Raw genomic sequence first — 456,507 nt, forward strand, 5'->3', positions numbered from 1 at the left:
AACTCATATAATTAACAATCCTTATGTCCCAGCCCAGCCTGTCACTCCTTGGCAGGGCCGGCTCCAGGCCCCAGCACGCCAAGCACGTGCTTGGGACGGCATGCTGCAGGGGGCGCTCTGCCGGTTGCGGGAGGGTGGCAGGCGGCTCCGGTGGACCTCCCGCAGGCGTCCCTGCAGAGGGTCCGCTATTCCCGCAGCTCCGGTGGAGCATCCGCAGGCACACCTGCGGGAGGTCCACCGGAGCCGCGGGACCAGCGGACCCTCTGCAGGGACGCCTGCAGTAGGTCCACAGGAGCCGCAGGACCAGCGAGCGGCAGAGTGCCCCCCGCGGCGTGCCGCCATGCTTGGGGTGGCAAAATGGCTAGAGCTGGTCCTGCTCCTTGGCCACATGGCTTCGTGTTCACACATCACCACATTTGCTCAACTCCACCTTCACTACCTCTGGATGTGGCTCCAGACTGTTTACTCCTCAAAATATCAGCCCATGGACCTCATGCTTAAAGTCCCGCCGGGGTACTCTCATCCATCAAGTGGTGGACAGATCCACCTCATGTCTGCATAGAGGTTCCCTTCCTCTCCTCCCCCACAGACAAGATGATTATCTCCGATGCATCCCTTGTAGGCTGGGGAGTGCACATGGATGATCACATGACACAGGGAATGTGGACTCCTCAGAAATCCAGGATGCACATCAACATCTTCGAATGCCGAGCTGTAATGAAAGCATGTCAAGCCTTTCTCCTGTTCATCTGTTCTCATCATATTCTTATCATGTCAGACAATACCACAATTGTTTTCTACATCGATAAACAGGGAGGAACGAGGTCTATGGGCAGAAGCAGTCAATCTCTGGAACTGATGAATCACCCACCAGATCCTCTTGTCCACAGCCTGTCTCCCAGGGACAGAGAACATGATTGCAGACATGCTCAGCAGGCAGTTTGCGATCGATCACAAGTGGGAAGGCCATGACTCCACAGTTCATGACATCTTCAACTAATGGGAGATGCCAATCAGAAATCTCTTCACCTCCCACATAAACAACAAATACAACATATGCTTCTTCAGGGGGGGTTTCAGCCACCACTCTTAGGGCAATGCTCTCATACTCTCCTGGTTAGACCAAATCAATGATACCTTCCCTTCTTTACTGCTCCTACCTCGAGTACTCCACAAGATCAAACAAGACTGAGCAACATTCATTCTGATAGCTCCCTGTAGGACCAGACAATTCTAATATGCTCCTCTCCTTCTATAATCAGCCCATATGGGGCTGGTGAAATGGCTTGTTCTTTTTTAAACTCAACTCCTCAATTTACTAGGATGAGGGTCCATTAAGAAAAGTGGGGATTAAAGACCTGGCCGTCCTGTATTTTCCCTGATATGGTATACTTGAGTGGGGAATGCACAGTCTGAACAATAATCTTTGACCCTCTGATAAACAGATAAGATAATTGGAGATATACCAGTCTCCTAGAACTGGAAGGGATCTTGAAAGGTCATTGAGTCCAGCCTCCTGGCTTCACTAGCAGGACCAATATTTGCCCCAGATCCCTAAGTGGCCCCCTCAAGGATTGAACTCACAACCCTGGGTTTAGCAAGCCAATGCTCAAACCACTGAGCTATCTCTCCCCCCCCAATTCCATTTCCATTTCCATTTCCATATCAATGCAAGACACTCCTTTTCACAGGGGTGAAGGGGTAAAGCCCTACTCTGTTTGATCCAGGAGCCTGGAGGCAGATGCGTTGACTCTCAGCTGGTTGCATTGCCTTTGGTTGAGAGTAGCTCTGATGCTTGTCTCTGAGGAGGCCAATTCAATCACAAAGGGCAAGGCAGAGTCCGGATAAGCCAGGGCAGGAACACTAGCTGAACCTTGTTTCAAGGTGGCCATGGCAGTCTGTTGGTCTGGTCCCCATTCCCAAATCCTGTTTTTCTTTAATAATTGGAACAGAGGCTTGGCTTTGTCAGAGAACATTTCAATGAACTCTCTGGAGAAATTAAAAGTTCCCAAGAGAGCTCCTAGGGCGTGAATGTCGGTAGGAGCAGGTAGCTTTCCTATCGTTTCTACCCTTTGTTGATCAAGAGTCCAGCCATCCTCCCCAAGGCACACATCCACTTGTTGCTGTACTAACTGCGCCTTTTCTCTATTTACCTTTAATCTGGTTTCCTGCACTATAATCAACACTTCCCTGGTAATTTCCCTGTTCATTTCTGAAGTGGGAGTGTGTATTAAAATGTCATCCACATATGAAATGACATGAGAGTGTTGGTTAGGGCGCAAATAGTTCCACATTTTAGTGACGTGGGCATGACAAATACTAGGGGAAGAATGGAAACGTTTGGGAGTCCGGCTGAAGACATATTGTTGTCCCCTATAGGTAAAGGCAAACTTACTGTAACATGAAGGATGGAGGGGTTTAGCCATGAAAGCGTTAGCCAAATCAGTCACGGAGAACCATTTTGAGCCAGCTGCTATGATTTCATTGTATTTAGCTACTGCAGGGGCTGCTGCAGGGGTGGCCGCATTTAATGCACGGAAGTCTATTGTCATTCTGTAAGTGACCCCGTCCACCTTAAGAACAGGCCATACTGGTGAACTGCAGATACTTTGCATAGGCACAAGCACCCGCTGTTCCAAGAGACAGTCTATGGTATTATAATGCCCTCCTCTGCTGCAGCTGGGTATTTATATTGCCTTTGAGGACGGGGATCTTTTTCCTCAATCAAAACTTCAGCAGCTATTTTTCCACACGCCACCTTATTTTTAGTCCATACACTGGGAAATTCTTGTACCTATGGATCACTAACGGAGGTTAGGGTGGCTGTGGATGCCTTTATAGCAGCACAATGCTGCACAGCAGAGATCTATGCAGGCCTCCCCCACCCCACCCCACACACACTTCTAACTTCCATAACACACCGTTAGCTAGAGCCACAGTTAGATGAAACATTCAGAGAAAAGTTTGTGGATGATACCAAGCTGGGAGGAATTGCAAGGGCTTTGAGGCTAGAATTGAAATTCAAAATGATCTGGACAAACCTGAAAAATGGTCTTAAATAAATAGGATGAAATTCAATAAGGACAAATACAAAATACTCCGCTTAGGAAGGAACAATCAGTTGCACATATTAAATGGGAAATGACTGGCTAGGAAGTAGTACTGCAGAAAGGGAACTGGGGGCATAGTGGATCACAAGCTAAATATGAGTCAACAATGTAACAGTGTTGCAAAAAAAGCAAACAATTCTTGGACATATTAGCACGAGTGTTGTAAGCAAGACATGAGAAGCAATTCTTGGGAAGAAGGGTGAGTGATATGTGTGCAGGGAGGCTGAGTGAAGAAACTGTGAGGGAGGGAGGGAGGTTAAAGCAAACAGCCAAGCAGCAAATACTCCTGAGGGCATTCTGTACCAAAAAATTAAAAACTGTTCACAATATTTTAAAATTCTGCAAGATTTGTCAATAAATAAATGCAGAGGCTCCAGCATGGCAATGGGGAGTACAGACCACTGGTTGTATGAAGGTGGGAAATCACCCTGCAGTTCTCCCTGCCCCCCAGGTCACGGCACCCGATCCTGACATAGGACAAGGCCTGGGCCTACCCCAGAAAAACCCTGGGGCCCTGCCCGTCTGTGCCAGGTGTACTAGGACTGGGGCAGGCAGAAGCAGGCAGGCAGGATTCAAGTGTGGAGGAGCTCAGTGAGGGAGGGTCCGGGTGTAGGGTTAGAGTAGTCTTGTGGGAGAATCTCGGTGCAGGCAGCCCAGTGAGGAGGTCTAGGTGTGTGGGGGATCTGGATGCATAGAGACTTGTTGGGGGGACAATGGAACTCTGCAAGGGCTTCCAGGTGAAAGTGGCTGGGGCTCAGCAGAGGGATCTGGGTGTGGAGATCTCATTAAGGGAGTTGGGGGGGACTGGGGCTTGGTGGGGTGGGGGTCTGGGCATAGGGGTCCAGAGGCAGGGGGTCTGGGTACAAGGGGACTCCAGATGCAGGGGTTGCAGTTCAGCGGGGTGAGGTTTGGGAATGGAGAGATAGGGGGGTTCTGGGTGAGAGTCAGGCTTGGCAGGGGTGTCTGGGTGTGGGAGCGTCCAGATGCACAGGGGTTGGGTGGCTGTGGGAGCAGTTCCATGTACAGTGACCCCACCCCCCGCAGCTGAGGAGAGATGGGGGCAGAAAACAGGGGAGGTTTCTGGGGGTTGGTCTGACACAGCCAGTCCGTCCAGGGGAAGAGGAAATGCCATTCTCTCCAGCCTCCAGGCCAGCCGGGACTGGCAGCTGATCCTGGCTCAGGGTAGGAGTCACTGGCTGGGCTGTCCCTAAACCTGCAGTGATTTACCTCTCAGCCGGCTGCTCTGGGTGCCTGAAACAATGTACCAGAAAGTCAATTTTCTGCAGGGAAGCAAAGAAATCTGCCAGGGACATGAATTCTGCGCAAGTGCAGTGGCACAGAATTCGCCAGGAGTGAGCAAAGGGCAGAGAGAATCCACTCAAAAACCACAGACAGTTCTCTGAGTGGTCCCTTCTTTGGCTGCTTCTGCAACTTCTCCTACTAGCTGGAATCCCTGACTACTTCCTCACTGTGATTTCTCACACTCATACCCAAGGCAAAATGGCAGGAAGGGATGAGAGAGGCATCACCTGGATCCTACTGCTCCCATGGTGCGTGTGGGGGAGGGGTCTGGGGCTTGCTAGGGTAGTGGTTCTCATGCTTTTGTACTGCTGACCCCTTTCATGTAGCAAGCCTCTGAGCGTGACCTCCCCCCTTATAAATTAAAAACACTTTTTAATATATTTAACACCATTATAAATGCTGGATGCAAAGCGGGGCTTGGGGTGAAGGCTGACAGCTCGTGAACCCCTTGAGGGGTCCTGACCCCCAGTTTGAAAGCCCCTGTGCTAGGGGAAATGTGGCCCTGGCTGGGCCTTATTTTACCCCCTCCACTCAGTGCAGCAATCCTGCTTGGGCTGCTGCTTCTACTGGCTTGGGAACCATCATGGGAAGTTGTGTGAGTAATCTACTACTAAAAAATGAAGACTGGTCAAAACAAACTAGAAAAATGTGCAGGCTACAACCTATTATCACATTATCTTAATTAATCTTAATCCCCTGTTATCTTACATTTTGCTTATTTTGACTGAAGACATACACAAACTGGAACCTCACCAGTGGTTCCACCAAAGTTTCAGAGTTGAGAGATTCCTTTCTGGTTACATATAGCGTAAGACAGCAACCCTTAGTACTGCATGTTTTTTATAGTTAATTTTTGACTTGTTCCTGGATTCCTAAAGAGTTCTGTAACTGTTCTCACTCATGAAGAGCAACGAGGCTACTAAGAAGTTAAAATTTATCTCTTTTTTATCACTAGCACTGAGAAAAATCAACAGCTTATTTTACTAAAAGCTCTCATCCTTTTGAAATGATCTAAATAAAATTCCTGTGACATAGCAGCTATTCTGTATATCTGAAGTGAATCTCCACAGAACACTTTCTGCTTGGCATTTTTATAGTTTTTCTAAATAATATTTATCTCCACATCGCCTTCCCAAAGAAGCAGTATTACTTGTTTATTAAAACAAATTCTTACTACACTTTTTAAAACTGTTTTGGACTAGAGAACACACTTACAGTTAAAGAAGAGATGTGCTTCTAAACTCAATTAAGCCTAGCAATTCTGTCTATTCCTATTTTTAGCCTTAATTTTGCTTTTTTTTTTTGAGAAATTGGCCATACTAATGAATTATCTTAGTGACATTATATATTGTGCACCAGGTTAATGGGACAAAATCCATGTGGGATGGTATTAGAAAATGAATTGTTCACTCCACTAAGATGAGAAAGTGCAAAAGCCATCCCCTGTGGAAAAAGTTCTCCCAAAAGCAACTATCTTCAAGAAGCACAATATATTCTTCCACTACATCTGACAAATAAATATTGTTTATGGGGTCTTAGAGTATAATGCACATTTAATGCATATATTCCAGAATCACACTTGAAGTCTAACACGTGGTTTGGACGAATACCAGAAAATTTGGGTGCAAGAAAGAAAAAGAAAAGAAACTCCCAGAAGAAGGAGAAATCATGCAAGCTAAATTGTCTTCCCTTTTTCTGAAAGGAAGATTTTTCCAGAGCTAAGATTAAGCTCCCTGGAAGACATATTTGCTTTTTGTGCCATACCAAACCTACGGGGGGGAAATATACATGTTTGGCTGTAAATCCATATCCTTTATCCTTCATGTGTGACTATGAGCAGCACTCCCAAGCCTAAAATCTAGGAGAGGGAGCGGGAGGGCACTATTTTTAGTCTGGCAGAAAACTCAAAAATTTGAAGGTTACCAGAAAGAGCAGGACAGAAAATTTGTACTTTATTTTTCACATTTATTTAATGTTCTAAAATTTTGCTCACAAGTTGGAAGATTTGCGACCTCTGAAACTAATTTGACAACCTATAGGAAAAGTTCTCCTAGCTCATCATTCTAATATACTGCAGACTTTTTAGAGAAAAACTTTACAAGCTCCAGACTATTTGGCACCAAATGAATAGAAAAACACAAATCCTTGGTTTGCTTTACTGAGGGACCTCCATGGTAAGTATGTTACACAGGAAACAATTCTCCCATCCAGAGTTGCTTTGCATCTAGGTTGATTTTCCAGACAGCAATTTCTAGCAGTCCAGCATGTAACGCAGTAACTCAGGAACACTACGCTAGCTGCCAAGTACGGCTAATACTGGGATACATTACAAATGTTGAGTAATAACTGGGATTCACAAGGACCCTCCATCATCACCCTCAGCTGTTTTTCTTTTCATATATGGATAGCCATTGTTATCGTGCACAGATTTATTTATAGTGTCCTTTGCAATTTCACTGCTTCCCTCTTTTCTCTATATTGAAGGGATGAGCTTAAGTCTAGAGGATAGCTAATCAATACCCTGAGACTATCCAAATGTTTGCCTGCATTTCATCCAGGTAAAAAAAAAATGTACCCACAAGATTAGTGGATGCAAATAGTACCAATAAAAAGGAGAGCAGGGTTATTTTAAATTGTAGGCTACAAACTTTTATTTCACTGATTTCCTTTTGTTTGGTAACATTGATTTTATTAAGATTAAAATTGTCATACAATGAATATTTCAACAGGGGTGTGGGTGAGATGAAAAGAGAAAAATGAGAAGATAGTAAGTAATAAAATGACTTAGCAGTTACACTGCTGATCTGCAGAGTGCAAGAAGTTAGTGCAAGTGCAAAATATATCAATGAATTTAGTGTCAAAACATACCTGAAGTAGGTATTGCTTATCCCTATTTAAAGATGGCCAAAGGGAAACACTGTTAAGGAATTTTCACAAGGATTCATAGAGAGTCAGTATCAGAGGCAAGAAGGTAACTCAGGAGGCTGGCTCTCTGCCCTGGACCAAGATGCCTCCCAATTATGCATACTGTCAATACTATGTCACATACCATTAGATCACGTTTTCATTTTCTAATAGAACTATACTGAAAATTAAGGTAATTCCCAGATCTACATATTGAATGTCCCATTAACCAAGCCATCAGGGTAAGTATTTATTTTTACATCATTTAAAAACCTGATGAGATTTCAAGTGGGTTGTGTCCCTTTAAGCCAGTCTTGGTCCTGGCTAGTATAGTGAGGAGGAACTGTGTAGTCTATCCTCTGCTTCATGAATCCTGTTGACTGGGGCAGAGGACTAGAGGAATGCACACTTTTCTACTTCTACAAACAAAAGGAAATTGCAACCATACTTGCGGCTGGTTTGCACTTACTGTCGATTGCAGCTATCTGCTAGCCAGCTTGATGGACCACACCTAGCTACATGTCATGCCACTTCAGGGATGTGGAGTATGGGCTGTCATATCAGATAGATCTCCTTCTGTTCTGACATCATTTTGAGAATAGAGGAATGATAGTCTTGTAGCATGAACAGCGATGATAACAGAGGTTCCCCGCACCCTTTTTTTCCCCCACTATCCACAAATCATCACCGATGCAGCAGAGGAAATGATTGAGCTCTTGTACTTGAACAAGGTCATTCAGGTTTGTTATGTTTAGAGAACCTCAAGTTTGCAGGATGTACAGATGTACAAATCCTTATTCTCTCCATTTGCCATGATAACGCTGATCTTGTGATTTCAAATCTCAGTCTGATTCCCTGCAGTTAACTCTGAAATGTGACTATGGTTAAACTTAACAGAACACCTAGGTATGGTGACTCCTACATCTATCTATTGACCCCTCCTGACAATTACAAACTAATAGCTTACATGCAGTCACTACAGCAAAAATTTGCTCACTATCTAGTGGGTATGCTTATATTTAGACAGGCTCCTGCCGAAAGATCTAAAATACAGAAAATGCAAATCCAACACTTGGACCGTGTCCCCAGATCTGATCCTGTGGTGTCCTCAGGTTTGTTGGTTTTTTTAATCACAATGTAGAAAGTTAAGCCAACAAGGAATATCTACTGAATGCATCAACGAAAATATAAAAGACAGGTCAGATAATTAATATAATTGGCACGTGCAGCTCAAAGAGGTGCCACTAAACTCCTTCTGAAATATGACAATTTAGTGACACTGTTTCTGAGCAACCAACCATCTTACCCCTTGGAAGGCTGAGGCGGCATATATATGGCACTCAAGTTAAGTATACTTTGCTGAGCTCCTGATCCCTCCTCCTCCTCTTACTACCCAGAAAAGTGCCACAATCTGATCTTTCCCTGCCAGTTGCTGATTCTGTCCTGCTACCATTCAGCTTGTGCTACCCAATGCCTTTCCTCCCAGCTGCCAGAGCTTGACCTCTTCCCACTGAGGAAAAAACCCACCACCCAAGTCATTGATCCCTCCTTCAACCATGCCAAACAAGATTCCCCAGCCCCATGCACCTAACAGAAGCCCAACTGACTGTGCCAACCAGTGTCCAGAATGCAATAATGTATCTTGACATTACCTCACTCCTAAGAGTTACAAGGGACAAGCTCAAGTACTACTACTTTTTTTAGACTTGAATTTTTAAAAATAAAACACAAATAATTGAGTAAATGACCTTTGTTTCCTCATTGTCCCCTCACTCGTAGACCATTTGAAAAAAAAATCTTTATAAGGGAACAGAAGGATTTTTTTTTCAATTTTTTTTGAACTTCTTTCTTAAGGCACCAGCAATATAAGCATGGGCATACTGGTTCAGAGAAATGCTTCATCTAGCCCACTACCTTGCCTCTGACAGAGGGCAGTGCTAGATGTTTCATAGGTAAGGCTACACTTTAGTCACGGGTATTTTTAGTAAAAGTCATGGCCAGGTCATAGACAAAAATTCATGGCCCATGACTTGTCCATGACTTATACCCCTGACTAAATCTTGTCGGGGGGTCACTGGTGGGGGGGCTTCTCAGTGGGCTGCTGCTGACAGGAGGGCCACTGCTGCTCCATCTGCTGCTCCCATCTGCGGCTGCCGCCCCGTCTGCTACTGCTCTGACCGTCCTCTAAGGTGCATTACTTTGCATTTACCAGACTTTAATATCATCTGCCATTTTGTTGTTCAGTCACTCAGTTTAGTGAGATCCCTTTGTAACGCTTCGCAGGTACCTTTGGACTTAACTATTGCGAGTAATGTTGTATCGTCCACAAACTTTGCCACTTTACTGCTTTACCTCCCCCCCCTTTCCAGATCATTTATGTAATTTATCATTTAGTCCATTGGGAGACCCTGCTAGTTACCTGTCCACTGTGAAAAAAAACAACCATTTATTCCTCCCCTTTGTTTCCTATTTTTTAACCAGTTACTGATCCATGAAAGGATTTTTCATCTTACCCCATGCCAGCTATGCTTGCTTAAGAGTCTTTGGTGCGGAACCCTGACAAAGGCTTCCTGGAAGTCCAAATACACTATATACAGTGGGTCACCCTTGTACACATGCTTATAATGTCAACAGTGCTGGGAAGGCTCCAAGTGAAAAGCTGCTGCAACCGCAACAGAGCACACACTTGTGCAAATCATTTTTTGGGTAGAGCCTAGACAGACGGCACTGGTTGTTTTCTATACATCTTTGTAACAGAGGTGAGGATTTTGAATTTGTCTTATAAAAAGGTAGTGAACACTAAATAGGGTTGAAATGCTCTTAACTTTCTAAAACACAGTCCTTTAGGGCTGAAATTATCCATGCTTAATCTCACCCCAGCAATGAACTTTTCTGGGAAAACATGAGCAAAATTGGCTCAGCATTTATACAAGAACAGAAAAAGCACTCCTCATATGTTCCAAAAAGAAATTTTGCACATACAAATTCAAGAGCTGCTAAAAGGATATTTCCACACAGATACTTTGCTTATTTTGTAGATCTTATTAGCGTTTAAGAAACAGGCTACATTTTAATGTAATTTCATAGGTGGTTTTAAATTTACAAATATTTAAAGTGTTTTACATGAATGTAACAGAACTTTTTTATTTTATTTTATGCTTTGTACTGTCATAGGGTACATCTACACTGGAGCTAGGTCTGTAATTTCCAGCTCGGTAAAATATACCTGCACTTGCTCTGATTGAGCTAGTATGCTAAAAATAGCAGTGTAACCACAGTGGCGCAAGCAGTGGGACAGGCTAGCCACACTGCATATGATCCCATCTGAAGTCCTCCATATGTATTCAGCTTGCTAACCCATTCTGCCATTTGTGCCACGCTGGCTATACTGCTATTTGTAGTTTGCTTGCTCAAACAGAGCTAGGGCAAGTATGTCTACCCAAGCTGGAAATTACACTATCAACTCTAGTGTAGATATACTCACAAGATGTCATAAACAGATAGTTAAGGGTTAATGTCTCTTTTACCTGTAAAGGGTTAAGAAGCTCAGTAAACCTGGCTGACACCAGACCAGAGGACCAATGGAGGGACAAGATACTTTCAAATCTTGGTGGAGGGAAGTCCTTTGTTTGTGCTCTTTGTTTTGGGGGTTCTTCGCTCTTGGGACTAAGAGGGGCCAGACGTCAATCCAGGCTCTCCAAATCTTTCTGACTCAGTCTCTCATGTTTCAAACTTGTAAGTAATAGCCAGGCAAGGCATGTTAGTCTTATTTTTGTTTTCTCAACTTGTAAATGTTCCTTTTTGCTGAGAGGATTTTACCTCTGTTTGCTGTAACTTTGAACCTAAGGCTAGAGGGGGTTCCTCTGGGCTATATGAATCTGATTACCCTGTAAAGTATTTTCCATCCTGATTTTACAGAGATGATTTTTACCTTTCTTTCTTTAATTAAAAGCTTTCTTTTTAATAACCTGATTGATTTTTCCTTGTTTTAAAATCCAAGGGGATTGGATCCGGACTTACCAGGAATTGGTGGGGGACTGGAGGGGGGGAATGGTTAAATTCTCCTTGTGTTAAGATCCAAGGGGTTGGATCAGTGTTCACCAGGAAGTTGGTGAAAAAGCCTCTCAAGGCTGCCCAGGGAGGGGAAGGTTTTGGGGGGACAGGAAGTGATCCAGACACTGAAATTTCTGGATGGTGGCAGTGTTACCAGATCTAAGCTAGGAATTAATCTTAGAAGTGTCCATGCAGGTCCCCACATCTGTACCCTAAAATTCAGAATGGGGGAGGAACCTTGACACAAGACTTCACTCCTGCAGCACTCAGCAGCACTAAAGGGCACAAGCACTTTTCCTGTCATCTTCCCAAAGGCTCCCCTTCTGCTCTGCCAGTCATGGTCATGGGCTGCTATCAGACAATGGTAGAGTCAATGAAAGGATCTAAGGAACAAGGAAAACATCCTTATAGCAACTCTCTCCCTCTCTGCTTCACTGAAGAGCTTCTGCCTAGAACCTTCTGGAGCCTCTTCCTGCTGGCATCTTATTACAGCTAAAAAGAAACCACATACTACTCTCACAACTGGGTGCTAAGGGCCCTTAGTTGAAGGTGTGATCAACATTATATATTGTATTAACAAATACAATATAATAGCCTACGAAAGAGAATTGTTGAGGCACATATATATAAGGGGGGCTAGTGGTTCAGATTGAGATGTCAAATTTAACTGCATTTAATAACTTCCAAGTGTTTGATCATGCAAAGTTAATGGTGCATTAATGCTTTTTTTCCCCATTATAAACATATCTAAAGATGATAGATATTTAGAATGAGTGAAATCTGCCAAACAGATTTGCAAGTCAAGCTGTGAACTTAAATTGTTGGTGTTTCTTTAATGATATAAATACATCAATTTTTATACTGAGCCTATAAAAGCATGTTCTAAAAATATTTTCCAGCACATCAAATTCATATTAAATACAACCTGAGCCCCTCACACACTAAGTATGGAGGAAAATAATGCATTTGATTATGAAATACTTGAGAAAATATATTCCTTTATGTTAGTAACTTATATTTCTGGAATATACAAAAAAGCAAGGTATTTTAGCCCAAAAATGAACATCCAAAACAGAGCTCAACAAAAGAGTAAAAACATCAAAACATACACCCACTTTGTATCAAATTATGCTCTCTGTGGTTGTAATTCAACCTGCAAGTTGCAAAAATGTTTCCATTCAAGGTTTGTTTAAAATGTATTTATTTTTTATTGGGGGAAAAAAATCATCTGGGACTAATTTAAACTCTTCAAGCAATATTGGTCTTGATAAGTCAATTTATCAAGCACTTTGTATGGAGAAAACAACCATGCTGTATTTGGCAAAGTGTAATTATCACAGGATTACAAAACAAAGAAAGAGAACAAAGGTCTGGCATGTGAGAACGTCAAATTCTCTGTTTCAGTTGTTAACCTCTTTTCTGGTGTACCACTGACAATACTGAAACTTTTAGGGCCAAACTCTGAGATGCTTGATCCTCACTCAGGAAAATTCTCTCTGACTTCAAGGGTATGTCACCTGAGTGAGAATTAAGGGCATGTCTACCCTTCGAGCTGCAGGTGTGATTCCCAACTCAGGGAGACCTACCCGCACTAGCCCTCATCAAGCTAGCATGACAACAATAAAATGCATCTGCAGCAGCACTTTCCCCCAGCCCAAGGGTGTGCCCATCAGAGATGCTACCATTGCTGCTGCAGCTGTATTCTGTTTACCATGTTAGCTTAATCACATCTCTTAAGGCTGGGTATCACATCTCCAGCTCAAAAAGCAGACAGGCCTTCTCTCTGAATTACTTGGATGAAAAGGGAAAGCAGGTAGAAGGGAAAGCAGCTATATTTTGAACTGAGATGATGGGATGAACCTTTTATGTCTGCTACATGCTTCTCTTAGGCATCACAGGTTAATCCTTATTTTGAAATTAGCAACTAGCAAACATCAGCAATACAGTATATGTAATCTGATCACAGGACTGGAATCCAGGAGCTACTCTTGAATACCAATCCCAGCACTGACTGGGACTCCCTTTGTGACCTCAAACCTAAATCAGTTTGCCAGTTCCCCATCTGTAAAATGGGGATAATTCTTATTTATCTATCTCACCAGAGTATTGTAAGGACTATTTGCACAACACTTTAGTGATGCAATTAGCTATATATATATTATTTTACTGGAAGTGTCAGTTTTCTAGGAGCTAATGGGAAAGTCTAAAAAAAGTCTCAGTGAGCCAGCAGATTACTGAAAGGTATGTTGTTTCTACAGCTGTACCACATTGAGCCCCTTCACTCAAAGATTCTGCATATGCAGGTTGCTGTTTTTATTGATCCTTTTTGCAGTGGGAAAAACAAAGTTAATAAATATTGACTTTGTTTTGTTGCAAGACTCTCACATTTTATAGGAAGCAGTATATGTGTGGTACCTCTTGTCACAGAATGGGAGAAGCACAATAAGGTCTAAGGCTATTGTTCATACTTATTTTTCCCATTTCTGGAATAAGTAAACAAAAATATCCATACTATGCCCAAAATTCATAAGGCCGAAAAGCAGCAGCATATTTGAAAAGCTTCTCTCTAATTATTGTTGAGTACAATGAAAACCAGAACAAAAAGGAACCAGCTAGAAATAATTGAGATGCCAGAACATTACACTGAAAAATGGAATTATCTAAGTTAACAAACGGAGGAGATTGGGGGCAGGGGAGGAGAAGCAACTTAAAATTGCTTACTAGGATTCTTCAAGAGTAATATAAAAACCTCAAGCGTAAAATTTTCAAAAGTGCCCAAGAACATGTCTTCACGCAGGCCTTGTCTACACAGGAAGTTACTGCACTAGATGTCAGGGTGTACATCTATAGCATACGAGCTTTTCCACTACCACTTAAGCCACATTTTGGGACTTCAACTATGTTGCAGTTGTGTCCGCATGGAATGTCACTGCACAGCAAGCTTGTGCACTGCAGATTGACACCCTGGCTTGCGGTGCAGTACCTTGCCATGTAGCCAAACCCTCGGGTTAAAAACAAGACATGGTCACTCAGCTTTTAATTCTGGTTACCAACCTAAGTTATAGCCCACAGGGAAGCCTGGGATAGAACTCAAGCTGCTAAAGTATGGCTATTTACACTACAGTAACTATAGGTTCTTGAGATATTGTACTCAGTCTGGATCCTGCTATAGGTGGGCATATGCTCTGTGAGAATGATACTTTTTTTTTTTTTTAAGCTAGCAATGTCTGGCAGGGCCATGCTTGCGCCCTGTGCCTCCTCATGCTCCAGTACAAAAAGGTATAAAGCAGGGGTTCTCAAACTTCATTGTTCCACAACCCCCTTCCAACAACAAAAATTATTACATGACCCCAGGAGGAGGAAATGAAGCCTAAGCCTGCCTGAGCCCCATGGCCCTGGGTAGGGGGCAAAGCAAAAGCCCCATTGCCCCAGGCTTTAGCTTTGGCCCTGGACAGTGGGGCTTGGGCTTTGGCCTCAGGCCCTAGCAAGTCTAAGCCCTCCCTGGTGACCCCATTAAAATGGAGACTCGACCCACTTTGGGGTTCTGACTAACAGTTTGAGAACTGCTGGTATAAATGATGCGGCAGCCACCCCTCAATTCCCTCACATTTTGAAGCCTGTGGCAGCTGGGGACTCAAAAAACCTGGATAGAGGAGGGTTATGGGAACCACAGTTACGGTAGGGTAAGTATAAGTATTTTCTTCTCTGAGATATGTTAGTGTGGATCCCACCATAGAGGGCTACAAGGTTTATCCTCTTCAGACACAGGAGACGAGTGTGCCATATCCATCAAACAAAGGCAGGAGGACAGCTCTCTCAAATTTAGCACCTGCCCAGGCCGCTACATCAAGTGCTTAGTGCTTTACACAGGTCATTAGATTACTCCAACTAGTTGCCTTACAGATCTCAGCAACTGGTATGTTCTTGAAGCAGGTCATGGATGATACCTGAGCTCAGATAGCATGTGCCCTAACATTTGTAGGAAGAGTCTCACCAGCCAACTGGTAACAGGTGGTAACAAACCGAGCAATCCTCTTCAACAATTGTTGAGAGGAAATCACCTGGGCCTTGGATCTACGCAACAGAGCAATAAAGAATTGGGGAGAGAATCTGAAAGGTTTGTCCTGTTCAGGTGATGAAGCAGAGACCTGGAGACATCTAGAAGGTGTAAATTTTCTCCCAAAGAGGAATGTGGTTTCAGGAAGCAGACTTGTAAAGTAAATGATTATTCAGATGGAACTCTCATGTTATCTTTGGAATACACTTAGGATGTGGTCTCATCAGATCCTTATCCTAAAGAAAAGTTTTACACAGTGGTCCAGCCACAAGGGCTTTGGACCTCATTGATTCTCTGGGCCAATGTGATGGCTACAAAGAATGCCGCCTTGATAGTGAGAAGGTACAAAAAGCATTCCAAAAGAGGATCAAATGGTGGTTGCATTAACGTAAAAGGACAATGTTGACATCTCACAGAGGAGCTGGGTCTCTTATCGGGGGGCACAAATGTAGCAGTCCTTCGAGGCATCTTATCATCGTGGAATATGAGAAGATTGATTGTGACTAAACCGGAGTATGATCTGCAGAGATTGCAGACAGATGGACTTTCAGGGAGCTTAAAGCAAGGGCTCTTTACTTCAAGGGTAATATGTGGTCTAGCTCACTTGGTACTGGAATTATAAGTGGGCTGCCCATACGGAAAACCTTCCGTTTTGCTGCATATATTTTCCTAGTGAAGGCCATTCTACTTTGGAGCACTGTCTATTGCTACTGCTCATTCAACCATCATCCATGCTGTCAGTGTAATGACTTGGTGTCCAGTTTTTGTATCTGGCCTTGATTCTGAGACACTATGTCCAGGCAGACAAGGAAAGTGATGGGAGGATTACTGGACAGTGACAGGATGTCCAAGAGCCAAAACTGTCCCAGATGGTATAAGGCTATTAAAATCACTGTGGCTTCGTCCTGGGAAATCAGCAGAACATGGGGATATGCACAGAGAAGATCCCTTGACCACAGGAAGGAAAAAGTGTCCAGTAGGGATACACTGCTCATGACTCCCATGGGGCAGAACTCCTTGCATTTGGCATTATCTTCTCATGCAAACAGGTCTATAGTCAAGTGTCCCCATGTCTGGAAGATGGGGTGTAATATGGTCTCTCTCAATGGCCACTCATTGGAAACTGTTCTTGCTTAGGTAGTCTGCAAGATTATTGTTGATCCCTGGGAAGTAAGGAACTAGGGTCACCATATGCAGCTGGCACCATTATCAGAGTTCTAGGGCCTCTTCATAAAACTGGGATAAGTGTGCCCTGCCCTGTTTGTTTTCACAGCGCATTGCTAACATTGTCTATCATGATCTGTAGTACCAAGTCATTGAAAATGGACTGGAGATCTATAAGCCCAGTCTTATGGTTTCAGTTCCAGGATGTTCATATGGAGTTTTATGTCATCCGAAGACCACACCATTTGTTTCTGAAAGTGATCCAGATGAGCAACCCAGCTAGTCCCAGATGCATCCATCACCAGTATTCAGGATGGGGAAGAGGCCACAAAGTGAACCACTTCCTGCATATTTAAAGGATTCATCCACGAGGTGAATTCCCATAGAACCTGGGAAGGAAATGCTACCAACTTGGACATCTGGTGGGAAAGTACACTGATCTCAGCAATTGTGGGAATGGTTACAGGCAATGTCTGGCAAGACGTGTCACATAAGCACACACTGACATGTACACCATAAAGACTAAACATGTGTGAACTGTGGTTGATGGTTTTGTCTGTAGTTTAATTACACAGGACTGAATGGATAAGATTCTGTCATCTTGTACGTAGCCCATCACTGCTTGTAAGTTGAGTGGGCTGTAGCCCACAAAAGCTTATGCTCAAATAAATTTCTTAGTCTCTAAGGTGCCACAAAGTACTCCTGTTCTTTTTGTGAATTCTTGGGAGACAACTGTCTAGTTTGCCAGGAATCTCAACTGGGAAAAAAAGAATAAAACCAGTTGTATTGTTGATTCAGCTAATCATCCAGATATGGGTATACATATACACTTTCTTTCCTGGGATATGCCACTACAACTGCCACGCATTCGGTAAACATACTTGGTGCCATGAAGAGTCCAAAAGGCAGAACTTTGCTTGGTAATGATTGGGCCCAACCTTGAATGTGAAGTACTTCCTGTGGGCCAGATGAACGGCAGTGTGAAAGTATGTATCTTTTAGATCAAGAGCTGTGAACCTGTCCTTGGCTTGGAGTGCAGGAATGATGGAGACAAACTCTCTCATCCTGAATCTGAGGCAACACATGTAGCTGAGTCTCCTCAGATCTAAGATAGCATGAAGACCCCCTATCTTCTTCAGAACTAGAAAGCGCTGAGAGTTAAAACTTTTTTCCCTGTATTCCTGTGGAATTTTTTTTTGTTAATCACTCCTGATTGGAACAGTGAGTCAACTTCTGCTTGTGAAGGCTCTCATGAGAAAAGTCTTGAAGATGGTATGGGAAGGAGGATGGATAGGGGACAGGGAAAGAAATTGGATGGTGTATCCATAGGTAATAATGTCTACTCTATTTGTCCATAGTAATGTCCAACCAAGCACAGTGTTATGGAGCAAGGTGGTTTTTGAAGAGCATTCCCTGAGTGACTGGTTCTGGTGCTGCTCTCAACTGGAATGTCAAACCCGCTGCCCTCAGGATTGGACAGGGTGCAAGGTTGAGGAATTGGAGGTCTGATGTTCTCTTACAAATAAGGCAGCTTTTTAGGTTGGTAGTCTGGACACCTTATTAAGAGAATGTGTGTTGTCTCTGATGGTGCTGCAGCTGCTGTGGGCAATAGGTTTTCCAATACACTGGAAGTGTGTATGTACCTCAGGATCACCCGTGTCTTTAAGCGAGTGTAATGTGCTTTTTTGTTTTCTCATGAAATAGCTCTGAACCTTCAAATGGTCTTCTAGGGTAGCCTGTACTTCACAAGGAATACCTAGCCATGACACCCTTCTCATGGTCACAGCTGTGCCCATGTTCCTGGCTTCCAGTATCAGCAGCATTTATAGCAACCTATAAGATATTTTCAACACTAGCTGGCCCTCTCACACAATCTTTAATTTCCTCTCTAGCCTTCAAGGAAAGCTTTGTTGGAAGACTGTCCCATGTGAGGAAGTCATACTTCGCTAAAAGGGCCTCATAATTAGCTACCCTAAGCTGAAGTGAAGCTGTCCAGTATGATTTCTTCCCAAAGAGATACAATCATTTTGGATCTGTCCTTGGAAGTATTCTTGGTTGAGCAGGACTTCTCCTGCACCACTGAAACCACTAGTGACCCAGGATTAGGATCAGAGTAGAAATACTCTAGTTTGGATGACGGCACCGGATAGCATTTCTCTATCCTTTTCACAGCTGGAGGTGCAGTGGCTGGTGTCTGACAGTGGTTTAACTGGGTCCAGAAGTCATTCGTTTATCAGGATGATGATGCATGCTGGGCCCACTGCAGATATATGTGGAGTCTGGATAGTTTCTCTGTAATGGCAAAGGTCTCAATTTCTAGTGTGTCTGCTATTCTCAATAAGAGATCACAAAAGGCCTTAAAATCATCCAGTGCCAGTGCAGACACCAGGATCATTACCTCCTCTGGTGATGAGGAGGAGAGGTTTTTAAGAGATGAAGCAGAGTACTGGTGTATCCACACCTTGGGTTTCTGCTTCTCCTGATAGTCAAGTGTCTGGGCTCTCATCGATGATGTGGCAAGACAGTGTGATCTTTTCCTTTTACTTATGAGGATAAACGGATTCTGGGAGCTCTAGCCTGTTCTTTCCAGAATGGCCAGAGTGGCATACCATACAGTTATACATGCTGGCCCAGCCATTGCCACCCTTGTGGCTAAGAGACAAAGTTCTCCCAGTCTTCTGGTGCTGCCCAGGGACCATATAGCAAATGGTTCCCTGCTCAACAGAGGGAAGAAAGTCTGCCCTGATGATGGAGATGAAGAGTATATCACTTCTATGGGCAGTGCCAGTGGTGGTTCCTCCAACAGCAAAGGTGCCTTCCTTTGAATCAGCAGGTACCTCTGCACCAAAGCCACTTCCAGAGCCTGTCCCATTGGCTGTAATGTCTGCACTGATTCAAATGCTGGTGCTGAGGTAGAGATCATTGTTGATGCTGATACTGATGGTGCTGATATCAATGCTTCTGGTGCCAGCACAGTGGCCTATATATGACTATATACCAGTGATTAGCAATCCACGACCTGCGGGCTGCACGTGGCCTGTCAGGACAGTCTGCTGGCAGGCTGCAAGACAATTTATTTACACTGACTGTCAGCAGGCACAGCCACCCGCAGCTGCTTCCCGCAGCTCCTATTGGCCAGGAACAGCGAACCGCAGCCACTGGGAGCTGCGGGTGACCATGCCTGCAGAAGGTCAATGTAAACAAATTGTCTTGCGGCCCGCCAGCAGATTACTGTGATGGCCCGCCTGCAGCCCACAGGCTGTCCACTGCTGTATGCCATAGGTATAGGTATTTGCTAGGTAAGGCATAGGTATTAGTTAAGTAACACAATGGGCTTATAAGTCTCAAGGCCTGTAAGACAATAAACTTAGCTAAACTAATCAAGGCATAAGGGCCCCAAAGCCTGAGCATAGGCAGCTAACCAGGAACAACCCTACATTGTAAGAGATCAGAAGACAGAATGCTACAATGACTAAACTGCTCACAGTTAACCACAAGATGCCAGTTGATATCATCTTAACATATTTTAAGTTAGGAACACTGGCAGATGTCTGACCACAAGAACGTCATGGTAATTAACTGATGCACATGCTAAAAAGCTTGAGGTAAAAGGCCTAGTAACCTATGGGAGAAGGGTACTCAAACATTAGTAGGGTATGGAAGTTCAAATAAGGAAAAGGGGTTGAAATCCCTACCAAATATGCATGAGGTATAGTGAGTATCAGAGTATCACATTATAAAAGCTGCGTCCTGGCCTGCATGCCTTGGGAGATGCCAGTCTGACAACCACTCGTAAGGAGGAGGAGGAAGATAATGACTAACACTTTGAAATTTTTCTGTAAGGGAGAGTGAGAGTATATGGATGTTTAGACACTAGTTCTGTATTATCTACCTTGCTGGGTTGAAGTGTTTGTGATTTAACTGTGTTAATAAAACTATGAAAATTCAAGAGGTGTTTCCTAAGCGAGAATCTTGCTCCTGTGCATGTCAGCTTAATAGTAAATAGCATTGGGCCAAACCTCACAGCATTAATTAGGAATTCTTAAGCAACCAACAGATCAGAAAACAGCATTGATGAAGCATGTTGCATTACAGACTACTCCTTCTCACCTGGAGATGCCTGGCAAAACTTGGGGGACTTGGTCTTCGAGGTCTACCTGTATCACATGGCATAGGAGGACACTGAGCTCTTTCTAGAGTCCTAACCTCAGTGCCGCTCAGCCTGCTGTGACACTTAAACAGTCGCTCTTGATGTTGATGGCTGAGGTAACTCCAATGCTGCAGTCAGTACCAGAGTCAGCGTGCAGGCAGAGGATGTTTTGTACAGCATCAGCTTTTCCCAACATTGTCTTGGAGGTAGCTCTGCTGCTTGACAGTGCACTGACCAGCATCACTCACTGGTGGTGGAGTGCTCAGTCCTAGGTTTTCTGGGTCACATGCCACTCTCATCAACTGTTCTAAGAGACGGAGATTGAGTTCTGTTTGCGAAATTTCCTAGTCTGCTAGGCATGTGGGATTCCCCAAGGGAGAAAAGGCATCTGCTGTGGCTGTCCTTCAGTGGGATGAGTCCATCGTAGAACAGGCAAGGTTCGAAGCCTGCCTTTGATTCTGCCATGTTGTACAACAGGGTCTGTACAGGGTGTGGACATCAGTATAGGAGGGTCTGTTTGACAATTTAGTCCAATTTAAAGTTTTTATGGATTTCAGGTAAGTAAGTTAAGTTTTAAAAGGAGTTCTGATGATTTTTCAGGATTTTCTGAAGCTTTCTAGCATTCTATCAGATGATAGGACATCGCTAGGTTCCGACTCACTGCCACACAAGTAGTAAATAGGAACTGAGAGAGGGGTGGGACCACGTATCTTTTATACCCTTGTATGGGAGCATGAAGAGTTGCAAGGCTCAGGCATGGCCCCACCAGACACTGCTAGCTAAAAAAATCCAGTCTTGGGTGCACTGGCATCTAGAGGGGATCAACACTGACACATACTTGAAGGAGAACCTGGCTTAAAAGCTGAGTTGCCAAGTCTTCACGGTTATTTTAACCCGGGTTAGCTTGCCCAAGTTAAGAACACATTTTTGGCAGTGAAACATGCACTAAGTGACTCAGGAACCTAAGACCTATTCTCAAAAACAAATTAGACTAAGTCACATGGGCACATTTCCCCTCGAAATCTGCAATCTTTACTCATGGTGAGCAGCACTGACTGACGCAAGCACTCCCACTGAGCTCTAGCACTTATGCCAGTAGTCCTTCCCACCACAAAGGCTGTCAAGTCTGGCCCTTTATTAGGTGCTGAGCTTGAGCAGCCATTCACAAAGATAAACTTAATTCCTCTACTTCTTCATGTTCTAACCTAGCACCATAAACACGCATAGCACTGCACAATGAAAGTTCAACAACGAACAGATAATGGGCTTCTACCCTAAAGAGCCTACAGTCTGAAGGCAAGTATGGAGACAGATACAAGACAAGAGCTTGCCCATAGTGACATTCTGCTATTAGGGCTTGGATGCTTCACAGAGAAGATGAGTTTATATAAATAAGCTTAAATCTGGATGGATTTTGAAGAATGGAGCTGTGCTCCGGTTAAAGATCTTTTTATGGATTCACAGTATCATATGGGTGAGAAATGTAGAGATCTCCCACACTGCGCCTCATTTCTGCTTATGAAGAGCATCTTTATTGACCATTTCTGCTTCTTGACAGCCCCATTCAGTAACGTTAAAGGGCCGTATTTACAGAGAGTCACCTGGCTTCCAATTTTTGCACCATAAATTAGCAGCCAAATATTTAGGCATCCAAAATTGCAAGCCTACAATGTTGCGCACTGAACTTGGAGTATGTAGTTTTGAGGCTGTGGTTGAAAATTTGGCCCACAATGTAGTAACAGCTCTTCTTGGGAAGTGGCTCTTCCAGATGCAGCTTTTTTCCACACAACACATTTCTTCTACCTGCTTGTGTTGGGTGCCCCTGTACTTTTCTGGCAAGGAGTAGGAGACTCTAATTCAATAGCTGCCTTGTATTTTTCCATGCCTCTGTCTTAGCTTCACTGTATTGTTCTAATTACACCAAAGCAGCTTTATGATGAAACTTTATGAAAAAGTTTCTAACTGTCAGGGTAGTTAAACACTGGAATAGATTGCCTAGGGAAGTTGTGGAATCTCCATCTCTGGAGATATTTAAGAGTAGGTTAGATAAATGTCTATTAGGGATGGTCTAGACTATATTTGGTCCTGCCATGAGGGCAGGGGACTGGACTCGATGACCTCTCGAGGTCCCTTCCAGTCCTAGAGTCTATGAATCTATGAATCTATGATCTAACCTAAAATCATTGTGTTTTCTACCCCAGCTGAATTCCCCAAGGTGTTGACTCCCCCAAGCCAGTGAAGAAAAGTTAATAATTTCAGATTTCTAGTTTTAGAAATTAGCTTTTAGTTTTCAAGTATTTCAAGGAGATGGTTTAAAACAAAAAAAAAAGGTACAAGCCAATGTTCAGTCATCTGAGCAAAGATTTCCATTATAGCTGTGGGAGTAACACTATTTTCTTCCATATTTTTAGAGAATACACAAACCAAAAGGTGATACATTAGCTTTGAGAAGTAGTGCAAATGATGTGATAGAAAAGTATTGACAGATCTTCCTATGTTTGGAAGTTTGCAAAATGGCCCAATCTCTGTTCATGCGCTAGAATAGATTTGGCTGAATAAATCAAAGCTCTAAGACTGGATAATAGATTCCAAAGTAAGTAAATGGAATATTTAGCTACTATATCCATCACTGCCTTATATGCTAGGAGGAAAATTGCTTGATGTTTGCTCATCTCTGAGAGGAGACTGGGACACGTTTGTTGGAGAAACAGAAAAAATGCAGCTGTCTCATATGTCTAAACGGATCTGCAAACTGCTTTAACATAGAGCACTCTAGCCTTAATGCTGTTGATCTGCTAAACCTCTGAGGACGAGCAGCATGGAAAGACATTGGGAATGACTGTACAGGGAGTCAGAACGGTTTCTTCAGTTCAGCTGTGCCAGACTGAAGTTTCTTCAACAACAAGAACAACCTCCTTCCAAAATTTTCTATTCTTTCACCTCAAAAAGACAAAAGCATCAGAGAGTAAAAAACACAGCAAACATTGCTTGTCATTACTATAAAGGACGCACATATAGGTCTGTGCCTAGGATAGATGGTTTATTCCAACCTCTTGTGCATTCTACTATGTTGCATTTTTTGGAAAAAAATATTCAGGTAATTCCATTGCTACAAGAAGAGATTTCATTCACTGGAGGGACCAGAATATAGTAGCTCACTGTCATATAACTTAGGCTCAGTCATACCTCAGACAATATTTTTACAAAGTCACTTCACGAAACTATGTCTAGCCTACCCAAATGACAATATTATTTATGCCAAAGGTTCTTTTTAGGGATGGAAGTATTCCAACTACTGTTTAATAGGCTATATGGGTAGGCTAAAAAAAACAATTTGTAGCAGACACAGTTTATGTATATAGTACATAACTAAGAAGTACAGACTGATCATTGGAAACATGGCCTAAAACTGGCCCCAGCAAAAATAGCCATAAAAGCAATGAGCTTTTGAGTTTTCCTCTCCTATATTATTTTTGGAAGGCTTAAGCTTAACCAAAAATATGAATGCACAACTGAGAAACACTTTTGAACATAGTGGCTATCTGAATATTCAAAAAGATATTTCTGAAAAATAAACTTGTAACACATGCTTGTGAATATATAGGTTAACAAGACAGCATATGCAAAGTCTTAGAATGGTAAAATACATGAAAAGGAAGGAGTGGGAGCTGAAATTAAAGATGATTATTTGCAGGAAGGTTTGATAAGTAGCATCTAATGGGTTGAAGAAAATATACCATGTGTAAATTTGCTAAGACAATGAATATAAAGTAACTGGTATCACACCCAAATATCTAAGCCAGACATTAGAAAGTAATACGAAGCAGTCACATTTCCTTCCTCTCAAAAATGGTTCCTACAAACCAAAGCTTGGGCCATAAACTTCTAGTCACTGAAATGACTTTCCAGGAAAATTAAACTTCCTCAGAGACATAGATATTATCCAAATGATCTAAAACTTGATGGTACTGTCAATTCATCATAATCATCAATTAAAAGTACAGTGAGAATGTACCAATAATAGATTTTTGTGGGAGAAATTGTGTTTAGGAGAGGTCAGTATTGCGCTTTGTACTGTGTGTGTTAGTTATGAAAGATTAACTTAGCCAAGAGGCACAATCTTAAAAGAGGAATTTGCATTGAACACATTTTTCATAGAGGTGTCTGTGATATAAATCTTATTTTCTAGAAGACGAAATGGAGTTTTAGTGCTACTTTCTGCTGTTCTTATGGAGGACGCTGGGTTGGCTTTACTGCTTATAAGGAACTCACTGGTCCTCATTCAGAATCTCTTCACTCCACGCCAAAAACAAGAGGCCTAATTTCAGTCTTGAAGTGACTGAGATTCCAGTGTCCACACAGTAGCAAAGCATTGCCATATGCTTGAGAATGTTACAGTTCTCATGGGTATCCTCAGACATCCAAATGATTCTAAAGTGTGCAGATTTATTAGGATACTGTAAATAGGACTCAAATAAAAAGATGTATGAGATGAAACCCCACAGGCTGAAAAAGCTTGGAAAAAAGTTCAATTGCATAAGCATTTTAGGCAAACAATTGCTGCGACTTTTCTAGAACCACAGTTTGGTATAGGAAAGCTAAACATGGTTTAAAGATAAATAATGTATCCACTATACTGCTTTGTATAATAGCTCTTCAGTCAATATACAAAAATGGGTTATTTTGTGTCACATGGAGTAGTTATTGGACATTATTAATATATTCTGCACCAAGCCCATAACCTCTATTTGAGCTATAGCATATCTTTTAGAAATCCTTCTTATCATGCCACCACAGGCCATACTCTTTGTAGTCAGAACTCAAAACACAGAAAACCTGTCATTTAGAAACAGCATAGATTCCTCAGGTAGCATTTTGCATTATACACTTACCAGTATAAGAAAAATTATTCAATTTCATAAACCCATAAAAGGGCAAATACTCTTAGTGACATCCTGATCCCTGTTCTAGCCCTTTATACTAGTTAAAAGGGCTGAGTGTGGCATAAAAGTTTCCTGAAAGCCCTGCTTCTGGCCAAGGAAAGATTCCCCAGCACAGCCACTTAAAAAGACAGTATAAGTCTGTGTGCCAAGGGCCCTGGCATAAGGGACATGCTGAAGGTAAGACGGGGTGGGAAAGCTGTACTGGGGATGCGTCTGCAGCATGCAGTGCTTTGAAGAGTCCAAGCAGCCCTGTAGCTCATAGGACAGCCTTAAGAGGCTGCCATAAGGTAGACAGGACACCAAGTTACACTACAGGTCTCTGCAACTCCTGCAATAGTCTGGGATCAGCAAGGGGCTTAAAGCCAAATTAGCCCTTCCTGCCCTTGGGCTGCAAGTTCTCTGCTGCGCTTCTTAGAGGCACAGTGCAGAATCTCACCCCATTATGTTTTATTAATCTTACACATCAAATGCTGTGTGGCTCCAATGATAATGTTAGTTTATCTCCTCTTTGTCTATTTACATTTCATGCAGACCTTTACAGTGCACACTAAATAGGTTAATTTGTCTTGTTAGAGCACAGGATTGGGTGTCAGCAGAAGGAAGGAGTTAATGCAATGTAAAGTAGTTCTTCTTCACACACTGGGATACATTAAAAGTAGCTATGGTTTCAGTGACTTAGTCCCATTAACTTTTTGGCAAGTATCTACGCTGCATGATTATGTGTTTTTATTATGGAACTAAACTATATATCATCTTTTTCCCTACAGTTAAACTTAGGCTAAAAATTAAACTAAGCTTTTTTTGAAATTATGTGTTTATTGGGTTCACTTTTAACAGCACATTGGGGGTGACTTGTATGAAATAAACCCTGTAGATACATAAAACTGACAAGTGAATTTTCACTAAAAGATTTACCAAAATCTGCTGCATCTTTGAAATATCCAGAAGGGCATGCTATCAAACAACTCATCATGTTATATCTCCAGTGCTGGAGACAAAGAAACCCCTTCACAACCATCATGGCATGATGAAATCACAGAGCTAACACTTAATATAACAGGAAAAATAGCGTTCAACCTATATGGTATGCAAAACATATTTTCTCCACAGTAAAACAAAAATATCTACATAATTAAACTAAAAATGTTATTCTGGATTAACACAGACTACGTTCAAGGACACCATTTTAGTAGCAACGGGCCAGTTTCTGGCCCCTCTTCAGCTGCTCTGCACCACTCCAGTGGCACAAAGCAGCTGGAAGGCTGGCCTGCATAAGGATAATCCCCAGGTGGAATTGAGCTTCCCCTCCCTAGGCCCTGTAGTGCTGGAAAAAGGAAATAGCTAATGGTTCTAAGCAGTTGTAGCTTTCTTGGCATAGTTTAACACGATTAGCCTTAGGAAGAGGAATAACTGCTTGTCTAATTCTAAAATTTCAAAAGTGGTCTGTGTCAGAGCTGTGTGTGTGCATGCACGCGCATGTGTGTTTACATATGTGAAGGCTGGAGTTTGTGGCTGAAAAAACCCAAAGCCCCACAAAGGTTGCACTTAAAGTTTTTCATTTTGGATTATTTTGCCAGTTTGAAATTTATTCCCCATTTCAAGTATTGGGAATACTGTTGGAACTGGTAATATTATGCAAAAGAATTTTCTAGTGCAACCACTGAAGGGGTTACTAAAAATGTGAGGAAAACAAGGAAAAAATTCAGTGACATTTTTAAAGACTTTCTCTACAAAATTTATTAAATATTGTTCTTCAAAAGTTACATAGAAAATCTGATTGTCCTCTAAAAGAGTCATTGTGCCAAATGTGGAGTTTGAATTCATTAAACATTGAAACAAAGGAATTTCAGCCCTGATTTATGAGTAAGTCTCAACTTAAACCTAATTCCAAAGTCACTACTAATATCTCCAAAATGTAAAAAAAAAAAGTTCCACTTAGAGTTTCACATAGCACACATATATGTGAGACAGAAAACCAGATGCAGGTGGATAGCTATAGTCAGACAATCTAACCGCAATAGAGCTTAAAGGATGGCTGCACAGACAGACTGGGTGATAGATTGTCTTCTTTTACAGACAAATACACTTCTTTTAGTCTCATTTTTTTTTATGAGTGCTCCAAATATCAGCACATCGGCTGACCTTCATCTATGTCTAGACGGTACACAGCCAAATATAATTACTTTATGAATCCCCTTTACAGAAGAGAGCCATCTTCCTCATGTAAATTCACTGACTGTTCCCATCTTGACCCTTTCCATCCTTGTAGATTGCTTGGTTTATAACTGTTCTGCTTCTGGACATATCTGACATACGGTTGGTATGTGCTTTTCTGATATAATTTACATATGGCTCCATCAGTGAATATAATCAGAGAATAAACATGAAAAGAGAAGCATAAGGAAATAGTTGATCAAGCGGGTGTAGAGCTTATGTACAGCAAGCGAGAAGCATTTAGCATTGTTCTAAAACTTTTTTTTCCTAGTTTTATAATCTATTGTCAGGTTATAAATGAAATCATTTGGGAGTCACTTAATCAAGGGGATGGGAAATGTAAAAGTGTTGCAAGCAATCTCATCTAGCTGCAGTTTGTTACACATAAATGCTACAAAAAAGCTCGGTGGCTACATTTATCCAAGACCTAGTGAAATGCCATGTGGATTTTGGTGAAGGAAAAAAAAGATAAAAGGGATTAAAGCTGTTAGAGAAAGAAAAGCCTACCAGACTGAGCCCATCTCTTTACAAGTACAAGAATAAATCCCTCAGGAGAGGATGTTTAAGCTATTAAACTGCTTGTACACTTGATTCTCATGTTGATCAGATACTAAAGTAGTGAATGCACTAGCAGCTTTGAGATCTATATATGAAATAATAAATAAGAGCTAATAAATATGTACTGCTATTTATTATTAGAAATAATTTAGAATGAAAAAGAGCTTGAGCCAAAAGTTATTAGGGAACATCTTTAGGACAAATAGAGACAATAACTAATTATATGTTGTGTGAACTAAAACTTAAAGAGGAGGAAGTGTACATCTGCAGCAACACAGAAGTGGCAGGAATTCATTTCCTTAAAATGGTCTCTGGAGGCTCCAGACTCTAATCCTGCCCTAATCAAACCTAGTTCTCTATTGGGGAAGACATATGGATTTTAGGATGCCTGTCCACAGAAACTTCAAAACAAGATTACATAAATCTACAATAGGGCCTTGAAAAAACATCAAGCCCAGAAAGGGAGCTGGATATAGACAGATTGTGCTAAAGTCTTAAGAAAAGGCATGTGTTACTAAAATTGTGTAGAAATCAAATAATTTTGTTCTGGAATCTAATCTTAAAGAGGCAGATTACTATCCAGCATTTCATAAGGTCTTGAAGGTAACAACAAACAATATGACTTAGCTTTTTATAATACAACTGTTTTTATGGATAGCTCATCTTCATATGCTGAAGAGTTACTTTATTTTTACTTGGTTTTTTTCTGCATGAAATATTTTGCAGCACTTTAAAAAATTAAAACTTGAGCCTCATACAAATAAAACCTGTATGATATTTAAGCGCCAAAACAGACGCACTATGAACCAGTTAATGCCCAGGGTAGAGCCATGATGGCAGTGGTAGAGGTGGGATCATACAGCTTTGTCACTGCTTATACTCCCCAGTCTCTCATGATCACTACAGTCAAGCTTCACTTGCAATAAAAAACATAAAACCCAGTAAAAGGACACCAGAGCTCTCAGAAAAGATTTTAAATTACATACAAGCCAACAACAGCTGGCTGATACTGAGATTAAGTCTGACAGGTATCAGCTTGTAAACTCTTTAGGGGCAGAGACTGTGTTTGTACAGCATCTAGCACAGTGGAGTCTTGGTCCAAGACCGGGGTTCACAGGCACTACAGTAATTCAAATACAAATAATATTTTAAGAAAGAGAAGCAGAAAGTAGCAGTCCTCTGGGACTGCTATAGGAAATTCACACTTGGAATGAATGAACTTGCCACTGATGAGGTTCTAGGATGGCTCCAACAGAATAGTTACCACCACATTTATTATGTGCTCAGGAGAAAGTTGTCTGTGTGCCACTTAGCAATAAATATACAGTAGTGAAATAATATAATCCTAAATAAGTGTGAAAGCTCTTAGCTTGAAAAAGGGAATAAAATTAAAGGGAGAAAGAAGCAGTTTGTTAAAAATCTAAAATGTCTAAGACAGACAATAAGGAGGTAAGAGAAAACAAATTGACAAGATGTATAATGTAAATAAAGGCAGTTGTAAAGTGGAAACAAAAAGAACAAAGTAAATATAATGCAAAAAATATTTCAACACGTAAGAGCCGAAACAGACGAGGAAAGACACAGGAGAGATACTGAAGGGTCAAAGTTGAAAGCCAGTGATAGACTGATAATATGCTGAGGGTCTGAATGATTTTTTCACAAAAGTACACACAAAAGGAAAGGTGATACCGTCCTAGGGACTGAGACGTGTTTTCCTAGGCTTGGGGCAGTAAATTGTTGAAAGGCTTTATTCTCATCCTAGAGCAGATAAGAAGGCAATTAGAACTACTGAAAGCCAACAAAGCACCAAAGCCATCTGACTTGAATCTCCAAATTATGAAAAAGAGGAAAAAAGGGAAATAGGAAATCTCATAAGCAAAAATTTATGACAGCTTACTGAGAACAGGGTAGTATTACTAAAGGAATGAAGAGAGAACTAGCGCAGTTACCACATTTAATAAAGGAAAGAGCGAGCCAGGGAACAATTTATTTAGCTTTAGGCGAAAATATAGAAAACTTTGATTAGGGAGATTATAAATTTATGCAAAACGTGTAACTAATAATATGAGAGTCAGTGAAAATTTGAAAAGAAAAGAAAAAAGGAAACAAATGACATCTGAGAAGTAAACTGCATTTGATTTCTATGACTGTCACAGAATCATACAATATCAGGCTTGGAAGGACCTCAGGAGGTCATCTAGTCCAATCCCCTGCTCAAAGCAGAACCAATCCCCAACTAATTACCTTAGGCCATGTCTACACTACAAAGACAAGTCAACTTCATGTAAGTTGACATCGAGCCTTTGATTTAAGCAAGTCGATCTTGTGTCTCCACACTATGCTCACTGTGTTGGAGAAGTGCAACCTCACTAACGGCTTGCATTGATGCATAGAGCACTGCACTGGAGGCGGCTATCTCACAGTTCACGTAGCCAAGTGAAGTTTTGGGTTCGGTTTGCAATGCCTTATGGGACCAAAACATTGGCGTGGGTGGTTATGGGAATGTGGCGTTAGCCTCCCACAATGCACTTACCTCCCTCCCTTCCCAAAATCAATGGCAAACAAACCAAGCCTTTACCCACGCAGATACCATAGCATGAAAAGCATGGACCCCACTCAACTGTACACAGTTGTTGTGAGAATTGAAAAACACCTCACACCTTATCCTGCAGCCGATACAGGAGCCACCGCACGGAACACCACGATGCCACACAAGCAGCCCTGCTGGAAGACAGAACAGAGCAATTCACAGTTGCTAGCGACAGTCATGCATCACCTTGACATGGTTGAGCACCATTTCTGGGCCCAGGAAACAAGCACTGACTGGCGGGACCACACTGTTATGCGGTTATGGGATGACGAGCAGTGGCTGCAGAACTTTTAAATGTGTAAGGCCACTTTCCAGGAACTGTGTGAAGAGCTTTCCCCAGCCCCAAAGTGCAGCAATACTAAAATGAGAAATGCTCTGACAGTAGAGAAGTGAGTGGTGATAGCTCTGTGGAATCCTGCAATGCCAGACTTCTACAGGTCAGTGGGACATCAGTTTGGAGTGGGTATATCTACCGTAGGATCTGTTGCGATCCAAGTTTGCAGGGCCACCAACAGACTTCTGCTAAGAAGAGCAGCGACTCTAGGCAACATGCAGGCATAGTGGATGATTTTGCTGCAATGAGGTTCCCTAACTGGCACTGAGTGCAAGGGATATCGAATTCCCCCGTCCCATAGGACGTTTTGGGGAGGAGGATGTAGAACTGGGCAATGACGGCAGAAGGTTCAGCATAGGCTGCAGAGGGACTCTAGCATCCTGCTGCCTTTCTTGAACCTGAACCAGACACCTGAACCTGTCTGATTGCTCCTTCATAATCAGCATCATCTCTTCCTGTGTGGCATGCTCTTGTTCCCTGCATGCTCTCCTGTCCTCCCTCCCCATGTCCAGGTTCTCAGACAGTGGAATCCACCATACTCTGAGCTCCGTCTTGTCACTCTCAGAGGCGCGTATTAACTCATTGAACATGTCCTCCCAAGCCTTCTTTATTTGCCTTCTCATCTGGGAAGGTCTCTGTTCCAGTGTGGAAAATGCACTGACGGAAAAGGTTTCAGTGCAAGGAATGCAAAGCACAAGAGTAGCATTGACAGTGTATACATTGTTTCTGGTGCAGTTAATATTTTTTATTTAAAAAATCCACCCCTCAATACACTGCAAGTCACAATGTAATCACAACTGCTGGCTATTGCAAGATTCGGTTTGCTGCTCCAGCCATGGTGAGTAAGGCCACAATACATGGCTGAGAGGTCTTCTGCTGCTGCTTTTGTGAGGACATCTTTGGGATCACAGGTTGGAACTTGAGAAAAGCCCCCTTTCCCCTGATGATGCTTGAGGGGACACACCAGTGTAAAGCCCCCCAAATAGTTTGTTTTTTACAAAAGCAGCACCAGGTTGTGGGGGAGGGAGGGGAGAGACAAACAGGAAGCTGCCGCCACATACCCCTTTCCTCCCCACCATACTGCTTGCATTACACAGTGAGCCCTTCCAACCACAGTCCTGGCATATTTGGGAAAGCGTGGTTGTGTGATCCAGATTTCACCAAACAGGGGGCAGATTACTTGTTGAATTGTTTGCAGTTTAAAGGCTAGCATTGAACAACTTACCCATTTCCCATAGGTGACCCTATGCAATATCACTCTTCTGAGGGTTACAGAGGCAGCAAGAGAGCAGATGCTGCAAGCGTCTGGGTACAGACCTGGTCCTTACGCTGCACCGTTGTGTGCAGCAATGAGGTCAGCAGAGTTAATACTGGAGTGGCGCGGGAAAGTGTCCTATCATGGTGGATGAAATAAGGCAGCCCTTCCCAGAATCCTTCTGCAAAGGATTGCAGAATACCTCCGTGAAAGCTTTCTAGAGCTCTCCAGGGAGGATTCCTGGGCCATCCCCATGCACATAAACAGTCTTTTTCGGAGACCACCCTCTACCTATCTGGAGTGGCCACTGATACCCACTACACCTACTTTTTTGTTCAGATTAAACATAAAAAAAATAATAGCATGTAACCCCTACAGTTTGATTGGAAATGTGTACTCACCAGAGGTGCCTCCCCCGACATCATGCTCTGCTGCCAACTGATCCTGTGAAAGGATGGGCTCCAGGGTTAAAAATAGTTCTTGGCTGTTGGGGAGAATGGATCCTCTGACTACCTGACTCCCATTCTCCTCCTCCTCGTTGTTGCCCGAGGTCACCCAGGACTCCTAGGAGGTAGCCACGGAGCGTTTTGGGATAGTGGTGGAGTCACTATTGAGAATCACATGCAGCTCCTCCTAGAAGTGGCATGTCTGAGGGGCAGAGCCAGAATGACTATTCACCTCCCTTATCTTCTGGTACGCTTGCCCAAGTTCCTTTATTTTCCTACGGCACTGCTGTGTGTCCCTGGTGTAGCCCTTCTCCACCATGCAATCTTGGCATAGATGTCAGCATTTCTTCTGCTGGATCAGAGCTGAGTCTGTGCAGGCATTTCTCCCCAGACAGCAATAAGATCCACCATTTCCCCTGCGCACTATGCTGGAGCGCGTTTGCGGCTTTGAGTGTCCATGATCAACTGTGCTGGCAAGCTTTCCACGCTGATCAAACAGGAATTGGAAATTCAAAAGTTCCCAGGGCTTTAATTGGGGAGTGGCTGTTTCCTATGTACCTGGCTGACCTGCAGTGGAGTTGAAAGTCTTCTCCAGAGCAGTCACAGCAGAGCATTGTGGGACACCTCCTGGAGGCCAATTCATTCGGATAACACAACGCTGTGTCTACACTGTCCCTATGTCGATCTGTGGCTGTCAAACCAAGTGCTATGTCTCTCGCAGAGGTGGAGTACAGAAGTCGACTTTACAGGCCATTTAGGTCGGCAGAAGGGTCTCCGTAGTGTAAACACATACATTATTACATCAATTTAACATGGCTTATGTCGACCTACAGCCTAGACCAGGCCTTAGATATTTATCTATCACCACTCACCAGATTTCTCAGTGAATACTAAAACGGATTGGCAGTAGGGATCATTTATTTGGGTTTAACGCAAGAATGTAATACCCAGTAGGAGAGCTGCTCTCCTCAGAAAAGTGGGAAAATAAAATCTGAGTAAAATGAATTGACCTTCATTCCAGTTCTGTGTTCATTCAGAGTTGTTAGCGTAAGAGAACAGCTCTTTCTGATGAAGGAGTTAAGCAGAGGCAGCTGCTCTGATGCCTGAGACTGTTTAGTGCATGTGCTTATTCCAGTAGTGGGATCCAACTCTGCAGCAGCAGGAGTTAATTGAATAGCCTTGGCAGACACATCTGACCACTTCAGAGCAATTTCAGAAGTGCCCCTGAGGAATGAGCACATGTACATAATCCTTTAGGGATTACAGAGCAGCAGCAGAATTGGAATGAGCAGTCTATGAGCCGCAAATCAACACTGAAGGGCACTTTCGAAAGTGGCTTTAATAAATGAGCACTTGCACATCTAAAGCCAGTGGTAATGCCCCACTGCAGCCACCACAGTCTGGATTTATTTGTATGGTCAAAAAGATATGGGATGGAAGTATTAAAATAGAGTTTAGTTTATGAGCAGGAAACAGGTGTCAGTAAATGGAAACTATTAATAAGTAGAAAGATTACACAATGATCAGTAATCTCACTCTGTTCTCCTCCCCCCTTCTCCACACACTTGGTCAAATTCATCCCTGCAGTAATACTACTATTGACCGCAGTTACACTGGGGATCCATTTGTCCCCCATTTAAAAATTGCTAAATGGAATCCATTTCCAAGGCAGCAAAATCTGCGTGGGTCTTTATGGGCCAAAAGCATCTCAACCCACCCTCTTATTTGTGCACCTAAATTCTTGAGGGTCACAGTTACAGGCATACAGTTTTTAAATACCCCAAAATTTGGATTTTCTTGACATAACTTGAATTGGCACACAAAACTCAGAAAGTCAGCAAGCCAACTGCTTTAAAAACCTTCTCCCACATCACTTCACATTACACATGTTGAACTAAGTGTTATACAATCAATACACTTAGGATATTTTTCCAGAACAAAAGTATAAACATTTCTAGTACAGCGCAGCTTATAAATTTGCTTGCCATGTAGTATTGTCTGTTTCCATAATTATGGTTACAAGAAAGCATTTAGTTTTTAAAAGGAAAATAAATTGATAGGTTCCCATGTCCTTCACCCCCTCCTGTCTGCAAGCTCATGCACCCTTTGGTACACAGTTTGTCACATAGTTTATCTTTCCTAACAGAGGGAGGGAGTTTTTGTGGAAAGCCCTTGTTAAAATACTGGCAGCATTTCACTGGTTTGAAGAAATTTAAAAAAGAAATGTTACTACACCTAGTCCTAATGAGTTCTGATTCGTTAATAAACTAAACTCCCATTATACCATTCATCATGCCCAGCCCTTCTAGTTGCTAACAATTCTAACACTGGAAGACTAAAAGGTTTATAGTAGTAGTCATAATCCTGAAAGTAAAGTAAGAAATTGTTGCAAGAGAAGAGCTGGATTCAATTAAGAAAATGTCACTTTTCTACACTGCAGAAGCTCACCAAGGCTCTATACACACCAAAGAACTGAAAGCCAGCAACAACAACACTGGAACCAGACAGTAAAACAAAAACAAAAAACAGTTACTTATTAAAAAAAAAACAAGGAGATCACACACTGAGGTGAGTAACATGAACTCAGATGGACTTCTTGAGAAAAAATAGCACTTAGAATATGGGATGAAAGACAAAGTCAGCTACAGAAAACCCTAGCACACATCAAATCAAGACAGAAGCAGGACATTTCAGAAAAGGCAGGTTGGTTGGGAAGACATAAATAGTTAATTCTAGAAAATGAAGATTGAGAGATGACCAGCTATGGAATCCAGATGGACAGGCATTTTCTCAGGTTGTAGGGATCGGTCTTTCTGACTCCAGCCTGGAAAAATAATGTTATGATATTTTATATTCATACACTCATAGATATAATTATTTTAAGTGCAAAGTTTAACTCCAATAATACAGAAGTTAATCTTTGCACTTAGAATAATTATACTAAAAAAAATTTTTTTTTAAAAAAATCAGTTCATGCGTCTGTGCCAGAAAAATATAATGTCCATTAGCCATATGTTTTCTTACATGTTAACAGCAAAAGCTCAAAAGGCCTAGCTCTCAGCATTTTATGCAGGCAAATCTCCAATTGCCTTCAAAGGCATGATTTGGACAAATAAATTAATGTAGCTGGCACTACGACGTGTCATACAGCAGCACTCACAGATGCATGTCTGCTAATTATGCATAATAAGATCTACACCACAAAGGCTATAAAGTTTTTGAAACAACAGCATGGAAAACCTACGGAGTTACTGAATCTCAAGAGTTAATTCAGCTTTTGAAGTTTAAAATACAACACACTGGTATCCTCCTCTTAATAGATAGATAATTCTCCATTCATTTCCTGCACCCTTTTACTGCTCACATTTTACCAGGTCATACCATATCATCTGGGATGGCCTCGGGGGCCTTTGGACAATCAAATGCATGGAGCACAAAGGTTGAAAAAGCAATCACAGGTGAAAACTCTGCTATCTCTAATCCCATATGGGGCACTGTAATCATTCTCTTGCTCCAGGGTTCAAAAGCTACAACACCCTGACCCTGCACATTATAAATCATGCAAAGTTTCCAGAAGTATTCCGCCTTCCCTCCCACTGCCTTCTGCTCTGAAATGAACTGTTTTGTGTAAAGGTACAGGTTGAAAATTTCAAATTCCAAAGTTCAGGTCCATCTAGTTTTCAGAGCACATTTTGAGCATCATCATTAATTAATCCACAAAAACCACAAGGAGTCTGGTGGCACCTTAAAGACTAACAAATTTATTTGGGCATAAGCTTTTTTGGGTAAAAAACCCACTTCTTCAGATGCATGGAGTGAAAATTACAGATGCAAGCATTATATATGGACACGTGAAGAGAAGGGAGTTACTTCACAAATGGAGAACCAGTGTTAATAGCGCCAATTCGATCAGGGTGGATGTAGTCCACTCCTAATAACTGATGAGGTGGTGTCAATTCCAGGAGAGGAAAAGCTGCTTTTGTAGTGAGACAGCCACTCCCAGTCCCTATTCAAGCGCAAATTAATGGTATTAAATCTGCAAATGAATTTTAGTTCTGCAATTTCTCTTTAAAGAAGAGTCTGACCTATCTCAGGGACTCTTTCTGCCTTATCACCCCCACGAACATGATACAATTCTGCGGTGATCTGGAAACCTACTTTCATCGTCTCTGACTCAAGGAATATTTTCAACACACCACTGAACAGTGCACTGACCCACAGGAACTCACTTACCAGCACTACAAGAAGAAGAATTCTGCATGGACGACCCCTGACGGTCAAAATGACAGACTGGACTTCTACACAGAGTGCTTCCGCAGACGTGTACAGGCTGAAATTGTGAACAAACAGCATCACTTGCATTCTGTATGGCTGAGGTTATGGGGCAATGCCATCCACAGCCTCAGAAACAACTCTGACATTATAATCAAAGGGGCTGACAAAGGAGGTGCTGTAGTCATAATGAACAGTTTGGATTATGAACAGGAGGCTGCCAGGCAACTCTCCAACACCACATTCTACAGGCCACTATCCTTGGAGCCCACTGAGGAGTACCAAAAGAAACTACACCATCTGCTCAAGAAACTCCCTTGCTATGGGAACAAATTTACATGGACACTTATTCTATTCTACCTGATACCCAAGATCCATAAACCTGGAAACCTTGGACATCCCATCACCTCAGGCATCAGCATTCTTACAGCAGGATTATCTGGCTATTTGGACTCTCTCCTCAGATGCTATGCTACCAGCACTTCTAGCTATCTTCAAGACACCACCGACTTCGTGAGGAAACTACAATGCATTGGTGATCTTCCTGAAAACACCATCCTGGCCACCATGGATGTAGAAGCTCTTTACACCAATATTCCATATGAGGATGGACTACAAGCTGTCAAGAACAGTATCCCTGATGAGGCCACGGCACACCTGGTGGCTGAGCTTCGTGACTTTGTCCTCACCCACAACCATTTCAGATCTGGGGACAACCTTCAAGTCTGTGGCACTGCTGTGGGTACCCACATGGCCCCACAGTATGCCAACATTTTTATGGCTGACTTAGAACAACACTTCCTCAGCTCTCATCCCCTAGTGCCCCTCCTCTACCTGCGCTACATTGATGACATCTTCATCATATGGGCTCACGGGCAGGAGGCCCTTGAAGAGTCTGCCTGGATTTCAACAATCTCCACCCCACCATCAACCTCAGCCTGGACCAGTCCACACAAGAGATCCACTTCTTGGACACTACAATGCAAATAAGTGATGGTCACAAAACCACCACCCTATACCGGAAACCTACTGACCGCTATACTTACCTACATGCCTCCAGCTTCCATCCAGTACACATCACACGATCCACTGTCTACAGCCACGCCCTAAGATACAACCAAATTTGCTCCAATCCAATCAGACAAACCCCTAGAAGATCTTTATCAAGCATTCTTAAAACTACAATACGCAGCTGGGGAAGTGAGGAAACAGGTGACTTCTGGGTACCTGTCTCGCTCCGTCAATCTACTACAGGACAGGCCTAACAAGGAAAACAGAAAACCACTGGCCATCATATACAACCCCCAGCTAAAACCTCTCCAGCACATCAAACATCTGCAATCTATCCTGGAAAATGATCCCTCACTCTCACAGACCTTGGGAGGCAGGCTAGTCCTCGCTTACAGACAACCCCCCAACTTGAAGCAAATATTCACCAGCAACCACACACCACACCACGGAAACACTAACCCAGGAACCAATCAGCATAACAAACCTCGTTGCTTACTCTGTCTCCATATCTGCTCTAGCAACACCAATCACATCAACCACATCATCATTCGCTTGCACATCTACTAATGTTATATATGTGACAGCAATGCCCCTCTGCCATGTACATTAGCCAAACCGGACAGTCGCTACATAAAAGAATAAATGAACACAAATCGGACATCAGGAATGGTAAAATACATAAGCCAGTAGGAGAACACTTCAATCTTCCTGGACATTCTATAAGAGATTTAAAAGTAACCACAAAAAAAAACTTTAGAAAAAGACTTCAAAGAGAAACTGCAGAACTAAAATTCATTTGCAAATTTAACACCATTAGAGCTTGAATAGGGCCTGGGAGTGGTTGTCTCACTACAAAAGCAGCTTTGTCTCTCCTGGAATTGACACCTCCTCATCAATTATTGGGAGTGTACTACATCTACCCTGATCTAAATGACCCTATCAACACTGGCTCTCCACTTGTGAAGTAACTCCCTTCTCTTCATGTCAGTATATTTATGCCTATATCTGTAATTTTCACTCCATGCATCTGAAGAAGTGGGTTTTTTACCCAAGAAAGCTTATGCCCAAATAAATCTGTTAGAGTGCCACCGGACTCCTTGTTGTTTTTGTGGCTAACACAGCTACCCCCCATACATAAGTTATACTGACTTAAGTGGTAGTGTAGACATATTCCAAGAGTCATTTAAAAATTAGTGTATTTCAAAACACTCTCAGGGTGGTTTGCCTTAAAGCATTGTTCCATTGCCAAATCCTCTCAATTCTATGCAGGGACAAGGAAGGCTTTGAAATAGAGACATAGCTCCACAGAACATGAGCATTAGCACACCTCTGAATATTAACCCATTCTCAACCTCCACTCACTGTATCCATAAGGTCACTACATCTGACTACCAGAAAGGTTTAAACATCAGCTTCTTGAGCGTGCAGGTGTCAACACTCAGTCTTATTCGTCAAGAAAAAATCAACAAACTTGGGTAATCTCTGCACTTCCATTTAAAGAGTGTTTTCCAGACAGAGGGCTCCAATTCCGCAGTGTTGTTGAAAAGTGGAATTTAAAATTAGTTTTTCATGTTTTGTCTAAATCTCATTTTACAAGTTTTGCAGATATTGCTTCATATTTCTAGCTCTAGCTTTATTTTTCTTTTTTAATTGCAGCCACAGCCGCCAAAAGAGTGCCAGACTCATGAGCACTGTGTATTAAAGGTGAACTGCAAAGGATTTTTGAAAAGTTAGGTTTATTCTGTTTTTCACATACTTAGTGTGTAATTAGAAATATCAGGAATGTTAACTCTGCTCTCTCTGGTTTTGCTGAAGACTTTTTGGCAAACTCAGTGATGTCCATCTCACTTAAAAGTACTGAGGCGTTAAATCTTCGATGTCTTATGCAAAGCCTCTGAGGTAATATATTTACAGTTGAGGAATATTTTCTTCATTGCTCAGAGAAATTATTCAGTAGTTGGGCAACTCTGGCATATGGCATCGAACTGGCCACTATGTATCAGATGTTTGAGAGCATCATACTTGTTCATATCTATCCTAGGAAAATCACAAGAGTTTTGTTTCTTTTAGAAAGCTGTGAGAATATGGAAGGAGGCGGCACACGTCAGGACCCTAATGGGGCTCTGAGTGATTGCTACTTCCCACCACCCAACACAGATGTAATGAGGTTGAGTAGTGTCCGCAAAAGAGAAACTAAAACGACTAATTATTCCTCAAGGAAGGCTTTTAATGATTTACGATTATAAAGGCAACACAGACAAAATAGGAAAAAACAGAATTAAAGACCAGCACTGAGTGAGGATTAATATAAATGACAAATTATACTGAAGACAAGCACAAGTACATGTAATATTATCCATTAAGTATTTACTTCTACAAGTACATATAGTAAAAGCAATTTATATTGAAGACAGTCACAAACACACACAATGCCGACATTACTTATTACCTACCAACTTCACATGTACTGTAACCATCCCCAATCAACACAAATTCATTTGCAATACTGATATATCGTTTAACTATACTCTGCTAATTTTAACTATCTATAAACTTATTTAACAACTCATAAACCTCTACTGACTATTATTAAACACAGGATGGCAATTATACTGAGGACAGGCACAGCAACATGCAAAGCTATTATTGTTTACAAACTCCTAACTTCGCCAGCGCTGTGCCCATTCCCAGCAAGGCACAAGAAGATATACAGTTATTAACTATTTATTACTTCTATTTCTAAACAACTTATTACTATTTCTAAACATTTTTAGTACAATTAAGCTATCCTATTAATACAGACTTAAGATTTACCAGCTCGAGCACAACCAGACTTCTTTACTCCGAAACCTTACCCTGCATTTTCCCCAAGAACACCTTACCTTCAGTCGACCGCTTTCCACACTGGCCAGGTACAGATAGTCGTGAAGTGCAAGTCCCTTTGGTTTAGGGGATGTATGTGAGCCTGACAAAGAGCGATCTCTTTTAGGTCAACACACACACCTGCATCTTTGCACCTTTTTTTACAGTGCTGGCCATGTTTCAAAACCGGTCAACCAATTAAGGTGGCCAAATGTTCTAGTATGGTATTTGCAGTTGTCTTGATCTTATGAACTGTGCACCTGTGCTCAGTTCATCTTTCCTGTTATCCTAATTGTGGTCAATTTGCTAGACTCAAAAACGCTTGAGTCAGCCTAAAAAAGTATCTGGTTGTAGTGCACAGTAACCACAAGTTTGTATCTCCTTTTACAAAACTTCCTTTTTAGTCTGTAAAGCATCCTAGCTAGATTTTGCTTATGCTTGCAGGATTTTACTGTGCTCGCTTTTTACAACTTCCAGAAGGTTGAGGTCTGACAAGACTTATGCACATTAATCACAAAAGTGAAACCAAACAATGAAACCAAATAAACCTCTTTGCATCAAAAATAAAAACTAAAAGAGACAATTAATTATTTCATTTGAAAAAGCAAAAGCATTTTTTCTGCTGTTTTGTGTAAAGAAAAAACTATGCAAAATTATTTAGCCCTATTTCACACAGGCAAGATTGAGCACATATGAACAATGGTGTGTAAACATATTGTATAGGCTGTACATTAGTTTGGTTTTGCAATATAACAGTTCAAGTGTTGGCCCATCAATAAATTTGTTGAAAAGTCAACAGACTGAGGCCCAGATCCTCAAAGGTATTTAGACATCTCAAATCTATGGTGGTTAGTTGCCTAAATATCTTTGAGGTTCTGGGCTTGAATAGATAGCAATTGAAATCTGCAGGTACATTTAAAAAACTGTTTAAAATGATCTGTTTAGTTCTTGTCCAAAGCATGCTATTAGCAGAATACTTTTACTAGGTGATAGAAAGGCATTCTTGCCTCCTTCAAACTCTTTCAGTTTACTGTGCACTGAGTGTAATCAGGAATTCAAGAAAGTAGCTCGTGTGGCCTACTTTGATGGACAGACCCCTGAGGTCTACAATTCCATAAGTGGTTAATGCACAGGAAACAAATGCCAGCTTCTCTTCCATTGGCTGCAATAAATGTCATCACTGCTATGAAAGAAACAGCATCAATTACTGAACAGAAGACTAAATGAGCACCCCTCTGGCCTGCATGACTCGAGCTTCCAGTAGCAATATATTTCACCATGATATACAGTATTTCACATTCACACAAATCCTCACAACACCATTAACAATGATAGAAAAAGCTCTGCACACTAAAAAGAGATGTGTTAATAGTTTGCAAAAACATCATCCCGTCCCTTAAACAAGACTAAAGAACATACATAAGTTAAGTGAGGCAGACCGTGTAAAAGGAGCTATTAAATACTTGGAAAAGCATACTAGTGTATCATTTTGAAATCAGCCATTCCAGTTGGATATTTAGGGAACTAGCAAATGAATTTACAGTCAGATCCTCAGCTCATGTAACTTAGAATCCTTCTTCCAAAATGAATAGCATGACACCAATATATCCTGTATCCAACACTTTGCTAGAATCTCAATCTGTTTCATCCTCTGCTTTCCCTTCAGATGCATATTTTGTAATTCTATTTAAAAAAACAAAAACAAAGCAGTACAATTTGCATGAAAAGATCTACTCTTTATAAATCCACTTTATTTTTGTTCATGGGTCAGGCAAGGCTTTGTAATTTAATCATCCAGGAAGTCAAAAGACCAGAATTCTATTCTTAGCTCTGCTGCTGACCTGGACATGTCACTTCACTTCTCTATTTGTTTCCCTACCCACTCTTACCCTACCTTCTCTCAGACTCTTAGTCTGTTCTGTCTATTTAGACAGTAAGTTCTTCAGGGAAAGGACTGTCTGTTAGAATGCATTCGTACAGTGCCTAGCACAACAAGGCCCTGCTCTGAGTTTCGGCCTAGGTGATATCATAACAACAACAACAAACCTGTAAGCAGTTATTCTTTGTGAAAAGTCATGGAAATCGGAGGAATTCCAGAAGAGCAAAGTAGTACTAATAAACCATAAACTAAGAAACAATAGGCCTGCCATATTTCATCCTTTACATCTTGCTTCAATCTAAAATCAAAATTTCTAGAATTATCCTTACCTACTAGTCAAACGTCATGGTGATGAGCATAGGCACCGACTTCTGCTCATACCGGGTGCTCAACCCTGCCCTGCCCCCCCGCCCTGCTCTGACTCCACCTCTGCCCCACCCCCATGAAAACCCTTCCCCAAAGTCCCCGCCCCAACTCCACCCCCTCCCTCCCCCTATTCCGACTCCTTCCCCAAATCCCTGCCCCAGCCCCACCTCCTCTCCTGAGCATGCCACGTTCCTGCTCCTCCCCCTCCCTCCCAGAGCTTGCTACGCTGCCAAACTGTTTGGCAGCAGTAAGCGCTGGGAGGTAGGTGGAGGATCAGGGACACGGCACACTCAAGGGAGGAGATGGAGCCAGAGTGGAGGTGGGGTGGGGTGGGGTGGAGGGAGCAGGGGAGCCCAGCTGCCGGTGGGTGCGGAGCACCCACTAATTTTTCCCCATGGGTGCTCCATCCCCAGAGCACTCACAGAGTTGGTGCCTATGATGATGGGCATTAAAGATGCGTGCATTATCATCTGCCCACCTGCAATGTGGTTTTATAAAGAACCGGTCTTTTCATGTAAATTGGACTGCTTTTTTGTATTTTTTGGATATTTTAATATAATTACAAAAATTTGTTGTTGAAGGGAAAGGAGCAGATGAAATAGATTGGAATTCTAGTAAAGCATCGGATACAGTGTCTTGTGAAAGCTTTATCTCAAAATTATTTCCAACTGGCTTGGATAGGAACACTGTTACATGAACTGAAAAACAGCTGAAGGACTACAAACAAAGGATTGGGATCAATGCCAGACTATTAAGTTTGGTGCCTCATGGTTTACACAGGGATCTGTGGTAGGTCCATCTTATTTAGTATCTTCATTAACGACCTATAAAGGCATAAGCAGAACACTGGTGAAATCTGAAAGTGATGCCAATACTAGTGAAGACAGAAAAATAAAGGTTCACAGAGAGAAAAAAATATGGGCAGAAAATAACAAAATGAGATTCAGTTTGGACAAATGGAAGCTAATACATCTGGTGAAAAATAACCCAAAACATTAAATAGTCAGTGGGAGGAAGAAAGAAGGCAAACTATTAATGTTGAAATAAAGTTAGCGGGTATAGAGTAAAGCAAATTTGCAATATGATATAAAAAGTCAATACAGTTTTGGGCTGTGATGACTAGAAATAGCACAATAAGGACTAGGAAGTATGCCTCTGGTTTGACTGCACTGGAATACTGTGTCTATGTTGGGTACCCTGATACCAGAAAAATACTGACACACGACAGGGAGTAAAGTGCAACAAAATAGGTGGGCAGTAAGAGGGCTCAGCTTCTCATAGAAGATAAGAAGATCTAAATATGTACAGTACAGCTTGGCTAAGAAAGGATATAACAGTCTCTAAATACTGCAGAACTATTGATATTATATCAGTTTTAATGTTGTGCCTATTGTACCCTGCATGCTCCTACTTACTTTTTCTTGAAATTAAAAAAAAATGAAAGCAAAATTAACAGAAGTCAATATCTGACTATTCCCCTGAAGCAGTTAGCAGGGGAATACTCAGCAACATGAGGAGGTAACCTTCTTGCAAAAAGAGAATGAGTCATGGTCTCCGCTGTACAAGAAGCACCCACGTAAGCCAGGCACGAAGACTTGAAGCCCTTCCCCCCCCCCCAACATTCATAGGAGCAGGAGGAAACTGGTGGCTACTTATGGAGAATGCTCTCCTGTCACTTGAAGGCTGGCAGATCCTAGTTGCAAGCAGGCAACCTTCCTGCTCTCCCAGATTTATGGATGCCTGCTTAAAACCAAGATCTCCAACTCTTCAAGCAACAGGAGTCTGGGCAGCATTTCACTGCGCTCCAAGCAGCAGCCTGGTGTAACACAATCTCCCGAAGCCAATCAACAGGAAGAAACCAAGTATCTTCTCCTCCAAATCCCCCACATTCATGGGCTGGACATTTTGGAAGCAAGCTTATTTTACAGATGTCTCAGATCCATGATTGTAGAAAAACTAAATGTGAAGTTTAAATGTTAAGTTTGCACATTCCATCAAGAAGGGGTAGGAATTACTCAGCAAAACAAACAGGAGGCTAACTAAAACATTACAATGCAGTTCAGGGAAAATTAAAGCTGAGCATTGTCTCATTCTTCCTGAAGCCCTCAATCTATCTACCAATAGAGATATTTATTAGGCTGTGGAATAATTTCCCAAATGAGGTAGTGAGAGCCCATTGGTTTGCACATTTTAAAACTAGACTGCTCGTGACTCTGGTAAATGTACATCATGAAACAATCATGTCCTGTAAGGGTGATAAACTGTATGAACTAGTAGACTGTTTTCATCTCTAGATGTTATGATTAACTGGTAAGAGTTAAATAAAATAAAATACAACAGGTGTAGCCCTGCTGTTAGATATGCATACACAATTCCCAGTGATTTCCATGGTATGTCTCTATTCCATAAGTGTTAGGGTACATCAGTTTGAGCACAGGCTCCATGAACACTGAAGTCTGTTCTCCCATCCGTACACAGAGAATTTATTGCATATCAGCCATTAGCTCTAATAGGACTCACTCACAGTCCATGAGAAACTACATTCCATCATTCTATGGTTCACAAATATACCACATAATATGAATTCTGCCCTCTCATAGACCCACTTACAAAAGCATGCTATTCAGGAAATAGGATGACCAGACAGCAAGTGTGAAAAATCGAGATGGGGGTGGGGGGGGGGGGGTAAAGGAGCCTATATAAGAAAAAGACCCAAAAATCAGGACTGTCCCTATAAAATCAGGACATCTGGTCACCCGATCAGGAAAGTATGTTCTTAACTAAGGGTATGTCTACATCCTGGGGATCGACACTGTGGCGATCGATGCACCAGGGATCGATTTAGTGGGTCTCCCATTGACTCCAGTACTACACAGGAATGAGAAGCATAAGGTAAGTTGACAGGAGAGTTTCTTCAGTCAACCCATTGTGATGTAGACACCGCAGTAAGTCGATCTAAGCTACATCGACTCCAGCTACGTTATTCACATAGCTGGACTTGTGTAACTTAGGCCGTTTTACCCCATAGTGTAGACCAGGCCTGCTTTAGTTTCATTGACTTCAAAGTTGGCTTAAGCACATGCTTAAATACTTGCCTAAATGCAGCTCCCATTGATGTCAATGAAAGTTATGACTACCTATCAGAGGGAAAATCTGGGCCCAACTTTTTGTGACAATGTCACTGTCTACTTAGCTTTGGCCCATAAATGTAAGTTTAACTTTATCTTATTTTACAAAACCTAGTGTGAAGAGAAAGGAGGCGTGCATTTGTTGTTGTTGTTGAGGGGGCAGGGAGGTGAAACTACAATTAAAACATATGTTGTATTTAAAACATTTTTGTTAGCATTCTTGTCAGCCCAAAGGTAGCATCATTTTGCCAATGCAAGAACTAGAAGGTGAAATTGACTATACGCTGACAATTGCAAAGTCACAAAATTTGTAATGGAAGCTGGATCCAGATTTTGAGCAAGCTTTGTGGGTGTACACGTCAGATCTGGATCTGGGTTCTGGCCCCAATCCAATTTGGGGGATATTTGTGACTCGTGTTTGTGTTCAGATCCATTTCTATTATAAAATGAAACTAAAAGTAAATAGTTCAGTTTCATTGTCTGTAAAGAGTAAAATGCAAAAAAAAATAAAATAAACAAACACTTCACAAATGATGCAGTTAAACTTGCATTTCAAATCTTTCATTTTTAATTATCTTAAAATATTACTGATGTTCCAGATAACTACATTTTTTAAAAAAAATGTAAAATATTTTATCCTAAATGGTCCCTTTGAATCTGCCACATTTCTTCTAAAGACCCTTGTATTCATATACATGATATGGTGTGCTACAGAACTGAAGACAGGATTGTCACAGAAAAGTGTGCTGAATTCTGACACAATTTCATTTTCTTTAGAACAGTGTAGTTCACTGCGAAACTAAGAGTATTAACATTGTGTGATACCTAACTGTCAGCATTACTGCATTCTTATCTATTTTTGTACTGACTTGTCAGCAGAATCAGCAAAAAATTAAAATGTGTGATACATCAGGTGTTCATATTAACATGACATTTGCATTTATTTGAAAAGAAGTTCTTAAAAAGCTGCTATGTAATTTGCTAAATAAACAGGACAAGCCAGATTTAATCACCACCACTTTCCAGTCAAGTAACAATCTGGCATCACAACTGTTCTAGAGAAACTAAATCTGAAGGCACACACTTTTGTATTGCTTAAAAGGTGTAGGACCTGATTATGTGACTAGCTCCCATGGTATGCAAAGGTAGAATTCCATCCATAGGGTAGAATGGAAATTGATAGACAACGTTTGGTAGGCTGTGTTACTTGAAAAAGAAGAACCCAAATCAATCTCAGTGTTTTAAGGTGCTCTCAATATGACCAGACTACCAATGCTCCAGGGTGCATCTAAGACAGGAAGTTTTAATTACTTTGGTTAATATTAGTACAGCACTTTTGAAGATGAAAAGCAATATTCAAGTAATTAATAGTAGAATGTACACATTATTGCCATGTTACATTTGTAGGTAGGGTCATTATTAACATGCAAAGCAAACATAGCTTAGTTCCCCCATCCACCCAGTTACCTCCTTTAGCACCAATCTCCTTATGAGTTTTGATGGACAAGCCTGGGCTCTTCTGGATCCCGCCAACCACTCAAGCAGAGTGTAACTTGTTTTTCTTCCCCTATGAATTTGTTTGGAGGTGCCTCCATCCCCTTGCACCTTCCTGGCAGGGTCACCAGGGCAGCGGGGTAGGAAAATCCTAATCATAGGATAATCCCCACTTACTAGCCAGATACTGTAGCTGGACACGTCCAAGAAATAACACAAATACATACAATATATTTAGAACAGTAATTATGTTAAACAGGAGATACATATAACTTAACAGGGTAATACACTATTCCCAGGGTCGCCAGTGCCCATGCTGATAATTAAGGCTGCGAATTGGTCAGAGATCGCAGAACTCATGGATTCCGTGATTTTCCGTGACCTCCATGAAATTCCCAGCCACACCAGCAGCTGCTGGAGCTGCCAGCGCCCAGCCAGCCACTCGGGTGGCCCCACAGCCAGCCGCATTAGCTACAGCTGGAGCTGCCCTGGTGGCAGCCACACCAGTCACTGCCTGGTAGCTCCAGGCAGCTGGCCCTGGGAGACCGCCTCAGCAGCAGCCAGTGTGTGGCTGGCCCAAGCAGGAGCTGGTGGAACTGACCCAGGCCCCACACTGCAGCGGCGCCCCAGGCCTTCCCCACAAACACACACACACTGCAGCTGTGCCCCAGGCCCCTCCCCCCCCACACACGCTGCAACAGCACCCCAGTCCCCCTCCCCACCCCACCCCCACACACACACTGCAGCAGCTCTCCGGCCCTCCCCCTCCCCCCCCACACACACACACACACGCTGCAGCACCCCGCTCCCCCCACACACACACACACACACTGCAGTGGTGCCCTGGGACCGCTAATATTTAGTCATAGGTGTTTAAAGTAAAAGTCATGGACAGGTCATGGGCCATTAATTTTTGTTTATTGCCCATTACTTGTGCATGACTTTTACTAAAAATACTCATGACGAAATCTAAGCCTTACTGATAATACCTATGAGTTTCCCCAGTCACGTGATCTGATTGATGCACACACGTCAAATGAGTGTCCTGTTGGTACACGTACTTTGTAGGAGCCCTTGATGACCTGTGACCACAATATTATCTGTACAGTGGTTAGTAATGTGGCTGACTGGATTCAGCACACCCAAGAGATTCACAAGTGGGATAAGGTGGTAAATCCCTTCATCCACAGATTTAATAGGCAGCAGGTAACAAAATCCTCAAACCCTTACCCCTGGCTTGAGGGCACAGTTCAGTGGGTAAGGGTCTCCCAAACAATTTCCCTGACTAGATAACTAAAGATAGTGACTCACAACTCCACCACAGATCTTCAGGTTCACAGATGGCTCTGGACTCCTCAGTCACTGCAGAGGGCTGACGACCATTGCTGGCAGGTGTCGTCCTCCTCTTGCAGGAGTCAGGCTGCTTCTGGTGCCAAAATTTCCCCTCACCACAAAGGGGTGCAGGGCTCATGTGCAGATTACAAAAACTATACTGAAATCCAAACATTAGTCTCCCACTCCAGCACTCAGACACACTTAGATCAGGCAGCAGCCCTGGACTAACAGCCAGAGCAGATCTGGCCACGTGGTGACTGATCTCAGAGCTGTAGAGCTAACTCAGCCTGGCTGGGAGAAGTGTCCCCCCCAAAAGCTCTGCAAAATGGCTGTCACCTTGGAGCAGGAAAGGCTCAAGCTAAGGGATCTTGTTTTCGGGTCCCTAAATACCAGTTCTCAGGGGGAACCCTGCATGCAGGCCTGGGACTCACCCAGCTCCCCAGTCAGCCACTCCTTTTCCCTGGCTGGCTCCAGACTGCTCCAAAATGGCTTCTCCCCTCTTCTGAGCTCCCTGGGTAGGGCATCTCACTCCCTATTGGTTGCTGAGCAGACTCTGAGTCTGCCTTGTCTCCCCCTCCCTATTGGAGTCCACATACCTCTCCCTGAGCTACCAGCACAGGGAGACCCAGCCCAAGAATCTAGGTAATCTCCTTGGGGGGGTTACAAGAGGAAGCTAGAAACATAGAACTCTGTTTCTGGATAGCTAATATCTGAGGTACTTAAGTGTCATCATCTGAGCACTAGTGTCATCATCTGTTTCACATATAAAGGTATTCACTGTTTTGTAAGACAGAGAAGCCCTCAGAATACTCACATTTGTGTTTGCCCCTTTCCTTGCCTCATGTAGCCAGTTGTTTTGAATTGCCCCTAAGTCTAGCCCTGACAGCCAATAACAAAGAATTCAGTACAGAGATCCTCATTCTCTACTACAAGGGGTCTCAAACTTTTGTACTGGTGACCCCTTTCACATATCAAGCCTCTGACTGCAACCACCCTTATCAATTAAACACACCTTTTTATATATTTAACAACATTATAAATGCTGGAGGCAAAGCAGGGTTTGGGGTGGAGGCTGACAGCTCACAAACCCCACCCCCATGTAAACCTCATGACTCCCTGAGGGGTCCCGACCCCCTAGTTTGAGAATATAAGAAAAGGTCCCAAATATCGGGACTGTCCCTCTATATAATGCCAGTGTATAATCATGTAAGCCTGTATGTTGATATGGTACATTTTCAAGTTTGGGTGATTTTTCTAGAAATGGTATTTTTATGTCAAATTGTAAGAACTGCATTTTATGGAATTTCTTACAGCCTTTATTTACAAAGTTTTCCTGGACCCACTGTAAACTCATCCAGAGGTACGGAATGCTACTTTATGAATAGCAATTGGACTTGTTTCTATGCTGCACACTGCTGAAGAGTCTACAGGTACAGGGGTATTTAAAACTTGATCTCTGTGTCAACATCAGATATGCTTAATACATAGTAACCTGGGAACTGACTGGAAACAAAGTTAATATGAGTGTCTGAATTCTTCTGTTACCAGTACAGGTGAGAGTTCCTCTGGGTTATTAAACTCAAATGTAAATGTCTATTACTTAAGAGACATAGTTTTTGTCATGTCTTATTTTAACTACACTGGTCTACAATTTTTGAGAAGTCGTCTGCTTCAGAGATAAAATGTGATATTTATTATGTATTTTGATGTGCTGAATTCAAATATGACAATTAAAACAACTGATTGGCTACTGTTCCTAAGATATTTAAGTTTTTACATTTTATGTCTATGTATATTGTGTAGATAGTAGAGTTTTAATCATAAATTGTAAACCTAGGTCTTTTCATGTGTTTATGGTTGCTTTACATGATAATATTTCACCTGTCCTGCTTATGTAACACTTTAAAAATTACCAAAAGGGTTATATAAATAAAATTTAGTGTGAAACAAAAGGCAAAAAGCTATTATGTACATAGTTTAGTCCTATTCAGTATCTACTCGGCACTTCTTGGCTTGTCTCTTGTATTCATTAAATGGAACATCTCTTGTCACAATCCAGCAATAGTCTGCAAGCATTGATGGGCTCCATTTGCCCTGATAGCCTGCCAGGAGATTCCATTGCTGTAGTCTGGAGCCCAACAGCTCTGCCTTACTCTTGGGTAGTTCCAAATCCCTGACAAGGTCATTCAGTTCACCTTGTGTTATGAGGTGTGGTTCAGAGGAGGAGGATGGGAGAAAATGTGGGTCCTATGACATTGATGGTTCAGGACCAGAAGTTTCATCCTTTTCCTCTTCCTCATCTGACTCAAGTGAGACTGATTCTGGTGCATCAGGAACCAGCAGTCCTTCTCCGTGGGGTACTGGGCATATAGCTGATGGAATGTTTGGATAATGCACAGTCCACTTTTTCTTCTTTGACACACCTTTCCCAACTGGAGGCACCATGCAGAAGTAATAATTGCTGGTATGATCTGTTGGCTCTCTCCAAATCATTGGCACTGCAAAAGGCATAGATTTCCTTTTCCTGTTCAACCACTGGCGAAGATTTGTTGCACAAGTGTTGCAGCATATGTGTGGGGCCCACCTCTTGTCCTGATCTCCAATTTTGCAGCCAAAATCAAGGTGATAGGCTTTCTTAACCATTGTGGTTATACTGCGCTTTTGTGATGCAAAAGTCACTTCACCACAAACATACCAGAAGTTATCTGTACTGTTCACACAAGTACGAGGCATCTCTGCTCACTTTGGCTGAACAGAAATGTGTCCCTTTGCAAAATCAAACTCTGACAAATAAGAGAGCACGACACTGTATGATTTCTAGAGCTGATATAGGGCAATTTGTTCAGCAGAGTGATGTAAGCTTCGTTATGATTGCATCATCCATGACTTCTAGGAATAACATGATGCAATTCATATCATGTATGACGCAATACCAGCTTCAGATTGCATCATTCATTGTTTTGCCTAAAAAGCAAGTACTTGTCCAAACCCAGTCACAGATTTATTCATAGATCCAGTCAAAGATGTATTTTAGTCATTTCTGGTTTAAATTGAGATCCCTTCCCTTTATAACTCACTTATCCTCCGCCATTCCCAAGTCAAGGGTCGTATATACTGACCCAATAGCATATCTTGAAAACTAGAGCCAATCAACAATTTTAAGCATCATTTTCATTCTCAGTGACCCAGAATTAGTAAAGTTGGACTATATTTATTTCAGAAGCATTTTGGCTGTAGAGCAGTGCTACAGTACATGCTTTTGTAATTGCTCACAGTCATACAACTGTTTTCTCAGCAGGTGTCACTTGATAGCATGGAGGCCAACACCTGGTTAGAGAGGCTGTACTGGCTTCCCACCATTGCCTTCCCTCCCTCTGTTCCAAATTTATGTGCATGTTTGATATTGGCCTGTCTTCCTTCTAGAGGAGTAGAAAGGAAACATTTAAAAAGGCAGGTGGCTAGCTGAAAATTTGAATGACTGTATTTTCACAAATACTTAAATGGACACTTCTCCTATGAGGGCAATAGCAACAAAGCCATCTGTGTATTATATAAAGAACCACTCTGTCCTACAAGTCTGAAAGATATGACAGATATATTACTTCTAGATATCCAAATTCCAAGATATATAGCATAGTGATGTACCACTCTGTACACCTCGACGAGAATCCAATGAATTCCGATTGGTTCAAAGAAAAGTAGCAATGAAAAATTGCCATCAATTGAGACTATTCCCACTGGAGAACCCATGGGGAAAAAATGGCAGGCGCTGAACACCCACTGGCAGCCTCCCCACAGTGTCTCCTGCCCATCAGCGGGCCCTACCGGTCAGCGCCTCTCCCCTTCCCGCCCCCCCCGCACGTCCTGCCTGCCACAGATCAGCTCTTTCACATCATCAGGAGGCACTGGGGAGGGAGGCACGTAGAGATGGTGCAGCAGGCTCAGGGGGAGGAACTGGGTGGAGAAGAGACGGAGCGAGGGTGGGAAGAAGCAGGGTGGGGCAGCCTTGGGGGAAGGGATGCAGTGGGGATGAGGCCTGGGCAGAGCAACCCCCAGCAGATTAGAAACTCAGAGCCTATGTACCCAGAAAAGAAATACATCCAAGAAATGTTCTTTGGGTGAAGGTTTTTTTACCTTCATACCTGTAACAGCATACTGCTACCCCTACCCTTCACCTAAAGCAGTGGTTCTCAAACTTTTGTCCTGGTGACCCCTTTCACATAGCAAGCGTCCGACTGCAACCCCCCTTATAAATTAAAAACACTTTTTATATGTTTAACCACATTATAAATGCTGGAGGCAAAGCAGGGTTTGGGGTGGTGGCTGACAGCTCATGACCTCCCCATGTAATAACCTTGTGACCCCCTGAGGAGTCCCAACCCCTTTGAGAACCCCTGACCTAAAGTGTTTTGCATTATGTCCCATTATCTCTCACACAGCTGCAAGCCAGAAATAGAAAGGCAGTGTGTTCCTTATTCAGACAGATCTTACTTTGCAAGGTAAAGGCTTTCTTCATGATAGATGGTGAAAACATTTCCCCTTGTCTAACATTCAGAGCTTTCATGGCTCTGGGCAGCAAATGAGCCCACACAGCTGCTATTAAAAATATTCCTAAATAGTAACCTTTTCTGTCAGGTTTCTACCAAAGCACTGTCATCAGGAATTATCCACCAGAACCATACTTTTTTTTCTACCATGCCTTGAGGTGGAAAATTTAAATCAAGCCAAACCTCATCTTTTATATTGTTTGCATTTTTTATTTTTCTCCCTCTTGACTCGTTTCTATGTGTAGCTTGCTGATCCAGCCAGTTTAGTAAATAAGCCAAGCCACTGACTTCCTAGGCCAACCATTACCTGCTGCTTCAAGGTCCTGCTGTTTGCAAGCACTCCCTTCTCCAACAACAATTGTTCATTTGAGGTTTTATTTCTCTCCCAAGATACTAAACACAGAGTCAGGTGGGTTTCCATGTCAATATTCACTGAATTTTAAACACTTTGTTTTTGCAAAGGAAGTTTAACCTCTGCCCCCACAACCTCAAAATTGTCTAGATTTTTGTTAAATAAACTGTAAAGCCAAATAGTTAAAAGAGAACATTGCTTTAAAAAGTCTCTGATTGCTGTTAGTCTCTATTCAGAGGGTTATAACACAACTTGAAACAAGATATTTATAATTAGTTAAGTTTCACATTTATCCTCCCAATCCTAAATAGTAACAGCTGACAGCTATGAAAACACTGGGGTAACTAGCAGGAGTAAAGCAGAGATAAAGCAGTAATTGGAAACAGAAAGCAGCCTCCATTTTGCACCTTTTTTATTGTTGTCATGGTTCTAATTTGCCAAACAGCTCATTATAGAGCTAGTATCCTACTTATGCAAGCTTAGATTCATCTTATCACAGATCCTCTTCCTGATTCAGCACCATCACCACCAAATGACAGAAATACTGAGAGAATTACTACCACAGGATGGAGTTTGGATTAATATGTACACTGAGTGATGGTTTCAAATATGGCCATAGCAAAATCACATTGATCAGATCAGAGTATGGAGTTTGCTTCTCTAGCATGAGCTTTCCCTGACTCAAGAAGAAGCTGATACCTCATCTTCCACTACTGCTTTTAAAAGAACAATATGAAAAGTAGCAAAATACTATAAAGCAAATTCAGCATAGTAGAAGTCAAACCGTTCTTTGATCATGGAGAGGCTATCAATGAGCTACAGAATAAGATACAAAGATAGGGTCTCATATACTATATACTTTATGATACTCTCCCGCCAACACAGCTACTACCATTTGTTGGGGGTGGTTTAATTATGTTGATGGGAGAGCTTTCTCTCACTGGCACAGAGCAGCTACACGGGAGACCTTACAGTGGCACAGCTGCAGTGGTACAACTTGTGTTGCTGTAAGATCTGTAGTATAGACATAGCCTCATAGACAGTGCTACCAGCTCTACCTATAATATATATTGAATGCAGGCTAGAAATGTGAGTATTATCAGCCTGGGGAGAAAAAATAAATGACATGACATGCAAATGCTGATATTTGCATCCAGGGAGGTTAAAATAGTAACCCATGAGCACTTTATTCCATGAGTTTTATGGCTTACATGACTTCTAGTGGCTAATTTTCAAAAAGGATGTGACAAGTAACTTGTGATATCAAATAATTCTTATGCTGCCCTTCCAAAAACCCTATTGCATGAAGGAACTGTTGTTTAGTTGGCAGAGTAAGGTAACACAGTCAGGATTCCTGTCTTATCACTGGATCTGTCACTAACTTTCTGGTGCCTGAGTTTACCCATTTGGAAAATGGATATAACATTCAGATAACTTTTGAGGGCGTAAATTCATGTTTGCAAAGTGTTCCAAGATACACTGAAGAACAGAGCTAGAGAAGAGCAAAATAAGCTGGTAAGGGAGTGCTGAGCACATTAGCTATTTTCATGCTGTCACTAAGCTGTTGTAACATATTCATTATGCCATGGTGATATCACTCCAAAAGCTTTTAATCTTTTTCCCCAGAAAATTATATGCAGGATATAACAATGCAGTATGTGCAGAAATATCTTAAGTGAAAGCGGAAGAGCACAAGAAAAAATACGTAGTTTGATATCAGCCTAAGAATGCTGGAACAATTTGTATAGTGAGGGTGCTGAGAGCCATTGAACCAAACTGTAAACCTTGTATATAACGGAAACCACTTCAAGCCAGTGGTGCAGCAGCATCCCTAGTCCCAGTACCTATGTCTCAGCCTGCCAGTAACTCAAAGTATCCGTGAAATCTCAGCCCTCTATATGTTCACTAACTAGTAAATTGTATATATGATCCAGACTTCAAAATCCTCCTTTTTGTTGTAAACTTTAAAAAGTTTTCAGACTACAACTAAAGTAAATAAACCTTTCTGCTACCTTAAAAAAAAGTCTTGTCTCGTTATGGATGCATCACAGGAGCAGCCAGCTATCGCCCAGATATCTGCAGTCCTTTCTCAAGTACTTATGAAAATGGGTCAGAATATCCATCCAGAGAAATCATACTCTTCCTTGTATGTTTATTTCAACATTGTTATGTACTTATAAGGAATTGTTAAACTAATGGTCTTTATGCCAAATTGGCTATAACATAAGCCACCTACCACTGACCAACTACAGAAGAAAAATTAAACAAACATTTTGCTGTTGTCAAACTTTTTTTCTATGGGTTTGAGCTTCTGAAGCCAGAAGGTCACTTGGATTATGTATACAATGTTGGTAATTGCATTCCTTTACTTTACAAAATGCCACGACGCTCACTATTTTCCAAAATAGCTTTGCAAACAATGACAATTACTGCCCAGACATTTTCAAACACAGCAGGTTATTGGCTTAGGCAGTGATGGAAACCCTAAAAAAAGATAAATATTTTGAAATGCACTGTAAATCAAATTTGTGCACTGGACTAAGAATGGATTATCTGCCTCTAAACAGCCAAATATGTTTTAGTTCAAGGGGCTTTTTATGATTATTACAGTGTAACCTCAGATTATATTTTTTCTTACCTTTAATAGTTCATGAAAACTCAATTTTAAATCATCTGCTAGTAAATAAATATTCAATGGTGATTAATTATACATTTTATCCATTATATTCACTAGTATCAAAGTGTTCACAATTTTTTCAATTTTTCAGTTTAAAAAATTATTGGTAACAAAGTTGTGTTGGCTTGACTGTCCTGCAAATATTTGTATTAGATGGATCAAAGACCCTGAACATCTAGAACGTGCTTACCTGTACATATGAAAATAGTAACGGAGACTGCTCATGACCCTGTCTTTATGGGATTGCTACCTATACTGTAGATGTGCAACACCTGAAAAAGGTCATTGAGGAGTTCAAAGTTGCTGAAACTCCTATCCTTACTGCTTACTCCAGTGAGTGAGTAAGAACTGCATGACAGCACCCATCATCAGATGCACCCTGAAATGAGACTAAATTGGGTTTAGTACTCAAGCAGTTTCAGCTCAAATCAGTATATGAGGAATGTTGGTGAGCCAGAGCATTGTGTGTGTGTTTAAAAATAATTTTTAAATGATCAGTTTTCAAACGTTGGTCCAGATTCATATTCAATGGCACTGGAAGACAGTTGTGTGCCCCAGGATGAGGCAGTATTTCTACCACCATATCCCCTGGAGTTTGACGGGGAGGGCAACTTCAGGTTCCACTAGGATCTTTGGAAGAGTGGAATCAATAGGGTACAATGGGTCCAAAAACCTGTTGGGTGTTATTATCTGAGAATTCCCCAGCTGGCATGGCCAGCTAGCATAGCCAGCTCTTAGCCATCCATCCCAAACAGCTTCTGCATAAGACATGTTGAGGGTAAAAAGGAGTGTGGATGGAGTATTACTGTGCTCTGGCAATCCCCAACTTGAAATGGCCTGAAAGGAAAGAGGATTTTACCAGGTCAGCTCATTAATTTTATATAGTGGGGAATGAAGCTTAAAATATTTATAAAACAGTTACCTTCACAAAGGAAGATAAAAGTAACCAACATCATTTTTAAAAAGGTGATGAGCATTTCATTCCAGAAACAAATGTAATACTAATGTCACCAAATGTTGTGATTTTATCCCCAAGCCTCTTAATATCTGTTTTGTTTCGCTTTTTTACATAAACTGAAGTCATGGTCATTGCATGAGAATCTCAGCTTTCAGCGGAAAAACACATACATGCACACAAAAAGTTTATAGCTCTCCTCATGGTGGAGAACAATCTGAAAACATGATCTGAGTGTAACAAAAGCTCAAAGGCAAACAAAAGAACCCCAATTTATCATTTAAAAATCTTACGATTTTTAAGACAATCTCCTGACTGGGGAGGGGGGGTCTGACTCATAATTTATAAACCCTTGAGGTTGGCAATACAGTAATGCACACTTGTACATACTCTTAATAATGAGTGCAGACTAGGTCCAGAGAAAGCAGGGACCTTTACAAGCGTCTCTGAGAGCAAGCAGAGCAGTGTGACCTTGGTATCAGTAGGAGAAAACACAGAACAGAATGTCTAAAGTAAGTGAGTGTGAGTATGAGAGAGAGATGACAAACAATAATAAAAGCAGTGTTCGATTTAAACAACTAGTCCCATTTACAGCACTTATTGTACTATTTTGCCTAAGCAACTGGTTTTTAACTGAGCTGTGAAAGTATCTCGGATATGGCTGGACTTCATTCTCACATGCCTCAGGAAAGCTCAAATAAAGTTAATGGATAAATCAATTGAAATTTCAGTCCAGGGCTCACCAAACTGCAGCCTCAGATGGTAACAACTAAGTTATCTATTGCCATCTTTCAGGCTTGTACAGTATTTCATCTCAAACCTCCCCTGGAGAATAGTGGTGAGTTCAAACACATTCCCCAGTGAGCCTAAAGGGGTTTGTTCACCAGATTAATAGTTCTACATTGGATTCATTGAGTGTCTGATGTTACATGGTTGCTGCTGTCATTGTGTCAGACATATTTATTGACACTATTTTGTAACGATGCCTGTTTTAATTGACTGCTTGCTATGTACAATATAACAAACCCACAGCTGCATACCATCAGCAGTTAGCAGCACGTCTGATGAGGTAAATAATTTAGGAACTTGTGATTCATAATGCAGACAGTTTCTACTCAAGCTATAGAAGAAATAGTTGTAGCTGTTCTATTTAGGGTTTAAAGGAGGTAACTTGAGGACTGGAGGGCCCCCCAACCTCTATAGTTACTGCCTGGGCTAGAGCTCCTCTAGCCATTTTATCTACCTCTTCCAGCCATTCCTCTTCCTAGACTCCCTTCAGTTGGTCTTCATATCTTGCCACATATCCTGGCCACTATCTCTGGGGCTGAGGGCTGGGATCCCTTAAGATGTGTCTCCCCAAATAGCTGCTCCTCCTACTAGGGCTAGACCTCTTCAGTAGTTCATCCACTGATCCTCATAGCTGTTGGGGGATGGGCCCTCTCAGAAGTTCTCCCACCTGTCCTTTCACTGCTATAGGGGGCCTGAGATCTTCTCAGTGGCTCGCCCACTCCCCATCCCAGCATGCAACTTTCTAATTTGTGAAAACCAGACACTGAAAGCTGGAACCTCCCCCACCCACTGCTCCGTCTCTTTCCCTCTAAGCTCTCCCACCCCCCGGTCACTCGTTGCTTTCTCCACCTCCCTGTCCCTACCAGCTGAGCAGGGCTCTAGGGGTGGAGGGGTGACTAGGACAGGATATTCGAGGGAGAGCTGCACTCCAGGGGTGAGTGACTGGGGCAGGATGGGGGAGGGAGAGCCGCTGTCTGGGACTGGAGGGGTGACTGGGGCAGGATGGGGGGGTGGCACCCCAGGGTGGGGCACAAAGGAGTCTTAGAAGGGGGCCCAGGCAGTGAGCCAGGCTACTGCTGCTCAACCGCCACAAGTTTCAGGATCCCTCCCAACCCCCAGGTGCCAGTACCGTTCTCCACCAGAGCCAGGCAGTTCCTGAGTGCTCCTCCAGTTCCAGCAGAAGGCTGCAGCTGATTTTCCCACCCTCCTAGTGGTGGCATGGAAGCCAATTGCAGATGGTTACTCAGGTAACTGGACTTTTGGTACTACTGACCAGACACTGTCAGATCCCCTTTTCAACTGGACTTTTGAAAATCGGACCCATGGCGACCCTACACATTTCTTCTTCCTGAGCTGGATAGTGGGAAAAGACAAGGGCCATAGGACTGGGGTAGGGAGGCAACTGCTGCTCTGCTGGGAGTGAGTTCAGCAGTCCTGTCTGCATACCCTCTCCTTCAGAGGGAGAAGGACTGGCTGGCTCACTGCTCCCTCTGCTTGCCAGGCCTTAGATATGTCTCCTGAAGGTTCAGGGAGGAGCAAGGCTGGTGGGCCAAGAGGCACTATGCAGCAGCTTACAGGCTGAGGTGCAGTACAGCATTCCCTGAGAACAGCTGCTGCTTGAGAGGAAGTAGCAAGCGATTCTAGAGCCATACCCTGCTAATTCAGCACAGTGCATGTGCTCTAGGAGTGCAAGTGGAGAGGAGCAGCTAAGGAGTCCAAGCAAGGAAGCGGCCTTTGGAAGAACAAAGAGCCTGCTCTCCCACATTGGGGAAGGGGTGAATTAATTGCTTTTAGCAGAGGGAGGAAGGGCAGTGCTCCTCCTACTTTAACCCTTGGTTAACTCCTGTTTGTAAATCAGCTACTTCTGGGGAGCATCACAATTCATCATTATGTTTATTATGGTTTTGTCTAAGACCCAACCAAGAATGGTGCCCTATTGTGCTGTGCTAGGAACAACCACAGAGACAGTCCCTGCCCACAAGAGCTTACAATCTAAATAGACAAGAGACATAGAAAGATAGAACATACAAGCAAAGTGAACAATGTGATGGTGGCAATGATGCTATTATTTTCATGGGTTTTTTTGAGGGAGAGCAAGTAGGTGATAAGGTAAATGGAAGGGAAAGAGGAGATTGAAGGGAAGGGGACGAAACAGAAAGAAGAGAGTAAAGGGGCCAGGTGTGGCGTGAAGCTGAGTTGAAGAGACTGCGGGGGATGGATAGATTTGGAGGAGCATGGGCCAGAGAAGAAGTCCAGTCACACACTTGAGCAGGCTTGAGGGCAGTCAGCAAAGGGCAGTGATTCATTTTATGTTGCCTTTTATATAAAGACAGTATTGCAAATTGACCTAATGTATGGGTAAAGCTCAAATAAGTGAATTTAGAGCTCTCTCCTCTTGTATCCTTTTTTATTTTATGTTAAGAAAACTGTAAAGCAAGAAAGAACAAAAGTAAGATATCCATGAAAGCGTACACAAGTCTCTTCCCTCCTGATAAGACTGCTCTATAACTGTAAGTATGTAAACAGCTATGGTGACAGTAGACAGTGTTCAAGAATGTGCCACTGTTCATGGGTTTTGTAGGACCAATAAAACTTGTTGTGGACTACGAAGGTCTAATCTATGTAGCTAACAGTCTACCATGTCCTGTCTCTGTAGATAGAGTCTTTAATAGAAATGTGGGATGGAATTTTCAAAGCACTCAACATCTGCCTAAATTTATTCCCACTGAAGTTGATGGATTCACACAGCCAACAGAGTACTTTTGAAAATTCCACCCTTAAAGGCACAGTACAGATAAATGCTACAAATATAACCTCCATGATCAGTTATAACGGTAATTGTATTATTTTTTATTTATTACTTTATATTGGATGCCAAGACCAAGTTCTAATCCTGTGTTCAGTACAGTTCAGGTAAAATGTAGTTACCAGTCCTTCAAATCTACTTACAGAAAGGTGAAGGGCTGGGGGGGGGGGACAGGGGAAGGTTGGGAACAAACTGTAAATTTGCTTAGAAAACACATTGAGAAATTAAATCCAATATGCCTTAGGCTGACTGTGTGAATTATTAATTATTAATCATGTAAACATTATGCAGATCTTATTGAGCCTGACCATAAGAATTTCCAGATGTGTGATTCGCTAATTCATCAGCCGTCAAACTGCCCAACAACAAAAGGCTTGCCAGGTATTTTCTTTTAGGATTCCCTAAACATACCATTTTCTTTCCAACAATGCAAGAGACTGCGCTTCACTGACTTCCTATGGGACATGAAAAAGCAACACATTTGCATTTAAAATTACTTTTCTTGGGCCAAATCCTGACATTTTAAATCAGTTTTTACTCAGGCAAAACACGCATTGAAATCACTGAATAATGCCAGACTTAAAGATATCAGGATTTTGCCCCTTAGATCCACGTTTCAGGTTATTTTCCTATATGTTTAGGGAAACTGCAATAAAAGTTATCCTGATTTTTCTCCATCACCTCATCATTTAAAGCAAAAAGGTGAGGCTATATTTTGGCACATAAATTGAGTTTTTAATACCTGGGATGCTTTTTCAAAGCTATACAAGAACAAAAGACAGCAATAGAAATTGGTGCTTATCCTTCTCACACATCCTAATAAAATGTAATGCCTGCTCCTGCTTCCACTGAAAATCAATGGGAATTTCACCATTTACATAAGTGGAAACAGGAGCAGGAACAAACCCTGAGTGTGACTCAATAGTGACAGATACATATAGACTCTCATTGACTCCAACGGGCTTTTGATAAGGCCTTTAGGTTTTGGATACATCCAAACCCGAAATTTCAAGTGAAAGAAAGGAGTTATGAAATTGAGTTTCCCAATTCGATGTGTTCTGTACAGATTAGTTTTTATTAAAGTTACAGGGGTCCCTATATTAAAGTCAGCATGTTCCTGAAGTGGAACTTAGAATACAGCCACATTTGCCTTGACAGTGTCTCAAATAAAACGGTGTGGTAATTGTAGGTTAATAATGACTTGAATATGGTGACCACTGTCCAAGAGCTTGGAAAAGCTCCCATGGCACATTGGAAGCAGACTTCTATAGGGTATTTCAGAGACTGGTGTTAGGTCTGGTCTTTAATTTAAGATCATCTTAAATTAGAATGGGAAAGAGGCATCTAACTTCCTTAGGCACTACTCAAAATCCTAGCATATAATGTCATTCTTTGCTAGACCTTCCATTTGTAATTGAAACACAAATGCAACTTAATTCACTATTCCTTTTCTTTATATAAACTATAAAATGCCCTATTTCATAATGTATGATTTAGATTTGACAGGTTACAGTTAATTTTTTCTTGTAATTTACAGCTGTGAAATAAATCTTAAAAGAAAACTCAATGAAGAGTGGTATTGTGACAAAATGCTTGTGAAGAATAAGATGTTTGGAGTCAAATGTTATCTGCTACTTGATAAGAAGGGTTCAACAATGTAACTCTATCTTAGGTAAATAAACCTTTATAGAACCTCTCAGCCAGAAAAGCAAATGAGATGCTTCAGCTTCCTTTTGCTGTGGAAGGTCTTGTTTTTATAATGCAGTTTAGTGACAAGACTAGATGTGAAAGAGAATCTAAAAACACTCAGAGATTGCACTGATTGAGATTCCCCTAATTATATTTTGGTTACTGACTATCCTAGCATTTTTTGTGGTAGAAGGTATTGGTCCAATGATGAAAAATGGCAGAAACTTAGAAAAGAAATGATATTTTTTCCTCATCTGGTATAATCATTTTAAACAAGTAACGGTTTAAATGTATCTCTTGTATTTTTATTTTTTTATTGAGGTTTTGATTTATTTTTACTTTTAATACAATTATCAGAAACCAAAAAATGATAACTATAATTACCATCTGTAACATACATATACAATAGCTAGGTTAATAATCTTAAACTAAACTATAAAATCAAATACATCAATATTTTACATCTAATGAGGGGTGGGCGAACACAGACAAGTCAGGGAGGAGAAGTGTGAAAGCAGAAGGGAAAAGAAGGAGAGGAGGGAGAAAGAGTCAAGGAGGAGGAGGAAGAGGAAGAGACAAGGAGACCCAGGTAAGCGCTTCACACCCCAACCCTCTGCCCCAGTCCTGAGACCCCTTCCACACCCTAACTCCTGGCCAGACCCTACAACCCAACCCTCAGCCCGCTCCTGCACCCTCCCTCTCAAACCCCACATCCCACCTGAGGCTCCTCCCACATTCTAACTCCTGGCCAGACTCCTGGCCAGACCAATTTTTTTAACTTTTTTTTATAAAGTGTGCTTATCCAAAGCACTTCACAATAACAGTACAAACAATATTTGGAAAGATCATTAAGTGGTCTGCCAAAACCCTTAGCAATTTTCAAGTGGTCTGTGAAAAAAGAGTCAGACTACAAAAACAATCAAAGTACCTCACTTTATTTTCATTTATTTCCTATTACTTATAATATAGGGGGAGGGTGAAGAAAAAAATAATGAAAAACGGGGTGTGGGGGAGATAAGAGAGAATGTTCTTTTTCTTGGCTGGGTCACAGATGAAGCTGAGCACAGGGCCCCACTAACTCTAAATCTGCCACTGGTGCATTGTTCCTGGATTAGACTGAGGCAAAACAACAACAAACAAATACAAAACCAATTACCGTGTCTAACTGGCCAATGCCCCTTTTCAGTATCAAGAGCCTGATCCTGCGCCCTTTAGAAGTCAATTGTAGTACTGTCATCTATTTCAATGACAACTTGATTGGGCCCCAAAAGGAAGTAAATAGAGATAGGGAGGGCATTTGCAATAGGACATAGACTCTCAAATTTAGAACATATCTTTTAAAAAAGAGATTGTCTCATGAACATTTCCTCTCCCATCCAGAACTGTACAAGCAACAACGCCTCCCATTCATGATTGCTTTGGCCACCTTCCCTTCCTTTTTTGATCACATAACATCCTTTTGGCAATTACAGTAACTGATTACATAGAAAAGCAATTTTGGGAAGGTATGCAGTGTATTTTTGGCTGTCTGTTAATGCAGTTAAGCAGGTGGAAACAGGGAGAAATAAAAGCCAGCACCATGAACCAACCAGCTGTCTGTGGACAAAGTGCACTATAGATCACTAGAGAACAGTAGGTGCTAGGGGAAAATGAGCTAATGCTAATGGAAAAGGCTGATCAAAGAGGTAAAATTTACTACATTTTCTGAATACTGATGAGCTGCTTAGCTGAATTCCTGGTAGTACTTAATTTAAAAGGATATTGAAGGGCTGACACTGAACACAACCTGGCCTCAGCTTCTATCAACTTCACTTTGCCTTGGGGATTAAATGCTACTGATAAACACAGATTATGTGGCAGTTTCAAAGATGGTGAGATCTCGACATTTGTAACATTTTAGATAGCAACTTTCCACTTGAAATTCACCTGGACGATTACTGCAGAGCACATGTGCAAAAATGCTCAGAAGTTGGACAGTTAACACGCACATACACTAATTGGATTTTTCTGGCAGTCTTCATTAGATTCAAGCAGAATGTGTTGCAAAATTCTCTCTTAAAAGTAACACCCTACTTAAAATACCTCAGAATCACCACCTATTCCCAAATGTCCAAGATGCCTGGAACATAATGGATTCTGAGCTCCACATTAGATTTACTACATCATACTATACAGAAGTTGTCTATAAATGCTCAGCCACGTAGAAGAAAGATCCACCTCCAAAGCAGAATTCCAGAAAGTGGAATTTACCTTAGGTTTAAATTTTTAATGCTAAATTTAAAAAAGGGAGCAGAGACAGCAGAGACACTTCTGATTGCAGTTTCAGTGGTGCAAATCCAGAACAAGTCCATTTAAGCCACTGGAGGTTTTTTGGAATTATACTGGTGCTACTGAGATCAGAATTGGGACCCAAGCTTGCTCTTTTAATTAAATTGAGCTTCACATATTTTAAATCTGCAGCCTGTTAGCATCACCAAACCTTAGAACGTTAATAAAACTAACAGATGGGTAGCTGTGTTAGTCTGGATCTGTAAAAAGTAACAGAGTCCTGTGGCACCTTATAGACTAACAGAAGTATTGGAGCATAAGCTTTCGTGGGTGAATACCCACTTCATCAGACGTGAAAGCTTATGCACTAATGCTTCTGTTATTCTATACAGTGCCACAGGACTCTTTGTCGCTTAATAAAACTAAGGCACTTCAGGTGGTAGCCCCTTTTCAGCCCTCCCACCCTTCTGGTCCCAGAGGATGAGTTATGTTATCATGCTGACCAATTCCCCGCTTTTGCAGCAGCTTCTGACCTCCCTGCTCCACCCCTAGAGCCCCATTCTCTTTCCCTGGGCCAGCTGGACAATATCCCCTCATTAAAGGTGCAGGGCGGTCACTTTGGGTAGCTAAACTGTTGCTTTAGGCAATCAGAACATTTCCTTTCCCACCTCAGACTGAATCTGATGAGTTCATTCAAACCTGATTACTGAAGGAGGTGGGAGTATTCACCAAGTTATCTCACTTTTCCTTCCCTCACTCTGGCTTCCAGGTGCAGGACATGGCATTCTCCTACTTGTAATGCAGAAGTAAGTGGAAGAATTAGACATAGACACAATATAAAGGAGGTTTCAAAGTTTAACGAAACGTCAAGAGGACCAAGACCCAACTGAATTTCCCTTATTTTGAAATTTCAGCCAGTGAATATAACTAGCACTAAGCACACTCTAAATGACTGCATTGGGTTAAAACATAGGCTATGTTTCAGATCATGTGATTTGCTTATGGGCAATAGCTGTAATTACATTAATATTGATCTGTGAAAGGGTTGGCTTACCACTGGCACCTCCTCATGGCTGGGCGCGGCATGGCAGGTCTCTCTCTCCACTGGGGTCTGCTGCTGCTGGCTGCTCCGCCTCTGCAGTGCGCTGCCTATTCCTGTGAATTGCCCTTCAGCCAGGTCACTTCAAAGTCTCTCCCCTTCTGGGGTAGTCCGTAAACAAAAAGCAAGGAAGTTAACACAAATAAATGGAGTTAGTAAGTCAGAAAGGAGAATGACTCCCTCAGGACTGGACCCTCTGGCAGTGGCTCTCAGGGAAGCTTCTGCCTTCCCTCTGCACTTTCCTCAGGAGCTGAGGGTTGAAAATCTGTCCTCTTCCCTGATCTGGCCAGAAGTGAGCTGTTCTGCTTGCCTTTAACTCCTCCTCCAGCCAATTCATGTCTTGCAGGTGTGGCGGGGTGGAGCTGGCTGAGCCCAGAGCCATTCCTTAATCTCTTGTTGTCCAGTGTGGGAAGAATAAAAGATAAGGGGACACACAGCCAGAAGGAACAGGAGGAAGGCCAGAGAACCACACTATCACTAGGAAAAGGCAGGTCTGTGTGACTGGGGACTCCCTACTAAGAAGAACAGACAGGCCTGTCAGTAGAATTGATATGGAGAACAGAAGAGTGTGCTGTCTGCTGGGAACAAATATATGGGATGTGGACTTGAAACTGAAGGGATCCAAATGGGAGCAGGAAAGAATCCACTGATTATCCTTCATCTGGGAAAAAATGACATAGCTAGATTCTCACTGGAACACATCAAGGGAGACTACAACAACTGGGGAAGACACTAAAGGAAATGGAGGCTCATGGATCTTCAGTAGGATTCTGCCTGTTACTAGCAGAGAAGAATGAAGGCAAGACAAGATTATGATGATCAACAGATGGCTCAGGCAGTGGTGCTATAAGGAAGGCTTTGGAATGTTTGACCACTGGGAGGCATTCATGGACAGAGGACAGTTCTCATGGGATGGACTCCACCTAAGTAGGGAGGGAAACAGACTTCTGGAATAGATGCTGGCACAACTCAGTAAAAGAGCTTTAAACTAGGAACTCAGGGGAGACCGCTCAGAGATATTCATGTAATCACCATGCCTGATTTCAACATAGAGAGGAAGGAAAATCAAGTAAGAATGGATACAGCAATGGAGAAAGGAACAGCAGTGAGTAGGAGAATTGACATTAAGAGGAAGGACAGTGCTGATATCAGTCAGAAAGGTGATACTGGCAGTGGAATAATTGTACCCAGTCAGGCAAGGAATACGGGTGAAGCCAAGCAGCAACAGTTAAGATGTTTGTACACCAGTGCAAGGAGCCTGGGTAACAAAATGGAGGAACTAGAACTACTGGTGCAGGTTAAACCAGATATTATAGGGATAACAGAAACATGTGGAATAATAGTCATGACTGGAGTACAGGAATTGAAGGGCATGTGCTGTTCAGGAAAGACAGAAATAATGGCAAAGGTGGTGGAGTAGCATTGTATATTAATAATGAGGTAGACTGTAAAGAAATTAGAAGTGATGGAATGGTTAAGGCAGAGTCTGTTTGGGCCAAAATCACTTTGGGAAAGAAAGCTACAGTGCTTGGGGTGTGTTACAGACCACCAGGATCCGATCTGGATATGTATAGAGACCAATTTAATGTTTTTAATGAAATAAATACTACTGGAAATTGTGTGATTACGGGAGATGTTAACTTCCCAGATATAGATTGGCAGACAAGTGCTACTAATAATAGTAGGGCCCAGATTTTCCTGGATGTGATAGCTGACAGATTTCTTCAACAAATAGTTGCTGAACCAATAAGAAGTGATGCCATTTTAGATTTGGTATTGGCAAGTAGTAAGGACCTCACAGAAGAACTGGTTGTAGAGGATAACTTGGTTTGAGTAATCATGAGCTAATTCAGTTTAAACTAAATGGAAGGATAAACAAAAACAGATCTGCAACAAAGATCCTTGATTTCAAAAGAGCTAACTTTAAAATATTAAGGGAATTAGTTAGGGAAGTGGACTGGACAAGGATTTGCATGTGGAGGAGGCTTGGAATTACTTTAAGTCAAAGTTGCAGAAGCTATCTGAAGCCTGCGTTCCAAGCAAAGGGGGAAGTTGCAGACCAAGCAGGATGAGCAAGCATCTAAAACAAGTGATTAAGAGAAAGCAGAAAGCCTACAAGGAATGGAAGATGGGAAAGGATCAGCAAAGAACACTACTTCTTGGAAGTCAGAAAGTGTAGGGATAAAGTGAGAACTGCAAAAAGCCAAACAGAGTTGAACCTTGCAAAGATGATTATAAATAAGAAGAAAACAGGGATGGGGTGCAGATTAAGGATTATCTAGGCATGGCCCAACACCTCAACAAATACTTTGCCTCGGTATTTAATGAGGCTAATGAAGAGTTTAGGGGTAGTGGCGGTGTAGCTAATGGCAACGAAGATATGGAGGGGGAAGTCAAACTCAAACAGCTTAATGGGACTAAATCACAGGGCCCGGATAATCTCCATCCTAGAATATTAAAGGCATTGGCACATGAAATAGCAAGCCCAATGTCAAGGATTTTTAATGAATCTGTAAACTCACAGGTCATACCCTATGACTGGAGAATTGCTAATACAGTTCCTATTTTTGAGACAAGGAAAAATGCGATCCAGGAAACTACTGTTTGACCTCAATTATATTCAAGGTCTTGGAACAAATTTTGAAAGAAAGTATTTAAGAACATAGAGGTGAATGGTAATTGGGATACAATACAATAGGGGTCAGCAACCTTTCAGAAGTGGTGTGCTGAGTCTTCATTTATTCACTCTAATTTAAGGTTCCATGTGCCAGTAATACATTTTAATGTTTTTAGAAGGTCTCTTTCTATAAGTCTATAATATATAACTAAACTATTGTTGTATGCAAAGAAATAAGGTTTTTAAAATGTTTAAGCAGCTTCATTTAAAATTCAGTGAAAATGCAGAGCCTCCCGGACCGGTTGCCAGGACCCAGGCAGTATGAGTGCCACTGCAAATCAGCTCGCATGCCACCTTCGACACGCGAGCCATAGGTTGCCTACCCCTGCAATACAACATGGTTTTACAGAAGGTAGATCGTGTCAGACCAACCTGATCTCCTTCTTTTAGAAGATAACTGACAAAGGAAATGCAGTAAATCTAATCTACCTGAAATTCAGTAAGGTATTTGATACAATTCTACATGGAAAATGGTTAGTTAAATTGGAGAAGATGGGGATTCAGATGAGAATTGAAATGTGGATAAATAATTGGTTAAAGGGACAACTACAATGGGTGAACTATCAGGCTGGAAGGAGGTTACTAGTGGAGTTCCTCAAGGATTGGTCTTGTGACCAGTCTTACTTAACATTTTTATTACTGACATTGGCACAAAATGTGAGTGTGTGCTAATAAAATTTGTGGATGACACAAAGTTGGGAGGTATAGTCAATACAGAGGAGGAACGGAATATCATACAAGAAGATCTGGATAACCTTTTAAACTGGAGTAATAGAGATGGAATGAAATTTAACAACGCAAAGTACAAGGTCATGCATTTAGGGACTAACAACAATAATTTTTGCTATGAGCTGGGGGCATACTAGTTGGGAGTGACAGAGAAGGAGAAAGACTGGGGTGTATTGGTTGATCACAGGATGATCATGAGCCATCAAGCTGATGTAGCCATGAAAAAGGCTAATGCAGTCCTAGGATGCATCAGGCAAGGTATTTCCAATAGAGAAAGGGAAGCATTAGTACCATTATACAAGGCACTGGTGAGACCTCATCTGGCATACTGTGTGCAATTCTCATCTCCCATGTTTAAGAAAGATGCATTCAAAATGGAACAGGTGCAGAGAAGGGCTACTAGGATGATCTGAGGAGTGGGAAACCTGCCTGATGAAAGGAGACTTAAAGAGCTTGGCTTGTTTAGCCTAACCAAAAGAAGGATGAAGGGAGATATGATTGCTGTCTATAAATATATCAAAGGGACAAATACAAGGAGTTATTTAAGTTAAGTACCAATATGGACACAAAAACAAATGGCTATAAACAGGCCATCGACACATTTAGGCTCAAAATTAGGCAAAAGTTTCTAACCAGTAGAGAAGTGACGTTCTGGAACAGTCTTCCAAAGGGAAACCTAACTGGCTTCAAGCCTGATCTGGATAAGTTTATGGAGGGGATGGTATGATGAGATTGCTTGCAATAGCATGTGGCTGATTGGTGACTGCCAGTAGCAAAAATCCCCAACTCTGGAGATGGGACACTAGATGAGGAGGGCTCTGAGTTACTACAGAGAATAATTTACCAGGTATCTGCCTGGCAGGTCTTGCCCGGGAAGACATTTTCCTCTGGCTCGGATTGGCAAAGACCCTGGGTTTTTTTTCACCTTCCTCTGCAGCATGGGGCACAGATCACTTGCAGGTTTAAACTAGTGTAAATGGTGGATTATCTGTAACTGGACGTCTTTAACCCATGATTTGAGGACTTCAGTAACTTAGCCAGAGGTGAGGGGTCTATTTCAGGAGTGGTTGAGGTTCTGTTGCTTGCAATGTGCAAGAGGTCAGATTAGATGACCACAATGGTCTCTTCTGACCTTTAAGTCAATGGATCTATGAGTACTTGTGAAGAAAGTTCAGACTCTGAAGAAAGGGAAGCTCATTTGTGGCTTTCCCCTAGACAGTATCCCCTTAATCAGTATCTTGATGACTGAATCAGATGGAACTTCCAGTGCAGAGGTGAAGGCACTGATGATAGTACCTTGGGCAAATCTCTTGAACTGCTGAAGATGGTGACACCGAGAGGTTTGACAGCTCTCTCACAGCCTGATATGCTTCAGGAGTAGACTGTACCGGGAAGACATCCTGTGATACTGGGGTGGCAGGTGATGCCAACAAAGGTACTTCTGCAGTCAGTCCTGACAGCCCCACATTGGGTTCTGGAGTCAACTAACTCCCCTGTTTAGAAGTGTGCTTCTTCTTTGAACACTTTCTCGAGTCTTTAGTTTAGAAGAGCTCACCCTCTTGGGGTTTGGGGTTTTTTTTGTTTGTTTGTTTGTTTTTTTGACAATCTTGGTACTGAGTCTGATTTCCAATGCCTCTTCTTCAGCAAGGCTATGCTTATTTGCCTCTCAGTACCAGTAGCACTAGAGTTGTGCTACTGACTGATGCCAAGGTTCTTCATACCCAGACTGATATAGGTGGCTCAGTGGAGGACATAGCACTGATTCCAGCAGCAGATATTTCAATCTAGCTGTCCTGGCTTTTTTAGAGCAGGGCTTATAGATCCTACAAATGCCACATTTGTTGCTCATGTGAGCCTCCCCCAAATATTTAAAGCAGCTGGAGTGAGGGTGACTATTAGACATTCCCTTACCACAGTATTGCAGGACTGAGACCTGGAGAGCAAGGCATATCTCCGGTACCAGTGCTGGCACCCAGACTGGATACCCAGATCCACACAAAACAACATTTTTTAACTAAACCAGTAACCAACTACTAAATTACACTAACTATACAGGGCATACTATTTATAGGTTTTGACTTCAGAAAACCTGAAGCAAGGACAGGGAGCTCCAACAACCATCATAGGCAGTTGGAACTAACTGAGAGGAATCAGGGGTGGCTTCAGAGGGCACTTGTGCTGCCCCAGTGGGTACTACTAAAGGAAAAACTTTCCAACAACTGTGAGATGGAGCACACAAACACAGTGGCATGGACATATGCAATCTCTCAAAGAAGCATTAATGGATTCATAGCTCTCAAGGCCAGAAACGTCTACTGTGATCATCTAGTCTGATCGCCTAATAAGCCTGGGAATTTCCCCCATAATAATTCCTAGATCATATATTTTAGAAAACCATCTAATCTTGATTTAAAAATGGCCAATAATGGAGAATCCACTATGACTGTTGGTAAATTGTTCCAATGGTTAATTACCCTCACAGTTAAAAATGTATATTTTATTTACAATCTGAATCTGTGTATCTTCAACTTCCAGCCATTTGCCCATGTTATACTTTTCTCTGCTAGATTGAAGAGCCCATTATCAAATATATGCACCAATATTTGAATTGGAGGAGGATTGTGGAGACTCTTAAAACCAGGACTGGTCTCAGAGGAACATTCAGGAGTAGGAACTGGAAAGGCTCACTAAAGAAGATTTCAAAGGGCTTCAGTGGACTATGGATTTGGAAGTGAGGGAATCAGCAGAGGGAGAAAAGAAGAAGCATTAGAGCATAAGATTCAGTTTGTGTAGGCTGTTGTCATTTTTGTGAAATAGTAATCCAAAACACAAGTAATCTTTAGGAAAGAAGTAATATTAGAAAATGAGCAATAGCGGGCAGCATATGAGGTAAGAATCTGCAGTGTGAAAAGGTGCGGGGGAAGTGAACATGATTTTGGATTGCACAAAGAGAGGTATTATTAGACTGTATGATTGACCAGGTTTATTCCATCTTTCATTTCTGAGCTGGGAGGCAACAAGACTTCTTCATAGTCCATGGGTGAGACTATCAGTACTTCTAGATTAGAGCATACAGTTCTGGGGTTCTCATTTCTGGAGAGAAGTCAAGAAATAAGAAAAAAAATCACATCAAAGTAAGCAAAACGATTAAGTGACTGGTTTAAAATCTTTAAAGTTTTCTATATTTTCATTGACATCTTGGTAATAGCAGTAGATCTGTCATTTTCACTAAACCAGAGAAGTTGGATTTAGTGATAATTCTAGGATACATGCATCTCAATTCTTCTGAAATGGCCTCGTTTCTGAAACCCAAAAATGTCATGGCAAATGTTGCTGGAACTCTAAAAGCACAATGCCAGAGACATTTTATTACTGACTAGGTGCAGGTTGTTCTGCTGCCCATTAATTCCTTTCCTGATTTGATCTCTTTTAACATTTATTGCTTAACTAAAATATTTTCCTGATAATGTAAATGATTTAGTCTTTCACAGTTCCTGTCTTTATTGTTATTCTCATATATGACAAATATTGCTGCAGTCAGGGACAGATTTCTGAGAGAACATATAGATGTTTTATCTATGAATAGGAAAAAAAAAATCCTATACAGTTTTAAATGTATTTGATGAAGGAAGGAAATATACGTGCTTGTGGAATTCCAGCATCTGTATGTCAGGGAACAGACAACTTTACCATGGACGCCATTTTTAAAAGCTGCAGTTTTATTTTACTAAATTAACTATGTTAAAAACAAATCTGTGCCTGGTGTGGAATTTCACTGCATCAAGTGTTACAATATTTTTGTTTTCATTACAAGCAGGAGAATGCATGTAGAACATGTGTTAGGAAATATGACAATAAATTAGAATATAATTTACAAAAGCAAAAAATAATAATAAAGTAACAGTGTACCACATTAATACTGAGTATAAAATAATAAGCAACTAATCACAATAATACAAAGATATCTTCAGTCTGTATTATTAAGGATATCTGTGACATTCACTCCATTAACAAAGTTCCTAATGAAATGGATTATTTCTGGGTGTATACACTTTGAGGGGTTTTATTTATAGAATTTTTTCCTTTTAGTTTGATCTGCTTCAGTTGGTGATATTGCTGAATGGAAGTACTGGCACCAGATTGCTCTGTGTATTTAGTACTCTACTATTTGATTCTAGGCCTGTCATATTTATACAGCCTAAACAAATAGTCCTATTGTCACTACTTAAGAATATAACATTATTTAGCTTAGCTTACATAGGTGGCTACAGTGTAGCAGCAGCAATGAACTGTGCTGGGGAAACCAATGTTTTCTTCCTTTCAATTAGGTTTTATTTTCAGGTCTTAGTCAGAAGTGTCATTTAGTTTGTAAATTTAAATACATTCTGGGTTTTGTTCCCTTTACCAATGCAAATCAATGCTGCTCCAGGGAGTTCCTTAAATTTCCAACTTCAGTGCTGTTTTAAGTTGCAGAGTAAACATTGGACTCCCTAGTCCTCTAGCACCAGTGAGAGAGCAAAATGTGTCTGTGGAAACACTCCTTGCAACTTTAATGTCCTAAGTGAGGTTAAAAAAAAAAAGGTTCATTTTGAATACTTTTTTTTTTAAACCCTTTCTTGTTAGTTGAACAGACACATTAGCTAATAAACACAATTATGCCCTGGAGAAAACCAGATCCTGATACAAAGAAGCTGCTTGCTTAGAGAATGCCACAGCAACACCTTTCCCTTTTATCATATTTTTGACTTAGTTAACGCATGCTAGCACCAAGTTATTCTCTCAATAGGATGTATAAAGGTCATTTACTCATTAACTAAGGGTTGTACCCTGTCCTTGATCCATATATGCAACTCCCAGTTTTTATTTTTTTATTTATTTATTGAGAATCAGTGACAATGGGAGTTGTGAACACAGGGACTGAGAGCAGCAGATGGCCGTATGTGAGTAAAATGATGCTTACTGGAAATGAATTCCACTGGTCACATGTGTAAGGAAGTGAAAAACACTGTCAAGAGGTAGCAGATGACAGGAGTTTGATGGTTCTGAATAAGTGGGCTACATAAAATGCCACATATAGATTGTCAACATGTTTCATAGTACAAGAATCCTGTTAAGAATATCTGTTTTTCCTTGTTAATTCACATTAGTAAATAGTGTGCAACACATTTGGCTTATTATTATTTGTTAAATATACTGACATTTAGGTTTCATGTGATTTATTGAACTTACTTGTTTCATTGAAAGAGTACTTTTTAAAAAAAAGTGCCATTGGATTTTTAGTGTTAACACAACATGTTGTTCACATAATTTTAATTGCACTACAACAAAGGAGACATAGCTGGTCACAAAAGCACATTCATCAAGTACCTGCTGCAAACTGCAAATGTTCAAGTACAATATATTAATATAAACAAGTGCCCATTTTCCTTATCTCCTTGTTGAACCTTCTATCAAGTGGGGAAGGGGAAGAGGAGTATGCTAAATTCTGGATCTGACTTGTCCAAGTAGTTTGGTTTCACATTTAAATGCAACTCTGAGTATTAACTAAAAACGTATTCTGTGAGTATTAAGATTATGATAATATGACCAAAATGTCCCCATAACTCTTTTATTCTTTGGTTGTAATCCTTGCCCACTCTGTTACAGTCTCCAAACCTGTGCATTCAAATACTCTCTCTCATAAATAAATGCCCTTCTATTGTATTAAAGAAGGGAACATCTGGAATCCACTGTAATTGTCAGCAAAGTTTGCAGAGAGACTGCCTTATTATTATTACACAGTACATTTATCTTTTGCACTAGAACTTCTTGGTGATGGTGAGTAGGGAGTAACGTAAAACATGACTAGATGCCTCTTTGTGGCTAGTGATGTAAACAATAGTGAATTGGAGTCATAAAATGTAAGCCTATACACTAGTAGTGAAGTATGCAGCACTGTGGTCTTCACCGCTATTGAAATCTGGCTTCTTCATGGTATTGAAAAGTTTTTCCCTTTTAGTGGACATCTCAGCTTCACTTGTACAATGGCAAAATGGCTATATATCTGTAGCACAGATTTATCAGCACACTTGTATTTCATGCACACCTGCAATAACTGTTGCACCTCTTAAAACTAAGTTCCTCATGGTTGTTTTGTTTAGCTTAATATATGGCTCACAACAGTGTTCAGCAAATATGGATTACTCCTAAGGGAATTACGTGGAATGAAGGAAAAATATAATTTTCTTTACTTCAGATTTATAATTGCTCCTTAAATAACATTTCCAAGCCCATTTTATAATTTAAATTGTGATGCTGTGTAATGAGATAAAATAGTTAACATTTTAAGCTATGACTTAAGATTGTTTGATTCTTCTTTACTTCCATAGTAGACCAAGTCATAACAGCTACATTTTAAACAGTTTTAAATATAAATGGATTCAGTGTCATTGCTAAGTCCATAATAAAAATTACTTTAATGGTCCAAGGAGGTAAACAGACTATTGGATTTAGTCAAAAGAACACAAATGTTCCACAGTAAGCTATTCTATATGTGTTGTGTGGATCTTTCCAATTTGGCATGCCCTCCTTATACTGTGTCCAGCACTTTGGATGAATAAATCCCACTTCACAGAAGTTAAAATAATATTGAAATCCTGTCAGCTGGGGCTGACCAGTGGTTACGTTTTCCACAGGGTAATGCATTTGCAAGGACCTCAATCCCATTCCACTGTATGGCTCTCTTCGATGGACACATTTCCACAATGATATAACAAGGCACTCTCTCTTGCTTTCTGTGGGTCAATGTCCTTGGCAGGTCTTACAGCACATCTGTCTGAAGTATGCTCGGCTGCAGAACTTGAACTTCAGCACCAGTGGGCAATAAGCCACTTTGTTCACATCTTTGCACTCTGATGATTGAGGGCATAAAAGGGAACATATTAGACAGACAAATTTAAAAGATACAAAAGGAAAGCTATTGAGATTTAGCATGCTTCTGCTTTGTCCATCCACTTTCCCTCTGTGCAAATGTTCTTTCTAGTACAGTTTAGCAGATACAGTGTATTTTAAAAAGTAATTAAAATATTTGCAGGTCTTCTCTCTCTGACGTTTATAAGTATGCCCACTTTGTGTTGAAAGAATTACCATTTGTTGGGATAAGTGATCACTTTAGACAACTAAGAAATATGTGTCGTTACATTTTTATAGCTTCTTTTTCAGAAGTTATTTTATTCATCAGTGAAAAGTTATCCAAAATCTAGCCTGGGTTGCATTGTTTGGTACCACGTCTGTGCATTTATAAGATTCCCTGAAGTAGAACATGCATTACCACTAGCAGCGACTGGGAAAATGAACAGTATTAGTAAAGGTTTTAGCAGTGTGAGTTCACTGACTGTACAGCACAGTACAGCACAGCATGGCATTGTGAGTTTTACTGTAGGTTTTGTTCTTCTGCTTCAACACTTTATATTCTGCAGGGAGATAAGCCATTTCTACACCTGAAACTCACAGCAATATAAGGGCTTTTTCTTACTTAGGTCTACATTCACAAAAGGAGTTAGATGCCTAACTGCCACTTTAGATGCTTAAATTTCAGAATCAGGCCCCACTGGTATTCACAAAATCCTGGTCAGCTGTGACTGAAACCTGTAGGTACCTAGACTTGCTTGGCACCTACATTTCTGCAGTAAAAGTTCCCTATGTTTCCCTGCCTACATTTCTGCCTCTGCACATGCACACTGCTGCATCACTCTAGGCGTCCGGATGCCTAATCCCCAGAGTGATGTGCAAACTGAGGAAAGATAAATGTTTCTCTGGTCTTTGTCAAAAAGCCTCACCTCCTTTATTGGAGGTAGTGGAATCCCCCTCATTAGAAGTTTTTAAGAACAGGTTGGACAAGCACCTGTCAGGAATGGTCTAGGTTTACATGGTCCTGCCTCAAGAGCATTGGGCTGGACTTGATGACTTCTTGAGGACCCTTCCAAACCTACATTTCTCAGATTCAATGATTCAGTGTGGGGCTGCATGCATTTTAAACAAGTAGGATTTGTCCCAAGGCTTCAGAATATTTCCAGAATCTCCATTCCACCTTTCTTTGCTTTACCCTCTCTATGGACACACACTAGCCTAGTTCAGCAAGTGGCTATTTGGATGATGGTGGACACAGTACTTTGGAAGCTTCTCACAGCTATTGTTTTAAAATAGATATGTGATTGATGAAATAGTCTCTTCTGCATGGGATTGTGGTTATAGGGAAGTGGTTTAGCAGAGCCATTCTTATTCTTTGTGGGAACTATTATCCACAGAAACCACTGTTATTTAATCACCAGTAAACCACAAATATTAATCACTCCTTTCCTGAAGACGCTACTGAGACTGCAAAGATGCACCACATAAACTATAAGGAAATCTGAAACTGCATAAAAGAAAACAAAATGGCCTTCAGGTAGAGTTTTAGGTGACCTTGGAAGTCTGGATTCAGCTGCCATATGTACTTAGAAAATAAAATCATTCTGAATATTTCAAATGTCATGGTATATTCTGTCAGTAATTCACTTCTAACAGCAAATATAATGTTACCCTTATCAGTGACAATTTGTCAAAACCTAGCCTATGAAAGGCTTGCAGAAACAAAGAGATCAAGCAGATGTTAAATGTGACAAGAAGTATCACTGCTTTCCTTTTTCTCATTCTCATATCCTTACAATTTTGAATCTGCTCTTTCATGTACTGCTAGTTACACTTTCCCAGACAAAAATGGCTCTGAACTTTATCAAGATGACTGTGACACAGGCTGCCAGATACAAACACACCAAACAGAACATAAGTATGGTCAGACAGAGTCAGACCAGTGGTCCATCCAGCTCAGTGTCCTATCTTCTGACACTGGCCAGTGTCAGATGCTTCAGAGAGAATGAACACAACAGGGCAATTTTGAGTGATTCATCCTATTGCCCAGTCCCAGCTTCTGGTAAGCAGAGGTTTAGGAACACTTGGAGTGTGGCACTGCATCCCTGACCATCTTTGCTAATAGCCATTCAGGGACCTGGTACTGAAATTAGGCTTACTAGCCTGTAATTGCCAGTATCTCCCCTTGAGCCCTTTTTAATAAATTGCATTATATTAGCTATTCTCCAGTCATCTGCTACAGAGACTGATTTAAGCAATAAGCTACATATAATAATTAGTAGTTTTACAATTTCATATTTAAGTTCCTTCAGAACTCTTGGGTGAATACCACCTGGTCTTGATGACTTATTACAGTTTTTCAGTTTGTTCCAAAACTGCCTCTACTGAAATCTCAATCTGGGACAGGTTCTCAGATTTGTCATCTAAAAGACTGGCTCAGATATGGCAATCTCCCTTGCATCCTCTGCAGTGAAGACCAATACAAAGAATTCATTTAGATTCTCCATGACAGCTTTGTCTTCCTTAAGAGCTTCTTTAGTACCTTCAACATCCAGTAGCCTCACTGATTCTTAGGTAGGCTTCCTGCTCCTGATGTACTTAAAAAAAGTTTGCTGTTAGTTTTTGTGTATTTTTCCTAGTTGCTCCTCAAATTCTTTTTCCGCTTTCCGAATGATACTTTTACATTGGACTTGCCAGAGTTTATGCTCCTTTCTATTTTCCTCAGTAGGATTTGACTCCCAATTTTTGAATGATTTCTTTTTGCCTCTAACTGCCTCTTTTACTCTGTTGTTTAGCCCTGGTGGAAATTTTTACTCCTCTGATTTTTTTTTTCTTTGGGATATACATTTTCTCTGAGGCTCTCTTATGGTGTTTTTACAGAGTTTCTATGTGGCTCACAGGCATTTCTCTTGTGACAGTTCCTTTTAATTTCTATTTAACTACCTTCCTCACTGTTGTGTAGTCCCCATTTTTTAAATTAAATGCTACTATGGTGAATTTCTTTGGTAATTTTCCTCCTACAAGTATGTTAAATTTGATAATAACATGGTTTCTATTACCAAAAGTTTCAGATATAGTCACTGCTTGGACCAGATCCTGTGTCCACCTAGGACTAAATCAAGAATTGTCACTCCTTTTGTAGGTTCCAGGACTATGTGCTTCAAGAAGCAGTCATTAATGGTGTCTAGAAATTTTAACTCTGCAACAAGTCCTGAGGTGACATGTACACATTCACTACGGGGATAGTTGAAATCCCCCATTATTACTGGGTTTTCTGTTTTTTGTAGCCCCCCTAATCTCCCTGAGCATTTCACAATCAGCCTCACCATCCTGTATGCTGTGTAGTTGTAGCCATGTCAGTCCCAGGACATTAGAGGGACATGGTGGTCAGGTATGGGTAGTATATTCCTACTGCTATGCTCTTATTATTCAAGCATGAAATTTCTATCCATTGAGATTCTATGGTGCTGTTTGATTTATTCACATTTTTATTATATTTGACTCTCTGCTTTCTTTCACATACAGTGCCATTCCCCCACCAGCACAATGTACTGTTATATATTTTGTACCCTGCTATTACTGTGTCCCATTGATTATCATCGTTCCATCAAGTTTCTACTATGCCTATTATTTCAACATCCTCATTTAATATCAGGCACACAAGTTCACCTGTCTTCGTACTTAGACTTCTAGCATTTTTATAGAAGAACTTGTCAGTATTTAGTTGTGTGCTTTCATGTCATGTAATAGAATGGAACTCCTTTTTGTTTGATTATTTCTCTTCAGTTCCTACCTCTAATTTATCCGTTCCTGTTTTCTCCTCTTTACTAAGATATAGAGTATTCCCTTTAATAAATCCTCCCCTACAGGATATGTCTGTCTGTCTGAACCTGGTGGTACTCTGCACTTGTCAGCTTTCCCCCAACTCTTAGTTTAAAACTCCTCTACAAGCGTTTGAATTTTACATTCTAGCAATCTGGTTCCATTCTGGTTATGTGGACTAACGTTCACTTTGACTTTAGTTTTGTACCAAATATATAACCAAACTCAATTTTTTGCTTGTTTAGAAACTAAATAATATAATTTTAAAATAAATTGTAAGTAGTCTCACTAAGAATAGCTGGAATTGTCTGCTTAGCTCAATCTATTTTGAGATGAATGAAAAGTGGTTGATCTTTATGGGAAGAAAAGGTTTCATGAAATAAAAGCCTGTGATTAGTTATGATCTTTAGGATTAGTAAGTTCTTGAAATCCTAAAAGCTTTCTGTCACCACCAGCATGTTAAAAGACTTTGCCTGATCATTTACTTCAAGGCTGACATTATAATAACACAAGCAATTTGGCCATGTAGACTAAATGGACAAGGGCCATTTCATCTATTAATTCAAGACACTTCAGCTCCTATTATATTTAAGAGGATTTTGTTTAAGGCCAAGAGAGATATGCAGAAAACGTATGGTATGTACACATTATTCTGAGACAATACAGTCTACACGCATATAATCAGTATTTAACTACAGATATCAGATGCTTATACATACAGAGATATTTGTAATAAACTCCTGATAAATTGAGAAAGAAAACAGTTGTTTTGCAGCCAAAATCTAGTTGCGTATTTTTGAAATGTTGGATCTTTAATGTTTCATAATTTAGAACCAAATTGTGCTAACAGATGTATGTATTCCTAGTAACTTCAACAGAAGGCACAGTAGGCACTGCTCACCCCTGTTGGAATCAATATACATTATGATCTATTCTAGGTAACGTAAATTGGCAATAACAGCATCTTTATCAATCTTCCCTAACTACTTTCATGTGTCACCAACCTCCAATGAATATCTTCATTGTGAGCCCAGGGCAGAAATGTGTCCCTTAATGTAACTTTTAAAACTGTTACTTAAGATAAAAATTAGAAAGAACAACTGTCTTCATTAGAAGAACTTATCCCATCCCTTTCTCTTCTTTATTGTTCCTAGAACATGGTCTTTCCTCTGCAATCACTATGTTACTAAACAGCATGACCTTTTTGTCTGGAAGTTAAGAGGTGATAAGTAGGGAGTAAATCAAACCCATTAATAAAGACTTTTTTACATTGCTTCCTATGGACAAAAGACAACTTCTTAATAGCAAATTAATAGTTAGCTCTTGATCTGTAAAAGTGCAGGATTTATTTTATACTGCTGTCTTCACTGATATAGACAGCCAAGAATAACAGGTGTAATATTATCTGAATTGGAATTAAAAATATCAAGATAACAAAGGGAAAGTCTGTTATGAAGATACTTTCAATCAACAACATGAGATTATAAGATTTAATTTGAAGTCAGAAGTTCTAAAAGATGGAATAGAATGCCCATCTAACCCTCACACTACATTGCTTCACTTATCTCACTGAAATCTCCATCTGACTCGTTTTCATGTTAATTTTGAATTTATGGAGCCAACGTGATCTGATATAGCAGCTATTAGCAATCTTGTGTCTTTACGCAAGTATTAGAGTAAATACAAGCACTGCTGCAGTTATATAGTTAAAAACAAAATCCAAAACAGGAAAGACTTAAGTCTAAATTTGTGCCTTCCGCATTAAAAGGCAGAATACAGGATAATATTATGATGGTAAACTTTAATAGGACAATAGATTTCTAATCATTCAATTTAGTCAGAAAACACCAGTAAACAATATTTTATGTTGTATTTCATATTACACATAAAAATGATGTTAAAAGACAGTTATTAAGGTTGCAAAGTCAAGCACTCAGAAGTCAGGAAATGCCAACATTAAGGTTGGACATAGACTCATAGACTCTAGGACTGGAAGGGACCTCGAGAGGTCATCGAGTCCAGTCCCCTGCCCTCATGGCAGGACCAAATACTGTCTAGACCATCCCGCATAGACATTTATCTAACCTACTCTTAAATATCTCCAGAGATGGAGATTCCACAACTTCCCTAGGCAATCTATTCCAGTGTTTAACTACCCTGACAGTTAGGAACTTTTTCCTAATGTCCAACCTAAATCTCCCTTGCTGCAGTTTAAGCCCATTACTTCTTGTTCTATCATTGGAGGCTAAGGTGAACAAGTTTTCTCCCTCCTCCTGATGACACCCTTTTAGATACCTGAAAACTGCTATCATGTCCCCTCTCAGTCTTCTCTTTTCCAAACTAAACAAACCCAATTCCTTCAGCCTTCCTTCATAGGTCATGTTCTCAAGACCTTTAATCATTCTTGTTGCTCTTCTCTGGACCCTCTCCAGTTTCTCCACATCTTTCTTGAAATGCGGTGCCCAGAACTGGACACAATACTCCAGTTGAGGCCTAACCAGCGCAGAGTAAAGCGGAAGAATGACTTCTCGTGTCTTGTTTACAACACACCTATTAATGCATCCCAGAATCACGTTTGCTTTTTTTGCAACAGTATCATACTGTTGACTCATATTAAGCTTGTGTTCTACTATGACCCCTAGATCTCTTTCTGCCATACTCCTTCCTAGACAGTCTCTTCCCATTCTGTATGTGTGAAACTGATAGTTCCTTCCTACGTGGAGCACTTCGCATTTATCTTTATTGAACTTCATCCTGTTTACCTCAGACCATTTCTCCAATTTGTCCAGATCATTTTGAATTTTGACCCTGTCCTCCAAAGCAGTTGCAATCCCTCCCAGTTTGGTATCATCCGCAAACTTAATAAGCATACTTTCTATGCCAACATCTAAATCGTTGATGAAGATATTGAACAGAGCTGGTCCCAAAACAGACCCCATGCGGAACCCCACTTGTTATACCTTTCCAGCAGGATTGGGAGCCATTAATAACTACTCTCTGAGTACGGTTATCCAGCCAGTTATGCACCCACCTTATAGTAGCCCCATCTAAATTGTACTTTCCTAGTTTATCTATAAGAATATCATGCGAGACCGTATCAAATGCCTTACTAAAGGCTAGGTATATCACATCCACCGCTTCTCCCTTATCCACAAGGCTCGTTATCCTATCAAAGAATGCTATCAGATTAGTTTGACATGATTTGTTCTTTACAAATCCATGCTGGCTATTCCCTATCATCTTACCACCTTCCAAGTGTTTGCAGATGATTTCTTTAATTACCTGCGCCATTATCTTCCCTGGCACAGAAGTTAAACTAACTGGTCTGTAGTTTCCTGGGTTGTTTTTATTTCCCTTTTTATAGATGGGCACTATATTTGCCCCCTTCCAGTCTTCTGGAATCTCCCCCGTCTCCCATGATTTCCCAAAGATAATAGCTAGAGGCTCAGATACCTCCTCTATTAACTCCTTGAGTATTCTAGGATGCATTTCATCAGGCCCTGGTGACTTGCAGGCATCTAACTTTTCTAAGTGATTTTTTACTTGCTCTTTTTTTATTTTATCTTCTAAACCTACCCTCTTCCCATAAGCATTCACTATATTAGACATTCCTTCAGACTTCTCAGTGAAGACCGAAACAAAGAAGTCATTAAGCATCTCTGCCATTTCCAAGTCTCCCGTTACTGTTTCCCCCCCCCACTGAGCAGTGGGCCTACCCGTCCTTGGTTTTCCTCTTGCTTCTAATGTATTGATAAAAAGTCTTCTTGTTTCCCTTTATTCCCATAGCTAGTTTGAGTTCATTTTGTGCCTTTGCCTTTCTAATCTTGCCTCTGCATTCCTGGGTTATTTGGCTATATTCGTCCTTTGTAATCTGACCTAGTTTCCATTTTTTATATGACGCCTTTTTATTTTGTAGGTCACGCAAGATCTCATGGTTAAGCCAAGGTGGTCTTTTGCCACATTTTCTATCTTTCCTAACCATCGGAATAGCTTTCTTTTGGGCCCTTAATAGCGTCCCTTTGAAAAACTGCCAACTCTCCTCAGTTGTTTTTCCCCTCAGTCTTGATTCCCATGGGACCTTACCTATCAGCTCTCTGAGCTTAACAAAATCCACCTTCCTGAAATCCATTGTCTCTATTTTGCTGTACTCCCTTCTATCCTTCCTTAGAATTGCAAACTCTATGATTTCATGATCACTTTCACCCAAGTTTCCTTCTACTTTCAAATTCTCAACGAGTTCCTCCCTATTTGTTAAAATCAAGTCTAGAACAGCTTCCACCTTAGTAGCTTTTTCAACTTTCTGAAATAAAAAATTGTCTGCAATGCAGTCAAGGAACTTATTGGATAGTCTGTTCCCAGCGGTGTTATTTTCCCAAAATATATCTGGATAGTTGAAGTATCCATGCATATGGATTATGACATAGTCTTCAATTACAAGATTCTGGCATTTCTTAAATTTCAAATGCTTGACTTTGCAACCTTAATAACATTCCTTTCACATATTTGTAGTGTGTTAGTTTCTAGGTTTTTAAAAAAGCAAACTGAACAAATAAATTCCACCATGTGGCATCATATTGACAGCCCCATGGATCATCAAGATGGAACCCATTAATTATTATAATTATTATTTGTATTATCATTGCATCTACGAGCCCCAGTCATGGACCAGTATCCCATTGTGCTAGGTGCTATACAAACACAGAACAAAAAGACAGTTCCCCATAGAGCTTAAAATCTCAGTATAAGACAAGAGGCAACAACAGATGGATTCAGACAGCCTGGCTGGGGAATACAAGGTAGCAATGAGTACAAGGTAGCAATGTCAGCATTATAGTCAGAGGTCCCAGCATACCAGCAGCCTAACCACTGTCACGATTGTTGTAGGCATCATGGCAAAGGAGAGTTTTAAGCAGGGAGTTGAAGAAACCTTTAGGACCACTGTGCAATGCTCTGTCACTTGAGCTAATGGAGTAACTGATAGCGGTAGTAGATCATCATCCTCTATGTGGACCAACACTAGAGGAAGATGAAACACTTTGCCAGTGGGTTTCACAGACATTTGCTGACAGCAAAGGAATAGTGAATCTCAGGAATTTTTGGTCAAATCTCTCCCCTCGCAGTTTCCCATTCCCAGTGGCTCCCAGTCTCAATCTTCTTCCCTGGGCTACTCAACTAATTTCAGTATCCACCTGACCCTGGGCACTTGTCCCAGTCTCTTTGCTTACACAGTCATAGTTCTCCCCTTGCACCCTGGTTCTTCATCAAATCTATCTCCTCTTTCCCCTACCTCCTTCTCCTTATCCCACTGGTCCTTAGTCCCAGTTTACTTGCCCAGAGACTCCCCAGCTCTTCACCCAATCTCAGTCTCCTCCTTCCACCTACTGGCTCCCAATCCCTACCTGTTTCCCTCCCTGGCTACTAGTCTCAGTCTCCTTGTCTAGATAGTCCCCATCTCCCCCACCATCCCAGGTTCAGTTTCCCTCTACTTACCTGCCTGCTTCCACTCCAAACTTCTGCCCCCCTCTCTGGTCCTCTCCCAGTATACACTCCTGCCTTACCCCTAATTCTTATCTCCTCTGCATTTGAATCTAGCATCCTCCTCCTCCACACTTCCTGGGGCCAGTAGGATGGCCACTGAATGCATAAGAAAGACAGGCACCCTGCACTCAGTTCAGGTGCCTGGACTCAAACCTGCACAACCTGCTGCAGCCCAGAGCTTTAATTAAATGGAAAGTTCTGCTCAGTGCCAGACTGATGGACTCTTTGGGAAATTTGGCTGCTAAAATCAAAGATGTTTCTATTGAGCATGTGGAAACAACAATTTTTAAACATTTTATGATTTGGTGAATTTGAGCAGATTTTCATCATACCTACAACAGGAATATCCCTGACATCAAAGCCACTCCATTGCCAAATTTCAAGTCCCTACTCCAAAGCATGGGAGTGCAAGTACTTTTCAAATATTTTATTTCCATGGACTAAACAATGTATCCTCCCTTAACCTCATTCTCGCAAATGACTGAACTGCTTTGGCTGAAAATTTAAAAAAACAATTCAGTCTGAGGAAGAAACCCAGGATGCAAAATTTTAGCCCAATATGTTGAAGTTTGGCACAGTTATAAGCAACTGAAATCATGGTCTTATAGGGAAAATTGTTGGGTAAACTTAATAATAGTTGGTGGGAATAGCCCTGCTGATTCCCAGACAAAAAATATGTTAAAATGAAGTTAAGGTTGAGAGTACATATGACCAAATTAGGGAAAAAATCATTATAGCTATGTAAATATGCCAAAACAAGCATTATAAACAAAGGAAATTCACAGTTAAAGTTAACAAAAAAGAACAGCAAACAGTGAATGTGTGAAAACACAATTAAGGAATGCATGTAATCTTAGCACTGAGCCATAGTGATGCCATGTGGTCCCAGGTTACATTAACCTATTTTTAAAGACCCACTAGATATTTTCATTTTTTCCCATATGGCATCACCACTTGGTTAATGTTATTGGGTGAGTGGTATTCGATGGATAAGTAGTACACTTTCCACTCTTTCTGCCTTGCTATGTATTCTAGGACTGACTGTTAAAAATCTCAGATATCTTATTGCAAGAGGTAGGCAGTTACAAAATTGTACCACTAGTCTCTCAGGCTACCAGAACAATCATCAGTTTTGCTAATGCTTTCATTGGTATCTTAAATACACAAGAAACCTGGATGGTGCCTTGAATATATAGAGTCTCTGTATGTATTAGAAGATCCCACTAGTACATATATATCAAGACAGACTGAAACATTTATGGAGCAAAATGTGTACATTGTTAATTCATCCATGATATTGCTAAGTATGAATTGCAGGAATGAGGTGGTGTAGCAGTCCAGGACATTGTTTTTATAAAGTGCTTGTTTATTTTGTAGTGTTATTCAGAATTTATTTTATATATAAGTTTGTCTAACTGTTTTAAAATCGATAAATTGGTAAAGATATTATATTTTTAAAACCATTAATGTTTTGGTGATGTATTGCAAAGTCAATGGCAAAACTCTCATGGAATTTACTAGGGTCGGGACTTTCACCCATAGTCTCTGCCACAAAGAGTTTGAAAGCAAACATTACCAAACATAATAGGAAAAATATATAGCAAATGCATTAAAAAGTAAAATGGTCCAAGGCCAGTGCACCATGGTGGTCATATAGGATCATAAAGAGTAGAAATATCTTGCTGAAACTGCAATGTAAGTGCCATGGTTTTCATTGAACCAACAGTTGCCACATGGTGGTAGCTGCAGTATCTCAGTTCTCCAACACACACAGAGCGAAAAAAGAGTGTGATTATATCAATGGTAACTGCTGTAAATGTTGCCTTTTTAATTATGACTGTTGTAATGATATTTGTATTTGCACAGTGGTCTCCAAATTAGAACTTGCTGACTAATGAAAAAATGTTTGTAGATAAATCATTCAATGATTGATTGGGCAAAAAATCATTAAATACATAATTCATGAATATTAGTTATTCAGCTCTACTCTTTTCAGGGATAAAATACATTAAGAAGCCAAACTCACCTTCCGTGTTGGAAATGGGAGTACTGTCACATTTGCTTTCACACTGTTGCATTGATGGCGGTCGAACAGTTTCTAGACACTCACTGGATGCTTGTCCAGTATATGAGAGACACTGCACTGTTCGCATCTGTTGTCCCAGACCACATTGTGCAGAACACTAAGGACAAGAGAGAAATCAGGATAACAAGTCTGGTCAAATTTTAAAATATAAACAAGACAGCAGAAGAGTGAACAGGGATGGCATAGACATAAAATGGAAAAAATAAAACCACTGAGGACATGTGTTCCAGAATAGATTATTCTATGGACATATAGTGGTTAGAAAAAACATTGGGCAAGGATAGCATATACAGCATTTCTCAGCACCTCCTTTGGCTAATACAGCAAAGGGCACTCATAAACAGTTTAGGATTTTGCATTTCTAACAGTATATTCAAGCATCTGGCTTACAAAGGAGATGAAGAACAATGCAATACTAGTTCCCTGAATCAACCCAGAGCTGAGTCTGAGAATTCTACCTTACCCTACCTTAGGTTTTATCTATAATAACACTAATGGCTTGTCCATACAAACACTTCACAGCAAGCTGTGGTGTAAAGCTACCATGAACTACCATTTCAAAGCGGGGTGGATTAAAGCAGTCTAGGGAATATTTAGTGTGCAGCAGGCAAATAAGAAGCTTGCTGCAAATTAAGAGTTCATATAAACAAGCCCTAAGACATCATCTCTGAATGTAGTTCCTATTTTACCTCAGATCACAGAAAAAAATACAAAGGGAAAAAGAATTTGAATCTCCCTGCTAGTTTCCTTGGGAGACCTCTGTCATTGGGGATAGAAATCTTGAGGTATTTATCAATATTTCAAAACAATGTGCTAAACCATTTCAGAGAAACTAAGAGACAACAGCATTTTCCAGTCCCTGCATAAAACCAATAGCCTTTATGTTGCCCGCTTCTGTGAAGCATAGTGAAGAAATAAAAATAAAATGGGCAAAATAATATATCGTAGATAAAAAAGAGGGTGATCTATCTCACCCTCTTTTTAAAGGGCAGAAATAGGCACAAATGTGGTGAGGCCATACAGTGGAAGCATGATTGAAGTCACGGCTGGCCCTGAGGGTGGGCGGGCCCACCAAAGAGAGCGTCATGTGCAGGATTTGTCTGATTCCTACCTGACCTGCCAAGAGCCAGGTGGGCTGGCAGACACGGCAGGCAGGCGGAGCATCAGCATATGGAGCTGGGGTGAGGGATCCGAGCTGCAAGGGGGCATTTGGATGAAAAGCCAAGCCAGGTGACTCCTCTGGAGCAGGGGTGCCCCCCTCCCCTCGTGCCACTGCCGTGTAAAGCCGCCACTGTTCCTGTTCCCTCCCACTTCAGACTGGGAGCGTCCTCCTGTCTGCTGTACGTGTGTGTGTGTGTGTGTGTGTGTGTGTGTGTGGGAGCTGATGTCGGGGAGTCCCTCTCCCACTGTGTACCCAATCTCCACTGACCTGGGATGATGGGACAGGGGAAATCTGTGTGTGCTGCTGTCTCTCTGGGTCCAGAGCTGCTGGCAGCTGCTGGTGTCTGAACAAGCCTTCAGGCACCTGACCCTGAGTGTTTTCTTAAAAAGACAGCACACTCATACACTCAGGCTATGGCTACACTACGAGGCTTTTAGCAACATGGCTGTGCCACTACAGCCCTGCTGCTAATCCGCACAGTGTAGCTGCTGTTTGTCAGCAGGAGAGAGCTCTCCTGCTGACAAAATACTTCCACCCCCAGAAGCAGCAGCAGCTTTGTTGGCAGGAGAGTGCTCTCGCCAACAAAGCACTGTTCACACCAGCACTTTTCATCAGTAAAACTTTTGTAGTTCGTGTGTGTGTGTGTGTGTGTGTGTTAATACCCCTAAATAACAAAAGTTTTGCCAACGAAGTGCCAGTATAGACAAACCCTCTGGCAAACACACACACAAACACACATACACAGAGTCACACACTTTCCTCAACACACATCCAAACACACTTTCTCTCTCTCACACACACACAGTCTCCCTCACACAGTCCCCCCAACACATACACCAGGGCTCCCTTTCCCCACCTGTGCCGTGAGGCGAGCATTAGGAGCTGCTGCTGCTCTCCTGCCCTCTCTTTATGCAGCCCAGGTTGGGACAGTGACCTGGACGCAGGGAGCCCTGACCTCGCTCCTTGCTCCCCGCCACCTCACAGCCCCCTAAGGGTGCGTGGGGCAAAGGAGCACCAGTCCACTGGGGGGAGTGAGCAGCAATGCCAGCTTCTCTGTCACTGCATCCAGGTCAGTTTTACCATGTGGGTGCAGGAGGAGGATGCAGAGGTTAGGGGCACAGGAGGGGGACAGGGGTTGGGGTGAAGAGGGCACAGTGCAGGGGTTAGGGGCATAGGGGTTGGTGCACAGGAAGGGGCAGGCTTTGGCATGAAGAGGGCACAGTGCAGAGGTTAGGGGCACATGAGGGAGGTGCAGTGGTTAAGAATGAAGGGAGTGCAGGGATTGGGGCACAAGAGGGGAGTGCAGGAGTTGGGGTGAAGAGGGTGCAGTGCAGGCATTAGGAGCACATGAAGGAGGTTCAGGAGTTGGAGTGAAGGAGGTGCAGGGATTAGGGGAACAGGAGGGGAGTGCAGGGATTAGAGGCAAAGGGGGCATAGTGCAGGGGCTAGAGGTAAAGGGAGGGTGGGGAGCCCGTGGGGGTGAGGAGCTATAGGGGACGCACCACGCCAGGGGGACCAAAATGCAAGTTTGCCCACGGTGCTATTTTCCATAAGGCCAGCCCCGACTGAAGTAGCCATGCTGCCAGAGGGAAAGAGGACTCATACTCCATGCATGCATACAGCTGGAGTTCCCTTTTCTCACTGTTTCCCCAGACGTACAGAAGCTTTAGCCTTGCTCATTTCACAGCCTACCAATACCCTTCCCATGTAAGGAGGAATAGCTGGAGACTGCAAAGTGAACACAATAAAGAGTTCCCAGAGTCCTCTGTTCCCATTCTTTAGGTCTTTTCAGTAAATAAAATGCACATTTTATTTTCAAGCTTCCACTAGGGCATAATTAATAGAAAGTGCAGAGCAATTAATAAAAACAAATAAATAGCAGCTGATGGTGTCCCTTCAAGGATTTAATGATGGACAGAAACCTTCGAGTTTATGTCTCCTATGTGATGTTATTCTAACAGTATTTGTTGTTTTAGACTATTCTTTTAAACAGTAATATGGGACACCACTGGAACTACTGATCAGGGCAGAAATATTCATCTCAGCAAGAAGGACCCCCACCCGCATATATCCCAACAAGAGGTTTCTTCCAAATAAGCACAGAGTAGCATACTGGCTCTGCACTATTTCCCACAGAAGCCTCGGAACAAGAGGTGTATCATTTGCATGAATAACTGTTGTAATAACTGAGCTGATTCCATGCATTTTAGGGTGGGGGGAGGTGTAACCAATAGTTCTTTTCATATGGAAATACTTTGGCCATTCCAAAACATGTTTTGCTGCTCTATAACTAAACAGTGGCTTAACTGATTTACATCAATTTAAGAGACATATGCATCTGCACTGATAGCATGCATGTTGGCATTAGATAGATCCTTAATCTATTACTTAGGGCCCAATATGGCCAACTGTTGTTCTCTGAGTACTCCAACTGAATTCAGTGGATCAACTCACATGAAGAATAAACTACTGATGGAACTACAGTTTCAAGGACCAAGCTCTTACTTAATAACAAGCCATAAATCATACTTTAGATTGCTAAATCTTGATCAAAGAGAGAGCATGTAGCTCTATTTATAGCATAACCAAGGTATATTCATTGACTGAACTGTCAGTGCCATTCTGCCTATGCTATAACAACTCAAACCACAGTCCTATACTATAGGCAAGCATGCTCTGTATATAAGATTTAAAATGTTTTTCAAAATCCATAGAAATCAATTAATGCTGGATTTGTACACCTATTGTCAATGTAAGTCAACCTAGTAATTTTGGTGTAATGATACTACTTCCATTGTGCCTTTAAATTAAGGAATTCAATGTACTTTTAAAATATTTATTAAATTATGCCTTGCAACATTGCTGTGCACCACAAAACACTCTCTAGCCTTTTTACATGTGAGTAAACTGAAGCACAGAGGAAAAGAGATAATGCACACCTTCCCATAGTCAACTAATGGAAAATTCAGATTTAAACTCAGAAGTTCTAATTCCCTATTTCATGCTCTAGTCACTACACAACACTCATTGTAATGTTCACTGAATTTCAAATTTCTAACTGCTTTAACATTCAGCAGCTCTGGTTAATTGGGATAAAAAATTATTAGTAAAGTTTTACTGTTAAATTAGTTCACTGTGGCCAGTATCTTTTTTGTTTCTAGTCTGTTTCACATTCTGGCTTACAAGCACGAACACATGCAGGTATTCTGAAGGTCACAAAATGACAGGATAATATTTTAAAATGTTTTAAATAGAGCAAGAAAAAAATCAGAAAAACCTTTCTATTCATATTAGTTTTAATAGCTCACTTCAAATATGGGTTCTTACATCTATATGTATATTTCTCCAGGGATTATGTTAATAAATATTTTTCATGTATCACACTGGTGGGAATTGGCATGCAGAATCCTGAACTGTGAGCTTGTGGATACCACTAGCAGATGGTGCCTTTTTAGGAATCTGTCAAAATATTGCCATGAATTTTCTCTGGCATGAACCTTACTGCTTCTGTTTGGAAACTATACATGGGGCTGGTCTACACTACAGGGGGAAATCGATCTTAGATACGCAACTTCAGCTACATGAATAACGTAGCTGAAGTCAAATATCTAAGATCGGATTACTCACCCGTCCTCACCGCGCGGGATCAATGTCCGCGGCTCCGCATGTCGATTCCGCAACTCCGTTGGGGTTGGTGGAGTTCCGGAATCGATATATCGCATCTAGATGAGACACGATATATCGATCCCCGAGCAATCGATTTTAACCCGCCGATACGGTGGGTAGTCTAGACGTAGCCATGATATCCTTGACCCATAGAAGAGATATAGCACAGGCAGAAGCTGCACAAGTTTCACCACACTGCCACCTCCACCAAACATGGCTGAAACCTCATAGAATATCAAGGTTAGAAGGGACCTCAGGAGGTCATGTATTCCAACCCCCTGCTCAAAGCAGGATCAATCCCCAGACAGATTTTTACCCCAGTTCCCTAAATGGCCCCCTCGAGGATTGAACTCACAACCTGAGGTTTAGCAAGCCAATGCTCAAACCACTGAGCTATTCCTCCCCACTGGAAGAACCATCTCTAGTAATGAAAGAGTAACATTAACAATAAATAATACTTTGCATGTCAATAGGACTTTTTAATCAAAATTTTCCAATTACTTCATAACAGTAGGTACATATTTTTAACATGGGGAAACTGAAGCAATGATAATTTAAATGACATGTTCAAGGTCTCACAAGAAGGCAGTGACAGAAGTGGGACTGGAACAAAGGTTTTCTGGCTAGTAGACCATGTTGCCTCTCCTAAAAGCACTAGTTCAATCTCTACTCCCAGTCAAGTTTTTTTACTTCTTCTGTAGGAATGTAAACAGGTGTGAAAATCAGTGCTAATTACAGAGTTGGGATTATATTTCCCCATCAACCTTGTCCACTAGGAATTGGGCTGAGACTAGTTACTCATTTTATATAAATCAGGGTAGGTAACCTATGGCACATGTGCCGAAGGCGGCGCACAAGCTGATTTTCAGTGACAGTAACCCTGCCCGGGTCCTGTCAACTGGTCCGGGGCGCTCTGCATTTTAATTGAATTTTAAATGAAGCTTCTTAAACATTTTAAAAACCTTATTTACTTTGCACACAACAATAGTTTAGTTATATAGTTATAGACTTATAGAAAGAGACCTTCTAAAAACATTAAAATGTATTATTGGCATGTGGAACCTTAAATTAAAGTGAATAAATGAAGACTCAGCACACCACTTCTGAAAGGTTGCTGACCCTGATATAAACCAACAGACAGATATCAGAAGGTAACTAGATGTGGGTACTATCACCCTGTGTAACATTCCAATCTGAGACAAAAGAGGATGTCACCTGAGGCATCCCTCGCTCATTTCTAAGAACAAAATCTCATCATTTTTAAAAACTGCTGATGGATATTAATAGTAAGAAAAGGTAGCAGATAGTTATACGGTCTGTTATTTTACCTGTCCCCAGTCTCCAGTAACCCAGCGAGGAGGGGGGCATCGGCCTAAGCTACAGCGGATGCGGACTGGAGGCTTGCTTTCCTCTTGGCATTGTGCAGCTGGAAATGTTTTTGAAAGGTCACTGCTTTTGCAAAGAACAATCCGATGTTTGAATCCTGGACCACATTTTGGAGTGCACTGTAAAAATATGCAAACAAATTTATAGTTACAATTTGAAAAGACAATAAGCATTTCAGAAATATTCTTAAGAAAGTGTATATTCAGGTACACTTATACCAAACTCTGATCACAATTTCCACAAGATCCAAGATGTCCCCTGTCTATCCATAGTAGGGATAAGACCCTCATAAAGTATAAATGAGATTTGCACTTAGATGCTACAGTGACAGACACTGAAAATCCTCACAGATACAGAAGTCTTTATAAATGAGATGGTTGGTGATTGATTCTCTTCATCACCATTTTCTAACAGAGTTTCCTTCCTATCATCTACCTTATTGTACTGCAACACATTCCTAATTTTCAGTGTGTGAGTGAAGTATACCAAGTACATCAGTACTCAGAAAATAAATCTGAGTGCATTTCAGAGATTAATGTGGAATCCACTAGCACACAACTCTCAGCAGAACCAGTGAAAGCTTCTCTCTACATCCCATATAGATTAATAAAATACAGAGGATGGAGGGTGACATACTAGAACACAGCACAAGAACATTTTCAACTTATATAAAGGTGAGTGCATTAGTGGGGTGTGTAGAAATGAGATTCTTGGACTAGGTAGGAACTTTCCTCCCTTTCTTCAAGATGTTACTCTCTCTTCCCCCAGATACTGCCCCTTCTTTTTCCTTTGGTGTTTAGCTGTTTCGGTGGCTCTGATAGCAAGGAGGTAATGAAGCAGGAACTTGAATGGAGGCAGGTCTGAAGTCCTCGTGCTCATTTCTCTTCCTTGTCATTATTCTATCTCCCCTTGCTCCTCCCTTGTTTTGCTACTCTCCATTACCCGTTACCAACCCTAGCAGAGAGGCAAACTGGGAAGAAGATAGGGAAACAGGTACCAAGGGGAAAGAAACAAAAGAAAACAGAATAACTTCAAAATTCCAAACAGTGAAGTTCCTGGTACCTATTTGCCTCCATCATTCAAGTAGGAGATTTTGACAGAGAAGCAGTTTCAGAATTGCTTCAGAATTGCATAATTGCATGTACATCTCCTTCCTACAAATTAACCAGTAAGATATTTAGATGGGAATCAGTTTCTGATGGTCCACAGGGCCTGTACGTAGAATAACCTAAATCTCTCACAAGATTCAAATTCCCTTTCTGGTATATGCAGCTGCAAAACATAATACCATAGTATGTGGGAACTCTGAGCAAAATTCACCGGTGAAACACCAAAGAAATTCTACATCCAAACAATGCAGCATATGGCAAATGCCTGAGGCAAAAGATGTAAGCCCCTATCTGAGAAATATGCTGTTGTAGCTACTGGGAATAAGAGACAAAAACATCTTTCAGAAAGAAAACTTCCTATGGAGACACAGCCAAAATTCCACTAAATAAGATGAACTACACTCTACCTCCAGCAATGAAAGTGAAGTAAGGACATTATAACTAAGTTGCCTACAATAATACTGAATAATCAAAAACCAAAGGCATCACTAGAATTCAACAAACAGAGTATGGGCTAGTCTACAATGGCAATGATAAAGCGCTGCCGCAGCAGCTCTTTAACATGTCTTGTGTAGTTACAAGCTCTCCCAGCACTCTAAAACAACAATCTCCATGAGGGGAGCAGCTCCCAGCACTGGGAGAGCGGTTCCCAGCGCTGGGGCACTGTCTACACTTGAGCTTTACAGCGCTGAAACTTGCTGCGCTCATAGGAGTGTTTTTTCACACCCGAGTGAGAAAGTTGCAGCTCTGTAAATTGCCAGTGTAGACAAGCCCTATGTCTCCAAAGCAAATGAAAAATAAAATGCCCACACAAACAAAAAACAGGGAATAAAGTTTCCCATTACTGTATGCTTTCAGAATTTTTGACTCAGTTAACAAATGGAGGCAACCATGACTAATGGTAATATGAATGCAAAGGAAGAAATGCTTGTCTAAAAAGCCTGATAAAGATCCTCCCAAGAAATCCTAGAGCATTTTTGTTGTTTTGATTTTATTACCTTGAGATACTTTGAATAAATATAAAAAACAATCATTATTTACTGCAAGGACAGTAATGCAGCCAAAACTCAACCATTTCAAGGCATTTGGAAATTGGCATGGCAAACTGTCATCCTGTCACTAAAGAATGACTAATTAACCTATGCTGCTACAAGCTACTTCTTAGTTTTAGCACACCATTCCCTACCATGTGTAAACATTTTTACATTATTCCATTGGCCTATACATATATATTGTTTCATTATCTCCTTCTACCTTTACACATTGTATTTTGTAGAATATTTCTGGCTTTCCATTATCACTGCTTATATGGCTGATTTTTAGAAGGGGAAAAAAGCTTTAGGATAACAATTAATTTCTCAACCTAGTCAAATTGCACAGATACTTTAACTCCACTAACCCAAAAGAAGCCTGAATCTATTGTTCCTTTTCTCTAAACAAGCTATTTCCGATTATCAGTTTTCATCAGAGATAAAGAGGTACAACTCCTTGCTTATCTGATGCTCAACAAACATGTTAGCATATGAATGAGTGCTGGAATTGCTTAGTTTGTGTTCAGAGAGAGTCAGGATTGCAGCAAGTGTGTTAGTTGTTTGGGTACAACAAAAGCTGAAGAAGAGACTTTACATTCCAAAAGATGACAAACTTTGACTTAAATGGAAGCAGGAGTGGACATTGCTGCTGCTTTCTATTACAAATATTACGGGATACATCATTTTCATGCTACCCTTAGAAAATAATAAAAAGTATTATATGCTACATGAAATAAGTATGTGATTGTAATATACAATAATTATTTTTCCTGGAAATACTGGGTAGAAAAATAAGCACTTTCTCATCATATTAAAAAAGTTCTTACCAGCTGAGACACACCTCCAAGCTACTCTAAGCAGAAATGTATAAATAGAAATATGTTCTTATTTGCTCAGAATCTTGTCAGAGCACCCACCAAGATTCTGATTTAACAGTGCTCTAAATCTATTTTGGGTGAGGAAATTTCTGTTCCAAGATATCCTACACAGACTGTACAGAAGTTTATATATGGGAGCCATAAAACTCCTGTAGCTGCTGTCAGAGTTGGAACATCAGCAGTCCCAGGGGAGATGGTTTGGTAAGCAGAATGCAGGTGAAGAAGTCAAGGATGCCTAATAAATGCAATGTGCTACAAGGCTCGACAGTTTATCATGGGGATATTATTATTATTAATTTGTATTGTGATATACACACAATAGAAAGATGATGTCTGGTCCCAAAGGGCTTACAATCTAATCAACACCACATAAGTGGACTACAAAAGGTTTTTGTGTCTCTATCACCTCACTTACTCCCTCCTCCAGTCACCCTTCCTCCTTTTCCCCTCCATTCATCTCTTTCTTCCTACTCATCCCGTTTCTTCTCCAAACTATTCCCCCATGCCTTGGATTAACTTTTAATGGGGTGGGATGCTCTGTGCCTTCTTCTCTCTCAGGAAGTGGGTGACCAAGTAGGGATTGCTTCCAAGCCCTCCCTCCCACCCTTCCGGCTTTGCCACTCCACTTCTAACACCAGCTTGAATTGCAGGGAATAGGCAAGTAGAGAAGAGAGGGAACATAGTACATAAGGGATGACACTGACAGTCCGCCTCCTGGCATGTTTTAAAAACTCACTCAGAATCTAGGGGGGATGTTAAGGCCCTGCTCTATACATAGAGATGTTGCTACAGGGAATTGCTTTCTGACAGATATTAAGGATATACACCAGACACCTTCTTAGGAAAAGTATTCCAGGAAAAAGGGTCATTCTTTTAAGACTGTATAAATCCAGAGACAGGTCAGGATCTGAGCTCTGTGGCTGGCCCATCTTTGTATTGCCCAAATGAATGACAGAAACTTGTGACAAAAAATAGAACCTTGGGAGTCCAAGCAATCGCATCAGCATAAAGGGCTAATGATGATCAGAAGCTTTAAAAAAAAACAACCCTGTAAATTTAAAAAAAAAATTTCTGCTCCTAGTTAAAAAACCAATCACACATTTAATGGAAGATTCCCTATGAAACTGAACAAATGCTTGCCCACTATAGCAAAGATAATAAAATTCTATGTTGGCAAAATGATAAAAAAAATAATTTTTAAGCTAGACAGATTTGGTTGGGTTTTTTCCCCCGCAAGTTAGTGGTGGTTTTCACCAGTGGAGAAAATTGTTGTCAGTGTTCATATCTATAATTATCAGACATTATACATCCCTTCGCATCTCAAAACACACCACAGTTCTTTACAAGCTGAAATACAAATTATAGAGAGGGATAGCATCACTCTGAAATTAGGCCATCAATGGAAGCAGCTCCACAGCATCTCATAGCATCCTGCATCAACAGTTTATGAGTAGCGATGTACATCATCTGTATATGGTGTGGAGCTGATGGCATTGTTCTACACAACTTCAACATGGACCCCAGCATATGCGGTGCGTGTGTGTGACTGCTGTGCTTCTGTGCTCTGCCTATTTACATATGCTGGATCAGTCCTTTGGAGCTGGAGGCAGGAGTGCCATAACTTAAAACAGCCCTGAGGCTGCTCTAATATAAGATGGGGATCCCACCCTGGGTACACAACCATCTTTGCCACCTTGCCCAAGTAGTGCTCTGCAAAGTTTGGATTCAGCTCAGAACTGGGGCAATGGAATCAATTTCTGTTCTCAGTTGTACGGGTGCACATCCTTTGAATTCAAAAGGGTTGAAACAGCATAAATTGAGTTTAGATTTTGGCTCATACACTAACGGACATTGCCATATTAATAAAAGGTATACTAGCCTCTCTTAGGAATACTGGAGATCCAAGTATTAGTTCCACCTTTCACATCACCTTACTAAAGTACTTATTCATGATGTTTGCTGGGTTATTTGAGGAAAAATATGGCATTTCTTGTAGCTTTTAATACCTAAGTGCTCAAAAAATCTCATATCCTTTTTTAAGCCATACACCTGTAAAGAAGCCTCTGGAAACTAAAACTCCCCTTCTCAATTTATGACTTTGCTGAACCAGGAAGCTGCCCCATGCCAACAAACTATTGTGCAGCAGCACTTATTTTAGTCTTTATTGGCTAAACAACATGCCCTATTGGTTACATTATGACAGTAGGGGAAAGTTAAAGAACTTTAATGTAAATTTAAACACATTTAATGTTCTAAATCAGACAGCTACTAATTTCTTATTAATCCTCTGCCTTTAGATGATGATTTCCAGATGACAAGCAGCAATAAAAATGTATTTACATTCAGTGGGAGGAACTCATGACTTGCTCATTTCCAATGAATTAAAAATGCTAATCGGTATGAAATATCCTTACTTCTGACCAGTCCAAGGCAACCCACTGTGGTGGACAAGACTGATTGTTACAGGGTTCTTTTTCAATAGGCCGATGTGTTAAACAGTTAATATTGTCCAGTGTCTCCTCCTCAGATGGTCCAATCTTTCTGATACAGAGAACTGTTCGTGTACGTATTCCTCCATCACAGGTCTTACTGCATTCTGACCATTCTCCTATAAACCACCTGTAGAGAGAAAATCAGGAAATTTAAAAAACCCATTTCACATATAGAATCATAGAAGTGTAGGACTGGAGGGGACCTCAATAGGTCATTTAGTCCAGTCCCCTGTACTCAAGGTAGGACTAAGTAATAACTAGACCATTCCTGACAGGTGTTTGTCTCAAACGGAGAAGATGATTACACAATCATAAAATCCAAACCTTAGTTTAAATTAATAACCCTAAATTATGTTCAATAACATACATGCTCTTCTTAGTAAAATAAAGTATAAGTACAAGACAATGCAAGAGCAGTCATAGGGATGGACATGAGCCATGAGAAGCCAGTGAGCTGCTGCTTGCTTAACAGCGGTCTGCTGGCTGCTGCAACCAGTTGGGCAGCCAGCTGAAGGCTGGCTGTACTGAGGAGGCTGCCTGAGAGATTAGTTTTGCTGCAGGCTTGGATTCCTGGCAATAGCCCCCACTCAAGGGTGCTGTCTAGGGACCTCGGGGCCTGGTGTCTCATAGTAAGCATGGTGGAAGGCACACAGGAGGTCCAGGGCATGGCGATGTTCTGCAGGGTCCCATGAATGTTCATCTGGGCCATGACTGCCCAGTTAATTAGTTACTGTAGTTTTCCTTAGACCTTATGGGAGTCTAGAATCTGCTGAACCACATATTCTTCTTGGCCCTGAACAGTTATAGGCAGAAGAGGGGGAGTAGTACTGTCATAAACAGATGGTTAAGGGTTAATGCCTCTTTCACCTGTAACGGGTTAAAAAGTTCACCAAGCCTAGCTAACACCTGACTAGAGGAACCAATGGGGGGGGGGGGGAAACAAGATGTTTCAAAAGGAAGGAGGGAAGTTTTTCCTTTGTTCAGAGTTTCAGTTTCAGCCGGAGTGAAAAAGATCAAGGAACCAGCCTCTTATCAGAGTAGTAAGTTTTAGAAAGGAATAAATAGGTTTATGTTTATTTCTTTGTAACCTGTCTTATGCAATTAGAGGTAGAATCAAATTGGGTATTTCTTTGTGTAACTAAATTTGTGCGCAGGGGAACATCCTCTGTGTTTTGAATCTGTTGTCTGAGAGAGTAGCTGGTAAGCTAATCTCTCCCAGAGGGTTTTCTTTTACCTTTCTTTTCTTTAATTAAAATCCTTTTTCTTAATACCTGATTGATTTTTCCTTGTTTTTAGATCCAAGGGGATTGGATCTGGACTCACCAGGGATTGGTGGGAGAAAGGAGGGGGATGGTTAATTTCTCCTTGTTTTAAGATCCAAGGGATTGGATCTGGACTCACCAGGGAATTGGTGAAGGAGTCTCTCAAGGCTACCCAGGGAGGGGAAGGTTTTTGGGGGAAAGGGAGTGATCCAGACACTGAAAATTCTGGATGGTGGCAGTGATACCAGATCTAAGCTAGTAATTAAGCTTAGAAGTGTCCATGCAGGTCCCCACATCTGTACCCTAAAATTCAGAGTGGGGAAGGAACCTTGACAAGTACAGAGTGGGAAGGGGAATCATGACTAATGGTTTTAGAAGTGAGACATGAAAGGCGGGGCGAATCTTGAGGAAAACTGATAGCTGTAACTTGTATGTACCCAGGTTGATCTGTTTTGTGCTTTGGAAAGGCCACAGGTACTAATGGTCCAGCTTTGTAGAGGGACAAGTTGATCACAGATTCCAAGTGGACAATCACACATCGTCCTTGACCCCAATGCCAGGCATTGGCTGGCAGGGCTGGTTGGCATACCATTTGTAGGTTGCCATGGTGACGTCTAACTGCCTCTGAAGTTCTTGGTACCCTGCCGGATGTGGGCCATGAGTTCGGTAACAAGGGGCATCATTCTGCAGGTTCTGGGCGGCGTCCACCAGTTCTGCTGCTAGTAGGGTCTGTGCTAGCGTTGAGGACCCCAAGCCCTAGTTTTAAAGGCTCTCAGTCTGTCAGCCTACCAGGACAAGGGTGATCTAGCCTAGTGGTCAGAGCAAGCATCAGGACCCAGGACTAAGGTAAGAGCTGGAGTCAGTAGTCAAAGCCAAAGCCAACGGTCAAACCAGACAGCAGGTACTGGAGCAGGAAGGGGTTCAAGGCAGGGGCAGGACAGAGGCAAGGCTGGGTGCAAGGCTGGAGCAGGAGGAACAAGCAGGAGCAGGCACAATGGTGGGCCTGAGCATTAAGAAGCCAGTGAGCTGCTGCTGCTGCTGAGTTAAGAGCCAGCCTGTCGGCTTCTGCAGCCAATCAGGCGACATGGCCAATCCGGCAGTCTGCTGCAGGCCAGCTGTACTGATGAGGCTGCCTGGAGACTAGCTCTGCTGCAGACTTTGATTCCTGACAGGCTAATTTAGAACCTCACTTCTCTGATTGTTCCTTAATATGGTACATTTATTTCTTTGCTTTTTTTTTTTACAGCAACCTTCTCCTGCCACAAATTTTCCATATGACCCCATAGAAGGGGCATTTTCCATTATGTTTTACTGCCATGGAATCCACAGGTTTTCCTTTGCATTTTGTGTCCTCTGTTTTGTATTTGTTTTCCACAAATTTTGGTGTATTTTTCCTTGTATTTTCATATTTTTGCCTATGCTGCTTGGTGAATTATCTGTGTCTGCTCTACTTACGCTCTGCATTTGGATGTGAGCTTGTTCACTAGCTTTGCATATATATAACTCTTTGTAGAGTTAGTGTAGGCTCGCTGAGAATTTTCATTCAAGATCCTGCATCTTTTATCCCTGTTACTAATTTATCACATATTTGCTCACCTTTTGATATTTGATAATCACCAATCAGCCATTTGTGAAGTTTGGTGATATACTGATCCATTGTTGCTCCAGATTCTCAATCACAGTCACTGAAAGAAGAAATTACTCACCCTCTGCAGTAACAATGGTTCTTCGAGATGTGTGTCCCTATGGGTGCTCCATTGTAGGTATGTTTGAGTTCCTGTGCTGCTGACTGGAGAAAAGATGGTTACTCACCTTTGTAACTGTTGTTCTTCGAGACGTGTTGCTCATATCCATTCCAGTTAGGTGTGCGCGCGCTGCGAGCACGTTCGTCGGAAGATTTTTACCCTAGCAACACTCGGTGGGTCGGCTGGGCGCCCCCTGGAGTGGCGCCACCATGGCGCCGGATATATACCCCTGCCGACCCAACCGTCCCTCAGTTCCTTCTTGCCGGCTACTTCGACAGTGGTGAAGGAAGGTGGGATTGGAATGGATATGAGCCACACATCTCGAAGAACAACAGTTACAAAGGTGAGTAACCGTCTTTTCTTCTTCGAGTGCTTGCTCATATCCATTCCAGTTAGGTGATTCCCAAGCCTTACCTAGGTGGTGGGGTCGGAGTGAGATGTGGCAGAATGCAAAACTGCTGAGCCAAAGGCTGCATCGTCTCTTGACTGTCGAACCAGAGCATAATGTGAAGCAAAGGTGTGGACCGAGGACCAGGTAGCTGCGCGACATATCTCCTGGATAGGTACACAAGCCAGGAAGATGGCAGATGAAGCCTGAGCTCTGGTAGAATGCGCGGTGATGTGGCTTGGGGAAATATGAGCCAAATCATAACAAGTGTGGATGCACGCTGTCACCCAAGATGAGATCCTCTGAGAGGAAACAGGTAGGCCTTTCATTCGGTCTGCTACTGCGACAAACAGTTGGGGCATTTTACGAAATGGTTTTGTCTGCTTAATATAAAATGCGAGGGCTCTACGGACATCCAGGGAGTGCAACTGTTGCTCCCGTTGCGTTGAGTGTGGCTTCGGGAAGAAGACCAGGGGAAAGATGTCCTGGTTAACATGAAAGGCCGAAACCACCTTAGGGAGAAATGCCAGGTGTGGTCGCAACTGCACCTTGTCCTTGTGGAACACAGTGTACGGGAGATCCACCATAAGAGCCCTAAGCTCGGAGACTCATCTGGCCGATGTAATGGCCATGAGGAAAGCTGTCTTCCAAGACAGGTATAGTAGCGAGCAGGTTGCTAACGGCTCGAATGGGGGAGACATAAGTCTGGTTAAAACCAGGTTGAGGTCCCAGGTTGGAGCTGGGCGGCGTACTTGAGGGTATAAGCGCTCCAAGCCCTTGAGGAACCTCGAAACCAAAGGGTGTGAGAACACGGAACAACCACCTTCACCTGGGTGGAAGGTAGAGATGGCTGCCAAGAGTACCCTCAGTGATGATACTGCTAGGCCCTGCTGTTTGAGAGACCAGAGGTAGTCCAAAACAGAGGGGAACGAGACCTCAGTGGGAGTAAGATTAAGTGTTTCACACCAGCAGGAGAAACGCTTCCACTTGGCCAGGTACGTTGACTGGGTGGAAGGCTTCCTGCTACCCAGGAGAACTTGTCGTACTGATTCAGAGCAATGTAACTCTGACTGGTTTAGCCACGCAGCAGCCACACCGTGAGGTGAAGAGCCTGCAGGTCTGGGTGGCGAAGCCTGCCATGGTCCTGAGTTATGAGGTCTGGGTGGAGTGGCAGGGTAATTGGGTTGGCAATCGACAGATCGAGCAATGTGGTGTACCAGTGCTGCCTAGGCCACGCTGGAGTGATCATGATGATGCGCGCTCTGTCCCTGTGGAGTTTCAGCAGGACCTTGTGAACCAGTGGGAATGGTGGGAAGGCATAAAGGAGCTAGCTCTTCCATGGCATCAGGAAAGCGTCTGAGATTGATCCCGGGGAGAGACCTTGGAAGGAGCAGAACATCTGGCATTTCCTGTTCTTGCGAGAAGCGAACAGGTCTATGTGGGGAAATCCCCACTTCTGGAAAACAGAAAGCATAACGTCCGGGCAGATCGACCACTCGTGAGACAGGAAAGACCTGCTGAGTTGATCCACCAGAGTGTTCCGAACGCCTGGGAGAAAGGACACTACCAGATCTATCGAGTGGGCTATGCAAAAGTCCGAGTTGGATAGCCTCCTGACAAAGGGGGGAGGACCGTGTCCCTCCCTGTTTGTTTATGTAGTACATGGCCTATTGTCTGTAAACACTGAGACACAACGGCCTCGCAACTGTTGCTGGAACGCCCAGCATGCCAGGCGGACTGCTCTCAGTTCTCGGACATTTATGTGTAATGCCAGCTCCTGAGAAGACCAAAGGCCTTGAGTACGAAGGTGACCGAGGTGAGCGCCCCAGCCGCGAGATGACGCATCCGTCGTCAGGGACATTGAGGGTTGGGGCGGATGGAACGGCATCCCTGCACACACCAGGGAGGGAGTTAGCCACCATTCTAGGGAGGGGTGCTCAGGGGAATGGTGACTATCGTGTCTATTGGGTCCCTGCCCGAGCAGTATAACGAGTTGAGACAAACTTAGAGAGGATGGAGGCGGAGCCTGGCGTGTTTGGTTACAAACATGCAGGCGGTCATGTGACCCAGGAGACCGAGACAAGTGCGAGCTGAGGTTGTCAGGAAATTCTGTAGACCTCGGATGATTGTTACTATCTCCTGAAACCGCAGCTGTGGTAAGCAGGCTCTGGCTAGATTGGAGTCCAGGATAGCTCCTATGAAGTCTAACCTCCGTGTGGGAACCAGAGTGGATTTTTCTACTCGGCATCGGAGATCGGTACTGGGAGGCATACCGGTACCGGGAACAAGATCGGGACCTGTGACCAGAGCGGTGCCAGGAGGTCGACCGAGATCTCAAAGCTCGACTTTGAGAGCGGCTACGGGAGTCACGGTGCCTGGAGCGGTGCCGGGAGCTGGAACGGTGCCGAGAGTAGCGGACCGGCGAACGGGATACCGATCGGTGCCACGAGTGTGACCGATAGCAAGGAGGAGAAGGGTACTGGGACTGCGAGTGGCGTCGGGAGCGGGAGTGCCGACGGGATCTGGAACGTCTGCGGGACTGTGATCGTGAACGGTGCCACTCTGCTGTGCCAACAGAGGATGGTCTTATCAAGGCAGGCTTGCCGATAGACTGTATTACCCGCACTGGCGGTGCCGGGGGTTGAGGCAGCGTCGACTCTGTCATGGCAATCAGATCCCTTGCCGTTGAGAATGTCTCCGGTGTGGATGGAATAGTAAGATCAACCATGGCTCGCGCCGGGGAGCTGACAGGCACCGGACTCGACGGCCCTCGTGGGACCGGAATCGACGGTGCCGATGTTGTCGGTGCCGGGGCAGGTGTCGGTGCCAGGCGATCCGACTTAGACGAGCTCTCTGGCTGTGGTGCAAGTGGCACGGAAGCAGCAGGAGTCTTAGGCTTTCTCGACCTCGGGGAGAGGGAGCGGTGCCGAGTTGACTTCGGTGCCGGCGACGGCCGGTGCCGAGAGGCCTTGGAAGTATCGGCGCAGTCCGGTGCCGAGGAGGTGCTTCTGCCCGCCGATTGACCAGCGCTCGGTGCCGAAGGCGGAGGGGTAAGAGCCGCCTCCATGAGGAGCTGCTTTAGCTGAAAGTCCCGCTCCTTTTTTGTTCTCGGCTTAAAAGCCTTGCAAATGCGACACTTATCTGTCAGGTGAGATTCCCCGAGGCACTTAAGGCAGGAGTAGTGTGGCTCTCCTGTCGGCATCGGCTTATGACAGGCCGAGCACGGTTTGAAACCCAGTGAACCTGGGTGCGGAGAAGGGGCTAATCCCCGACCCCTCTTAACTATACACTAACTATGAAAAAATAAAAATTAACTATATAACTTTGAACTATATACACAACAAAATAACTAGAGATTTACAAGTAGCTAGGGAGTGGAGGTCAGTAAAACCGCACTCCACTGTTCCAATGACCGACACGGGCGGTAAGAAGGAACTGAAGGGCGGTTGGGTTGGCAGGGGGTATATATCCGGTGCCATGGCGGTGTCACTCCAGGGGGCGCCCAGCCGACCCACCGAGTGTTGCTAGGGTAAAAATCTTCCGACGAACGTGCATGCGGCGCGCGCACACCTAACTGGAATGGATATGAGCAAGCACTCAAAGAAGAACTTCGATAGTACTGTCAGTTGGGTCTGGACATGCACTCTCTCTCCTCGTGCTGCGCCATGAGGCTAGCCAATCCATGTGAGCTAACCATCCCCAGTTCCTTCTCTACCGCAGAGTCACAGTGAGAATGCCGAAGTAGAGGGGAGGAAGGAGGGTCGTGGAGCACCCACAGGGGGACAAATCTCAAAAAAACATTGTTACTGCACAAGGTGAGTAACTTCTTCTTCAAGTATTGTCCCTATAGGTAACTCCCAAGCAGTATTCCTACTGGAGGGCTGGGGTTTTGGAGTCAGGTTAGTCACAGATGATAATACCGTGGAGCCAAAGATGGCATCAGAGGCAGAGTCCCTGGTGATCCCTGCAAAGGTGTGGACTGATGCCCACGTCGCCACTCTGCAGATCTCTGAGATGGGGACATCCTTGAAGAAGACAACAGATGAGGAGATTGATCTCATGGAATACATACTGATCAAGTCTGGAGGGGTCATATTACAATTTGGTAGCACTGTCTGCTGCAATTTGAGACCCACTTGGAGAGTCTTTGGGCTGATATCACTGAGCCCTTAGATCTTTCCGCCATAGTGAGAAATAGTCTAAGGGATTTCCCGAAAGCCTTTGTCCTGTTGAGGAAGATTACAAGGGCTCTCCTAACATCTAGGGTATGCAGCATGATCTCTCTATTGCCTCAGTGAGACTTAGGGTAGAAGGCAGGAAGGTGAATAGACTGATTCATGTGAAATGAGGAGGTCACTTTAGGGATGAACCTTGTATGCAGCCTAAGTGTAACCTTGACAGGAAAGAATACTGTGTATGGTGGATGCGCCAGCAGAGCTGCTATTTCCCCCATTTTTATAGCCAAAATAATTGCAATCATAAAGACTGTTTTCATCTATAGGCAGGCTAGCGAACAGGTGGCATAGGTTCAAAGGGGGGGTATAGTCACCTCTTTCAACACGAGGTTTAGGTCCTGTGAAGGGGTAGAAAGTTGAGGTTGAGGGAAGAGGTTTGTTATTTCCTTAAGGAACCCTGTAGTGGTTGGGTGCGATAGTACTGAGTATCCTTCTACGGGTGGTGAAATGCTGTAATAGCTGCTAGGTGGACCTTGAGATAGCTCAGGAATAACCCCAATTTTTTAAGGTCCAGGGCATATCCCAGAATGTGTGGATGAGTTGCTAACACGGGAGAGATTTGGTGAGATGCGCACCAAATCTGAAACCTGGACCATTTCTGCAGATAAGTGAGTCGTGTGGAGGACTTTCTTCTGTGCAGTACAACCTCTTGTACTTCATTTGAGCATGAGCTAGCTAGGTGCTGGGACCACGTAGAAGACGTACTTTGAGGCAGAGGATCCCTGAGATAGGATGTGTGGTATACCCCTTTGTCCAGAGAGACAAGGGAGATCGATGGGACAATTGTGAACTGCATCAGGTAAGGATACCAGGTCTGTCTTGGCCATCTGGGGGCATGTGACATTGTATCCTAAAGCAACACCCTGGCACCACCATATTTACCATGATGATATGAGTATAATGTGTTTTGAAGAAAGTATGCCTTTTAAGGTATCATTTTAAAAGTCTTGATCTGTTGAACATTAATATACTGTTGAATTGTATGCGTTGTCATTGTATGTGAAGTTATGACATTTTGCTATGTGTATGTTACTCAAATATGATGTGAAGCTGGAAACACCCACAACCAACCTTTCAGGTACAACAATGGGGCAGCCAGACACTGAAGATGGCCCACTGAGGGGAATACACACTCACAAGGAGTACCCCAGGAACTGTATACAATGGAAACATCTCAAAGATAGCATGTACACAGTGGAGACTGTTTGATGCACATCATAGCAAAGGATCTTTCCAGCAAGCTGGAAAAAGCTATAAAAGGAGGAAGTGACATCATTGCTTGTCCTCACTTCCTCCCCCCACAACTCAACACCTGTAAACACGTATAGCAAACAAAGACTGAACTGGGGAGATGCTCCCAGGCTGGAAAGGAGAATCCTAGCTTGTATATTAAGGAACTATACCATCAAAGTGAGACATTGCTTGATTTAAATCCTGTCTAATTTATAGAACTCAGATTGCATTTTTACTTTTATTTCTTAAGTAATCAACTCTGATCTCTATGCTTACTGCTTATAATCACTTAAAATCTATCTTTCTGTTAATAAATCTGTTACCTATTTTTTACGATGTGTTGCTTGAAGTGCAAGGGAAATCTGCTCAGGAACAAGACCTAGTGTATGTCCTCTACACATTGGGGGAGGGGTGGACTGGGTAATAAACTTACAGTGGTTAGGCTTCTGACCAGGGGAGGATGGTACAAATCTGGGATCCTAGACTTGGGAGCTGGGAGGAGTTGGCTGGAGCCTCTCTATTGTTGATTCATGAGTGGCTGGTGAAAACGTTTATTTAACTTAGCTGGGAGGGGTCCCTGCTTGTGGATGGCTATGTGACTGCAGGACTTGGAGGGACTTGTGACTTACAGCTTGTCACAGCATTACAGTGTGAGAAGGAGCCCAGGTTGGTAAGACAGAGGTCTCAGCAGTACTCCAGTTCCATGTTGCACCCAGGGGAATCTGTCAGAAAGCAATCATAATTATGTGAATTCTGTTCTTTTTTTATCATCACTAGGACCTTCATCAGAAGAGGAAGAGGAAATGGAGGGAAGGAGTAAAGAAGGTCCTTGCCCCGTGGGAGGAGGAAAACATTGCCCAGAGAGTGCTGTCAGATCCCCACCCTGGAACAGTATCATGGGCACTTCTTGTTCTGGTAAGTGGTGAACAGGTCTGTGGCTGGTGTTTCCCACTATGAGAATAAGTTATGAAGTATTGACAGGTGCATCTCCAATTCATGGTCAGGCGGAGTGTGCAATGGAGTTTGTCAACTATCGTGTTTTGTGTGCCCAAGAGGTAAGCTGTAGTCAGGGTGATATTGTGAGAGATACATCAGTTCCACAGTTTCATTGCCTCCATGCAAAGAGAGGGCGATCTGGCTCATCCCAGATGGTTGATGCAATACATGCATGCTATGTTGTCAGTTAGGATCTTTACGTGTGATCCTGTTATCAGCGGGAGGAAATGGGTACATAGAGTAAATGGGTTCCTGACCACTCTCAGCTCCAGGAGATTGATATGCAGGAATATCTTCACTGGTGACCATTTGCCTTGCACTGTGAGGCAGTTTAAATGCATGCCCCATCCTATGAGGGATATCAGTCTGGTGAGTGGTTTTCTGTTCTGATATAAGATGTTTTGAACCCCAACTCAGCAGCTTCTTTCTGTGGAAGTCATCCTGACGGCTTCAAAGCAGTCAGGCGCAACAACGCTGGGTTTCAGTGCAGGATTTGGATGTTTGTCTGAGACACCAGGACTAGCAAAACTGGTAAGGTGATCAGTAGATGAGTTGATAGAGTCACCATGTTCAAACACCAGTACAGCCTGGCCCATGTGAGGGCTATCATGATGATGTGACCTGCATTTTGTCTCAACTTCATCAAAACCTTGGGTATCATGAGTATTGGTGGGAAGGCATATATTAGTCCTGTAGACCATGGAATGAGGAGAACATCTGTCAGGAAGCCAGGACTTGAGCTCCTTCTGGTACAAAATGTACTTGTTATGGTATGTCACAGAAAGAGTCTGTCTGTGCTCCTGGCTCAAAGCCTTTTTATAGGGGCTGGCTGTGGTCTGTTTGGGACATGGCTCCCAGCTGTGCCTACTTCCCTAATCAGCCTGGGAGCTGCTTGCCCCAGCCACAGCCCTCTGCTGGGCTGTTCTAAGCCCCTCAGGGCAGGAGCGGGTGACCACCCCGCTACAGGGTGGTACTGGGGTGATGTGCAAAAATGCATGGCTTCTTAATGGTGTGAGAAGGATCTTGCTCCCCCTTGTCTGCTGGTATAGTGCATCACCATGGTGTTGTCCATCAACATCTGGGTTGTTAAGCCTCAAAGAAGGGGCAGGAAGGTCTTGAACTCCAGTCACATAGTTCTGAGTTATAGGATATTTATGTAAGGGATGGCTTCCTGAGGGGACCATATCCCTTGGACTTTCAGTTGGTTGAGATATGCTCCCATCCCAGAGAAGAGGCATCTGTTAGTAAAGACTTGGCAGGCAGAAGCATGCAAAAAGGAACTCTGCTGCACACTTGAAATGGTTCTGTCAATCAGTTTAATGATAGGAGTTCTAAAGGGATCCATACATACTGATCTCAACCATCATTGCAGAGGACAAAGATCTAGTATATTGTGTGACATAAGTGCATGCTGCCTTATGCCCCATGAATTTAGGTATGTCATCACTGGTGTTCTGGGGTTTGCTTGGAGCTGCTTGTTATTGTCTGAAATCTCCATTGGGGAACATATGCTCTCACTGTTTTGGAATCTAATACCTCCCTGATCATAGAATCATAGAATATCAGGGTTGGAAGAGACCTCTGGAGGTCATCTAATCCAACCCCCTGCTCAATGCAGGACTAATCCCCAACTAAATCATCCCAGCCAGGGCTTTGTCAAGCCTGACCTTAAAAACCTCTAAGGAAGGCGATTCCACTACCTCCCTAGGTAATACATTCCAGTGCTTCACCATCTGCCTAGTGAAAAACTTTTTTCCTAATATCCAACCTAAACCTCCCCCACTGCAACTTGAGACCACTGCTACCACTGAGAACAGTCTAGATCCATCCTCTTTGGAACCCCCTTTCAGGTAGTTGAAAGCAGCTATCAAATCCCCCTCATTCTTCTCTTCTGCAGACTAAATAATACCAGTTCCCTCAGCCTCTCCTCATAAGTCATGTGCTCCAGCCCCCTAATCATTTTTGTTGCCCTCCGCTGGACTCTTTCCAATTTTTCCACATCCTTCTTGTAGTGTGGGGCCCAAAACTGGACACAGTACTCCAGATGAGGCCTCACCAATGCCAAATAGGGGGAATGATCATGTCCCTCGATCTGCTGGCAATGCTCCTACTTATACAGCCCAAAATGCTGTTAGCCTTCCTGGCAACAAGGGCACACTGTTGACTTATATCCAGCTTCTCGTCTACTGTAACTCCTAGGTCCTTTTCTGCAGAACTGCTCCCTAGCCACTCGCTCCCTAGTTTGTAGCAGTGCATGGGATTCTACCATCCTAAGTGCAGGACTCTGCACTTGTCCTTGTTGAACCTCATCAGATTTCTTTTGGCCCAATCCTCTAATTTGTCTAAGTCCCTCTGTATCCTATCCCTACCCTCCAGTCCTGAAAAACAGAATCACTTCATTCCTTCTGGCATTTGGTTAAGGCATTATAACGCTTTACCTGAGAGACATGAGCCCACCAGTGCTGACCCTCATGGGATAAGCACGAGTTGAGATAAGTATAGAACTATGTAAATAGAGTCTCTCACTAGTGGAAATTTTTCCCTTTATTGACCAGTTGTCCAGAAAGGGGATTCCTTGTCTCCTAAGATGAGTTGCTACCACAGCCAGGACCTTCATGAAGACCCACAGAGCTATGGAGATGCTGAGGCCGAAGGATAGAACTATGTATGGTAGTGAGATGTGCCCATCAGGAATCTCATGTACTTTCTGTGTTCTGGATGTATCAAAATGTGAAAATATGCATCTTGCAGATCAAAACCCACAAACCAGTTCATAGAATCCAATGGAAGAGTTATAGTGGCTAGGGTAACCATACAGAAATTGAAATGACAGCTAAATGTGTTGAGATGTCAAATATGGATGACAGGCCTCCCTGTGGCCCTGCCTTCTTCTTTGGGATTAAGGAGTAGGGGGAATACAAGCCCTTGAACTCTAAGGACACTTTCTCCACTGCTCCCATTTGTTGAAGGAAGACTACCTTCTCCTTCAACAGTCTCTTGTAAAAAGGGTCCCTGAAGAGGGTGGAGAGGTTTGAGCACCTTGAAACTGAAAGGGATACTCCTTGCTTACTATCTCAAATACCTACCAGTCTGAGGTTATCCCAGACGAGGCTTCTTGGAAGAAAGAAAGCCAGTTGCCAAATGGAGGGATGAAAGATAAAGGATCTGATCGTGGTCCAGTCAGTGTCTTGACATTGGCATCAAATCTGTTGCCTGTCTGATGCTTCGGATTGTGGGGCAGTCAAGGAGGACGCAGAGACTTATCTGTGATTAAATCTCTGCTTCTTCTTCTTCAGAGGCTCTGAAGACCTTTGTTGCATCGCCAGTCTCCCATGGTATAGCAGAATTATATGAAGGGACAAAATGCTGTATCTCTCTCACTGGTTTCAGTAAAAGTTTTAATTATCTCAATAACCATAAAAAGGAGCTATTGCACATGTACTAAAACTATTTTTCAAAGTGAAATATTTCACCTGTTTCTTACAGCTTTAAAGTAAATTAATCTCTTTTGAGGTCTAGTCCCTTGCCACATTTTGTTTCATGAATAAGTGAGCTTTGTGGAACCTAATCGTATAAGGTACTCATCACCTCCTGCTAGATTCCAAGCAGTCCAAATCCTGTCAATATCATTCCATATGTTGGTCAGTAAAGGTCACTTGATAAAAAAGTTACCAATAGATAGGGTGAGCACATGTCCCGATTTTATAGGGACTGTCTCAATATTTGGGACTTTGTCTTATATAGGCGCCTATTATCACTTACTCCTTGCCCCAATTTTTCTCACTTGCTATCTGGTCACCCTACCAGTAGATGGCAGGGCCAGCCTAAAAGTTTATGTATAGATTGCATCATATTTGAAAATCTTATCACAAATTTTAACTTGATAGAATTTGAAAATACAGGAAGCTCTTAGCTCATAATGTAAATATCTACTGGACCTTTTAAGTGTATTAGAATTATTATAAAGACATTGACTGTTAATTCTCCCTCTCACCTGAAAATTCCTCTGTGCCAATGCTGGAATCTTAAAGGTGTCCCTCATTTCTATTCTCAGCATGACTCCCCATACTCTACATGCATCTGAAGAAGTGAGGTTTTTTACCCACGAAAGCTTATGCCCGAATAAACCTGCTAGTCTTTAAGGTGCCACCGACTCCTTGTTGTTTTTTGTGGATACAGACCAATACCGTTACCCCGATACTTCAAGAAACATTTTCCTCTGGGCTTAGTAATGCTGCTCATTAATCAAACAAGGGCCACATCTAGGTCAGAGTATAGTGCCTCCACCATTCACCCAGCTTCTTCTGGCCTGGAGAGCAAGACGCCAACACCAGAAATTGAACCCAGGTCTCCTGCATGGTAATATGGGATCCTAACACAAGACCAAGAAATTGTATTTTATACTACATATGGCCAAAAGTAAATATTCCATAGATTTTTCTATAGAAATAAAATAAATGATTGCCTTGACAGTTAATTGATAAATTACCATTTGTCCATAGTACTTACTCGGGTGGGCAAGGCTCAGTGTTGCAAGCTCTTTGGTTTTCTGGTGGTTTACTGTCTGGATCACAGTAGTTGTTCTGTACAATGGAGTTATCATCCAATCTTTTACACACCACCTCTTGTTTCTGTATTCCTTGAAAATAAGTTGGACCCCATTACTTAACAGTAAATGTATCTTTCTGCTGAATAAATGTATCTTTCACCTATTTGTAATCAATGTTCCTAAAGCTAAAAAAGTGAAAGGATCAATTGACTCAATGCTCCTGTAGAAAGATTTCAATTTACTGTAATTTTAGGCAATCACACTGCAAAGAGAATTTTAAATTACTGTTGTTTTCTAAGAAAAGAGCATATATATTTATAGATTTAGTAACAAATATTTTATTTGCATATGGCACAAAATCTATTTTCTATCTATTGCCTCTCCAGCAAAAAAACTCTCCAGTTACCAAACAAAATAATATCAGACAGAATATGGACACATTTCAGTGCAGAGTTATTATTTGTATGAGTTTGTTTTAAATAAAACAGCAATAGTATGGGATTCAGTGCCTCATTTTTGCACATTACATCACATAAGTATTATCTTCATTAAATTATAAACCATTATTAATTCTCATAGCCACAGCTTGTTTTTTTGAGTGCTCAATGTGTCTAGCACTTCAAGCTCCTCTTTAATTATGTTAACCAGCAACATGTCATAGAGAACTGATTGTCACTCACTAAAACATAATGATAGGTTGTTGCCCAATGGCAACATTTTCGGAGAATAGGAATTTGTCACTTAAACGTCGGAATTCCATGCAATTTAAATTAAGGTGTTGGGGCTAAAGAATCACTTACACATAATAATCTTGTAGTTTAGAGTATTGTTATAAATCTAGTATACTTATCATTGGAATTTGCATGCAATATGCACCCCTCTTCCTTTTTTTCAGATCAATCTTGGTCTGTTTACTTGAGCAAAAAGAGGGCCTGACTGAAACACATATTCACAAGTAATTCTTTTTCACAAGTTAACGTCTCACTGAAATATAGAGGATATTTTTGTGTGTGTGTGTGTAAGGGTTGCAGGACTGGGAGTAGTTTCATGCAAATACGTTATGGGAAAAAAGCAGAGATAAAGGTTTTGGGGTTTACTTGTTCTGCATTGTGACATGTCTAAAAACAAATAAGAATTAACACAGTCTGGCTTTAAAATATCAGCTAAATTTTATTTCAACGAGAAAATCCTCAATCACTACACTTTTACATGCTCCTTTGCTTTTGAAGACGAGGATTTTGCATGAGATAGCCTTTAACAGTGGTAAAAAGAAGGACCTAGATGTGCCATAAATCACTGGTTCTCAACTAGGGGCCTGGGGCCTCTTGGGAGGCCAGCAGCAGGTTTCAGGGAGGGCACCAACATAAACCAGAGACTAGGGCCAGCATTAGGCTCACTGGGACCCTGGGCAGAAAGCCGAATCCTGAGCCCCGCTGCCCAGGGCTGAAGCCATAGCCTGAGTAACTTAGCTTTGCAGGGCCCCCATGGTATGAGGCCCTGGGCAATTGCTCTGCTTGCCACCTCCTAAAGCTGGCCCTGGCTTTTAATCTACTGAAAAATAGTTGTGGTGCAGGTGAGCCATGGAATTTTTATAGCATGTTGGGGGGTGGGGAGGAAGGGGCTCAGAAAGAAAAAGGTTGAGAACTCCTAGCATATATAAAACTTTAGGAATTAGCCAGTCTGCACAGAGGTATATGGTGGTGTTTCAACAAACACTTTACTTTAGTTATATTTTTTAAAACTAAGAATATCCAGGAATGCTAAATTCTCTTTCAGGAGAAAAAAATCACTGTAACAATATCCTCTTAAACAACAGCTTCCGTTCATCACTCCCCAGTTGCTCCGCAAAGTCCACCAACTGTTTCTGTGTGATGGCATTTAGAAGAAAGCAATGTGTGATCCCATGTTAAGTGAATTAATCTGAAACATCATAATTAAATATGAGAAACTGTCTCCTCAAATGCTAGGTATCTAATGCTTTTTTCTGAACTGCACAACAGTCATTAAAACACTGTCAGATTTATTTTCACACCTTTTTTTCGTGGTTATTTTACTTAAGCTGGGTAAGCTCTGGCCAATCCCCTATCACATACATTAGAATCAGGAAGCTGAAAGGAAAACCCATCAGACCCACCAAGCTTGTGAGGCCTACTAGCCCTCAGGGTAGTCAGAAGGATACATTTCAGAAAGCATTATTTATGGTCTGCAAGGACCCAAAGGCCACATAACTAAGTTTTAAAAAAATTTCTTCACATTTTCTTAACCTTTTGCCTGCTTTAAACCAGTTAAACAACTTACCTTTCAAACATTGCCATTGTTACTCAGTAAATCCCATCAAATATGGCAGACATCTCAGGTTGATCATAAACATCATGATTCTTTTTAAAATTCAGCTTTATTTATAAAAAAGACATGGTTTAGCACCAGGCATACTTGGTGCCCACTCTCACCATTAAGCCAAGATCCTCAGCATGCCAGGTCAGATATCTCCATATGCTAGATCTTTAGACATATTTCTGTGTACTATAACATTACGCCAATATATCTGTGTGATCAAACTGAGTAGGTAAACCTGTCCTGTCAGATCTTACATATGAGTACATAAACCTTTCAAAACTAACATCAGGGACTGGTTCTGAATAATCTTCAGCTACTAAATCTCTTGCAGGCATGTTGAAAACATTTTGTTTTACTGTGCTCAGAACAATCTCTCCCAGTTGGGACTGGAACTAAAGTCTCAGGTCACAAAGAAGCAGCTTCACCACTTGGGTTAAAGGAGACTCCTCCCCGAGCCATAAGTAGTATTTGCAGATGGATAATTCTTTTTTCAGACTTTCCTCCATTAGACAACAAGGCCATCACACTATCACTTTGCAAGATCTCCATTCTCAGCACTAAAAAAATGAAGGTTACTTACCTGTAACTGGAGTTCTTCAAGATAGCCTCTGTATATCCATATTCATGGGATGCTCTGACTGGTGCAGCCTGAATGGTAGAATGGTAGAACTCAAACTAGCAGCACCAGTTGGAGCATTCACACATCACCCTTGCTCCTCTCAGCAAATGTTCCACAGGAAGAGTATAAAAGGGTTGTAGAACCCCAGCAACCTCAGTTCTTTATCCCGTGACCCCTTTGATAAGTAGGACTCTGAAGAAGTGTGGAAGGTGGCGGTGAGTGTGAATACAAAGAGTCTATCTCAAAGAACTCCAGTTACAAGTAAGTAACCTTGATTACTATTTTGAGTATCCTCTGCATAATCCCACCCACAGGGTTGCCTAATAAGCAGTAATTCTGACCCATGAGGGTGAGAAAAAACAGAGTCCTAACTAAATAATGATTGCAGGACTTCTTTGCACATTTTTCCTTCTAACTTGAGTTCTAAGTCCAATGTGTAGTGCCTAGTGAAAGTATGGATTGCACTCCATATTTCCATTCTACAAATTTCTATTAAAGGAATGTGTCTGAAGAATGTCATAGAAGCTGCCTTAGCCCTGGTAGAATGTGCTCTAACTCCCCTAGGAAAAGAGATCTCCTTTAAACTACAAGCCTCTTTAATACATAGGTACTCTAACCCATCTGGAAGGTGTTTTCACTTGTACAGCCCTACCATTGTTACTCTCTTTATAAAAGATAAACAAGTTAGGAGACTGTCTGAAATGCTTAGTTCTGTCTACATAGGCTAATGCACTCCTAACATATATTGTACGTAATCTAACATCACCAACCTAAATGTGAGATTTGGGAAAGAACACAGATAAAATTATAGACTGATTTATAAGCGTACTGGATATCGCTGAGGGTAAGAACCTTGGATGAGTGCATACTACTATTTTATCTTTATGAAATACAGTAAATCAGCCCTCTCAGCAGGATGGGTTAGGATGTTCTGGGCCCTTTTTCTGGGGACCTCTTTGGGGATGAATACAAGGACAAGCATGGAGAGACAGCAAAGCAGGGCCAGGGCACTGATCCACAGCCTGGTAATAGTCAACCCTCATGTTTATTATCGTGATTGACATACAGTTAATCTTTGGTTTGTTAGGGCAGTATTCCCAGGTTATGACCAATAACATTATTGTTATGGAGGAGGATATCACAGGCTAAGGGGTGTGTTTAGTCTGGGTTGAGGGCAGTACACAAGAGATTCCATAGACCTCACTCCCTACCTCTCCCCAAGCCCACTCTCCACCCCCACATCCACCACAAGGTTTCAAAGATGGATGTAAAGCAGAAGAAAAAAATCTTTATACACATCATTATTGTACATCCTGGTTAAAGTTAGATATAAAAGAGATTCCCATAGAACTCATTCACTTACTCCGTTCCTTCCTCCCTCCCTCTCCCCAAGACCAATCCCCTCTCCCACCCCAACCAATTCAGAGAAAACCATCACAGCTCCTCGCACAACTCTACGATGCGGTCCAAATCTGCTCTCATACATTGTATGAGATATGGAAAACGCAGCAATGGCTGAAGTATTAAGTACCCTTTTTTTTTTAGTTTTCACCAAAAAGGTAACGTAGCAAACATCTATGTAAACAGGGTAGGATTGGAGGCTAAAAAAGGGAAAAACGAGTATCGTCTGGAGAAGAGAAGACTGAGGGGAGACACGATAACAGTCTTCAAGTATGTAAAACATTTTTATAAAGAGAAGGGTGATAAATTCCTCTCCTTATCCACTGAGGATAGGACAAGAAGCAATGGGCTTAAATTGCAGCAAGGGAGATTTAAGTTAGACATTAGAGAAAAACTTCCTAACTGTAAAGATAGTTAAGCACCAGAACAAGTTACAAGTTACCAAGGGAGGTTGTGAAATCTCTTGTCACTGTCTAACCTGTTTTTTAAAACTTCCAAACACCTATCAGGGAGGGTCTATATAATATTTAGTTCTGCCTCAGAGCAGGTGACTGGACTAGATTACTATTGTGGAGTTTGTTACTCACTTCTGTGGTGCCTCCTTCTGGCTCATTTGGGGATTAGCTCACCATCAATCTGACACCCCCTGCTTTGGTTTATCACCCCATGGTCTCAGTCTCTCCTCTCTGGGGACAGGTTACTCCTTCTTCATCATCATCCGGGTGCACCTTCTTTGTGACTTAACCCTCCAGCCGGGTCACTATAGTTTTCCTCTTCCAGGGCAGTATCAAAGTCCAACTGGACAAATTGTCTCAGGCAGTCCCTCTGCTCCGTATCCTAGTCTGTGCCACTTCCCCAGTGGATGGTAGGGGAACCTGGGCCCACCTACTTCTCCAGGTTCCAGCTCAGGGAAGCTACTCCAGCAGCCAAGGTTTTCACTGTCCCAAATCTTGCTGCTGTTTCCCTAGGCTGCTGCCTGCCTCACTGTTATCAGGTTCCTTCTTCAGCCTCCTCTGGGTATGCCCTCCATGAAGGGCCTTGATCTCTTGGCTTCTATTCTCCACTGGTTTCCTCTTTTCCCTCTCTAAGCCAGACAACTGCAGTACAGAAGTCCTGCAGTCACTGTCTTCTTACTCTCTATTTCCTGGTTTTATAGCAGCTTAGCCAGTCCCTTGCCCTGCTGGGCTTCATCCTGGATCAGAGCTTATCAGCCTTGACTCTTCTCCAGGTTCCACCTGTCCCAGAGTTAATTGACCCTCACACAATGACCTCTCTAGGTCTCTTCCAGTCCTAAATCTCTATCATTCTATGTGCACACCAGGAAAAAGGCTCAGATTATTTCTACCAGCATGAATCACCACTATGTCTGGTAGATCACTCAAGTCATTGGTTAGATGGTGCACAGTGTGCAAAATCTCTCCAACCAAATCACATTGTAGTCAACAATCCCTTTGTCACAGTGTACTGCTTGCTCGCCCACAAATTTCTGCAACCTTGTGATCCAGGAATCACCCAGAATTCACACAATGGCAACTCTAGCAGCACACATATTTCTTTTCCCTTAGTGGTTGAGGTGCCTGTCTGTCAGATCCAAACCTCTGCACTCTGTCTTTGAAAACATCACATTGCTGCAAGATCAGGAAGCAGCCACTTGCATCCACCTCCCTCCCAGGCTAGTAAAATACAGATTTTCTCAAAAAAGACTTGGCTACCACCCACTATTGTTTCCCACCCCCTCCACAGCTGCAATCCCTCTATCTGTCCCCCCGGCGCCCCGGTGACATACAAAGTTATCTGGCCCTGGATCCTTCTTACCTACTATAACAAAAATATTCATTAGATTGGCTTCTGACTATTCTGCTGTGTTCATAGTAAACCTCCTCATAAAATAAAACATGTTATATTAAGCAACATGAGATATTAAATCTTTATTGCACAGGTGTACAAAGGTTCAGATTAGAAAAATCAGTGGTGGCTTTTTCACCAGGGGCAACAGCATCAGCGCATTCACTCAAACTACACATGCATGCATGAAAAGATTGCACAGAAACCTTCTCAACGTTTTTTCTTTATTGGTGCATGCGCACTATAATCCTTTCAGACTGCACACCTACACAAGCAAAGAAGTGAATATGTTCTTGATTACCATTCACAATTTGGGTCCTCCAAAGATTTAGTGGGTGCCATGCACTACCTTGGGTAAAAATTAACTGATAGAGACCATTTCAACCTGCATCGCAGCAATAGTTTGAACTCTAATTCGGTTTAAAAAAAAAAAACCACCTAGAAACTTTTTGATAAATGGCTTTTTTTTTTTTAAAGCTTGTCTTCAGAACCCCTGGCTCAAATGACACCAAATTTAGCTCAAGTATCAAGGGGTAGCTGTGTTAGTCTGTATCCACAAAAACAACAAGTCTAGTGGCACCTTAAAGACTAACAGATTTATTCAGGCATAAGCTTTCATGGGTAAAAAACCTCACTTCTTCAGCTGCATCTTATGCCCAAATAAATCTGTTAGTCTTTAAGGTGCCACCAGACTCCTTGTTTTTGCAAATTAATCTCACTAGCCTTTCTCTGCAGCCTGACAATGCACAGCAAATTTCAAGAAAAGCCCTGCAAGCATGTGAATTTTAGCGCATTTAGAATATCATCCTTTAAACAGGAAGGACAGATAGATGAAGGAGGAAAAGGGATTCCCTGCACATCCATCTTCCACAAAGGAGGCTCTGAAAGAAGTGAAGTGGCCCATTCATCTCAATGGGGTGTTATCATCTGAATGAGAACATCCCATGGAGATGAATAAAACCAGAAACAATAGCTCTGAGATGTGTGAACTGCTCCATTCTCTTGGTGGGTGTTCCCATCCCCATCCTGAGTACTTTAGTTCCTGTGATATGTATGAAGAATGTCTGTTCTTAGTTCCCCACCCACAGGGTCAGGAATTCCTCATATTCTGGATCATAGGGGGGCAGGGAATGGCCTCTCCAGAACCCAGCTCACACAAGAGGGGCGGGGGGGGCGAGTAGATGGGCACAGATCCTGGCACACACATGGTGGGTACCAAGAGGGGCTTAGACACCTCCAAAGGTGTAGGGCCCCCATATGCCAGCTTATATGTGGAGGCAGGATGGGGGACTCAGACTCTCTGCAGGGGCAAGGGACTTCCCAGATCTTGGCCCAAACAGGAAGGGAGAATATTGGGCTAAGAGGTGCCTCTACCCCTTTTCTCCCCCAGTCTCCCTACTCTTCACCTCCATGACCCCTTCCCAGCATTTGAATCTGTTAATAAACTCTCTGATTCTTGTTCCAGTGACACACAAGGAATCATTACCAACCATGATAGAGATGGATCTGATTGGTGAATTTGTGCCGTAACCACTACTGGCTGGGAAGCCAGCTTGGTACCAGACTGTAGACATGGGTGCCAAGAGTCTAATCTGCTGAGGGGTGCTCCCCTACAGCTCCTCCCAGACCCTGCCCCCACTCCACCCCTTCCCACCCCCTGCTCCATCACACCTCTTCCTGCCCCTGCTTCGCCCCTCCCCCAAGCACACTGTGCCCTTGCTCCTCCACCTCCCCCCCAGAGCCTCCTGATGCCTCAAAAAAGCTGATCCACATCAGGAGGTAGGTGCTGGGAGGGAGACGGAGATGCTAATTGGCAGGGCCGCCGGTGGGTGGGAGGTGCTGGGAAGGTGAGGCATTGATGGGGGGCTGCCTGTGAGTGCTCAGCACTCACCATTTTTTCCCTATGGATGATCCAGCCCCAGAGCACCCATGGAGTCAGTGCCTATGACTGTAGATGCATACTAGTCTGAAATTTGAGTCTGTGAAGCAGGCTTTTTACTCTTCCTTTGGAACCAACTCATCCAGATACCCAACAATTAGATTAGAGGAATGTTTTCTGACTCTACCAAAAGAGTTTTTGCCCAATCCTGTTCCTTGAATATCAGTGGATTACATGGGTCTTTTTCTCATGGTTTGGCTCTTGAAGAAGAGACCGACACAAATGACACTTCTACTCACTGTAACAGTCCAATCATTTTCTGGTGGATTGGCTCTAGTAACAGAGGTCAACCCCATAAGAGCTTGAGTAGTCTTACTCTTTGGATCCTTCCCTTGATGCTCAGTATCAAAGAGGAGAACTTAACTCTCTTCATTCCAGACATATTCAAAACCAATGCTGGTGTAGGGGGCTTATCCATAACCTGCAGTTCCTTGGTTCCAGAAGACTTCACTAACAAAGCTTCTTGGAGTAAAATTATCTGAAGCCTGTTCTGCCTCTCCTTCTTTGCTTGCATTGTGAGAGTACAGCAAATTGAATATTTTGATGGTGAATGACCATTGTGCAAGCATGCCAGAGATCCAGCTTATGTGTCTGATGCCAAGAATACAGGTAGGCATGACAAGCAACTCTTAAAACCCAGCTTTTTGGTCTTCAGATCCATCATTCTAGTACTGAAGAATTTATATCTAATTCTCCTGAAAACTATAATAACAATAACAAGAGTGCTCCTACAGATACTGCTCATACATATACTTCAAGGACAGAAGGGGCCACTGTGATCATCTAGTCTGACCTCCTGTACATTGCAGGTCACAGAACCTCACCCATGTACTTCTGTAATACACTCATAATCTCTGGCTGAATTAATGAAGTCTTCAAATCATGATTTAAACTAGAAAATGACCCACACTGTAGAGAAGGTTGAAAAACCCCCAGGGTCTCTGCCAATTTGACCTGGCAGAAAATTCCTTCCCAACCTCAAATATGGCAATCAATTAGACCCTGAGCATTGAGTGAGACCCACCAGTCAGACACCTGGGAAAGAATTCTCTGTAGTAACTCAGCGCCCTGCCCATCTAGTGTCCCATCTCCGGTCTGGGAGATATTTGCTTGCAGCAGATGAGGATGGGCCATATTCCCTTGCAGGCAATCTCATTCCCTTCATAAACTCATCAAGCTCAGTCTTAAAATAAGTTAGGTTTTTTGTTCCCAATATTCTCCTTGTAAGGCTATTCCAGAACTTCATTCTCCAGACAGTTAGAAATCTTTGTCTAATTTCAAGCCTAAACTTCTTGATAGCCAGTTTATATCCATTTGTTCTTGTGCCAACACTGGCTCTTTGCTTAAAAAACTCCTCTCCCTCCCTGGTGTTTATCCCTTTGATGTATTTATAGAGAGCATCATATCTCCCCTCAGCCTTCATTTGGTTAGGCTAAACAAGCCAAGCTCCTAAAGTCTCCTCTCGTAAAGTAGATTCTCCATTCCTCTGATCTCCTTCTCTGTCCTACTTCTACTTTGAATTCATCTTTCTTAAACACAGAACTGCAACAGTATTCCAGATGAGGTCTCACCAGACCTTATATAATGATAATAATCCCAGGATTGTGTTAGCCTTTTTCACGTCCAGATATATGATTCTTACTATTTTATAGGGTTCAAGAAATCTCAACTATCATAAGAGACATGGAAGAAAATGATTATTAGTTAAATTTCCTCAACTCTCACTCTCTCAATTCCTGACAGTTAAGTAAAAGGTCTTGAGGTTTGAAGGGCTCAGCTGCAAGCAAAGCAATTCACTTGAAATCTCAGCATTTTCTAACTAAAATATTAAATCATTAAAATACAATATACGAATAATAGAGATGCACAATTGAAATCAAATCTCCCAAGACTCTCACCTGTGCAGAAGGAGCACTTCTCCTGCACTCCTCCACTTAACTCCCTCCATAGGGAGCCTCATGTTTCATAACACCAACCCAAACACTAATGCTAATAGTCCTCTTTCTTGCTGAGTTATTTGTTAACACAGAATTTGAGCACCATGGTGTTCATTGGCTGTGGATGACACCCAATCAGTGATTAAAGTTTCGTGGGGGAAGCACAAGAAGTCACAGACTCAGGAAATTTTTTTTAAAGAATGAGACAGGTTGAGGGGTGAAGATCTTTTACCAAAGCTGCTGCATCTACAACTCCTTGGACATCTGCTTCTCTTAGTTCAGGGCTTTGCTCCTCCATGGACACAGGCACCATCCAATCATTGGCCCATCTGCCTGTCTATCATACTTGCAGGGGAAGGACTCTGCCATCACCCCACCTGGCTCTGTTTACTTCTTTACTCCCAGCTCACAAACAGACAGCCAGTCAGGCTCAGCAGCATCCTCCCACCCTCTAACAGAGGACAGGGTGAGGGTGCATCTCCACCACCGGCAAGGCAGTAAACAGAGCTGGGTGATCCCCGAGAGACCTCTAGCACCACTGAATCACACTGCACCCTCCTACCTCTATCCCTAGAGAGACCTCCAATACTGGCCCTACTGCGTAAAGGCTGTGGAAATTACATGATGAGCCACAGGAGGCAATAACTCTTCCCTGCTGGCTTCGGAGCACCTTTTAGGGACAGGATCCTGGGTCGGGCCATCCAGGGTGGACTGAGGGGGAGAGATGCAGGGATGGGATTACTGCTGGATCCAGCCCCAAGGTCTCATTGTGCCTCCCAGACAGACCCCAACCCCCAGTCCCAGAGACCCCCCCAAATCCACTGAATGTCATTGCATTCTCTGCCCCCTAGAGAGAGACCCCAGATCCTAGAGATATCTACTCAAATCCCAGACATCTTAAATCCTGGGGACCCTAAAACCTACCAAATATCACTGCTCCCCTAAATCCCAGAGACACCCCCCATCCCACTGAATCTCACTGCACCCCAGCCTCAAAGAGATCCCCAAACCCACTGAATCTCACTGAACCTCCCAGAACTTGATTCCTTAAACTCATAAGATATATTTTGTTTTATTGATTTTATGAGGTCTTTTGCTTCATTTAATAACAACAAACAGTAAAGAGATGACACTCCAATATTCACCACTATCATGTAATTAGGCTATGCTTTATACAAAGTATGCTTTGTGAGGTGTCTTGATCTACTAGTCAGTAATATCTCGTTGGATTGTATGTGCTATCCTTGTATGTGAAGTTATGAAGTTTGGCTATGTATGTGTTACTGAAACATGAGGTTGAAAACATCCACAAGCAGTCTTTCAGGTACAACAGTAAAAGGGCCAAACAATGTTAATGGCTTATTGAGGAAATGCACACAAGCACAAGGATTAACCCAGGAACTGTGTACAACAGAAACTCTCAGAGATAGCACTACACAATGGGGACTGTTTGATCCAGGTCACAGCAAAAGAGCTTTCCAGAAAGTGCGGAGAAGACATGAAAGGGAGAAAATGAAATCATGGGGGCCCTCACTCTGCCTACAACAACATACCTGGAAACACCTGAGGAACAAAAACTGAACTATGGGAAGTGATGGTCCCAGTCTAGGAGGATTTTTAGCCTGTGTATGAAACCTGGGAAAGCCAAGGCAACTAGTGCCTTAAGAATCTGCCAGCCTATTTATCATTCAGGGTGAGAATTTGCTAATTTATATCCTAGTGTGTTAAAGTCAGTTTGTGGTTTTTGATTATTTACTACGGTAATATGCTTTGATCTGTTTGCTATCACTTATAATCACTTAAAATCTATCTTTTGTAGTTAATAAACTTGTTTTGTTTTGTCTGTAAAACCAGTGTAAATCTCATACTTGGGGCAGAAAGCTCTTGTATATCTCTCACCATATTGAGGGAGAGGGCAAATTTTATGAGCTTACACTATATAGTTCTGTGAGCAGCGCAAGATGATACAGTTTTGGGTTTACACTCCAGAGGGGGTATGCCCTTGAATGCTGGGAAATTCCTTAGCTGAGCTCTCCCATATAGAGCTGATCTCATCATCTGTGTGAATATAGCTGCAGCTGGGTGTGTTTCTACCTGTGTGTGTGCTGAAAGGGGGCTTGAGAGCCTGTCACAACAGCACAGAGTAAGGGAAACCCAAGCTGGTGGGACAGGAGGGCTCAGTGGTATCCCAGTTCCAAGTGGCACCCCAGAGGGAACCCATCACAGAGGTATAATAGTTTCATGAACTAAAACTGAATATGATTTTTATGTAATATATGCATACAAAATTGCCAGTTGTCTGTATCAAGTGCATGAAAAATTATTTTGGTTGAGATTACGACAGACCTCCCCCTACTTTTTTTCATACCACTTTAAAGATGGTAGCTAATCATTCAGTCCTTTCAATTTCAAACCTACCTAGTTCTCAAGGTGAGACGGTGATGCTGTGCAGATGACATTATTTACAAATGTCATAATTTTAAAAGGTAATTTTAAAATATTTTTGAAAACTAGCATGAAAACTTTTTAATGGTAAACTTACATTGCTATCAGTTTTACTAAATAAAGTTGTTTAAATATTAATATTAATTTTCACTGAAGACTAATCATCTGCTCCAAATTTCCTTCCTTCATCACATACATCTCTGTATAGACAAAACTTGGCAACTATGTGAAATTCATTTCTGAAGAACTGTTTAGTAGAAAATCACTTTAAAAACTATAAACACAAACCCTTACTGTGCTCAGCTTTCAATTCACTTTTATACCATCAGTGTTCTTTAGTCCTATATAGGTAATGTTTCATAAACCAACAAGACATCACTCATCACTGTCTACATAATGGAGACTCTTTAATCCATTCCAAGCAGATGACCCAGATGAAGACTTGCTAGTGAAAACATAAGCTGATCCAGTTTGAAATATGCTATTCTGTAACACCTTGCACTACAGAATTTACTTTATGAATGAAGAATAAAGGTCTGGCTTAGGGACATTTATTAAGCATTGCCACCTAACTACCATACTCTTTAAAATTTGCTCTCTGTTAAACAAAATTCAGCTTTTAACTTTAAACTACAAAAACAATGGAAGGAAGCTAGAAATATTGTAAACTTAAACAACAGACAAGTCTAGTTTAGCTCTGTGGGCCCTGAGGAATCTCTTTAAATTATCAACTCTTCCCTGAGTTTATGACTTCTCTTAAAATAATCTGAAAAACATTGCTAAACAAGTTCATTTAAACCCTTAGGGGAATAATTACAACCAGTTAGACAAAAACACTGTGCTTTCAAATGTACAGATTTATAGTTTATAACAAAAGACATAAAGTGTCCTCATAACTGGTCAGTGCAAGTCTAATAGAAAACAAAACTGTAGTAGTTTAATGACCATAGTCCCCGGAGATTTGCAGATGTTTTGCGGATTTCAATTCCAAATACTCTGCATGACTTTCAGTGGCCAAATTTTAAATTACACAGGGCACATATTATTCTTAAATTAAAATTGTAGGAATGTAGATGCTATATCTATTTTAAGAGCAACCCCCAAAAATTGTGGTTTGCAACTGCAATGGTTAATTATAAAGATGCCAATACCATTACATGGTGAATTTTGCATCACTAAAACTATTGCGTGCTGGTTAACCCAGAGGTACTTTTTGAGCTCTCTCATCAGATTACAAGATATTCATCACAGAGCCAAACATCCTTGCCCTCAGCAAGAAAAATGCATGTTTTATTTGTCCAGAGACAATTTTACAATTCTTATGAGGGCATGGAATAAAAACATAGTGGGCACTAGTCATTCAGCAAAGGAAAGCAGTCAACAATCAATTTATTTATCACAGTATGTTGACTAAAAATTTCATATGCCATATGAAAAAAGAGCTTGTGGTGAGCAGTAAAGAAATGCTTGAAACAAAAACCATTGCTCAGCGCACGTAGCAAATTCTGGATGATGAATGCTCTCAGTTCCCTCTGTTCTATCCTCTTCTATTCTTCTCTCTAAATATAAACTTGAACTGTTTAGTTGTGTACCCCACATTCTGTGGTTCAGTTCTCCAGTGTTCTCCTGTATTTTTGTCTCTATCAATTCAAATATTTAACTGGCTCCCATTACCATAGTATCTGAGTGCCTCCCTAATATGTTTGTATGTTATTTGGACTTCCCCAGGGGGTAAATCTGCCTATAAGTTTACAGGGCCTCATTGTGCTGGGTGCACAACCACAAATGGAAATATTTGCAAATACATCTAACCCTGTCTCTGGCAAAATTCAGGAGAATAGCAAAATAAATCTCAGATTTGATACAGTGTCTGTTAATAATTTCCAGGAAGAAAAATAAAGAACTCCTCTGGAATTTATACAGTAACTCCTCACTTAATGTTGTAGTCATGTTCCTGAAAAAATCAACTTTAAGTGAAACAATGTTAAACGAATCCAATTTTCCCATAAGATTTAATGTAAATGCGGGGAGTTAGGTTCCAGGGAAATTTTGGAGGGGCAGACAAAAGGCATTATATACTGTACTGTACTGTGGTTGGGAAGTGCCCCTGGCTTACCCCACACAGGCACAGCCCACTGCAGACAAACACTCTAGGAAGCACCTTCGCAGCAGCAGTGGCAGCTTCCCTGGAGAAGAACAGGCGGCAACTTTGCCAGGAATGCTCCTGGCCCACCTCTTCCTGTCTCCGCTCTGCTCCAGACCCACCTCTTCCCACTCCCACTCCACCTCCTCTCCAGAGCAGGCCGCATCCCCACTACTTCCTCTGCCCCAAAAGTCCTAAGCACCGCCAAACAGCTATTTGTCAGTGCTCAGGACTTTCTGGGAGGGAGGGGGAGGAGTGGAGATGCGGCGCTTCTCCGCTTCTCCCCCTCCCTCCCAGCACTTCATGCTTAGGACTTTCTGGGAGGGAGGGGGAGGAGCGGAGACATGGCGCTTCCCCACTCATCCCCCTCCCTCCCAGTGCTTCCCTGCTGCCAAACAGCTGTTTGGCAGCACTTACGACTTTCTGAGAGGGAGGGGAGGAGTGAAGACGCAGCTGTTTGGCAGTGGGGGAAGCACTGGGAGGGATGGGGATGAGTGGGGAACCGCTGTGTCTCCGCTCCTCCCGCTCCCTACCAGAAAGTCCTAAGCGTGAAGCGCTGAGAGGGAGGGAGAGGAGCAGGGAAGCGGTGTGTCTCTGCTCCTACCCCTCCCTCCCAGAAAAAGTCCTAAGTCTGAATTGCTGGGAGGGAGGGGTAGGTGCAAGGAAGCACCGCATCTCCGGTCCTCTGATGGTTATAAACCCTTGCCTAATTTCAAACTTTAACTTGTTGATGTCCAGTTTATATGCATTTGTTCTTGTCTCCATATTGGTGCTTAACTTAAATAACTCCTCTCCCTCCCTGGTATTTATCCCTCTGATGTATATATAGACAGCAATCCATTCAGCCTCCTTTTGGTTAGGCTAAACAAGCCAAGCTCTTTGAGTCTCCTCTCATAAGATAGGTTTTCCATTCCTTGGATCATTGTAGTTGCCCTTCTCTGCACCTCTTCCAGCTTTAATTCATCTTTCTTAAACAAGGGAGACCAGAACTGCACACGATATTCCAGATGAGGTCTCACCAGAGCCTTGTATAATGGTACTAACTCTTCCCTGTCTTTACTGGAAATACCTCACCTGATGCATCCTAGAACTGCATTCGCCTTTTTCATAGTCATCCTGTGATCACCCAATATACCCAGTTCTTTCTCCTCCTCTGCCACTTCCAACTGATATGTCCTCAGATCAGAGCAAAAATTCTTGTTAGTCCCTATATGCATGACCTTGCACTTTACACTGTTAAATTTCATCCCATTTCTATTACTCCAGTTTACAAGGTTGTCCAGATCTTCTTGTATGATATTATTGTCCTCCTCCCAACTTCGTGTCATCCGCAAATTTTATTAGCACACTCGCACTTTTTGTGCCAAGGTCAGTAATAAAAATGTTAAGTAAGATTGGTCCCAAGACTGATCCCTGAGGAACTCCACTAGTAATCTCATTCCAGCCTGACAGTTCACCTTTCAGTATGACCTGTTGTTGTCTCCCCTTTAACGAATTCCTTATCCACCTTGCAATTCTCATATTAATCCCCATCTTCTCCAATTTAACTAATAATTTCCCATGTGGTTCTGTATCAAATGCCTTACTGAAATCCAGGTAAATTATATCTCCTGCATTTGCTTTATTTAAAAAAATCAGTTATCTTCTCAAAGAAAGAGCTCTGGCTTGTCTGGCATGATCCATCTTTTGTAAAATCATGTTGTATTTTATTCCAATTACCGTTAACCTCTATGACCTTAACTACTTTCTCCTTCAAAATTTGTTCCAAGACCTTGCATACAATTGATGTCGAAGTAACAAGCCTGTAGCTTCCTGAATCGCCTTTTTCCCTTTCTTAAAAATAGGTACTGTATTAGCAATTCTCCAGTCATATGGTATGACTACTGAATTTACAGATTCATTAAAAATTCTTGCTATCGGACTTGCAATTTCATGTGCCAGTTCCTTTAATATTCTTGGATGGAGATTATCCAGTCCCCTGATTTAGTCCCATTAAGCTGTTTGTCCTCATTCCCATTAGCCACCCTGTCACTACTCCTAAACTCTTCATTAGCCTCATTAAGCATGTGCTTAACTCTAATCATGTGGTTAAATCTCAGTGACTCAGATAAGTGAAACACTGACTTTAATGGGACTTAAGTACATGATTAATGTTAAGTATGTGCTTAAGTTCTCTCATGACTACTGATACTTTTATCAATTGAGACCTATATGATGAGTTTCATTATAAGTAGACTTGCAATTTGCATATTGCATTGTATTGAGATAATCTGGGATTTTCATTTCACTGCTCTATAAACTATTTAACTGTATCTCATCTCTTTAATGAGTTTCAAATATTTGCAGATATAATATGAGAAGTTCATAATGGTTGTGTAATTATTTATCATTTTATTCATATCTAACCCTATATACATATTGGGATTGTTGCTGATTTGCAAAAACATTAGAAGAAAAGTTAAAAATTAGAAAGATGCTTTACATTTTTCTTTAGGAAAGAAGAGAGAATCTTTCCAGATAATACATATTATATGTTTCTACTCTTAAAACAAGGGCACATTTAAAAACAATTGATTTGGTGAATAATGATTTTCAGGAAAACTATGGAATGCTGTAGCCTTCAGCCCTAAAAAAGTCAAAAGGGACAAGGATAAATGTTGTCTCTCCTTATTCCAAGAACAGTTCGAGTTTCTCTTGTTTCCCAGGGTTAAAATCTGCATGGCTGAGAGGTGTCCTGGCAGGTGTAGTGCTGACAGAGAAGTTGCTGACTAGCTAATGTCAGTTCCTTTGCATAACACAACATTTTGACTCTCTCTGGATGAGGAAAAGGTAGGGAACATAGTCCAGGGGGGAAAGATATGTGGGAGGCATAAGTGAATTGTTAATGCAGTTGCAGCCAAGGGCTACATAAATGGAGTGTGAGTATTTAAAATTGTAACAGATGTTTCTTTATGGAAAAACCAGAATATAAGTGCTTGTCTACACATACAGCACTGCAGTGGTGCCACTGCACCGTTGTAGCACTATGTCACCAAGCAAACAAGTGTTTTGGACCACAGTAGCAATTCAAAGAGGAACAACTTTTAGATAAATGACAAAAAGGCCAGTTTGGATCTCTGTATACAGTTTGGATCTCTGTTTAAAAAGGACAGAGGACACAGGTATTTTTTAATATCACATCCTCTAACACTTTTCATTTAACAGCCTTATTTCAAACAAAATACATTACCTCATAAGAACTACCTTTCACCAAAAAGCAATGCAAGAAATGTATTAAGCCTGGCTAACTTTTTCTCATCTTGCAAAATCAGAAAATTAGAGATAAAAAAGTTGTAAGAGGTATTCCAAGATTGTTTCCTACAGTATATCATTCAGTGTTTTATCTAGTTTAACTTAAACGATTCATGCAACCTTCGCCTAGGAGTACTTATGCATGACAGGTGATAAGTATACACATTTCATAGGCCATAGCCTCAGGACCCACTCTGGGTCCTTTGTACCATTCTGGAAAACCACCCTAATAAGGCATCTGGAGATTCCCTTGGCATGGGATAATTCCTGGCTGGCATACAGTTGGCTCTATACCAGCCCCTTTAGCACAGCGGTTTTTCAATCTATTTTTATTTGTGGACTCCTAAAAAATTTCAAATGGAGGTGTGGATTCCTTTGGAAATCTTAGACATAGTCTGCGGACCCCCAGGGGTCCATGGACCAGAAGTTGAAAACCACTGCTTTAGCCTATAGGGCACACTGAAGGTGTGGCAGGAGCGCCTTGTGCTCCAGCAATCCTTGGCTACGTAATGGCCCACAGGGGACTGCTACCAGCTTGTGCAAATTAAAGCACCCTGCTCTAATTTATACTCCCAGAGTTGAAGGAGTGTAAAGATGGCTTTAAGTTTTTGCCACCTTTGCTTCTTCCCCCGAATCTCCCCCACCTTCATGTCTGTCCACCCCCTCCCCTGATGCCCCCTGCCTGCCACTCACTCCTCCCTTCCCCTGAGGCCTCCCGGCCTGCCATTCACTCCTCTCTACTCCCTCCCACTGTTGCTCTGGGCCAAGGTAGGGCCAGGCAATGAAACTGAGACCAGGGAGCTTGTCTCTCTTGTCCTGTCAATGATATCCCCTGCTGACACCCACGTAATGGAGGAAGCTGTCTGATTCAAATGTGGAGGGAATAAAAGCTTGTGTAACTATAACTCAGCTCCCTTGTGTGTATCCATTATGATACTGTCTTTAATTATAGCACCACATGCCATTTTTTCCACAGGATCCCTGCCTCATTCAGTACACAGGATGGATCTGCTCTGGGGATGAATTGAGGTTGTGTTGTAAAGCAGGCTGTTGTCTGTAAGACGCCTGCCTCCTTTATTCAGAGACTGGAAGGTGTGAGTAAATTAGGTAGAGGGTTCATTTCTGGAACAGAAAGAAGGGTCTTGCAATTAAGACAGTTAAATGCAGGCTTGGAGAATTGGATTCCATCCCTGCCTCTGCCACAGAGTTGCTATGTGATGCTGGGCAAGTCAGAGGTGGTCACCAATTGTGTGTCCCTCATTTCCTGGGTGCCCAACGTGAGACCTGGGGGCTCAAACTGCAGAAGTTCTGAGCGCATACAACTGCAACTGAAATTAATGTGCTTCAGTATATAAAGTGCAATATAATGCTTAAGTACTCTGAAAAATCAGGTCCTAGGCATCTCAAATTTGGCACCCAAAATGGAGAATACTTTTAACCTTAATCTCTCTGTGCCTCAGCTCCCCAACTTTAAAATGGATATAATACCTCCTCCTTTCCTCATGGGGTTTTTGTGAATATTAATTCATGTTTTTAAGCACTCACATACCATAGTGATGAGTGCCATAAAAAAGCCTATGAGGAAATTTATAATTTGGTCGTCATAACGGGGTTTGAATAGCGTGCGGTAAATAAGACCTAGGGCCACATACTGAACAATGAAGATAAAACAAAATATTGAATAGCTGATTGTTAATTGAGCACTGTCCATTCTATCCACTGAATGAGGCAAGAATCCTGTGGAAAAAATAGCACAAGATCATGTTAATTGAAGACTATATTATAAAAAATACACACAACAAGGCCAAATTAAGGTTGCACAAAACAATGAATTCTATAAAATAACCAAAGCCACATAGTTTTTCTAGGATTTTTCCATACTTCCTTTTTTTTTTTCAGTCTATTTTTTCCAGTTACAATAGCTCCCTCACTTCTCTTTTTCCCTGACTCAGCCACTTTTTTGAATTGAGAATCCCTGTCTTTTGTTGGTGTATAGCAAAAGGTGTTTCATAAACTGCAATAAAAAACAATTCATGTGGGAAAAGCAGATAGTTTCTATATGAATTATAGCTACAATGAAACAATTATTCCCTGAACAGAGCCCTCATTTCCTTAAAGAAAATCAGTCACTACAGCACTTTCTCACATTAAACTGAAAGAAAGAAGAGAGAGAGAGAAGAATCTGGTTTTAGCCACACTTAACTACTTTAAAAGGGACTTTTGTGTTAAGGTAAACTTTTAAATTCATAATAAATTCATTTACTTTTCAATTTTTCATACATTGTTTACAGATTAAATACCAATATTTTAGCATCAATTAAACAAAGATTTGCTCCTTCACAGACAATCTCTTGCTCCCATATAGTACATGAATTTGTGACATTACAATCATTTCCATGACAAAAGACTCTGTAGCGAAATCTGGGCCTTACTGAAGTCAACGAGAGTTTTGCCAATGACTTCAGTAGGGCCAGGATTTCACTCACTATGTCAAACATGGGATTTGCCATCACTTGCCTAATGCTTGGAACTGCCTTTCTATCCTAATGAGATAGGCATTCTACCTCTTTCTTTGAACTTCCTCCTTAAAACTCAATCTTCTACAAGGCTCATAAATGCTAATGCAGATCACTAAAAATTCTGTCACTCACCTATTACGCAACAACAAACCCTATGACAAACAAACAAAAAAGACACTATGTTAGCACTGTTCTCTAGATCTCCAAATGTATTTTTATCTCAAATATTTTTCTAGTTAGTGCCACAGGAGAGGATCTGTATCTTTCTTTGTGTCCTGTGCAATGCTGAGCATACTGCTGGAATGTAAACAATAAACAAGTAAAAATAACTACCTCTGGATCTAGCAGAATGACACTGTGAGGGAGAAAGCTCTAAATACAAAAACCTTGATTAGCAAGAAAAGGAACTTAAGTACTTTGAGTTTAATTTAAAAAAAAATTCCCCTCTCCTCCCAGTATTAGTCACCCTTAAATTAAAATGAAGCATTTCCCTTGATATGGGGACATGCACTACCAAGGTCCAGGGATGGATTTAAAACTCTCATTCTCTTGTCTTCTGAAATTGATGTGTGTGGTGGAGGCGATGAATTTAGTCTCCAGAGAGAAGAAAGATGCTGCTCACACAGCACTTCTACTCACCAGTCCATGCAGCAGCAATGGTGTTGGCTTTGAAGGAAGCCAACTGTCCTGCTTTCCCAGCCAGAGGTTAAGAATTGCATTGGTGGCCACTAGAGGGAGGAGGATTAGGAATACAGTAAATTGTGGGCAAAAGGCACCCATGATGAACTCACATGGGACAACCCACAAATCCCCACCACTGCCAATAGCCAATGAATCTCAGATACTGCTATGTGCTGGGAAGTATCATCCAGAAGTGAAATATCTACTACTGAAAAGCTGCCAGTATGCATCCTTAACTTTGGTGGTTGGAGGATAGGAAGGCCTGCCTAAGATCATATGAACTACATCCCTCTTCCCTTTGTTACAGATACCTTATATTTGCCTTCTGAGTCTTGTTTATTTCCTTACTTAAAACTTCAGATGTCTCTTATCAAGAAAGCTCCTGTGAAAAGCTAGCATGCCAGCCTCAAGAGAGTCTCAGGAGAAGCACCAGCCGACAGACACTCACTGTGCCAAGAAGTACTGTATTTAATCAACAAATCTGTACAAATTACATGAAGTTGAAAATAAACAAAATACAATGTGACAATCAAAAGAAACTTTCTTTCACTAAATTAAGGCTTGAAGCAGACCTGAAATAAATGTTTTCAATTAGTTACCTAAACAAATATGAGGCAATGTATATTTTGTAAATCAACTGACCCTTCAGTTTGATTGCCTGATATGTGTCTTACCTCCAGCACAAGTGGAAGAACATTCTGACCAAGACAGGTGATTCCATGCAAAGCCAACTTCATTGTCTCCACTGCCAGTACGAGAGATGGGAACATTGAATTTATACCTTATACCCAAATTCTGTTCCTGTAGTAGAATCTGCAGTTGAAAACAACTGGTTATACCATGAAAAAAATATGCAAACAGAGAGCAACTACAACAAATTTAATCTAGGTATGTGTTATGTCTTGTAGAGGGGGAAAATGTCATAAAACAAGCCACAATAGTTCTTGTAGTTATTCTCAAAATAAATCTGGACTAATTTTTAAAAGGTGAGTTTTTTTCTTTCAATTTTTTTTCTTAACAGCAAAATTTGTTTCTGACATATTAACAATTCTAATCTTCTGGTCCTCATTAAGTTAAATTACTTCAAGGAGGTGCCAAGGCCAGATAATATTAAGCGACTTTATTGGGCTGACCCTGTGTAGGTGTGCAACAATTTTCAAACCCCCATATTGAGCTCTTTTACTGGGACTATCCACAACATGGCGGGGGAACTAATAAGACCCTTACTTGGTTAGGGCTTCTACATACTACCACAATATCAATATTATGAATAATACTCCAATCTGGCATCAGTAGTGGCACTAGTTTCCAATAGAGAGACACACGAGAGTGGAGCTATTTCCCCAGCACCCACAGTACAAGGCAGTGGTGTGGCTGGGCATATGGGAAGAGTGAACACTGGCCCCTTTTACAGACTGGCACAGCTCCTGCTGGCACATGCAACATCACAGATTGCCAGGTGAAACCATCAATAATTCTCCTTGTGGTTCCTGCTGTGGTTCCTGCTGCTCAGTACAGTGCTGTGCCTTCAAAGCAATCTAGCCCTGAATCCCCAACCTGACATTTTTTTATTGCTGCTGCTAACGTCTACAGTATATGTTAACAAAAGCAGCCTGGATGAGTCTCAGAGATATATCTCACCCCATCATGCCTCCAGTTATAAATTACTTTGAGGCATATGCACCCCTCTGTGAGAGAACAAAATGGTGGATAATCTTCAGTAGGAAAGTCACTGGTGCTAAGTTGATGAGAAAAATAGTTAATGCATTAGACACCTCCCCTCCACATAACCATTTCTAGCCTCTCCACAGCTACAACAGGCAAAACAGACTTCACATTGTTGGGAGCGTGGCCAGGTATGTCCACAGTCAGGGAATATACTGTGGGCCAGACCATGATATCTCACACCATAATTAGACCCACTGAAATCAACAGGGCTACTTCTGGAGTAAGGTATTACCTGTTGTGAATAAGGGTATCACAATACAGCCCAATGCAACTGTCTCATAACTTGCCTTACACTTTCATATACCCCAGTAGGCATGACCACACCATCTATCCAGTTTTCAATTTATGTTGTCATTACTGAGAGGACCAGGAAACAAATGAAACTAGGAGGATCCCTCCTATGGCCTGAGGCATGTGGGATTGTCACTGATATTTTCTGTAGATCTCCTGGCAATACAACAGTTTGTTGTTAACTCTCTTCTTTATCATCATAGCTATCCCATCAGTTTTGGGAAGACAAAGAGGTGAGTAGGAAGTAATCTCAGAGTGCAAGAACTAGGCACGCCCTACTCCTTTTCCATGCAATTTAACTCAGTTTATTGCCCTCTCTTACTTGGAACATAAACTCATGTTTGAGTTCAGAAATATATTCATTATAACATTACCATGACTATGAGATTTTCTGAAGTAGGGCCTAAAGCTTCCAAAGATTCAGGTTCCTCTGTTGGCCTCTTGTAATGAAAAGCTGTCCCAGCAACATCAAACTTTCTAGGCCAGTCAATAGTCCAGGCACCATTAATATAGTAGTCGTCCTCTTCAGATTTTAAAGCTTAAAAAAAAATACAAGCCACCTAAAAATTGGAAGTAGCATTTATAATAGAGAAGCCATTGCAAATGAAACTACTAATGTGACAGAAGTTTGTGTACTTTAGTCAGGGTCGGTTCTACTGTTTTTGCTGCCCCAAGCAGCATGCCGAATTGCCGCCGTGGACGGCGGGGGAGGTTCGTGTGCCGTTATGGTGGCTCATGCCTTTCCGCGGCGGCGGCAATTCGGTGGCAGCTTCTGTCTTCAGCCGGAAGACAGAAGCTGCATCGACATGGACAGTTGAACATAGAAGCTGCTGCTGAATTGCCGTCGCCACAGATAGATGAACATAGAAGCACTTGCCGAATTCCTGCTGCTTTGGAAATGCGCGTGCCGCCCTAATGGCACATGGACTGTCCCCGCTGTCCGCGGCAGCAATTCAGTGGGCTGTTTGGGGGCAAAAACACATGGACTGCCGCCCCTTGCAGAATGCCACCCCAAGCACCTGCTTGGAACGCTGGTGCCTGGAGCCGGCCCTGACTTTAGTTTTATATCACTGGTTTCAAAGTAGTTTAAAACCTACTTTTCCTTTTGGCAGACTGACCGAAATGTGGCCCATGAAGATCTACAATACTGACTCTGGCTATCATCTCCGGCAGGTGTGATCTGCAGACTACAGGTATCAGCAAGAACAGGTCATGCAGATTGAGATACAGTGGTGCATGCTAGAACTTGTAGTATCAATAGGCTGTGCACTCTGTACTACAGCTGAGGACATCTGCAATCTGCTCTATTATATGCAAATTAGATTTACCTCTTAAATGTATGAGTTGCAATGTACACTTCAGTTGAACAAAATTTTGGTATCCCTACCTTTTGGAGTGTGGGACATGCAAATCTTGTGGGCACAATAAAAGTGGGCGTGTGTAGGAGCAAGGAAGAGGCAGTTTGTGTTTCAAAGCTGGTTCCCAAGCAGTTCTTACTTCCTTATCTTTGACCCTTGGTATTCTGCTTTAGAAGCATGTTCCCAGAAATACACTAATATTCAAAATCAGAAAACCCGGCACATTTCCCAGATGATTTCTCAATGATTCTGTTCAGAGGTCAAGTAGCATGGAAGATAAATATATTAAATATATTAAATCACAACATAAAAGTGTGACCAGCTCTCAGATTGAGTCCTAGAACTAGTCAGTTGGCTATGCTGCTCCAAGCGAACATGCAGATTCAATCACAGTTCATTATTACGGTTATACAGAATATCAAATAACTGAAAATCATTTATATCAACAAGAAACTAGTAATAAATACCAATAGTTAAATCAAACTATAAAATTTAGAAAACCAAACACTGGTAAGCTATTACTTTTTCCAATATAATTTGTTAAGCTTCTATTGTCAACATAGAACGTGATGAAAACAGCACTGCAGGTAGCATATCTATTTCTGATTCAACAGGTCATGGAAATGTCAGAAGACTGCAATCATATTTAAAGCAGCTTGAAATAAAAATGTATTTTGATGGACAAAATATTATTAGCTTTTTTATAATCTTTATCAGTTTGTTAAGGGTAGTCTTGCAGATTCTATTCAAGGGTAGATATTTAACTTTTTCTTTATCAAAAAGATTCCTTTTTTGGTTTCTAAAATATGAAATGGACTTTGGGAAGCTTACAGACTTTACTCTGAATGCTCTTTTATGTATACTATTGGCTCTGAGGTGGCACTAAGCATTCTCTCTTTCAGGTACTTGGCTGGCTGGTTCTTGCTCACATGCTCAAGATCTAACTGATTACTATATGTGGGGCCAGGAAGGAATTTTCCCCCACGTCAGGTTAGCAGTGACCTTGGAGATTATATCTTCCTCTGCAGCACATGACTACAAGTCACTTGCCAGGATTCTCTGTATACATCCCACTTAATCATTTCCCTGCCATTGCAAGAGCCTCAGGCACTGATGTACTTTGATCCCTCCTATTCTCTGCCCAGGGCACATAGTAGTCTAGTCTCCTGAAGACTGTAATACGTTAGTCTAATTTAGGTTGTTGGGTTGAGTGAGTCGGTTCTTGGTGGTGTTAGTGGCCTATGATACAATGGTGGTTCCTTTCGGCCTTAAACTCTATGACTCTATGATCTCTTTGGTTAAGGTAATAAAGAAAACTACTCAATTTTCTGGAATTCATATCTGCTTCTGTAACCAAAGTTCGTTGATATTGGCAAAATTACAGTCTGAAAATTCAAGGCCATCTATGGATCCTTAGTCAGTTCTTATTGTGGCAAGACGATGATAGGGAGAGAATTTAGGATTTGTCTTATAGATTGCAAGAGTGAGGAACAAGACGAGTTACCATCACAGGCCAAATTTTGTTATAATATACCTCAATATAAATCTCATTCTAGTGACTTCACTGAAATTACACATGTAACTGAGAGAAGAATTTGGTCCTCAAACTTTCACTCTTCTAGGGTTCCTGATTTACCCTTGACTGTATGTGATGGGGCACTGATACCAGGGAAACACGTACGTGAAAAGAGAGTGACAAAGAGCAGGAAGAGATGGTGGTGTGTCACCAGGAAAGGGACCAGAGTCTCCTCACAAACTTCTATTAATTCCCAAACTGTGCCGAACTACCACCAAACTCATCAGGTAGAGGAGAGAACAAGCCAGGATGTTGTACAATACTAAAGGAAGGGAGCACTGTTTCTTGCTAGTTATCTATTTTGAGTAAGTGTATGAAAAATTATTAGACTAAAGCTTAGTATTAGAATATTGGGTCAGAGTTTGGCCTCAGCAGAAGCTAAATTTCCAGAATCCTACTTTTTATCCACTCTAACTTCAAAAAAGCCAATTAGGTTAAATTAACCAAACAGGACATTTAAACATGAAAACATTTAAAACTACTGCACAAACATCAAAGAATTAAAATAAACCTCTTTGCAAACTATTTTGTATGGATTTTTTTTATTTGTTTAAAAAAAATAAAACCAGAAAGTTTTCTCCTAACAGATTTTAAAACAGATTTGTCGATAAAAATAAAAATATTTTTCCACGATTTTTTCCATTGTTTCATATGAGACAATTTTTTTCAAAAGGGATAAGGTTCTGTGTAATTTTGCATTTGCAAAATGAATTGCAGTAGCTAAGAAAACTAGTTTCCCTTCTGTCTGATATGTACCGTCAAGCCTGGAGTGAGAGATGCAAGAACCTGGTTTGTATTCAACTGTAATTGCAGTAACATGAGTGCAGATTTTACAGGTACAAACTGACCATTTGAAAATGTGGTTCTTAATATGAAATGGCTGTGACAGAATATCCTGTAACCTTCATTCCTCTGCTTGAAATATGCAGTGTTGTAGTAGCCATGTCGGTCCAACAATATTAGTGAGACAAAGTAGGTGAGGTAATATCTTTTATTGGACCAACTTCTGTTGGTGAGAAAGACAAACTTTCAAACTTACATAGAGCTCTGCTTCAGGCAGAAGAAGCTTGAAACCTTTCAGCAACTGAAGCTAGTCCAATAAAAGATATTACCTCACCCACCCTGTCTCTCTGCTTGAAATGTCAGTTACAAGATACAGATGCTATTTCACCAGCAATACAACTTTTTGGTGTGGGATGGAGAAGAGGGGTGGGAGAGTAGTGTAGTAAGTGTAATAAGCATTCCTCATTGCTAGGGCTAAGTATGTTACTCTTCCTCCTAAAAGGGAAGAGGCTGACAATCCTGCTGAATTACAGGGGTAGAGGGAAGCAGACATCCAATACCAGCACTACAGCAAATAACTATGGGTGAGTGGGGTTAATTTATCTAGGAGGTTAGCTACCCTCCACACTCCCATCTAGCACACAACACAGACAGTCCTTTGCAAGCATTTGCATTGCTAGTTATTTGCATTCCTGTGGCTAAGAGATAACAAAGCAACCTAATCAGTGGATCTGCAGCCTAGGCACATAACAGCTTCTAGGACTGTCAGTTCATTAGGTTGCAGAACAACTAACTCATCAGTTTCTTTTGACTGAGAAATGTGTTGCCCTGTATGTTTACAAACTGACTGTTTCGTAAACCAGGCTGAGGAAACATCTAGCCATGCTTGCTCTTTTATCCTTCGTGAAGCCTGAAAAGGACCTAAGGACCTAGGGGTTACAGTGGACAAGAAGCTGGAGATGAGTCAACAGTGTGCCCTGGTTGCCAAGAAGGCTAACAGCATTTTGAGCTGCATAAGTACAGGCATTGCCAGCAGATCGAGGGACGTGATCATTCCCCTCTATTCAGCATTGGTGAGGCCACATCTGGAGTACTGTATCCAGTTTTGGGCCCCACACTACAAGAAGGATGTGGAAAAATTGGAAAGAGTCCAGCGGAGGGCAACAAAAATGATTAGGGGGCTGGAGCACATGACTTATGAGGAGAGGCTGAGGGAACTGGTATTATTTAGTCTGCAGAAGAGAAGAATGAGAGGGAATTTGATATCTGCTTTCAACTACCTGAAAGGGGGTTCTGAAGAGGATGGATCTAGACCAGGGGTGGGCAACCTTTCAGCAGTGGTGTGCCAAGTCTTCATTTATTCACTCTAATTTAAGGTTTCGCGTGCCAGTAATGCATTCTAATGTTTTTAGAAGGTCTCTCTCTATAAGTCTATAAACTAGTGTTGTATGTAAACAAGTTTTTAAAAATGTTTAAGAAGCTTTATTTAAAATTAAATTAAAATGTAGATCTTATCAGTTTAGTGCAGTGGTTCTTAACCTGGAGCGCACGCACCCCCGAGGCAGGGCTGTTGCAAGGATTTTTTGCTCCCTAGGTGAAACTTCCACTTTGCGCCTCCCCCCTTGCACATTGGTTCATTGAGGGGCAAATCCCAATGAGCCTTTATAGACCCCAGGGGCCAGCCGTGCCCAGGGGCTGCTCCCCAGACCAGGTTCCCCCCTCTCTATCCTCAGAACTCCCCTAGGGGGTGCACAGCCCCCCCACAAGCCCTCCCCACCCCACCCTGGTGGCCCCCACCCCTAGTCCACTCACTGGCTTTGCCGGGCTTGACCCACTGCGGCAGCTCGGCAGGGAGGAGCCGCCTTCCGGAGACACTGGAGAGCCAGAGCATCCCGCTTGCAGCAGCAGCAAGCCCTAGCCATGGAGGAGCCAGCGCGGTGCAGGGAGGCAGCAGCCTTGCAAAGGCGGCGGGGCTGCTAGTGGGGAGCAGCTGCACACCCCCATCCCTCCTGCCCAGGCTGCGGCCCGGGCCCCCCCCGGGGGCTCCTACAGGCTGCAGTGGATGTATGCGGGCACCAGCCCCCATGCGCCCCCCGGCTCCCCCCTCACCTAGGGTTACCATATTTCAGCAATCAAAAAAGAGGGGAGAGCCCTGCTTTAGCCCTGCCCCCATCCACTCCCTCCCACTTCCCACCCCAACTGCCCCCATCAGAACCCCCATGCTCCTTGTCCCCTGACTGCCCCCTCCTGGGACCCCTGCCCCTAACTGCCTCCCAGAACCTCACCCTCTACCTAAGCCTCCCTGCTCCTTGTCTCCTGAGACTGCCCCCTCCTGAGACATCACCCCACACGCTAATTGCCCCCCTAGGGTCCTACCTCCTACCTGTCCCGACTGCCCCAACCCTTATCCACACCCCAACCCCCAGACAGATCCTCAGGGACTCCCACGCCCCATCCAACCACTCCCCGCCCCTAGACAGGCCCCCATGGACTCCCACACCGCATCCAACCACTCCTCGCCCCCTGACAGGGCCCCCAGAACTCCCAACCCATCCAACCCTCCCCCTGCTCCCTGACTGCCCCCCCGGGACTCCCCTTACCATGCCCATGCCGGTCAGATGCTAGCTCCACGTGGAGGCAAAACTCCATGTGGAGTGCTGAGGCAGCGGGAGGGGGGAGCGGTGGGAGGGGCAGCAGCAGCGGCAGCTCACACTTCCAGGAGCTGCAGAACCTGAGTGTGGTGAGGGGGGCCTGGGGGTGTGTGGCTTGTGGCTCCTGAAGCGGATGTATGCGGGTGGCGGTTCCCCATGCACCCCCCCGGCTCCTCCCTTGCCGTGTTATGGCTCTGTGGCTCCCGGGAGCGTGAGCCGCCGCTGCCGCCCCTCCTGCAGTAGCTCAGGGCTCCGCGCCCCGGCAGTTCACACTCCCGGGAGCTGAAGAACCCGAGTGTGGTGAGGGGGGAGCCGGGGGGCACACCTGCTGCCGGTCTGGGGTCCCGGCCGCTGGCCCCGCTCAGCATCCTGCTGGCCTGGGTTTCCATTCACTTAGTTAGCAGCGGGCTGAGCAGGGCCGGCTGCCGGGACCCCAGCTGGCAGCCGCGTGCCAAGAAAATTGGCTCACATGCCACTTTGGCACACATGCCGTAGGTTGCCGTAGGTTGCCAACCCCTGATCTAGACAGTTTTCAGTGGTACCAGATGACAGAACAAGGAGTAATGGACTCAAGTTGCAGTGGGGGAGGTTTAGGTTGAATATTAGGAAAAGCTTTTTCACTAGGAGGGTGGTGAAGCACTGGAATGGTTTACCTAGGAAGGTGGTGGAATCCCCTTCCTTAAAGGTTTTTAAGGTCAGGCTTGACGGAGCCCTGGCTGGGATGATTTAGTTGGGGATTGGTCCTGCTTTGAGCAGGGGTTGGTCTAGATGACCTTCTGCAGTCCCTTCCAACTGTGATATTCTATGATTTTAAGCCTGTTCTTACTCCATGGATCAGGTTGGCACTTGTTAGACCCCAAGATCAGAAGAGTACAAGGCAGGTTTAAAGCCACCTTTAAAGGGAGGAAGGATGCAGCTTGAAACTTGGGACTTGAATTCAATTTTCTGCTCTACCACAGGCTTCCTGTATGACCTTAGGCAAGCCATTTTAGCTTCTCTGTGCCTCAGTTTCCTCATCTGTAAAATGGAGATAATAGTATTTCCCCAACTCACAGGAATGTTGTAAAGTTAAGTACATTACAGATTGTGGGGTAATCAGATACTATGGTTATGGAGGCATGTAAGCACCTAAAATTGATGGATAATATTATCTCCCCTCGTCCTGCACCCAGCAAAGCTTAGCCAGACCATTGAATCTGCTCCAGTATCTTAAAAACACTTTATAAATATTAATAGTTAATTAAGCTCTTGTGTTTAAACCAGCTCTTACCAATGTAGTTCTTTGACATAGCCACTTCTTTTACTTCAATGTGAACGGAACCTCTTGGAATTTGAATCACTTCCATGTACCCTATATGGTAAAGGTAAACCTTATTTATTATTATTAACTGGATGAAACTAGCAATTAATAAATTATGCTTGGATTCAAAGGTACCTGAATATTGCCTTTCATGCCAGAGAACAGAGAACTCTTTAAGTCTCAGAGACAAATATTAAAAACAATAACAAGAATCTAACATGCAGCCTAACATGAGTTTCTCCTTTCTACATGTTAATAAAGTCTTTCATACATTTCAGAATTCACTGATTAATTTATATGTTGGCTGTGAAATACTAGTATATTATCTTCCATGTTTTGAGCTTTCAGTTAGGTTCCATGTGGGTACAACAGTCCACCTTCATACAGTGCATCACAGGATAGGGAGTGATCTATGTCTGCATACTTACCTCCTCTAGGCAATGAATCATTGAAGAAACCTTCAATGGCTTCACATGTGCTACCATCCCCTCCACACACACGGCATCTGTCTTCCTTAGCATCAGATCCCAAAATATTATCACAACCCACATGCTGAGAACAGATAAGGATAGAACAAATATTACTGCAGGCAGAAGGTTTCTTGGATCATTACCTGAAAATACTGAATATTTTCTCAAGAGATTTCTTCCTATGTATCTGAGATTTAGTTCTCCCTTTGCCTACCTCACCTTGAGTGGCCCCTATCACAAGAGGATTTTCACTTACCAGAAAAGGATACTCCGAAATCAGAGATGATCCAAATTTAGTTTATTAATAATAAATAATTCGTGCTCCTATAGTGCTTTTCATAGGAGACTGTCACAGTATTTTACAAACATTAATGTACTACATTTAACACAATTATTATTTAATATCTATACAGTGCCCCCAATGTTCTAATTTTCCTCTACCTTTGGTTTCTCTAACAAAACATTGTTTTCTGTGTCTCCCTTGAATGGCTGCTTAAAAACAAATTCTGTGGTATGTTTGTTAACATTTACACTTCACAGACCATCTTCACAGACATCTCACAGAAAAGTAATGCAGCTAAATTTGTGACATCACAATTATTCTGATAACAAACTCATATAAAAGCTTAAATATGTGAGTTCACTGCACACTCAAGCAGAATGAAAGACTGAGCTGGATGCAGAGAGAGCTTCTGTATTATCTGGATTTGATTCTCTCCTGCATCCAAACTCCAGCATTACTTACACAAATACCACCTGGAAATAACATGCCAAGAAAACAGCAGCTTGGATTGGAAGAACTGCTGTGAGAAGTCAGGAAGAGAAGGGAGCTATTAAAATTTACAGGTGGTATGTTATGTAGAGGGGATATCTGTGCATGATTTAAGGATTCACCTCAGCCAGAGAATGGGAGAAAACATATCCTGGGAAGGAAGGATGGAAAAACAACTTAATAACAGAGGACAAACTGAACAGGAGGAAAACTGAAACTTTACACTTCTTCAGATGATTATATAATACAAAGAAGAATCAAATGATCCCCAAAACAGAACATAAGGCAGTCACATGAACATACTGGGAAAAATGTGATTTTTCTACCCATCTTGTTTATAAATAACACAGATATGATCACAGAAGTTAAAGTTCCAAAATGTTTTCACTGCTAGGCAAATGACTACCATCATAAAAATCTGGACTTCTTTACTTATTACAAAAAGCAAAATTGAGATCTGACTAACCTGTGTTTCCTTATGTAGTCCTCTATTGGGAATAAACCTAATCTTCATTTCTGCTCATTTACTAAATAATAACTGTCAGAAAATGCAAACCTCCTGGTTTTAATTTATATTTTTCTTGCAATTGTGTGAAAGATTTAAATTCAGTTTTTTCATATACATTCCCTTGTATTTTAATCCTGATGGGGCCCATTTTTGTGGAAATACATGTAATATCTGGCATAGTCAGTTTTAAAATAATCATCAAAAGTATTAGCTGTTTTCTAGCATGTTCACATATTCTTAGCATCCTGGAATAGTATTTATTGTGATTTTTTTTTGTCTGATCTGTGATTTGGTTTGCTAATACATGGCAAATCTTTGGTGCTAATTGTGTCACCTTTCTTAGTTAGAAACAATTTGATCTCATCATCTTTGATTCAATCATAAAAAAACCTTTAGGCCTTGGTTCCACAAAGCACTTAAGATTGGACTTAACTTTAAGCATGTGAATAGTCTCAAAGAATTAAGGGTTTTTTAAGTCAATAGCACTATTCATATGCTTAAAATTAAGCATGTGCTTAAGCATTTTGCTGAACTGACTTTTATTGGAATGAATAGCAGGGGCATCATTTGCTATCTGAGCCCCCGCAGATTTTTCATAGGTCTATATTCTCCATTAGGTCTTTCATTTTTTGCCTGCGCTTCAGATTTTGCAGCATATAATATAATTGTATAACATTCTATATGCTGGCATAATTTTTTTCTGAAATCACACCCCTGATGAATAGTAGTATAACCATAAATGTGGCAGTTACATGATATTTAAGAAAGATGGAGTACGTACTGCCACATTTATGGTTATACTACTATTCATCCCCAAAAGGCCTCAATTCAGCACAGAACTTAAGCACATGCTTTTAATCAACTGGTTCCTATAATTACTGGTCCCCCAACAGACACCAGAGATTAGGAGAAGCCAAAAGAGACTAAATAAAGGATTCTAATTTAGTCTTGCAATAGAGTGGCTTGCTCCTTAGGGGTTGGAGGCCTGGGGCCAGCAAACACTAACTAATGAAGGAACTGCACCAACCCATCTGTGCTGTGTTACCAGTCTTGATGGGGCCTGATGAAGGACACCTGATTCCCCTCTAAAGGCGGCAGAAAGGTGTAGGGAGGGTGGGAATATTAGGAAGCTATGGTAGGTGCTGCAGAGAAAGAGGAAAGACTCCTGAAAGGATGATCCTCAGAGTAGGGGAGTTGTATCTCAGCTAGGAGGACTGCTAGAGCAAGAGGAAGTCACAGCCTAGAGGCTAAGCTGCAGTCAGGAAAAGTCTCGGAGTAGTGGCTGAAGTGTGACCCAGCTCTGAGAATAAGGGTTGGGGGCTCCCTACCTAAAGGGAGAGAGATATGGAATGTTTTAAACAGTGTGGACTGCAGTTCTTCAGGGGCCTTAAAGAGGTGAAAACAGAGGCAGGATGTGTTAGAATGACCCCTGGCCATAAGAGCGTGCTCTGGAGGTGACCGCCCTGATTACATGTTTGCTGCAATTTCTAATGAAAGCTTATTGCAACTCATAATAATTTGCCTCATTTCTGCAGTCTTCCTTTCCCTTGTCTCAGGCTCACTTCTTATCTAAGAAATTAACTTTTACTGTCAACAATCCTTTTTTTATCGAAGATTTTTTTTAAAGTACTGCAACTAAAATGCTCTACGAAGTAATCCATAAATGTAGTTTTTATTAAAACATGCAACCTTGCATTCTCCATTGATACAGATATCCAGCGAATCAGCATTGCATTGAGTTCCATCTATTACTGCAGGGGCACGTTCAGTGTAAAAATTGTAACCTTCAGCCAAGCAGTTTAATGCACATGGTTTAACCCCTCCTAAACAACAAAACAAATACAAAATTAATGGACAGTTCCTGAAAAGGTAAGAACCAATTTTAAAAGAACGTATAAAATCAGATTGGAAATGTATAGTCTCTTCTCCCATCTGAATACAGACATTTAGAAGCTTTCTTTAATCCTTCCATGTAATTTCTCTACTTGATTTTTTTTTTCTCTAAAAAGATTACTTCAGATTATAGCAAAACAGCCTACAGGTGAGTTAAGGTGAAAGAACCTTTAATGATACCACCCTAATGCCTGCTGAACAATTGAAAACACATAAAGATGTTATTTAAAAAGCACTAACATTAGTATAGCGATGGTTACTGTACTTTCCAGTTTTGAAATATAGTTAAAGTTCACAAGATGCCTAATAAAATGAACAATGTTTTGAGATGTAGGGCCTGAATTTAAAGAGAATTTAACCTGCCCTCCCTTTTCTTGACTGCTTAGAATTCCACTGGCTCAATTTTTTGTTGACATAAGAGGACATTAAATGTCTAATTACTTCAATCCATTAATTGGATGTCTAGGTGCGCTCATTTGCTCAGCAAATAATTTACAAGCACATCTGAGAGGTGCTAAATGCCCATCAGCAACCACTGACGATACTGTAAGCACAAAAAAGACTTAATTTTTAAAAATTGTGTCATAGACACTATCTCACACAGCACCAAAAAGGATCCCTAACAACTATCTAATAACAAGGCACTAGACACAGTTCTTGAGCACAGCTTTTCAGATGTGTAGAGAGTGGGCAATGAACAAAATATACTGCAAAGATTTCCATTCTTATTTCAGCATTACTAGCTAGCATGGAGTAGCAATAATATCATTAATTAGGTTACTTTTCTTTTGTTTTTTATAATTAGGATAACAAACAGAAATATCCTGCTAGGCAGTTTTAAAGCTTATAGTCAAAATATCCTGAACAGGACACCGGCTTTCAGTATATTTTTAGGTTAATGGATAGACTCCTAATTAGAGCTATCAATTAATCACAGTTAACCTCATGCAATTAACTCAAAATAATTAATTGTGATTAAAAAAATTAATCATAATAAATTGCACTTTTAATGGCACTGTTAAACAATAATAGAATAGCAATTGAAATTTAATACACATATTTGGTATGTTTTCTACATTTTCAATTATACTGATTTCAATTACGACACACAATATGAAGTGTACAGTGCTCACTTTATATTTTTTATTACAAATGTTTGCACTGTAAAATGATAAACAAAGGAAATAGTATTTTTTGATTCACCTCACATAAGTACTGTAGTGCAGTGGTCTCCAAACTTTTTTGATCGCGCACCCCATCAGTAAAAAAATTTTGAGCATGCACCACCTGCCGTGCCGCAGGGCTGGCTCTTCCCTTTTTGCCGCACCAAGCAAAAAAAAAAAAAAAAAAAAAAGAAAAAGACTTGGACTCCCACTCGAACTGCCGAAGGGGGGAAAAAAAAAAGCCGCCCTAACTGCTGAAGTGGCACTGCTCTGGCAGCGCTCCTCTGCCTGTGCACCCCAAAGGATCCTCTTGAGCACCCCACTTTGGAGACCACTGCTGTAGTGCAATCTCTTTGTCGTGGCAGTGCAACTTACAAATGTGGGGGGGGGTTTGTTACATAACTGCACTAAAAAATAAAACATAAAACTTTACAGCCTACAAGTCCGCTCAGTCCTACTTCTTGTTCAGTCAATCGCTAAGACAAACAAGTTTTATTTATATTTGCTGGAGGTAATGCTGCCTGCTTCTTATTTACAATGTCACTTGAAAATAAGAACAGGCATTCACATGGCACTTTTGCAGCTGGCTAGGGTAGCCCAGGCCTTAGAAGAGCAACATTCTGATGCAGAACCTACAGAATGCAAACCAACAAAAGAGAAAATCAACCTTCTGCTGGTGGCATCTGACTTAGATGATGAAATGCACATGCATTGATCCGCACTGCTTTGGATTATTATCGAGCAGAACCCGTCATCAGCATGGACATATGTCCTCTGGAATGGTAGCTGAAGCATGAAGGGACATATGAATCTTTAGCACATCTGGCACATAAATATCTTGTGACACTGGCTACAACAGTGCCATGTGAATGCTTATTCTCACTTTCAGGTGACGTGAATTAGAAGCAGGTAGAATTATCTTCCACAAATGTAAGCAAACTTGTTTGTTTGAGCGATTGGCTGAACAAGCAGTAGGCCTGAGTAGACTTGTAGGCTCAAAAGTTTTACATTATTTTATTTTTGAGTACAGTTATTTTTTGCACATAATTCTACATTTGTAAGTTCAACTTTCCTGATCAAGAGGTTGCACTACAGTACTTGTATGAGGTGAATTAAAATACTATTTCTTTTGTTTCTTTTTTACACTGCAAATATAGTAAGCACTGTACACTTTGTATTCAGTGTTGTAACTGAAAATGTAGAAAACATCCAAAAATATTTAAATGGTATTCTATTATTAACAGCATGATTAATCACGATTAATTTTTTTAATCACTTGACAACCCTACTCCAACTGATCCTCAATTGAAGAGGTATTGAAACAGCTGGCAGATGAGACAAAGACTGGTAAATAAAGAAGAGAACAGGTCACTAAGACAGAGAGAACTGGATTACTTAGTACAAGCAGACTATATGCCTTTCAAAATGACTAAATGTAAAGTCATTGTTAAGAACCAAGATTGTAGGTCTACCTATGGGATGGGGGAGCACTGTATTTTGGGAAGCAGTGACCTGAAAAATACTTGGGGAGTCATGGTGGAAAATCAGCTAAACATGATCTACCAATGTAAAAGTTTGGCCAAAAGAGTTACTATGATCTTGAATGTATAAATGGGAACACTGGCGAAGTAGAGAGGTTATATTACCTCTGTATTTGGCACTGGTGTGACTGCTACTAGAATTCTGTGTCCAGTTGTGGTGTCCACAATACAAGGCTATTAAGAAATAGGGGTGGCTTCAGAGAATGACTAACAGATTGGAATACATGGCTTGTAGAGACAGAGTTAAGGAGTTCACTTTATTTAGCTCTATCAAAGAGAAGATTAAAGGGTGATTTGACCACTCTATAAGTACTTACCTAGGAAACAAACATTTGATAACAGAGGGCTCTTTAGTTTAGCAGGCAATATCTAATGGCTGGAAGCTCAAGCTGGTCATATTTAGATTAGAAATAAGGTGACTTTTTAACAGTGAGAGTAATTAAACATTGGAGGAATTTACTGAGAGTTATGGTGTGTTCTCCACCTCTGGACATTTTTAAATAAAGATTGTATGTTTTTTTAAAAAGACATGCTCTCGTTCAAATAAGAATTAATTCAGGGAAGTCTTATAGCCAACGTTATCCAGAAGATCAGACTAGATGATCACAGTGGTCCTATCTGAGTAGGCTATAGGAAAAAATCAGATAATTAACTTCCTAGATAGGAAGTTCTGCTGAAGACTTGCTATTGAAACTTGAGATCAAATAGAAAAATATTGTCTCACCAGACATTCTGTTTAAAAACAGAAAAAAACACCTTGTGTATAAACAAAGAATGAATCAGCTACAAGATAAAACCAAAATCTGCACCCTGCCCTGATCCTGCCATTCATTGTTTGGTTCAAGTATGGGCAAAACTAGGCCTATCATGCCTATAAGATGATGAAAATGGAGAAAAAGAAAAAACATATACATGCTTAAGCCTGAAAAAAATTAAATCCAAGTCTTTACATGACAATTGTATCACATTATTTAAGGCCAAAAATCTAGGATTTCACTAGATAGCTAAGGTATTATTAAGGGTATATAACAGTCAAAGCTTAAATCAAATAATGTTTATACATTACCAAAGCTCTAGAATACAACATCATGAATATACTGCCTGTATCCTAATTGAGTGAATTTCTCCTCTCAGTCATGCCAGTGTAATCTGGAGTAATTGAGAACAGAATTTGGCCCACTATTTTTACAAAGCAAATCCTTAGACAAGATCTCTGCCCTTTAGAGTCAACAATGGAGGGACAGATCCTGTGTCACTTCAGTAGCCAAAATGACTGCAAAGCTAGCTAAACTGTAGAAAGCATAAAGTTGGCAAGGGGTGTGACTGGATGAAGGAGGTAGGTCAGGGAGTTACTGGCAATCAAACAGAAATTAAAGCAGCCCAGATGTTGCTCTAATCTGTGCTAGGGCTTAACCTGCCCAAGGATAGCCCCAAGATTGGGGACAGGAAGTGTGGGAAAGTCAGCATAAAGTAAGGACCTCTGTTTACCGACGACTAGCCCTGTATCTAAATCAAAAGACCATCCTTCTCCATCTCTTCTTTTTCTTCTAAGGAGCAAAAAGGGGGAAAAGAAAGAAATGTTGGGACAGATCCTTGACTATGGCTGAAGAACAAACAGCACAAGCCAGGAGAGAAGGAGCTGCAAAGTTCATCTTTGCATTCTCTCAGTCATAGGGCCACTGTGTGCAGGGCTGGTCCTGTGAAGTAACTTAGAGCAGTGGAGGACTTCTTTAACTTATGTCAGCTGCTAACTGCCCCAAGAAGCTGAAACTGCAGAGTAGATCCATCCATGATTATGTTTCTACTGCTACAGTTAACATGTAAAGCAGTACAGGTGCCTCCACTCACTGCTCTGAATTTGGTTTTAATAATAGAATTAGCTCTTAAGACTCAGGGATACACACTTAGAGGCTTGAAATTAGGTCTTGGGATGTAAAAATTATTATATATATATATATATCTTCAGTTTAGCTCTGAGTAATTGTGGCATTCTCTCAATGCAATTAGTATAATTTATTTGCAAATTATACTATTAATTTATCTATATTACATTCTGTAGCATCCACAATTCCCAATCAGGATTGAGGCCCAGTGTACCAGATTTTGTACGAAAACATAGGAAGAGACATTCTTTGTCCTAAAGAGCTTATCTTTTTTCTGCTTTGATCTTTTAATTTGCAGGGGAAAGGTATACAATGTACAAGACAACTGATCAGAGTGATGATAGGCACACAGCTGGCATAAACCAAATCTAAAAAATCTGTCCCAAAATGGAAAAAAAAATTGGCACAAATAGCTATGCTGAGCACAGTACAGATGCTCAGGGGAACAAAACTGTCCTTTCCCACACAATGGAAGCTGTTGCAGGTCAATGGCTCTTATGCATATGCACACCATCCAGGATGGTGGAGTTCCAAGTAGGGGAACTCTGTTGGGACTTTTATACTGTACACCTCACTGCAGTGTCCAAGTAGAGTAGTGGATCACCCATCCATGTCCAATCTCTGCATGCTGCTGCTAAGGGAGCTGCTGGGGAAGGGCTTTACACTATGAAGGGGTGCATTCTTCCTGCATAGCACCTCCTGTCACGTTTTCATAGCTGAACCACACCAGTTCACCACCAATATGGCCCTTCCATTGACATGCCCTTTAGTGAATTTTGTATTTTTAATTAATGGGTCAACAGATGGCTACTGAAACATCAAAGTTCAAGATTAGTCAGCTGAGTGTTTTCAGATATGTCACATTTATATCTCTGCCAAGCTACAGGTTACCTCCAGTGTAGGGTTTCCAGTTATAATACTTTCCCCGGAAGGGCATATTGTCGAAATCTGCACACTGTTTTTCTCGAAAATCACGGGACCCTGAAGGACATGGCTAAAGTGAAATTAAAGTAAAAAATGTATTAGACATTAACATTAATATAAAAAGGACATGGTTATATTACTTAAAAATAAAATGGTCCTAAACTACATTATGTTAGCTCACTCCTTTATTTTGTGGCTCTGATTCTGACGCTTGCTTTATTGTTTCACAACTGGTATTCAGAGTGAAGTGTCTATTTTGTAATCTTAGGCAGGCACAAAGTAACTTAAACAAAGTTAAGTGTTACAACAGTTTCCGTATAACTTTACATTCAGAATCATGTCACGGTTCACTTTGCAATCAAACCATCAGGTATCTCCTTATAAACACATACAAAAACCAACTGAAGAAACTAAAACACAAAATCTTTTTGGTGACAGATTCAGGCTCAGTTGCCACAGCTGTTCTTAGGTATGCATTTAAGAGATCAAGAAATAGATTTATAACATCACATTCAACACTCAATTGCAGTTTGAAGACCTACTATTGTTCACTGACTACTTTGACAAAAAACATTTTACATGTAAGAATGAGACTGGACAAGGTTTAATCCCAATTCTAAGCATCTTCCAAATGTAAAGAATTTGGAATCACTATTTACATTTAATCTGTTAACTTCTCTCAATCAATTACTGAGCCCAGACATGTATTAAATAGTTTCTCATCTGAGGTGCTGTTGGTGATGTTGAAGACTGTTCTTTCTCCAAGGAAGAATTACAGGAACAACATAATTCACTGCTATTACTTACACTTTTTTGTCTATGCAAGATTTAGGTTCAAAATAACAAAGCCAACTAATCGCTAACTCTGAATTTAACATTGCAAGATGATCTTTTCTGAAATCTGTGTAAAAAAGCATAGTCTAAGATAAATTATCTTTTACGGTTCTGCAACTACAAGATTTACAAGGTAAAGTTAAAACATTTGAAACAGATTAAGAATATTGTCTTTAAAATAGAACAGAAGAACTTGTTTGACAGAAATTTTTAACTGTTAATAAACATTACTGATTTTTATAAGCAGCCTCAGAGTTCATTTTTTATATTTTTACTGGTCTACCTGTATTTCTAAGCCAGTTTGTGGTGTTCAGAAATCTGGAATGAACTCACTGTGAAAGGGGTTACATAAACAAGTATGGTAAAACATACTACATTATTTGCATAATCACCAAAACTCTCGGTATGATGTAGTTCAAGTTCCTATCATATAAACGCCAGAGGATCATGACTTGGAAACTAAGCAAGAAGTTTCCTACAAGTTTAAAAATATTTTTAAGTACAATAAAATACTGAACACGGCATTGCCCTGTAATTTCTGCACTGTTTCCTTTGTAAATTAGCCCTTCACCCTCTTCCAATCTTTCCTTTAAGAAGCTCCCACATCTTTGTTTGCAGCAAGCCTCTGCTATTCACGGAGGCACAACCATCAGGCTACAGCAGTGCCTTCTTTTTGCCCTATGAAACTCCATTCAGCCATTGCTGAGAGTTTAATTGTTAAAATTTGGCACTTGTCTTCTCTAGCTTTCCTCAGGAAAATTCTGGCAGCCTGACAGAATAATAAACAAATATTCTAAGGCTGGGCTCATGTTGCTGCCAAAACAGCAGCAGATACTGTACCGGGAGCTGCCAGAGTATTTGTAGCAGTGGGAAGGAGAAAGAGTTGGGCTGAGCTCCCCGCATATCAGGACCCAGAACACGCCCCTCCCTGAGGGCAATACATGTAGCAGGAACAGGGCCAGGATCACATCCTGTAAACATCACATCCCCCAGGCTCAGCACCTGGACCCAGCAGCTGATTTACACACTCTCTGGAGATGCCACATGAAGTCAGATCCCCCTGGAACTCCTCAAGGGGTGGGAGAAAGAAAGATAGGGAGGCCTGACTCCCCCCAACAACTTCCTGGAATCAACACATGGCTCAAGCAGCCTATCCTTTTTTTTTCTCCTGGGGGCATTACATGGAAGAAGAGCACATTTAACTCCTAGGACAGAGGAAAGAGAGAGAGGCGGGCCAGGCTAGGCTCTCCACACCCACTGACCACCTCTAGGACCCAGCATCTGGACCTATCTCTGCCCCACACCCCAGGTTAACAGCCTTTGCCTGGCAACAGCTAACAGAGGGCTGGTCTATACTATAGCTGTAAGTCAACCTAAGTTATGTTACTGCAGTTCCATAACTTATGTAACTTAGGGTACGTTTACACTACAGGATTATTCCAATTTTACATAAACCGGTTTTGTAAAACAGATTGTATAAAGTCGAGTGCACGCGGCCACACAAAGCACAATAATTCGGTGGTGTGCGTCCACGTACCGAGGCTAGCGTTGATTTCTGGAGCGTTGCACTGTGGGTAGCTATCCCGTAGCTATCCCATAGTTCCCGCAGTCTCCCCCGCCCATTGGAATTCTGGGTTGAAATCTCAATGCATGATGGTGCAAAAACAGTGTTGCTGGTGATTCTGGGTAAATGTCGTCACTCATTCCTTCCTCCGTGAAAGCAACGGCAGACAATCATTTCGCGCCCTTTTTCCCTGGATTGCCCTGGCAGACGCCATAGCATGGCAACTATGGAGCCCGTTTTGCCTTTTGTCACTGTCACTGTATGTGTACTGGATGCCACTAACAGAGGCAGTACTGCAGCGCTACACAGCAGCATTCATTTGCCTTTGCAAGGTAGCAGAGATGGTTACCATCCCTATTGCACCGTCAGCCATTGTAAATTGGCGATGAGATGACGGTTACCAGTCGTTCTGTACCGTCTGCTGCTGTCATGGGTGCTCCTGGCTGACCTTCGCTGAGGTCGGCCAGGGGCGCAAAGACAAAAATGGGAATGACTCCCCGGGTCGTTCCCTCCTTTATGTTGTATCTAAAAATAGAGTCGGTCCTGCCTAGAATATGGGGCAAGTGTACTAGAGGACCAGAGAGCACAGCCGCTCCATGTCAGATCCCGCAGAAATGATGAGCTGCATGCCATTCTAGAGGGTGCCCCTGCAACAACCTCACCCGTTGCTTCCCTCCTCCCCCAACCCTCCTAGGCTACCGTGGCAGCGTCCCCCCATTTGTGTGAAGTAATAAAGAATGCAGGAATAAGAAACACTGACTTTTTAGTGAGATAAAATGAGGGGGAGGCAGCCTCCAGCTGCTATGATAGTCCAGGCAGTACAGAATCTTTTCTTTAGACATGAAAGGGGGGGGCTGATGGAGCTCAGCCCCCAGTTGCTATGATGAGCACGGTTACCAGCCGTTCTGTACCATCTGCCGGGAATAACCAGGAATCATTCCTATTTTTACCCAGGTGCCCCCAGCTGACCTCACCAGTGGCCAGCCAGGAGCACTCACGGGATGATGACAAGGACGGCTATCAGTCCTTCTGCACTGGGCCGTCTGCCACCAGGGAAAGGAGGGGAGAGGATGCTGCTATTCAGTGCCGCAGCACCGCGTCTACCAGCAACATGCAGTAGATATACGGTGACATTGAAAAAAGTCAAGAAATGATTTTTTCCCTTTTCTTTCACAGAGGGGGGGAGAAGGGGTAAATTGATGAGATATACCCTGAACCACTCCGGACAATGTGTTTGACCCTACAGGCATTGGGAGCTCAGCCAACAATGCAAATGCTTTTCGGAGACTGCGGGGACTGTGGGATAGCTGGAGTCCTCAGTTCCCCCTCCCTTCCTCCATGAGCGTCCATTTGATTCTTTGGCTTTCTGTTACGCTTGTCACACATCCCTGTGCTGTGGACTCTGTATCATAGCCTAGAGATCTTTTTCAAATGCTTTGGCATTTTGTCTTCTGTAACGGAGCTCTGATAGAACAGATTTGTCTCCCCATACAGTGGTCAGATCCAGTATCTCCCATACGGTCCATGCTGGAGCTTCTTTTGGATTTGGGACTGCATCGCCACCCGTGCTGATCAGAGCTCCACACTGGGCAAACAGGAAATGCAATTCAAAAGTTGCGGGGCTTTTCCTGTCTACCTAGCCAGTGCATCCGAGTTCAGATTGCTTTCCAGAGCGGTCACAGTGATGCACTGTGGGATACCGCCCGGAGGCTAATACCATCGATTTGCGGCCACACTAAACCTAATCCGACATGGCAATACCGATTTCAGCGCTACTCCTCTTGTCAGGGAGGAGTACAGAAACGGTTTTAAGAGCCCTTTATATCAATATAAAGGGCCTCATTGTGTGGCTGGGTGCAGGGTTAAATGGGTTTAACACTACTAAAATCGGTTTAAACGCGTAGTGTAGACCAGGCTGTAGAATGACTTACAGCCGTGCCGACACTGCTCTGTGTTGACGGGAGACACTCTCCCGCTCACATATCTTACTCTTCTTGGGGAACTGGAGTGCAGAAGTTGACAGGGGAGCACTCTGCCATCGACTTAGCGGGTCTTCACCAGACCTGCTCAATCGACAAAGCTGCATCGATTGCAGCAGTGTAGATCTAGCTGTAAGTATAGACATGCCCATAGTTAGACCTGCTTTTCAAGTGACAGAAGTTGATGCTATGATGCTGAACATTGAGGATTGAAAACTCTGCTCAAGATGGAGAAGTTGTTACAGTTGTGCATAATAGAATTTCTTTTATCTTTTTCCTTAAAAGACTATTTAGGAAATTACATACAAAAAAACCTGTTAAAACAATAGCAGCAAAGAATCCTGTGGCACCTTATAGACTAACAGACATTTTGGAGCATGAGCTTCCGTGGGTGAATACCCACTTCCTCAGATGCATGTAGTGGAAATTTCCAGGGGCAGGTATATATATGCTAGCAAGCAAGCTAGAGATAATGAGGTCAGTTCAATCAGGGAGGATGAGGCCCTGTTCTAGCAGTTGAGGTGTGAAAACCAAGAGAGGAGAAACTGGTTCTGTAGTTGGCAAGCCATTCACAGTCTTTGTTTAATCCTGAGCTGATGGTGTCAAATTTGCAGATGAACTGAAGCTCAGCAGTTTCTCTTTGAAGTCTGGTCCTGAAGTCTTTTTTGCTGCAGGATGGCCACCTTAAGGTCTGCTATAGTGTGGCCAGGGAGGTTGAAGTGCTCTCCTACAGGTTTTTGTATATTGCCATTCCTAATATCTGATTAGTGTCCATTTATCCTTTTCCATAGAGACTGTCCAGTTTGGCCGATGTACATAGCAGAGGGGCATTGCTGGCATATGATGGCGTATATTACATTGGTGGATGTGCAGATGAATGAACCGGTGATGGTGTGGCTGATCTGGTTAGGTCCTGTGATGGTGTCGCTGGTGTAGATATGTGGGCAGAGTTGGCATCGAGGTTTGTTGCATGGATTGGTTCCTGAGCTACAGTTACTATGGTGCGGTGTGCAGTTACTGGTGAGAATATGTTTCAGGTTGGCAGGTTGTCTGTGGGCAAGGACTGGCCTGCCACCCAAGGCCTGTGAAAGTGTGGGATCATTGTCCAGGATGGGTTGTAGATCCTTGATGATGCGTTGGAGGGGTTTTAGCTGAGGGCTGTATGTGATGGCCAGTGGAGTCCTGTTGGTTTCTTTCTTGGGTTTGTCTTGCAGTAGGAGACTTCTGGGTACACGTCTGGCTCTGTTGATCTGTTTCCTTATTTCCTCGTGTGGGTATTGTAGTTTTGAGAATGCTTGGTGGAGATTTTGTAGGTGTTGGTCTCTGTCTGAGGGGTTAGAGCAGATGCGGTTGTACCTCAGTGCTTGGCTGTAGACAATGGATCGTGTGATGTGTCCGGGATGGAAGCTGGAGGCATGAAGGTAGGCATAGCGGTTGGTAGGTTTTCGATATAGGGTGGTGTTAATGTGACCATCACTTATTTGCACTGTGGTGTCTAGAAAGTGGACCTCCCGTGTAGATTGGTCCAGGCTGAGGTTGATGGTGGGGTGGAAGCTGTTGAAATCGTGGTGGAATTTTTCCAGAGTCTCCTTCCCATGGGTCCAGATGATGAAGATGTCATCAATGTAGCGCAGGTAGAGAAGGGGCGTGAGTGGACGAGAGGTGAGGAAGCGTTGTTCCAGGTCGGTCATAAAGATATTGGCATATTGTGGGGCCATGCGGGTGCCCATAGCAGTGCCACTGATCTGGAGATATATATTGTCATCAAATTTGAAATAGTTGTGTGTAAGTATAAAGGCACAGAGCTCAGCAGCCAGTTGTGCTGTGGCATCATCAGGGATAGTGTTCCTGACAGCTTGTATTCCATCTGTGTGTGGGATGTTTGTGTAGAGAGCCTCTACATCCATGGTGGCTAGGATGGTGTTTTCTGGGAGGTGACCAATGCATTGTAGTGTCCTCAGGAAATCAGTGGTGTCACGGAGATAGCTGGGAGTGCTGGTGGCATAGGGTCTGAGTAGAGAGTCCATATATCCAGACAGTCCTTCAGTGAGAGTGCCAATGCCTGAGATGATGGGGCGTCCAGGATTTCCGGGTTTGTGGATCTTGGGTAGTAGATAGAATAACCCTGGTTGGGGCTCTAGGGATATGTTGATCTCTTCTGGTGTTAGTGTAGGGAGTGTCCTGAGTAGATGCTGTAGTTTCTTAGTGTATTCCTCAGTGGGATCTGAGGGAAGTGGCCTGTAGAATTTGGTATTGGAGAGTTGTCTGGCGGCCTCCTTTTGGTAGTCAGACCTGTTCATGATGACAATGGAACCTCCTTTATCAGCCTCTTTGATGATAATGTCAGAGTGGTTTCTGAGGCTGTGGATGGCATTGCGTTCTGCACGAGTTAGGTTGTGAGGCAAGCGATGTTGTTCCACGATTTCTGCCTGTGCACGCCGGCGGAAGCATTCAATGTATAGGTCCAGACTGTCATTTCGACCCTCAGGAGGAGTCCATGTGGACATTAGGAATGGCAATATACAAAAACCTGTAGGAGAGCACTTCAACCTCCCTGGCCACACTATAGCAGACCTTAAGGTGCCTGTGCACGCAGGCGGAAGCATTCAATGTATAGGTCCAGACTGTCATTTTGACCCTCAGGAGGAGTCCATGTGGACATTAGGAATGGCAATATACAAAAACTTGTAGTAGAGCACTTCAACCTCCCTGGCCACACTATAGCAGACCTTAAGGTGGCCATCCTGCAGCAAAAAAACTTCAGGACCAGACTTCAAAGAGAAACTGCTGAGCTTCAGTTCATCTGCAAATTTGACACCATCAGCTCAGGATTGAACAAAGACTGTGAATGGCTTGCCAACTACAGAACCAGTTTCTCCTCTCTTGGTTTTCACACCTCAACTGCTAGAACAGGGCCTCATCCTCCCTGATTGAACTGACCTCGTTATCTCTAGCTTGCTTGCTAGCATATATATACCTGCCCCTGGAAATTTCCACTACATGCATCTGAGGAAGTGGGTATTCACTCACGGAAGCTCATGCTCCAAAACGTCTGTTAGTCTATAAAGTGCCACAGGATTCTTTGCTGCTTTTACAGATCCAGACTAACACGGTTACCCCTCTGATACTTGTTAAAACAATGGCATTTAGGGTGCAAAATCAAGCACTTAATTTAGGAAATGATAATTTTACAGTTGCCTGTGCAGCCTTAATTCTGCCTTTGCATATACATTGTAATAATATCTTACATATTACTTTTTCCACAGATCCCACCAGCACAGGGCAGAAACATGAGAGGGCATATTACGAGTACATGGTCAACAGTAAATCTGACATTTCCAAACTTTAACATGCTTGACTTTGCACACTAAATGATGTCATTTTAACAGGTTTTTTGTAAGTAATAATTATACATACATATATCTGGTTTATCTCTAAAGATAGAAAAACACATCACCTGAAAAGTACCATCCCAAACTTTGAGGGGAAGTGAGAGAGAATTATATGAATGATAAATTGAAAAAAATTGTACGTAAAATTGCCATTCTTTAAAAACATCATTCTGATAGGATTTCCCAACTAAAACACAGAGGCTGGCTTCAACTCTACAGTCATCAGCTGTGCTGGATTGACTTGGATGCAAACAGAGTGGGTATTGATCTGGATGCAAACAGAGCTCCTTCAGCTCTGCCCTGCATCAACATTAGTACAGCTGCACAATGAATAAATGACTGACAGATTCATAGATTCTAAGGCCAGAAGAGATCATGGTAATCATCTAGTTAACACAGGCCATAGAACTTCCCCTATGATATTGTCATCTGTGAGGTCACCTCAGTTACAAACCTGAATGACTGGAGTAATTTACTCACCATATACTGCCACACTTAGAACCTCTGAGTTGTTCTCCAAATATTGCACTTGGACAAGGGTAGCTGGAGACTTCAGTACAATACAGAGAAGCCCAGAGTCAGTCTTTGATAGTGCTATAATGAAGTCCAGCTCTCTTTGTGTGTTTTCTAGTTTTTGGTACTGCTGCAATTGTAATGCCTGATTGCTAAAGGAGTAAGAGCTCAATAACATTGACTTTATGTACTGACATAACAAAGGTGTCAAAGCCACGATATACTCTGAAGACTTTTGCTTGGATGATGCAGACCACTTCAGTGTAACTGCTAAGAGAGATCTGCTAGCCTTGAACAGGTGAATGGGTCTGTTTCAACATGGGCATTTGCTGTCAGTGAATGTAACCAGGTCAAGGGACTCATCTCAGGATCCTGCTTTGAGGTTGAATCCTCTTAAATACTCTTGATAGGTGAAGGCTGGATTTAGACTCTTCAGGTGCTCGCCTTCAAGCTCAGTGATACTGAGTGATGACATGATACCTGCATCTTGCTGTACTCTAAAGCACAAGATATAGGGGCAACGGAACAGGAGGGGCTAAGGGGCCATGGTCCTCCCCCTTTTTGAAAGGTGCATTGCCCCTGCCTCTACTCTTCTCCCTGAGGCCCTACTCCCCTCCCCCCGCAGCCAGGACAGCAGCTGTAGAGCCGCAGACCCCTCCACCTGCCTGTGGTAGGGAGGCCAAGAGCAACTTACATCCTGTGTCCCCAGACTGAGCCCCCCGCCCAGGGCAGGTGGAGGGTCCGTGGCTCCCCACAGCTGTCCAGGCGGCTCTTGCCGTGGCTGGGCTGCAGCTCCAAGACCTGTCCCCTGGCCCTTTCTTCCTGTCCATGACTGCCACAAACAGCTGTGAAAACAAGCAGAACTGTTTGGACTAGTTGAAGTAGGAAGCCAACGCTGTTCTTCTGTCCAGAGTGTGCAGCTGCTACTCACCTTTATTCAAGTGAGGCTTCGGGCAGAATTGTTACATGGATTCCATTTCTCATAGCACTTTATAAATGAATTTTTGATTAAAAGCCCTGAGGCTTAGGGAAATATGTATATTTTATATCAGTTACTGAGATGGTTGGTGATAGAAAATACATTTTCTTTCTATCACCTTTTTGTTTCCAGTACTCATTAGCTCTTTTCTGCTGATCTCAGTGTTTCTATTAGGAGATGTCTTCTCAAGTGAAAAGTCAAATACTGTTTTGAAAGCCTTTAAGGAATATGCCTAGTAGGAGTTGAGTATGCTGATTTCAAAGAATGAAAATGGTCAATGGCAGGAGCATTACTTCATTTCTGAGTGAAAAATGAAGTGTAAGAAGCTTTTTTTCGGTTTATGAATACTAGGAACTTAAAGGAGTAATACTTCTTTAAATTACTTGAGGAGTAATGAATGCTGACACTACACAAAATCCCAACAGAAAGGAAAGGGTACAAACAAATTTTTCATACAAATGATGACCGTTTTGCAGACTCTTAATGTTTACATTAATCAAACATTCTTGGCCTTTCAAAAAGTGACTAGCAATAAGGTCCATCATAAATCTTGAAACAATCTCCAATCTCAGCAATTCTTGATTTTTTTTAAACCTTAAAGAAATTATTATATAACAAATGGGTAACACTGATTATCAGAGTTCTAGTGCAATTTAAATTGCTTCAAGACTGAATGAACTTATATCCTCCTCATGGTAATAGCATTAGAATATTTCTACTTTCATTTGCATTGAGAGCAGAACTGAACTAAGAATCTTTCAGGACATAAACTTAAACTGTTTAACATCTTCCTCATCAGAAGATCCCCCTGAAAAATCTTACCTGGTGTAGAGATATAAGGGGATTCTATTAAAAATTTTAAAAAGAGATTATCAACTTCCAGTTATCATTACAGATCATCACAGTAATAATAATAAAGAGACTGTGCCTTCTTGTGCGGATTCCAGATTTATTTTCTAGATGTATTTAAGACTGTAGTCTGAATAGCAGAGTTACTTTATTACACCACATACTCCTGAAGGTGCCAGTGAGAAAAGGTGAGAATTTAATGAAGACTGACTACTTCATCTCATTGATCACTTAAATTGAGACTTCAATATGGTGAAAAGATGCCATGAAACACAAGATTTAGCTATAAAAAGTTTGGTAAAAGAGTATTTAACTGCAAAGAGCAATGAAGATAGGTAGAAATAAAAGCTTAAAGAATGCCAGACTTTTTACCAGTGGCATTCTAGCCAATGAATATCAGTGGACTGAATTCTAAGATCAAAAGTAAACTAAAGTTGGGCCTGAATTTGCATTGTGAAAGAAGCAAAAGACACTCCAGACTGAAGTTCTAAGTGCAACTGAAGAGTACGAATGAAATGCCCAAGATATTGGATAAATGAAGAGATAGGGAGCTGAAATTAGGATAGAGAAAAAGCAACATAAGTATAAAAAAAATTAAGATTAAGGAAAGAGAGAGAAATATAAAAGGAGAAATCAGGAAAGAAGAATATGATCAGAAATATGAGTAAAAAACGGAAAGCAGTAAGGATTTAGAAAAAAACTATATGCAATCCATCTCTGAGTTAGAAAAGGCAAAAAGAATGAAATCAAGAATTAAAGCAAAAATTGTTATGAGAAAATGATTATGATGAGTCACCAGGGACATTACAGCACCCAAAAGAAAAAAGAAAGAAAAAGGAACAAAAAAGTCAATCAGCAAATTCCTCAAAGATACAACAGGCACATAATAAAGAATGAGTGTAAGAAAGCTGAAAATCACTGAATGGTACTGTTTTTAAATTAAATTGGGGTGTAGGGAGAATGGGACCAGAGTGGAAAAGAGAGAGGCACAGAGAAGAATCAAGGGAAAAATCCATGTCACACAATACAATTAAGACATGTTAAACCATAGTACACAGAGGTTAGTATAGTGAAATCTGCACAGGAGGACACTCTTGTTAGACAATTAGTCTTAAGAAATCACCCTAACGTATGCCCAAATGTATTGAGTCCATTCTGCTCCACCTTTATTAATGACAACCTCCATTAAGCACTGGATTTTTGTTGGTCTCTCCCAATATTTACTTAAGACAGGTATTACTATATTTACCTCTCCGCATAATAAAACGTAATATGTATTTCAAAAAGTAATTATATAAATTGTTCTAATCATTCAAATTTGGACTAAAATTTTAGCTAACCTCATAAAATGACAGTAGTTTTTTCGTTTAAAACTAAAATTCAAAAAAAGACAAGAAATTAGTATTAGATATGTGCTTTGTACGCTCTTAAGTCCAGCATCAAAAGATTATCTGGGCATTCTGTGTCAGCTCCTACGGGTCTTGAATGTAGGTCCAAGGGGGTCTGGAGTTATCACATACCAATCCTACCCCCAGCAGCTCACAGATAGCATGTGGGAGCAGGCCCATGAAGCCCAACTGCCCACAAACCCTCAAACCACCACTCTCTGATTGGGAGAGTTCCAAGGTTCCTGACTGGGCTGCAGCCCCTATTTAAGCCAGAGAAGGAAAAAGAATTTGTCTGAAAAACTTGAGCTTTACCCTGCCATAGACTGCTGGTCTAGTGTTTACCTCTTCCTGCTATATGATCCTGACCACCTGGTATCCTGACTCTGGGAAACTGCATCCTGGTTCCTGTCTTCTGGTTCCATCACCCAATCCTGACCTCTCAGTATTCTCACTCTTGGCAACTGACTCTTGATCTCTGCCCTCTAGTTTGCCTCTTGAGTCTGATCTCCTGGCATGCTAACCCAGCCTGATAGCTAGTAATCGGCTCCTGGCCCCTGAGTCTGTGCCTGATGCCAACCCCTAGGCCAGCCTGTCCATGACCCTGCCCTGACACTATTGCCAATGGATTCATTAGAACACCAGTGCAGGGGAAACAGAGATCAATAAATATAAATGAGAAGTTATGAAGTGTAGAAAACTGATATGGGAATCTAAAGGTATCAGGGAAAAATCCAAGGGTAGTAGCACTTAGGACATTAAAGAGTTTTTATATAATATATTAGGAACAAAAGAAATTGTAGCAATTGGATAGGCTTATTGCTAGATGTAGGTGGTAAAATTATTAATAATGATGATGTAAGAAAGGGAAGAAGTGTTCAAATATTCAATAAATATTTTTGTTGTATTTGGAAAGAGGCAAGATACTTACTCATATTACATGAGGATGATGAAATACATTCAAGTCCACTGGTAACTAAGGAGCATGTTAAACATCTTCTGGGGATAAAAAAAGTTTAAATCAGCAGGTATGGGTAACTGGATGCAAGAGTTCTACAAGAGTTAGCTAGGTCTCCCATATCCAACATGAGTGGCCTAACCACTGGACTACAGAGTCAGTCTTGTTCTTTTGCGTGGAACAAATGATCTCATTTTTGTCCTGCTGTGGAACAGAAAAGTTTTCAAAATAATAAAATTTTTCACAGGATGGGAGAACTGTTCCCCACCCAGCTGCAAAACTATAATACAAGGATTAAGAAGATAACCGAGAATCACATAAAGTTCCAAGTGATGATATTGAGGAGGCTTCAGAAGTATACCAAAGAATTACAGAAGTCTTCAAGAGGCCACAAGATTAACTATTAAATTGTTTGATGTGATATCTCAATGGAAAGATACAATGAGAAAAATCCATATTCCCCACACATTGTATTAGAAGTATTAAAGAAGAATCTTATCAGTAAAGGGATCTAGTTTCAGCTATTTTATATAGTTACCTACAATTAAAAGATTACATTAAGCTTTTTCTGAGTTTACTTCTGTATGCCCTCAGATCCAGAACAATTCCAGTTAGATTGTAAACCTAACTAGATTGGGGCAGGGACTGTCTACTGCTCTATCTAGCACATTGGAGCTCCATTCTTGGTTGGACCTACTAGGCACTAGTGTAAGAAACAAAGAATTACCTATCTTTCTGTGATGATTGTTCTATGAAATGTGTTGCATATGTCCATTTCGCTGTAGAGAACTCACAGGCAGATTGATCTGGAAGTGGGCACAGAGTCTCTTTGAACTGAATGTAGAACAACACGCCCAAATATGGCATTGTTCCTGGATTAAAGAGCTATAGTGTAATATGAAGCAAATGTGTGTACTGATGACTCAGTTGACACTTTGCAAATGTCCAAATTAGGAACTTGTGCTAGGAAAGCCACAGATGCTGCTTCTGCTCTTGCCAAATGGGCTAGCACTTTAGTTGGTGGAATGACATCAGTCAACTGGCAACACGAATACACTATAAAATCCAAGAGGAAATCCTCTGAGAGGGTACTGGGTGGCCTCTCATTCTGTCTGCCACTGCAATGAACAACTGTGATGATGATCTAAATGATTTAGTCTGGTGTAGGTAAAAAGTTAAAGCTCTTCTGATACGTAAAGAGGGGAGCTTTTCTTCATCTCTATGAATATGAGACTTTGGGAAGAAAGTTGGCAATTAGATTCATGTGAAAGTTGGAAACCACTTTTGTCAGGAACTTCATTTGACGGCAAAGGTAAACCTTGTCCTTGGTAAAAGACCATATAGGGAGGCAGAGCTCTCGACTCACCCATTCTACTTGCCAAGGTAATTGCACTCTAAAACACCACTGTGGTAGAGAGGTGGAGTAGAGAATGAGTCGTGAGTGGTTCAAAAGGTGGTTCCATTAACTTTGCTAATACCAGGTTCAGATACCATGGGGGAATAGGTTCCTGCACCTGTGGGTATATCCAGCACTTTCAAAAACCTGAGAGCAATGAGATTGAGGAAAAAAAGATCTGTTATTCACAGAAGGAAGGAAAGCTGAGATAGCTGCCATATGAAATTTGATAGAGTTAATTGCTAGACATTGATGTTTTGCATAAGAAGACAGATGGGGACTTGCTCCAGAGGAACATCTTTCTGGCAGGACCAGATGGAAAGACACTTCTATTTAGCCAGATAAGTACTTCTAGTTGAAGACTTTCTACTATTTAGAATTACTTTCTTGCACAGTCTTAAGCAATTTTTTTCTAATGGTGTTAGTTATGAAGCATCCATGAAGTCAAGTGGAGGGCTTGCAGGCTGAGCTGAAAAAGGCCACCATAGTCTTGGGAATTCACATCTGGATCCAGTGGGAGGGACATAGGAGCCTGATGGACAAGGCTAACAGGGTCGAGAACCAGTGCTGCTCAGGCCACACTGATGCTGTAAGCTTAAGCTGTGCATAGTCTTGTTTGAATTTGGACAAAACTCTGGGCAGTAATGGGACTGGTGAAAAAGCATGCCATACGGTGTTCTTCCATGGCAGCAGGAATGCATCCATGAATTAACCTTGGCTCTGACCTCCCAGGGAAGAGAACTGACAGCACTTTCAGATCGTCTTTGTTGTAAACAGGTCCACTTGGGGAGTCCCCCACAATTGGAAGATTGTTCTGGCCATATCTAGACGATAGGAAAAGGACTTGCTTAGATGATCAACCACTGTCTTCTGCACCCCGGAAGGTAAGCAACTCTCTTGTGAATGGAATTGGCTATGCAGACTCACAGGAGACTCGCCTCCTGGCACAACTGAGTGGAATGCTTTCCTCCTTGTCTGTTATCAGACAACACAACAACTATGTTTTATGTATCCACAAGCAGATTTTTTCCCCTGAGATCTGTAAGGAAGGATGAACAGACAAGATGGACAGCTCACAATTCTGACATTTATATGAGCCTTCAGCATGGGAAGACCAAAGACCCTGAGTCTGAAGGAACCTCATGTGTGCTACCCAGTACAGGGACAATGCATCTGTGACTAAAGTGAGTGCTGGTTGTGGGGATGAAAAGGGAACCCCCATACAAACTCTCAGATGGTCTGTCCACCAGTCCAATGGTAATCTTGTCATCCTTAGTACACAGACCACCATGTCTAGGCAATGACAGCTCAGGAAATACACCAAAGCTAGCCATCCTTGTAGCTTTCTGAGATGCAGTCAGGAGTGCTGCACTACTTCTGTACATGCTGCCAGGGACCCTAGGAGCCTAAGGCAGCTGCACACTGTAGTGACAGGATGTGCTTTCAGTTGCAACACTAAGCTCCAATGCATTTCAAACTTTGAATGTGATAGAAAAGCTTTGGTCTTGAATCAGCTTTTCACCAGACAATCATCCAGGTAAGGGAACACATGGCTTTCAAAGGAACACTGCTACCACCGCTGACAGGCTGAATGGATGCACTGTAAATTCCTAATGGATTCCATTTACCATGAACCAGAGAAACTGCCATTGGTTCAGCTGGATCACCACATGGAAGAATGTGTCTTTCAAACTGAGGGCAGCACATCAGCCCCCTTGTTCTAGGGAAGGAATAATAGAGGCTAGGATAACCATGCAGAATTTTATTTTCTTCAGGAATTTGTGTAACTTTCTTAGATCTAAGATAGGCCCGAGACTGCCTTTTTCTTTTAGAATAAGGAAATAGCAGGGGTAAAAATCTCTCCCTGAGGAACAGAGGAACTTCCTCTGTGGCCTCCATTTGAATAAGAGCTTGGACATCCTGCTGAAAGATGGTCTTGTGAGAATGGTCTCGGAAGAGGGATGTGGAAGAAGGGTGGGAAAGGGGAAAAGAAACAAATTACATCCAAGTTCACTGTGCTTAAGACCCACTGATCTGAAGTGATGTCGGACCAAGCACTTAAGAAGTGGGGTAAATGATTGGCAAACAGAGAGGTAGGAGCAGATGGCAGTCTGGGGACTAGCAGCATAGGTGCTGACTCTGTGGGTGCTCTGGGGCTCAATCACCCACAAAAAAAAAATATAGGGAATGCTCAGCACCCACCAGCCATACTGGTTCCAGCCTGGGGCTGGCCACCGATCAGCTGTTCAGCAGGCAGGAGGTGCTCGGGGGATAGAGGATGGAGACGGGGTGTGGCAGGCAGCCCAGGGAGCCTTAGGGGAAGAGCTGGAGCAGGACAAGAAGAGGCAGAGAAAGGGCGGGGCCTTGGGGAAGGGCAGGGTACTCACTAGGAAAAATACAAGTCAGCACCTATGAATGGCAGTCTGTTCTTGAACAACGCATGAAAAACACTTGTATGGATTAAGCCACTGGATAGGAGGAATCTGCAGCTGCAGAAGAAGAAGGTGGTGGTAGTCACCTCCTGTAATTTCTGCCCCTCTTTCTTGGCAGATCCTGTGACTGAGGTATAAAACCTAGATACTGCGATGGCATTTGCTTGATCTCCTGTGGTGAAGGAACTGCTGGAATGGGTTCCACTTGCTCAATCCCAGTCCCAGACCCAGCAACAATGAGTTGTCTCCGGTGTCAGTGCTCTCAGCATGCACCCAAAGAGACAGATAGAGGTGTATGAGAGTTACACATTGCCCTTCCTCTCGTATAACCTCATTGGAAGGATCCAACTGGTGACATTCTCAGGCACTGGAGTGGCATAGTGTCTTTCTGGAGGTGGAGTCAATGACCTGGGCTGGGAGTGGAAGGCTGACTCTACCCTGGTAGCTTGAGGGATGCCACATGGTGTCCAATAGGACCAAGATGGGTAACTAAGGTATTGGGGACAAGCTGAAGGACCTAGGAGAAAAGTTCTTTGTCATTGACTGGAGTTGCCAGTGAGGAGTGCTCTCCTGGAGTAGGAGGAGGCAAGATTTGAATCTCTGAGACCTGGCTGGAGAAGCCTCTGGAATTCAGGGGGCAAAAACAAATATTCCTCTGGCAGAGGCAGTGCAGTACCAGTCAGAATGCTTGGCAGCTTGGAAAGTTCATGTGGTACTGTAGAAATTGCTGGTCACAGGGCTGGAAACAAAAAGCCCCAAAAGCACAGCTTGTTGCAGAAAGAGAAAATCTGTTTCCAGGTGGGAGAGCAGTCTCTGGCATCTATGCATGCTGGGGGTTGTGGGGTGATGGGATCCACAACAGGAGTACCTCCACCATCAGCACCACATGCATGAAAATTTAAAGCATCAGTACCATGGAAATTGGTACAGGAGCTTTAGTACTGGACACTAGCCTCAATGGTATTGACAAAGTTGATACCAGAGTCCAAGGTACTGCTGTTGAAAACAACTTAGATGATAGTGTGGAGCAATGTGCTTGGAGCCTTGCCCTTGCCTCAGTACTGGAGGGCTTATCGGGGCTGTTATCAACTAAAATGCACCAGCTGATGTTCTTGTGAGAGATTGAGGAGTCCTTCCTGGGTCTCAGCTCAGTCTTTTCTTGAAGGCAAATGGAAAATTGGCTGTCTTAAAAGACAGCCCCAGGGAAGGAGAGCAATGTTGCTTCTCCGTGTGTGTCTTCAAGTGCTTTTTCCTCTTGTGGGAGTCCAAAGAAGCAGTCAGAGCAGCTGGAGCACTTTTGAAGGAGAACTTTTCTTGTTCAGCTCCTGAATGGCCTGTATCCGAGGCTGTATGCATAGATTTCTCTGTGTACTCCAGTAAGTGTGCCTTACAAGATTTCTGTGTCCTCATGGTAAATGTCCCTGTCCCTTACATGCCTTTCACCTAGAGAAAGGAGGCAATGGGCAAAGCAGCCTGGATATGAAGGGCAATGTTGAAATCCTGGGGATTTCTGCATAGTAATGCCATACCAGAGTACCTCCCTAGGAACAGAAAAGTTTTCCCACCTGGGAATAAACAAAGGAAACTCTAAAAATTTAACACTAACCCTAAGAATTATCTACTGTAATGGGGCAAGGCCAGATGGCTACAGTAAAGTACTGAGAAACAGATATGTTAGCCCCAAGCTAAACAAATCCCTAGTATCCTGGTAACCAAATGCAGTTGCTCCAGGTTAATCAAGGCACCTGGGGCCAACTAAGATCTTTCTAGAAGGCAGTGGAGATAGCTATTTTAATTAGAACACCTGCAGCCAATCAAGGCAGGCTAATCAGGGCACCTGGGTTTAAAAAGGAGCTCACTCCAGTCAGGCAGGGAGGAGCCAGAGGAGAAGGAGTGTGTGAGAGGAGCTGGGAGCAAGAGAGTGTACTGCTGGAGGATTGAGGAGGACAAGCATTATCAGACACCAGGAGGAAGGTCCTGTGGTGAGGATAAAGAAGGTGTTTGGAGGAGGCCATGGGGAAGTAGCCCAGGGAGTTGTAACTGTCATGCAGCTGTTACAGGAGGCACTATAGACAGCTGTGATCCACAGGGCCCTGGGCTGGAACCTGGAGTAGAGGGTGGGCCTGGGTTCCCCCCAAACCTCGCAACTCCTGATCAGACACAGGAGGAGCTGACCCAGACTGTGGGTTCCACAAGAGGGGAAGATCATTGAGGTGAGCAAATCCGCCAATAAGCACAGGACCCACCAAGATAGAGGAGGAACTTTGTCACACTACATATTAGAAAAGTACGGCTAAGCTAGAAAAGACTGTGAGCTCAAGGCATAAGAGAGAGCCCCAACTTGTAGCCTTAAGAGGAGAGGGGTGAGAAGGAACTGAGGGTGGCTCAGAGCTGTCAGGTGCTGTCTCCAATAATCATACCTAATGGTTGGAGAGTAGGTTGCAGCTAGGTGTAGGGTTGGGCCTGAGCCAAGGGTGGCAGAGGAATCAAAACCAAGATCAGACTCCATAGACAAACCAGGATCAGAAATATAGCCAGAATCCAGTGCAGGCCAAAGGTCGAAGCCGGGTAGTCAGAGTTTGAGGGCTTGGGGATCACGAGGCGGAGGCAAGGCTGGAGCAGATCAGTGACAGGGCTGGAGAAAGGCTGAAGTAGGGCAAAGGTGATACTGGAACAGGACTCAGGCAAGGCTGGGGCAGGAGCAGGCTGGGAGTCTCAAGGATCTGGTGAAGGGCAAGGCAGCAGGAGAAGTCCTGGCCAGGTAGTGCTGTTGCTCAGTCTGGTCTGCAGCTCTGGTGGGGTTGTGAAAAATACCTGAGCCTGCAGGTCATTTGACCCAGGCTCTGCTCACTGAGCTGCTGCATGCCTGAGCGCAGACTCACCGTAGCAGCTGAGTGAGCAGCCGTGATTTGGCTGAGAGTTTGCTCCACAAGGGCAGCTAAACTCTTTATGCCCTTAGTTGAAAGGACAAGGACACACAGGATGCATGAGCTGCCCCAGTGGATACTGCTAGCTAAAAGTCTCTGACTTGAGTGTACTGGGCATGCATACATCTGAAGTGGAATATAAATGTGCATAAGCACTTGAAGGGGAACAGCTGTTATAGAGGCACAATACCAAGCTAAAGTTGAATTCCTGTCGTATCCTTTATTTTTTATACAACCACCATGATAAGAAGGAATTATACAAGCATAGTGGGGTCCCACTAACCAGGTTACTAAATATATACAACATGTAAGGCCTAGTTACATATCCACACTGTTGTTCTGGCTGGATTCCAGTGGCTTCTAACATATACAACATAGTGGGTGCAAGTAGAGGGTTCACAAGCAATTTAAAAGAATTATACGAACTGAAGAGAAAGCAGAGTATAAACTATATACTATTGTTCCTGTAATGTAAAATGATATTAAAAAGAAATTTACAAATGCATTACTATAATTACAAATACAACATGTTACACATTAAATTTGAGAGGTCCTTTATTGCTTCCCTCTGGATACAGTCTCATAGGCATCACAACAATGTCTAGAACAGTCTGTACCTTCTGGTGTAGCTATGTCAGCAACCTCTTCCTGCTCTGTAGTGTTAAGATTAATTATAGTAGAAACAGATATATGAGGCTGCTTGGTACTATTACAACACTCTCTGTTGCTGTTTTGTAAGCTTGATATTTTTAATAGGCATCTGCAACGGAGCAGAGAAAACCTTTGGGTTCAGCTAGCCCCACCCCGCTATACCTGCAGCCAGTGCCAGGCCTGGAGGGGGGCGTGTAGAAAAGAATGAAGCCTGGCTCATTTGAAGGCTGTCTGGTGAGGAGACAGGACATCTCTGTCTGCCTACCCAAAGGGATGGATCAGTGATCTGCCAACCAGCACAGCCACTTGAGGCAAATAAGGGCTCTCCAGCCAAGGGGAACCTGCAAATGGCCACAGGGCAACCTGGCCACAGGGCAACTTCACTAGCTGGGCCATGCCCCAAACTAAAGAGACTTGTAGGAAGTAGTCTATGGAAGTGCCTGAAGGAAGACCCACATCCCCTATTTGGGGGTGACCTACACAGGATCCTGGGCTAGGACCCAGTGGAGAGGGAGGACCTGGGTTCCCCTACTACCGCCTCTGGCCTTACAGACTGAAAGACCAGTGATTTAGCCACTAGGTTGCATGGCCATAGAATACCCTAACACAGCATCACTGATATAGAACATCCTGCTGAACTTGTGCTTAAAAGCCAGTTTATGTGTCTTCTCTATAACAAATTTGGTGCCAAATCTATCCTATAAGAGAGAGGACTAGAGCAAGTTGAAAAATTTTTTTGAATGATTTTCCAATTAAAAATGCCCTTTTCACAAAACCAAAAATTTTCATGAGAAAATTTCAATTTTGCCATGTGGCAGCCAGAAAGCTCAAAAATTCTGCTTCGGTTCTCCCCAAACAGAATTTTCCTTGGAAACTCTTCCCATAGAAAATCTTTGTGTTTTTAATGTTTCATCCTAGTTCAGAACGAAAATTTTTCCAACAATGCAAATTTTTTCACAGAAAGGGATTTCCTGTTTCCAGCCAGCTTTACAGAGAGAACTATTCTGTGATATAATCACTCCAGGTTTCTATAAATTAGTTCAGTCTCAAGACTATTTGTGACCATTTGACCACACTGTTCTTAAGAGTGTCTGTAGCATGCTGTGACCCTGAGCTGTATTCTCCTAGCTGGCCCATTAAATTGCATCCAACTGGCTCTGGCCACACTGAAAGCAAAGTCTCTCAAATAAACAAAACTTTAACAAGATCTTCACTTCCAAACATTCATTTCTCTATTCCTGCTGGGGTGGAAAGTTTTCAATATTCTTCCACATTTTTGGAAGCAGAGTCAAACAGTTCCATCTTATTCTTCCTGGCCTGAGAAAAATTAGCAGGCAATCCTCTTCCTATCTACTGGTGTCTCTCTTTGTTATGAGGGAAGAGGCAGATTATGTGCTGCCCTCCTTCCCAGAATTTGCCACGCCCTAAAAGTAACAGCAGCCTAAGGGTTTTCCAGACACCAGCTGTTACCTAAGGAACACTTTCTCACTGTCTCTATACTTCTGTTATTCTCTGGGTGTCTCTCTGTCTTGGAAGAGGTTGTCTGACTTTGAGACTTCTCCCGCTGGCATTCAAGGGCCCAAATATACCCTGTTACAATGGCCTGCTGTAGACTGGGCTTTAACAAGTCCAGGATAGACCTTAAATTGCATCTCATAGACAGCAACACTGGTGTCTGATTTGTAGTAGGATGTACGAAATTCCTTTAGGCCAACAGAAAATTCTCAGTCATGTGTTGTAACCTACCTCCATCTGGAGCCATAGCATGAAACCCTTGCCTGAATGTGTGGATAAGTCTCTCCACTAATCCATTTGTTTCAGCAGAGTAGTAAGGATCTGACATCACATGCTTGCAACCATTTATTTTGACAAACAATTGACACTCTTTAGATATAAATTGAGTTCCATTGTCACATACAACCTGTTCAGGAATTCCTGTCTCTGAAAAAAATATTGTTTTAACACTCCTAGCATTTGCTCTAAATTAGCTGAATTCATACAGAATACCCCAGGCCATTTGGAATGGGCATCTACTGCAATCAAAAATGTAGATCCAACAAACTGACCAGCACAGTCTGTTTGGTTTCACTCCAAAGGCTGGCTACTCCCAAGGATGCAAAGGGGCATGTTTAGGCCTCTGTTTGCTGACAATCTTGACATTGTTTTGCCATTACCTCTATTTGTGTATTAATCTCTGGCCACTACACAACTCCTGATAAGGACTTTCATTTCTATAGTTCCCAAATGGGCTTCATGTATTTATTGAAGTAAACATCACCTGAGTTTCACAGGAATAATCAGTCTAGTACCACATATTAGACAACCATAATTGTTGCCATCTCTTGTGTCCTTTGCTGTTGTTTACATAACAACCGTGATATAGCAGAACTACACAATCATGGTGGAGTCCAAATAACACTATATAGTAAATATACATACTGATAATCTGTCTGAGTTCTGGCAGCTTCTAAAACAGGCATTGGCAACCTGCGGCATGTGAGCCAATTTTTAGTGGCACTCTGCTGTTAGACGGGGTCCTGGCCGCCAGCCCCGCTCAGCCCACTGCCTACCTGGATGAACAGAATCCTCGGCTGGCAGCAGGCTGAGTGGGGCTGGCGGCCAGGACTCCTGCTGGCAGGAAACGGTGGACAGAACCCCAGGCCAGCAGCGGGCTGAGCAGGCCGGCAGCTGGGACCCTGGCTGACAGGAGCCAGCAGTGGAAATCCCAGACCGGCAGCGGGCTGAGCTGCTCACCCCGCTGCTGGTCTGGGATTCTGTCCACCAGCCCTGCTCAGCCCACTGCCAGTCTGGGGTTCCGGCCTCTGACCCCTTGCCAGCAGGGGTCCCAGCCGCTGGCACCACTCAGGCCACTGCTGGCCTGAGATACCAGTCACTGGCCCCACTCAGCCCGCTGCTGGCCTGGGATACTGGCTGCTGGCCCCGTGCCAGCCGGAGTTCTAGCCACCGGCCCCACTCAGCCCGCTGCCGGGCTGAGATACCAGCCACTGGCCCCGCTGCACTATTATTTACTTTCCATACAATAATAGTTTAGTTATATAATATGACCTTATAGAGAGAGACCTTCTAAAAATGTTAAAATGTATTACTGGCATGCGAAACCTTAAATTACAGTGAATAAATGAAGTCTTGGCACCCCACTTCTGACAGGCTGCCGACCCCTGTTCTAAAACATAGAACACAGTGGGTGTCAGAACCATAATATCTGAGAGCCTTCCAGTGCATTATGCAACATGGTTAACATTTGTCACATGATTGTTCTCCCATCCTTTCCCCAGGGGAGAAGTGTGTGCAGGGAACAGTTTTGTTTTGGTAGGTTTTTTTTAAAATAATTATACATGTTGCTATGTGTTTATGTTAGAGAAGGCAAGCCAAAGAAATGTGATTGCATTTGAATCAGAAGATGGTGATGTTTGTGATGGTCTTGTGGGAATTCATTCCATAGTCTTGGATTGTCCCCCAAAGAAAGTTCTGTCCGTCGGAAGCCATTGAAGGGAGCGAGGAAGCAGAGGACAGGTTTGATATGGTTGCGGTAGCCTCTGTTGCTGAGGAGAAGTGCTGCAGCATTCTGTACTAGTTGGTGTTTCCTAAGTATTGAAGGCTTCATGCCCAGGTATATTGAATTGCTGTAATCCAGCCAAGAGGTGATAAAGCCATATATTACTGAGGCAAGATCAACATTTGTCAGGATGGGATGGAGTCTCCTAGCTAACTGAAGATGGTAGAAAGTGTTACTCACAGATACTGCTATGTGAGTTTAGTATCAGCAAGGAATCCAAGAAAACTCCTTAACTGTCAACTGAATTGACTAATTGTGGATGTATATCTTCAATCAGAGTAGACTACACTGTGGCTGCAAACACTTAAAAAGCTTTCCTCTGACCATCAGCATAACTTCTGTCTTGCTTGGGTTCAACTTCAACCAGCTGTTCTTCATTCAGGAGCTGATCTTGTCTAACTTCTGGGCCAAAAATACTCTATTCCAATACATTAAAGGTTCCCTTTGCTCTTCAGTGTGACCATCATACTCTTTTCTACCTCAAAACTTTGCAAACAAACTATGCAAGCAACATGCAATTTATGAAAAAAGAACAGGAGTACTTGTGGCACCTTAGAGACTAACAGATTTATTTCAGCATGAGCTTTCGTGAGCTACAGCTCACTTCTTCGGATGCATAGAATGGAACACACAGACAGGAGATATTTATATATACAGAGAACATGAAAAGGTGGAAGTATGCATACCAACAGGAAGAGTTTAATCAATTTAGATGAGCTATCATCAGCAGGAGAAAAAAACTTTTGAAGTGATAATTAAATTGACCCATAGAAGGTATGAGGAGAACTTAACATAGGGAAATAGATTCACTGCCAAGAACAGTGTGTCAGGGAACGGAGCAGCATATACCAGCAGAATGGTGGTAGGGCTGTGTTAAAGATCCCGTTTGTTGCGGAAGGAGGAAGTAATTGTCAATGCTAGGGGTAAGGAGGCATTCCTGTCTCTTCCCTAAAAGCTCCACCCCAGATGAATTGCTCATATCTGGAGACACAGGGTGGGTTTCAGGAATTTCTTTCTGAGGCATCAACAGCGGCTCCTTGGGGGCAGCTGTGCCTCTGATGACTCACAGGACAGTTGACAGAGGCAGGATTTAACTGCAGCTGTAGAGTACATGGCTCTGATCCATAACAAGGTCCATCTACTGTGTTCCCGCTCTCTCTGTCCCCTCCAACCATCCCAGGAATCAGGGAGGGGAAAGAAGAGGTTATGGCCAGAAATGGAGGGATTAACTCCATTGATAAAGTCAATCCTGCCTTTGTTGATCCTCCTGTGGGTTATCCAAACCTCTGAAGATCACCAAGAGGTTCACAGGCAAAGACTTGCTGCAAAAGTGAAGTTCATGCTTCCACTCCACAGTCTGCTTCAGCTGTGTGCTCCTTGTCTCCATTCCTATTCTAATTATCCAAGACAATAGCACCAGCCTCTTCATCTGGAGTTTCCATTTGAAAAGGCCTCTATGTTCCCAGGATCATTTCTACTCTACACATATGGGACCAGTGATCTGCAATTGGTCCCAGTTCTCCAGTCTCAGTCTTGCATAGTAGAACACCTCAGCTCTGTTGAAACCAGGTCTTTGTGTCAAAGACCACAATCTTTGACAAAGCAGGAGATTCTACCACAGAGTTAACTAACTTTGATATCTTAGTTGCAACATAACTGAAGCCATGTTATTACATACATTTAGGGGAACAGAGGTGTCCTTCCCAATCTACTCTGTTGTGTGGGGAAATATGGATGGAGTATATCCTGGGAGAGGGAAGGTAAAAAAAGGAAAATAATTGGCCATTTCATGGGTGATAAGAGGAATAAATTGTCATATTCTGGGGAACACTGAAATCCTCCTCATTTAATACACCCCACATTCACCCTGAACTCGCACATAAGTAAAAGACAGTTGTTTTCCCTCCCACTGAATTAAATGAAATATTTCATTTTGATTTTTTTCCAAAAATGTGCAAGATTTTTTTTCAGAAAGGCATTTTCCATACAAAGAAGTTTAGTTTGAAATTTTTGACCAGTTGTGCATAACATTTCAGTATTTGCTGGAGATAAAACAATTTAGTATCCTCTGGATAGTGAGAGTGTGAAACTGAAAGTGGTGAAGGTTTTGTGCAAGTGCTAAACACTTTTCCATTAACCTAGAATTTCTATACTTCTAAGTGCTAGTGAAGCCTATTGTATCTTATTCTCTTGGGCAAGTTCATCCCTGCTATAATTTCACTGAAGCCTTAAATGCCACATATGGGTTTTTCTTAATTAACAAAATATATTAACTAAAAAGAGCAATAACCCACAAGATGGTTGAGTCTAAGTAAAAGTCCAAAGTATTCTAGAGCAGTTTCTATAGATGATCTTTAGTTTCAGATTAAACAAATGTAGACAATAAAACAGAGAGATTAGGCCAATGCAGACTGTATAAATTGACTGATGAGGCTGGGTTAAAGAAAAATTATACAGAATTATCTTTTGTTATAAAAGATACTCAAATATTTATTTGTCTAAGCACTTGACATGACATCAGACTGTTCAGGTCAGGTATCTATTCTAGATGCAGACAGAGTGCAAAATGCAACATTTCTATAACTCCACTGAAGTCAGTGGAGTTGAATCAGTTGTCCAGATATACCAAAAAAAGGACAGGAGACACTTGATATGGTTTTAATCAGGCCACAACTAGTGCTGTCAATAAATTGCAGTTAACTCACACAATTAACTCAAAAAAATTAGTCGTGATTAAAAAAATTAATCACAATTAATCTCAGTTTTAATTACACTGTTAAACAATAGAATACCAATTAAAATGTATTAAATATTTTGGATTTTTTTCTACATTTTCATATCTATTGTATTCTGTGTTATAACTGAAATCAAAGTGTATATTATATTTTATTACAAATATTTCCACCATAAGAATGACAAACAAAGGAAATAGTAGTTTTCAATTCACTTCATACAAGTACTGTAGTGCAATCTCTTTGTCGTGAAAGTCCAATTTACAAATGGAGATTATTTTTTTTTGTTATATAACTGCACTCAAAACCAAAACAATGTAAAACTTCAGAGCCTAAAAGCAGGGCCGGCTCCAGTGTTTTCGCCCCAAGCGGCAGAAAAAAAAAAAAAAAGCTGTGACCACCGCCGCTTCATTCTTTGGCGGCAATTCGGCAACAGGTCCTTCCCTCCGAGAGGGACTGAGGGACTTGTCGCCAAATTGCCGCCGAAGAGCCGGATGTGCCGCCCCCTTCCATGTGCATCCCCAAGCATCTGCTTGCTGTGCTGGTGCCTGGAGCTGCCCTGCCTAAAAGTCCACTTAGTCCTACTTCTTGTTCAGCCAGTCGCTAAGACAGGAGATAATGCTGACCTCTTCTTACAATATCACCAGAAAGTGAGAACAGGCATTTGCAGTACACTTTTGTAGCTGGCATTGCAAGGTATTTATGTTCCAGATATGCTAAATATTTGTATGCCCCAGAGGACATGCTTCCATGCTGATGACACTCATTAAAAAATGTATTAATTAAATTTGTGACTGAACTCCTTAGGGGAGAACTGTATATCCCCTGCTCTGTTTTACCTACATTTTGCCATATGTTTCATGTTATAGCAGTTTCAGATGATGACCAGCACATGTTGTTCATTTTAAGAACACTTATACTGCAGATTTCACAAAATGCAAAGAAGATACTAATGTGAGATTTCTAAAGAAAGCTACAGCATTTGACCCAAAGTTTAAGAATCTGAAGTGCGTTCCAAAATCTGAGAGGCATGAAGTGTGGAGCATGCTTTCAGAAGTCTTAAAAAAGCAACACTCCTCTGTGGAAACTATAGAAACCGAACCACCAAAAAAGAAAATCAACCTTCTCCTGGTGGCATCTGACTCAGGTAATGAAAATGAAAATGTGTCAGTCCATACTGCTTTGGATTGTTATCGAGCAGAACCCATCACCAGCATGGACACATGTCCCTTGGAATGGTGGTCGAAGCATGAAGGGACATATAAATCTTTAGCACATCTGGCACGTAAATATCTTGCGATGCTGGCTACAACGGTGCCATGAGAACGCTGGTTCTCACTTTTAGGTGGCATTGTAAACAAGAAGGGGGCACCATTATCTCCTGCAAATGTAAACAAACTTGTTTGTCTGAGGGATAGGTTGAATAAGAAGTAGGACTGAGTGGACTTGCAGGCTTTAAAATTTTACATTGTTTTATTTTTGAATGCAGTTTTTTTGGTACATAATTCTACATTTATAACTTCAAATTTCATGATAAAGAGATTGCACCACATTACTTGTATGAGGTGAATTAAAATACTATTTCTTTTGTTTCTTTTTTACAGTGCAAATATTTGTAGTAACAAAAAATATAAAATGAGCATTGTACACTTTGTATTCTGTGTTGTAATTGAAATCAATATATTTGATAATGTAGAAAACATCCAAAAATATTTAAATTAATGTATTCTATTATTGTTTAACAGTGTGATTCATTGCGATACATTTTTTTAATTCCTTGACAGCCTTAGCCGCAACATCATTATTTGATGTTTGGGACTACTTGGCAGATAAAGTGTGCAGTGCAGGTAACTCCATGGTTCATTTAATAACTATCCGGGGGATGGGTGGGGTGGTGGAGGTTTCTGCCTGCACTCCTCTCCCCCCTCCCCTTTTCCACCCAGGTACCCCAGCCAACCCATTGCTGGGACCTTATCATCCCTCCCCCCTCAAATCCCTGCCGTACCATACACAGGAGCCTTGAACACCACCACCCTTATTTTACACCTTTAACCACCTCCTTTTAAAATCATTTACCAAGCCATTTATCCGGTATCCCTTCCCTATGGAGTACCTGCACTGGACATCCGCCCCACACTTACATAATGAGTTGCGACATCATAGCCTAACAGCCTTCCCTACGCATCATAACAAAGCCCTTCCTGAACCCACCATTCCACCTAAGCCAATCTGGTGGTGAGGGAAAAATTCCTTCCCAGCAGTCCTAGAAAGGAGTAGCTAGCACAATGCCCACAGCAAGTCCTGACCAAACCTAGTATTTAGCCTCCTCAAGGAGAGGGAGGGTGGGTGCTGCTCCACCTGATCTGGGGAAAAGGGGCTTCTCCCACCAGACTTGCACCTTTTGAACTCCCCAGCCCTTCCATCACGCTGACCTACTCCTTCTTTTTGCAACAGCTTCTGAGCCTTGCTTCCCTCCTGGCTGTAAAGCACTATTCCCCTTCCCCCGTAACCTGGACAACAGACTCCACCCCCCCACTTAAAGGTGCAATGCGGTAAGACAAATTTTGTCCATTGATTCCAGAGGGAAAAAACAGAATGTTGATTAATTGTTATAGTTGAATACAGTTTTACTCACATCCGTGTTACAGGATCGATATCGTTTCCTTTCTCCAAGACAATATTTTCCTCCACCAGAAGGTCTGAAAGAACATTTATTTATGTGTTGTATTAGTATATACATGACTTTATACTGTGTATATAGGATATAATAAATACAATTATATATATACAATTTACAATGGGATTTTCAAAAGTGCTTAAACTTGGCCTAAGTTGTCTCCCACCAAAATCAATGACAATTTGACCACTGAGGTCAATGGAAGCAGAAATAGAGCACTGCAGAGCACTTTTGAAAATCCTACCTTTATATAATATTTATGTAGTTTGTATAGATGCACAAACTATAGAATTAAACAATATACAATAAAACTGCAATTAAAATATATTCCTTCTGTTTATGCATGCTTGCCTTTCAAAATGATAATGAATAGTGTGCAAACAGTATATATTAATTTCACATATTAAATCTGTAGATGTAACAAAATATAGAAAGATTATATGTCATATTATGAGGTCAGTAGCTAAGGCTGTGGTCTTTATAGACCAATTATCTTATTCTTATCTAAATTACACAGACGTGAATCTGGAGTAACTCCACTGAAGCCACAGTGTCAGTCCAGATTTACATTAATGTGACTGAACCAAAATTGGCCCTCAAAATGCCCAATGTCATCAAGACGCTATCCATCTCTCTCTGAAGTCCAAGGAAAGTCTTCGTAGACTTCAGTGGGAGTTTAGTCAGGCACCACATGACTGGCTGATGATAATTAAGTTAAAAGCAGGTAAGAAAAAAATCTTAGCGTTCCATTTTATTTTAAAATTAATGAAATATCTATAAGTAATTAGAAAATTTATTTAACAAATTTACATTTCATGAGTATTTTATATCACACTTAATCAAATAACATTATTCTAAAATCATATATTTATGTCATTAGATGTATTGAGGAGAATTCAGTCTTATGAGAACAGTGTTCGGGATGGAAATGGACACCACCAGCATGAGGAGGAGAAAAAACAGGAGGGCTGAAGAGAAGTGTCCCAGGCTACAGGTAACTGTAGCCAGGATGAGGTGTAATAAACCTGAAAAGAGCAAGCAGTAGTAGAAAAAAGCGAGGGAGGCCTATTCAGAAAAAGAGCAACAGTGGGGCCAAAGAGAAACTCCTGATTTAAAATGAGAAGTGGTGGTGAGAGAAAGAAGAGTGCCTGCCTGATAGACCTTCTCTGGAATGTGGATTAGGAAAGAGAGAAGCAGACAGAGCTGACAGGAGCATCAGCGAAGGACAAAACTGTAAATGATAGGAGCAGTGGAGAAAGAGAGAGCTGGCTTGGTCGACCGATAGTAGTGGTGGGGAGAGGAGTAGCCAAACCATATAAAGTGTCAATGGAGAGTGGCAGCTCAGGAAAACGATTCGTTTCGGATGTGATATGGGCAAAATTTATTACATGGGCAGTAATTTTTATTCACTATGATTTGTATGTGACTCTGTATTCTTAACCCTTAAAATATTCTGTGTTGCTTTTTTAATACTTAAATAGCAATCGTTATTTTACATTCAATATGAACAACATAGACATAATATTTTAAGAAGACAGAATTATATCTAAGGCATAGATAAATTAATTTTGCATAAATAGGTTTGTGAAGGAACATTTTTCTGGTTACTGCTAAATATAAAACCTGACTTTCTTTACAGTACATGTATAATGCATAAATTTAAAAAATGTGAAACAATGCTTAGCAAACTTCTCCTTCATAGTTGTTTCTGTCTGCTCTTTTTAAGACAAGTGTTGGCACACCAGTGAAACATTTTTACAGATAATATCTGAAACCACAATTTTGAATAATTTCCAAATGTATCTTTTTGTTGGCTCCGGCTTACTTTAGCTACTTACGCTGGACTGTCACAGTGTCTTATGGATGAGGAGACTCCTCCCCCGCAGGTCCTGCTGCACTCTCCCCATATTGACCACGGACCCCAACCCCCATCTATGCTCTGGGGCCAAGTGCCAAAAGGTACGCACTCTCCCTGATAACACCACTGAAAGATTTTACAGAAAACACAGAATTAGCTTTCAGGCTGATAGAGTTATCAGGACAGAAAAATATAAGGGTCAGACAATGACCAATTATAGGCATTAGCATTCCCTGTATAGATAACAGACTGATATTTTACTTTCTCTAGCCATGTTTAGACATTGGTGAGGGCTTATGTGATTTGTTTATTATCTTTAGCTAAATCCTGTATTATAAATCCTTAACATACACCAGGAGCTTAAGTTTAAAGACTAACTTTCTTTTTTCTATTCACAACTCTACTTAGAATTTCTCATTAAAGAGGACTGATGTCTTTTCAATTCTTTTAGAATTTAGACATTAAGATCTGTTTTTAAGACTGCTTAAGTAAAAACACTCCACCTACTATTCAACTAATAGCTTGATAACACAATATGGAAAGTTCCCATAAGGAATTTTTATGATGATATTTTCTTTTATTAAAAAAAATCTGGGTGAAGTTACAATGGAAAAGGAATTTGTTGCAGTATTTCAGTACACTAACACTGCAGACATAATACAAGCAATGCCAAGACACCAGGGATGGGGTATAGAAAATCATTATACGCGCCAGCTACCATTTGTTCAGAGATTGAATGAACATATGTACTGAAATATTTTTCAGACAATAGCTGAGCATCTGCAATATGTTACATAACGCTGAATATACATACTGTCAGTATGAAGCCAGGAACTGATTATAAAATTATGCAGATTACAATAAATTCATCATCCCATAGATCTGGCATGACAAATCTTATTTATGTAATATGGGGTCAAATCCTGCACTCCTTACTTAGGACCAAATTCTGCTTTCTATGCTTGGTGAAAATCCAGGGTAACTCTACTTAAGATGAACATAGTTACTCTGGATTTTCAGAAATATAACTGAGAGCAGAATGTAGCCTGAAGTTATTCAGGCAAAACTCCAATTTTCACAGGTGTTTTATATGAGTAAGGATGTGACTTTCAGTAAACTGAAACACTCTCTCTCCAATTAATGCAAGAAGGGAGGGCAATCAGAAAATTATGTTCTTTAACAAGAACTCCATTCTAAATTGTCAAATGTGCTTTGATATAAGGGGTGCTGTAGGCATAATCATAATGAAGGAACATTGAAACAACATGGCAATATCGATAACGAAATGACTGTAATTTACCTTCAGCAAGTGCATTCATGTACAGCAGTGTACACATATATAAAAACACACACACACACACACACACACACACACTAGAGATTAGCATCAACATAAATAACTGAGACCTTTAGCCTTCTTATTTTGCTAGCCATACACATGCCAGTCACTTTTTCAAAACATTTATCTATGCTATAGGGATTTTTGTAGCTGGCTACCTTTAATATAGCTTCTTTTTAAGCAGGGCTGCTGTAGTGCATCACAGTTCTGTTTACAAAAATCTCATGCTCCACCAGCTAGAGAAACAAAAAAAGGGCATTCTTATGTGCCCATTCAAAACATCTGAGGCAGAATATTTTAAATCCTAGTTCAAAATACAGGATCTTTCACTATAAGATGACATAAGCAAATGTAGTCAGTTTTAATGGAATTTTTCCATTGGGGTAGTAGGGTTTGCCCTGTGGAAGGTGCCTGTGGTTCTAACTAACCCCACTGATTTCGCAGATATTCATGGATCTGTCATAGGCAAGATTCTCCAAATGGAGTTTCTTTCCCTTAAATCCAGGCAGTTAGTGGCTGGATTATGCTCTGAAGCATGACAATGTGTATTTTCCTTTCTAATGTAACTCTTAATATTCATCTGAATGTGTAATTCTTTACTGAATCCTATTAAGCTCTTCTTCTCCTTAATATTTTGAGGAAATGCTTTCCACAGATTAGTTATGCCCTGGTGGGTAAAGAAGTATTTCAGTAAATTACATTTGAAGAGTTTTATTTTTTTAATGACACAGATATTTATAGTAAAAAAGTAAGTGATAATGATTACACCCGTTAAAGGCAAGCATCCATTTTATAAGCCTATTAAATGTGCTCAGAAATTCAAATGCTATGTTGATGAGGGTCATATAAGTACCTGCACATAGATAGATACAATATTTAATATATAATTCCCCCAAAAAATATTGTTAAAATTGAGACTATATATCAGTAATTTAGGGTAAAATAGATTATAGGAATGTTGTAATTATCCCCAAACCAAGGATATAAAAACAAAAAATTGAAAGAGACTATTACCATGTGGTATTTCTACTAATCTGAAGATACAAAGTAAGAATCTTAAATCTATTTTTTTATTTTAACTTTTCTGTACAGATTTACTGGTGTCCTCTGGCTACTTTATACCATTCTGGAGCACCACAAAACAGCCAAACTGGGTTTATTGCTGCCTGTTTTTTCCAGAGCAGTACAAAACAGACAGGGTGTAAACCACACTTCCCCTCTCTCTCTTGTCCTCCAAATTTCCACTGCTTCTTGCACTTCCCTATATCCTGCTGCACATATACCCTAAATTCCACCTCCTACTTCCTCTCTCTGTTAGATAAAAGCATTCAATGGGTTACTTTTGAAAAGAAATATTTAGGATGCAGTCTCATTTTTGCTGTTATTTTTTTAAACTGAAAGTTCATTCTTCAGCAGAGGTTAGTAAATAAAATTTCTTTCAAAGAAATAAAAAAGTCCTCTTTCAAAAGGCCAACCACTTCTCATTTTCCTAATGGAACTGGGGGCACAGACTTCCTTCACAGAAAATGTGGCCCCATTTGCTGCCAGGAATAGGAGAAGAACACTAAGGACCAGGTGAATGGACAAAATGGTCATACACCTCTACATCGATATAACACGACCCTATATAACATGAATTCGGATATAACGCGGTATAGCAGCACTCAGGGGAGGTGGGGGGGGGCTGCGCACTCCGGTGGATCAAAGCAAGTTTGATATAACGCAGTTTCACCTATAACTCAGTAAGATTTTTTGGCTCCCAAGGACAGCGTTATACTGGAGTAGAGGTGTATTTGCTAAAAGCAGGTCATGGCTTCAGTTCTATTGAGAGAAACAGGAAATAGCAGCTCTTTTGAAAAAGGGCAGTTCTTTATAGAAGTCTCTGTGACAGGATAGAATAGAATGTCCATTAATCAGAAAAAAAACTTGCAATGCTTTCAATATAGCCTAGGCACAAGATTTCAGTGAGTTTTAATTATATAGGAAGTTTGAACAATCTGTGTTATTCTGTTATAAAGATAATTAAAGACAAAATAAAGTGTGATGCCAGGTGTTACATTTGCGGGTAATATGCTTATTTTTCACACAAAATAAAGAGGTTGAATTTACTTTAAGTGTAATATTCATCTCACCTTAGCTATGGTGCTGCAACTGGAGCTTCCATAATATGTTGTTTCAGTATGTAGTTCAATATCCAACAATAAGCTTTTCACTGACACTGTTCTTTGTGTACAGGATATTTACACTTTTCATGCAACAATCTCTTCTTTAAAACCTAAGCAACTCATAATGTTCATTTAGAATTTTACAAATGAAATTTGATGCAAGAACCTAGGCTGTGCACCCTTATACTATCAATTATATCCATTTCCAAGAAATAACCGATTGACTTAGGAGCTGAAGTTGACTTTCATTATCACAATCAGCAAAACGTGTCAGTAGATTAAGGAAAGCAAAATAATGCGAAAAATCTGTGGATAGAATAAATAAATAAATCACTTCAACAGTTACCTTATCTTCATCTGAAAATGGGTGAATTGCCTACTGTACCTTTTGTTTGTCTGTAATTTTTGCCATGGTCTGCAATTCATCATCTATTTTAAATCTGAAGTAGATTGTGAGGACTTTGGTAAACTGACTAAAACAAGTCCAGGTTGATGGCTTAAGAAAAAGTTAATGCTTTTTGAGTTGCTTTAAATGTAGTGACAAAAATGTGCATTATTATTTATAAAAATTTGCATTATTTATTATTTTACTTGCAGCCTGTATGTTAAGACTTTTTTAAAACTGCTGGTGACCTGCCTAACAGACAAAGTTTGAACAATACTGTATCAATTTTCTAAAGATAACTTAGCTAATAAAATAATTGATAGCAATCTATAATCCATTTTCCAAGCAAAACAAATGTATAAATTTATGAAGAAAAGAATAATCCCAGAGATTTTATAATAGAGCACATTATATATATAATATTATGCAGCAGAATAATATTGCATATGTGACAGAAGGACAAACAATAATATTTAAGGCTCCTACCTCAGCCAAATCTGGCTGGGTTTTCAACAGGAAAGCAAAAGGCACCGTTTTGGCCCAGGGTAACACCTTGCCAAATTTCGAGCCCCTGCACCAAAGCATGGAAGTACTAGAGCTTTTCAACAAAACAGTTGTAAGAATTTTTACATTGATAAAACAATGTATTATTTCCTAATGTCTTGGTCAAAAATAGCTGAACAGTTTCTGTTTAAATGTTCAAAAATATCTTCAGCCTCAGGCAGAACTTGCATAGAAAATTTCAGCCCAAATGGGTTAAAGTTTGGCAAGCTTATAAGCAACTGAAAGCAGGCCCTTGTTATAAAAAGTGTTAGGTAACCTTAATTACAGATACTGCTGCCAGCTCTGCAGATATGCCGTTACAATACACACTTGCACTCTGGACCGAATTCTACTCTTATTTACACCGTTGTAAATCTGGAGTAATTTCATTGATTTAACACATTTACTCAGAATTTATGCCAATTAAATTGAAAGCAGAAATTGGTTTTCTCAATATGTTTTAAGTACAGTTATGCTTTTTGGGATAGGTATTGTCATTTATTATATGTTTGCACTGTGCCTAGCACAATGGGGACTAATTCAGTTGTGCCCTTTAGGCACAACTTAAATATATGCGTTAATAATAATAATAATAGGTGTTACAGAAATGCAAGCTATTATTTTTTCCTTAGCGTAGGAAATGAACCTCATATTTGGAAAGAATTTGTGCTATATGGCTTTTTGCTATCAGGAACTACTAATTTACAGGATACTTTGAAGTTCCAATTTACAGATAAGCTTCTTTACTGTTTAGTGGGATGAATAATTTTACATTTGTAAAAAATATACATGCTCCCACGACTGCTACTAAAATCCAATGATGGAATAAGTGTCTGATGACTGGACATGATATTTTGTAGAGAACAGAATGATTGTAATCTCTGGCAAATGGACACTAGGAGTGTTTTAGAGCATTTTTGCTTCTTCACTGTAGTCTTATGGGTTTAAGCATATAAATAGAGATAATCTGCTTCTTGTCATTGGCAAGGGCAGATGATTCCAAAATAACGTAGACTACTGATTAAGAATAAGGATCCTATCATTTTCTATTGCTCCTTTTTTGGTAGAATGTGAAGGAATCCATATTTTTATTAGCTAACTATAATTATTATTTTTAATGACCCCATCAATTAAATTATTTAACAAGATTTACCAATACTTCAAAACTCAGCATGTTTTGAATGAAGTCATCAGCAAGGATTAATAAACTATGACAACTCTCCAAAAGCTTTCATTCTCTTTATTTAAACATCAGATTGTAAGTCAAAATGTAGTGTAATCTTTGTTGAAACTAGCCCAACTAACATGGCAGGAGTTAGAACTGAGGAGAGATGACAGTAGTCATTGTTAGCCTAAATCCAGTCTGGAGCAGTAAATTTTAGGGACTGATCTACAGATGTAGCTTTGACAAATATACTAATTCCCAGAGAGTTATCAGAATGGTTTTATACAATTAGTCTTGTCAGTTTGAACAAACCTGTGTAAAGTGCATTGTATATTATCTTGCAAATGGATGTATGAAACTCAAGTTATTTCAGGTCTGTTTCTGTCTGTATTCAGTAAATTGATTTATTTAAAAATATTTCTATGTCTACTTTCTGCTTATAGTTCTGAATGGACTACACATTTTTGGCCATAAAATTTTCCATGGAAAAAAATTAACAGAGATCTTTACTAACCACACAAAATGTTAGATTTTGTATTAAAAATATACATGTGCAGACACACATACACACAGCCTTTGTAGACCTGCGATAGAAAAGAATAAATCTCTACGTATCCCCATTGAAACAATTACTTTCTGCAGATATCACTGTTAACTCTTATAATCTGAAAGTTTATCAGCTCTTATGGAAAAGTCCTTTAAAACTGAGTAGTTATGAAAACAAAAGGGTTTTATAGAAATAACCCTAAAAGCCAAAACAGCTGTCAGTGGTAAATGTGGGACCATAAAGAACCCTTTTACTATGACAGCTTTTTTCTACATGCCTGAGTGATTTGGCTTATTACTGGAAGAATAAAGTTTTTTTTAATCTTTGAACAAAATAAAAACTTTCAGTCTCCAGATATATGTCATGGCTCATTCATGAAAACATGATAAGCCCAGAGTTAAAATAATCCATTATGGAAGAGTACTATATAATTTAATAAAGATTAAATCAATAGGGGATTTATGGAAATTTATTTGAAAACAGATAGAATTTGACAGAGGATAGCACTCTTCCTGCATATTTTTCAAGCCAGCCTATAACATTCTATAACAGCGATAAAATTCTTATTAAATTATAGATACTGGTTTTGAAAAACGGTATTTTCTGTCAAATTATTTAGGACTTTTCCACTTTTTGAATTAGCGCATGTCATCTAAGCATCAAAGAGCAAGCACTTTCAGTTTTTCATTTTTGCAGTGTTTATATTTCTTCTAAAACAATAAATCATTTGAACTCACCCCTTTCTCAATGCTCCCTGTCTGGCAAAGAGTACCCTCAGCTGCTGGAATGCTGTTAGTAACACAGCGGTTACTTTTGCTGAGGCACCAGAGCTCTCTACACACTTCCTAGGAAAGAAGGCAGAAGCAAGTTGATCAGAATAACAATCTAAAATTATTTCCAGTGGCCCTACAAAAGTGTGTGCGCACACACACATGGTTTGTTTTGAATAGAGATAATAAAAATGGGTAAAATTTTATATATGTATTTTTAAAGAGTTTGGAAACTATTTTGGAGCAATTTCAAAGCCACTATACTTTGCCTAAGAATATTCTGCCAACAAAATCTGGCAATATCAACAGTATTTTACAAAAATGTGTCTTCCATGTTTCCATAGAAGTGATGTTCTGTCATAAGCAGAACCTGCTGCTTAATGCTAATACTGTATTTGGTGTCTTTTTAAAAGAAGTCTTACTGTCCGCTAATGTATCCTCATTACCTTACCTATTGACCCCAGATATCCAATTGTAGAATGATAACTTGACTACTGAAATATAAAAAAGCAATATTGTATTTTATTCCCATTATTTTAAACCATGCAGGTTCTGAGCTCAGGCTACTGCTAACTAAAATGATGTACGTAATTTTGGAATAATTGAATAATATACTAACAAAGATTTCTTTTAGACTTCCCAAATTTATAAATGAGATTTTCATAGATTTATATCATCATGCCACAAACTATTGATTGTATCAAATAAATCAATGTAGTTTTTCTTCTAAAATACTTTCTTTGACTTTCGCATTTGAAATTCTATGCATTTGAATTAGGCCAGATTTGTGGACCATCCAGGTACACGGCAAAAGCCATCCATTTATGGGGTTTCTGAGAAAGGCTTGGGGTTTTGGGACCTGAACCAAACACCTCTGAAGTCTCTAAAAGTCTTTCTTTTCACATCAGTGGCTTTTGGATCATGTTCTTAATGTGCAGTGGAATGGAGCATATTTTGCTTTTGTATTCATCGGCTTGTAAAGTAATTTTTGTGTTACGCTGGGAGGTGATAACTTTATATGAATGGGAATCAACTTATTGTCAGGGTGTCTAGACTTTATTAATAGGTGGGGCTTTTTATTGTTAAACACAAAGAAATAAATGTGTTAAATTTAAAATGCAAAGATAAATAGAGAGATGTTTTTAATGATCCAATGCAATTTTCTTTTCTATTATAGCTCTTTTAATGATGGTTTAACATAATATGCTAATAGTATTTCACATGCAGACAAACACATATATAAAGAATTAAAGGAAAAGGCAGTGCCAATAAGTCAAACATATTGGTCAACTCTCCCCTCAAAATTCACTGTTTCTTTGAAGAAATGACTATCAGGCCTCATTATGTTCCCTCTTTCACAAAACTTTAGATTTAAAAGTGAAAAATTCCATTCTGAAGCACTTTTATCTTACCTTTCACATTTTATAATGATATTTTTACAAATACAGTGTACTTTTCTAATTAGGTTCTCTGTCTTCCACATCTACATTAAGGCTGCATCTTATATGCACCTTGCTTGTAAAAACTATTAAACTTTGCTACAAGATTCAGTTTTCTTCTATTATACTACATACAGAAATATTACTGTACATATTTATTTATTGGTAGCTCTACTAATGGTCCTGTACTATTCGCTTCCAGTAAATATTAGTAACATATAATACAATCTTGCAGGCCATCCTGTATGCAAAATTTCCACTGAAGTAATTAAAATTAGTGAGAGATGTGCACAGAGAATGTTTGCAGGATTGGGCTCCTGTTGTATTTAGCTTCACTGTTGGTATAAATAGGGAATATTAAAGGAATGATTTTCTAAAATACATTGCAACAGAATTGTCCTAGCTGGCTGGGGAATAAGTACTAAGCGATCAGGGCTTTGTTACTTTCTAGAGCCTTTGTCCCATTTTTAACTATATGGTCTACACTCTGTGTGCACCCACTTTAATTTTAAACCAGTTGAAGGACAATTTTCTATTGATCTTTGGAGTTCTGTTGAAGTTGATGAGATTACTCAGAAAATCAGATTACTAAATATTTCAGTGACTCCTTTTAGGAGAGATGTTGCCATGTGCAAAAGCAATCCTGGATTTTTTATGATGACTGATGGGAAAACTGCCTTCATTTTCAAATTTGGGATTTTCCCTCCACTGAAGTGTTGAAAACACTTATTTAGGATAATCTCATATTGAGAAAGACTCCTGCCTCTGCTGCACCTGGACTGCTCAAGTGGCAACAGTCTCATATATAAAGAAACACACTGTCAGATGCTTATATTGCTTAAAAGATCTTGGAGAGGAGGGAAAGCAAAGAAGACAAGCCAAAAAAAGTACCATCTTGAAAAATCTATTTAATGGATTTATTAATTTTACTTTGATTAAACTCTGTTTCAAAATTTGTACCAAACCCTAAACATATGCCTTTACCCAGGACTCCTGACTCCAATCCATTTTAGAAAGGATTCCAAACCGAACAGCTGAAATATTTTTGTTTCAGCTTTCAGATAAGGTATGGGGATCTCATGTCCCATTTCATTATCTTTTGGCTCATGTGCCATAACATGTGGCTTAGGCATCTTTTCATATTGATGCAAATGCCAAAGAGATCTCACCTCATTTGTGATCATCCTGCATGTAACCTCACTACTTATGTTTGCACCTAAGCAACTTTAATGTTTAGATTTATAGAATATCAGGGTTGGAAGGGACCTCAGGAGGTCATCTAGTCCAACTCCCTGCTCAAAGCAGGACCAATCCCCAGACAGATTTTTACCCCCGTTCTCTAAATGGCCCCCTCAAGGATTGAACTCACAACCCTGGGTTTAGCAGGTCAATGCTCAAACCATGGGCTCAGATTGTGAAGAAGATTAAACAGTTCAACATTTTTTTGCTTCTGGATACAGAGTTTTGATTCCACTCATAAAGACAGAAGTCATTTGCAAAAATCATATTTGGATCTTGGTTTGGATTTTAAACACCTTTAAATTCCAGGGTCATCTGAATTCAGATTCATGCTTATCATATCTCTAGGCTACCTAACAGCCTAGCTACTAGTAAGATGAATTTCAGCATAGCCAATAGTTTTCTAGTGTCTAACTTTAAGTTGAAATATCAACATCTATAGTCTCCCTCAGTTGAGATTTATATCTACAGTATTTGTACTTTACTATTAAGGGAAAAATGATTATTAGAACAAACATTTCATCCATCCATCCAATGTCAGAGTAGCAGTATCAAAGTGAAAAGTTATTAAATGTTAAACATTTCTTGACAACTATGGGACAGATTTTTGCTGCATCCTGGCTACTTTGTGGCATCCGAGCAGCATAAGTTACTGTAGCATACAGATAAATCTTACCCTATAGTGTGTAACTACAAATAAATAACTTGGTAGGAGACGCAGGGAAGTGGGTATTCACCCACAAAAGCTCATGCTCCAAAACATCTGTTAGTCTATAAGGTGCCACAGGATTCTTTGCTGCAGGAGACCTGAGTTCCAGTCACAGCTCAGCCACTGGGTGATCTTGTGCAAGCCCTTTCACTTCTGTTTCCCTATTTGTAAAATGGGGATAATAATGCTTACCTCTTTTGTAAAGCACTTTGTGATCTACTAATGCAGGGGTGGCCAACCTGTGGCTCCTAAGCCATATGCAACTCTTCAGAAGTTAATATGCGGCTCCTTGTACAGGCATCGACTCTGGGGCTGGAGCTATAGGCGCCAACTTTCCATTGTGCCGGGGGGTGCTCACTGTTCAACCACTGGCTCTGCCACAGGTCCTGCCCCCGCTCCACCCCTTCCCGCCCCCTCCCCGTAGCATGCCGTGCCATCGCTTCTCCTGCTCCCCCTCAGAGCCTCCCGCATGCCACAAAACAACTGAGCAGGAGGTGCGGGGAGGGAGAGGGAGGCACTGATCAGCGGGGCTGCTGGTGGGTGGGAGGTGCTGGGAGCGGTGAGTAGGGAGAGCTGACGGGGGCTGCTGATGTATTACTATGGCTCTTCAGCAATGTACATTGGTAAATTCTGGCTCCTTCTCAGGCTCAGGTTGGCCACCCCTAAACTAATGAAAAGTGCTGTATAAGAGCTAAGTAATATTATGAACCCAGTCTTTACTCAGAATTAGCTTCAGTGGGAGTTTGCCTCAGTAAAATCTGCAGGATTGGTACATAAGGAATGAAATAAAGAATTAAGTAAAACTATCAAGGGCTTTTCCTTACTATAAGCAGTATAAGAAGGGAGTTCTACTTTAAAAAATTATGATATCGTATACTTCACATGTATATAATATTTTTATTTGTGGAAAATCATGGAAAATACTAAGGTTTTACTCACCACAACAGCACAATTTATCTTTCTATGTAGAGAATTTAAGAAGAAATAAAAACCATATTTCTGTAGATTCTTTTACATATTATAACAAATATTAAAAAGTTTGTTTTCCCCAATACGCTAATTTAAAAGACCAAAAGGTGAAACACAGATATCTGTAACGTAACTCTAATGAATGAAATAAATCTGGGGTTAAACCAGGGATAAATCTGACTCAGTGTATTCTTTATTTTCAACTAATTTTGGAAAAATTAGAAAGAAAGGCTTAAAAAGAATTATTATGGTGCACAAAGCTTTCTGCCCTCCAGGACAGTCCCAAACCCAGCACTAATTTTACTCCTTGATTACGAATTTGAGACACTCTCCTTATTATCATTACCCTATCAGTAACATCTCTAAACAGCTGTTTCTAATAAGCCAGTCTCAAAACCACTGGAAAGCACTGCCCTGGAAAGGTCAGGGCCAGAGCCACTATTAAAAAGGATACTGATGTTTTATCACACAAAACAAAACAAAACAAATCTACATAAGGTGACCTGATAGCCCCACTCCTTTTTGGACATCAAATGAGGATAGTATATCCTTTCCCCAACTTCAAACAGATCTTAATCCTGTTGTACAAAAAGTATCATGGTAAAAGAAGAAAACAATCTGAAAGCTAATCAATGAGCTCAAAGTCAGTGACTGGATTTTGGAAAGTGTTTTAAAATCCAGGAAACATTAACTGAAGCTGAGGCCTTGCATAAGATTAAGACAAGATAGATGACAACCTGTAACGGTGTATCTTAGGGCTCCATGACTTCAGTTTGGAATTCGGATGGTTGTATTTGCAGTAAATTAAACAAAGCTGAACCCATCTAGAGAAAAAAAACAGCAAATCAAATTATCTTCCTTTTGCCTACATGCTATAAATGATGGAGCCTCTTTCTGTGTGTCATGCAGTCATTTTTAAATTATGTAACAGATAAGCATCCTACATATTAATATTAATAATGATAAAATGATAATAACAATACAGCACAATGAAAACTCAGTAACATGAGAAAGATCACCTTGCTGTGCTGTTTCCAAAATCTAGACTTGAATGAAAGCTTCAAATTAAATTCATTAAAGAATTTGGCTTTTTTCAAACCCAAAATATTAAGAAAAATAAGATGGGAAGCACATTGACTAGAAACATGAACTGAGATTTGATTTTCTTTAATAAAATTTTAAAATCTTAGAAATTGGGACTTTACATTCTTTCAGAATGAATTGATCCATAATATGCTGCACCCTTTGATGAGCATTTGTTAAAATAGAGCATTAAAATAATTTTCTTGAATTCTGACATAATTGAGATGTGCAAAAATTTCTGCCCGGTTTATTTCCACCCTCACAACAAAAATATTATTTGTAACATGTTTAGAATTATGAGGGTGATTACGAATCATGGGTGAACCTCAGACAGTTCAGAGGTTTTGCTCAGTTCAGATAAGCACCCAAAAGTTAATTTTTTTAATGCTCCATTTCCATAAATGCTCATTAAGCGGTGCAGCATGTTATGAATCAAAACATGCTGAAGGAATGTGAAGTGTCATTCTTAAACTTAGAGGATTTATGCATATTATGTTACCATCTTATTTGACTAAGTATTGGGTGCTTATCTGAACCTTTCCAGAACTACAGCAGTCCCACTCAGTAAATCAGCATGAAACAAACACCTTTTCTTTCAGACCCACACAGCTTTTCCTATCTCTGTCCCTATCACCTTCCAGCCTCTGAACTGTCATTTATGTCTCCTAATCCACCTTGTCATCTACCGTCCTCCTGTGACCTCCATTTGGCCACTGGCTCTCCTTCTTCCATTTAAAATTGAAGTACAGAGCCTACGTGCCTTAGTGGTACGCCTATATTTAATTTCTATGTGCTCTGGTGTACATCTTTCAAGGTAGGGAGAGATGAACACAAGAGTGCTTTGGTGGGGAAAGTGGGAGTTGAGTCAGGATGGTGGTTGATGTCGCCTTTGTGGGAGTTTGTAAGGAAAAGGATGAAAAACGCCTGGGGTATTAGAAAGAGCAAAGTCTACGGTCGTGCTTAATAGAACCTATGCTAATCTTAAAAAAAGATGCAAGTACAGTTCAAGAACAAAGCAGTAGTTCAAACTGTTTTTTACTTAGGGGAATGATCATGAAAGTACTTCTCAGGTAAAACTCCCACAGACTTCAATAATTTTGAATTAGAAAGACCTGCATGATTGGACCCTTTGTGATAACAGATTTTGCACTTGATAGCCAAGATACTCTCACCTTAAAGAATAATAGAAATTAGAAAGCCTATAATGATAAAGTATAATGTTAAAAGCTCAGATCCTCTCTCAGCCTACAAAAAGTTTTAGCACACATTTATGAACTAGATACAAAAAGGTAATAATCAGTGTCCAGCTAAATTATTTAGGCTCTTCTGACAAACACAAACATTCAAATACAATGTGAATTCAGCGTGATGCGAATCAAGTGGAAGAAGAAGGTCACAATACAGTGAGTTAGGAGGGACTAGATAGGAATTTATGAAAACATAATTCACATTATATATGATAATATCAGTAGTTGAGGGAATGAAGAAAAAGTGGAAACAGTCAGTTATTCAGGTGAAGACCCCCAGATGATTTCTCTTTTTTCTTTTTGGAAAAGCATCTCTCAGAATCTGCTCTCACTTCCTCACATTTATTTCCGTCATCACAAAGGCCCCAAGTCAGGCTAACAGCATATCTCATCAACATTACTTGGCTGGAGTAGGTTACTTGTGTACAACAAGGAACAACACATTCACCGCAAGTGGTAGGTCATGCTACTTCTGCAGCACTGATTATTTCTTTCTATATAAAACATGCATTAGTATGTCAAAATACAAGTGTGACAATCCATTACTTTGATGTCCCCGTAATATTTAAAACTAGAGCACCTCATTACAACATCTACCATAACTTCAATCCTTTTGCAGTTTTATTTTCCATTGAAAGAAGTACTGTAGAACTGGAAATAATTGCTGCCCATTCAGTCTTCTCCGTTATTTTTTTCTGGATTTGAAAAGTATGAAAATTAACTGGCCATTTTCTTTTAAGTTAAGATATTCTGACAGCGTATGCTGAGACCAGCTGCAAGAGGCTTTAAGCTCTATTCTTAAAATTTAAACAAGCCACACATAGTCCTGAGCTTTCCCTGGCACTGCAATCTACTCAAGGAAGGAAACAGAAGTATGAACCTGGGCAGTAGAAGGCAGAGAATTGGGTTCTCAGGGAGGGTGCAGCAGTGAAGGTATGAATATCCGTGCCACTTGATTGCTGCATTAAAATTTTCAGTAACTTTCCATTGATGGCAATCAGGTTCATGGGCACTCCCCCTGCCTCATAACAGGCTTTCCAAGAACAGCAGAGGCACAGCTAGTCCAGCCACTTCTGGGAAATCTGTTTGGTAGGAAACATGAGTGTTCTCCAGTGCAATGTGATGCGTGTGTGCCCATGGGATCTTAGGTAGGCTATTGAAAGCAGAGGAGCACTCCTTAGTGTGAGAATGTGTGCTGAGGCTACCCATTCTGGGGCAATTTGAGTGCCTCCTGTTGCAGCTTGCATGACTTGAACTTCATTTGCACTCAGATTAGGGTTGCCAGGTATCCAGTTTTTGACCGGAATGTCTGGTCAAAAAGTGACCCTGGCGACTCTGGTCAGCACTGCTGACCAGGTAATTAAAAGTCCAGTTGGAGCCCTCTCCTGCACTCTGAATCCCTTGACTTCAGCCTGGAGCCACCTTCTGTACCCAAACACCCTCCCGGAGCCCGCACCCCAACCCCCTGCCCCAGCTCAGAGCCCCCTTCCGCATCCTGAACCCCTCATTTTTGGCCCCACCCTAGAACCCACACCCCAAGACCAAGCCCACACCTCCTCCCAAACTCCCTGTCTCATCCCAAAGCCCCCTCCCACACTCCAAACCCCTCAGCTCCACCCCAGCCCAGAGCCCCCTACTGCACCCCAAAACCCTCATCCCTAGTCCCACCCCAGAGCCCACATCCCAACCCCCTACCCCATCCCAGAGCTCCCTCCCACACCCTGAACCTCTCATTTCTGGCCTCACTCCGGAGCCTGCACCCCCCAGCCAGAGACTTCACACCCTCCTGCACCCCAAACCCCTGCCTCAGCCTGGTGAAAAAGAGTGACTGAATGAGGGTGGGGGAGAGCAAGCAATGGGGGGGGGGGAATGGAGTGAGCATGGGGCAGGCCTTGGAGAAGGGGCAGGAGGCAGAGCGAGGGTGTTCAGTTCTGTGCAGTTAGAAAGTTGGCAGTCCTAACTCAGATATGAACAAACAAAATGCAAATAAGAACCGTCACATTTGAGTTTCCTGGTATCTTAGCTGACAATTTGACTGGAGAGCTTGAGTACACACATCAGACCATAACCAACAAGAGAAATATCAGTCCCTGCTAAAGTATATTACTTGATGTATGGGCAAAATTCTATTCTTAGATGTGCATAGATGGCTCCCCCAGTAGAAGCAGGTATTTGCATGTGAAACAAAGTTTGGCACCTTATGTATCTGTATTCCATTAAAGGTGCAGCAGCAAAGGAGGCAGTCAGTGTACTAAAAGAATGGCTAACCATTATCCGTAAGTCCACATTAGCAGTCAACATCTTCACAGATAGTAAAATGCACCACAACAAAGTCAATCTTATGCATAAAATGTTAACCTCTATAAAAATGTCTGAGGTTTTAGCCATTGCCCTAAGAATCTGTGACCCAGTTTTATGAATTGATGCAAACCAGTAATAAAGCTATGCATTATTTTAAACCACAAAAACCATAGTTAAAGTCATGCATATTTCAAGTATTATTTAAACTAATAAAACAAGAAAATTCAAAGTCAAAGTTGAGATTCCTTCCTGAATTAACCCAGAGCCAGACTTTGACTAGTCATTGTGCAGGTGCTCAGAGTTCTGGGGAGACAGGGCAAGGAGCCTTCCCTCCTTTATTGTCCTTATCCAGAGGCCAGTGACAAATGTTCCCAGTGCATTTGCTCAAGGATCACCAGTGGCACTAGCACTCAAAGAGAATGGGGAAGTTTAGGGCCATGGTTGGCTGCCACAGAAAGGAATGCACACTACATCAACTTAAAAGGTGTAGCAGTATCCATGTTCCACATGGATGCCAGGGAACTACAGTGCCACAATACCCCAGAAAATTTCTCTGCACTGCACACAAGAAGGGACGGTGCCTTTAAGGCAGGTGTAGGCAACCTATGGCACAGGTGCCAAAGGCGGCACACAAGCTGATTTTCAGTGGCACTCTCACTGCCTGGATCCTGGCCACCGGTCCAAGGGGCTTTGCATTTTAATTTAATTTTAAATGAAGCTTCTTAAGCATTTTAAAAACCTTATTTACTTAACATACAACAATAGTTTAGTTATATATTATAGACTTGTAGTAAGAGACCTTCTAAAAACGTTAAAATGTATGACTGGCACGCAAAACCTTAAATTAGAGTGAATAAATGAAGACTCAGCACATCACTTCTGAAAGGTTGCTGACCCCTGGTCTAAGATTTTGATTGCTGAGGAGGTCACAGCCCCAAGTGGTATGAGTGTATTCAATTAACAATGAACAAATTCTGCTTTCATTTATGCAGGTTTACTGAAGACATTTTTTTTTAGCTTTTTCAGACAATGGAATTTGTATAGGTGTAAATGATAGCATAATCTTTCCCACAGGTTTTAATATTGCAGTGTCTGTCAATACATGTCCAGGATAGATTACACCTATAAATAACACTACTTAATTTGCAATATTGTGGAAATTGCATATCCCACAATATTAGGCTTCCACTGCAATTTTGACAGTGGGAGGCCTGAGTGGCTGACAGCGGGAGACCCTGCTCTCAGCCTTGGGTGGCCAACAGTGGAAAATGGTGAAAAGGTAACAATAGATCTTATTACTGCAAATAATAAGGTCCATTATTACTTTTCCGTGATTTTCCATGGCTTGTCCACAACTCAGCTGCAATTTTTGTACAGACATCCCACAATTTAAACAGGGCCTTACCTATAAAGCATAAAATTTTCCCATTCCAACTTGAGAAATTTTGAAGTTTTTCATAAAAAACTAAAGAGTTTCCTGTCCTGGAACACCCAATAGAACAGTGCTTGGAGCACTCACCTGACTTATGGGAGATCCACGTTCAAGTCCTTGCTCTACCTGATTTGTGCCAGGGACTTGAACATCAGCACCCTATTTACCAGACTTTTGGATACTCCAGGGTATGTCTCCCACAGTCTCTTTTATTGGAACTGTTCCATTGAGAATAAATAGTTAAATAGTCATTGGAGCAGGGATCTGAACATCAATCTCAAACATCCTAAGTGAGTGGCCTAACCATTGGCTATAGTCAGTGTGTCTCGCTCTCGCTGACCTCATGAATATTTAATTATTTATACAAAGTGGAACAGTTTCAACAGGAGACACTAAGAGAGTGAGAAAGACTGACTCAGTAGCCTAGTGGTTAAGGCTCTGTCCTGGGATGCAGGAAAATAGCAGAGCAGGGACACAAACCTGAGTCTCTCATAGCCTAACTAAGTGCCTGAACCACTGACCTCTAGAGTCACTCTCTCTGGACCAATTAATTAATTATATGAAGTGGAACAGCTACAACAGGACAACCTGAAAAAGACCCACCCTACAATAGCCTGGTGGCTAGGGCACTCACCTGGACACTGAAGTTTTAGCCCCTAGGTCTGTCACATCTCCAGTGAGCACCCTAACCTGTGGACTATTCTAGGGCGTGGGAATCTCTCTCTCATTTTGACCAGAAATTCCATCCTGGTTCTGAGAAATATTTCCTGATGAAAGCTTTGTCAAGACTGGTAACTTCTTGTGAAAAATTTTGGTTTCAACATACTGGCATTTTCTAATGAAAAACTATTTCACTAAAAAATTTCCAAGCAGTTCTATCTGAGAGGTTGACAGTCTCTCTTCCCATGCAATACAGCCACAGCTGAGATCAGTGGAGTCAGTCAAGCTAAAGAAAGGGATCAACTGTCAGATCTCTGTAAACTTTTCTTTACTTCAGGATTCATTCCTTTCTTGGGCACCAAGGTCCAAATTTGTTAACCTAATGGAAACACTATAATGCCCGTCTTTTCTCACAAGCATTTTGACAGGGAGAGGACTGACTGTTGGAAGGATATTATGTCTACTGTGAATGAGCTTTATTTTATTATGTCTACTGGCGCATATTTATATATTCTTTTATTGGAGCAAGATGGACAAGCTATTACAATGATTTACTGTGAAAATTAAATTAAGCAGGACACCTGAAGCATTGTTTGTATGCTGGTTTTTAAATGAAAATATATAAATAAATATTCAGCCTAGCTCTTCCTAACATTTAGTTCCAGAATTCAGTCCTGCAAACCCTTGCTCATGTGAGTAGCTCTTTTCCACTTGAACACTCTCAAACTGTTATTGAACTCCCAGAGAAGATATTCCTCTTTCCTCAAAGTCATCACTTGAAATGTGTATCATTTATATGATAATAATTGCATTTTCAGATACATTATGGTTATTCTGGATAATGTTTTAAATGTACATTATTTCCCAGATAGGATGTACTGGGACTTCAAAAACAATCTGTTGTGTAAATATATACAATTCTGAATCCTGTATTTAGATCCTCTTAAAAAGTGATTTATTTTCCTCGAGACACTTTTTTAGAATTGTTGATTGACTCACTGATGTGGTACATTAGATGACATCAGTTCACAGCATTGGTGATGTCACACTTGGATTACTGGTTTGTTTTAAATAGTGTCTTAATTCTTCCAGGTTTTCAGCCTGTTTCGTAGCTACACAGGAGTCTTTCTTAACATAATACACAAAAAAAAAAAATAAGAAAAAGAAAGCAGGAATCATAAACCCAAAGATTACATAAATCTTCCTTATGTCTATTTGTTTTAATATTTAAGGGAAAGATATTAGTTTAAGAACAGAATACTACTGTACAGTATGATAATCAACAACAATAATATAGTTTAGCAAAGAGATTATGAAAAAGTTAATATACATGTGCATTGGTCAGTTTTCGCACAAAATTAACTTTCCAGTTTGATATAAAATGCAGTATACTTGAAAAGGGCATGGTTCCTATAATGGTTTAAATGCCTGAAAAAATTCTCATTTTGATGGGTGTGATGGGAATTTGAAAGAAGAAAAAAGGATGTGTGTGCCCTAGATGTACTGAGAGAAAACAGGGCCCTCAGACCAGAAGGGGTAAGGAGTAAAAACTTAAAGAGAAACAATAAAGGCCAAAAGTGCTTTGGTGGGGGATCAAGAATGGAAGATCCACCCAGCCAGCCAGCTACATATAATTTTTAAATCCATTGCCCTATATGATCAGCCTAAGATCTAGCCTAAGAATAATACTGATTTATCACCCAAGGGTTATTAAAAACAAATTCCCTCTGTATTTTAGCCCTATTAGAAGTGATTACTGCAAGTGCAATGATTACTGGTTATTTGAATGATCTAAATATTTTAATTTTCTTCCATATATTATACATTTGTTTCATTACAATAGTTTACTATTGAAAACTACAAAATGAACTTTTTTAGCTTTATTCAGCTTTAATCTTCAACTACTGAATCTATTTGATGAAAACATCATTATAACAGATATAATCTTGGGCTGCAAGATTTTCTTTAAAATACATTGCATAAACTGTTTAAAATAGTAGTGTTTAAATAGCTGTTGCTATCCCTACTGGAAATTCAATTGAAATTTGGTGGGAGAGAAGCAATCTTTCACTCTGCCATTCTTATCAGCAGCTATTTTAGTATTCTTTTTGGCTATTTAGTTTCTCATTACTCTATGTTCCTGACCAATTATCTTTGTTTAGTAGGAGATTTGAGCAGTGTGTGAAAGAACCTCAATGCTAGCAAATATGAATTGAAACAGCTAGACCTGGCAAAAAAAACCCAAAACCAAAACAAAACAAAAAAACAAGTAGAAAATGGCTGCAAAATGTAGCTTTAAATTAAAAAGTTAAAGTCAGCACCACAGACTTCATATTTCAAGATTTGATACATTGTGGGCCTGATTCTGCTCCCCTGGAAGTCAATGGGAGTTTTAAAATTGACTTCAAAGGAATCAGGACAGAGCCTAATGAGCTATTTGGCCTGCCTTACTTGAAAGACACTTATCCAACTCATTAATATCCAGAGAGACAAGCTTTGAGCTTACACAGAGCTCTTCTTCAGGTCAGGCTCTGTGTAAGCTTGAAAGCTTGTCTTTCTCACCAATAGAAGTTGGTCCAATAAAAGATATAACCTCACCCACCTTGTCTCTGTAATATCCTGGGCTGACACAGCTACCACAACACTGCATACATTCATTATTACCCAAACATTTGGGAATACAGTATACACAAATGACTCAAGCAAAAGATGCAGCATAAGGATTAAAACTTCTTGCTCTTTATTTACACAGGCGGTATTGCATGGATTACTATAGGAAAACTGTGTAACTCAGTATTGCATCTAACTAAATTTTTTGTCATGAAGGAATATATACAAATGACGAAGCAGAACACTCAGCATAAGGATTAAGACTTCTTACCCCATATTTACATTGGCGGGATGTTGCTCCATACTGGAAGCGACACTGTTCATCAGCATCATACACCTGACCTGGGGCCACAGCAGGATAAAGAAAGTCACGCTTGGGAGGCTCATTATCAAGGCAAGTACCACGGCCTGAACTGTTCAACATAAAGGACCAAAGGAATTAGGAACTCTGTTGACTGTTAATCACAGTTATGATATAATGTATTTAGTTCTTAGTTTTAACAGCATTGGGTGTGTGAAACAGATAAGGTTGCAAATAAACAAACAGTGAAATGGTACACCCATGGTGAAAAATTATAATTAGGAGGGAATTAAGAGATCAGAATAATTTCTCATGAGTTAATATTAATTAACAAAAATACTCATTTTAGACAATTAAATTGATTTAATGTTATCTTTAAAAAAATTTAAATAATTTCTGAGCCACACAAGACTGATTTTCATTTCTGTTTTAAGCCTATTTGTTCTCACTGGAAACATAACCACCTCTAGTTGTAGAATTAAAAACAAAAAATGAAAGCAATAAAATAAACGTTGTGTAACCCTTCAGGACTAGGTACTGATCCTACAAACAGTTAAGCAATTGTGCAACCTTATGCATGTGAGAACTCCACTGTCTTTTGTGGGAATATTCAAGGCTTGGTCTACATTAAAAAGTTAAGTTGCCCCAGTTACATCACTATGGGGTGTGACAAATTCATATTCCTGAGCAACATAGTTAAACTGACCTAACCCTGGTGTCAACAGAAGAATTCCTTCATCAACCTAACTACCATCTCTCAGGGATATGGATGACCTAAGCCGACAGGAGAACTCCTCCCATCGGCATACATAGTGTCTACACTGAAGTGCTGCAGCTGTGTTGCTGTATCATTTCAAGTACAGACAAGCCCCAAGTATATAAAGATATGCTTAAGTGTTTGCAGGATTGGGTCCTTAATCTATATTCTTCCATCTTGGCAAAGAAATAGATAGTGTGGTAAAAACTGTCTATGGTCTTTATATATGCCAATAAAAGCTGGGGTGAATGACAAAATACCTGGAGCCAAAGGTCTCTCTTTTAATGCATTAGTAGTGTTTAGTCTGACAAATTTCACATTTCTGTGAGGGTCATCATTCTTTAAAAAGCTAATGTTTTCTTCTTTATAATCACTGTTGGGTTTTTTTCAAAGTATGCCCATGTTCAAAAATAATATTTTAATGCAGTGGAACAAATATTATGAAGAAAGCCAAAAGTCAGACAGAATTCCTTTGTTAGAAAGCTTTATATTTTGATAAATATAATTGTTCACTTTTAGTTAGTTAGTTAGTGTGCATAAAATAGTACAGGTGCTTTTTTACTTTAATTTCACATGTGAATATGTTAGAATTTTTAAAGAATCCCTATGCCAACATTTTTTAAAAAAATCATTACTTTTTATTTGGAGATAAATAAGAGAAAAACACCCCTTAATTATGCATTGTATAGTCTTAATTTTTAACCCTAATGTATTCATATTTTCTAAATATTTCAACAAAACTACTGAAGAAAAAACACTGAACATTAAAAAAGGCAAGTATCAATGAAGGCATCGATCACGTAAACACACGAGTAACTTTATGCTGTTAGTAATACCAATGAATTAAATGGATCTACTCACAAGTGTAAAGTTATTCACATGCACAAACATTTGCAGGATCAGGGCTCAAACCATTTCCCCCAATACATCTTCAAAACAGCAAATGCAAAGGATTCAGAGATAATAACCAGAGTCCTTTCTTCTTTAACCCAGTTGTTAGTGTAAAAATTTTTCTTTTTTTAACGCAGCAACTGTTGATGAGCCTGATCCTACATTTCCTGTGCACCCAAATGTTTCATTGTTTGCACTGATCATTATGGGTGTGGAAAGAACACAGACCAATATTTTAAATAGAGCAGAAGCATCACCTACCACCTGGTTCTGCAGTCCTTGTTCAGGCAAACATCAAACAGGAATTTTGCTTAAATAAGCAGTGAAGAATTGCGTCTAGCATCTGCTCTAGCTACTGTTGCAGAAAATTGGGAAATTTCCACTGATTTCAGTGGTGCAGCACTGGATCTTTAAGTCCTGATGCTGCAAGCTGATGTGTATGGTCAGACCCCTGCAAAGCCCTATTGACTTCAATGGAGCTCTGTGTGTGCATAAGGGTCTGCCTATTCATATTAGTTTACAGGACCAGGCCTTAATCTATAAAACTACTTTTCTCCACCATCCTCCATGCACTCTCCTCCCACCCCAAAAAATCCTTAATCGCGAGGAGAATTATAGAACTTTCATGTTAATTTCAAATAATCTAAGTTAAAATCCCTTAAGAATATTCAGAAGCTTGCTTCCTCTGCTCTAATGACAGCACCCTCATTATAATGAAGTCCAAATAGACATAGTAATAAGAAAGCCAAGAGAACGATTAGAAAGCAGTCATTCACTTAAAGGGGATAGATTACATCACCATTACCAAGACTGAATAATTTAGGTTTCTCTCTTTCATTCTATTCCAGAACTATTATTTCTTTCAAATTACTTAGATGATTGATGCATTTTATAAAATTGTATCGAAGTACAGAAACCTGACACACTGTATTTTATAAATTAAGAAAATTTGGAACAGAACTGCCATGAGTTATGAAAAATAGAATCATGCTACCAGGGACTCCCCTCTGACCACTGAAGGTCCTGGGGAGGCTATGCAAAATAAATAAATACATAAATAAACAAATAATACAGATTGAGGTTGTATTAAAATTTTCAACAAAATTTCCATGGGGCCAGGAGAGCTATATGTCTCACTCTTGATTCTCCACCCTGACCATCCCCGTCTCTATTACCCTCTCCAGGCAGATGCCAGACAACACAGAGAGGTCAAAGAGGTTCTGAAGGAATATTATGGGAGCACCTGGCCACACTTCTGCATGGAGGTCCCTTCTCTAAGCACAAAAGTAGTAGGTGTGATTTGGGCCAATGATTAAAATCCAAACGAAAGCACAGAAACAAAGATGAGAATGAAGAAACTGACAAGCCAACTCGAAGAACAAAGGTGCAAAGGTGCCCCAAATCCCACAACCCTGAAATTGCAGTAAATATATTGTGCTTTCTGTTTTTAACCAATTATCCCATTTAGGTACCCCAGACAAAGCTGAAAAAACTTCCACAGTACCCTTGACAGTGTTTGGTTAAGGGGGAGGGGAAGAATTCTCTCTGTACCACAAATATGGTGAAAATTTTTAACCTGAGAATGTGATCCAGAATCACTATACAATTTATTTATATACCTAGATGCTACAAGTGTTCCGTCAATGTCCCTTTTCTTAATGTTAGGTGGATTCCATAAGTGTATATCTGTTAGACTTTCTGAGCCTGAGTCTAATTGCACTCTATGAGCATGTCTACACTGCAATTAAACATCTGTGGCTGACCTGTGTCAGCTGACTTGGGCTCACAGGGCTCGGGCTACTGGCCCACATCTATATCCCAATTAAACAGCCCATAAGTATATAAGACAAGAGTATCTCCACTGAAATTAATGTAGCTACACCAATGTAAAATTGGGATGAGATAAGAGTAAGGCACTCCATGGCATACTTTTAACCTAAACTTAGTTTTTTTGTTTTAATATTTCAGGAGAGTCTATAAATTCCTAATCCTGATTAGATTTAATATACTCTACAAAAGATATTATAGCATCCTCTTCTTTGAGCTTCACAGGCTTAAGCTCTCAAGTTTACCATGACAGCAAAGACCTGTTATAGCTTTGATCAATTTAATGGCACATGGGAAGACCTACTTCTAAATGTGTTCATCGCTATGGCCTTGTTTCTGCAATAGTGAAAACCACGGCAGCCCTGCGGATGCCATTGTACTATGGGGCTGTTTGAGATAAAGTGCTAAAAACCAGATGCAGTACATACTAGTCCCCTTCAGTACTCATATAATACTAATCCCTAGAAATCTCAGCAGCATACCCAAAGCCTAGCTGTGAGGTGGCATGTCAACTTGACGGCTCCTCTCTCTGGCCAAATGCGGCACAGCCCCTGGCGCTCATGTAGCCCCAACAAGAGGATCAGTTCATTCTTAGTGTTCCAGAGTCTGAGGAGCTTCTTCCACATTCCCATCCTTCAGGGGTTGGTAGAGGAACCCAGGCCTGCCCACTCCACTGGGTTCCAGCTCAGGACTCAAATTAAGTAAACAGGGTCAGAAGGGTATCAATCCTGCCAGTGCCCTGAGCTTCTTCCTACCTTCCCTTTGGGTATCTGCAATCTCTCTAGTCTTCTGGATCGTTCCCTTCCTGGGGCGCTGTATTTTGGCAGCTTTCTGGTAGCCTGCAGACAGAAGCTCCTTTCTCCAGCCCGCTAACTCCCTTTTGGTAGCTGCTCCACCTCTCTGCTTTCCAGCCCTTTTATCCTCCCAGCTGTGGTGACTTCCTATCAGTAGTGGCTGGCAGTGCCTATTTTAACCCTTTTAGTTGCTGGGGTAGCACGGGATACATACAACCAATGACACCTACGTATCAGCATTCAGTGCTGGAGGAAAGTCTGCTCTCAGACCAAAAAACATTAACATTGAAAATAGGTTTTAAACTTTACAAAACTGGCACATTTTTATAATTTTTATAATATGTAACTATGTGGAAATCACTGCATCTATAGAGATATTCAGTCATATTTTTACAGTATATTGATAATATACACATATGTATCTGTTGTAAAATGTAAACGTGTATAATCTCTTTTAGCTGATTCTATTAAATATTTTCTTATTAACATATTGATAAATTATTATACCTTGCATCAATTGTGTATCTTTTATATCAAGTTTACATATATCAATAATGTATATAAATAACACATTTATATACATATATACAAAAATATGAGATCAATCCTGAATCCTTATTCTGTCCTTTTTCATTCTATACTTTACCTGTTAGTAAGGCTTATTAAAGACTAAGGCTATATCTACCCTTAAAACTCTACAGCGGCACAGCTGCAGCACTGCAGTTGCAGTTGTACCGCTTCAGTATGGACACTTACTAGAGTGACAGAAGGGGTTCTCTCATCATTGTAGGTCATCCACCACCCCAAAAGGCACTAGCTAGGTTGACTGAAGAATGCTTCCATCAACCTAGTGCTGTCTACACTGCGGGTTAGGTTGACTTACCTACATCTCTCAGGGGGTGTAGATTTTTCACACCCCTGAGAGAAGTAACTATGCCAATATAACTTTTCAGTGTAGTCTAGCCTAACACACATCCTTACATATATTCACACATTTGTTTACCTTTACCCTCATGACTAGTCTGATGGGAATACTCGTGCATAATGTTAAACACTTGCATAAATATTTTTAGAATCAGGGCCTAAGTATGGTCTGCAGGATTTGGTCCAATATATTTAAATTCAAGATGGGCTTTAGTTGGATCACTGAATCAAATTCTCCTTGAACTTTGGGGAAGTTTAGCTCTAGATATGAATTAGGGCCATCTTTAGTATAAATACAGTAGCTTTGAAGATTATCCATTTCATTTTGGATATACCATATTCTCATGTCGTCAATAAATTCTGCCATGCCACAGGCACAGCCCAGCTTTAGGTCACTGATAAACTTAAAAGCAATGATCACATTTCAGTTCCACTATGGATCTGACTCTAAAAACCCTCACTCATGACAGCAGTCCTTAGAGTGATTACTCCCATTTATTTTGAATGGGACTATAGTATTAACATGAATAAGGACTACTCACAGGAGTTAGGGTGTGCAGGATTGGGTCCTAAATGCTTTCTCTCAACTGTGACACGCTTTCATTTTTTCCATTGAATTCCATTCAGCTCATTTGTTGTCCAGTTTATAAACCTGCATTCTAGTTGATCTTTATTGGTTCAGCAGTGCTAACAAGAGAAAATGGGTAGCAAAACTTACTTTGGTCACCAGCGTAAGCAGTTAGGACTCTGAATATACACAGAGACTGAGTAAGAAGATGCCATTTGTACAGACACTTTTCAGAGTACAACCATATTTAAAGTCTAAGACAAAAAGCATTATCGTCATTCTCTCTGTACATAATCTAGACTTCTGCGCAAGAAAAAAATAGGTAGGTCTGTTAGATTTTTTTAGAGGGAGGAAATAACTCGTGCATAAACCATGTTTGTTCTAGTTGCTAAATGTGTTCCTTAACCCATTCTTTCAATCAGGGGCGGCTCTAGCTATTTTGCCGCCCCAAGCATGGCAGGCAGGCTGCCTTCGGCGGCTTGCCTGGTGGAGGTTCCCGGTCCCACAGATTCGGCGGCACGCCTGCAGGAGGTCCACAGAAGCCGTGGGACCAGTGGACCCTCCGCAGGCATGCTGCCGAAGGCAACCTGCCTGCCACCCTTGCAGCGACCGTCAGAGCGCCCCCCGTGGCTTGCCGCCCCAGGCACGCGCTTGGCATGCTGGTGCCTGGAGCCGCCCCTGCTCTCACTCTCCAACTTCTATTTATTTATTTTATTTAACGTTTACCTAGGACTGATATTATAGTAGATTACTTGGCCTACATTTGCTCATGTCTTGTGTCAAAGTCCGTCCCTTTGATTTTCGGTGATTATGCAGTAACGCTCAATTCTGCTTTCCTTAAATAGGATTAATAAATAATTTGCTATTTTCCCCAATGTTTTCAGCTATTATGTTGTCTATAAAGAGTAAAGGTGCAGCAACCTTTTTTTTTCTTTGACATTTTGTTCAGGAACAATTTTAGGAAAAGTTTACTTTTCCTAAAAGCATTAGTACTGGTCCACCGAAGTATTTCTGGCCCTGAAAGGTTGTGAGATATTAGACTAGAAAGCATGGGATCAATCTGTTGCTAAATATTAACATTATAAAAAATTTCAGTAGTCCACAAAATTTAAAATTAGTGGCCACTGGCCAATTCAGGATTTGGCCCTTTAACTTTTATTTAAATATTGTGGGACTGTTGAGAAGTTTTATAAAGTAAACATTCAATACCAAAAGAAAATGTTAAAAAATATATTAGGTGACTCATGCTTTAAAATCATCCGTTCTAATTACAATCTTGTGCTTTTTCCTTTACTTGAGTTCTGCTGTAATTGTAATGGTCAATCTCTTAAAACCCAGCAATGCTGGGAAATTAATGCTATATTCTTTTCAAAGATGTGTAGTTGCTCTAAGATGGTATAAATAATTGATTTGTGACTCCAGGAACATTTAAAATGGTATCAACTATAAACAGCTTAGAACTGAAGCAAGAAGAGACGGAAAGCAACATGGTAATTAGAAAGATGTGATTTTAAGGTCTGATACCTTGCATCTCCAGGGCCCCCTTTTTTTATGAAATACATCATTCTTTTCTAGCCCTGGTGGTTCATAAGATATCAAAACTTAAGTTTGACACTGGTTCCTCAGGTAAGAGTGCTTTTTGGCATAGGGCCAGTATTTTACATACCAAACCATGAACCTCAGATGACTGAAATTTCCAATCCTTGATCTGTATTTAATTTGGAACTGACAGGTATTCTGATATAGATCTCCAGCATCTGAGGCATTTCAGCAGTCATTTTTTGTTCTATTCATGTTCTTCTACTGCCCTTATCATGAGGAGTTTTTTTAATTATTATTTTTATTTTGTGTCAGCTGTGCTGTGTGTTTGTTAATAAAGGCCAGGCTAAAGAAGTGCACCTTACACCTGGAATGGAACTTAATTGAAATGAAACTCTGAGTGATTCATGAAGCCCCAGCAATTGTTGAACATACTTTAATTTTACTCAATATTCTCAGACAATTAAAAATACATACAAACTGGCCTAATTTACTTTCAGCTGCCCTTCAACATCTTGCAAGTTAACCCAAAGTCATCACAGAGCCATCATACCACTGATTTTCTTAATTAATAATAGACTAACAGATAGACAGAGCATACTACCTGCAAACTCAACATCAGAAAATAGGTAGTAAGTCTATTATTACAGAAATTGGTTTTTATAATTTAAACTGGACTGGCTTCTAAGGAAATCACCTACTGAATCACAGAATTCTAAAAACACAGCGTTGGGGGAGTTTAACTACCAAGATATCTGTTGGACAAAAATATACGGCTATATTTGCATCAGAAAGAAGTTCCTAAATTAAACAGAAGACCAATTATGATCCAAAATGTAGAACAATAGGGTGGATTGGAAACAGCAACACTGAGCTACTTAAGTAAGAGAGTAACTTCCCCAAATCTCATATCCACATACTATGGAAAAGTGAGAAATCAAGGACCTGAATCCACTAGGTTAAGAGCCTCTTAAGCATATTGGCTTCTAAGGTAGTTGAGAACATTTGGCAAGGCACAGGAGGCACTTAGCACCTTGCAGGCGCAGACCATAATGAAGAAAGGTCCAATAGAAGGCATTATTAAGACTCACTAATGTGGAAGAGGGGGAAATGTTACTTACCTGTTAATTCTTCCTCTGAGATGTTCTACAGAGACAGAACACTAAGACTATGATGATGTCATACCCTCCATAATAAGGGTCTAGCCACATCAGCCTTCAGTTGAATATTTCTAAAGTAGTTCCAAAGAAAAAAATTAGACTAACACTATTCAATAACCACTAACAAATAACTTAAACTGTAGCAATCTGAGTATTGGTTTATGACTCTGCACTGAAACTCTCAGCAATGAGATAGAAACTAAAATTTTGCAGGATAGGGGCCCGGACTGACACAGAAGATCTCAAAAAAGAACATTAGCAGCTAAGAAAATTTCCACCTTCTCTCTTAGTATGTTCCATACTAATCCAGATATCGAAACCTCCCAAAGCAGTTAATTTTTGTATAGATGGGATTATCACTCATTTTTGCCTGCAATACTCTCCTGAAAAGGCCACAACTGTAAACCTTTTCTGTACTGTTTGACAAAGATGTGGGCAGAAACCCAGGAGAAAAAATTGCAACTCCTATTAAAGAAGTACCTTCTTTCTGCCTATGGAGAGCCTAGCAAATAGGTATTGTGACCTTTAAAGATCTGATGCTTCCTTTTCTCATCTAACAGACATGCATCTGAGGAAGTGGGTATTCACCCACGAAAGCTCATGCTCCAAAACGTCTGTTAGTCTATAAGGTGCCACAGGATTCTTTGCTGCTTTTTCATCTAACATAAGTCTCTCTGATCAGTTCCTTAATCCATCTACACATGGTGGATTTGGAGGCCACTGGACCTTTAAATCCTGGTATAGGATGAAAGATCTTTGAGACTTTGGCCAAAACTGTGGCATCCTTTTTAAGAAAGTCTGTAAGGCCCTATAGACAACCAAGTAATGCAGTCTTTCCTCTTTAGGAACCTTAGGGTTGGGGCTGAAAGTGGGTAGGATGGATTCCCTGTTCAGGTGAAAGGCCAGCAAGTCTTGGGCTTGAATTACAGCAGAGCACCCCACAACACTCTTAGTCTGATGAAAAATCATATACTATTGCTTGAAGATAAGGCCTTGCTCTCCTATCGCTAAACATACATTGCCACTAAAAATAAGAACAGTACTTAAGCATAATAATTATTGGGAAATCCTTCTCCAATATTCAAAAAGGAGGAACCATAAAAACATTCATCACCAGTTTCAAATTCCATTCAGAAACCAGGGAGGAAACTACTAGTCTTACCTTATTTGCTGCCTGCAGAAACCTGGCCACAATATTGGGGTGGCAGCCTATTGAGACCATTCCATTAAAGCTCTGAAATCCACAATAGTTACTGTAATGAAACTTAAACTCTAATGAAACTGACACTCATGCCAAAGACTAGACCAGTTGTAGGAAATTCACTTATGACTGGTACCATGGCTTTCAATGGCAACATCTTCACTTTTCCATATAAAGTTCTCCAAATCCTAGAGCGTGGCTTTGAATCTGATGGCTTCCTTGATTGCAAAGATCACTTTTTGTGAAGAAATCACAGAATTAACTGGAGCCAGTGAAGGTGTGAAGCATGGGGGTGGGGAGAACATAGATATGTTCACCAGTCCAGATATCACATGTTCCTCAGCCAGTCTGGGGCTATGAATGTGAAGACTCCTCTTGATCTGGCAACCTTCTACATGACTCTAAGCAGAATGGGAAGGGGGAAAAGGTGTAGTAGATTGACAGTCTAGGGAGTTAATAGGACATCTATTTTGCTCCTCCTCTTTGTACCTGCTGAAATATTTTAGGACTTCTCTGCTTTTCCTGAATGCCATAAGAACCATCTGAGGCCTGTCCGACCTTTCACATATACAGACAAAGACCTGGAGTGGGGATGGTTAGCTCATATTTTCCTTGAGTATTTATTTTTCTCAATGTGGACTGACGACAGAATGATAGAACTGTTCAGCCAAAGATATCAATAGGTCTGCTTCCCTGGAAATTCATTGACTTTTTGTGCCTCCTTGGTGACTGATGCATATTATGCATGTTATGGCATTGAGTAATTGAATTCTTATTGCTGAGATTTTTTTTAGCTTTTCTTGGAAGTGCAACAAAGCAAGCCTCACCACCTTGGCCTGCAGCTTGTTTATAGACCCCTTCCTTTTGACCACTGACCACCTGAAATGGATTTCTTAAATAGGACCCCCCACGCATCCATGATCAAAATTTCCTTCTCACTAGCAAGTCCAGAGGATATCCTTCTTGCAGTTTTCCACTGATAGGCATCACCCAAGAAAGATTTGGACAACCTGTGCAATATTAAAAGGTTTGAGGGAATCTATCTATTCCACTTCAGTGCAAGGGGATGATGTGCTGAAGAAAGTATAGGTAATAGCATACACAGAGCACTTCTCCCAGGTTCACTGCTACCAATTCAAGAGTCTCCAAGCAATAACACACTCTGGTCTATGACTTGACTATATACCTTGGTTATTCTATCCTGCATAAGAAATATCTACGTAAAACACTGTTGAAAGTTGCTCCCAGATACAAAGTCTCTTGTGTGGGATTGACAGAACACTTCTTGTTTATCACTAATCCATGACTTTCCAGTAACCACTGAACTCCTCCACCCGGGATGAAGCTTCTGACACAATTTGTCCAGATATGGGATGATGCATATAACCTTTCTTCTGAGGGCTACAGGGGAGGATTTGGTATTAAAGGTGATGGTCCAGGACAGCAAATTGCAGATACATCTTCTAATGAGACTGCAGGAGCAGCACATACGGATACATATTCTGGAGATTCATGAAGTGTAGGAGTTTGGGCTCACTTTTTAAATAACTGCCTTTATTGACATCATTCTGAAACTCAAGATCCTGAGGAAGATGACGACTCTTTTCAAGAGCAGGACTGGATGACAATTTACAATTGATATGGAGACAGTGAAATAGATGGAATAGACTTTTGGGGCCTTCTGATCTCTGTGACTAAGGTGATGGTCTATATGTTTAGGAGATTGTTTAGGTTAGAGTCTCCTGAGCACCTTATCAGTTGGCCAATGTGTCACAGGCAATAGAATGAAGCAGTTGCCAAAAGATCTCATACTGAACTCACTTGCATATCTGTGTGTGTGTCCAGGACTCATTGATACAATGCTGCTTGGGCTCAGGTCTGAAAGAGTTTCTCCTGCCTTCCCCTCATTCTGGTCCTCTGCACTCAGATCCCTGATTCTCAGACTGACTGTTTAAAGTTCCAAGGGATTCCCGATGTTTGTTACTTCTTCTTTGCTAGTGAAAGGGACTAATCCAGTTAAGTCTGCCTTCCTATTGAACTGGTTTTGTTCCCTAGGTGATAAAGTCTTGGTCTCTCTGGATCTGCTCCTGTTGCAATCCTAGGGGCCATCTGGGCCTCTCATGGGATAGACTTTTGTTTTTTACTGTGGCTAAGGACTGTTGGCTCTTCTCCAATTCTTCCCTGGAAAGATAGCTCCCTGTGAAAAGCAGAACTGCTAGTCTGGAGGAAAGATTCATTGCCCACTCTTTTAGCAACAGGGCTCTCCTGCCTGACACTGAGGTAATAAGGCAGCCATAATTCCAGAAGTCAACCAGATGGAGTTATACATCACGCCAGAAGCGCAAGTAGCTGAGCCCAAAACTGAGAGTTTCAGTCAATTCAAACTCCTCATTTTTGACCTCTGGATAATTGCTATGCTACAGTAGCTACCCCACTTCCATTTTTGAGGTACATGCTTCATAAACTGAAGTTAATATCAAGCCTGGGATCACAGAGGATGTTTCCAGGGGAGCTTCACTTTGCCAGTCAAAGAGATCCTTGAAAGCTGCTCCTCTTTCCTTAGGAATCATTGTCCTCTTTGGTACCCCTGATATGGCAGCATCCACCCTTTGCTTTTCAGTGAGTGTCTCTGCATTTGATTTTCTAACAGGACAGGAAATAAAAGTTACTTATGGGTACAGTAATTAGATTTCTTTGAGATGTGTTGTTCATAAGCATATTACACTTATGGTGCACATGTACCCCCACATGCCTGAGATTGGAGTTTTTTTGGAAAGCGGTCCATTATGGTCACGCGTGTGCACACTTAGTGTACTCATGCTCAACATCAAGGACATAAAAAATGGAGTGGGCCAAATGCCTCTCAGTTCCTTCTCCATCACAGAATCTGAAGGGTATAGGACTCTGAAGCACAGGAGAAGCCGGATGGGTAGTGGAATGATGGAGTATGTATATGTACAACACATCTTGAAGAACTCCAGTTATTCTACAGGCAAGTAACTTTTCTCCTTCAAGAGTTACCCATATACATATTGCATTTATGGTGACTTGCAGGCAATGGAGCAATGCAGTGGAGGTGAGAGCTCAGAATCTAGGAGAACAGAGATTGGAGTACAGGCTTTCCATAAGTAGCATCTGATTCAGAAGACTTGATGATAGAATAGTGCTTTGTGAATGTGTATGTAGATTTCTGCTGACACAAAAGAAAAATTTTGTCCAATATACCAAATAGATTTGTCTCATAAAATCTTTTCTACTATATGCTAATATATTTTGTACATATCTGGAACAAGATCTTTCTAGGTCTGATATCCATCCAGTAGCTAGGACATGAGATGGAGAGCTGCATCAGCAGGTCTGGAACAAGAGGTAACTTTTTCGGCTGACAGATTGAGAGATTCAGCATGTTAGGAAACCAAAATTGCCTTGGCCATGCTGATGCAATTAATACTGTTTTGGCTGAGTCCAGTCTGATTTTCAGAAAGACCCTTGGGATCAACATATCCAAATGACATCTGGTGGGAACATAAACCAACCTTACAAAGCCCTGCTTGCAGCAGTAGTGTGACATTTGTCGTTAAAAAGGTGCATGAAGCCATGTCCCCAAGAAGACCAAAACATGTCCTCACTGTGGAGTTTGGGTTTGACTCTATGTGAGATATTAAGGAAGACATGTTCTCAAACCTGTCCTAAGGTAGATACCCTGAGGGATCTAAGTATAGCTCAAGAATCCTTCAGGGTATGAAGGACACTATCCACTTTGAAACGTAACAAGTCTGGCCCTTAAAATGGCAAGTCCTCCACAGTGTTCTGAACCTCCCATGAAAAACAAGACCTCTGAAGCAATGAGTCTCCCCTCATTACTACTGATCTTGAGGTGGGATGTGCCATATCAAGTTCAGCTTGCAGATTGGTTCTGGCCATCAAGTGATCCTCAGTGACCAGTGGAAAAAATTCTCTTTTAACGTCTGGTGGTAGTTTGTCTGAACATGCCATTATCTTTTCATAATTCCAAAAATTGTATCTGGGCAACAGGGTCTGATAATTCATCATTCTAAATTGCAAACCAGGTAACAAGAATTATTTTGACCAAGCACTTTGGTTTCTCTTCTCTTGGTGTTGCCTTATTTTGTTGCCTTTTTCATGCCTGACTAACCACCGGGTACCAGGCAGAGAATATGAAGATGAATGGAAGGGACATGGTATTTTAATCTGCTTTCCAGAACATAGGGGCTGCTGTAGCAGGAGTCTGCCACAGGATTCATGCAGAATCCATTATAGCCTCATTAAATGGGAAGGATATTCTCCCAGCAGCAGAGGACTGGAGAATGTCACTTTATGTGCGGGATCCTTCACCTCCTGAGGGATCTGAATCTGATACCCCCTATCCAAGCAGCAAAAAGATACAATTTATCTTGTTAGGGGGGTTTATTCCATTCCCCACTTCTACTTTGAGCTGCAAACTCAACTGATGGGAGGAATTCACTTGTAAGATGCATCTTCATTGGGTGGGAGGAGGTTAAACAACAAAGTCTTTTGTCCTCTTTAATGCTTTACTATAGTCCATCTGGTGTCTATGGACCTTTCTTCTTGGTCAAGAGAGAAAACATTCTGTTGCAGATCAGCATTTTAACCTAGCTAATGTCTCTCTGCTGTCTGGTGATTTACACAGTTACAGAGGCTTACAAGGCAAATACTTAAATATTATCTTATAATATGGGATACAGATGTTATAAGTGAGATTAATGCATGCAACTTACAAGCATTCCATAAAGTCTAAAATATGCCCGTTTCTATAATTCTAATACTTATTTTAACAATAATAATGAGCCAGATTGATTTCAGCTATATATTTGTCAGTATTCAACTGAGGCTTGGGGACCTTGGCCTGAGCTGGCACCTAGTCTGCCAGCATCACACCTAGTACCACAGGTGCCAGAGCTGAAGAAAGCAATGTGGACTCAGGCTCTTGTGATACCTTGGTACCAGGCATGCTTTAGTACTGTGCGATGTGTGGTTGTGGTTTATTTGAAAACTGCATTGGAATTATAGGCTGTCACTTTGGTCTGTAAGGAGTTTCCTGGTCCTGCTTGCAGGCTAGTCAGGAAAGTGTGTGATCAGAGTCAGTCAGCAGACAGCCAGTCTAGAGTTGGGCAGGCTGAGTAGTGGCTCTCTGTTTTAGGGAGCAGCCTGCTTTGTCTGTCTCCATTTTGGGGTTTTGTGTATTATCATTTTGAATTCTAAGAAATAAAGTAGTTTTACATTGCAACCTTTCAGCAAGAAGATTTTTTTTTATCTAACTTCTCTCTGTGTATAGCATGAAAATAACAACAGTGGGACAAACAGCAGAGCCAAGGTGAAAAGAGTGGAGTTTGCAGTGCCTAAGTAACCAATGCCAACATAACCAGTAGTGGAGCAACAGTCAGAGTTGTTACTGAAAGAGCCATACTGCACTTCGATGGTATAAAGAGTGAAGCTGAAGAAGCAACATGAGATGCTGCTGCTGGAGCCATCATCTTTGCATACCAGTTCAGTGCCCAAGCCTCAGTACCAAGACCTCATCAAGTTTCAGCAGTAGCTATACTGAGATGCAAAGTCTCTTTGCCTCTCTAACAGTCCAGGGAAGCCACTCACTTTGTTGAGGAAATCTTAGTTAGGGATACACCTCCCTAATACAAACTCTGAATTTTCTTTACAGATAGTTTTTTATCAAACTTTCCTGAGCTTGGGAGGGTAGACCACATGCTGACATGAGCACTTCTGGAGATAGGCATGTTATTACAGGAGGATCAGACACCCTATGGTCTGAAGGCAGTCTCATAGATTTATCCATTTAAAACGTTTGGAAATGAGCCTCTTTTAATGTCTTCTTTGAAAAGGAATCACACACAGCACATTTCCCAGAGATGTGATTCCCCCAAACAGAACAGACATCTTATGTTACCATCATTAATGGGGATAGCACCCTCATGTGAGCGGCTGTTCTAGAATCCAGGGAATTCAGGATTAGGTGTTTCTAAACCCCAGTACCAGGAAAGAAAAAATATAAAAGTTTTGAATGGAAGGAAACCTATCAAAAAATGTTGTCGATGGGCAAAAACCTAATCTATTGTACTAGGATAGGTCTATATACATAGGAAAAACAGAGCCAATCATTAACGAAAAATGAACAGTGAGCATCTTTATCTTAGAGCCAGCAGCAGTGAGAAGGAACTGAGGGTGTTGTTGGCTAACTCCATCCTTTATGTCCTTGGCTTGTGGCACGAGGACATTGAGCACGCATGCACAGTCACAACAACTGACAGTGCTAGCCAAAAGACACTGCTCTTGGGCATATGGGCACATGCATACTATAAGTGGAATATGTATATGGACTGTCACTCGAAGGACAAGCTTTTAATGCCACGCTAAGGGCTGTTTTCTTGTCTGGGGTGCCCTATTCATTGTCCATCTGTTCTCTGACACAGGGTTGATAGACAATACCTATTCCACCCTATAAGAGTCAGAGTCATAGATTTTACGGTCTGAGAGCGAACACCAGATCATCTAGTCTGACCTCCAGTATATCACAGGCCCCCAGCATCACCTAGCACCCACACACTAAACCCAACAATCAAAATCAGACCAACGTATTACAGCCCACAAGAGACTAGACTATTATATGCCACAGGCAGAGAATAGGAGGGACCGATATGCACCAATGCTCAAGGCCCCTGTAATGGAGGGAAATTGTTAAGTGAGATATACCCAGATAATCCTGGCAAGTGACTTGCATCTACATGCTGCAAAAGAAAGCAAAAAAAAAAAAAAAACAATAACAAATAAAACCAAGGTCACTGACCAGGGAAAAGTTCCTTCTTGAACGCACATATGACACTGACCAGTTAGACCCAGTGCATGGGAGCAAAAGCCAGGCAGCCAAGCACCTAAGGGACAGAATGTGCAGTGCCTCCTCAGAGCACTGGCCCACTGCATCCACTGATGCTTCAGAGGAAGGAGACCGAAAAGAAACACTCCAGAATACATTTGCGGGGGAGGCAAGAATCTCTTCCTAATCCCTGAAGGTGGCTGAGTGAAGGCTGAAGCATGAGGTTTTAGGAACTCAAGATATAAACTTGGAACTGAGCCCCGGGGCTGCTAAGCCTTACCATCACAAGCAACCCTATCATATAATCACACTCTTAAATTTGTCCAACTCTCTCAAAAATAATTAAGTTATTTGCCACCAGAACTCCTGTTGGGAGGCTGTTCCAGAATCTCATTTGTCTGGTGGTTAGAAACCTTCTTCTAATTTTTAGCCTGAATTTGTTCATGGTCAGTTTATACCCATTTGTTCTTGTGCCAACATTGTCCTTTAGCTCTTCACTTCTCTGGTTTTACCCTCCTGATCCATTTATAGAGAGTAGCCTTCTTTTTAATAGCTAACTAAGCCAATCTCTAACACTGTCCTCTCATAAGATAGGCCATCCAGTCCCCTGATCATTCTATTAGCTCTTCTCTGTACCTATTCCAGTTTGAATTAATCTTTCTTGAACATGAATGACCAGAACTGTACATAGTATTCCAGATGAGGTCTTACCAGTTGACTTGTACAATAGCATTAATATTTGTCTATCTCTACCTGGAAATGCCTTACCGGATACATCCTAGAATTGCAATAGGGTTTTTTTGCAGCCACATCAGATTGGTGGCTCATAGTCATCCTGTGATCTATCCACACACCCAGGTCTCTCTCATCTTCTGTCTCTTGCAACTGATGATCCCCCAGCTTGTAACAGAATGTCTTATCATTAGACCCTAATTGCACTGTGTACTATTGAATTTCATCCTTTTCCTGTCACTTTAGTCTCCAGGGTGATCCAGAGCTTCCTGTATAATATTCCAATCCTCCTCTGTATTGACAATGCCACCCAACTTTGTATCACTAGCAAATTTCATTAGCGCACTCTTATTTTTTGTGCCAATCTCATTAATAAAAATACTGAATAAGACTGATCCCAAAACCAGTCCTTGAGGAACTCCACTAATAGCCTTCTTCCAGTCCGATAGTTCACCATTCAGCATAACTGGTTGTCTTTAAATGCTTTACTGAAGTCCAAGTACATTAGATCTACTTCACTTCCGTTATCCAAAATATCAGTTATTTTCTCAAAGAAATCAGATTAGTCTGGCATGATCTACCTTTGGGTAAACCCAATTGCATTATATCAGCTTTACCATTTGAAGGCCAGAAGAGGGAGTTCAGGAAAGATTATTATTATTACAACAATGTTTTCTGAATCCCCTCTTCTGGCCTTCAAACAACCCCCAGCCTCTCCAAGCTCAATATCAGAAGCAAACTTCCCACAGACCAGGACACACCAACTCAAAGCGGCACCAGACTCTGTCAGAACAACCAAGAGAAAACCTGCAGACATATCTCCAATGCTACAGTCAGTAACCCCCACAACACACTTTTCAAGATCCAAGAGTCCTAGACATGCCTATCACAACATGTGGTGTACTTCATTCATTGCACTAAATGCCATCCTCCAACTTGGGTGGAATCTTGCTGAGCAATGTCTAGTTGAGCTGACATCTTCTAAGTGGTATTCAGAGGGTAGTGCTTGGCAATTTCCCCTCTGCAATGAGGGGAGCTGTGCTTGTCTTTTTGTCTCATTCTTTGTGCAAAAGGCACAATGCAAAACTCTATGATCCGGACTATAGTTTCTGGAAGGAACAGTGGGGACCCAGGCCTGGAGGAACAAGAGGAGGAAGCTGAAGACAAGGCCCCACCCCTAGTGGCAATGGACAGGCTTCTGTTCCATAGTGCTTCAGCCTGAGGAGGGAAGGGACCACAGGCATCTTAACTGGGTTTGCCCAGTGCTTTCCTTTCCTTTGTTCACTCCTCCCTACTCTTGGGGGAACATAAAAGTGACACAGGTTCTTTGTCCCCAGTCTCCTTCCTGCCCCTGAGAGAAGCTGGGTGCTCTCATCTTTCCAAGCTTGATGAGCATCTGCTGTAGGCACTGCCCCTTCGGTTACAGTTTGGTAGCTTTCAGGGTTTGATGGACTCTAAAGGAGCTGACAGAGGAGCTGGAGCAGCTTTTCTTCTCTGGATGCAGTGTTCTGCAAGTCAGGAGCAGTTTTGGAGCCAATTATCTAGGCTGCTGCTCTCTGAGTAGTCCTTGTACTTCCTGGTTTCTGTTCTCTGATGGAGTATGAATACTCCAGTGGATAAGCCTCTGCTGTTAAGGCTGCTCCTACCTCATTGAGAAGGGTGGGGGAAGGAAGCGGGACGGAGGGAAGAAACAAAGGCCCTTGTCAGACTGGAGCCATTTTTCATGCAAGAGGTGCTTGCACCAGCATGTCCCTTACCATTCCACTGACAATCATTTTTTTTAAAAAGCATAAAAAATTGGGAGATAGAGTACTCATAGACTGGAGAAAAACAAATGAACCACTAATCTTCAAGAAAAGAAAGAAGACTGATCCTGGTCAATACTGTCCCATAATTCTAAGGTCTATTCCCAATAAAATAATGGAACAAATATTATGAGGAAAAACCAGGAAGCATTTAGAGGATATTGGAACCATAAACAAAAATCATCATGAAAATACAATGAACAGCTCTTACCAGAAAACCTTATTAGTTTTTAAGATAGAATTTTAAAATTGGTGGATGAAGGGAAAGTGGTAGACATAATATATTTGGATCTTGGTAAATTATTTAATACAATGTCTCACAATCAAATAATTAATATAAGTTGCCTTAGGAAAAGAACACTAACATGGACTAGAAACATATGGAAATATCAAAAAGAAAGGGTTATGCACTGGGGGAGCTGATGTGTTTAGTAGCTACTTTGCTGATCTATGATAGTTCTAGTATCATTTAATATGTTTTTTAATGGTCTAAAAAGTGCTTAGGATATTAATGAAATTCACAGATGGTATAATCTGGCAGGAGTTACAAACACAAGTGACAGTAGAGAATTAATGCAAAGAAACCAAAAGAGATTAGTAATATGAGATCTGATTCACCATAGTGATCAACCTGTTTAATGTCAGTAAAATGGATTTTAATTCCAGTCCACTGGCATAAAACTGGAGCATGTACTGGTGAATTAAGTCCATGGAGTCAAAAAGAGTGAAGGAGGTGCTAGTAGTCAAAGAGTTTGCAATATGATACAGTAACAAGTTAAAAAGACCACTGCATCATTGGGATGCATACACAGAGGCATTATGTCATGAGACAAGGAAGCAGATTCATAGATTTTAAGGCCACAAGAGACAATAATTACCATCTATTCTTTGACCTCCTGCATAACACAGGCCATAAAATTTCACCTAGTGGTTTTTACATCAAGCCCATAACTAAGAGATAGCCCCTTCCGTGTTTCTGGAACGACTACATGTCTAATACTGTGTTCATTTGTCAACAACTCATTTCCAGAATGATATGGAACAACTGGATTAATTAGCTAAGCCACTGCTTGCCCCCTACAAAAAGTCCTTCCCAAATATATATATTATCACATAAGAACATAAGAAGGGCCATACTGGGTCAGACCAATGGTCCATCTAGCCCAATATCCTGTTTTTCAACAGTGGACAATGCCAGGTGCTTCAGAGAGAATGAGCAGAACCGGTAAACATCAACTGATCCATTCCCTGTTGCCCATTCCCAGCTTTTGGCAAACAGAGGCTAGGGACACTTTAGAGCATGGTTTTACATCCCTGCCCATCCTGGATAATAGCCATTGATGGACCTATCCTCCGTGAACTTATCTAGTTCTTTTTTTAAACCTGTTATAATCTTGGCCTTCACAACACCCTCTGGCCAAGAGGTCCACAAGATGACTGTGTGTTGTATGAAGAAATATTTCCTTTTGTTTGTTTTAAATCTGCAGCATAATAATTTCATTTGGTGACCCCTAGTACTTATGTTATGAGAAGGAGTGACTAACACTTCATTTACTTTCTCTAGACCACTCATGATTTTATAAAGCTCTATCATATCCCCCCCTTAGTCATCTCTTTTCCAAGCTGAAAAGTCCCAGTCTTATTAATATCTCCTCACATGGAAGTTGTTCCATACCCCTAAACATATTTGTTGCCCCTAGAATCATAGAATAATAGAAGATTAGGGTTGGAAGAGACCTCAGGAGGTCATCTAGTCCAATCCCCTGCTCAAAGCAGGACCAACACTCACTATATCATCCCAGCCAGGGCTTTGTCAAGCTGGGCCTTAAAAACCTCTAAGGATGGAGATTCCACCACCTCCCTAGGTAACTCATTCCAGTGCTTAACCACCCTCCTAGTGAAATAGTGTTTCCTAATATCCAACCCAGACCTCCCCCTCTACAACTTGAGAGCATTGCTCTTTGTTCAGTCATCTGCCAACACTGAGAACAGCTGAGTTCCATCCTATTTGGAACCCCCTTTCAGGTAGTTGAAGGCTGCTATCAAATCTCCTCTCACTTTCTCTTCTATAGACTCAATAACCCCAGTTCCCTCGGCCTCTCCTCATAAGTCATATGCCTCCGCCCCCTAATAATTTTCGTTGCCCTGCACTGGACTCTTTCCAGTTTGTCCATATCCCTTCCGTAGTGGGGGGGCCAAAACTGGATGCAATACTCCAGGTGTGGCCTCACCAGTGTCGAGTAGAGGGGAATAATCACTTCCCTCGATCTCCTGGCAATGCTTCTACTAATACAGCCCAATATGCCGTTGGCCTTCTTGGCAACAAGGGCACCAGCTTCTCATCCACTGTTATCCCCAGGTCCTTTTCTGCAAAACTGCTGCTTAGCCAGTCATCCCCAGCCTGTAGCAGTGCATAGGATTCTTCCTTTCTAAGTGCAGTACTCTGCATTTGTCCTTGTTGAACCTCATCAGACTTCTTTTGGCCCAATCCTCTCATTTGTCTAGGTCACTCTGGACCCTATCCCTACCCTCCAGTGCATCTACATCTCCTCCCAGTTTAGTGTCATTTGTGAACTTGCTGAGGGTGCAATTAATCCCATCATCCAGATCATTAATAAAGATGTTGAACAAAACCAGTCCCAGGATCAACCCCGGGGGCACTCCGCTTGATACCGGCTGCCAACTAGACATCGAGCCATTGATCACTACCCGTTAAGCCCGACAATCTAGCCAGATTTCTATCCACCTTATAGTCCATTCATCCAATCCATACTTTTTTAACTTGCTGTCAAGAATATTGTGGGAGATCGTATCAAAAGCTTTGCTAAAATCTGTAGCCTTTCTGTAGCTTTTCCAAATCCAATATATCTTTCCTTAGATGGAGCGACCAGATATGCATTTTTGACTACTGCTGCATGTAGAGTGGATGTTTTCAGAGAACTATCCACAATGACTCCAAGATCTCTTTCTTGAGTGGTAACAGCTAATTTAGACCCCATCATTTTATACGTATAGCTGCAATTATGTTTTTTATGTGCTTTACTTTGCATTTATCAACATTGAATTTCATGTGCCATTTTGTTGCCCAGTCACCCAGTTTTATGAGATCACTTTGTAACTCTTTGCAGTCTGCTTTGGACTTAATTATCTTGAGTAGTTTTGTATCATCCGCAAATTTTGTCACCTCACTGTTTATCCCTTTTTCCAAATTATTTATGAATATGTTGAACAGTACTGGTCCCAATACAGACCCCTGATGGACACCACTATTTACCTCTCTCCATTCTGAAAACTGACCATTTATTCTTACCCTTTGTTTCCTATCTTTTAACCAGTTCCTGGTCATAAGAGGACCTTCCTTTTTATCCCATGACAGCTTACTTTGCTTCTGAGCCTTTGGGGAGGGACCTTGTCAAGGGCTTTCTGAAAATCTAAGTACATTATATCCAATGGTTCACCCTTGTCCACTTGCTTGTTGACCCCCTCAAAGAATTCTAGTAGATTGGAGATGCATGATTTCCCTTTACAAAAAACATGTTGATTCTTCCCCCAACAAATCGTGTTCATCTATGTACGTCATGAGGGAGGTGAAAAATACACACCCCTGTGCAATGAAACTATACTGACCTAGCCTCCTGTGTAGACTGGAGGGCTTCTCCCACCAACATAGCTACCACTTCTCAGAGAGGTGGATTAACTATACCAATGGGAGAAGCTCTCTCATCAGCGAAGTAGCGTCTTCACTATAGCACTGTACATGAAAACAAGTCCCAAAGAAATGAATGACACCAAGGTTACAGGTTATTTCAAAGCATCTTGTAAGTTTTAGAACTGGTATACAGTGCAACCCCAGGGTTCTGATCAGCTGCAATGGACATTTTGCCAATTACTTCAGTGTGAACTTGTTTAGGCTCCAGGTTAACTGAAGGTTACTGAAGAGGGGAAGGGATAGTTCAGTGGTTTGAGCATTAAACCAGGGTTGTGAGTTTAATCCTTGAAGGGGCCATTTAGAGATCTGGGTTAAAAATCTGTCTGGGGATTGTCCTGCTTTGAGCAGCAGGTTGGACTAGATGACTTCCTGAGGTCCCTTCCATCCCTGATATTCTATGATTCTGTGTGTTTGATTACTCTGTTCTTTACTATAGTTTCAACCAATTTGCCTCTTTGTCTGTCTTCTACACTGTAAACTCATTGGCAGAGGACCCCTCTTCATTTTATATCATATACAGCACTGAGCACATTGTTAGCATTTAACATACACTAATAATTCTTTTTAAAAATAGAAGTAAAATCCTTATGTAGCAAAAAGGACAAAATATAATTCTAGATAAAAATCATTGATACTATTATAAGATTCTAATGTCTAAGGGTATGTCATCCTGTCTTATGAACTTACCTACTTTCACAAAATGTATCTAAGGACATTCCACAAAAGAAAACAAAAGGCATGGAGGATGAGGACAATCAAATTTGACAGATTATAGGGGTCAGTCTTCGATGCCCTCTTCAGGCTGCTTGCACTGCTTAGGTCAGTCCCAAGATCAGCATAGCGGAAAGTTAATTAAGAGCCACTCTTCTGCCCCCATCCTTGTTTCCTGCAGTAGAAATCCCCAGTTGTTGGAGGACCAGTATACATAACTATACACTTCCTGCTCCTGGCCCTCCATACATAGGATGTCTGAGTGGTTTGGCTAGATTATCTTGTGCTCTAGGAATTACAGGGCAATGGAATGTCCCACCAGTGGCCACTTCCACTACTAACAGCTCTAGGGGGTGTTGTAAATTGCACAAGGGGCCAAATTGGCCCTGTCCATCCTTTGGATTGAGGGAGTGGAAAAGTTGCTTCTGCTCTCCCAACTCTTGGGTTTTGCACTAGGTGCACCTCAACCATACTTAAGGATCTGACCCACAGTGTAAGAGTTTGCAACTTTGATTTGTGTGAGTAGTTCTTATGCAAATAATTCAACTGATTTAAATACATTCAGAGAAAATGTAGCAATGAGAAGTTCCAGCTGAATTGCACTTTTTGAAATAAATTATGCAACAGCTAGTTAGAGTGGCAGGGTCCAGAACTTCTCAGGATTCAGCCATAAAATTTTTTAATGTTCATACAGGGTAATTGGAGAATTGTTTCAAGACTCTTAAGAACTACCATGTATCATTCAAAGAGACAGCCATTGATCTCACTAAGGTGAAATTTCTACCTCCTTCAGGGTTCAATCACTAGTTGTTTTTTGTTTGTTTGTTTGTTTGTTTTACTAGGACAAACTTTGAAACTTGTTAGATACTCTGTTTTTCAAAACAATATGGTATTTTAATCAGACTATGGCCAGAACTCAGAAAAACAAAACAGAAATCTAAGCCTGACATCACTACGCATTTAACAAAACAATCCTTATCACTAACCTTAAAAAAAAAAAGCCCTCTCAGCTCTATTCCCCATCCATAGTTAAATATGACCAGCAGACTATAAACAGAACAGTTCAAAAAGAGGGATGGGAAGAGGAAGCACTTTCCACAAGACAAAGAAATTACCTATGACGTACAAGTCAGCAGTAATTCACCATATATTTACTCATTCTACAGAATGTGAATTAGTGTAAATCACTGTATCTCCACCAACTATTTATTCCAAAGAGTATGAAATTTTGGAGCAATTCATTATCTCTCTCCAGAGATTACTTACTCTAAAAAGCTGGTGATGTAGTCCCGGCTACAAGCTGACCAGGAGAAGGGGTTGGTGTTTGCTGTAATGTGAGCTGCCATAAGTTTTGCTGCTTCATGACCTTTGGTCCCACAAGAATTTCCAATTCCATCATGGTTCATACCAAAACTGTCCAAAACAGAAGAAAAATGTGTCCCATTACTTTCCTATGGTACCAGAAAAAATTTGGAACTGGAAGGCCACGCTCAGTTAGTGTAGGAGGACTGAAACAAGATATGTATGATTAATTCAGATTAAACTCTGTACACTCAGAATACTATGCAATTTTGCTGTTTCATACAAAGATATCAAAGCATTTTACTACATTGCGTAAGTCTCACAATAAGCTTGTGAGATAAACAAAAGGGACTCATACTTCAATCCTTATTTGTGAGTTTGGCCCAACTAAGAACAACAGGTCAATACCCTGCTCTTGCACTCAGATCAGTAAACACAGATCCAGAGAGGCTGGGTGATATTGCCAAGATCACACAGTTAGTCAGTGACAATCCAGAATAGAACTTAGGCCACCTAACTACTAAATAACCTCTGCTCCCTATATTCATCCAATTATACAGTGGCCTTGATCCTCTGCTGTTCTAAGTCTGCTTTGTGGTGGTCCTCAAATGCAAAGCAGGCTTAAACTCAGCAGAAACAACCTCCTCAGAATTCCACCTGTGAAGGAGAATCCTTGGGTGGTGCAAGGTCAGCAAAATGATGCATATATCACTCCCTTCTTAACATCCAACATAGTTCATATGGTCACAGAAAAAGGGATGTACCCAAAGATCCTTGGATATTGGAACAGCCCGTTGGAGTTGAAGGTGGCCAGCATAATGTAGAACAGCTAAATCATCACCAAACTAAAACTAAAAGCTAAATCTGTAAGAACTCTGCTTTAACAGACTACTTAAGAGCAAATGTTTCACTTTATACATAAAATTAACCTTTAAAATTAAATTCTATACAAACGGACTTCACTAGAATAAGACAGGAGATCTACATTACTCACTTCACCTCTCTTCAAAGGAAAAAGGACTGTAAGCTGTCTAAACTCCTACCTGCCACATGGGGCCACAACAGTGGTACCCCTAACCCACCCAGCAATATCGTCAATCTATCCAACTACACACTCAGCCCAGAAGAAAAGTCTGTCCTATCTCGGGGACTCTCTTTCTGCCCTGCCACCCCCACCAACATGATACAGTTCTGTGGCGATCTGGAAGCCTACTTTCGCCGTCTCCGACTCAAAGAATACTTCCAGGACAACACTGAACAGTGCACTGATACACGGGTGCCCTCCCACCAACAGCACAAGAAAAAGAACTCCACATGGACTCCTCCTGAGGGTCGAAATGACAGCCTGGACCTATACATTGAATGCTTCCGCCGGCGTGCACAGGCAGAAATCGTGGAACAACAACATCGCTTGCCTCACAACCTAAGTCGTGCAGAACGCAATGCCATCCACAGCCTCAGAAACCACCCTGACATTATCATCAAAGAGGCTGATAAAGGAGGTGCCGTTGTCATCATGAACAGGTCTGACTATCAAAAGGAGGCAGCCAGACAACTCTCCAATACCAAATTCTACAGGCCACTTCCCTCAGATCCCACTGAGGAATACACTAAGAAACTACAGCATCTACTCAGGACACTCCCTACACTAACACCAGAAGAAATCAACATACCCCTAGAGCCCCGACCAGGGTTATTCTATCTACTACCCAAGATCCACAAACCCGGAAATCCTGGACGCCCCATCATCTCGGGCATTGGCACTCTCACTGAAGGACTATCTGGATATATGGACTCTCTGCTCAGACCCTATGCCACCAGCACTCCCAGCTATCTCCGCGACACCACTGATTTCCTGAGGAAACTACAATGCATTGGTCACCTCCCAGAAAACACCATCCTAGCCACCATGGATGTAGAGGCTCTCTACACAAACATCCCACACACAGATGGAATACAAGCTGTCAGGAACACTATCCCTGATGATGCCACAGCACAACTGGCTGCTGAGCTCTGTGCCTTTATACTTACACACAACTATTTCAAATTTGATGACAATATATATCTCCAGATCAGTGGCACTGCTATGGGCACCCGCATGGCCCCACAATATGCCAATATCTTCATGGCCGACTTGGAACAACGCTTCCTCAGCTCTCGTCCACTCACACCCCTTCTCTATCTACGCTACATTGATGACATCTTCTTCATCTGGACCCATGGGAAGGAGACTCTGGAAAAATTCCACCATGATTTCAACAGCTTCCACCCCACCATCAACCTCAGCCTGGACCAATCTACACGGGAGGTCCACTTTCTTGACACCACGGTGCAAATAAGTGATGGTCACATTAACACCACCCTATATCGAAAACCCACCGACCGCTATGCCTACCTTCATGCCTCCAGCTTCCATCTCGGGCACATCACACGATCCATTGTCTACAGCCAAGCACTGAGGTACAACCACATCTGCTCTAACCCCTCAGACAGAGACCAACACCTACAAAATCTCCACCAAGCATTCTCAAAACTACAATACCCGCATGAGGAAATAAGGAAACAGATCAACAGAGCCAGACGTATACCCAGAAGCCTCCTACTGCAAGATAAACCCAAGAGAGAAACCAACAGGACTCCACTGGCCATCACATACAGCCCCCAGCTAAAACCCCTCCAACGCATCATCAAGGATCTACAACCCATCCTGGACAATGATCCCACACTTTCACAGGCCTTGGGTGGCAGGCCAGTCCTTGCCCACAGACAACCTGCCAACCTGAAACATATTCTCACCAGTAACTGCACACCACACCATAATAACTCTTGCTCAGGAACCAATCCATGCAACAAACCTCGATGCCAACTCTGCCCACATATCTACACCAGCGACACCATCACAGGACCTAACCAGATCAGCCACACCATCACTGGTTCATTCACCTGCACATCCACCAATGTAATATACGCCATCATATGCCAGCAATGCCCCTCTGCTATGTACATCGGCCAAACTGGACAGTCTCTACGGAAAAGGATAAATGGACACAAATCAGACATTAGGAATGGCAATATACAAAAACCTGTAGGAGAGCACTTCAACCTCCCTGGCCACACTATAGCAGATCTTAAGGTGGCCATCCTGCAGCAAAAAAACTTCAGGACCAGACTTCAAAGAGAAACTGCTGAGCTTCAGTTCATCTGCAAATTTGACACCATCAGCTCAGGATTGAACAAAGACTGTGAATGGCTTGCCAATTACAGAACCAGTTTCTCCTCTCTTGGTTTTCACACCTCAGCTGCTAGAACAGGGCCCCATCCTCCCTGATTGAACTGACCTCGTTATCTCTAGCTTGCTTGCTAGCACACATATATATTCCTGCCCCTGGATATTTCCATTACATGCATCTGAGGAAGTGGGTATTCACCCACGAAAGCTCATGCTCCAAAACGTCTGTTAGTCTATAAGGTGCCACAGGATTCTTTGCTGCTTTAAAATTAAATTACTGCATTACATATAACATGTTAGTGAAATATTCAGTTTGTCAGCACTGTGATTGATATGACATAAATTAATCATAATAATTAAAGATAACATACAAAAAGGTGCTCTATTTAATTAATTGTATAGTTTTTAAAAAAGCAGCTCCCCTGTCTGTCTTTGAGTGAGCTGGAGTCAGTTTGGGGTATAGCAAATTTTCTTAAATATTCATCTATCACGAAGGAATTTCTCTTTTCCATGCAAATGTCATTCAAGATCACGGGCTTGTTATATTCAGTTCTGAATTAAGTGACAAAAGATTATGACATTTCACAAGCCATTTGACTAGCAGATTTCATTATTCATGGGAAGAGACAGAAAGATGGTTAGGGAAAGTGAAATATTCATAACTCTAAAATACAACCTTCCTACCCCTACTGTGAGAAAAATTCAATTCAAAATCAGAACATGTTAAATAAGTTATCTCTCAGACATGGTGCATTTATTCTGGCTTAGTTCTTAGTGGTAGCACTTTTTACATTTTTAAGCAAAAACAAAATTCTGAAAGAGGAAAATGTACTTTTATTTTCACTCTTTTTTTTAGTGTAATGCTAATCCCAATCACTTCTCTCTGCTCTGCTCCTGAGTTATACAATCATTTAAGTATTGTGAAAATTCTATAAATTAATTCATCACAGTGTACATAAATGTAATTTATGCATGCAATCCAAAGATTTTTTCTAATACTGTAAATTATGGTTACTCACCTGTATCTGGAATTCTTTGAGATGTTCTGTGTATAGTCACACCCATGGGATACAGTGACTGGGCAGCTCTGATGGTGGAAACTTTTGATAATATTGCCTCCTGGTGCACTCTTGTATGCCCTCCTGCTCTTTCCCTCAGTGTTCCTGAATGTTCTGAGAGCAAGGTTATAAAAGGGGTATAGCACTCTGACCACCTTAGTTTCTTCTACCCATTCCCAAAAGTCTGATACTGTAATTAGGACTTAGGAACAGGTGAAGGTACATAGGGAGCGTGCATATGCTCCACATTACATCTACACAGTTTTGCTAAGTGGAGTGCATCTAAGCTATACCACTGATGTTGCCTTGGCCTTCGTGGAATGGGACCTAATCCCTTCAGGAATAGGAACAGATGCCAATAAGCATCGATCCTCTATGCACAGTCTAGCCCATTTTGATATTTGAGAAGCAATTGCTTGATCTCTTTTGTTATTACCATAAGACACGAGTAAATCTGGAGATTTGCTGAATTTGGCCGTCCTATTAAGATAACACACTAAAGCCCCCTTAGCATCTAAACTTTGTAACGTATTTTCTTCTGCATGTGCATGATGAAACACTGGCAGGTTAATTGTCTGATTAATGTGAAATTCAGTCACTATTTTAGGTAGGAACTTGGGTGGCGAATTAGCACAATCTTATCTTTACAGAATACAGTAAATGGCAGGTCAGCCATGAGGGTTTCACAGGGCACTCACTCTCCTTGCTGAAGTTGTAGCTATGATGAAAGTTGTTTTAATTGAAAGATGAAATGAAGAACATTCTCCCATTGGCTATAAGGGAGGCTTCATGAACTTTATAAGGACTATGTTAAGGTCTCATGTCAGTGGAGGGCCCTTGAATGGTGAATAGATATTAATTAGCCCTTTCATAAATCTTTCAAATGTCTCATGTGTGGATATAGATTTGTTTTCGATAAGTGAGTGATACACTGATATAGTTGCTTATCAAACCTTTAATGCTTAATTAATCATTTTCTAGAGCTAAGAAAAACCTGCTGTACCCCTGTGAATTACCACATTTTAATAATTCTGATAGAATCCTATATCTCAAGTCATCAGGTGTAGGAAACATGAGTCTGTATGATAAACTTTTCCATTCTGCTGAGTCAACAGATCAGGAGTGAGAGGGAGAGATTGGAAAACTCCTTTGGATAGCTGAAGGTGGTCCGGGAGCCACAGTTGCCTCGGCCTTGCCAGAGCAACTATGATTACTTTGGCTCTGTCCTGTTTTATCTTCCTTATTACTCTCTGATTGAGAGGAAATGGAGGGAAGAAATTTAGAAGACCTCATACACAATTTATCCCAAATGTGTCAGATGGTGTGATGCTATATGATTGAAATATGACCATATATATCATTAATATTGCCATTGTAAAACGTATTTAATGTAAGGTATCAATGGAAAAGTTACTATTTGCTAAATAAGAGTATCTTGTTTATATGCATGTATCATCTTTGTATATGAAGTTATGAATATTGGCTATATATCTATATCTCAGATCGGTTTATTCCTGGGGTAACACCCACAAGCTAGTTTACATCCAGTCTAGCCAGCCCATTGTGAATGAACTATTCAAGTTTGAAGGTCAGTTAAGGATACATTACTCTAATAATGGGCCATAGAAGAAACTCATTCTGCCCAGGTATCAATTCTTGCAAATGCCTCAGTCTCCAAGGGGCCAATGGCTACCCTGTGAGTCATCAGGCCTTGTAAGGACATGTGACGTGCTCATGTGACCCTGGACTCCATCTTGTACCAGTAACTTTCCACAAATTGGACTGTGAGCTTTGGTTGAAACAGAAAATTTACAGGCACATGGCTTGGTATAAAATACTCCTGGGACGATTCCGTTTTGCCTCTTTACTGCTCTGATTCTCTGGACTGTGGATTTACAACTAAAAGGAACATACTGAACTATGGAATGATAATCTTCCAATCTTTTGGAAGTTACTAGAGAAACTTTGCAAGCCAGCAGTCTATAACATCACTGCTATCAAACCTGATATAAGAACATCACAATTATTGTATGTATACGATCTATTAACCATTTTAACTCTCTTCTTCTTTTCTTTTATTAATCTTTAGTTTTTAATTACTAAAGGATTGGTGGCAAAGTGATTATTGGGTAAAATCTGAATTATATATTGACCTGGCTATGTGGCTGATCTCTTGAGATTAGAAGGACCCTATATATGATGAAACTGGTTTTCAGTAACCACTCATCATAGAGTCGTGTCTGGGAGCTGAAATAAGGGCTGGAATGTCTAAGAAAACTGCATTTTTGACTTCTTGTTAACCAGTATGGTGGGGCAGAAGTTTACTTTTGTTACTGGCTTGGTATAATCTAGTGATAGAATAACTATCAGTTTAGGGTGAGTCTGCCTTATTTTTCAACAGTTTGTCCTGAATCTGGTATTCTCAGCTGTGACCCACTGGGGCATGATGACAGATGGATTGACTGTCTCTCCCTGCTATTCAGCAACATCTGGGACACCTTTGTGTTTTCCTTTTGTCACAAAATTTCTACCTCTGGACAACCTCATACACTGATGTTCTCTTGTATCACTGACAGTTTGAAAGATCATTCATGGAGTTCTGTTGTGTCCCTGCTCAGGCGGTTTGCAAGGCTGTTTTCTTTCACTATTAGGTGTAAAACTACAGGTAGGTCTTATATTTAATTTACCATTCCCACAGAGACATTGCTTCCTTACACAGCTACGTGTAATGAACTCTTCCTCCTTGTTTACATAATACATTGACATCGTATTGTCCATAAACACCTAAAATATCTTATGATGATGATAGGCAGAAATTATTTCAGAGCTCAATGTATTGCTTTTAGCTGTAGCAGCCTGATGTGCAATTTCTTTTCCTGGAAAATCCATTGAACACACACTGTCAATTTGTCTAAATGTCCTCCCCAACTTAGGTTGGAAACATCTGATGTGATTGTTGCTGATAAAGCTGGAGCATTGAAAGACATTCCCTTAATTTTTTGAAGGTTTTGAGGTTATGAGACTCATTAATCTGAGAAAAAAAATGATTCTTTGACATGTGAACAATAAGGCTATGGCTGGCTGAATCCTTATAATGGCAGAAAGTGCCTGACTTTCTGAGAGACCAAATTCCCCCTGTGAAGGGGATCTTTTGAGTGAGTAGTATGATTGACTTCTCTCAATTTATCTTTCATCCCAGCTTCTTGAATAGGGAGTGTGTGTAGGATATGACTCCTAACAGATTTTGTTCTGACAACGTTTTAATTAGCCATAGATCTAGCATCTACATATATGTGAATCCCTTGGGTTTGTAAATGCACTAACACTGCCAAGAGGCATTTTGTAAAAAGTCTGGGGCAGGAGAAAAGCCAAAAGGAAAGACTTTGAATTGAAAATAATCTTTCTCTGTTAGGGAACAGAGATATTTGCAATCTGATTGCAATATATGCCCTTCAGGTTGAGAGCTCAAACCAATCTTGTGTTGAGAGGAAATGTTTTATATACATGCCAAATTCAACATGAAATCAGAACTTACTGATGAAGGAATTGAATTCTCTCAGGTCTAATGTAGGTCAAAGACCTCCATCCTTTTTTGGGATTAGGAAGTACCTTGAACAGAAACCCTTTCCTCCGAATTCCGTCAGCTCCACTTCTATTACCCCTGCCTGCACAAGACAGGGAACTTCCCATTTTAACAGTCCCTGATGAGAGGAGTCTCTGAATAGGGATGGGATGAAGGTTGGGAGGAGAGGGGCAGTCAGATTGGATGGGGTATCTGCTGTGAATTATTTCTAATATCTATCTACCCATAATTATAGCACTCTGGTTGCACAAACAACACAGGCACTCACCATATGGGGCAGGTAAAGAATAGTCTAACTTTGGTTTGCAGGTCTGAGACCTTATGTCAAACCTGAGGATGAAGGTCCAGCACAGATGTTGACATTCAGATCTGTTTTTCTTTTACCTGAGGCTTAAACACTTTCCTCCTTTGCTGCCAATGTTATTCAGCAGGATGTTTTTGATGGTAGATGCATCTCTGAGAAAATAAAGACTAGGAAGATGAAGATGCATACTGTTGTCACTGATACCTGACCACAGCTACCTAGTTCTTCTCCTAGATTGCTGATATACTCACAAAAATCTGGGTGCAGATCTAGTGACTGTCACTTCTTCAAGAACCTCATTTTACTGCTAAATACACCATTCCCTTTAAAGGGAAACTCCACTTCAGTGTTTTTCTCTGAAGGTAGTCCATATGATCTACTACATGAATGATTCCTGAGAGAGATGGCTTCTAGGAGAAACATCCAAGGAATCAAAAGTTACTCTTAGACTGTCTTTTGCAACAATCATTAGACATGAGTGCATTGGCTAATTTTCTTGGAACCGCTGAGATTGATTTTGCAAATACCACCATCTTTTCCTAAAGACAGTACTGGTTGCATGCAATTACAGTCTGGTAATCTGACATTCTTACACCCAATGTTTCAGATTAAAATATTTTTTCCCCTAAAATGTCCATTTTCTTGCTTTCTTTATCAGAAGGGTAGACTACATCAAGCCACCCTAAGACCTGTGGGATGCAGCTTCAGCCAAATGCAAGTTAAGAACTGAATGACTGTGAAAAAAGAAGGAAAAACCCTCATGCGATAATTGGCAGCTACCTTTTTCAACACTGCCTGAACAGAAGTGGAAATGAAACATATTATTGCTTTTGCCGGCTGCCAGAGCCCATCTAAAACTGGCAGTGTAATTCTATCCTGGGATGGAGAGTCAAGAATGTTGAAGATGATGAGAAGTCTCCTCTACTACCACAGAGGGATTTTCAAAGTAGTTGCCATTCTCTTAACGACTTCAGGAAATAATACTGCACCCTCTGATGGGGAACACACAGTTGTAATCCCTACACTCTAAGCTGGAGAGGTTTACTTTTCCAGTTCAGGGTTCATTTGTTGGTATTCTTCAGGCACCTGAGGCTCCTCTTCTTCCAAAAGTGTGTCTTTTGTCCAAGGGGAGGCAAAACTCTGCAGGTTGAGGATTGGAATCTACCAGGGTCTCCACAGGACTGATGGGAGGCCACTGGAAGCTTAAAGAAGTGTTTAGACCTTATTGTTTCCTATGTTTTCTCTGTATTGCTTTTAACCTAAAATAAATGTTCTCTGCTTTGAAGAAGCTGTTTAGTTTCTTGTAACCACAGGCATACATTGCACATAGCCCTTGGACAGAAAGCAAATATCAGGTGCTGGACTTTAATCACAGTAAAGAAAAAGAGGGATGCAGCCTAAAAACTCAGTCAGAAGGAAGAGGGACCTGGATTCTGGCCCAGAGAGAGGAGATGTCTAGAGGCTTAAGACCTAAGGGTGCATTCCTTGAGCAGGCTGGGAGGGAGGGGAGTCAAAGGTGCAGTTGCCCCAAAAACTGTGACAGTCTCTTCTGCAGAAGTGTCTGCTGCTGCTTCTCTCTGGAAGTATCAAAGGCTGAAGCTAATCTATGTTCACTCATGGATCAGGAGATGTTCTGGAGGGCTTGGTTTCACAGCCTGACGCAGCAGTAGCACTTGAAGTCTATTTTGCTACTCTTTCTGTGCTCTCAGGTGAAAGTATTGCAGACTGAGCACCCTGAGGGACTGTCCCTTCCTGAGGCATCTTGTATGAGCATCTAAAAGCTGGAAAGACTGCTGGGCAGGAGGCAAATTTCTTAAATACTCAGCGTCTTGAACTTCCAATCCATCATCAGATCCCAATAGCAGAACTAAAGTCTTAACTTCAAATAAATACTCAAAAAAATTAAAATAAACAAATAAATAAAAATAAATAAAACCCAACACTAAAAGCTAAAATCTACCTTGCAAAAGTAATAGACATTATTCAAGCTAAGAATTTGGGCCAAAGGCCCAAATACAGTTCCTGATCCAGCACCTACATCAGTTGAAAGGAACGGATGCGGCCAAACCATGCTCCCTTTTATAGCCTCAACTTCAGAATCTTCAAGAGCAGTGAGGGGAAGGGATGGGGGCACAAGAGTGCTCCAACAGGTACTGCTATCAAAAAGTTCCACTGTAAAATCAGCACCACTGCTGCATTTTATGGGGGAATATAAAGAGGACAGTAAAAGAAGAACAGATGTTTTCAAATTAGATACAGATTCAGGACAACTAAAGAGAATCTTTCATCTAATTCACTCTGTTCTTAAGCAATTTGGATTTAAAAATACTGTCAACTCATTATTATTAACAACATTGTTTGTATTAAACAAGTTACACTTTGTTTTTCATAAAGTTTCTGTTGCATAATTCTTCACTGTAAAGTTTTAAAATACATTGTGCTTCTTCCAGTATTGTACAAACAGAATAATTAAAAATTTCAAAAATATAACATACTTTATACAACTGAGAAATACCATATTAACATTATTTAGAATAACTGAATTCTACTTAAGGACTAAGTTGAAAAAAATCAAGGGATGACCAAAATCAAAATTATTATTATTATTATTATTTTAAAATGTAAATAGGACTCCAAATTATGTCTTTTCATAGTGAGAAACTTGCAAGGAGAGGGAGGGAGAAAAAGGGGAATGCTTCATCAATAATCTGTTCCAATCAGAAAAAAGAGTGAGAACTTGCACAAAACCACCCATATGGAGTACTAGGATTTCTTCTACCGTTTCAGCTCAGTCAACAAAACCTCTATGACCATATCTGGCAAGGTTGTTTATATCAGTGGTTCTCAACCTTTCCAGACTATTGTACCCCTTTCAGGAGTCTGATTTGTGTTGTGTACCCCAAGTTTCACCTCATGTTAAAACTATTTGCTTTCAAAATCAGACAAAAATACAAAAATGTCACAGCATACTATTCCTGAAAATTGGTTTACTTTCTCATTTTTATCATATAATTATAAAATAAATCAGTTGGAATATAAATATTATACTTACATTTCAGTGTATAGTATATAGAGCAATATAAACAAGTCATTCTCTGAATGAAATGTTAGTTTGTATTGACTTAGTGCTTTTTTACGCAGACCGTTGTAAAACTAGGCAAATACCTAGATGAGTTGATGTACCGCCTGGAAGACCTCTGCATACCCCCAGCTGTGCGCATAACCCTGGTTGAGAACCACTAGTTTATACATTATTTTCATGCCAACTAATAGAATAATTATTTGTAAACCGGTGTGCTCTTATAAATGGTAATCTCTTTGAAGCAGGATCCATCTTCATTTTTTATTCGTTTACAGCAATATATTGTCAGTACTTGGTTTTTAGCATACTTTCCATATCATGATTTAGAGTAGACAGTGTCCGGCCCATTATATTTATGTAGAATTAATGACAGCTATTCATGTGAATTTGATGTAATACATGCCTCTTGGTCAACTTAACTTATACTCTTCACTGTATACCACAATAAAAGCTTACTCTCAAAATAAAATGCTTATGTAACATGTTCATTACATTCAAACATAACACTCCATAATATTAATTTTCTTATAATTTATTTGTTGATGTCTTATGATCCAGAAGCAAATACCTACAAAGTCATTTCTAGTTTTCTACTTAGTAATATGTAATATTTGAAACTGAATATATCCTTTTGTCTGACATCCAACATTTTTACTACCCTCATGTATTTCCAGATTATACTATGAAGGTGCCAGTAATGGCTCCATTGTTAAGGCTAAGTTGAATTTTTCACTTCTGACATTATGAAGAGAAGAAAAATCTAATATGGTCTTAAAAATCATATTAATTTAATTTGTTACAACAAACATTGATATACATTAATCATAATTCTAGGAATGTTGCATGGTGTCATTTCAGTTACTGTTGTTTGGGTGTCTTCGCTCTGCATTTTCATGCCTTAATATATTTGGATTTATTTTAAGTTTTACCTTAACTGTGAATTTCCTGGGTTTGTAATGTCTGTTTTGGGGTTAATTACAATATCTCTTAGACTGACGAAGCGAGTATTTACTCACGAAAGCTTATGCTCCAATACGTCTGTTAGTCTGTAAGGGGCCACAGGACTCTCTGTCGCTTTTTACATATCCAGACTAACACGGCTACCCTCTGATACAATGTCTCTAATATTTTCACTTAAATTACTATAGGTATTCTCAACTTCAACTCTCTTAACATAGTTTTTTTCTGAAATTTCAAAGTAAATGAACACAAACATAGCTGAAGAATGCATCTTTATATATATATATATATATATATATATATATATATATATATATATATATAGTGGTCACCTAATTGAGAATAATTCTGTGTTGTGCTACTTATGAAGCACTTTAAAATACAATCAAGTCTGATTCACTGAAAAAAATTATAGTCAGCTCAGAAACATAAATTTTGCAACAGAGCAATGGCAAACTCTCATTCACATCTTAATGACCTAGGGCAAAATTATTCTCCCGGATCTGCATTGTGGATAACTAGCCTGCACATATCTCACAAGTGGAACACCTAGTAAAGTTAGTGAAGGTGCTGCACAAGGGAGTGTGAATATGCAATAGTGATCATCAGCACTGTGGGTCAGAGAAGTCAGCTTTGACTTTAATCACAAAGCAATTTCTGTGCTTAGATTTCCATTGGAAATATGAAATCGGCATTCATGTTGCCCTGAATGTTAGTGTAACCTTTCTTTCCACCTCCATTTATTCAATTCTACTTATGCTTTTGTTAAAATCTGTGAAATGTTACTGCCTTCCCTTTCCTTGAATATTTTAATGTAAGACTAATGATTGTAGTATCTTATAATTCTAAAGTTTAAACTATATTTTCCACATATCACAAGATATTAATCTTATTTCACATCACAGAAACCAGAATTGTTTTTCTAGCCTCATGTTTATGACATTTAAGTCTATTTGGACAATTAATCATTAAAGCTAAAGTCCCAATGAAGTTTTTTTTTAGTTAACATAAGTTGTGAGTTTTTACAACTACAATATAACATGAGGTAGACACAAGACATAATAAAGGAAATACCATTTCTTGAACTCCAAAAGAAATATAGAAATGAATATATTGTTATTTAATGATTGTTTTATATGATTTTTCCAGTTAATTCAGTGCCTCTTTAAGGTGAAGTGATTATTCTATAAGCAACAGGGCAAGAAACTCTTGCTTGGGCTAAGTGGAACACTGGAATTCCAGTGGAAACTGTCTTAAAATGGCCTTATGGACTCTCATTCGTTGGGCTGACCTTAGGGGCCAACTGTCTCTTAGCAGAGTTTCTCTTTCACACATGGATCATGTAAACCATCACATACTGTTGAGCCAGTCATTCTGGTAACAGAACTTCAAATATCACCCATAGGTTTGCTATGGTCTTTCAGCCCTCCCATGATGGAGGACATGCTCTTTCATTCATAATTAGGTGCCAACCCATCCATCATGGACTGCAAAGGACAGGTTTATTGGAGACCCAAGTGCCAGTTGGTAGTAGTTGGTGCTTGATGAGGTTTGGGATGTGATATGCATGCCCCTATTCTTTTCGGTTGGAGTCTTCTATGCCATTTGTAACTCCATTCCCCTGTCATTACTTGCACATGCCTCCAACCAGCTTAAATTAACTGCTTTTTTTTTTTTTTGCAGTTTTTACACTTTCCTTGGATGAGAAATGGATTTCCATAATTTAGTGCACTCTAGGGAACCTCTCAGTACCAAAGTTAAGGACCCATCATGCAGATGGGATTAGGAGGAACAGGAACATAGTCCCACTGCTTCTGAAGAATTGATGACAACTTGCTAAAATTCAGGAAAATGTCTCTAGGAGGACTGTTAGGGACAATGGATCAACATTGCTTGCCCATCAAACGGTACGTCTACAGTGCAATTAAACACACACGGTTGGCCTCTGCCAGTTGACTCAGGTTCATGGGGCTTGGGCTAAGGGGTTGTTTAATTGTGTTGTAGACATTCCAGCTCAGGCTGCAGCCTGTGCTCTGGGACCCTCCCACCGTACAGAGTCATAGAGCCCGGGCACCTGACCAAGCCCAAATGTCTACACCACAGTTAAACCATCCCTTAGCCTGAGCCCCACGAGCCCAAGTCAGCAGCAGGTTTTTAATTGCAGTGTAGCCATACCCAAAGAGGCAGCATAGGTAAGTAGACCATTTGCCTACCACGAATATAGAATGAAGAGGAGTCCCACAGCTTCAGCTAACACCCCAAGAACATCCTAGTGGTATTAGCTATTTCAAAACTGGGTGTGCATTAGCTGTTTTAAGTTCCATCTCCAAGAAATTCAACAATACATGTTCTCTCTTTCTCTCTCTCATTCCCTCCTTGCCCTCAGCAAGATGCGGCTGCTGATATCCCACCTCCCTCTCCACCTACTCAAATCTCACTTTTTTTTCCACATCTATCCAGCCGTTTTCTTTTCCCTATTCTTTGACTTGGATACCTGGCTATCTTCTCTGATACTAACCTAGCACTCTTATCCTTGGGGTTGCCAAATTCCACATTAATAATCTAGTTTATCTGCCTCTCATTTCCTCTCCTTCACTTTCTCCAGCTCTCGACCAATCGGTCCATCAATTACCTTAACTGTTCTTTTGATCTTGTCTTCTCTTAACGTTTCTGTCTTCTTATCTTGTCTTCCAAACTTTGATTCCCTGTTCTCTGTTTACCACCTTATTTCCTTTAAAATGACTCGTTCTTTCTCTCCTCCAATCATTCACTACTTTTGAGTATAACACTGCAACTGGGGGGTGTAATTCCCAGCTCAGGTAGACATACATATGCCAGCTCTGATCCAGCAAGCACACTAAAACAGCAGTGCAGCCACAGCAGGTAGGGCTGGCCTTCCGAGTTCATTTCTAGGGTCTCAGACAGGCCTGTACTTGAGCAACTAGCCCAAGCCACCACCCATACCACCAGGGCCACACTCTTATTTTTAGCAAGCTAGCTACTCCTGGGGGAATTCTGCACCCCTGCGGGGAAGCATAATTCATAGCTTCTGCAGATTTCTTGGCTCCCCCACAGAAAAATGGGGTAGCAAAGAAATCTGTGGGAACACACACCCCTTCCCTGGCAGCCCAGGCATGACTTTTGGGAGCAGCCGGCAGCAGAGAGCAGATCACTGGGGGGATGGGGGGGGAGGCTGTGTGTGCATCCATGGAGAGATGTTAAGGGGGTGGAGCTGGGAGCGTGTCTGCCTGTGAACAAGTGAGAGAGACTCACTCTGTCCCTGTCACTTGCTATTGCTGCATTCCAGGCTTGGAGGTGCAGGGCTGTGTGAAACAGACTCTGTCCCTGAGGCAGAGCAGAAACATAACAACTAAGCAGGCAGGCTGCTAACCTATTGTTAGTTAATTGTTCCCATTCTTAGTCAACTAAGGCTCCTTTATCTTGCCAAAGTGGTGTAAAGGAGCCTTATTGTAAATGACAGTAAGGGAATCATCAGCTAGGAAGGTCTTTGTGCTTTCTTGCTTTTTTCCTGTGCCAGAGAAGCACAATGGGGTTAGATTACTGCTCACGATCTATTTTACTTATCTATTTAAAAAAAAAAATGCAGGACAATGATTAGCAAAACTGTATGACTTTCATGTGTGAAAGTCTGAGCAATTTAAAGCGACATTCTACTTTACAGAACACCAAACAACGAAATAAAAGTAATGTAATTTAAATGAAAATCCAGGATTATAACTGGAATGCAGGGCATTGTGTACCAAGTATTTGTAACTTAACTTTCATGTGTTTAGGAAATACTGAATAGTTATTGTGATTTTTTTTCAGTATGGTAGTTTAAAGAAATTACCAAAATAAGTGAAACTGGTGTGATTATATTGTATTATTTTGACAAATAAAATATGCATAATTTTGCAAAATTTTGCATTTTTGGTGCAGAATTTTGGATTTTTTGGAGCAGAATTCCCCCAGAGGTAATGTTAGCTCAGTCGCAACTAGTGCAAGTACATCCACCAGAGCTGGGAATTATACCTCCTCGCTACAGTGTAGATGTATCTTTTGTGACCTCATCTCCATCAATCCACTGATTTCACTGCTACTCTCAGCTCCCTCCTATATTCCCTTCTGCTGATTCCCTTAATCCCAACTTCTCTTCCACACTTGTTTCCTTTCTTTTCCCCAGTAGTCCAATACTCTCACTCTCTTCTCATATCCATTTCCTCCACTTCTGCTCCTGAGCTACTGAAAGACTTTGTATAAAATCTAGAAACCATCCAAATATCTTCCACTACACATTTATCTTGTCTTCCTTCTGCTCCATTATCTTTCTCACTCTATGTCAATGACTCCCCAATCTACCTCTCTACGCTAGACCTTTCCTCTTCTGTACAGTCTCACATCTCTGTCTTTACAACATCTGACATTAGATGTGCAACAGGCAACTCAAATTCAACATGACAAATACTGAATTTTGCTTCCCTTGTGATGAAAGGGAGGGACATGTTAGCCATGCTGTATTTATGTTACCCAGGAAAGAAAAACAAATCCCTTCCAATCTCCGTGTAGTCTATGTCCATAGTAAAGAATCTATGTTTGGCTTTCAGGATTCCAGAATTATCAACACAGGAGTGTTTCTAATGGGGTTTGGTAGGAACTGGTGCTAGGCTCACACTATTCAACATTTTCATCAATCATCTGGAAGTAAATATAAAACCATAGGTGATAATTTGCAGATGACACAAAGATTGGTGGAGTGATAAATAATGATCAAGACAGGACAGTCATACAGAGCAATCCATATTGCTTGGTAAACTGGGCCCATTAAAACAAAATGCATTTTATTACAGTGAAATGGAAACTTAGACATTTAGGAACAAGAAACGCAGGTCATATCTACGTAACAGGGGACTGTATCCTGGGAAAGCAGCGATTCTGAAAAAGTAGAGAGGTTGCACAAAAATGATTAGAGGGTTGGAAAAAATGCATTACAGTGAGAAACATAAAGAGCTCTGTTTAGTTTATCAAACAGAAAATTGAGAGGTGACATTGATTACAGTATACAAGTACCTTCATGGGGAGAAAATACCAGATACTAAAGGAATCTTTAATCTAGCAGAGACAAGCATAGCAAGGACAATGGCTAGAAACTGAAACCAGAAAAATTCAAATTAGAAATTAGGCACGTACTTTCAGGGACATCCCTACCTATTCCAGGGCCTTACGCAGCGCCCCCCCCATCTGGGGGGGGAGCGCGACAGGCCTCTGCGGGGGTAGGGGAGGCTGGCTTGGGGGGGCCAGGTGCCTGCATTCCCACTGCCAGTGAGTGCAGGCTTGGCCCTGCTGCAGTCCTCAGGGGTGGGAGGAGGCAGGGCTCGGGCAGAGCAGGGGCAGAGCAAGGCAGAACAGGGCAAGGGCTTTGGGGAAGGGGTCGAGTGGGGGCGGGGCTGGGACAGAGTGAGGTGGGAAGAGGTGGGGCAAGGGCTGGAGCAGTATGCAGCTGTGCAGGGCACCAGAAAATTTGGTGCCCCAAGTTTTCTGGTGCCCTACGCAGCTGTGTGCTTTGCATATGGGTAAGGACGGCCCTGCATACTTTTAACAGTAAGGGTGATTAACTACTGGAACAACTACCAAGGGCGGTAGTGGATTTTCCATCTCTTGACGTCTTCAAATCAAGACTGAATACCCTTCTGGAAGATATGCTTTAGCAAACCACAAGTTATTGGACTCAGTACAGGGAGCAATATATGGGTGAAATTTAATGGCCTATAATATGCAGGATGTCAGATTAGAAGATCTACTGGTCCCTTCTCACCATAAACTCTATGAATCTATGAAACCTGTTGAGTCATACTTCCTTCAATGATATCTTAGAAGTCATATTTCAGAGAAAGTATGTACAAGTCAGCAAAATATGTACAGTTACATTACAATTTCCATATAAACATAGCAGTTTATTTGCTACTCTCTCTTCTCCTCAGTTCCACAGTTTTCACAACTTCTGTATGCCATGGCTACTATATAACTAATAAAAACACGGTATTTCAGAGTGAATTCTTTCCTTTTTAATTTAATTCAGATTTTTGTGTATATTATGTACTCAGTCTAGACATGTCACTTAAATGTATTATATGCTTCAATTTTCCATTTAATAAGGAAGCCAGTTCCCAATTTCCCACATAGTTATGAATAGTACAGTGATCATCATGGCACAATCAAAGAAAACAGTTAAGAATGTTCTTTGATATAGTTAGCTTACGCAAGCAAGCAAGTACCCTCAAGTACACTCAGTACCAAGCTCTATCCAGTTTGAAAATAAGGAGAAATAGGTGGAGAGGAAATTTGCACTCTTATAATTTAGTCACAAAACTTTTTGGGTGAAAGGTAGGATGATGGCTAGATGGCTCAAAATATTAGAACAGATGCCACTAACTACTGTTTATAGACCAACTTTTTTCTCTATACATTCCTCCTGGACTTCACTGTAACTAGCTTTTACAACCAAAGGCAAGCTGTGCTGCATTGTGCAGTCACTCCATGCATTAAACAGCTATTCTCAAATGCGGCCACTGTGGCTGCATGTGGCCATCAGGGACTTTTCTTGTGGCCACAGCCTCTAGGGCTTAATTCATCCCTAGGCTTGCCAGGGCTGAGTAAGTCTGCTGTGAAAAGTAAGACTTGTATGTTTGTTAATATCACTTTTCACAATAGACATACTAGCTAGCAATAAATAAATTGCAATGATTTGGAGGTGTATATGTGCATATTTATTTGTTTTTCCTAAAGCTAATTAAGTATTTTAGGGAAAAGTGTGAGACCAGCCACCACTAAGAGTTGGTGGCCGCACTCTGAGGCTACCAAAAATTTTGTCATGAGAACTCTTGCATTAGAAAACAGGGGAAAATGAAATTGGTGTTCACACACTTCTCAACACAAAGTTTGACAAACTCAGTCCATACTGGAGTATGAGGTGGGACCCTCCAGTAAGGTCCAATTCAGAGTTTTTTAAAAGAGACATTAAGTATAAAGAAAGGAGACAGTACCAAAAATGTATGAGTATGGGTAGTAGCAAACATAGCTGCAGTTCAAAGAAAAAAAGATGCTGTGACCACAGGACATGCAGGATGGCTGCATTATTGTTCCCAGAGTCTAATCCATACTCAAACCATATGCAGAAATCACTGTCATCACACCAGAATCTCACACCACCATAGAAATGAATGATTTACCATTTAAATTTACACTTCTGTAAATAACTTCTCTAAAACCTATATCCACATGATTTAACAGCACTACAATACATAATGTATGTATGTAGATGTATCACCTGAAGATCTTTTCCTATGTAAACAGAGTACACTAAGTTCACAGTAGGGTTGTATAAAATTATAAAAGACGTTAATGAGCAAGAATTCCAGGGCTTTCAGTGAATCATAGAAGTTATTCCCTCATGAGTGGAAATATATTTTCCTTTACTCTATCACTTATGTAAATAATTACAGAAAGAGAAGGAAAGATATAAAGAGAGAATGAACTACATGTGTTTTAAATTAGTTTTTCTTACTTTTGATTCAGTTTTGAACAATTGTTTTTTGGATTTGTAAAAAATGATCTATCTCAGTGTAAATGCCTGTAAAAATCAGCCTTTTTTTCACAGATAAAATAAATGAGGTAATACTTGCCTAACAATTATCTTGCATGATAGGTGGGCTGGAATAAGTATGTACTTCCAATTGCTGATTCTGTTCAGTAGATTGATAGTTTCCATTTTAGTCTGTATGGGAACTTTTAGCTGTTGCATCAGTTAATGACTGGAAAAACATGTCATCCATAACTCAGCATTGGTCAACCCATGTAAACAAGGAAGGAGACCTGATGAATCATAATAGGAGGTGCCTAGTCATTTTATATTCATCAGAGGTTACTGGTGATGCTTGTTTTTGAATGCAGACCTGAAACATTCCAAGATCAGTCTTTAATCAAATGTTATTGTTGTCCCAAAACATCATGTTCTTTCAAAATGATATATGGGTGTTTTGAAAGTGCAAGTGATGTTATGACTATTGTGCATACTTCATGGTTAGTTCATTACTACAGCTGTACCAACAGTAAAAATAAAAATATTGTTTTAATCATAAAAACAGAAGAATGGCCACACTGGGTCAGACCATCTAGCCCAATATCCTGTCTTTCAGTAATGGCCAGTGCCAGACGCTTCAGAGGGAATGAACAGAACACGATAATTATTGAGTGATCCAATCACTGTCATCTAGTCTCAGCTTCTGGCAGTCAGAGAGTTAGGGACACCTGATCATGGGGTTGCATCCCTGACCATTTTGGGTAATAACCGTAGATGGACCTAGCGTCCATGAACTTATCTGATTACTTTTTGAATCCAGTTATACTTTTGGCCTTCACATCCCTAGGCAGAGTTGCACAGGTTGACTCTGTATTGTGTGAAGAAGTACTTCCTTATGTTTGTTTTAAATATGATGCCTATTAATTTCATTGGGGACCCCTGGATGTTGGATTATATGAAGGGGTAAATAACACTTCCTTATTCACTTTTTCCACATAATTCATGATTTTATAAACCTCTGTCATATCCCCAGTCACTCATCTCTTTTCCAGACTGAACAGTCCGCATCTTCTAAACCTCTCCTCATATGGAAGCTGTTCAATACCTCTAATCATTTTTGTTGCCTTCCCTGCACCGTTTTCAATTCTAATATATCTTTTTTGAGATGGGGTGACCAGAATTGCACACAGTATTCAAGGTGTGGTGTACCATGGATTTATATAGTGGCATTATGATATTTTCTGTCTTATTATCAATCCCTTTCTGAATGGCTCCAAAAATTGATAGCTTTTTTGACTGCCACAGCACATTGAGTGGATGTTTTCAGACAGCTATCAACAAAGACTCCAAAATCTCTTTCTTGAGTGGCAACAGCTAATTTAGACTCTATCATTTTATATAAATAGTTGGGATTATGTTTTCCAATGTGCATTACTTTGCGTTTATCAACATTGAATTTCATCTGCCATTTTGTTACCCGGATACCCAGTTTAGTGATTTTGTAACTCTTCACAGTCAGCTTTAGGCTCAACTATTTTGAGTAATTTTGTGTCAGTTACCAAATTTGCCATCTCACTGTTCACCTCTTTTTCCAGATCATTTATGAATATGTTGAACAGCACTGGTCCCAGTACAGATCAAATTGGAGTTAATTATGATTTAAAAAAACGAAAACAATACGAGAAATAATAATCTTTACCTTTTAACTGCTTTTGATCCACTAAGAGAGGTAGACAAAGGAAAGAGGGAAAAAAGACAATACCAATACCAAAACCAAATCTTAAAAATATATATATGAAACAAGGTAGGCAATTTATGAGCCCAGCATCAGAATCATATTAAATTGGGATCTGAAGTAGAAGGGTAAGCAATACAGACTTAATTCTAAAGTAGAAGTTCTTGATAAAATACACCAAATAAAATGTATCACCACTCATCATGGATAATGTTATCTACAGCAACCACAGGCACTAGAAAAGAGATGGTACAGCCAAAACATAAGAGATTGTGATAGTAATGATTACATTGTTATTTCAAAGGTGGTATAATCAAATTTATTATATATATTTTAAACTCACTCACTTGTGACCAATCTCATGTGCAATGGTAAAAGCTGAACCTAGGCCAATGTCTTCATTAATGCTGCAGCTCCTTTCAGGCTCACACATTCCAGACACAGAGGCCAAGCCTGAATAAACAGAAGGAGACACAAAGGGTCATGCCAAGGTGTTCAAGTTTTAAAAGCCCTAGTTATAAATGGCTGGATTCTTTTTAATAACCTCCACACACAGAAGGAGCAGTTGGCAAAAGGTTAACTTTCTAGTCATTTTCAAAATCACTGGGGGGAATTTCTCTTTGCCGGCTAGACATTAATATTTTTTGAACTACAGTCAGTGCTGGAAAATGTCTAGACTAGGGGTTAGATTTATAAATTTTACTTCTGGTAACTTGGGACCACCTAGTAACTTGAGCCAGGAGAGAGAATTCAAGAAAGCATTTTTATTTTAACATTCTTGAGGCAGAAAGTAAAATGTATCCACATTATTTTTCTAAAGAGATCTGTTTAAGCTTAGTGGGTTCCTAAAAACATACAAGAAACTTTTTTAGCTACAAAAAGCCCCAGGGGTACTTTTTTTTTGTATAAAAATAAAACTGAATGCATCAAAAAGGAAAGGAGACGTTAATAAAAAACATTCACTTAAACATGGAAGGCTTTTCCATTTATCATTGTATTATAAGTGCTTTTAAAAGATTCCTTAACAGGAAGAAAGCTACTGGCACTTACAGAATATAGCTCTGCGGTGCCATGCACACTCTTCAGCATTAGAACATCACATAGAATATATACTGTGGCAGAACTACTTTGCTGTCACTGCTGATGGAATCTAACCAGCAGCCTTACCTAAGATATTCTTTCCTGTGGTCTTTTATCTGGAAGAAGCATTAACAGCCTCTCCAAGGGAATCACCTGCCCTGCGAAATACAGTACTCCAAAACAGTGACTGGAAAAATAATTACTTTGCCATGGAAGGCAAGTTGTTACCTTTTATGAGAAAATGGTGATAAATCATGCCCTTCTGCCTAAAATAAGTAGGAATGAGATGACTAGTAACCACTGGAAAGAGAGGATGAGGTGACTGGGGAGAAAAGATTAGTGATGAGAGAATTAAGAAAAACATATAACAAATTTTTGCAGTCTACTATCTGTTGCCAGTCTAATAATAATGTTTCACCTGCCTAAAATTCTCTGTTGTTCTAATTGGAAGAGGTATTCTTTACTTCCTGCATTTGAGTGTAGTGTACCAAGCACTTTTATGACTGTCATGTTCCTCCACTGAGGTCACCACAGTTCAAGGGTGTGTAAAGAGATCCCTATATGTTCAGTGTATAGAACTTGGTCCAGCAACCCTTACTCACAGGAATAATGGCCTGAGCCTCAGGCTAATGATTTGTAATTCGGTACAGTGCTTTTACATTTGCAACAAACAGTGCAGGCCAAATCCAGAACCCAGACCTGGCCCAAGAAGCTGAGCCAGGTGCTCAGCAGATGTGTAAGAGAGGGAGGAGAGATCCTCCACTGAAGCCACATAGCAGCTGCACAGCCACTTTAGGTATGTCTACACTGCAATAAAACACCCACAGCTTGCCCATGTCAGCTGACCCAGGTTCACTGGGCTGTAAATTGCAGTGTAGACATTTGGGCACAGGCTGGAGCCTGAGTTCTGGATCCCTCCCCTCTCACAGAGTCTCAGAGCTTGGGCTCCTACCCAAGCCCGAACATCTGCATTGCAATTTTTCAGCCCCACAGCCTGAGCCCTTTGAACCCAAGTCAGCTAACATGGGCCAGACACAGCCATAGGTGGTTTATTGCAGTACAGAGATAACTTTGATGCAAGCTGCTTTTTCTACATAGCTCCTTGCATAGCTCTTTATGCCAGAGATTGGAAGGGAAGAACTAGAAGATCTGTCTAACAGAAGATCTGTCTAGTGGAAGATCTTCTAGCCCCATTTCTCCCCAGGGCACCCAGGGTTCCTCCTACTCGTTGTGTTGCTGTCTATGGGGACTTCATATATATGCTCCCATTAAGCATGTGCTTCACTCTAACTTCTTGCGGTCAATGGCACTTCAGCATTTCTTAAGTGTTTTGTTGACTCAGAGCCATAGAGGATATTGTCCCTACTCCCACTCCAGTTCCCACAATGCAAAGAAATGGCCATAGTTCTGTTGTCAAGATTCCCATTGCAGAAAAGGAGGAGGGGGGTTGTAATTGACTCTTTATGAACAAAAGCATCTATTTAAAATTTGTTCACTTTCTATTTAGTAAAGTATGCAGCCAAGTCTGGCCTCCACTGTGCTGGTTTCAAGTGGAGCAGAATTTGGCTCTATGCTGAAGTCTTATAAAATGAGGATTAGTGCACTAATAGTCAAATACATTAAATATGAGTATAATGTAAGAAAAATGTTTTTCACTAAATGTTTCCTTTGATATTTTCCCCTTTTGAAAACTTGCAGTGGCATTTCTGTGACTGTCATAAACAGATAGCTAAGGGTTAATGTCTCTTACACCTGGAAAGAAGTAATCTGAAACACCTGACCAGAGGACCAATCAGGAAACAAGACTTTTTCAAATCTGAGTGGAGGGTTTTTTGTGTGTGAGTCCTTTGTTCTTGGGTCTTCTGCCTGCACTCTCTCGGCTATGAGAAGTGATTTCTGTTTCCTGCTTTCTAATCTTCTGTTTCCAAGTTGTAAGTACAATATAGTAAGGCAGTAAGGTTTCTATTGTTTTTCTTTTTGTATTTACATGTCTATAGTTGCTGGAGTGCTTTGAATTGTATTCTTTTTGAATAAGGCTGTTTATTCAATATTCTTTTAAGCAAATGACCCTGTATTTGTCACCTTGATACAGAGAGACCATTTTTATGTATTTTTCTTTCTTTTAAGACCTGTTGGAGTTTTTCTTTAGTGGGGAACTCCAGGGAATTGAGTCTGCAGCTCACCAGGGAATTGGTGGGAGGAAGAAGTCAGGGGGAAATCTGTGTGTGTTAGATTTACTAGCCTGACTTTGCATTCCCTCTGGGTGAGGGGGAAAGAGAGATTAACTCTCGGTACTTCTGTTTTCCAAGGCTGGGAACGGGGAGGGTGGAATCCCTCTGTTTAGATTCACGGAGCTTGCTTCTGTGTCTCTCTCCAGGAACACCTGGAGGGGGGAAGGGAAAAGGTTTATTTCCCTTTGTTGTGAGACTCAAGGGATTTGGGTCTTGGGGTCCCCCAGGGAAGGTTTTTGGGGGGACCAGAGTGCCCCAAAACACTCTAATTTTTTGGGTGGTGGCAGCTTTACCAGGTCCAAGCTGGTAATTAAGCTTGGAGGTTTTCATGCTAACCCCCATATTTTGGACGCTAAGGTCCAAATCTGGGACTAGGTTATGATATGGTGGCAGCGTTGGGAAAAAGATAGAATCCAGAAGCCAGTAGGAATATTATATTTTTCTTTTCTCTTCTAGGGGCTTTTTAGCAGAGAGAAACAGTTTGGTTTTAAAAGGGAACCAGAGAGAATTTTTTTTTCTGCTCTCTCTGGCAGTTTTTGGCTTGCATATTAAGCAAGGAACCATTAAGAGACTATTAAGGGTCTTATGTCACACAATAACACTCCCATTAGGAGGCAGATACCAGCACTATACTCATGCAAATAAGGTGGTTTTTCTGGTTTACTTTACATTGAAAAGATTAGCTAGAGAAAAAAAAAGGGAAAAAGGCACTGTTGCTAGGCAGACCCCAGGAGGCAACAGAGCCTGCAGTTCAGAAGATAAACACCGGAGGGCACCCCAACACAAGAAAACAGGAACCATGCCTAACAAGACAAAAATGGAGGCCGAAGAACAAATCAAATACGCCGAGCACAGGCGAGAGATGGAAAAAAACAAACAGGAACTAGAAATAAAACAAAAAGAAATGGAGATGAAAGAAAGAGAAGAACAGGTCAAACAGGCAGCCCATAAAAGAGAACAAGAAGCCAAAAATGCAGCCCACCACAGAAAACTAGAAGAAGAAGAGGTGGCCCACCGCCGAGACATGGAAAAACAACAAAAAGAAATGGAAAAACAACAAAAAGAAAATAAAGAGAAGGAAAAACAGAGAAAACATGAACTGGACTTAGCGCAAGCTGGGCTGCATGCGCCAGCCAATCCTAACAACCCTTCGCCAATTATGGTTCCACATCACAGAAAATTTCCCACCTACAAGGCAGGTGATGACACTGAGACCTTCTTGGAAAATTTTGAAAGAGCCTGTCTTGGGTACAGCATCCCTGAAGACCAGTACATGGTAGAATTGAGGCCACAGCTCAGTGGACCTTTAGCAGAGGTGGCAGCTGAAATGCCTAAGGAGAACATGAACAACTATAAACTTTTCCAAACCAAGGCCAGATACAGAATGGGGATAACCCCGGATCATGCCCGTCGGCGTTTCAGAACCCAAAAGTGGAAACCAGATGTGTCATTTCCCAAACACGCCTACTACGTTGGGAAAAATTATGAGGCCTGGATATCAGGACACAATGTTAAATCCTTGGAAGAACTGCACCTCCTCATACAAATGGAGCAGTTCTTGGATAGTGTTCCTGAGGACATAACACGGTACATACAAGATGGAAAACCCAAAAATCTTGCTGAGGCGGGGGAGATTGAAGCCAGATGGATGGAAGTGGCAGAAAGCAAGAAAGCTACTGTCAAGGGGAACGAATACCCCAGAGGGCACACCGACCATAAACCCTACAACCGAGGGCAGCCAAAAACCCCACCTACAACCCAAGTAAAGCCACAGACACAGTATTCTTCCACCTCACCAGTCTCCAGTAACTCACCTCGACCCAGTGACCCATCAGATGGAAGATGCTTTAAGTGTAATGAACTGGGACATATCAAGGCCAACTGTCCAAAGAACGCCATCCGAGTGCAGTTCATTACACCACCATCACACCAAAGATCCCCAGGCCCAGATGCCTCTCAAATACCCTTGGAGCGAAGGGAAAATTTGAGAGTGGGCGGAAAGAAGGTTACTGCGTGGAGAGACACGGGGGCACAAGTGTCAGCTATCCACCAATCCTTTGTAGACCCCAAATTCATCAACCAAAAGGCCAAAGTGACAATTTACCCCTTCATGTCACAAGCTGTAGACTTGCCTACAGCTGAACTGCCTGTCCAGTACAAAGGCTGGTCAGGAATGTGGACTTTTGCAGTCTATGACAATTATCCTATCCCCATGCTACTGGGGGAAGACTTGGCCAACCAGGTGAAGTGGGCCAAGAGAGTGGGAATGGTTACACGTAGCCAAACCAGGCAAGCTTCCAGACCCATTCCTGTTCCTGAGCCGTCCACAGACGCCCCGTCTGTGTTACCAGAGACCCAGACAGAGGTAGTGGATCCGGATTCCATGCCAACCACTGAAACAGCCACAGCACCTCCAGTCCCAGGCCCGGAACTGGAACAGCAACCAGCACCAGCAATTGCAACCACATCTCCAAACTCAACGCCAGAGGGCACCAGCGAGCCTGAACTGGCAGAAGCAACAGACAGCCATACCCAAAAGGCTCAGCCAGAGCCTGAAATACCCTCAGGTGCACCAGCGGAGAGCGGTTCACCAGCAACGGAAACAACCCCATCACCTACATCGCTTCCAGAGGGACCAAGCCCAAGTCCACAGTCTGAGGAAGAACTGGTGACCCCAGCCTCAAGGGAACAGTTCCAGACTGAGCAGGAAGCAGATGACAGCCTTCAGAAAGCGTGGGCGGCGGCACGAAGCACCCCACCGCCTCTCAGCTCTTCTAATCGATCCCGGTTTGTTATAGACCAAGGACTTTTATACAAGGAGATTCTTTCTGGTGGACACCAGGAAGAATGGCAGCCGCAAAAACAGTTGGGGGTTCCAACTAAGTACCGGGGGAAGCTCTTAAGCTTAGCCCATGATCATCCCAGTGGCCATGCTGGGGTGAACAGAACCAAGGACCGGTTGGGGAAGTCCTTCCACTGGGAGGGGATGGGCAAGGACTTTGCCAAGTATGTCCGGTCTTGTGAGGTATGCCAAAGAGTGGGAAAACCCCAAGACCAGGTCAAGGCCCCTCTCCAGCCACTCCCCATAATTGAGGTCCCATTTCAGCGAGTAGCTGTGGATATTCTGGGTCCTTTCCCAAAAAAGACACCCAGAGGAAAGCAGTACGTACTGACTTTCGTGGACTTTGCTACCAGATGGCCGGAAGCAGTAGCTCTAGGCAACACCAGGGCTAACACTGTGTGCCTGGCCCTAACAGACATTTTTGCCAGGGTCGGTTGGCCCTCCGACATCCTTACTGATTCAGGATCTAATTTCCTGGCAGGGACCATGCAAAAACTGTGGGAAACTCATAGGGTGAACCACTTGGTTGCCACCCCGTACCACCATCAAACCAATGGCCTGGTGGAAAGGTTTAATGGAACTTTGGGGGCCATGATACGTAAATTCATCAACGAATACTCCAATAATTGGGACCTAGTGTTGCAGCAGTTGCTGTTTGCCTACAGGGCTGTACCACATCCCAGTTTAGGGTTTTCACCATTTGAACTTGTGTATGGTCATGAGGTTAAGGGGCCATTACAGTTGGTGAAGCAGCAATGGGAGGGGTTTACGCCTTCTCCAGGAACTAACATTCTGGACTTTGTAAGCAACCTACAAAGCACCCTCCGACACTCTTTAGCCCTTGCTAAAGAAAACCTAAAGGATGCTCAGGAAGAGCAAAAGGCCTGGTATGACAGACATGCCAGAGAACGTTCCTTCAAGGTAGGAAACCAGGTTATGGTCTTGAAGGCGCAACAGGCCCATAAGATGGAAGCATCATGGGAAGGGCCATTCACGGTCCAAGAGCGCCTGGGAACTGGGAACTACCTCATAGCATTTCCCAATTCCTCACTAAAGCCCAGAGTGTACCATGTTAATTCTCTCAAGCCTTTCTATTCCAGAGACTTACAGGTTTGTCAGTTTACAGTCCAGGGAGATGATGCTGAGTGGCCTGACGGTGTCTACTACGACGGGAAAAAAGACGGTGGCGTGGAAGAGGTGAACCTCTCAACCACCCTGGAACGTCTGCAGCGGCGACAAATCAAGGAGCTGTGCACTAGCTTCGCCCCATTGTTCTCAGCCACCCCAGGACAGACTGAATGGGCATACCACTCCATTGACACAGGTAATGCTCACCCCATTAGAACCCCACCCTACCAGGTGTCTCCTCATGCCCAAGCTGCTATAGAACGGGAGATCCAGAACATGCTACAGATGCGTATAATCCGCTCATCTACCAGTGCATGGGCATCTCCAGTGGTTCTGGTACCCAAACCAGATGGGGAAATACGCTTTTGCGTGGACTACTGTAAGCTAAATGCGGTAACTCGTCCAGACAACTATCCAATGCCCCGCACCGATGAGCTATTGGAAAAGTTGGGACGGGCCCAGTTCATCTCTACAATAGACTTAACCAAGGGGTACTGGCAAGTACCGCTAGATGAACCTGCCAAGGAGAGGTCAGCATTCGTCACCCATGCGGGGGTGTATGAATTTAACGTCCTTCCTTTCGGCCTTCGAAATGCACTCGCCACCTTCCAGAGGCTGGTTGATGGTCTACTAGCAGGACTGAGAGAATATGCAGTTGCCTCCCTCGATGATGTGGCCATTTTTTCAGACTCCTGGCCCGAACACCTACTACACCTGGAAAAGGTCTTTGAGCGCATCAGGCAGGCCGGACTAACTGTTAAGGCCAAGAAGTGTCAAATAGGCCAAAACAGAGTGACTTACCTGGGGCACCAGGTGGGTCGAGGAACCATAAACCCCCTACAGGCCAAGGTGGATGCTATCCAAAAGTGGCCTGTCCCAAGGTCAAAGAAACAGGTCCAATCCTTCTTAGGCTTGGCCGGGTACTACAGGCGATTTGTAGCACACTACAGCCAAATCGCTGCCCCACTGACCGACCTGACCAAAAAGACCCAGCCAAATGCAGTTAAGTGGACTGATGAGTGTCAAAAGGCCTTTACCCAGCTTAAGGCGACGCTCATGTCTGACCCTGTGCTCAGGGCCCCGGACTTTGACAAGCCATTCCTAGTAACCACGGATGCATCTGAGCATGGTATAGGAGCAGTGCTCATGCAGGAAGCAACAGATCACAACTTCCATCCTGTCGTGTTTCTCAGCAAGAAACTATCTGAGAGGGAAAGTCACTGGTCAGTCAGTGAAAAGGAATGCTATGCCATTGTGTACGCCCTGGAAAAGCTGCGCCCATATGTTTGGGGACGGCGGTTCCAGCTACAAACTGACCATGCTGCACTAAAGTGGCTTCATACTGCCAAGGGGAACAACAAGAAACTTCTTCGTTGGAGTTTAGCTCTCCAAGATTTTGATTTTCAAATTCAGCACATCTCAGGAGCTTCTAACAAAGTAGCTAATGCACTCTCCCGTGAGAGTTTCCCAGAATCCAGTAGTTAAAAAGTGTTCTTAAAATGTAGAAGTCTGTTAGTTATATACTTAGTGGTATATGTAAAGGTGCATGTGTTGTATTAATCTGTTTATTTTAAAGTTCTAGAAGGAAATCGCCGCCAGTGAGCTTCCCCACTGTCTGCAATTTGGGGGGCGTGTCATAAACAGATAGCTAAGGGTTAATGTCTCTTACACCTGGAAAGAAGTAATCTGAAACACCTGACCAGAGGACCAATCAGGAAACAAGACCTTTTCAAATCTGGGTGGAGGGTTTTTTGTGTATGAGTCCTTTGTTCTTGGGTCTTCTGCCTGCACTCTCTCGGCTATGAGAAGTGATTTCTGTTTCCTGCTTTCTAATCTTCTGTTTCCAAGTTGTAAGTACAATATAGTAAGGCAGTAAGGTTTCTATTGTTTTTCTTTTTGTATTTACATGTCTATAGTTGCTGGAGTGCTTTGAATTGTATTCTTTTTGAATAAGGCTGTTTATTCAATATTCTTTTAAGCAATTGACCCTGTATTTGTCACCTTGATACAGAGAGACCATTTTTATGTATTTTTATTTCTTTTTATATAAAGCTTTCTTTTAAGACCTGTTGGAGTTTTTCTTTAGTGGGGAACTCCAGGGAATTGAATCTGCAGCTCACCAGGGAATTGGTGGGAGGAAGAAGTCAGGGGGAAATCTGTGTTTGTTAGATTTACTAGCCTAACTTTGCATTCCCTCTGGGTGAGGGGGAAAGAGAGATTAACTCTCGGTACTTCTGTTTTCCAAGGCTGGGAACGGGGAGGGTGGAATCCCTCTGTTTAGATTCACGGAGCTTGCTTCTGTGTCTCTCTCCAGGAACACCTGGAGGGGGGAAGGGAAAAGGTTTATTTCCCTTTGTTGTGAGACTCAAGGGATTTGGGTCTTGGGGTCCCCCAGGGAAGGTTTTTGGGGGGACCAGAGTGCCCCAAAACACTCTAATTTTTTGGGTGGTGGCAGCTTTACCAGGTCCAAGCTGGTAATTAAGCTTGGAGGTTTTCATGCTAACCCCCATATTTTGGACGCTAAGGTCCAAATCTGGGACTAGGTTATGATAGTGACATTAGTACGTCTTCGCAGTTTTGACATCTCTGTGCTGGCTTTAATTTAGAAATATGTAGTCGGAAGGCATTTAAGTTATACTAAAATACATTATGCATATGGATTATGTTTACAGTGGGCCAGATTCCAATATCCTTTACTCACATTGACTACAGCTTAACTGCACAAGTTGCCCTAGTGACTTCAGTAGGACCACTTGTATAGTAAGTTACTATTCAACATGAGTTAAAGTTATCAGAATATGATTCAGTGAAGACAGTAATGGAGGAAACAGAAAAAAAAATACCATGGTTGACTCTGATCAGTGGAAGACCTACAAAATAATCACACACAAAATCAATAAGCCGAACTAGTCTGCAACTCAGGATTGGAGTGCTGATAGTTAATTACAAGGAAGAAGCTAATGGAATGATTTAAGGTTGAAAAAGTGATTTGTTAGGTACATATTAGACTTAGTCCATGCATGAAAGTCTCTTTAATAATAATTTCTGTCTTTAAAACACTAGTAAACTGCAATATTTATGATATATAACACACACCTTTGTTGTGACAAATTTAGGGTTGGCAAGGACAATATCTCTCCACCCTGTCCATAATATTGACAAATGTGCTTTCCACTGTCAAGGCACCGAGGAGTTCCAATATTGTTTTAATTTACATCGTTGGATTATTTTCCACAATGTTTTATAGAAGAAGCAGTCTTGATGTTGCACCTCGACTCACAGAGCATGGCAACAATTTAAACCACAAAGTCTGTTTCCTGGGGCTGGGTCTTTTTTTCCCTTCCTCTCCCGTTTGTATTTTTGAAATATATAATGGAAATAGATTATATGGAAATAAGCAGTAAGTTTTCTGCTTTAATTACTGCTTGGTAAGTTTGAATCATCTAGTAGGTTTTATCAGCATTACAGATGCCAGAAAAGAAACGCCCAACAGCAATTCACATAATTTAATCTTCCAGTGATCTAACAAAACCTATACCCACATAAGTTCATTTTACTGTTTATATGTGTATATTTGAGAAGGCTTACTAGCAGAAGAGGTCAAAACTAAACAATGATCAATAATCAGAATAATGCAAACAAACAACAAAAACAAGCTGAAGTTCCACTTTGTAAACTTACCCAGTGTTCCACAGGGCTTGTTTTTATAAGTGCAGATATCGTATCTGTTGAGGAGAAAAACAATCAGACACAACTTGTAAGAGGGTCATATCTGTGAGATATTTTGCATATTTATCACATTTCTATATCGTAGGTCAAGTTGTCAGACCACAATCAGTGTAATTATGTGCAGCCAACTAGTGACGGCATTTTCTACACCCTGGTGTAAACCATAGGCTGCAGTACGCTCATGGTCTTTGGCCTCAGGCCAGTGGGACACCTGCCAGTAAGAAAAAAACAGTTAAAGTGGATCTTTGTAATCACCGGCTCCATAAAACAGTCTACCATGCTGTTATGAAGTTACAGCTGCATGCCTGCAGACTGCTACTCCTTCAAGAGGCTACTAGCAATGTTTATATTTCTAAATCTGCTGAAACATTTTCTTATTGTGGACATGGCATATTTTACAACATTGAACAGCTTTCATTTTAATTGCTGCTGTTCTCTCTGATTTTCATTAAGTGTAAGTGTTTACTATTAAACCAAAATTATCAAAACTCAGGCAAATAAGAATCAGGTTTCTCCTTTTGTTATCTTCCAATTATTATGTGTGCTTTAAAAGTAATGCATTGTAAATTATTAACATTCTTTAATTTTTATTATATTTTCTTACAAACAGCTAAATAAATTGTTAAAAGCTTCCCTCATTTTAGATATAATCTTCCCAATACTGAAGTTCAAACAATGAGTCTCTGTTCAGATGACATGGTGAAATAAACATATGAGTGTTTTGGAGCCTGTAAAGGAATTAAAACATGTTTCCTGCAGTACTGCTAATATCCAGTGTAAATAATGTGGCCAATGAACTATAACTGCATATTTTTAAATGTGTAACAGCCACAATCCTATAGTTATGATATGCCAGCACCATTATAGACCTATGTTTTCAGGGATTTATAATGATTTCCTTGCAGTATAATGTTTCAGAGCATGTATTTACAAGGTTTTTTGCACTATGAGAAAGTAAAACCAATAAAGAAGATGAGGAGACATGGATTCCTTTTTTCACTCTCATTTTTTAACTTACACCTTTTTTTTAATTTCAGACTACTAAAATATTTTAAAAAACTAATAGTACCTGTTTTAAACATGGATCAGTGACCATTTATGAGTAATGTATGAGACGTATAAACTCTTTAAGTGCCAGAATAAATTTTTGTCTGCAACCCAACTCCATGGACTAAATTTCTGAGTGCAAAATTAGGCCCTTAAACCTGTAAATGCCCCACACATGTAGACCCCTCTGTCCAGGTGTAACCCTATTGATTTCAGAAGGGCTCCACATGGGTGCAGGAATCTGCCTATGTGGAGCAGTGGGCAGGAACATGGCCTAATTGTGATCTCAGAAATGTGTGTATTCAGTTCCCACTCGAAGTGGCTCAAATTGTGTCATAATATGTGCATGCAGAGTTCTTACCAATTTCAAGAGAAGCCCTATATGGGCATCCAAGGCCACATTTTAACCTCGTTCCTCTTATGCAATTTGAGGGATGGGAACTCAGATCAGTATTCTGCTATTCAATGTGTGGGAACATAACTATCTAATAGGTCACACAAATATAAATAAGGAGATAGCAAGATTTTCACCACACACTTCATGTCATTTACATCTTTGAAGATGCAGGACTTATTATTTTGCATTCTGTACAGGGCCTGAACCTACTCCTATTGAAGCTATGGCAATACTTTTGTTTATCTCAAGAGCAGAAAGATTGGGCCCAGACATATTAAGTGAGAAAAAGTAACTTGTTTGAATACCATAAATATGTAGCTCTGAACCCAACAAAAGAAAGTACCTGGAGTAAATAGTAATTTTTTTACTATTGTGTTGTAGTATTTAATGCTACTGGGAACTGAACAGTTAGACCAGCACACCTTGAAACAAAAATATATTCTCAGGGGAAAATCCTGCCCCACTGAAGTAAATTGCAGCTTTATCACTGACTTCAGTGGGGCCAGCACTTACCCTTAGAGACTGATTCTACTCACAATTATACTGGTATGAATCTGCAGTAACTCCATTGCACTCAGTGAAGTTTCACCAGTGCAAAAATAGTGAGATCAGAGTAAAATCCCTACTTTCTCTCACATTTTTGAATAATCAACACCATTTATCAATCTGATTGTCCTGTGTACCTTCTATTATTCAGTTATGTAGAGTAGATTTACTAGGAAAAGTTTTATGAAAAAGAAATTTCAGTGACAAAACAAAATGAAATTTTGCGGAAAAATAATTTTCTACTTTCTGATCAGCTCTAACTATTTTGTAAGAAAACACCTCAAACAGTCAGACTATTCTAAATATGGCCTCACTAAACAGTCCAATGGTACAGGCTAGAATATTGTCCTAATGACATTCATAATTTCTCTTATGAATTACAAACCTTTGTTTTTCTGTTAAACAATGCCAAAGGATTTATTTGATCTACTATAGATCTTTTTCATTTTCTACCCTTTGTGCCACAAGGTTCTGGATGCTCTCTTATCATTTGGTTTGTTCTTAAACTCATTACCTAACATTTCTATGAGGTGAACCGCACAATTCATTCATCTGTTTGTGTACTTGGTCTATCCAAATCATTCTGAATTGTACTGGTCTTTTCTTCTTTTGACTCCACTTCTTCTAGCCTTGTTTTGCATTACAGTGGAATCCACTCAATCAGGAAGCTCCAGTGGACAGCTTTTCATCTTGATTAAGTGTAATTGTAATGTAACAGAAAAGGGATTTCAGTAGTACAGTTGTTACTGTCTGGGGAGATGCATGTTACTGGAGATGCCTATAATGTTGGGAAAAGGAATTATCTGCACTGGATTGGCACTGAGCCAGGTGTCTGCCCAGAAATGGTAGAAGAGACTTTTATGAGATTTGCAATATTGTGGGCCAACATGTGTAATGGATGTGTCTGAAAGGAACTGACTAGCAGATAGGAGTAAGCAGTGGTGATGCAGAGTATATGTTTTCTGCTTGTATCATAAACAAAAGAAAGAATGAAAGCTGCTGTTAGAAGTAAAAATGTACAAAAGCAACATTAGACAGAGACACACAAAGACCAAATGCCAGTGAATGTTACCAAATCACCTGAAAGCATCCCTATTAAGGGGATTACTTTACTCACTAAGCCACATGTATGAAATAGAGATGGCTGGTGATAGACAAGACTTGAAGGACATGTGTTTTAAGCAAAAAGCTGAAGAAGGAGAAAGTAGAAGCACAGCAAACTGTATATATTCCAGGACTAGAAGGGACCATTGTGATAATTTAGTCTAACCTCCTGTAGAATACAGTTCCATAGAAAAAAGAATGAGCAGTACTTGTGGCACCTTAGAGATTAACAATTTGAGCATAAGCTTTCATGGGCTAAAACCCACTTCATCGGATGCCTGCAGTGGAAGATACAGTAGGAAAATATATATATACACACAGAGAACATGAAAAAATGGGTGTTGCCATGCCAACTGTAATGAGGGTAATTAATTAAGGTGAGCTATTAGCAGCAGAAGGAAAAAAAAACTTTCGTAGTGCTAATCAGGATGGCCCATTTCCAACCATTGGCAAGAAAGTGTGAGTAACAGTGGCGGGGGGGGGGGGGGAGGGGAAATTAGCATGGGAAAACAGTTTTACTTTGTGTAATGACTCATCCACTCCCAGTCTTTATTCAAGCCTAATTTATGGTGTCTAGTTTGCAAATTAATTCCAATTCTGCAGTTTCTCGCTGGAGTCTTATTTTGAAGGGTTTTTTTGAGTATTGCGACTTTGAGATCTGTAATTGAGTGACCAGTGAGGTTGAAGTGTTCTCCGACTGGTTTTTGAATGTTATAATTCTTGACATCTGATTTGTGTTCATTTATTCTTTTGCATAGAGACTGTCCAGTTTGGCCAATGTACATGGCAGAGGGGCATTGCTGGCACATGACGGCATATTTTACATTGGTAGATGTGCAGGTGAACGAGCCTCTGATAGTGTGGCTGATGTGATTAGGTCCTATGATGGTGTCCCCTGAATAGATATGTGGACAGAGTTGGCAACGGGCTTTGTTGCAAGGATAGGTTCCTGGGTTAGTGTTTTTGTTGTGTGATGTGTGGTTGCTGGTGAGTATTTGCTTCAGGTTGGGGTGCTGTCTGTAAGTGAGGACTGGCCTGTCTCCCAAGATCTGTGAGAGTGAGGGATCATCCTTCAGGATAGGTTGTAGATCCTTGATGATGCACTGGAGAGGTTTTAGTTGGGGGATGAAATGACGGCTAGTGGCGTTCTGTTACTTTCTTTGTTAGGCCTGTCCTGTAGAAGGTGACATCTTCAGTTCCATAGAACTTTCCCAAAATAATTCCTATAACATATACTTTAGAAGAACATCGAATCCCTATGTAAAAATTGTCAGTGATGGAGATTCCGCCATTACACTTCCTAAATTGTTCCAAAAATGGTTAATTACTCTTACCATTAAAAGTTTATGCCTTATTTCCATCTGGGAAGGGGACTATAAAAATGCCCAAATGTCAGTGAGGGCACTTGCAATGGAAAAAGTTCAGGCTGGAGGAAAGTAACTAGTTAGTATTTCAATGAGAGGTGAGGCTCCCTTTGTTATTCCTCTGAAAGGTTAAGATAATTACCGATGCAATTTGCACCACTTACTTGAGATGTAACTTTATTGGGGGATCTATTTAATCAGGATGTTTGTCAGGAAACCAGATTAAACCTAATGACTGATATGGTACTAACTCAGAGGGAAGAGGGACATTGACCAAAAATTATTAACACTACTTTCTTTTCAGGAAACATTTCTAAATAGCATATCTATGAACTGAGGGGTTTTTTATTTTACTGTTGTTGTTGTTGTTAACTGAATCTTGCTTATTCTTACCCTTGTTTCTCATCATCGCAATATCACAGATTTTGACTGTAAGCTCTTCAGAAGACAGACTGTCCCTTACAAGTTTATACAGTGCCTAACACAGGTGTTCTCAAACTTTCTTTGCTGGGTCTCCCCTTTCAAAATATTTCAGGCTCTGATGACCCCCCCAAAAAAGTGATGACCCCCTCACACATACCATGCCACCCTTCCTCTGCATTGCTGCTGGCAGCAGCACTGCCTTCAGAGGTGGGCACTTGGCTAACAGCTGCCGCTCTCTGGACACCCAGCTCTGAAGGCAGTGTAGAAGTAAGGGTGGCAATACTGTGATCCCCCTACAGTAGCCTTGTGAGCCTCTTTTGGGTCAGGACACCCCATTTGAGAAATGCTGGCCTAACACAACTGGGCTCTGAACTCAGCTAGGACCTCTGACAATTACCATAATATAAACAAACAATCTGATTCCATCCACTTTTTTGCTTTTCTCACCCTCTTCTCCTGCCTGCATATCAATCATATTGCAACCTTACACTGGAAACACTTACTGCTGCCCAGGTCACCTGTCTAGGTTTATACTGAATCTAGCCCCCTAAGTTTCATACTTCAGTGAACTCAAAAACAAAGCAAAACACCATTCAAAAAGACAAATTCACCTGATTCCAACATAAAAACATAAATTGGTTCAGACTTTCTCAAAAGTGGGCCTTTGGGCTCACAGAAAGGATTCACAAGCATCACAGAATCATTAGACAAGTCTGGGTTACATTTCAAAATCATTACACAAAACAAAAGCAGGCAAGTTTTATGTGGTTTGGCGTTTCAAACAGCTATGGTTTGTACACACAAATGCAGTTTTTGCCTGCACAAAGTGTATGTATGCGTTTTTGCAGGTGCAATTGGTGCCCTCAGTGTTAAAGGAGTTGTGTGGACAAATAATTATACCATAAATCTAATGCTTAGCAAATTTAGACAGTTGCTGTATAAAAATGAAGGTTTTATAGCGATTATTCACCAGTTCATCAAGTTTACAACATCTTAATAATTCATTTCATGTGCACACCTTACAAATAACAATATTTTACAACAATACAACCCTTTTGATTTCTTTCAAAAAGTTTTACTATAGCATTTGCTTAGTCTTACAGAAAGTGGTATACCACAACAGCATTTTGCCTTAAAATAAAGTACACATCTTATTTGGTTTCTTCCTCAAAAACCTCAAAACCAAAGGAGCTATTTAAACTAAGGAAGGAAAAGCATAATATACATGTTACACATCACTCAACAGAAATAACTTTTTCTATTATTAGTTTTCCATGTCTTTTAAAAACTGCCACAGACAATCAAAGTCTGGCTCTAGTGGGCTTCATTTCAGTACTTAACTTGGTTAAATAAATGAAATTCTGAATTATAGTTAGGAAAAGAAGGTACTTATCTTGTACAGTAATTGGAATTGCTTGAGATGTGTCCCTATGGTGCTCCACGTCAGGATGCACATGCATCCATGCACTCTTAATCAGTGATTGTTGTCAATGGTGTCTGGGTCCATGCCTGTGTCCTAGATACTTTGGTGCTACAATACATGGGTAATATAAGGAAGGAACAGAACCCCTGCCACTCCAGTTCCTTCTCAAAAATGAAAGACTTCAAGACAGAAGGGAAGGAGAGCAGGTAGTGAGCAGCCATAGGGACACACATTTCAAGGAACTCCACTTATTGTACAAGGTAAGTAAAGTCTCCTTTTTCTTTGAGTAGTGCCCCTATAAGTGATCCATATCCGGATATTCATAAGCAGTACCTCAATTACGAAGAAGGGTGCCAAGGAGTCTGACTCAGTACAGAGAGTAGAACAGCATCACTGAAAGGTGTGTCGGCTCTCAAAGAAGGCGTGAGAGTGTAGTTCTGGGGAAAGCGTGTACACTGAAAGACCAGGTGGCTCTCCTGCAGATGTCTGAGATAGATACGTTTTTCAGTAGGGCTTCAAAGGTAGATTGAGTTCTGGTGGAATGAGCAATCGCCCTCGGAGAAAGGCAAGACCCCAAAGGCTTCATAACAGGTTAAGATACATCCTGCAATCCATTTGGACAAGCTTTGGGTGTAAAACAGGTGTCTTTTCATTCATTCTGCAATTGAGATGAAAAGCCTTCATGAAGCCCTAAGGGGCATAATCCTGTCTACATAAAAGGTGAGAACTCTTCTTACATTCAGTGACACTTATTTCTTCTTTGGAAGAGTGAGGTTTGGAATAAAATACCAGTATGTGAATATACTGATTAACATGGAATCCTGACAAAAGTTGAGGTCAGATGCAAGGGTGCGGCTGTAGCATCACTCTGTCATGACAGAACACTGGGGTCAGCCATCAAGGCTCTAAACACGCTTTACTGTTAAGCTTGCCTTACACAATCTGCAAAACAATTGGTCCTTACATGCAAGAAGCATAGATATTAGTAGTTAGGAAAGATGTACATAAACTGTGTAGTGTGTGACATAAATTGGAATTGCAGTATGACCTTGTACCTAAACCCCTTGCATCTGGGCCTGGCCAGTATGTGCAAAGAGCTGTTATACACGTAATACACTAACCTAAATGATGCGCTGGAGTCAAACTGAGTTTTTTGGATCCCAGAGTACTCTACGAAGTCTTCTTTCAGAACTGGACAAAGCATTCTGGATAAGCCAAGCGGAAAGGTCTCAGAGGGAATGCCAATGTAGGTGAGTTTTCACTGTTGTGTGTTTTTGACTATTAAGCAGTACTATTTGCTCCTCTGGAGAGCAGTCTTGTTCTATACCAGAAAGCCAGCTATTAGCCATACCTTGAGGTGAAGCACCAACATGTTGGCATGTGACAGACCCACACCTCAGTGAGGAGATTTGTAGGAAAGCAGAGAGGGTCACAGAGATATGCAAACCAGCTCTTGGAACCACACCTGTCTCAGCTATGACTGCTATGAGGATGGCTACTAATTTTTCCTGTTTCAATTTATTAGGACCTTGAACAGTAAAGATGTTGGAAGATAAGTGTATAATAAAATGCAAGGTCAAGGAATGACTAGGGCATCTCCCATAGGGTTTCAACTGTGCCCTCTCCTCGAGCAGAATGTACTGCATTTGGCATTGGATGGTGTTGCAAAGAGATCTATCTTTGGATGACACCAGGTAAGACGTATCTCTTGGAATATCTCCCACTCGTAGTCAGTGTGAACATGCCTGATGAGACAGCCTGCTACTGTGTTCTGTAGTCCTGGTAGGTAAACTTCTGAGATATCCATGTGCTGTGATATGCACCAATTACACAGTTTTATGGATTTACCACATAAGGACCGAAATCTTGCACCTCCCTGTCTATTGATATAATACATTGCTACTCTGTTGTCCAGCATTATTTGACAGTTTATTTGACGGAGTTACTGACCTAGTGGAAGGAGGGAAATGTACATGGGATATATCTTGATTTTAGTGAGGTTTTTAACACAGCCCCACATGACATTCTCATAAACAAACTAGGGAAATGTGGTCTAGATGAAATTACTATAAGGAAGGCATACAACTGGTTGAAAGGCCATACTCAGAGAGTAGTTATCAATGGTTTGCCATCACAATAGGAGGGTATATTTAGTGGGGTCCAGCAGGGGTCAGTCCTAGGTCTGGTACTATTCAATATTTCCATTAATGACTTGGATAATGGAGTGAAGAGTTTGCTTATAAAATTTGCAAAGGACACTAAACTAGGAGAGGTTGCAAACACTTTGTAGGACAGGATTAGAATTCAGAATGACCTTGACAAATTGGAGAATTGGTCTGAATTCAACAAGATTAAAATCAATAAAGACAGATGCAAAATACTTAGGGAGGAAAAATCAAATGCAAATACAAAATGGGGAATAATTAGCTAGGTGGTGGTAGTGTTGAGAAAGAGCTGAGGATTATAGTGGATCTCAAATTGTATATGAGTCAACTATGAGATGCAGCTATGAAAAAGACTAATATTCTTGAGTATATTAACAGGAGTGTCATATGTATGATATGGGAGGTAATTCTCCTGTTCTGCTTGGCATTGGTGAAGTCTCAGCTAGAGTACTGTGTCCAGTTCAGGCATCACACTTTAGGAAAGATGTGGAGAAATTAGCAATCTAGAGATGGGGTTCTTAACCTTTTTCTTTCTGAGGCCTTCCCTCAACATGGTAGAAAAACTCCAGGGCCCAGCAAGGGTGGGTGGGGTGGGATGGCTCTGGGCCAGGAGTGGGACTCTGGAGCATAGCCATACATTTACTTCTATTTTGGGGTGGCAAGGGCCAGCAGGGCTTGGGTCAGCTCTGCACAGTGGGATCTAGGGAGGGGATGCCACCTCCACCCCGACTCACCTCATCAGGCCACCCCACCTGTCTAGGATTGTGTGCCGGTGATTACTCCCCAAGGGCTCTGCTGGGCTCAGAACTGCCTGGGAAGCTCTGATTGGCTGCTTGAGCAGTCAAGGAAGGTGGGGAGCTGAGGAGCAGCCACAAGCCCAGGCACCAGCAGCACATGGGGGAATGCCACAGCTGCCCACTCTATGGCACCACCAGCCAAAAGAGCAGCTGCCCTTCACTGCTTGGCTCTGTCTTCCTGCCTAGGATCTGGCCAGAGAGTGGGGCCTGAGGAGTGCTGAGGGAGAGGAAGAGGTGGAGGGTGTAGCTGCCCTCCAGGACTACTTTGGGTAAGGCACTGCAGTTTGGGGGACAACAGCCTGGTGCCCCCTCAACTCTGCTCATGGGCTCAAGGTTTCTGCTTGAGGTGGCAGGGCTTCAGGAAGATGGGGGGAGCTTGGGGTTTCAGCCCTGCACTGCTCCCAGATGCAGGGGGTGGTGTTTCAGCCCTGCATTGCTCCCAGCCTCAGCCCTGCGGAGTGGGGGGGAAGGCACCATTGCTTGGGGCTTCAGCACTGGGGGGGAGGCGCTGAGGTGTGGGGTTGCAGCCCCATGTCACTCTTGGCTTCAGCCCAGTGGGGGGAGGGTGCTAGGGCTCGAGGAATCAAGTTTCAGTGGTGGGGCTCCACGCCCCCCTGAAAGAGCTTGCAGACCCCCGGTTGAGACCTGCTGGTCTAGAGGATATCAGCCAAAGTGATAAAAGATTTAGAAAACCTGAACTCTGAGGAAAGGTTAAAATAAATGGCTACATTTAATCTTGAGAAATGAATACTAAAGGGGTATCTGATAGCAGCCTTCAAATATGAGAAGGCCTGTTATAAAGAGGATGGTGGTCAATTGTTCTCCATGTCCACTGAAAGTAGGACAAGAAGTAATGGACTTAATCTATAGCAAGTGAGATTTAGGTTAAATATTAGGAAATACTTGCTAACTATAAGCTCTGGAATAGGCTTCCAAGGGAAGTTGTGGAATCTCCATCACTGGAAATTTTTAAAAAAAGATTGGACAAACACCTGTCAGGGACAGTCTAGATTTACTTGGTCCTGCCACAGCACAGGTCCCTCCCAAACCCAATGATTCTATAATTATTCTGATTGGGTGGCTCCTGATGTTGGGTAAGAAGTATTGGCAAACATAACAAACCACTTTGAACTCTAATATGTTGATATGGAAGATCACCTCTTGAAGGGTCTATTTGCCTTGAGCTCTGAAGATTTGGAAGTCAGAATCTCAGCCTATCAGGAAGGAGAAGGATTGTGAGAAGGTAGTGTTTCTTCTTCTTCAGCTGGCTCTTGCTCCTCTGTAAGATTCTGCTGGATGCCAGGTAGGTAATTGTTGTTACTGACATGCCCTCTTACAAGACAGGATCCTGTAGAACTGGTCACCACAAAGGGCCCACAGGTTCCAATAAGCAGCCCACTATGATGAGGCATAAGGGAAGGGGCAGAGCGACAATGTTGTTCTTAACAATGTTACCGGTGCATCTCCTGCTGGGATTTTCCTCCTCAGAGTGTACTTTAAAGGAGAGCGGCTGAAAGGTGGAGGAAACTTGTATAGACACCTCAGAATTGGAAAGGTGTCAACCCTCATGTCTACCAGAGGGGGAAGTGGTGGTGCTAGTAGTGGTGATTGAGTCAGTACTGTAATGAACAGGGTCCTGTAACTGCATTGGTAGCAGAGGTTGATAGTTGGTTGGCTGGTAAGATGGTACTGGAGGATGTTTTGCCAGTACCAGCTGGAAATCTCTCTCTGTACCCTCAAAGTGTATCTGTGTGGCTGCTGACTGTTTTGGTACTTTGAGTCACCATCAAAAATTATAGGATCAGCAGGTAAGTAGACTCTGGGAGGTGAGTTGGTGCTAGTGGAGAGTGTCTCTTGCAACCCTTCAGTAACAGTGATTCAGGATCTTCCAGTATTCAAAAGTCTTCATGGACTAGAAGCCTGGATAGGAAAAGGGACACAGGAGTCAGTACATTGGGTGGTACTAGAGACGGTACTGAAGTGTGATCAGTGTGCCCTTCATGTCTGGGTACAGAAAACAGCATCGATTATAGCTTGACTCTGAAGTCCTTGTGTTTCAAAGGCACTGAGATTAGTGCTGATGCCACTTTAGGTTGTTTAGCTGATGGCTTCTCACAACAAGGGGTGGTCTTCTTAGCTGATGCCATGATCTTGGTACTAGGGGAGATGGGAACCTCTGCAGTAAAGGTGCAAGGTATCCTGAAACCAGATATAAGGAGTGACTTTCCCTTTCTCTTCTTCCATTCTGGATATCCAAGGTCTCCTTTGAGGGCCTGGATGGTTCTGAAGGACCACCAGGTCTTTGCTTACCATCACAACAGAAATAGTCACCAGGGCTCTCTGAGCAACTGGATCCAAGATATGGGGGGTGAATCGGACTCCACAGGTCTCGGAGAGTGCTCCAACAATACAAGTTTTAGTCTGTTCTCCCTCAATTCCTTAAATATACTTTTAAAACCCAAGCAGATCTTACATTTGGAGGAGATGTGAGCTTTTCCAAGGCAGGAGAAGCAGCTTGAACATTCATCGCTGTGGCAGAAAGACCTATGGCAGGTCTGGCAGAGTTTGAAGCCAGGATTTTAGGAATAACCTGTATTTGAGGCCATGGATCAATGCCCAGGAAAAAAAACCAAAGGCTCAGATTAGGAAAACGAAGAACGAAAGGGCAACCCTTCCTTCCTCTGCTCCCCTCGCCCAAGCACAAACTATGTTAAATAATAAAACAAAACAAAAAAGAAAAATTAAACGAGAGAGATGGCAAGTTAGTGAACACTGCAATGCTCTGTCTCAAGCTGCAGGCAGTTGAGAAGGAACTGGAGTCAAAGCGAGTCTGCCCCCTTCCCTATATACCCTTATACCTGAGCATGAGGATGTCTAGGGTACAGATGCAAACTGCAGAAACTGCTGACAAAAATCTCCTGTTAAGAGTGCACAGATGCATGCATATCCTGATGGAGAGCACCCAGAGGGCTACTACTCGAAGAACTATTACTACTTTAAAGTTATAACTCACTAATAGAATTATATTAAAAAGGGCTTTCAGGAGATGAATACTTGATTTTAGTATATTTTACACTGTTTTTAAAATTACAAATGCAGACACCAGGGTTAAAAAAGATTCTAGGTGATACCAGCTCTTCTGTTCATATTATAATTTTTCTTTAACAATTTTGGCACCATAATATTTAAATCGTAATTGTGCATTTACCATACTGTACACATCAATGTATTCAGGGCAATTATATACAACCTAATTTTGTAATGATTGTATAGAGGTATTGTAATGTCAAACATAATCCAAAATGTAGTTATTACAAAAATAAGATTTTACAAAACTTGAGTCCAACAAAAATGCATCTATGATGTTTCCCTGAATTTCTTGCAACTCTGTCATGAAGTATTGCACTGGTACATGACAGAGATGGTAGGAGAGCTATTGAGGGGATGAAAGTAAAGGAAGTTAGCAGTGGATGGGCAAAGGCAGACGAGAATATGGTTGGAGAGATAGAAGGTGGGTTTCAAGGCAGTATTACCTGGCTGAGGCTTGAGGCATGACCCCAAAAATCAACAGTCAGACCCCAAAAGTCATGAGATTGTCTTAAAAACTGAGATTTAAAAAATAATAAAATTTATGCTTATTTGTCTTCTGATTTCTGACCTTCTAGGGTGCATTTGGGACATATTTTTACTCCACAACCATGAGGGCTAGAAAATTCCTTTTTTTAATTAAAGCTATGATTCTCACATAATCACTTGCCTCCAGCAGCTGGGGTTTTAAGAAAAATACCAAGTAATCATAAGATTCAGAATAAAATCACAAAAGTTGACAACACTGTTGAGAGCAGGTGTGGAAGTTAGGAGAAGGAGTGAAAAGAAAAACGGATTAAGGAGTAGGGAAAGAGAAGGAATAATGAAATAGTGCTAGACAAAACAAGAGTCAGAAAGAGATGAGGATGATGGAACAGATTATAGGAGTGGAAAAGGTGAAAAGATAAAAAAAAATTAATTAAACTGGAGTTACGGTTGAGAGTATTAATCAGTAACTTACAGGTAACAAATTTCGAAGGAACATTGCAGTTATACAACAACCACCACCAATAATTGGTAACCTAGTAAATTCAGAGTTAAAGATAAACACAAAAGAAATCCTAATATTTGAAAGTATGGAAATGCCCAATTAAAGTCACTCAAACAACCTTAACTCTCTCCTTATCAATAATCACATCCATTTTCATACCTACTTTGCAAGGTATATTATTTTGGGATTCAAGGATTTTTTTCAGAGGGCTTTGAATTTTTTCAAACCTCTGATAGTGAATTTCTTGCATCTGGAGAAGACTGTACTTGTACAGTTTGCAGACTGTCAAAAATACTCAACACATAGCACTGGTTTTATAAATCACTTTTTGCATACTTGTCTCCAATACTAAGCGTGGTACTTAGTCACACATCACCCATTGCTCTATTTATTAAAATACCATTTCATGGATTGAACCTAGAAGGTTTATGTATGTAGATATGCTTTCATTGTTTCTAATAACATATACCACTCGTGGCACATGGAATCTTAATAAAGAATGGAGTGTAATTGCCTTCAGTATGCTATTTGTCTAATCAGTATTTTTCTATAGACTGTGTATGGCTGCAAAGGAGACTAGAGTCAGCACAACTACTTTACCGTGGAACTAAGTACTCTATCTTCCTAAGGAAAATGATCAGCCTCCAATCTCATGAAACTACTTTGTTTGGCCATACCCATATTTAGTCTAGAAACAATCTTTCTGAAAATTTGTATCTTGGTGCACAAACACTGATGAGTGGACAGTGGCTGAGCTCACCTGGCATGACTGGCAGATCTCCTAGAGCCGATGTGGGGCTGTGCTTAAATAGCATGTTAAAGCACTGTGCAGTACTATGCAAGACCCCACACAGCTCTGTGCCTCAGTTTCCCCTCCTGTGAAATGGGGTTCATGGTAATGTGCCACCTTGGTAAAATGCTTTGAGATCCTTGAACAAGTTGTGCTGGAGGAGGGCAAAGCGCACAGATTGGACCAGTAATACTACTTTTCCCTCTTTTCTACATTGCTTTTCAGCTTCTTCTTTCTGGAAATTGTTTCATATAGCTCTCCTGCTTGCAGCATCCAGTGGCTACAGATCTAGCAGCTCTCCTATTCCTACTCCACCATGCATTTTTCTTCTGTGAGCCTCAAAGAACCTTGTTTCCAACAGAGTTTTCCCTACCCCCACCACTTCAGGAACACTACCAACCAGAGTAGCCTGGCCTAAGCAATCATTAGCCAGGGTCCATATGTAAGCCTATCCCATTAGTAAGCAGAACCTGGTCTAAACCACAATTCAGGATGTGCACCAACCATGCCTTCCGGCCTTTATTGCCCACAATTAATTAGACCCAGCACATCTTCCTCAGAGTATGATAACTGCATTCTGAGCAAGACAGACATTGGTTCCCATTCCATCACCCTCCATTCTCCTCCAACCTGCTCTCTGCTTGCCTTGTCTTACCCCTTTTTCTCTGGGTTGGGTGACTTGGTTAATTGGTCTACCTCTACCCCTAATTCCAAGTTAGACCCCCCCAAAAATCTTGATGTGCTACAAAATGAATTTTTACCCTCAGTTAAAGCTAAAAGCAATGATACCAAGACCCCTTTGCACTCTGCTTAAAGATCTTCCTCATTGTCTTTTGCCTATGATGACTTTTGTGACATGACATCTTTCCTCTCATTTTCTCCTTTGCTCCACTATGGGGTGACACACACTATCTGGCTCCACACCTGGATGCAGACTCCATCTCACAGTCCCATCTGAGCCAGGCACCTTTCAACAGGATCAAGCTGTTCGAGGAGACTTTGGATACAGCCATCCAGAAAGCCACTGAGCTCAGTAAACGTCAACTTCCTAGTCAAGAAAAGGAAAGAAAAGGTTCACCTTCAGATACTGACTATCAAGAACTAGCTCCAGTAGGGGTTACAAGTATATTTTGTTCCTCCAGAATCAGAAGCAACTTCATTGTTCGTCAGCATCATTCTCCTCTCTCCTAACAGCAGTGGCTTCCTACCCAAACTCCATAGATCAAGTCCCCTTTACACTCCAGCCTCCTTCTGCTCCCCTAGACTACATACTTTGATCTCTGTTGCCCCTCTTAACTTTGTTTCCCTTTAGACTTTATAAAGTCCACAGTACCTTCTGTGGACCTCTGTAAGTTAGTGGGATCCATGGCAAAGTCCACACTGGAGTCAGTAGGGAGTTAAATCTGGGATTGGGAGTGAGAATGAAGGGATGGAATCTATGGAGAAGATAGGTTTGAGAACAGAGGGCAGATGATTCAGGGCAGCCATTGTGGGAGAGTATGGAAATAGTTGGAGGGGCTGTAGGGATTCTCAAGGGAATCTTGTGGTGAGTGGGTGCCTTGCAGACACTCTGAGCTGTGGGAAGGGAAGGTAAGCTCTAGAGAATTTAGGAGCAGTGTAAGTCTACAGAAATCAGAGGGGACAAGGATGATGAAGGACCGTTGCCTGAGTTGTGCTTAGCTGATGCATTACTGCTGATGGCTGCCACCTTCCCACTATAAAATTGTATACACAGTTACAGATAGTAAAATACCAAATAGTAAAACGCTAGTGTTACATGAATGGAAAGAAAGTAGTTTTGCAGTTGTGCCCAGGAAATCATGGTTCTATGTTTCTCCATCTTCCTTTTGAGCTCTATGACTGATTTTTTCTCCTGTTAGACTGAAAGAAGGGTTATCACCATAGGAAAAGACCTTGAAACATGTACATGGGTGTGACTGTGTATGAAAATATTGCTGCCTGCTCCTTACTGGTGGGTTGAGAAGATTCTGCCACCACAGCCACCCATGCTAGGGTGAGGGGATTAGAAGATTCTGCTACCTCCTGTCTTCTTCAGTAGGATTTGAAATTTACACAAGTATGTTTCCCCTTCAGAGGAAGAAATTTCCACCACTGGAAAAGTACAGCAGCATCAATGTATAAGCCCCGCACCAGGCAAGGAGGGGTTAAGGACCTGATCTGGACTGGATTGGCCTCACTCCTCCACACCTACAAGTCATCTCAAAAATGGAGGAAGAGTTTAAGAGGGGGGAAGTTCAGTTCAGTATCAGACAGCTCTGGGAGAAGAGAAGAACGCTAAGCTTCCCAGCTCCCAGAAAGAGAACAGAGCCTATACCCTTGCCTACCTGAAGGCCCAAAGTCCCTCAATGAAAAGGGAGTAATATCCAGCAGACTTTGAACCAGACTGCAGCCAATCGAAGGTCCCTCTGAAGGAACAGGGGCCAGTGGCCTGGTTGTAACAGTCTGTATATTTCTTTTTCCTATGTTTATTTTGCTGCTCCTAAATAGTTTGTTTGTTCCCTGGGACCAGAGCCCTGACAGGACATTAATGAGATAAGACTCTGGCTGGGAGGAGGATGTGGCCAGATGCCTCAGATTCAATACATCAAAGGTTGGAGAGAGCCACTTCCTCTCCTCCCCGAATATTGACTAGGTGCAGGGAGTCTCATTTCCTGAATTCTTCTCAGCACCCAGAAAAGTTTTCAGAAGACATTCACATAAGTGGGACTTCTTGTCACCAGAAAGGAATGGGGAAAGCTGTATATGTTCAAGTACCAAGAAAGAGATATATTGACAGTTGTATATGGTGGCACTACTGGCACAACCATTGGAGCCAAGAGAATGCATGAAAAATAAATATTCCAGCGATGTCTGTTTCCTTTGGCAGGTGGTAAGAGATGTCAAAGCAGGTAACTAAGTTAGGAACTCTGGCTACTTGTGGCTGGGGGAAGCAGTAGTCTGTTATTACTCATTTCTTTCCTCCAAAAAATTCACCATTACAAACCTGCTTAGTGACTACTTTTCAGTTTGAAGGCTATCTATACAAGGGAAAGGGTTAGAGACCTGCTTTAAAAAAAATATTACGCCAGTAATTTGATACATTTTAGAAGTTAATGATCGCCCGATGAGCCACTGTGACATTCCTAATTTACAAATATGCTTTTCCAAGTCTCAGAATTCATCCTGTGCTCTAGATCTTACCAATATATTTTAATTAACATAATTTGAAATTTCTATGACAATTTTGAGAAAAGTTGTAGCAAAAAAAAATCTTAAGAACATGACTGTCTATTTTTTCTAAATTACATAACTCAGAATAATTGTTCAAATCTCAGATTTGAACAACGAATAGTCCACTGGCCATAAAAAATGTCTCCATTGAATTTCATTGCCTTCATTTAAGGAGATCACAATAATCTGGGACACAGCAAGACTCACAGTCAAGACACTGTAGCAGACTTCAACTTCAACCTCAGTGGAACATATGGAAGAGACAGTCTCCTCAGTAACTGGGCTTCAAATATCTTAGACTTCAAAGGTTTAACAACTGCAACTTCATTCAAAACTAAATTGGTAGGCTGTGGAGAGTGTGGCTCTCTGTTCATGTGACCATACCACCCAGAAGAAAAGCTATTGCATTCTGCAGCAGCACGGGCTCACAAAAGACTCTAAGTGTATGACAGTAATCCAGTCACAAAGACATGAATAAATGTGACAAGGTTCATATACAAGAGAAAGGGCTGCTTTTCCAGAGAGAAAGTGATATAGACCGCTATATCCTAGAAACAAAAAGGAATCCAACTAGGGAGGAAGTTAAATAGCAGCTTCTAAAGTTAAATACGTTTAAATCTTCAGAACCAGTAACTTGTGCTGAAGAGTGCTAAACTAATTGTCTGAAAATCTCTCTCAGCCATTGACACTGATATTGAAGTACTGGGCAAGACTGGAAGACTGAGAAAAAGAAAATGGAAAATATGTCTTGTCAAAGAAATTAGATAACTTTTTTGATGAAATCATAAGTTTAGTTGACAAAGGTAACTACGTTGACACAATACACCTGATAGAATATCATTCCCTTCTGAAAGGCACTTGACTTAATATTGCATGACATTCCATTAAAAAAATTTGCACCGTACCAAATCAATAAAGCACAAATAAAATGGATTAAAAATTGGCTAAATAATACCTCTCAAAAAGGAACTGTAAATGGAAAATCATTATCCATTGGAAGCATTTCTAGTAGGATCCCACAGGGATCCGTTCTTGGCCCAATCCTATTCAATATCTTTATCAATGATGTGAAGAAAAATATAAAATTGTTGCTGGTCTGGTTGAGAAGTTCAATGAAACTCTAAAATCTATGCTTGGAATGTATGCAAATAAGAGAACCAAAGATTGGGAGGAAATGTTACTGTACTTGCTTTTTGCTTATAGGGATGTGTCCCAAGAGCCCAGAGGGTTTGCTGCATTCGATCTTCTGTACAGAAGGAAAGTGAGGGACATCTAGATCTTATCCAAACTCCTGGGAAGGAGACACTTAGGCACTTGAGCTTACGGGTTAAGAGGTGACAGCTCTTCACTGATCTGGATTGCACCCCCAGAATGTGACACATGTTGTCATTAAATTATTGTTATTCTTACTTTTATAGTGTAATGTAAGGAGGAGGTCATGGAATTTTTTTAACTTTGAATAAGGGGTCAACAAAATGAAATGGCTAAGAAATACTGGACTAGATTATCAAGTTCCCTTCTGGCCTTAACATCTAAGAAAACAAGACTTAAACTATAAATATTATTTGAAAGGTTATCACTACACTGACAAACACAATTCCAAATAAAAAAGTCCCTTATTACTCTAGGTGAGTCCCCTGACCAACTAGCGCCAGTCTGTCTTATCTCAGTCCAACTTCAGCCAGTTCCCTCCTATCCATGTCCATCAAATCTTTGTCAGGTACTGAGAAAGCAAACAAATGAAAACGATACAGAAAGCTAAATATCATCAACACACAGGTACTGTAAATCAACACCTTATCATATTTCTCAGCATATTTCATAAACATTGAACAATAGGTGTGACCCTATCAAAATCTGTGGCATTTTGCCTTTGGGAACCCCTGAGGAAGATAAAACATTATTCAACAGCATCCTTTGAAAATTGTGGGTTCAAGTCTGGCTTGATCTCACACTGAAATGAAAGGCCTCCTCCAGTTCACCCAGCTGCAAAATGAGTACTTGATCCATCAGGTTAGGCAGTCAGAGGCGATCAGATGTGATGCTGGACCACATCATTCCCTTGTGTACTGCTGGGGAATTTTGGGAAAATAGCTAACCTATAGGGCCTCAGCCTAAAGGACATTCACCCAGAACAGCACCAGCAACTTATAGGGCAATGCTCTTTGGAATGTTCTAATGCACAGAGAGCTGGGAGGAAGGAGCATTGTCAACACCATGTACACAGGCATGGTTGGGGGCATCCTGCCACATGGCAGAAAACAGTAATCTGAACAATATGTAAGAAGCCACTAACTTAATCCTCTAGCACATAGGTTCTCAAACTGTGGTCTGCGGACCACTGGTGGTCCGCAAGTTCCATTCAGGTGGTTCACGGTTAGTTCCCTCTAAGGTGCGCACCTGGATAGCCATACACAAGAGAATAAAGGACGATCCACCTAATTAGTGAAGCTGCGCAGGCATGGCTCCACTAATTAGGTGCCTGGACCCTGGAGCAGACGCAGATGTAAGGTGAGGTGGTAGCCTTGAGGGGAATATGGGGTAGGTGGGATGAGGCAGTGGGGTGAGACGAGGGGGTGGGGGGAATTTGGGATGTAAAAGGCTGCAGTGGCCAGAGAAAGAAGCAACTTTCCCCAGCTCCAAGGCTGCGGCTGCCAGGAAGAGATTGCCCTCCTTCTCAGGCTCAGCTCTGTGGCTGATGTGGCGGGGGAGAGCGGGAGAGCCCCTGCCTCCTTCTCAGCCCCAGTTAATGGGCTGCTGCAGGAGGGGAGAGAGACCTCCACCTCCTTCCCAGCCCCAGCTCAGGGGCTGCCATGGCGAGAGAGGGGGCACAGCCATCGCATTAGAAAGGTAAGACTACTGATATTAAAATATGAGTTGTGTGCTTTTATTTGTAGAACAAAAACACATTAATTATTATTAAAGTTTTTTTATATAGCGCTTTTATCCAAAACGCTTTACAATGGTTAGCTAACGGTACAAACAACATTCACTAAATGGTCTGCCGAGACCCTCAACAATTTTCAAGTGGTCCACAAAAAAAAAAGTACGAGAACCACTGGTCTAGCTGAAGAAAAACATGGGTAAGTGATACAGCTACTAATCAAGTTTTAACTATGTTGTGGGGAAACAAATCATATTTAGCTCAAACTATACCAGTAATGGGTTACAAATATAGTTAGGCTTTGTCTACACTATGCAGCTTTTAGTGGCATGGCTTTGCTGCTACACCTGTGCTCCTAAAGGCACACAGTGTAGCTACTGTTTGCGAGGGGAGAGATTCTCCCGCTGACAAAAAACTTCCACTCCCAACAAGCAACAGTAGCTCTGTCAGCAAGAGAGTGTTCCTGAAGACAAAGCACTGTTCACACCAGTATTTTTCCTGGACAAAACTTTTGTCTTTCGGGGGGGCAGGGGGGTAATACCTCTGAACAACAGAAGTTTTATCATTCACTTGCTAGTGTAGACAAAGCCCTACAAGTTGTGCTGTGGATAGGACATTTCTTCCTTCTTAAAATTTTCAGTAAATTATGAGTGACTAACTTATTTGTTTTTGGGAATACCAAAAAATTGATTTATTCATTGAAGGCCCAACTCTACCATTTTTACTCACACTGAATGGTATCTTACCTTGCAAGTGGTCCCACTGAAACCCTTAAGGGCCAACTCCTGTAGTGCTTAGTCATATAAAATATCTATAGAAATCAGTGAAAGTTTTACCTTAGTAAAAAATGAAGGATCAGGACCTCAATTATACAGTTATTATATTGAATATGCAAATAATAAAACCCAAGTGTGTTTTATTGCCTTCATTATGTAATTTTTCAATTATATCAATGTTTTATCTATTTGATGAAAACTGGTAAAAACATCAAAAAATACAAGATGTAGATGTGGAGAACAGGAAAATATTTGTATTATTATTTGAAACATCACATGCCCCTCAGCATATGTGTGATATTATACTACCTGAATAATTAGTTACACCAAGAAGAGTCATTAAAAAAAACAGGCAGGAAATGTAAAACAATGGCCTAGATAAGGAGCATCCCTTCTAACACAATAGCCAGATTTACCCTCATGAAGAGGGGGAGTCCTCTTCCTCAATCCTGGCAACAGGGCTATTTGCAAGCTTGGAAAACTGGAGATCAAAAGACACAGATCCTGGGGGGAGAATTGTCAGTGGATGTAGGCTGACACAGACAGGGGTTTGCAGCAGACAAGGTTTACCTTGGTCCCCAAGAAATCAGGGGACACCAAAGCTAAATCACGTCCACCTAGGGATTTGAGGGGAATATCTGGCATAAGATAGTATGCCTACAGGTCTCTGTTGTTTTAAATCCATTTCTCAATGGCTCTGTATGTTTTTGCAAAATAAAAACTTCGTTTTGATGAAGCTGCTTTTGTGTCACTGCACACTAAGGCCATGTCTACATCTAAAATTTTGCAGCGCTGGTTGTTACAGCTGTATTAGTACAGCTGTATAGGGCCAGCGCTGCAGAGTGGCCACACTTACAGCAACCAGCGCTGCAAGTGGTGTTAGATGTGGCCACACTGCAGCGCTGTTGGGCGGCTTCAAGGGGTTTTGGGGAAGGCGAGAGCAAACCGGGGAAGGAGACCAGCTTCGCCGCGGTTTGCTCTCGCGTTCCGCGAACCACCCTGCAAACCGCAGGGAAGGAGACCTGCTTGCTCGGGGGTTCGGCGAACGCGAGAGCAAACCGGGGAAGGAGACCAGCTTCGCCGCGGTTTGCTCTCGCGTTCCGCGAACCACCCTGCAAACCGCAGGGAAGGAGACCTGCTTGCTCGGGGGTTCGGCGAACGCGAGAGCAAACCGGGGAAGGAGACCAGCTTCGCCGCGGTTTGCTCTCGCGTTCCCCGAACAAGCAGGTCTCCTTCCCTGCGGTTTGCAGGGTGGTTCGCGGAACGCGAGAGCAAACCGCGGCGAAGCTGGTCTCCTTTCCCGGTTTGCTCTCGCCTTCCCGGAACCACCCAGCAAACCTCAGGGAAGGAGACCTGCTTGCTCGGGGTTCGCGGAACGCGAGAGCAAACCGCGGCGAAGCTGGTCTCCTTCCCCGGTTTGCTCTCGCCTTCCCGGAACCACCCAGCAAACCTCAGGGAAGGAGACCTGCTTGCTCGGGGTTCGGGGAACGCGAGAGCAAGCCGGGGAAGGAGACCAGCTTGATTACCAGAGGCTTCCTCAGGTATGCTGGGATACCTGCTTATTCCACGGAGGTCAAGAAAAGCGCTGGTAAGTGACTATACTTGATTACCAGCGCTGGATCACCAGCGCTGGATCCTCTACACCCGAGACAAAACGGGAGTACGGCCAGCGCTGCAAACAGGGAGTTGCAGCGCTGGTGGTGCCCTGCAGATGTGTACACCTCCTAAGTTGCAGCGCTGTAACTCCCTCACCAGCGCTGCAACTTTCTGATGTAGACAAGCCCTTAATGTCCACATACTCCTGAAGGAAAAGTCTAGCAGGAGTCAAGCCCACTGAGACTGCTAAGTAACAGAGTTGATTAACTCAGACACCCAGTTGGAGAGTGGCTGGATCTCAGGATCCCATCCAAAAGAGAAATGGAGGCACAGGCCTGCCACTTGAAAGAGATGCTCTTGGGGAGAGTGGAAAGGGAGCAGCCTACCCAGGGACCATGACTGTGTATACACAAACATACAAAGAAGTAAAAGAAACTCAGCAAAATGTGGGACCAATTTTTTTTAGTACAAATAATGAGCTAGATCTTCAGACGGTATACATTTCTATAGATCCATTAACTTCAATTCATGTGAAATAAAATGTTCAAAAACAAACGATTTAGGAGCTTATGTCCCATTTTCAAAAATGACTTAGGCACTTACATCTTAAATTCCATTGACTTTCACTGAATGTCATGAAGGAAACATTTTCAAATGTGCTTAAGTGATTTAGGAGTCTTTGTTTCACTGACTTTCCATGAAACTTAAGCTCCTAAATCATGTAAGTGCTTTTGAAAATGTTATCCACCGGGCATAAATTAACCCAAAACTTACTGTAAACTTTTCTTTGTAATTTAGCAAATCTGCGGTTAATAATTTATTATATGAGATAGCAGGCTTGGTGTGGGATGGAGATACTCTCTCATTTCAGACTCCAATGTACGTCATGAGGGGCAGTAAACCGGTATAATGAAGTATATCTGATAGAGCTATGTGAGAACCACAATTTCTATTTTGCAAGAAATCCCACCATTTCAAAATTTGTTTTGTTCTGAATCAAAATTAAAATACAGAATTTTGAAATTTTCCATGAAATGTGATTTCCGACAAAAAAAATTTTTGTTGTCAATCAAAATATTTCAATTTAAGCATTTTAAAAAAATTATAATATTAAAAATTTCTAAACAAAAAGTTGTTTTGAAACAAAAAACTCTAATTTTCTGTTCTGAAGATGTCAAGGTGGAACTTTTGACCTTGTCAAAATACAGTTTTTCATTTTTTCCCCCAAAACAAAATATTGTTAAAAACAACACATTCCTATGGTAAGTTTTGATAAAAAGCATTTTTCAATGGGAAAATGTCCATTAGAAATTTTTCAACCAGCTCCAATATATGCCCTGCACTGTGACTTTAATTAAGTCACCAACAGGAAAGTATGGTTCTTAAATAGAAGCCACTACAAAAACAAAAGTTACACTCCGATTGAAACCACAGCAGTTCATCCCTGTGCAATCTAGTTCAAGGTGCAATCTTTACCTATGATCCATTATACTATAATTTAATTTTTCCAAACCTGTATTATGCAGCAGGGCAAAACAGGGCATGTTTTATTGGTCTATTAATACGCACTTTGAATATGTAAGGAGACATCCCAAAGCATGTTTTATCAGCATTATAAAACATGCCCTATGCTATTTTACTGCCCTCATAATATTATTCTTGATTCTGAAAAAAAAAATCATTTCAGTTAAATTGTTCATAGTGATAAAAATGAGAAAATATAGGGGAAATAACACTCAGTAAATTTTTCTATTACTTCCAAATATTTTTTTTACGCTAAGCTTCTCCACTTTCATAAAGGTGCATTAATGGTTTTACCATCCTCTCACTCTTAAATTATCATTCAATTATTACATATCTTATTCCATTTATTTGGAAGTTAAAAGATCCACAGCATTAAAAGAATTGTTTACTACAGGCAAACAATAAGGAAAAGATGAAAAACTGGCCATCCACATAAAAAGTTCTCAGAATCTGATCCCTAGTTAATTATGAATCAGTTTCACCAGGTTAGGAGACTCACTACAGTCAATGAATACTAAGCATTAATTTGTAAGGGCAGATATAAAAGAATAATATTCACTTTCAATATCAGCAAGCAAATCTATCCAAATACTGTAAAATGTAAAATTCTTTACACTTAGAAACAGCTCATTCTTAGCTAATATTTAGCCCAAATGAGGCTAACAACAAAAATAGAGTCTGCATATGACCCTTTCCTATAGCTCAGTTGAACTGTGACATTTACATAATACAATAAGGCATTTTCTATCAAGGAAGTCATACAATTCTATTCATTCTGATGTGGAGAAGAGCAGATACTTGTCTGGTGAGCCAACAATTCTCCTGATCTGACTCAAATCCTTTATGACACATTATAATTTTCTCCAGCAGTATAAGCTTATTCAGTGTCTCCAAAAAATGTAATATTTGCTCAAATACAATGCCCTTAATTTACAGCTTAAATTGTTGCTGCTTCTACATTTACTCAAAGTTTTAATCAATCAAGCTCACTCTAGCCTGTGAAATCTGTGGCCCCTTTAGTGTTTTGTGTTCAGCTTGAGTTCCTCAAGGAGCTGAATGTGTACAGTGGCCTTCCCTTTCAACAGTCGATATAGTAAGTTGTAATGGGATAGAATTCTATTATGCACGTACTGGAACAGCTGTATGAGCAACATATGGAATCTGCCCTCTAGCAAAAGGTGGGAAATGAAGGCCTGATTTAAAAAATGTAAAAAAGCATGCAGAAAATAATGCATTGGATTTAAATTTACAAAAATTGAGGCCATATTTATACATTATAAGGATCAGTAAAGGACATAAATACAATTTGTGTGTGTATATAAGAATTCACCTTAATTATTTCTCTACTTCTAAAGCTTTTGAGATATCTTAAGTTTTTGAGGCAATAAAAATTTTATTTAAAAATGTTTTAAAGAAATGTTATTTTACATGCCTACTGGTCTCAATATTTTGAGACCAGACATATCTTATTTATATGGTTGGGTCTTCATATGTTTGTATATTCTTAACTTGCAATATTCAAATTTTATTATTTCTCTTGGTAACATTAAAGATGAGAAAATTTATCTGTGCTTACCTGAAAAATTCCTTTCTTCAAGTAATAAGGTCCACAGATCCATTTCCATGGGTAATTCCACCTGTAAGCAGTGTGTGGACAATCAGACCTGTCAGTCACTGGCAGCAGGGGAATGTCCTTCCCCTTGAAATTCCCTCCAGTTGAGATAACTTCCACAGCCAGGATAAGTCAAATTAATTTTCCTAAATTACAGGTTGTGGACTGTACTATAAGGAAAAAGCACAACAATTTCTCCTACTGCAGAGCACGGAAAATTCTTACTAATGACAACAAACCTAAATCTTGGATGTCAATTTCCATCTCCATTCTAGATGAACCCTATCTCTCTCCAAGGGAGTTTTCAAGGGAGATAGCTGGTGCTGAGATGCCCACACAGAAAATCTCTTCCACTTAGCTTTGTAAATCAGTCTAGTTGAGGCTTTTCTGTTTTGGAGCAGAACATTGTGAACTTCAGCAAAATACGTTCTTTCAGTGGATGTCATGCACCCCATAACTTGCCTGTTAGAAGTAACAATGCAATGGTGTAGGATTTGACCACTCTTCTGTGAAACTATATCAGAAAGACAAGGCAAAGTGATTGGGCACAGTGCTGAGAGATTCACCAGATCCAAATTCCACAACTGTCTGACCCATCTCAAGACCATCATGGTCTTTGACCCAGCATCTTTCCTCAGTTTCCTCATCACCTTGATATCATGTGGGCCAGGGGAAGGCATGCATCAACCACAGGGTCCAAAGGCATCTGACAGGGAGCCTGGACTAGAGCTCCCTCTGGAAAAGAACATTTGGCATGTCTTGTTCTGCTCTGTGGCAAATTAGTCTATTGATGGATATTCCTGTTTGTCAAAGATGCTCTGCAACACTAGGTCCTTGATTGACCACTCATGGTTGCCTGAGAACTGTGTGTTTAGGTGATATGATAGCAAGATCTGAATGCCTGGAAGATGCATGACCAGCAATATAATCTGGTGATGAATACACCAATCCAAAGTCAAATAGCCTCCTGACAGAGAGGAGATGGCTCCTCTGTCAGCTCATGTAATACACAGCTGCAGTGCTGCCTGCCAGCACCTGGAATCTAACATGGCTCCTATGAACTCTATATTTTTGAGTCAAAGTAGGTGTCGATTTTTCTCGGTTGACTTTGAGGCCCAGAGTAGTAAGGAGCTTTAAGGTCACTTGAACTGAGTTGGTCACTGTAACAGAATACCTGGCCCCTTAAATGATGTTGGCTCAGTCCTCCTGTTCCTATAAGAGATATTGGAGCCATATTTGCGGTGTTGATTGACTTTTCAGACTTGAAAGAGTGAATATACTGTTTGAACTGTGCTGGTAAATTCTGGACATTTTGTAATAAATTAACCCTGTGAAGACTTATTTATACTCTGAAGGCTTTCATGGAGTTACTGGGGACTCTGGAAGAAAAGGCAAACTGAGGAAAGAAACCATCTTATTACAGTCACCTGCTGAGATGATCACCTCAGATCAGCTATTCATCAAGCTATGGCTAGTCATGGATCCCCTCTCTCCTTAGACGAGCTGCTACATCTGTCAAGCCCTCAGTGAATACCCTCAGGGCTGTGGAAAGACCTAAGGCAAGGCCCTGTATTGGTAGTGAGTTGTTCTACTAGAAAACGGAGGTACTTCCTATGAGTTGGATGTATGGATATATGAGAATGTAGCTATGGTACAATCTCCTTTCATAGAGAGTACACATCCACAATTGGTCAATTCAGTCCATAGTTAGGAGTACTCTTGGATTCCTCACTGACACTAAGCTTTCACATAGCATCATCAATGAATAACGTTATAATCTCTGGCTGACTGGGAGACTTCATCTCATCCTGGCAGACAATAACCTGGCCTCAGTTATTCACTCCTTTGTCACCTCTCAGTTGAACTACAACAATGTAATATAACTGCGCTCAAAGCCTTCAGAGCTTTGGAAACTCCAACTAAGACAGAGAGCTGTGCTGTATCTCCTCACAAACAAATCAAAGCAATCCTCTGCCCTCTACACTGGAATCTACTTCAAGTTTTTGGTCCTTATCTTCAAGGCATTCCATTGTCTGGGCATAGGGTGTCTGAAAGACCCTCTATAGCTCCAGGGCCAGATGATTTATGTTCCCCCACATAACCCAACCAGGGATACGTGTAGGGATCCCCTGGGAGATATGTTATAGGGCTTCAGCAGGGAGAAGATGCTGTGCACATAGGCCCCTTTACCACACTTTCCAACACTGGCAGTGTCCATGCTGTGTCCAGTTTCCTCCATCCACAGCCTGAAGGAGAAGCAAAGGGGGAAAGAGAAGCTAAGCCCTGCAGTCAGAGGTGTGGTTGCTGTCACAGGCTATAGATATTTAGGTGCAAACTTCCATTTGGCATGCCGGGCCTTCTAGCTTCACTTCCCTCATGGGTCCATCTGCATCTTTCAGAAGAGCAGCACACCGAATGGAAGACTGCACCAAAATCCCTATAGCCAGCAGCCAGGCCTCTGACTGTGGAGCCAGTTTTTTCCAGTGCTGTCTCCTTTCCAGCTTGGGGGAGAGGGTCTGTAATAATCCTTTTCAGACTGGGTTGTGAGGAGGAAACTGCACTCTGTCCACAGAGCCAACTGAGCTCCGCAATAAGACACTTGATAAGGGCGGTAAAGCAAGATACACAGACCTTTCCTTTTGCCTCTGTCTTTCCTTGGCCTAGGTCTTTCCCTGAAGACTGTGGGGGCAGTAGTTGCCAAAAATGGCTCAGAAGGGAAGCAGAACTGAGGAGACAATCTCCTCAAAAGGCAAGTGCAGTCCCCCAAAGCTGGGAATCAGACATACAAATTATTGAGCTAAATTATTAGTCTAAACATTTGAAAATAAGTTCAAAATTTCCCTCAGAAAAGCTCTCTGGCAGGGAGATCTGGCTGAGTTGCAGACTATTAGACAAAAGAAAATTGAAGGAGCTTCAGGAGGCTGTGGTGCTGCCAGTGACTGACAAGTCTGGTTCTGCCGCCAAGTTGCAAACAGGCAGAAGTACCCATTGTAACAGATTTATGGACTTTCTGTACAATATAGACACGTTACATTCCCTTTGTGCTATTTACTTAAGTAGGGAAAGTTACCCTTGTTTACAGGGCCGAGAGGGTCACCACCCATCCGGGTTTTACCCAGACAGTCCATTTTTTGGCTTCTATGTCCAGGTACCATTTAGGGGTCTCAGGTCCCTGGTTTTCAACGGGAAAGTCCGGTCAAAAAGGCGACCTGGCAGTGTCTGGTCTGATGTACTGACCGGATACCAAAAGTTCAGTAACCACAGGGTGGGGCAAGCCACAAGATCATTAACTCACACCAGCTCCTGTTCAGCCAGGACCACTTCCTACCTGCAGGCAGGCTCCTTGTCAGGCTGAAGCAGCTCTCATTCAAGCCCCAGAGCAGGGGGAGCCCAGCTGGAGTGGGGGAGGAAGGTGGAGATGATCCAGTGACCAAGAGGGGAAAGGGGGAGAGGAGCGAGTGACGGGGGTGAGCCTTGAGAGGAAGAGCCAGAGCAGGGGCAGGGCCTTGGAGGTTTGGTTACCAGCAGTTAGAAAGATGACAGCCCTAGTAACCACTTAAATCCTACTTAAAAGCTCAAAATAGGGTTGATATAAGAATTAGCTGGTGCAGAGGCCTTGTGCAGGAGTGAATTTTATTTTATGGGAATACCACAGAGTGAAAAATATGTATAACAAAGATGCCCTAAACAGAATTGCCTGCTCTTAAAATACAAGGTAATCTGGTTTTATTGTACCAGAGTGTACCCAAAGAGTATAAACCCTTTGGAGCAGGAATATGTTACTGTTGATACAGCTCTCCAATTGTAAAGTTCACTGTGTACATACAAGTGCTGTAAAAATAATTAAAGTTTATAGAACTTAAATTAAAAAAGAAAATTTAAAAAATAAGACAAGCTGAATAAATGTTTAAATATAAGATGTGTTTACTTTATTGCTTTTAAAATTATAAAACAACCATCACCGTAATCGTTAATGACTATTCTCCCTAGCATTTCTCACCTCCTCCCACAATCAGGCTCTACAAATTCTGTCACTTCTTGCTCTATTTGATATTTAAAATCCATCCTGGCTATTAAAATGCTTGACCAGGCCTTGACCTAATTGTCTGATCTTGACTTCTGCAACTCTCTCTCTGCTGTATCCCCATCACTTCCATCTATATAATCTACATACATTAATGTTGCTCTCTAATTTCACCAACCATAACACACCCTCACATTCTGCAAGAAGTCTGAACTTCTGGCCATCACCTTCAAGGCTCTGCAAAATCTCTCCCTTCCTACCTTCTTGCCCTTGTTGCCTTCTATTACACGTTCCTCATCACTTTTGTATCCTTTTCCCACTCCCATCTTTATATCTTCTTCCATGCCCTTTTACATTTGGAAATCATTTCCTTGGGCTGTCATTCAGCCCTCCACCAAAGAAATGGTTACACATCCTATGCAATAACTTAGTTCTTCAAGATATGTCGCCTTAGGGGTGCTCCTGTCTAGGTGCGCTTGTGCCTTCCATCTGAGATTTCTCATAGCAGTATCCATTCAGCCCGCGCATGTGTTGCTCAGCCTCGTGCCCTGTGTTGTTGCTATAGTATTGTGTGGACAACTATCCACAGTTCCTTTTCTACTTCAAAGCCCCATGACAGAGAATTCCAAAGCAGAGGGAAGGAAGGTGGATAGTGGAGCATCCATAGAGAAGCACATCTCGAAGAACCACAGTTACTATACAGGGTTAGTAACCATTTCTTCTTCTGCAAGGGGTCCTTGAAGAGGCATGCGGAAGGGTGATTGGCTGGTGGAACTGAATTGAAGTGGATGAAGTATTCTGTTAAAATGATCTCCACAACCCACTAATCCATAGTGATGGGCTATCAAGCCCTCTGGAAGTGGTAAAGGCAGTTGCTGAAGGGAGGAAGGCCAGTGAAACATTGCAGCTGGTCAGAAAAGGGATAGCAGCTCAGGACCTCAACCATCCCACCAAAACTGATGCTTCAAGGTGGAAGTTTGTGAAGTTGAAGGCTGGGGGATGGGTAGTTTCCTCCCTGGAACATCTGCCTCTTACAATGAGGTTTATATGGCTTCTGCAAGCTCATAAACTAGACGGGATGGATTACTGTGCTGTCTGTTACCTACTAAATTTTCTTTTCTGCACAGGTATGTAGATCCCCAGAGGTCGTAAAGTAGCTCTGGAATCTTTTAATCATAGAATCACTGGGTTATCAGGGACAACAAGGGTTATCTGGTCTAACCGCCTTCCAAGATGCAGGATTCGTTGTGTCTAAACCATCCAAGGCAGATGGCTATTCAGCCTCCTTTTCAAAATTTCTGGTGATCAATCTTCCATAACATCTTGAGGCAGTCTGTTCCATTGTCCTACTCTTCTTGCAGTTAGTAAGTTTTTCCTGACATTTAATCTAAATATGCTATACTGTAGTTTGAATCCACTGTCTCTTGACCTGCCCTCTGTGGCAAAAGAAAACAGCCTTTCAAGTATCTGAAGACCACTATCATATCACTCCTTAATCTCTTATTTTCCAAACTAAACATACCTGGTTCCTTCAGCTTTTTCTCATATGGCTTGCATTTCATTCCTTTGATCATCTTTGTCACTTGCCTCTGGACCCTTTCCACATTCTCTACATCCTTTCTATACTTTGGTGATCAAAACTGGACACAGTATTTCAGCTAAGGCTTAACCAGCACTGAGTAGAGTGCTACTATCACCTCCTATGACTTGCATGCTGTGCCTCTGTTAATGCAACCTGAAATTGCAATTTTTTTTTTTGCAACAGCATCACATTGCTGACTCATGTTGAGGTTGTGATCCACCATAACTCCCAGATTCTTCTCAGCAGTGCTGTTGCCAAGCCAGTTTTCTCCCATTCTGTATTTGTGCATTTGTTTTTTCTTTCTTAACTGTAGCACCTTACATCTGTTTTTGTTGAAATTCATTTTGTCGTCTATAGCTCAGTTCTCCAATTTATCAGGATTCCTCTGAATTTTAGCTCTATCCTCCAAAGTATTGGCAACACCTCTGCTAGCTTTGTATCATCTGCAAATTTTATCAGTATGTTCTCTATCCTATATCGAGGTCACTAATAAAGATGTTAAACAGCACTGGACCCAGAATAGATTCCTGTGGAACCCAAATTGAGGCCTCCCTCCAATCTGAATGTATGCAGAGATTCACCTGTGTTGCCAATGAACAACTTAGTGCCATCAAAAGGTAGGTCTTCTATCAAGTTCTGGACCTTCTTTGGGAATCCTGAGGACTGAAGCCAGGAGGCCAGCCCCATAACTACTGGAGTGGCAACATCGACAGTGTCGAGACAAGCCTGCAGAAATGTCCTGGAGAGAAGTTGGCCTTCTGCAATAACTGCTTGGAACTGCTCTCTGTGTTCTGATGGCAAATGTTCAATGGAGTTCAGCTTGGTATAATTTGTGTGGTTGTACTTCACCATTAAAGCCTGGTAATTGGTGATTCTAAACTACAAAGTAGCTGAAGAATAAGATTTTTTACCAAGGAGATTGAGACGCTTATGATTTTTATCACAAGGCGTAGATTTAGCTTGGTGCTGCCTTCCATGTTCATTAACCATCTCAAGCACCAAGGAGTTTGGAGATGGTTGAGAAAATAAAAATTCTGACCCTTAGAGGAAACATAATATTTTTGTCTGCCTTCTTGCACATGGGAGGAATTGAGGCTGGAGTGTGTTAGATGACCTTTGCAGGATCCAGGAATGCCTTGTTGACTAGCAGCACAATGTGGGTAGAGGATGCTGTATGGAGGATGCTGAGGAACTTATGATGCGTTTCTTCAATCTCCTTGAGGTGGATCTGTAAAGAATCCATGACCCTCTTGATGAGATCCAGAAATTGTTAGCCAGGGATAGGGGAGGTGACATGACATCTTCATCTGGAGATGATGGAGAAATGTTCGCATTTGAAGAGACCTCCTCATCAGCCCTGGCCACCTGTTCCTCAAAGGTCTCTTCCTGAGGCTGCAGTCTCCTGGAAAGGAAGGGTGAGGAGTGGTGTTTATCTCTATGAAGGGCAGAGCTTGAGGCCCAAGGGAATTGATGGCAATAAGCCACCCAGTGGTCCCAGTATGGCCAAAGGGGTGGGACATATGGCATGGGTGGTGGGATCCACAGATGCTCTCCCAAGCAGGATAAGTAGCTGTGGATGTCTGTCATGAGTGATCTCAGGGACTTAAGGAAAAGAACCTTCAGAGGGGCAGAGTGGAGAGCCTTGCACAGATATTTGGGAGGCTGAGGCAAAATCTTCATCAGAATTCTCTTCCTCTAAATCACTCAGTAATGGTGGGGCAGCATAAGAAGCCTGAGGTACCACCATCAGAACAAGACAGGTGTCCAGAGATCTGGAGGCTCTCAATACCAAGGAAAAGTGAGGTACCACCACTGGTAATGGATGGGTGTCCAAAGATCTGGACATTCTTGGTACCGAGAAGAGACTGAAGCCGAGCAATGGTGAATCAGGAGTCTCAGACACCATGAGGTCTCAGGATAACCAGAATGCTTGTGGTACCAAGAGCGTTGTCGGTACCATGTCCAGGGCTTGAGCTGAAGTAATAGTAGCCAAAGGAGGTGACAATACCGTGAGTTTCCAACAACCCCAGCGAAGTCTGAACTCTGACAACTTGCTAAACCACTTTCTCAAGCTGGGGCAGTTGAGAAGGAACTGAGGACAGCTAACCTGCATAGTGCAGTATAGCAATGGCGTGGGGCATGAGGCTGAGTAACACGCATGTGCAGGTGGAATGGACACTGCTATGAGAAACCTCCAATTGAAGGTTCAGGGGATGCAAGTGCACCCAAAGTGAAGCACCCCTAGGGAAATCGAGCAGGACTACTTCTGTGAGTAAAGGGTGCAGGATCATGGAGGTCCTTTGTGCACCAAATAGACACATACATATATGTACATTAGTCACATACATACATACATAGAGAGAAGATACCACTTTATGAATGGATCTTCACCCAGTCATCCACTATATTATTTGTGTCTGAGCTGTACTGTCTGTCAGATCCTGACCTTAGTTACATCTGTGTAATTCCACTGAATCCAGAGTAACTCTACTGAAGTCAACCAAGTTATTCTTGAAACACACTGGTAAATGAGGTCAGAATCTGGCCCTTACAAGGGTCAGCTCTTCAGGTACAGAATCCATCTCCTTCAAAGTCTTGTATCGAGCTAATAATAATAATAATAAACAAACATACTACCTACTACAAATAGACCTGTTATTTACTGTGTTTCTGACACTGGTAGTGGGCACTAACAATAAATCCTGTCAGATATTGGGCAATTTTTTTTGTGTTAGCAGTGAAACATTCTGCACACTGTAGAAGTACTTAAATGTACATTTATTCTTTTGGGGTGAAGTCCTGGCTCCTTTGAAGCCAAAGGCAAAACTCCCATTAACTTCAATAGGGTCAGGATTTCACCTCAATTAGTATTTAGTCATCACGGCCTTGATCCTGCTCATATTGATATCAAAGGCCAAACTTCTGTTGATTTTGATGGAAGCCAGTGCAGGATATTATAAAGAAATAGTGATAAGTGTTGATAATCACCTGGTAAAATTAAATGTGGACTCTGCAATGCCTGTTATAATACAATTATATTTTTTGGATTTTCAGTTTAAAAGTACAATATATCACCTGCTGTTAAAAGATGAGTATTTTGTATTTTAAGTATTATCTGTATTTAATACTTTCCTTAAATTTTGAATTATCTTAGAAAGTCAGGGGAAAATCCATTTGCCTGATCTAAGCTATTGTAACCTAGGATTCTTAAGATCAGAGGCAGACATTACACAAGCAGCAAAGAATCCTGTGGCACCTTATAGACTAACAGACGTTTTGGAGCATGAGTTTTCGTGGGTGAATACCCACTTCCTCAGATGACATGCATCTGAGGAAGTGGGTATTCACCCACGAAAGCTCATGCTCCAAAACGTCTGTTAGTCTATAAGGTGCCACAGGATTCTTTGCTGCTTTTACAGATCCAGACTAACACGGCTACCCTCTGATACTAGACATTACACAGAGGATTGCTTTCATGCATGTGTTTGAATCTGGAAAACCTCCTGGGTAGGCTGTATATGTTCATTTCTCTACTGAATCAGATTTCCTCTACTAGTTATGAAATCAAAACTACTGGTAATCCTGGGCCTGAGATACCTAAAAGGCACCTTAAGTTTCAGGATAAAGATTATGTTAAATAATTTCACTCCTCTGCCATAACGGTGCCATCTACTGCAAGGGTAAAACTCATTTCTACAGGAGACAGCTTTCTGAGGATCAGTCTAAAACTGTAGAATGACCTCCTACAGGATGTTAAAACTACTGAAAACTTCTCCCTTTTCCATTCCAAGTGCAAGGTGCTCTTCTTCAACCTGGTGCGATTAACTGGAAATATGTCTGCAAGCTGTGAATTCTGTGTGAGATTATAAGCCCTATCTGTCTGTGTCGGGCTGAAAACTCCATTCTGAATGTGCAGCCTTTTGCCTTCTCTGTAGTCTGTTTGACTCCATGTTGCATTGAAAATTCCAAAGGCTGGTAGCAAAAGAACAACAATAGAGGGTAACCGACTCTTAAATACACAATCGTTGGAAATCTTTTCACTTTAGACAGAAGACTGGTCCCAGAAAAACTCTTGCCCAGAAGAAGTCACCTTGGCAACAAAGTCACCTGACAGGGGTTTGTGCTCAAGTGAGGAAGAAGGCAAGGGTGTCATTTGACACAGGGGGCTGAAGGTTTTAAAAGGGCAGAGTCTGGTCTGCCTGGGGACCTTTCCTCCAATCCATGAGGGAGACCACTCACCATGTAACAGCCTGCATGAGACAGGGCATACACTGCCTGCCTGTCTGCCTTCCTAGATCCAGATGTTTCCTCTTGGACCCACAAAGGAAAGGTGAGCTAGAAAGTGAGGGACATTTGAGGTTTGCACTCTGCTTTGCTTTACATGATTAAGTATAAAAGAGCATAAAGGTGTCAGACCATGCAAAATGTCTCTCTCTATAATAACTCCTTTACATCTACTGCATGCCACTGAGAGAGTTAAATTGTAGACCAGAAACTTCACAGCTTTGGGGTGAAGTTACAGAACAGGGGTGTGTTTAAGTAACAGATATTTCAGGGGTCAGTGCTGATCCTTGGGGCCTATGGCAGCTGGAATGAGGAGCCCCATTTCTAAGAAGGGGTAACAGACTGACCATTAGTGTGGGGGGAAATGTGCCAGAGAGGCAAAGGAAGGAAACACTGCTGCAGTTTGCTGAGGCTCCAAAAGCTTAACACTCCAGAAGATCCAGAACACAGAAGTTTGGATTCCCCTCACAGCAGTCCTAATGGGTGGCCAGGCAGGGGCACTCACTAGGATCTGCAACACCTGGTCTTCACTAAAAAACACCCACCACAGTGCAGTGACCCAGGCCTCAGCTAAGCTATGCTGAGAGGAGAGTAAAGGCAAACAATAAAATGGATATAACCTTAAAGTTTAAACTTTATAAAGGAAAACCCAGAAACTAGGCAGGGACAATATAATATAATATAAATAATATAAAGTAACATCAAATACTTGCTTAGGAAAACCATAAATTGTAAATTATCATCACAATAAAAGGTTTTTTTTTAACACCACGTTGCATCACCCCAAGAGGGAATCAACTCCTCTTCTTCCTGGCTGTGAAGTCCAACTTCACTCTAGTTGTCCTTCCTTCACATCCCTCTGATTTGCAATGCTCCTTTGCTCTGACATTGCAATGACTGCATCTCTTTCCAACATGTTTCCAACAGGTCCACCTGCGAACGACAGTTCCTCAACTGGAGGGCTACACCCATTCCCCAAGCGCCCAAACTGTATTCCCTTTGTCAGCGTCCCAATGGTCAACCTCACCCTTGAGAAAGGAAGAGAGAGAGTAAGAATGACAGATGGTAGGCTTGTCATATTCTGGAAAGTGCTCATATAAACCAGAGATAGGTGTGGTATAAGAACTTAAACAGAATAGTAGTATTATAAGTTATTTCTACTACATGGTCAATCACTATGGAGTGAAGTATCAGAGGGGTAGCCGTATTAGTCTGGATTTGTAAAAGCAGCAAAGAATCCTGTGGCACCTTATAGGCTAACAGACGTTTTGGAGCATGAGCTTTCGTGGGTGAATACCCACTTCCTCAGATGCATGTAGTGGAAATTTCCAGAGGCAGGTATATATATGCAGGCAAGCTAGAGATAATGAGGTAGTTCAATCAGGGAGGATGAGGCCCTGTTCTAGCAGTTGAGGTGTGAAAACCAACGGAGGAGAAACTGGTTTTGTAATTGGCAAGCCATTCACAGTCTTTGTTTAATCCTGAGCTGATGGTGTCAAATTTGCAGATGAACTGAAGCTCAGCAGTTTCTCTTTGAAGTCTGGTCCTGAAGTTTTTTTGCTGCAGGATGGCCACCTTAAGGTCTGCTATAGTGTGGCCAGGGAGGTTGAAGTGTTCTCCTACAGGTTTTTGTATATTGCCATTCCTAATATCTGATTTGTGTCCGTTTATCCTTTTCCGTAGCGACTGCCAAGTTTGGCCGATGTACATAGTAGAGGGGCATTGCTGGCATATGATGGCGTATATTACATTGGTGGACGTGCAGGTGAATGAACCGGTGATGGTGTGGCTGATCTGGCTAGGTCCTGTGATGGTGTCACTGGTGTAGATATGTGGGCAGAGTTGGCATCGAGGTTTGTTGCATGGATTGGTTCCTGAGCCAGAGTTACTATGGTGCGGTGTGCAGTTACTGGTGAGAATATGTTTCAGGTTGGCAGGTTGCCTGTGGGCGAGGACTGGCCTGCCACCCAAGGCCTGTGAAAGTGTGGGATCATTGTCCAGGATGGGTTGTAGATCCCTGATGATGCGTTGGAGAGGTTTTAGCTGGGGACTGTATGTGATGGCCAGTGGAGTCCTGTTGGTTTCTTTCTTGGGTTTGTCTTGCAGTAGGAGGCTTCTGGGTACACGTCTGGCTCTGTTGATCTGTTTCCTTATTTCCTCGTGTGGGTACTGTAGTTTTGAGAATGCTTGGTGGAGATTTTGTAGGTGTTGGTCTCTGTCTGAGGGGTTAGAGCAGATGCAGTTGTACCTCAGTGCCTGGCTGTAGACAATGGATCATGTGATGTGCTCGGGATGGAAGCTGGAGGCATGAAGGTAGGCATAGCAGTCGGTAGGTTTTCGGTATAGGGTGGTGTTAATGTGACCATCACTTATTTGCACCGTGGTGTCTAGGAAGTGGACCTCCCGTGTAGATTGGTCCAGGCTGAGGTTGATGGTGGGGTGGAAGCTGTTGAAATCATGGTGGAATTTTTCCAGAGTTTCCTTCCCATGGATCCAGATGATGAAGATGTCATCAATGTAGCATAGGTAGAGAAGGGGCGTGAGTGGACGAGAGCTGAGGAAGCGTTGTTCCAGGTCGGCCATAAAAATATTGGCATATTGTGGGGTCATGTGGGTGCCCATAGCGGTGCCACTTATCTGGAGATATATAGTGTCATCAAATTTGAAATAGTTGTGTGTGAGGATAAAGGCACAGAGCTCAGCAGCCAGTTGTGCTGTAGCATCATTAGGGATACTGTTCCTGACAGCTTGTATTCCATCTGTGTGTGGGATGTTTGTGTAGAGAGCCACTATGGAGTGACTGCTTCATGATGAACAGCCACAGAATTGTTTCTAATTTATAAATGGATTCATTTTGTTGTTGGACTCGTTAGGCTCCTGATCCTGGGAGCTGATCCACCAACACAGACCTCAGTACCTACATGGAGCTCCACTGACTTCAGTGTAGCTCTGCTGAGGCTCTGGGATCTGTTCAGATGGAACAACTTGTAGGTAGGAGGTCTAACTCGGCTAATGTCTCTTATTCTTTTATTGTGTTAAATCTTGTAATAGAACTATTACAGCTTGATTTATATCTGATATCCTGCATATATTTTTCCATGAGGAGGTCCCAATACACAGAAAAATTGACCGAATTGAGATTCATGTTTTCATGCATAGATTTTGCTTTCATCAATAATAATTTCACATCTTCATCAGATTTGTGGGGAAAGAGCAGAGCCAGGTTTTCTTCCCCTGCACTTTTTAGTACAGTATTTGCTGGATAGCCATAACAACACAGCACTATCAAGTATTCTGTTTTTTTGTTAGGCTGGGGTCCTGTAACCACTGAAGTCAATGTAAAATTCTCACTGACATCAGTAGACTAGGATCAAGCCTTTGTAGTGTAAAAATAATGAAACTTTTAAAAACAAAATTTTATAAAAGTTTAGAAAGCCCATATTGAAATTATGCCAAAATGTACAAGTAGAACAAACTTGTGTTTTTATATTGTTAAAAGCTTCGTGTAGATCTTGGACAAGGCAAGAGTGGATTGTGATTTTTGTTATGTCTTCTAAACTAAATTCCTAAATAAAAGAGAGGAGACTTTTTTTTTTATCTCAGTACTTATGTCTTACTCATTTTCTTTGCCAGCTAAGCCATTCATCATTGTTATGCTTCATTGTTTTTCTAAAATAAATACTAAAAGCAGTTTGCGTATATTTACAGCCAGCTCAGAGACTTCTAATACAACAATGCTGATTATATGTAAGGGTTACAATATGAAAAAGATGACTGTTGACTGTAAGTGAGGACTTTTCACAAAAATTAAGATATTTTTAACTTCCAAATTTTGGTCAAAAATGCAATGAAAAAGAAGTACTCATTGAATGATACTACAAATGTCTAAGAAAATGATACTACTCACCATATATCGCCTAGAGATATATATTAACCATGTTTTTCAAAGCTTATTTTAAATATAAACACTTTAGACTGACATAAGGGAAACCCACTGCTATAAATTATCAGTTTAATTAACAAGGAGGAGGAACCCTGGCCTCTTTCCAACCTACATTTCCTATGTTTCCATTTTATTTAATTACTCACCCTGCCCCCAGATCGCAGTCTTTGCAACCGGCTGAAATCAGCAACAGCTTGAGGTCACCAACATTTCACATCTGACCATTCAAACATCTTCCTGCCTAAGGGAACTTTTTTATATTTAACCCATTGTTAAAAGGAGACAGTTTTAACATTAAAACCAAATGCATACTTTTGTTGAAAGATTAGCAGAACTCAACTGTTATGACTAATTACCAGAGTGACTTTTCAAAGGTTTGTAATTACACCCAGGTTCATGGTTCTCTTCATTTGCATTTAAAAGTTGGGGGGACGGAACTATATTTTTACTTCCCATATGGCATATCAAATTCTACTTGTTCAGATATGTTTAAGATTGTTCAGCATTCCAAATTATGTCAGATACTTTGTAATCTAATTGGTTTACAGAACATTAAGGCAACCTTGCTGAGTTAGTAGCTTGAATGGCAAACAGAGAAAAACTTCATTTCTTGAAACAATCACACTTGCCAAAACCAAAAAATAAATGAATAAATAATGTTGGGGGTACTGGAAATAAGTCCAAAAAAGCAAATCATGGGACAAAAATCAGATGCTCTGACCTCAGCTTCATTTCTACTCTAACAAGGTATCAATTCATCAGCTAAGTCAAGAGCAGCATTTATTTTTGCCTACCAAGATAATTATTTAGAAAAGTGCCATCATTATCCTTTTCTCTTAGTTGGTATTTTTTATTACAGTAGATCTCCCAGATATATGGGAATCGACCACAGCCTACCACATTTCCTTCTTTACTTTCTCACATCATCTCTTTCAGATGGATCCTTAACTCTGACACAATACCTCTTTTGAGCATGGAGTCAATGGTACTCCATGTACTGTTAGCAGATGCTGACAGAAACCACCTAAACCTAAAGATACATTTTTAAACACTGCACAGTATTCATACTATGAAAATACTACCAACACAAGTGAAATGCATGTCTTAAAACTTTATGAACCATTTGTAAAATGTACCACTTAGAGTCAGATTGTGCCTGTAACCTGCACAACTTTCCAAGGTAGTATTAACTCTACACTCTCCAAAAGGGGACGGAGACAGGGTGGGGTCATGGACTCTTCCCCACTCTACAGCAGTCAACAAAGGATAGCTGTCACAGAGATGTGGCTCAGTGCAAAGGGGAGCAGATGCTCTCCAAGAAGGCTCACTTGGCCCACTGGTCTATACTTCAGTTCCCATAGCTTATACACTACAGGGGACAATAGAAAATAACAACTTAGATGGAAAATGCCACAAATCCTTTGTAAAAGATGAGAGAGGCTAAATGGTGGGATGCCATGCCACATTTAGTCACAACAATATAGCATGAGAAATTGTTGGTCATGTTTGCATTTGCTGGAAAATATATGCCATGGTTCTATGACCAGGTAAGTGGAATTAGCTGTAAAAAGATCTGCTGCATACACGCTTCTCCAGAGCATCCAAATTCTGCAGTAAATACCACAAGTTATTGTTGCCCCAAGTAATGGCATATGATGCTCCCAACAATAAACATTGCTGATACTCCAATCTATGCTTTGTGGAACATGTTACCAAACATTCCTTGCGCTGTACCACTGTCAGTGGAGAGTCAATCTGAGGAAAATACATAATCTTAACATTTTGTTATAAGAAAAAGCCACAACCCCAAATGGAACGTAACAATGAAGCTCCCATAGACCACATAGTTATGAACAGTTGTATGGCAAGGGTGAGCTCAGGATGGCTGCTTCTCGAGTGGTGCCCATTGGTACATGTTCAGATTTTTGAAGGTATTTAGGCATTGCTACACTCAGCACTACAACATCTAACTGTTTGAGGAGACTAAATCTCATTTTCAAAAGAGATATAGGCAGTTAGGAACATAAATCTCTTTTCAGAATGAGACTTAGGATCCTAAATCATTAGGCATTGCAATGCTGACTGCAGCAATGCCTAAATACCTTCAAAAATCTAGCCGTAATCTAAAATTGTTCTGACTGTTCCTACTCTCATCCAGGAGGTTTCCTCTACTATTCTAGGTCATACCCAGGGCCGTCCTTAGGATTTATGGTGCCCTAGGCAGGATTATTAAACTGGTGCCCCTGTGCCTGACTTGCTCTGAGCAACACAAACATAAGCTTACAGTATTGGAAAACTTGCCACATGCATGTTATTAAAACTAGTTTAAGTTAATGAAGTACACTGTAATGCTGATGGGCTAGCACTAAAGAAGTAGCACTATAGAAAAAATTCTGATTTGACAGAATGGTGCAAATAATATAATTTTTTTAATTTGTCACCATTTTATTGGAAATTTATATGAAGAAGTATTGAAACAAGAATTTGTTTTTAATTAAAAGCAATCTTTCTGGCTTTTTTGGTTGCAAAATCAGTAATAATGTCATCGTGTGACAAAGACAAAGTGATGTCTTGTTTGATTGCAAGAATAGCAAGACCAGTCAAGCGTTTCTGACTCATTGTAGAACAGAGATAGTTTTTAATGAGCTTTAGTTTTGAGAAACTCTGTTCTCCTGATGCTACTGTTACAGAAATTGTCAGTAGAATACGAGTGGCAATGTACACATTAGGATATATATATATATCAACAAGTTTGCTGGTATAAATAAACTGTACAATGTCCATCATTGATTTTGCATGTGGCAACACTGATGATAGTGTACTCAATTCTTCGTACAGTTCAAGTCCATTTTAATCAAAACTATCACCATGCTTCAGGAGGCTCTCTAGGTTCTTGCACTTTGTCATTAGTAGCTCTTGTTTTTCTCTTTCATTGAATTTAGTCCTGCTCAGCCTGCTGCCAGCTGAGTGAATGGAACCCCAGGCCAACAGCGGGTTGAGTGGCTCAGCCGGGGTCTCAGCCACTGGCCTGCTTAGCCTGCTGCCAGCCTGGGGTTCCTTGGGGGTCCCCAGGCCAGCAGCGGGTGCTGAGTGGGACCAGCGACTGGGACCTCGGCTGGCAATGGGGCAGCAGCCAGAACCCCAGAGCATCAAAAATCAGCTGGCATGCCACCTTTGGCACGTGTGCCGTAGGTTGCTGACCTCTGCTCTATACCAGTGGTTTGCAGAACGTTACAGGGGGTTCGCCAGAAAAATTTCACTAATGGCGGCCAGAAGACCCCGGGCATTGGAGACAGCAGGTTGGACCCGGTTGCAGGGTAGACACCCCAAGCCCCAGGGAGAGTGGGTCTGGGCAGTTTGGGCTGGCAGCCCGAGTTCTGGTGGTCAGTGTAGGAGACGGCAGCCCAAACTCCAGCAGTCCGCGCAGGGCTGGTAGCCCAAGCCCCAGGGAGAGTGGGGCCGGGCAGCTGGGGCTGGCAGCCCAAGTCCTGGTAGTCAGCAAGGGAGCCGGCAGCCTGAACCCCAGTGCTCTGTGCAGGGCTGGCAGCCTGAGTAACAGGAAGAGTGGTGCTGGCAGCCTGAGCCCTGCCCCCATCAGAAGGGGAGCTGGCAGCCCGAACCCCAGCCTGAGCCCCAGGAAGAGCAGGGTGGGCAGTTGGGGCATACATCACACTGACGAAATTTAAACTTAAATCCCTGAAAATATTCATTTGGGGGGGGGGTTCATGACATTTCACAATTTAGTGAAAAGGGTTTGCGGGCTGTTAAAGTTTGGGAACCACTGCTTTATACACTAGTAAGGAGATGAGCATATTACAGTTGTTGGAGGGCTCTATTTAGCAGTAACAGGGCTATCCGAAAGTCAGTCAACATTTTTTGTTTCTCTGATGAAAACTGGCCCACTCCCTTCCCCATACCAAACTTGTCACAAATAATTGTCAACAACTTAATTTTCTGTTTTTGGCTAAGATATTGATTTTTTTTAAAAAAATTGAATTCTGGATTGTTAGCAAGCATTTTTGGCAAACAAATTTGTTAAATGACAATCTAAATGGCAACACAGCACGGCTTTCATGCTTGGCTCAACCCCCAGCCTTCTGGTCCAACAGCTTCAGTAGAAGAGGAGATAGGTGGAAAACTGCAGGACCCCAAAATCCACCTCTTGGGGTGCAGAGTGGCAACAGCAGCAGCAAACCATCAGGTCCGATCACACGCCAATAGGCACCACCGCCAGCCCAAAGGACCATGGTGAAGTTAGGACAGCATCTGATCTCAGAGACAGGGCACCCTTGGAGCCACAACAGCTCCGCCTGGGGGAGAGATGCGCTCCCCAGCTAGGGTGACCAGATCCAGATATCCTGATTTTATAGGGCAAGTCCCGATATTTGGGGCTTTGTCTTATATAGGCACCAGGAGCCTATATAAGAAAAAGACCTCAAAATTGGGACTGTCCCTATAAAAGTGGGACATCTGATCACCCTACCCCACCCCTGTCCTGATTTTTTGCACATGCTATCTGGCTATCCCCAGCCCAGTCCTGTGCGACCATTCCAATCCTGGCTGCCTTCCAAAGAAGTGAGTTACTTTCACTTTCATTCCTCAGTAGGCAGCCAGGGATGGGAGGGGGGAGAGAGGGGTGCTCCATGGGGGGAGGGAGAAAGGTGGGGTGCTCTGTGGGGCAGGGGGGAAAAGAACGGATGTTATGGAGGACAACAAAGGATACTGCCAGAGCCGCTGAGCCTGGTGAGTTCCTTCCCCCACTGCTTCCCAGAGACCTCAGCAGCCAATCCCCTCCCTCAGAGTGTGCTGCATTCATCTCTCTAAGACCCAACAGCCCTGCTCTTACATGCTCCACTGCTTCCTGTCTGTCTGGGTTCCTGGCAGAGCAGTGCCCCCAGACCTAGTGGTGCCCTAGGCGGCTGCCTATTCTGCCTATGGCTAAGGACGGCCCTGGTCATACCCACTGCAAGTACGTTTTATGGAACAATACAATGCAAATATACAGCCATACTTCCTGCACACATGTTTGTAATTTACAGATACTGGGACCTTTCCATGCCTTTTACCATGGAAAAACTGCCACCATGCTGATCCTATTAATTATCTTTAATACAGTCAGCCTTATCTTTCAGTATATTTTTCCATCAACAAATTTACTATAAGAACTAGACGCTGGTGTTTCTATCAGTGGATTCATTATTAACATCCCTGCAAAGCTTTTGACTGCATTCATTTAGCATTTTAAATACCCTCATACTTATAATTATACTAATTGCATATTCAGAATATATAAAACAGTTAGCGAAAAACAGTTAAAGCTTGCTAGGGGACAGTAATATAAAACTCAAACCCACAAAACCAAGAAATACAATGTAAAGCCACATTCCAACACAAAGTCTGCTTTCCTAGACAATCGACTCTACTCAACTATAATCACCATGGTCAAACTCAGGAAATTTTAACTTTGTTCTGTGCAGAATTCCATAGGAAAAAATGGACAAACTTTCTGGATAAAAAATATTTAAAGTAATATGCATTTTTTTATTTCATACTCATACAGCGCCTACCACAATGGGATCCTGGCCCCCGACTTGGGCCCCGAGGTGCTAAGATGTTGATAATAATGATAATAAGGATCAACACATCCACATTGCTAGTGACCTATTGCCAAAGGAGCCTCAATGAGATCTACTAAAACTATTCATACACTAAAAAAAATTTCATAACAGAGTTCAAAATAAAACTATTCATACACTAAAAAAAATTTCATAACAAAGTTCACAATATTAAAACTTTATTATTTGTGCAATTACTACTTAGCAAAAATGAAGAACCAATCAAGAGACCAAAAAGTAAAATTGCCACATACATAGTAAGTTGCAGCCTACATTTGCCAGCTAAATATGTCTAGCTCAATGTCTCAAAATAACAATAGCATTTACAAAAATATTATGACTCATAACTTCCCCACTTCCACATATAATCCTATTATACATGGGTTTCTCATCTTATACTTATGAAAGTCTGCAATTTTTGTATTCTACATTCAAGCAACATTTTTGAAGTTTCATTAATATTACTTGAAGGTGGTTTAGAGCCGATAAAGATTTTCTGAAGATGGACCGAAAATCTTTAGAATCTATGTCCACATGTATATGATCACATCCTAGAAGATAATGGTCAAGTGTGGTGTTTTCATGCAAAAACAACGGACATGGGGATTCAAATCTTCTCTCTGCCTGATTCACAGGAGTGATTTGCTCCCACATCTCCTAACTCCCAGGTGAGTGCCTTACACAGCAGACTTAAAGAGTCATCCTCATTCTCTTGCTGGCCCAATGGATCCATAAATATTTATTCAAAGAATGGGTTCAACAAGAAAGACTGAGAACAGCCCACATCAGAATTGTCTATAGCCAGGTGGAGTGGGCACTCAGAAGGGGGAGTGGAGAATCTGAGTTCATATCCCTGCTCCAGAGTAAGATTCAAATCTGGATCCCATACACCCCAGGCAGTTGCCCTAAACACTGGGCTGAAGGGAACATACAGAATTTGCTGAGAAAACGTTTTTCCCAGCTGAAACTAATCAGGTCAAACTCACAGACAGTTTCTGGTCAACCAACGCTGCATTTATCAGTGAATAAACTATTCAGCTGAAAAAATTCACCTAGCGCTAGTTACAGGTTCCTTTACATAACGTTTTAGCACCAGATAGTCAGTCGCTAAGTTTTGGATCTGTCTGGAAGTGTCTTGCTGTTGGGATTCCTAACACATTCCAGAATCTTATTAGTCAATGTCCTAAAGGGTTCACTGACCTAAGACAGATAATTAACAAATGCCAAAAAGCAGTGTATGTCTTGCTCATTTCTTGGATAGGACATTTCAGAATTGCTTATATCTTTTCAGGGTCAAGTGTTAAGACTCTTGTTGGTAGGTGTCTATTACAGCTAACAGATGCAGTCTTATATTGTTCTTATTCCATTTGATATACTTTACTGAGCAGTGCTACCAACTTACAATCATTATCAGCATTAACATCGACAAGAGAGCCTTCACAAGTTAACACGAAGATGTCATCTGCAAGTACATTACTCCCCTCAAATCCTTCTAGCATGTCATGGTGACATCACTGGTTCTCTTCTGTTGTCAGAGCAATGCCAAATAGGATTCAGAGTCATCTATACCTTCCAACATGAGTCCAGAAGGTTTCCGTCATCAAGTTTTACCTGTCAGACAAAACTGTCTTTGATATCTAAAACTGAAAAGACTTTTTGCCGGAGGCCATGACTACACTACCACTTATGTCAGCAAGACTTGCGTCGCTCAGGGGTGTGAAAAAAAACACCCCCTTGAGCGACATACATTTCGCGGGCATAAGCACTTGTGTGCACGCTGCAATGTTGATGGGAGAGCTTCACAGCTACTGTGGGACCAACGGGACGTATGGTCATCCTAGGTTGTGGTAAGAGCTACCGAGGGAGCCTGGACCACTGTGGGGCGTCCCAGACCCTCCAACCTGCCCAGGGTGGGGAGCCAGGGAGCCCGAGAGCAGTCCCTAGCCTGTGCCCCTGCCCCCTAGGGCACATCGCCCAAGGCAGGTGGAAAGTCCAGGGCTCCCCACAGCAGCCTTGGCTCCCTGGATTGCTCTTATCATGGCCTGACTCCAGCTTCTGGCCAGGCCAGGGGGTGGAGCCTTGGGGGGAAGGGGAGGAGCAGAGAGCAGAACCCAAATGTTCTTTCTGCCCAGAGCCCCAGTAATTTTTAATCTGCCTCTGATAGCAGGGCACACACCAGGAGATATTGGCAAAAAGGGCTGGCCTGAGGAGCACCCTGCAGTCCAATGGCTAATTATGAGAAAGGGACCAGCTGAGAGAGAAGCTGGCGGAGGCCCTACAACAGGCTAACCCACAATTTAGCTCCAGTGCGGAGAGTTGGGGAGACTCTGGTTAAGGAGTGAGTGAGGGACTAACTAATTCAGTCCAGTTCCAAAGAGGAAGGCTGGGTGCTCCTGTTTAAGGAAACACTGAAAAGGAGTAACTCAGAGAAGGAACCTAGAAGGGTTCTAGGAAGAGAAACTGTTTCCAGGAGCAGGAATGAAGAGTATCCTGAAAGATGGAGAAAGAGATTGCTAGTTGGACTGAGCCTGAGAAGACAAATGTCTCCAGGTGTAACTGAGTATGCTCCTACTTATGCTTATGGCTGTTATTAATAAATGATAACCCTGGAATCAGTGATGAAGCCCAGGGGTAACAGGCACCCTCCAAAACTATTTCCTGCCACCTCACCTGACTGGAGAAATAGAATAGCTGGAGAGGTTTGTTCCCTTACTACAGTGGGTGAGCTGTGACTGTGGAAGTGACTAGTGAAATACAAGCAGATCATTCCTTACATCAGAGAGCAAGGAGACTGTTGCAGAAGCACAGCCTACAGAACGCACACCAGCGGAAGTAAGATTCAAACTGCTGACCATCCTGTGTCCGTAACTTGCTTGGGGCTGACAGCTGTGTGGCTGCAGTTCATAGACAGACACTCACACACAGGCTCTCTCTCTCTCTCACTCATTGAGTCAGTCTCCCGCTCCCCACATCAGCAAGCAGGAGCCAGAGAAGCTAGCTGGAAGGGAGGCTGCTTCCAGCCCGGCCAGACCCCTAAGCTGCCTGGCCGGGGCCAGGCAAGTCCATGTGCAGGGGGGTGCAATGCATGGATCTTTTTCTCTTTCAGGGGATTTCCTCCTGCAGGCTTCAGCTATGGGCTGGCACTGCCCCATTTCCCCTTCTCTTCCAACTCCTTCTTGTTGCATGGACTCAGCCAGAAAGGGGAAGCTAGCCTGGGAGGTCTGGCCTAGACTAATCTAAAATAGTAATGTGGAAGAAGGACCTGGCCCGAGCCCCCATGGGGGACTCCCCCCATTTCTGAATATAAGTAGCTACAAAACATATTTTTTTAAATGTCAAGCAAATTACTGTTGACAATTTCAGAACTTTTCAGAAAACAACCTGCATCAAAGAAAAGTAAGTATTCCGAAATTCGCCGAGACTTACCCTCAGCTTGAGAAATAGGCCTAATTTTGGAAAAATCAGTTGGAGAGTGATGTATCAGTATTATCTCCAAACTCTGTACTTTAGATAATGATGAAGATTGTATCATAGAAAAATCAGACGTGGAACATTCTGCATCAGATTCTTCATCAGATGAAGAAGAGATGGAGGGAAATGACTGGGTGATATGGTACCGTGAATGGAAACTGGAAGAGAATGCAGCTGGTAATAAGGTAAACTAGGAGTCGGCAACCTTTCAGAAGTGGTGTGCCAGGTTTTCATTTATTCACTCTAATTTAAGGTTTTGCATGCCAGTAATACATTTTAATGTTTTTATAAGGTCTCTTTCTATAAGTCTATAATATATAACTAAACTATTGTTGTATGCAAAGTAAGTATGGTTTTTAAAGTGTTTAAGAAGCATCATTTAAAATTAAATTAAAATGCAGAGCCCCTAAGACCCCAGGACCCGGGCAGTGTGAGTGCCACTGAAAATCAGCTCGTGTGCTGCCTTTGGCACACGTGCCATAGGTTGCCTACCCCTGATAAACCCAGGGAGAAAGATTCCACCAGGAACAAGTGATATTGTGCAAATCATAGCTGATGGCCCAAAACAACCATAGCTAAGGTCTTTCCTCAAGTGAGATACAAGAATGAACGGAGAAGATTAAAAATAGATTGGTTTTGTTTATATCAATTGGTCAAATATAGCAAAATAATGAATGCAGTTTACTGCTTCCAGTGAAGATTTTTTTACAACATTGCTGTAGAAAAGTCTTATGTTTATGGTAATAGCTTCAGCAACTGGCAAAAAGCTGTAGCAAAGGATGAAAGATTCCAACAGAATTAAAATAATCAGATTCAGAAGAGCCGTCAAGTGTATGGGCTAGTCAAAAGTTGATCGTCTTTCAGTTCAATTGCAAATTACTGGTTCATATTTTGCTTCAATGCAAGAGAACCTCATGTACATCAAAGTTGTGGCAGATGTCCTGTGACTCACTAGAGTCCAGGAGCTTATTCAAAGTGGAAAAGAAGATAGTGAAAGCAGAAATGACAAGGGCAACTTCCTGAAGCTCCTGACTCCAGGGATAAAGATGAACTGCAATGGCTGTTCTGGGATACGGTAGGTCTGGAAGCCATAACTGAGAACCAGGAGCCTCTCTTTCTTGTGACCTCAAGGACAGCCCCTCCCCTGCTGGCACTTAGGCAGCATGGAGGAGGAAGCCATCTGACTCAAATGTAGAGGCGACAAAAGCCAGACTTAGGGTATTGCATGGAAGGATAGGGGGAGCCGATTAGGAGAAGGAGCCTGGGGGACAAAGGCTGGGACTACAGGCTGGCAGCAGAGCATTTATTGTCAAAGAGACAATACTAAAGGCACAATAGCAAATTATCCAGATGCTAAGGAAGGACAGTAAGACCAGTAAGAGGCCAATATGGCTGCATCAGGGACTCTTTAATTAAAAAGGAATCCTACAAAAAGGGGAAACCTGGACAAATTGCTAAAGAGGAGTACAAAAGAATAACACACACATGTAAGGTCAAAATCAGAAAAGGTAAGGCATAAAATTAGCTACAACAAGCAAGGGACATAAACACAGGGGTCTATAAATACATTACGAACAAAAGAAAGATGAAGGAAAGTGCAGGTTCACTACTTAGCAGGGAAGGAGAGCTAATAACGGACAACAGCAAGAAGGCTGAGGGGTTTATTTATTTGGCTTTAGTCTTCTCTGAAAAAGTAAATTATGAATGGATGCTTAATATAATTAATATTAATGGCAAAGGGGAAGAAACACATTCCAGAATAGGGAAAGAACAGGTTAAAGAATATTTTGACAAGTTAGATTTATTCAAGTCGGTAGGGCCTGATAAAATTCAATCTAGAGTACTTAAAAAATAGGTGACGCAGTCTTGGAATCATTAGCAGTTATCCTTGAGAACTCATGAAGGACAGATGAGGTCCTAGAGGACTGGAGAAGGGCAAATGTTGTACCTATCTTCAAAGAGGCGAGCAAAGAGGATGCAAGGAATTATAGCCCTGTCAACCTAATTTAATACGTGGAAAGATATTAAGCAATCGATACATAAGCACCTAGAGGATAATAAGGTGGAAAATATAGCCAACATGGATTTGTCAAGAATAAATCATGCCAAACCAAGTGAATTTACTTCTTTGGCAGAGTTATTGGCATAGTGGTTAAGGGAGAAGCTGTATATATGATTTTATGTTGATTTTTAATAGAGCTTTTCACACTATCCGGCATGACATTCCCACAAGCAAACTAGGGAAATGTGGGCTAGATGAAATTAGTATAAAGTGGCTGCTCAATTAATTGAAAGACTGTCCTCAAACAGTAGTTATCAAAGGTTCACTGTCATGAGCATGTGGGTCACATAGGGGTCTGTCACTAGTCAATATTTTCATTAATAACTTGGATAATGGAGTGGAGACCATGCTTGTAAAATTTATGGATGACAACAAGCTGGGAGTGGTTGCAAGCACTTTGGAGGATAGGGTTAGAATTCAAAAGAAAGAACCTTGACAAATTGGAGAACTGGTCTGAAATCAATAAAATAAAAATCAATAAAAACAAGTGCAAAGTACATTTAGGAAGGAAAAATAAAAAAAAAATCAAACGTACAAATACAAAATTGGTAATAACTAGTTAGCAGTAGTACTGCAGAAAAGGAACTGGGGTTATCATGGATCATAACTTGAATATTAGCTACTAATGTGAGGAAGTTGAAAAAAAAGGCTAATATTCTTGGGTGTATTAACCAGAATGTCAAATGGAAGACACAGGAGGTAACTGTCCCATTCTTCTGAGCACTGATGAAGTTTCAGCTGGAGTATTGTGTCCAGTTTTGGACACCATACTTTTAAGAAAGATGTGGACAAACTGGAGTCAGTCCAGAGAGCAACAAAAATGATAAAAGGTTTAGAAAACATGACTTCGAAGGAAAGGTTAAAAAAAACTGGGGATGTTCAGTCTTGAGAAAAGAAGACTGAGGGCAGACTTGATAATGTTCTTAAGAGATGTTAAGGCTTCTATAAAGAAAATAATGATCAATTCCCGTATTTTCAATGTCCACTGAAGGTAGGACAAGAAGTTATTACTTAATCTGCGGCAAGAGAGATTTAGGTTAGATATTAGCAAAAACTTTTTAACTAAGGATAGTTAAGTTACTGGACTATATTACCAAGAGAGGTTGTGGAAACCCTGTCACTGGAGGTTTTTCAGAACAGGTTAGACAAACATCTCTCAGTGATGGTCTAAGTATACATAATCCTGCCTCAGCGTGGGGTGGGGATAGACTCAATTTTTCAAATCCCCTTCCAGCCCTGTATTTCTGTGATTCTATGCTTCTATAACAAGGGCTAGCACCTTAGCTATCATAAATGACGACAGCTTCTGATTTTCAGTAGCTTAGGGTCTGGCCCTTATTATTTGATGATATCATTATGAGGCAATGCCTTCTATCTAGAATTGGGTAAACACTACCAGTTTAAGACTGCATGGCTGCAACATATATAAGAGGTGTCTACCATGGTATCATCTTAGCAACCAGACAGTCTATCCTCTCTCATTATTATAGTGTGATCACATTAGTAATTTACATATTTGCAGCCTTAGCTTTACCATTTTTCACCTAAGACCTTATGCTCTCAGTTTAGGTCTCAACAGCTGGTGACATTGTTTTTTATTATTGAACAGTATATGCCTAACACCTCAAAGTTACCAGAACTAATTCTTGGGATAGCTAGAAATAAAAACATAATCCTAAACGATTTTCACTAGCTTGAAAAGTAGAACATCTGCTTTGTGGATTCTGTAGCTCCAGGGCTGATTTAATCAGCGGGGGAGTCCATTTGCTATGATCCATCTTCTTTAGTTTCAATTACAGAAACTGTTAAAAATTATAAAAGGGTTTCAGCAGATATTATTGTGCACTGTAACTAACTGTTAAGATAATCAATTTGGATTTATAGGTAGGATTTTTAAATATAAATAAAGCTGGTATCCTTATTGCAATATTCTTTCCCTACATTCTGTTTGGAGGTTGTGTTATTCGGCACACTGTACTATCAATATTTTCTCCAAACTAACAAATTTTCAGTGCAAGCCTCATGAACCTTACCTACAAATGCTCCCAATTTATATTGACAGCTTTATTACCTTTATTACCATTATGTATTGTTGAAACATAAGGTTTTGAAACTAATCTTCTGAATACTTTCTCCTGTCCCTCTCCCTTCCTACCACCTAAGTCATTTTGTTTGGGCAGTATGTGTCAAAGTACACATCTATGAACTTCAAAATAGTGCCTTATTTTCAAAGATTTTAATGGTGAAAAAAGTTATTTTGAAGATCTCATGCATATTTGAGTGTGCAATTAAGAGTGTAAAATCATATGCACTGTATGTGCAGTTTTTCTAGTGATTTTCAAAAATTACTAGCATGCAAATTCACTCAGCTACTGTATTAGTTGTGTAATGGCTTACACTGAAGTCATTCATATATTGAATCACTCCGTGTTTTCCTAATTGAGTTATTTTGTAAGATATATAACTATGAAAATCAGTGTAAATAAGATAACACCTAATATTTTTCTTCTTGTGTTTTTTAAAACAGCTTTCTGCTTTAAACCTAAATAATGTTCATTTTTACATAAACTATTGGCATTTTCTTCATATAACCAAAGCATAACACTATTTTTTTAAAAGCACATTTTTCATGTTTAAATAATGAAATGAGTTTCATATTTTGATAGTAATTATGATTTGGAGGTTAAGTCAGATGCTTCAATACCTTGTGTACTTTCTAAAGAAGGAATATGTTTTATTACAATTAAAAGTGGGCCCAAACAAACACCCTTGATTCAAAACCCTCTTCTTCTTGAAACTGTTTGGATCTGTATCCAAGTATTTCATCTGGTTGCAATGTGTGTAATGGGATCATTTAATGCCCTGTGCCAAAATACTTCCAAACTTCCTTGTTCAGACCCATCTCTAATTATATTTGCTTTATTACTATCACACATTGTTTGCTATTGCACCTTTACACACTAACTGTGACTAATTATTCTTGGAATGGACTTGGAGAGAGGACAAACTATAGACACAGAGTATATTCAAGAGCTATAAATACAGTCTATTTCCATTTCTGAGTAAATAGATAAGTAATTATTTTTCTGTTTGTATAGGTGCTAAAGACCTTGCCACCAAAAATGATTTCACTAAAGCTGCTCTGTCCATGTGAGAACTATACTCTCTGTTTCCCCAATGACTATGTGGTTCTAATGACCACAGAATCTTTCTTACTAAAGGGAAATTCCTCTTTCCACGCTTCAGAGGAAATGATCTTTCCATCATTTTGTCCAAACCCCCGACATCATACAGAGGAGCTGTGGCATAATATGATTATATGTAGAGCACTAAAAAAAAAATCTATCTCAAGTGCACTGAATCAACAGAAGATCAGGCTCTCTGTTTTTGTCTTTGCACCTGAAGTGCCAAGGTCTTTGAGCATCCAAACTATACTAGGCTAGATTAATAAAGTTATTCATTATGGTGGCACACAAAGCATCCAATTAACCTATTCTTGAAAGAATTGGAGCTCCTTTGCAAGATCTGGAGAGCAAGAGTTTGTGCCTCAACTGAAGAAATCTGGAGCCACATAGCCTTCTGTTAACACCTTTATCTAACATAATAAGTCAGAGTTTTTATTCCCAGCAGGAGGCCTCCTCCAGAAAGAAGGTGCTGCACGTGGTAATCCGAAAATAACTTGCCTTTCAGACATTTACTTTCAAGAGGAGATTTCTCTATTTCAGTCTGTTTGTTTATCCCTCCCTACTTAATATTCATTGTTCACTATTTCCCATGATATTGTCACTGATGGCTAACTTCGCTGTCCTGAGCTCCATTATGGTTTACTACCATGTTGCTCCATGTGCTCTTCTGTTTCACAAACCCATGAGCTTGAAGCAATTCCAGTGTCTGAGCTGTAGCATTCTAAGCTGCTTCTTTGATTGGGACCCTGTAGCAGAGTGGATCTCTGCTCCTGCCCTGAAGGAGTTAAAAACAGCCCGAGGAAAGGGGCTGGGGCTGGAGAAAGCAGCCCTTTTAGGCTGGGCTGATTGGGGAAGTGGCTGCAGCTAGGGGCCATGCCCAAAACTGAGCAACAGAGCCTAATAAGAAGGCCAGGGAAGCCAAGGGCAGACAGTCTTCCTCTGCCTGTAGAGGGAGAAGGGCCTGGCTGCTGAGAACCAGAGCAGGTACCTAGGGTAAAGCAGGGCTGGGGAAAGGCAATGGAGCTGGGGAGCTCCTGCCTGGAAAGCCCCAGGCTGCGGCCTAGAATTGGGCCAGGAGGTACTGGGGTTGTAGGGTGCAACCCAGGGGTAGGCCAAGGCAGCAGGTCTAACCCCCTTTGCCAATGATGAGAGGCTAATACTGCAGTCTGCCCCAAGGTGTGGGGCTAGCTAATGACTGGGCAGTTGCCAGGACACTGAGGCAAAGTGGGGATAGAGGGTGGGAGGTTCCCAGGGAGGGGAAACCCCTGAGGAAGAGGTTACTGCCAGGGGGCAGAACCCCATGTAAAAGGGGCACTGGGGTCCAGGGAGGGGGCATGGGGCCAGTAGCCAAAAGGCAGATCACTGGCCTGCAGAGGGTGCTCTGAGCTGGGTTGAAGAGCTAATTCCCAAGGACAACCAGCAGGAGGTGCTGTGGGGGTGAGTCGTGCCTGGTTACATGTGGTGGAGAATGCAGGCATAGCGGTCTGCCCCTGATACAAGGGGCCAGGGCAAGGACTGGGACTATTGCCTGGACTTTGAGACAGTGGAAAAAATGAAAAGAGAATATTATTGGAGAGCCTATGTGGCCCAGCTCAGCAAGCGTGGTCGCTTCAGTTGCTGCGGAGGAGGGCACATGGACCTCAACAGGGGCCAGGCACCTTGGGCAGGTGGCCCGTGATGAGGCCTAAAGACTGTTTTGCCTGTGGGCGAGTGGGACACTTCAGGAGGGAGTGCCCCTACTGGACTGGAGTAGAGAGGCTCCGCCTGGAACATGGTGGATGGACTTCAGTGCCCCCTGTGAAGTTAACAGGGGGGCTCCAAACTTGTTGGGCTTGTGGGGAGCAGGGAGACCTAAAGAGGGAGTGCCCTCATGGAGCTCCCAAGGCCTGGGCCAGCCCTGAAGGAAGGGCTAGGGCCCAAACGGGCTGTAATAGGGCCGTGGCAGGGGGAAGGCGCCCAGGGTGCTTCCACTGCCACACCAAGGGCCACATCAAGAGGCATCGCCCCCTGAGACAGAAAGGGGGAGTGCCTGACATGAAGGCTTGGTCTGAGACCAGCCCCAGGGAAGGGGTGGTGAAGGCTGGGGCAGAAAGGCCCCACCTTAACCAGGGAACCCACACAAGGGCCAGGAGGGCTGATGTGGGAACCCAAACAGAAGGGGGAACCCTAGGACCAGAGAGGTCTATGGGGGGGACCCAGACTGAGGAAGAGGCAAGCAGGCTGTTCCATACACTGGAGAGCCTGCGGCAGGAGAGGGATTCTCTGCAGGCCCAGCTGAGGGGAAAGCTGGGTGGATGGACTTCAGCTGCGGGGGATGCAGCCTCCAGCTGCTTTGATAGTCCAGGCAGGATGTTAAAGGGTGGAGGGGAGAAGAGCGCAGCCTCCCACTGCTATGATAGTCCAGAGAGTACAGAATCTTTTATTTAGACATGAAAGGGCAGGGGGGGCTGACGGAGCTCAGCCTCCACCTGCTATGATGAGGACGGTTACCAAGCCTTTTGTACCATCTGCCGGGAATGACCAGGAGTCATTCCCATTTTTACTCAGGTGCCCCCAGCCGACCTCACCGAGGCCAGCCAGGAGCACTCACGGGATGATGATGGTTTTGCACCATCTGCCATCAGGAAAGGAAGGGGAGGGGATGCTGCTGTTCAGCGCTGCAGCACCGCGTCTACCAGCAGCATGCAGTAGACATACGGTGACTTTGAAAAAAGGCAAGACATGATTTTTTTTCTACTTTTATTTCCTAGGGGGGGGTGGGGGTAAATTGACGAGATATACCCTGAACCACCCCGAACAATGTTTTTGACCCTTCAGACACTGAGAGCTCAGCCAAGAATGCAAATGCTTTTCGGAGACTGCGGGGACTGTGGGATAGCTGGAGTCCTCAGTCCCCGCTCCCTCCCTCCATGAGCGTCCATTTGATTCTTTGGCTTTCTGTTATGTTTGTCACGCAGCACTGTGCTGAGTCTCTGCTGTGGCCTCTGCCTATCATAGCCTGGAGATTTTTTCAAATGCTTTGTCATTTCATCTTCTGTAACAGATTTGTCTCCCCATACAACAATCAAATCCAGTATCTCCCGTACAATCCATGCTGTGCTGGAGCTCTTTTTGGATTTGGGACTGCATCACCACCCGTGCTGATCAGAGCTCCACACTGGGCAAACGGGAAATGAAATTCAAAAGTTTTCCTGTCAACCTGGCCAGTGTATCTGAGTTCAGATCGCTTTCCAGAGCGGTCACAATGGTGCACTGTGGGATACTGCCCGGAGGCCAATACCGTCGAATTGCGGCCCCACTAACCCTAATCTGACATGGCAATACTGATTTCAGCGCTACTCCCCTCGTTGGGGAGGAGTACAGAAATCAGTTTAAAGAGCCCTTTATATCGATATAAAGGGCTTCATTTTGTGGACGGGTGCAGGGTTAAATAGGTTTAGTGCTGCTAAATTCGGTTTAAACGCGTAGTGTAGACCAGGCCTAACAGACGTATTGGAGCATGAGCTTTCGTGGGTGAATACTCACTTCATTGGATTCACCCACAAAAGCTCATGCTCCAATATGTCTGTTAGTCTATAAGGTACCACAGGACTCTTTGCTGCTTTTACAGATCCAGACTAACATGGCTACCACTCTGATACATGGTCATATGGGGATGCGGAAATAAGCATCTGCTAGGAATACTGAGGCAAAAAAGCTCCTTGGGATAGGGATGGTATGATCAAAGCTAGAGTTTCTATCTGAAATCTCATGTTCTTCATCCATTTGAGTTGTTGGAGGGCTAGAACAGCTTTAATCCCCTTGTACACTTCTGGACAATGAAGAGTATGGATATTCTGGCAGAATTTATTTTTTAATTTCAACAACTAACATCAATTTTTAATTTTTGTAACCATTTTATGTTTACTGTTGTGAGTAAATAAGGGGAGTAGGGTTGGGGTTAAGGTTAGGGCAGTGCTGACAGCGGGACTGCAAGGGGCTCCCTGTGTGATCGAGGGGCCTAAGACACCCAGGCTGAAGGAGGGGAGGTTGAAGTACTGGCCTGGAGGAACAGAGACATTCTGCCAGTGCTGCAAGAAGGACAATGAAACCTGGCTGCAGAGGAGGCCACCCTGCTGCTGAAGAGTTCCTGCCCAAGCACAGCCCCCTCCATTCCTGGGTGCTGAGTGAGTGAACAATCAGGGCCGTGAAAGCAGAGCTGCAGAGGGCTCTCTATACATCTGTGGAGTTAGTGAGACCTGATCCGTGCAGGCACAGGGTGTGGTGAAGTCTTCAGTCCCAGTGATGCAGAGCGAGGCCAGGACTGAGAAGAGGGTGAGCCCCCAGTTGCGGGAGAGGCTACTGGACTGCTCACTGTCTCCATCCCTGGGCAGGATCCATTCAGCTGCAGGGTGGCCTCCGCCACAGGCAGGGGCCCATCCTCCTGGCAGCCCTGGCCCAGGGTTCTCTGCTCTGATCCAGCAAGATCTCAGCCTTCAACACACCTTGTGCCTGCAGCAATCAGGTATCACCAGCCCCAGAGCTGTGCAGGGAGCCCTCTGCAGCTCTAATAGCACGACACCGCTCACTCATTCCTGTGACAGCAGGGCTATAGCAGACGGCTCTCTGTGCTGCTGCAGAGCCTGGAAACCCAATCCCTGAAGACACAAGTTGCAGGGGGAGGTTGCTCTCACATCGATTGTTACAGATGGATTTTTTCCCACTGATTTCAGTGTCAGCTAAAATAGACATTTATCGACATATTGACTAAATAGAATCCTGTCAAGCCTAAATATAGAGTATAGACCTAAGAACCTTTCTTCTAAGAGAACTGGTTCTATTGCTTTTGACCTTGGCACAAAAAGTAGGAATGTGCTAATAAAGTTTGCCGGCGACACGAAGCTGGGAGGTATTGCTAATACAGAAAAGGACTAGGATATCATACAGGAAGATCTGGATGACCTTGTAAACTGGAGTAATAGTAATAGGATGAAATTTAATAGTGAAAAGTGCAAGGTCATGCATTTAAGGATTAATAAGAATTTTTGTTATAAATTGCAGACACATCAGTTAGAAGTAACAGAGGAGGAGAAGGACCTCAGAGTATTGGTTGATCATAGGATGACTATGAGCCGCTAATGTGATACGGCCATTAAAAATGCTAATGGGGTCTTGGGATGCATCAGGTGAAATACTTCCAGTAAAGATAAGGAGGTGTTAGTACTGTTATACAAGACACTGGTGAGACCTCATCTAGAATATTGTGTGCAGTTCTGGTTTCCCATGTTTAAGAAGGATGAATTCAAACTGGAACAGGTACAGAGAAGGGCTACTAGGATGATCTGAGGGATGGAAAACCTGTCTTATGAAAGGAGACTCAAAGAGCTTGGCTTGTTCAGCCTAACCAAAAAATGGCTATGGGGAGATAGGATTGCCCTCTATAAATATATCAGAGGGATAAATACCAGGGGACGGAGAGGAATTATTTAAGCTCAGTACCAATGTGGACACAAGAACAAATGGATATAAGCTGGACATTAGGAAATTTAGACTTCAAATTAGACGAGGGTTTCTAACCACTAGAGGAGTGAAGTTCTGGAACAGCCTTCCAAGGGGAGTAGTGAGGTCAAAAGACATATCTGGCTTCAAGACTAAGCTAGATAAGTTTATGGAGGGGATGGTATGATAGGATAGCCTAAATTTTGGCAATTAATTGATCTTTGATTAATAGCAGTAAATATGCCCAGTGGCCTGTGATGGGATGTTATACGGGGTGGGATCTGAGTTACTACAGAGAATTCTTTCCTGGGTGCTGGCTGGTGAGTCTTGCCCACATGCTCAGGGTTTAGCTGATTGCCGTATTTGGGGTCGGGAAGGAATTTTCCTCCATGGCAGATTGGCAGAGGCCCTGGAGATTTTTTGCCCTCTGCAACATGGGGCACAGGTCACTTGCTGGAGGATTCTCTGCACCTTGAGGTCTGTAAACCACGATTTGAGGACTTCAGTAACTCAGACATAGGTTAGGGGTTTGTTACAGGAGTGGGTGGGTGAGATTCTGTGGCCTGCGTTGTGCAGGAGGTCAGAATAGATGATCATAATGGTCCCTTCTGACCTTAAAGTGTCTGAGTCAATATCCAAAATGTGTCAGAAGTCATTCACCACCAGCTCAAGTTTGATAGGGTTGCCCAAGATGAGTGATTGGATAAAGCAGGGATGGGCGGGACCCTTAGTTTGAGGGAGAACTGAACCTCACTACTTCTTTCACCTACACATCCATGGTGGAGTGAGACTATTCCTCTGAAGCAAAATATTCTGCCTTCTACATTCAGATTAGGCTGGATGCAGTCTTTCATTGTCACTATGAACAATTGGAGGTGTTGCTGCCTGCCACCACAGATTTTAAAACCTAATCCATAGTTCCAGTGCTGTCCTCTGACATCCTTCTCTTGGTACTTCCGTGAAGAGGATAGATGAAAAGAGTTCTCTGCCTGTTAGCCTTGTAGTCCATTCTTGAGGCACAGACAGGAGGCACTGCTTCTGTATGGATGCACTGTCTGCCACTAGCTTATCCAGCTTTATCCAGACAGGAGAGAGCACGTGAACTTGGACGAGCACAGGATTTGTTTAGAGGGGGCAACTGCTGTCCAGAGGCATAACCAGAGATAATGCCAGGCTGTTGAACTAGATGCCATAGTCTTGGCTGAGAATCTCAATGCATCCATTGAGGTGTCTGCAGCAAAAGCGGTTGCTGGGTATTTTTTTTAACAGTACAGATATAACTGAAATCAGGATGGTCTCTGTCATTTAGGGCTTTTAAGTCATCCAGCCAGGACACCACTGCTCTTGTGAAAAATTTGACCAAGGATCCAACAGGCAGCTGAGGAAATCACAAAATCCCCCTCCACCTCTGTAACAGTTGTGTGTTTTGGAAAGAAAACCCTTTCTGTTGCGATTATCATATCCTTCACTAATTGTGCCACCTCAATCATCTACCTTAGGTATTTTTTGCCTCTTACATTTTGTAGTATGTAAGTGCATGTCTACTTATACCCTTCCCCAGTCATTCCTATTCATCCCTGATTACATCTTCAAAGGAAGCATGCAGGGGAACAGATGTCTCAGGCTGAATTTTGGCTTTCAGACATTTTCCCTTTGGCTTCTTATCTAACACGTCATCCACTTATAACTGTACAGTGGATGACATTTTATTATACATAGTTGCAAATTTATCAGGGTGAATTTGTTCTGATCACAGCCTGAATGAAAAGTTCACACTCCTCAGAGGAGGTGGAGTCTAAGACTCTCCTAGAATATTTGCATTTTTTCTTTCCCTTTTTGTGCTTTGTGTTTGGCTCTTTCTGCTTATTTTGCAGGGATTCCTGAGCAAGTGTGGCCAGGTGGAATCTCTTGCAGCCCTTTTTATCTAGAGCCTTGAGCTCGTTAGATATTTCTTCCTCAACTCCTCTCACTCTAGGTCCCAGTCCCACTGGATGAATGCGATTTCTTCATAAGAATCCCCCAATTCAACTTGGGAAGAAGAGGAGCTGTGTAGAAGCCCTGCTTCTTTTCTGAAGGAGCTGAGGACCCACTTGAGTATCTGGGGCTGGGGGACTTCAGATCCTTTCTGGAGTTTTCCTCCAGCCCAGGTCTATTATGGGCCTTCCTCTGGAGCTGGCAGGATAGCTGTCATCCTTAGGACTCTCCTCAAAATGCTTAGAAGCTCCTGATTTGGATTTTCTACATTGGAGCTGCTGGTCCACTGAGAAATGGAAGGGACCCAACAAGCCAGTTCAAATCCAAGTCCCATGCCCTAGCAGTGCAAGAGTCACCTATGTGAACAAGCAGTGCATAATCTACCCTATGAAGAGAAGACAATAAATACTGTTTCACTTTAATTTAGCTCAGTGTTTGCTGGACAACTCTGCTATTGCTTGAGAGGAAGCAAAGGATTCTCCGAGGGGAGGCGCTGCAGCAGATCCAGGTGGTTAAGACCACCTCACTGCCAAATACCCAATTGGAGGGGGAAGAGAGGAGCCGGCAAAAAAAAATGACAAGCTGCTTGCTACTGCCCAAAAAAGGAATTAAAAGTAAAGTTGGCAAAGGAAATTATGAGGAAAGCACCACTAACTGTTGCCAGGTAAATAAGTTTTGGAACAAAACCAGAGAAGGGGGCATGGCCAGCTACTTTGCAACAATGAATTACCTCCAGAACTGCAGAGGAGAGGAAGAGCTCATGTTCCACAGAATTATTGTGGAAGATGTTTGGCTTTAGAAAAGGCACTGCTTTGAAAACTGAAGACTAGTTTTTTGTATTTAGGCTAAGACGTACATATTTAAACAACTAAATGGGTCAATTTTCAAAAAGAGCCAGCAGCTCCCATTGATCCCAAATAACTTTTTAGGAGTTTAAAATAAGAATTATGGAGACTTCACTTTAGGTAAAAGTTTTGGCCTTAGGCCCTAAAGTCTGGACTAAAGTGGGGAAAATGGGCAATTGTCAGTTTGGTTTCACTATTCTGTATCAATTTCTGTTTCCAAATTCTAATATTTGTCTTCAGATCCTATGAAAAAATTATTCCACAGTCTTGTAACTAATTGTCCTTTTGTTTTTAAAATGTCCTATGTCCAAAGGCTTCTGATTTTATTCCACCCTGGACATTAGCTTAAGGCTGTTCCTAAAACTATTCCCACAAGTCTTGTAATGTTTAAAATACTGAACAAACTAGGTGTTTCAAAGTCCTTTAATATTTGATTTAAAGAATGAAACATTTGACACTGTAATAACTATAAAGGGAAAGATAACAACCCTCGTGTGTACAATTCTATAAAATTCCTCCTGGCAAGAGGCACCAAAATCCTTTTACCTGTAAAGGATTAAGAAGCTCAGGTAACCTGGTTGACACATGACCCAAAGGACCAGTAAGGGGACAAGATACTTTCAAATCTGGGTTGCAGGGGTGAAAAGGCTTTTGTTTGTGCTCTTTTATTTTTGGTGGCATTTGCTCTTGGGACTAAGAGGGACTGGACATCAATCCATGTTCTCCAATTCTTTCTGCACAAGTCTCTCATATTTCAAACTTGTAAGTAACAGCCAGGCAACGCGTGTTAGTTTTATCTTTGTTTTCTCAACTTGTAAATGTTCCTTTTGCTAGAGGGTCTACCTCTGTTTGCTATAACTTTGAACCTAAGGCTAGAGGGGCTTGTCATAACCTTAGTCCCAGATTTGGACCTTAGCGTCCAAAATATGGGGGTTAGCATGAAAACCTCCAAGCTTAGTTACCAGCTTGGACCTGGTACTTGCTGCCACCACTCAAAAAATTAGAGTGTTTTGGGGCACTCTGGTCCCCCTGAAAAACCTTCCCTGGGGACCCCAAGACCCAAATCCCTTGAGTCTCACAACAAAGGGAAATAATCCTTTTTCCCTTCCCCCCTCCAGGTGCTCCTGGAGAGATACACAGACACAAGCTCTGTGAATCCAAACAGAGTGACTCCCCCTCTCCGTTCCCAGTCCTGGAAACAAAAAGCACTTTCCTCTTCACCCAGAGGAAATGCAAAATCAGGCTAACAAATCCAACACACACAGATCTCCCCTGATTTCTTCCTCCCACCAATTCCCTGGTGAGTACAGACTCAATTTCCCTGAAGTAAAGAAACTCCAACAGGTCTTAAAAGAAAGGAAATACATACAAATGGTCTCTCTGTATTAAGGTGACAAAATACAGGGTCAATTGCTTAAAAGAAATATGAATAAACAGCCTTATTCAAAAAAAATACAAATCAAAGCACTCCAGCACTTATATTCATGCAAATACCAAAGAAAAGAAACCATATAACTTACTATCTGATCTCTTTGTTCTTACACTTAGAAACAGAAGATTAGAAAACAGAAACTACTTCTCCAAAGCTCAGAGACAGCAGGCAGACAGACAAAGACTCAGACACAAACTTCCCTCCACCCAGAGTTGAAAAAATCCGGTTTCCTGATTGGTCCTCTGGTCAGGTGCTTCAGGTGAAAGAGACATTAACCCTTATCTATCTGTTTATGACAGGGCTCTTTGAATCTGATTACCCTGTAAAGTTATTTCCATCCTGATTTTACAGAGATGAACTTTACCTTTTTCTTTTTACTAAAATTCTTCTTTTAAGAACCTGATTGATTTTTTTCATTGTTTTAAGATACAAGGGTTTTGGATCTGTGTTCATCAGGACTAATTGGTGAGGGTATACTCTCAAGCCTACCCAGGAAAAGGGTGTAAGGACTTGGGGGGGAGGGAGAGGAATTAGTCTCAAATCTGCCAGGAAAGGGAGGGGTTAGGGACTTGGGGGGAAAAAGTTGGGGGAAGGCAGAGTTCCAAGTGGCTCTCTCCTAAGACTTGGAACACGCTTGGTGGTGGCAGCTTACTGTTAACCTAAGCTGGTAAATAAGCTTAGGGGGTCTTTCATGCGGGTCCCCACATCTGTACCCTAAAGTTCAGAGTGGGGATGGAACCCTGACAGAAACAAATGTGATTTTTTTTCTAACACAGTACTGTGGGATTGTGAATGGAAAAGAAAGTTAATGTATATAGCAAATAGTTTTGTAATGTTCATAGTGCTACTTCTCAAGAGAAAATACTTTTCATTACAGCCTAAATCAGGGAAAAAATAGAAAAAACAAACATTTGGTGTCCTCTTCCTCCTCTGAATTGAAACAGTCCTGTCTCATTTTTACAACTACTCATTAAATGTCATGAACCATATCCTGCTGTTAATGGACTGTTAAGATTTCAAAGCTTCTGTAATTCTACTGTAAATCCTGGCTTCTTCTGCAGTACTGACAAGACCTACTAAAACCCTAACTGTAAGAGATCAGAAAAGTTCTCTCAGTTGAAACAGTTACTTATTATACAGTATTTTTGTTTGAGATGCATTGCCCACACAGATTCTTAATATGCACAAGATAATATTTTTAAGTGTCCTTTGGGACCTGTGCTTTGGGAACCCCTGTGACCACAGTCACCAAGTGTATCAGGAGCAAGGCCTCTTAGTTCCTTTGCCAATACAGAATCCCAGTGATGGGACTCCATATTAGGGCTGGAGGGTGGGTCATGGAATCTGTGTGGACACTTCTCACTGTGGTTCTTTGAGGGCCGTCTCTAGGAGGGTGCAGGGCCCGGGGCAGAGGTGATGGATTTGTCTCTTCTGGGACCAATCACAGTTTAGCCAAACCCTGAGACAACGTTGGGCAGGAACTTTGAGTGAGGCCTGAGAGTGCTTTGTCTTGGTGAAAGATGGTATAAGGTCTTCCCATAAGGACTTGAATCATCCCTGTTCTCCTGGGTGATATAATAGCACTACATTGAGATAGAAGGGGGTTATGACTAGTGGAAAGTAACGGGTAAGTCCTTTAAGTAATTTCGTCATGGTGGGGTGAGGAAAATACCATGTGGCCCTGGACTAGGGGATGATTTGCTGAGACTGTGACCTTAAGGTGAAACTTAATTGAACTGACATAGTCCTGACTGCTTCAGTGAGAGCAAACAGTCCAAAATAATGGGGATTGTCACTAGCAAAGGAGCACAGTGTGTTGTTTGGACCAAATGGAGAATAGTTTCCATTTGGCTTGATAAGTTCATTTTGTTGAGGGGTTTCTAATTTGGTGTAGAATGTCTAAGACTGCTGTGGAGCAATCCTTTTCAGCAGATGTCAGCCAGCTAACATACAGGCCATTAGGCCTAGAGACTTTGGGTACAGATGTAGGACGTGGCTGTTTTCCTGAGACAGTAGATCAGATAGAATTGTCACGTCTCAGCCAGAGACTCACCAAGGAATCAACTTCATGTCATGAGCTTCTGAATTGACAGTCTTACTAGAATCAAGTACCAGAATGGCCTGGCCCAAACTTGGGCTATTAGGAGGATAATTTCTGGGTATCCGTGTAAAAGTGTACATCAGATTGTGAATGAATGTGATGCTTTGTGCTGAGGTCTGTGGATTTGTCCTTGTTGACCCTGAGGTGCAGAGAAGTTAAGAAGTCTAGAGTCTTGTGAATGAATGAGGTAACTAATTCAGGGATGAGGATCATATCAACCAGTAGTCCAGATAAGGATATATCTGGATTCCTTGCCTTCTTAGATGATCAGATGCTATGGCAAGAACTTTGGTAAATATCCTGAGAGCAGTGGATAAGGCTACGGGTAGGATCCTATACCAGTAATGTGGCAATCTCACCAGGAATTGAAGGCATTTTCTGTGTGTGAGAAGTACTGAAATATGAAATAGGTGCATTGCAGGTTGAGAACTGTGAACCAATCCATAGGATCAAAGGAGCAGATGACAGAAAGTAGGTTGGCCATCCTCAATTTAAAATGACGGATGAAACTGTTGAAACATTGAAGATGCAGGATGGGTCTCCATTCCCTCTTTTTCTTTAGAAAAGTAGTAATGGGAGTATGTTCTTATATTTATGTTAGAACCCTGTCCCTTAAAATTTTTGAAGAACCTGCACTACCACCCCCAGTTGTAGGAGGGAGCCAACTTCTTGTCTCAAGTGTCCCATAAGAAGGGCCCCTAAAGAGGAATAGGAGGTGGAATAGTCTCAATCTGAATGTGATACCCCTGGATCACAATCTCATGGACCCACCAATTCAAGATAATACCAGCCCAGGCCTCACTGGAATAAAAAAAGTAGTTGCAAAACTGAGTGGCAGAGAGTGGATCCATATCGGCTGTTTACAGTCTCATCAAAATTTCTTCCTCTGCACTTGACTCTGTTGCTGGGCTGCCTTGGCTACTCTGAAGGGTGCTACTGAGGGTAAAACTACTGCTAAGGCCTGAACCTGAAAGAGGATTGTGGGAGTTGTTGTTTTTCATCAGGGCTGGAACATTTAAACCCAGAGAGTGAAGGGTTGCTCTGGCATCCTTTATCAAATGTAAATCAGTGCCAGTATTAAATACAGTATATTAATACAGTGCCAGTATTAAATAGCTTCTTTTCCTGAAAGGGTAAGACCTCATTAATTGCTTGGACTTCACAAGGGATGCCAAGCACCTGGAGCAAAGAACCTCTCATTGCCATGGCAATGGTCTGCCCTACCTGCCCTGTCTGAGACATTAAGTCCTGCCTCATCAGAGTTTTGGCCAATGGGCAGTTAGTGCTTTCCCTCCAGACTTATCGGTGCCTCTCAGCAATTCTGCCTTGTATTGTCTATCTGCATCCCACTGAGCTATCCACAGCAGAAATGGGTCACATTCCAAGGAAGACAGTATGCTGCACTCCTGGATGAGACATGCAGTAGCTGGTTCAACAGAATAATTCTTCTGTTGACCTAGTGCTGTCTACACGGAGACTTAGCTTGGCTTAACTATGCCACTCAGAGGTGTGGATTTTTCATACCTCTGAGCAACTTAGTTATGCCAACCAAATTTTCTAGTTTAGATCAGGCCTCACAGGATGTCAAAATATATTAAACATGACCTTGCAATGTTCTAAAGAAAAGGGCGAGTCTAGTATATACCTAGTCAGATTAGAGGATTGGGCCAAAAGAAATCTAAAGTTCAAAAAGGACAAGTGCAGATTCCTGCACTTAGGACGGAAGAATCCCACGCACTGCTACAGACTAGAGACTGAGTGGCTAGGCAACAGTTCTGCAGAAAAGGACCTAGGGGTTACAGTGGACAAGAAACTGGATATTAGTCAACAGTGTGCTCTTGTTGCCCAGAAGGCTAATGGCATTTTGGGTTGTATAAGTAGGGGCATTGCCAGCAGATCAAGGGATGTGATCATTCCCCTCTATTCGGCATTGGTGAGGCCTCATCTGGAGTAGTGTGTCCAGTTTTGGGTCCTCCCTCCCCCACAAGAAGGATGTGGAAAAATTGGAAAGTCCAGCGGAGGGCAACAAAAATGATTAGGGGGCTGAAACACATGACTTATGAGGAGAGGCTGAGGGAACTGGGCTTGTTCAGTCTGCAGAAGAGAAGAATGAGGTAGGATTTGATAGCTGCTTTAAACTACCTGAAAGGGGGCTCTGAAGAGGATGGAGCTAGGCTGTTCTCAGTGGTAGCAGATGACAGAACAAGGAGTAATGGTCTCAAGTTGCAGTGGGAGAGGTTTAGGTTGGCTATTAAGAAACTTTTTCACTAGGAGGGTGGTGAAGCACTGGAATGGGTTACCTAGGGAGGTGGTAGAATCTCCTTCCTTAGAGGTTTTTAAGGTCAGGCTTGACAAAGCCCTGGCTGGGATGATTAGGTGGGGATTGGTCCTGCTTTGAGGAGGGGGTTGGAGTAGATGACCTCATGAGGTCCCTTCCATCCCTGATATTCTATGAAAGAAAGTAAAATCCTCTTCCAAAGGCACCATTCCAGTGTACCTTAGGCAGTCAGGTCTTTGGCCAGCACTGATCAGTCAAAAGAAACCTCTTCTGTTTAGTGCCTCTATCTGACCAGGATCAGAGACTTTGGTACCAATCCCACTATTAAGTCTTCCAGTGCTGAGAAGTGCTTCAGTGTAGGTAAGGTTTTGGATATCAATGAGTCACTTGCTGCTGCACGTGCTGCTGGTATCACTATAATCTGTGCCAATGAGTCTGGTACAATTTTCCTTGGCGCCACTGCCACTGGCACAGAGTCACTGAGTGCTAGTGGAAGTGGTGCCTGAGCAGTACCATGGGCAGCATAGAGTTTACAGTAAGAAGTGACTGTTGGCACTAGTTTCACTTTAGTGCTTATGCAAGGTTCTCCTTTGTGGCTCTGGATCAGGATTTCTGTCTCCTGGCTGGGAAAGAAGATCTATACCTTCCCTGGCCCTTTCAGCTGTGCTCCTTGTGACACCTCTTCTTTGTTAAACCTGGAGTGAGGTTTTTGATTGTCCCTCAAGCTTGGGGTGTCATCTCAGCTCACAGGGGTACTAGAGGAGTGTGATTGAGATGGAGGTGCTGGTCTCTCCAGCTGATTGCCAGGGTCAGACAATGCTTGCACAGAGGTCTGCAGAAGATGGAGCTTCAATCTACCCTCTCAAGCCTTCAAAGTGCACTTCCAATATCTCTTGCACACTGAACAGTGCTCAGGTACCATGTGTATTGTTTATGGTCACTGCCATACTGCACAGGGAGCAGATGTGAAATCCCGGAGAATTGCTCTTGGCCATGCTAGATTGTATACGGGAGGGTAGGAGAGCAAAACAACTTATCTATGCCCCAAGTCTTACTAAAACTTTGGTATTTATTTTTTTTGAAGTTATTTATTGTAGAGTTGAAAATGAACTTATTTAATAACTTACTACTAGAATAATATTAGGTCTGCTAATCTTTTTAAATGGTGAAGAGTTCCATCTCAGTCACAGGCAGTAGGAAGGAACTGAGGTTGAGGCTTTACCAATCCTTATATTCTTGGCTATGGTGGTCATGAGGGCGCACAAGGCACAGATACAGCCCAATGGACTCTGCCATTACCAGAGAATCCAATCTCACATGCATGTGTACCAAGAGTGGAATCAGTGTGGACAACACAACTCGAAGAAGAAAGTGTATTCCTTTTTTTCCAGTTCGCCAATAAGTCCTGACAACTAGTATGGATGCAGCCTTTATACATCAGTGAGCACATTGATCATGACTTCTACAATCAATGAGGAATTAACTTCCACTAAAATATTTAACTGAAAATATGGCTGAAAAATACAGAACTTTGATTAGCTCTTAACTAGAAAATTATCAGCTTATACTACATAGCGCAGAGTTAATGTGCCTAATCATTGAAATGTCAACTTTCAGCCCTCACTGGACTGAACTGAAGCCCAATAAAGTCACTAGGAGACATGAGTCTTTGGGTTCTCAAAGAATAAAGTACTGGATGCTTGGTGGTAAGGTGGATAAAAATTAATGTTTTCAAAAAAATGTATTTTTGAAGTTATATCAATTTATTTTAAATTCAATAACTTTTTCCTTTTAAATATAAACCTGTTTAAAATGAATCATGAAATTAGGACAACCTATGCTGAAGCCTAAACTTACTATAGTCTATTAAAACAATTTAAGTAAAAAAAAATATGCTGCATCAATAAGATCATCTCAAATTTTAATGAGCTAAAGGATACTACTTTTTAAATTCTACACAGAATGGGGTGGGGAATATCTTAACATTTGAGGTCAACTGAAGCTTTATAAATATGTCACAATATCATGTGCTGCATTAAGTATATATTTTCACTCTACACTAGAGAAGATGCTGGTATTTAACTTTTTCAAAATGTAAGTATTTTCAGTTTCTGGTGGGGAGAAGATTTTGCTCTAATTACTTTTGGTTGCAGTTTAACTAGCAGATGTGAAGAGAATATTTTCTTCAGTTGAACTAGTTCATTTAAATTTGAGAAACCTGTTTTGAGTTGAAAAAGCAAGAAAGTTGGTTTTCTTCCAATGTAAGCATTAAAAAAAAAAACAAACCAATGGGGAGGAGGATATCTACTAGTCTTAAAAATATGAAGGACATAAGGCCAGATTTGCAAATTATTTAGGTGCCTACAGATGCAGAGCAGCTCCTACCAGTCTTTTCAAAAGCACCTAAGCAGGTGAGGCACCTAACTCAAATTGATTTGAATTTCCATTTATATCTATGGAAGGTAGATGCATAACCTGATGAGGCTCTTCTCAAAATACCATGAAAGGAATCTATCTGCATTTTTAGGCAGTAATTCCCTTGAAAACCAGCCTATGGGTGACCAGAGACATTCTTTCAATTCACTAACTACAGATAATCTCTCTTGTTTATTAAATCAGTTTGTTTGAATCAAAACATGTTTTGATAAATGTATTTTTCTCTTTACATATCCAGCACATTTAAGGTAGTTATCTTAAAATGCTGGTATCGTATCTTTTTAATCAAATTCCAGTTTCTATCCAAATGCAGTTTGACACAAATCCCAAGCAAAAAATCATCTAGCAAATACATGCATCATTCACCATTTTCTAACATAAGAAAAAATATAAAAATTAAGAATCTTGAATAAATGTAAGTTATATATAGGCATAGTGTATCCTCCTAGTTAGTGAAAAGTAGTGCCAAGTTTAGTATATAAAGGCTATATTTGGTTGCAAATCAACATGGTTTTAATGGTTACCAGCCAGAGAAAATGAACCTTTTTTTATGAAAATAACTGAAGTACAAATGGAACACAAAATTAAAATCAGTTATTTAAATCCAGGGTTCCTGCTTGCTGATTTAAATCAGGATTAAAAGCAGTAATTTACATAACTTCTTACATCAATCCTAGCTATTTTCATGACTGTCAAATTAAGCAATAGCCAAAAATTCCAAACTCTTATTTCAGAAAAAGATTAGTGGCATAAAAACAGCTGAAAATTAATAAAGTTTAATTAAGATTAGCAGGGGAGAATATATAGACCTTTAATCTGAATAAACTGCACTAATTCTAGTCATAGCTGTTTTTTAATGAGCTGGTATCAGAAAAGTGCACTTTTGCATGGGGTATCATTATATAATACACCCTGTTAACTAGTGAAGGAATTTAATTTTGTACTGTAACTTGAAATATTTTCCTTTTTAAAATAAAATGTTGCTATTGCTTTCAACAGAAATAACCTTATAATATGTTAATGTCTGATGTTATAAATACCTGTCCTTTGTGAAGTGGTGGATGTTTAATAAAAGCTTAATAAAGTCATTGCATTACACTTTACATGTGTAGGTAATATAAAAAAAAATGAAAAACCACCACTGAAAGACCCGGTACCACACAACATCAAACAGACTACCTTGGCAGTAGAGGTTTCCAAATATATTTTCCAGGATTGCATAATATATCACTCAATTTGGCAGGTGGTTCAAAGAGCTAGTAGGGTAGAGTTTGTTCTAAAATAATTTGGACAATGAATATTTATCATCATTACCTACACTCTTCCAATTTTAAAATAGGATTAAATGTACTAAGATTACAATATAAGCAATATCTTTCTTTGCAGCTAAATTGATGTAAGTTATAGAACTTGCTGTCCCTTTTTCTCCTTATATATCCCATCACTTAGCAATCCCTTTTCCAAGCTGCTAATAGAAATAAATGGGAAAATTGCCTGTAATCTGGTTGAAGTAAGGAAGTCTCTCCAATTGCACTGTCAATGCCATCCAAAAGATCTTCCATTTAAAAGTCCAGTAAGGTTTATATAAACATGATACCCCTGTTAAGGCTGAATGCAATCATTTCTGGGAAACACTGAGTTTCACTGGCCTGAAGTTTTAGAGTTAGTAGATCAATGTACTATTCCTGAATAAGAAAAGACTAGTTCTTGACTCCTAGCCACACATTATAATTTACATCTGTTTCTTAAGTGCTTCTAGAGACAGAACTGACACGAAATGTAAAAAAGTAATTAAAATCATGATAGGTTTCAGAGTAGCAGCTGTGTTACTCTGTATCTGCAAAAAGAACAGGAGTACTTGTGGCACCTTAGACACTAAAAATCATGATAGTGTTATGACTCGTTACTCTCACTTGTTGCTCTCACCATAATGTTACAGCATGTGCACCAGTGATTCAGCTGATATCAGCACTGAGTGATCATCAAGCACTTCCTGCTCCCTCAGGAACATACATACCCTATTTTGAAGTTAGCAGTAATAGGGAAGATACCATCTTCTGGTGACTTATCCCCTCCCAGTAAGTGACAATTAGTTATGTAAATTAAGCTTGTGCCAACTCTCACTTGTTTCCTAGCTTAGTCCCTAATCTTGCAAAGCAATCCACTCAGACAGAACCTTATGCCTGCCTGCCATCCCACTGATCTTTGTGAGAATCTGTGCAGTTGTAAAAGTCTGCTATCACTGACCACTTAGCAGAAAGAGTGCATTGATTATAAAAATAACAGAATATGTGTTAACTGTAAGTCACATGAGGTAACTACATGGCAAGTTTGGAAGAAATCTAATCAACAAAGCTTATGATAACTAAATGACCTGAGTACTCTTCTTTCTCTTCTTAATCCAATGACTGATGCTATGATTTGGTATTTTAGATAGCATGATAATTACACAGAACCTAAAACAGCTACTAAAAAAAAGTTGCATCCTATTAAAACACATTTTAATAACTATAGAAAAGAAAAGTCATTTTTGCTTATTTAAACTGCTTTATTCCTAAGTAAAAATACTGTCGTTAGATCACATCAAATTCAGGATAACAACTGATGTTTAAAGACAGAATATGACCACACAGCAAATTATCAGACAACACGTTTGACAAAACTACATGTCTCATTGTACTGCAGAGAAATTTACAGGGATAGAAAATGAACCTTGGCACTGGATCAAAGTTCATCTTATAAAGTTTAAATTATTATAAAGATGAAAAATTCATAATTGCGTAAAGCATTTTCTTTATTTTGGATAACTCAAAAGAGGAAGTAAATTAAAGACTTATATACATAGTTATTTAGTAATCTGCAACAGTACACATTTTTGGTTATTATTGTTCTTTACATTTCTAAGTATTCCTAAATCAGTGTATTACTCTTCGAAGGCACTAGATTGGCTTTACTAGAAAATTACGATTTCCATTTACTCACAGAATGTGCACCGCATTCAGACTAGCAGTGCAAACTTCCCCACACCATTTCACAAATGTGTTTTATTCTCAACTTAAATCGGGCAACCTTAAATAGATGATAAGGTTGCAAAAATAGTACAGATACCATGTCCATTAATTCTTGGGAATGTATAGTTTAAGGTGGAGAAAACAGTTCAGGTTCTGTGTCCATTAATTTTGGGGTGTGTATAGTTTGACTGCCAAAAAGAGCGCCAACCATGGTAATGAGTTCTGTAATGTGGGCACCTGTCTTCTATGAACTGGATTAAGGCTAGTGATTCATTTCACATATCCCACAGAACAATCTCAGGACTTGTCTACATGGTGGATGGAGTAACACGCACTATGGGGCTGTGGTTTCTAAAGTGCACTAACATGTTATGCCAGCAGCAGGGTATACATGGACCAATTAATACATAACATATTAGTGCACTTAGAAATCACCCATAGTGTACATTACCCCAGCGTGTACACAAACCCTCAGAGAGTAATATCAAATGGTAACTATCTACTGACAGGTACTTAGATAGCTTTCATCACTGCAGTATTAGCATTTGTCATGATGGCCCATGAACTGAAAGATTTGGTATCCTATATATATTAACTTAAGGTAGACAAAGAACTGTTACTTACCTTACAGTAACTCTGGTTCTTCGAGATGTATTGTTCACATAGATTCCACTTGTGGTGTGCACGCACCCAATGCACACAAAATCTGATTCTTTTATACAGCAGTGTCCACTGGGGCCATGACTGCACTCTGGATGACTTTGTGACCCATGACCCCAACTGAGGGCATACTGGGCAGTGTGAGCCCAAATATCTGTCATTCCTTTATCCATAGAATACAGATGGTATAGGAAGCAGAGGTGAAGGGAAGCAGGTCATGGAATCCATGTGCGCAACACATCTCAAAGAACTGCAGCAACTGCAGGTTAAGTAACTGTTCTTTCTTCTTTGAGTGATTGCCCAGATTACTAATCACCAGAGCAAAATCTAAGAGACCTCAGAGTCAGGAAGTGGATGCTAGGAGTCCTCTTTAAAGAATGATTATAGGACAGCTCTGTCAAGGCTGGCATCAGATCTTGAGACTTCACTAAGAAATAGTGCTGGGTGACAGTGTAGACTGATCCCCATGTAGCTCTGGCCAGGGGTTGTCGTGGTCACAGGTGGCCTGTGTTGGCATCAGGAGTGTCCTACCTGAGTCATGTGTGTCCCCGCTTGGTTGGGTAACCATGGTTTCCCTGGATCCTTGGTTTACGGGTCTGCTGCTCTGACACTTTGGTAGTCAGGTAACCTTCCATTAAGGAGACATGCCCAGCAAGGATTGCTGGGCGGTGCCATTGCACCCATTCCTTCTCCCCATCAGGAAGGATCTGAGTAAACTGCTCCAGCACTACCATCTCCGCCACTTGGACCTTGGTCAGCTTCTCTGCTTCCAGCCATCACCAGCAGAATCCTGGAGTTGCTGGGCTACTGCCTTAGGCCTGGCCCCAAGCAGGTACCATTCATGGCTGAATAATTTGCAATATGTCTCAGAACTGAGGCCAGTCTGGTCCAGGATGGCCCCCTTCACTTTTCTGTATTCCAGCGCCTCCTGGGGGGTCTAGGTAGGCAGGATAGGCAGTCTGGGCTGATCAAATACAGAGCCAAGAGGGTAGCCCAGTGTTCTGGCAGCCACTGGGCGGTGGTGGTGACTTGTTCAAATGTCACGAGGGTTAGGGTTCACCACTTGTTCCCAAGCCCGGCTTAGGGTTGGGTCCTCCCTTTTTTCCTTCAGGAAGTCCCCATCAATGTCCAGCCACCCCTCTCCGTCCTCCTCTGGGTCCCTTTTGTGGGATGGCTTCGAACAAGCATCTCGGGTCAGTCAGAGGGATTTTGGTGGCCCAGGAGCACCCTTTTTGCTGGCTCCATTCTCCTTATGTCTGTGGGGAGCTTACTCCACTCTTGCAAGACCTGACGAAACAATTGCCAGTCACATCCCAAGATCACAGGGTAGGCCAGCTTCAAGGCCAGACTGACTCAACATAGTTCCTCATGCCAGGCAGCCTCGCTGGTACCCTGGTGGTCAGGTACAGCCGCAAATCCCCATAGATGCATTGTAGGTGGATATTTGTTTTTGCTGGATCTCGGGATTCTACCAGGCTGGCTTGGACAAGTGTTTGACTACATCCCCAGTTGAACAGGGCCATTAGTGGGGTTCTGTTCACCTGCATGGGATTAGGAGTTTATCTGGGCCCCTCTTCTGGGCCCAGAGGCCTGTCACCCAAACTTGGCCAACTTCAGCTATGCAGCTGAATGGTTGCGAGAATATATTTTTATACTGAGAAAAGTGATTTTTACCCTCTTTCTTCCTAGTCAATAATAACTGAAATGTCTCTCAAATCTTCCCAAAATGTACTTTTTTTAAACATTTTAAAACCTTAGGCTGGCAGTGCTCCCCTTGGCCAGGGCTGGCACTATGTGTTTTGCCACCCAAAGTAGAAAAAATTTTCGGTGCCCCCAACCAAATAAACCCAAACAAAACAACAAAGCAATGTCGCCCTCCCTTCCCCCTGCACTTGATTTGGTGCTCCTGGAAGTTGCCACCTAACCAATCACCCTGATCCCCACCTCTAAATCCTGGCTCATATCACAAGAGTATGACATTGCTATTTTCTTGGGACCAGCAAATAGATGTGTAGGGCACAGGACTAGCACTCTCTTCTCTTCTTATATTATACAGAACCAGTGAATTTATAGGTTATAGGTTATATATTTTTGTCATTATAAAATATAAACTCTCATTTACTGATCTCCTTTCTAAAGCACTTTGAGATCTACTGATGAAAAGTGCTGTATAAGAATTAGATATTATTAAAACTGAGATACCAAGAATTTCTCATGTCTAGTTTGTATTACATGGTGTTTCTAAAAATAGCTCCTGAGAGCAGTTTATAATTTGAAACATACACAATGGGGATATCCTTTTAACTATTTCTAATAGGATCTTTTTACATATTTATAGGGCAAGAGATTCTGGTACATGGTGTAAAGAAAAGGAACAAACCTAATATTTTATGTTTGCAGTGTTGTTGTAGACATGTTAGTCCCAGGATATAACTTTTCTAGACACAAAAAAATCATGGTCTTAATAAAGACACTGGGTTTATGGCTGATTACAACAATCTGTAACCTACTGTAACCTTTTTTGACTGCAGGGGTGTTAACAGGCCACTTCACTTTGAAACCCTTAAAATATATGGTTTCAGAGTAGCAGCCCTGTATCCATAAAAAGAACAGGAGTCCTCCACAAGTACTCCTGTTCTTTATAAAATATGTGCTAACTACTTATGTTAAACAATCTGTTCCATCTTTCCCAGACCTGAAGAAGAGCTCTCTGTACCTAGAAAGCTTCTCTCTTTCATCAATAAAAGATATTATCTCATCTACCTTGTCTTGCTACTGTTATTTTATATCATTAAAAGAACTTAAAAGTGAAAAATTCTGACACTTTCAATGAGATCTCCAACACAACTAGGCAAATAATGGATTCTTCAGTTCTTTCACAATTTTGAAAAGTTAAAAAAAATGGGAGCGTGTAGCAAGCTTCAGTTCTTTGCAGTCTGTATACATGTCATAAACAGATAGCTAAGGGTTAATGTCTCTTTCACCTGAAGCACCTGACCAGAGGACCAATCAGGAAACCGGATTTTTTCAACTTTGGGTGGAGGGAATTGAGTGTCTTTGTCTTTGTTTTCTGGCTGCCTGCTTTCTCTGAGCTTTGGAGAAGTAGTTTCTTTTTTCTAGTCTTCTGTTTCCAAGTGTAAGGACAAAGAGATCAGATAGTAAGTTATATGGTTTCTTTTCTTTGGTATTTGCATGAATATAAGTGCTGGAGTGCTTTGATTTGTATTCTTTTGGAATAAGGCTGTTTATTCAATATTCTTTTAAGCAATTGACCCTGTGTTGTATCATCTTAATACAGAGAGAACATTTGTACTTATTTTTCTTTCTTTTTATATAAAGCTTTCTTTTAAGACCTGTTGGAGTTTTTCTTTACTTCAGGGAAATTGAGTCTGTACTCACCAGGGAATTGGTGGGAGGAAGAAATCAAGGGGAGATTTGTGTGTTGGATCGCTAGCCTGATTTTGCATTCCCTCTGGGGGAATAGGAAAGTACTTTTTGTTTTCAGGATTGGGAACAGAGAGGGGGAGTCCCTCTGTGTAGTTTCACAGAGCTTGTGTCTGTGTATCTCTCCAGGAGCACCTGGAGGGGGGAAGGGAAAAAGGATTATTTCCCTTGGTTGTGAGACTCAAGGGATTTGGGTCTTGGGGTCCCCAGGGAAGGTTTTTCAGAGGGACCAGAGTGCCCCAAAACACTCTAATTTTTTGGGTGGTGGCAGCAAGTACCAGGTCCAAGCTGGTAGCTAAGCTTGGAGGTTTTCATGCTAACCCCCATATTTTGGATGCTAAGGTCCAGATCTGGGACTAAGGTTATTACATGAGTGGCAGTGGTGGGATGATCTAGACAGAATCCAGAAGCCAGTAGGAATATTATATTTTTCTTTTCTCTGCTAAGGGCTTTTTAGCAGAGAGAAGCAGTTGGTTTTAAAAGGGAACCAGAGAGAATTTTTTTTTCTGCTCTCTCTCGCAGTTTGTGGCTTGCATGTTAAGGGTCTTTTGTCATGCAATAGCCCTCCCATTAGGAGGCAAGTACCAGCACTTATAGGCATGCAAATAAAGTGGTTTTTCTGGTTTCCCTTCATTGAACATTAGCTAGAGAGAGAAAAGGAAAATTAGCTAAAGGCACTGTTGCTAGGCAGACTTCAGGAGGCAACAGAGAACCTGCAGTTCAGAAGATAAACACCGGAGGGCACCCCAACACAAGAAAACAGGAACCATGACTTCTAAGGCAAAAATTGACGCCGAAGAACAAATCAAAGAAGCTGAACACAGGCGACAACTGGAAATAAAACAAAAAGAGATGGAGATGAAAGAAAGAGAAGAACAGATCAAAGAGGCAGCCTACCAAAGAGAACAGGCAGCCAAAGAGGCAGCCAAGGAGGCAGCACACAAAAGAAAACTAGAAGAAGAAGAGGTGGCCTACCGAAGGAAACAAGCAGAAGAAGAGTTGGCCCACCGCCGAGAAATGGAAAAGCACCAAAAAGAAATGGAAAAAACAACAAAAAGAGAATGAAGAGAAGGAAAAACAGAGAAAACATGAACTGGAGTTGGCAAAAGCTGGGCTGCATGTGCCAGCCAACCCTAACAACCCGGCGCCAATTATTGCTCCACAGCACAGGAAATTTCCCACCTACAAGGCAGGTGATGACACCGAGGCCTTCTTGGAAAATTTTGAAAGAGCCTGTCTTGGGTACAGCATTCCCGAAGACCAGTACATGGTAGAATTGAGGTCACAGCTCAGTGGACCTTTAGCAGAGGTGGCAGCTGAAATGCCTAAGCACCAAATGAATGACTATAAACTTTTTCTAACCAAGGCCAGATACAGGATGGGGATAACCCCAGATCATGCCCGTCGGCGCTTCAGAACCCAAAAGTGGAAACCAGAGGTGTCATTTCCCAAACACGCCTACTACATTGCAAAAAACTGTGAGGCCTGGCTAACAGGAAACAACATTCAAACCTTGGAAGAACTGAACCTCCTCATACAAATGGAGCAGTTCTTGGATGGTGTTCCTGAAGACATCACGCGGTACATACAAGATGGAAACCCCAAGAATATCGCTGAGGCGGGGGAGATTGGAGCCAAATGGATGGAACTGGCAGAAAGCAAGAAAGCTACTGTCAAGGGGAACGATTACCCCAGGGGGCACACAGACCATAAACCCTACAACCGAGGACAGCCAAAGACCCCACATACCACCCAAGTAAAGCCACAGATACCCTACCCTTCAACCTCACCAGTCTCCAGTAACTCACCTCGGCCCAGTGACCCATCAGATGGAAGATGCTTTAAGTGTAATGAACTGGGACATATCAAGGCCAACTGTCCCAAGAACACCATGCGAGTGCAATTCATTACACCACCATCACACCAAAGATCCCCAGGCCCGGATGCCTCTCAAATACCCTTGGAGCGAAGGGAAAATTTGAGAGTGGGCGGAAAGAAGGTTACTGCGTGGAGAGACACGGGGGCACAAGTGTCAGCTATCCACCAATCCTTCGTTGACCCCAAATTCATCAACCCAAAGGCCAAAGTTACAATTTACCCCTTCATGTCACAAGCTGTAGACTTGCCTACAGCTCAACTGCCTGTCCAGTACAAAGGCTGGTCAGGAATGTGGACTTTTGCAGTCTATGACAATTATCCTATCCCCATGCTACTGGGGGAAGACTTGGCCAACCAGGTGAGGCGGGCCAAGAGAGTGGGAATGGTTACACGTAGCCAAACCAGGCAAGCTTCCAGACCCATTCCTGTTCCTGAACCGTCCACAGAGGCCCCGTCTGTGTTACCAGAGACCCAGACAGAGGTAGAGGACCCGGATTCCATGCCTACCACTGAAACAGCCACAGCATCTCCAGTCCCAGGCCCAGAACTGGAACAGCAACCAGCACCAGCAAGTGCAACTACATCTTCAAACTCAACGCCAGAGGGCGCCAGCGAGCCAAAACTGGCAGAAGCAACAGACAGCCATACCCAAAAGGCTCAGCCAGAGCCTGAAATACCCTCAGGTGCACCAGCGGAGAGCGGTTCACCAGCAACGGAAACAACCCCATCACCTACATCGCTTCCAGAGGGACCAAGCCCAAGTCCACAGTCTGAGGAAGAACTGGTGACCCCAGCCTCAAGGGAACAGTTCCAGGCTGAGCAGGAAGCGGATGACAGCCTTCAGAAAGCTTGGGCGGCGGCACGGAGCACCCCACCGCCTCTCAGCTCTTCTAACCGATCCCGGTTGGTTATAGACCAAGGACTTTTGTACAAGGAAATTCTTTCTGGTGGACACCGGGAAGAATGGCAGCCGCAAAAACAGTTGGTGGTTCCAACTAAGTACCGGGGGAAGCTCTTAAGCTTAGCCCATGATCATCCCAGTGGCCATGCTGGGGTGAACAGAACCAAGGACCGGTTGGGGAAGTCCTTCCACTGGGAGGGGATGGGCAAGGACGTTGCCAAGTATGTCCGGTCTTGTGAGGTATGCCAAAGAGTGGGTAAGCCTCAAGACCAGGTCAAGGCCCCTCTCCAGCCACTCCCCATAATTGAGGTCCCATTTCAGCGAGTAGCTGTGGATATTCTGGGCCCTTTCCCAAAAAAGACGCCCAGAGGAAAGCAGTACGTACTGACTTTAGTGGACTTTGCTACCCGATGGCCAGAAGCAGTCGCTCTAGGCAACACCAGGGCTAACACTGTGTGCCTGGCCCTAACAGACATCTTTGCCAGGGTAGGTTGGCCCTCTGACATCCTTACAGATTCAGGGTCTAATTTCCTGGCAGGGACCATGGAAAAACTGTGGGAAACTCATGGGGTGAATCACTTGGTTGCCACCCCGTACCACCATCAAACCAATGGCCTGGTGGAAAGGTTCAATGGAACTTTGGGGGCCATGATACGAAAATTCATCAACGAATTCTCCAATAATTGGGACCTAGTGTTGCAGCAGTTGCTGTTTGCCTACAGGGCTGTACCACATCCCAGTTTAGGGTTTTCACCATTTGAACTTGTGTATGGTCACGAGGTTAAGGGGCCATTACAGTTGGTGAAGCAGCAATGGGAGGGGTTTACGCCTTCTCCAGGAACTAACATTCTGGACTTTGTAAGCAACCTACAAAGCACCCTCCGACACTCTTTAGCCCTTGCTAAAGAGAACCTAAAGGATGCTCAAGAAGAGCAAAAGGCCTGGTATGACAGACATGCCAGAGATCGGTCCTTCAAGGTAGGAGACCAGGTTATGGTCTTGAAGGCGCAACAGGCCCATAAGATGGAAGCATCATGGGAAGGGCCATTCACGGTCCAAGAGCGCCTGGGAGCTGTAAACTACCTCATAGCATTTCCCAATTCCTCACTAAAGCCTAAAGTGTACCATGTTAATTCTCTCAAGCCTTTCTATTCCAGAGACTTACAGGTTTGTCAGTTTACAGTCCAGGGAGAGGATGCTGAGTGGCCTGACGGTGTCTACTACGATGGGAAAAAAGACGGTGGCGTGGAAGAGGTGAACCTCTCAACCACCCTGGAACGTCTGCAGCGGCAACAAATCAAGGTGCTGTGCACTAGCTTCGCCCCATTGTTCTCAGCCACCCCAGGACGGACTGAACGGGCATACCACTCCATTGATACAGGTAATGCTCACCCAATCAGAACCCCACCCTACCGAGTGTCTCCTCATGCCCAAGCTGCTATAGAACGGGAGATCCAGAACATGCTACAGATGGGTATAATCCGCCCATCTACCAGTGCATGGGCATCTCCAGTGGTTCTGGTACCCAAACCAGATGGGGAAATACGCTTTTGCGTGGACTACCGTAAGCTAAATGCTGTAACTCGTCCGGACAACTATCCAATGCCACGTACCGATGAGCTATTGGAAAAGTTGGGACGTGCCCAGTTCATCTCTACAATAGACTTAACCAAGGGGTACTGGCAAGTACCGCTAGATGAACCTGCCAAGGAGAGGTCAGCATTCGTCACCCATGCGGGGGTGTATGAATTCAATGTCCTTCCTTTCGGCCTTCGAAATGCACCCGCCACCTTCCAGAGGCTGGTAGATGGTCTACTAGCTGGACTGGGAGAATTTGCAGTTGCCTACCTCGATGATGTGGCCATTTTTTCAGACTCCTGGCCCGAACACCTACTACACCTGGAAAAGGTCTTTGAGCGCATCAGGCAGGCAGGACTAACTGTTAAGGCCAAAAAGTGTCAAATAGGCCAAAACAGAGTGACTTACCTGGGGCACCAGGTGGGTCGAGGAACCATAAACCCCCTACAGGCCAAGGTGGATGCTATCCAAAAGTGGCCTGTCCCAAGGTCAAAGAAACAGGTCCAATCCTTCTTAGGCTTGGCCGGATACTACAGGCGATTTGTACCACACTACAGCCAAATCGCTGCCCCACTGACCGACCTGACCAAAAAGACCCAGCCAAATGCAGTTAAGTGGACTGATGAGTGTCAAAAGGCCTTTACCCAACTTAAGGCAACGCTCATGTCTGACCCTGTGCTCAGGGCCCCAGATTTTGACAAGCCATTCCTAGTAACCACAGATGCATCTGAGCGTGGTATAGGAGCAGTGCTCATGCAGGAAGCAACAGATCACAACTTCCATCCTGTCGTGTTTCTCAGCAAGAAACTGTCTGAGAGGGAAAGTCACTGGTCAGTCAGTGAAAAGAAATGCTATGCCATTGTGTACGCCCTGGAAAAGCTACGCCCATATGTTTGGGGACGGCGGTTCCAACTACAAACTGACCATGCTGCACTAAAGTGGCTTCATACTGCCAAGGGGAACAACAAGAAACTTCTTCATTGGAGTTTAGCTCTCCAAGATTTTGATTTTGAAATTCAACACATCACAGGAGCTTCTAACAAAGTAGCTGATGCACTCTCCCGTGAGAGTTTCCCAGAATTCAGTAGTTAAAAAGTGTTCTTAAAATGTAGAAGTCTGTTAGTTATATACTTAGTAGTATATGTAAAGGTGCATGTGTTGTATTAATCTGTTTATTTTCAAGTTCTAGAAGGAAATCGCCGCCAGTGAGCTTCCCCACTGTCTGCAATTTGGGGGGCGTGTCATAAACAGATAGCTAAGGGTTAATGTCTCTTTCACCTGAAGCACCTGACCAGAGGACCAATCAGGAAACCGGATTTTTTCAACTTTGGGTGGAGGGAATTGAGTGTCTTTGTCTTTGTTTTCTGGCTGCCTGCTTTCTCTGAGCTTTGGAGAAGTAGTTTCTTTTTTCTAGTCTTCTGTTTCCAAGTGTAAGGACAAAGAGATCAGATAGTAAGTTATATGGTTTCTTTTCTTTGGTATTTGCATGAATATAAGTGCTGGAGTGCTTTGATTTGTATTCTTTTGGAATAAGGCTGTTTATTCAATATTCTTTTAAGCAATTGACCCTGTGTTGTATCATCTTAATACAGAGAGAACATTTGTACTTATTTTTCTTTCTTTTTATATAAAGCTTTCTTTTAAGACCTGTTGGAGTTTTTCTTTACTTCAGGGAAATTGAGTCTGTACTCACCAGGGAATTGGTGGGAGGAAGAAATCAAGGGGAGATTTGTGTGTTGGATCGCTAGCCTGATTTTGCATTCCCTCTGGGGGAATAGGAAAGTACTTTTTGTTTTCAGGATTGGGAACAGAGAGGGGGAGTCTCTCTGTGTAGTTTCACAGAGCTTGTGTCTGTGTATCTCTCCAGGAGCACCTGGAGGGGGGAAGGGAAAAAGGATTATTTCCCTTTGTTGTGAGACTCAAGGGATTTGGGTCTTGGGGTCCCCAGGGAAGGTTTTTCAGAGGGACCAGAGTGCCCCAAAACACTCTAATTTTTTGGGTGGTGGCAGCAGGTACCAGGTCCAAGCTGGTAACTAAGCTTGGAGGTTTTCATGCTAACCCCCATATTTTGGACGCTAAGGTCCAAATCTGGGACTAAGGTTATTACAATACACAGCAACAATGCATTCAGTCTTTTTCTTTCCAGTGCTGGACTACAGCATCCCTGGTTCAAATGAATAAAGAAATGGAACTCTTTGTTCATTTAAAGATACTATGTTGGATTAATAACCAATAGCAAATCAAGAGTTAAAAAAAATATATCTTGGCACAGATCGTTTAACTTTCCAAAATTGTGAAAGAACTGAAGAATCCATTATTTGCCTAGGTCTGTTGGTGATCTCATAGAAGTTTGCCTACTGAGCAACAAGATCTAAACATGATTAGATACCACTCCAAAGTAACAGAGAATCCGCTAGCATCTCATAGGCTAAAATTAACACCAGAAAGATAAGATACAAATGCAGGTGAATAAAATTATAAAGGTTAATAATCACCAACTTTACCATTTATGTCACATTCCCATTGGGTAGGCTGTCATAATCTCATGACCCAACAATGACCAGTTTATAGGGCATCAACAGAAAGGAAGAAAAATAAAGAGAATGGTAAAAGGAGACAGTATATAACATAGTGGAAAGAGCAGCATCACACAAATCATGCCTGTTGTTGAATGGGCTACCAACTAACTATATACATAATTCTCTGCAGTGGGCCTGACTCTTCCACCCTTATTCATTCTGTAAGGCATTAATTTAAGCACAGTACAGGATTTGACCAAAATATGTTTAGTCTCTCCTTATAACTTCAGAAACATTTTCTATTAATAAATGTAACTATAAACTCTATAAAAATGCTTTCAGAGCTAACTGCTAAAAAAGTATTTGTTTCTATATTTCTATTGCACTCACAACATTCTTTAACATGTTTACTTCACACACATGAGAATGTGTTGTATATGTTTTTCTAAAGCTCAGAGTGTAAGTTCAAAAAAGAATGTATGTTCTCCCTATTTATCATTTTAATTTGAGTATCCCTATTTATCATTTTAATTTGAGTATATTTTACATGTAAACAAATGTGAGTGTTTTCCATACTAACATTTACCATCTCAGAATACTAACATTACATCTCTAAGTTAAGCAAAGAAAAAAAAATTGTGTAAGTATCAGAGACTGCAAGCTTACTTTCTTATCAAAACTCTTTTGTTTAAACATGTTTTGACATGAGTTTAAACAGAAGCACCTTATCTGACTTACTGTAAAACAGATCTTTAACAATTATCACTGAATAAACATTAGTACCAATTAACAGACTGCACAGCCATCTTCATTTTAAAATAATGATGCACAATTATGAAACTGATAACAGTTAAGTATAGGAATTTTTACTTTTTGTATAAAGAATGATATCTTTATCATTCAGTTCCTTTAAAGACAGAATAACCTTCTAAGCTGTATTCCATATTATAGCATAATGGTGAAACTAAGCAGGCACAATTCAAGTCGTGAGCTGGGAGGTAGTTTTCTACTTTAGACAACTCAATATCCTCTGCTCCTGCCTACTCGCACCTGCTCTCTGACTAGAAAATATCCAGACATTTCCTGTTAAGGATCACCTCTTTGGTCTGAACTAACTCTGACCACAACTCATAAACCAAGCCCAAACACTCATCTGTAAACAGTGCCAATCACACTGGAAACTATTTACAACACATAGAATACAGTTTCACAATTAATTTAGAAGCGATCTATCTTCACTTAAACTAGCTTTTAATCTATAAGAACAGTGACTAGAATGTAATGATGGATATAAATCAATTAAAAAGAAAACACCAATTCTAATTAAAAAATGTTCAAGGCACATTGTGTATATTTATTTATTTATTTAAGGGCATATATTTAACATATATATTTATTTATTTCAAGGCTCGCATACACATATGCGTGCACACACACACACACATTTAATTTCAGTATCTTATCTTGTAAAGCTATGTTAAAATATTTTAGGAATTGGCTAAATACCATGGACCAAATCTTCCTCACCTTCAGTGGGGCTATTTTTATGAGTAAAGTGAACATATGACCCCAAACTGGAACTCAATCCTGCCCCCCTTAAGTTCAATCAGAGTTTTGTCAGTGACCTCAAAGCATGAATGAGCATTATCTACGTTAAAATAGGTCTCTCAACTAGCACAAACTTCAGACTGCTGAACTAAAGTTAAATGGATTAGCAGTTAATCACTAGAATTAATTTGCAATTAATATACAATCTTTTAAGTAAAACATATGCTTTAAATGTGTTCTTATACACAAGCAATCTAATACAATCTGGTCATAAAGTTATAGAAAATTGTCCATGCTGATGTTGAGAAAGTGAAGAAAAATGAAAATGCAGTAGGTAGTTATGTGTGATGAGAGGCAGAATTTATGCAGGAGATTGCAATCACTTATCAAATTCATCTTTGGTGAAAATCCAAGGATTAAATTGGCCTAATATGTTTTTCTGGATTATTAAGAAGGAGAAGAAGAGCTATTCACTAGAAGATTCATTATTCTGTCAGTCACTGTAACTCATGAAAATAAAATTGGTATTTTGCCTCAAAGTATGGGGCAGAGAACAAAAAAAAAAGTTAGGATTTTGATTTAGTGTATCAAAAAAAAGTTGTTTTAAACAAGTCTATGTTCTTTAAAAAAGAAGACAAAAATATGACATTTCGGACTGCTAGAAAGTCATTGCTTAGATATCTGGCCAAATATTAACTGAATGTTCTAACAGATATCCCAAACTATCACATCCAAACACATTTCCTGGAAAAACTATCATTTGAATAGTTTTATGACCCTTTGTGAGACTCAGAGTCAGAAGGTAAATGCCTGATTAAAAAAAAGTGTAGCACACAAAATAGTTTTTCATTGATTTTTTTTCTTCTGTAGTAAGCTCAGTGTGTAACAGGAACAAGTTTTATTTCTAATCTAAACCAGGCTTTAATAGCATTGCTATGCACAGAATAATTAGTTTCTACTGCTAATTAGTTTCTTATGAATAATTAGTTTCTTATGAATTCATCCCAAAGTACTTTAAATCATTCAGTTGTGCTATTTTGACACAGCCTTAAACTGAGGACAATATGGAGCTGCGTCACCCCTGATAGGTCACTGGTAGGCATTCTCAAGCTCCCTAGCAAGTAAGACCAGCATGCCTACTGCTACACCCCATCTAAATGTGCATCTTATTTTTCTGTGTGTACCAGTCCTCCTCAGTGAGTCGGTGCACTGAGGGAAGAAGAGGCCTTACTTTCTCTCCAGCCCCATTGCGGTACCGAGCAATCTGAGGAAGTGAGGAGAGAAGTCCCTGCTCCCATAAATCCAAGGAATACATTTGTGCCTCGTCTTTAGCAGGGTGTACCAGAGATGAGAAAAAGTACCTTACCTTCTACCCATCAACGTACCTACAAAATGGTGAGGCAGTCTTGCCTTGCGTGATTAATTTTGGCCTGAATCCTGCAAAAAATTATTCATGTGAGTGGTTTTACTCAATGAGCAGTACCATTGAGTTCAGTGTGTTTGTTTACATGCGTTAAGCTAAAGTGTTTTCAGTATTAGGTTCAAAGTTTCCATTTTAAATTGAGATGAAAGTATATATTTGTTTAGTCATTCGGTGCATCTCCAGTGTTAAATGAAACCTTCAGACTTTCCTTCAGTTAAAAACACAAAAGTCTAGACTTTATTTTGTGATACTAGTCACTTTTCTGGATTTGGTATTAAATAAAACTCATTTAGGCCATCTGGAACGGATTAGGCAGTCTATGGGTATACCTTCCCCCACCTCTCTATCCCTGTCACTGCGCACACAAAAATTTTATAAACTAAATCTGAAGACACCTGCTAACCAACTGAAAATCACAGCTCAGCTAACTGCATCACAAATGAAAAATAACTCCCTTTTTAGTGATTAGAAAACATTCCACTCACATAATGCTCTTGTTAATTAGCTGCAAATCGCCTGCTGGTTGACATTTGCCATGTAGTAAGCAATTTTTCAGAATCACATTCTAACTTCTTTATTGTTCCATGTTCCCTTAATTCCCAGAGTCTGTTTTATTCCTTTCAGCTACAAAAATCTATGAGTAAGAAATGTTAAGGGTCCAATTTATACCTGCAGAAGCCCAGAAGTTCATAGGTAAGGATGAAAACCTGGACTGTATCTCAGGGCTTTAGCTCACAAATGTGTACAAAAGCATAAACAGATAAATAAAATTATACAAATTCCAACAATGGAAATCAAGGCTAAAGTGCTGATTTAATTTCCCGTCTTGATTCTTCATCTGCTAAACAGTACATTCTACAATCTAATTACATAATTAGTCATAATTCACAACCATACTGGTTTATTTGGGTTAAAACTGATTAAAACATGGCAACATTATAAAATGTGTAATATTCTCTGGCTCAGTTCAGCAGTTGGTGTAAATACCTTGTCTGATTAGGTACATCCTTCTAAATGTTTGGAGCCAGCAACACACAAGTAATAAAGAGTTTGGTTCTTAATAAAGTAAATAACTGAGAAATCTAAAATTAAGCAATGCAAAATGCCAAAAGCAACTGGTTCACAATATAATTTCAGCCAAAATAGTTCAGCCATTTCTAAAAACAAGGTTATGGATTTGTTTTCAGGAAGGAGATAATAGGCCATTTGACCTGAACTGTAATCCCATGTGGGATTGGAGCACTTCTGTTCAGAGCAAGGACTGCCTGCAGTGCTGCTTACATTTTAATTGCCTGCAGAGACAGGGACAGGGGGATTCCTGCCTTTGAAACTTTGAGCACCTTTTTTCCTATAGAAGGTTCCAGGGGCTGAGAACCAGACAGGCACAATTCCTTTATGTTGCTGCCTGAAATTAGAGCCCCTTTCCCTGGCAGAGCAAGGGTCTATGAGCTGAGAACCTAAGACAGGGCTTCACGTAAGTAGCAAGTTTGAGCAGGAACACTTCTCTGCAAACCCAGACAGGCTTCAGGGTGGAAAAGGGACAGCAATCCTGATATGGATCACTGCAAGAGAGGTGTGTAAGAGAAAAAGGACAGCAAACAAGTGCTGAAGCTTAGCAACACTGCTGAACCATCTCAGAGCAGGCACAGCCCATGCATCACAGATTGGCGGGAAACACTGGGGCCTTGGCTACACTGGTGCTTTACAGCACTGCAACTTTCTAGCTCAGGGGTGTGAAAAAACCACACCCCTAAGCACTGCAAGATACAGCGCTGTAAAGCGTCAGTGTAAACAGTGCTGCAGCGCTGGGAGCGCGGCTCCCAGTGCTGCAAGCTAAACCTCACGAGGATGTGGAGTATGTGCAGTGCTGGGAGAGCTCTCTCCCAGCGCGGGCGCTGCGACCACACTCGCACTTCAAAGCGCTGCCGTGGCAGCGCTCCCGCAGCAGCACTTTGAAGTTTCAAGTGTAGCCATAGCCTGGGCTACATCACTGCCAGGAGAAAATGTTTATAACCAGTTTCTCCATGAGCCAGATCATCCCCACCTCTCATAAAACCTGAAGCATCTAAAGTCTCTACAAGGATCCCCTCAATGATGTTCCCCCATATCATCATATTTAGAAGGGAGAAAATTTTGTGTCCCCCTCTCCCTCCCCAATGGAATATGCTGCAGGTCCCTCCCAGGGACAGATTAACACAGGGTCTTTAGGGGCTGCAGCCCAGTGCCCCGGGTGAAGGGGGGGGCAGCGCAACCCTGCATGCCATGGCCTCACACCGCTCCTGGAAGCGGCAGGCTGCTGGCACTTCTCTGCGGCCCCTGGCAGGGGTGAGGGGAGGTGGCTCTGCACACTGCCCCCACCCCCAGTACCATCCCTGCAGCTCCCATTGGCCGGGAACTGGACAATGGGAGCTGTGGGGATGGCACTTGCGGGCGTGGGCAGCACAAGGAAACATGTTGTCCCCCTCTCCCCAGGGCCGTGCAGAGACATGCCAGCAGCCTGCCACTTCTGGGAGTGGCATGGGGCTATGGCAGGCAAGCAGCCTGCCTATGCCCTGCAGCATTGCCGGCCAGGCCACCTGTGGTAAGTGCTTCCCAGCCGGAGCCTGCACTTCACACCTCCTCCTGCATCCCAACCACCTGCCCCAAGTCAGAATCCCCTCCTGCACCAAACTCCCTCCCAGAGCCCTCACCCCTTCCTGCACCGCAACCACCTGCCCCAGGTCAGAATCCTCTCCTGCACCAAACTCCCTCTCAGACTCCCACACCTCCTCCTGCATCCCAACTCCCTGCCCCAGCCTGAAGCCCCCTCCTGCACCAAACTCCCTCTCAGAAAGAAACTAATATAACAGCTGTTCTAAAAGCTAAGAAGTAGGCTATTTTGAATTAACTTAACTATATTCTACATGTTTTAAGACTGAAATGTAACCGTAGAACGGCTTTATGTTAATTAAAAGGCAAGTTTAGTATAGCATTAATAGCCTCAATGCCATAATTGTGATCATTTTGTTTTAAATTAGAAAAAAGACTTCTATACAAGAGCCCCATAAAATCTAGTAGCCCTGGGTCCACAGGAGAATTATTCCAGCCCTGGTCCCTCCCGCAAACCTAGTAAATCACAAGATATCTATGAGGCCAGCACCATCTTCACAGAGGCTCTGGGCTTCCACACTAGCCCTGACTCCCAGCAGTGCCACCTGCTTGGCTCCACTGGAGCTGTGCTACCAGAGAATTCCACTGACTATAGATGCCCTGGGACTTCCACTAGGTGGGTTCTGTAGAAAAGATAATAGAGACTTACGATGTATTATTTTTTCCAGTGAATCTCCATGGGGCCAGGGTGTGTGGAAAAGACAAAGTGTAACCTTTCCAGGTCACCCAATCCTCCCTCAGACTGCCTAGTCTCCACTTCCTCCCTCTAGCATGGACCTCAGACCAATGGATGACTCTCTGCAGGTTCTGGAGTGAAGGGAATGGAGCCAGTGCGGTGATTCACTCCTCCGTTCTGCATAAGAGGAAAAGATCTATGTGTGCAGGGTCCTTCTGTGGCCTGAATAATTCTCTCTAGGATCCACCAGACTTTGGCCAGTCCCCTTAGCCATTTTCACAGGAGACCAAGCCCAGCCCTCCCCATTACCCCAAGGGATGATGTCAAGGAGATCCTTGAAGAGATTTTCTCCTCCAGACACCCCTTGCACAGGTTTAACACTAGGAGAGCAATCTGGTCCTGTGCATGAATTTTTTTAGAAGTCTTAAACATAAAGAAAATACTTGATCCAAACTTCATAAATGTATCTGCAGTAGCTTTCCTTTTCACTAATGTACTTCCTTAATCCCTTAGATTATCGTAGTTAACAATGAAATTCACAAGAGGAAAAAACAACTTAAGTTTTTTCTGAAGCATATATTACAATTACTACGATAATAGATTTAAGTATTTCAATTCCATGCATTTCCTGATCTCACATATATGGAAGAACTGTAGTGGTTTAAAGAGTTTACAGAAAAGAGAGCCAAGAAATGGATGCATGGATGTTCATGCTGACTACCAAACGTAAAACACATTCTGATAAAGAAAAGTAAATCCTTTATGAAATGTAAGTGATCAGTGGTTTGCTTTACAACAATGCATACTTGAAAATGGATTTCATTTTATATTTGTGACAGAGGCTTTCAACTTTCAGCTACATGTTACTTCATAAAAGAAGAAATAAAAGTAGTTCCGGATATTGATCTCATGCCAAATTGCTGGTCTCAATCATTCAAAATGCCAACTAACTTTTCCTATAGGAAGAGACTATTTTTTACAGCTTGTAAAGCTCAAAATACAAATAAAACTAATAAAATTATCCAAATGGTTACCTATAATACTTAAAATTTTCTTATATGTCTTAAGTGTCTAAGAACGACTTGTGACTTGGACTGCATACCCAAGCAAGGGATTAAGGGGGAGTAAGAACTCGATACTATACTCCTGCAGGATCCTGGACCTGTGAGGGGCAAGAAACGTGTTGAGTTTTGGCTCTCCCCACATCCCTAGCCAATGCTCCAACTAACATATATGAATGGGTGCAGGGATATTATAAATTTACTGCTATAGGTGTGGGGAGGGTGTGAGTACATGTACTCGAACCCTTTGGCCAGGACATAACATTTTTCCTCTGCCCTTTTTGAGGTTGGGGGAAGAAAAGATGGGGTCTGCCACAGCACCTTAACCAGTTTTAACACCCCATCATGGACTGGTAGAGTAACCTTAGAAGGGGCTGCTGCAGCCAAAATATCACAAAGATTGTCCGTGGGCTCCATTAGCTCCTCCACCTCTAGCCCCAAATTCGTGATGACCCATTTGGTGAGCTCGGAAACCATCCAGAGACAGTGGGTGGAAGAGACCAGCAACCACCTCATCTGGGAATGATGAGGAAGATGCCAACACTGCAGGAGGAGCTGGGTCCTCCTCCAACACCAGGGTCGCATCCACTGGGGCCACTGCTGGGGACTCGGTACCAGGGTCAGGGTCCAAGTCTGGGTCCTGTACCAGTTGGGGCTGCACTGGGGCTTGCCTCTCAGATGCTGCCACAGATCACAGGGAGAAATGAGGACCTGGCATCGGAGGCAATCCCCATGGGTTCCAATACTGCCAATGCATCAGCCACTGCCCTGGTGGCCAAGCACCTGCGGCAGGCAAAGCACTGAAGTCCGGTGCATAAGATGAGCAGTATCTCCTCAGTGGGAGGATGGATTCCTCTTCTGAGGATTCCTCTCTGAGAGATCACAGTAGAGCCGTTGTCACATCCATCTGCTGGCTGTGATGCAGAACCAGAGAGAGATGCCGAGGAGTTGGGGACCAGTGACATGGCTCCAGCGAATGGTGCCGAGAAGCTGGGGACCAGTGTCACAAAGCTAGCAACCAGAGCCACAAAGCTGGAGAGCGGGCCATGAAGCTGGGGACTGGTGTTGAGTTGGTGACCACTGCAGCAGGCCCACGGGAGGTTTCCCTCTGGAAGGAGCTGCCTTCAATTACTCCAAGGTTGGTGGATGGTCTCAGGGAGTGGGCGTTAGTAGGAGAGCCATAAGATCCTTTGCTGCCTGAAAATCCTCAGGTGTTGAAGGGGCTCTCAAGCATAGGGTGCCCTGACCACTCCGTGGAGAAGGTGGTGGGTCCCAGACTGGGCTCGGCGCCCTGGGTGGAGACTTTGGGGAGGACGAGTGGCCTGGTACAGGTCTCACCTCATCAGTCACTCCCCGCTTATCCTTTTTCGGCGCAGGGGAGTGCCCTCTTTCAGCACACTGTTTCTTGTGCCACTTCCTTGGCACCGGAGATGGTGATTGGTGCCAAGAAGGTCCCAGTATTGGGGGGCCCTCCGTATCAAGGCTGAAGTGCTTGGCGCCAAATTGGAGCAGGATGGTTCTGAGGCAGGTCTAAGTGCGCTTCCATTAACAGGGTCTTCAGACAAATGTCCCTGTCCTTTCGTGTGGGTGGCCTGAAGCCCCTGAAGATCCTGCACCTGTCTTTAATGTGAGCATATGCAGGTCACTCACTAGCATGGGCTTATGGCAGGTGGCACAAGGTCTGAAACCCAGGGAGCGGGACATACCCCATCCCTAGGACGACATCCCATGATAGGGACTGTTATTCAGTCTAACTAATTAACTAACAACTAAACTCCTAACTATACACAAGAACACTTGAGTGCAAAAAATCACTGGGAGAACTTGCAAGTGCAAGAGAGAAAGCTGTTTCAGCAATCATCACAGGCTTAAGAAGGAACTGAGAGGGTACGGGGCTGGCAGTGCCCCTTATACTGGCACGTGAGCATGGGGCTCCAGGGAGCACTAAGGCCAGCCCTATGGAAAACCTCCTGGGGAAAAAATCTTCAGCAACTGTGCACGTGGGCACACCCATACCTAACATGGAATTGACATGAGCAAGCACTCCAAGAAGAGCACCCTGAGCAAAGGGGAAACAGAGAAAGAGTAAGTTTGAACACCATATTTTGGTGCCTAAACACCAAATCCAGCCCTAAATTTATTAAAAATAAAAAGCCTGTGGTCAGCTCTGCACAGGTATGCATGAAAATTAAAGCAGCTTTTTGCCCTCTTTTGTGCCTCTATGCAGAGGTCAAGAAAAATTAGAGTCCTTTAGTTCAGGAGCACAAAGACTAAGAGTCTAAGACTGATGCCATAACCCTTTTCTCTCCCTTGAAAAGGCCAGCAAAGATGGCCCCACATTGGGGGAACATATCCTGCACTCTTTTAAAGAACCTCACTGCTATGCTCTCAGAGGGAGTTTTGTAGCATCATGCCTCAAGGAACTCTGATTGGGCCACTGCACCTCTGCATTAAACCCTACTATAGGCTATGCCCTATCTTTGCAGATTCAAAGAAATTAACTTCTGCTTACCTAAATTTCCCCTGGATACAATACTTTCTACTGTGCATTCTAAAATGCTATGTAGTGTTGCGGTATACTGGAAAACAGCTGCCAAGTGACTCACTGAAGTGGGTCTGTCATTCAATGGGTGAAGTGATTCTTTTACATATACAATAAAACATGAACATATTTCTATGCATTTTCAGTATTTGAAAGAATGTGAAAAATCCAGAGAAACAAATGTATAGAAATGCTATTGCCTTTCCTGTGGATACTGGCAGTGCTGGGGGTGCATGTTCCAGAGCATATTGGTTGGTGACAAAAGGAGAAACACAGCATATTGCCTGGAAATATACTTCCTAAATAATAAGGACAGTAGTAGCTGGCAACCGTACAGAAGTGTCTAGTTAAGAGAAGTGCTCAGGGCCTGCTCAATGTCCTCAGCCCAAAAAAGTATGTGCAACCACTTGAAAATGCACAAAATATACCACACATGGCATTTTCTAGTTTTCCTGCAGTTTGTCTAAAACAGGGGTCAGCAACCTTTTGCAAGTGATGTGCCGAGTTTTCATTTATTCACTCTAATTTAAAGTTTCGTGTACCAGTAATATATTTTAACATTTTTAGAAGCTCTCTTTCTATAAGTCTATAATATATAACTAAACTATTGTTGTATGTAAAGTACATAAGGTTTTTTAAATGTTTAAGAAGATTCATTTAAAACTAAATTAAAATGCAGAGCCCCCTGGACCAGTGGCCAGGACCTGAGCAGTGTGAGTGCCACTGAAAATCAGCTCGCGTACCACCTTCGGCACCCGTGCCATAGGTTGCCTACCCCTGGTCTAAAATATAGATTATTCAAATACTTGGATTACTCAGTATAAAACACTATGGGCCTGATTCTTTACTCATATATGTAGTGTTTACTCTCACACAAGGAGTCCACTTAATTCAGTAGGATCATTGTGTATATAGAGTTGAAATCCCTATTATTTATAGGGATTTCAATCACTTTAATATTACAAACTTTCCAAATTTCTAGGCATGATAAGATACTAATTGCAGGGGCCACATCCGTGTCAACATCATTCCAGCACTTTATTGAAGAAGTAACAATACAGTTTGTGAATGGGAAAAGAGAAACTGACTCTAACTCAATAATAAGAACAAACTCTTCTTAAATCCTTTACGGCTGTAACAAGTTATTCTCTTATTTAAAGCACTTTGTTTTTTGCAAACCACGTTATATTTGTATTTACTTCTAAAAGACAAAATAAAGTCCAGAGATGGAATACTATCAATGGGATGTGAAATTTCATGTTCCTACTCTTTTAAAGAAACTCTATCCCTTTAAGTGAATGAAGTTCCAAATGTTTCTCTGTTTAAAACATTTAAATTCTAGGGGCCAAATTCTGCCCTTTGGAGATACACACGTGCATCTCAATTTCCCCCTAGAACTCTCTTCTCCATAGGTTGTTGGATATGTGTTTTACTTGGTCTGCTGCCATACCAGGGAATAAAATTAATGGCTCTGGATCTTCCCTCCCAGCAGGAGGAGATTCATTCCCTGAACATTTTATTCAATCAGTCATATATGTTATTTGAAAAAACAGCTTTTCAGTACCTCGGTATAACAAACTAATGGTCTCAGGCTATGAGTCTATACCTTACAGAAATTAGTGGGCTTGATTAAAGATCCTTTTGTTTTGTTGAGAGAGAGAGAGAGAGAAAATATAACTATTATTTTGTTTATTCCCCTCACACTGCGAGCGGTGATGCAAGCAGACCATTCAAGGGAGCAAGAGGACACTTCATGCCTCCATACTTTTCTGCACAGGTGACTAGGTCAAGCAACACTTTTGCACCTAATTTATGCTGCTAAAGAATTAATCATGGGGGCGGAGGGGCACGAAGAAGGGCTAAAAAATTTCCAGGAAGGTAAAGGTATGGATGGTTTCAAAATCTATTTTTTTTTTTTGGAGGGAGGGGACGTTCAGGCTCATCAGCGAAAGAGATTTTTTGAAACAGGGGAGGAAGTATGGCCAAAAGCCCAACTCAGGCTGAAAGTATTAACTCAATCTGCCATAGCAAAAATACTTTGTAGTATAGTATATTGGGTATTTTAGCCTCTAAAGTTTCATATTTGAAAGAGAAACTATGTAGAAGATGGTTCTTAGAGCCTCAGATGTGAGACAGCAGCTGGGTCACGGGCAGACAAGAGGCTACCAGGAAGAGGATGCTGTATGTTTATGAAAATATGGGATCCAACTCATAGGAGGGAAAGAAACTGGATGGGTTTCTATGCTTTTTTGTTTTGCACAGAGATTCACAAAGCCTAGGCCCAGTACCACAGAGTTGACCCTACCAAGATGGAGATCATCTTGCTAAAATAGGATGACACCATTTGTGACACCAACAATGTTGTATTCAAGTCTAATGACTGTAGTTTGTCCTCAAAAGGCACACACACTGCTCCTGTGCACATTCAGAGATAAAATATTGACTTATACAAGTTTCCACACTATTTTTAATGTTCTTTTGTCAATAAAAAGAAAATTGCTATAAGGCTATAAGGCTCCATTTGCTAAAGTCAGAGTCACTTTATGGGAAGGAGGAGATTGATTATCCAAACAATACTATAATATTAATCAACAGTAGACTTTATATAGAAAACTATCAGCTCAGTATCCTAACATTATTAATATTTCTTTTTAAACAATTCACTGCAACAATTACAGGATAAAATATTAGGATTTGGTATAGTCTCATACTAAAATTGACTAAGTGAACCATCCAATAAGGGACTGTGGTAGAGAAAACAGCCTTCATTTGTTTAACATTTTAGTTCAACCACAGACTTATCCTGTGCACAAAACCAACACAAACAAAATAACTTCAGAGTTTTCAAGTAAAGAGATAAAAGCAAGGAAATGTTGAATAATGGGCTGTCATAAACAGATAGCTAAGGGTTAATGTCTCTTTCACCTGAAGCACCTGACCAGAGGACCAATCAGGAAACCGGATTTTTTCAACTTTGGGTGGAGGGAATTGAGTGTCTGAGTCTTTTGTCTGCCTGCCTGCTTTCTCTGAGCTTTGGAGAAGTAGTTCTACTTTCTAATTTTCTGTTTCTAAGTGTAAGGACAAAGAGATCAGATAGTAAGTTATATGGTTTCTTTTCTTTGGTATTTGCATGAATATAAGTGCTGGAGTGCTTTGATTTGTATTCTTTTTTAATAAGGCTGTTTATTCAATATTCTTTTAAGCAATTGACCCTGTATTGTATTATTTTAATACAGAGAGACCATTGGTATGTATTTTTCTTTCTTTTTTTTATATAAAGCTTTCTTTTAAGACCTGTTGGAGTTTTTCTTTACTTCAGGGAAATTGAGTCTGTACTCACCAGGGAATTGGTGGGAGGAAGAAATCAAGGGGAGATCTGTGTGTTGGATTGTTAGCCTGATTTTGCATTCCCTCTGGGGGAATAGGAAAGTACTTTTTGTTTCCAGAACGGGGAACAGAGAGGGGGAGTCACTCTGTGTAGTTTCACAGAGCTTGTGTCTGTGTATCTCTCCAGGAGCACCTGGAGGGAGGAAGGGAAAAAGGATTATTTCCCTTGGTTGTGAGACTCAAGGGATTTGGGTCTTGGGGTCTCCAGGGAAGGTTTTTTCAGAGGGACCAGAGTGCCCCAAAACACTCTAATTTTTTGGGTGGTGGCAGCAAGTACCAGGTCCAAGCTGGTAACTAAGCTTGGAGGTTTTCATTCTAACCCCCATATTTTGGACGCTAAAGTCCAAATCTGGGACTAAGGTTATGATATGGGCACAATTCCTTTATCAAATATTCCCACTGAGTTTAAGTGAAACATGTTACGTAGGTTCAACCACTATTCTGAGACTCTGCAATAAGTGTACAGTATTAGCTACCTGCACTTAGCTACCATGACATTTATTTGAAAGAAAATAAACTGCTGAGCTATTTCAAAAAGAAAAAAAAAATCTTCAAACAGGGCTTCACGCCTTGTGTCCTCAGAGTCTCCACAACAGTGTTGAGGGGGTACGGTTTTTGCTGCCAGGAAATACTCTTGCTGATCAGCATTCCTTTCTGGCTATAGCATAAACACTAGCATCACTGGTAGAAGCATGCCATGTCCCCAACACTGCCTACAGTAAGCAGACCATGCAAATCACTTTTATCAATCTTTTTTTAATTGCTGTGAGAGAGGAAAAGGGAGGAGAGGATGCCTTACAGTCTCTCCTTTTCTATACCAGCTTGGTGCCATACTCCAGGAGGGGGCTGACGTAACTGAGGACTTAAGCCTAATGTTTCAGCCTTAGCACTGTTTACTAAAATAAATCAGCATAAGTCAGGGATTTCAGGGTGAGCAAGGTCAAGTCCTTAATGTTATTTAGTGTAGCTTTTGTGTGAAAATTTCATTTTTATAGTTTATTTAGATAGTTATAATCATTGAATGAAATGAAGCACTCCCTCATGAAAGTATATAAAAACACTGACTTTGAGACTATTTGTTTATACAACAGATAGAGACATATATATGTATATATAAACGGGACTACTCACATGTATAAAATTAAGCCTGCATATTAAGCATGTCTTTGTAGAATCAGTGCCTTAAAATGGAACATTATTAGCTTCTAAATTTGTACTTTATTTAAGGATGTTTTCAAAGTGATTTTTACCCATTAGACCAAAGCAGTTCTTTCAAGGATATTGGAATGTATTTTGTCAGTCTACCTACTACATGTGCTCATTAATTGCATGTATTAAAAGTAATTTATGAAATATTGATGAAAAACACATTTTGCATTCAAAATGGTTACCAGTACCTCTAGTATATACTGTAATTCAAAAACAGATAAAAGAATTTTTTCAAAAATATCATAGCTTTTATGCTCAAATTCCAACCAGGAGTGACTTTTGTCTTATAAATCTTGAGTGCATTATTCTACACTGATTCCATACCTAAAACCTCCATTAAAGTTTGACATGTTGCATGAGTATAGAATATGCCCCTTGAAAAGGATATTTATAATAGAAACATTAACAATCCTTAGCTATATAGATTAATACTAGCATCACTGTTTTAATAGTTAGAAAAAAAAAGAAAACTGTCCCAAGAAACAGGTGCACATGAAATGCTATTTTAAGACAATCTATTTGTAGGGTACAATATTTGTTTACCTGTAACTACACAGAGAAAACAGTATATAACAGGACTGAAAGATGATAGATTTAGCAGTGTTGAACCTGCTCACAGAAATGGTAATATGTACAGCAAGACACCTTTACACATAAGTAGCCTTGGTATGAACACTAGAAATTTCACTTTCTTTTTTCTTTAAGCTAGATAGCACAGCAACAAATGCACAGCCAGATTTTCAGCTGGTGTAAATCTGCATAGCTCCATTGACTTCAGTGAAGTGACACTGATTTACACCAAGGATTTGGCAATAATGTTTTACACTGAAAACATTATACAGTAGTAACAAAATAATTTTTTTCTCCTGCTTGTTGATCTTTTTCCCAGAATTTTTAGAATTTTTGTTCAACTATAAAAGTTTGAAACGATCAAGAAAATTCATCAGATCTACTTCAAGATTTTTTATGGGAGCAGTTATGAGAAGCACAGTTATTGAAGTTATTGAAATTGTAAGTACTGTAAATTCTTAGACATTTTATTTCCAATTTTTTAAAATCTATGTTTTAATGGTCTGATATATTCTCAAAGACAAGCAACATACTATCTTTTTACCCTCACAAGAATACCTACCCCTTAAATTACTTAAAATATAGGTTTTATACATAAGTAAATACAAGAAAACCATAGAAAGAAGATAAAATAAATACAAGACCTGCAATAAACCATACCTAGTAATAAGAACCGCATTATCGTGGTGAGCAATCCCATTTTCTGGAATGGTGTTTCCATCGCTTTGGTGGGAGAGAATAGATTTCTGCCACTTACAGAAGCTATCGAGGGACTTGTCTGCATGGTGGTTTATCTCCAAGTTTGGCTGCAATACAACATGCATACCAGAAATGTTCCAAACAAATTACTAAGGTCAGTTGTTAAAGCCTTTTGAAGACTAAAATGGGACTATAATTAGAAGCAGTGGTTTCTAGGAATAACTCTTCTTGCCAATTTTTATCTCTAAAATCTGACCCAGAGTTCAGTTAGTGTATTACTGAACAGGCATTCTTTCACTTCCAGCTTTAATAATGATTATGTCAATATAAAAATTTTAGATTATAAAAATATAGACATAGAAATAAAATTGTAATTGTAAGTCTCTACCACTGAAATCTCCAAAAGTAAGTTAAAGATATCTGTTACATTAGGTAAATTTTAAGACAATAAATGAGGCATAATCCTTGAAACTATTTCAATCTTCCTTAAAAATAGCGAAAGATTACAGATGAGGTTTTATACTCAAATATAGCCTTTCTAAACAATAATTAGATGGATTCTATAATAGTACAGAGTGAAGTATGCTGTAGTTTATTGGTCTGAAGTCTAATGTAATTGCAGCTCAGTCTTACCTGATCTTCAGTGAGAACAATTAAACGAGTCACTATAATATTCACAACGTTTCCTAGACTGGAATCACGATAAAGTTTGGCAACCTGACCTCCAGAAAAGAAGAAAAGACACAAAGTCAGACAAGAAACACCATTAATTTGACATATGCTTAAAAATTAATCTGTTGTCTCTTACTAAATATAATTTCATAATTTCATAATTTGAACAAGCATCTAAAGAACTATTTGAATAAGTATCTAAAGAACTATTTCTAAGTCAGCCTTAACCTATTCAGTAAGATAAATCAATATTCCCTACACTATTTTCACTGCAAACACTTTATAGAATAAATTTGTTTCACAACTGAATAACTCATGACAAGAGATGTTCAGAGTGCTAGCTAAAGAAAAGAACCAACCAAAAGTGTAATCGCTATAACTGGTAATTAGAGGGTCAATGTATTTAAAATGAAACTCAAAGGCATTGAAACATGATTTATCAGTGATCATAATATTCTCCCTGATGGAGAAAAGACAATAGTATTGAACATCTTATTTATATTATAATACTAACATTTTACTATATATCACTTTTTGCAGGCTGATACATATTTTAAATAATTGTTTATTTCAAATCAGAAAACCATATTGCATAATTGCTTATCCTATAAAAAGTGTTAATTATATTAATATATAGAGGGGTCAAACTTACAATATTCATTACACTCAAAATGTAATGTTCAATGTCTTTGCGACCATGGTATCCCACCATCATTTTGTCTGCTACTACCAGTGTCTCCACAAAGCGTTCAATGCTTACTGATCTCTTCTGTCGACGATGACTACTTAGAGTGTTATTAATTGGAAGTGAAGTTGGCAAAGCAGATGTATCATTCATCCACCAAGGTTTACTACTTCTTGTGAGGTCTTCTAGGAATCAAAATAATTAACCACTTCAGATGGGTTGCTAGTTAAACAACGTTCAAATACAGCTGTTTCAAGTTGATATTATCTTAAAGCTTCTAAAATAACAAGAGTTTCTTGAAGGCAAGAAGAAATTAAATCTTTTCTATAAATATATAGTATATTTTATACTTTCATTAGCAAATATTTTTGCAGATTGAAAAGGAGCTAGATTTAATAGAGAAATATTTTTTTAAATAAATATAAAGCAAGTTCTCTTGCTTTCAAACATTGTTTCATACAGCTGCTGTTAACAATATCAGCTTGTTCTCTTAAAAGGCCTGATCCTGCAAAACTCTTATTTATATTCCCAGATACAAATTACATTACAACATGGAATTAAGGATTAATACATTTCAGTATTTAAATGGTAAAAACACTACAGGGATGTTGTAATTATCCCAGAAATCAGCACTACAAGCCTAGGAAATTCAGAGTTAAGGTTTAAAGTTTAAAGAAATCCAAACATATTAAGGCATGGTAATACACAGTTAAGGCATTCAAAAAACCTTAATTTTGCCCTGTAATGACATCATGCAATAACTACAGTTAAGCTTAGTGCATAATAGCGTCTGCTCTGACAAATTAAACTGATGTTTTAAAACATATTAAATAGTTTTCATACAGGTGGGAGTTAATAACAGTCTGACTACATATCTTAATGGGCCTATTTTTTAATTAATTTTAACAATAAAATAAACTAAGGGCTAGATCCACAGAGGGATTCAGGTGACTAACTGGCATGCTAGGTGCCTCAGTCCAAAATTTACATCTTCAAAACACCAGCTCAGCTGCCATATAACCCTGCAGACACTCAAGTTTCTGCTAGTAAAGTCCCCAAGGTACCTAAATTTCTGCTGCCAGGCATATGCATAGCCACGTAAATCCTAAGGCCCAAGCACATAGCTCATGCCCAAACTCCAGTGGGACCTTCAACATAGGCACTGCCCCACCTAACTCACCTGTGGAGCCCAATCTGGTAAGTATGGTCAGAGCACAGCCACTGAATCAGAGCTCGTACAAAACAGAGGGAGGGGGCAGCAGCAGTACCCCTACCAACGGTAGCCCTACCAACGGTAGCCCAGTGGTTACAGCACTCATCCAAGATACAAGAGAATCATGTTCAAATCCCTTTTCTGGCTACAATGGCATAGGAATTTGAACTCCAGTCTACTTCTCCCATCTGAATGCCCTAGTTACTGGCCTACGTGGTATTCTGGGGTGGGTTTTTCTCAGTTTCTCCCACTGAAGTTATTCCATTCTGTATAAATAATAAAATAGTCATTGAAACAGGGACTTGCATTTGGATCTTCCAAATTCCAGGTGGGCACCCAAACTCCTGGGCTATCGAGTAATTTTCTCTCTCTTTCTCTGAATGAATATTTAAGTATGACATCCTCAACTACGGAACAACGACTGGCACGTCACATCCGTATTGAACAGTGCTTATTTTAAAAAGTAGTCCTGTGGGTTTGGGCTCAATTTAATAAAGTAAGCATATGCTTAACTTTAAGCACATGCTTGAGTCTATTCTTCAGTTACTTCAGATCATTGGGTTTATTGATATCATTGTGACAAGTCTTAGGCACGGTTATAGTCATTCATTAAAAATCAGCTTCAGGTATTAAAGACGGCTGAAGTTTCTATAACCAAAAAAAAAACATTTTCCTGTATTTCAATCATTGTTTAAGGAAATTAAAGTTTGTTTTAATTGATCAAAGATTTTAGTCTTACTGAAGCAGTGATTTAGGAATGTCTGGAATCTTGTCTGATACATTTTGTAATAAGATGGAAAAAAAAACCCTTTGTTTGGCCATATTCAAGTTGCACAAATTAATCAGTTTGAGGATTTTTGGTGCTTCTATAATATAAAAATTATTTTATAAACATGAAATGTAGACTAGGAAGTTTTTTTCTCTTTCGTAAAAAAAGATATAAATAATTTGAAAATCATCTAGTGTGCACTTGTAAAAACCTTTTAAAGCAGGGTTTCTCAAACAAGGGTCGCTGCTTCTGTAGGGAAAGTCCCTGGTGGGCCGTGCTGGTGTGTTTACCTGCCCTGTCCACAGGTTCGGCCGATCACGGCGCCCACTGGCCGCGGATCACTGCTCCAGGCCAATAGGAGCTGCTGGAAGCTCACAGCCCACCAGGGGCTTTCCCTACAGAAGCGGCAACCCCTGTTTGAGAAACCCTAAAGAGTAAATAACAAAGTATATATATTGTGACAGGGCTTCCTCTCTCCCTCGGTGGGTCCTGCGCTTCCATTTAGCGGTGGGCTGGGGTATTCTTTTCCCTCAGGATTTTCCCCACGCCCCTGGGTTTACTGTCCACACTCTTTCAGAGTAGGATTCCTCCCAGCCTCCCTGACAGGCAGGGTTGCCAACTGTTTAATGGCACTGTGATGGTGCACTCCACATGTTTTATAAAAATATGCTTATGAATGTGAATATAATGCAGCTGGAATATTTTTATGCAAAAAGTCTCTTGTAAGGTATCATTACAAAGGTTATAACCTACTGAATATATTCCTCCTATTTGTATGTATGTATCATTCTTGTATCTGAAGCTAGAAATACGAAGTATAACTCTGAGGTCCTATTGTAATTATAAAAAGTGTGGGCCATTAATGGTGGCTTAGAATCTTGATGGCTCCCATTGACTAGGACAATTGGTTGTGAATGGGTTGATTTACCTGAAAGCCTTCCTGTGTACATGTGGGCCAGCCCATGGGTAATAAAAAATGAGGTCTCACAGGATATGTGACCATGTCACATGATACTGGAATCCATCTGAAATTTGGTACTTTTCCATTTAGAAGGGAGGGTGGGGATCCAAAGAGAAAAAAGATTCCTGCTTTGTGCCAAAGCTATGAAAGCGGGTGGAACAGAACAAAGGGGGCTGCCAGTCATGAGAACACCCTTGCTTTCCACTTAAGATGTCTGCTGAAACTAACAAGGGCTCTGGGAGGGAGTTTGGGTGCAGAAGGGGGATCAGGGCTCTGGGAGGGAGTTTGGGTGCAGGGTGCAGGCTGCAGGCTTGGGTTTGGGGGACAGGAAGGTTTGAAGGGGGCAAAGCTTACCTCGGGTGGCTCCTGAAAGCGACCAGCACATCCCTCTAGCAGCAGTTCCTAGGCGGGGGGGGGGGGGCTGGGAGCTCCGTGCGCTACTCCTGCCCACGGGCACCACGCCCGCAGTTCCCAGTGGCTGCAGTTCCTGGCCAATGGGAGCTGTGGAGCCAGCACTCAGGGCACAGGCAGTGCACAGAGTCCCTGTGGCCACCCCTATGTCTATGACACCTGACAACCCTACTTGACACGTGTACACTTCCCTCACAACCACTGACTCATTACAAACAAGAGAACTGCATCATGCCAATTAGCTGGAGAAGAAGATCAATGATTGGCTAAGTAAATCTTGATGGTACAAAAGCACTAATGAAGAGTGATATGAGTTATTGACCTGGCCCTGTCTATTAATCTATAATAGATCATTCCAATCTAATGTAATCTATGCATAAAACTAACGACTTTTGACTCTATGTAAAGTTCGAAGAATCTGTATTATTCTGTTATTAATATCATTTGGGACACAAAAAGGTCTGACAAGTACTAAATTTCTAAAAGAACAAATTTAAAATTAATTTAACTCAAATTAACAAATGTTATTGTAAATCCTTAGCATTTCAGTGCACAGAGTATGTACTGTCAGTTTGGGAAGAATATTCTGCATTCTTCATACATAACGTAGATGTTGAATACCTGACTAAGTGCAAAACTTGACTAAACCTAATCGGTGGATTCATGATCTCCACAACATCTCCATAATAAAGGGCCAAAACTTGTTCACATTGAAATTGATGAGAGTTTTATTGTTGATTTCAGTGATAGCAGGAGCAGGCCCCAAAAATCACAAAAGTTCCATTTACTGAATGATATATTAGATTATTTTTTACAAAATGATACAGCAGAGTATAAGCATTCATTAGCAAGTGTTGCTATTCAATTGAATAACACATGAGAAAGCATAAAGATTCTTTAAAAAAAAAATGTTCCATAGATACCATAGTTTTTCCCTAACTTTGACAAATAATTTAATAATGCTAATATTGTTTTAAATGCGCAAGATAAGGATATATGAATGTGAGTTTCCCCCTCCCCTTCATTTCAGGCTAGACTATGTATATACAATCTGTTCTGGGTATGGGGATGCACATAGTTGTGCCATCCCAGGATTATATATTTGTCAATTTTCAAGTTTCAAAACTTCAATTGTTTTTACAATCAGTGGATTCAATTCAAAAGTTTTGTTTTATTTTTGCAATGAGAAAAGTATACTCTTTTTCACTCTCTTATAACTCTAAAATTGCTGAAAGAATTTTGCTAAATTCTCAAAAAAAAAAAACAATAATTCACCTTCAAACAAAAATCTAATATAGAACATTTCAGCTAAAGGGGCGTGCATATTTATTAATTATGAGTATGCAAAAATAGCAGGTTACAATGAAATCTGTTTTGCAGCCTTAATAATACAGCATGCACTACTAGGCATCTGCTTAAAAACCATTTCAAAACTCATTTCAATAAACTATGCAGCCAAGTGAAAATACCATGAAAGTAAATTTGCAATATGATCTTTGTTGCAAGGCTAATCATGGAAGACTTCAGCGTGCTGTCTATAGAACTCTTACATTAAGCTTGATTATAAACTGAGCCAAATTCTGCTCTGGCATAATGCAATTTCACCTGTTTACCAATGCTTAATGTGGTCCTGCCTTTGGAAAATGTTAATTATATATATGAAAGAGCAATAAAAATAGATAGAAAAATTGAAATAACTCTAAGGTCTTGATCCTGCTAGATGTTCAGCACTCCTGCAAAAAGTTGAGTGCCCTCAACTCCTGGTGAAGTCAATGGAGCTGAGAGTGCTCAGAATTTCACAGGATGAAGCCCTTAATAATTTTAGCTATGTATTCAGGAGTATACAGGGGGGCCTGATCCAACCCTAAGTCAGTGGGTGCTTTGCCACTGTCTTCAACTGAGTAGGACAAGGCCCATAACGAGGAGTGAGGAACTGAATCAGTTTGGTGGGGACAGGATGTTTAAGAGATGAAATAGTATTATTCTTAACTCCTTTTTCCTGAAAAATAAAATAAATCTCATTTATGCTGCTCTAATTTTTGATATCATGACCTTTATTCTGGATTTGCACTAGTGTAATTTAGAGCAGAAAAGTGGTCCTGTTGTATATTGACTTTGTTCATGAAACACTATTCTCACAACCAAACTCAGTTAATGTTGTGAGTGTATACACTTTAAAATGAAATGTTTATCAAACATTATAGTTAAAAAAACCAAAACTCTAAATATTCGTTAGAAACATGAATGAGACTTTTCTTTCTTAACTCTACCCTAAATCCTTGTCTACACCACATCTAGGGGCCAGAGACAGACATCTTTATATTTTCCTTATATTTTCCTTTTCAATATAAGTCACAAACCCCGGATGATCCACCACCCATATTGCATGTGATCCACCACTTACTCACTGAACAAAGACCAAACGGTTACTTACCTTACAATTATTGCTCTTCTTTGAGAGGTGCTGTGCGCATACACATTCCACTGTAAATGTGCGTGCACTCAGTGCACTCGAGCCAGAGACTTTTGCCAACATTACCACTAGGTGGTGCACGTGCCATGTGCTCTCAGGCGAGGGCATAAAAAGAATGTGTCCACTGCCCATCTCTCCAGTCTTTTGCACCATAGTAAGTAATGTCCATGCGGGGAAGGTGGGAGGGTAGCAGAATGTGTATGTGCACAACACATTTTGACAAACTTACTGTCAGGGTAAGTAATGGTTTTTAGTCCTGCAAGTGACTGTGCACATATACATTCCACTGTAGATGACTCATCAGCACTTCTCTTACAGGTGGAGGGATTTCGGATCATCTGAACAGAGACTGTAACATTGACTTGGCATCATCACAAGAGGCTTGAGTGATGGCATAATGAGTTGGAAAAGTATGCGCAGATGACTATGTCGCTGCCTTGCGTATATCAGTTATTGAAACATTACTTGGGATAGCTGATGTGAAGAGCATAAGAATGGCCATACTGGATCAGACCAATGGTTCATCTAACCCAGTATCCTTTCTACTGACAGTGGCCAATGCCAGATGCTTCAGAGGAAATTAACAGAACAGGGCAATTATCTAGTGATCCACTGTCACCCAGTCCCAGCATCTGGAAGTCACAAGTTTAGGGATACCCTGAGCATGGATTGAGCCATTATATCTAATGGAGGAAAGACTTTAGCAACATCAGAACAGATTTTATTAGTTAGATTTCCAATGTGAAATTCATTGAGATGATACTGACTAATCTTTAATCCTTTCAGCATAGTTTATAAACAGCATGGAAGAAGACCGGAAGGCCTAGTGTGGTTCTAGTAAAATACCAGGGCTCTACAAAGATACAAGGTATGGAATGCTTCCTCAGCCTTAAACAAATAGGGCTTGGGGGAAAACACCACACAATTAATTGTTTGATTTAGAGGAAAGACTGACACTACCGTAGGCATAAACTTAGGATGTGGCTGTGACGGGTTGGATCACAGAAGCCCCTTTGGGTGCTGCCACCTGATGTGCCAAGACTATCTCTGCCCCTGCTTTCCCTGCCAGGTTGAGACTCCAGCACCCTGTTTTGCTGAGCCAGACACTCCCATCTGCTCCAACAAAGACCCAGGGTCTGAATTACTTGCCCTAAAGCTGCAGGTTTACCTGAAAGCAGCTAACAGAAGTGTTCCTGTCTTTAACACTCAGATGCCCAACTCCCAGTGGGGTCTAAACCCAAATAAATCCATTTTACCCTGTATAAAGCTTACATAGGGTAAACTCATAGATTGTTCACCCTCTATAACACTGATAGAGAGATATGCACGGTTGTTTGCTTCCCCAGGTATTAATACATACTCTGGGTCAATTAATAAGTAAAAAGTGGTTTTATTAAATACAGAAAGTAGGATTTAAGTGGTTCCAAGTCATAACAGACAGAACAAAGTAAGTCACCAAGCAAAATAAAATAAAACACACAAATCTATGTCTAATCAAATTGAATACAGATAATCTCACCCTCAGAGATGCTTCAGCAAGTTTTTTCCTCAGAATGGACACCTTCCAGGCCTGGGAACAATTCTTTCCCCTGGTACAGCTCTTGTTCCAGCTCAGGCGGTAGCTAGGGGATTCTTCATGATGGCTCCTCCCCTTTTCTTCTGTTCCACCCCTTTATATATCTTTTGCAAAAGGCGGGTATCCTTTGTCCCTCTCTGGGTTCCCACCCCCTCCTTCTCAATGGAAAGACACCAGGTTAAAGATGGATTCCAGTTCAGGTGACATGATCACATGTCACTGCAAGACTTCATTGCCCACTTGCCAGCACACAAGTATACAGGAAGACTTACAGGTAAAACACACTCATCTGCAGACAATTGTCCTGGTTAATGGGAGTCATCAAGATTCCAAACCACCACGAAAGGCTCACACTTTGCATAATTACAATAGGCCTCAGAGTTATATTTCATATTTCTAGTTTCAAGAATGGTACATTTATACAAATAGGATAATCACACTCAGTAGATTATAAGCTTTGTAATGATACCTTACAAGAGACCTTTTGAATGAAGCATATTCCAGTTACATTATATTCACTCATTAGCATATTTTTATGAAACCATACAGCCTGCAACGTCACAGTGGCATAGGGGTGTCCTTATAAAAGACCATGAAAGAAGGATCAGCCAAGAGTTCTGAAACCCTCTTTGCAGAAGTGATTGCCACCAAACATGCCATCTTCATGGATGATACAAGTAATGAAGATGTAGCTGTAAGATCAAAAGGTGGTCATGTCAGTTTGGAGAGAACTAGATTTAAATCTAATGCAGGCACAGGAGCAGACAAAGGAGGCTAAACATCAATGAGACCCTTAAAAAAAAAATAAAAAAACAAGACGATGAGAGAAACTGGAAAATCTGTCTAGTGGTAGATGTAATGCAGAAATAGAGGCTATATGAACTCCTACAGAAGGCTCTGAAAGACCTAACAGTTTCAGGTACAGAAGATAGTCCAGCACATGTGAAATGCCTGTGTGAAGGAGCGATAAACTGTGAGACTGCACACAAATGGAAAACTTCTTCCACTTTCTGCGTATATGGCTCTAGTAGACTCATTTCTGCTGCCTACTGTAGGGTGACCAGCATAGGCATGCGCTCGGGGTGTGCCGGGTGTGCCTAGGCACACCCTAATGCAGAGGTGGGAAAATGGCCCCACTCTCCTGGCGCGGCAAGCCATGAGGTCCATGTTCCCGGGCAGGAGTGCCCGGCCGAGCACAAGCTGCTTGCCCCTCCCCCACCTTCCCTCTTCCACTGGAGTCATGCTGCCGTGCGCACAGCGCTCTGAGGATCAGGATTGCACGTTCCTGCAGAGCAGTGTTTGGCTCCGTGGGGAGGCAGACACGCTCCCCACTCATCCAGAGCCATGCCACTGCTGCGTGCACAGCATTCTGAGGGGCGGGGCTGCCCGCTTCCACGGGGCAGCTTGTCTGGCTCTGCACAGAGCAGAACATGCTGCTAGGAGCCTCATGGTAATGGGTCCGGGCCAGGAGGGTTAGATAAGGGATGGGGGCAGTCAGAGGACAAGGAACAGGGTGGGTTGGATAAGGGGTGGGATCCCGGGGATGGTGGTTAGGGGCGGGGGGGTCTCTGGAGGGTAAGTCAGGGCACTCAGGAGACAGGGAGCAAGGAGGGCCCTGTGGGGGTAGTTAAGGTGGGGGGGTCCTCTGGAGGGGATGGTCAGGGGACAAGGAGCTGGGAGGGGTGGATGAGTTGGGAGTTCTGAGGAGGGCCTGTCAGGAGGCAGGAGAGTGGAGAGGGGTTCGGGCAGGCAGGGAGCAGGGGTGGTTGTATGGGTTGGGAGTTCTGGGGGTCCTGTCAGGGGGCAGGGAGCAGTTGGATAGGCATGGGAGTCCCCGGGGTCTGGCTGGAGATGGGGGTGTGGATAAGGGTCGGGATAGTTAGGGGACAGGCAGGGGGAAGGGTCCTAGGGGGGCGTCATGGGACAAGGAACAGGGAGGCTTAGATAGGGGGTGGGGTCCTGGGGGGCAGTTAGGGGCAGGGGTCCCAGGAGGGGGTAGTCAGGGGACAAGGACTGGGAGGGTTGGGAGTTCTGAGGGGGGCAGTCAGGGGGCAGGAAGTAGGAGGGAGTGGATGGGGCAGGGCAGGGCTAGGGCCTGGCAGGGGCGGAGCCAGGGAAGGGTTACCTGGGTGCACATCTTAATTAAATGTGCTGCGCACGCCTATGGTGACCAGACGTCCCGATATTATCGGGACAGTCAAGATTTTAGGGGACTTGTCCCACCTTCCGACCTTACATCGGTCGGGATGCCCTTTTGTCCCGATATCGGGGACCTTCCGGACCGCAGCCGCCGCTCATCGCTTCCTGGTGCTCGCCCGCTGGCAGGAGTGTCACGTGCTGCAGGGGCGGGGCTTGCAGGTGCTGGGAGTGGGCAGAGAGACCTCCGCCCCCACTATATCAGCAAACGTTTCTACAGTAGACCTGGTCCTGGGATTTGGAAGTGGAGAAAGGCTGAAAAAATGAGATCTTGTCAGAGGTCCTCAGGAAGTTTGGGAGTTTGACAATTGGGGGTCAAAGGTTTAATAATTGTCATGGAAGGCGTTGGTAGGATTTTGGTAGCTGAGATGAGGATGTCAAAAAAGATGTGGCAGCTAACAGAAGAGGGTTTGACAGTTGTAGGAAGGAGGAGGAGTGAAGTCGGCAAGGTAGAAGGCCCACACATCTGAGAGAAATGTGGAGAGTACGTCAGGGAAGGAACTTGGGACAAGGAGGTTCCAAGGCAGTGAGGGGGAGGTAGAGAGGAATCTGTTGCAGTTGATGCTTTGCATGGGGCGGGGGGGCAGGGGTATGAATGGGAGGGACTTGAGGGTGAGAAGGATTTGAAAGCTGTGGTTAGTATATGGTCACTTTTAAGAGAGTGCAGGGACACATTTTATAGGACTGCAAGCTCTCAATGTATACATTTGATGAACTGTGTGTGTGATGATCATCTCTTAGAATATGCCCACACCAAACTGGTTATCTCACCTCCCCTCAGTTGTCACGGATGACTGTTGGGGGAATAGTTAATTTATCTTTCTCCCCATGTGGTGTCCTCAGGAGGGGCTGATATGTCTTCCCTGCTCTGGGGCTGTGACAAGTGAAGACAGGGGGAGCTCCTTTTTATGGACACCCATTCAGCCAGTAGCTTTAAAATCCCTCTTAGCAGCTGTTCCCTAATTGCTCTACCTATAAAGGGTTAAAAAGTCTCACTGCTATGTATAGGTAAAGGGAAGTGAGTGGACACCTGGCCAAAAGAGCCAATGAAAGACTAGAACTTTTTAAAATTGAAACAAGACTCCTCTTTTGTCTGTCTGTTGTTGTCTGGGGAGAGGCAGATAGGGCTGCAGTTATGCTGTAAGAAGCTTTGGGCCAGACATGAAAAATCATCAGTATCAGACCTAGAAACTACTCATCTAAAACCCCAGGTATGTAAGTAGATTAGGAAATGTCGTGATTAGGTTTATCCTTTTTATTTCTTTATGGCTTGTGGGCTCCTCTGTGCTAACCTCAAATGCTTTTGGTTTGCTTTTAACCTTTAAGCTGAACCTCAAGAAAACTATTCTTGATGCTTAATCCTTGTAGTTACTCTTTTAAAATCTAGCAATAGCCTGAGTTTCCAGATATATGTTTTTCTTTTTAAAAAAAATAAAATTTATCTTTTTTAAGAACATGATTGGATTTCTGTGTCTTAAGAGGTTTGTGCACATGTTGTTTAATTAGCTGGTGGCAACAGCTGATTTCCTTTTTTTTCCTTTCTCCTTCTTTTCTTTTCTTTTCTTCTCCGGGGGGGAGTAGGGGGGGTGAAAGGGCTTGAGGGTACCCCACAGGAAGGAATTCCCAAGTGCGCCTTCCTGGGTTCTCAAGGGGGTTTTGCATTTGGGCGGTGGCAGTATCTACCAATCCAAGGTCAGATAAAAGCTGTAACCTTGGAAGTTTAATACAAGCCTGGAGTGGCAAGTATTAATTTTCAGAATCCTTGCAGGCCCCCACCTTCTGCACTCAAAGTGCCAGAGTGGGGAATTAGGCTTGATAATGGCTATGATCATGGGGGAAAAAGCAGTAACCTACATTCCATGATCCTTTCATTAAATTGGAGGAATTGAAGAGTGCTGTTCCCCACGCAGAGGAAGAACACAATTAACTGAACAACTCAGGAAAGCTCTTCTCCAGGCTTGGGCCTTTGTGTCGTAATCTCAGTCAGATGGTGCCAGCAAGTTACAGTCTCCAACAATAGCAGCCAACAGAGATTACGTCAATAATGAATTTGTTACCTTTTTTTATTTTGAAATTAATATTTGCCAAACCTGTCCTATGCACAAGATCTTACTGAAGACTAATGCCCAAGATTAAAGCGAACTTTTAAGAACAAACACATCTTAAGATGTACATAAACAATAAAAGGTTAGACCATTTGTCAAAGATGTAAAAAAATATTTTTTTAGTTCCATAAATCTAAAACAGCTTGCTAGATTTACTCTAAAGTGGCCTAAAAAAAAGTTATCTTTTGGCCTCGGTCTAAGCAGGGAACATTGAGGACAATAGAAGAGTTTTGAGAAAGTTTAAAGTGGATGGAAAATTGGGCTGTGAATGGAAACATCTTTCAACCAAAACTATGATGTCACTCCCTATGCAACTATTTTGGGAGTAACATTAACAAACTGAATCAATAATCAGTATCAAAGAGTATCAAAGAAAAAATTGGTGACTTCCAGCTCATTTCCAAATATATTATTAATCATAACATCAACACACATTTATCATGTGTCAAGTTTTCTCAAATGAGACACAACACTTACTAAACATTCAGCTGTAATACTTAGTCACTCAAGTCGGGCCTTCCAGTCAGGGATGAAGTACACTTACAGCACACTGTGAGGAAGCCTGCGCTCATCACTACCACTGTACTCAATACAGGAGTAAAATAAGACTTACTCCCAGTGCCTTAGCCTTCAAAAACACTACATTCTTGGCTTGAATCTGAAAAAAATGCAAAGCTACTTTTCAAAGCGGTGAACAGCATCATCCAAGAGGAGAGTTCCTAACACTAAACTCACTATAATAAAACCCCATTATATACTGTACATGGAACCAATGCAGAAATAATATAAAGGTATTTTTAGTTTTAAATCTTAAATGACACTTTTTTTAATAGAGTGAAAGCATAATTGATGTTCATGCTTATTACCTGAGACGCCACAATGAGCATGATCATAGAGATGTCGTCGGTGCATGGCAGATTTCTTGTAAATAACATGGGGACGACCACTTTCATAACTAAAATAACTGGAATTTTCAGTTATATTCCTTAAAGGCTCAATGAAATACTCTTCATCTTCTGTAGCAATAACGCCATGCTTAAGGAAGAATAAGAAGACAAACAAAAACAACTAGTTACTGTTTCTCTGCAAATATCCTTCATTATAAGACAACATACTAAACAGAGCAAACACCAGCTTTCCTCCCACTGAACTCACAGTAAAATCCCCACTGACCTCCATGGGAGAAGGAGTGGGCTCTTATTAGCAACACAAAGAGAAAATGAAGAAAAAATTACTGCCTTGCTTCCTCAATTCTTTCCCACCATTTTTGGCCAGATGTAGTAAGACAGCAAGAGACATTTTTGGTGTATGACAATCAGCCTTTTTTTCCCTCATGAAACAATCTATTGACAAAGATGTTCCAGAATTATATGATTCATATCCATTAAAAATGATGCCAAGCCAAAATGGCCTTGTTCAAAGAGTGAACACAGTGTCTCTCTATGATGGCATACCGAGAGATGTTTTAATGCCATACATTGCATCAAAAGAGAAAAAACTTACATAACAGATTTATTTTAGGCAAATATTATTCAAAGAAACCACTGCGTTTTGTATCCAAATGCTGAATTCTAACACTATATTGCACTTCTTTAGGCTCAAATTAATAACATTCATTAATTTACACTATTTATGGGGTACTTTTTAAATATAATTTTTACCTCAGAATTGCACTACAGATCTTAGGCAGATCATGATTGTAGCAGATTATTCACTAGTTTGGATTCTCCCCAGGAAACTGATCATATTTCCAAATTTTACAATGCATGAGAGAAGACCTTTTATTCTTCATTACTTCCATGTTTGCAATCTCAGATTCTCATGAAAGGGGAGGTGGTTAAGGAAGGAAAGGAGACATGTCAGGTCAACTCCACAAATTCCTACATGCCTTAGTATGTGGATTTTCAGCCATTAAAACTGAATTTAGAAGAAATAACTCCAGCTTTGGAGCTTCTTTGTATGTGGAAACACTAGGGAATTGCCTTATAGACATAATTCCACACTATATCTGCCAATCTGAAGATTCCAGTCTCTAGTCAACATCTAAAGGCTTTGGAATTGATGACAATCTTTACAATACAAGAGAGAGAGGTATTGAACAGCAAGAGGATTGGGAAGCAGGAAGTTTCAAATTCTAACCCTGGTTCTGTGGTCTTGGGCAAGTCACTTAGGAACTGATGCTATTTACATTCAAGGGTTTATAAAGACTATGTTGAAGTCAACCAGAGCTAGACATAGTTTTAAATAGTCCATTTGGTATGTCTACACTGAAGGAAAAAGAACCACTCTGCAGCGGGTCTCAGAGGTTGGATCTACAGACTTGGGCTTGAGGGGCTTGCACTACGGTGCTAAAAATAGCAGTATAAACATTCCCGCTTAGGCTAGATATTGGGTTCTGAGACCCACCCACCAGGTCTACAGACCTTGTCTCTGAGACTCGCTGCCACGGGTTTTACTTTGCAGTGTAGACATGGTCTGACTATTTAACTGAGCACACTCAGCATCTCCCAGATGGTGCTCAGCACCTCTACTTTCAAAAATTAGCACATACGCTATTGTCTCTCAGCAGGTTGTGTAACGTGCATGCAGCAAGATTGTAAGGAGTCATTTTACAAGGCTGTAACGTTCACCTAATGACTTACAGAAACTGCCAGATGTACCACATCCATATTTCAGTAGTTTGTATATATATATATAGCTTGTGAAGTGCTGTGGGACACTCTGGAAACGAAGGTGCTTTATATTTGTACCTTATACATTTATTTTCAAAGAATATGAGCACATATCCTAAACTGCACACACAGTTTTCAGTTGCCTTTTCCTACATGGAAACCGTTACTGTAAATGCGTCTCTTCTACAATAGTTTTCACTACGTGTTCACTAAACTGAGTTACTTCACAAAAGAAATGACATCTGGGCTCAACTTTAGCCAGAATATGCTGGTACCGGACCTCTTCCATATTGCCTTCTTGTTGTTCCGCATCTAAGTTTTCATTTAAAATAAAAATGAAGGGCTAAATTCACAAAAGGGGCTCAAGCACTTTACCCCTTTAGGCACCTAAGTACAACATTTAGGTGCCACTGGCACTCACAACCCCCCTCTCCCCTCGCCCCCCACTCAGCTATTACCTAACTTAAAGTCACTGTGTTTCCATCAATAAAAATCCCTGCAACATTTCTGCCAATGGGCATGTGCAAAGCCACCAAAATCCTGACATTGCCAAGCTGCTCAGCATCTAATGCTCCTCTAAGCTCAAGCAGGATTCATAAGCTAGACGTTCTCTGTCTTGGCTGTCTGGCCAATCCAGTAGGCATGCTCTGAGTGTGCCTAAACCACATCAGACAGAGAGGAGGAGATGGTGGCCAGCCCTTATATACAGTAGGCCAATAGTTAGAGCACTCACCCAAGGTTGTGGAAGATCCAGGTTCAAATCTCTCTTCCTCCCAATTCTGATGAAGGACTTAAACCCAGATCTTTCAGCTGCATGCCCTAACCACGGCGCTATTGCATCATTCTCACTCACTGACTGCTCCAAAGACTATTGAAGTATGTCATACAAAATGATACAGGAGCAACTGAAAGAGACCCATTCAAGAATATCCTTCTATAGCCCAGTGGTTAAGGGGGGAAGCCCTGCCCTCGGAGGCAGAAGACTTAGGTTCTAGTCTTCACTTTTAAACTGATCAAAGTGGCATTTCAGGATTCTAGCATCCAAGATGAGTGCTCTAATCACTAAGGTAGTGGATATATGCAGGGTAGCAGCAGCTCCTCCTCACTTTTTCTTTAGAAAGCACTGACCTGGCTTAGGTGCCTAACTCCAGGTGAAGGTTCATGACTCGGCATCCCAAGCAGAGACAGATGCCTCACTTCCTTTGAAGGGTGGGGCTTAAGCAACACCCCTCCCCTCAGCATTTCCTATTGGCTGTTTTAGGCAGCTCTCCATTCAGCATGCTGGCTTCTGTGAAACCCTGTTTTAGATACCAACACATAATGCAGGGAGCTTAGGAGCCTAAGCTGAGGTTGTGAATTCCACTAGGCAGTTGGTTGCCTAAAGGTTAGATGCCTACATCCCTCATATAAATCTAGCCCTAAAGCCTGGTGTACACTTAAAATTTAGATTGACATACCCCTGACAGACACAGCTATGTCAAGCTAACCTCCTGTGTAGATGCAGCTATGTCTCTGGAAGAATGCCTCCACTGACCTATCTACTGTCTTTCGGGGAGGCAGTGTTCCTACACTGATGGAAAAACCCTTCTGTCAGAGTAGGCTGTATCTATACCATGGGCTTATGCCAGGATAGATACGGTGACATATCTATGCCAGTATAGTTCACATAATGTATGAACTGAGTCTCTAGCTGTTATATGGTTGCTGAGATAGCCTCAAAACGATGACCCTAGCGTAACAGATGGAGTGACATCTGCTTATGTTTACAGAACCTAAATCTGAAAGGCAAGATCTGTTCCATTCATTTCAAATATTAATGATAACACTTCAAATTTCAACATGAATTCACTGCTCAGTACATGTAAGAAAAGAGAGAGAAAATAAATACTACAAAGATCTGCAATCTACTATGAGTAAAAACCCATGGCACCACCAGTGAATATTGCCATACTTTTCTACCTCAAATCAAGAAATTCAACAGTAGGTATCTGGCCTAGCCTATACCTAGGTTGCACTGGTTTAACTAAAGTTTAGTTTTTAAAGTGATTTTGTTAAAACAAGGACAAAAACTCTGTGTCTATATATCATGTTAAGCCTGGTGTATATCATTTAGCTTGCATCAATACATTTATATATGCAAACTGAACAGTTATAACCAGTTTGATACAGGTGTACCCATACAAGGGGTTTGCAGTGACTTAACTAAATTGATTTTGAAACATATTTTAGATAAACCAATGCAGCCTCTGTATATAGTCACTGATTATATTAACAAAAATACAGAGCAATTAGGATCTTTACAATATTAGAAAGTATATGCATTTAGCAATGTTTCCAGTTTGTACACCTTTAATGTTTTTTGGCTAATGAATTCTAGGAGTTATGCTACTACATCCGAAGTGAAACTTCAAAGCACACTTTGGGCCTGCCCTTCCACTCCTCAGTCAGGCAAAACTTGCACTGACAGCAATAAGAAGTTTCTTAGAATAAGGAGCGTGAGATTGAGCTGACCATTAAGTAATTAAACTTTTTTATGTTTTTTAATTAATTTTTCATTTTGTGTTTTCTATTCTATTTCTATTCTACCTAGGTTTTTATACTATACACCTTTACCTCAATATAACGTGACCCGATATAACACGAATTCAGTTATAATGCAGTAAAGCAGCGCTCCAGGGGTGCGGGGCTGCGCGCTCTGGCGGATCAAAGCAAATTCAATATAACACTGTTTTACCTATAACATGGTAAGATTTTTTGGCTCCCGAGGACAGCGTTATATCGGGGTAGAGGTGTATTCATCACCAAAGAATCTGAGTGACTTCCAGTAAAGCACTAAGCAAAATGACTACACATATGTCACATGTTGTTTGTTCTCTCATCCTCACCCCAGAAAGAAAAGCATATGGAGCAGGGAGTCTTGTTTTGGTAGGGAGTATTTTTGTTTGCTTGAATATACACAGTACATGAGTTAAACCTCAAGGTCCAAAACACGAGTAAAGATCATCACAACGTAAAATTGACCTCTAAGAAATTTAATAAAATGTTAATCAAGGTAGTTCTATAATTGATGGAACATCATCAGCATAGCATATTCTTAAGCATCATTTGGAGGAAGAGATAGTGACCTGGAGAGGGACTGGCACATTGTGGAATCTAAACAAGGCCATTTTAATAGACTCAATGTCCTGCTTACTTTGGTTTGGGGGGAGGCAGCCAGCATACATTTCTTAAGGGTATGTCTACATTAGCCGCTGGATCGGTGGGCAGCAATCGATCCAGCGGGGATCAAATTATCGTGTCTAGTCTAGACACAATAAATCAACCCCCAAGCGCTCTCCCGTCGACTCCTATACTCCAGCGCCACAAGAGGCACAGGCAGAGTCGACGAGGGAGCGGCAGCAGTCAATTCACTGCGGTGAAGACACCACGGTAAGTCGATCTAAGTATGTCGACTTCAGCTATGTTATTCACATTGCTGAAGGTGCATAACTTAGACTGATCCCCCTCCTCCCCAGTGTAGACCAGAGCTAAGCTGATGGAACTTTGTTAAATTTTTTTGCAGATCATCATTAATAAACTTAATTTATGGCTTGCAATTAAAGCTGTCTAATGGAAAAGAAACATAATTTTACTAATAAAATAGTTTTTCTTAGGGTTTCAACCAGCTTCCATTATAAAACCTTAATTATGGAGAGGCTACCATTTCTCCATAATGGACAATAGTCTATTTTAGCCCCCTATAAACTTCAGCTTTGAACACTGGTTTGGCCTGAAAATTGTCAGATACCTGTGAAGGCAAAAGAGAACATCTTTGCAAAGGGAAGGAGGGGGAACCATATCACTGTGTTTTTGAATTACAGATTACTCAAAAATTACCATGATTTCAAATATTGTCTTTTTAAATGTTTTTGTCTTTATCTAGTTTACTAACACGCCTTCAAACTTTCCATGTGGTTAAAGTTTCTTGAAAACTCAAGTGCTGTCTATATATATGGAAAAAGATTTCAAAACTAAAAAAAAAATATGGCTTTTCTGGATAGTTTTGGTCCAATCCTGTTCCTACTGAATTCAGTAATAGTTGTAAACCCAGTCCTGTACCTGCTGAAAACCTATTTCCTTGTTTTTATGAATTTGAGGTTTCTAAATGATGTTATAGGTAACTATGTTGTTAGGCAGCAATCTTAACTGGGTTTTGAAACAAGTTTTTTGGGACGAGGTGTTTGTACAAGTTACCATTTAAAATAAACCTATTACAAAAATATTATGGATGACATAATTTTCTCCATAATTTTCAGCATAGAATTAATGTCTGACTTTTCATATCTTCCCAGAGAGGCCCAACATGTTGCTTTCTCTCTTGTTCTTCTGTGAGGACAAAACATGAATAAATAACATATTTCTGTGTATTAGGCTATGTCTATACTACAGGCTAGGAGTATGATTCCCCTGCTCATGTATAGATACTCACATTAGCTCTCATAGAGCTAGCCACTGCTGCTACCTGTGCTACTGCAGCTACCCTGCTATTTAGACACACACTAGCTCTCACTGAGCTGTGCACATTTGTGTACATGAGCAGGGGAATCACCTCACCAGCTGCTACTGTAAACGTAGCCATAGTTTGCTCCCTATATTGACTGTGCTCTTTCCGAGACTTTCTAATCCACACATCTAAAAGCATTTTCGCAACTGAGTAAATAGTAGCTTTCCTACTTTAATTTGTACACATATGTATTGTTGCTTGACAATAATGGAAGCTTCCTACAGAATTTTCCACTGAAAGTTACAAATGTGCCAACATAAATATAGCTCCACCCACTCCTCAACCGTTCTTGCACAGTACATAGATAGTTGCACATTCATGCTGCAAATGACTATGTTTGTATGTGTGCGCTCATTTCCCAGTAATTACATACACACACAGGACAGCCTGTATATGATCTTGTGAAACCTAAGCCCACACACGAAATACCTATTTCCATCAAAGGGAACTCCACTCAGACAGATCTAGAGCAGGATATGATCTGGGTTTTAATCTTCATAAATCAAATAATATTTTTAAATGTCATCCAAAGAGTCATATTTAAAATTGATTTAACCTCTATGAAAGTATTTAGTTGTGTTAAATGGTAATTACTTTAAAAGATGGACAAGGCGGGTGAGCAACTCAACATGAGCTCCCAGTTCCAGATGCTGTCAGAAAAAGGGCCAATGTGATCATTCAGTTTATAAACAAGGAAGTAGGAAGTTAGGAAGTAGTAAGGAGGAGTATAGAGAGGTCTTAAACTCTATGAATATGAATCCTATGAAATGTTAGGATAGAAGAAATGACAGTATATAATATTACTCTCTGTTTGCACTTCTAAACAGGGTCTTTATGAACTTAGTGTGCGTTACTTTGAAAATGACAGGTTGTAATGAACAAAAAATATTTTTCATACAACAACAGAATGAGGCTTTCCTGCCATTATACCTTGGAAGTAGCTAAGTAAGAACATCTCCCCTTACTTCATTAGAGAATTCTTTCTCCATATTCATGACATGTTTACTAAAGTGAGACTTTAAACTGAGACTCTTGGAAAAGGAATAATTGCTTACCTGTAATTCTGTTTCCCTGACGATATCATTTGACTGTATTCCTACTCTTGGGTCTCAGCTTGTCAGCCTGGGACAGGGTAGATTTGTCTCAAAGGCATCTGGGCCTCTCAGGCACAGCCTTATTCTAAGATCAAATGCTAGTGCCTCAGTACCTTCAAGAACATTTTGTTTTAGTTCCTTGAGGAGGGGAAAAACAAGGCTCCTCACATTCAAAATATAATAGATACCAAAGGCTATTTGTGATAGGAGGAAACTTTCAGGGGAAAAAATTAGTAATTGAAAATGTAGGCCCATCCATATATCTAAGAGGAGGAAGGCATGTGAAGTAGGAATTCAAACAAATGACCTCTCCAGAGAAGTAGACTTGTCAATAAGTAATTATTCTTTCTTTATCACACTGACTTGGTTCCTACTCTTAGAGGCTAAAAACCACAGGGCAGTCTCCAAAAACCCCATTTTAGAGGATTAAAATAGTTTTAGACAGTCCAGAGAATGATGGAGACTTCTCAAATTTCCCCGAAAAAACAGATGCTGGGAGAACTAGAAACAGAGCAAGATTAAGGCACAGGCTAGAGCCCCAGCTCCTGGAGATTTGTGATTACAGTAGAATGTAAGCTTTCAGTGTAAGAAGGTATGTTTCTACTCCCAGTGGTGGGAAGAAAAAATTTGAAAATATGACGTGACAGTAACTGATTCAGTGACTTCTGCCTGAAATGGCAGAGAGCCTCAAAGAATAGCTATGGGATGGGTTCATCTGAATGGGGTGTTAACTCCAAAATCCACTGCTCTGGAGGGCCCTGCCAACATCATCCAACAAAGGAGTCTCTGTGTGGCAGGAGAAGTGTGCAGTGAGCCCAGCCAAGAGTGCAGTGAGATATCCCAACAGCTCAAGTGTAAGTTCTGGAGGGTCCCCACCTCTTTGAAAGAGAAGGGGAAAGAGAGCCTTACTTCCACCCCTGCTCCTGCTTCTGAGGAGTGAAAGGAGCCCCATGCCACTGTCTCAGCCTTTCTGGGAGGGGTAGTGGGCTTTCTGACACTGCCATTCGAAGTAGGAGGCATGACCCTGGTGAGGGGCAGGCCCACAAGAGAATAGGACTTGAGAATTTCCATTTGTTATGTGCTTGGGGACCCAGAATTACCTTAATCCAGCCCTGGTTGGAAGAAATACTGAACAAGCATCAATAGCCAAAGACATCAAAGATAATGAATTAAACAGGAAACCTGACACTTAAAGTTAAGTGTCAACACTCTGGAAGCACAGTGTGCTGAGAAGGCCAAACTACTGACAAAACACTGAGACTATCAACCTACTGAGAAGCCAAAAGAATGTCTGAGGGAAGTGACAAGGCCAGTGACCAACAGATACTTGCTGAAGTCACTGGAGCATGTGAACCATGCAAGTCAAAAGGTGCTCCCTATCTCAAGGAGATGACAATAACCTCATGATGCCCCCAGCTACGCAGCTAAAAGCTTTGAAGGAAAGCTAGCACCGGCAAATGAGATGGCTAGAGGAGAAATCAAATGGTATAGAAATGGTGTCCACACCAGTGTCGAAGTCTGTAGGGGTGGCAGACAACAGGGATCATCTAGAATGACCCCAGCTCTGACAGGGAGCTTGTGAGCTGGCTAAGACCAGACAGGAACAAAAATGGAACGTCCAGAAGGGCACTGAGGCACTGTCATTTGATCTCAAAATGAGGTGAGCCAGCCTGTGTCTCAAAGGGCAAACATTTCTGAGTGTCAGGGCATTTGGGCATGTACACTAGCAAGCTGAGTCCCAAGAGTGGAGCTCCAGTCACTACAGTATCTTTAGAATACAATCTACATGCCGATAACTCAGTGTATTAGCATAAGACACATCCTTAAAGATGAAAACACATCCTTACAGATGAACTGCAAAGGTAAAGTGAAATTGAAGTTAAGCCCAGAAACATGTATTGTATGCCCTCACTCACCTGGCTCTGGATGCATTTAAACATAGAAATACATTTTAACTAAGCTTCTTAAATATGACTTTCCCCCTTGAAATCCTTCTGCAGGAGAAGTGCCCCAGAATGCATCACTCTGATAGCACAGATACAGTTAGCTAAGTGAATTTCAATCTATCTAGTTAGCTAGGTTATCGTCTGGCACTCTGTACTGTAATAGTAGACTTTTGTTACCAATGATATCACAGGGTGTATTATTCTATGACACCTGCAGGGGAAAAAAGGAAGTGCTCAAAGTAATTCAGAGAAAAAAACATTTCAACATTCTGCACCTAATACAATAAAATCCTAATCTTTGTTGGGGACCTCTACAGGCTACTGTAATAGAAACAGTAAAATAATAAAATTTTTGCAGTGGATAATAGCAACATGTATTTTAAAATTTACTACAGCACTCAGTAGACTCTTGGTTTAGTACTTCCCAATCATAATCTTTTATTTTATCACTTTGTAATTCCCTAGCCTATTGTTATTTTTAGGCTCCAATTATAGTATTAGGTGTCGCAGCCCTAAGCCTATGCTCAAACATGGCATCTGTATGGCCAATTGTCGGTCAAAAGGTCACATTGGTACCGTGTACAACACCATAGTGCAGTGTGCTACATTATAGTGCCGTGTGCATTTTTACACACCTTTTTACCTGGTCACCTGGGGTCAGGCTAGTGCCTTGTGCAAAAATACCAGCATGCCGTGTGCATAAGGGTAGCGTGCCGGGTGCAGATCCTGTTTATGTGGAGGGCTCAAGCTCGGAACCTGGAAGGCGAAGGAGCTAGGGACCAATCAGATGCTGACACGAGTAAGAGAGCTTTCAAATAAAACCATGTCTCGTGCCAAAATCTGCAGGAGTATCCGCATGTTAGCTGAAAGACTTGGATCCTCCTTCCAGCTAGAAGGGTCTCCTGCGGATTTAGCCAGCTCGGGATGGGTGGGATTAATTCCCATCAATTCGTTATGCTCTCGATGTCTGTACTGCTGGTCAGCTGCGCCTGGAGTGTGGTATTTGTATTCTAATTTCTGTAATATTCTGTTTGCTTAGCCTCTTCTCTTTTTCCCTCCCTTATTTGGTACAGAACTGTATATATTGTTGTTATTTGGTGCAAGTTATGTATATAGTATATAAAAGTTAAATTAATTGCTATTGTGGTTAATTGTATTTTACAGTATTTAGTTAATGTGTGCACAGTTTATTTAGTTTTTGTGTATCTGTTCTGAATTTTAGTAAGCAGTTAATTATAAATTGTTTGATTTCTTGTTGTTGGATGTAAATAAATTGTTTCAAGTTGTGTAAATATTCTCGTTCTAATAGTATTGTTAGTTGGTAAATGCGCTCCTCCCCAGCCCAAGTTGCAACTCATTCCCCATCAATAAACGGCCATGTGGTTTTGAACTTTCAATTTGTCACATTTTGATTTTCCTCACTCGATCAAAAACTTACTCGAAACTGCACTGGTCTCAGACATTAGGGAGTAAGACTTTTTCCATATCAGAACTAGTGCTGAATGACCAAGAGTTTCATCAACAATGAAAGAACAATTTACAAAAACCATTGTAAATACTTGGATTTCTAACACTACTGTTAGTTTAAGCATTTTTATTTGATTTATAAATATAAAGATCCTGTAAAAAATGTAAATAATTACTTTGTGGCTTTTCTATTTGCAAAGGATTCTGCTTTCCTGTTCACTACCTGGGACTGTAGCACAGAAGACTTCTAGGCCAAAGAGTTTTCCTTCCTCATTATTTATTTCAGGCCTTTTGGACCCAATACGGAGAGGTGCTATATACCCTGACCTGGAAGTTCATGCCAGTCGGTCCATTGCAAAAGGCACTCAGCACCCATAAGACCCAGTCAGTTTTATTCCTGGAGTTTGCAACAGTCCTGACAAATCTAATCTCACTCCATAACTAATCTTGCAGCCCTAATACAGGCACTGGCAGCACTAAAATTTTGTCTGAAGTAGGACTACAGGACTGGGCCTCAGTACTTAGAATAAGTACTTTTCCTCAGGAGCCAGATTTCAGTTCCTTGCCTTTCTGTATGTTTGCTTCTTGCAGGAACTCAAAGAACATGAACATATGCTAATTAAGTTCTTCCTCTATATTTTAAAGGGGAAAGTACACTAAAATATATAATATGCACTTACCAGACCATTGCAGTTGCTTAAAGCCACTTTAGTGGTGCTATGTTGGTCTTGCAAATATCCTGTGTAATGACAGTGGTCTAACAAATCATGTTTCCATTTAGGTCCATCTTTCCCCCAGTATTCTACTGTAAAATGTTTGGACACCAAATCTGTGTTGAGAATCAGGTTTAAATGAAAGTGCTTGCCATAGGCAGAAAGTTTAAAAAATAATTTAGATGCTTGGTCATAAAGGTCTGTACTCCTCTTCCTTCTGCTTGAGGGTTCATCATCTTTCACAGTAAAGCTGAGGAAGGCTCCATTTTGATCAACCCTTATTGGGACTGTTAGTTGGTAATGTTCAAGGTAAGACAGGAATTCCTCTTTGTAATCACAAGGTAAGCCAGTCCAGGAAATGGGCATAAAAGAAAAGAAAATATAACAGGAAACAACAAGTAGTAGTATAAACATTAACCACAGCTGGCTAAATCCCATCACCCTCATGAGTGAAAGTTGATTGCAAGTATATACAAGGTGAAAAGCTCTGCTAAATAAAATCAAGGAAAATATTCTATTTTTAAAAAGAGTCAGTAAAATTTATGCAGGTCCCTGTTAATTTGATGTCACTAAAAATGCAAATATTTCAAATTCACTATATATTTTTCCTATTTAACCTACTATGTAAACATTTGGGGCTACATTCTACACTGTGAAGAATGTACATCTACTTATTATTTCATTTAAAGACAAAAACTATTAGATCCACCTGCAAAAATAAAAACAGTTGCAATGAAAAAATATCTTTGTAAAAACATTTAAATGTATCCTCGTTTCACTAAAAAAAGTCTACAAATGCAAATATTTCAAGATATGTTTTAGACTCTTATAGTTTCTGCAATTTTAAAAAATGTTTATGAGAACATGGCCAGTCTTTAACATGCTATTGCATTATGATTAAATTTAATTTGCGGGACTTTGTTATAGTTAAAGTTAGAAATAAAAGAAATTAAAACATCAATCTCAAGATACACTTTGACCTAATGGGTTTCTCTGTAAATGAACTTTCATCATAGGTGCTGGAACTAGGAGTGCTGGGGGTGCTGTCACACCCACTAGCTTGAAGTGGTTTCCGTTATATACAGAATTTGCAGTTTGGTTCAGTGGCTCTCAGCACCCCCACTATAAAAATTGTTCCAACACCCCTGACTTTCATGGTAATAAATTATGAGAAAACTACATACGTGTCAATATGATTACTAGCTATTTATATAACAATGGCTTAGGAAAGCATCACCTGAAATTAGTACAAAAGGGATATATCTTTGCAGCTATAAAAGTGGGACCCCTACCTTGAGAATTATATGAAAGCCTGTTGTCACTGTGAAATTCCGATGAAGCCATGACTAGGCTCAAAATCCAGGTCAACGTCTTCCACAAAATTTCCATAATTTAGAAAAACAGAAAGGGTTTGGATTTTTTTGGAGGGCTACCTATGTGCTATAGAGTTAACTCCACTCCAGAATCGCACCATAACAGGGATATTTATTTTATATTTCTTCCAAAATAATTATTGGATGTTCCACTTTTTGACAGGTACTCTTTTCCAACAACCTGTGCTTTCTTCTATATCTGCAGTCATTTTCTCAGTTCAGAAATAAGTATGTTGTAAAATTCCTTTAGATATCAATAAGGTGTCAGACTTGATAGTTATTAAACTTTGTCCATTTCTTTACCTGAAAAAAGGAAAAAAAGGCATGTCAAAGTAAGGTCTACTTTAAATTGGAAGATCTATACTGCAAAAATGCTATCCAAGTGTCATGAATTACTATATAGTTGGCAATCAAATTTGAACATTGTTGCTTGTATGGTCTAAGGCCCCAATCCTGCAGAAACTTATACACACACTTTAACAAACATGTACAAAGCCTAACATATTGTTTTAAATATAAATGCTTGGCTCACTGTAGTCAGTGCAATGTTTCATTGATTTCAATAGTGGATAATTAGACCCAATATGCTGGCAGACGAAGGAAGAACCTGGGAATGCATCATAATGTTTTCTGACAGAGAAATGTATGGTTATCTGACCTACAACATGAACATTATTGTTATTATTATTCATTCAGGGCTCACCCTGAACCCCTTATGCAGGCAAAATTCAGTTTAACTTCAATGGAAGTTTCCCATGTGTTTCTGCTAGACAATTAAGTTAATCATTTGAAATTATTAATTGCATTAATTTTGTGTTTTAAATATTAGCAAAGACATTTTGTATATACAACTCATCATTTAATGTATTTGTACACACTTTAATAATTTTAGTATGCTGGGAACTGTACATATTGTTGATAATGACACATTACGAAAATGCTGGTCTTAAAATTTTATACAGCCATCTGTAACACCTGCCTCACACCAAGCTCTGTGGCTCCACCAGTAGTCACAACAAAACAGTTGAAAACATCTTAAATAAAAATACCCAACACCATATGAAGTCACTCTAACATCTACAGCTGAAAGGAACGTACGTTACCTCAGAATTGTAGCAAAACAGAAGGTCTGCTCTTACAGCTTTTACTCACACAAAAAGTCCTACTGAAGTCAGTGGAATTACTTGCATGAGTAACGGTTACAGAATCAAGATCATAATGTGCAGCACTGTTCAAAGTGTATGTAACAGGTAGCTTAGAGGGCCAAGCGGCCTAGCGGTTGGAGCACATGGCTCTCAGCCCCGTTGGTTGAGGAGACTCAGACTTGGATGGTAAGGGGACCCAGGCCCTCTCTCTCCACTGGGTCCCAGTCCATGGCCCTGTGTACATCAACCCCTTAACAGGGCAAGGCCCTCCCAGCAGGGAGTCAAAATCCGCTGTCGTGGGTTACTTCCTACCAGTCTGTTCAGTTTGGTGCATGGCCCTGCTAGTCCAATTTGCTGGGCAGCTCCTTCCTATAGGGTCCCCTCTTGGGTCTTGGACAGCACCTTGTCACAGTCCCAAGCTCCTTTGGGCAGGGCAGCCGGAAGTTGGTGAGGGCGAGCCCCACAATCTCACTGGGGTTCTCTCACTCTCAGGTGCTGGAGTGTCCTAAGTCTTCCTCGCAATCTCCCTTGGCTGGGGAAACAGCATTTACTGCCTGGGGGCTTCCTTGGTTGGCGGGCTAGTGCTCCTTCCCCTCGGGTAGGGAGGCAGCTGGTTCCTGCCTCTTTGCCGAACTGAGCCCCGAAGTGAGCCAGGTTCTCTTCTTTCCCCTCCCCCGCCCTTCCAGGCCTGGCATTGGATGCAGGTATAAAGGGGCAGAGATAGCTGGGCACAAAGACTCTCTTTAATCCCTGCTGTGCTGGTTGGCAGTTTCTCTGATTCATCACAGTGTACAATTAATTTATCAATAAACTCAACATCTAGTTAGATCAATTTATTTATTAGCACTGTAGTGAAGACTAGCCATGTTCTGTAACCAGTGTTTAAAATGTAGCTAATTATTGCTACATATTACACACATGATATTGTTATTTAAGCTTTCTTCTCAAAATAACATATAGTATTTAATTATGGTATGATGAGGAAATAACAGTGATATTAAAGGATACTTTTCAAGTAAATGGCAAGTCTAAGCTGGTAAGGTCTTTTTTCAGGGAGAACAGGGGGATTTAGTGTTGTAACTCACAGATCTTAAGCCCCGAAAGGACCATAATGAGCATCTAATCTGACTTCCTGTATAACACTGGCCTTAGAATTCATTTAGGAACAAGTTGTTTATTAAAAACCACTTGGTTAAACTACAGTTTATGTTTTAGATAGACAGTTAATCTTTATTTGAAGATTTCAAGAGATGGTAAATCCACCACATTCTTAGATAAACTGCTCCAATGATTAGTTACCCTCAATATTAAAAAGTGTGCCTTACTTCCAATTTGGATTTGTCTAGCTTCAATATCTAGCCACTGGATTATGTTCTGTCTTTGTCTGTTATTAAAGAGCCCTCTAACTATCAGAAAGCTTCTCCAACGCAGGTACTGATAGACTCTGATCAAATTGCCTCTTAATCTTCTTTTCGATAAACTATGGCTCCATCAGGAGTTCTTTAAAGACCTGAAAATCAAGAAGAAATCCTAAAAAAGTACAAACAAATGGACAAATTGCTAAGTAGGGAACAAAATAATAGCACAAGTATGTAGGGACAAAATCAGAAAGGCTAAGCCACAAAATGAGTTACACCGAGCAAGGGACATAAAAGCTAATAAGAACAGGCTCATTAAATACATAAGGAGCAAGAGAAAGATGAAGGAAAGCATAGGTCTTCTACTTAGCAGAGTAGGACCTAATAACTGATTAAATCAAGAAGGCTGAGGTGTTTAATGCCTGTTCTGCTTCAATTTTCACTAAAAAAGGTTAATGGTGACTAGATGTTCAACATAATTAATATTAACAAGAGAGAAGGAACACAAGCATAAGAGAGAAAGAACACATAAAAGAATATTTAGACAAGTCAGATGCATTCAAGTTGGCAAGGTTTGATTAAATTCATCCTAGGGTAGTTAGGGAACTAGCTGAAGCAATCACGGAACCATAGAACTCATAAAGGACAAGTGAGGTCCCAAAAGACTGGAGAAGGGCAAATGTTGTACAGATCTTTAAAAAGGAGAATGAAGAGGGCTCAGGGAACCTAACTTTAATACCTGGAACAAATTATTAAATAATTTGTAAGCACATAGAGAATAATAGGGTTATAGCACTAGTCACCACAGATTAGTCACGAAGAAACCTAATTTCCTTCTTTGATGTGGTTACTGGCTTAGTGGATGGAGGAAAGCTGAAGACATGATATATTTTGATTTTATAAGTCTTTTAACACAGGCCCAGATGAGATTCTCATAAGCAAACTAGTGAAATATTGTGAATTAAATTTCTATAAGGTGGGTGCACAACTGATTGAAAGACCATACTCAAAGAGGTCCCTTCCAGCCCTACATGTCTACAATTCCATTGAGCTTCTTAAATCTCTCACTGTCAGGCAGGTTTTTCAGGCCTCTAATAATTCTGTAGCTCTTTTCTAAACGCTTTCCAGTTTGTCAACATCTTTTTTAAGGTGTGGATAAGCAAAACTGGATACTGTATTCCAATAATGGTCTTGTGAATGCTGTATACAGAATTAATATCACCTCTTGACTCCTATTTGATATTCCCCTCTTTATGCACGCAAGGATCACACCAGTCCTCTTAGCCACAGCATCACAGTAGGGAGCTCATATTCTGTCTGTGTGTATGATGTATTGTCCTAACAGCAGTTTCCTTCAACTGTAGAGCCAAAGAGGGACTAGATGGCTCAAAATACTACTAGTAAGATATGGTACCTTTTACCTCTAGGTCATTTGTTGTAATTAACACTGGTCAATAGTAGTGGCCAAAATTTGAACAAGCAACCTAGAGACCAGTGGCCTGCATGAAATGGGTTGACGGTCTCAATCTAAGGGCTTGTCTACATGACAAGCCAAGGTGTGAATCTACTGCGTGCCCGCTTGCAATGCAGTAACATCCTATGTAGACATTGCTACAGTGCAGTGAAAGTCCTGAATAGTCCCCTTACTATACTTTAGGGGACATTTGTTCACACAACAAGATCCCCAAGAGAGTTAGTACACTTGATGGAAATTTCACTGACTTTTGAGTCTGTTTTCCAGCAGCATTGCAGTTGATGTATGCACTATCTAAACAGGCCACTGGTGTTTTTACTACTGCGCCAAGTCTTAAGACTGAGAGTGGACATGGAGGCTGAACCACACTCTCAACTCTAGACTGGTCCTTCCAAAGCCCTGGGGAAGTGTGTACAAGCTTCCACTGGCTACTGCATACCTGTTCTGTGAATAAATTGAGGATTTCAGTCTCCATTGCTATCAAGCTGATACCTTTTATCAGCCCTAAAGGTTCATTAATAAATAAATAAATTGTATAGGGAATGAACTATAGGCATATCCAAGGTAATAGTTTATGATTTCATTTTCTTAACATTTATCAAAATGCAACAGCTACCACATACATGAAAACACCATGCTAGAGTGGTGAAGGAAAAGACGCAAGAAGTATTTCGAACTCTGAGATAGGGCTGGTAAAAACTGTGCACACAGCAGGGAGCTCTGTCTTCCACTGGTTCCAAATGTCCATTTTTTCTTCCCTGTTATGCTACTGTTCAAATGCAGTAACTATGAGTGGCCATACCACCATATAGCTACAATGACACACAAGGGTTTCCTTTTTCACTCAGTGAGGGCTAGTTTGTAGAGAGGGAGCCACACGCGGTACTACTTGTCCCGCTGCAGGCTCACTGTGGTCCAGGGAGCTTTGGTTTCGACTTCCTAGAGGCAACCATCCTATATTTTCGGGGGGGGGGGGCGGGTGTAGGTGAACTCAAGGGCTCCCTCCCGTGACCTAATAAGAGGCACACGTCTCATAAGACAGGTAGAGCCCCCGCCCATGTCCTTCTTTCTCCCCTCAGCCTCTGCCGCGGGCAACAGTACTGAGCTGCGTCCGCTCAGTCACCCTGGGACGCCAAGCTCAGACTGATCGTTCTCCCACAGCGGCTCGTTCATCCCAAACAGCATCTCCAGGCTGATCTGTCCTCGGACGGTATTAGGTCTTGCGGCAGCACCCGAAGTCCAATAACCTCTCATTAAACGACATCAGGGTATGTCAATAAACAAACCATGGGTTTCAGTTTGGGGGTGGGGGGATCAGGCATTATCAGTAAAGAGCCCCCGCGTAGAAGAAATTGAGGGAAATGACATATTTGGAAGTTATGCCTACAGCTTAAAATAACCTACAGTTATTGCGGATCATAAAGATAAACCGCATTTCCTCTTCTCAGGAGTAACGTCTCTCGCTTCACGAGCAATCTTCAGGTTAGACACACATGGCTGGTCGTCAGCTGTATCTCTGGGTAAGGAGCAAACACTGTCTAGGGCAGTGTTCTATACTGATCAAGGTGCAACCCCTCCCCCTTCCTTCCGCTCACTCCCGTTCGCTACTTCTCACACGCAAGTCACAGCGACGGGCAGGGCTTGGGACAGAGCCGTGTCTTGAAAGGACAGGAGCAGTCAGTGATCATTGATAGTGCGATTGGTTGCTAAGGAAATGAGGCGGGAGGGGCAAAGGAGGACAAATAGGGGGTGAGAATAAAATAAAAACAAAATCAATTACAGGTATTGGGCTATCCATGAAAAGCACTGCCCTGCTTCGAAAACCCGAGGATTAGAGAGAGATTTGCCCCTGGGAGTTATACAGACTTAAATAGCGACACGCAGACCTCGCTTTAGAGGTCTTGTTTAAAAGAAATGTGTGGGGGAGGAGAAAATGCAAGAAAAGTAAACACAAAGGGGAAGAGTGGGCTTTGCGACCCACTTATTAATCAAAAACCAAAGCAGAAACAACCAAAGTGCTGCTGTGTGTGTTGTAATGTAAACCACCAGATCAGCGACCACCTTGGGGGAGAAACAAAACTGCAGTTATCTGAACGGCATTTTCCTCCTAGTCTACCCCACTCCTCCCCTCAAGTCATGCCAAACTTTATGGGGGGATCAGCTGTCAGTTTTATGTCTAAAAACCCGGACTAGCAACTAAAATATTTTTAAAATAACCTCACATGAAATATCAGCATGAAAGAAAATGAGAGATAATCAAACACACACAAACCCTTAAAATTATAAAGAAGAACCATTCTCTTCCCCAGAGAGACTGAAGGGAAGAGTCTAGCTGCTCTGGTGGAGTTGATCCTAAAGTTAACATTCAGCAGCTCATTTCCAGACAGCAGCGCTAAATCTATTTGGATAAAACGCGTGTGACCCAGACACTTGGCATGTGGCCCAAATGCGTTGCACCGGCAGCCCAAATAAAAACAAAAGTCTGAGACGCTCGCTCTGTGTGTGTTTCTCCTTTTCCTCTTGTACAATGAAAGAAATTAGCAAATACAAGAACTATACATACATCACCAGGAAGCGTGATTTCAATTATTCCCCCTCTAATAAAAAAAAATCCTTGGAACAGTGTGCCATGCAATATATACACAGCCATACACCGATAAATAAGGCTCCGTGGGGTTAAGAGTCTAGCAAATCCCAAATGGCTCGAAGTAAATCAAAAACACACGCTTCCATCTCGCTGATTAGCCTATTAAGAGCTTAACATCTCCTAGAGCATCAGGCTGCAGCTATCACATTAATGCGGACCCTTTGAGTCCAGACACAAAATATGCACTTGTCTGACCGCTTAAATAGACACTGACACGACACGACAAAATACTGGAGTTTTTTTTTTAATCGAATCTTTTTTTTAAAAGGTTTTGACTATTTTCCACCAATTTTTTAGTCTAAACCTGAAAAGGTTTTCTATACAATATCACACTATTCTTTGCAATAGAAAATATCTTCCACCCCCTCGTAATCCTCAGCCTCAGAGGTTTTTCTCTCTGAAATTATTCCAAATCCACCTCGCTTAGAGCCGTATAACCTCCCCCATCCCCCAAAAGATCTACATGTATCATTATTCAGCAGACAAGAAAAGCACAAGAAGTTTCATTGAACAGCGTGAAGTCTTTTCTTACCGTTTTCATCTTCAATTTCTGAAATAAAGTAAATTTCAAACAATAGAGATAGCACTGTACGAGTCCCGTATTCCTCTCTGCTTTCCCCCTTTTTCAAGCCACACCAGTTATATTCTCCAACAAAGTGAAATCCTCCAGTCTTCCCAAAAGGGATTTTTAGAAAGCGGACTGACTTGGCAGAGAAAGGGATGCCATCAATTCACCCAATTTATCACCCTGCACATTTTGTCTTTCCAACCGAAAAAGTTAAAAAAAAGGGGGGGTGCTGGAGGAAGGAAAAGGCTTATTTTGGGGCGGGGGTGAGTACCCTCTTCTTGGCCACCTTCTTCTGGGCAAAGCACCATGTGAATCTCACCAGAGCTGGAGGGCAAGAGAGAGAAAGGGAGATAGAGAAAGCAGGCAGGGAGGACTCAAGAAAGTTTTGTTGAAGTAGCTCTAGATCTCTTCTCACTGCCGGCCTGCAGCCAAGTTTAGAGCTCCAGCAGCAGAGGGAAGTTTTGGCAGCTTTGCCTGGGAGGCTGAGCGCACACTGACGTCAGTTTGCAGATGTGCCTCTGGCTCTCCTGGCGCTGCTGCGCATGTCGGGCCCATCACGTGGAGGGGGAGGGGGATGCAGAGGTACAATCAGGGTAACCAAAAAGGGAAAAAGAAAAAAAAAAGCGAGACAGAGAAAAATCATTCACAAGGTACAATGTAAACTTGTCCTCTAAGTGAATGGGAGAGAACCTGGCCCTCCAGCCCTGCCCGAGCCTCATGGCACCTCACAGACAGCTCCAGGCTGGGGTGTTGTGCCTGGGCTGCAGGGGGAAGGACTGAGTTAATGTCACTGGCAAGCCCCCTGGGCTGCAGTGCTCTAATGTGAGTGCAAAACCAGCGAAAATGCTGCAAGTTGTACAACACCGCAGCCCAATGAATGGGGTTGGGGGAGGGGTGAGGCAGGAGGCGTGTAAGCGAGGCTGCAGAGCGCTGGTGTGAGTCTTTGGAAAGGGGTCTTATTAAAAAGTGGCTCCCCAGTAAACAGACGTTAAAACCCATAAAGAAGCCTTATATGTACAAACAGGTCGTTATCTGTGGCTCTGTAAAGGGTTGTGTAATAGCTCTGACACTATATATACTGGTGCATGTGTTTCGTATAGGGACATAGGTATATAATATCTACTCTGTCTTCTTTACTAGCAAGAATGACCACGAAAGAGGAAACTAGAGCAGTCTGAATATTTACCACTCAAAACGGCTCATTTACTGTCTGTTCACTGACCCTGGGTTCTGTGAAAGGCTTAACAAAAAGTTGTATTATTAGCGACCCGTTGGTACTTGACAGGGTGCGTATTTTTTTTAAAGCAAGTTCATTGCATGAAATATCAGCGACTGCACCAATGAAAACTAACTTGGGAGGCAGAGAGAAAACCAAAAACTCAGCCTTTCACTGAAGAAACGACAACAAAACAAACATTTGGCCCGCACGCACATGCGTTCAGCCGTGACTTTACAGATCAAATAATACAACACGTAGCACAAACACTTTCACTTTCATTTGCAATGAAACCAGCTGGCACTCTTCGGGGGGCGGGGGGGAGCGCAAATATGTTTTCCACCTAGTTTGATCGTAAACAAAATCTGACATACAAATCGGAAACAGGAAAAAGGTGAAAATAGTATAGGACAATGTTGCCTTTGAGCAGCGTGCTCTGCTGAATCATTTATGTTCAGCGAGGCTAATGATGAGTCTGGGTTTTTGGGGGGGCGAGAGGATGGAATTGGCGCCTTGGAATTCCAGCTCGCATAACCGCCTAGTCCATTTCCGATAGCCAAAAGAAGAGAGATCAAAAATCCTTCCAGAATCTAGGATCTAAGGTTTCAAGCTTCTGCTAACATTATTTCCCATCGGATGAGATTTGTTTTCATCCTACGCCGGAGGTAGTAGGTGTAATTCTTCTGGTGAATCCATGAATATTTGGCTGAAGTATGAAATTATTCAGACTGGAAAGGTCCAAGAATACAGTTATTCCGATTCTTCTTTGAGTGCTGAAAGGGAAAAGCATCTGTCTGCAGAGTCAATAGTCCTCATCGTGACCTTAATCATGATTTGGCTACGTGCCATTTAAAATGTAGAAATAGGTCCTGTGGTTGGCATTGACAATTGCAAATAAACACACTCCATATGGCGCAGCACGTTTTATTTTTGAAGATAAAGAACCATTATAGTGAAATTGGATTTCGACACTTAATTATATTAAACTGCTTTTAACAGTAGCTCTAACGAGTAATACAAAAACCTGGGGGAAATAGTTGGCATTTGTCGTACTGAAATACTACCTGAATGGCCGTTGGATGTATTATAAACACTTATTGGTGAGATCCTATCGTAGTCTTTAACCAAGGTAATATGACAGCGTCTCTATACTACAAATAAATAAGAGTGTAACTGCACGCCTTAGCTGAACTGTGAAAAAGTGGTTCTAAGAAATACCACTATTCAACAGAAATGTTTTGTTCTGGAGATATGAGCTTGTTGCCCTCGATATAATTGCTTATTCAAAGAGCGCCATCCTGCGTCTGAAAGCAGTAAAAGGAAGATTACAGTGGCTGGACTTTAGGAGACAGAAATTTACTCCTGTGTGCATTCCATGTATGTATTTTGTGTTCTTTATGCTTTGCATGTGTTATTCTGTGCAGCTGCAGCAAATTATTTATCATGTGATCACATTCACTTGTCACACAAGAACCAGTCAAAAAGCAAAAGGAGATGGTGAGTAGAGCTGGTGGAATAATGGATTTTTTTGTTTATTGGCAATTCTGAAAAAAAAAAGTTTCATTTTGGGTTGAATCAATCAGTTTTGGCTCATTCATAGTGGGTTACTCAAAGTAGCAATTCATAATGACAATGAATAGTCATTGACCAGAAATGAAAGTGAGAATGACTATATAAGCCTGGTGGTTAGGGCACTTACCTGCCACGTACGGGACCCAAATTAAAGACCCTCTACCACTGACTATTTAATTATACAAAATAGAAGTGCTTCAACAGGAAAAACTGAGGGACTGCAATACCAGTATATCCCATAGTGCAGTGGTTAGGCCAATCTCCTACAACCTGAGATTTGAGTTCATATTCTTTCTCATTAGGCAGAGAGGAAAACTGAAGCATAGTCTCCCAGATATCAGGAGACCAAACACCCTAATCACTAGGCTAAAGACTATAATGGAGATCTGCTTTCTTCCCCCCATGTTTTGTGAATCTTATCCTTCTGCAAAAATGTCTAGAAACAAAAACAAAGTTGCATGGAAACATTTTGTTTCAATATTACCGAAACATTGTGTCTTTTGGTTTGGTCAAAACTATTTGGCAAAGTCAGCACAAATTCATGATTAGTTTCAAGTCAGCTGAAACTGCATTAAAAAAAAAACAAACTACCGAACTTTAGTGGAGAGTACCACTCTACTCTGCTACAGCACACATCTTGGTGGACTATTCTTTATCACCTTTCCTTCAGGCAACAGTATAGAGAATGGGGGGAGATATTGGCTGTTACTTTGTTCTCCACTTCTGAAAAGATCAGATTGTTAGGAGAGACAGCTAGTTTCCTCCCCACCTTCCTGAGCCTGGGGCAATGTGAGGGGAGAATGCTGGTGTCCTATGCTCCACCCTGTAAAGGTAGTAGCATTGTAAAGGAAACTGTTGAGTGGATTGCTGCTCCCACTCCACGGCATAAAATGGATATTTTCAAAGTAAGCCTTGCTTCACATTTAATTAAGCTAAACTAAAATTAGCAGTATGTTTATTTAATGTTTGTCTATTTTTTGTTTCAACAGCCAGTATCTGAATAATAATCATATGCAATTTTTGAGAGCCTACAGGTTTTTTTCTAAAAAGGAACCACACAGCAAACAGTATACAGAGTCACAACATAGAAGAGGATTTGCTAAGTGTGACAGGCGCTGTTGTACTATCACATGGCAAAGACAATAATTCCATTTTGGGGTTCTGGTGACATTAATAAACCACTTGAGTAATTATGTCACCAGAAGCCCTAGATGGGATTACAGATTTATTGAGCATAGTGTACTTTACTCTACATGTTAACTTGTTTGCCAGTCTTTTCTAATCATGAGTGATTTGCTGAAGCATTAAGCACTCTGACTTCACTTTAGGCCTTTAAATCCTCTAGCTTGCCTGTCACTGACTACTAAAGATTGCTACACAGAGTCTGTGATTAAATAAACATTTGTTTTAAACTTTATGTAAACGATGTTTTATATTTAAAGGTATTTTTTAGTCCAATCCTGGAAATTTTGCCATTAGCTTTAGTGAAACCAGAAGAGAAATCTTTAAGTCTTTGGTGGGCTGTCCACATTTAGTAAAATAAGCTTCTTGTTTCCCACGCATTTAGATATGTATGCTTGCATATATGCTTCTTCCAAGACATTTTTATTTCCTCTCCTTCTGGTCAGCTCAATGGAGGCATGAGGATGATCACTCAGAATACATAGAAAAAATTCCAACAATATCTAGTGAAAGAATAATATGTCATAATATTTAAATGTTAGCAATTTGTTATCACCTAAAGGACCTTTTTATAGCTTCATACTGAAAAATTAATGTAGCACCTAGGAGCCCTAGTTATGGACAAGGACTCCATTGTGCTAAGCTTTGTATAAACACAGAATAAAAAGTCTGTCTCTGTCCCAACTTAACATGGTATAATTCAATTTACTTCAATTTCTGTCCTTTATATTTCAGAACTTTCCTTCACATATTTGCTTAATATCAAAGAAATCTGTGAATGTTTGTTAAAGGCACTCTAAGAAAAAATACTAATGAATACTATTCAAAGACACCCAGACACCTTCATAGGACCTAATCACATCAGCCACATCATCAGAGGCTCATTCACCTGCACATCTACCAATGTGATATATACCATCACGTGCCAGCAATGCCCCTCTGCCATGTACATTGGCCAAACCGGGCAGTCTTTATGCAAAAGAATAAATGGACACAAATCAGATGTCAAGAATTATAACATTCGAAAACCAGTTGGAGAACACTTCAACTTCCCTGGTCACTCAATTACAGACCTAAAAGTTGCAAATCTCCAACAAAAAAAACCCTTCAAAAACAGACTCTAAGAAGAAACTGAAGAATTGGAATTAATTTGCAAACTGGACACCATTAAATTAGCCTTGAATAAAGACTGAGAGTGGATGGATCATTACACAAAGTAAAAACTATTTCCCCAGGCTAATTTTTCCCCTAGTATTACTCACACCTTCTTGTCAACTGTTTGAAATGGGCCATCCTGATTATCACTACAAAAGTTTTTTTTTTCCTGCTGATAATAGCCCTCCTTAATTGATTAGTCTTGTTAGAGTTGGTGTGACAACACCCATTTTTTCATGTTCTCTGTGTATATATATCTTCTTACTGTATTTTCCATTGCATGCATCCAATGAAGTGCATTTTAGCCCACAAAAGCTTATGTCCAAATAAATTTGTCAGCCTCTAAGGTGCCACAAGTACTCCTCGTTCTTTTTGCTGATACAGACTAACAGAGCTACCACTTTGAAACCAGATATTATGGTGATGGGCACATAAAAATGACATATACTGTGGATTTTGCAGTACTATTCTGAGAGACTGAGTACTACAGAATTTAGGATTAAATGTTTTACCATTTTTTTCCATGATGTGTAGACAGTTTGTACTGAATATCAGGACTTTAGGCCAAAATCATTCTCTGTGTAGTAAATTCCATGTAATGGACTAGAAACTCTGCCTTACACATTCTTCTGTCAAAAGGCAGGATTTGCCCATTTGGGAAAACAGGTGGTTTGGCTTCCAGGCCCCATGAATCTCAGAAGATTTGCCAGAGGTCAAGTCTGTTTGCACATCTCCCCAGTCGATCTGCTCCTTACACATAGATCCCAAATTCTGTAGAGAGGCTTCTTCAGGGTAGGGCAGCTTGATATTTCAGCATTCCCTCGTTCTACTCCCTCTAAGGAGGCTGGACCTCACATGTACATCCCCATTGTATTGTGTTTACCTCCTCATGCCATTCTAATTCTGACCATACTATCACAAGCATGGTGTGCTATCATAATGCTAGGGTTACTTAAACTAATATTACTATTAATATCTTGTAATATTTTTTACTAGTGACCCCCATTGAATCTCTTGGTGTGCAATATAGATTAAACTGTATGTTTTACTGCTTGTTAAAAGATTCAGCTTGGTCATATATGTGACGTTGCACTTCATATGTTTATGGAAATATGCTTATGAATGTGAATATAATGTAACTGGAATATGCTTTACGCAAAAGGTCTCTTGTAAGGTATAATTACAAAACTTATAATCTACTGTGTGTTCATGCTATTTGTATGTATGTATCATTCTTGTATCTAAAACTAGAAATCTGAAGTATTACTCTAAGGTCCTACTGTAATTATGCAAAGTGTCGTCCATTAATAATGGCTTGGAATCTTGATGGCTCCCATTAACCAGGACAATTGGTTGTAAATGGCTCTGTTTACTCGCAAACTTTCCTGGGTACCTGCAGGCCAACCCTGAAAGAATGGAGAATAAGGTCTTGTAGTGACATGTGATCATGTCACTTGGTACTGGAATCCATCTTAAACCTGTTGCTTTTCCATTTAGAAGGAAGGGTGGGAACCCAGAGAAGGACAAAGGATTCTCGCCTTGTGCCAAAGCTTTAAAGAGGTAGTTTCAGCATGTCAGAGGACAGTCCCAAGGGGATCTCTGTGACCAAACCCATCACAATACATTTGAAAAAATAATACATAAAAAGCATTCCCAGGTTTATGTCCACATTTTAGTTTCCAGCAGAACCACTGCTATGCACAAGAATGCCTTTCTTTAAACACAGCTTTGGAGATTTGTAACCTTTTCTAAGGACTAGATCCTTTTTCAAAACACTTGCGTAATGCTGATTTTGGCATGACATGGACATCCAAGCCTTCTGTTTCTATTAGGTGGCATAACAGAGTACGACTAGCCCAACAGCCATGGTAGTCAATCTTGGAAATGAAACTGTGAGTGTCACTGTGTGTGTGCCCAGTACACCCCCCATCATCTTAGTGTGGGACAGGTTCTTCGCTAGTGGAGTAACACTCAGCCAGGCAATGAGAAAATTAGATGGAGCATGTGGTAGTTTGATTGCTAGAAAACAAGCGCTCCTCAACAAATTGAAAGAAAGGACTTTTCACAGAATTGTAATGGAAGGGACCTCGAGAGGTCATCTAGTCCAGTCCCCTGCACTCAAGGCAGGACTAAGTATTAGGTAGACCATCGCTGACAGGTGTTTGTCTAACCCAATCTTAAAAATCTCCAATGATGGAGGTTCCACAACCTCCCTGGGAAATTTATTCCAGTGCTTAACCACCCTGAAAGTTAGAAAGTTTTTCCTAATGTCCAACCTAAGCTGCCCTTGCTGCAATTTAATTGCTTCTTGTTCTATCCTCAGAGGTTAAGGAGATTAATTTTTCTCCTTCTTCTTGTAACAATCTTTTAGGTACTTGAAAACTGTTATGTCCCCTCTCAGTCTTCTCTTCTACACACTAAACACACCCAATTTTTTCAATCTTCCCTCACAGGTCATGTTTTCTAGACCTTTAATCATTTTTATTGCTCTTCTCTGGACTTTCTCCAATTTGTCCATATTTTTCCTGAAACATGGTGCCCAGAACTGGATGCGATACTCCAGCTGAGGCCTAATCAGCACAGAATAGAGCAGGAGAATCACTTCTCATGTCTTGCTTACAACACTCCTGCTAATATATCCCAGCATGATGTTTGCTTTTTTTGCAACAGTGTTTCACTATTGATTCATATTTAACTTGTGATCCACTATGACCTCCCGGTCTCTTTCTCCTTCCTAGGCAGTCATTTTCCATTTAATATGTGTGCAACTGATTGTTCCTTCCTAAGTGGAGTACTTTGTATTTGTCCTTAGAGAATTACATTCTATTTTCTTCAGACCATTTCTCCAGTTTGTCCAGATCATTTTGAATTTTAATCCTATCCTCCCAAAGCACTTGTAACCCCTTCCAGCTTGGTATCACTCGCAAAACTTTATAAGTGTACTCTCTATGCCATTATCTAAATCATTGATGACGATATTGAACAGAACTGGATCCAGAACTGATCCGTGTGGGACCCAACTCAATATGCTCCTTCCAGCTTGACTGTGAACCACTGATAACTACTCTCTGGGAACAGTTTTCTAACCAGTTGTGCACCCACCTTCTTGTAGCTCCATCTAGGTTTTATTTCCCTAGTTTGTTTATGAGAAGGTCATATGATAGAGTATCAAAAGCCTTACTGAAGTCAAGATATATCATTTCTACTGCTTCAGTGGTTTGAGCATTAGCCTGCTAAACCCAGGGTTATGAGTTCAATCCTTGAGATGGCCATTTAGGGATCTAGGGCAAAAATCTGTCTGGGGATTGGTTCTGCTTTGAGCAGGGGGGTGGACTAAATGACCTCCTGAGGTCCCTTCCAAGCCTGATATTCTATGATTCTATCCACAAGGCTTGTTCCCTTGTCAGAGAAAGCTATCAGATTGGTTTGACATCATATGTTCTTGCAAATCCGTGTTGACTGGTACTTGTCATCTTATTATCTTCTAGGTGTTTGCAAATTTATTGCTTAATTATTTGCTCCATTATCTTTCTGGGTCTTTAATTCCCTGGGTTGTCCTTATTTCCCTTTTTATGGGTGGGCACTATATTTGCCCTTTTCCAATTGTCTCCAATACATTCCAAGAACATTGCTGGACAATCTGTGCCATACCGAATTATTTTCCCAACAGATGTGAGGGTAGTTGAAGTCTCCCATCACCACGAAGTCCTGCTCTTTGGATGATTTTGTTAGTTGTTTAAAAAAAGCCTCATCCACCTCCTCTTCCTGGTTAGGTGGTCTGTAGTAGACCCTTACCATGACATCACCCTTGTTTTTTTACCCCTTTTATCCTTACCCAGAGACTTTCAACAAGTCTGTCTCCTATTTCCATCTTAGCCTCAGTCTAAGTGTATACATTTGTTATATATAAGGCAACACCTCCTTCCATTTTTCCCTGCCTGTCCTTCCTGAGCAAGCTATACCTTTCAATATCAATAGTTCAGTCATGCGTATTTAACCAATTTGTGATGCCATGTCATAGTTGTTTTTATTAACGAGCATTTCAAGTTCTTCCTGCTTAGTCCCCATACTTCTCACATTAGCATACAGACATCTAAGATATTGATTTGATTTCCCCCATGTTCTCTCTAATCTGTCACCAATCCCTGCTATAATGGCCTATGCTCCTCCCAGATTCCAACCCTTCTTCTGGGTCTCCATGTTTTGGATTTACCTGTGGGCTTTTGTCACTTGCCCTTGTCAAACCTAGTTTAAAGCCCTCCTCACTAGGTTAACCAGTCTGTATCCAAATATGCTCTTTTCCTTCCTTGATAGGTGGATCCCATCTCTGCTTAGCAGTCCTTCTTCCAAGAACAGCATCCCATGATCAAGGAAGCCAAAGCTCTCCTGGTGACACCAGTCTCTCAGCCAGGCATTCACCTCCAGGATGCATCTGTCTCTACCTGGACCCTACCCTTCACCAGAAGGATCTAAGAGAACACCAGCTGCACCCCCAACTCCTTCATCCTTACTCCCAGAGTTCTGTAGTTACTTCTGATCTGCTCAAGATCATACCTTGCAGTATCATTAGTGCCCACATGGATGATTAGCATGGGTAGTAGTCAGAGGGCTGGATGATCCTTGACAATTCTTCCATAATGTCTTGGATATGGGCCTCTGGCAGGCAGCATACCTCCTGGGATGCCAGGTCAGGCTGACAAAGAGTGCCTCAGTCCCCCTCAGAGAGTCACCAACCACCATTACCATATGTGTCCTCCTAGGAGTGGTGGCTGCGATCTTCCCAGCCATGGGTATAGATGGCTTCTCCTCCTCCACTTTGCTGCCAGGGCAGTATAAAGGTTCTTCATCACTGTGATGGGTGGGTTGGGAGTAGAGGTGGAGCACTGCCAGCTGCCAGATGTAACCAGTAGCCACTGAAGGAGCACAGGTTAAATGTCCCATTAGCAGACCTGATTAGGGGATCCAACATACACATTTGTTAGACTGATCGGGGGATCCCTCCTCCTGGACTCTTATATATGCCCAAGATTTTACCTTCCTCTTAGATTGCCAGGTAAATTGAGGGAGCTGGTCCTTTCCTTACCAGGACTGATGCAGAGTAGTTAGAGAGTTACTCCATCTCTTCATGATATTAGTGGGGCAAGAAAGAGGGACGTAGGCTAGGAAATTGTTTTGTGCAGAAGGTGGGGAACCTGTTTTATTACTTTATCTATTTTCAGTTTTCCAAGTCAATGGATTTACATCAAGGATGTGTTTGGCCCAATGAGCCTATTCATGTGATGAAGGAGACCAATTTTTGGCTCACACTATATGTATTCCTGTTTTGTTGTAGTCCCATTTCCAGAATAAGTTGTTTAGCAGTCTTCCGTAAGAGCCATAAAAAGCATATTTGAGACAAACTCTACAAAACTTCCCTCTGGAAAAATCTGGTTGGCAGCACTGCTCGGGGTTAGGGTATATACATACACGTGAAAACTATGTAGACATTCTCCATGGACATGCAAAAGTTAACAAGTCACTTGTAAGTTCTGATTGTAGGATGAAAACTCTGAAGTATCAGGCTACAACTATGAGAAATATAGGTGATTTGATTGGAATTAGATGGATAGAACACACACGATTTATGAAAAATCTGTCTGAAATATTTGGATTGAATGAGGATTATAGTATTCACATGGATAGGCATCTTATACTCCCAACTAACATTTGCTGAAGCAAGTAGTGATCCCTCACCTGTTTGTATGATTTATAATAAATATGAATATAAATGTGTACACAGGCAGTCCTCGACTTTATGACATTCGAATTATGATGAACGGCACTTACGATGTTTCTAAATTGACATCCAGTTTCGACTTTCCAACATCAGTTTCAACTTTCCGACACTCGATCCGACATTGTTCCTATGGGAAAATCAAATTACGATGTTTTGACTTAAGACGTGATTTTCAGGAATCGACTGTGTCTTAAGTCCAAGGACTGCCTGTATTAAATGTCCGATTTGAGAATGGGCATGGATTTTTAAAAATAGAAAAGAACTGAACATACCCAATTTGGCCCTTAATTGGTAAACCAACACAAGTTAGAACAATGATTATATTTCCTTTGGTTAGGATTTGGACCTGTTAACATTATGGTATTCTACTGAATATTCTTGAAATGCTTTAACTCATGTATACATTTTGGATTACTATTTTGTAAACTCAGATTGCTATATTTTAAAGATAAAACTAAATCAAAGATCATTTCAAATAAAGTTAGAAGACCAGTGAGTTACACGCAAGGGTTTTCTGCAGGGCCGGCTCTAGCCATTTGGCCGCCCCAAGCACGGCGGCACGCCACGGGGAGCGCTCTGCCGCTCGCTGGTCCCGTGGCTCCGGTGGACCTTCCGCAGGCGTGCCTACGGATGCTCCACCGGAGCAGTGGGACCAGCAGACCCTCCGCAGGCACGCCTGCAGGAGGTCCACTGGAGCCGCCTGCCGCCCTCCCAGCAACCGGCAGAGCGCCCCCTGCGGCATGCCGCCCCAAGCATGTGCTTGGCGTGCTGGGGCCTGGAGCCGGCCCTGGTTTTCTGAAATCGCTGGGAACCAGAATCAGCTATGCATCAAATCCCAAAACAACTTTTCATTTCTAAAGAGTTAAAAATGAAATTTTTTAGTTATAGGTCTATATTCCAGGCACAATCAGTGAACTGAAATATAAACTGGGTTCAGCATGCTGCTGTTCCTGCTATAGCCATTAAGTGATTATTTGCGTCAATAGACAAGTTACTGAAAAAGGATCAGATTCAATTGTTCTCAAAAACTTTCAGAAAGTTTAATATTATGGCTCAGCAGACTTGCACAGTATCTGCTAACAGTTTTGCAGTCTAACATAAAATAGCCATAGGACAGCCAGAGCAATTCTTTTTCAATGTGTCAGATGATGGGGGTTTTCTTTCTGGTCTCTGTACTGTATGGCTATTCAGGATCAAAAGAGGCCTCAACCTCCTTGTGATCATCTTTGGAAATTGTTAGAAGGGATTTAAAGTTGTCTGTTGCAACAATCCTCTCCTCATGAAAAACACTGATTTATTGGAGTCAACATTCCATGTGATAAATATCTTACTCTATGGTCTCTGTTAACACATGCTGAAACTGATAGCAAAATCATGACTACATTTTTTTTAATGTTTAATTGACAAGATCAGGCAGAGAAGAGACGGCACAGAAAATGGGATACATTTATAGATACAGAGAATTAACTGGGATGGAAAAGCAAACAGAAGCACACCATATACTGTGGTGCATCTGCTACACTGGAGACCAATGAGGCTCAACTATATTGTTCATGCTGTGCTGTGCATGCTTTTTTAGTTACACATTTTTCAGGAAAGGAATCATAGTTGTAAGCATTTATTTTTAGCTGTTTGCACCCACAACTACAGTCATTTTGAAGCCTAACTACCAGATTTCACCCACAAATTAGGTATTTAGACTATTAAATAGATGCAGTTATTGGTGTAAATGACTGCACCTGCAGTTTTGTGCCTGGATTTCATTACAGACACAAAATTGCCTCATTAATATTGGAGGCTGGCATGAGGCCCAGCTAAAAATACGTGCCTATAACTATTATTATTCCTTTATTTATAAACTTAATTACCTTAATTTGTGAGGGCATATGACATCTAATTAGAATAAATGCAGGTGTAAATATCATGTATGTACATTTCTATCTACAATTTAATTTGGAGGCCATTTTTTTAAAGTAAGCATTAGAATGTGCTCTTCTTTTAATGGTTATAGGCCAAGAAAACCTATCAACTTCCATATAAGCTGCCAACTCCCACCCCAAGGAGTTTTCTAGGGTGGTAAACAACTTCATCAATGATTACTGAGTGTCTGCAGCCTGAATCAGAACTGATTACCAAGCCCTGATAAGAACTATTATCCTAATTTCCCAAAGAGGTCACAAACATTCCAGAAGGTTTTCCAAACAACCTGGATCTGTCCCACCTGCACTCATCAGCCACTAGTCCAAATGCATTCCCAGAGTTCAAGTACATTCACTCATCAAGAAGTTCTGGTTACCATAAAGGAGACTTTACCCAAGACTTGTGATTCTGACCATACCCTTCCTAGCTCATGAAAGAGTGATGAACACCTTTTGCCACTCCTAACCAAAACAGTATATGCATCATTTTCCTCCTTCAAACATACAATAGTCTGACCGACATTGAAGAAACCCATTCTGAATACATCACTTCTAGAGAAGTACCACCCAATGTCAAACCTCTTATTCCTGAGCAAGCTAGGGTGACCAGATGTCCTGAATTTATAGGGACAGTCCCGATTTTGGGGTCTTTTTCTTATATAGGATCCTACTACCCCCTACTCCCTGTCCCAATTTTTCACATTTGCTGTCTGGTCACCCTAGAGCAAGCTCAGAGAAGCTAGTCAACTTCAAACTCCTCTAATTAGAGTGAATATTCTAGACCCAGCACAATCTGGACACAGGCCATGACATGAACGGAAACATTTTAGCAGCACTAATGGATGATCTCTTCCTGTCAATAGACAGAGGGAAGAGATCCACTCCATCCTTCTGGATCTCTCTGCAGCAACTGACACGATCAACCAAAAGATACTGTTATCTTGCTTGAGAAAGGTGGCAGGGGTCCAGGGTAAAGTGCTAAATAGGTCTGAGTCCTACATGGAAGGATGTACCTAATTAATAGTGATGGGAAACTGGAATTCCACCACTAGGTTCCTCAAGTAGAATCCCACAAGGATCAATTCTCTTTTCTACTCAACATCTACATGCAACTGCTAGGTGAACTGGCCAAAGGACGTGGACTCAAGTACCAGTGATATACATATGACACATAGCTCTACCTATCCTCCAGAACATATGACCACACCATTACCACCCATAATCAGAAGTGCTCCTGGGTTCCTCATGGATGCTAAGCTCTCACACAGCATCTGCACTTTCTACCATCTCTGGTTGACTAACAGTATAGTCAATGCCAATTATTTGGATTTAATGTGGTTAACTTTAGCTCAAGAAACCTCACTAAACCTGAAATTTCCTGCTTATTGAGTAGCATCCATAGCAGTTTTTTAACATGGTGGTAAATGGGAAATAAAGATCACCATCCATCTGCTTAGGAAAATCATGCTAGCAACTTGCTATTAACCAACATGCTTAAACAGAGATATTCCTAGCAGTGTCAACCAGTATATGAATAGATCCAAACAAATCCATCTTTAGCAGGACCGAGCACTATCTTGTTTTGAAAATGTCCAAAAGTCACATGCTAATAGCAAATGGCAAGTATATCCAATTTGTCCCTTTCTGCAGTTTAAAACAATACAATTTCTTGAAGAGTAACTCCTAGATGCCCTAGATAAGCTTCAGGTTTCTCTTCTATTTTAATTGCACCCTCACACTGTTCCCATTTGTCATTTTTAAATAAATATAATTAGCCAGCTGCCAAGAAAACTCTGGCTCCTACACACTTAAGCCTTACTCAAGATTGACAATTCCAGGGCCAGACCACAACATTTTGGCATCTGAGGCGGGGAGCTCAAATGACGCCCCCATGCCCCCTCGCTTGGGCCAAAACTTTGAAAGGTCTCAATTTTACCTTTTTCCTGTTCTACTCCTCTCATGGTACTGCTCTGCTACCTACTCCAATAAAGGAGGACTAACAACTTAAAATGCTTTGTTCAAAATTTTTAAGTAACACTTACCTTTCAAACGCCTGAACAGCAAATGTAACTTTTATTGTCTGCACAGTAAACACTGGCATTTTTATCTGTTTGAATAATCAAAGTGGTGCTTTCCATGCCTTTTGGTTGCAAAGGTTTGAACTGCTTCCTGCTGAAGGTCCCCAGTCTGGGCCACCTCAGCCCTATTGCAATGGCTGCAAGGCTGACAAGCCTCTCTTGTGTCACTGTGGAGTGTAGATGTGTTTTTATTAACTTCAGCTTGCAGAAGCTGTGTTCTCCACTGGCAACTGTTACAGGAAGTGTTAGAAGTATGTGCAGAGCAACAAAACCATTTGGAAATAGGGTGCTCATCTTATTTGTGCACATATATTCCAGAACACCCTTTAGAGTTGATGTATGTATCTTGAAAGGGCTTTCAGCTGATCACCTAAATAACTCACATCAATATCATGCATGTCATCATGTGTCAACATTGTCTCTAGTGCCCTGCATTGCTAGTGTAGATCTTCTTCAGGTATAGTGAGGAGTTTTGGAACATCATACAACATCCCAAATATACTGTTGTGTTCCTTGAGCTGCATGAAACATTCTTCAACTGACTGTATTGCACAATCTAGCACCTGGTTAAAGAATACAACTTTGAATTATTGTTTGGGGTCTCTTATGGGATTATCCCGTGCCTCGTAATCAAAATGTCGTCTTCTCTGATGACTCTTGTATTCTTGAATGGGTGGGAAAATAGCTATAGTGTGACGTTCCTCTGCCAACTGCTGTGCACTCTTCAGAATGTTTTGAAATCCCTCATCTGACTGGTAAGACTGTAGGTATGACTTTGCTTTGTCTAGTTGTTCCATTGCTCCAGATATATCAAGGTCAACACCTTGGAGTCTCTTGCTTACAACATTTATTTCAAACAGTATGTCATGCCACAACACAACACAACAGAAATTTGAAGTTACATATATTTCTTGTCATTCCATTTCCCTCTGCCAGTGTTCTCCCATGAACAGTTTCTGTCATAGCATTATCCTCCATAATGGCAACTATGGCATCAACTATCTTCCCAATTTGGTGTTTTATCATCTCCATTCAACTTTCCCATTGTGTGGCATTCAGTGGTTTCAGTGTCAGAGAGGATGTTCCCAGATGTTTCAAAATTTGCCCTCGATGAATTGACGTAGAGAAAAATACTTAGATGCTTTGAATTACCTTAAAAAATTCAACAGCCTCACTAGAAGCTGATGCTGCATCACTGACCACCAAGTTCAATGAATGAGAACTGCATGGGACAAAAAAAGCTCAAGGCTTTAAACTCTCAGATCCGTGTCTGCACTCCTCTGTTCTTTCCTCTCATGTTGGCACCATTATCATAGCCCTGACCTCTCACGTCAGCTATCTCAATTCCCATATCTTCCAGCTTTTTAAAAAGCACATTTGTCATACCAGCTCCAGTAGTATCATCAATGTCAATAAATTCTAGAAAATGCTCTCTGACAGTCACCATTGCAGGGAAATTTTCACTAGGTTCTATTGTTGTCACAAAATGCACCATTAAAGTAATTTGTTCCGTATGCCTGATGTCAGGTGTGCAGTTCAGAATAACAACGTAATATCTTGCTGACTTCAGATCTGCCACAATCTTCTGTTTGACTTTTGTTGCCAGTAACTGTATGATCTCACTTTGAAAGGTTTTCCAAGGTAGTGGTGTGTGTACAGTTCTTGGGTGGTGACTCTTCTTAGATGCTCCTGGAGTATAGCATCAAACTCAGCCTTCAGCTCCACAATTTTAAGGAAGTTTCCATTGTTTGGCACATACAGCTGATCTGAAGTGCCATGCAGTGCTAGGTTTTGGGTAGGAAGCATTCTCACAATGGCAATGAGACTTTTCAGAACATTTTGCCAGTAAAGAGACTCTGATGCAATCTTCTCTTGATGATAATCATCTATGGTGGCCTTTAACCTTAGTCTCATCTCAGGCTCTTTTCATCTATGAATGCTCTCTGGTGATTTGCTGCCTTCTCATGGCATGCCAAATTTCTAGCCAGATTTTTCCAGCCCTTTGTTCCTGTAGAACCCAATATGGCTGGAACATTAGACTGGAAGAGTTTGCAACAAAAACAGTATGCAGCATTCTGGGTTTTTGAGTACATAAGCTATGGCCTCTCCACTTTGTCACCATTGGATGGGAACATGAAGTTTTTCACTTGCTGTGGCCCACGCAGTACAAGGAAGTCCCTCAGGCTACTGCTCAAGTGGATCCACAGTCCTGGATCACCTAGACTTAAGGAACTAAATTCAGCAGCAGTTGTTTCTTGCACCTCCGCCACACTGTTCTCTGATCTACATTTTTCTTCAGGAATGTGCATGATTACATCCATTTGAGATGGAGATATGGATACTGCAGTAGCTGCCAGGTCACCTGCACTCTGACTAACTGTAAGATCAGGAATCTCCTCACCACTCACATCCTCACTGGGGCCTGAAGGCTCACCATGAACATATGTGTCTATGTATCTCAGGAGAGCTCCTTCCTGCTTACATAGAAAAGCTTCCTTTGCTTTCCAGAGGGGCGTTTTCTTCTTTCACTTATGGGAGATGTTAAGGTAATCTCTATGCTGGATTTTAACATTGAGAAGGAAGAAAACGAAGTAAGAAAGGATACAGCCGTAGGTAGGAGGATGGACATAAGGAGGAAGGGTAGAGTAGATACTAGTCTAACAGGTGATACTGGCAGTAGAATTGGTAAAGAATGTGAGCAAAGCCAAACAACAAAAATTAAGATGTTTGTACACCAATGCAAGGAGCCTAGATAACAAAATGGAGGAACTAGAGTTACTGGTGCAGGAAGTGAAACCAGATATTATAGGGATAACAGAAACATGGTGGAATAGTAGTCTTGAGTGGAGTACAGGTATTGAAGGCTATGTGCTGTTCAGGAAAGACATAAAACACAGGAAAGACAGAAATAAAGGCCCAGGTGGTGGAGTAGCATTGTTGAGGTAGACTGTAAAGAAATAAGAAGGGATGGAATGGATGAGACAGAGTCTGTCTGGGCAAAAATCACTCGGGGAAGAAAGCTACTAGAGCCTCCCCTGGGATAGTGCTTGGGTTGTGCTATAGACCACCAGGATCTGGTTTGGCTATGGATAGAGACCACTTTAATGTTTTTAATGAAGTAAATACTAATGGGAATTGTGTGATCATGGGGGACTTTAACTTCCCAGATATAGACTGGAGGACAAGTGCTAGTAATAATAATAGGGCTCAGATTTTCCTGGATGCGATAGCTGATGGATTCCTTCACCAAATAGTTGCTGAACCAACAAGAGGGGGTGCCATTTTAGATTTGGTTTTGGTGAGTAGTGAGGACCTCATAGAAGAAATGGTTGTAGGGGACAACCTTGGTTTGAGCAATCATGAGCTAATTCAGTGTAAACTAAATGGAAGGATAAACAAAAATAGATCTGGGACTAGGGTTTTTTATTTCAAAAAGACTAACTTTAAAAAATTAAGGAAATTAGTTAGGGAAGTGGATTGGACTGAAGAACTTGTGGATCTAAAGGTGGAGAAGGCCTGGAATTACTTCAGGTTAAAGTTGCAGAAAGTATCAGAAGCCTGCATGCCAAGAAAGGGGAAAAAATCATAGGCAGGAATTGTAGACCAAGCTGGATGAGCAAGCATCTCAGAGAGGTGATTAAGAAAAAGTTGAAAGCCTACTAGGAGTGGAAGATGGGAGTGATCAGCAAGAAAACCTACCTTATTGAGGTAGGGATAAAGTGAGAAAGGCCAAAAGCCATGTGGAGTTGGACTTTGCAAAGAGAATTAAACCAATAGTAAAAGGTTCTATAGCCTTATAAATATATATAAATAAGAAGAAAACAAAGAAAGAAGAAGCGGGACCGCTAAACACTGAGGAATGAATGGAGGTTAATGATAACCTAGGCATGGCCCAACATCTAAACAAATACTTTGCCTCAGTCTTTAATTAGGCTAATGAGGAGCTTAGCGATAATGGTAGGATGACAAATGGAAATGAGGATATGGAGGTAGATATCACCACATTCGAGGTAGAAGCCAAACTCAAACAGTTTAATGGGACTATGTCGGGGGGCCCAGATCATCTTCATCCAAGAATATTAAAGGAACTGGCACATGAAATTGTAAGTCCATTAGCAAGAATTTTTAATGAATCCGTAAACTCAGGAGTTGTACTGTATGACTGGAGAATTGCTAACACAATTCCTATTTTTAAGAAAGGAAAAAAAACATGATCTGGGTAACTACAGGCCTGTTAGTTTGACATCTGTGGTATGCAAGGTTTGGAAAAAAATTTGAAGGAGAAAGTAGTTAAGAACATTGAGGTCAATGGTAATTGGACAAAATACAACATGGTTTTACAAAAGGTAGATCATGCCAAACCAACCTGATCTCCTTCGAGAAGGTAACAGATTTTTTTAGACAAAGGAAGCACAGTGAATCTAATTTACCTCGATTTCAGTAAGGCAGTTGATACGGTTCCACATGGGGAATTATTAGCTAAATTGGAAAAGATGGGAATCAACATGAAAATGGAATGGTGGATAAGGAACTGATTAAAGGGAAGATGACAACGGGTCGTACTGAAAGGTGAACTATCAGGCTGAAGGGAGGTTACTAGTGGAGTTCATCAGGGACTGGTTTTGGGACCAATCTTATTTAATCTTTTTATTACTGACCTTGGCACAAAAAGAGGGAATGTGCTAATAAAGTTTGCAGATGACACGAAGCTGGGAGGTATTGCCAATACAGAGAAGGTCCGGGATATCATACAGGAAGATCTGGATGACCTTCTAAACTGGAGTAATAGTAATAGGATGAAATTTAATAGTGAAAAGTGCAAAGTCATGCATTTAGGGGTTAATAACAAGATTTTTTGTTAAAGCTGGGGACGCATCAGTTGGAAGTAACAGAGGAGGATGACACTGGAATATTGGTTGATCACCAGATGATTATGAGCTGCCAATGTGATAATGGCCGTGAAAAAACTAATGCGGTCTTGGGATGCATCAGGTGAGGTATTTCCAGTAGAGATAAGGAGGTGTTAGTACCGTTATACAAGGCACTGGTGAGACCTCATCTGGAATACTGTGTGCAGTTCTGGTCTCCCATGTTTAAGAAGGATGAATTCAAACTGGAACAGGTACAGAGAAGGGCTACGAGGAATGGAAAACCTGTCTTATGAAAGGGGACTCAAAGAGCTTGGCCTGTTTAGCCTAACCTAAAGAAGGCTGAGGGGAGATAGGATTGCTCTCTGTAAGTAGATTAGAGGAATAAATACCAGGGAGGGAGAGGAATTATTTAAACTTAGTACCAATGTGGATCCAAGAACAAACGGATATAAACTGGCCATCAGGAAGTTTAGACTTGAACAGTCTTCCAAGGGGAGCAATAGGGACAAAAGACATATCTGGCTTCAAGACTAAGCTTGATAAATTTATGGAGGGGATGGTATGACGGGATAGCTTAATTTGCAAATTAATTGATCTTTAACTATTAGCGGTAAATATGCCCAATGGCCTGTGATGGGATGTTAGATGGGTGGGATCTGAGTTACTACAGAGAATTCTTTCCTGGATGTCTTGCTGGAGAGTCTTGCCCACATGTTCAGGGTTTAGCTGATCACCATATTTGGGGTCAGGATGGAATTTTCCTCCAGGGCAGATTGGCAGAGGCCATGGGGTTTTTTCGCCTTCCTCTGCAACATGGTCACTTGCTGGAGGGTTCTCTTCACCTTGAAGTCTTTAAACCACAATCTGAGGACTTCAATATCTCAGATATAGATTGAGGGTTGATACAGGAGTAGGTGGGTGAGATTCTGTGGCCTGCATTGTGCAGGAGGTCAGACTAGACTATCATAATGGTCCCTTCTGACCTTAAAGTCTATGATTCTATGACTGCTGTTCTGTGCCAGCTATAATGGCTCTCAACACTCAGTTGAAGGGGACAAATAAGGAGGCTGGTAGCAGGGCCTGAGTGAGGGAAGATACCAGTGTCTTAAGGGCCTAACTGGCTCCTACTACTTCAGTTGATTGCCTGTTCTCCTCAAGTGGGTTCAGGGAAGCAGCAGGAAGCAGGAAGCTCCCTGAGAAACTGGTGTTAATCAGTCCAGGCTCCTGGGAGTGCTAGGGAGGTACATAAAAGGCTCTTCTTCCTCTCTCTCTCTCTCTCTCTGTACCTCACAGACCACCTGCTGCTTTCTGTTATGTCTCTTGTGCCCTCCTTCCTCTAGCACAGCACTCCACAATCTCTGTGCATCTAGAGCAGACAGAATACATATGTACCAGCAGCAGACACAATTTTCTACACTCTGGGTCCTAGTGGTGCCTCCCCGCTCCACAGTCTGGCACCTGAGGCAGCTGCCTCAGTTCACCTTATGGTAAGGCCAGCCCTGGACAATTCCATAGCTGCTCTAGAATGGAACTATCATGGGAGATTGAAGTTCTGAAAAGTAAGGCAGTTTATCAGGTTACAAATGCACAGATGTCTAAGGCCAGTTTGTCATCCTGTCCAGATGCAAACAGAATACATTTTTAGTAGCTGTTATTTGAGAGTCCAGTATTAACAAGGAGTCCAGAAGGATCCCAAGACTGCTGACCAATATGACAATTTTGAGACAAATCCTTCTGAGGGATTCTTTTCCCACCAATATAACTTTAGTATTGACCGTACTGACTAGATTTCACTTCAGTCAATTCCTCTTCATCCAAGCTCTGATCTCAGTTAGGCCTTTTGACACCTGGTCAATCTCTGAGATTGTCACAGACACAAGAGAGAGATAATGCTTGTCCATTGCTGACATTTGTTTAAAATGTCTCATCACTTCTCCCAGTGATTGCATGTAGATATTTAATTGTGTGGGGCAGAGGATTGAACCATGTAGGACTCAACAAGTCAGAGCTCTAGTAACAGAGGAGTGGTTGCCCATCACCGCCTTCTGGGTTCTCTCATTTAGGAATGATTCAAGCCATCTTAACATGTTCTGATTGAATCTTGCAATGTATCTCAGGTGGGACAGCAGCAACCTATGATTGACAGTATTGAATACACTTTTAGATCTCTCAGTAGTAAGTATGGATGTTTGCTTTGTCCATGGATAACGTGCTATCATCTAGCAGTGGCACCACAGTATTTCAGTTCTGTATCCTGGTTTGAAGCCTCATGGGGAAGTATAAAGAATATTGGGAGTAAATAGGTGTGATCAGCAGTGTTTTTCTGCTTGCTTATCAAATACCTTCCTTACAAATGGGAGGCTGAATGCTGGATGCAGGTTGAGTCTAGTAGCAGTTTATAAAAAATACTGATGAGACTACTGCATGCTATAGGGATAGTGGCAAATTTCCCTCTTCAAATGAATTCTTGATAATCTCCACTAGTTAGTACTAAGTTGACAGGAAGATTTGCCTAGTGGCTAGAGCGGCACGATTTGCATAGGGTTTGAGAGACCTGGGTTCAAAGTCCCTGCTCTTCCACAGACTTTGGGGAAGTCACTTAGGCCCAGACTTTTAAAGGTATTGAAGCATTGGTCTACTCAGCATTGCAAGGCCTATGTGACTTGGATGGTTAAGTCCCATTTGCAAAAGTGACTTAGGCACTTAGTAGCCTAAGTCCCATTGACATTCAGTGAGACATACGCTCCTAAGTGCCTAAGTTACTTTTGACACTAGGACTTAAGCCTGGCAACACTGAACAGAACAATGCCTAAATACGTTCACAAATCTGGGCCTTAGCCTCTCTGTGACTCAGTTCTTCATCTGTAAAACTGGTATAATAGTATATCCCTACCTCACAGGCATGTTGAGAGTATAAATACCACAGTATCTGAACATCTCACAATGTAACAATGAGCATATAAGCATCATAAATAGATTAGTAGAAGTTTTTAGATGGTCATGATGCTTTTTCACCTGACAAGCTGAGTATGGATCAGAATCACAGGTAGTAACTCAAGTTTACTTCAAAGATTCTAGGAATTCCAGCTGTGAGAACAAGCTGAATTGAATGTGCTGTCATGTTGTCAACTATGTGCTCAGTGTTTAAGTCCAGGTTTTCAAAGAGATGGATAGATCTCTACAGCAAATAGTGCGGCTTTTGGAATTAAATACAGATAATAAATTATTATAAAATTATTAAATAAATAAAGTGATTCAGTAGGACTTGTTTGTTACAAGAAGGAGAAAATTGACCTCTTCACTTCCAGCCCTTCATCTGGGTAGGTTTTTATTAATTGCTTTTGCTTGTCAGTCAGTCATCTTCAACTCTCACTTTTTGCCATCAAACCTCAGATTTTCTTCCCTCAAACCTCTTCTGGTACCAGTCATCTGAAAACCAAGGTGGTCTGTGAGGCAATAGGAAGGGAAGGGACAAAGATAAAATAGCTTGCTATTGTTCAATATCCATTAGTGAAAAAAGGTTGATCTACCTAGCAACTCTTCCTAGGTAAGGTAGGATAAATATCTAATGGGAACTGTGAATGAGCACAAATTGCTTAGGGAGGTTATGGAATCTCCATCACTGGAGATTTTTAAGAAAAAGTTAGACAAACACCTGTCAGGGATGGATTAGATAAGACTTAGTCCTGCCATGAGTACAGGGGACTGAATTAGATGACTTCTCAAGGTCCCTTTCAGTCCTACAATTCTGTGTTACAGCAGAGAAAGGAGAATGACCTGGATGATTATTCTAAAATACACAACATAAGGGAACAAAATAAAAGTGTAATATAAGTGTGCAGAATTTACAGTAAGGAGAACGAGTCTAAAAAGTAGAAAGAACTTGTACAATAAATCAGTTAAAGTCATTTTGATAGTGTATATATATCAAATACACCTCTACCCTGATAGAACGCTGTCCTCGGGAGCCAAAAAATCTTACCGTGTTATAGGTGAAACTGTGTTATATCGAACTTGCTTTGATCTGCAAGAGTGTGCAGCCTCCCCACCCCCAGCATTGCTTTACCGCATTATATTCGAATTCATGTTATATCGGGTCATGTTATATCAGACTAGAGGTGTATTGGGAATCATTGGAAAGATTAGAGCTGAGAACATAAACAGCAGAAAGTCAAATTAATAGATAATATACAAAAACCTACATTAAAAGAAAATTATTCAGATTGCAAAATCAAGCAATTAAAAGTTAGGAAAGTTAGGAAATGCCAAATTTAGGTTGCCTGCAGAATTAAATTTGCAAACAGAAGGGAATTTCTGCAAGGAGTTCATCATGGAGATTCCCCTTCAACATTGGTTGAGTGAAAAAGGGTCCATCCTGTGATGAGGCATGCTCCGATTCCAACCAAGAGACGGTTAACAATTCCTCTGGGCTCAACTGGTACTAAATATGCACACTTGCAGACCTAAGTTTCCTCTAAGCTGTGTGACCATGTAGCTGCCTCTCCCCATTGCCCCAGCATGAACCTGTCGTGGCTGGGGGAGAGGTGCCTCTTCCTCCTCAGCCCAGGTGCTGCTGAGAGGAGAGAGAGCTGTGGGGAGTCCTCTCTCCCCACCGTAGCCCCCGAGCAGTCTGCACCTCAAACCCCTCATCCCCAGCCCCACCCCAGAGCTCACACCCCCAGCTGGAGGCCTTGCCCCACCCTTTCCCCCCGCAGCCCAATCCTCTGCCCCAGCCCTGTGTCCCTCATCCCTGGTCCCACACGCTGAACCCCTCGCCCACACCCCCACCACATGAATTTTGTTATGTGCACCAATATGCAGGTGATGTGACACACATCACCTCCATATCGGTGCACATAACAAAATTCATTCTGCACATGCGTGGGAAAAATTAGAGGGAATGCTGCTGCAAGCTTAAAAAGGGAGAACTTTTCATAGGGAGAGGTGGCAACAAGGAGGAAAAACAGCTGTCTCAGAGTTAACTGACTCTTCTTCCCAGTGTAAACCCTCACTACCCACAAGGACTCTCCAGACCAGGTACAAGCTGACTGTTGCAGGGAGGGGTTGAAGCTAACCCCTGACCTGGGGTTTAGCTGTACCATACCACATAAACAAGTCAGACCCATATAGATTTTCTTAAAGGAAGACTAAGAGACTGAACAACCGCTTAATTGGAAGATCCCCCTACCTGTGAATCTGGAAAAACTGGACTATGGATCCCAAAGGAGAAAGAGATTTTAGAAGGGAAATAGACTCTGAAAATGTCCAACTGGGACCTCGAAAAGGCTCAGCCTATCACACAACCCCAGCTAGAGTGACCAGATGTCCTGATTTTATGAGGACAGTCACAATTTTTGTCTTTTTCCTATATAGGCTCCTATTACCCCCCACTCCCTGTCCCGATTTTTCACACTTGCTGTCTGGTAACCCTAACCCCAGCAGAAAAGAAATTCCTACACCTAACCTACCCTGGGAGTCCCATGAAAGACTATGGTCCAGAGCTTTTAACATAGGAGGAGCCAATCTAGGCCCATGTTACGAGAATGAGTAGTTCTATTAGGAAAAGTGGCAGTCTAAAAAACTGCATATTAAATATGCTCATTTTAGAATTAAATCACTTTTTTCTAACCGCCAGGCTAGAGAACTCAGCCAGGGCTTAGATTCTTCAGGGATGATATGGTACAAAAGCCTAGACTGAAATCCAGCCACTTTGCATCACTCTAGAGGTGCCACTGAGGAGTCCCCCTGGCGTAGTGGAACTCCCTGCTGGCATAAAGGTGCCAAAGCAGACTCCAGCTGCCTTACCAGCTCCTGACATAGGAAGCATGTCAGGATAAAGAAGGGGTAAAGAGGAATCATAGTGGAGCAGAGCTCCCCTATGCCAGAGAAGAATAGGCATAAGGTTTTTCACAGACAATTGATATAACTTAGAGCAGTCCTTCAGTTGCTCTAAACCTCCTCGAAGCCATGGATGGTACAGTTCATTTATCAAACTCAAGGAGCCAGTTTCAGCTCCCTGAGCTTCCCACCTCTTCCTCACACCAAGCACAGCTTGGTTACAGAAGAGATTCTAGCGCATAGAATTAAACTGTGTTCTTCCCATTTTGAATATCCGCAGCAATCAAAAACAGTTTCTGCAAATCAAATTAGGACCTTTCAAAGGGGAGAGTTAATGGTGTGCACAGAACCTTAATTTGGGCCTTCCTTGACTGAGTTCTTAACCATGCCACGTATATGGAATTCCCTAGAGCTTTGGGGGGTTTTTATTTAAAAATAAAGAACTAACAGGAAAAGGAGCATTGCTCAAGAAATTTGTATCACTGCTTGCTTGCCAAAAATGGGAAAGATCACAGGAGGTGAATATCACTAGATGGTATACTCCTCTAGATCAGGGGTTGGAAACCTCTGGCACACGGCTCGCCAGGATAAGCACCCTGGCAGGCCGGGCTGGTTTGTTTACCTCCCACATCCACAGGTTTGACCGATTGCTGCTCCCACTGGCCACGGTTCACCGCTCCAGGCCAATGGGGGCGATGGGTGGTGGTGCGGGCTGAGGGATGTCCTGGCCACTGCTAGATGCAATACATTGATCCCTGAACGAGCTTCCCATCGACTCTGGAACTCCATCAGGGTGAGAGGCGGAAGCAGAGTCGACGGGGGAGCAGCGGCCGTTGATCTCACGCCATGAGGATGCAAAGTAAGTCAATCTAAGATATGTAGACTTCAGCTATGCTATTCTTGTAGCTGAAGTTGCGTATTTTAGATCGATTCCACCCCCCCCCCCAGTGTAGACCAGGCCTTTGATACGGCCAATGTGTAACCTTGTCAGGGAAGAATACTGTGTACAGGGGATACGCTAGCAGAGCTACTATTTCCCCTATTCTTCTAGCCAAGGTACTTGCAACTAGAAAGACCGTTTTCATCAGTAGGTATGCTAGCAAACAAGTGGCATATGTTTAAAGGGGGGTCTAGTCAGCCCTTTCAACACTAGGTTTAGGTCCCATGAGGGAGTAGAAAGTTGAGGTTGAGGGAAGAGGTTTGTTAGTCTCTTAAGGAACCTTTTAGTTGTCAGCTGCGGAAGTACTGAGTACCTCTCTATATGTTGGTGAAATGCTGTAATAGCTGCTAGGTGGACTCAGAGAGCTCAGGGCTAACCCCAATTTTTTTTTAAGGGTCAGGGTATATTCTAGAATATGTGGAAGAGTTGCTGACACTGGAAAGATTTATTGGGACGTGCACCAAAAACTGGAACCCTGGATCATTTCAGCAGGTAAGTGCATAGTGTGGAGGACTTTCTATTGTGTAGTAGAACCTTTTGCACTTCCTTTGAGCATGAGATTTCTAGCTGTTGGAACCATGTAGGAGCCATGCTTTGAGGAGGATGATCCTCAAGTTGGGATGTATGGTGTACCCTTTATCTGAACGTTGGTAATCGCAAAGATGTGGACTGAAGATGCAGAGGGCTGAAAGAAAAATCAGTGGGCACATCGCAAGCTGCGTCAGGTAAGGGTACCAGGTCTGCTTCAGCCACATGAGAGCAATCAAAATTATGAAAGCACCATCCCTCTTTATCTTTACCAGGACCTTCAGCAGAAGAGGAGGAGGAGAGCATCATCCAGAGTGTGCTGTTCAATCCCTGAAACAGCACCATGGACACTTCTTGTTCTGGTAAGTGGCGAACAGATCTGTGGATGTTGTTGCCCACTATGGCATGAAGTATTGATGGATGCATCTCCCACTCGTAGTTGTGCAGGAATGTGCGACAGAGCTTGTTCGCTACCACATTCTGTATAAACAGGAGGTAAGCTATGGATAAGGTGATGTTGTGAGAGACGCATCAGTTCCATAGTTTCATTGCCTCTGTGCATAAAGAGAGCAATCTGGTTCCTTCCTGGCAGTTGATATAAAACATGCAGGCTATGTTGTCTGTCAGAACCTTTACATGTGACCCTGTTATCAGTGGGAGGAATTTGGTGCAGGCGTGTTCTTGACCGCTCTCAACTTGAGGAAATCGATGTGCAGTGAGATCTCCGCAGGCATGGGGGGAGGGATAGCTCAGTGGTTTGAGCATTGGCCTGCTAAACCCAGGGTTGTGAGTTCAATCCTTGAGGGGGGCAGTTGGGGATTGGTCCTGCTTTGAGCAGGGGGTTGGACTAGATGATCTCCTGAGGTCCCTTCCAACCCTAATAATCTATAATCTATGTGCCTTGTGCTGTGAGGCCCTTTAAATACACGCCCCATCCTATGCTTCTGTAGTAAGAAGTGATGAAGGTGGCGCTTGTAAAAAGGGGATCCCTTTGCATACATTGCCTGGGTTCTTCCACTAGTCCATGGAGTTCTTGATCCTAGTGGGCAGTAAGAGGAGTTTGTTCAGACTGTCCCTGTTTGTTCTGTGAACTGAGCTGAACCACAGCTCTGGGCATTGCATATGAAGTCTGGTTTGTGGAATCACCACTCTGCCAACTGCCATATGCCCCAGGAGCTTGAGGCAGATTCTGGCTGGCATATGAGAGCTGCATTGAGCTGTGTGTATAAGCGATACCAGAGATGGAAATCTGTCCTGATGTAGGAAGACTTTGGCCTAGGTTGGACCCTATGAATTCTAGGTGTTGCACTGATGTGAGAGTCAACTTCTGGGAACTGATCTGCAGGCCCAGCACTGTGAATAAGTGTATCTTGTTCACTGAGAGAACTTTGAAAAATACTCTTGGGGCAGATGAAAAGCCAAAGGGGAGGACTCTGTATTGGTAACACTTGTGCCCCAGAGTGAAGCCGAGGAAACATTTGTGAACTGGTAGTACTGAGATGTGAAAGTAGGCATCTTGTAAGTCAAGGGTTGAAAACTAGTTTCCCTGTTCCACTGACAGAATGATCGTTGATAGGGTGACCATCTTGAACTTTTGAACTTTCACAAACTTGTTGAGAGCTCTGAGGTCCAGGATTGGGTCTCCAATCTCCCTTACTTTTGGGCATTAGGAAGTAACGAGAGTAGAACCCCTTGCCTCATAGATGTTGAGGTATTGGTTCTATGGCTCCTAAGTCCAGGAGTCAAATCTATCACCTGTCGTAGTAGACTCTGAGAAAGGTCCCCAAAGAGGGATGGGGAAGGGTGTTGTGGAGTGGGTATGGAGATGAAGTGGATGGAGTATCTGGATCTGACAATCTCTAGGATATATCTGTCTGACATTATGCACTCCAGAATGCTGCCAAACTGTGGCCAAATGGGTGTGTGGTAACAGGTAGTAGTGGAGAGAGATCTCACAGAGCCTCGATATGCCTGTCAAAAGTGATGCTTAAGGGCAGGTGGTTGGGTCAAGGACTGGGAACCTGAATGCTTTTGTTTCGAGAACTTTCTTTTTTTCCTTTGGAGCTCATAGTGCTGTTGTGATGGGAATTATGAATAAGGCCTCTGTTAGTATTGAGGGTTAAAGTGTCTGTTTTGCCCTGATGTGCAGATTCCCAGTGACCTGAGAGTGACCCTGGAATCTGTCAAAGAGTGCACAGAGGAGTCGGTCTTCCTGGCAAAGAGCTTCATCCCCTCAAAGTCCTCCACCATGGTTTGCACCTCCTTCAGGAATCCTGAAAGGTGAAGCCATGATGTCGTTTCATCACCACAGCTGTGAAGATGGTCCTGGCGGCTGTGTCAGCGGTGTTGAGGGCCAACTGCAAAGCTGTTTTTGCCACCAGTTACCCTTCCTTGATGCCGACCTTGCAGGAATTTCAGGAGCTCTCTGGCAGTTTATCAATAAAGTCTTGTAGTTTCTGTAATTCGTGTAGTCATACTTTGCTGTGAGCACCTGGTCATTGGCAATTCAAAACTATCAAGTGGCCGAGGAGTACATCTTTGTACGAAAGAGATGAAGACTCTTCCAATCTCTGTCGTAGGTCATTGTCCTAGAGTGATGTTGTCAATCAAGAGAGTTCACAGCATCCATCATGATGGAATTGTGCAGTGGATGGGTAAATAGGAACTCTGATTCCTTTGAGGGGACATAATATTTTTTGTCCACTCACTTGCATGTTGAGGCCACTGAAGCCAGAGTTTGCCACATCCTCTTAGCTGGGTCTAGGATAGCCTTGTTAATTGGGAGGACAATTTTGGAGGTAGATGACGCATGGAGAATATCGATGAGCTGGTGGTGCATATCCATGGTATCTGGAAGGTGTCCGCCACTCTCTTTGCCAGCTCTTGGACCAAGCGAAAGTAGTCTGCCATGGAAGGTGGTGATGGCATAACTGCTTTGTCTGGTGAGGAAAAGGATATTCAATGCTTTTTTTGGCTCTCTCTTCACGAATAAGGTCAGCTCCCTGACTACTGCACTGGGCAGCACAGCTGGGGAGAGGGTGACCAGCCCTCTGTGGAGAAAGAAGTGGTTCAGGACTATTTAGAAAAGCTGGACGAGCACAAGTCCATGGGGCCGGACGCGGTGCAGCCGAGGGTGCTAAAGGAATTGGCAGATGTGATTGCAGAGTCATTGGCCATTATCTTTGAAAACTCATAGCGATCAGGGGAGGTCCCAGATGACTGGGAAAAGGCTAATGTAGTGCCCATCTTTAAAAAAGGGAAGAAGGAGGATCCGGGGAACTACAGGCCAATCAGCCTCATCTGACTAGTAGTGATCAATGGCTCCATGTCTAGTTGGCAGCCAGCATCAAGCGGAGTACCCCAAGGGTCAGTCCTGGGGCTGGTTTTGTTCAATATCTTCATTAACGATCTGGAGTATGGCGTGGACTGCACCCTCAGCAAGTTTGCAGATGACACTAAACTGGGAGGAGTGGTAGATAGGATATGCTGGAGGGTAGGGATAGGATACAGAGGGACATAGACAAATTAGAGGATTAGGCCAAACGAAATCTGATGAGGTTCAACAAAGACAAGTGCAGAGTCCTCCACTTAGGACAGAAGAATCCCATGCACTGCTACAGACTAGGGACAGTTTTGGGCCCCACACTATAAGAAGGATGTGGAAAAACTGGAAGGAGTCCTGCAGAGGGCAACAAAAATAATTAAGGAGCTGGAGCACATGACTTATGAGTGGAGACTGAGGGAACTGGGATTATTTAGTCTGCAGAAGAGAAGAATGAAGGGAGATTTGATAGCTGCTTTCAACTACCTGAAAGGGGGTTCTGAAGAGGATGGATCTAGACTGTTCTCAGTGGTACCTGATGTCAGAACAAGGAGTAATGGTCTCAAGATGCAGAGGGGGAGGTTTAGGTTGGATATTAGGAAAAACTTTTTCAGTAGGCATGTGGTGAAGCACTGGAATGGGTTACTTAGGGAGGTGGTGGACTTTCCTTCTTTAGAGGTTTTTAAGGTCAGGCTTGACAAAGCCCTGGCTGGGATGATTTAGTTGGAGATTGGTCCTGCTTTGAGCATGGGATTGGACTAGATGATCTCCTGAGGTCCCTTCCAACCTTGATATTCTGATTCTATGATATTGCCTTGGATGTGACCTCCTCCTCTGCATCCACCTCCTGCTCATCTATTTCCTAGGGTTCTGAGGTCCACGATGCTGTGGCTGAGGGTGCATGGCTGGGAGGCTTTTGGGTGATACCTGATGCCCTTGAGATAGGCTGTTGGTGCGCTGCCCAGGGGTCCCAATATGGCAACTGTGGTGGCATAGGGCCTGGTGGAGGTGCCCACAGGTGACTGTACCAAGATAGTGGCAGTGCCATCTGGTGGTACATTCCCAAACCCTGTTGATATTGGGTCCCATATGGATCCTGGGAGTAGTACTGAAAAACACTTTCCGGCTTGCTGTCTGATCCCTCATTTGACATTGGAGGGGCATGGAATGATTTTGGGGAAATACCCCTTGGTCGGCCATGGCTTGGTGCCAGGATCTCGGTAACAAGGGGCAGAGAGTCAGGCGCTTCCAATGTGGCCAAGTCACTGGCTTTCTGGGATTCTGCTGGTACCTTGCATCCTGATGTCAGTGGAGATGAGGACTTTGTCTGCACCAATCTCTCCGGTGACAGATGGGCTGATGCTGCTGTCAGTACTGAGGTTAGCTTGCGTACCAGGAGCATCTTAGGGCGTTTCCCTTATTTGTCTGTACTGCAGATTCAATGCCTGTGCCCAAAGGGTCCATGGGCCTATCTATGGTACTGGACACTGACGGTCTCTGTGAGGCATGCCTGCCAGACAGTCTCGGTGCCCAGGATAAGAAGCGAGATGTGATCGCTTTCAGCTATCGCTAGGCTCACTGAGGGGACTTCCCGCTCTTCTTTTCGACTTGGGAGAGGACTCTCCAAACCGTTTCTTTGACGCACAATGCTTTGAAGTCAAAGTTGAGAGGAAGACTCGCCTGCTGGAGCGCTGTAGTCAGAAAGCCGCCTCCAATAAAGATTTTATGGCAGAGCTCTCTGTCCTTGCGGGATCTTGGTCAGAGTGGCTGGCAGAGGAAGCACTTCTGCTGCTGGATGTGGTCCTTGCCGAGGCAGTGAATGCACTGGGAGTGCTTGTTCATGACGGGGATCGCCTGGTTGCAAGTGAGACGCTTATTGAAGCCCAGAGAGCTGGGTATACCCTTGTCCCGGGGGACACAAGAACAAAGTATTTTCTTTCTTTCTTTTTTTTTTTAAGGCATGGCCAGATAAAAGTCAGAATGACAAACTAAAAGGTTTCTAAAAGCTAAGATTAACAATGAAAAAGAGAGTTAATGATCCACTAATGAACGGGTAACAGTGCCAATTCTAGCATGGGGCAATTGAGAAGGCACTGAGGACAGTTAGCTCAGGTGGCACAGCAAGAGGAGAGACAACACATGTGCGGGCCCAACAGATACTGCTACTGAAGTTCTCTAATTAGCAGCGCAGGGATGCAGACACGCCTACAGCAGAGCTCCCACAGGGACACTACTTGAAGAAGAATACAGAGCCACAGGAGTGATCCTTAAGGTACTGTAGCTCTGACACAACACACATCTGTCCCCCTCCACTGGTTTGTTTTTACAACCAGTGAAATCAATAATAGTTTTGCCCTTGACTTCAAGGAGAATAGGATTGGTCCTCTTATCTTCACTAATTAAGTTTTTCACCAGGTAGCCTAATAACTTATATCTGTCTCCTGTCTGAGACGCTTATCCCTAAAAACCATGCACATGGAGGCAAAATGGAACTAGATTACAAGCCACTTGTTAAAAAACATTACAGCCAACCTATCTGCTTCCTCAGTTTATTGGTGCTAAATTCAATGCAAAGAAAAAACAATGGTTGCCAGATGTTCAGATATACAGAGAGCCTTCAAACTAAAAAAATTAGTTTCTCCAGAGAGAGTATGGCACCAAAGCTTTTGGGACCTTTCTCTGGTCAGAGGTTGGCCTTCTCAATCTAATACATACACACTAGTGGCTCTCAACGTTTCCAGACTTCTGTACTCCTTTCAGGAGTATGATTTGTCTTGTGGATCTGCAAGTTTTACCTCACTTTAAAATGATTTGCTTACAAATCAGACATAAAAATACAAAAGTGTCACAGCATAGTTACTTAAAAATTGCTTATTTTCTCATTTTTACCATATAATTATAAAATAAATCAACTGGAATATAAATATTGTACTTAGATTTCAGTGTATAATATATAAAGCAGTATAAACATGTCATTGTCTGTATGAAATTTTAGTTTGTACTGACTTTGCTAGTGCTTTTTATGTAGCCTGTTGTAAAACTAGGCAAATATCTAGAGAAGTTCAGTACTCCTTGGAAGACCTCTGCATACCCCTGGGGTATGTGTACCCAACTGAGAACCACTGATATACATAATACATGAATTTACTATGCCTACATACGGCTGAGGCTTTATTAATTATATATGTTCAATAGCATGAGCATTTAGCAGAAAGTGACCTTTATCTGATTTATTAGCAAAATATCGACATCTAGAAGATCCACTTCTCCCTCATTTGGTTTAGGGTTACTTGATCCTTTAAGTATCAGAGGGGTAGCCGTGTTAGTCTGGATCTGTAAAAAGCAGCAAAGAATCCTGTGGCACCTTATAGACTAACAGACGCCTGTTAGTCTATAAGGTGCCACAGGATTCTTTGATCCTTTAAGTCTGGATAGAAAAGCAAACTTAAAAAACCACAACGCATCTCTTCAGGATGCTTTCCTCCTGTGATTAGTCCTATTGTCCCCTCACCCCTTTTTTGGTGTTCTAATTAAAATAATCACTCAAACAATATTGATTTCCTTTTAGCAGAGGGTCACACATTTTTGACAGAGGGAAGGATAAGAATTAAGGAAAATAAAGAGAAGAGAGCACTCTAGGTTACTCTTCTCAGTTTGGTAGAAGCCTTTCTAGGAATATTCCCTTCGTAGGAGGCCTAAAGCCCCTTTTCACAAGGAACAGCCATCAGTTCCATCTTCCAACTACCTAATAGGTCACAACTGTCAACTCCTGCTAAGCTTGAGACCTTAGCCCAGTGGTTCCCAAACTTTTTACTAAGGTGACTCACCATTACCCCTGCTTCCCCTTCCCCTCCACAAGCTCCCTGCTTGGCTCCTCTCAGCCCCCTTGTTCTCACTCTACCAGTCCTGCCCCCTCCTGCAGCCCCAGCCAGCCTCTCTCCCCCCATGGCTGGGCTGTAATTGCTACCAGGCTGTTGACGTCTGCTTGCTGGCTCCAGACACTTCCTCCACGCTACTGCTGCTGTCTAGGAGAAATGAGAGCAAGATCCAGGAGGTAGCAGCTGCAGCAGAGCAGTGGAAGTGGGCAGAGCCAGAGGATGTACAGTCAGCAGCCTATCCCTGCCCTGTATGAGCTTCCTCCGTGCTCTCACTTCCCCTGGGTAGCACTGTAGAGAGTGGGATTCGGATAGGGGACAGACTGATGATTATTCACTCGCTAGCTCCAGCTGCTTCCTCCACACTGGATTCCACTGCTGTCAGGATCCCACTGCCTGCTGCCCAGGGGAAGTAAGAGTACTGTGAGAGGCATGTCTCTGGGGCATGTCTGATGCACCTAAACTCTTCCCGTGACCCAGAGGTGTGTCAGGCTCCACCATTTGGGAAATATTGCCTTAGAAAGTGTCTGCAGTAGAGCTGGGCAAGTAACAATTTTTTCATTCCACAAAATTTTTTGAGATTTCAAGTATTTTCCTGTTACACGTTGAGACAAAAAACAAGACATTTTGAAATTTTTTAACAAAAAATTGAGACAGATGCTGTAGTCTGGTGGTTAGGGCACTCAACTGGGCTATGACAGACCCAGGTTCAAGTCCCTCATCCCATTAATAGTTATTTATACAAAGTGGAACAGCTCCAGCAAAAGAGACTGAGGAAAAACCCACTTCAGAATAGCTAATCGCCCAATGGTTAGGATACTCACGTGGGATGAGAGCCAGATTCAAGGCCATGCTCTAACTCAGGCAGAGCATGGAGTTGGATCTGGGTCTGTCATATCCCAAATGAGTGTCCTTGTGATGGGGGGCCCTGTCTGTCGAGTAGGGCTGCCTCTATTGGCCCAGTCATTTGTACTCCTTGTGGGAGCAAATAATTGTAACAATGTGGTCTCAGGATCCCTGTCGGGAGTCAAACAAATATCCGCCTGCATTCCCCAGGTGGGGTAGGACAAACAGTTGGTAGCCTCCAACCCTCCTGGCTGGGGTCGACAGTAACAGTTAGGGTTCCTGGCCTTCTGGATGAGGCAGAACAGTCAGTCTATAGCCCCTAGACAGGGCTGATAAATAAGCTGTCAAGGGTCCCTGACCTTCCTGGCTGGAGCAAGCGAACAACCACAACTGGGTTCTGACCCTCTGGACAGGGAAGAGCAGTTTCTAGCCTCCAGGTGGGGCAGAGCAAACAAGCAGTTGCCACACCTAGTGGCATGTGGAGAGGGGAACCAAGGTCCACCCTGCTTCACTGGGCCCCATGAAGCTGGGAGATTCCCCATTAAGAGATTAAGTGTTGACTTCTACTACATTCCCTGGGTCACGTCCTACCACAAGGTGCTTCTTATACATCTCCCTGGCTGGCAGCAGCTTGGCGTCCCCATCAATCTCTGCGGTCTGGTCGCTCACAGCATAGTGAGGCATGGTCTATGGTTTTCACTGCCTGGGGAGACTCTGGTGTCTCTGCAGGAGTTTGCCACACGCGTCCTTCCTCCTCCTCAGCTAGCCCAGACTGAGCTGGGTTGCTTCTTTTTATCTGTCCCCTCCACCTGCAGCATGTGCAGCAGGGGTGAGGGGGTGTGGCCTCCTGGATCCACAGTGATTGGTCTGTCCCCATTGGTCCAGTCTGGGGTTGGTACATTCTGTCACAATTCTTACAACTGACTTTTCTGGGTTGGTTCTTGCTTTCATTTTGACCAGAAATTTCACCCTGAGAAGCCTTTCCAATGAAAGTTTCGTCAAAACTAATATGTTCCTGCAGAAAGTTTCAATTTTGATGAATCAACATTTTCCAACAAAACTGTTTGATTGAAAAATTCCCAACCATCTTTTGTCTACAGGCTGAGTTTTTATCCTGCAATCCTAAAGGTACAGCTTATCACTAAACAGTTTAGGGACAAAAATCAGTGAAACAAGGCACATTTTGTGTTACTTGAATTTCTAACAACTCTACTGCTATCATCATGGAGACTTTTCCCAAATTCAACCCATTGCAAAGTTACTTTTATTTTCTCCCACCCTCTAACCCTTCAAAAGTATGTCCTGAAATTTGCAACATGGGAGATGGAATATAATTTAGGTTCTGATCCTGCAAGCAGAACTGTTAATGGATCTCCAAACATGCACAAGCTCATTTGTGGGCTAAAGCGTCAGCTCACCCTGTCTTTTCTTCTACTTCAATAAGTAGAGATAAAATGAGTTTGTGCTTACGACATGATCAAGGCTGACTGCCTTTGTAACACTGAAATCATCTGTCTTATCAGTTTCCATATGCCATACTTCTGAAGAATCATCTGCTGGATGTGGTGGGCCAGCCTAATGGTTTATAGCTGCATGTCACCACTCCTAAATCACATAAAAGTCTAATTCTGCTCCACTTACACGGAGTCTAGCACTATTGAAAACCTGCCTCTCTGGCCCCAACATCAGATAGCATGAAAAGTCTTTAAGCTGAACTCCTCAAGAAATGTTAATACTGTATCTGAACCAACAGCTTTATAGAGTGATTTTCTGTATTTACAGGCTGGAAGAGAAGCAGTAAATGTGCAAGGTCCTCATGTGAAAGCAGGTCTATTAGAAGTTATTCATGCATTAGACCTGCAAGCCCCAGGGTTTAGTCAGTGGATTTAGTATAGGAGGGATAAGTCAATGTTTGACAAATCAGATACACTCTTGTTCTGTCTTTCCTCAGAGAAAGAAACTGTGTATTAGTGACCAGAAAAACCTGTGGGTGCTTGTTTCCTGAAGGCTGTAATCGTCCATTCTAGTTGTTTACTTAAAAGTCATGTTCTTGAAAGCATCTAACTGCAACTGCTAGTCCCTTCAAAACTTTGACCTGCACAAGTACTTGATATGCTGATCAGACAGAAAAAGAGGCAGGTCAGCAGGATGATTTGGGTCAAACCCTTGAGAAAATAGAAGGGGAGAATGTTGTGCCCTGGGAGGGCTATCAGGGGAACCAAAAGGACAGAATCTGATGGCATGTACTGTGCATGTCTCCTAAGGAAAAGAGTAGCCACTTTCCACCTCCTATGGGACCACTGGAGGCTAAATGAGGAAAGGGGGTAGGACCATACCTCTGAGCAAGGGATCGGAATCACTCTACCCCACTGATCCCTGCTGCTGAGTCCTGGTCAAACGGGGGCTGTAAGAACAAAAAGAGGAGGGAGCTGAAGCCACATAAGACAGGATGATTCATCAGGATCTGATAGGCTGCAAGAGCACCTGGAACCTCCCAGGAGAGGATCCTTTGCAGCCTTCTCAACCACCTCCACATGGACCTTGCCTGAGTGCTGGCTGAGAGTGGGAATTTCTTCTTCCTGGCTCATCTGAATCCTTTGTGCCTACTTCGCAAGCTGTGGGAATAAAGGTTCCATGCCTTTGGGGGGCAGGAAATGTGCTTTCAAAATCTTAGGGGGGTGGGAAAGTATCCCTTGCTCCATGCCACTAGTTCCTGTCCTGTTCTCAGTGAAGGAATCTTCCCTGTAGCCTGCTCAATTGTCTCAGGCTGGACTATGTCCACACAGTGGCTAGGAGCTTTAACCTTTGCCCCTGGCAGCCTACTTGATGGGAAAAAGTGAGCAAAAGGAAACATTTCTTGCCCTTTTTCTTCCCTGACTATCTCTGTCTAGCATTTCTGAGAAGAGAAGGGGAGGGTGTTATGCTTCAAACTTACCTCAGAAACCAAACAAAAAATTTCTTTCAATGTAGTAGCTTTGAGGAGAAAAATCTTCAAAGCCTGCTCTTCCAAAAATGGAGATTGTGTAGCATCCTTCCTGAGGGACCATCCTAAAACCTGGCTCAGAGCCAAAGATCTGGTCTGCCTGTAGTTACTATGGAGATAAGGAACACTTCACTGTGAAATACTGTTTGACATACTAGGGAATGAAAAAAGAGTAGCATGATATTGAGAGATTTTGGAAGGAGAAATAGAAGACAGACATAAAATATAAGGAAGACAGTGGAAAACAAGATAGGGAATGAAATCTATAACAAGATGGGTAGGGAAATGGAGAAAGAAAGAGGAAATAGGCACTGAATACCTTGCAATAAAATATATAAGAATCAAGGGGAAAAGAGCTAAATATACAAGGGGAAAAGGCATAATAAAATCAAGAGACATGGTAAGCTTCAAAAAGGGGATACATTAAAAAAAGATTCTTACAACTACACAAAAAATACACTATTTAAAATTATCAGGGGTATGACTTTAATAGCACGGTCTATGGTGAGGGAATTATTTTTCACTCAATCTAGTACAAAATGGGTAAATATTTCAAACCCTGGGTGAAATATAATAAGAGGAGCATGTCACTTTCTAGGGTATAATCTGCTTACCTATCAGCAATAAATTACCATGCTATAAGTGAGGAAACAGATTTTCTTTGTAAAACGGAGCATGCCTGTTACTAAAATATATTGTAATGAAAGAGTAAGAAAAAATTAGTGCAAACAAAAGTACTCAATATCTGGCAGTAATGCAAAGTATTAGTAAGGCCTTAAGATGATTACTGAACTGCTTAAGTTTTAATCAAACTATGCTAATGAAGCATGAAATTTTAAATATTGTGGATTTACACAAAGGATTTTTCTACCTATCAAAAACCAGAGGTGAAATTCTCTGAAATAAGCATTGCCATAATTGAGAGTAACATCCTAATTAGGATATCAAAAGATTCCCTACATTCTGCTTGTGAGATTTGTTTGTAGTTAACAAGCAACTAGGCAGTGAAATACAGTTATTTATATTAAATAGTATATAGCTTTGGTGCACAGTGTATCGTGCTAATTTGGTAAACTGCACACTACCATGTCTGATAAGGTTGTTTCACATAAACAAAAATCCTCGCTGACACAAGACACTGAGTTATAAACTTGCATATTTATTTTTCAACTACATATTAATATGTTAATCATTCGGCCTCTTAAATTAAGTGTGTTAGAACTGCTGCTACAATTTAAATGTTTAAAAACCATAAACACATGGACTTCTTGGGTTTGTCCAACTATCTCTCTAAATCTCTCTTCTTGTTTGGAACTTTTTTTAAGTTGGCAGTGTGTGTCTGTTTTCACTCACAGAACTAACTACACTCTGACCACCTTGCAGATTTGGATTCATGACCAATAGCAGCCTCAAAACAGCTTTGATAAACCATTGCAAAGATAATTTTGTTAAACTAACGACAATGCTTCTTTTGTATTATTACTTGTTGACATTCCTACTGCATTTGGTACAATGAGCCAATTTCATATCTGGTGTAAGTCCATCGATGTGCATGTCCCTGGTGTAATGGAAGAATACCAGGAAAAAAATTTGATCCACTAATTAATTCCCTGTAGATTTAAGATAGAAGTTTCTGTATAATCAAGATCTAGCAAGAGTTAGATGATCTCTTAATGTATTTGGCATTGTATGAGACTTCCCATTTCAAATTCTATTATAGTTCACATAGTGATTTTGCCCACCCTCCCCCAATCTAATTTGACTTAAATGACAGTTGGCATCCTTGAAAACTTATTTTCCTTGTGATTAATTCATAGTCAATATACAAATTGAATATTCCATAAAGTATCTGTGTTCCATTATAAAATTTGAACACTGCAGCAACTATATTTTCCTTGATGTAGAACAGTCACTGTTTGACTAATTCAGTCAAGACGGAGTTGTTATTCTCAAGGTTAGTTTCAGTGTTACTGAACCGTAACCCATATGTGAGAGCTTTCTTTCTGAGTTAATCATCTCAAAGTTAGCAGTCAAGAGACTCTCAAACATTTTTTTTTAAATTCAGCTGTTGTTACTGCTCACAGCAGACCTATTTGTAGAAGAAAAGTTACATAAGAATTCATGTTCTTCTTAACAGAATTCTGCTGAGACTCTGACACATGCAGTTACACTATTATTTTTTATACTTTTGCCAGCTTTTCAGTATTATATCTTCACAAATAACAGGCTATTTGCAATGCTGCCAGAGTCCTGTCATATATAAGGGACTTTGATCAGGTTACACTATTTTTGTCAAACTTGCACTCTGTCAAAGAATGTATTGACTGCGCAGCCTCACCCTTTATAGGCAAAGAACATCAAAACCAAGCTCCTGCTCACAATCAGGAATTACTCTGCGGGGCTGGAGGTGTCTGGGAAACTACTTACTGGTTTAACTTCTCATAAGCTTTAATTGCAGGACACATTGTCTGTTCTGTGACTTTTACAGCAACTGTAATTACACTGCAAATCTGAGTACTGTATTTCTAACACATTAATATACCTACAGTGAGTGCATTTTAAGAGACAGCAGTCTAATTCTGCTCTCAATTTAAATATGACAGCAGTGTAAATATGACATAGTGTCATTGATTTCAACTGAGTTACTTCCTGTATACTTGGTATGAGTTACAGCAGAATATGGTTTTCTTTTTAAAAGTTCCTAACTATAAAAATTGTGGATAATAAAATGAATGGCATTATTGGTAAAAAGCACTTAACTAACACTATAAATGTGTGAGACAAACATCCAGTAAAACAAATTCCCTGCCTTGAAAAGTTTTTAGATATGATAAAGAAACAGAACTAAACATTGCATTTGGAAAAAAAAAGTTTTGCTATATATGTATTCAGAATACACGAACATTAACAATACTATACATATAGGTGGGAGGACTATTCAAAATATTATTTAACTCTAATTTCAGCTCACTTGAACAGCTTTACTTTTTTATGAGGAAAAGCAGTTCTGCTCCCTTTTTATTAAGCAACTTTATTAATGGTTACTTTAGCCTTTGGATTCTTAACTACAGCAAAGTCATTATTCTTAAGGCTCATTTCAGTGTTGTAGAACTATAACCAACATGTTTTGGGACCTAATCAAATATATAATTTTAAGAAACTGTGAACGCTTGCCATGAAACAAAACCCTCCATATTAATAAAAGAGACAAAAGCTCCATTAAGGGAAAATACTAAAAGAAAATGATGGTCCACTTTTAAATTAGAGTTGGGTCACTGAAGCCGGACATCAGAGCACCAGGTTACTTTTACACACACACGCATACCCACACACACACCCCCACCCACTTTATAGAGATAATACCTGCTGTTTAGGCACATTCAGTGGTATAACAATTTACTCTCAGGAGCTTTGCATGAGATGCAAAATCCACAGAGGAAAACTGAGCAGTTCTGGTCCTATTAAAGAAAAAAGATATAGGAAAGATGTACTCTGATATGTACCAATGTATTTTGAATAATGGGATCATTTTTCTGAGTTTGGAAGATCATTTCACGAAGAACAACAACTTAACTCTTTGCCAATCAGAAATCTCCAGTGTTTCCTTTAGCAAACAAAAGCACTTCATAACATTGGAGAAAGCTGAGCAACTGATTGATGAGGAAATGATTTATTATAAATAGTAAAGGACTGCAATTACCACTTGTATTTACCAAGTATACAACATTAATCGAGGGTAATTTATATTTTAAGTATGTCTGCTTGAAACAGCCTCCAGCTATTCATGTAAATGAGTCCTAAATTACAGTTACAATAGAAATACCATCAAAATTACATTTGTCTTGGCTCACTGCTCACTATAACCCAAAAGCTCATTTGGAAGCACCTGCAAACAGAATTTTTTGCCAAAAAGAGAAGGCAAGATTAAGTTTCATTTGACATAATAAACTTTGTAAAGTACAGAATTTTAAACTTCTGCAGAACAAAGAAGTTTTTGTAACTATGGCTGATTATAATTATGGGTAGTTCGGCACTACCGAGGTGCCTTGGAATGTTCATTGTTTAGCCTGGAAACAATTTGAACTAAGACATAGTGTTAGCGTTGCCCAAGAATACTCAAGTCAAAAAGAGGCTTGGTGGCTTAATCACTGGAATTTCACCTTTGGGAACCAGAAAATGATTATCTGTCAATTAAAAAAAAAATTATGGTTAGACAGCAAAAAGGCAAAAAAGAATCAGTAATCACTGCTCTTTTTCAAAAGCACATTAATTGGGTGTCTTCAGTCTAAAGAGGGCCAGTAGAGGGTGCAGTAGAGACTCAATGTGGACAGGAGCAAATTTAGAGCATGCCTTCAATACTATATTTTATCTATGATTTAATGGACTCTAGATAACCTGTTTTTAAAGGTGAGATAAACACATTTTTGAAGAGGTTACCGCTACCCTATTGAACTGCTGCAATGCGTACTGGAACATAAGGCAAATTGACTTTTTTCTAGGCTTATGACTGCCTCACAATACTGAGGTTCAATAGCCATCATACTGCTTCATTACCACCACTTGTCTTCTCACAAGAAAGCAAGCAGATAGCTCATTCAGGTATCTGCTAGAAACTTTACACACACAAATGATGACAATCAGCCCCCTGAGAGCCACACACTTCCCTGATTTGCAGCCAAAATGAAAATGCTAAAAATCCAACAAATGTCAAACAATTAGCCAAAACCATTTACTGGTACGATTTCATAACAAACTAAGAGAAAACTTGGTACCATGCAGAAGACATGGAAATAATACAACTGAAGGGATGGCCTGAGGAAATATAGGTAGCATTATAAGAGTGTGTGAGGTAATCTGTAAACAAGAAATATCTTGCTAAAATCAAGACACTGCAAGTTACCAAAAGCAGCAATAACTTGCCAACAGCAGCTTTATCTCAACTGTGCATTATATAAACTCGTCAGTAGACGTCTAAGACCAATACTATTAGTAAATATGAGAATACTTTAACCTCATTTTGAACAGAACTTTGTATTTTAACTAAGTTTATTTTACTATAGAGAACTATATTTAACTAGGGTGGGGCAGCATAGTTGAATCCTGGGATGGTGGACGTAAATCCACCCAGAATGAAGGCCTGCCCTCTCATATTTGGGGGGGGGGGGGAGGAAGAAGGAGAGGAGACAGAGTCCAGAAAACAACCAGGGGTACAAAAATGAGAAAACAGGAACAGGGGTGAGGGTCATAGATTTAGAACAAGAGACTTGGATGGGAACACTGAGAAGAGAATCCCAGATAGTGCCCCCTGTTCTGCAAAGGAGTCGAATCAGTGGACACCACCCAGAGGAACTCTACCTGGTGATGTGAGACGATAAGGGAATGGAAGTAGGCCCCGCAGTCACAGAACTTCTTTATTGAGTTTCCTTCTTCTGGATTGGAGAATGATCATCTTGGCCAGCACCAGGAAGAGGTTGAGAAGGTCCCACAACTTTGTGGGGCCATAGATAGGATGTGTGTATATGAGATATGGGGAATTCAGATCAATTATTTATATCTAGCAGACCAAAATATAGGGCTATTATTTGGAGACTGAAGGAGCCACTACCAAAAAAAAGCCATTTAGTACCTATATGTTCTGACAGTTTCCATTAATATGATTCTCTCTCTATTCCTAATACGTCTGATTTTTAGTTAGATCATCTGAACATTTGATTGATTTCAGGTAAAGTCACTGTGGTACATTCTTGAAGAAGACAACCTTCTGACCTTTTGAGAGAGGCAGTCCAAGAGAAAAAAATTGTACCTATTTTGGCCTTTGGTACCTATAAAATGGTTATATTTACACTGCCATTAAAAACCTACAGCTGGCCCATGTCAGCTCATTTAGGTTCACAGGGTGGTTTAATTGTGGTATGTAGACATATCAACTTGGGCTGGAGCTAAAGCTCTAGGACCCCGCAGGGTGGAAGGGTCCCAGAACTGGGCTGCAGTCTAAGCCTAAATGTTTACACCACAATTGAACAGCCCCGAGAGCCTGAACCTCATGAGCCCAAGTCAGCTGGCATGGGCCAACAGAGGGTGTCTAACTGCAGTGTAGATATATTCTAAAAGTGCTGCCCTGCTAATGGCTCTTGTCAGCAGTGAACACAGAGAAAGCTTGTTGACCATGGTGGTAGAAAATGTAGGTGGTGTTGTATTATATTATCATATGGAGTTCCCTAACAAATATTCACTGTCATTGGCATATTAAGAGTACCTGGGGAATAGGCAGAAGAAGGATAGAGAAATATTTTGAGATCTGCGAAAAAAGGGACTAATCTTCAGGATAAATTCTGGCTCTGTTCTAAGGACCAAGTTTTGTCCTTGTGAAAGGTATAATATGATTTGATTGGAAGGTTTCCAAATTCAGGAATTTTTCTGGATGATGTGACAGCTGAAACTTTGAGAAAGAAGAACCATGAAGAGTGTATTCAAGAGCTCAAGTATAAAGTGGCTCAGTGTTTGGAGTACTCAACAGATTACATGAATAGACTCAAGAGAGCTTGGATGACAGATGAGGAACCTGGTTACACTGGTGTCATAAACAGATAGCTAAGGGTTAATGTCTCTTTCACCTGAAGCACCTGACCAGAGGACCAATCAGGAAACCGGATTTTTTTTCAACTCTGGGTGGAGGGAAGTTTGTGTCTGAGTCTTTTGTCTGTCTGCCTGCTTTCTCTGAGCTTTGGAGAAGCAGTTTCTACTTTCTAGTCTTCTGTTTCTAAGTGTAAGGACAAAGAGATCAGATAGTAAGTTATATGGTTTCTTTTCTTTGGTATTTGCATGAATATAAGTGCTGGAGTGCTTTGATTTGTTTTCTTTTTGAATAAGGCTGTTTATTCAATATTCTTTTAAGCAATTGACCCTGTATTGTATCATCTTAATACAGAGAGACCATTTGTATGTATTTTTCTTTCTTTTTTATATAAAGCTTTCTTTTAAGACCTGGCGAAGTTTTCTTTACTGGGAAATTTCAGGGAAATTGAGTCTGTACTCACCAGGGAATTGGTGGGAGGAAGAAATCGGGGAGATCTGTGTGTTGGATTTGCTAGCCTGATTTTGCATTCCCTCTGGGGGAATAGGAAAGTACTATTTGTTTCCAGGATTGGGAACAGAGAGGGGGAGTCACTCTGTGTAGTTTCACAGAGCTTGTGTCTGTGTATCTCTCCAGGAGCACCTGGAGGGGGGAAGGGAAAAAGGATTATTTCCCTTTGTTGTGAGACTCAAGGGATTTGGGTCCTGGGGTCCCAGGGAAGGTTTTTCAGAGGGACCAGAGTGCCCCAAAACACTCTAATTTTTTGGGTGGTGGCAGCAAGTACCAGGTCCAAGCTGGTAACTAAGCTTGGAGGTTTTCATGCTAACCCCCATATTTTGGACGCTAAGGTCCAAATCTGGGACTAAGGTTATGACAACTGGAATGCAAGTAGATAAATGCTGGGCTAGACCTTGCTACTATGTTGGCTATTGCTGACATGCTCTCTTAGGGCACTACTCACTTTTACCCCAGTCTTACCGAGGCCACTCTGTAAGATCTCCAGAATGGTTTTGAACTGATCTGTTGAAATATGGATGTTCTTCTCTTTGAATCTTACTGAACTTGTCCCAGATCCGATTATATACTATTCATTGTTCATTTTCTACTGGATGCCAATAGACAGTTAAATTTTTGCAATAGCCATTTGATTTGAACTTCTTCCTTTCAATTTCCAAACTCTCCATTTTAGTTGTGCTACAGTTAACCAGTCAGGTTGGTCTTGAGTTGGCAAATCTGTGGGTCGGTAGCTATAGTGGTTTTCTTTCTGTCATTTGAATGAATCCAAAAAATTAAAGCTTCCCTTTCCCAATAGAGACTACCAGAACAGCAGAAGCTTTTTCAGTTTGAAACTTATTACTTCAGATATATGGGAAATTGGAGGATGTGTGGAAAAGATGTGAGATTGCTTCTTGGAACGCAGCCTGCTTCTCTGGGGTCTCTGAAGGCTTGAAAGACCTAAGCATTTTCTTGAACTCTATAGCATGACACCTCTGAATTATTTTCCACACATATCTTTCTGGTTACTTGTCATTGAGGGAAGAAGTTCTATAGCCCCTTTTCCCTTGAAGAGCTGCTTCCTCAGAATGGTCTAGATTAAGTCATGATGATTGCTTATATAGACGACTCCTCATCCAACAGTTTCGCTGTAACAGGGCATGCTGACTCGCGGTTGAATAAGTTAATTCTGAGAGATGTAGTTCCCAGAAAAATCCTGGGAACTGTAGGTTGCTGCAAGGTATACTGGGAAGATGTGCCTAGCAATAATAAGTAGCAGCATTCCATCATGATTTGAGCTGCAGGTTTGTCACAGTGGAGATAAAAAAGTCACAGCTAGCATGAGTTTCATGTCCGTCCGTGATTGTTCTTTGTGTCTGTGTGACTCACCCCACAGCAGCAGCTTGTGTCCTGCAGGGCTGGGCCCGGTTCTTCATTCTGGGCTTTGTGACCAGGCACAGAGTCTACGCCACTCTGGTTTTGTCAGCTGACCCTCCATCATGATAGGGGACAAGGAAGCAAACCAAACCTAAGTGGTGCCGAGACCTGGCACCCAAGTCACCACTCAAAGTGTGGAGCCAGGCACAGCACCACAGTACATAGGAGATGCCACTGCTTAGGCCTGAAGTGAGTGCATGCTCCCTCTCAACCCTGAGACACAGTCCAGTAGCCACTGGTGCCTGGGGTGAGTACAAGGAGGGTGGGCTCATGCTCCAGCCCAGCCCCATCCCACCACCAGGCCTCCCCTCTACACCAGGTTGGGATTAGGGTTGCAGTACAGGGCAGATGGTGCTGCCACAGGTGGTTGGTGCTGCCTCATTTGTCAGGACATTTATTAATAAAAAAATCACAAGGGTTGTCACTAAATTTATGACTTTTACTGAACTTATATGACTTTGTGATTTTTGATAAAGATACCACAAAAAAGCTGCAGCCTTACTCATAAAGTAGAAACCAGATCTGGAATAGGGCTGTCTCATCAATAAAGCTGGGAAGGACCCAAGAAAAGATCTAAAGGCAGGATGTAGAAGGACCATAGGAGAGTTGAAATACAAGTGAAGGACATGGACCAGAACAACACTGTAAAAGTTTATCTACAGTTTTTGCTTATATTGTAACTCCAGTTAACTGACTGTCAGATAACACTTTTGTAAATGCTAATCTCCATGTGTGTTCTGGGACACAAAATTTTGTTGTTCATCCAGGCCTTCAACTGCACAAAGTAACTAATGAAAAGTAGTAACTGGAAATCAATCAACGTGAGTACTCATAATAAAGCCTCCATTATACTGCAGTGAGGATCTCCAACTTTTCCTCCTAATTAGAAGAGCACTTATCTGGGATCTCAAGGAGCCAAATGAAAATGTGTGCATAAGAGAGTCCCTGGTTCCAGGTTTTCATCAACTATTAGAATTCAACATAGTTAGCAATCAAAATCTAAAAATGTGAAGAATGGATTAGCAATGTTACTTGGGCAGTAATAATAGAATCATAGGACTGGAAGGGACCTCGAGAGGTCGTCTAGTCCAGTCCCCTGCACTCATGGCAGGACTATATTATCTAGATTCTAGACCAATGGAAAAGGGAAGTATAAAGCAAAAACTCATGAATGCTAAGATATGCAAAGAGATAAATAAGTGATATAAAAATGCTATATCTATATCTATCTATATGTTGATAGAAAATGTCACAAGCCTAAATAAAGATGCAAGCGAAAGAGGTGACCGTACAACTTTGTATCAGACAATCAATCAGCTAATAGGAAAACTTTTAGCAGTACTGGAGGTCCTATTAAAGATGCAAATTGAAAGATACTTGGTACAGAAGAACAAAGGGAAAGGTGGGCAGAACATTTTCAGTCTGTTTTAAAACAGACCAAGCCCAAGGGAACTACTAGAAATACGTGATGAAGATCTACCATCAGACCTGGATATTGATTTATGAGCTATTACAATCTTCAATTCAACTATAAGAAAAATCCTATCTGAAATGTGAATCCCATGTAAAGGGGAAAAAACTGATAGGGAAAGACCCCAGACCCAACTGGATGAATAACTAACTCAAACATGTTATGAGGAGTAAGCAGAGAACCTATAGGGAATGGTAAAGGGTGTTAGATCAGCAAAGAAACCTATTAGAAAATGTAGGAATAAAGTGAGAATTGCTGAATTAGTTCTTGCCAAGGAAATTAAAATAAGAAGAGGTTTTGTATTTATATAAATAAAAAGAGAATAAGGAAGGATGAGGTTGGAGCCACTATGCAGCATAGATAAGAGTACAGATAATCTATGTATGGTACAAAAACTAAATTAATACTTTGCCTCGGTCTTCAGTAAGGATGATAATAGGGAACACAGGCATTAAGGCAGTACAGCTGATGGAAATGATTGACTAGAAATGAAAATTAGCACATATAAAGTAGAAGAAAAACAAAGACTGTAATGTGCACAAATCAGGGGGGTTGGATAATTTCCATCCCAATATATTGAAAGAACCGGCACATAAGATTGCTAGTCTGATAGAAAGGATTTTTAATAAATCAGTTGATGAGGTGGTGGCACTATATGACTAAAGAATAGCTAATGTGGTATCCACATTAAAGAAAGGAGACAAAAATGTTCCAGGCAATTACAGTCCTATTAGTCTGATCTCAGTAGCACATGGGCTTTAGAATAAATTGTGAAAGAAAAAATAATTAATTCAAGGAGGAAAATGGTAAATATGATAATGCAACATGGATTTACTGAAGGTAGATCATGCCAGACTAATCTGATTTCCTTCTTTGAGAAAAATGACTTTTTTAGATAAGGGAAGCAAAGTAGATCTAATATGCTTGGACTTCAATAAAGCATTTGACAAGATACCACACAGGAAATTATTAGGTAAATTAGGGAAGACAGGGATTAATACAAGTACTGTGAGATGCATAAGGAACTGGCTAAAGGGTAGAGGGCAATGGGTTGTGCTGAGAGGTGAACTATCAGACTAGAGGGAGGCTACTAGTGGAGTTCCTCAAGGATTGGTTTTGGGATCAATCTTATTCAATATTTTTATTAATGAGGTTAGCACAAAAAAGGAGTGTCAGAGAATGATATTTGCTGATGATGCAAAAGTGGGGAAGCACTGTCAATACAGGGGAGGATCAGAATATCATATAGGAAGATCTAGATGACCTGAAGGCTGGAGTGAATGGGATGAAATTCAATAGTACAAAGTGCAAGGTCATATACTAAAGGTCTAATAATAAGAATTTCTGCTACAAGCTGGGCCTCAAGTTGCAATAGACAGAAGAAGAGAGAGACCTCTGTGTGTGGGTCGATCACAAATGACTATGAGCTTCCAATGTGAGACGGCTGTGAAAAAGGCAAATACAATCCTAGGAGTAATCAGTAATTATCTTGTTCCTAGGATGTTTCCAGTGAGGCATTTCCAAGAGAAAGAGAAGTATTAATACCATTAGTGACAATTGGAGTAAAGCAAAAGTGGATTATGTCTTCACTGTTGTTTGCACTGGTCATTGATTATGGCATGAGGAAAATAATTGTAGAAGGCAACCAACAAATTTTACGGAAAAATGATAAAGCACAATTAGATTACCCTTTTTGTGCTGATGACATCATCCTGCTTAGTCCAACACGTTGTTTGATGGAAGATGAGACCCAACTTTTGTTAGGCACAGCAAAATAAGTTGGTTTGTTCAACAAGGGGAAGACAAAATATATGGTTATCAATGTCCCAAAAGCAACCATCAGAGCAGAGGAGAAATATTTGAAGTAAGCAAGCCATTCTACCTGTCTATGGAGTCACATGTTAGACACCAGATGTTGGTGATGGTGACATCATGCTAGATGTCAAACAACAACTACCAAAAGCAGCAAACGACTTCCATAAACTTGAAAAGATTTAGAAAAGTAGCATGCATTGGCACTGATACAAAAATACAAATTCTTAACACCAGCATCGTTTCTGTCCTTGTTCATGGAGATAAGTCACAGAAATCTACAAAAGAATTTGTAAGATCAACTCATTCCAAAGTAAATGCATGCGAAAGATCTTCAGAGTTAATTGGAAAGAATTTCTGCAACATCAGAAGTTATAGGACCAAACCAGCCTAAAGCATCAAATATAGTAAGAAGACATGACAGACATATTTAAGATATGCTTTAAGGGTGCCACCAACGCGATTTTCATGTCAAGTGATAACATGAACAGCACTGAGATAGAGAAAAAAGAGGGTGACCTAGAGAAACATTATGCAGAACAACAGAGAAAGAAGCTAAATCCATCAACATGACACTCAGAAGCCTGAACAGACCACCACAAGACTGAAATGAAGGTTGGAAACTGATTGACAGCCTATGCTCCTGAGGGTGCTGGAGAATAAAGAGAAGAACAGTTAGTAATGGGAATACAACATTACCAGAGTATTAAAAAGCAAAATTTTGGAAAATGAAGACCCAAAGGCCGAACTGGGAAACAGCTAAGCATCCTTGAAAAAGGGGGTGAACAGTGAAGTGGCAAAATTTGAAGGTGATACATTTATTTAGGTTAGTTAAGACTTGAGCTAGACTTTAAGGAACTTCAGAGGAGCACTGGTGAAAGGACAGTACAATGTCAGTCAAAATTCAGACAAAAAATATCTATATAAGGTAAACACATTATGAGGATAACACATTCTGTTCTATTCTATGTAGGTTCTTATACTGTGCTTGTCAACATAGTCTCTGAGAACCTTCCAGTAGCGTATTAAGCAAGGTGACTAAACGTGTGTCATGTATTATTTGTTTCTCATTTTCTTCCCAGAAAAGTAATGTGTCTTGTTTTGGCAGGGTTTTAGGTTTCATGTCTTGTAGATATGGTGGAGAAGGCAAGGTCAAAGAAAGGCGCCTTGCACTTGAATTGGAAGATGAGGAGCTTTGTGGTGGCCCTTAGTTTCTCTAGAGTTCATCCTAGTTTTAAACCATCCCCTGGGAAAGTTCTGTCTCCCATTCAGACACGCTTTTACCCTTATTGTAGAGAGTTCCATTATGCCAGAGGAACATCACTGTTAATAAGTCTTTATTCTAGAGTTTTAGAGGTCATTGCAATATCCTGGACCCAGGCTATGAAGCACCTTGAAGTACTGAGACCTTGAACTTAATTGGCACATCTATGAGAAGCCCATGTGGAGAATGGAGGACAATTTTGATGTTTGTGGTAGCCAATGTTGCTGAGAATATGCACTGCAACATTCTATATTGTCGTTTCCTAAGTGTTGAAGCCTTCATGCTCAGATATATTGCATTGCTGAAATCCAGCTGAGAAGTGATGATGGTATGAATACCTATGGCCATGTCATATCTGTCAGGATGGGACACAGTCTCCTACCAACTAGAGATGGTAAAAAGCATTACTCACCGATGCTGCTATATGAGAGCTTAGCATCAGTGAGAAATCCAAAGTACTCTTGAACTACTGAGTGAATTGACCACCTGTGGATGTGTACCTTCGAACAAAGCAGACTGTACCATGGCTGAGGACTATTCAAAATGCCCTTCTCTGCCCATCAGCATCACCTTCTGTCTTGCTTGGGTTCAGCTTCAGCCAGCTGTTGTTCATCCAGGAGCTGATCTCATCCACCCATTGGGCCATCTTGGTAGTAGTGGTGTGGCTGTATATTTTGAAGGATAGGTAGAGCTGTGTGTCAACTGCACAATGCTGGCACTTGACTCCATGTGATCTGAACAGTTCCCCTAGTACTTGCATCTATATGCTGAAAAGGACCAGAGAGAGAACTGGTCCTTGTGGATTCTAAATTAACTGCAATCACTCACAAAAGTCCTGAGAATAACTCAACAAAAGCCTTAGCTAAATACACAGTAGTGCTAACTGGCTCCCCTCTCCCATAGTTGGTTAGGATGTATAAAGGATGGGACAGAAAGCTATACTGACGTTTTAATGCCATTGTATAAATTGATGGCAATACATGTGAAATACTATACTCAGTTCTGTCCAAGTCATTAAAAAAAAAGCTGTAAATTCAAGGGAGACAGATTGCAGATATTTTCATATACAATTCTCTTACATTCCATATTAATTTTAAGAAGCTACAGGAGCAAACCATGCAAAATAGCCTCTCTAGCTTCCTCTCATAATTATTGTAAAATGTGGTTTGTTTCTATAAGCCAGCACAATACTTTTTGTATTACTTAAAAAGCATGGGAGTTGTATCATATATTGCTAAACCCTGATAAACTGAAATCTGGTTAACCAAAAGGCAGGTTATATCTCCCAGGGTTACACATGTTGCAGGCCTACAAGCATGGAACTTTAGGTTTTAATTCCAGAATCAGTCTCAGGCTTCCTGTGTAACCTTGTGCAAGTCAATATCTATTCAGGCACTACTGTGATCAGGTGTACACTTAAGAAAATTAAGATAAGACGGGCATGGTTATCCAGAAGACTTCTTGATGGATTAATGGATTCCCTGTGCCAAATATAAATTACAAACTGTTGAAAAACACAGATATTAAGTATTACAAGCCTTGCTAAATTAATTCTGAAAAGTGGAGACAATGTAAAGTGCAGTGTTAACAGAAGTGATATACTACATTAAGGGGCTCATTTTAGGAGAAAAGTCAGTCAGAGTTTAAGGCCAAAAGGGCCCTTAGATCATCTAGTCCAATGGTCCCCAAACTTTTCAGGGTCACACCCCTTCTTGCCCCATCCATGCCCCCTCCCACTGCGCTAGCCAGGAGGGGGGATGCAGCTCCAAGCGTGGGGAGACTGCAGACAGAGGTGAGGGGGCTGAAGCTGGGGCAGGAATGGAGCCGCAGCCGGGCCATGGTGAGGGCCAGCATAGACAGCTGCAGCGGCACAGCAGCCAGCAAACAGAGCTGTAAACAGGGGAGTTTCAGAGGGAGTTTACAGGGGGAGGCTGTGGGGGAGACCTAGGTAGAGGAACTGACAGGCTAGTTAAGGGAGTGGGTGGTGGTCTGCCAGTGTTCTGGTGCCTGTTGGGGGTTTGTTTTGTTTTGTGTTTCTTGGACTACCAGGCTGTAGGTGGGAAGGCTATGATTGATACAGAGGCAGCAGTGAAAGACACAATGAGGATGACTGGATGTGGAAGCTGCGGCATGCACACGATCCTGGAGGGGGTACCTGAAAAGAGTTTTGTCTGAATGAAGTGCTGCCTGATAGAGCTGATGGAAGAAAAGATCCGAGGACTGGAGATGCAGATGGAAACTCTGGTTGAGTTTAGAAGGGGGTTCGAGCAGATGATGGAGCAAAGACATGAGGAGGCTGAAGGGATAAGCTCTGACTTGCAGATGGAAGCAGGACCAAAGAATTCTGAGAGACTGCTGGGTGAGGAAAGTGGACGGTGGAAGCATGTAACTAAGAGAACCAGGCAGAGGAAAAGATGGGCCAGTGAAGGAGAAATAGAAATCAGGAACAGGTTTGCAGAGTTGGAAAATGAAGAAGGGGCACAGCAGGTTGTCGCTGAAGGAGAGAGGGCAAGGAAAAAGAGAAGAGCTGATAGCCCTACAGGAAGGGGGGAGGAGTCAATGGAGGCAACACTAAATATAAGCCCCAGGAGAATTGCAAGGGTGAATAGGAATCGAGAGGACTTGCAGCCAGTGGGTGCAGGGGATAGACCGGAGAATCACACTATCACCAGGAAAAGGCAGGTCTACATGATTGGGGACTCCTTACTGAGAAGAATAGACAGGCCTGTAACTAGAGCTGATCCAGAGAACAGAAGGGTGTGCTGTCTGCCGGGTGCTAAGATACGGGATGTGGACCTAAGGCTGAAAAGGATCCTAACGGGAGTGGGAAAGAATCCGTTGATTGTCCTTCATGTGGGAACGAATGATACGGCTAGATTCTCGCTGGAACGTATCAAGGGAGACTATGCCAGACTGGGGAAGACGCTTAAGGAAATCGAGGCTCAGGTGATCTTCAGTGGGATTCTGCTGGTTCCTAGAGAAGGGCAACAAAGGTGTGACAAGATTATGGCAATCAACAGATGGCTCAGGCAGTGGTGCTATAAGGAGGGCTTTGGGATGTACGACCACTGGGAAGCATTTATGGAAAGAAGACTGTTCTCTCGGGATGGACTTCACCGGAGTAAGGGGGGAAATAGACTTCTAGGATGGAGGCTCGCCCAACTGATTAAGAGAGCTTTAAACTAGGAATTTGGGGGAGATGGTTGGGAGATGTCCAGGTGATCTCCATGCCGGAATTTAACCTTGAGAGGGAAGAAAACAAAGTAAGAGGGGATACAGCCGTGGACAGAAGAATTGACATAAAGGAGGAAGGGTAGTGTAGATACCAGTCTAACAGGTGATGCTGGTGGCAGAATGCCTGTGGCTAACCAGGTAAAGAATGTCAGTGAAGCCAAACGGCAAAAATTAAGATGTCTGTACACTAATGCGAGGAGCCTAGGGAACAAAATGGAGGAACTAGAGCTACTGGTGCACGAAGTGAAACCGGATATTATAGGGATAACAGAAACATGGTGGAATAGTAGTCATGACTGGAGTACAGGTATTGAAGGCTATGTGCTGTTTAGGAAAGACAGAAATAAAGGCAAAGGTGGTGGAGTAGCATTGTATATCAATGAGGAGGTTAACTGTAAAGAAATAAGAAATGATGGAATGGATAAGACAGAGTCTGTCTGGGCAAAAATCACACTGGGAAAGAAAGCTACCAGAGCCTCCCCTGAGATAGTGCTTGGGGTGTGCTACAGACCGCCGGGATCTGATTTGGATATGGATAGAGACTTCTTTAATGTTTTTAATGAAGTAAACACTAATGGGAATTGTGTTATCATGGGAGACTTTAACTTTCCAGATATAGACTGGAGGACAAGTGCTAGCAAGAATAGTAGGGATCAGATTTTTCTGGATGTGATAGCTGATGGATTTCTTCACCAAGTAGTTGAGGAACCAACAAGAGGGGATGCCATTTTAGATTTGGTTTTGGTGAGTAGTGAGGACCCCATAGAAGAAATGGTTGTAGGGGACAACTTTGGTTCGAGCGATCATGAGCTAATTCAGTTCAAACTAGATGGAAGGATAAACAAAATCCAGGACTAGGGTTTTTTACTTCGAAAGGGCTGACTTTAAAGAATTAAGGAAATTAGTTAGGGAAGTGGATTGGACTGAAGAACTTGTGGATCTAAATGCAGAGGAGGCCTGGAATTACTTTAAGTCGAAGCTGCAGAAACTATCGGAAGCCTGCATCCCAAGAAAGGGGAAAAAAGCCATAGGCAGGAGTTGTAGACCAAGCTGGATGGGCAAGCATCTCAAAGAGGTGATTAAGAAAAAGCAGAAAGCCTACAAGGAGTGGAAGATGGGTTGGATTAGCAAGGAAAGCTACCTTAGTGAGGTCAGAACATGTAGGGACAAAGTGAGAAAGCCTAAAAGCCAAGTAGAGTTGGACCTTGCAAAGGGAATTAAAACCAGTAGTAAAAGGTTCTATTGCCATATAAATAAGAAGAAAACAAAGAAAGAAGAAGTGGGACCGGTAAACACTGAGGATGGAATGGAGGTTAAGGATAACCTAGGCATGGCCCAATATCTAAATAAATACTTTGCCTCAGTCTTTAATAAGGCTAATGAGGAGCTTAGGGATAATGGAAGGATGACAAATGGGAATGAGGATATGGAGGTAGATATTACCACATCTGAGGTAGAAGCCAAACTTGAACAGCTTAATGGGACAAAATCGGAGGGCCCAGATAATCTTCATCCAAGAATATTAAAGAAACTGGCACATGAAATTGCAAGCCCATTAGCAAGAATTTTTAATGAATCGGTAAACTCAGGGATTGTACCGTATGACTGGAGAATTGCTAACATAGTTCCTATCTTTGAGAAACGGAAAAAAAGTGATCCGAGTAACTAGGCCTGTTAGTTTGACATCTGCAGTATGTAAGGTCTTGGAAAAAATTTTGAAGGTGAAAGTAGTTAAGGACATTGAGGTCAATGGTAATTGGGACAAATTACAATATGATTTTACAAAAGATAGATCGTGCCAAACCAACCTGATCTCCTTCTTTGAGAAGGTGACAGATTATTTAAACAAAGGAAATGCAGTAGATCTAATTTACCTCGATTTCAGTAAGGCATTTGACATGGTTCCACATGGGGAATTATTAGTTAGATTGGAAAAGATCGGGATCAATATGAAAATTGAAAGTTGGGTAAGGAACTGGTTAAAGGGGAGACTACAACAGGTCGTACTGAAGGGTGAACTGTCAGGCTGGAAGAAGGTTACTAGTGGAGTTCCTCAAGGATCAGTTTTGGGACCAATCTTATTTAACCTTTTTATTACTGACCTTGGCACAAAAAGAGGGAATGTGCTAATAAAGTTTGCAGATGACACAAAGCTCGGAAGTATTGCTAACACAGAGAAGGACCGAGATATCATACAGGAAGATCTGGATGACCTTGTAAACTGGAGTAATAGTAATAGGATGAAATTTAATAGTGAAAAGTGCAAGGTCATGCATTTAGGGATTAATAATAAGAATTTTAGTTATAAATTGGGGACACATCAGTTGGAAGCAACAGAGGAGGAGAAGGACTTTGAAGTATTGGTTGATCACAGGATGACTATGAGCCACCAATGTGATATGGCCGTTAAAAAAGCTAACGCGGTTTTAGGATGCATCAGGCGAGGTATTTCCAGCAAAGATAAGGAGGTGTTAGTACCGTTATATAAGGCACTGGTGAGACCTCATCTGGAATACTGTGTGCAGTTCTGGTCTCCCATGTTTAAGAAGGATGAATTCAAACTGGAACAGGTTCAGAGATGGGCTACTAGGATGATCCGAGGAATGGAAAACCTGTCTTATGAAAGGAGACTCAAAGAGCTTGGCTTGTTTAGCCTAACCAAAAGAAGGTTGAGGGGGGATATGCTTGCCCTTTATAAATATATCAGAGAGATTAATATTAGGGAGGGAGAGGAATTATTTAAGCTTAGTACCAATGTGGACACAAGAACAAATGGGTACCTGTAAAGGCAACCACCAGTGATTCCGAGACACACAGCCATGGTGACCTTCAGAAATAACAGCAACCCCATCTCTGGCACTGGCACCACTGAGACAGAGCAGAAGGACCTAAGATGAGTCAGAGGTATATTGGTGTGAGAGTGTAAGTCTAATTTTATGGTTTTTTTTTTTATTTTTTTTTAAAGAGTGCCTGGGTGTGTCTGTTAATAAAGTTGAATGCCTGCTCCTGAATGAGATCTCCCATACCCATCCTGAAACCACTTGGCCAGTGCTCACAGGATGTTAAATAAATATTAAATGTTAAATATTAAATGCTAAATGTTTAGTGTTAAATGTTAAGGCTTGTGTTAAGTAAATTTTTTTTCAATCTATGACATAATGGTTTATCGTATGTGCATATAGAGGCTGCGTATACTGCATTGTATTAAGCATGGTATTAGATTGTGACATTAAGACTAAAGCCTCTGTGTATGCAGGATCTTTATATGCTTATTACATTGGAACTACTGTATTCTTGGTATGTGTTAGATATTTTATGCAGTCTCTCTCTTATTTTGCTGCATCGCTTTATTGTACAATTCTTAAATGTAATTCTATTGTGTTTTATTAAATCTTATGCATCTTTTCTCCCTTTATTAAAATCACTAATTTTTAAAATTTCTTTTAAATAAATAATCCTTATGTTTTCAAAGAATGTCTGCTTGTGTGTGTGTCAATCCTCGAGCGGAAGGCTGTATCCGTGTCCTTTCAGGTGTTAGCAAGGCTAGCTTGCTCTGGGGAACACTCTGCAGATCGGAGATAAGTTCCCTGATAACAACCTGGCAATTCCTTTAAGGCGGACCACAACCTTGTTATCCTCTTGTTAAATTAGAAGTGCTATTGTAGGTTAATTTAATTGGCGTCTAAAATTTAGGGTAATAGTGGCTCTGCATGCAGCCGAGGACCCAGATGCCAGCCTCCACTGCGGGCTCTAGCTGGGACTCCGTTCCTAGCCTGGGGTCAAGGCTGGGGACTGGGTCAGATACGGGACCAGGGCCATAGCAGAGCTGGGGGTGGGGCTCCCTCCCTGCCCCCAGTGTGGGCTGGCCCAGGGCCACCACACACCCCTGAACATTTCTTCATGCCCCACAATTTGGGGACCTCTGATCAAGTTTGACCTCCTGTATATTTCAGCCCACCACCACCACCCCGCACCCGCACACACAACCCACCTACCCATAGTTGCATGATGAGCAATTTCCAACTCTTTCAGCACAAAAAGACCTATGGATTCTCCTGAATGTTTATCTCAAACCCAACACTAATTTCTGCCATTGGTCACAAGGCATCCTGAATGCAACAAATGTGAAAGAAGTTATTTCTCCATTTTTAAAAATTCACACTGCTAATCTTCAGACCTACAAACTGAACTGGGATAGTTCAAGCCTAGCACAGAAGTGTAGCATAAATGTTAAAAGGAAGTAAGAGGATTGGAGCCACACAGCAGCTTTGTCTACGCTAACGACCTTACAGTGGCACAGCTGTGCCGTTGCACTGCTGTAAGGTCTCCCATGTAGCTGCTCTACACTAACAGAACAGAGCTCTCCCATAATTAAACCACAGCTAACAAGTGATGGTAGTTCACTCTGGCACTTTTGTCAGCCGG

At 41.5% G+C, this 456,507-nt stretch overlaps 1 protein-coding gene across 1 annotated transcript; it reads right to left on the reverse strand.

The window, feature by feature from the left end:
- Window positions 1–73,733: 73,733 nt before the first annotated feature.
- ADAMTS6 (ADAM metallopeptidase with thrombospondin type 1 motif 6) lies at window positions 73,734–398,698 on the reverse strand. The gene is made up of 25 exons (XM_050947192.1): window positions 397,659–398,698; window positions 390,422–390,805; window positions 389,097–389,455; window positions 377,561–377,729; window positions 364,958–365,175; window positions 364,267–364,350; window positions 363,595–363,740; window positions 263,364–263,407; window positions 252,749–252,854; window positions 230,839–230,985; window positions 206,057–206,198; window positions 192,064–192,171; window positions 185,163–185,308; window positions 183,283–183,346; window positions 154,447–154,549; window positions 148,765–148,898; window positions 145,754–145,877; window positions 145,296–145,376; window positions 138,032–138,195; window positions 136,313–136,451; window positions 114,442–114,571; window positions 99,996–100,200; window positions 94,506–94,682; window positions 88,290–88,446; window positions 73,734–76,905 (listed from the first exon to the last, which is right to left on the reverse strand). Exons 2-25 carry the CDS (start codon window positions 390,516–390,518, stop codon window positions 76,796–76,798), a joined length of 3,354 nt encoding a protein of 1,117 aa, XP_050803149.1. The 5' UTR covers window positions 390,519–390,805; window positions 397,659–398,698; the 3' UTR covers window positions 73,734–76,795.
- Window positions 398,699–456,507: the final 57,809 nt, after the last annotated feature.

Source organism: Gopherus flavomarginatus, chromosome 3 (assembly GCF_025201925.1).
Source record: "Gopherus flavomarginatus isolate rGopFla2 chromosome 3, rGopFla2.mat.asm, whole genome shotgun sequence".
NCBI lineage: Eukaryota > Metazoa > Chordata > Testudines > Testudinidae > Gopherus > Gopherus flavomarginatus.

Bases quoted from the DNA above. Each gene is read 5' to 3' on its own strand.
- ADAMTS6 (XM_050947192.1), bottom strand. From the start codon at position 390,518: ATGGAAATTTTGTGGAAGACGTTGACCTGGATTTTGAGCCTAGTCATG. The intron at 154,550-183,282 runs GTGAGTAAAACT...ATTTCACTTTAG, and splicing joins ATCGATCCTGTAACACGGAT to CCATGTCCTTCAGGGTCCCG. The intron at 138,196-145,295 runs GTAAGAGCTGGT...TTTTTTTTTAAG, and splicing joins TATGTCAAAGAACTACATTG to CTTTAAAATCTGAAGAGGAC.